The 567,008-nt window shown below is 43.4% G+C and overlaps 7 protein-coding genes, 1 non-coding gene and 1 pseudogene across 18 annotated transcripts in view; 5 read left to right on the top strand and 4 right to left on the bottom strand.

Annotated features, from left to right (window-relative positions):
- Positions 1-2,089: 2,089 nt before the first annotated feature.
- LOC120028045 (transcriptional regulator Myc-like) lies at positions 2,090-4,843 on the top strand. The gene is made up of 3 exons (XM_038973192.1): positions 2,090-2,272; positions 2,669-3,314; positions 4,016-4,843. The coding sequence occupies exons 2-3, from the start codon at positions 2,681-2,683 to the stop codon at positions 4,561-4,563; spliced, it is 1,182 nt and encodes a 393-aa protein (XP_038829120.1). The 5' UTR covers positions 2,090-2,272; positions 2,669-2,680; the 3' UTR covers positions 4,564-4,843.
- A 185,126-nt stretch (positions 4,844-189,969) lies between these two features.
- LOC120028185 lies at positions 189,970-190,024 on the top strand. Its single transcript, XR_005473408.1, has one exon. It is a non-coding gene; the product is annotated as a U7 small nuclear RNA (small nuclear RNA).
- Positions 190,025-275,566: 85,542 nt separating this feature from the next.
- On the bottom strand, positions 275,567-339,034 carry LOC120027964 (CYFIP-related Rac1 interactor B). Of its 2 annotated transcripts, XM_038973060.1 has the most exons (12): positions 338,650-339,031; positions 320,913-321,004; positions 295,203-295,285; positions 294,723-294,844; positions 294,324-294,429; positions 287,220-287,359; positions 284,761-284,838; positions 282,587-282,703; positions 282,360-282,439; positions 277,196-277,322; positions 277,003-277,073; positions 275,567-276,355 (listed from the first exon to the last, which is right to left on the bottom strand). In XM_038973060.1, the coding sequence occupies exons 3-12, from the start codon at positions 295,273-295,275 to the stop codon at positions 276,292-276,294; spliced, it is 978 nt and encodes a 325-aa protein (XP_038828988.1). In that variant the 5' UTR covers positions 295,276-295,285; positions 320,913-321,004; positions 338,650-339,031; the 3' UTR covers positions 275,567-276,291. The 2 variants fall into 2 exon arrangements, with proteins under 2 accessions (XP_038828988.1, XP_038828989.1); XM_038973061.1 differs by lacking the exon at positions 320,913-321,004 and having other exon boundaries at positions 338,650-339,034.
- A 14,158-nt stretch (positions 339,035-353,192) lies between these two features.
- On the top strand, positions 353,193-354,936 carry LOC120027629 (annotated as a pseudogene).
- Positions 354,937-355,330: 394 nt separating this feature from the next.
- On the bottom strand, positions 355,331-431,056 carry LOC120027768 (arf-GAP with SH3 domain, ANK repeat and PH domain-containing protein 1-like). Its single transcript, XM_038972789.1, has 28 exons — positions 430,717-431,056; positions 402,570-402,642; positions 399,566-399,711; positions 389,446-389,520; positions 388,068-388,117; positions 386,240-386,369; positions 382,317-382,402; positions 380,901-380,976; positions 380,694-380,780; positions 379,038-379,138; positions 378,718-378,787; positions 374,986-375,073; positions 374,588-374,636; positions 372,415-372,590; positions 370,251-370,384; positions 369,977-370,068; positions 369,462-369,648; positions 368,072-368,157; positions 367,250-367,365; positions 367,050-367,117; positions 364,806-364,913; positions 364,358-364,592; positions 361,614-361,751; positions 358,605-358,683; positions 358,405-358,469; positions 357,777-358,279; positions 357,392-357,514; positions 355,331-356,718 (listed from the first exon to the last, which is right to left on the bottom strand). Exons 1-28 carry the CDS (start codon positions 430,840-430,842, stop codon positions 356,644-356,646), a joined length of 3,342 nt encoding a protein of 1,113 aa, XP_038828717.1. The 5' UTR covers positions 430,843-431,056; the 3' UTR covers positions 355,331-356,643.
- Positions 431,057-434,122: 3,066 nt separating this feature from the next.
- On the top strand, positions 434,123-461,084 carry LOC120028127 (transcriptional repressor NF-X1-like). 4 transcript variants are annotated; one of them, XM_038973321.1, is made up of 24 exons: positions 434,126-434,364; positions 435,080-436,099; positions 436,458-436,619; positions 437,037-437,114; positions 443,756-443,861; positions 443,997-444,068; positions 445,954-446,093; positions 446,237-446,336; positions 446,524-446,735; positions 446,816-446,913; positions 450,288-450,318; positions 450,461-450,543; positions 450,736-450,844; positions 451,238-451,357; positions 451,583-451,662; positions 451,825-452,055; positions 452,341-452,414; positions 452,574-452,672; positions 452,794-452,835; positions 453,999-454,097; positions 455,193-455,259; positions 455,958-456,103; positions 456,313-456,420; positions 460,690-461,084. In XM_038973321.1, the coding sequence occupies exons 1-24, from the start codon at positions 434,343-434,345 to the stop codon at positions 460,763-460,765; spliced, it is 3,375 nt and encodes a 1,124-aa protein (XP_038829249.1). In that variant the 5' UTR covers positions 434,126-434,342; the 3' UTR covers positions 460,766-461,084. The 4 variants fall into 4 exon arrangements, 3 of the variants coding, with proteins under 3 accessions (XP_038829250.1, XP_038829249.1, XP_038829248.1); XM_038973320.1 differs by having other exon boundaries at positions 452,544-452,672; XM_038973322.1 differs by lacking the exon at positions 460,690-461,084 and having other exon boundaries at positions 434,125-434,364; positions 456,313-456,424.
- A 2,831-nt stretch (positions 461,085-463,915) lies between these two features.
- On the top strand, positions 463,916-526,716 carry LOC120028024 (SWI/SNF-related matrix-associated actin-dependent regulator of chromatin subfamily D member 3-like). 4 transcript variants are annotated; one of them, XM_038973146.1, is made up of 13 exons: positions 463,916-464,024; positions 503,128-503,318; positions 510,204-510,246; positions 511,564-511,686; positions 512,146-512,268; positions 513,773-513,868; positions 519,884-519,985; positions 521,928-522,089; positions 522,352-522,449; positions 522,800-522,992; positions 523,583-523,705; positions 523,792-523,893; positions 524,188-526,716. In XM_038973146.1, the coding sequence occupies exons 1-13, from the start codon at positions 464,013-464,015 to the stop codon at positions 524,239-524,241; spliced, it is 1,422 nt and encodes a 473-aa protein (XP_038829074.1). In that variant the 5' UTR covers positions 463,916-464,012; the 3' UTR covers positions 524,242-526,716. The 4 variants fall into 4 exon arrangements, with proteins under 4 accessions (XP_038829074.1, XP_038829072.1, XP_038829073.1 ...); XM_038973144.1 differs by lacking the exon at positions 463,916-464,024 and adding an exon at positions 485,030-485,509; XM_038973145.1 differs by lacking the exon at positions 463,916-464,024 and adding an exon at positions 485,033-485,509 and having other exon boundaries at positions 522,800-522,935.
- Positions 526,717-528,611: 1,895 nt separating this feature from the next.
- On the bottom strand, positions 528,612-545,436 carry LOC120028083 (chondroitin sulfate glucuronyltransferase-like). Its single transcript, XM_038973245.1, has 4 exons — positions 544,200-545,436; positions 531,542-532,106; positions 531,178-531,360; positions 528,612-530,512 (listed from the first exon to the last, which is right to left on the bottom strand). The coding sequence occupies exons 1-4, from the start codon at positions 544,475-544,477 to the stop codon at positions 529,247-529,249; spliced, it is 2,292 nt and encodes a 763-aa protein (XP_038829173.1). The 5' UTR covers positions 544,478-545,436; the 3' UTR covers positions 528,612-529,246.
- A 7,243-nt stretch (positions 545,437-552,679) lies between these two features.
- Positions 552,680-567,008, bottom strand: part of LOC120027798 — a 21,854-nt gene continuing 7,525 nt past the window's right edge. The window contains exons 8-17 of one of the 4 annotated variants that reach the window (XM_038972830.1): positions 566,732-566,813; positions 563,962-564,185; positions 563,478-563,720; positions 558,594-558,692; positions 557,850-558,043; positions 557,411-557,585; positions 554,952-555,108; positions 554,124-554,277; positions 553,857-553,968; positions 552,680-553,663 (exon numbers count right to left, since the gene is read on the bottom strand). In XM_038972830.1, coding sequence (XP_038828758.1) covers positions 553,491-553,663; positions 553,857-553,968; positions 554,124-554,277; positions 554,952-555,108; positions 557,411-557,585; positions 557,850-558,043; positions 558,594-558,692; positions 563,478-563,720; positions 563,962-564,185; positions 566,732-566,813 — 1,613 coding nt within the window. In that variant the 3' untranslated portion in view covers positions 552,680-553,490. Of the gene's footprint in view, positions 553,664-553,856; positions 553,969-554,123; positions 554,343-554,951; positions 555,109-557,410; positions 557,586-557,849; positions 558,044-558,593; positions 558,693-563,477; positions 563,721-563,961; positions 564,186-566,731; positions 566,814-567,008 lie in introns of those variants that run through there. The other 3 variants (XM_038972832.1, XM_038972831.1, XM_038972833.1) reach the window with 3 other exon arrangements.

Below are 567,008 nucleotides of genomic sequence, written 5' to 3'. Positions count from 1 at the left end.
CAGCAAGGAAGAAGCCACTGCTCCAAAACCGCCATAAAAAAAAGCCAGACTACGGTTTGCAACTGCAACCGGCAAAATGGCTTAAGGACAACAAAGTCAAGGTATTGGAGCGGCCATCACAAAGCCCTGACCTCAAACCTATAGAAAACTTGTGGGCAGAACTGATAAAGTGTGTGCGAGCAAGGAGCCCTGCAAACCTAACTCAGTAACACCAGCTCTGTCAGGAGGAATGGGCCAAAATTCACCCAATTTATTGTGGGAAGCTTGTGGAAGGCTACCAGAAACATTTGACCCAAGTTAAACAATTCAAAGGCAATGCTAAGACAGGGAATTTTTACTCTGATTAAATGTCAGGAATTGTGAAAAACTGAGTTTAAATGTATTTGGCTACGGTGTATGTAAACTTCCGACTTCTTCAACTGTATACGGAAGCAAGGATAGGCTTTACATATCTATTTTGTTCTCATGTTGTCCTTCACATTTTATATGGATATATGGATTATCTCTGATAAGACTACCAATGTCTGGAGTCTGTGTCAGGCCAGGAGTTTTTCTTGACCATATTACCTGTCCAGGAAAAGTTTAGTTTAGGTGATCTAAAAATCAACGATTCTGCGCTACACCATGAAACAAAAACCCATGAACTTGATTATGGTATGGCTTGATAGGTTTTTACGCCACAAAATAGATAGCAACTCTTTTTCCACTACATTTTAGTACACTTGAATAATTGTCTCAGCAAAATTCATGGATTTATTTCTGAAATCATTTAGGAAAGAGCTAATTGGAGAATCAATTGCAGATGACCATGTTCAAGAGAATCAATGAGAATAATATGATATTGACGCTGCTTTTTACTGTGAAATATTATATTGTATACCACCTGTACGATCTATGGATATTACTGATTTGATTACATCTGAATTTAAAAGATAATCCAACGTTCTGATGTTACGCTGCACTGTCGCTTTTTAGACGCTAGAGGGTGCTTTATAACCATACATCGATTAATCGTCTGTTTTTATTGAGGACATTCCAATGTCTTTCTTCACGTTCAATGGTGAATTTGTGGAGGTGCTCGTTTTTAAAACGAAACTTTAGCTGTGCAGTTATATCTGGTCTGTTGGAAGCCAACATCGTATCTCGTAACCATTGCCTTTGGGCACACCAAGGTCTGGATCATCAAAGTTCAAGCTCTTGCCCTACATATTACATGATCAACTGGGTTTACCTGCAGCAGACTACCTAATCAAGCATGTCTTCTTGCTGCATGTTTCTTGTCCATCAGGTAAAGTATTCGATCTGGTTGTTCTAGGATTTGTCAGATGACCCAGTCCCTGCTGAACCACACTTTACTATTATTTTCCCGAATCTCCCAGAGCCATGTATTTAAATATGCTCCGGTCTCCTCTATCTCGCCTACTTTTGGTGAGTTTACCGGGAAAAACATGTACAGAAAAAACTGTTTGAATTTTTTTTTTAATGTATTTTTGATGTATTTCTGATTATGCTCCCTCTGATTTATCAATACATAAACTCATTTCAGATACAAAATATGACAGGCTTTGAAGTGTTGTGCACATGAACTGGGCATGCATCTTCTCATTCTCACATCAGCTTTTGCAAAATGTTGGCTAGGTAGGTAGGCTAAATAATGTGATTCCATAAATGCAGTGGACAGCACGATCTACTTGAATGGGTGCATGCAATTTCCAATTAGTTATCATTTACTTCTCATCTGCTGCTGAGACGTATAGCTGTTTTTGCACGGAATACTGCGTTTTTTTTAAACTCCTCCCACTTAAGTATCCTTCCGCAACAACTAGTTCTAGTTGTATAAGGATTTCCCGAAGGAAATTGCAAAGAATGAATAATATGATCATTCAGAAATACATTGACGACTGTAACGATAATAATCATCGATAGAGGCAACACGGGAATCTTCATTATATTCACATATAAACGCTATGGTTGTTTGGCGGGAAAAGAAATGTGGCGGATGGATACGTGGAATGTAGAGCACAGCAACCTTTTTATTGAACCCGGCTGAATTCTCAGCTGTGATTCTCATGCAGCAAATGACATCCAACATCACGGACAAAGAGCTGTTATGCATGCTTCTCAGCCAGCCACTTTAATAGGAAACAAATATCTCCTTATCACATAGGATTAACTTGACTGTCTTGTTTGGAGTATTTCTCACAATCTACATTTTTTTTGAGTTCGATATCTCGGCGGTGAATTGCTCTCCACTTTGTTTTCCAAACGTAAGGTAAGGGGAGTGTTGCGATGACATTGCATGTTCGGTGTATACGGCCGTTCACTAAGGAGATCGTTTGCGTTCTATTTATTTTGTAACGCTAGTTATCTGTTAGATGTGGTGCATTTTAACAGCTGTTACATATTTGTAGCTGTAATGTCCTATAGTCCGATGCATTTTATAGTTAACTGGCTAGCGGCTGTATTTTTGCAGTCTGCTTGGGTTTAAATGTCCTGTGCGCCACACAGACTAGCTGTCAGCTGCAGATTGGTTTTGTATGTTAATGTGTCTGACAAGGCTTTTATGAAATGTGATACTTTAGGTGAATGTACCATTATCAGTTTGCATGCAAGTTGATGTAGCCTATTTTATAGTTATTTAACCAACTAATTCCCCCTTTTCACTCAGGAAAGAGCGAAAATGCCGCAATATTCAAGTTTGGCAAGTAAAAACTACGACTACGATTCTATCCAGCCATATTTTTATGTTGACAACGAAGATGAGGATTTTTATCACCAGCAAGGACAACTTCAGCCACCGGCTCCAAGTGAGGACATCTGGAAGAAATTTGAGTTGCTGCCCACTCCTCCTCTCTCCCCGTTCCGGCGACCATCACTGTATAGTCTTTTCCCTTCAACTTCTGACCAACTTGAAATGGTGACAGAGTTTCTCGGGGATGACGTTGTAAACCAGAGTTTCATCTGCGATGCCGATTACTCTCAAACGTTCCTCAAGTCTATCATCATCCAGGACTGTATGTGGAGCGGGTTCTCGGCTGCAGCCAATTTGGAAAAAGTGGTGTCTGAAAGACTCGCCTGTCTCCAGGCTGCTAGGAAAGAATCAGCTTTTAGCGACAACGTGGAGTGGACTACTACTCGGTTGAACGCAAACTACTTGCAGGATCTGAACACATCCGCGTCCGAATGCATTGATCCATCAGTGGTATTTCCCTACCCAATAACTGATACTTCCAAATCAAGCAAGGTGGCACCACCCACGGATGTGGCATTGGACACCCCACCCAACAGCGGTAGCAGCAGTGGGAGTGACTCTGGTAAGCTGAATAGCAGTGTTATAACTTATTGCTATTTATGATTATTCTGACTAAACCTTTTGTATAATGCCAGTGTTTTCTAGCAACATGCATTATAATTCCCTCATTGCATATGTCAACTCTTATGGTGCTGTTGAATATTAAAATGTTTGCTGATTAATATTGGGGTGAATGGATGGACCTCACTCATGTCCTTGAAGTCAAGGGTGTGAACTGGAATTTTGACATGGATGAGTTTGCCAGGCTAGAGGCAGTTGCATAATTTATTATTTAACTAGGCAAGTCATTTAAGAACATAGTTATTTTCAATGATGGGCTAGGAACAGTGCGTTAACTGCCTTGTTCAGGGACAGAATAACAGATTTTTACCTTGTCAGCTCAGGGATTCGATCTTGCAACCTTTCGGTTACTAGTCCAACGCTCTAACCACTAGGCTACCTGCTGCCCCGCATAACCTCTACCACAAGTGCTATAGTCAAGACTGTGCTGTAGTTAACTGTCTACAGACTAGTCTGTGTTGAGGGGAAGGGTTTCAGGCTGGAATGTTGAAAAATCAGCTGATGTGGAAAAAGGGGGAGGAGAGTGGAAAGCAGAAATTTCTGACATGAAGGCATGCTGTGTTGTATGGGGCACAATTGTGGTTAGTGATTCTCCTCAAAAGGAATGTGAATGCTGAAGGGTTTTATTTAATCTCATTGCAGAATATGAGGAGATAGATGTCGTGACTGTGGAGAAGAGGCACGCAGAGAAGCGGTGCGACCCCAACATGTCTGGGCGCAGACATCACAGTCCCCTTGTGCTGAAGAGGTGCCATGTCTCCACCCACCAGCACAACTACGCTGCCCACCCCTCCACGCGGCACGAGCAGCCAGCTGTCAAGAGGCTGAGGCTAGAGAGCAGTAACAGTGGCAGCAGCAACCGGGTCCTCAAGCAGATCAGCAGCAACCGCAAATGCCCAAGTCCCTGGACGTCAGACACTGAGGACTATGACAAAAGAAGGACTCATAATGTACTGGAGCGCCAGCGGAGGAACGAGCTCAAGCTAAGCTTTTTCGCTCTACGGGACAAGATACCGGAGGTGGCTAACAATGAAAAGGCAGCCAAAGTGGTCATCCTGAAGAAGGCTATAGAGTGTATTTACAGCATGCAGACAGACGAGCAGAGACTAGTCAACTTCAAAGAGCAGCTGAGGAGGAAAAGTGAACATTTGAAACAGAAGCTGGCCCGGTTAAAGAACTCTCATTTTTGAGATCAAAGTGGCATAGACTTTTTGGCCTTATCATTTTTAATGCAAGTTAAGACATGGTGTGTATAGTTGATAGACCCCAAAAACTTTTTTTGCATGCAATATCTGATTTAAATGTTGAACTGCCTTAATTGAATTATCGGCAGTAAAATATTTAATTTATTTTATTAATAAAATCTGAAATTGGGCTACATGTGTTGCATGCCCGACCTAAAATATGAATGTTTTGTATATAATTTCTGAATATTTCCTAAAATGTATTTTTGGATCTCAATTGTCAGGAGGTTCAGGCAGTATATGGGTTTCCATATGTTCCTTGATTAATTTGAAATATAAATGCATTTCTTAACACTCGCCTGTTTAGTTTTTTTGGGGGGGAGGGGTGTCTCTTGGAGTCATTTGAGGTCTCACATGATCTGTTTGCATTAACAGTTGATGACCACATGAATACACTTCTCTAAAATAATGAAGCGCTAAGGTGCAGGAAACAGTTCTGAAATACTTACCTTATTTCACTTGTGGGGAAAGGGGGTCCGAAGGCTGACTTAAAATGGACATGGATTTGCACTAATGTGTATTCTCTTTGAAGTCTTAACAATTAAAAGACCAGTAGAATCACCTTTATTCAGGAATTTGACCTGGTAAAATGCCGCAGCTATAAACCGATCTATCCAGATTTGACAGTTGAGGGGCAGTCGTCAAATACAGTTCAGGGGAACCAACTTGTAATTGAAGGCAATTGGGTCTTACAACTTATTTCTATCTTAGATGAGTGAACCTAGCACACACTGGAGATTTCATGTCCTAATTTACATAGTCCAGATGGCAGAAAACCAAGGTACATTGAAAAGGACCCTGGTCTATGTCCCGTTCTCCACCCTTTTAGAATAACTTCCTGTTTATGGATTCAAAAGCACAGGAATGTTGTAAGCATTGGCTGGGAGAGAGACTACCAAGGGTATGGTGACTATGGCAGATGTGTATATGGAGCTTGAATCTCATGGTGGTGGGAAAGGGGATGAATGGACTTTTGTCCAATGAGAAAATACGTACAACTGTGGGAAATAATGTATAGTTCTGATAATACCCTATTGTATCTGGTAGGAGTATGTTTTTTTTTGGAAAATAAGGGTATGTCGGACTTCTGGGACTCGTTGGAAACATCCAAAATGATGGATAAAACTTTAGGTACAGTAAAATCAGTGAAGAGCACGAGAAGTGGGTTTGTTCTGATTTCTTGTGTTTCTGCAGATCAGGGGAAAAAGTGTGTTGGATATCACTCATATCATGCTTTGAGCTACGGAGCAGGGCACCTGTCAAATAAGTAATTTCTCGAGTCTCGGGGGATGTTGAGATTGCTCTATCAAAGAAAATTCCATGAGTGGTCTATGTACATAGGATTAATCACATGGTAATGGCAGGAAGGAGAAGAGTTTGTCTGTTCTAGTGTTTTTTATGTGGAGTCTACTCGAGTGCAGCTGGGATATGTGTACTATCCTGTCAGCTTTTGTAAACCAGCCTTTACAATGTTCTTGATGTAAAATGTTTGGACACGTAAGAAGTGTCTGCAGAAGGGAGAACCCGATGTGTGGGAAACATCACTATGAAGGAGATTTTGCATGTTTATTAGAAGACAAGGAGCAAACTGTGTGTGGGGAACATGAAGCGCAATCCTTGGATTGCCCGATTAGAGTGAACGAGACTGAGGTTGCCAAAATCAGGACAGTTGAGAGTCTCCTATGCCAAGGCTTTCAAAAGGTACAGTATCTCTGAAGGTCCAGTGGTAATGAAGACCAGTAGGTCTACACTGGAGCCTTCACCCCATCTTGAGTATTACCAGCAGGACCCAGACATTCTTCATGTGAAAAAAGTGGACTTTGTGTCATTTATAGCAATGGTGATAAATGGAAGTGCATAAATTGAAAATAAGTCAAGAAAGATCAACATCATTGTTTCTGCAGCTAAACTCTTTCTGGGATTCAAATATTTGATATCTGAGGAGCTACTGTCTCGTGCAGTCCCACCCTCTCAGGCCCCAGAGCCTGAGCACGGTATTTGAGTTTTCCAATGACTGAAGGAGTTGAAATGTATATATTTTGTGTTATTACTTTTTTTGTAATTTGTGTGGATTAATGTACATTTTCCCTTCTCATATGGAATTTCCTTTGTTTTTGTAAATATTTTCACCCCCGTCCAGTTGGTGGCGACATTACACCTTTTGTGTGTAGTTTGCCATAATACCCAAAGAAGAAGAAGCATTTGCTGGAGGGAGTTTACACCATTGAGTTCCACAGTATGAGCTATAATACCCATAAAACCTAGTGGTAAAACCAGGAAATGGTTCCTATAATTTTTTCACCATTTATTTTTGTTTCAGGGATTTCAGAACTACTTCATATAAGGTCTGTGTTTGGGTACAAAATCTCTCTCGGATAAGGTAACTTTTATCAATATAATCGCCTGTTAATATTAATGCCAATGATTTTGGAATGAGATGTTAGACAAGCAGGTGTCCCCATAATCTTGGTCACGTAGTGTATATTGAAAAAAACTCACCTTGTCCGAGAAAGAATTACACAGGTATCAAAACGTCACACCAGGGTAAGCCTACAAGAAACACAGACCATTACTGTATTTTACCGCTAGGTTTTATGGGTATTATGACATGTCCATGGGTGCCGGACTATTGTTAAATCCATGCAAGAATGTATGTATGTGCACACTTGTAAAGAAGGGTGGAGAATTGGGATGGAGCCCTCTTCATCATTGACTAAAGCCTTGAACCTACTGACCTCTGAAGTCTATCACAATACAAAACAGATGAAAACATTAAAATGTTATGGAAGATTTGATTCTGGGTTGCCAATATTATCTTCCACACATACCCTTGTTCTTGCAATCACTCACTCGCTGGTCATAGTTGTATCTTCAGAAATAGCCACTTGAATCACAATTCATTTTTGAACTTTTAAGCACACAACTAAATCACAAGATGCAGTTGATTTACCTGGTATGGTGCAGATGACAGACATTTGCTGTAACTGATTCAATTGTGAAGCATCATAGGTGTCTGTTGAAATTGAAAGTGTAGCCTCAGGATTAGATTCCAGACATCCACAGCATTATTTTCATTCTTGCAGGAATTGCTCTTTTCTATCCTCGGTTCTTTTATCACCAATGACCCAGTGACGTCAAGTCTGGGTATGCAGGGCTTCCACTGGTGGGTTTTATGCCCAAAATCAAAACAGTTGCTGAAACTGCATCAAAACCTCCATTCAAATCATTGACATAAATCTATTCCTGACTCCAGTAACTGTTAATGGACAGGGTCAGCATAGGCCTTACTGCTTTGCCTAGCTTAAATTTGTTCCATTTAGACGATTTCATATAATTTGCACGTGTATTGGCTAAACATGTTGTGTGGTAAACTCTGCACATTTGGGCGTGTCTACATCATTTGGAGCCCGCATCCCTTTAACTGACCGAAGCTAGCTAGCAAAAACAACCTGACAAATGGACCTCCTTCACTGCACCTGGATTTCCTCTGGAAACTTGGTATAATTCAGAGGGAGACCAACACCTGTGCTTCCTGACCTTCATCAGAGGAAGGGACAGAAAATCATCTGATCGAATGCACAACACTCGGCCTGACAGACACAGCAACCTGGAGCAGACAGACGATCATAGATGAGAGGAATGTTTTACAACATTTTGGACAATATCAGTGTTAAAATGAAAGCCAGGTTTGAAATGTAACTGTGGATTCTACATCGGTCTATGGCTGAGCTGAGTTGAGCAGTGTGTCATTTTGTCAAATGATATGAAATATGTTGCCATCGGAGGATATCGCTTGTGTTTTAATAGCCTATGTTGCTCTGGTTGTTGGAGCTATCTGTTGTATGGTGAACTAGACCTTCGTAAAGGTTTATTTGTCAGTAAATCTGGCTTTGATAATTGCCAGTGCCTACCCAGCCACAGACCTCACCTCACGTCACTGCAATGACCATAATGTGAGTTATCATTCCCATGTCCATTCCACTGTCCTTGTGTAACATAGGGAAACACATTTGTACATGAGACCTTGACACGACACATTCACATGTCCTTTATCTGTCTGTAGTAACATGGTGCATCAGTAGCTATTTGCAAGGGGACTGTTTCATTTCACAATGATGCTGCCAACTATATATCATAACCCATACCTTCCCTGGGTTGAGTGCCCTACACTGCAGTGCTGACTGTTGCATACAAATGTCCTGTAATCACGAGGTTGTAACAGAGTATCTCACTCCCAATCAGGGGGGGGGGGCATTTGGAGAACAGCAAATATAAGCAGAAGTGACTCCAGCCATTATCACCTTTTTGCTGTAGCTTCATTTCCCTCAGTCACATGGGACTTAATATTCAACAAACACGTCATGCAAGAATTAGATGCCACACACCAGCTAAGCACCGGGATTACAACTCTAGTTTAGTTTCATGTCAAACAGCAGTTACATAGCCAAAGCCATCTAATGCACCCATACAATCTAAATGTGTTAGTTGCAGACAAAGATTTGAAGATTTTAATCGCAGATGCAGCAAAATGCTTGTGTTTCATACTCCAACAGTAAAATAATACCAAGCAATACAATACAATACACACTTAATCCAACAATTCTACAATAAAGAAATTAAGAAATATCAATACGAGCAATGTCAGATTCAAGCCATCTACTATGTATATGTATACAATACCAGTCAAAAATCAAGGGTTTTTCTCTATTTGTACTATTTTGTACATTGTAGAATAATAGTGAACATCAGAACTATGAAATAACACATATGGAATCATGTAGTAACCGAAAAAGTGTTTAACAAATCAAAATATATTTTATAATTTATATTCTTCAAAGTAGCCACCCTTTGCCTTGACAGCTTTGCACACGTCTGGCATTCTCTCAGCCAGCTTCATGAGGTAGTCACCTGGAATGCATTTCAATTAACAGGTGTGCCTTGTTAAAAGTTAATTTGTGGAAGCATCCAGGGTCAACGTCCTGCTCAAGGGCACGTCGTTAGGTTTCCCACAATGCCAAAAACAGGGACCTGAACCCTCCAAGATCCCCCCCACATTTCCCCAAGAGCTGTCCCTCAACCATCCGAGACCCCTCCCACAGTCCCCCCCCCCCCCAAGAAAATAATGTAAAAAATTATACAAATAATTCCATTCCCCACCCCCAAGAACCTCCCCAAATGTATCAACAACCAAGAAAATGAACTGATGAGAAATAAGAAAAAGACAAAGGAAAATAACAATGCAAAAAACAAAGGACATCAAGAACAACTGAAATCATAACAGCAAGGCCAACTGTAAATGTTTGAGTGCATGTCTGGCACTATTTACATGTGTGTGTGTCCGTGTATGTGTGCATTTGAATGAGTGTGTGTATATGCATGTGTACAAACACCTGCACGGCATCAGCCTCAGGCAAACCGGCATTAGCTGTAAAAACACTACCCCTCAGTGTCATTCAAACTTACTTTTTATTATGTTTCATTTTGACTTTATTTTTTATAATTTTATCTTTGACCATCATTCTATCCCCCGCCAAGCAACTCCACTCCCACTTGTCTCCAATTCCACATCCCAACCCTCAGCTTCCCTCAGCCCATCCCACCTATCTCTGCTGGCCACCCTCTTCGGATTTCTACACAAGATTTCACGTCAACAGTGAAGAGGCGACTCCGGGATGCTGGCCTTCTAGGCAGAGTTGCAAAGAAAAAGCCATATCTCAGACTGGCCAATAAAAAGAAAAGATTAAGATGGGCAAAAGAACCCAGACACTGGACAGAGGAACTCTGCCTAGAAGACCAGCATCCCGGAATCGCCTCTTCACTGTTGACGTTGAGACCAGTGTTTTGCAGGTACTATTTAATGAAGCTGTCAGTCGTCCTGGCACCACATGCCCAGGTCTCTGACCTCCTCCCTATAGGCTGTCTCGTCGTTGTCGGTGATCAGGCCTTCCACTGTTGTGTCATCGGCAAACTTAATGACGGTGTTGGAGTTGTGCCTGGCCATGCTGTCATGAGTGAACAGGGAGTACAGGAGGGGACTGAGCATGCACCCCTGAGGGGCCCCTGTGTTGAGGATCAGCGTGGCGGATGTATTGTTATTTACCCTTACCACCTGGGGGCGACCCGTCAGGAAGTCCAGGATCCAGTTGCAGAGGGAGGTGTTTATTCCAAGGGTCCTTAGCTTATTGATGAGCTTTGAAGGCACTATGGTGTTGAACGCTGAGCTGTAGCCAATGAATAGCATTCTCACATAGGTGTTTATTTTGTCCAGGTGGGAAAGGGCAGTGTGGAGAACAATACAGACTGCATCATCTGTGGATCTGTTGGGGTGGTATGCAAATTGGAGTGGGTCTAGGGTTTCTGGGATAATGGTGTTGATGTGAGCCATGACCAGCCTTTCAAAGCACTTCATGGCTACAGACGTGAGTGCTACGGGTCGGTAGTCATTTAGGCAGGTTAACTTAGTGTTCTTGGGCACAGGCACTATGGTGGTCTGCTTAAAACATGTTGGCATTACAGACTCAGACAGGGAGAGGTTGAAAATGTCAGTGAAGACACTTGCCAGCTGGTCAGCGCATGCTCGCAGCACACGTCCTGGTAATCCGTCTGGCCCAGGCACTATGGTGGTCTGCTTAAAACATGTTAGTATTACAGACTCGGACATGGAGAGGTTGAAAATGTTAGTTCAGACACTTGCCAGTTGGTCAGCGCATGCTCGCAGTACAACACGTCCTGGTAATCCGTCTGGCCCTGCGGCCTTGTGAATGTTGACCTGTTTAAAGTTCTTACATCGGCTGCGGAGATCGTGATCACACAGTCTTCCAGAACAGCTGGTGCTCTCATGCACGTTTCAGTGTTATTTGCCTAAAAGCGAGCATAGGGCTGTGCTTCCCTTTGTAGTCTGTAATGGTTTGAAAGCCCTGCCACATCCAATGAGCATCAGACCTGGTGTAGTACGATCCAATCTTAGTCCTGTATTTTTTTTTTATTTAATAATTATTATTATTATTATTTTTATTTTTATTTTTTTTTGGGTGGATCAGCTTAATATTGCGGAAAGAATGTTGCTTCCAATGTAATTGTCTGCATCATTTCCAATCCCCCATATTTTTTGGGGTAAATATATATATCCATTCACGTATGCATACATATACACATATATACATACACATACCTACATAGACATACATACTTTTTTTAAAGAGTATACCTTTATTATTATTCCCCGCAAACCCTACCACTGATCCCCCAATTGGAGTAAACTGATAAACATTTCTGTTTTTACCTTCAATTTATACATCTTATACACATTTTACAGACACAGTCTACTTTATAATAGTTCTCTCTTGTTTGTTCTTAGTCCTTCCTCTATTTCTGTTGTCCATCCAGTTTGATTTCCACTTGTAACTGTGCTATTTCACAATAGCTCCGCACCTATACACATTTCACAGATCCCGTATGCCCTACATTGTTTATCTTGTTATTAGTCCCACCCTTCAGCTCCACTCAACCTTTCCCATCTATCTTCCAACATCATCCATTTCGGATTTTTATTTGCCATATATTTTTCAACTGTGCTGTGATGCTTCACAAAAGATTTGAATCTTCCTATTCTCATAGCTTCCACGGATTGTAAATTAAAAATAAACATTTTTGCTAAAATAATTATTATATTATTGATTGATTGACTATGGCTTTTCAAATCCCCCAGTATTGCTATCTGTAGCGTTAGTTCTACGCAAATGTTGCAATTCTTCAACCATTCCTGGACCTGTGACCAAAAACGAGCTACATGCGGACAATACCAAAATAAATGGTCTAATGACTCTGCCTCCTCACAGCAGAATCTGCAGAGCTGGGAAGATTGTATCCCCCATATATATAACATTCTATTAGTTGCAAGAATTTTGTACAATAATTTAAATTGAAAAATTCGAAGTTTTGAATCCGGCGTTGTTTTGCGTATCAATTCATAAACCATGTGCCATGGAATGGGTACATCGAAAATCTCTTCCCAACTATTTTGCAATTTATATGGCACAGCTGTCAGTTTTTTGGTCCTTAAATTAAATTGGTATATGTTTTTATTTATCACACTTTTCTTTAACCATTTATGTTCTTTAATATAAGGCCGACATACAAGTTCCTTACTTTTATCCCCTTCTACCTGCCTCTTCCATTTTTGTGGTAATGCGGCAATTAATTGGTTGTAATTTTGGATAGAGCAGACATTTCCATATGTCTGTGTTAGCTGCATGTGTGACATTACTCCACCAGTCCTATTTATGATATCATTCACAAAAATTATACCTTTTTTAAACATTTCTTCGATAAATACAGTTTTTTTTATCAATTACTATATTTGAATTTAACCACAAGATTTGTTGTACTATTTGTTCCGTCCTTTCAGGTGGATTAAACTGAAATTGCAACCAACTTTCTAAGGCTTGTTTAAAAAATAAAGATATTTTGGAGATTATTTCCTTTTCAAACAACCGAAAGTGAGCAGGTGTAATCTGAATAAAGGGAAAAAGGCCCTTCTTGAACATAGGATGAGACATTCGTACCAATCTACTAGAGAACCAGTTTGGATTTAAGTATAACTTTTGTATGACTGATGCCTTTAGTGAGAGGTCTAATGCTTTAATATTTAATAATTTCTGCCCTCCGAATTCATATTCGTTATATAAATAGGCCCTTTTAATTTTATCTGGCTTGCCGTTCCAAATAAAATTGAATATTTTTTGTTCATATAATTTAAAAAGCAGGTCACTAGGTGTAGGCAAAACCATAAGCAAATAGGTAAACTGTGATATGATTAAAGAGTTAATCAGGGTGATTTTCCCACAAATAGACAGGTATTTTCCTTTCCATGGTAGCAAGATCTTATCTATTTTTGCTAACTTTCTATAAAAATTTATTGGAGTGAGATCATTTCTTTCTTTTGGGATTTGTATACCGAGTATGTCCACATCTCCGTCAGACCATTTAATTGGTAAACTACATGGCAATGTAAAATGTGTATTTTTTAGTGATCCAATACGTAATATGGTACATTTATCATAATTTGGTTTTAATCCAGAGAGGATAGCAAATGTATCTAGATCCTCTAAGAGGCCGTGGAGAGATTCTAGTTGTGGTTTTAAAAGAAAACATGAATCATCAGCGTACAATGACACCTTAGTTTTTAGGCCCTGGATTTCTAATCCCTTAATATTAATGTTTGATCTAATTTTAACAGCTAACATTTCGATGGCAATAATAAATAGATATGCCGATAGTGGACAACCTTGTTTTACTCCTCTAGATAGTTTAAAACTTTCTGAGATGTAGCCATTATTTACTATTTTACACCTAGGGTTACTATACATAATTTTAACCCATTTTATAAGAGATTCCCCAAAATTGAAATATTCTAGGCATTTATATATAAACTCCAGTCGTACTTTATCAAAAGCCTTTTCAAAATCAGCTATGAAAACCAGGCCTGGTGTCCCCGATATTTCATAGTGTTCTATTGTTTCCAGTACTTGCCTTATATTATCTCCAATGTATCGTCCATGTAAAAAACCTGTCTGATTAGGATGAATAATATCTGACAAAACTTTTTTTATTCTATGCGCCAAGCATTTTGCTAGGATTTTTGCATCACAACACTGAAGTGTAAGAGGTCTCCAATTTTTTAAATGGACTGGATCTTTATATATACCACTTGGGTCCTGTTTCAGTAATAATGATATCACACCTTCTTGTTGCGTGTCTGATAATCTATCATTTATATAGGAGTGGTTAAAACAAGCTAATAATGGTCCTTTGAGTATATCAAAAAAATGTTTGTATACTTCCACTGGTATGCCATCCAGTCCTGTATTGATGCTTTGCCAGTTTGATGGTTCGTAGGAGGGCATAGTGGGATTTCTTATAAGCTTCTGGGTTAGAGTTCCGCTCCTTGAAAGCAACAGCTCTAGCCTTTAGCTCAGTGCGGATGTTGTCTGTAATCCATGGCTTCTGGTTGGGATATGTACGTACGGTCACTGTGGGGACAACGTCATCGATGCACTTACTGATGAAGCCAATGACTGATGTGGTGTACTCCTCAATGCCATCGAAGGAATCGCGGAACATATTCCAGTCTATGCTAGCAAAACAGTCCTGTAGCTTAGCATCTGCTTCTTTCTGACCACTTTTTTATTGATCTTGTCACTGGTGCTTCCTGCTTTAATTTTAGCTTGTAAACAGGAATTAGGAGGATAGAATTATGGTCAGATTTGCCAAATGGAGGGCGAGGGAGAGCTTTGTATGCTTCTCTGTGTTTGGAATAAAGGTAGTCTGGAGTTTTTTTCCTCTGGTTGCACATTTAACATGCTGATAGAAATTTGGTAAAACAGATTTAAGTTTCCCTGCATTAAAGTCCCAGCTCCTAGGAGCGCCGCCTCTGGGTGAGCTTTTTCTTGTTTGCTTATGGTGGAATACAGCTCATTCATTGTTGTCTTAGTGCCAGCCTCTGACTGTGGTGGTATGTAAACAACTACAAAAAAAATACAGTCCGTACATTCAAGTAAGGTAGATAACATATCACAGTCATAGCAAGATACAAATATAACCGTTACTGAGAAAGTTATTGTAGTTGAAGTAGTCTGTTAGTTTATTGGGTATGTTTGACAATTTTGAACATCATCTATGTTACAGCTTTTGAAAAAGCGAACATAAGTGCAGGTGACAGATGAGCAATAATAAATATTCTATGTTGAAATCTTTGATTGGCTCTTCTTTCCAGTAATTATTGTGATATAATGCTTAATTGATCATGTATGTGCAGTTTAAATATAATAATATAATACATAACCCCCAAATATGTATTTTAAACATCCAGAAAATGTATTTTCACTTTTAATTCAGATCCTAAAATTAACCTAACTGCAAGGTCTTGAAGATACGTCTTTTTCTTACTGGATAGTGGCTATTTATTATTTCATGCATTTGCAGAAATAAGAATTGCACCTACAGTAGATGAATAGTGAACACGATGGGAGACAGAGCTGGTTTCAAGCTGGGCGCAGCAGCGCTTGAGGAGGAGGAGGCAGGTAGCTGGGTCCAGGTGCAGGCAGAAGGTCATACACAGGGGTCCAAAAAGGCAACGGTACAGGCAGGGAAAAGGCTAGTAACGTCGTCCAGGAGATCAGGCAATAGGTTGATAACAGGAAATCCGATAGGCTAACGTACAGGCAGGGAATAGGCAAAAGGCGTCGTTAGTGAGGCAGGGAAAAACTATCATACACGGGTGGAGTAAAATTACGGGGAAACCCAGAGCTCTGAATAGAAGTGCGTTACAAAACAATAAATCACAATGAAGGGGTGCAGAAAAAAACGGAACTAAATAGTGTGTGATAATGACATACAGGTGTGTGAACAGGTGATTGGGATCTGGAGAGTGAGCTGCGCTCAGGGGATCTATGTGTTTGAGAGAGTGAGTTGGAAGCAGACGTTGAAAGATGCCGTATTTATAGCACGAGCCCAATCAATCATGCGTGCTTTCACGTCGATATGCCTATGTGGAGGTGATATTATCATCATCATGAGGACTCCCTATCGTGACGTTACCCACGGTATCTGACTGTATGCAGCGCTCCTTAGAGCGCATGGCTGCGAGCACATGGAAAGGAGGTCGAGATTTGTGTTTGAAAGACACGCACCTATCCGAAATGGAATATAACTAATAATGCACTAAACGGAGTCAGGGAACAGGTAAGAGTGCTCTATACTATCTATCTCTGGTTTACATCACTTTATGTCAATGTTTGTGTTTATGTTCAATCAAAATCCTTTCCGTGTATTGCATTCGGCTAACCTTATCCAACTACAGTTATTTTGCTTATGAAATTAAATCTGGAATATAATTTCCTCATGTTAAAACGTATTTTGTTATTCAGTGAACTTCCAGATATCATTGTATGGGTGTTTTAACATGGTGCCAAATGTATCACTTATCATGGGCTGCATGTTTATTTTCCCTTATATCAAATGGCTCGGCAAAGTGTTATTGTTGTCCACAGAACTGTTTCATCTAATTTGATCCCATATATAAAGATATTATAACGTTGAAAGCTTCTCTTTTCAAATACTCTAACCTACTGTAAATTCATTGCAGGCTATACACTTCATTGTGTGCAATGTTTTTGATGATAATGTTATTGGGTTTAATTGGTGTTATATTCTATTTGTTCTATGATCAGTTCCTTAAATCAAACACCTCCACCACTCCAACATTTACTAATACATGGTTTTATTTTTCTAATTTCCTTTTGATCTATGCCGTATCATATAGTTGCTGCTGCATGTTTGTCATATGTGTGAATATTGATGCACTCAGTTGCATTGTTTCACTTCCTTTTTTATGTTCAAAAACAACATATTTCAGAGGGTAGGCAGCCATGAGCTATCCATTGCCTGTCCGATATCAACTCAGAGGAATAAACAAAGGGGGACTTTGTCTTATTATAGCAATTATATACTATAGTCAGCACATCATTATTTAGTTAAAGATGTCACGGGTTAGATGAAATGGTGACGCCTTACTATCCAGTTGTCTTGTAAGCCATATTATACAGTATGGCATGTGCAGCGTTTAGGCTAGAATTGAAGTGATTGTACACTATATTATTTTCTGATGCTCATCCAGCCCTATCAGCACATTCACAAAGAAGTCGATATGATCGTCAATGATTCAGATGCACACACTTTCATCTTAGCCCTTCAGGATGTGTGTGTGTGTGTGTGTGTGTTATTAAAGAACACATGGTCATTGGTTTTCAAAGAACTGCAAAGAACTGCAGAGTCATGTGACCATGGCAGACATGATGAGTACATTTATTGTCACTTTGTGGTACGTTTGTGCTTGTATGCACCATAGCAAGATTACACAGTCACTTTACGGAAAACTGATCCAGAAACAGACAGAAAACCGTGTTCATTTGGCCTTCAGTCTGTGATGTTCTGTCACTTACAGTATGATGACGACCTTGCCTCCCAGTAACATGACTGAAGATAGAAACCCCTGTTCACTTTCTCTGGGAATGAGCCAGAGTAGGCATACTGAGCTATAAACTCGCACACTGAGGAGTATGGATCTTGGTGTTGCTATCTCTTTCCCTGTTAGTTCTGTCTCGTGCTCAGCAGGTTCACTACCGATACGCTCCTGGGTATAGTTTCCCGTAGATACAGCTCCAGGATCAGTTTTCCCTCCCCCAATTCCCTGAACCTTAATCATTAGTGGGGAAAATTTCTAAACTGACCCAATATCAGCATCTAGGGTCAACTTCACCTTACACGTCCTGATACACAAGCTTATAGGGGACGAGAGGGAAAAAGCCTTGGTCCACTTTTAAACCCTCTGAGCCAATCAAACAGCTCGTGCATGTTATCAGTTCATTATATTTAGTTGTAGAATACAATAGGTAAAGATATACAGTAACAGTCAAAAGTTTGGACACCTACTCATTCAAGGGTTTTTCTCTATTTTACTATTTTCTACATTGTAGAATAATAGTGAAGACATCAGAACTATGAAATAATTCATATGGAATAATGTAGTAACTACAAAGTGTTAAACAAATCAAAATATATTTGAGATTCTTCAAAGTAGCCATCCTTTGCCTTGATGACAGCTTTGCACACTCTTGGCATTCTCTCAGCCAGCTTCTTGAGGTAGTCACCTGGAATGCATTTCAATTAACAGGTGTGCCTTGTTAAAAGTTAATTTGTGGAATTTCTTTCCTTCTTAATGTGTTTAACACAATCAGTTGTGTTGTGACAAGGTATGGGGTGGTATACAGAAGATAACCCTATTTGGTAAAAGACCAAGTCCATATCATGGCAAGAACAGCTCAAATAAGCAAAGAGAAATGACAGTCCATCATTACTTTAAGACATGAAGGTCAGTCAATCTGCAGTCGCAAAAAACATGAAGCGCTATGATGAAACTGGCTCTCATGAGGACCGCCACAGGAAAGGAAGACCCAGAGTTATCTGCTGCAGAGGATAAGTTCATTAGAGTTAACTGGCCCTTCAGATTGCAGCCCAAATAAATGCTTCACAGAGTTCAAGTAACAGACACATCTCAACAACTGTTTAGAGGAGACTGTGTGAATCAGACCTCCATGGTCGAATTGCTGCAAAGAAACCACTAAAGGACACCAATAAGAAGAAGAGACTTGCTTGGGCCAAGAAACATGAGCAATGGACATCAGACTGGTGGAAATCTGTCCTTTGGTCTGATGAGTCCAAATTTGAGATTTTTGGTTTTTGGATGATCTCCGCATGTGTGGTTCCCACCGTGAAGCATGGATGAGGAAGTGTGGGGGTGCTTTGCTGGTGACACTGTAGGTGATTTAAAAAATATATATTTATTTTTTGTATTTTTTATATTGAAGGCACACTTAACCAGCATGGCTACCACAGCATTCTGCAGCGAAACGCACCTCCAGGCTGTGTAAAGGCAATTTGACCAAGGAGAGTGATGGAATGCTGCATCAGATGACCTGGCCTCCACAATCACTCGACCTCAACCCAATTGAGATGATTTGGGATGTGTTGGACTGCAGAGTGAAGGAAATGAGCAATCCGTCAAGACTGTTGGAAAAGCATTTCTCATGAAGCTGGTTGAGAGAATGCCAAGAGTGTGCAAAGCTGTCAGAGGCAAAGGGTGGCTACATTGTTCAACACTTTGTTTTGTTGTTGGTTACTACATGATTCCATATGTATTATTTCATAGTTTTGATGTCTATACAATTATTCTACAATGTAGAAAATAAAGAAACCCTTGAATGAGTAGATGTGACCAAACTTTTGACTGGTACTGTAGGTAAGGGTGTTACGTAATAGTCTGGGGTTAAACCTGTACACAACTTCAGTGTGAAAGCAGGACTACACAGGGGACCGTCTGACATCTATTACCGTCCGTAAGAATGTGTGTTTTTGCATTAGAGTGAGGAGCTGAAGTAGATTAAGCAGATATTAATCCTACCCTTATGGAAAACAACATGATTTATGTTTTGCACATTTGGAAAATCACAACCTTTTCATATGTGAAACCATGTGGTTTTGGAGCACTTCACATGTGATGCTATTTCACATGTGGATATTCACGTGATCACATAACCTTTTATATGTGGATAAACATTTTCACATGATGCCCTGCAAACAAATGTGTCAATAGGATGTCCCCAGAACGTCATGAAATAGCCACACTGTTTTCAAAATACAGTTGAAGTCGGAAGTTTACATACACCTTAGCCAAATACATTTAAACTCAGTTTTTCACAATTCCTGACATTTAATCCTAGTAAACATTCCCTGTCTTAGGTCAGTTAGATCAACACTTTATTTTAAGAATGTGAAATGTCAGAATAATAGTAGAGAGAATGATTTATGTCAGCTTTTATTTCTTTCATCACATTCCCAGTGGGTCAGAAGTTTACATACACTCAATTAGGATTTGGTAGCATTGCCTATAAATTGTTTAACTTGGGTCAAACGTTTTGGGTAGCCTTCCACAAGCTTCCCACTTTTGGCCCATTCCTCCTGACAGAGCTGGTGTAACTGAGTCAGGTTTGTAGGATTGAGGTCAGGGCTTTGTGATGGCCACTCCAATACCTTGACTTTGTTGTCCTTAAGCCATTTTGCCACAACTTTGGAAGTATGCATGTGTTTAACTTTGGTGTAAACTAAAGGAGTGTGTTTTGAATTATTTTTGTTGTATTAATGCTATTTAATCTCTCCTCAGACTAATATTATTCTGTTTGTCCTTTGGGTAACTTTGCCACTGTTCCACACCTTGTGTGTTGCACTGTCATGGTGTATTTGTGGTCATTGTCCATTTTGGAAGACCCATTTGTGACTAAGCTTTAACTTCCTGACTGATGTCCTGAGATGTTGCTTCAATATATCCAGATAATTTTCCTTTCCTCATGATGCCATCTATTTTGTGAAGTGCACCAGTCCTTCAGCAAAGCACCCCCACAACATGCTGCCATCCCTGTGCTTCACATTTGGGATGGTGTTCTTCGGCTTGCAAGCTTCCCCCTTTTTTCTCTGAACATAATGATGGTCATTATGGCCAAACAGTTCTATTTTTGTTTCATCAGACCAGAGGACATTTCTCCAAAAAGTACGATCTTTGTCCCCATGTGCAGTTGCAAACTGTAGTCTGGCTCTTTTATGGCGGTTTTGTAGCAGTGGCTTCTTCCTTGCTAAGTGGCCTTTCAGGTTATGTCGATATAGGACTTGTTTTACTGTGGATATAGATACTTTAGTACCTGTTTCCCCCAGCATCTTCACAAGGCACTTTGTTGTTGTTCTGGGATTGATTTGCACTTTTTGCACCAAAGTACGTTAATCTCTAGGAGACAGAACGCATCTCCTTCCTGAGCGGTATGACGGCTGCGTAGTCCCATGGTGTTTATATACTTGCGTACTATTGTTTGTACAGATGAACGTGGTACTTTCAGGCGTTTGGAAATTGCTACCAAGGATGAACCAGACTTGTGGTCTACAATTATTTTTTTTCCTGAGGTCTTGACTGATTTCTTTAGATTTTCCCATGATGTCAAGCAAAGATGCACTGAGTTTGAAGGTAGGCCTTGAAATACATCCACAGGTACACCTCCAATTGACTCAAATGATGTCAATTAGCCTATCAGAAGCTTCTAAAGCCATGACATAATTTTCTGGAATTTTCCAAGCTGTTTAAAGGCACAGTCAACTTAGTGCATGTAAACTTCTGACCCACTGGAATTGTGATTAAGTGAAATAATCTGCCTGTAAACAAATGTTGGAAAAATTACTTGTGTCATGCACAAAGTAGATGTCCTAATCGACTTGCCAAAACTATAGTTTGTTAACAAGAAATGTGTGGAGTGGTTGAAAAATGAGTTTTAATGACTTCAACCTAAGTGTATGTAAACTTCCGACTTCAACTGTACATATTTTACATGCATGATTACATTGTGTATGTACACTGAGTGTATAAAACAGTAGGAACACCTGCTCTTTCCATGACATAGACTGACCAGGTGAATCCAGGTGAAATTATCCCTTGTTAAATCCACTCCAATCAGGGGAGGAGACCGGTTAAATAAATATTTTTAAGCCTTGAAACAATTAACAAATGGATTGTGTATGTGTGCCATTCAGAGGGTGAATGGGCAATACAAAATATTTAAGTGCCTTTGAATGGGGTATGGTGTAGGTAGGGTTGCACATTTTGGGGAATATTCAGAGGTGGAAATTTTCTGTGGGAATTAATGGAAATATATGCAAATTAATATTAATACCATTTAAATGTAGATGTTTTTTGCATTAGATATATTTACCATATCCTATGGAGACAGAAACATAAACCTTTTACCTTATCATAAGTAGACATTATTAAATCCTTCCAATAGAAATAAGAAAATAATTTAGTTATGAATTGAACTTTAAGTAAATGAGTTGACTCTTCACATGGGATGATTTCACTGAACAACAAAAGAAAGGGAATATTGAATGATCCCCAATGAGCCGTCGCATTTCCCAAAAATGTTTTCAACATACATCTGTAAACCTGTCTTCCTCTCAGGCTTCCATGTCTTCTCCCTGGACCTCCTCAATGTCCACCTCTTGAACATCAGACTCTGAGGCCTCATCTTCACTGTCTCTTTCCAACCTTGTTGAGGATGGCTCGTTGTCAGGCTCAAAAAGCCAAAAATTTGCCCGGATGGCCACCAATTTTTCAACCCTTGTATTGGTCAGCCTGTTGCGTGCTTTCGTGTGTGTGTTCCCAAACAAGGACCAGTTGCGCTCTGAGGCAGCTGATGTTGGTGGGATTTGAAGGATGATGGAGGCAACAGGGGAAAGAGCCTCAGATCCACAAAGTCCCGTCTACCAGGTGGCTGATGAGATGTTGGCACGACTGCCACATTGCATCTCCATCCCAAAGCCCTTGCTTGGAAGTGTACTTCGCCAGACTGCCAAGAACCTTGCCCTCATCCAGGCCAAGGTGGCGAGACATGGTAGTGATGACACCATAGACCTAGTTGATCTCTGCACCAGACAGGATGCTCTTGCCAGCATACTTAGGGTCCAACATGTACGCTGCGGCGTGTATGGGCTTCAGGCAGAAGTCTTCACGCTTTTGATGTATTTCAGAACTGCAGTTTCCTCTGCTTGGAGCAACAGTGAAGTGTGTACGGATTTCTTCTCTTACATCTGAAAGCAGAATTTGAACATCAAACAGGATGGCATTGTCTCCTTCAATCCGTGCAATGGCTACTACTATAGGTTTCAGGCTGCTTACTACTCTCTCCCAAAATACATCATCCAGGAGGATCCTCTTGATGGGGCTGTCCATATCGGCAGACTGATATGAGCATTTCTTGGAGAGACCCCTTCCCCTCCAGGAGACTGTCAAACATGATGACACCACCCCAGCTGGTGTTGCTGGGCAGCTTCAATGTGGTGCTCTTATTCTTCTCACTTTGCTTGGTGAGGTAGATTGCTGCTATAACTTGATGACCCTTCACATGCCTAACCATTTCCTTGGCTCTCTTGTAGTGTATCCATTGTTTTCAGTGCCATGATGTCCTTGAGGAGTAGACTCAATGCATGAGCAGCACAGCCAATGGGTGTGATGTGAGGGTAGGACTCCTCCACTTTAGACCAAGCAGCCTTCATGTTCGCAGCATTGTCTGTCACCAGTGCAAATACCATCTGTGGTCCAAGGTCAATGATGACTACCTTCAGCTCATCTGCAATGTAGAGACTGGTGTGTCTGTTGTCCCTTGTGTCTGTGCTCTTGTAGAATACTGGTTGAGGAGTGGAGATGATGTAGTTAATTATTCCTTGCCTACGAAACATTTGACCACCCATCAGAGATAATTGCAATACAGTCTGCTTTCTCTATGATTTGATTGACCTTCACTTGAACTCTGCATCCAGAAAATTAGTAGATAAAGCATGTCTGGTTGGAGGGGTGTATGCTGGGCGAAAGAACATCCAGAAATCTCTTCCAATACACATTGCCTGTGAGCATCAGAGGTGAACCAGTTGCATACACAGCTCGAGCAAGACACTCATCAGCATTTCTCTGACTACGTTCCTCCATTGAGTTTGAAAAACTTCTGATTCCAGGAGGACCATGAGCTGTTGCTATTTATAAGGTGTCTGATTCATCATTTTCACCTCGAATAGAAGTAGAGGGACTTTTGTCAGAGGTTACTTGTTGTGAGCGCTGAGGGAACTTTATGCACTTGGCCAGATGATACTGCATCTTTGTTGCATTCTTCACATGATTTGGCACAGTATTTGCAAATGTACACAGCTTTTCCTTCTACGTTAGCTGCAATGAAATGTCTCCACACATCAGATATAGCCCGTGCCATTTTCCTGTAAAGATAAGAAAAATTTGGAAAAAACCCCCAAGTACAGACAAATAGTAAAGCAGTTAGATTAAATGTTATAAAATGAAACGGGTGAATTAACACTCCTCAGTTAGCAGGCTCAAGCAAGCTTAAACACACGGTAGCAAAAACTAACTAGCAGAAATTGTTAACATGTTAGAAAGGATTTAAACACACTTTGCTGTAGGCTACTATTTACTAGTTAACAAAAAATAATGTATGTCATATAAAATATAGTCACCCCACCCAGTATTGTAATCAAAACTTACCAGAAAGCATGTAGTCCTTGGCTCAGACATTGTAGTAGTGTGGGCTCAATAGCATCTTGATCTTGAATCAGCTGCACATGTGATGGAAGAGTGCACTGCACATGTGATGGAAGAGTGCACTGCACATGTGATGGAAGAGTGCACTGCACATGTGATGGAAGAGTGCACTGCACATGTGATGGAAGAGTGCACTGCACATGTGATGGAAGAGTGCACTGCACATGTGATGGAAGAGTGCACTGCACATGTGATGGAAGAGTGCACTGCACATGTGATGGAAGAGTGCACTGCACATGTGATGGAAGAGTGCACTGCACATGTGATGGAAGAGTGCACTGCACATGTGATGGAAGAGTGCACTGTGCATGCAGAAGGTTGCAATTTCATTCAATTGGGGATAGTTTTTCCAAAATATACCACAAGACTTAGAATTGCCTTGTGTATCCCACAAAAAAAGGTTCACTATTATAAGCTACCTTTTTTTGATGAATTTAAGCAAAATTCCCCAAATGCCTGGGCTTAGCTTCCCATGGAACATTTCCAGAAATATTCTGGAAATTTACCGGAAAGTTTCCGACCCTTTGCAACCCTAGTAGTAGGTGCCAGGCACACTGGTGTGTCAAGGGGGACTTGTGCAAATGCAGCATACACCAAATCCAGAGGTTGTGAGTTTATGTCAAATGTAATCATATTGTCATTCTTTAAAGATTTGTACACTATTTTAGCTTAACAGTGTACCACTTACCTTAAACCCCCCATATAATTTCATTACTTCCCTTTACAAAAGAAACGTGACATTTGCAGTTTCACATGTGAAATAACTTTTCACATATTGAGCTGAAATGTTCACATGTGAAAACGAAATAGACACGTGAGGTCGTTGTTCATATGTGAAATCATGTGTTCACATCAGTGGCGGTCGGTGCCGTTTAAAATGAGTGAGGCCATTTAAAAAAATTTAAAAAATAAATTACAAGCATGGCCTCATTTCTATTACAGCATATTGGATGACTGTCATTCATATTCCATTCACCCAGCTCAATGTAACATCGATAGGTTTAGACTACTACATTATACAAAATTTTTCCATATACCCATCATGAGGTTGCTACGACCTAGCCTATGAATGACAGTTTACAACAGGCCAAGAAAATGTTTAGTTGGTGACAGAAATTGACCCATTAAATACCGCCTTGTATAATCTTGCCTGCATCTAGCTGATCATTAGTCCAACAGTTGCAAACAAGAGTTTCTATTGGACAAATTCAGGTATGTTTATCCCCGTTCCGTTTGCTTCCGTTTTTAAGAAACGTTTTTCAATAGAATCGACGGAATGAATACACCCCTGATCACAGGCAAACACAGCCCAGCTAGCACAGTGGATCTAGGCCGATTCCGGCTGAGAGTCAGACTCATGTGGCCCAAATCTGAGCCGTCTTCGACAGTATTACTTATGGCTAGGATGTGAGGATTGATCTCAGGCCAATTCCGGTGTGAGTAATCTGGCCCAAATGTATTACTGGGGCTCGGACCAATTGGGGCAGCTTTATATAATTAACATTTCATTAATTATTTTTCCATATTTTCTCATTGTTTCTGTGATCAAAAAATACAATTACATTGAAATTAAATTGTTTAAGATTCCTGTTTTAAGTAGTATTTGATACTTTGTGCAAGGCAATTGATAAGCATTAAAAACTTTGGATGGAGCCTCCTGAGTGGCGCAGCGGTCTAATACACTCCATCGCCGTGCAAACTGCATTGCTACAGATGCTGGTTCGAGACCCGTGCCAGCTGCGACCGTGAGACCCATGAGGCGATGGACAATTGGCCCAGCGTCGCCCGAGTTAGGGGAGGGTTTGGCCGACCGGGATGTCCTTGTCCTATCGTGCTGTAGCGACTCCTGTGGCAGGCCAGGCACATGCACAGTCACCAGGTGTATGGTGTTTCCTCCAACACAGAATGTTTTTTTTGTGGATGGGTATACTTTGTATGTACAGTTGAAGTCGGAAGTTTACATACATTTAGGTTGGGGTCATTAAAACTAGAGGTCGACCGATTATGATTTTTCAACACCGATACCAATTATTGGAGGATCAAAAAAGCCAATGTAGATTTTTTAAAATATATTTTTTAATGTATTTATTTGTAATAATGAGAATTACAACAATACTGAATGAACACTTATTTTAACTTAATATAATACATCAATAAAATCAATTTAGCCTTAAATAAATAATGAAACATGTTCAATTTATCTCCCGGGTGGCGCAGTGGTCTAGGGCACTGCATCGCAGTGCTAGCTGCGCCACCAGAGTCTCTGGGTTCGCGCCCGGGCTCTGTCGCAGCCAGCCGCAACCGGGAGGTCCGTGGGGCGACGCACAATTGGCATAGCGTCGTCCGGGTTTGGCCGGTAGGGGTATCCTTGTCTCAGTATGTAAAATGTAATAAAATGTATGCACTCTACTGTAAGTCGCTCTGGATAAGAGCGTCTGCTAAATGACTAAAATGTAAATGTAAATGTAATTTGGTTTAAATAATGCAAAAACAAAGTGTTGGAGAAGAAAATAAAAGTGCAATATGTGCCATGTAAGAAAGCTAACGTTTAAGTTCCTTGCTCAGAACATGAGAACATATGAAAGCTGGCTGTTCCTTTTAACATGAGTCTTCAATATTCCCAGGTAAGAAGTTTTAGGTCGTAGTTATTATAGGAATTATAGGACTATTTCTCTCTATACCATTTGTATTTCATTAACCTTTGACTATTCAATGTTCTTATAGGCACTTTAGTATTGCCAGTGTAACAGTATAGCTTCCATCCCTCTCCTCGCTCCTACCTGGGCTCCAACCAGGAACACAACGACAACAGCCACCCTCGAAGCAGCGTTACCCATGCAGAGCAAGGGGAATAACTACTCCAAGTCTGAGCGAGTGACGTTTGAAACGCTATTAGCGCGCACCCCGCTAACTAGCTAGCCATTTCACATCGGTTACACCAGCCTAATCTCGGGAGTTGATAGGCTTGAAGAGCTTCTGGCAAAACGCAGGAACGTGCTGTTTGAATGAATGCTTACGAGCCTGCTGCTGCCTACCACCGCTCAGACTGCTCTATCAAATCATAGACTTAGTTATAACATAATAACACACAGAAATACGAGCCTTAGGTCATTAATATGGTCGAATCCGGAAACTATCATCTCGAAAACAAGAAGTTTATTCTTTCAGTGAAATACGGAACCGTTCCGTATTTTATCTAACGGGTGGCATCCATAAGTCTAAATATTCCTGTTGCATTGCACAACCTTCAATGTTATGTCATAATTACATAAAATTCTGGCAAATTAGCCGGCCCAAACTGTTGCATATACACTGAGTCTGCGTGCAATGAACGCAAGAGAAGTGACACAATTTCACCTGGTTAATATTGCCTGCTAACCTGGATTTATTTTAGCTAAATATGCAGGTTTAAAAATATATACTTCTGTGTATTGATTTTAAGAAAGGCATTGATGTTTATGGTTAGGTACACATTGGAGCAACGATACGCACCGCATCGATTATATGCAACGTAGGACACGCTAGATAAACTAGTAATATCATCAACCATGTGTAGTTAACTAGTGATTATGATTGATTGATTGTTTTTTATAAGATAAGTTTAATGCTAGCTAGCAACTTACCTTGGCTTCTACTGCATTCGCGTAACAGGCAGGCTCTTCGTGGAGTGCAATGTAATCAGGTGGTTAGAGCGTTGGACTAGTTAACTGTAAGGTTGCAAGATTGAATCCCCCGAGCTGACAAGGTAAAAATCTGTCATTCTGCCCCTGAACGAGGCAGTTAACCCACCGTTCCTAGGCTGTCATTGAAAATAAGAATGTGTTCTTAACTGACTTGCCTAGTTAAATAAAGATTAATTCAAGGTGTAAAAAAAAATTGGCCAAATCGGTGTCCAAAAATACAGATTTCCGATTGTTATGAAAACTTGAAATCGGCACTAATTAATCGGCCATTCCGATTAATCGGTCGACCTCTAATTAAAACTAATTTTTCAACCACTCCACAAATTTCTTGTTAACAAACTATAGTTTTGGCAAGTTAGTTAGGACATTTACTTTATGCATGACACAAGTAATTTTTCCAACAGTTGTTTACAGACAGATTATTTCACTTATAATTCACTGTATCACAATTCCAGTGGGTCAGAAGTTTACATACACTAAGTTGACTGTGCCTTCAAACAGCTTGGAAATTCCAGAAAATGATGTCATGGGTTTAGAAGCTTCTGATAGGCTAATTGACATAATTTCAGTCAATTGGAGGTGTACCTGTGGATGTATTTCAAGGCCTACCTTCAAACTCCATGCCTCTTTGCTTGACAACATGGGGAAATTTTTAAAGAAATCAGCCAAGACCTCAGATTTTTCTTTTAGACCTCCACAAGTCTGGTTCATCCTTGGGAGCAATTTCCAAATGCCTGAAGGTACCACGTTCATCTGTACAAACAATAGTATGCAAGTATAAACACCATGGGACCATGCAGCCGTCATACCGCTCAGGGAGGAGACACGTTCTGTCTCCTAGAGATTAACGTACTTTGGTGCGAAAAGTGCAAATCAATCCCAGAACAACAGCAAAGGACCTTGTGAAGATGCTGGAGGAAACTGGTACTAAAGTATCTATATCCACAGTAAAACAAGTCCTATATCGACATAACCTGAAAGGCCGCTCAGCAAGGAAGAAGCCACTGCTCCAAAACCGCAATAAAAAAGCCAGACTACTGTTTGCTACTGCACATGGGGACAAAGATCGTACTTTTTGGAGAAATGCCCTCTGATCTGATGAAACAAAAATAGAACTGTTTGGCCATAATGACCATTGCTATGTTTGGAGGAAAAGGTGGATGCTTGCAATCCGAAGAACACCATCCCAACCGTGAAGCACGGGGGTGGCAGCATCATGTTGTGGGGGTGCTTTGCTGCAGGAAGGACTGGTACACTTCACAAAATAGATGGCATCATGAGGGAGGAAAATTTGTGGATATATTGAAGCAACATCTCAAGACATCAGTCAAGAAGTTAAAGCTTGGTCGCAAATGGGTCTTCCAAATGGACAATGACCCCAAGCATACTTCCAAAGTTGTGGCAAAATGGCTTAAGGACAACAGTCAAGGTATTGGAGTGGGCATCACAAAGCCCTGACCTCAATCCCATAGAAAATGTGTGGGCAGAACTGAAAAAGCGCGTGTGAGCAAGGAGGCCTACAATCCTGACTCAGTTACACCAGCTCTGTCAGGAGGAATGGGCCAAAATTCACACAACTTATTGTGGAAGGCTACCCAAAACGTTTGACCCAAGTTAAACAATTTAAAGGCAATGCTACCAAAAACGAATTGCGTGTATGTAAACGTCTGACCCACTGGGAATGTGGTGAAAGAAATAAAAACTGAAATAAATCATTCTCTCTCCTACTATTCTGACATTTCACATTCTTAAAATAAAGTGGTGATCCTAACTGACCTAAGAGGGAATTTTTACAAGGATTAAATGTCAGGAATTGTGAAACTGAGTTCAAATGTATTTGGCTAAGGTGTATGTAAACTTACGACTTCAACTGTATAAAGTGTATAACAGTAATATTTTAAATGACTAAATCGAGCAATTTTGTATTAATTAATTTAAATTTGCACCGGGCTGCTTCTCGGGTGATTCTGGTAAGATACCGGCATAGTCGGCTGAATTCCGGTAGACAGAAACGGCCCGATGTACTTGGGCCGATTCTGGGCAGTCATTAATTTTGATTCCGGGCCGATTCAATCAGTTCCGGGGGCCACTTCTGGGCCGATTCCTCATTGCTAGCTGGGAGTTCACTTTCATATATAGGTGGGCCGAGTGCTCAGACAAAACGAGTATCGTAACGGATATGTGCAATTTTCTGGATACGATTATGATCAAAGCATTTTTTTGTAGTTATCTGTGATCTGAACAAAAGTTACTGTTTCTTTCGGGTACCAGCAAGCATCTTTCTCATATCAGTCAGTCACAGAGTTTCTAAATCATACTATACGGTCTTTGAGTCAGTAATGTGCGGTCTAAATAACTCAAGTGGCTAGTTTGCCTGTCGGTAAAGAGAAGGGCGGGCTGTACGTTGATCCTGCTGCTCTGACTGGATAGAGTGAAGTTGTATTTCTCCGTCCACTTCGGGCCTGATCATTTAGATTGTTGCTGCCTGCTACTATGATACATCACATTGCGAGGACGTTTGACATCAAGCTATCAATGTGTATAATCTTTAACAAGTGGTGCAAGGGTAGGGAAAAAATATGAAAATTGATGTGCATTCTGACTGAGTGACAGCAAACTTTGCTGCAAGCTGAGGACACAGACACACATACACACCTCAGCACGCTGCAGCTTTTTTGCAGTGACATGCTGACTAGAGCGCGTGTAACAGAATAACTTTAAACCGTCCCCTCGCCCCGACCCGGGTGCGAACCAGGGACCCTCTGCACACATCAACAACAGTCACCCACGAAGCATCGTTACCCATCGCTCCACAAAAGCCACGGCCGTTGCAGAGCAAGGGGAACCACTACTTCAAGGTCTCAGAGCAAGTGACGTCACCGATTGAAAGGCTATTAGCGTGCACCACCGCTAACTAGCTAGCCACTTCACATCCGTTACACGCGCGTGCGCCATCATGCACATGTTGATTTTGTCCATCCACAGATGCAATCAGGACACGCAGGTTGATCTATCAAAACGAACTCTGAACCAACTATATTAGTTTGGGGACAGATCAAAAAGCATTAAACATTCATGGCAATTTAGCTGGCTATCTAGCTGTTGCTAACTAATTTGTCCTGGAATATAAACATTGGGTTATTTTACCCGAAATGCACAAGTTCCTCTACTCCGACAATTAATCCACAGATAAAATGGTAAACGGAGTTAGTTTCTAGTAATCTCTCCTCTTTCAGTTGTCGTCTTCTTTTAACGTTTATATTGCGGTTGGCAACCAACTTTAAGGTGCATTACCACCAACTGGACTGGAGTGTGGACCTCAGTTCCTCTTTCAATCACCCGTGTGGGTATATTCTCCTAAAAACCAATCAGGAGATGAGAGAGGCCGGACTTGCAGCGCATCAAGCGTCACAAATAGAACCAAGTTCTGTTTTAGGGCCTGGCTACGCAGACACTCATTGATTCGCGCGAGCAGTATGGATGCAATGATTGATTTAACATGTATGTGTACATTTATTTAGCAACGCTCGCACAAGTTACGCGAGAGGTGTGGTCAGCATGTGAGAATGTGCAGGGAGGTATTTTGCCAACATCTATTTAGGCCAGCCTTTCTTGAAGTATGGGTCGCAACCCACCCCTCTTAATGGTGGGACGCAATGTGTCAGAGTAAATGCATAAGTGCACTCTTTGCTTAGCAGCGTCTCTGCTCAGTTTGGCTCCTGCCGGCAAGTGGGAGGGAGATGTCCGTATGCATCGCGGTTTACCAGGTCTTTTTTTTCTAGTTTTCTTGAAGATCACTCAGTGACCCACACGCTGCAGCGCAGCAGCAGATGATGCGCTGTCAGCCACTGATTTGTCATTCCCACTCACATCTGACATCAGTGGACTCAAGCTAGCCACAAGTTCTGACTGAGCTCAATCGTCATGAAACGCAAATACAGCGACGAGTTTCTCTCTCTTGGTTTCATACAAACGTTGAGAAATAACGAGGAGCGCCCACAGTGTGTTTTGTGCTGGGAAGTACTTAGTAATGAGTCTCTCAAAACGAACACATTTAAGGCGACCTGACCAAACATCCACAGCATGACGATAAACCCAGGGAGGTCTTTCAGAACAGGGCAGAATGAAAACAAGTCTAGGTTGGAACTGTTGCTGTTAAAATACAAGTCATTTTTATTCTGAACTGGAATAAACCGATTTGAAGCAAAATTATTTTTTGAGGCAAGCACACTTACAGTTCTGGGTTGCTCATCTGCATCAGGAAGCTGTCTCCTGCCTGACTGAGAAAGCAGATGTTCCCACATACCTATGCAAGTCAGGGTTCTTAACTATGGCATACTTAAAAAATGGCATACTTAAAAAACAAGTACAGAAACCGACTCAATGCTGAGCATGACTGTCAAAAACGGTTGAAAACTTTACCTGCCTTATTGTGTGTGTTTTCTGGTCTATGTCTGTGATGTGATCAATCAATATATTCCAGTTGAGTTTTTATTGTATTTTAACAGCAACAGTTCCAACCTATACTTTTTTTCAACAATACTTTATACAGTAAGATGTACAATAGGCCTGAATTTTTCATCTGTACTGTTACTTAGGGTTGCACTATCAAAAACTGTGTGTGTTCTTCTGTTATACATCTGTGTGATGTGATCAATCACTTTATTCCAGTTCAGAATGAAAATGATTTCTTGTATTTTAACAGAAACTTCCAACCTAGACAGATACTGTATGTGAGTGTTTTTAATGGGGAAAAATAAACATGAATTGCTTTGTACTGTATATAGGTATTTAATTTCATTGTTATTTGTTTTTGTCGATATTGCATTTGTTTTAGAAATAAGGGCAATAAAATGTACAGATATTTACATATACTGTAGTTGCATGTTTTCATAAGCTTGGGTCTCAGGGAAACACCGAATTTCTCTTTTGGGTCCAAGGCTGAACATGTTTAAGAACCCCTGATTTAGGCATATTCTAACACTTCAGTGGTTTCCGTTCACTATTATCATTCGATTCGACTATCAACTGTGAATTTACGGATACGATTACGAATACTAGTATGGCCAAGTCTGCACACCGCTACTTTCATAGCAACCACATACAAACAGCATGATTCCTTCTCGTATCTACGCTCTCTCCTCCTCTCACATTTTCCCTTCACTTGTGAACAGTGCACAACACATCAGCTGTCTGTGACCAGGTGAAAAAACCTTTCCAAGCCAAACCTTCATATCATAACCGGTAACCGCTATACACAGCCTACATCAGTTGTCCCCATATTAGCTAACGTCAAGTCAACAAAGCTACTAGAACTAACGTGTTAGTAAACCTGCTGCAATCATGCAGTACAGTTAGCTAGCAGGTACACCAGCGGGCCCCGTGTCAATAAATTAATAAAACCTAAAGCTTACCTTGACTTGGAAGTGTTCCAGTATTGGATAGTCATAGCCAGCTAGGTAACATAGCATCCCTCTCTGTTTGAGCCGGGTGTTTGAATAGGCTAAACTAGCTAGCTGCATTCCCTAGCTAAGTAAGTAAGAGAAATGCAAAGTATAGCTAGCTCTCCATTTTTAAATAAATTAATTTGCTAAAAACTGTTCAGCTATTGTCTTTATCTTTGAGTCAACGACAGACCACATTCTATGCAGTGCTAGTCAGCTGTAGCTTATGCTTTCAGTGCTGTTTTAATTCGATTGGGTGAACATGTCAATTCATGCTGCAAGAGTTCTGATAGGTTGGAGGATGTTCTCATAATGTGTCATAATGTGTAAGTCTATGGAAGGGGGTGCGAACCACGAGCCTCCTAGGTTTAGAATTCAAGTCAACGTACCCAGAGGAGGACGGAAATTAGCTGTCCTCCGGCTACACAATGGTGCTACTCTACAGAGTGCTATTGAGGATACATTGTGCCAAACATTGTGTTTTAATTATTTGGTGACGTGAATATATTTAGTATAGTTTTATCTAAAAAGGATACGTTTCTGGGCTCCCGAGTGACGCAGCGGTCTAAAGCACTGCATCTCAGTGCAAGAGGTGTCACTATAGTCCCTGGTTCGAATCCAGGCTGTATCGCATCCAGCCGTGATTGGTAGTCCCATAGGGCAGTGCACAATTGTCCCAGTCTCGTCCGGGTTTGGCTGGGGTAGGCCGTCATTGTAAATAAGAATTTATTCTTAACTGACTTGCCTAGTTACATAAAAAAAAAAAATAACCTGAAGGTTTCACTATTTTTATGAAATTCATGGAGTAGGATGGTCCTCCTCTGAGGAGCCTTCACTGGTTCGCATGTATTTAATATAGAGTTAACATGTGAGGAGAAAAACATGGTTTCACCACACATGTGAGTTGCAGATTAACATGTGGAATTTGCAGTTTCACATGTGAAACACTTTGTTGAGGACTAGCAAAGTGGAGGTGTTGTGAGGGCCCTGAGCGTAATGATACGCTTGGAGGGTACAATGGTGTTGAAGACTGAGCTACAGTCAATAAACAGCATTCTTACATTGGCCTATTCTATTTGGACAAGAGGAATGCCTGTGTGTAATGCGATGGCGATTGCGTGGTCTGTGGATCTATTGGGGCGGTATGTGAAGTGGGTCTAGGGTGTCAGGTAAGGTAGAGTGGATATGATCCTTAACTAGCCTCTCAAAGCACTTCATGATGACAGAAGTGAGTGCTACAGGGTGATAGTCCTTTAGTCAGTTACCTTTGTTCCTGTACCCAAGAAAGCAATGGTGGCCATCTTGAAATAAGTGGGCCAAGATGGGGCCTCGCAAAATGTCTTAAATGTCTTACTCACGTCGGCCATGGAGAACAAAAGCCCACAGTCCTTGGGAGTGGGCCGCGTTGGTGGCACTGTGCTCTCCTCAAAGCGGGCGAAGGTGTTTAGCTTGTCCAGGAGCAAGACGTCGGTGTCCGTGACGTGCCTGGTTTTCCCTTTGTAGTCAGTGATTGTCTGTAGACTCTGCCACATACGTCTCGTGGCTGAGCCGTTGAATTGCGACTCCACTTTGTCTCTGTACTGACGTTTTGCCCGTTTGATTGCCTTACGGAGGGAATAACTACACTGTTTGTTGTATTTAACCATAATCCCAGTCACCTTGCCATGGTTAAATGTGGTGGTTCGCGCTTTCAGTTTTGCGAGAATGCTGCCATCTGTCCACAGTTTCTGATTTGGGTAGGTTTTAATTGTCACAGTGGAACAACATCTGCTATACACTTCCTGATGAACTCAGTCACCGTGTCAGTGTATATATCAATGTTATTCTCAGAGGCTACCTGGAACATATCCCAGTCCGCGTGATCAAAACAATCTTGAAGCATGGATTCCAATTGGTCAGACCAGCGTTGAATAGACCTTAGCACGGGTACTTCCTGTTTGAGTTTCTGCCTATAGGAAGGGAGGAGCTTTGTAGGCATCCCGGAAGTTGGAGTAACAGTGATCGAATGTTTTAGCAGTGTGAGTACTACAGTCAATGTGTTGATAGAACTTCGGTAGCGTTTTCCTCAAATTTGCTTTGTTAAAATCCCCAGCTACAATAAATGCGGCCTCAGAATATGTGGTTTCCAGTTTGCACAGTTTGGCTGTATGGACGGGACAGCATATCAAATCAAATCAAAATCCTGAGAGGGCCATGATTCCGTGAAACAAAATGTTACAATCCCTGATGTTATACACTCGGAAGTGGTGCATGGTGTGCACGCCTCGTTAGTCGGACTAGAGGTCCACTCCAAATACCTCCTCTCCACCGGCCGGCGTCTTGGGGGCAGCCTCTGGGATAAGTTAAATTGCCCAAGGGGGTACGAACAAAGGATCCAATTCTGGGAAAGTGGTAATGCTGATGAGTTACCGTCGCTCTGATATCCAAAAGTTCTTTCCGGCTGTATGTAATAACACAAACTTTCTGGGCTAATAATGTAAGAAATAACACCCCCAAAAAACGACATATTGCAAAGCTGCTTAGGAGTTTGAAGCAGAGCTGCCATGTTTGTCGGCGCCATCTTGAGGGTCTCGTGGTATTACACGTTGAAAATTTGCAACCCGTGTCAATTTATTTCACGATTTATTTCATGTTATCACATTGCTTTTACATGTTGTCACGTTATCAAATTAACTTCCGATAAGATTACTAGATCACACGTGAAACCTCTCTCTCTCTCTCTCTCTCAATTCAATTCAAAGGGCTTAATTGGCATCGGAAACATATGTTTACATTGCCAAAGCAAGTGAAATGGATAATAAACTAAAGTGAAATAAACAATCAAAAATGAACAATAAACATTACACTCAAAGTTTTCTAAGAAATAGAGATATTTCAAATGTCATATTATGGCTATGTACAGTATAACAATGTGCAAATAGTTAAAGTACAAAAGGGAAAATAAATAAACATAAATATGGGTTGTATTTACAATGGTGTTTTTCTTCACTGGTTGCCCTTGTGGCAACAGGTCACACATCTTGCTGCTGTGATGGCACACTGATATTTCACCCAATTGATAAACTGTGTGTAATATGTGTCTCTAATATGGGTCATACATTTGGTAGGAGGTTAGGAAGTGCAGCCTAGTTTCCATCTCGTTTTGTTGGGCAGTGTGCACATAGACAGTATTTTCTTGAGAGCCAGGTCTGCCTATGGTGGCCTCTGTCTCTCTCTGCCCCCCCTCCCCGTCTTTCAATGTTTCTCTCTCGCACTCATTCTCTCCCTTGCGCTCTCATTCTTTCTGTCCATTAGACGGCAGCCTGTCTGTGTTTTCTTTGGCAGTGGGTGCCTGGATCCCCTCACAATGTTTTCAGTGTGAGAGATGGGGTATGAGAGGCACAGTCAGAAATAAAGTTGTGGAATAAAAAGTGGGGCGGGGGGTTACACTAGTTTCCCTGTTTTGCGTTCAACCTCAACAGTTCTGGAACCAAATACATAAGTTGGGAACAAACGATATAAGAAAATATGAATGTTTTTTTCAATGGGATCTCTCATAGGCTGACGTTTTCCCACAGTCTGAATGTGAACATTTGCACGAAAACCAAATTAAGGGAGACATAGACGCTATTAAAAAAAACAACAGACAATATGAAAAGTAATTGGTGGAGGAGATTAATCATGAACCTTTTGTTTAAACAACGGTGAATTCCTGTGTGTGTGAGAGATTATGTACAACCTACCTAAAAGCAAGAGATCACTATGTGCACAGGTAAGATCAGGGATATTGCCCCTGTGTATTGAAACAGGTCGGTATAATGGTGAAATAGAAGAGGAAAGACTATATCACTATTGTGACCTCGACGAAATGGAGAATTAAATGAATTGTATGCTCTATTGCCCTTTCTATCACAGTATACGCGTGTCCTTATTCCAGAAAGCCCACCAGATCTACCTTGGCATTTTTGTGGCTGAGCAATGAGGATTGTGTATTTCCGTTTGCAGAATCTTTAGATAAAGCCTAGAATAAAAGAACGTGCGACCTATAATACAAATATTTAGATCAAGGTATATAGCAAAGAACACGTACGTATTTCAGTGGAGGCTCCTCGGAGGAGGAAGGGGAGGACCAACCTCGGTGAATTGCATAAAAATATTGAAACATTAAAAAAGTGATCCTTTTTAGATCAAACTATACTAAATATATTCACGTCACCAAATAATTGATTAAAACACTGTTTTTCAATGATGGTCTACATCTCCACACTGTGGAAGTAAGCATTATTCAGCATATTTTCTTAACACAAAATGTGTGAATGTTTCATTCAGGACTTTTGTTGATGGTATTTAGTGATTTATTTTCAGGAGAATGTTTTAACATTAAGGTCACAGGTAGCATAATGTGACCATGGCAGATCATCACAATATCATTTAAATCCTATTTGCAGTTTGAAATCAAATGAAAAACACACACGTCGAGGAGGTTTCATTACAAATGGTGGCTGCTATCACAGGTCTTCCATCAGTAATGGTAAAGAACAGACGCACGTCACAAATCTCTAAAGTGGTTAACATTGCAGCCATATCGTCACAACATTATACATACATGTGTTTTCTTGGGGTCAGATTCAGGATTTTTATCATAGTAAAGTACCTCAGAGAGGTCTCTGGGATAATTGAAAGCATATAGCTCCGCTGTGGGGTAGTCACAGGCATGTCTGTCTGTTATGTAATGCTATTCCCCCTGCTGAATGAAATCACTGTCTTGCTTCAGGCACGTTTTCAGGAATATTTAACTGGATAGGGGAGGGGAAAGGGAGAAGTTGGAAAACTGAACTGTATGTCTCTCTCATGGATTTTCTTTCCCTTGTTTGGTTCTCTATGCAGAAGTATTACAACATGGATTTGATAAACAGGCCAATTTTTTTGTTTACACACAGAATGGTGCGCTACATCACATTTTACGCAGACATTATTATCCAGATAAACTTAGTTGGTGCATTCAACAAAGTAATTCACCGTACTTATAGGCCTAACTATGGCAGGGAGTGAAATGTCTCTTTCAGTTTATAGATTTACTAAGACGCTTAGCTTAGCATTTATGTAGTTGAAGCAGAATACTGCCTATGGAAACCTAGAGGTGTCAGCCAGCCTTCTTGTTGCCTCGCTAACATAGTGGTTGGATTCAGAACAGGGCCATAGTTATCTCATAGAAAGTCTGCCTGAAAAGCCTTTTGTTACACTAAGACTTTTCAGGCTCCATCGGTCAATCCATGTTCAGATGGAAGGCAGATAAAAAGCTGCTGAATGGCTGGAATCTGTAGAACCTTTTTGTATTTGGATGTGCTGGGTGTCAATGCGCTAATGATGCTTAACATGCCGTGTTGGCCGGATTAGAACTAATTCTCCTCTGAGATTTTCCTCTCTGCCATAGATGCGTATTCACACAGCTTTATTTGGGCTGGGGTTTGTGAGTCAATAGAGCACAGTCTGGAGTTTAAAGGGATGGACAGGGCCAGGAGAAGAGGGAGGGTGAGAAGGAAGTTAGTGGGGGGTTGTCGTATGCTTTATGCCCCTCCATGGAGTCACACACACACACACACACACCGCACAAAGTCACACACACACAGAATTATGAAGAGAAAGTAAGGATTTTAGCTAGCAGGGAGAGAGAACCGGCTAACATTCAAAGTGTGATCTTCCTCTACCTCCCAGGTTCTGTAGACGTGACGAGTCATGTTCTTCAAACAATGGTGTTTGATTTTGCTGTCGTAGGGCCTTAATGAAATCTGTTTTGTTTTTCACATTCCGTTTTTTCCGTTTTTATTTTTCTGAATTCTGTGTTTTTACGATTTACGCAAATTTTATCAGAAAAAGTATCTAATAATCTGAATGAATATAGCATCAACAATTTAATAAGATATATAACAGTACATTTGTAATGATGCAACACAACATTGCACTATTTATCAAGGCAAGTGCTGGAATACAGAGTTCTAATAAGTGTTTCATTATAAATGTAAAAAAGTAATGGAAGAATCTAGGCAATAATGCAGCAATGGGCAAAACTTATGGTACTACCATGTCTGTCCATTGTAAGTTTTCCATCTATCACAGACATCTCCATTGAAGTACATGATTGTCAGCCTCTTTTTGTTGAGCTCGGTGAGTGCCTCTCGCTTGTCTGTGAGTAGAGTCTTGTATTTGCTGAAACTCCTCTCACAGTCGACTGAGCTGACTGAGAAGTAGATGTTAGGGCACTGCCACTTCTGCAGCTGTTGGGAATCTCGCACTCCGGCCCCTCCAGTAATCAGCAAGCGCCAAAGCTCCCTGGACACACAGAGCTGATAGGCAATCCATTCTTCACTGAGCTCTGTTGATAGGCTTGCCGTGGATTTCAGTTGTGTGTAGGCTTCAATCTGCTTTTCCATGGCTGGAGCCTGCCTAGGATCAAACACCCTAGCCAGCCTGTCAACCTCTCTGGCTGGATGTGTGTCCCAGTGCTTTAAGTACTTTGTGAATGCAAGTGGAATGCACCATGGAGATGGTTAAGCACCCCTCTCCTCTCTTCAATCGCCATCTTTCTCAATAGCTCATCTGTCTCGGCACCATACCCACATGTTTTTGCCGTTCCATTCACTAGATAAGAGCCCAGATCCTCCATGACATTGTATGCAGACACGGCTGTGGAACGGTGGGTTCCTTCCAGGATTGATAGAGCTGTTGTCAGTTTGGAGCAGCCCAGAGATGAAGGTTATCTTAACAGTGTCACGATCGTTATGAGACGAATGAGTGGACCAAGGCGCAGCGTGGAAAAAAGACATCTTCTTTTAATGAAGAAAAACAAACACTTACTAAACGAACAAAAACAAACGTGAAGCTAAAACGAACTAAGTGCACGCATGCAACATAGACGTAGACAATTACCCACAATCACCTAAAGCCTATGGCTGCCTTAAATATGGCTCCCAATCAGAGACAACAATAAACAGCTGTCTCTGATTGAGAACCAAACCAGGCAACCATAGACTTTCCTAAACCTCTACACTGAACACAACCCCATACACTCTACAAAACCCCCTAAACAATACACACACCCTAAACTAGACAAAACACACAAACATCCCCCATGTCACACCCTGACCTAACTAAACTAATAAAGAAAATCAATATAACAAAGGCCAGGGTGTGACAAACAGTGAGGGCCTGCACCTTCTCCTCTGTTTCCAGCTGGCTGAGGATGTTTGTGACTGCCTGGGATGATGACTTTTCTGCCAACAAAAACTCTCTGCACAGATGAACATGCTCTGCGTGGTACTTCACTGCCTCAAACCAGCTATTCCATCTGGAGCTCACTGCTTCAGGAGGAGCCTTGGCCTGCACAAACTGCTTCATAATGAGGAAGCTCACCCATCTTCTCTTTCTGGCAGGGTTCTTGAAGAAGACAGATCTCATCCATGTCACAAGTGATCCAATTTCAGAGAAGTATTTTTAGTACTGCCAGGTCTCACCCACCAGATTAATGACATGGCAGAGACGGATTACATGGACACTGTTGGGCATCACTCCATTCAGAACCTCCTTGTATGCCTTCAGTCAGTAGGAGGCATTATCTGTGACCGCTGCCCAGGCATCGTTCAGGTTCAGACCACGTGTAACAACACCTGCACAGGATCGGTACATCCGAACATCACAACTGCGGGACAGGTACAGGATGGCAACAACAACTGCCCGAGTTACACCAGGAACACACAATCCCCCCATCAGTGCTCAGACTGTCTGCAATAGGCTGAGAGAGGCTGGACTGAGGGCTTGTAGGCCTGTTGTAAGGCAGGTCCTCACCAGACATCACCGGCAACAACGTCGCCTATGTGCACAAACCCACCGTCGCTGGACCATTCAGGACTGGCAAAAAGTGCTCTTCACTGACGAGTCATGGTTTTGTCTCACCAGGGGTGATGGTCGGATTCGCATTTATCGTCAAAGGAATGAGCGTTACACCGAGGCCTGTACTATGGAGCAGGATCGATTTGGAGGTGGAGGGTCCGTCATGGTCTAGGGCGGTGTGTCACAGCATCATCGGACTGAGCTTGTTGTCATTGCAGGCAATCTCAACGCTGTGCTTTACAGGGAAGACCTCTTCCCTCATGTGGTACCCTTCCTGCAGGCTCATCCTGACCTGATCCTCCAGCATGACAATGCCACCAGCCATATTGCTCGTTCTGTGCATGATTTCCTGCAAGACAGGAATGTCAGTGTTCTGCCATGGCCAGCGAAGAGACCGGATCTCAGTACCGTTGAGCACGTCTGGGACCTGTTGGATCGGAGGGTGGGGGCTAGGGCCATTCCCCCCCAGAAATGTCCGGAAACTTGCAGGTGCCTTGGTGGAAGAGTGGGGTAACCTCTCACAGCAAGAACTGGCTAATTTGGTGCAGTCCATGAGGAGATTCACTGCAACACTTAGTATCTGGTGTGGCCACCAGCTGCATTGACTGTTACTTTTGATTTTGACCCCCCCCCCCCCTTTGTTCAGGGACACATTATTAAATTTCTGTTAGTCACATGTCTGTGGAACATGTTCAGTTTGTCTGTTGTTGAAACTTGTTGTGTTCATACAAATATTTACACATGTTAAGTTTGCTGAAAATAAATGCAGTTGACCATGAGAAGATGTTTTTTTTTTTTACTGAGTTTGTATAATACACTGCAGTTGAGCAACAATGGGAAAGGAATTCTGCTTTGAAAGTAGAAAAACTTGTAACCCCACTTTTGAGAAAATGGGCCGAAATGTTTTGGTACACCTACTGGAGAGCTCTTCTTTGTCTACACCCATTCCACATCATTCACACCCTCCTAAGACTTAGCCCCACCCATCTCTAAGGATTCACATGTGAGGCCATGTGCTAAACAGAGTGAGCTAAACAATGAACCTTAATCCCAACCCATACTACTAGCAATAAAAACTGATTGTCATAGATAGTCACCATGCATGAATCTGGAGGTAGCTAAAGCTAACCAACTAGGTTCAATGTTAGCTAGGTAGTTGACATTAGTCAATAACTAGCAATGCAAATGTCTTTCTGAGGTACGAATAATATTACTACACAGATCATAAACGTAATGTTAGCTAGCGGGCCAGCTAATGTTAGCTAGCTAGCTAACAGTAGGCTTTAACTTGCAATGAAAACAACTTTCTGACTAAATTAGAAACGTATAATATCTGAAAATGTAGCTAGACTCTTACATGGATGTCCTTAGTTTGAAGATGTAATCTGGAGACAGGTGTTTTATACAACAGCCTTCTGTGTTCTCTTTTCGACTTCCTCTGCATTTGCAATCATACTCTGCTTCCACCGGGCATTCCACTGATTTCAAAACTCTAATTTCAGGGATATCCTCATCGTCTGATTCATTTTCAGAGTCAGCATCGCGCGATCGTCTTCCAGAAAGTAGGCCACAATTTATTTATTTTTGTCGATAGCGCCTGTTAAATCCAGGGCAGCAATGTTGAGAGCAACACTTTTGCAGTTATTTTTTTATTTAAAAAAAGCTGCGGTAGCAAGGATTATCTACACATGCAGCAACTCATGTTATAGACAGAAGCATGCTACATGGCAGACTAATCCAAACTCATCTCTCGGCATGTCCAACCCATCCATTATTTCAGCCAATCATGGCTAGGGGGAAGGTTCCTGGCTTTTTCTGTGGCTAAACCAACTAGGCTTGTAATATTTTTATTTTTTATTAGTATTTACAGATGGCATATAAGTTTGTTATTAAGGCACATGAAAGTTCACATGTTCCAGAAGGCATTTCTGCCAAAAAAACGCATTTTGATAAAAATATATACTTTTATGTTCAAATGCCTCTCCTGTGAAGTAGTGACTTGCGACATACACCTAGCTTCTTAAAACGGGTCACAAATACTCAACCTAGTTCGGCACAAAACAATTGGTAATTAACTACAATTGCCATAATCCATTGCGCTTGTTCTGCCGGACAGAGGTGGATACACACAGACCACAAGAAACCGCATGAGAGAGGAATGTACACAACACAACAATGAGCGGTAGCTCTATCTGATTGATCCTTGTAGTTTTTGGTAATAAGCCGTCTTGAAAGTATGCCTTATCTACTTTGAATATCTGCTAAAATGGTTTTGTTAGACATCTCTGAGGCATAGACAGTCAGCTACTAGCTAGTCAGGTAACTACTAGTCGAGGTAAATGGGATGACTCAATGGGGAGCACATAGATCACGTTACATGGATGTCTGGCTGGCCGTCTTCTACTGCCTGAGCAGAGATGAGATGGTGATAACTTTTTAGGAAAATAATAAAGTAATCAAATAAAACACTGTAATATACACAACTGAAATATTTTATTAAAGTAAGGTAATGTGAATAAGTGATAAACATGCACTAATTGGCAGTCACTACCATCATCGGGCTGTTATTGTTTTATTCTGTGTTAGACAATGTTTTGGCAATTGAATGTTCTCCATATTTGGCTTTGAAATTTCAATAAACAATCTAAATTAATGTAAAGGTTATAGTTCATCATGTATTTTGTTTTAAATAAATCTGAACCGAAATCTAAAACCGTGATAAAAAAGTTAATTATGAACCGAACCGACCTCAAAAAGCACTAACTGCTCAGCTTCAACTTCTCTTAATTTACCTAAAAAGCAATTCATACAAGTAATAGTCTTAGAAAATGGGTCATTAACTAATTATGAACTGTTATAACACTAATTGCTGTTTTTTTTAACAGCCTGTTCTATTGAACACATGCTGTGGCAAATGAAACCTGTCCGACAGCTAAGAGACTCACTCAGACTTGTATTACAGGGAGAGAGCTGACCCAACGTGGGTCAAGTGTGCTGGCTTATGTGGTACCACTCTGTACCTAGATACACTTTAATCAGCGTTAAAACAACGTTAATTAAATATTTAATGGGTACCTTTCACGACCTGCACCAACTCTCCATCACCAGGTCGTCAGTCTGTCTTGCATGATTAATTAGACTGATTGACAGACACTGCACTATGTTAATCTGCACACCAATGTTTTACATTAGTTTTTTCAATTTTTGTTTGAAATTCAGTTTAGTTTCAGTTAGTTTTCAGACTTGATCTCCTAGGTGTTAGTTGTATAAAAAAATTATTTTGTTTTCATATTATTTAGTTTTAGTGTTAGGGACAGAAAGCATGCGTGGACTGCTAGGAGGCCCTTTACTCAGTACTTTGTCGAAGCACCTTGGGCAGTGATTACGGCCTCGAGTCTTCTTGGATATGACACTACAGACTTGGCACACCTGTATTAGGGGTGTTTCTCCCATTCTTCTCTGCAGATCCTCTCAAGCTCTGTCAGGTTGGATGGGGAGCGTCTCTGCACAGCTATTTTCAGATCTCTCCAGTGATGTTTGATCAGGTTCTGGCTGGGCTCTGGCTGGGTCACTCAAGGACATTCAGAGACTTGTCCCGAAGCCGCTCCTTCATTGTCTTGGGGGTGTGCTTAGGGTTGTTCCTTTGTTGGAAGGTGAACCTTCACCCCAGTCTGAGGTCCTGAGCGCACTGGAACAGGTTTTCATCAAGGTTCTCTCTGTACTTTGCTCCGTTCATCTTTACCTCGTTCCTGAATAGTCTCCCAGTCCCTGCTGCTGAAAAACATCCCCACAGCATGATGCTGCCACCACCATGCTTCACTGTAGGGATGGTGCCATTTTTCCTCCAGACTTGACGCTTGGTATTCAGGCAAAAGAGTTCAATCTTGGTTTCATCAGACCAGAGAATCGTGTTTCTCATGGTCTGAGAGTCCTTTAGGTACCTTTTGGCAAACTCCAAGCGGGCTGTCATGTGCCTTTTACTGACGAGTGGCTTCCGTCTGGCCACTCTACCATAAAGGCCTGATTGGTGGAGTGCTGCAGAGATGGGAGAACCTTCCAGAAGGACAACCATCTCCACAGAGGAATTCTGGAGCTCTGTCAGTGACCATTGGGTTCTTGCTCACCTCCCTGATAGAGGCCCTTCTCCCCCGATGGGACTGGGAGACTAGTCAGGATCGAGGGAAAGATTAACGGAGCAAAGTACAGAGAGATCCTTGATTAAAAACCTGCTCCAGAGCGCTCAGGTCCTTAGACTGGGGTAAATGTTCACCTTCCAACAGGACAGCGACCCTAAGCACACAGCCAAGAAAATGCATGCGTGGCTTCAGGACAAGTCTCTGAATGTCCTTGAGTGGCCCAGCCAGAGCCCGGACTTGAACACGATTGAACATCTCTGGAGAGACCTGAAAATAGCTGTGCAGCGACGCTCCCCGTCCAACCTGATAGAGCTTGAGAGGATCTGCAGAGAAGAATGGGAGAAACTCCCCAAATACACCTGTGCCAAGCTTGTAGGGCCGTACCCAAGAAGACTTGAGGCTGTAATCACGGCCAAAGGTGCTTCAACAAAGTACTGAGTGGAGTCTGAATACTTATGTAAATGTATTATTTCACTTTGCTAACATTTTGTAAAAACCTGTTTTTGCTTTGTCATTATGGGGTATTGTGTGTAGATTGATTCTTTAAAAAAAAAATCCATTTTGGAATAAAGGCTGTAACATAACAAATTGTGGAAAAATGAAGGGGTCTGAATACGTTCTGAATGCACTGTATGTCGATGTCGGTGCCTATCTGCCCAGAAAACTTTTAGACTGTGTTGGTGGAAGTGGTGGTATAACAAAATAGGTTCTATAGAGGATTTGCAGAGTGCAAAATATACTTTCCCCCCATCATATTATAGCTAACAACTAAAATAAATATAATGTATTTTGTGCATGTTTTATTGCATAAAGGAGACACCGTGGGAAAGAAAGATAGTGTGTCAAAGCAGTGGGCCGGAATCGAACCCAGGTCACAAATTATGATTTTTTTTTTTGACTTTATGCAACAATCCCCACCTGGACCCCTACAGTATAGGTAAAACCACCTTTGAGTTGCGAAACAAATATTAACTTTACCTGGCGAAATCAATGATCTACAAATCAAATCATCCAGCTCACCATTTGGTTTTTGCGTTTTGATGGGGGACAGTTGTGAAAACACAGGTGACAACACCAGAAACAACAGGAGTTAGTACAGCAGTGAGCTTGCCTTGTAATGGAGTTGCAATTATGAGGTAAGGAAAGCGTGAAGCTTCTGCTGTCATTTCACCATGAGAGCAGGAGGCTCATTCTGGAGGTGATTAATGGAGACGTCTTCTATGGCTCCTGAGGGGGAGAGGAGCACACGAGCAGGCCTTATTTTCAACCATTGACCGAACTGACTGAGCTTCCGTTTATTTTCCCACGACAGATGGGCCATTGCTTGTTTGCACCTCTTGGCCGCTGAGCATCCTCAATCTTCCTCAGCCCCACCGGTTCCCCTGTATAACAGCCTGTCCCATAGGTCACCTCTGTGGCTTAACTACCAGCCCCAAGTTACTAGGCACACTGAAATCGATGGCCTGTTATTCTCTGGCAAACATTGTTACAACTTTGTATTTCTCCATTATACTCACTGCATTGTGCTCTGGGAGTGAGACCGAGTTCTGGCAGGGGTGTCACCCTATGGGGATGTGCTGCTGCTGAGGCATTCGAATAGATCATTCAAGGGGCTCTGCCATAGACTCTCAGCTCTACTACCACATAACATGTAGCGAACCCACATACCCTGATTCCAAGCCCCCTCTACAGGGCACAATGTGGACGTATCTAGGACATGGTGTCCAATCAGACCCTGAGCAGAATGATTGTTCCTAAAATGTCAGTCTTTGAGCTTTTAAAACTTTACTCCTTACTCCACACTTAAGGGGATTTTTTTTCAGTGTGTGAAAAAAAATAAAAAATCAATTGGATAAGTCTCCACCCCCCTGAGTTAATACTTGGTGGAAGCACCTTTGGCAGCAATTACAGCTGTGAGTCTGTTGGGCTATGTCTCTACCAACTTTACACACCTAGATTTGGCAATATTTGACCTTCTTTAGAAAACTGTTCAAGCTCTGTCAAGTTCCTTGGGGAGTGTTGATGGACAGCAATCTTCAAGTTATGCCACTCATTTTCCATTGGATTTAGTGCAGGGCTCTGACTGGGCCACTCAAGGTCATTGACCTTTTTATTCCTTAGCCACTCCTTAGCCACTGTAGCTTTGGCTGTGTGCTTCGGGTCGTTGTCATGCTGAAAGGTGAACTTCCATCCCAGTTTTAGCTTTTTTGCAGCGGCAGCAGGTGTTCCTCAAGGACTTTTCTGTACATTGCTCCATAAATTGTCCCTTCAACCCTGATAGTCCCTGACGATGAGAAGCATCCCCATAACATGATGCTGCCACCACCATTCTTCACAGTAGGGATGGTATTCTTTGGGTGATGTGTTGGGTTTGTGCCAAACATAACACTTTGCATTTAGGCCAAAAAGTTCAATTTTAGTTTTGTCATACCACCCTACCATACATGCCAGATTTGTAGAGCGCTGTTTATACTTATCCCATGATCTGTGCCTTTCCACAACTTTGTCTGGGCATTCTTTTGAAAGCTCCTGCTCAGGGTTGTGTTTGCTTTGCAATTCACTACCCAGCAGAGGAAACCTACAGGAACTGCTGAAATTTATCCTGAAATCATGTGAATCACTGCAATTTAACACAAGTGGAGGCCAATTAACTTAGTGTGTGAATTTTAAGGTGATTGGTTACACCTGAGCTCATTTATTATCACTATTACAAGGAGGGTGGACGCTTATCCAACCAAGCTATTTCAGTTTAAATTGTTAGATTTTTCACTTGGAAGTTGTGGGGTAAAATGTGTAGATCAATGGCGGGAAAAACTATTTCAGCTATAAGACAAAAGGTAAACATTTTAAAAGGGGGTGTCAACTTTCTATAGGCATTGTAAGGGATAAGATTTGAGGTCAGAGGCCACAAAGAAGGGGCTACCATGGTCTTGACTTCATCCGAGGACATTCATAATCCGATTATTACTCTGTGATATTCAAAGGAAAGTTTCTGTGTTCATACTTGAAATGCCACAGAAAATAGTGCTTTGACACTGATTTGTAATTGACTCGCTAGTCATGGTTCATATAATAGAAAACTTCAGTCAACCTATAGCAGGGTTCTCTGAGAGCTACTTTAAAGAATGAAACATGTCGCAAGCTACTAATTAACTTAGCTTTCAAATAGGCATGTTCTTTTCTCCCCTGCAACTCTTCCCCAGGTCTTTGCTGTAAAAGGGATGTGTTTTATGTCAATATACCTGGTCAAATAATGGTTAATCAGCAACTCTAACGGGGCCTTATAACATCTGTTATTTCCTCCCAAATTCTGTTTTCTGTTTTATTTTTTTGTGGATAAAAAAAGTGCTATTATTTATAGAGAAGCAACAAAATTGTATGTTCGGAGTGTATGTCAGTGCATAAATCACATCAGAGACCATTGTTGAGGTCTGTGGAAAAAACGAACGTTTAGATTTTGGAGTGCGATGTTTCTGTACAACTCATCATGGTAGAGTTTTGTCAGGTAGACCTACTTTGTTGTTAACATGTTATTGAGAAGGGGAAAGCTTTGCTGTCTACCCACAATACGGTTGTCATTAGCATCGCTAACTGTCTACACAAAGTGATACACAAACGTGCACACCACGCAGATAGTCGGGGCAATATTGCTGTAAATTAGGCCTAATTTATTGCCAGATATTGTGTTATGTTTGGCTTTTTAAGCCTACCCCTGCCTACCCCTGTCTAGGATTGTGACAGGGGTAGGATTGTGTCAATGTGACTGATTGGACAGCAGCAGTTGATGACAGTTTGATGGAACCCATGGAAAGTGTCTGCTCTTTCAGAATAGTTTGGCGAGCTACTCATAGGTGGGCTGAGAGCTGCTCATAGGTGGGCTGAGAGCTGCTCATAGGTGGGCTGAGAGCTGCTCATAGGTGGGCTGAGAGCTACTCATAGGTGGGCTGAGAGCTGCTTGTAGCTTGTGATCTACCTGTTGGAGACCCCTGACCTATAGTGTGTCATGGGTCTAGGACAAAAATAAACGTCCCTTTTTCAGGACCCTGCCTTTCAAAGATAATTTGTAAAAATCCAAATAACTTCACAGATCTTCATTGTAAAGGGTTTAAACACTGTTTCCCATAAACAATTAATGAACATGCACCAGTGGAACGGTTGTTAAGACACTAACAGCTTACAGACGGTAGGCAATTAAGGTCACAGTTATAAAAACTTAGGACACTAAAGAGGCCTTTCTACTGACTTTGAAAAACACCAACAGAAAGATGCCCAGGGTCCCTGCTCATCTGCGTAAACGTGCCTTAGGCATGCTCCGTACTGTGAGACGCCTAAGACAACGCTACAGGGAGACCGGACGGACAGCTGATCGTCCTCGCAGTGGCAGACCACGTGTAACAACACCTGTACAGGATCAGTACATCCGAACATCACAGGACAGGATGGCAACAACTGCCCGAGTTATACCAGGAACACACAATCCCTCCATCAGTGCTCAGACTGTCCGCAATAGGCTGAGAGAGGTTGGACTGAGGGCTTGTAGGCCTGTTGTAAGGCAGGTCTTCACCAGACATCACCGGCAACAATTTCGCCTGTGGGCACAAACCCACTGTTGCTGGACCAGACAGGACTGGCAAAAAGTGTTCTTCGCAGTTTTGTCTCACCAGGGGTGATGGTCAGATTCGCATTTATCGTCAAAGGAATGAGCGTTACACCGAGGCCTGTAATCTGGAGTGGGATCGATTTGGAGGTGGAGGGTCCGTCATGGTCTAGGGCGGTGTGTCACAGCATCATCGGACTGAGCTTGTTGTCATTGCAGGCAATCTCAACGCTGTGCGTTACAGGGAAGACATCCTCCTCCCTCATATGGTACCCTTCCTGCAGGCTCATCCTGACCTGACCCTCCAGCATGACAATGCCACCAGCCATACTGCTTGTTCTGTGCGTGATTTCCTGCAAGACAGGAATGTCAATGTTCTGCCATGGCCAGCGAAGAGCCCGGATCTCAATCCCATTGAGCACGTCTGGGACCTGTTGGATCGGCGGGTGAGGGCTTGGGCCATTCCCCCCGGAAATGTCCGGGAACTTGCAGATGCCTTGATGGAAGAGTGGGATAACATCTCACAGCAAGAACTGGCAAATCTGGTGCAGTCCATGAGGAGATTCACTGCAGTACTTAATGCAGCTGGTAGCCACACCAGATACTGACTGTTACTTTTGATTTTGACCCCCCCTTTGTTCAGGGACACATTATTCCATTTCTCTTAGTCACATGTCTGTGGAACTTGTTCAGTTTGTCTCAGTTGTTGAATCTTGATATGTTCATACAAATATTTAAACGTTAAGTTTGCTGAAAATAAATGCAGTTGACTAGTGAGATGACGTTTCTTTTTTTGCTGAGTTTACTAAAACTGTGCTGCATGAATTCTAATAAAGACCCCCAAACTCAGACTGACGAATTGACTGTAAAGCCCACCATTCTTCAGCCCTCCCAGTGCCAATGTCGATCAGGACAGAAATTCATTGTGTGTCTGAGATTTTTGTGGCAGACACTGCTCAACAATTATTTTGTTTTGTCGACATTTGTAATGTTTACCGAAAACATTTTGGTTTCCAAAAGTCCTGTCATTACGTTTTTTTTTTATCCGACATGGTACTTTTTTGATTTTATAATTTAACTAGGCAAGTCAGTAGAGAACAAATTCTTATTTACAATGACGGCCTACCCCAGTCAAACCTGGACGACGCTGGGCCAATTTTGCACCGCCTTATGGGACTCCCAATCACGGCCGGATGTGATACCGCCTGGAATCTAACCAGGGACAGTAGGGGCACCTCTTGCACTGAGATGCAGGGCCTTAGACCGCTGCGCCACTCGGGAGCCCTTCACTTTGGATGGTTGGATGGAAACCTGGTTTCTGACTCATATACTGAAGCTACTCAAACAGACTCTTATCGGTATTCATTTGAATGAGAGACAAACAGATGCTTGGAGGGAGAGGAAACGCCAGATCTGCAAACACATGTAAACTGATTAAGAGAGAGAGTCAAAACAAGGCTGTGGCTGTAATCTCAATCTCTCGCTCTCGCTCTCTCTCATTTTATATATAGAGATTGCAACAGTAAAGTCATGATTCAATGATGTTCCACCCCATTAAGAATACTAAGTGTGAAGAGATGCCATTCGACAGTGAGCTAACTATGAATATGTTTTCAGAACTTTTATTTACATGACTGATCAAAACAAATGATCTCAGGCTCTCGTCTCGCTGCAGCAGACATACATTGAAAAATATGTTTGGTGCAATAAAATCCCAGTATCGAATTGCAATACATAGATTCATGGGAGTCACAATACATACACTGAACAAAAATATAAACACAACATGTAAAGTGTTCGTTCCATGAGCTGAAATAAAATATCCCAGAAGTGTTCCATAAGCAGAAAAAGCTTATTTCTCTCATTCTTTAGCGGAAATTTGTTTACATCCCTCTTAGTGGTCATTTCTCCTCTGCCAAGATAATCCATCCACCTGACAGCTGTGGCATATCAAGAAGCTGATTAAACAGCATGATCATGGTGCATCTTGTGCTGGGGACAATAAAAGGCCACTCTAAAAAGTCCAGTTTTTCCACACAACACAATGGCACAGATGTCTCATGTTTTGAGGGAGTGTGCAATTGTCATACTGACTGCAGGAATGTCTTCCAGAGCTGTTGCCAGATAATTTTATATTAATCTCTCTACCATAAGCTGCCTCCAACGTCGTTTTAGAAAATTCGGCAGTGCATCCAAACGGCCTCACAACCGCAGACTACGTGTATAGCGTTGTGTGGGCGAGCGGTTTGCTGAATTTGAATGCACAGAGATACCGTGATGAGATCCTGAGGCCCATTGTCGTGCCATTCATCCGCTGCCATCACCTGATGTGTCAGCATTTTATTATTATTGTTATTATTAAACCTTTATTTAACCAGGAAGTGCTCGTTGAGATTTAAAATCTCTTTTTCAAGAGTGTCCTGTCCAAGATAGGCAGCATCAAGTCATTACAAAAATTACAGACAACATGAAAACTACATGTAATCTAGTAAAAACCATAGAATTCACAAAAGTATAACAAAATCAAAAACAGCAAATTAAAAACATTGACAGGTCAGGGAATCAGTCTCCTGATCATTCATCAGTGATTTAACAATACCAATCGGGACAAGTTCTTCCAGTTTAAAAGTATTTTGTAAGGCGTTCCAAGACGATGGCGCAGAGTACATAAAAGCCCTTTTACCAAATTCAGTTCGGCCATTTGGAACAGTTAGCAGGATAAAGTCCAGCGAACGAAGAGAGAATAATAAAAAGGTAGTAAACCCCAAATGGCTTTGTAAATAAAAGTATACCAGTGACTGAGCCTACGAGTGACTAGAGAAGGCCAGCCAACTCTGGTATACAAAGTGCAGTGGTGCGTAAGGGTTTTGCAGTTTAAAATAAATCTCAAAGTGCCATGGTAAAGGGTGTCAATTGATCTCAAACACTGAGCGGAAGCATTCATATAAAAAATGTAGTAAAGGCATACATGTAGCTGATACTAGCCTCCTTCTGTACACAATTTCTCACAATGTCCCAGTTCTTCCATGGCCTATACTCACCAGACATGTCACCCATTGAGCGCGTTTGGGATGCTCTGGATCGACGTGTATTTGACAGTGTATTCCAATTCCCGCCAATATCCAGCAACTTCGCACAGTCATTGAAGAGGAGTGGGACAACAATTAACAGCCTGATCAACTCAATGCGAAGGATATGTGTCACGCTGCATGAGGCAATTGGTGGTCACACCAGATATTGACTGGATTTCTGATCCACGTCCCGGTCATGTGAAGTGCGTAGATTAAGGCCTAATTTATTTATTTCAATTGAGATTTCCTTATACGAACTGTAGCGCAGTAAAATCTTTGAATTTGTTGCATGTTGCATTTATATTTTTGTTCAGTGTATATACAGTGGCAAGAAAAGTTATGTGAACCTTCTGGAAATACCTGGATTTCTGCATGAATTGGTCATACAATTTGATTTGATCTTCATCTAGGTCACAAGAATAGACACAGTGTGCTTAAACTAATAAAACACAAACAATTATACGTTTTCATGTCTTTATTGAACACACTGTATAAACATTCACAGTACAGGGTGGAAAGAGTATGTGAACCCTTGGATTTAACAACTGGTTGACCCTTCTTTTGGCAGCAATAACCTCAACCAAACGTTTTCTGTTGTTGCGAATAAGACCTGCACAACGGTCAGGAGGAATTTTGAACCATTTGCTCTTTACCAAACTGTTTCAGTTCAGCATTATTCTTGGGATGTCTGGTGTGAACTGCTCTCTTGAGGTCATGCCACAGCATCTCAATTGTGTTGAGGTCAGGACTTTCTTCTGTTGAAGCCATTCTGTTGTTGATTTACTTCTGTATATTGGGTCGTTGTCCTGTTGCATCACCCAACTTCTGTTGCGCTTCAATTGGCGGACAGATAACCTAACACTCTCCTGCAAAATGTCTTGATTAACTTGGGAATTCATTTTTCCGTTGATGATAGCAAGCTGTCCAGGCCCTGAGGCAGCAAAGCAGCCCCCAACCATGATGCTTCCTCCACCATACTTTACAGTTGGAATGAGGTTTTGATGTTGGTGTGCTGTGCACTTTTTTTCTCCACACACAGTGTTATGTGTTCCTTCCAAACAACTCAACTGTAGTTTCATCTGTCCACAGAATACTTTGCCAGGAGCGCTGTGGAACATCCAGGTGCACTTTTGCAAACTTCAGACGTGCAGCAATGTTTTTTTTGGACAGCAGTGGCTTCTTCCGTGGTGTCCTCCCATGAACACCATTCTTGTTTAGTGTTTTATGTATCGTAGACTCGTCAACAGAGATGTTAGTATGTTCCAGAGATTTCTGTAAGTCTTTAGCTGACACTCTAGGATTCTTCTTAACCTCATTGAGCATTCTGCACTGTGCTCTTGCAGTCATCTTTGCTGGATGGCCACTCCTAGGAAGAGTAGCAACAGTGCTAAACTTTCTCCATTTATAGACAATTTGTCTTACCGTGGACTGATGAACATCAAGGCATTTAGAGATACTTTTGTAACCCTTTCCAGCTTTATGCAAGTCAACAATTCTTAATCTTAGATCTTCTGAGATCTCTTTTGTTCGAGGCATGGTTCACATCAGGTCATGCTTCTTGTGAATAGGAAACTCTAATTTTGTGAGTATTTTGTATTTTTTTTTAACCTTTTATTTAACTAGTCAAGTCAGTTAAGAACAAATTCTTATTTACAATGACAGCCTACCGAAAGGCAAAAGGCCTCCTGCGGGGACAGGGGCCTGGGTTAAAAATAAAAAATATGACAACACAACATGGTAGCATGAAGAGATTGAGATAAAACTGTTCAGTTTGAGTGTTTGTTGCAGCTCGTTCCAGTCATTAGCTTCAGCGAACTGAAAAGAGGAGCGACTCAGTGATGTGTGTGGTTTGGGGACAGAATGAGAGAATGAGACTGGCAGAACGGGTGTTGTTGTTGGAGGAGGATGAGGGCTGCAGTAGATCTCAGATGGGGGGGAGTGAGGCCTAAGAGGATTTTATAAATAAGCATCAACCAGTGGGTCTTGCGACAGGTATACAGAGATGACCAGTTTACAGAGGAGTATAGAGTGCAGTGATGTGTCCTATAACGAGCATTGGTGGCAAATCTGATGGCCGAATGGTAAAGAACATCTAGCCGCTTGAGAACACCCTTACCTGCCGATCTATAAATTATGTCTCCGTAATCTAGCATGGGTAGGATGGTCATCTGAATCAGGGTTAGTTTGGCAGCTGGTGTGAAAGAGGAGCGACTACGATAAAGGAAACTAAGTCTAGATTTAATAGGGAAAGTCGGCTATAACCAACATCTCCAATCTCGTCTCATTGATTGGACTCCAGGTTAGCTGACTCCTGACTCCAATTTAGCTTTTGGGCAAGTCATTAGCCTAGGTGTTCACATACTTTTTCCAACCTACACTGAATGTTTAAATGATGTATTCAGTATAGACAAAGATACAATTATTTGTGTGTTTATTAGTTTAAGCACACTGTTTGTCTATTGTTGTGACTTAGATGAAGATCAGATCCAAGTTGATGCAGAAATCCCAAAGGGTTCACATACTTTTTCTTGCCACTTTATCTTATCGGCACCTATGTATCGTGATAATATTATATTGTGAGGTCCCTGGAAATTCCCAGCCTTAGTGCTCTACACCTCTGCGTAATCTCTTTGAGCCTGAGACAACTTTATTGCTCTGATCTCTCTTCAGAGAGGGACCGCAACATCAGCAGTGTTCTGGCCCTCCAGCGAACCCCCTGGTTCCCCAGTCCCCATGCCCTCAAAAGGAGGTTGAACCTGGGGAGGCCAGCACCACAAAGTGGCCTGGCAGCCATCACATGCCTGAAGGTGTTTTTGTTTGAACCTTTTTCATTCATTTACTCTACGGCGCAAGTGTGTCTGCAACGTTAAACAAGCAGGGGCCAACGTGTAAATATTTAGCCTTCCATGTTTGAGCGAGTTCAAAGGCGGCCTGTACAAGTGAATGAAAGACATTCTCTGGCTTCCCAGTAAACACCGCATTTTATCTAAGCTCAGATAACGGAGTCTGAAATGAATGGCCGTATCTGAGTGCTAACAGGAGAACAAAGCAAATTCCAGGGACCTGTAAACTGGAGACGTAATTTGCTCCATAACTGGCGATGGCTTCATTATGGCAGAGGAAGTAATTAATCACAATGTCTTTTGTGTTGCACGTTGAATAGAGCACACACACAGGACCAACCCCAGATTGAAACTAGAATCTACCAGATCACGGGTCCAACAGGTTTTTTTGATGTGCAAATTGAGAAGGACTAAAAGCACAAACACCCGTAGGAAGCATCACACAGCTTATGTGCCTTGATGTCCTGCTCCTGTGGGCATTTAGACACAAGTAATAGCCTTCAGATGCTGCTGGGTGTGTTTCCATTGCCAGCTGAACATGCAGGTCATAGAAGTCATGACCCCAGTTGACCCTTAGGACTTCCTGACGTTAATCAGTTGGGGGTTCGAGAGCTCTACTGATCCCAAGTTTTTAAAGGTTAGGATGTCTTAATGAATCATCGTGATCATTTGATGTGGATAAGCCTGTCTGGACAATTTCGAATATTATTATGATCTTTTGTCAAATGTTTTTTTAGTTTGTCAACCTGAAGGTTCACATGCAAATCCAAGTAGCATACGAATTAGATCAATCGAAGTCGCTATGCTAAGCCACTTCTATTTACTGACTTCCCACTGGGCACAGACGTCTATTCCACGTTGGTACAACGTCATTTCATTTAAATGACGTGGCAACAATGTTGATTCAACCAGTGTGTGCCCAGTGGGTTGTCTCACTCCCTAGCCTGCACACTGATTATCAGCTCCTGCCCTGAGACAATATTATTTACTGCAATAATATCATGCAACTTTTAATCATGATGTACCGGAGTAGCATGGCCTGACGATCTGTTTTACAATCACAAAATGAGTAAAGATCAATCAGAAACACATTTTTATTATGTACACCAGCAGAAGGATCATATCACCCATTAATCATGACAAATGAACTGTGGGAAATGTCACAGCCGTCTATCAAGAACCATGAAACAGCTATGCATATCTAATCAACTTCAAAGACAACGCAGGTTCCCACAGAAATATCCTCTAAAAGGGTTCTTGGAAAAGCTTGGACTTTGGAACGTGGAACCACCTGAGGTGAATTGTCCTAGCCTGTGAGGTTGTAAAACGAAACCGGGATGTTCAACTCCAGTCAACGAGGCAGATGTCCGTGAGTTCAAGTGGATGATATCAGCGAAGTGCACATCATTTTGTCACGTCTTGTGCCTCAGTGACAGTTGTGCTTCTCGCTAACATTATCTCATTCCAGAGGAAGTACACATTTAGAAGGAGAAACGGAAAGATTTCCTCCAGAATGACAATAGGGTTATTCATTTGTCAGGAAGCAAGCAGTCTCTTGTAGAATGCTAATGTAAGGCTGGCTGTCCGTTTATTTAATTTGCGTGGGACACATACTTAACTGGAAGTGGACATGAAAGAAGCGTGAGAGAGATGCAGAGAATATAGAATATAGCCTTTAGGCTGAACTGCAGAACAATTGGTCTTGTATAGGGGTGATTCCTCACCAAACTCGAACAGAAAAATACCGAATGTTTTTTTTTTTCTGTTTTTTTTTCTTCTTCTTCATGAAATGTAATCATAGAAGGGTCCTTTAGAGGAAGGGTTGTTGACATATATTTGACATTGGTATCTTAAAGCATAATTGAGAAATCATTAATTGAAGTTGGAATATTGGTGACATTTTGTCCTTACCCAGGTCTCTTAAGACTCCATAATGTTTCATCTGTAGGTGCTACAAAGCAAAAGTTGGTCTTATCTGAAGCTTTACCGCTTGTCCGTAATGTGAGTTGTAATTTTCCTTTCAATCACACATTTCTTACATACATTTATGAATATTGAAAAATATCCAAATGTATATTTAAATTATACAATTTGAATAAACTGAAAATCCAAATCACTGTATATTTTTTGTTCTAGTTTTGTGAAGAATCCACATAAGAGTTGCCAGATCCTTGAATATTCCCCCTTTTCTACCACCTCTTCTCCTATAGAGAAGAGTTAAGCCCTAAAATATACTTTGGAAGTCATATTAACCATGGAATCAGGGTCCATAAATGTGTCAATGAAACATACATTCTGCACCAACACCGAGTCTAATTGAGCATAATAACGTTTCTATACACTATACAGTCTCTTTAGAAGAAAAATCATTCTCCATTCGTTCTAGATGTACACCTGTTGAGTGGAGTGGCTTTCCGTCCTTCACGTTTTCCATCCTGAATTTATAGCCTTCATCTGTAGAAACGACATTAAACTCTGTCTTCTATAGGATTGCCACAGCCGTTGCCTGGGATGTCCTCGCTGACTCCCCATGTAAAAGATATTGATTATCAACTCAGGCCATAAAAGTTGACATCTGTCTAATTTGATGTTCACATTTTAGTAATTTAGCAGACACTCTTATCCAGAGGGACTTATAATTAGTGCATTAATCTTAAGATAGCTAGGTGAGACAACCACATATCACAGTCATAGGAAGTTTCCTTGGAGGTTCATTATTGTGGCGTTCTAGTCTACCACCCATTGGTGACTGCTGTATTTCACTGTTTGTGTCTTATGGTTGTGAGAGCAGAGAAGCTGCAATGATGATGATAATGGCTTGGATTCAAATAACACCTTTCTACCAATTGAGGTAGGCTACTCAAAGCGCTTTACATAGTAAGGGGGAAACTCACCTCATACTCCACCACTGTGTTGCACAACCACCTAGGTGATGCACGGCAACCATTTTGTGCCAGAACACTGACCACAATTCAGCTAGCATGGTGTAGAGGTGAGGAGTGATATATGCCAATCAGGAATGAGAGGGATGATTAGGTGGCCATGATGAAAATGGGGCCAGGTTTGGAATTTAACCAGGGTTAACATCCCTAGTCTTGCGATAACTGCTATGGGATTTTCAATGACCACAAGAGTCAGGACACCTGTTTAACATCCCAGCCTAAAGACACACACTACGCAGAGCAATGTCCTCTTCACTGCCCTGGGACATTGATCTTAAGACCAGAGGGAAGAGTGCCCCCTACTGGCACATTTCCAGCTACAATAGTCATTTACAACATTAACAATGTCTACACTGTATTTCTGATCAATTTGATGTTATTTTAATGGACAAAAAATGCTCTTATTTAAAAAAACAAGGACATTTCTAAGTTACCATAAACTTTTGAACGGTAGTGTAATGTTCGTCTAAGGGAGGAGACAAACGCAGCGTGGTAAGTGTTCATGTTATTTTAATAAATAACAAACAAACAACAAAGGGAGTGAACGAAACAGTCCTGTAAGGTGCAGCAACACAAAACAGAAAACAACTACCCACAAAACACAGGTGGAAAAAGGCTACCTAAGTATGGTTCTCAATCAGAGACAACGACAGACAGCTGCCTCTGATCGAGAACCACACCCGGCCAAACACACAGAAAAGAAAACATGGAACACAAGACAAAGAATGCCCACCCCAACTCACGCCCTGACCAAACCAAAATAGAGACATTAAAAAGGATCTCTAAGGTCAGGGCGTGACAGGTAGTGTACCTGAGCTGACAAGGTGAATTCCAGGGGTGGTGCTCCAGTGGTGGTGTCCTACTATGGCTGATCCTGTAAAACAACACATTTCACTGCACCTATCCAGTGTATGTAACAATAAAACATCTTATTTAATTTGTATTTATTTGTTACTACCATGCAACCTCTAGCTGTGCTGTAGTTGTGTGGGCTTTGGCATCAGAAGAAGGACTCATGCTTTTACGAGGCCAGCAGCTGTGAGGGACAACATTAGGCACGCTAACTCATTGCACAGAGTGGCCTAAACACATTGGGCCAATTTATTCCTGGCAGCAAATTCACATACTGTATACAGTCACAGCCACAATTCGTGCGACACATTTGGTGAGAAATCTGAAGGGAAATAGTCCTGGCTGGTTATCTTATGGTTTTAGGAAGTCCTCATACGGGGGTCGTATGACCTCGTTCACCCCTTCCAGCTCTCTCTCTCTTCTCTAGCTATACTGGAGCAGCTGTTGGCCAGCGCCCTCAGTGGGTAATCCCTAGAACAGAGACTGCTAATGAACCCTGAGCTCTTTAGGAAGACCTGGCCCTGAACCCTCTAGAGGAAAAGCCACATCACATGGAGCATGTTAAGTGAATTGGTTTACCTGCTGCCTCCGGTGGGCTCCAAGGGTTGAGGGGGGGGGGTGTCAATATGACGTCTGTCGGAACAGATCCCAAAAAAACATGGATGGTTCTGTTCAATCTTTGGCTCATGTTGACTGATATTATACCTCATGTGGTTTAGTGTCTATTCTGTTTACTGTGTATGTACTTAGGCGTTGCATGTTAACTGCGCATCACTGTTGTATAATAGTTGACTGGGTTGACCACAGTGGTTACTCAGTCGGTGAAGTACTCTAAGCCGTCATCGCACAGGTCAAACGTTTCACCTAACCTCACTCCAAGTTCTCCGGAGCAGCCTGTTGGCATGGCGACTGGTGATGTTGACATCCATATCAAAATGGAAGCGTCTGCACCATCCGTGATCTAGTGCCCGCCAGTCATCGACAACAAGCTCATTACTCAGTAGAGCAGATTAACACCCCGGAGATCGAACTCCTCCCCTCCCCTCCGACACCCCCTCTACAGTCGCACATTCCATAGGTATCATGTTTCAGTGAAGATATGAAGCACTTGGCTGGAGTTTGACACATTCAGTAAATTATCTCTTGGAGGGGGCTGACATGGCTTTCGGGGGGGCCTGGTTGGACCCTTCCTGCCCCACCCTCCCAGAGGAGACAAACCCAACTAGAGTGGGACCGGGAAATATATTTTATTTGCATTATGACTCGTCCAATATAGGGCTATATGTCACTCAGTATTGGAATTCTGACAATGTTTTACGACTGTAGGTACGCCTACTTGTCATGGTTATCTTTCGTTAATCAGTGCATAATTACCCTGTCAGGCCTGATGGATGTACAGAAAGAGGATTTCCCAATATGTGTGGTGTGAAAAACTTGTGAAAAATGTGAATCCTTTGTTCTTCTCCATAAAGAATGTGTGGGCCGCAGCCAAAACTTTCCTCGTGTGACCTACTGTAAACCAGGGCAGTGCTTTTAACACAATCGTTATCAGGTGAATAGTTTTTAACCCTTTACACGTGTGGGAATTTGCCTATATGGATAGGGCTAAATTTAAATGTTTCTTACATAAGAAATATGAAATGCATGACAATTGTAGCAATTGAAAGGGAGCAGTTTGGAGAGTATTGGAAAATTATTAGACCAAAAGGTGAGGACACAACAGTTCACCATACACAAGAATGAATCCAAACATTAAGACTGTCGATTTTATTTTTGTTGCGCATTTTACATTTACTGTACTTTTCGCTGCATTTGTTGGTAACAAAATCTGAAAATACTCTGGATACATTCAGTAACATGATAAGAATATTCTTGGAAAATGTGGGGTAGGTGCAACATGAGTGAGCAGACTAACTGGTGTCTCCAAGTGGCCACAAACCTGGCTGGACTAACTTGTGTCGCCAAGTGCCCACACACCTCTCCAAAATGTGCACAGTTCCTAAATAAGTAATTTCTAAGAGTATTAAACTACTGTATAAAGTGCTTTTTTTGAGCTCTCCTAGCTGTGCCATTGAGGAACTAGAGCAAGCACACTTGTAGTTGTTTTGTTTGGAACACAACCCTGCATCCCCGCCAAAAATGGTCCATTTATAAATCCCAATCTGGGTCGGGTGGGCATCGTTTGAAAGCCTGTTCTATTGCCAGCATGACTAACTAAGTTATAAAACACGATGTTAGGCTTTCGCAATGCAATTCAAGGGAACAGATCATTTTGGTGCGCATAGAAAGGAGTGCATTCATGTGCGTGTGCCGCGACATTTTCATCACAATAGACAAACAGGCTAATTCTGTTCAGAACAACCCAGGGTATGCCGCCGTGTCATTTCGAAACTGTACATCAAACATAGTGAGTGATCATAAACGTTGACACTGTATATGACATGAGTTTTATGATATGGTTATGTGAAGTGCACATTTGGACGGGTGTTTGGCTTGCTTGACAGCGGTATTTTTTATAATCCTCAACGTCTCGTCTTTCAAATACCTTTACAACCATTTCCCTCACTCAGACAACAAAACATTTGCAAAAGTTGCCCAATTTAGTGGGAGGGATAGGGGTGCTCAAATTCAGAACGGCTGTCAGTCAAAAACCATACAACGCTGTGAAGCGCAGAGCCAGAGCTCTGACGTCATGTATAGCATGTTACTGTACAGCCACTGTGTTCCAATTTAGGCATTTATCGGTGCCCAAATCTGCCATTTTCAACCTGTATACGGGTACGAGTGTAAAAGGGTTAAACAACTAATTCACCTACGTCGGTTCAATCTGTGAGCGCAATGCACATTTTCTCGAGAGATAAATCCGATTTAAACCCGAACTGTGCAATGTAGTAGGGAGTTGTAGTTCCCAACATATCAATATTCTACATACAGTACACTGAGTAGACCACACATTAGGAACACCATCCTAACATTGAGTTCACCTGGTCAGTCTGTCATGGAAAGAGCAGGTGTTCTTAATGTTTTGTACACTCAGTGTAGTTTATCGCAGAAAACGTGGTAATTAACTATAATGACCATAATCCATCGCTGCCTACTTGTCCGGTCTGAGACAAAGAGAAGAGATTGAAGAACACACAATCGAGAGGGATAGAGAGCAGTTGCTTCATGAGGTATCGCGAGAAATTCATGATCTAAGATTGATAGTGATCATATGCCTTTGACTTTGAAGAACTCCTAAAATCGTGATTTTTGTCAGACAGCAGCTCTAAAGACATGAGATATTTACTTGGAATTTAATAATAAATTAATCAAATAGGCCTAAAACAAATGTAATATACACAACTGAAATATTTTATTAAAGTAATGTGAATAAATTATTGTTAAGTGATAAGCAGTAATGGGACTTTTATTAATAGTTTTATTCTGTGTTACATCATTCAACCCACATAATGCAGTGCATTTAATGTCCAAAGAAATTATCGAAACCGAAAATTGAAAACTGTGATTGTTTTAATCAAACCGAACCCAAAAAGCACTATCATATCAAATGTATTTATATAGCCCTTCTTACATCAGCTGATATCTCGAAGTGCTGTACAGAAACCCAGCCTAAAACCCCAAACAGCAAGCAATGCAGGTGTAGAAGCACGGTGGCTAGGAAAAACTCCCTAGAAAGGCCAAAACCTAGGAAGAAACCTAGAGAGGAACCAGGCTATGAGGGGTGGCCAGTCCTCTTCTGGCTGTGCCCAGGTGGAGATTATAACAGAACATGGCCAAGATGTTCAAATGTTCATAAATGACCAGCATGGTCAAATAATAATAATTACAGTAGTTGTCGAGGGTGCAGCAAGTCAGCACCTCAGGAGTAAATGTCAGTTGGCTTTTCATAGCCGATCATTAAGAGTGTCTCTACCGCTCCTGCGGTCACTATTCGCTCAGCACTACAGGTGACCTGCTTGAATAAACACCAAGTCAAATTGGGATTCCCCGTTCCCACTGAAGCATGGCATAGTAAAGGAAAGGCACTCTGTTGGCAACCTCCTTTGATGCTTTAAACATTAATTAAGCAGTTATAATTTAACTTATTATACTTCCAGTCTGTGTGCATACAATATGTACAGTAGAGGTGATTCTCATTTACATTGAAAATCCCATCCGAAAGACAGCACCCTACACAGGGCAATGTCCCCAATCACTGTCTTGGGATATTTTTTTTTACACCAGAGGAAAGAGTGCCTCCTACTGGCCCTCCAACACCACTTCCAGCAGAATCTAGTCTCCATCCAGAACCAACCCTGCTTAGCTTCAGATGCAAGCCAGCAGTAGGATGCAGGGTGGTATGCTGCTACAGTATGTGTATGTTGGGCCCACAGTCTCTTCCCTGTTGTGTGCTTGAGGCGTGAGCATCATTGCAGCATCAACATGTAACATGTTTTAACCGGCTTTATCACAGTTGCTGCCAACAGTATTTTTCAGTGACAACACAATTCTGGCGGCCGTCTTCTGTTACACGCAGGTGTTCGCCGCTTGCTAGATAGCTAATTATCTAGTCTATCTTCTGTGAACACACCCTGTAACATGGAGATATGACCGTGTGGGAACATTAACCCTATAAAGGCGTGTATCAATTTAACCTTTTTGTATTTTGGAAATGATGTCTCACTGATATTAAAGATAAGGTCCTTATACGTCCAAAACCGTACCGCAAGTGATGTGTGTTAATGTTCAGACCGAGCGCTGGTGCTCTTTAACAAAACTCCCCCATACAGAGGTTGCCTTCGTCCAACGACTTTTATGTGTAATGTAATGGGGCTGAGAGTCATGATCATGGGCTAAGGTCAGCCATACAGATTATTGTTACACCCACACCCAATGATCAAGGACATCAGCCTTAGCTGCAAATCTGTGCAATATCATCAGACTAATTGAGATAAAACAGAGCAAATAAAACAGACCCCAAAAAATATACACTACACTTAATTCAAATTCATATCATACAAGGAATGCCAATGTAAATGGTTAGTGGGTTTTACCATCCATCTTAATCCAAAACCAAGGGATGATTGAATAGTTAAATTAATATTGTCTAATACAAATAATAAGCAGAATGTCAGGGCTGGGCTGGGCTGGGCTGGGCTGGGCTGGGCTGGGCTGGGCTGGGCTGGGCTGGGCTGGAACAGAAACCTGCACGTCCAGTAGCTAGATCTCTAGGAGCACGGTTGGCCTTGCATGTTCTAGGTCTACGCATTGTTACTTTTAACACCACTTCTAACTGTAAACCAATAGCATACACTGAGTGTACAAAACCTTAAGGGCACCTGCTCTTTCCACGAGGTGAATCCAGGTGAAGGCTATTGATGTCACTTGTTAAATCCACCTCAATCAGTGTAGATGAAGGGAAGGAGACAGGTTAAAGGGTGATTTTTAAGCCTTGAGACAATTGCGACATGGATTGTGTATGTGCCATTCAGAGGGTGAATGGGAAAGACAAAATATTTAAGTGCCTTTGAATGGGGTATGGTAGTAGGTGCAGGCGCAACGGTTTGTGTCAAGAACTGCAATGCTGCTGGGTTTTTCACGCTCAACCGTTTCTCATGTGTTTCAAGAATGGTCCACCACCCAAATGACATCCAGCCAACATGACACAACTGTGGGAAGCTTTGGAATCAACATGGGCTAGCATCCCTGTGGAACACTTTCGACACCTTGTAGAGTCCATGCCCTGATGAATGTAGGCTTTTCTGAGGGCAAAAGGGGATTAAATTAGACCAGGACTTGCTTCATTGTTGATAAACAACTTACCCGTGTGTTACACATCATCCTAAAGCTGCCACTTCTTGCTGCTAAATGTTACTATCCATGCAGGCAATGCAGCCCGCTGCAGTGCTTCTTTGGAAAATGTATAAACTTTAATGTTCAAAAATAGATTCTTCCCCGCTCTTAAAGACCATCTCCTGTACTATGGCTTCTAATTTAGCTAGCTAGGTGTTTACAGCCACGACGGAACAGCTGTTTACAAACTCACCGGAAGTTCTTTGGGATTCCAGGGTTCACTTCCGCATCTCCTCCGAAAGCTGTTAAATAGGTCTATAGAACGGTTCTATATAGCACCAAAAAGGGATCCGCTTTAAGAACCCTTATTTGACACTATATACTATATATATTTTTCTACATGGTATGTGTTTCGTTTAGCCAGGTCACTCATGGATACCACCCTGACAAAAAATAGGGTGCCACCATCACGTGAGTGGGGACCAAAGCGACAACCCCTCCCTTCACTCACACACATTCCTTTTCAATACTTTGTCACCCTCCTGAAATAGTCAGACTGTCGTGTACTGTAGCTGCCATACTTTTACAACCAGTCAGCTGCCTAAGCAATCACACCCCTGAGGGCAGTGTATAGTGCTCTACATGCAGGACAATGATGGAGGCAATGAATATGTCAGTGGAAATATGTTATGTGGAGGGAGTCTTGCTGTGTTCATTGAGCCTACTGGATATGGCTACTGTATACTACTGTATATGGTACCTGTGGGGAGGGATGTACCTTCATGTAACATTAACATCTACCCCTAGACACCAAAGACTTGCTGTTATATTGCACTCAGCATTTGCAAAATTTCCCTAACCACTATGTGGATACTGAATCCTGATATTTGATGTTCATATGTACTCTTTAAATTTATTCCCAGGATATTGTGTGTTATAATCCAAACATTTTTATAGCATGGCAAAATAAATGAGAGATCTTATACACAGAGAATGCGTGGTATGGATTCCATTCTGCAAAGCGTTGTCCTATTTCCTGACCAAATATGATCAAGAGGGCAAACAATGACCAAGAACATTGTTTTCTTTGTTAGCAAACCTTGTTTCCCCATACCTGAGCTGCAAGCAACCAGTGGGTGTAACGTGAAAGGCTTTGAGGCATCCATTCTCACAGAGCTGTTAAACAATATTGAAAAAACGGTCTCACCACTGTCAAGATATGACATGTTCTGCATAGGCATTCCAAAGGTGACGCTCCCTTCAGCTAGGCAACGTTAGGTGGAGTGTGAAATTGAGCTATTTAAAAGAACAGAATTCACATTCCAGTTGGTCTTGTCTCCTCAATGCCTTGATTTGTCTCAACTCTTCTAGTCCCATGTATCCAAGAACACCCTTGTCATTGAACTCAGCACATTCTGAGTTGTACTATATCGATATGAACACCCAGAGCTGTAGAGCTAAATGTTCTGTGCTAATCATTAGCATTTACTGTGCAGCAGACCTGTCAAAGGCTAATATGTTTGAACCGTCGCATGGCTCATTATTGGTTTAGCAGTTAGGCTACGCTGTGTTGATTAACATCCTCTATTCATATTTTTTTTACAAAGCTGAGGCAACACTTTGTGTCCCAAATGGCACCCTATTCTCTATGTAGTGCACTACTTTTGACCAGAGCCCCATGGGCCATGATCAAAAGTAGTGCACTATGAAGTGAATATGGTGCTAATTGGAATGCATTTTATAAGTGGGTGTGTGTACGCTCTTTAGCCTGCATGTTTGGCCTACGAGGGGTTCTGCTTTAAGAGTTGTGATTTTATAAATTAAGATGAAACTAGGGCCAAGTGTGAAAGACCCAGACAGTTCGTCTGGTAAACGGTTTCCCTTCAAAGGAGAGCAGCTTTAACATGCACACTCATAAATCAGTAAGGAGGGTAATCATTTCACTCTTGGTAATGGCTCTCTGATGAGTTTCTTTTTCTCTGTGTTTGCAGGATGGCTGTTGACGACCCTCCCCTTTCTGCTATACTCAGCTGTCAATCAACCAGGATGAGCAGATCTCTAATCAAGACATGGACCTGGATGCAAAGACTGAAAAGGTGGAAACGGCATATCATGCTCAATAAGGGATTTTATGTTGTAATGTCTGTTCCTTATATTTTGTCAATAGAATCTGCTGTATGATAGGAAGCCAGCCATAGAACATGGTTTTGGAATGACCACTTCTTCCCTTTTTAAGTGTATCTATGAATAAAGTCAAGTGAAATAAGTCAGTTCTGAAGCGAATACAGACACACTCACACATAAGTAACACAATTCCCCTCATTGACACACTATGAGGTCAGTTCCCTTCACACCTCCAGGTCAAGACAGGGGTTGAGGGACGTCCCTAGGGAATATTTAAACAGTGGTCATCACATTTCCTTCCTCTCCTGCCACTCAGTTTACAACGAGTTGCTTATTGGCTTTATAACTGGGGCTCGTATTCATAAAGATCCTAGATCCGCACTTCCACACAGAGATGCTGTATGAATACAAGCCCAGAGGCTTTGTGAAGGTCAGAATTTAAGTTAAATATATAAATAAAAAAGGAAAGAAAGAAGTAGCTTTGTTGTTACACACTTCTCACTTCCACTTTTCTTTGAGTCATGCTGATGTTGAAGACAGACCCACCGTGAAAGGGGCCCCAGTGGTACGATACATTGTGAACGGTACTGTGGCCGGGAAGTACCCAATGTCACATGTCACGTAGTACCACATCCGCTTACCACAGCCTTATTCTAGTGAAAGCGACAGTACTCGTGCAGTCTCACCTGCCGTAGGGACGTGTGTGTGTGAGTGCCTGCATGTGTGCGTGCATTCATGCGTGTGTCTGTCCTGACAAAGACATTCATCTATGCAAGAGGTATCTCAATGTTCTAATCTATCTCATTGTTCTATGTGGGTATATGGCGTCAAATCAGCCTCTAAAGTCAATTGGGCAAGATGGGGCTGTCGAGCAAGATGAAGCAACGTTGAGCAAGCAAACACTGAGTCGAGAGCGCAGAGGATGGTTACTGCAAGCAGAGGATGACTGCAACGAGCGCACAGACAAGTCGAGAGCACAGAATGTGGTCGAGCGAGCAAAGGACGGGTCCTGAGAGCGCACAGGCAGCGGGGACGCGCAAAAAAAAAGAAGAAAATTGTCAAATGCGCTTTCACAAATACACTGCTTCCCCACATGGATTTTTTTCTCTCACAACAAGAAATCTTGCTCTCGCAACTGCAATCTTTTACTATAATTTTTATTACAGGTTAAAAATCTAGCCAACATTGGTTAACACAGCATAAAAGTAATCATTATTATGGAGCCCCAAATCCCGCCAATTTCTACAATTTCACTTCTTAAAATCATATTTTAACCTTAACCACATATTTAACCTTATGCCTAACCTTAAGTTAAGACCAAAAAGCACATTTTTGTTTTCTTACATTTTTTACGGTACAGCCAATGTTGACTTTGTGGCTGTGTTATCTTGTGGAAACCGGATTTGGGCAGTGAAAGGCAAGGTGATGGGTTTGTTATAAGAAATCTTTGGTGATGGTGGTGGTGAAGTAGTGACGATGGCCGACGATAAAAAGGTACGCTCTATAGTTTTTCAGTAGAGAACCTAACCAACCGACTAATCACCTGTGATTTTGAAATTGAAGTAGCTAGCTAGCTAGTTACTTGTTCTTCTGTTATTAAAGCAGGATATCTACAGTGGTGGAAGAAGTACCCAATTGTCATACTTGAGTAAAAGTAAAGATACCTTAGTAGAAAATGACTCAAGGAAAAGTGGAAGTCACCCAGTAAAATACACCTTGAGTAAAAGTCTTAAAGCTGTTGGTTTTAAACATACTTAAGTATCAAAGTAAATGTAATTGCTAAAATATACTTATGTATTAAAAGTACACGTCTAAATAATTACAAATTCCTTATATTAAGCAAACCAGATGGCACCATTTTCTTGTTTTATTAATTTACGGATAGCCAGGGGCACGCTCCAACACTCAGACATAATTTATTAATGAAGCTTGTGCTTAGTGAGACCGCCAGATCAGAGGCAGTAGTGATGACCAGGGATATTCTCTTGATAAGTGTGTGAATTAGACCATTTTCCTTTCCAGCTAAACATTCAAAATGTAACCAGTACTTTTGGGTATCAGGGAAAATGTATGGAGTAAAAAGTACATTTTCTTTAGGAATGTAGTGAAGTAAAAGTTGTCAAAAATATAAATAGTAAAGTACAGATACCCATAAAAACGACTTAAGTACTTTACACCACTGGATATTTAAGAAAGCTAACTATCTAGCTAACGTTTAACCACATATAAAAGTTAGCTACAATGCTCTTGGTTAAATCAAAAGATACTGCTAAGTTAACTAGGGGATAGTGTAGAAGACCAGCATGACTGGGAGGGAGTGGCGGAGGAGGTGGAGCCAAGAGAGATCAAACTCTGAAGTAAATAGCCAATATTATAAACCGCTAACTGCGTACTTTGAGTTCTAGACTATTTGAAACACAGATTTGATTTACTTTTACTCTGGCAGTTTTTGTGCAGTTACAACAGAAGAGAATGATTCTAACCATCTATCTCTCCATGCAGGCCCACTATGTGGTGGGGAAGTTATTCTCTGCTTAGCTGACAGAGATAGGAGATACAGAAGTCCACTGTTTAAAGTCCCTTGGGTCTCTTCTATGCACAGCACTCTGGGGAATTGCTGCAGGTATTCATGATTTCTATCAATCACCCCCATAACTTAATCACTGGTGGTACTGAGTTCCTCTAATTGCTTTGATGCTGTATGGAGGCATTCTTTTTTTTACCCCCTTTTTCTCCCCAATTTCGTGGTATCCAATTGTTAGTAATTACTATCTTGTCTCATCGCTACAACTCCCGTACGGGCTCGGGAGAGACGAAGGTCGAAAGCCATGCGTCCTCCGAAACACAACCCAACCAAGCTGCACTGCTTCTTAACACAGCGCGCATCCAACCCGGAAGCCAGCCCACTGCTTCTTAACACAGCGCGCATCCAACCCGGAAGCCAGCCGCACCAATGTGTCGGAGGAAACACCGTACACCTAGCGACCTGGTTAGCGCACTGCGCCCAGCCCGCCACAGGAGTCGCTGGTGCGCGATGGGACAAGGATATCCCTACCGGCCAAACCCTCCCTAACCCGGACGACGCTAGGCCAATTGTGCGTCTCCCCACGGACCTCCCGGTCACGGCCGGCTGCGACAGAGCCTGGGCGAGAACCCAGAATCTCTGGTGGCACAGCTGGCGCTGCGATGCAGTGCCCTAGACCACTGCGCCACCCGGGAGGCTTGGAGGCATTGTTATGAGGACATTTGTCACGCAGAGAGGATGACATGTTATTGACTTTGACCACCTGTTGTCTTTTTGGTTAGAAAGATGGTTCTATACAGAGGATGGTGCTATACTGAATGTGTACAAGTAGGTTAGGTAAGGGATGAAGTGAAAACTAATAGGAGGATAGCTCCCCACGACGAGGGTCGGGCATGAAATGACAGCAGGCTGTTCGATACTGAGCCATGCTGACTGACGAGTGGCGTGGATTAGTACAGCTTGGCTCAGTCCCACATTGTATACAGTTATCACTTATTTGGCTAAATAATTATCCATAGTTGCCTCTCTTTTTTTGCCTTGAATGCAAAACTTTTCAACTCCAATTGAACTCTGACATTTCCTGACATATTTTGACTGTGTGTAGAGAACATACAGTAGCAGTCAAAAGTTTGGACACACTTACTTATTCCAGGGTTTTTCTTTATTTTTACTATTTCTGTGTTGTAGAATAATAGTGAAGACACCAAAAAGATGAAATAACACATGGAATCATGTAGTAACCAAAAAAGTGTTGGGAAAAAATATTTGAGATTCTTCAAAGTAGCCACCCTTTGCCTTGATGAGAGCTTTGCACACTCTTGGCATTCTCTCAACCAGCTTCATGAGGTAGTCACCTGGAATGCATTTCTATTAACACGTGTGCCTTGTTAAGTGAATTTGTGTTATTTCTTTCCTTCTTAATGTGTTGTGTTGTGTTGTGACAAGGTAGGGGTGGTATACAGAAGATAGCCCTATTTGGTAAAGGACCACGTCCATATTATGGCAAGAACATGTCAAAAAAGCTAAGAGAAACAACAGTCCATCATTACTTTAAGACATGAAGGTCAGTCAATATGGAAAAAAAACATCAAACGCTATGATGTAGCTGGCTCTCATGAGGATCGCCACAGGAAAGGAAGACCCAGAGTTATCTGCTGCAGAGGATAAGTTCATTAGAGTTAACTGCCCCTTCAGATTGCAGCCCAAATAAATGCTTCACAGAGTTCAAGTAACAGACACATCTCAACAACTGTTTAGAGGAGACTGTGTGAATCAGGCCTCCGTGGTCAAATTGCTACAAAGAAACCACTACTAAAGGACACCAATAATAAGAAGAGACTTGTTTGGGCCAAGAAACACGAGCAATGGACATTAGACCGGCGGACATCTGTCGTTTGGTTTGATGAGTCCAAAATCTGAGATTTTTTTGTTCCAACCGCTGTGTTTTTGTGAGACGCAGAGTAGGTGAACAGATGAACTCCGCATGTGTGGTTCCCACCGTGAGCATGGAGGAGGAGGTATGATGGTGTGGGGATGCTTTGCTTGTCAACAGGACAATGACCCAACACACCTCCAGGCTGTGTAAGGGCTATTTGACCAAGAAGGAGAGTGATGGAGTGCTGTATCGGATGACCTGACCTCCATAATCACCCGACCTCAACCCAATTGAGATGGTTTGAGATGAGTTGGACCGCAGAGTGAAGGAAAAGCAGCCAACGAGCTCAGCTTTTTTTGTGTGTGTAATTTCATAGTTTTGATGTCTTCACTATTATTCTACAATGTAGAAAATAGTAAAAATAAAGAAAAACCCTTGAATGAGTAGGTGTGTCCAAACTTATGACTGGTACTGTATGTATCCCTCCATTTTCCTCAGTGGAGTCCTATCCAATGTCTATGCACCTGTTGTGTTGGCGTAGTTACCGGACTAGTGGTAGGAGTTGTTGATGACAGTGATGCGTCCCAGTGTGATCTCAACAAACAGCCGCTGTGGCAAAACCATGCCTGGTGACGACAACCAGATGATGATATTTCTCCACCCTGGATCACGGTAAACACACACCTAGTCACTCTCTCTCTGTGTATGTTTGTTGCATGTGAGAGAGTGAGTAATGGGTCTGTATATGTAGGTGTGTCTATGGGGAGAGTAGAATATACGTTTTGTGTATATGAGTCTACTCTGAGTCTGTATACACCCTGTATTGCATGCCTGTGTTTTGTTTGCACACACTTTTCTTGTATGTGAATTAGTACAGTGTTTTGTGACATTCATCTCTCTCTCGTCTCCTCAGATATTTGGTGCTCCCCAGACCAATGTTTCGAGGCAGGGATGAACTATGCTGTTCATCTGAGCTTGCCCCTCTACTCTGCACTCAGTGATGTCCAGTACCCATACACACTCATCGACTCTGTTAGTTCCACCATTACCGCTGTCTTGAGAACAACCAGAGTGTGGTCAAGACCCCCTCCACAGACATCTGCTGCATCTTCATCTTAAGCATGTCAGCTCTGCAGCACCAGGGAGCTAAAGGTACGGCACCGCACTCCCAACAGTCATGTATGACTGCTTAAACATACTTCAACATACTTGTATACTCATTTATGTGTTTCTTAACTAAACATCTAAGGAAGGTTTCTTATGGCTCAATAATACTGACATGGATTGTACACCTTTCCTTAGTCCCACATAGTGAGGTCTGCCATTCCGTATTTAGGCAAACATACAACAGCTCCATGCCATTTTATTTTGATTCCTTGCATCCTTTTTCCGTGCCTCCTTATAAAACCCCATCGGCTCAGACCTCCAATGGGTTTCGAGAAGGATGCGGGTAGAGGAAGTGAAGAGTTGAGCTGAGATTAATTGGGACAGAGCTCATGTCATTGTTTTAGGTGGAATCTTATATTGAAATATTCCATCAAAAAGTATTCACACCCCTTGACTTTTTCCACATTTGTTGTGTTACAGCCTGAATTTAAAATGAATGAAATGTAGATTTTGTGTCACTGGCCTACACACAATACCCCATAACCCTTATGGAAGAACCACATGATTTTACATGTGGAAAATCACATGATTTCACATGTGAAATGATCAAGTTTTCCACATGTAAAATGTTATCATGTGAAACCATGTGGTTTTTGGAACAGTTCACATGTGATGATATTTCACAATAAGCTTCACATGGATTTTCACATGTACATAACCTTTCACATGTGAAACCATGTTGTTTTGGAACACTCCACGTGATGATATTTCACATGTGGATTATTTGGCGATGCCCTGCAAACAAAAATGAGTCATTAGGATGTACCCGGAACATCACGCAGTCGCAATGTTTTCAACTTCCATATTGGAAACACTTAGACATACATGATTACATTGTGCATGTTCATTTATACAGTAATTATTATTCAACCCACCTGGGATTTGAACTCACAACCTCTTGGTTCACGGCATTCTGTTCTTCCTGCTATGCCACCATGTCTGTGTCAATAACTGATTTCACCTGTATTCCTACACTTTGGACTTCAAAGTAAATCCCAGCTTTGTTGAAAACACACTCAAGAAAAACGATATATTTATCAAAGTGATTTAGGAGTGACATTAAAACAGAATAATATGGCCCACCAACATTAGACAACGGTATAGAAAACCCCTCAAATTGCTGAGATAAGTCAATTGAATCATGAGATGATAACGAAAATAGCAGTGCAGATGTCGCTATTTTGCTAAATCCAGAGGTTGTGAGTTCAAATCCCAGGTAAGTGTTTAATCATATTGATTAAAGATGTTTACATTATTTTAGCTGAACGGTGTATCTCTTAGCCCAAAACCCCCATACCACTTAATTACTTCCCTTACAAAAAATACAATTGTGAAATGTGAAGATTCACACAGGGGTGTGAATACTTATGTAAATGAGGTATTTCATTTTCACAGCTCAATCTTTTACGCTTAGCATGAATAAACACAAGTCAGTTTTCAGGGGAACGGAACACTGGAATATAAAAGAGCATATGATGTGTTGAGCAATGTAAAGTTTTATGGGGAGGTCAGGTGTCTCTGTTTGTGCCAGCGTGCCTGCATGTCTCTGTCTGCGTGTCTGTGTTTGACTGACAAGGCTTTAGTGGAGTCATGTATTTTCATGGTATAGGCTGAAATATGTTGAGTCGATGCTGCTGTTGCCTTTATTTTCCCCCCTGTGTCCAGAATGCTTTGTACTCCTGTGACGGTCGCTGTCAGTAGCTGTCACATTCCATCCATCTGTACAAATCCGTCTTTTGTCAATCAGAAAGAGTCTGGAGCAGAATGGTTGAGTCTGAATAAATCTCTCACTTTCGCAGAAGCTCATTTGACTGTGTTTTCTTGCTGTTCCACGGGCAGTTGAAGCACATTCATTACACAAAACCAAACGCTGACGCTGAACCTAGATTTTCTGCATAACTTCCTTCTAGCTAGACTTGGAGGGAATGTACAGACACACACATCACATGCACTTACATACAAAATACTTCTGTCACGCTAAGAAACAACACATACAAACCACACCCTCACCTGTGCACATTTTTATAAAACATGAGAGTTAAATGACATCATTTACAGATTGCGTTGCAGACACTAACTTGTTCAAACATTACTCAAACTGATTCAGTCAAAATGTATTATTGTTTCTAACCACATTATTATTTTAATTCCACCCCACCCATGCCCCAATCTCCACTATATAACTTTCACTATAAGGTACTGTAAATTCCCTAACAAAATATGTTGCCTTTGTACCAGAAGCCATTGAACCACAGAATATACTTTAGGTCTAGATTAGATGCCTCATTTTGTTTTAATTGCTCTCTATCTCTCGCTCTCTCTCTGATTTTAAGCTCTATTGGATCTGAAAGAAAGTGAGAGCGTTAAACAAACAGAGATTTCATTAAAAGAAACCGCTGTCAACTCAATCTTCCCACTCACTCCCTCCTCAGGACGACTGGAATGTCCTGTCATCCATTTCCTCCCAGACAACCTGACACCAAGTGTGGATAGGTTGACTGACTTTCCCACCAAAGTCGGAGGTGGCTACAGATGATTGAAAACACACACACACACACACACATTCCACACAGACAATTTCCTTGCCACACACAGTACTCAAACATACACGCTGTACTGTGAAACACTCAAATAGTGACAATGTCAAAGGAATTCCACAGACTTGTGTTACCACTAAGTCACACATCTTAATGCACATACACCCCCCCCCCCCCCCCCCCCCTCCAGAGGCTGCTCTTGGTTTTGGTCCTATCAGTGAATCTTAGCAATTAAGATATTACTGTATTCTTGAGCAGCTAAATAGCTCTCTATATTCTACCCACACAGTATATTTGAGTTTATGCCTCACTTAAAGAGAGTCTGAAGATTAGTAATTGAGAAATCACCTCCCCTAAGGTACTGATTCATTTAAGCTCTTACTAGAAGTCAGTTAAGGGACTTTACACAAACTGAAAATGAAGGCAGTAGAAATGCCAAGAATATTTTTTCTGTGTCTACATGTTTGTGGTACAAACCAAAGACTTGCGTTGTCTGTAAAGCTCACTTAGGCATATTTTTCCCACTACCAACTATCTGCAGTTCAATTGGTTCAGTTCTCACTTTTCCTCCCCATGACCTCAGTCTCTATGACTGGAGAATCAAAGAGATAGGCTATGCGTTCTATGGAAAATCATGAACAGCGTGGACGGGGTGTTCCACGACGCACTAGCGGAGGAAGTAACCTTCCACTGCAATCTCAATACAAGAGATCACAATAACGAGCTAATTTAGTTCTGGGTGGAGAAAGTTACGTTCTATGCATGGTTCTCTGCATGGTTGTGCTCTGTATTTACAAATCAGTAATTGCATAATGTAGTTGACAGTATGGTATGGAGCCGGCAAAGTCGACTTTTCAACCAACATGAACCATTAAAGGAATACACCACCCAAAAAAACAATATTTTGGTTTGTTTCATTAGTCCATTGTTGACATAGTCCCAAAAAATGTTTTGCTTGTCAGCAATCAAGTTTTTAATAAACTCAGCAAAAAAAGATACGTCCTTTCACTGTCAACTGCATTTATTTTCAGAAAACTTAACGTGTAAATATTTGTATGAACATAACACGATATAACAACTGAACAAGTTCCACAGGCGTGACTAACAGAATTGAATGTGTCCCTGAACAAAAGGGGGGGGGGGGTCAAAATCAAAAGTAACCGTCAGTATCTGGTGTGGCCACTTTGAAAGTTACATATCTTAAACTTGATTGCTGACAAGCAAAATGTATTAGTCGCCAGTCTCCAGACCTGAACCCAATAGAAAATCTTTGGAGGGAGCTGAAAGTCCGTATTGCCCAGCGACAGCCCCGAAACCTGAAGGATATGGAGAAGGTCTGTATAGAGGAGTGGGCCAAAATCCCTGCTGCAGTGTGTGCAAACCTGGTCAAGAACTACAGGAAACGTATGATCTCTGTAATTGCAAACAAAGGTTTCTGTACCAAATATTAAGTTCTGCTTTTCTGATGTATCAAATACTTATGTCATGCAATAAAATGCAAATGAATTACTTAAAAATCATACAATGTGATTTTCTGGATTTTTGTTTTAGATTCCGTCTCTCACAGTTGAAGTGTACCTATGATAAAAATTACAGGTAAACATGCTTTGTAAGTAGGAAAACCTGCAAAATCGGCAGTGTATCAAATACTTGTTCTCCCCACTGTATGTGTGTGTGTTTATATGTGTGTGTGTATGTATGTATGTATGTGTATATATATATATGTATATATGTATGTGTATATATATATACCGGTTTACATAATTTTGATAGCCGGACACTGTAAAGTCCATTATTCCTCTGAAGAGTATGAATTAGGCTGTTTGAGAAGGTTTGAATCCAAGCAACCTGCCTACAAGTAGTTTGACGTACAATACCAACAAAGCTACTGTAGTAGGTCAAAACTTTGTGCTGGAAAACCTTGATAGAGCATGGGTGGAATAAGAATTGTGGTGCTCGTGTGAATTTCCTTTTTTGTTGTCTCCAGACCAATGCCTATTCTCACTGAACTGTTCTCCAATTGAAGGGTTCTGAAATATTCTCTTTCGCCAAGGCGAGGTGTGACCATGAATATATCATAGTCATCCACCTCGGTGGAAACGACTTGACACGCAAAGGGGACAGTCCTGGTGCGTCAGATGCGATCTGATTTGGAGGTGGTTCATCTGAAGGTTCACGGGACAATGGTGGGTCTACTCTGACATCACACAGTGGAGGAGCTGGATGTTCCAGTGGGAAGAGGACCGCAACAATCGTATAGAGATGGCCCGGCGCTCTGTCAACCAGCTGGTGTTTGCACATGCACACAACCTGCCACACTGCCATAAAGCACTGTGTCCCTGGGCAGTACCGTAGGGATGGTGTGCACAAAGCATCTCAGAGTAGACAATTGGTCATAAGTGATGAACATAGAGACCGTTTACTCCTACTCTTATGGGTAAAAAATAATATTTAGGAGACCTCATGAGCTGTCCTAAACAGTTAAGAGTTACCAGGAGGTGTCTTGATTATGAAAAAAGGCAGCAAGCCAGTGGTTCCTGCACCATAGACAGGCAAATGCTTGGAGTTGAAAGAATGTTTTGATATTTCTATATGATCAACCCATAAATGTGACCCGATTTCAGGAAACTAGGCATATGTCGCAAGACACGACTTCACAGGAGAGCTGTTTGAACGTACATTTTTTTAAATCAAAATGCGTTTTTGGGCAGAAATGTCTTCTCGAACATGTGAACTTTCATGTGCCTTAATAACAAACTTGTATGCCATCTGTAAATATGAATACAATTGTTCCATTACAAACATAGTTGGTTTAGCCACAGAAAAAGTGGGCAACCTTCCCTCTAGCCATGATTGGCTGAGATAATGAGTGGGCTGGACATGCCGAGACAGGAGTTTGGATTGGTCTGCCATATTGAAGGCTTCTGTCTATTTGAGCTCGTCAGTCTGTGTTGGTAATCCTGTCGAACACAGATTTTTTTTTAAATGTATTGTGTAGTGGAGCTGCATATAGTTGAAGTTGGAAGTTTACATACACTTAGGTTGGAGTCATTAAAACTTGTTTTTCAACCACTCCACAAATTTCTTGTTAATTAACAAACTATAGTTTTGGCAAGTTGGTTAGGACATCTACTTTGTGCATGACACAAGTCATTTTTCCAACAATTGTTTACAGACAGATTTTCACGTATAACTCACTGTATCACAATTCCAGTGGGTCAGAAGTTTACATACACTAAGTTGACTGTGCCCTTGGAAAATTCCCGAAAATTATGTTATGGCATTAGAAGCTTCTGATAGGCTAATTGACATAATTTGAGTCAATTGGAGGTGTACCTGTGGATGTATTTCAAGGCCTACCTTCAAACTTAGTGCCTCTTTCCTTGACATCATGGGAAAATTTAAAGAAATCAGCCAAGACCTCAGAAAAAAAATTGTAGACCTGGTCTGGTTCATCCTTGGGAGCAATTTCCAAACGCCTGAAAGTACCACGTTCATCTGTACAAAAAACAGTATGCAAGTATAAACACCATGGGACCACGCAGCCGTCATACCGCTCAGGAAGGAGACGCGTTCTGTCTCCTAGAGTTGAAAATGCGAAAAGTGCAAATCAATCCCAGAACAACAGCAAAGGGCATTGTGAAGATGCTGGAGGAAACGGGTACAAAAGTATCTATATCCACAGTAAAACGAGTCCTATATTGACATAACCTGAAAGGCCGCTCAGTAAGGAAGAAGCCACTGCTCCAAAACCGCCATAAAAGAGCCAGACTACAGTTTGCAACTGCACGTGGGGACGAATATCATATTTTTTTGAGAAAATTCCTCTGGTCTGATGAAACAAAAATAGAACTGTTTGGCAATAATGACCATTGTTATGTTTGGAGGAAAAAGAGGGAGGCTTGCAAGCCGAAGAACACCATCCCAACCGTGAAGCACGGGGGTGGCAGCGTCATGTTGTGGGGGTGCTTTACTGCAGGAGGGACTGGTGCACTTCACAAAATAGATGGCATCATGAGTGAGGGCAATGATGTGGATATATTGAAGCAACCTCTCAAGACATCAGTCAGGAAGTTAAAGCTCGGTCGCAAATGAATCTTCCGAATGGACAATGACCCCAAGCATACTTCCAAAGTTGTGTCAAAATGGCTTAAGGACAACAAAGTCAAGGTATTGGAGTGGCCATCACAAAGCCCTGACCTCAATTCTATAGAAAATTTGTTGGCAGAACTGAAAAAGTGTGTGCGGCCAAGGAGGCCTACAAACCTGACTCAGTTACACCAACTCTGTCAGGAGAAATGGGCCAAAATTCACCCAACTTATTGTGGGAAGCTTGTGGAAGTCTACCCGAAACGTTTGACCCAAGTTAAACAATTTAAAGGCAATGCTACCACATACTAATTGAGTGTATGTAAACTTCTGACCCACTGGGAATATGATGAAAGAAATAAAAGCTGAAATAAATCATTCTCTCTCCTATTATTCTGACATTTCACATTCTTAAAATAAAGTGGTGATCCTAACTGACCTAAGACAGGGAATTTTTACTCTGATTAAATGTCAGGAATTGTGAAAAGTTTAAATGTATTTGGCTCCGGTGTATGTAAACTTCCGACGTCAACTGTAAGTGTTGCTCTCCACTTTCTGGAGGATCAGGTTTTTAAATCAGTGGAATTAGTGTGACAGCTGAAGAGATGGAGAAAACACCTGTTTACGGATTACATCTTGAAGCTAAGGCCAACCGTGGTATGGCATTCCTGACAGGGAGACGCGTCCATCATGTCTGATGATGTATACAGGTAAGATAGTCTAGTGTTAGCTAGCTACAAGTTTCTACTTTTGACAGGAAGGGGTTTAATTTCAAGCTAAAGTGTAATGTTAGCTTGCTAACATTAGCTGGCTGGCTCCCTAGCTGACGTTATTATTCGTTTCCCAGAGATATGGGAAACGCTATGCTTTTCTAGTTAGAGCCTAATGTTAGCTAACTATCTTGTTAGCTCCCAGCACTGTGGCATTATTGGCACATTGTTCATTGTTGTTTAACTAGCTAACGTTAGCTGGCTGGCTCGTTAGCTAACGTTACGTGACGTGTGTGATCTTAAACGTTGTTTACCTAGCTAGGTTAATTGTTTACCTAGCTAGCTAGCTATATGGCTTAAGCTAAAGTGTTAGTCAGCTGGCTGGCCTCCTAGTGGACGTTATTATTAAGAGTAATGAAGTTGTTGCCAGCATAGCCGGTTATGTTGATTTCACGTTATCCAAAGGTAAACAAATCATCGGCCGGAGCGTCAAGTGTGCACTCCGATAGTGAAACGAGATGGGTGCGGCTAAAGCTTAACTTCTTATGGCTGGGGGCAGTATTGAGTAGCTTGGATAGATAAAGTGCCCAGAGTAAACTGCCTGCTACTCAGTCCCAGAAGCTAAGATATGCATATTATTAGTAGATTTGGATAGAAAACACTCTGAAGTTTCTAACTGTTTGAATGATGTCTGTGAGTATAACAGAACTCATATGGCAGGCAAAAACCTGAGAAAAAATCCAACCAGGAAGTGGGAAATCTGAGGTTTGTTGGTTTGCATATCCAATATAGTGTCTATGGGGTCATATTGCACTTACTAAGGCTTCCACTAGATGTCAACAGTCTTTAGAACCTTGTTTGATGCTTCTACTGTGAAGGATGGGGGAATGAGAGCTGATTGAGTCAGGGGTCTGGCAGAGTGCCACGAGCTCACTCAGGCCCGTGAGGTAGCTGCGTTCCTTTTTGTTTCTAAAAACAAAGGAATTCTCCGGTTGAAACATTATTGAAGATTTATGTTAAAAACATTCTAAAGATTGATTCTATACATCGTTTGACATGTTTCTACGAACTGTAATTGAATTTTTTGACTTTTCGTCTATACTAAGTGTGCCTGCGCTTCGTGAATTTGGATTTTTTAACTAAACGTGCGAACAAAAAAGAGGTATTTGGACAAAAATTATGGACTTTATCGAACAAAACAAACATTTATTGTGGAACTGGGATTCCTGGGAGTGCATTCTGATGAAGATCTTCAAAGGTAAGTGAATATTTATAATGCTATTTCTGACTTCTGTTGACTCCACAACATGGCGGGTACCTGTATGGCTTGTTTTTGTGTCTGAGCGCCGTACTCAAATTATTGCATGGTGTGCTTTTTCCGTAAAGTTTAAAAAAAATCTGACACAGCGGTTGCATTAAGGAGAAGTTTATCTTAAGTTCCATGTAAAACACTTTTGTCTTTTATCGATGTTTATTATGAGTATTTCTGTAAATTGATGTGGCTCTGCAAAATCACCGGATGTTTTGGATGCAAAACATTACACGCCAATGTAAACAAAAAATGTTGGATATAAATATGAACTTTATCGAACAAAACATACATGTATTGTGTAACATGAAGTCCTATGAGTGTCATCTGATGAAGATCATCAAAGGTTAGTGATACATTTTCTCTATTTCTGCTTTTTGTGACTCCTCTCTTTGGCTGGAAAAATGGCTGTTTTTTTCTGTGACTAGGTACTGACCTAACATAATCAGATGGTGTGCTTTCGTCGTAAAGCCTTTTTGAAATTGGACACTGTGGTGGGATTAACAACAAGTTTCTCTTTAAAATGGTGTAAAATACTTGTATGTTTGAGGAATTGTAATTATGAGATTTCTGTTTGAATTTGGCGCCCTGCACTTTCACTGGCTGTTGTCGAGGTGGGACGCTGTTGTCGAGGTTCATCACTTTTTGACGAAGCCGGTGACTGATGTGATATACTCGTCAATGCCATCGGATGAACCCTGGAACATACAGTGCATTCGGAAAATATTCAGACCACTTCACTTTTTCTACATTCTTACATTACAACCTTATTCTAAAATGGATAAATAAATGTTTTACTCATCAATCTACACACAATGCCCCATAATGACAAAGCGAGAACAGGTTTTTTGACATTTTTGCTGAGAAATTTGCTGCAGGGGGTGCTGAGATGTTGGCCGGGGTAGGGGTAGCCAAGTGGAAAGCATGGCCAGCCGTGGAAAAATGCTTATTGAAATTATCGTTTATCGTAGATTTATCGGTGGTGACAGTGTTTCCTATCCTCAGTGCAGTGGGTAGCTGGGAGGAGGTGCTCTTATTCTCCATGGACTTTACAGTGTCCCAAAACGGTGGAGATTGTCCCCCCAAAAACTGCAACATGTTGCACAGGTCAGATTATATTAACCCCACTGTAACAAACCAAATGCTAGGTAAGAAGCATAGGGAAATAATGTCTAGATACTTTTATCCTGTGGATATTACGTATTTGAATGCCTGGCTGGGATGCAGGACAGTAGATGCACATTGATACTTGAAATGTAATTATGGCATTATGGAATAACTAACTATCAACCAATCAGCATCCAGGATCCAAACTATGTTTTATAAAAAAGTATATGTCATGCAGTGGGACCGTTCTCTTTACAAGAAGACACCGATTTATTTTATTTTTTATCAATCTAAGTGGTACTCCACTGTTTGATGCTAGGTCAATGCCTCTTTCAGGAGGGTGAAAGAAAACTCTCCTGTCAACAATCAATCTCTCAATGTATGTCCATGTAGTGTTTTCAATTCAGCTCTTTATCAGCTATGGTGATGCTATGTTTAAGCTCATAGTTTAGCCAGGGAAAGGCTGTCTGCGTCTCTCTCTCTCCTAGCTAAAGCTGTATGCCGGCTCTGTTGTGGCCCAGTGGTCAGTGGTTTGCGCTCCCATTGAGCAATCTTCCACTGGCAAAATTCCACTTGGCAACAAAGCATCCTTCACTCATGCTGCCAAACATACCCTCGTAAAACTGACCATCCTACCAATCCTTGACTTCGGCAATGTCATTTACAAAATAGCCTCCAACATTCTACTCAACAAATTGGATGCAGTCTATCACTGTGCCATCTGTTTTTTCACCAAAGCCCCATATACTACCCACCATTGCGACCTGTACACGCTTGTTGGCTGGCCCTCGCTTCATACTCATCGCCAAACCCACTGGCTCCAGGTCATCTACAAGTCTCTGCTAGGTAAAGCCCCGCCTTATCTCAGCTCACTGGTCACCATAGCAGCACCCACCCGTAGCACGCGCTCCAGCAAGTATGTCTCACTAGTTACCCCCAAAGCCAATTCCTCCTTTGGCCGCCTTTCCTTCCAGTTCTCTGTGGCCAATGACTGGAACGAACTGCAAAAATCACTGAAGCTGGAGACTCATATCTCCCTCACTAGCTTTAAGCACCAGCTGTCAGAGCAGCTCACAGATCACTGCACCTGTACATAGCTCATCTGTAAATAGCCCATCTAACTACCTCATCCACATTCTGTATTTATTTATCTTACTCCTTTGCACCCCAGTATCTCTACTTGCACATTCATCTTCTGCAAATCAATCACTCCAGTGTTTAATTGGTATATTGTAATTACTTTGCCACCATGGCCTATTTATTGCCTTTACCTCCCTTATCTTACCTCATTTGCACACACTGTATATAGACTTTTTCTACTGTATTATTGACTGTATGTTTGTTTATTCCATGTGTAACTCTGTGTTGTTGTATGTGTCAAACTGCTTTGCTTTATTCTTGGCCAGGTCGCATTTGTAAATGAGAACTTGTTCTCAACTAGCCTACCTTAAATAAAGGTGAAATTAAAAATTAAAAAATCCCTTTCCCCTCGCTGGGTAGCAGCAGCATTGTTTGCTTTTACACTGGGAGGTGTGAAACATGCAGTCTCATTCACACCTCCCCAGCACCAGTCTTTTTTTTTTTTTAGGCTCTGCTGACAAGTTCACTCAGAAGAAGGTGTGACTTCACACCTTAGGTCAGACTTCCACCCAGGAACCGAGAGTTCTTCTTTCAATCGAGGTTCAAATGTGGGTCTGCAATCAGAATGCTTCATTGACAACATAGCTACTCACAATGTGGCTAGTTTCACTATCAAACTACTACGATAAATGCTTCCTCCAAAAAGCACATTTTCCCAAAACAGAGATAGAACTACTATAGTTATGTACTGTAGTTATGCATTTCATATGCTGTATGGAGAGAAACTGTGTTTATTTTGCCGAAACATCAAAATAATTTCATCAGTCCATCTTGTCCTTATCTGTCTATTGAAGTTAAGGGTTGTGAGGGACCCGACTGCTACAGTTTGAGAACAAGTACACTACATGACCACAAGTATGTGGACACCTGCTCGTCAAACAGCTCATTCCAAAATCATGGGCATTATGGAGTTGGTCCCCTTTTGCTGCTATAACAGCCTCCACTTTTCTGGGAAGGCTTTTCACTAGATGTTGGAACATTGCTGTGGGGACCATTCAGCCACAAGAGCATTAGTGAGGTCGGGCACTGATGATGGGACAATTAGGCCTGGCTCGCAGTCGGCGTTCCAATTCATCCCAAAGGTGTTCGATGGGGTTGAGGTCAGAGTTCTGTGCAGGCCAGTCAAGTTCTTTCACACCGATCTAAACAAACCATTTTGGTATGGACTTCGCTTTGTGCACGGGGGACATTGTCATGCTAAAACAGGAAAGGGCCTTCCACAAACTGTTGCCACAAAGTTTAAAACAAATCCAATTTTATTGGTCATATACACATATTCAGCAGATGTTATTGCGGGTGTAGCGAAATGCTTGTTTTCCTAGCTCCAACAGTGCTGTAATATCTAACAATTCAAAACAATACACAAATCTCATAGTAAAATAATGGAATTAAGAAATATATAAATATTAGGACGAGCCATGTCGGAGTGGCATTAGCTAGAGTACAGTAGAATGCAATACATACATATGAAATGAGTAAAACAGTATGTAAACATTTATTAAAGTGACCAGTGATTCCATGTCTATGCACATAGGGCAGCAGCCTCTAAGGTGCAGGGTTGAGTAACCGGGTGGTAGCCGGCTAGTGACAGTGACTAAGTTCAGGGCAATGTACTGGGTGGATGCAGGCTATTGATGGCTATTTAACAGTCTGATGGCCTTGACAGTCTGATGGCCTGATCGGTCCCAGCTTTGATACACCTGTACTGACCTCGCCTTCTGGATGATAGCAGGGTAATCAGGCCGTGGCTGGGGTGGTTGAAGTCCTTGATTATCTTTTTGGCCTTCCTGTGACATCGGGTGCTGTAGATGTCTTGGAGGGCAGGCAGTGTGCCCCCAGTGATGCGCTGCACCACCCTCTGGAGAGCCCTGCGGTTGCGGGTGGTGCAGTTACCGTACCAGGCGGTGATATAGCCCGTCAGGATGAAACAGCCCGACACAAAGTTGGAAGCACAGAATCGTCTAGAATGTCATTGTATGCTGTAGCGTTGATTTCCCTTCACTGGGACTAAGGGGCCTAGCCCAAACCATGAAAAACAGTCCCATACCATTATTCCTGGTCCACCAAACTTTACAGTTGGCACTATGCATTCGGGCAGGTAGAGTTCTCCTGGCATCCACCAAACCCAGATTCATCCGTCGGACTGCCAGATGGTGAAGCGTGATTCATCACTCCAGAGAACATGTTTCCACTGCTCCAGAGTCCAATGGGGGCGAGTTTTACACCACTCCAGCTGATGTTTGGTATTGCGCATGGTGATCTTAGGCTTGTATCCTGTTTGAAAGGTGGCATCCTATGACGGTGCCATGTTGAAAGTCACTGAGCTCTTCATTAAGACCATTCTACTGCCAATGTTTGTCTATGGCAATTGCATGGCTGTGTGCCCAAAATAGCCAAATCCACTAATTTGAAGTATGTGTCCACATACTTTTGTATATATAGTGTATGAGTCCATGTCTAGGACAACAATCCAATAAGCACTCAGGTAAAGGGCTCACTACAAGTGATACAGATCCCAGACTGAATGACAACCATGTAATTCGAAGATATAATAATCTTAAGATTTAAGACAAAAATAAAATATTATTGTTGTATATTATGTTATGTTAAATATTATGTTATCCTACTGTACATTCAATTTAATTGAGAAACAAACGTTACACGGTAATTTTTCTTGATGGAAGAAGTTACTTTCACAGTACATTCACTACCATCTGAGACATTTGTTAAGCTGAAACGTTTACTGTGTAGTGTGTAAACCAAAACCTCTGAGTTTAGTTCCTCTTAGCATGAGGACTTGGAACTTACACACCATAAATGGGAGAGAGTTTCATTCACAAATTTCACTCGATGGGACTATGACAGAGCGCATGGAGACGAGCTGCTGTGCTTACCAAGAGCCTGGGATTTGTTTAATTGGGCTCATAACAAACCATAATAAAGGAACTTTTGTAATGACAACATGCATGACTGTTAGACAAATGCTGGGGGTATTTCCATGGTTTCTCTGTACAATTAAAATGGCTTGCACTAGAGAATAACGAATGGGGGGGAAAATGTATGCTCTCTTTGATCACTAATGCAAAAATGGTGACTTATTTCTTCTTTCCGTCAACATTTGGCTCATGATTTATTGCGAATTCACATTCTGAGTGGATGATGGCTTCATAATGAGTCTATGTTGACACGTTGTACCAATTACCCGCCTGTGAAACCAATTTACTCATCTCTTTCTACTTTCACAAACGTTTAACTATAAGCTGTGGTATCGGTTAAAGGTGGCTATACTTTCTAGCTGCTTTTTCCCCCCAACAGCTTAAAGTCATTTGACTCTAAACAAGAAGCTGTTAATCCAATGAGAGCAGAGCAGGTCAAACACTGTGGAAAATTAGATAGTATTGGCCTTAGTTTTACAACAATTAACTATGTATGATTGCATTAGTGGAAGAGAATAATGATCTAAACATTGTTAAAGTAACGTTAAAAGCTTCCCATCTTTCCTCTTTTCCATGTAAGTATGTGCAAGGTGTAAGATCCATGGGGTAATTCTGGATGGGAGAGGCAGGCCAAGATGACATATAGTGTAATAGTACAGTAGAGCATAAGTACAGTATTTAGGACCAGGGGTTAGAACCAAAATGATTTAACAACAGCTCAATTCGGAACAGAACCCTTATTTTTTCTGTTTCTTTCCAGTGTTCTGACCTGCATAATAAAGTTCTGAACTGGTTGGAACCAAAAAAAGTAACGGTTCATACAGTTCCTTTTTGTTCATTTTTTTTAACCCATGAACTCAGTTTTTACATTTAGCTCATTAATTTACTCCACCAATTAGCGTCGATAGAGAAGCTTGCTACGGAATGAGTTAGCTAGTTGATTACATTTTTGATTGGTCATACAGTGCCACATTGTGTTGTTACAGCCTGAATTCAAAATTGTTTAAATTGATTACACATCTACACACAATAGCCCATAAAGACAAAGTGAAAACATGTTTTTAGAAATTTTACCAAATTTATTGAAAATGAAATACAGAAATGTCTCACTTACATAAGTATTCACACCCCTGAGTCAATACTTTGTAGAAGCACCTTTGGCAGCGATTACAGCTGTGAGTCTATTTGGGTAAGTCTCTAAGACCTTTGAACACCTGGAATGTACAATATTTGACCATTATTCTTGTATTCAAGATCTGTCAAGTTGGTTGTTGATCATCGCTAGACTGCCATTTTCAAGTCTTGCGATAGATTTTTAAGTCAAAACTAGGCCACTCAAGAACATTCAATGTCGTGTTAAGAAACTCCAGTGTAGATCTGGCCTTGTGTTTTAGGTTATTGTCCTATTGAAAGGTGAATTTGGCTCCCAGTGTCTGTTGGAAATCAGACTGAACCAGGTTTTCCTCTAGGATTGTGCCTGTGCTTAGCTCCATTCTTTTTTTATCTTAAACTCCCTAGTCCTTACCCATAACATGATGCAGCCACCAACATGCTTGAAAATATGAAAAGTGCTACTCAGTTATGTGTTTTGTTGGATTTGCCCCAAACATAACGCTTTTTATTCAGGACAAAAAGTACATTTCTTTGTCACATTTTTTGCAGTATTACTTAAGTGCCTTGTTGCAAACAGCATGCATGTTTTGGAATATGTTTTATTCTGTACAGGCTTCCCTTCTCACTCTGTCATTTACGTTAGTATTGATGAGTAACTACAATGTTGTTGATCCGTCCTCAGTTTTCTCATATCACAATCATAAAACTCTGTAACTGTTTTAAAGTCACCATTGGCCTTATTGTGAAATCCCTGAGCAGTTTCCTTCCTCTCTGGCAACTGAGTTAGGAAGGACGCCTGTATCTTTGTAGTGACTGGGTCTTTGTAGTGACTTGATACATAATCCAAAGCCTAATTAATCACTTCACCATGCTCAAAGGGATATCCAGCACCTGTTTTGTTTTTATACATCTGCCAATCGATGCTCTTTTTTGTGATGCATTGAAAAACCTCTGGTCTTTGTGGTTGAATCTGTGAATGATACGTACTACTCGATTGAGGGACCTTACAGATAATTGTATGCGTGGTGAAGAGAGATGGGGTAGTTGTTAAAAAATCATGTTAACCACTATTATTGAACACAGAATGAGTCCATGCAACTTATTATGAGATTTGGAATCTGGGCTTGTTTTCATCATGTCCGAGGCATTTCTAGCAGTGGAGGCTCCTCAGAGGAGGAAGGGGAGGACCATCCTCCTCAAAAATAAATCCTATACTAAATATATTCACGTCACCCAAAAATGTATTAAAATCCACTGTTTTGCAATGAAGGTCTACAGTAGCCTCAGCAGCACTCTGTAGGGTAGGACCTTGGTGTAGCCGGAGGACAGCTAGTTTCTGTCCTCCTCAGGGTACATTGACTTCAATACAAAACCTAGGAGACTCATTGTTTTCACCCCCTTCCATAGACTTACACAGTAATTATGACAACTTCCAGAGGACGTCCTCCAACCTATCAGAGCTCTTTCAGCATGAAGTGACATGTTGTCCACCCAAACAAAGGATCAGAGAATGAATCTAGTACTGAAAGCATAAGCTACAGCTAGCTAGCACTGCAGTGCATAACATGTGGTGAGTAGTTGACTCAGAGAGAGAGAAATACAATAGTTGACAGTTATGAAAAAATGTATTTCTTCCAAGGAGAAGCAATAGAGAGAGAGAGAGAGAGAGCGCTAGCTATATTTCGTAGTATATATTTTTTAAACTTTCACTTACTTAGCTAGCATCAAATGCAGCTAGCTAGTTTAGCCTATTTAAACACCTGGCTTAAACAGAGAGGGATGCTATGTTAACTAGATGGCTATGGCTATCCAACACTGGAACTCTCCCAAGTCATGGTAAGCTTTTGGTTTTATTCATTTATTGCCATCGGGGCCTACCAGTGTAACTGCTTGCTGTTGACTGTACACTGTACTGCATGATTGTAGCAGATTTACTAACGCGTTAGTTCTAGTAGCTATGTTGACTATGATGTGACGCAGATATAGGCTGTGTGTAGCGGGTTTCTCGACCTGTGCACCCACGTTGTAAACTTTCATTCGTAGGCTAGGTTGTAGCAACCTCATGATGGGTACAGGGAAAATTGGAGTGCCATATAGTAGACTAAACCTATCGATTGAGCTGGGTGAATGGAGTATGAATGAGAGTCATCCAATATGCTGTACTAGAAATAAGTCCATGCTCATAAAAAAACAAAAAAACATGCTCCCTCATCTTAAACGGCACTGACCGCCACTGTTTCTCACATAATTGCCCAGGTGGAAGGCAGGTCTGGGCTTTGGCGCTGAATGATACACCCTATGATGTCTTCCGGTGTATTGATGGGGGAGGGGCATTTCATCCTGCTGTGTGGCATTTCTATTCTCACTATACATTTTTGTGCATCTAGATATGGTTGTCCTTGTTCGATAGAGCCGACGTCTTTCAGCGATCTTCCTATCGGCGGATTCATTGCTAAATATAAAAGCTGACACATTTTTTCCCAGTCTCTGAAAGACTACAACTAGTGTGGGGCGATGCTTCATACTCTGGCCTCATCCCTCCCCCAAGGCAGGCTTTTTTGAAAGGTAGGTGGACACTAACAACACAATTCTTTGGGCAAAACTGAAAGAATCCAGACTGCAATGGCTTCAAAGGATTCCTCTTATCAACACAAATTCGACGATAAAGATTTTTTTTAATGTTCTATTAGCTACATGGTGAAATTCAACCATACATGTTTCAAGCAGAATATAGCGAAGAGGATTTGAAACAGAGTTGAATTTAGGTAGAAGCTCAGCTACAGCCGGTGCCAGCTCAGAGGGCAGATAACAAATATGGTGGCTAGACAGTGGCGTGCCGTGGGCCTGGGGCCTGGGCCTTCAGTGAGGTACTACACAGTCCCACCCGAATTAATCCACCTCATTATGATGCCATGGCTCTAGACACTATACATTTAGACAGAAACGCAGTATAACCAGGCGTTGCGTCACCTTGAAATTGACAAATTGACATTTTTGGGTAAACAGTGTTTACCCAAAAACATGACACAATCAATGAGTCTTTTCAATATTTCCCTTCACCTTTTCATTGTGCAGCTCCGTTGCCCTGCGCGCTTGTTCTTTGAGCTGTAGATCCACTCCGGTGTCCCCAAAAGTTTTCAAAAGCACCATTGCTTGTTTGGTGTCTCGTTGCTGCCTTGGTTAGACAACTCAAGTTTGCAAAGCCAGTGTGGCTCCAAACACCAAATCGATCACTTGCAAATAATAGGCATTCCCAGCAGTACAGTTTGCAGTGCTTCTCGGAGCCAAGGAGCCTGTGAGCCATTGACAGCGCTCGTAGTTGAAACTTTGAAAGTGGCGAGCGAACGAAGCCCTTTCCCGCCTGTGACAGGCTTTGTGGCGTCGGGCGACCTCTCCTTACAATGTCTAACTTTTCTTGAAAAGTTCGTCTTGAGAATGGCGTTATAATTATATCCTCGACCAAATCGATATCTTCTCCTCCTTCCGCCATTGTGGGTTGAAAAAACAGCTTAGTATTAACGAATTAATTCGTTTATCAAATTCAGTTTCCTAGATCTCCATAGGACCTGCCTCTCAATATTGGTAATCCAATCAAAAGACGTGCACGCGCTACGCCTGCTAGCTGGCTGCTGTGTAACACTGGAGCCAGCCAGCAGGCGTACAATAGCCAACTCTAAAGCTGATTGGTTGACACTAAATTTTCATTTCCATTCACTATAAGCTACAAGCGCCCGCACTGTTGATTCTGAAGGCCTGAGGGCAGATTTTAGACCCCTGGCAACACATGATGGCTGAATATGATTGGATAAAAGATCTAACATAAAGACCAGCCCTCCAAATCTCAACCTGGGGCTGGAAGCAGTGCAACCAAGAGGAAAGCTATGAAATGAAGAGTATAACTCTTACTCTGGGGAATAATTTAATACATATTTGTGGGAAAATATATTTAAAAAATATATATATTCTGATGATGTTTAGGCCAGCAGAGAAGGCCTTGCAGGCCCTGACGGCCCACCACTGTGGCTAGATAAGTAAGTTATTTTTCCTGCAAGCCACCTAGCTAGCTAGCTAACTTTAGTTTATGTACTGAAACCCATGTTGAGCAAATCAAATAATTATTCTGTTTGCTAACTAGCTAGGTAGGTGACATTAGCTAGCTAGTCTAGCTAACTAAGTTGGCAAAACAACTACCGGTAACCATATCTATGACTAAAGGATAGAAGAGGTTTTAGAATCAGATCTATTGCATCTCGATTGGAAAACCTATTTTTAGTCGTAGATATGGCTACTAAACAGCAAGCTACAATGTTACAACCAGCATCCTAAAGCTAGGTTTACAAACAAATGTTAGCACGACTAGAGTTGGCTAGCTAGTTAGCCTGGTACTTGTTATGTGCCATGCACGCCTCACGTTTGTCACTTCTTAGCAAACGTGTAACATCAGCAACTGTAAATAATTTTACTAGCTAGCTGTGTTACATAATTGATGAGGGTTGACATTGGTTATGATTATGACCATGGATGCATTTCAATCTCACAAAATGTTAGGCCTGATGCAAGATAGGATTACAAACCAGATATAAATAACAATTATTGGCTAGCTAGCTAGCTAAATCTACTAGCTAATAGTGAGGAGAAACTATCTGGTTTTACTGTAGAAAATATTTGCCTAAGCATGCCTAACAGACATGGCTGTAGCTAGATACTGTCTGTCTACCTACCTAGGTACATTTGTACGATCTGGTCACTGTGGAGAGGTTGAGGGTTATACTATATTTATTTTTATTAGGCTACATATTGCACTAAATGTAATCTCTGCCTGTGTACATGTATGCAAGTCCAACTAGTCTACCCTAATGTTGATGTTATGCTGGCACAGTTCAACTGTCGTTCAAACTGTATAATAGAGTATAAACATTCTCTGTGCCACACCAAACAGTACCTATCCTGTAACTTCCTGTAATGGATACCAAAAATCTTTAGTTAAATCACATTATTTAGTGTAACAATCTGTAGCTACAGTTCTCTGCACTTTACAACACCTGAGACACACTCAGACACACTGAACTGTACTACACTGTTTATACTGTGTTTTTTTGTATGTTACTTTCACCATTCCATTCTTGTTGAATACCCAGTTCTCTTTTTAAGTTATTAAATATTGTACAGTCGTGGCCAAAAGTTTTGAGAATGACACAAATATAAATTTTCACAGTTTGTCAGATTTACATTACATTTAAGTCATTTAGCAGACGCTCTTATCCAGAGCGACTTACAAATTGGTGCATTCACCTTATGATGTTACTATGGAATACTGAAGTATAATTACAAGCATTTCATAAGTGTCAAAGGCTTTTATTGACAATTATATGAAGTTGATGCAAAGAGTCAATATTTGCAGTTGTAAAGAATCTGTGTGTAGCTGGTGAGATGAGTCAGGCGCAGGACAGCAGATAAGAGTAAAGAAAGCAATTTTACTCAAAATATATCACAATACACGTCATAAATACAAGGCCACACAATACGGACTGCAATACAATAAACAATTACTCACAAACAAACATGGGGAACAGAGGGTTAAATAATGAACAAGTAATTGGGGGATTGAAACCAGGTGTGTAAGACAAAGACAAAACAAATGGAAAATGAAAAGTGGATCGGCGATGGCTAGAAGGCCGGTGACATCGACCGCCGAATGCTGCCCGAACAAGGAGAGGGACTGACTTCGGCGGAAGTCGTGTGACAGTACCCCCCTTTGACATGCGGCTCGAGCAGCGCGCCGACACCGACCTCGGGGACGACCCGGAGGATGAGGCGCAGGGCGATCCGGGTGGAGACGGTGGAAATCCCGCAGCAACGAAGGGTCTAAGACGTCCTCCTCCGGACCGTACCCCTCCCACTCCACGAGGTACTGAAGGCCCCTCGCCCGACGCCTCGAATCCAGGATGGCTCGACCAGCATACGCCGGGGCCCCCTCGATGTCCAGAGAGGGTGGAGGAACCTCCCGCACCTCAGAGTCCTGGAGTGGACCAGCCACCACCGGCCTGAGGAGAGACACATGGAACGAGGGATTAATACGGTAATCTGGGGGAAGCTGTAACCTATAGCATACCTCGTTCAGTCTCCTCAGGACTTTGAATGGCCCCACAAACCGTGGACCCAGCTTCCAGCAGGGCAGGCGGAGGGGCAGGTTCCGGGTCGAGAGCCAGGCCCGGTCCCCCGGTGCGAACACCGAGGCCTCACTGCGGTGGCAGTTGGCGCTCGCCTTCTACCGCCTCATGGCCTGTTGCAGGTACACATGGGTGGCGTCCCAGGTCTCCTCCGATCGCTTAAACCATTTGTCCTCCGCAGGAGCTTCGATCTGGCTCTGATACCAAGGTGCCAGAACCGGCTGATACCCCAGTACGCACTGGAAGGGAGAGAGGTTAGTGGAGGAGTGGTGGAGTGAGTTTTGGGCCATCTCTGCCCAGGGGATGAATGACCGCCCACTCCCCCGGCCGGTCCTGGCAATATGACCGCAGAAACCTACCCACATCCTGGTTTACTCTCTCTACCTGCCCGTTACTCTCGGGGTGAAAACCTGAGTTGAGGCTGACCGAGACCCCCAGACGTTCCATGAACGCTCTCCAGACCCTGGACGTGAACTGGGAACCCCGATCAGAGACTATGTCCTCAGGCAACCCGTAATGCCGGAAGACGTGAGTGAACAGGGCCTCCGCAGTCTGTAGGGCCGTAGGGAGACCGGGCAAAGGGAGGAGACAGCAGGACTTAGAAAACCAATCCACAATGACCAGGATCGTGGTGTTGCCCTGTGAGGGAGGAAGATCCGTCAGGAAGTTCACCGACAGGTGCGACCATGGCCGTTGTGGAACGGGTAGGGGTAGTAACTTCCCTCTGGGCAGGTGCCTGGGAGCCTTGCACTGGGCGCACACAGAGCAGGAGGAAACATAAACCCTCACGTCCTTGGCCAAGGTGGACCACCAGTACTTCCCACTAAGGCAACGCACCGTCCGACCGATGCCAGGATGACCAGAGGAGGGTGACGTGTGGGCCCAATAGATCAGACGGTCGCAGACAGCAGACGGAACGTACAGGCGCCCAGCTGGACACTGAGGGGAGTGGGCTCTGTGCGTAACGCCCGCTCGATGTCCGCGTCCAGCTCCCACACCACAGGTGCCACCAGGCAAGAGGCCGGAAGTATGGGAGTGTGATCCATGGACCGCTCCTCTGTGTCATACATCCGGGACAGTGCGTCTGCCTTAGCGTTCTGGGAACCTGGTCTGTAGGACAGAGTGAAAACAAAACGGGTAAAGAACATGGCCCACCTTGCCTGGCGAGGGTTCAGTCTCCTCGCCGCCCAGATGTACTCCAGATTGCGGGGGTCAGTCCAGATGAGGAAAGGGTGTTTAGCCCCCTCAAGCCAATGTCTCCACGCCTTCAGAGCCTTGACAACAGTCAACAGCACCTGGTCCCCCACATCATAGTTTAGCTCCGCAGGGCTGAGCTTCTTCGAAAAGAAAGCACAGGGGCGGAGCTTTGGTGGCGTGCCCGAGCGCTGAGAGAGCACGGCTCCTATCCCAGCTTCGGACGCATCCACCTCCACTATGAACGCCAAAGAGGGATCCGGATGAGCCAGCATGGGAGCCGAGGTAAACAGAGCCTTCGGGTGACCAAAATCCCTGTCCGCCTCAGCCGACCACTGCAGTCGCACCGGTCCCCCCTTCAGCAGTGAGGTAATGGGAGCCGCTACCTGACCAAAACCCCGGATAAACCTCTGGTAGTAGTTGGCAAACCCTAGAAACCGCTGCACTTCCTTTACCGTGGTGGGAGTCTGCCAATTACGCACGGCTGAAATGCGGTCACTCTCCATCTCCACCCCTGAAGTGGAAAGGCGGTACCCTAGGAAGGAGACGGACTGTTGGAAGAACAAGCATTTCTCAGCCTTGACGTACAGGTCATGCTCCAACAGTCGACCAAGCACACTGCGCACCATGGACACATGCTCGGCGCGTATAGCGGAGTATATCAGAATGTCGTCGATATACACCACTACACCCTGCCCGTGCAGGTCCCGGAAGATCTCGTCAACAAAGGCCTGGAAGACTGATGTAGCATTCATCAACCCGTACGGCATGACGAGGTACTCATAGTGCCCTGAGGTGGTACTAAATGCCATCTTTCACTCGTCTCCCTCCCGGATACGCACCAGGTTGTAAGCGCTCCTGAGATCCAACTTTGTGAAGAAGCGCGCCCCGTGCATTGACTCGATCGCACTGGCAATGAGAGGCAGCGGGTAGCTGTACCTCACTGTGATCTGATTGATACCCCGATAGTCAATACACGGGCGCAGACCTCCATCCTTCTTCTTCACAAAAAAGAAACTCGAGGAGGCAGGTGAAGTGGAGGGCCGAATGTATCCCTGCCCCAGGGATTCGGAGACATATGTTTCCATAGCCGCCGTCTCTTCCTGTGACAGAGGATACACGTGACTCCTGGGAAGTGCTGCGTCTACCAGGAGAATTATCTCACAATCCCCCCGTCGACGGGGTGGTAATTGGGCGAGAGCCAAATCGGCATATTCTGAGGGGATGCGCACGGTGGAGGCCTGGTCTGGACTTTCCACAGTAGTCGCACCGATGGAAACTCCCACACACCTCCCTGAGCACTCTCGTGACCACCCCTTGAGAACCCTCTGTTGCCACGAAATAGTGGGGTCATGACAGGCCAGCCAGGGTAGGCCCAGCACCACGGGAAACGCAGGAGAATCAATAAGGAAGAGACTGATTCTCTCCCTGTGACCCTCCTGCGTAACCATGCTTAGCGGAGCAGTGGCCTCCCTACTCAGCCCTGACCCTAATGGTCGACTATCTAGGGCGTGCACAGGGAAGGGCATATCAACAGGAACAAGGGGGATCCCTAACCTATGAGCAAATGAACTGTCAATAAAATTCCCAGCTGCGCCTGAATCGACGAGCGCCTTATGCTGGGAAGGCGGGGAAAACTCAGGAAATGTAATTAACACATACATGTGAGCAACAGGGGGCTCTGGGTGAGCCTGGTGCCGACTCACCTGGGGTGACATGATAGTGCCCTGCCTGCTGCCTCGAATCCCTGAGGAACCCCCCCAGCACCGACCAGCAGTGTGCCCTCGGCGGCCACAGATGGTGCAGGGAATGGCCCCTCCTCCGGTCGCCCTAAGTGCAGCACCTCCCAGCTCCATGGGTGTCGGAGCGGAGGTGCTGGGGGATGGAACTGACAGGCCCGATCCGAACGTCCGCTGGTAGTCAGCAGGTTGTCCAGCCGGATGGACAGGTCCACCAGCTGGTCCAACGTGAGGGTGGTGTCTCGGCAGGCCAACTCCCGACGGATGTCCTCGCGCAGACTGCACCGGTAGTGATCGATCAGGGCCCTGTCGTTCCATCCTGCGCTGGCGGCCAGGGTCCGCAAGTCCAAAGCGAATTCCTGCGCGCTCCTCGTCCCCTGCCTGAGGTGGAACAGATGTTCACCCGAAAGCGGCGGGTGAACTCTGCGTAATGGTCCAACGCCGCGTCTCCTTCACTCCATACGGCGTTGGCCAACTCCAGGGCTTTGCCTGAGAGGCAGGAGACGAGGGCGGACACGCTCTTACGTCTCGAAGGAGCTGGGTGGACGGTCGCCAGGTAGAGCTCAAGCTGGAGGAGGAACCCCTGGCATCCGGCAGTCGTCCCATCATACTCCCTCGGGAGCGCGAGCCGAATTCCGCTGGGACCGGGTGAAGGAGGGGTGGACAGTGGGGCTGGTGGAGGCGCTGGACGACCTCCTCCTCTCTCCCAACGATCCATCGTCTGCAGCACACGATCCATGGCGGTGCCCAGATGTTGCAATATGGTCGCGTGCTGCTGGACGTACTCCTCTATCGCCACATGGAGGGCGTCTGCTCCTGCTGACTCCATTCAAGGTGAGTAATTCTGAAAAGCGTCTGTGTGTAGCTGGTGAGATGAGTCATGCGCAGGACAGCAGATGAGAGTAAAGAAAGCAATTTTACTCAAAATATATCACAATACACGTCGTAAATACACGTCGCCACACAATACGGACCGCAATACAATAAACAATTACAAACAAACATGGGGGAACAGAGGATTAAATAATGAACAAGTAATTGGGGTATAGAAACCAGGTGTGTAAGACAAAGACAAAACAAATGGAAAATGAAAAGTGGATCGGCGATGACTAGAAGGCAGGTGACGTCGACCGCCGCCCTGACAAGAAGAGGGACCGACTTCGGTAGAAGTCGTGACAGCAGTGTTGACCCTTCTTTTTCAAGACCTCTGCATTCCGCCCTGACATGCTGTCAATTAACTTCTGGGCCACATCCTGACTGATGGCAGCCCATTCTTGTATAATCAATGCTTGGAGTTTGTCAGAATTTGTGGGTTTTTGTTTGTCCACCCGCCTCTTGAGGATTGACCACAAGTTCTCAATGGGATTAAAATCTGGGGAGTTTCCTCGCCATGGACCCAGAATATCGATGTTTTGTTCCCCGAGCCACTTAGTTATCACTTTTGCCTTATGGCAAGGTGCTCCATCATGCTGGAAAAGGCATTGTTCATCACCAAACTGTTCCTGGATGGTTGGGAGAAGTTGCTCTCGGAGGATGTGTTGGTACCATTCTTTATTCATGGCTGTGTTCTTAGGCAAAACTGTGAGTGAGCCCACTCCCTTGGCTGAGAAGCAACCCCACACATGAATGGCATGACACAGGACTGGTGGTAGCGCTCACCTTGTCTTCTCCGGACAAGCTTTTTTCCGGATGCCCCAAACAATCGGAAAGGGGATTCAGAGAAAATGACTTTACCCCAGTCCTCAGCAGTCCAATCCCTGTACCTTTTGCAGAATAGCAGTCTGTCCCTGATGTTTTTCCTGGAGAGAAGTGGCTTCTTTGCTGCCCTTCTTGACACCAGGCCATCCTCCAAAAGTATTTGCCTCACTGTGCGTGCAGATGCACTCACACCTGCCTGCTGGCATTCCTGAGCAAGCTCTGTACTGGTGGTGCCCCGATCCCGCAGCTGAATCAACTTTAGGAGACGGTCCTGGCGCTTGCTGGACGAGAGAATCACATACATGATGTCAGCTGGTCCTTTTGTGGCAGGGTTGAAATGCAGTGGAAATGTTTTTGGGGGATTCAGTTCATTTGCATGGCAAAGAGGGACTTTGCAATTAATTGCAATTCATCTGATCACACTTCATAACATTCTGAAGTATATGCAAATTGCCATCATACAAACTGAGGCAGCAGACTTTGTGAAAATGTGTATTTGTGTCATTCTCAAAACTTTTGGCCACGACTGTACACTCCCTTGTATTTTAGATTTGGACAAATAAACATTCTTTGGATATATCTGAATGTCTAACATATGCTTGATGCTACAGAGCCCAGTACAGCTTTAATAAATATATCCTGTGAATCCATAAAGGCAGAACATTTTGAGGATAGATAGAAAATATCCATATTTATTTTATGATGGTTCTACATGATCTTATGCTGAGACACACTGTCCTTTATCCGGCTTCGGTAGAGTGGCAATGATGTTTGGCATGGTAGACTTTGTCAGTTGACTCTGTGCTTGTGGCGAATGGCCTTCTCCTGTCTGCGAGTGTACGGCCAGCTGGATAAGACTACCGGAAGTGGTGTAGGGCTCCTAGACCTTAACCACCAACTGTTTGGACATCTTGCAGAAGATTTGCTGGTGCTGCATGTCTCCTGGAAAGACATGGTTGTGGTGTTACCATTTTACATTTTTTTGTGGAAGGAACGTATGGCAACACACCTTTGTTGGTGAAAATGTCAACCAATTGGGACCTAAGTGTTTAGAGACAGACTAGTGTATTGTTGAGGGACATTGGGAGTTTCTTTTGAGAGGAAAGAACAGTCAACAAAGTGAATGGGCTAGGGGGCTGCAGAAGATGTGAAACGTCCTAGGAGGGCAGTTCTCACACAGTATTGTCGTGTATGGGAGATTTAGAAATGGCACCTTTCAGTCGTTCTCATACACAACAATACATTTACTGTCTCTAAGCACAACCCTGCACAACTAAAAACCCCTTCCTCATCTCAAAGACCTATCTGTTAACTTCCCCCAGCACATTGACTTTGACAGATCATTCTTATCAATAGTAGCTCTTGGCAGCGGATTTTTGTAGATATGTCTTTGTATTGTGTTTTAAGAATCCGCAGAGAGAAGAATGAGGTGGTTGTGTCACTACTGTTGTAGTCTTGATTTTATATCTTTCAGTGTCCCTTGCCTGTTTTTGTCCCACAATCTGGTTTGTGCTCCATAACCACAAGGTGTGCCCCTTCCCTCATGCTCGTGTACCCAAAATGCTGCTGTTTTGGGGTATTTTCAGCAGGGCCTGTGGAAGGACTCCAGATAACCTGAGTTTTATAAAGACAAAAGGTAAAAAGAGAAGAGGGGTAGACTAAATTGATTACATGGTCTGGAAGGTACTTTGTGGTCCTCAGGCTACATCTAACCACCTGTAGCCCCATAACACAAACTCATACAAACACTACCCAATTCAGGTGTATGCCGTCAGCTGGTAAATATTTTTGCCAACTTCCCTTCACCTTGTGCAGAGGTAGGGGTTGGAAGCACATGCTGATATAATCAGATTCTGTACCAGCTACAACAAAACATACAATGCACAATTGAACCACCCCAATAATTGTATTGATCTCTATTAGACTGGCTAGCTTAGTACACTTAACATGGAGATTACGATATTGTCAGCTTGCTGTTAACAATATTTCTAGCCAGCTGAGAACCAACTAACCAACCATGGATGATTTATACACGTTTATCATTGCTACCAAAACACAAACAGAGAGTCAGTTAGCTATATTGACAATTGTATTTTAGTAACGGTGTGTTTTCCAGACATGGGTGGAATAGATGGCTACCAGATAGTTACTTTTATTGCTAATGTTAGCTAGCTTACGTTAGCTAACGTTAGTCAAGTATGTTTACTCTGCTGAAGGTAGCTAACAGTCTAGCAGTGACTACCATGGCATAGGAAAGATTGATTGACCGTATGTATCCAAATGATAACTAGCTAGCTATATGGTTTAGCTGATGGCTGTCGGAGTTAAATACAGGACTGTAATGTTAGATAGCGAGCTAACTTACATAGTCCAGCTATGCTAGCAAGCTAGCTAATGTTACATTACCTCTAATCAAGAATCTTCTGCTTTGCTGTGAAGGAAAAAACTATTGTATCGCATTGCTTCTTGGCTGTTGTCGAAATGGATTCCCCATTAGTTCAGCTTGTAAATCCTTCTGATAATCTTTGTTCACTGTAAGCATCAGTCTTGGTAGATAGAATGATGACAGATAACACATTTTCATGCTTGTTTGTAATTGGCACAGCCAGACACAGAACACCACACGGGCATGATGACAAACGTTAGTGAAAAACAAACGTTTTCCAAAAAATTGTGCCTTGAAGTTTTGAGATTCCTGTGTGTTCGAAGTAAACAATGTCATCAAGTTCATGGGCACGCCCCATCTACCTAGTGGGGTGGTATCTGTATTCGCTATGAATGCCAGACTTTGTGGTTCACTATCAGTAGAAAATACAACTTCCTGATTCTACCAGTGAAATTAAAATGTGCTCATCGTTCTAGCTTGTGGTTTGGATAATTTTGACGTTTATGACAAAAATGTAATGTTGTTAATATAGTAATACTATATGCCGTGGCAGAGCCAGGGTGGAATTTCCCTTGAAGCAAATTTGTTCTCCTGAACTTATTTAGGCTTGCCATAACAAAGGGGTTTATTTTTTTTGTTATTTCAAAAATATTCTTCAACCAAAATTATACTTTGACATGAAGGGGTATTGTGTGTAGATCAGAGACCAAAAAAATGAAATCTATTTTAAATTCAGGCTGTAACACAACAAAGTGTGAAAAAGTAATGGGGTGTGAATACTTTCTGGAGGCACTGTATAAGTTCAGGCGCAAGATGCAACTGAAATTTCAATTTCAAGGGTGGGGAGAAAGCGAGAGGCAGAGGTGGACATGTAGGGGGATTGGCTTGAAATGCTAAATGCATGACATGGTGAATTGGAATGTGTTTAGGCTATTACTAGCATCAGAACTTTACTGAATTACAGAATGACATAGACTAGATATTAGGAATATTTTTGGAACCCAAAATAACATTATTAACTGGTACTTTGAAAGTAACGGTTCTGTTCCGGAAAACACTAGAGATCACTTTTGTTTTCGGTTCTGTTCCCTGAACCGGTTCAAACCCCTGCTTAGGACTCACCTAATTGAATTGTCTTAAGAATAATTTATACCTTATATACAGTACCAGTCAAAAGTTTGGATACCTACTCATTCAAGGGTTTTTCTTTATTTTTACTGTTTTCTACATTGTAGAAAGCTAGTAGCTAGTAAGGTACCTAATTGTTACTCAGAAATTATTTGATATTTTGATAGAAATGGATACAGTTATGTCCATACATGTTTTGAGTGTTCATGCAACTGTATCTAAAAGAGAGTGGTGGTGCTATGTCTATGTCAGAAAGTTCATGGGGGTCACTTCCTAAAATGTAGGAGAAGGCAGGGATACGGGTTCTTGGAAACCGGAGTTGCTGGGTAGCATAGCTTGCTAACTTGGGACACATTTGTTTGAGTTCACACACATAGTGGATATTTATGAAGCAGTTTGTGGGGAATGTTGAGCTCGTAACACCACTCACATTGCATGCTGCTACATGGAAAAGTACCAAAGGGGGGAAAATAGGTCCACACAGGGTAGTTTTTCAATATAAATGGCAGGTCTGTCATATTTGAGCTGATATAGATTTATTTGACCTTTATTTAACTAGGCAAGTCAGTTAAGAACAAATTCTTGTTTTCAATGACGGCACAGGAACAGTGGGTTAACTGCCTTTTTAACTGCCCTCTTGCATCAAAGCACCCCCACAACGTGATGCTGCCACCCCCGTGCTTCACGGTTGGGATGGTGTTCTTCGGCTTGCAAGCGTCTCCCTTTTTCCTCCAAACATAACAATGGTCATCATGGCCAAACAGTTCTATTTTTGTTTCATCAGCCCAGAGGACATTTTTCCAAAAAGTGCGATCTTTGTCCCCATGTGCAGTTGCAAACCGTAGTCTGGCTTTTTTATGCCGATTTTGGAGCAGTGGTGTTGGGGTTCCTTGTTCCTTGTCAATCATTGGCTTATTGGTGAAATCAGCAATCAGACAATATCTTCAAGTAAATCAATCAAACCTATATTTAATGCAATTGCAGAAAGTTGACAACAGAAACACAGCACGCATGTTTCCGAGTAAGTTCTGCAAAATATAAAAGGTCCAAGTTGCTTTAATATGCTTGCAGTCAACCCCTAGTGATGTAACTGCCTACTTCAACACCTTCTACGCATGAGATCAAGCCCATGCATATATAGTTATACAAACTTGCAGGAGAGAACAATAGTCCAGTGTTTTCTAAGGGCTCATGTGGCTTACAGTGGTATGTCTGACTTGTCTCTTATCTCTTTTACTCCCCTGCAGGGTTCTGTGTCTATGAATCTCTTTTAGCCTTGAGGCGCTTTCTCACTGACATCCTGTTTTAACTGCAATAACTCACACATCTCTCAGACCGTTTCTTATAAGAGGCAGAGACTAGAAAAGAACTGTGGACCAGTATTTAACCTTATAATGCATATATTGCTAGTATGTGGTCCAGGACCCTATAAATGTAGTGGGGGAGGGTCTTATAGTCCTTCCTCTTCTGTTAATACAACATAAGCATAATCAATTCTAATAATATATCAATCATTTGGTGCAGCCCCTATCATGACCCCAAGGTGAACGCCATCAGTGGTTGAGCGGCCTTTCAGGTTATGTCGATATAGGACTCGTTTTACTGTGGATATAGATACTTTTGTACCTTTTTCCTCCAGCATCTTCACAAGGTCCTTTGCTGTTGATTTGCACTTTTCGCACCAAAGTACGTTCATCTCTAGGAGACAGAACGTGTCTACTTCCTGAGCGGTATGACGGCTGCGTGGTCCCATAGTGTTTATACTTGCGTACTATTGTTTGTACAGATGAACGTGGAACCTTCAGGCATTTGGAAATTGCTCCCAATGATGAACCAGACTTGTGGAGGTCTACAATTGTTTTTCTGAGGTCTTGGTTGATTTCTTTTGATTTTCCCATGATGTCAAGCAAAGAGGCACTGCGTTTGAAGGTAGGCCTTGAAATAGATCCACAGGTACACCTCCAATTGACTTAAAGGATGTCAATTACCCTATCAGAAGATTCTAAAGCCATGACATCATTTTCTGGAATTTTCCAAGCTGTTTAAAGGCACAGTCAACTTAGTGTATGTAAACTTCTGACCCACTGGAATTGTGATACAGTGAGTTATACTGTCTGTAAACAATTGCTGGAAAAATGACTTGTGTCATGCACAAAGTAGATGTCCTAACCGACTTGGCAAAACTATATTTTGTTAACAAGAAATTTGTGGAGTGGTTGAGAAACGAGTTTTAATGACTCCAACCTAAGTGTATGTAAACTTCCGGCTTACACGTGAGTGTATATATGTATATACATGTGTGTATGTATGTGTGTGTGTGTACACTACCGTTCAAAGGTTTGGGGTCACTTAGAAATGTCCTTGTTTTAAAAAAAAGAAAAGCACATTTTCTGTTCATTAAAATAACACAAAATTCATCTGAAATACAGTGTAGACATTGTTAATGTTGTAAATGACTATTGTAGCTGGAAATGACAGATTTTTTTTTTTTTATAGAATATTTACATAGGCGTACAGAGGCCCATTATCAGCAACCATCACTCCTGTTCTCCAATGGCACGTTGTTTTAGCTAATCCAAATTGATCTTTAGAAAACCCTTTTGCAATTATGTTAGCACAGCTGAAATCTGTTCTTCTGATTAAAGAAGCAATAAAACGGAGCATCAGCATTTGTGGGTTCGATTACATTACACTATGGAGTTTGCGTTGAAATATGTTGGTATTCTAGTGCCAACTGTTGGTTGTAACTGTGCACGCTACATCTGTCTATGGCTGAGCTGAGTTAAGCAGTGTGGCTTTTTGTCAGATGATATGAAATATGCCGCCATCGCAGGCTATTGCTTATGTATCTTGGCTCCATTGGTATTTACATTTTGTGAAAATTGTTTGTCAATTTTGCCTATGTCATTCTGGTTGTTGGTGCTATCTGTTGTATAGTGAACTTTGGCTTCATCAAAGTTTATTTGTGAATAAGTCTGGCTTTGATAATAGCTAGTGCCTACCCATCCAATGACCTCACTCCACGTCACTGTCCTCACCACCTATAAATAGAGGAGTCTTAACCTTGCAGTGAGGTCAATGAGGATAGTGAGGACCCTGTACCGTGATGGACGGCAGGTAGCCTAGCATTGGCGGGCAGGTAGCCTACCAGTTAGAGAAGCGAGCCAGCGACCGGGGTGTTGCTAGTGACCTGGAGGGTTCGTTGTATCAAATCCAAGATGCCGTTGTGCACGAGCAAGGCACTTAACCCCCCACAATGACATCTCACCGCACCTCTCCGACCTGTGTGCGTATGTGTGTCTTTCGGAGGGTTAGGGTTTAAAGCGGAAGTGACATTTTGGTTGGATCTTCTGTACAGTTGACCAATAAAGTGATCTTGAGCTCCTAAAGTTAATATACGTAGAACAGACCTATTAAGCATGAATGTGTCCTTATTAGCTAATCCTCAATTAAAATAACCACTCAGACCGTCCCTCATGTAATGTCTTTATCTTATGGATCAGGTTGTGGCTGGCCTGGCTGCTGTGTGCATGATGTGTATATTAATATCCATGTGTGCATGCCATGCCATGCAACCTATTCATTTGTGTGTAATTTAGTGTGTAAATCGTGCAATCACGGCATTTTTTAGGTGCCCTGTGAGACTGGCCACTCATCCTGTAGGTGACATGCAATGCTCTGTGTGTGCGCGTGCGTGCGTATCCACTTGGCAGGAGAGTGTGCTCCAAGTATGCCCGCTCCCGATTCAAACCCTGATGCAGGCTGATACTCGCTCCCTACATCCTCGCTGATCCGCCCACAAGTGGGAATGCACTCTCCAGGAAGCATGCTTCACTGGCCTACATGCTTGGCCTGCCTCTTTTATTTAATTTAAACCCATCACTTTGTTTGGGTTAGGATGGTTTCTTAGAATAACTCGCGATGGTAACAGGCAATTAATTTCCAATGTAAATTCAAAGGGCGGTCTTTATTCAAAGACCTATGGTATTCTTGGCTTTGATGCTCAAAAGGCTAAGATAAACCTTTCTGAGCTCAAGAAATGTTAGCATTGCCCACACACTCTATACTGTTAAGTTATACTGAGCAGGCAGGAGGCATTCACCACTGTAGACCTCCCCACTTCCAGCACTTCACTGCATCTTATTTCAAGTGCTTTCAGTGAGTCACTTCTCATCAACTGACTAGCATCGCCTGCTGAACTACTGCCATTACTCATGAGGACTCAAGTGAGAATACCCAAATTATAAGGTAACAGTATGGTTTTATCCACAGAGCTGAGAGTGAGCATAAAGGCCTGTTTTCAAAATCTGCCTGTTTCCTGTTCATAAAGGGATCTGAACCCCCCCGTTGTTATAATCTGTAGTAAAAAGAAAACCCCAGACCTTGCCTGTCGAAATGTGTGGAAAAAAATGCAATACGAACAAGTCATTCTTTACTTTAAAAGAAAATGTCAATACACAGGGGGGAGGATGATGGAAATGTGAAATGAAAGGTTAGGGTTTTGCTCTAAATGTTTGGTTCTCTATTCAAACTTTGCATATCTTGTGGAGGTTGACTTTGTGAGTCATTGTTAGGGGAAGTTCATCCTCTGTGTATGTATATTAAGGGCCATGGCAGCCCTGGGGTTTCCCCCTGGTCATTACCCTGTCAGACCTACTGACAGCTCTGATACCGATCATCTCCAAGTCCAACACCTTTGAACTTCCTCTGTTCATTACATTATCTTTTTTTTTTTTTTTTACAATTTTCCCCTTCATCTGTTTCCATTTGATGAGTTTCCGTAATTAAAGGGGATAGTGTTGAGAAACATGTTGCAAACCCTGGTAGCTACTAACTAGCTAGCACAACCGTCAATATCCTCGTGTGTCTCTTACTGCCTCTTCACCTATTCATTAAAACAAAGACCACTATCGGCTGGATAGTTCCTTGAGGAGGCTACCCTCAGCCATGAGTAGGAAAAGGCTAGCCAAGGCGCTCTCATACCCAGTGAATGAGCTCTCCATGTGCGCATGACAAGGTACAAGGGAACAGTCAATTGCCTCTCTGTTTACATAGATGCCTAGCCAGGAGAAAGGGTAAAAGGGTTAGAGGGACAAGCAGATGAGGTGGCTAAAGAGGAGAAAACATAGGTGTGTGTGAATCTTGTGTCCTCAAAAGTAACTACACCTCAGTAATGTATGATTTAAAAAAAATGTTTTTAATCTCTTTCTGGCAGTATAAGCGTTACTAGGTATTGTTTATGGCCCTCGTGATAAGTAATAACTTTTGGGTAACCTACATTTTGACATTACATTTAACTGGTTTTAATAATAATGGCATGCAAGAAAAAGTTTAACAAAGCAACACATTTTGAATTGCAAAATATAGCCTAGTGTGGCAGTACGTGGAGGAGCAAAGATTTCTGAGAAAGAAAATGTCGTCAGGACTACAAAGACTGTCTGTTTATATTGTGGTTAACTTTGCTACATAGGACCAGCATGTGAAATTCTCTCAGACTCGATGTGTAGAGAGACATATGCTTTGACTTCTTCAGTGTTATCACCACACTGACATTTCTAGGAATGATGGTTGTCATCACATCGCATACATATTCACAGAATACGGCTACCTGGTCTTAAAATAGAGTGACAGTTTCCTCTTCACTTTCCTTTCAAAGTGCAATACGCTCAATCATGGAAACACCAGCAGTATTTAAGCATAATTCTATGAAAACAATTGATATAGATAGGATAGAGAGTAGATTTCAAACTGGTTGGTGACATAGTGTCTTACTTCAGATACATGGCTAGATTTGTATAAAGTTTTACCACATTGGGCTAAATCAGGGTCACACAGAGTGTTTCTTGGTAGTCTTAAACAAATCAACTTTGAAACAAAAGTATACATCTTACACACATGGTTATGGCATTTTTTTTAAAGACACCTGTACCATGTCAGATATAGAGTTGAAATGTATTTAATTTTGAGTTTGCATCCCGATTATTACACTTTATATACATAACAGAATACTGAAATATAATAAAGTTTGACATAGAAACACCAGATTTTCAGCAGGTTTTTTGAAATAACGTATATTAATTATGAAAAATATGAATACCATTCGCTTTGGTCATTCCACTGCAGGAAAGGGGTACAGCTATACAGCTATGCAAAAGCTAAAATTTCCAGATTCTTCTTGATAACACCAATTATAGTTTTGGCAATTAGCCCATATAAACCTGCTGGGGGGACACTGATTACATGATTTCCTCTTCACAGTCACAATCTGCAGTACCTCTTTCTGATGAAGATACTATATAGGCCTATAAAATGTACACAACAACACTACACAATATTATGGCTGAGCTTGGCTACCATGTGGCTGGGTGTTGTGAGATCTCTGGAGGGATGTCAGCATTTTGGAAATGAATTGGGGAGGGGTGAACTTGCTGCTCATGGTTCTGTTAAAACATGGCTATTTGAATTGGAAAGCAGAGTGAGTTTATAAAGGGAACTACTAATGATCAAACTGTTTGAGGTTTATCCGTCAGTGGCCTTACTCCACATCTGAACATGAAACCGTTGAGCTTTCACAAGTAGTTTGTTTTGTTGCAGGCTGAGAGCACGTTGGTGAACTTGAAAACAAGTCCCTCGATTCTGGTCTTCACAATTAGTACCGATGCTCAGCATGCTCAACTACAAACTGATTCACTTTTGAATGAGTATTGGGTGATCAAAATGGATGCCCTGGAACTACAGTACCTAACATGCAACCCCTAGTAAGGACATTATTATTTGGTCCTTTCTGGACTTGCCTTTGCAGTTTATTACGGTGTCCTTATTAGGACTGCCTCAGTCCTGCTGAGACTGAAACCACTTCTGCTGACACTGAGGCTGTCCTTATATGGACACCGTATACAAATGTAATGTTGACAAATGTCAATGCATAGTTAAATGTAACTCAGTATTTTGATACCACTCTTTAGAATGGTGATATGATTTCAGATTGAGGGCAGGAGTGACAGTTGTTAAACCACTAGCATAGCAACATTATATTTTAGTGCCTTTTTGTTTTATGTGACTGGGCTGACACATGGACAGATTCATGATACCACAATTGAGCTAGATGATGCAGCACTTTTGATCTAATAATGGTTTGCGTCATTTGAAAATGATTGATTCACTCATTCATTGTGAATTGAGATGTCTTGGGCATAGTTGTCAAGACATTTTTGAGTTGTCTGAGACACTGTGGAGCCAACCAGTGTGTGCAGAGCCAGTCTTACCTCCCACTCGCTCTCTGGGTTTCTGACATAGCTGTGGTGTCATTGTCAAAGAGAAAGATCTGAGAAACAGCATGCCTTGTGACGTTAGCCCCGGAACAGCTGAAGCCTCAACCTCTTTTCTTTCTCAGAGAAACCACAATCGGATAAAAGCTTATAATTTGCAGGGCGTTGGCGTGCACTGTCTCTCTCATCTAATATGGTGCTTTTTGTCCAGGATGACTAGCTTTGGAAGAGCATCATAGAATCATGTGCATCCACAAATGATAGTTGTATCCAAAGAGGAGCCGAACTCACACAAATTGGACACATACCACCAACAAGGTTGACTGGGTGCATTCTTTCAGTTTAGAAGACTGTGAAAACAGCACACATTATGTGAATGAATGAATGATTTTAGGATGATTGTGGGACAATCATGTTGGATCTTGAAGGAAGTGTAAATAGGACCTCTGTCTTTGTCTACCAAATTAGACAACTGGATAATTCAACTTTTCATGAGTCTCTGTTGAGTTTCCCAAAAAGCTCAGTAAAGCTCAGTTCTAGTTTTGATGTATTACATTGAGATTAGCTCAGAATCACTAAACGGGGAAGAACCAGTCACACACGTCTGTCTAAGACAGACAGGTTGAGTGGTGAATAAAGGCACACCCTCTGCTTATTTTTCACCTCTCTTCCTTGCGAAGAGCACTACTCTTTTGAGGCTCTCCTCAGCACGACTTGATCCCTGTCTTCTTGCTTATATGTTCTCAGGCGAACCGCGAGGTTAACGCAGCCGAATGCAGGATTGTTCAGCTCTCGCCCTTTGTGTTGACCAACTGACCCAAAGGAAAGTTTTGCTTTGTGTAGAATTAGCTCTTTTACTTTTTCTACTCACTAAGTTTTCGGTGGTAGCTAGGGTCGGCTAGCTACTGAGACTTGGCTAGCTACTGAGACTTGGCTAGCTACTGAGACTTGGCTAGCTACTGAGACTTGGCTAGCTACTGACTAGCCCTCTTATTGGGTACACTGTCGGACGGCTGCATCATGTCATTCCAACAGTGCCTCTCCCTGTTCCACAGTGGAGCTCAGTCACGCTCAGAACGTGCCCCCAAGCGCTGGGGTTGATGGCATCCACCATCTCAGTAATACCACTTGGACTATTGTCTGCCCAATGTCTGTTTACATGAGGTCACCTCAATCGAAAGATAAAGGTAACCTCAGAATGTCTCTCGGCTTTCCGTCACTGGAAGAGCCCCTTGATCTTCGTTTCTGGCACTCCCATGGGGGTATTATCAACGAGGAAGGTGGTGACGATAGAAAGAGTCACTCACAGGGTGGGGCGCAGTCTACGAGGGAAGAGTAGTAAATGGAGTGTGTCCCCACAATTCCACCTCGCTCATGTAAAATACCTTGAACTGCTGACAGTGTTCCGCTTACTGAGACACTTTATTCCCTTCCTTTCGGAATTGTCACATCCTGGTCAGGACAAACAATAGGACTGTGCTGGCATACATCAACTGCCAGGGTGACACTTGCTCTCTGAATCTATATTATTCTGTGGAGCGACTCATGTCCCAGACATACTGAATGTGAGAGTGGACTTGTCCAGAGGGAATCATCCACACAGGGATCGGAGACTCCATCCCCGAGTGCTGAACCAGATACAGGAGATATACGTTCGAGCCACCGTATTTCTCTTCGCATCACACAAAGACGTCCACTGCCCACTGTTCTCTGCGAAAGCAGGACACGCACCACTGGTGGTAGATGTGCTGCTCTCTGCTTTTCCTCCTCTATGCCTCACACTCTCCACTCTAGTCAGAGTAAGGGAACAAAGCTTATCCCTCATCTTGGTAGCCCCTCGGTGGCCAGGGAAGCTCTTGTTAGCGGCAATCATTCCCCTGCTTTATGACGAGGCCTGGCAAATGCCGATACGCAGGGATTTTCTGACCCAAACGAACAGAGAGACTTTTCACACTCATCCATGGTCCTCTGGGCTGGCCTCTGAAAGGATGAATCTGGATGTGACAGCCTTGCCCCTCAACGTCATTGAGACTATCCAGAGTGCCAAGACCCCTTCACTTCTCAAAAATGCACATTGGTGTGACCTCAAACCAATCAGTCCTTACCAATGCTCTGTATCTAAGGTTTTATGCTTCTTGCAGGACGTTTTGGACAGACGGAAGGCTTTCTCTGCTGTTAAGGTCTATTTAGCTGCTATCTCGGCCTGTCATATAGGCTTTGACAATAACACAGTAGGGAAACACCCTCTTATGTTGTTTCATGAAGGGAGAGCGTCGCTTACGCCCTGTCTCCAAGCCATTAGCCCTGTCTTGGGACCTGTCTATTGTGCTTGAGGCTATTTCACAGCAGCCTTTTGAGCCACTGGAAAGCATGGAGATAAAATATCTCTCCTTCAAAACCGCTTTACTGGTTACCCTTATGTCCGCAAAGCAAGTGAGTGAGCTGCAGGCACTGTCAGTCCACCATTCGTGCCTACAGTTTGCCCCAGGGTTTTCCAAGGTAACCCTGCTGGCCAACTCCGCCATTATGCCTAAGGTCAGCAACAATTTATAATTGTCTAGCCTTAGTGCTTGTGGCTTTCCACCCACCGCCCTTCACTTAAATGGCGGAGACGCTCTTCTTCCATTGATGTCCAGTACACGCTTTGCTCATGTACTTGGATACAACTAGAGCATTACGCTAGAGCAACCAACTCTTCTTGGTCGCCTCCCAGGTCCAGTTTGCAGTTCTCCCAGGGTCAGCTCGACGAGTTGAAATAGGAGAACGGCAAGATGACAGCAATCTGTAAGTCATTGAGTGAGGACATCAGTTCTGCGTGTGAATCCATGATAACAATGTCTGATAAATCAGACTCTCGAGGGCCAATCAAGGCGAAACAACATGGTTGTGGACGGAATTGCAGAATCTCCAGATGAGACCTCGATGGAGTCTGAGGACAAAGTGAGGGAAATGATCTCTGAGAAATTTAAGATGGACCACAGGAAGGTTGAGGTGGAGCGCGCTCACAGGACTGGAAAACCCACCACCGGCCCAGGTGATAGGCCCAGGCCGAGGTAGCTGTTCTGGAAAGAGCCAAGAACCTGAGAGGAACGTATATCTTCCTCAACGAGGACTATCCTGAAGCTGTGCGCCAGAAGAGGAAAGAACTGATCCCAGTCATGAAAGCTGCCAGAGCGCGTGGGGACATTGCATATATCTGCTACGACAGGCTCATTGTCCACCCTCTCTTCCAGAAGCCTGGAAGGGATGAGAGAGCCAAGCCTATAGGTTCTTAGCCTCAACCCTGCAGCACAAACACACCAATTGATTAATGGACTGCTGGGAATTTTTTTTTTATCTTGCTTTGTCTGCTCTTTTCAGTAGTATGTCTATCTCTGATAAGCTACCCAGGAAAGGGTTGAAAATAGCCCATATTAATATATGTAGCCTTAGAAATAAGGTTCATGAAATCATTAACTTGCTAACATCAGATAACATTCATATATTAGCCATTTCTGAGACTCACTTAGATAATTAATTTGATGATACATCAGTAGCAATACAAGGATATAACATTTATTGAAGCGACAGAAATGCTTATGGGGGAGGTGTTGCTGTATATATTCAGAGCCTGTAATGCTTAGAGAAGATCTTATGTCAAGTGTTATTGAAGTGTTGTGGTTGCAGGTTCCCTTGGCACATCTAAAGCCTTTTCCTTTGGGGTGTGGCTATTGGCCACCAAGTGCTAACAGTCAGTATCTAAATAATGTGTGTGAAATGCTTGATAGTGTATATGATGTAAACAGAGAGGTCTACTTTCTTGGGGACCTGAATATTGACTGGTTTTCATCAAGTTGTCCACTCAAGAGGAAGCTTCCTACTGTAGCCAGTGCCTGTAATCTGGTTCAAATTATTAATCAGTTTACCAGGGTGTTTACAAACACTACAGGATCAAGATCATCCACATGTATCGATCACATTTTTACTAATGCTGTAGAACTTTGTTTTAAAGCTATATCCGTACCCATTGGATGCAGTGATCACAATATAGTGGCTGTGTCCAGGAAAGCCAAAGTTCCAACAGCTGGGCCTAAAATAGTGTATAAGAGATCATACAAAAGATTTTAGTGTGAATCTTATGTGGATGATGTTAAAAATATTTGTTGGTCTGATGTGATTAATGAGGAGCATCCAGACGCTGCACTTGATGAATTTATTAAATTGCTTCTTCCAATTATTGATAAACATGCACCTGTTAAGAAACTGACTGTTAGAACTGTTAAGGCTCCATGGATTGATGAGGAATTGAAAATCTGTATGGTTGAAAGAGATGGGGCAAAAGGAGTGGCTAATAAGTCTGGCTACACATCTGACTGGCTTACTTACTGCAAATTGAGAAATGATGTGACTAAACTCAACAAAAGAAGAATAAACTGTATTATGAAGCCAAGATCAATGATATAAAGATTGATGGGGAAAAAACTTGAGTACTTTAAATGAAAATATGGGCAGAAAGACAAATTCAACTCCATCTTTCATCGAATCAGATGGCTTATTCATCACAAAACCATTTGATGTTGCCAATAATTTTAATTATTTTTTTCAAAGTGGGAAAATGTTGGCAGGAAATGACCACGAAAGACAGTGAGAAATTATATTCATGCATAAAAAAACAAATAATGAAAGGAAAGCAGTGAAAATTTGAATTATGTAAAGTTGGTGTGGGAGAGGTGGAAAAATTATTGTTAACAATCAATAATGACAAACCTTCTGGCATTGACAACTTAGATGGAAAGCTAATGAGGATGGTAGCTGACTCTATAGCCACTCATATCTGTCATATTTTTAATCTGAGCCTAGAGGAAAGTCTGTCCTCAGGCCTGGAGGGAAGCAAAAATAATTCCGCTACCCAAGAGTGGTAAAGCGGCCTTTACTGGTTCTAACAGCAGACCTATAAGCTTGCTGCCAGCTCTTAGCAAACTGTTGGATTTTTTTTTAAAGTGTGGTAAAGTGTGGTGTACCGCAGGGCAGCTCTCTAGGGCCTCAACTATTTTCTATTTTTACCAATGACCTGCCACTGGAATTAAACAAAGCATGTGTGTCCTGTACTGTATGCTGATGATTCAACCATATACGCATCAGCAACCACAGCTAATGAAGTCACTGAAACCCTTCTTATGGCTGCAATCCCGGTAACGGGATTGATATGACAACAGCCAGTGAAAGTGCAGGGCGCCAAAAAAAAAAAAAAGAAATCTCATAATTAAAATTCCTCAGACATACATGTGGTTTATACCATTTTTAAGGTAATCTTGTTGTTAATCCCACCAAAGTGTCCGATTTCAAATATGCTTTTCAGCGAAAGCACCACAAACAATTATGTTAGGTCACACCAAACCACAATAAGCAGAGCCATTTTTCCAGCCAAAGATAGGAGTCACAAAAAGCACAAATAGAGATAAAATGAATCACTAACCTTTGATGATCTTCATCAGATGACACTCATAGGACTTTGTTACACAATACATGTATGTTTTGTTTGATAAAGTTTATATAAAAAAATCTGAGTTTACATTGGCGCGTTACATTCACTAGTTCCAAAAACATCCAGTGATTTTGCATAGCCACATCGTTTCAACAGAAATACTCATCATAAATGTAGATGATAATACAAGTTATACACATGGAATTATAGATGTACCTCTCCTTAATGCAACCGCTGTGTCAGATTTCAAAAAAACTTTACGGAAAAAGCAAACCATGCAATAATCTGAGACGGCGCTCAAAACAATAGTCAAATTAGCCGCCATGTTGGAGTCAACAGAAACCAGAAATTACATGATAAATATTCCCTTACCTTTGATGATCTTCATCAGAATGCACTCTCAGGAATCCCAGGTCCACAATAAATGCTTGATTTGTTCGATAATGTCCGTTATTTATGTCCAACTACTTGGTAAACAATTCCAAAGTCACGAAGCGCATTCACTAAAACCTGACGAAATGTCCAAAAGTTCTGTAACAGTCAGTAGAAACATGTCAAACGATGTGTTGAATCAATCTTTAGAATGTTGTTAACATAAATCTTGAATAACGTTCCAACCGGAGAATTACATTGACTTCAGATGAGTGATGGAACGGAGCTCCCTCTCATGTGAACGCACATGGTCAAAGAATGGTCACCTCATGGCAGTGGTGACTAATTCTCGCCCCCCCTTCACAGTAGAGTCATCAGACAAAGTTATACAGACTGTTGACATCTAGTGGAAGCCGTAGGAAGTGAATACTCATTCATATCTCGCTGTGATTTCAATGGGATCTTGGTTGAAACTCGACCAGACTCAGAATTTCCACTTCCTGTTTGGATTTTTTCTCCGATTTTTGCCTGCCATATGAGTTCTGTTATACTCACAGACATAATTCAAACAGTTTTAGAAACTTCAGAGTGTTTTCTATCCAATAGTAATAATAATATGCATATATTAGCAACTATGACTGAGGAGCAGGCCGTTTACTCTGGGCACCTCTGTGCACCTTTTATCCAAGCTACTCAATGCTGCCCCTGCAGCCATAAGAAGTTAACAAAGAGTTGCTGTCTGTTTTGGAATGGATGGCCAGTAATTAACTGGTCCTGAACATCTCTAAAACTAAGAGCATTGTATTTGGTACAAATCATTCCTTAAGTTCTAGACCTCAGCTGAATCTGGTAATGAATGGTGTGGCTGTTGAACCAGTTGAGGAGACTAAATTACTTGGCGTTACCTTAGATTGCAAACTGTCATGGTCAAAACATATAGATTTAATGGTTGCAAAGATGGGGAGAGGTCTAGCCGTAATAAAGAGATGCTCTGCTTTTTTGACACCACACTCCAAAAAGCAAGTTCTGCAGGCTCTAGTTTTGTCTAATCTCGATTATTGTCCAGTTGGGTGGTCCAGCGCTGCAAGGAAAGACCTAGTTAAGCTGTATCTGGCCCAGAACAGAGCGGCACGTTTTGCTCTTAATTCTAATCAGAGGGCTGATGTAAATACTATGCATGCCAGTCTCTCTTGGCTAAGAGTTGAGGAGAGACTAAATGCGTCACTTCTTCTTTTTGTAAGAAACATTAATGTGTTAAAAATACCAAATTGTTTGCATAGTCAACTTACACACAGCTCTGACACACACACACTTATCCCACCAGACATGCCACCAGGGGTCTTTTCATAGTCCCCAAATCCAGAACAAATTCAAGAAAACGTACAGTATTATATCGAGCACTTATTGCATGGAACTTCCATCTCATATTGCTCAAATAAACAGCAAACCTGGTTTCAAAAAACAGATAAAGCAACACCTCACGGCACAATGCCTCTCCCCTATTTGACCTAGATGGTTTGTGTGTATGCATTGATATATAGGCTACGTGTGCCTTTTTAAAAATGTATGTAGTTCTGTTCTTGTCTAATGATGTTCTGTATTATGTCATTCTGTATTATGTTTCATGTTTTGTGTGGACCCGAGAAAGAGTAGCTGCTGCTTTTGCAACAGCTAATGGGGATCCTAATAAAATACCAATACCAAAAAGCCTCTCTCGTCAACGGCTTTCCCATTGGATAATAAAGGCTAATATATTGGCCTATGATAGCAAGGGTTTACAGCCCCAGGAGGGCCTGAGGGCTCACTCCACCCAAATGGTATGGCTACCATTTGGGCACTGTTCAAAAGCATCTCCTTTACAAGAGATTCATAATGCGGAATGTTTGGCCTCCCCTCATACATGTATAAGGTTCTACCGACGACAACACTGCACCTTTGTTGGCGCATACTGTCCTCAGTGTCGTAGCTTCTGAGGGTTGATATGTTGGGACTACCTGGCTTCGGAGAGCATGTCTACAATACGGGAGTTGGCAATATCCCAATGTGACACATCAACATTAGTATTTGAAAAGAGAATGTAGGGTTACTGTAGGGTTGTCTGATTATAAGAGTGAGATGTATCACAGCATTTCCCTGCATCCAAGAGCGCAAAGAAGAGATGCATGCTCAAGAATGATCAGAGGGTACACGAGTGGCACCTTATAATTAGAGGGGCTCACCTTATTTGCTTCGACAGACGTGTGTGATTGGTTCTTACCCGATTAGTGATTCTGAGCAAATCTCAATGTAATTCATCTCACTCCTATTATAAGAGAACCGAGGTTACGACAGTAACCCTAAATTATGATCCAAATTGAATAAATAGATGATAGTCTTTGTTTGCTCCTAAAAGCCCTCAGAGATTAAATGTCTGTTTTATTTGTCACCGCATGTGTAAATAGGGCTGATTAGAGAGTTGGTAGGCGGATGTGTATCATGTGCTGCAGTGTAACACTGAATCCTGGGATCTAAGGCTGTGAATGGCTGGTTCTGTAAGCCCGTGGGGAGGGCTGCAGAGCAGAACCGCAGTGTACAAGAAGGGACTCTGTGTTCCGGCGACACACACAAGTATGCATCTCATTACTGGGTCCTGGTTGCCCCGAAATAACTCAATGGCTCTGGGCCTGGGACCACCACAGCTGCCACCCTGGTGACTGGGAAGTGTACAGTACAGGGTACGGTCGCTGACTCACAGAGAGACATTCCGAGGGAGGTTGGGCAAAGTACATAGCACTTCTATCAGTCAGGAGAAGATTCTATAGTTTTAGCTTTAGAAGGGGCAATTTATCCTTTTCAAATGACATTTGTTGTATGTGTCCCACCAGTCCTCCCTTTGAACTAGTACATGATGTCCTATGTGGGGTACACATTACCACTAGATTAAGGGTGAATGAAACACACTCATAGACCTCCATTCATCCGGTTCCTCAGAACATCCTGCCTAAAGGCTTCTACTTCTCAGTACCAGGTCGTAAATCTGCCCACCAGCCCCTTATAGCCCCCCAGCAGGAAGCCACTTCACCCCCTGAGAAAGCTATGTGAACCCCTTGAAACTCCTCTGGCCTTTTTGGATGTATACTAATCCATGAATAACATTTGACTATCTGGTAAAATAATATATATACATATTCAACAAAATTATATTTGAGAGTATTTTCGAATACTTATTTCAAATACTATTTTCAAACCCATGGGAGTGTATCTGAGCCGGTGTATTTTGAAATACTTTCCAAGTGTATTTCCAAATACATAAAAATATCCAACTACTTGTCTTTTAACATAAACTATATCTGAATACTTACTTTGAATGTATGTGAAACGAATTAAAATATTTGAAATAGTATTTGAACCCAGGTCTGGTCAAAAGCAGGTATGTCACATGGAGCAGTTACACATGAGGCCCTGCCTGAAATCATCTTATATCCGGTCCCACTTTAAACAGTACAACTTATAAAGGCTTTATATAGCATATATAAAGGCTTCATAAGCACTGCATGAATTATTCACAAATACTTTCTAAGCGTATGTCATACTCTATAAATGGATCAGCTTGGTGCAGATAGATTGTAGCTTCCATCAATGTAATTGTCTGCATCATTTCCAGTCCCCCATATATATTTTTTTGTAAATATACACTACCGGTCAAAAGTATTAGAACACCTACTCATTCAAGAGTTTTTCTTTATTTTTACTATTTTCTACATTGTAGATTAATAGTGAAGACATCAAAACAATGAAATAACACACATTGAATCATGTAATAACAAAAAAAGTGTTAAACAAATCCACATTTATTTTATATTTGAAATTCTTCAAAGTAGCCACACTTTGCCTTGATGACAGCTTTGCACACTCTTGACATTGACATGAGTTCTGTACATTTCTCTTGAACACTGTTTATAAGGGAATATTCCAAGGGTGATGTATGAAAACTTAATGTTGCTTGCAGTTGCTATGACCATCTTCCTAAGTGTGTCCTTGTGTGCAGACCACGCAGACTATGCCGGAAACATCCTGGTTTTGTTTGTGGACCACTGCAGCTGCCTGTATGGGAAGGAAAACATAACATATAACATGCATTGCCTAACCCGTCTCAGCCATGAAGCATGAGCATTTGGCGTTCTTGACAATATCTCTTGCTTCCCCATCAATAATTTTCTTGGCCAGTTAAAAAGAATGATAAGAAAACCAAACAAGTCTTTCGAACAGGTTATACGGAGGCTGTCAGAAAGAGCGGCCATGACAATGGCCCAGTCCCAAATGGTCTAACAGTGAAATAGCAGTATAAAAAAATGCAGTACTTCTCTGTACAGATGTTCACTGGGAATAACTGTCCAGTTGAGGAACAAGGAAGTTGTTCTAGTGCAAAACCTGCTGGAGGAGGAACATGGAGACACTTTGATTGTGTACAAAACATTTAGGAACAAGACAGACCTTTTCGCATATCCCCTCTACTTCCGTGCAAAGAGGGCTTTGCTGGGATGCCATTACTCCATTTGTAGGATGCAAAGCGGCAATATATATTTTTTCTGTTTTCCCGTTAGCTCGTTTCAAGGTAAATTGTCAGTAAAAGACATTACAGAAAATGTATTATTTACTTGAAGGGATTTTCTTTTAACTCCTACAATTAGATGTTACTATTGTTAAAATGTTTGAGTAAACGAATCTAATTGAATCCCCTTATTAGCTTTTTTGTTCACAGTACCATGTTTGCTGTGGTTAATTTCCCGAATGAAGATGCAAAAACCTGGTGCACCAAGGACAAATGTTATTGGCCTCCATACAAGAGCCAGGAAGGCAGTGATGTTGCACAAACGGCCGGACATTGATACATGGGAGGTGTATTCAATTCAATTACTGAAGACAGAGTGAGTACGTTAACTGAATATTTAGATACTAAATGTCTCGTTTTACAGATTAACTGATAAACTCCGGTTTCGTGATGTTTTCAGATTCATATGAGAAATCCCATGGTTAGGGCAGAAACAGGCAAAAGCCTGGAAACAGAGCCGGAGTCTCACCAAAGGAAGAGAAAGTAAGATTTAGTGTTAGAAATAAAAGGAATCTTATCACTACTATGAAAACTTCATGCTTGACCTTAGAGATCCTTTTTATGTCTCTATTTTGGTTTGGTCAGGGCGTGAGTTGGGGTGGGCATTCTATGTTGTGTGTTCTATGTTTTCTATTTCTGTGTGTTTGGCCGGGTGTGGTTCTCAATCACAGAACTACCCACCACCAAAGGACCAAGCAGCGTGGTAAGGAGGAGCAGCGTGGCCAGGAGTATGAGACAACCTGGGAGGAGGTAGAGAGATGGGCGGTCGACCCAGGGAGAGTGCCAGAGTCTGCCTGGGAGTCTATGGAGCAGTGTGAAGAGGGATACCGGAGGATGGAGTCGGCGAGACGAACACGGCTGGCAAGGAAGCCCGAGAGGCAGCCCCACATTTTTTTGGGGGGGAGGCACATGGGGAGTGTGGCAGAGTCAGGTTGGAGACCTGAGCCAACTCCCCGTGCTTACCGTGGCGGGTGTCGTACTGGTCAGGCACCGTGTTATGCGGTGGAGCGTGCGGTGTCTCCAGTACGCGTTCTTAGCCCGGTGCGCTATATCCCAGGTCCTCGCATCAGCCGGGCTAGAGTGGGCATCGAGCCAGGACGGAGTGTGCCAGCCCTGCTCTCCAGACCTCCAGTGCGTCTCCTCGGCCCGGGTTATCCTGTGCCAGCCCTACGCACGGTGTCCCCGGTTCGCCAGCACAGCCCAGTGCGGCCTGTTCCAGCTCCCCGCACTTGCCGGGCTACAGGGGGTATCCAGCCAGGACGCGTTGTGCTAGCTCTGAGCTCGAGGCCTCCACGGCCCAGTGTATCCGGTGCCTTGGCTAAGGAAGAGGCCTCCTGCATGTCTCCTCAGCCTGGTGAGTCCTGTGACTGTGCTAAGCCCTAACCCTCCTGCATGTCTCCCCAGCCTGGTGAGTCCTGTGCCTGCTCCCAGAGCCAGGCCTCCTGTGTGTCTCTCCACTCCAGTGATGATCCATGGCAAGAAGCCTCCAGTGGTGAGCCATGGCACGAAGCCTCCAGTGATGATCCATGGCACAAAGCCTCCAGTGATGATCCATGGCACGAAGCCTCTAGTGATGATCCATGGCACGAAGCCTCCAGTGATGATCCATGGCACAAAGCCTCCAGTGATGATCCATGGCACGAAGCCTCCAGTGATGATCCATGGCACGAAGCCTCCAGTGATGATCCATGGCACGAAGCCTCCAGTGATGATCCATGGCACGAAGCCTCCAGTGATGATCCATGGTAAGAAGCCTCCAGTGATGATCCATGGCAAGAAGCCTCCAGGGGTGAGACATGGCACGAAGCCTCCAGAGACGGCCTCCAGCCCGGAGCCTTACAGTGACGGCCTCCAGCACGAAGCCTCCAGTGATGATCCATGGCAAGAAGCCTCCAGTGATGATCCATGGCACGAAGCCTCCAGTGATGATCCATGGCACGAAGCCTCCAGTGATGATCCATGGTAAGAAGCCTCCAGTGATGATCCATGGCAAGAAGCCTCCAGGGGTGAGACATGGCACGAAGCCTCCAGAGATGGCCTCCAGCCCGGAGCCTTACAGTGACGGCCTCCAGCCCGGAGCCTCCAGTGACGGCCTCCAGCCCGGAGCCTCCAGTGACGACCTCCAGCCCGGAGCCTCCAGTGACGGCCTCCAGCCCGGAGCCGCCAGAGTCTCCCCTCCTGTCCGGAGCCGCCAGAGTCTCCCCTCCTGTCCGGAGCCGCCAGAGTCTCCCCTCCTGTCCGGAGCCGCCAGAGTCTCCCCTCCTGTCCGGAGCCGCCAGAGTCTCCCCTCCTGTCCGGAGCCGCCAGAGTCTGCCCTCCTGTCCGGAGCCGCCAGAGTCTGCCCTCCTGTCCGGAGCCGCCAGAGTCTGCCCTCCTGTCCGGAGCCGCCAGAGTCTGCCCTAATGTGCGGAGCCGCCAGAGTCTGCCCTCCTGTCCGGAGCCGCCAGAGTCTGCCCTCCTGTTCGGGGCCCGCTGCGAGGGTCCCCGCTCCAGAGGCGCCACCGCAGATAGATGCCCACCCAGACCGTCCCCTATAGGTTTAGGTTTTGCAGCCGGAGTCCGTACCTTTGGGGGGGGGGGGTACTGTCACGCCCTGACCTTAGAGATCCTTTTTATGTCTCTATTTTGGTTTGGGCAGGGCGTGAGTTAGGGTGGGCATTCTATGTTGTGTGTTCTATGTTTTCTATTTCTGTGTGTTTGGTCTGGTGTGGTTCTCAATCAGAGGCAGCTGTCTATCGTTGTCTCTGATTGAGAACCATACTTAGTTAGCCTTTTCCCACCTGTGTTTTGTGGGTAGTTGTTTTCTGTTTTGTGTCTGCACCAGACAGAACTGTTTCGGTTTCGTTCGTTCTCTTTGTTGTTTTTTTGTTTCAGTGTTCAGTTTTTAATAAAAAAAGCATGAACACTTTAAACGCTGCACCTTGGTCCACTCCTTTAAACGGCCGTTACATGCTTCTACCAGACATTCCACTGATTTCAAAACTCTGTCAACTTCTTCCATGACAACAACACTGTTTCTTCCCCATCACTGTCATCAGAAGACTCTACAATATCTTCAATTTTTTTTTTTTTACCTAAATCAAGGATTCCATCATCGTCTGATTCATTTTCAGAGTCAGAGAGAGTCCGCATGGTGCGGATGTCCGGATGTCCTCTTGAAAGTAGTCCATCACAACCTTTTCCCACTGACCTTTGTCGATAGCGCCTGATAAATTCAGGGCAGCAATGTTATTGAGAGCATTAGCAACACATTTGCAGTTCTCCATGGCTAACGTTATATATTTTGAAAAAAACTGCAGTAGGAAGGATTATCTACACATAACAAGCAGCTCATTTTATAGATAGAAGATGCTACACGGCAGACCAATCCAAAACTCATCTCTCGGCATGGCCAGCCCATTCATTATCTCAGCCAAGGTTCCTGTGTTTTTCTGTGGCTAAACCAACTAGGCTCGTAATTTAACAACTTTGTTCGTATTTACAGATGGCATACAAGTTTCTTATTAAGGCAAATGAAAGTTCAAATGTGCCAGAAGGCATTTCTTACAAAAAAGCATTTTGATTAAAAAATGTACATTAAATGCCTCTCCTGTGAAGTCGCGACATACGCCTAGTTTTCTGAAACGAGTCAGATATGATTTAGCAATTATTTTTATATTTGCCATAGTTTCATTCTGTAAAAAAATACATTTACAGTTTTCCACGATTGTTTACACACGTTTGCTGAATCTTTGGACCATTTTCCCAAAACTCTAAACACAAAACCATAAACACAAAACTCTACAAATCTCTAGCAAAAGCAAACACTGCATTCAAAACTGTTTTATCTCTTTCCAAAATGTTTTTTTTTTGCATCAAAATGACACACGCGTCATATGAATAGATCTGTCTACCAACCAACAACACACTGACGTGCTCAACACAAAACACTACTATGAATATCCCATCAGTAGCTTTATGCCTTTTGTATTTTCAGTTTTACACAATATCCCATCAGTGTTACACAATAAATTGTGGGTGGTCGATGAACCAGTTGCGGACCAGAGCAGCTCGGTGGAAACTCATGTTGTCCCAGATGACAACATACCTGGGCTGCTCTGGTCCACCCCTCTGCTCGGCTGGAATGAGGATGCCATGTAGTGTGTCCAGGAATGTGATGAGAATGGCGGTGTTGTAGGGACCAAGTTTGGCATGGTGATGGAGGACTCCTTGCTGGCTAACGGCTGTGCACATGGTGATATTCCCTCCACACTGTCCAGGGACATTCACAATGGCATGGTGGCCAATAATGTTCCGTGCCCATCCCATTCTTTTGGCTAGTTTGAAGCCAGCCTCATCAATGTAAATATAAACATGCTGAATTGCAGCGGCATCCAGCTCCAAGACTCTCTGAAACAGACAAGACAATATGTGACGTAGACCTAGAGCAGTCAATATGGTGAGGCACAGTACACTGGATTACAGTACTGTAATGTGTCTGTACAGTGCTAATATTAAATTCACAGTATAGTACTTATTTGCACATATTCATAGCGCTGTTCTTTAACCCTCTCGGAGTTTCGTTCAAATGCCACCCTGTAGACCTGTTTCATCCGGATTCGCTTGTGCTGTAATACACGGTCCAATGTAGACAAGCCCACCTGGTGAATGTTATTGAATATTGTGTTGTCTGCAGTTATGTGGTTCTGGATTTCTCGTAGTCTAATGGTATTGTTTGCCACCACCATGTTCACAACAGCGGTCTCCTGTTCTGGTGTGAACAGCCGGTGTCTTCCACCATGGCCTGGCCAGCTCTCAGTTCTGCAGAAGATCCACAAATATGATATGATTGGTTACAGTAAACTAAAATAATCTATTTTCTTTCAATATGAAATGACATTACTGTAACATTGGCCAACAATCACTGAGTAAAATAGGCCTAAATGTCAGACTGCAGTATACTACAGTATATATACATAAAGAGCATAGTGTAGATTGTAGGTAACTTACCGGTTCTCATTTCTGAACGTATGGATGATAGCCACTACATGGTTGCATCTAAGGTTTGCCTGAACTCTCTGCCCAGCCTCCCTCATACTCAATTAATGGTCAATTCAACTGTCCTTTCTTGGCCTCCCCTTCCTCTTCTTACTTTCACTCCACCTCTAGTTCTTGCTTTACCATTGATTTCCATTTTCCTCCAAAACAGGAGAGCTCGTCTGTGGCCTTTTATAGTGCTAATGCTCTGATTTCTAAGTGAACAATTCAGCAACTAGTATTTACACCTGTGAGGAGTGGGTGTTGCCAATTGGTATATAGAGCTTGGCATTGTGATTGGCGTTGCTTTCCAAAGGGTCTAAAGATATTTTAATTTTGAATGTTGTGTCTAATGTAGAGAGCTGTGTGTAGTGTTTTGCAAAAAGTGTGATATAGAATTGAAAACTGAGTGTAAAGCAGGAATTGTGCTTGCAATTTTGCAGACTTGGTTTAGGGATTTGGTACACGAGTTTCAGGTTTCGGTGATTGCATTTCAAGTTCCAATTTTAGTGTGTAAACAATTGGGAAAAACTGTAAATGCATGTATATTTCACAAAATATTTCCAAATATATTTTAAAATCAAATTAAAATCAAATATATCAGTAAATAATTATTTCATGTATTTCAGAATGTATTTTGAAATACAATAAATATATTTTCCAATGCATTTAACATATGTTGTGATATCATTTTAAATACATTCCTTAATATATGTTGGAATGTATTTCAAATCTATATCAAATACATAAAAAACTAAAATACATTATCCGGCCAATTTTATATACACTGCTCAAAAAAATAAAGGGAACATTTAAACAACACAATGTAACTCCAAGTCAATCACACTTCTGTGAAATCAAATTGTCCACTTAGGAAGCAACACTGATTGACAATAAATTTCACATGCTGTTGTGCAAATGGAATAGACAAAAGGTGGAAATTATAGGCAATTAGCAAGACACCCCGAATAAAGGAGTGATTCTGCAGGTGGTGACCACAGACCACTTCTCAGTTCCTATGCTTCCTGGCTGATGTTTTGGTCACTTTTGAATGCTGGCGGTGCTCTCACTCTAGTGGTAGCATGAGACGGAGTCTACAACCCACACAAGTGGCTCAGGTAGTGCAGCTCATCCAGGATGGCACATCAATGCGAACTGTGGCAAGAAGGTTTGCTGTGTCTGTCAGCGTAGTGCCCAGAGCATGGAGGCGCTACCAGGAGACAGGCCAGTACATCAGGAGACGTGGCACATTTGTGGCCTGCTGGAGGTCATTTTGCAGGGCTCTGGCAGTGCTCCTCCTGCTCAAAGGCGGAGGTAGCGGTCCTGCTGCTGGGATGTTGCCCTCCTACGGCCTCCTCCACGTCTCCTGATGTACTGGCCTGTCTCCTGGTAGCGCCTCCATGCTCTGGACACTACACAGACACAGCAAACCTTCTTGCCACAGCTCGCATTGATGTGCCATCCTGGATGAGCTGCACTACCTGAGCCACTTGTGTGGGTTGTAGACTCCGTCTCATGCTACCACTAGAGTGAGAGCACCGCCAGCATTCAAAAGTGACCAAAACATCAGCCAGGAAGCATAGGAACTGAGAAGTGGTCTGTGGTCACCACCTGCAGAATCACTCCTTTATTCGGGGTGTCTTGCTAATTGCCTATAATTTCCACCTTTTGTCTATTCCATTTGCACAACAGCATGTGACATTTATTGTCAATCAGTGTTGCTTCCTAAGTGGACAATTTGATTTCACAGAAGTGTGATTGACTTGGAGTTACATTGTGTTGTTTGTGTTCCCTTTATTTTTTTGAGCAGTGTATTTAACAGGTATCCCAATTTTTTTTGTTGCAACAAATATATTTTACATTTCTTTTTTTTCTTCGTATGGGCCAGTTGGTCTGTCTGTGCTATAACAGTGGTTTTGTAAGGCATCTACCAGGTGATTACCCTCAAAGGTAGATGCTTACGGTTTTCAGAATAAGAAGTGTTCGGGGGGCACACGGGGAGTAGTTTGTAAACCAAGATACTGAGTAAACATATCCATGGAGGGTTCTATTGAATTCCAGCCACGTTCTAAACACAGAAAAAACACAATGGTTTTAAATTAGACTTAAGCAATTAACACTTTAAAGTTGAAACCTAAACAGAAATACTGTATGTTATTTTAGTCACTGAAAACGCTCACTATCTGCATCCACATGATTGTGTGATTAGCTGGAGCAGATCTTACAACTTACAGGACCAATTTAATGCACACGACTGATCAACGAGCCACCAACCTCCGCACACTAAATGCTGATTGATTGTGGAGGGGAAATATGGCTTGTGTCGCAAATGGGGACCAGGGCCCATAGGGCTCTGGTCAAAAGAAGTGGACTATGTAGGGAAATAGGGTGCCATTTGGGACGCAACCATGTTCCATGGTGGGAGTGGTGGGCTTAAGAGCGGTTTATTGTGAAGGTTATTAACTAATGGGTCTATGGATAATCCCAGGTGAGTGTCTTTTAGCCATACCCTGAGAGGACCACAGTATACACAATGAACAGGCTTCGCTTAACCTTACTACCGGAAAACGCTAAGATGGCAATGTGCAAACCCCGTCCGAGCATTATTTAGTTGTTAACTTCTTATGGCTGCAGGGGCAGTATTGAGTAGCTTGGATAAAAGGTGCCCATTTCAAACGGCCTCGTACTCAATTCTTGCTCGTACAATATGCATATTATTATTACTATTGGATAGAAAACACTCTCAAGTTTCTAAAACCGTTTGAATTATATCTGTGAGTAAAACAGAACTCATTTGGCACAAACTTCCTGACCAGGAAGTGGAAAATCTGAAATCGATGCTCTCTTCTAGGTCCTGCCTATAAATGGGCATGATACCTATTAGTATACATGCACGTCATACACCTTCCCCTGGATGTCAAGATGCAGTGAGAGAAGAAATGGAGTGTTTATCTTGGTCTGAGATGGAATACATCCTCTTGGAATGACGTGTCACCCATTTCCTGTTTTCAGGAAGGCGCAAGGTTGGACCTGGATTTGCCTTCTGAAAAGCTTTCGTTATAGTCGACTACTATCTCCGGCTTTGATTTTATTTGATACATGTGACAATATCATCGTAAAGTATGTTTTTTCAATATAGTTTTATTAGATTTTTGAAATTTATTCGGGACGTTAGGCGTGTTGCGTTGTGTGCCTTTGTTCAGAAAGGAGAGCTTCGCGCCACTTGGCTAGTGCGCTTGCTAATTCAAGAGGGAAAAAGGACGTTCTAAATCCAAACAACGATTGTTCTTGACAAAGGACACCTTGTACAACATTCTGATGGAAGATCAGCAAAAGTAGGACCCATTTTATGATGTTATTTCATATATCTGTCGAACTGTGTACTATTAGTTTTGCGCCCAGGTTTTGGGCACTCGGTCAACATAACGTAAGCCTTATGTCGTAATGAAGTTATTTTTAGAATTCTAACACGGCGATTGCATTAAGAACTAGTGTATCTATCATTTCCTATACAACATGTATTTTTTAGTTATGTTTATGAATAGCTATTTGGTCAGAATATGTGTGTCAGAAAAAGTGTCAGAAAAAATCCGGACGTTGTGGGAAAAAGTAGCTACGTTAGCACAATGTATAACCACTGATTTCAGCTCTAAATATGCACATTTTCGAACAAAACATAAGTGTATGTATAACCTGATGTTATAGGACTGTCATCTGATGAAGCATATCAAGGTTAGTCAAAAATTATATATCTTTTACTGGTTTGTTACGATCGCTAACTTTTGCTGCTGGGAAATGGCTTGTGTTTCTGGCTATTGTGGTAAGCTAATATAACGCTATATTGTGTTTTCGCTGTAAAACACTTAATAAATCGGAAATATTGGCTGGAATCAGAAGATGCCTGTCTTTCATTTGCTGTACACTATGTATTTTTCAGAAATGTTTTATGATGAGTATTTAGGTATTTGGCGTTGGTGTCTGTAATTATTCTGTCTGCTTTCGGTGCAATTTCTGATTGTAGCTGCAATGTAAACTATGATTTATACCTGAAATATGCACATTTTTCGAACAAAACATAGATTTATTGAATAACATGTTATAAGACTGTCATCTGATGAAGTTGTTTGTTGGTTAGTTTGGTTGGTTCTTGGTTAGTTAGGTTGGCTTTGTGCATGCTACCTGTGCTGTGAAAAATGTCTGTCCTTTTTTGTATTTGGTGGTGAGCTAACATAAATATACGTGCTGTTTTCGCTGTAAAACATTTAAAAAATCGGACATGTTGGCTGGATTCACAAGATGTGTACCTTTCATATGCTGTATTGGACTTGTTCATGTGTGAAAGTTAAATATTTAAAAAATATATATTTTGAATTTCGCGCCCTGCACTTGAGCTGGCTGTTGTCATAAGTGTACCGACGTCGGGCTTGCAGCCAGAAGAAGTTAATAGGGTTGAATGACCTCTAACCTCTGTTCTGAATTTCTGGTGAGGCTTGATCACCCTCACTAGAAAGACTAGAGACATCCAGTCTAATCAAATTTTATTTGTCACATTTTTTATTTTTTATTTTACCTTTATTTAACTAGGCAAGCCAGTTAAGAACCAATTCTTATTTTCAATGACGGCCTAGGAACAGGGGCAGAACGACAGATGATTACCTTGTCAGCTCAGGGATTCGATCTTGAAACCTTTCGGTTACTAGTCCAACGCTCTAACCACAAAAAAAATTGGGGCCTTCCTCTGACACCGCCTAGTATATAGGTCCTGGATAGCAGGAAGCTTGGTCCCAGTAATGTACTGGGCTGTACGCACTGCCCTCTGTAGCGCCTTACAGTCAGATGCCAAGCAGTTGCCATACCAGGCGGTGATGCAACCGGTCAGGATGCTTTCGATGGTCCAGCTGTAGAACCTTTTGAGGATCTGGGGACCCATGCCATATCTAAAAACATTGGGTGAGATTTAAAAAAATGGGCTATATGAACACTAATAATTAGGAAGAAGTTTATAATTTAGCAATAGTCCTATGTGTGATTCGGACCACGAGAAGGACAGAGAGAACGCTGCCCCTGAATGAGGGACACCTTTCTCTAGTCTATTTTACCATTACCTTATGGGATACAATTATTTCCTTATGGCGTTATCAAGAGTTGTAATTCTAATTTTACTTGTTATTTTGATTTAACAGGCAGGGGAAATGCCTACCTGTAAAAGGAAAAAATATATGTTGGTTATGGTTGACAGTTACTCCAAGTGGATTGAAGTTTTCCTCACCTCTAGTTTTACAAAGTGTATTGCTGTTTTTTTTATTTGTATATATTTACCTTTATTTAACTAGGCAAGTCAGTTAAGAATACATTCTTATTTACAATGACGGCCTAGGAACAGTGGGTTAACTGCCTTTTTTCAGGGGCAGAACGACAGATTTTTACCTTGTCAGCTCGGAGATTCGATCTAGCAACCTTTCGGTTACTGGCTTAACCCTTTAACCACTAGGTTACCTGCCGCTACCTGTTGTGTTGCCTGTTTGATTTTGTCTTGCTTCAATACAAATCTCACCAGATTGGGTCTGCTGAAGGGTCTAGATTTCTCCCTAAGGATTAGCCCTCTGACTCCCTGACCCTGTAACCCTGTGGTGAGATCGCCAAGGTGATAAGGGAGTATATCTAGATGCATGGAAGGTATAATTTGACCGAGAACAGTGTGAACCTCACCCCCTCTAACCGGCTGAAGTAATGGCTACAATGGTGTTCACTATGGTCCTTCACCACTTCTACCGTGAGACCTGAGTCTGAGCCAGCAACCTGTACACAGCATCCAGTCGAAGCTATCAACTGCCTTTTCTCTCATTTCTTTTCTCTCAGGAGTGTGACATGAGTCCATGTGGAGTGAGCATGGAGAGAGATCCCGTCCAAACTTCTCTCATGCTGCTGGTGTACTGGTAGGAAAATGGACAAGACATAATGAACCGTAAAGGACAGTGGCAGCTCAGGTGAGAGAAATCGGGACATTATCAATGGCCATCCACTTTGAACATGTGCCATTGGGAGGACGAACTGGAACGCCAGAATGAGTGCCGGGAGGAAGGGGGGTTTTCAACTGTGCCTGTAATTGATTCATCACAAATTGTTTATTTGGGGTATCAGGTTGATTGTGGAGGTCTGCACACTGCGAAATGTATAGTACTTTAGACTAGAAATGCATTGCGATACCGATCTGTCATTAACATGCCATTCGCAACAAAAGCGCCAGGCTGAAATGTCTTTGCCAGAATCCATAAATGCAATTGTGTAATGAAGCGAAGGTTTTAAAACCATGGTTTTGCAAGTTGGATTGTACAACCCAGAATGAAGGGTTTGAAAGTGTCTGTGGTTTTATGCGTTGATTACTACTTTGATTGTAGATTTTATCTTCAGTATTATGATTATGTATGAAATTAGATTAACTCCCGTTAAATTAAGTATAACCTTTATTATGATGATGTATTTTGATATAGAAGCTAAAATGTAATGCTTACCTTAAAATATAACGATTGTTATCACACAAGTGATAAGAGGATGGAATGTGATGGAAAATTGTATCTTGTGAAGAAAGCCTTGAAAATGTTAATCTTGTTTTATTGTCATAAATAATCCATTGATTCCTGCCTGTGCTTGGTAAAGATATGAGTGGGGGCGACATGACCCCCCCCCCCCCCCCCCCCCCCCTTTAGGACCATCTGGCAGAACGCCCAGAATATGTTCTTTAAGTTAAGATAGGATACGGTGCCAGACAAATGCCAGAACCAACGCTATGAACTATGCCTATATAACGTGTCTGTAAGCAGTATATAATGGATCTAACGGGACTGCCCCAAAACTGAATGTACTTTGAAATCCAAAGTGTAGAAATACAGGTGAAATCAATCATTGACACAGACATGGTGGTGTAGCAGGAAGAACAGAATGCTGTGAACCAAGCGATCGTGAGTTCAAATCCCAGGTGAGGACATAGTGAATAATAATTACTGTATGAATAAACATACACAATGTAATCATGTACATTGCCTTCAGAAAGATTCTGGGTTCGGGTCCAAGCTCTGTCGCAGCCGGCTGCAACCGGGAGACCCATGGGGCGGTGCACAATTGGCCCAGCGTCGTCCAGGTTAGGGGAGGGTTTGGCTGGCAGGGTTGTCCTTGTCACATTGCGCTAGTGACTCCTGTGGCGGGCCAGGCACCCCAGGCACAGTGCACGCTGACACGGTTGCCAGGTGTACAGTGTTTCCTCCGACACATTGGTGTGGCTGGCTTCCGGGTTAAGTGGGCATTGTCAAGAAGCAGTGCGGCTTGGTTGGGTTGTGTTTCGGAGGACGCACAGCTCTCAACCTCTGCCTCGCCTGAATCCGTACAGGAGTTGCAGCGATGAGACAAGACTAACTACCAATTGGATACCACGAAATTGGGGAGAAAAAAGGGGTAAATAAAAAGAAAAAAATTAAGTATTCACTCCCTTTGACTTTAAAAAAAATATGTATGCTTTACTGCCTGAATTTAAAATGGATTACATATGGATTTTTTGGGTCACTGGCCTACACACAATACCCCATCATGTCAAAGTGGAATTATGTTTTCTGAAATTTGGCTCTCTGTTTTTCAAAAAATGAAAAGTTGAAATGTCTTGAATCAATTAGTATTTAATCCTGTTGTTATGGCAAGCCTAAATAAGTTCAGGAGTAAAAATGTGCTTAACAAGTCACATAAGTTGCATGGACTCACTCTGTGTGCAATAATAGTGTTTAACATGATTTTTGAATGACTACCTCGTATCTGTACCCCACACATACAATTATCTGTAAGGTCCCTCAGTCGAGCAGTGAATTTCAAACACCGATTCAACCACAAAGACTAGGGAGGTTTTCCAATGCCTCGCAAAGAAGGGCACCTATTGGTAGATACGTATAAAAAAAAGGCAGACATTGAATATCCCTTTGAGCATGGTGAAGTTATTAATTACACTTTGGACACAGTCCTATATAGTAGTAATAGAATAGTGGTATTGGTTGTGAAATAGTGGTAGTGACAGCGGTAGCAATGGTAGTGGTAGTAATAACGGTAGTAATGGGGTTTTCATAGGCCTATGGGTTAGTTATAGTTTCAAGTTTAATGTCACATGCACAAGTACAGTGAAATGCCTTTCTAGGGAGCTGTTTTGGGGTGGCTTGTTGGTGTGGAGTTATTATAGTGGGTTATAGTGGTGTTATAGTTATAATTGGAGGTGTACCTGTGGATGTATTTCAAGGCCTACCTTCAAACTCCGTGCCTCTTTGCTTGACATCATGGGAAAATCAAAAGAAATCAGCCAAGAGCTCAGAATTTTTTTTTTGTAGACCTCCACAAAACTGGTTCATCCTTGGGAGCAATTTCCAAACGCCTGAAGGTACCACGTTCATCTGTACAAACAATATATAAACACCATGGGACCACACAGCCGTCATACCGCTCAGGAAGAAGATGCATTCTGTCTCCTAGAGATGAACGTACTTTGGTGCAAATCAATCCCAGAACAACAGCAAAGGACATTGTGAAGATGCTGGAGGAAACAGGTATGAAAGTATCTATACCCACAGTAAAACGAGTCCTATATCGACAAAACCTGAAAGGCCGCTCAGCAGGGAAGAAGCCACTGCTCCAAAAACGCCATAAAAAGCCAGACTACGGTTTGCAACTGCATATGGGGACAAAGATCGTGCTTTTTGGATAAATGTCCTCTGATCTGATAAAACAAAAATAGAACTGTTTGGCCGTAATAACCATCCTTATGTTTGAAGGAAATAGTGGGAGGCTTGCAAACCGAAGAACACCATCCCAACCGTGAAGCACAGGGGTGGGGTTGTTTTGCTGCACGAGGGACTGGTGCTCTTCACAAAATAGATGGCATCATGAGGGAGGAAAATGATGTACAGTGGGGCAAAAAAGTATTTAGTCAGCCACCAATTGTGCAAGTTCTCCCACTTAAAAAGATGAGAGAGGCCTGTAATTTTCATCATAGGTACACACAACTATGACAGACAAAATGAGAAAAAAAAATCCAGAAAATCACATTGTAGGATTTTTTATGAATTTATTTGCAAATTATGGTGGAAAATAAGTATTTGGTCAATAACAAAAGTTTATCTCAATACTTTGTTATATACCCTTTGTTGGCAATGACAGAGGTCAAACGTTTTCTGTAAGTCTTCACAAGGTTTTCACACACTGTTCCTGGTATTTTGGCCCATTCCTCCATGCAGATCTCCTCTAGAGCAGTGATGTTTTGGGGCTGTTGCTGGGCAACATGGACTTTCAACTCCCTCCAAAGATTTTCTATGGGGTTGAGATCTGGAGACTGGCTAGGCCACTCCAGGACCTTGAAATGCTTCTTACGAAGCCACTCCTTCGTTGCCCGGGCGGTGTGTTTGGGATCATTGTCATGCTGAAAGACCCAGCCACGTTTCATCTTCAATGCCCTTGCTGATGGAAGGAGGTTTTCACTCAAAATCTCACGATACATGGCCCCATTCATTCTTTCCTTTACACGGATCAGTCGTCCTGGTCCCTTTGCAGAAAAACAGCCCCAAAGCATGATGTTTCCACCCCCATGCTTCACAGTAGGTATGGTGTTCTTTGGATGCAACTCAGCATTCTTTGTCCTCCAAACACAACGAGTTGAGTTTTTACCAAAAAGTTATATTTTGGTTTCATCTGACCATATGACATTCTCCCAATCTTCTTCTGGATCATCCAAATGCTCTCTAGCAAACTTCAGACGGGCCTGGACATGTACTGGCTTAAGCAGGGGGACACGTCTGGCACTGCAGGATTTGAGTCCCTGGCGGCGTAGTGTGTTACTGATGGTAGGCTTTGTTACTTTGATCCCAGCTCTCTGCAGGTCATTCACTAGGTCCCCCCGTGTGGTTCTGGGATTTTTGCTCACCGTTCTTGTGATCATTTTGACCCCACGGGGTGAGATCTTGCGTGGAGCCCCAGATCGAGGGAGATTATCAGTGGTCTTGTATGTCTTCCATTTCCTAATAATTGCTCCCACAGTTGATTTCTTCAAACCAAGCTGCTTACCTATTGCAGATTCAGTCTTCCCAGCCTGGTGCAGGTCTACAATTTTGTTTCTGGTGTCCTTTGACAGCTCTTTGGTCTTGGCCATAGTGGAGTTTGGAGTGTGACTGTTTGAGGTTGTGGACAGGTGTCTTTTATACTGAGAACAAGTTCAAACAGGTGCCATTAATACGAGTGGAGGACAGAGGAGCCTCTTAAAGAAGAAGTTACAGGTCTGTGAGAGCCAGAAATCTTGCTTGTTTGTAGGTGACCAAATACTTATTTTCCACCATAATTTGCAAATAAATTCATTAAAAATCCTACAATGTGATTTTCAGGATTTTTTTTTCTCATTTTGTCTGTCATAGTTGAAGTGTACCTATGATGAAAATTACAGGCCTCTCTCATCTTTTTAAGTGGGAGAACTTGCACAATTGGTGGCTGACTAAATACTTTTTTGCCCCACTGTAGATATATTGAAGCAACATCTCAAGACATCAGTCAGGAATTTAAAGCTTGGTTGAAAATGGGTCTTCCAAATGGACAATGACCCTAAGCATACTCCCAAAGTTGTGGCAAAATGGCTTAAGGACAACAAAGTCAAGGTATTGGAGTGGCCATCACAAAGCCCAGACCTCAATCCTATGGAAAATTGTGGGCAGAACTGAAAAAGCGTGTGCAGGCAAGGAGGCCTACAAACCTGACTCAGTTACACCAGCTATGTCAGGAGGAGTGGGCCAACATTCACCCAACTTATTGTGGGAAGCTTGTGGAAGGCTAACCAAAACGTTTGACCCAAGTTAAACAATTTTTAGGCAATGCTACCAAATACTATGTCACGTTCGTCGTTTGGATGAAGAGAGGAGGACCAAGGCGCAGCGTGATAAGAATACATACTTCTATTTATTTAACGAAACGAAGAACACTGAAACAAACTATGCAAAACAACAAACGAACGTGAAGCTATATATTAAACAAGTGCATACACAGACAACTTACATATAGACAATAACCCACGAAATACCCAACGGAATATGGCTGCCTAAATATGGTTCCCAATCAGAGACAACGATAAACAGCTTCCTCTAATTGAGAACCAATCTAGGCAACCATAGACATACAAACACCTAGACTAGAAAACACCCCATAAACATACAAAACCCCTAGACAAGACAAAACACATACATCCCCCATGTCACACCCTGACCTAACCAAATAATAAAGAAAACAAAGATAACTAAGGTCAGGGCGTGACAGTACCCCCCCCCCCCCCCCCCCCCCCCCCCTCCCACCAAAGGTGCGGACTCCATTCGCAAAACCTGACACAGAAAGGGAGGGTCCGGGTGGGCCTTCTTACGGCGGCAGTCCGGGACGTGGACCCCACTCCACCATAGTCATTACCCGCTTTGGTGGCGCCTCTGGAGCGGGGACCCTTGCAGCGAGTTCCGGACTGAAGACCATCGTAGAGGGCGCCACTGGACGGAGGGGCAGCTCCGGACTGAGGGGCGGCTCCGGACTGAGGGGCGGCTCCGGACTGAGGGGCGGCTCCGGACTGAGGGGCGGCTCCGGACTGAGGGGCGGCTCCGGACTGAGGGGCGGCTCCGGACTGACGGGCGGCTCTGGCGGCTCCGGACTGGCGGGCGGCTCTGGCGGCTCCTGACTGGCGGGCGGCTCTGGCGGCTCCTGACTGGCGGGCGGCTCTGGCGGCTCCTGACTGGCGGGCGGCTCCTGACTGGCGGGCAGCTCCTGACTGGCGGGCGGCTCTGGCGGCTCCTGACTGGCGGGCGGCTCTGGCGGCTCCTGACTGGCGGGCGGCTCTGGCGGCTCCTGACTGGCGGGCGGCTCTGGCGGCTCCTGACTGGCGGGCGGCTCTGGCGGCTCCTGACTGGCGGGCGGCTCTGGCGGCTCCTGACTGACGGGCGGCTCTGGCGGCTCCTGACTGACGGGCGGCTCAGGCGGCGCTGGACAGACGGGCGGCTCAGGCGGCGCTGGACAGACGGGCGGCTCAGGCGGCGCTGGACAGACGGGCGGCTCAGGCGGCGCTGGACAGACGGGCGGCTCAGGCGGCGCTGGACAGACGGGCGGCTCAGGCGGCGCTGGACAGACGGGCGGCTCAGGCTTGCCGAGGCGCACTGTAGGCCTGGTGCGTGGTTGCCGGAACTGGTGGTACCGGGCTTGGAACACGTACCTCAAGGCGAGTGCGGGGAACAGGGCGTACTGGAACAGGAACAGGGCGTACTGGACTCTGGAGACGCACAGGAAGCCTGGTGCGTGGTGTTGGCACTGGTGGTACTGGGCTGGTGCGAGCGGCTGCCACAGGCGGACTGGTGCGTGGAGAAGGCACCGGATAGACCGGACCCTGGAGGCGCACTACAGGTCTCGAGCACCGAGCCTGCCCAACCCTACCTGGCTGAACGCTCCCCGTAGCCAGGCCAGTGCGGCGAGGTGGAATAGCCCGCACTGGGCTGTGCTGGCGAACCGGGGACACCATGCGTAGGGCTGGTGCCATGTACACCGGCCCGAGGAGACGCACTGGAGACCAGATGCGTAGAGCCGGCTTCATGGCACCTGGCTCGATGCCCACTCTAGCCCAGGCCGATACGAGGTGCTGCTATGTACCGCACCGGGCTATGCCTGCTTACCGGGGACACCGTGGGCATCTCTGCATAACACGGTGCCTGCCCGGTCGCTCTCTCTCCATGGTAAGCACAGGGAGTTGGCTCAGGTCTCCTACCTGGCTTAGACACATTCCCCGTGTGCCCCCTCCCAATAAATTTTTGGGGCTGCCTCTCTGGCTTCCAGCCGCGCTTTCGTGCAGCCTCCTCATACCACCGCCTCTCCGCTTTCACTGCCTCCAGCTCAGCTTTGGGGCGGCGATACTCAGCGGCCTGTACCCAGGGTCCCTTGCCGTCCAGAATTTCCTCCCAAGTCCATTGCTCCACAAAGCGCTGTTCCTTCCTTTCACACTGCTTGGTCCGGTTGTGGTGGGTTATTCTGTCACGTTCGTCGTTTGGATGAAGAGAGGAGGACCAAGACGCAGCGTGATAAGAATACATTCTTCTATTTATTTAACGAAACGAAGAACACTTAAACAAACTATGCAAAACAAACGAACGTGAAGCTATATATTAAACAAGTGCATACACAGGCAACTTACATATAGACAATAACCCACAAAATACCCAACGGAATATGGCTGCCTAAATATGGTTCCCAATCAGAGACAACGATAAACAGCTGCCTCTAATTGAGAACCAATCTAGGCAACCATAGACATACAAACACCTAGACTAGTAAACACCCCATAAACATACAAAACCCCTAGACAAGACAAAACACATACATCCCCCATGTCACACCCTGACCTAACCAAAATAATAAAGAAAACAAAGATAACTAAGGTCAGGGCGTGACATACTAATTGAGTGTATGTAAACTTCTGACCCACTGGGAATGTGATGAAAGAAATAAAAGCTGAAATAAATAATTCTCTCTACTATTATTCTGACATTTCACATTCTTAAAATAAAGTTTTGATCATAACTGACAGGGAAATTTTACTAGGATTAAAAGTCAGGAATTGTGAAAAACGGAGTTTATATGTATTTGGCTAAGGTGTATGTAAATTCCGACTTCAACTGTATATACAAGCAACCTATTCCAGACCGGTCTGCACATTTTAAAGTTTGAATGGCGTTTCTTTCTTGAATGGCTAAAGACCAGTTACATTGCAAAGTTTTACCATTCAAGTCTGTGGCCATTGAAATGCATTGGGATTTATGCAAATATGGTTGTGGTGTGAAAAGTATAAGCAGTTACAAAAATATTTTCTCAAACACAGTGTAGATGGTCAGTTTGCATGTTTTAAACTTGTTTTGGTGTCAGTAGCGTTTACAGTTTTGGCGTTAGAGCTTCCATTGGAAGGATTAGGCACCTAAAGGACTCTCAAACCATGAGAAACAAGATTCTCTGGTCTGATGAAAACAAGATTGAACTCTTTGGACTGAATGCCAAGCGTCACGTCCTGAGGAAACCTGGCACCATCCCTACTGTGAAGCATGGTGGTGGCCACATCATGCTGTGGGGATGTTTTTCAGCAGCAGGGACTCGGAGACTATTCAGGATCGAGGGAAAGATGAACGGAGCAAGGTACAGAGCGATCCTTGATGAAAACCTGCTCCAGAGCGCTCAGGACCTCAGACTTAGGCGAAGGTTAATCTTCCAACAAGACAACGACCCTAAGCACACAGCCAAGACAGCTCAGGAGTGGCTTCGGGACAAGTCTCTGAATGTCCTTGAGGAGCCCAGCCAGAGCCCAAACTTGTATCTGATCGAACATCTCTGTAGAGACCTGAAACCAGCCGTGCAGCGACGCTCCCCACCCAACCTGACAGAGCTTGAGAGGATCTACAGAGAATAATGGGAGAAACTCCCCAAATACAGGTGTGCTAAGCTTGTAGTGTCATACCCAAGAAGACTCAAGGATGTAATCACTGCCAAAAGGTGCTTAAACAAAGTCATGAGTAAAGGGTCTGAATACTTATGTAAATGTGATTTCAGTTTGTTTTTTTAATCCATATTGTGTGTAGATTGATGAGGGGAAAACTATATAATCAATTTTAGAATAAGACTAACGTAACAAAATGTGGGAAAAGTCATTGGGTCTGAATATTTTCCCGAATGCACTGTAATAGCAAGCACACCTAATTACTCAAGGCAGCTGGGATGTATTCCCTGGGAACCAAACGGAAGCAAATGTAATGAAACGGGGAGGGACCTACCTGAATCTGTCCAATAGAAACTTGTTTTCATTCCAAAACATTTGGACTAATGATTACACCCCTCTTGACACTCAACCAAACAGCTCCCATGGGCTCTAGTTTTTATGAAGCAGTATGAACCATCCTCCTACTGGTACTGTCTTGAGATGGACCACAAATTCAGCCCAAATCAATGAACACACAGGACGGGCTGGGAGGAGTCCAACAGCCCCCTCTCTAACACACTCATATGGAATTAAGGGCAATGGATGAAACATCCTCTTCTGATGTCTTTCACCATCTGAATATGTTTTGGCTCAATAATGTCCCCCCCCCCCCCCCCCCCCCCCCCCAGCTATTATATACACATCCCTTGGACCCCCAATGCAATCTTGTTTCAGAGAAAGGGGACACTGTGCACATTGGATCCAGCATATCTACAGACACTCAGTACACTATTGCAGCTGCTGCATTTTTCACAGTAGCAATTTCAAGGACGCCAAAGAGAATTACACATAGCCCAGGAGTTGGGCCCGCATTAAGTCAAATCTCTTGGCATAATCCACACAATCTCGTCCTCCTCAGCTAATTCGATATCTCCATTTACAGCATATTAAAAAGAGTGCTTCTGTAAAACAAACACACTCTCTTCTCTCTCTCTCTCTTACACATACAGTATACACACTCTCTTCTCTCTCTCTCTTACACATACAGTATACACACTCTCTCTATCTCATACACACACACACTCAAACACGCACGCAAAAGCACACACACACACACCAAATATTTGCAAGCGCATTGATTTCTGATTAGCATGAAGGATAATTAAGCGGACGGGGGATTTGGGGGAGCTTGCCTAAGCCCAGGAGGAACATTGCGGGAGGCTCTCCTAATATGCCAGCTGCAGATGAGATAATAAAGCGATGAATAATACATCTCCCAATTCATTTTCTTGACTCTCAACCAACCAACCATGATGTAACCAACACGAGCCTTCACAGGCAAGAAACATAGCAGATGAAGAATGAGACCCCAGAATATGTAAGTAGTGAGTATGGTATGATATCCCAAGGGAAGCAGAGCACTTGGTCAGCTAGTTGTGTAATGTCTGAAGAGGGGATTGATGGCGATGTGTGTAGTGGGAGAAGCATGTAAACGACCAGTCTGTCTTTGTTTGCCTCATCCTACACCACGTCCCTCCTATTATCCCACAAGGCCTCGCTGCCTCGCTCTCTCTCTCTTCCGCCAGCGTCTTATCAAGGGACCGCTCATCAGGGACACCAGTGCAAACGTTCTGACACTCACCGGGATCAGGGCAACGATAACAGAGAACACAGCACCAAACCACACAGGGTTAAAGAGCAGCAAATATTTGGCCATGACATTTTCACTGATTGCAACCGAGCTGTTTATGACCAATTAGACAATGACAGGCCAGATGGTGCGTTGATGGGAACCCAACTAGATCTATTTGATTAAACCTATAGTCAAATAAACCGAATGCCCCTCCTTTTTTTATTTGTAAAATGTGTATTTTTATTTAACTAGGCAAGTCAGTTAAGAACAAATTCTTATTTACAATGACGGCCTACCCCGGCCAACCAGGATGACGCTGGGGCAATTGTGCGCTGCTCTATGGGACTCCCAATCACAGCCGGATGTGATTCAGCCTGGATTCAAACCAGGGACTGTAGTGATGCCTCTTGCACTGAGATGCAGTGCCTTTGACCGCTGCACCACTCGGGAGTCCTTTTCATTGTCAGATGTAAATGAATGTCAGCAAAGCTCTTGTGATAATATTGCAGTGGTATATTTACAGCAAGTGGCAGAGACATACAAGTTTATTTACCATAATAAGTGATGGAATTTAGGAAATAATACATGAGCTATCCAATTCCCCTCCCCCATTATTCTCTCAGCCCTCTCTCACCCTCTGAGGCAGTAACTTTGTAGCCTGTCCTGGTGAGGTAGGCTACCATCCCCCGCTTAAGTCTAGGTCCTCAGCCTCTGTGTTAATTACCAGGTTGCCAGGGTTACCTGACTTGGTCAGCCAATAAGTGGCTTAGCCTGAGGTTAGAGATGCCCACTCTGTCTCTGAACTCTTCAGTTGCATCCAGAAGCCCAGGTTGGCCATAGCTCTATTGTAACGGTTTTCTTCCTGGGATGAAGGAGAGGACCAAAACGCAGCGCGGCTAGTGTTCAACATAATTTAATAAAGAATGTGTGAACACTACAAACAACAAAACAATAAATGTGAAAACCGAAAACAGTCCTATCTGGTGCAGAACACAAAGACAGAAGACAACCACCCACAATCCCCAACACAAAACAAGCCACCTATATATGATTCTCAATCAGGGACAACGATTGACAGCTGCCTCTGATTGAGAACCATATTAGGCTGAACACAGAAACAGACAAACTAGACACACAACATAGAATGCCCACCCAGCTCACGTCCTGACCAACACTAAAACAAGCAACACACATAAGAACTATGGTCAGGACGTGACAGTACCCCCCTCCTGAGGTGGGGACTCCGAACGCACCCCTAAACCTCAAGGGGAGGGTCTGGGTGGGCATCTGTCCGCGGTGGCGGCTCCGGCGCAGGACGAGGACACCACTCCACCATTGTCTTTGTCCCCCTCCTTAGCGTCCTTTGAGTGGCGACCCTCACCCCTGACCTTGACCTAGGAATCCTCACCAAGGTCCCCACATAATTGATGAGACAGCTCAGGACAGAGAGGTAGCCCAGGACAGAGAGGTAGCTCAGGACAGAGAGGTAGCTCAGGACAGAGAGGTAGCTCAGGACAGAGAGGTAGCTCAGGACAGAGAGGTAGCTCAGGACAGAGAGGTAGCTCAGGACAGAGGGGTAGCTCAGGACAGAGGGGTAGCTCAGGACAGAGGGGTAGCTCAGGACAGAGGGGTAGCTCAGGACAGAGGGGCAGCTCAGGACAGAGGGGCAGCTCAGGACAGAGGGGCAACTCAGGACAGAGGGGCAACTCAGGACAGAGGGGCAACTCCGGACTGAAGGGCAGCTCCGGACTAGGGGCAGCTCCGGACTGAGGGGCAGCTCCGGGCTGAGGGGCAGCTCCGGGCTGGAGGGCAGCTCCGGGCTGGAGGGCAGCTCATGACTGGAAGGCAGCTCATGACTGGAGGGCAGCTCATGACTGGAGGGCAGCTCATGACTGGAGGGCAGCTCCTGACTGGCTGGCGGCTCTGGCAGCTCCTGACTGGCTGGCGGCTCTGGCGGCTCCTGACTGGCTGGCGGCTCTGGCGGCTCCTGACTGACGGACGGCTCTAGCGGTTCGGGACAGACGGGCGGCTCTGACGGCTCGGGACAGACGGACGGCTCTAGTGGCTCCTGACTGACGGACGGCTCTAACGGCTCAGGACAGACGGCGGCTCTAACGGCGCTGGGCAGGCAGGCAGTGCAGACGGCGCTGGGCAGGCAGGCAGTGCAGACGGCGCTGGGCAGGCAGGCAGTGCAGACGGCGCTGGGCAGGCAGGCAGTGCAGACGGCGCTGGGCAGGCAGGCAGTGCAGACGGCGCTGGGCAGGCAGGCAGTGCAGGCAGCGTTGGACAGACGGCCGACTGACCTGCTGAGGCGCACAGTAGGCCTGGTGCGTGGTACCGGCACTGGAGGTACTGGGTTGGAGACACGCACCTTAAGGCTAGTGCGGGGAGCAGGAACAGGGCACACTGAATTCTCAAAGCGCACTATAGGCCTGGTGCGTGGTACCGGCACTGGTGGTACCGGGCTGAGGGCACGCACCTCAGGGCGAGTGCGGGGAGAAGGAACAGTGCGTACAGGGCTCTGGAGACGCACAGGAGGCTTGGTGCGTGGTGCCGGAACTGGAGGCACTGGGCTGGAGACACGCACCACAGGGAGAGTGCGTGGAGGAGGAACAGGGCTCTGGAGACGCACTGGAAGCCTGGTGCGTGGTGTAGGCACTGGTGGTACTGGGCTGGGACGGGAAGGTGGTGCCGGATATACCGGACCGTGTAGGCGTACTGGCTCCCTTGAGCACCGAGCCTGCCCAACCTTACCTGGTTGAATACTCCCCGTAGCCCGCCCAGTGCGGGGAGGTGGAATAACCCGCACTGGGCTGTGTTGGCGAACCGGGGACACCATGCGTAAGGCTGGTGCCATGTACACCGGCCCGAGGAGACGTACTGGAGGCCAGATACGTTGAGCCGGCTTCATGGCACCAGGCTCAATGCTCACTCTAGCCCGGCCGATACGTGGAGCTGGAATGTACCGCACCGGGCTATACACACGTACAGGAGACACCGTGCGCTCTTCCGCATAACACGGTGTCTGCCCGTACTCCCGCTCTCCACGGTAAGCATGGGAAGTGGGCGCAGGTCTCCTACCTGACTTCGCCACACTACCCTTTAGCCCCCCCCCCCCCCCCCAATAAATTTTTGGTGTTTCTTCTCGGGCTTCCTTGCTAGCCGCGTACCTTCATAACGCCGGTTCCCTTTCGCAGCTGCATCCACTCTCCTAGCTGCCTCCACCTGTTCCCATGGAAGGCGATCCCTTCCAGCCAGGATCTCCTCCCATGTGTAACAACCTTTTCCGTTCAACACATCCTCCCAAGTCCATTCCTCCTGGTCCCGCTGCTGCTGCTGCTGCCGCTGCTGCCCGTAGCTACGCTGCTTGGTCCGAGTTTGGTGGGTGGTTCTGTAACGGTTTTCTTCCTGGGATGAAGGAGAGGACCAAAACGCAGCGCGGCTAGTGTTCAACATAATTTAATAAAGAATGTGTGAACACTACAAACAACAAAACAATAAATGTGAAAACCGAAAACAGCCCTATCTGGTGCAGAACACAAAGACAGAAGACAACCACCCACAATCCCCAACACAAAACAAGCCACCTATATATGATTCTCAATCAGGGACAACGATTGACAGCTGCTTCTGATTGAGAACCATATTAGGCTGAACACAGAAACAGACAAACTAGACACACAACATAGAATGCCCACCCAGCTCACGTCCTGACCAACACTAAAACAAGCAACACACATAAGAACTATGGTCAGGACGTGACATCTATACATTTTGAGAGTAAGCCAAATAATTAAATACTTTTATCAATTGTATTTCCATTGTAGTGAAGACATCAATAGTTCAAGACTTCAATAGTGAAGACATCAAAAGTGTTAAATAACACATGGAATCATGTGGTAAACCAAAAAAGTGTTAAACCAATCAAAATATATTTTGTATTTGAGATTCTTCAAAGTAGCCACCCTTTGCTTTGATTACAGTTTTGCACACTCTTTGCATTCTCTCAACCAGCTGCATGAGGTAGTCAACTGGAATGCATTTCAATTAACAGGTGTGCCATGTTAAAAGTTAATTTGTGGAATTTCTTTCCTTTTTAATGCATTTGAGCCAAATCAGTTGTGTTGTGACAAGGTAGGGGTGGTAAACAGAAACCTATTTGGTAAAAGACCAAGTCCATGTTATGGCAAGAACAGCTCAAATAAGCAAAGAGAAACGACAGACCATCATTACTTTAAGACATAAAGGTCAGTCAATCCGGAAAATGGCAAGAACTTTGAAAGTTTCTTCAAGTGCAGTCGCAAAAACCATCAAGCCCTATGATGAAATTGGCTCTCATGAGGACCGCCACAGGAAAGGAAGACCCAGAGTTATCTCTGCTGCAGAGGATAAGTTCATTAGAGTTACCAGCCTCAGAAATTGCAGCCCAAATAAATGCTTCCCAGAGTTCAAGTAACAGACACATCTCAACATCATCTGTTCAGAGGAGACTGCGTGAATCAGGCCTTCATTGTTGAATTGCTGCAAAGAAACCACTACTAAAGGACACCAATAAGAAGAATTTGACTTGCTTAAGCCAATAAACATGAGCAATGGACATTAGACCAGTGGAAATTAGTATTTTGGTCTGGAGTTCAAATTGGAGATTTTTGGTTACAACTGCAGTGTCTTTGTGTGGGTGAATGGATGATCTCCGCATGTGTATTTCCCACCATGAAGCATGGAGGAGGAGGTGTTATGGTGTGGGGGTGCTATGCTGGTGACACTGTCTATGATTTATTTAGAATTCAAGGCACACTTAACCAGCATGGCTGCCACAGCATTCTGCAGCAATACGCCATCCCATGTGGTTTAGGCTTAGTGGAACTATCATTTGTTTTTCAACAGGACAATGACCCAACACACCTCAAGGCTGTGTAAGGGCTATTTTACCAAGGAGAGTGATGGAGTGCTGCATCAAATGACCTGGCATCCACAATCCCCGACCTCAACCAAATTGAGATGGTTTGGGATGAGTCGGACCGCAGAGTGAAGGTAAAGCAACCAACAAGTGCTCAGTATATAGTATATGTGGGAAAAGCATTCCAGGTGAAGCTGGTTGAGAGAATGCCAAGTGTGTGCAAAGCTGTCATCAAGGCAAAGGGTGGCTACTTTGAAGAATAGGAAATATTTTTTGATTTGTTTAACACTTTTTTGGTTTCTACATGATTCCATATGTTTTTGTTTCATAGTGTTGATGTCTTCACTATTATTCTACAATGTAGAAAATAGTACAAATAAAGAAAAACCCTTGCATGAGTAGTTGTGTCCAAACTTTTGACTGGTAGTGTATGTATATACTGTATTCTATTCTACTGTATTGTAGTCAATGCCACTCCGACATTGCTCGTCCTAATATTTATGTATTTATGAATTCCATTATTTTACTTTTAGATTTGTCTTTATTGTTGTGAATTGTTAGATACTCCTGCACTGTTGGAGCTAGGAACACAAGCATTTCGCTACACCTGCAATAACATCTGCTAAATATGTGTACTGTATGTGATCAATAAAATGTGATTTGATATGCAGCCCCAGCCTCCTCTGTTGGATAAACTGCACCAACATTCATAATCCTACCTTCTGCTGTCATGTATTTTAGTCCTGATCATGCCATGACTTCTCAAACTGTTCTGTGGTGTTCCTGACTGACTAAACCCCTGGGAAATGATGCTTTCACATTTATAGCTGGAGCGCGTTGCCTGACGCACTCTGTGTTTGCTCTTATGTTTTATAGAGTGTGATGAGTCACTCTTTCCCTTCCACTGTCTGGCACCACAGCACAGGAGGCTCGGTTTCCACGGCGATGGATCCCCCAGACCAGACACTGGCTGCATGGCACAGGAGCATTGATTAGATGTGAATGATGTGGCTCTGGTGTGAACGGACAGTAAAAGCAACAGTTAGCAACAACCTGGACAGTTCACAAAACCCAACACTGCCAGTCCAGACCAACACCATCTGGTTTGGACTGACCATCACCCACATAAGACCCTGTCAAAGGGACCAATCCTGCTTCCTCAAACCACCTCGTTCCAAAACTAGTCAAGGGAGTCTCTCGAATAACTCTCTCCATTTTTTATAGGAAATGCAAGTGCTGTATGCTAATACGATCTTTGACAAAACCAACTGTAATATAGACTTGTCTGGAGATTGTAGGAATAGGACATTCACTTAGACAAATAACTTAAGAAATAGAAGAGCGTAGGCCTACTGAGAATTATATGAATTGATACAGAGAGCGATACAATTCTGTATTCAGTTAATTTATCAAAGTAAGAACATCATGTTGCTGCTGTTTAGGCCTGATATATTTTAAAATGTTTGAATGGCCACAATCTCTTTCAACATATTTTTGGATCGATCCTATCGCTTTCATCGTCAAAGCACTCAGATCCAAACTCTCCCCTCTATTCTCTTCATTGAGAAAATACAGTTTCAATGGCGCTGAAACAAACAAGATGAAAGGGATGGCAGGCCCGTCTGTACGATCCACACCCATCAGCACCGGAGGAGGGCTGCCTGTCCTTTGGCTGAATCACAGCAGTCTAGACCAGCAAAGAACTGTGCCTTTGTTAGCTTATCACAATTTATTGTTGTCTTTAATGAGGCTACCACACAGCAGCTCTATTTTAACCATCTGTTTTAAACCCTAATGAACAGGGAGCGGAGAGAGAGAGAGATCCCCATTAATCAGCAGTTTCTGTAATTACACATCACAAACACACAGCTACGCAGCTCTCACCAGGAAGGCGGCTGACTAGGGATGCTTTTCCCCAGAATAAACCCTCTTCCTCCTGTCTTTCTGCCCAAGGCGGAAATTTGGCTTGCCTACCTGCCTAAACTGCATACTATGTACTAATCATACTAAGTACTATTTAGCACGTACTGTTTCGTAAAAGGTACGCAGTAATCCACGGCTAAAACGTACTATTTTTGGTGTTGAAGACAACTGGGAACTCGGAAACAAAACAAGCTCAGACTGGTTAAAAATCGTGAGTCAGTGATCTTCAGGTTGGAGAAGTCAGAGCTCAAAGATAATGCCTAAGTTTCTAACTTGTAATTTCGAGTTTGATGACCGTTCAAAACAATTTTTCCAATTTGGAGCATGTTTTTTACCCCCAGAGTTCCCTGTTTTCTTGAACACATCATCAGTTATGGCTTTCATATGAACCGGAAAGGATCGTCTGTAGCCCCACCCAGGGACCTTTTGTGTTGTTGTTTTGGGCTAACGTTAGCTATGTAGCTAGCATTAGGAATGATGTATTTGAAGTAAACTTCAAATCAAATTTTATTGGTCACATACACATGGTTAGCCAATTTTAATGCGAGTTTAGTGAAATGCTTGTGATTCTAGTTCTGACAGTGCAGTAATATCTAACAAGTAATCTAATTATTCCACAACAACTACCTAGTACACACAAATCTAAAGGGATGGAATAAGAATATGTACAAATCACTATATGGATGAGCGATGGCCAAGTGGCATAGGTAAGATGCAATAGATGGTATAAGATACAGTATATACATATAAGATGAGTAATGTAAGATATGTAAACACACTTAAAGTGGCCAATGATTTGAGTCTGTATGTAGGCAGCAGCCTCTCTGAGTTAGTGATTGCTGTTTAACAGTCTGATGGCATTGAGATAGAAGCTGTATTTCAGTCTCTCGGTCCCAGCTTTGATGCACCTGTACTGACCTCGCCTCCTGGATGATAACAGGCAGTGGCTCGGGTGGTTGTTGTCACTGATGATCTTTTTTGGCCTTCCTGTGACATCGGGTGCTGTAGGTGTCCTGGAGGGCAGGTAGTTTGCCCCCGGTGATGCGTTGTGCAGACCGCACCACCCTCTGGAGAGCCTTGCGGGTGAGGGTGGTGCAGTTGCCATACCAGGCGGTGATACAGCCTAACAGGATGCTCTCAATTGTGCATCTGTAAAAGTTTGTCAGGGTTTTAGGTGACAAGCCACATTTCTTCAGCCTCCAGTGTTGAGGGTCAGCGAAGTGGAGATGTTGTTTCCTACCTTCATCACCTGGGGTGGCCCGTCAGAAAGTTCAGGATCCAATTGCACATGGCGTGGTTGAGACCCAAGGCCTCAAGCTTAATGATGAGCTTGGAGGGTACTATGGTGTTGAATGCTGAGCTGTAGTTGATGAACAGCATTCTTACATAGGTATTCCTCTTGTCCAAATGGGATAGGGCAGTGTGCAGTGTGATGGCGATGGCATCGTCTGTGGACCTGTTGGGACGGTATGCAAAATGAAGTGGGTCTAGAGTGGCAGGTAAGGTGGAGGTGATATGACCCTTGACTAGTCTCTCAAAGCACTTCATGATGACAGAAATTAGTTCTACGGGGCGATAGTCATTTAGTTCAGTTATCTTTGCCTTTTTGGGTACAGGAACAATGGTGGCCATCTTGAAGCATGTGGGGACAGCAGACTGGGATAGGCGATTGAATATGTCCGTAAACACATCAGCCAGCTGGTCTGCGCATGCTCTGAGGATGCGGCTAGGGATGCCGTTACTCACGTGTTACTCACGACGTCCACGCAGAAGGAGAGGTGGGGCCCGCAGTCCTTGGTAGTGGGCCGCATCGATGGCACTGTAATATCCTCAAAGCGGGCAAAGAAGGTGTTTAGTTTGTCTGGAAGCAAGAATTCGGTGTCCGTGACGTGGCTGGTTTTCTTTTGTAGTCTGTAATTACCTGTAGACCCTGCCACATACGTCTTGTGTCTGAGCCGTTAAATTGGGACCTCACTTTGTCCCTATACCGACATTTCGCTTGATTGCCTTGCGGAGGGACTAATTATACTGTTTATATTCGGCCATATTCCCAGTCATCTTTCCATGGTTAAATGCGGTGGTTCATGCTTTCAGTTTTGCACGAATGCCGCCGTTGTGGTCGGATTTGCCAAGGGGAGGGAGGGGGAAGGCCTTGTATGCATTGCGGAAGTTAGAGTAGCAGTGGTCCAGTGTAATCAATATGCTGATAGAATTTAGGTTGCCTTGTTCTCAAATTTGCTTTGTTAAAATCCCCAGCTACTGTAACGATGTGCGCTGAGAGTCGGGAAGCAAGTTCAGGGAGTGAGTGATTTAATCAATAAACGAAACATAATACAAAACAAGAAACACGAACAACGCACAGACATGGAACTGAAACAGAAACAATAACGCCTGGGGAAGGAACCAAAGGGAGTGACATATATAGGGCAGGTAATCAAGGAGGTGATGGAGTCCAGGTGAGTCTGATGACGCGCAGGTGCGCGTAACGATGGTGACGTGTGCGCCATAACGAGCAGCCTGGTGACCTTTGTGACGACCCTCCCACTCTGTCTACCGTTTTCTCTCTCTCTTTGCTCTTGTTTCCTTATTAGGATGCCGGTGGGCGGAGTTGGGAGGGTCGTCAGCTACATGGGGAACACCTGGGCCCACTCTCCCAGGATAAATACACCACTTCTCCATTCATGAGGGGGACTCTCTCCAGGCAGACATTTTGATAGATTCGGTTATGTTTCATGGTGCTACCTAGTTTCGTTATTTAATAAATATATTTTGTTATTCCTTTTCTCCACGTTGTCTCCTTTTTGTTACGGGCTTTGAGCCGGTTCGTGACAAGTGGGGGCTCGTCCGGGATCTTTGAACGTATTGGTTTGGGAGAACGTGGAGGTACGTGTTTGGTTTGCGTATTTTGTTTGAGTTTGATAGGCCCAGTATTGGTGGCCTTTGTTGTTTGGTTTGTGTGTTGCGTTGGAGAGTATAATGGTTAGTTTCCAGGCCCTGCCCAGCCTGGAAACTCTTGTTCTACCTTCTGTTGGGATATCGGTCTGAGGTGAGTAATCGGCTGTGTACCTCAGTGGGAGATTTGGGTAGGGTAGTGGAACTTGCTACCCGGAGCTATAGCCTTTTACCCCTGATAAGCTTAGCGACCTGTTTCATTTTTGAAATATGTTGGGCATGGTTAATGGTTGTTATTTTTGTGTGGTGTCTGTGGACTGAGCAGTTGTCTCGGGGGCACATCCGTGGCTTGGTGGAATCTACCAGCGTGCTGGGGGGTTTATTTCCATGCCAGCGGGCTACAGTGCGTAAATACCCACCGCAAATCCGCACGAAGACTAGGGTTGAGTTAATGTAGGTTTGGGGAAGCTCCGTATCTCATCTCTCTTCTGTGGTGCTCAGGGTGATTGTCATTTCTTGAGTTGTGGTCTGGTGTGCTCAGCAGAGGGGAAGAGTGAGAATTTTTGTTGTAACTATGGCATCTTTTGTAGATGAGTTCATTCGCTTTCCATCAGAGGAACTATTAGAATTAGGTACTAAAGAACAGCTGTTGAAAGTCGCTGAATACTACAAGATTGAAATTAGTGATAAACGTCTAAAGAATTCTATTAGGTTGATATTGAAGGCCAATCTGATGGAGAGTGGTATTCTTGAAGTTACCACTGGGCCAGCTTCTGCTGAGGAGTCATCTCCCCGTAATGTTACAATGGCCATTCCATCGGTTAGTCCTAGTAGTCTTCTTTTTGAACAGCAGAAAGAACTGCTTCTGTTACAGCAGCAGCATGATCGTGAGAAGCTAGAGTATGATCGGCAGCATGATCGTGAGAAGCTAGAGTATGATCGGCAGCATGATCGTGAGAAGTATGACACTGCTGTCCCTGTTATTCCGTTGTCTGTTACCCACTCAGATCTAGTCAGTGCGCAGCGGACTGACCCCACATTGGAAGAGTTGCGTGACCAAATTGTGCCTGTGGAACAGTTGGGATATGTCGCCCATGGCTATTTTCTCCAAGAGGATGTCCTGATGAGAAAGTGGGTGTCTCATGGTAGTCGTTTTCGGGGGGAGGCGATTAGTCAGGTTGTGGTACCAGTAAAGCTTCGTGAGTTGGTTTTGACAACTTCTCACAATGGTGTTGCTGGACATATGGGTGTGAGGAAAACATACCATCGCATATTAAGACATTTCTTTTGGCCTAGATTAAAGAGGGATGTCTCTGATTTCATCAAAACTTGTCACACCTGTCAATTAACTGGTAAACCTAATCAAGCTATTAAGCCGGTACCACGGTTTCCTACTCCTGTACTCAGCCAACCTTTTGAGTATTTGATCATTGACTGTGTGGGTCCTTTGCCTCGTACAAAAAAGGGTAGATTGAAATGAGTAGTCTGTTACGTTGGGAAGTGGCTATGAATCGTTGGGAATTGTTAAAAAATTAAGGACCTGGTTCTTTCCGTTGGAGTTTGTAGCTGATGTGGTCTCGTGCGCCCTGTTCTTGAATGGTTGTATTGTCTGGTTCTGTCTTTACTGTCTGTTCTCTCCTGGTCTTGTATTCTTCTTTCCTCTTAAATGTTGCTTCCTATGCACTAAGGTTGCTGAGGTCTGGGGAGTCTTTCCTCTTAAATGTTGCTTCCTATGCACTAAGGTTGCTGAGGTCTGGGGAGTGTTTCCTCTTAAATGTTGCTTCCTATGCACTAAGGTTGCTGAGGTCTGGGGACTCTTCTTTCCTCTTAAATAGTGCTTCCCGGGCGCAAAGGTTGCTGAGGTCTGAGGAGGTTGGCTGGGGTAAATTAGAAGTGTGCACGTAATCCCTCATCAATTTGGGACACAAGTGCTGTGTCAGTTTGGGACGCAGAGGCCGGTATGTTGTTCCGGGGTCCTTGTTGGTCCCCGGTTTTATGGGGGGGAATGTGACGACCCTCCCACTCTGTCTACCGTTTTCTCTCTCTCTTTGCTCTTGTTTCCTTATTAGGATGCCGGTGGGCGGAGTTGGGAGGGTCGTCAGCTACATGGGGAACACCTGGGCCCACTCTCCCAGGATAAATACACCACTTCTCCATTCATGAGGGGGACTCTCTCCAGGCAGACATTTTGATAGATTCGGTTATGTTTCATGGTGCTACCTAGTTTCGTTATTTAATAAATATATTTTGTTATTCCTTTTCTCCACGTTGTCTCCTTTTTGTTACGGGCTTTGAGCCGGTTCGTGACACCTTGAGGCCGGAGAGGGAGCACACGTGACAGCTACAATACATGCAGCCTCAGGATATATAGTTTCCAGTTTACATAGAGTCCAGTGAAGTTCCTTGAGTGCCGTCGTGGTATCTGCTTGAGGGGGGATATACACAGTGGTGACAATAACTGACGAGAATTCACTTGGAAGATAATATGGTCGGCATTTGATTGTAAGGAATTCTAGGTGCACAATTCAGGTGAACAGAAGGACTTTAGTTCCTGTATATTGTTATGATTACACCATGAGTCATTAAACATGAAGCATACACCCCCTTCTTCTTCTTCCCAGAGAGATGTTTATTTCTGTCGGCGCGACGTATGAAGAAACCCGGTGGCTGTACCGACTCCGACAACATATCGAGAGAGAGCCATGTTTCCGTGAAACAGAGAATGTTACAATCCCTGATGTTTCTCTGGAAGGCAACCCTTGCCCTAATTTTATCCACCTTGTTGTCTAGAGACTGGACATTGGCGAGTGATATACTCGGAAGCGGTGGGTTGTGTGCACGCCTTCGAAGTCTGATCAGGAGGCCACTCCGTGTACCTCTTCTGCGGCGACGTTGTTTTGGGTCGGCCTTTGGGATTAGATCCAATGTCCTGGGTGGTGGTCCGAACAAAGGATCCGCTTCGGGAAAGTGGTATTCCTGGTCGTAATGTTGGTAAGTTGACGTCGCTCTTATATCCAATAGTTCTTCCTGGCTGTATGTAATAACACTTAGGATTTTCTGGGCTAACAACGTTACATTAAAAAAACTAAATACTGCATAGTTTCCTAAGGACTCAAAACGAGGCGACCATCTCTGTCGGTGCCATCGTGCTGTTAAAAGTTGCGTACCGTAGGCCTACGCATGTAACAATTGAAAAGTTACTTGAAGCTTGAGAGGAATGGAAGCTGCAGTAGAGGATTGCAGTGCTGAGGCAGACTGGCTACTACTCTAAACTGTGTATGGTGAGCTTTCTGGAGCTCAGAGCTGCTGAGGGATCACCCGAGTGGGTGCCATAAATTGTGAAGCACAAGCCCGGTGGCTACATGACTCAGGCTGGACTCAGGCTGGTAGCCCTCTACAAGATCGTCACCAGACTCAATCTTCATCAACCATCTCCTTGACCACCTTGCTCTGATCAAGCCATGAACTCTCCCTCTCCATCTTTGGAGGACGCAAGCATTCAGACTTGGCCTCTATTGGTTGACCTAGCCAACTATAGCTAGGCTACAGTGCCTTGCAAAAGTATTCATCCTCTCCAAACATATGGAAGAAGGTACTCTGGTCAGATGAGACCAAAATTGAGCTTTTTGGCCATCAAGAACAATGATTTGTCTGGCGCAAACCCAACATCTCTCATCACCCTGAGAACACCATCCCCACCATGAAGCATGGTGGTGGCAGCATCACGCTGTGGGGATGTTTTTCCTCGGCAGGGACTGGGAAACTGGCCAGAATTGAAGGAATGATGGATGGCGCTAAATACAAGGAAATTCTTGAGGGAAACCTGTTTCAGTCTTCCAGAGATTTGAGACTGGGACAGAGGTTCACCTTCCAGCAGGACAATGACCCTAAGCATACTGCTAAAGCAACACTCAAGTGGTTTAAAGGGAAACATTTAAAGGTCTTGGAATGCCTAGTCAAAGCCCAGACCTCAATCCAATTGAGAATCGGTGGTATGACTTAAAGATTGCTGTACACCAGCGGAACCCATCCAACTTGAAGGAGCTGGAGCAGTTTTGCCTTGAAGAATGGGCAAAAATCCCAGTGGCTAGATGTGCCAAGCTTATAGAGACATACCCCAAGAGACTTGCAGCTGTATTGACTTTGGGTGAATAGTTATGCACGCTCAAGTTTTTTGTTTTTTGTCTTATTTCTTGTTTGTTTCACCCCAAAAGTTGTGTAAATCAAATGATACAAACCCCCCCAAAATCTATTTTAATTCCAGGTTGTAAGGCAACAAAATAGGAAAAATGCCAAGGGGTGAATACTTTCGCAAGCCACTGTACCCCAAGAGACTTGCAGCTGTAATTGCTGCAAAAGGTCGATCTACAAAGTATTGACTTTGGGGGGGTGAATAGTTATGCACGCTCAAGTTTTCAGTTTTTTTGTCTTATTTCTTGGTTGTTTCACACAAAAAAATGATTTTGCATCTTCAAAGTGCTAGGCATGTTGTGTAAATCAAATGATATAAACCCCCCAAAAATCTATTTTAATTGCAGGTTGTAAGGCAACTAAATAGGAAAAATGCCAAGGAGGTGAATACTTTCCCAAGCCACTGTACCCCTAGAGATTTGCAGCTGTAATTGCTGCTAAAGGTCGCTCTACATAGTATTGACTTTGGGGGGGGATGAATAGTTATGCACACTCAAGTTTTCAGTTTTTGTGTCTTATCCCTGTTTGTTTCAAAATAATAAAAAAAAAAATGCATCTTCAAAGTGGTAGGCATGTTGTGTAAATCAAATGATACAAACCCCCCAAAAATCTATTTTAATTCTAGGTTGTAAGGCAACAAAATAGGAAAAATGCCAAGGGCGGTGAATACTTTCAGAAACCACTGTATTGATTGCTTATTTTTTGCATTTGATGTGCTTTGAGATTATGAAAAGCGCTATTGAAATGTAATCAATTATTATACCGAAATGGTTTATTTAGTTTAGTATATCAAAAAGCTCTGACGAAGGCCAAGAGGCCGACATGTAAGCTTCGATAAAAAAGTATACTAGCAAGAGCAGTGTGCAGGTTTCCTTTTAATTTCAACTTATCTAATTGTTTCCATGCACCTGCAACAAGATAGCTCAGATATGCAAATACATTTTTTTATGTTGAAATGTTGAAATACCGGTATAAATAAAATACAATTACAAACAGGAAACACTTTTTAATGAGATAAAAACTGTAGAAAATGAACAAGCTACAAATAAAATACATAAAACTACTTCTTAATCATAGCCTCTAAAATGGCCATAAGGCATGCATCCGTGGCATTTACCTCCATCTCCATCTCCATCTCCCCTCCACATCTGCACCTTTCTGGGAGGGAGAGGAGCACCTCATCCATCACCGCATACCGCTTCCAGTATGCGGCTGTGGCCTCCCCTCCCCCTGCTGACTCCTGAAAAATAGCATCAGACATACTACATGTAAAGGCCTGTAAAATGTATTATGCCAATTGCAATACATTTCTCTGGAATACTTGCACTTTCTAAAATCTATATCTTCACACTTACATGAACGTGCCGGTGAAGCATAGGAAATACAGTTGAAGTCAGAAGTTTACATACACCTAAGCCAAATACCTTTAAACTCAGTTTTTCACAATTCCTGACATTTAATCAGAGTAAAGATTCCCTGTCTTGGGTCAGTTATGATCACCACTTTATTTTAAGAATGTGAAATGTCAGAATAATAGTAGAGAGAATGATTTATTACAGCTTTTATTTCTTTCATCGCATTCCCAGTGGGTCAGAAGTTTACATACACTCAATTTGTATTTGGTAGCATTGCCTATAAATTGTTTAACTTGGGTCAAACATTTCGGGTAGCCTTCCACAAGCTTCCCACAATAAGTTGTGTGAATTTTGGCCCATTCCTCCTGACAGAGCTGGTGTAACTGAGTCAGGTTTGTAGGCCTCCTTGCTCGCACACGCTTTTTCAGTTCTGCCCACAAATTGTCTTGATTGAGGTCAGGGCTTTGTGATGGCCACTCCAATACCTTGACTTTGTTGTCCTTAAGCCATTTTTCCACAACTTTGGAAGTTTGCTTGGGGTCATTGTCCATTTGGAAAACCCATTTGCGACCAAGCTTTAACTTCCTGATTGATGTTTTGAGATGTTGCTTCAATGCTTCAAAATCCACATAATGTTCCTGCCTCATGATGCCATCTATTTTGTGAAGTGCACTAGTCCCTCCTGCAGCAAAACACCCCCACAACATGATGCTGCCATCCCTGTGCTTCATGGTTGGGATGGTGTTCTTCGGCTTGCAAGCATCCCCCTTTTTCCTCCAAACATAATGATGGTCATTATGACCAAACAGTTATATTTTTGTTTCATCAGACCAGAGAACATTTCTCCAAAAAGTACGATCTTTGTCGATATAGGACTCGTTTAACTGTGGATATAGATACTTTTTTACCTGTTTCCTCCAGCATCTTCACAAGGTCCTTTGCTGTTGTTCTGGGATTGATTTGCATTTTTCGCACCAAAGTACGTTCATCTCTAGGAGACAGAACGTGTCTCCTTCCTGAGCGGTATGACGGCTGCGTGGTCCCATGGTGTTTATACTTGCGTACTATTGTTTGTACAGATGAACGTGGTACCTTCAGGCGTTTGGAAATTGCTCCCAAGGATGAACCAGACTTGTGGAGGTCTACAATTTTTTTCCTGAGGTCTTGGCTGATATCTTTTGATTCTCCCATGATGTCAAGCAAAGAGGCACTGAGATTGAAGGTAGGCCTTGAAATACATCAACAGGTACACCTCCAATTGACTCAAATTATGTCAATTAGCCTATCAGAAGCTTTTAAAGCCATGACATCATTTTCGAATTTTCAAGCTGTTTAAAGGCACAGTCAACTTAGTGTATGTAAACTTCTGACCCACTGGAATTGTGATACAGTGAATTATAAGTGAAATAATCTGTCTGTAAACAATTGTTGGAAAAATTACTTGTGTCATGCACAAAGTAGGTGTCCTAACCGACTTGCCAAAACTATAGTTTGTTAACAAGAAATTTGCGGAGTTCTGTGGAGGTCTAAGTGTATTTAAACTTCTGACTTCAACTGTAGATTGGAAAGTATTGTTGCTCTCTAGCTAGTTTCATTGCACATAGCCTTTTATGGTGAAAGTAATGAATGATAAACTGCACTTGTTACTACTTCACCTTGGCACTCCAACTTGATAAAGTACTGTATGTGGCAGTCTAGCCTTCTACATAAAGGACACACTACGATAACGTTGCTCATGGTTTGGTTATTGAAAGGTGTTGAAGAAAATCAATAAACCATCAAGGAAGTAGCCTCTGGCCTTTACATGAATCACTACCCAGTAAGCAAAATTACACTGAAAATACATATTTGCCAGACGTTGAATTTAAGTTCATATTAGGTTCTGAATTAAAGGTGAAAAGATGATGTAGGTAACACTTACTTTTAAGTAGTCCTTTTTACAGTGTAATTACACTGTAACAAGTATTGTAGTTCTGTAACAATTCACAGTTATAGTGTAATAACATGTAACTGGTAGTAATTGCGGTCTAATTACAGAAGTGTAACAAATCTTTGTTACCATACTTGTTACTAAATTCACCAACTTATTGTTCTGCTTCTTCTTAGCATCCAATTCATTAACAACTCTGACGAAGGTTGGGATCCATTGTGGATGCGCTGGGTGTCTGAGAGATTAGAGCCTATGCTCAATAGGCTCTAATAATTTAAACATGAATGTGTACTTTTCGAAATATATCTCCAAGTCAATGTTGTTGCCATCACATGTCCCCAAAATAAATCAATTGGTTGAGCTTACGAAAACCAATCTAGTACGAGTGTCATTCTTATGTCCTTTGCTCCAACAGTGCAGTAATATCTAACAATACACACAAATCAAAAAAAAAAAAGGTTAAAGAATGGAATTAAGAAATATATAAAAACGAGTAATGTCGGAGTCCGGAGTGTGTATATATATATACACTGTAATTGCTACGCTGCTCTTTAGTGCCTGAAGTGCTGTTCCTAACAGCAACCATAATTGATTCCTTTCTTCGCGTCTCAGCCATCAGGGCTCGTTTCCGCCGTAAAATGTCAAGAGCAAGACGAGGTTCACCTTAAAATGTCACAGTGAAACATGAAAATAGAAGTAGTGACATTTCCTCTGCTCCGGAACAATAGTAGACTTAGTATCATTTTAAAGAAGTCCAGTTACTGTAGCGGCAGTAGTTGTATAGTATTGTAGTATATCAGCGAGTATTTAGGATGATGATGAGCCATCTGGGCCAGTCAGTGCTAACGAGTGATTCACTGTGGCGTGGAGAAGGTCACCAGCTGTCATGTTACCTGTGCCATGCTGAGATAACAGTGAGGGAGCACAATGAAGAATGCATTCATCCTGCCAACAACGGGACGGTGAATCAGCTACATCCATTATAGAAAGGCAAGAAAGACCTTTTCTAAATCATTCATTAGTATTCACATTCACTAAAGCTGAGATTCTGATTTTTTGACCAATCACATCAGATATTTTTCAGAGCTTATTTGATTGATAAAAAGACCAATTAATGGGAAAGAAAATATAAGAATTGTACTGCATGTCTAAACGTGTCACGACTTCCGCCGAAGTTGGTCCCTCTCCTTGTTCGGGCGGCGTTCGAAGTCACCGACCTTCTAGCCATCACTGATCCTCTTTTCATTTTCCATTGGTTTTGTCTTGTCTTGTATCACACCTGGTTCCAATCCCATCAATTACATGTTGTGTATTTAACCCTCTGTTTCCCCTCATGTCCTTGTCGGTGATTGTTATTTGTAAGTGTTTGTGCACATTTGTCCTGGCGTGCGTAGGATTATGTACCCATGTTATTATTGTTATGTTTCCCGGTGGTTTTTCGTTTAATAAACTGCGCCGTTGTAAACGCAGTTTTCTCTCCTGCATCTGACTTCTCTGCCGCCAGTACGCACCTCTTACAAAACACAGCCTAATTAAGAACTCCAGTGCCAATTAACCACCATTTCATCATGTGTAAGTGGCAAATTACAGTTATTGGGATGCTAAGTCATTCTTAACGAGTCATTCATTCCTAAACTCATAAAGCATCTTCATGCCACATAACTAAACAATAACAAAAACATTATGGAAAATCACTAATTATGATAAATGCCCCGGGAAATTACAGAGAAAAATCATTACATCCTCATCGGGCCACATGGAAGTGCAATGAGTGTCGTTCGTCAGTGTTTATGGAGAGTCAGAACAGATGCGACAGTTAGTGTCATCGATTCGTCCAGGGAGAAGAGGGAGAGAGCAGACCGAGCAGCAATGGCCGATACCCTCCAGGATGTAAAAAAAAACAACCACTAAATAAAACAAGGAGTCAGCTGCTGCTGGAATGTACTGCATGAACAGTGTTGTGCTTGTTGATTAACTTTCACAACACAAAATAACCAAGCAGGACGCTAGCGTCCCACCTCGACAACAGCCAGTGAAATTGCAGGGCGCCAAATTCAAAACAACAGAAATCCCATAATTAAAATTCCTCAAACATACAAGTATTATCCACCATTTTAAAGATAAACTTCTTGTAAATCCAACCACAGTGTCAGATTTCAAAAAGGCTTTACGGAGAAAGCACACTTTGCGATTATGTTAGGTCAGCACCTAGCCACAGAAACCCATTCAGCCATTTTTCCAGCCAAGGAGAGTGTCACAACAGTCAGAAATAGCATTAAAATTAATCACTTACCTTTGATGATCTTCATCTGGTGGCACTCCCAGGTCTCCATGCTAGACAATAAATGTTAGTTTTGTTCGATAATGTCCCTCTTTATGACCAAAACCTCTTTTTTGTTCACGCGTTTTGTCCAGTAATCCGAATGCTTAAGGCGCGTGCACTAAGTCCAGACGAAAAGTTTTTAAAAAGTACAATAAAAGTTAGTAGAAACATGCCAAACGATGTTTGAAATCAATCCTCCGGTTGTTTTTGTCATAAATAATAAATAATATTTCAACCGGACAAAAGCTTCTTCAATAGGAAAGGAGAAACAAGAAAGGCGCGTTCCCGATCAGGCGCATGGCTGATGAATGGACATTTCCATTGGCCACTGATTTAAAGTGCTGTATCTCCCTCATTTTTCAGAGTAAAAGCCTGAAACAATGCCTAAAGACTGGCCACATGTAAAGGAAGCCACAGGTGGATAGGCTATTCAATGGAAAAACAGCCTTTCAAAATACTAGTACTTCTTGGTTGGATTTTCCTCGGGTTTTCGCCTGCCATATCAGTTCTGTTATACTCACAGACATTATTCTAACAGTTTTGGAAACTTTAGAGTGTTTTCTATCCAAATCTACGAATTATATGCATATCCTATCTTCTGGGCCTGAGTAGCAGGCAGTTTAATTTGGGCACGCTTTTCATCCAAAATTCCGAATGCTGCCCCCTACCCTAGTGAAGTTAAGACATGAAGGTCAGTCAATCCGAAAAAGTGCAGTCGCAAAACCGTCAAGCGCTATGATGAAACTGTCTCTCACGAGGACCGCCACAGGAAAGGAAGACCCAGAGTTACCTCTGCTGCAGAGGATAAGTTCATTAGAGTTACCAGCCTCAGAAATTGCAGCCCAAATAAATGCTTCACAGAGTTCAAGTAACAGACACATCTCAACATCAAGTGTTCAGAGGAGACGTGAATCAGGCCTTCATGGTTGAATTGCTGCAAAGAATGCCAAGAGTCTGCAAAGCTTTCATCAAGGCAAAGGGTAGCTACTTTGAAGAATCTCAAATATAAAATCTATTTTCATTTGTTTAACACTTGTTTTGGTTTTGGTTATTTCATAGTTTTGATGTCTTCACTATTATTCTACAATGTAGAAAACAGTAAAAATAAAGAAAACCCCTGGAATGAGTCGGTGTCCAAACTTTTGACTGGTACTATATATAAAACAATTATGATGATATCATCAGAAAGTTCAATCAATGCCTAACACAAGGTGGTTCTTATTCAATGCCTATGCATTCACTATGCAATACAGTACAACAGGGTTCCCCAACTGGCGGCCCGCGGGCCGAATTTGGTCCATGGGTGGTTTTATTTGCCCAACCAAGTTTTCTGAGCAAAAATAAATAAAACATTTAATATGTATTTTAAATGTTTATTGCTGGACATAAAATACTGTAAAAGCCACCAGGAAATCAGCTCCAAGTGATTTTAATTCAATAAACCTGAGAGACACGGCATGATTGTATACAAATGTAAGCAAGGTTTGGATTGATCATGTTTTAGTCTAGCATTACAGTATATCTGTTTGGGCTTAATGTGGTCAATTTGCAGTCTACAAATTATTTGTAATTATGTTCCGGCCCCCCTGACCATCCGCCTTAAAAAATATATATTTTTAAAAATTGTCCCGCGGCTGAATCTAGTTGATGATCCCTGCACTACAACTCCTCCCCACTAGATGATAAGTCCCCAAATGAAACTATTATATCTTCTAGTACTCTAATGTGCTTGAATAACTGTTCTACATTTGCTTCCGTTTTTTTTTCTTTCTATAACTAAGCTTTTATACTTGTGAGACAACTTTGTACAGTCCACATAGCTTGTGCTGTTCTGTTCTTTTGTGTACAGGTTCAAAAGCTGTGGTGGGTTATGAGTCCACGTAGGATAGCGTTTCGCTTCACAGATTGAAGCAGGAACTGAACATGCTTGGCTTTGTGGTGAAGCTGCAATCACTTGTGGATCCTCCACTTCACTTGCAGTAGTAAAGGTAATCCAGGAGGTTTAGCAGGTGCAGGCGCAAAGGTCACATCTGGAAGAGTATTGTCCAGAGGTACATCATATCTTTTTAGCTGGTCGATATGGTGTCTCCAGATTACGTCCGACGCAATCTCCATTGTGTAGGAGAGTGGTTCAGTTCTTTCCTTGACCTTTGCAGGTATGCACTTGCAATTACCTCTGTAATCCTTGGCGAGTACATTTTCTCCTACTTCCAACTATCGCGGTCCCCACCCCCCCTAGACATTGCCTCATCTGTTTGTCTTCTACGCTCCTCCTCAGGTTCGGTTTCAGTAGATCCAGCCTGGAACATAGAGGGCGTCCAAGGAACAGCATAGTCGTGTCTGGTTGGTGGTAGCATGGGTGGCATTCCGATAAGCGAATAGCAAGTTGGTCAGCTTTTGGTTCAGTGTAATGCGTTCATCCATCATAGCTCATAGTACATTCTTCAGGCTTTGCACAAACCTCTCCACTAGGCCGTTTGGGGCGGGAGGGTATGGTGCCGAAGTCATGTGTCTGATTCCGTCCTGGAACTCATCTGACATGAACTGAGGCTCATTTTCACTCACTAATGGTTCAGGAACTCTTGTTCTCGCAAACAGTCCCCTCAACACATCAATGGTGTGTGTAGTGGTTGTAGAGGTCATGCTGAATACTTCTGGCCACTTTGAATGTTGTGCCCATAAAAAGGTCCCGCAAAGTCTGTATGGATCCATTGCCATGGTGATGCAGGCCATTCCCATGGCATAAGCGGTGCTGCTTTTGGCATCATCTGCACATGTTGACATCCAGAGCAACGCATGGCAAGCTGCTCGGTCTGCTGGTCTATTCCTGGCCACCATACCAAATTTTTGCGAGTGACTTCATCTTCCTGACTCCGAGATACCCTACATGGAGCTCGGATAGTTGATAGTACTGAGCAAACAGACTTCTGTTGTGTATTCCAGACCGTTTGCGTTGCGGATTACACCTGAGATAGAGTAGGGTCTCTCTTGGTTTCTCTCAGAATCCTCTCAGCTGTGATGGGGAGACTCTCAAGTGGAGAGAGAGTAAACACATCCAGTGATGTGTCATCCTTGGCTGGTTTTGTGTTTTCACTCCCCAGTGGTAAACGTGATAGTCTGTCTGCGTTTGAGTGTTGGTTTGTTCTTTTGAACTCGATCTTGTATCTGTGTCCTCTGCGGAACAGAGCCTGTCTCTGCATCCCTGCAGCTGCTGTTAGCAAAATCCCTTTCTGTGGATTTAAATGAAAACCAACTGCTGATGATTGTGATGAGGGTGAACTCCCTCCCATGCAGATACTGGTTGAATCGTTTCACTCCCCAGACCAAACTCAGTGCCTTCCGGTCAATCTGAGCATAATTTCTCCTTGCAGCGGTTAGTGAGCCATATGCAAAGGCTATAGGACGCTCACTGCCGTCTTTCATGACGTGTGTGGATCGAAGTGGGTGAACACTGTCTGACGTCACCATTGTGACACATCTTTCGGCAGTGGAGTCTCTGCGACGGCTTGCATCTTCCCTTGACATTTGTGCATTCCACTCACATCGATCCACAGTATGTGATACTTGTCTTGAAGAACTCATATTTGTCACATCTTGCGCGAAGCCCATAGTCTTCCAGTCTCTTCAAGACCCATGTGAGGTTCTCCAGGTGAATGACATAGTTTCCCCAGTAACTATAATGTCATCCAGGTAACATTGTGCGCCGGGACAGCCTTGTAACACCTGTTCCATGACTCTTTGCCACAGTGCTGGTGCGGGCGCAATGCCAAAGACTAGCCTATTATAGCGCTAAAACCCCTTGAGTGTGTTAATAGTCATAAAACACCTTGGAGTCTTCCTTTATCTCCATCTGAAGATATGCTTCTGCCAGGTCCACCTTACTGAAGTGCTGCCCTCCTGAGAGTGTTGCAAAGATATCCTCTATTCTCGGTAGGGGACATTGCTCTGCTTGCAGCACTGGGTTGACAGTGATGTTGAAATCACAGCACAGTCTCACGGCTCCATTCTTCTTTGTCACAGGCACAACTGGAGTAGCCCAGGGGCTCCAGTGCACTTTGGACAGTATCCCTTTGGCTTCCAACCTATCCAGCTCATTTTCCACTTTCTGGTGGATAGCGTATGGAACTGGACGTGTCTTGTGGAACTCGGGCGTGGCATCGTTTTTGAGAACTATTTTCCCTTTAATGTGTTCAGTGTTCCAATTCCTAGTTTGAACACAGACGCAACACCATCCAAAACTCCGTCCAATTTCCTCTGAGTGAACTGTAGGACAGGAGGTGCATTGCGCAGACTCTTTATGGATCTCCAGTCCAACTAACTTCCTTAGCCAGTCATGACCCCAGAGCGCTGGTCCACCTGACTTCATCACGTACAGATCTGACTTGCACGGTAGGTCGTTGTACTTCACAGTCACAGACATCACTCCAAGAGGAATTATTTTCCCACCTGTCTATGTTCTAAGTTGAACAGTGGATTGCTTAAACTTTGCTTTATTTAAATGACTCTTGAACTCCATTTTCAGTCTGTCCATTCATTAGTGGTGTTAGCCACTTCTTTTTCTTTAGCACTTTTAGTTGTCTCAGAACTACAAACTCTGAATGTGACCTACTTTGATACATTTCCAGCATGTCTTGAATCTGCATTGGGATGCATTATGCCAGCCTTTGCCACAACGGTAACACAGTTCACCTTTGTTGGTTGTTTTCTGTGATTTATTTACCGCTGCCATCTTGTTCACAGGTACTTTCACTCCTGGCCGTAGCTCTATAGCATCTCTGGCGGCTGTTTCCAAGGCTACAGCAATTTCTACTGCCCTCTTGAAAGTGAGATCAGCCTCTGTCAGCAGTCTCTTTTGGGTACTCGTTCAGTATTCCACATACCAAACGGTCTCTCAGTGCATCATTCAGTCCAAACTGACGGTGTTCTGACAACTTCTTTAGCTCAACTACGTGGGCTGCAATAGATTCTCCTTCATTCTGATTGCGTTTATGAAATCTGAAACGTTCTGCTATGAGCAATGGTTTTGGCCAAATGCTCTTGCATTGTTTCCGCGACGTCAGGAAAACTGAGCTCAGAAGGTGTTCTAGGAGCAGTTAAACATCTCAGCAAAGCTTAAGCTTGTCCTCCGATAGCACTCAATAACACTGGCATATTTCTCTTCGTGTATGGCATCAAAATACTGCTCAATCCAGTCACAGTACATATTCCAATCATCTGTACTACTATCAAATGCATACATTTCCCCAATGTAGCCAGCCATCACACTGTTTCCTAGTCTACTCACTGTGGCCGCGACGTCGTTTGTTGCTAGCGAGTTTTCCCCTTGCTCGGATCCGCTCTCTCTCACTCTCTAGGATGAAGATGATCTCCGTCAACAAGTTCACTTTCACGACCTTATCCTCCCTTGGGAGATTACACATCTGCTCGGCTCATTAGTAGAGTAGTTTTAGGTCCTTTTTAAATCATCTCATCGCCACTGTTGTGTTTGTTGATTAACTTTCACAACACAAAATAACCAAGCGGGACGTAGGAGTACAGTCTCAACATTTTTGTCAAAGGTTAAGCTCGAGATATACAAAACAATAATGATGACGTCATCAGAGGAGGTCAATCAATGTCTAACATAGAGTTCTTATTCTATGCCTATGCATTCACTATGCAATACACCACAAAAGAGCTGGTGCCAAAAAACCCAGCCGAGGACAAAGTGTGTTCTGTTTGGACTGGAGCTGGGCCGGGTTGACAGGGCCTGAGTCCCAAATAGCACCCTATTCCCTACATAGTGTGCACTACTTTTGACCAGGGCCCATAGGGCACTTAACAGGGAATTGGGTGCCATTTGGGACATTGACAGGGACAGCCGTTAGGCTGGAGGAACCCAGGCGTTGTGGAAGAGGATTATTATATCACTAAGTCAGAGAGGGGAAAACCTCACTGAGCAGAGAAACGAAAGGCCTTGAATTAAACACAAGCCAGAAGAAAACCCAAACCCCAGGCAGAGAACTATGAAAAGAAAATCACATTATTCTGACGTTTTACCCCATGAAAAGAAAGTCAGTGACTCACGTTACTATACCGTAGTTCTGGAAGGAATAACACACCAGATGGAGGAGGTTCTGTCAAATGGAAAGAGCAGTATTCTTTCTAAAGACAAAGACCAATGTCTGGGTGTCTTTGCAAAATCATGTATTTTCCTATGGCTATGCTACTTCATTATGCTATGACTTGAAAATGTCTAACAATGGGATCCAAAATTGTGTGTAAAGTTGAACTTTTTGGTGAGGCAAGCTTTAAAAGTACATTTTCAACGAGGTACGCCTCTCTTCTCTGGCCCTGGTATACACTACCACTACAAGTCATAGACCAGCGTCCAGAAATAGCATGTGTTCCCTTTTTAAAATCACCAATATGAATAAATGTAAGTGAAAGCTATCTTTACTGTTCCCCCGGTATTTAAGACAGTTGAGGAATATGATGTGTGGAATACAGACTTTCTTCATCCAATGGTCAAACCGCCCTGTGATACTTTTCATTGGTGGGTTTGAGGTCTATAGAGAAAGCAACTTACAAGTTATAGGGTTACATGAGAATGTTTTGGAACAAGTAGCCCGGCCGCTAACTGTTTTTGTGTGTTTTTCAAGTACTAAAGTGAATGACCCTTAGGCTTTATGATTCACAATTAGGGGAATGGCACCATAATGCTCTAGTCTGAATTACATAATTGCAGCGTCTAAAACTGTCAATTTCAATAAAACATGAAAATGATTTCCCTTTCATATAAATTGCCTTTTTAGTCCCTCTCAGATCAATCTGCCCAGTAAACCCTCTTACCCGTCGCAGCAGGTGGCACAGCTCCCATTTAGTCATCCCCACTCTTTTGTGTTTTGTTTTTCCCAATTCTGCTTCATCTTCATGGCTCCTCCAGCCAATACAGAGACAGCTGCTGTGTCATGTCGGTCCAAGCAAAAGGGCAGCTGCTAGTCCTTAGAGAGTCCCCAAGGCCCTCGACCCAAAGTCAGTTAGGGTTAGCTTCTAGATGTACAAACCCATTGGTGGGTGGCAGAAGCCTCACAGGATATATCAACAACGTCTGTGGGATAAGGTCGGTGTTTGCTGGGATGGCGGAAGATGGCTGGCGGCCATTGGATAAATCAAAACACCTGGGTGCCGGACCAAATTGAATCTGAAAAAAAGGTAGAGAGCAAGGAAAGCTGATGTTAAGTTTGAATCCGATGAAGTTAGCAACAAAAAGGCAGATGATGTGTCGAGGAAGGTTGGTGTCAAGTGCAAACAGTATGATCAGTACCCCAGATCGAGAATGAATTACCGGAGGTGACAGATGTGGTGAAGTTCTTGGAGCTTCCGACTTTCAGCGATTGTCATGATAAAGATGAGTTTTGGCCAGTGGAAGTGAGATTTTTGGAGAAAGTGGACCGCTGCCTTTTGTATGACCCATTTGTGTTTTCAGGGTGGGTGGGAAAGGAGTTGGATGCTGTTGAATTGGTGAAGGTAACCCAAAGTTGTCTTGTGTTTCTTTCAATCAGAGGGAGCGAGCACTCCGCACCATGCGAATGTGGCAATGTTACTTGCTTTAGTCTCGAGAACAGGGCACCAATAAAAGGAATGATTACTTGGGTAGTTAGATTACTGGTTCCAAATGAAAAAAATCGACTATTTATTTCGATATAAATAACACCATTGTGCATGCACTATAATTTACATCTTTGAGAAGAGCTAGGTAAATGAGTAATCCGTTTGGATAAGGGAATTATATATATAAATGACACTTGTTTTAGATATATTTTACCTTATTGCTGGATACAAATGTGAGACCAGTCATATGGCAGCAAACTGAAGTATATCAACATATCAACTTTCCCACAGTAAAGTTTATGAAATGCTGTGCCATTATGCAGAATTTCAATTCTACGGGCTTTTAACTTGCAGGGATGGGCACTCTTGAATGTCTTTAATTATAGGCTACCCCGACTTTCTCTATCATGTCAAATATTAGCATTATGCGGATACAAATTATCTGACTTGCACCTACATGATTTTGACAACGATTTTGACTTCAGGTTATTGTTTGTTAGGGGTGCCAGGTAGGTCGTGCCTACCAGAGAAAATATTGATTTCTCCTTTTTGTTTGTGAGGGAATGAGTCCCGTCTGGTCTGTCAAGTCAAATAAAATAAAATCAAATTTTATTTGTCACATACACATAGTTAGCAGATGTTAATGCGAGTGTAGCGAAATGCTTGTGCTTCTGGTTCCGACAATGCAGTAATATCCAACGAGTAATCTAACTAACAATTTCACAACAATTATCTTATACACACAAGTGTAAAGGAATGAATAAGAATATGTACATAACAAAATGCAGTTTTTATGCAGTTTTTGGTGAAGTTGCCTTCAAGTCGCTGCAGTTACTTCTCACCAACTGCACCATGCAGCCATCATCTGCATTGTGGGAGGCACTATTTGTCAACCAATTATTAGGGAGTTTTTTGTTGAACCACATGAAAGTAACGAAAGACGTGACTGAAACAGGAACCAACTTTGCAAATGAAAGTGATATTTGAGACCTCTCTCTAACCAATTAATTGTTCACACGTTATGGGGGCATAGAGTCGTTTATTTTAACATTTATAAAAATAAAAATAAATGTATAGCTGCCATGTTGACCTGAGCCGTGCTGTTGGAAAACCACTAGTGTCCAACTTTCAGCTGTCACAGATGCACCTTCCCCGACACCACTCGCCGACTTGTCTAGAGTCGGCTTCGTTAGCCTTACTGCTCGAACACACCCATAGACTACAGTCAAAAGACTACAATAGCCACAAGGTTGTTAACAACCAAAGCAGCCATTACTGCAGTTGTTTAACATGGCAGTCAATAACCTATTTCCTGTGGTCTCAAAAATGATTAAGCGATTTGTTTCTTGTAATAATGTTGATTTTCAATTTCTAACTCAAATGGAGCACACTTTCTTAATAAAATGTATTAAATCATATGAAATAATGTCATTCAAACACGTTTACTCACCCACATAAGTATACCTGATGCACATGTATCAACTCTGATTTTTTGTTTGTTTGGGCTAATGGCTATGGCTAATGACTTCTACCTGATTACATGGCACGTGCTAATTGTCTGCAATTCACACCTCCCATGTAGATGGTGACAATTAGCATAGCACTTGATGCGATGGGTAACACAAGAAGCTCAGGAGCTCAGGAGCCTTGCAAGTGAGAGCAGAGTCAGACAGGTTGGGAATACTGAGGTATGTGGTCTCAGATGGGACTTTAATATTAACATACATTTATTCCTTAAGCAAGAGTAATCTAGAGCTACCTCAGTGGCCAGTTGATGCAATACTGTAAAGGTGGAAATTCGAGTTGACTGTTGATTAGTAAGTAGCCTTTGCGGTTAAAAGCGTTGGGCCATTAACCGAAAGGTAGCTTGTTTGAATCCCAGAGCCTGCAAGATGGAAAAATCTACCGTTCTGCCCTTCAGCAAGGCAGTTAACCCCGAATAACAACTGCTCCCAGGGCGCCGATGACATGGATTTTGATTAAGGCAGCCCCCTGCACCTCTCTGTCCTTATACAGTTCCTTCAGAAAATATTCACACCCCTTGACTTTCCCACATTTTGTAGTGTCACAGCCTGAATTTAAAATACATACAATTTTGATTTTGTGTCACTGGCCTACACACAATACCCCGTAATGTCCAATTGGAATTATGTTTTTAGAAATTGTACAAATTAATTAAAAATGAAAAGTTGAAATGTCTTGAGTCAATAAGTATTCAACCCCTTTGTTATGGCAAGCCTAAACACAATCAAGAGGAAAAATATGCTTAACAAGTCACATAATAAGTTGCATGGACTGACAGGATTTGTGAATGACTACCTCATCTCTCTATCACACATACAGTTGAAGTCGGAAGTTTACATGCACCTTAGGAAAATACCTTTAAACTCTGGTTTTCACAATTCCTGACATTTAATCAGAGTAAAAATTCCCTGTCTTAGGTCAGTTAGGATCACCACTTTATTTTAAGACAGTGAAATGTCAGAATAATTTTTGAGAGAATGATTTATTCCAGCTTTTATTTCTTTCATCACATTCCCAGTGGGTCAGAAGTTTACCTACACTCAATTAGTATTTGGTAGCATTGGCTTTAAATTGTTTAACTTGGGTCAAATGTTTCGGGTAGCCTTCCACAAGCTTCCCACAATAAGTTGGGTGAATTTTGGCCCATTCCTCCTGACAGAGCTGGTGTAACTGAGTCGGGTTTGTAGGCCTCCTTGCTCGCACACGCTTTTTCAGTTCTGCCCACAAATTTTCTACAGGATTGAGGTCAGGGCTTTGTGATGGCCACTCCAATACCTTGACTTTATTGTCCTTAAGCCATTTTGCCACAACTTTGGAAATATGCTTGGGGTCATTGTCCATTTGGAAGACCCATTTGCGACCAAGCTTTAACTTCCTGACTGATGTCTTGAGATGTTGCTTCAATATATCCACATAATTTTCCTCCCTCATGATGCCATCTTTTTTGTGAAGTGCACCAGTCCCTCCTGCAGCATAGCACCCCCACAACATGATGCTGCCACCCCGGTGCTTCACGGTTGGGATGGTGTTTTCGGCTTGCAAGCATCCCCCTTTTTCCTCCAAACACGATGGTCATTATGGCCAAACAGCTCTATTGTTGTTTCATCAGACCAGAGGACATTTCTCCAAAAAGTACGATCTTTGTCCCCATGTGCAGTTGAAAACCGTAGTCTGGCTTTTTATGGCGGTTTTGGAGCAGTGGCTTCTTCCTTGCTGAGCGGCCTTTCAGGTTATGTCGATATAGGACTCGTTTTACTGTGGATATAGATACTTTTGTACCTGTTTCCTCCAGCATCTTCACAAGGTCCTTGTGAAGGCTGTTGTTCTGGGATTGATTTTCGCACCAAAGTACGTCCATCTCTAGGAGACAGAATGCATCTCCTTCCTGAGCGGTATGACGGCTGCGTGGTCCCATTGTAACGCTCGCTCACGTCCTGACCAACTAAACAAGGCTAAACAAAGGAAATAAGGTCAGGAACGTGACAGTACCCCCCCCCCCCCTGAACCTATAGGGGAGGGTCTGGGTGGGCATCTGTCCACGGTGGCGGCTCTGGCTCTGGACGTGGCCCCCACCCCACCATAGTTAATCCCCGCTTCCGTGGCCTCCTTTTAATGGCGACCCTCCATATCAACCCCACTGGACCGAGGGGCAGCACCGGACCGAGGGGCAGCACCGGACCGAGGGGCAGCACCGGACCGAAGGGCAGCACCGGACCGAGGGGCAGCACCGGACCGAGGGGCAGCACCGGACCGAGGGGCAGCTCCGGACTGAGGGGCAGCTCCGGACTGGCTGACAGCTCTGCCAGGTCATGGCTGGCTGACGGCTCAGGCAGGTCATGGCTGGCTGGCGGCTCTGGCAGCTCATGGCTGGCGGGCGGCTCTGGCATCTCCTGGCTGGCTGGCGGCTCTGACCGGTCCTGGCTGATTGACGGCTCTGGCAGCTCCTGGCTGGCTGGCGGCTTTGGCAGCTCCTGTCTGGCGGGCGGCTCTGGCAGCTCCTGTCTGGCGGGCGGCTCTCGCAGCTCCTGTCTGGCGGGCGGCTCTGGCAGCTCCTGTCTGGCGGGCGGCTCTAGCGGCTCCTTACTGACGGGCGGCTCTAGCGGCTCCTGACTGACAGACGGCTCTGAAGGCTCAGGACAGACGGGCGGCTTTGAAGGCTCAGGACAGACGGGCGGCTTTGAAAGCTCAGGACAGACGGGCGGCTCAGACGGCGCTGGGCAGACGGGCAGCGCAGGCGGTGCTGGGCAGACGGGCAGTGCCGGCGCTGGGCAGAAGGGCAGTGCAGACGGCGCTGGGCAGACGGCAGACTCTGGCCGGCTGAGGCGCACAGTAGGCCTAGTGCGTGGTGCCGGAACTGGTGGTACCGGGCTAAGGACACGCACCTTAAGGCTAGTGCGGGGAGCAGCAACAGGGCGTACAGGGCTCTGGAGACACACAGGAGGCTCAGTGCGTGGTGCCGGAACTGGTGGTACCGGGCTGGAGACACGCACCACAGAGCGAGTGCGTGGAGGAGGAACAGGGCTCTGGAGACGCACTGGAAGCCTGGTGCGTGGTGTAGGCACTGGCGGTACTGGGCTGGGGCGGGGTGGTGGCGCCTGATATACCGGACCGTGCAGGCGTACTGGCTCCCTTGAGCACCGAGCCTGCCCAACATTACCTGGTTGAATGCTCCCCGTAGCCCGACCAGTGCGGGGAGGTGGAATAACCCGCACTGGGCTGTGTTGGCGAACCGGGGACACCATGCGTAAGGCTGGTGCCATGTATGCCGGCCCGAGGAGACGCACTGGAGACCAGACGCGTTGAGCCGGCTTCATGGCACCTGGCTCAATGCTCAATCTAGCCCGGCCGATACGAGGAGCTGGAATGTACCGCACCGGGCTAAGCACACATACAGGAGACACCGTGCGCTTTACCGCATAACACAGTGTCTGCCCGTACTTTCGCTCTCCACGGTAAGCTCGGGGAGTTGGCGCAGGTCTCCTACCTGACTTCGCCACACTCCCTTGTAGCCCCCCCCCCCCCAATAAATTTTTGGGCTTGACTCTCAGGCTTCCGTGCTAGCCGCGTACCTTCATAACGCCGGTTCCCTCTCGCAGCTGCCTCCGCTCTCCTAGCTGCCTCCACCTGTTCCCATGGAAGGCGATCCCTTCCAGCCAGGATCTCCTCCCATGTGTAGCAACCTTTGCCGTCCAAAACGTCCTCCCATGTCCATTCCTCCTGACATCACTGCTCCTGCTGCTGCTGCCGCTTACCACGCTGCTTGGTCCGAGTGTGGTGGGTGATTCTGTAACGCTCGTCTTTCGGTGGAAGAGAGGAGGACCAAGGTGCAGCGTGGTGAATGTTCATGATGTCGAATTTTAATGATATCCAACAAAACAGAACACTGACGAAATACAAAATAACAAAACGTCGTGAACAGACCTGAACTTGAGAACATAAAACATGAACGCACGAACAGGAAGGAAGGAACAAACGAACGAACGAAACGAAACAGTACCGTGTGGCGAACAAACACAGACACAGCAACAATCACCCACAAACAAACAGTGAGAACAGCCTACCTTAATATGGTTCTCAATCAGAGGAAACGTAAAACACCTGCCCCTGATTGAGAACCTTATCAGGCTAATACAATGAACCCAACATAGAAACACATAACATAGAATGCCCACCCAGCTCACGTCCTGACCAACTAAACAAGGCTAAACAAAGGAAATAAGGTCAGGAACGTGACACCCATGGTGTTTATACTTGCGTACTATTGTTTGTACAGATGAATGTGGTACCTTCAGGCGTTTGGAAATTGCTCCCAAGGATGAACAAGACTTGTGGAGGTCTTGGCTGATTTCTTTTGATTTTCCCATGATGTCAAGCAAAGAGGCACTGAGTTTGAAGGTATGTAAACTTCTGACCCACTGGAATTGTGATACAGTGAATTCTAAGTGAAATAATCTGTCTGTAAATAATTGTTTGAAAAATTACTTGTGTCATGCACAAAGTAGATGTCCTAACCGACTTGCCAAAACTATAGTTTGTTAACAAGAAATTTGTGGAGTGGTTGAAAACTAGTTTTAATGACTCCGACCTAAGTGTATGTAAACTTCCGACTTCAACTGTATACAATTATCTGTAAGGTCCCTCAGTTGAGTAGTGAATTTCAAGCACAGATTCAACCACAGAGACAAGGGAGGTTTTCCAATGCCTCGCAAAGAAAGGTTTAAAAAAAGCAGACATTGAATATCCCTTTGAGCATGGTGAAGGAGAGGGAGGAAGTGTAAGTGATATTGAACAGATATTGAAGTGTAAGTGATATTGAACAGAGAGATCTATACCTGAATGTAGGGGTACATTTAAGATGTACAATATACCACACCCCCATTCCATGAATGACACTTTGACCTACCAACACCATCACCCATTGTCACAGAACACCCTCACCCACTTAACCCAAGGTGGCTCAACTTACCCCTATGCTCAACATATCCCACACCCGGGTTTAGTTTTGCCAAGTTACTACTTTTTTTTGACAATCTATGTTTTCAAAACTGTTATGTATTCTGATTTTTCCCAGGATACACAACATCCTGAAATATATATCTTTGTTAGAAAGAATACTATATTTCCGTTAACATCGTGGGGCTGAATGTAAAAAATGTATCAACATACCCTATTCCTTCCTACATTGTATTAGAAAGGGAGTAGCTACAACATAATTTCAATAGTCAGATCATCTCAGATAAAACGGAAGAAATCCTGGTTGGAGGATTCCGGATTTCCTGCTTATTCCCGAATGATTCAAGGAATCCTCCAAGCAGGATTTCATGAAAAATAGAGAATTTATTGAAAGTTCCCAGAATTTTGCAACCCTATCTCTGGGTGGTCATAATCACAATCCCATGCATCATTGTCCGCAGTCTGGATGGGGAATGTAAAGTGAGAAGTGAATGGCAGTAAATTGAAAAGGGTACAGTACGTGATCCAGTCAAGAAAGGAGCATAAATACATCAGGCGATTTACTGAATACTGAATACCTCATCATGAAACAAAGACTATAGAAAATATGGACAATTTATTTATGATCCTATCAGTACCTTCAAATGCATGCCTGTCTATTATGGCTTCGTTCCAAATGGAATTCTATTCCCTTTGTAGTGCTATGGGCCCTGGTCAAAAGTAGTCCACTATAAAGGGAATAGGGAGCTATTTGGAATGTAGCCTCTGTGTGTTATCCTACCCTTAGCCACTTTATCGCACAAAGACCCTTATCCTGCCTATCAGCATATTTAGGGCTTTCATTAACTCGGGTAGCAGCAAGCCTGGCCATTGAACCGGCTGTACAGCATACTTCGTGACTGCTTTTTTTGCGAGGATGCAGTGAAGGTCCATACATCACAGCAATGGCAGACATAAAAAGCTCTAATGGAAAGTAAGCCTTCTGAGACACTCTCACTCTGTCTCCATTTGAATCAGGATGTCTCATCTGAGGCCATTACTCAACGCAGGCGGGAGTTGTTTCATTAAGACTCCAGCTTGAATGGCATCTCACAGCCATATTTCTTCAAAGATCTTATGGACATATGAGAAATGTGTTTACACATCATGGTCAGAGAGAATCGGTCTTTGTTATCCAAAAGCTTTGTGGGAATTCAGAGGTCAAGTTTCATTGGCTTGTGTCTGCGGTCAGTGTGTATTCGTTCAGGAATACCTGAACAATTATAAAGGTCCTCTACTGAAATACAGACATCAAACATAAAATAGAACAGGAACATGTCACACATTTTCTTACTAGAAGTGCATAAAGCTGGAACAGTTCATATAAACCTACACCCGCTCTCCAGTCAACGAAGACCATACTTAAATCTTAAATCTTCAAAGAAGGATTTGCTTGTTTCACAGGTCAACTGTCTGGGCACAATGACAGTCCTACAATAAATCTATTTGTGAAGATGAATGAAAATGACATGCCAGCTATTTATTGTGGCTGGCTCATCCACAATTAGTGCGAGAGCCCATGAAAATTACACTAGTGCTGCACATAAAATGCAGCCGTTACAGAGATTTAATTGAGGAGGTTGATTAGTAACTCTTGTCCGAAGATTCCACACCCAGTTCTTTCAATACTATTAGAGGCCATTGATGTCTTTCATCATCTCTCTGTTAACGTGCATATACCCCTTCCTTACTACCCAAATAATCTCCTGCTGATCGGAATGACAGATTGACCAGTTGGACCGATTGAGAGATAGTTTTAACTCAGTGGGGCTACTACAAATCTTTTATTGTTTTTCTTCACGTTTAATAGATCCCTTTCTTCCTTTATTTATTCTTCAACTCTTCCAAAGGCACAGTATATACTTGACTGCCAGTAAATCTGTTTGGGGAGTAATCTGCCACTACCTACCAGCTGCTCTCATGGCACTGCCTGCTAGCATTCCTGTTGCCATGGGGATACCCAGTCATGCCACTCACACATAAGGCCTGGCCAAGTGCCAAGAGAGTGTGTGTGTATGCGTGCGTGCATGTGTGTTATTGGAGAGAGGAAAGTCAAACCATGTTTTGCTGTCGTGCCAAATAAATAAAAGGTTTGCGCATTGAGCCAAGTACAGCCTCGATGAACTGCCATTACCAACCTTTTGGAAGTCAGAGACAGTTCTTACAAGTGGTTGAGTAGTGTGTGTATGTGTGTGAACACGTGTTCACTGTTCCATATTCTGCTGTTCCTAGAATCCTTTTACAAAGTGTCCTCTGTTTATGAATACAGTGGACAAAATATGCCCTGCTTTTACAACATATCCTAACACTGCTGGTAGGTACCCACTGGTTGAATCAACGTTGTTTCCACGTCATTTCAATTAAATGACGTTGAACCGATGTGGAATAGATGTTTAATTGACGTCTGTGCCCAGTGGGTAGGCTATAACATTCGCGGTAAAAAGCAAACACTCTAGCTAGGTTAATTACATTATGCTTGATATCCTTTCATTGTTTGGACAGTTGCGGGCACTTTTTTTCATATTTCCACCCTGTAAGAAAAGCAGGAAAACTCCAGTAAAGGTATACTAAAAAATATATATACATTTGAATCAACATTTTGATGTACAGTGATTTGCAGCTGGTTACTCCCTTCCAACTTGTAAAACATTCATTCAGGTTTTCATGGAGTAAATCTTATGGCATATGCAAGGGAGGAAAAAGGCAAACCACTACTGTGGTAGGGTTGCCCGGGAAACCAGGTGAATGTATGCTCTATGTGGTGTCGATGACATCATAAATTCCATGACGGTGGAACGCCAACTGCGAGAGGCAGGAGGTAGGGGGTGGGCTTAGAGGGAGGCATACAGTAACATCATGCATGCGTCACAAAATGAACACGTTGATAAGAACAGTTTGGCAAAGGATCGCGAAGTAAATGATCGCCCCGCACGATGAAATCAGAGTGCTCATAGCAGGAAAACTCACCTTCCAATGACCTTGCAGCCAGGTCCAGTGGCAACATGGTAACAGACTTATTATTTCAGTCATGGGTGGAATCCATCCTTACGACCTGTATTTGAACCATTCTGCTTCCACTTAAACCTAAAGTCCTTCTCACAGTCATAGTTAAGCGCTCTGTGTCACAGTAGAGAGGCCGAGGTGTTTACACAAGACTGTATGTGGCCAACATGAAGAGATTTACCTACGATTTTCTTAGTCCTCTTTTGGAGCAAACATTTTCACACCACAAAGAATTGTATTCCTCTCATTAATTCCCCATTTCAGACACTCTTTCTTCCCAGCAGCCCAAAGACTTAACCCTTAATGTATATCCCTTCATCTACAGAAGCTGCTTAGATTTCAGTTTCTGGCCCCATGTAGTGATCAAAGAGCTCCTGGGACGTTTCCCGAATGAGTGCCTTTTGTCCCAGTGATATTTGAAGTAGAATATGTGCACAAATATAGTATTTTAAAAGCCTGTTATATTAAATTAAGTGCCCTTTAATATAGACCAAATGGAAAATTCAATAAATCTGAATATGTTTTTATATGAATAAAGACAGCCTTTTGACATGTCCCTCTGTGCACCCTCTGTGATTTCTAGGAAGATTTCCACCCACTTAACCCCAGCATTTGTCCAAGTTTTCACCATCATTGTAAACCCCTAGTTATTTTGTTTCTTTGACAAAGTCAATTCTGAAGATAATTATTTATTTAATATAATAGGTGGTTCATTTTAAGGTAAAGTAACTCCTGTCCCTCATTTCAACCCTGCTACGTGAAGTGAACTCTCATTTTAATATGGTGAAACTGTTACTTTTTAAAAATGTTTTTCAAAAGAAACATTGAACATCTAATAGTCAAATCATAGTGTAAAAGCGGAGAGCTGGTTCTACTCTTTTGGCCCTTTTCTGTGCACAAAAACTTCCATTCCCCCTGTCTAGGGTTACTGAAATTCTGGTAACTTTCTAGTGGCCATTTTGGGTCGTTCAGATTATCACAGGTGTCTGTAATTATCTCTGGTCCTCTGTGGGGTCTTATCACATGCCCACATGTAAAATATATGAAATGTTCAAATAAGTGATTTTTAAATGAAACACAGTATGACAAAGCTGTAAAACATTAAGCTGTATAAACCTTAGCCCTAGTTCAAACACTACTCTATCGCCGCACCGAACTAAAAAATAAGTCACTTTCTCTCTCGAAGAGCGGGGATAGAGTGCCGTCTGAAACCGTTACGTGCACCTTTTGTCAATACATTGCATTCAATGGGAAAACGTGTCACAGGGTTGGCATTTTTGTCAACACATTGCAGTCAATGAGAAAAGATGAGTGTCAAAGGTTGACGCTTATGTCAACACATTGTTGTCAATGGGAAAAGATGAGCGTCAACCAATTGTGTTATGGTTAGGGTTAGCAGTTAGGGTTAATAAAGTGAAATAAAGGTTCGATAAATAAATAGGGTTAGACAGACAGGCAGGCAGACAGGCAGACAGACAGACAGACAGACAGACAGACAGACAGACAGACAGACAGACAGACAGACAGACAGACAGACAGACAGACAGACAGACAGACAGACAGACAGACAGACAGACAGACAGTTTCAAGTATCAAGTCAATCTAAAAGAATGTGACTGATATCCTCCTCGGGCTCCTAGTTTCTACATCTGCAAGATCATTGTGTACAATGGAGGTAAAAATTATTTTGGGACAATTTAATTCAAATGTAAAATGTTTGAAGATTCAAAATGTTTAACCTTTCAAATCGCCCCTTTTAATCTCCAATGAATCAAGCTGAAATTCAATGCATAGCCTACCAGGGACATTCTTTAACAATGCCCTGAGTTTTAACAAGTCTTTATGTTAAGAATTGACCGTTCCACAGAGAGTTGAATACAGTGTTTTTGTGTAACTGCAGGAAGAGAATGAAGAACAATGTTGAGAATGAATTAAGCCATTTCCTGTAGCCACAGAAAGCTGAACCTGAACACATAGCATCCCTATATGGTCACAATGGGTTGTTTGGGAGGATGGTTGGCTAGCTCAATTGCAATCCTTGGGGGAGTCATGGTTATGTAAGGGCTGTAGGTAATCATTTTTATGAAAGAAGGGCTTTGTTGTCTGCTGGACCAAGTTTTCACTGTGAAGAGTGTCTGCTGAACGATCCCATACCCATGAGCTGTGTTTCCAGCCTCAACCGTTTTTCCGATGTAACTCAAAAGCACCTTAACTCTAGGGCAGGCTTCAAGTCAGGCCTACCTTTCTGCCATGTAGTGGGGAGATGACAAAAATTCATTAATTCTTAATTGGATTAGGGTTGGTGTAGGGTTGATTAATCTTATGCTACACAAAGATAAATAACTGTTTTTATTCTACACTAATCCAATCAGATGGATTTTTTTTGCACCCGTTACTGAAATGGTTGTTCCAGGTGAAATGAAACACACCGAGAATCTTACTGCCGATAGACTGCTGAAAGGTACTTATCACAATGGGAGGCCGTTCCTTCTCTTGCTATAACAAAAGCGGCACCTGCTGCTTGCTGACCTGGTAGTGACCAACTGTCCGATTCCACTTATATGCAGTTGTGACAACCAAAAGAAGAAAAGAGGGCATTTTCTCCACGGTTAAATTTCTTAAGGCAGTCACACTTCATATGCAATGTAGGCTATGGGATGGTTGCTATAGACGGAATGCACACTCAGTAAAATCATTGAAATTGTTGAATGTTGAGTTTATATTATTGTTCAATATATAGTATATATATATATATATACAGTGCATTCAGAAAGTATTCAGACCCCTTGATTTTTTCCCATTTTGTTACGTTACAGCCTTATTCTACAATGGTTTAAATAAAAACAATTCCTGATTCATCTACACACAAATACCCCACAATGAGAAAGCAAAATCTGTTTTTCAGAAATGTTTGCAAATATCTAAATACAAATACCTTATTTACATAAGTATTCAGAGCCTTTGCTATGACACTTAAAATTAAGCTCAGGTGCATCCTGTTTCCATTGATCATACTTGAGATGTTTCTAAACTCGATTGGAAATTATTTGGAAAAGCACACGCCTGTCTATATAAGGTCCCACAGTTGACAGTGCATGTCAGAGCAAAAACCAAGCCATGAGGTCAAAGGAATTGTCCGTAGAGCTTCGAGACAGGATTGTGTCAAGGCACAGATTTTGGGAAGGGTACCAAAACATTTCTGCAGCATTGAAGGTCCCCAAGAACACAGTGGTCTTCATCATTCTTAAATGGAAATAGTTTGGAACCACCAAGACTCTTCCTAGAGCTGGCTGCCCGGCAAAACTGTGCAATCGAGGGAGAAGGGCTTTGGTGAGGGAGGTGACCAAGAACCCGATGGTCACTCTGACAGAGCTGCAGAGTTCATCTGGAGATGGGAGAAACTTCCAGAAGGACAACCATCTCTGCAGCACTCCACCAATCAGGCTTTTATGGTAAGAGTGGCCAGACAGACGCCACTCCTCAGTAAAAGGCACATGACAGCCCGCTTGGAGTATGCCAAAAGGCACCTAAAGGAATCTCACACCATGAGAAACAAGATTCTCTGGTCTGATGAAACCAAGATTGATCTCTTTGGCCTGAATGCCAAACATCACTACTGGAGGAAACCTGGCACCATCTCTACGGTGAAGCATGGTGTGGGCAGCATCATGCTGTGGGGATGTTTTTCAGCGGCAGGGACTGGGAGACTAATCAGGATTGAGGGAAAGATGAACGGAGCAAAGTACAGAAAGATCCTTGATGAAAACCTGCTCCAGAGCGCTCAGGGCCTCAGACTGGGGCGAAGGTTCAACTTCCAACAGGACAAGCACACAGCCAAGACAATGCAGGAGTGGCTTCGGGACAAGTCTCTGAATGTCCTTGACTGGCCCAGCCTGAGCCAGGACTTGAACCCAATCGAACATCTCTAGAGAAACCTGAAAATAGCTATGCACCGACGCTCCCCATCCAACTTGGCAGAGCTGGAGAGGATCTGCAGTCAATTGAAATAAATTCATTAGGCCGAAATCTATAGATTTCACATGACTGGGCAGGGGCACAGCCATGGGTGGGCCTGGGAGGGCATAGGCCCACTCAATGGGGAGCCAGGCCCAGCCAGTCAGAATTAGTTTTCCACAAAAGGGCTTTATTACAGACAGAAATACTCTGCAGTTTCATCAGCTGTCCGGGTGGCTGGTCTCAGACGATCCCGCAGGTGAAGAAGCCTAATGTGGAGGTCCTGGGGGGTGGGGGGGCGTGGTTACACGTGGTCTTTTGTTGTGAGGCCGGTTGGACGTACTGCCTAATTCTCTAAAACAACGTTGGAGGCGGCTTATGGTAGAGAAAGGAACATTCAATTCTCTGGCAACAGCTCTGGTGGACATCCATGCAGTCAGCATGCCAACTGCACACTCCCTCAAAACTTGAGACATCTGTGGCGTTGTGTTGTGTGACAAAACGGCACATTTTAGAATGGCCTTTTATTGTCCCCAGCACAAGGTGCACCTGTGTAATGATCATGCTGTTAAATAGGCTTCTTTATATGCCACACCTGTCTTGGCAAAGGAGAAATGCTCACTAACAGGGATGATTTATTTTAGGAAAATAAGATTTTTGTGCGTATGGAAAATGTCTGACATCTATTATTTAATCTCATGAAACATGAGACCAACACTTTACATGATGCATTTATATTTTTGTTCAGTATACATACACAGTACTACAGGCTACAGTACGATACTAAATACAGTGTCCAGTGGCACACTGACTCACCTGAAGATGAAGCCATGACTACCCTTCACGGTGATGGCCGACTCGCTCCTCTTGGCAATAGCATATCTCAAGATGAGCTACTTTGAAAAATAGTACTGCTGTTCGCAAGAAAATGGAAGTTGTAGTGACATTTTTGGTTCTACAGACAGATTAATCTTCTCTTTTCAGCAGTAGACATTTTCTTTCCATTCTGTACATTTTCCCCGCAATTGTATTTTGAAATCTGCAAAAGGCAAACAGACAGCCGCAACCAACCATAGAAATACAATCCATAGATGGCGGTTCCCATTCAAGTCAGAACTGGCAGACATTGCCAGTGTACCCATGAGTTTAACACTCAAATTGCCAGGGTAAGAGGTTCCAAAACCATTCTATGGATTATATGTCTATGGCCACGACGCAACAAGCTCTATATTTGATGCACACACTGTCAAATTGTGGCCTTCCCGACTGTAGGCAAACGGTAACTGCCAAGATTGAGGAAACACTTGAATAAATGAGGGATACACATTTTATGTTATGGTGTGTGGGGGGCATTTTCCTGGCATGGTTTAGGTCCACTTGTAGAATCTATGCCAAGGCGCATTGAAGCTGTTCTGGCAGCTCGTGGTGGCCCAACACCCTTTTAAGACACTTTATGTTGGTGTTTCCTGTATGCATGCACTTGTGATACAAATATAATCCAGTAATTTTTCGGAAACTATTGATCCTCTGTGGTTAAATGAAAAAGGATTAATAACAACGTAATTGTTTTTTGTTAGTTTTTTGACTCATGGGCCCCCTGTGAGCTTGGACCCAGCCCCTGACTCACACAATTGACCAGTCACATTTATTTATTATGCAGTTTATCCCCCCCAAAATATAAATCAGGGCCCCCGAATTACCCACATGGTTCCCCTACCTCTTCTCCTCCCCCATCTGACAATTAGCAGAGCTGCAGCAGTCTGTCTGTCTGTCTGTCTGTCTCTCTCGTGAATGTATGTCTCTGTCTGCCTATCTGTCTGCCTACCTGCCTGTCTTGTCTGGCTTCTCTAACACTGTCTGTCTGTTTGTCTGTCTGTCTGGGAATGTATATGGCTGTCTGTCTATTAATGTATGTCTGTCTGTCTGTCTGTGAGTGTCTCTGTCGGTCTGTCTGTCTCTCTCTATGAATGTACAGTATACGTCTCTGCCTGTCTGTCTGTGAATGTTTCTAACACTCTGCCTGTTTTGAATGTCTGTCTGTCTGTCTGTCTGTCTGTCTGTCTGTCTGTCTGTCTGTCTGTCTGTCTGTCTGTCTGTCTGTCTGTCTGTCAGGGAATGTATATGTCTGTCTGTCTTTCTGTCTGTGAATGTATATGTTTGTCTTCAATAATTTGCCCATAGAATTGTGTATCTGTCTGTATGTCTAACCCTAACCCTTGTGACAGTCATCTTTTCCCATTGAATGCAATGTTCTGTCAAAAACGTCAACAATGTGACACTCATCTTTTCCCATTGAATGCAATGTTCTGTCAAAAACATCAACAATGTGACACTCATCTTTTCCCATTAAATGCAACGTACTGACAAAAAACATAATATATTGTAAAGTTTTCCTTTTTGAAAAATGACATTTTCCTATTATTTCATGTTGTCCCTTGTTAACCTCTAATGTGCTCTTTATGACAGAATATAAAAACTAGGTGAAATAAAAACGTTTTTTTCATGAAGTTACACTAATCAGAAGGCACCTAATTGGTGGAATAACCCTCCTAATACTGTTTGTGACACCACAGCTTCAACAAATGGCCGCTACTGTTCACAATGTCAAAGTCTCCACTGTGATGTTAGGTCATTGTGGAGAGGGAAGGCCAGGCAGCAGCATCTCGTAAAATGGCTGACTGTTCAGACTGGCATCCTTGTGAATCCAATGCTGTGACAGCAGTAATAACCTGCTTGTCTTTATTGCATTCTTCTCACAGGTCAGACCTGTGCTGGCTCGTTAGAGCTCTATCTAAGTCTAATCGGTCTAAATGTAACATGCTGTTTTACCAGGTCATGATCAAGTCATACACCAGGAAACCCTATATCCGTTATTAAGCTTCCAGCTGTTTTATCTGCAAAACCTCGAGAGGAGAAACACAGTTGAAAGCAACTAATTCCTGCCAGCACGCGGACAGAGATGTATATTTTCCTGGTATGAAGCTCTTATTAGCTTTGCACTGAGGGTACCTCCAACTGGCTGTGTGGAGACTATTACTAAAACACTCGGGTCTCAGTCCCAAATGATACCCTATTCCTTATATAGTGCACTACTTTTGACCAGAGCCCATAGGGCTCCTACAGGGCTCTGGTCAAAAGTAATGCACTACACAGGGTATTCTACATAGGGATTCTGATTGAGCTCCATCTCTTTAGAGAGTTCACCATCTCATGCTGCTTGCCAGGAAGAGAATGGAACAGTGAAATGCCCTGTGAGGTGTTCTACCTCTCCTCATATGGTGGACTGTAGTCAATAAATCTACAGGGGGTGTTAAATGCTCTATTTTAACCTTCTCCGGATTAAAGGATCAAATGTATCTGTAGGAGACTGTAGTTTAAGCATGGTGCTTACAACGCCAGGGTAGTGGGTTTGATACTATCTTCTAAATTATTTTGGCACACTAATTTAAATACATTTCAATTAGCATATAATTACTGAGCATGTTTCGTGTATATGAGAGGATTGTGACCATCCTTGCCAAGCCACTGTGTGCTAATCCTTAGTCCTGGGCCATGGCAGGAACAGGGTTGTGTGTAGTTTGTGGTAGGGCTGGCTGCTGTGCTGCGTGGCCTGTCAGCTGCCTCCTAATCACTCTCCAGCCCTCTCCTCTCCTCGCAGTCGTCCACCCAACCCCTTGACCCTGCTTGTGAGGTCGAACTAACTAAGCCCTCTCCCCCTGGTACTCTCCTGCCACCTAAAGCACAGAGCCAGAACCAGAGAACCACAGCCTAGGTGGCTGGCATCCCTGCCTTGAACAGCAGCCTGCCCTGAAGGATCACCTCTCCTCCCTGTCGGAATAGTAGTGGTGCGGAGTATATGAAAGGCAACATATTGGCTTTGTGAGTATTCATTTAAGCTACTCTGTCACGTGATGCATATGAAGCACAGTCAAAGTTTTAACACCTTTCACATCACTTTTGATGACTTTCTGATGAGTTATTGCACATTATTATATAATATTATTGCATTTGCATAGCATTGCATTGCATGACAACATTTGATGTGGGGCCCCTAAACGTTCCAAAAAATACAATGGCGAGAAAATGCACTGCATGTTCTTCTCCTATCGAATATTCCCATGTCGTTGTTGGTTGTTCTTTGAACCCCTCTCTCAATTCAAATGCATTGCTCGCCTAACAGGAGCTGTCACTTTGTGTGGATATTTACCCTGGACTGTGTGTGGCTATGAGGAGCATAGGTGTTCACTCTGGGGCCCACTTGTCTATGCAATGAATGCAAAAACAATGAGACACCCAGTGGCTCCCTTTCTCCATGAGCCGACCTGGGTCTGATTCGCCTTGGCAAGGGGAACAGAGACCCAAAACAAAGCTGAAGGAGAGGTTCAGAGGTCAGGCACCAAGCCCCGCTAAACAGGGCCATTTCTCCAGTTTGGGCTTCCGAATAGGAAGAGGACACAGAGGCCCAGAGACAATGGGATAAAAAGGACCCTCTAAAACCATTATATTCTGAGGAAGTGATGGCCGTGAATGATGACAGTGAGTGAATAGGGACTATGGAGGTGGGAGGTTGGTTCCATTAAGGGCCGTGGACACTCCATTATGGCAACACAGGGAGGTGGTAATGAGGTGGGACATTTTCACTATTAGGCCTCTTTTTTCACACCACTCTGTCCTCTTGGAGATAGGGACGAGTTAGATGACTGTTTGCCTAACATCAAGCCCTTCAGATCTCCCCTCGGGACACTTGGAATGTTATTCATATTTTTTCTTAATTAATAAACAATACTTTATTTTCTAAATGCAGTAAAAAAGCCCATGTTTCTATGTCAAACAGTTTAGTTATATTTCAGTCTTCTGTGATGTACATAAAGTGTAATATTGGGATGCAAACTCCAAATTGAATACATTTTAACTCTATATCTTGGTACAGGTGTCTTCTTTTTTTAAGCCCATAACCATGTGTGTGAGGTGTATACTTTTGTTTCAGAGTAGATTTGAAACACTCTGTTGTGACCCTGATTTAGCCCACTGCCGTACAATGTTAATAAAGTGTCTGATCTAGGATCAGGTCCCCCCTGTCCATACAATCTTATTCATTATGATCTAAAAAGAGAAACTGATCAGCACTCTTACTCTGAGATGCTTTTTGAATACAGGGCCCAGAGCTCTGAGTTGATATATTCATACAACACTGTACTGTACTGTAAGCACTTTGAAGCACTGTACTGTACCTATGCTGCTCTGCCATCTGGAAAATGTTTAAGCAGATTTACTTGAGTGTCTGCACTAAAATTATATCACCACCATATGCCGCTGAAACTTAACAGAGACTCATCTAGCCCTGCATGGCACAGTGTGCCTACTCTAAATCGCTCTTCTTGTATCGCTCTGTCAATGTTTAAATTTCTCTCTTTGATTGACAGGATAATCATTTTATCATGTTCATTTTCATATGTCGTTGTCAGCTATTCAATAAAGGATTCATTTAGGAATGATGTTTTCAGTGGACAATATATTGCCTCTGTTATATGTTGAAATACAATGTTTGGCTTGATTGATGGCAGTTCCTGATCTCTAGACCTTATCAGAATATCTGTGAAGCTATTGCAGAGGTGGAAGTCATCTCTTGATCACATGAAGAGGACCTAGTTGTGCCGAACATTGGAGTGATGCTCAACTCTTTGATGTTTCAAACCATCTCATGTGAAAGTTGACCAAGATTCAAAGCAACATCATATCATACTCCATCACGGTCACCTAATAATCCCCAGTTTACAATTGGCTCTTTCATCCCCCTCCTCTCCCCTGTAACTATTCCCCAGGTCGTTGCTGTAAATGAGAACGTGTTCTCAGTCAACGTACCTGGTAAAATAACGGATAAATAAAAAATAAAAATAAAAATGAGGAAGTACTATTTCTATATTTTTTTTCTTCTGAACTTTGATTCTCTTGAAAAAAAAGAGCAAAATGCAGCATCATACCGGCTGTATTTCTGTATTTTGAAAGTTATATATCTTGAAAACTTGATTGCTGACATGCAAAACATTTTAGGATTATATCAACAATGAATGAAACAATGAAATAATGAATAATAATAATGAAACATATACCAAAAGATAGTTTTTGAGTGGACTTTTCCTTTAAGGTCTCCTTATGAGTAGGGGTAAGAGTAAAAGTTTGGCCTATATCTGCCTTCCCCACGCCACAACACCACAAAAGGCAAATGGGTTTGCTAGTGCTGAAGATGTAGGACATTCACATGAAATATTGTCACAGCTAGAGCCCCTTCATCTGTATACAGACACCCCACAGCCAGCCACAGAATGCTGCATGGTGCATATCAAGAAACCGTGAGGGATTTCTAAATGTTTTTGAGGTTATACCATTTAAGGAGTTGACGGTTCTTTCCCATAAACCACAGGGAAAGACTCGGTGATTAAGCAAAGTCTTGAGGCGTGAGGGTCCAGATTATTGCTGTCTAAATGTGACTGTGTGTAATCTTGTCGATTCAGATGGTGTTCCACACAATGTCTAGACCCAAATAGCCTGTTTCATTGAACTCCAAAGAAGGTAGCCACATGTTTTTCAGAGCACTTTAAAGCTACGCTCCACAGCTGTCTGTGACTCGCTGAGAGTCTTCTATGCGAAGGAAGAAGAGGTCTCTAGATATGCTCAATATTTCTTCTTCCTTTAACCAAGGAAAATGTGTCCGTCGGGCCCAAAAAAAAAAACACTGTGTCAGGGGGATGTAGTGATAAAAGGTGATTATATTCACATCGGGGGAATTTAGCGAAAGTGTCAGCCTATTTGCAACACCCCTCCATGCAATTGCATTTCCATTTGCGTGTGTTGCACTTGCTTTCAGTAGTGTCTATGAATCACTTAATTATGAAGGCATAAATGTATGAAAGTGTGTATACATTTTAAATGTATGCCTCTCTGTGGTCACCATGGCACATCGTAAGAGTAGGGGTGTTAACCCTGGTGTCCTGACTAAATTCCCAATTGTCTCATTCATCCCCCTTCCTCTCCCCTGTAACTATTCCCCAGGTCATAGCTGTAAATGAGAATGTGTTCTCAGTCAACTTACCTGGTAAAATAAGGCTTGAATATTTTTTTTATAAAAATGTAGTTCTGTTATGTTATGTATTATATAATGTTTTATCATTTTTGCGGACCCCAGGAAGAGTAGCTGCTTTGCTTTAGCAGTAGCTAATGAGGAACCTAATACAATTTTAAAAAATATGCAAATTAACATGTGAAAAACTTTAACGTGAAAAAAGACTAATGAGCAATTTCACATGTGCAAATCTAACTCTCTCATGTGGAATTACTTTCTCACATGTTAAAAACCTTTGTTGAAATTTTACATCCCCATGTTGCCACGTTTCACATGAGGTCATGTGCTCAAATGTGTAGTTTCATAGTATCACATGTTGAAATGTTGCATCTCCATGTTGTCACATTTATTTCACATGAAATCATGTTTTCACATGTGTAGTTTCATGTTATCACATGTTGCTTTTACATGTTGACACATGTTATCACATTAACTTCACATAAGATCACATTATTACATGTGAAATTCATGTTTTTTTCTGTAAGGAGTATGCTATGTTGTTGTCTCTTCACTGCGCAGTGAAAGTGACTTGAAAATGGCATGATGCATTGCGAGCTGTAGTGTGCATACTCTCTCGAAATGTGAGTCTTGTTATACCAATGGCCCTTGCTCCCAGCATAAGAGAGAAATAGAATCATAGTCCACAGCTTCTACACATTGGCATTAGGATTTAGCTAATCAAAGCGTCTCCATTGAAACTCATCCCCAGGCGATACACACATTCTGTCTACAAGTCAGTAGAGATTCCTTCTGTTAGCATATTCCAATTTGCGCCACCCATAATTGAGCGACCTACATGCCAAGTATAGACCATATATTGAGTTCCCTACAGGTTATAGAAAAGAGCAGAAGTGTGGAACTCTCCGTTCAGAACCCAGTCCTACTTACCTACTTATCTACAGGTTATGGAACATTTTCTCTTTTAGTATTTCTCTAGTAGGTTTCCTCAAGGAGAAAGCCGCCCACTTCTATGTCAAAGATTATTAAACAAAAACACTTCAGTAAATACTACAGTATAGCACAGTCTGCAAAACACTACAGTAATTACTATGGTATATAAACCATTTTACTTCAGTATTTATACTATAGTAAACTGTAAATACTACAGTATATTACAGTATACTACAGTAAATACTAGTTCGCAAAACACTACAGTGAAATAGTATTCCTAACATAGTATACAATATAGTATTTTTTGATATGGGTCATATCATAAGAATTGTAATTCGCAACATATCAAACGAAATGGATGATTGACATCCACAAATTAATACATACCATACCAAACATAACATATCATACTAATTTGTGTGTCCCTGATTTTCGTTTACTAAGTTACGTCTACTCCTGAGTCCAGGTTGATATGTGACATTTAAGATCACAATGATCGCCTCTTTTTGAAATATAGCCTACTCAGTGAGTTGCGTATATATATAAAAAGAAGGTTATTAAACAAATAAATGCACAGTAGAAAATGACAGACAGGAGCAAGTGCTGCTGTTCAGTCAATTGAGTACAACCTCACATTAGAGTAAAGTATCAAGGATGTCGATCGATGTCTAATGCGGCCCTTATTGAAAGCAATATAACTGCCTTTGCTTATTAAAGAAATGATCTGGCCTATTTAAACCCTTATTGTTTACACTGTCTCATTAAAGGAGAAGTTTACTTTTTTACAACCAAATTTGTATTTTGGATGTAAACGGTATGTTATTGAAGTGTCCAGACACTTTTTTGCAATTTGACTTGTTTTTCAGAAACTGACCCCAACCAGTGATCCTCGTTCTGCAGTATTGGGGCTAAAATATAAAAATGAACAAAAGCTCCAGAAACACCCAAATGCATGTTTTTAGAGACGGAAATGCTCTCAGTATAATAATACAGGTCTTTAGATGTTGTATACAGGAAATTGTGTCCTTCCGCACAAAATGGAATATAAAGTTGTGGATAAAGTTTAATGTGTACAACATCAACAACATACAATATGTTTTATTGTAAATTGTCACAAAAAGAAAATCCAGAATTTGGCAAATACCATTAAAGAAAATGTTATTGTACAGAAACAAAAACCATCTGTTGTCTTCCAAGAGAACAAATCACCGTATAAATTACTGTATAAATGATTCCCTATAGTCTAGTTCCTTAGAAATGTAATATGATTAATGTCGCTACACAACTTCATCCAGTAGTGATAAGATTCGTATTAAGATGCATCTTCTTCAAAGATCCTTAAAAGACATGTTTGAAGATGAGCAACAATTGTATTGTCCTTCTTCAATGTTTATTTGAAGATTAGCTTTCAGTCTATTGAGTACACATGTACAGTAAACACACAAATCCACGTCTTGAGATCTGGAGATGTTTACGGTCACAGCACACACACACAAAGCACTGCCAAACGCTGGCAAATGTGCTTCAACAGAGTACTGAGTAAAGGGTCTGAATACTTATGTAAATGTAATATTTTCCGTTTTTTATTATTTATACATTTGCAAACATTTCTAAAATCCTGTTTTTGCTTTGTCATTATCGGGTATTGTGTGTAGATTGATGAGGGGGGAAGTTATTTTATTCAGTTCAAAATAAGGCTATAATGTATCAAAATGTGGAAAAAGTCAAAGGGTCTGAATACTTTCCGAATGCACTGTATGTTGAGGTGTTAACCCCCTGTTTCATGTGTAGGTTGTGCAACAACACTAAGAATAGCATGGAAGTTACGCCTGGACTAAAGATTTGCATATCAAGTAAGACAAGTCCTTGGGAACCTCTTCTGGCCCCAATTACAGTGATTTGCATATCCAGTAAGACAAGTCCTTGGGAACCTCTTCTGGCCCCAATTACAGTGACACCCCATAATTATTTAACCTTTATTTAACCAGGTAGGCTAGTTGAGAACAACAGCAGTTCGACACATACAACAACACAGAGTTACACATGGAGTAAACAAACATACAGTCAATAATACAGTAGAAAAAAGAAAATTCTATATACAGTGAGTGCAAATGAGGTAAGATAAGGGAGGTAAGGTAATAGATAGGCCATGGTGGCGAAGTAATTACAATATAGCAATTAGACACTGGAATGGTAGATGTGCAGAAGATGAATGTGCAAGTAGAGATACTGGGGTGCAAAGGAGCAAGATAAATAAATAAATAAATAAATACAGTATTGGGATGAGGTAGTTGAATCGGCTGTTTACAGATGGGCTGTGTACAGGTGCAGTGATCTGTGAGCTGCTCTGACAGCTGGTGCTTTATGCTAGTGAGGGAGATATGGGTCTCCAGCTTCAGTGATTTTTGCAGTTCGTTCCAGTCATTGGCAGCAGAGAACTGGAAGGAAAGGCGGCCAAAGGTGGAAATGGCTTTGGGGGTGACCAGTGAGATATACCTGCTAGAGTGTGTGCTATGGGTGGGTGCTGCTATGACCAGTGAGCTGAGATAAGGCGGGGCTTTACCTAGCAGAGACTTGTAGATGACCTGGAGCCAGTGGGTTTGGCGACGAGTATGAAGCGATGGCCAGCCAACGAGAGCGTACAGGTCACAGTGGTGGGTAATGTATGGGGCTTTGGTGACAAAACGGATGGCACTGTGATAGACTGCATCCAATTTGTTGAGTAGAGTGTTGGAGGCTATTTTATAGATGACATCGCTGAAGTCGAGGATCGGTAGGATGGTCAGTTTTACGAGGGTATGTTTGGCAGCATGAGTGAAGGATGCTTTGTTGCGATATAGGAAGCCGATTCTAGATTTAATTTTGGATTGGAGATGTTTAATGTGAGTCTGGAAGGAGAGTTTACGTTCTAGCCAGACACCTAGGTATTTGTAGTTGTACACATATTCTAAGTTAGAACCGTCCAGAGTATTGGGTTGGCGCCCCCCCTTGGGTTGTGCCGTGGCGGAGATCTTTGTGGGCTATACTCGGCCTTGTCTCAGGATGGTAAGTTGGTGGTTGAAGATATCCCTCTAGTGGTGTGGGGGATGTGCTTTGGCAAAGTGGGTGGGGTTATATCCTGCCTGTTTGGCCCTGTCCAGGGGTATCATCGGATGGGGCCACAGTGTCTCCTGATCCCTCCTGTCTCCTCCAGTATTTATGCTGCAGTAGTTTATGTGTCGGGGGGCTAGGGTCAGTCTGTTATATCTGGAGTACTTCTCCTGTCTTATCCGGTGTCATGTGTGAATTTAAGTATGCTCTCTCTAATTCTCTCTTTCTCTCTTTCTTTCTTTCAATTTCAATTCAATTCAATTCAAGGGGCTTTATTGGCATGGGAAACGTGTTAACATTGCCAAAGCAAGTGAGGTAGATATTATACAAAAGTGAAATAAACAATACAAATTAACAGTAAACATTACACATACAGAAGTTTCAAAACAATAAAGACATTACAAATGTTATATTATATATATACAGTGTTGTAACAATGTACAAATGGTTAAAGCACACAAGTTAAAATAAATAAGCATAAATAAAAAAATTCTCTCTCTCGGAGAACCTGAACCCTAGGACCATGCCTCAGGACTACCTGGCATTCCCCAGTCCACTTGCTGTCCCCAGTCCACCTGGCCGTGCTGCTGCTCCAGTTTCAACTGTTCTGCCTGCGGCTATGGAACACTGACCTGTTCACCGGACGTGCTACCTGTCCCAGACCTGCTGTTTTCAACTGTCTAGAGACAGCAGGAGCAGTAGAGATACTCTCAATGATCGGCTATGAAAAGCCAACTGACATTTACTCCTGAGGTTCTGACTTGTTGCACCCTCGACAACTACTGTGATTATTATTATTTGACCATGCTGGTCATTTATGAACATTTGATCATCTTGGCCATGTTCTGTTATAATCTCCACCCGGCACAACCAGAAGAGGACTGGCCACCCCTCATAGCCTGGTTCCTCTCTAGGTTTCTTCCTAGGTTTTGGCCTTTCTAGGGAGTTTTTCCTAGCCACCGTGCTTCTACACCTGCATTGCTTGCTGTTTGGGGCTTTAGGCTGGGTTTCTGTACAGCACTTTGAGATATCAGCTGATGTAAGAAGGGCTATATAAATCAATTTGATTTGATTTGATTTAGTGATGCTGGACGGGCGGGCAGGTGCGGGCAGTGATCGGTTGAAGAGCATGCACTTAGTTTTACTTGCATTTAAGGGCAGTTGGAGGCCACAGAAGGAGAGTTGTATGGCATTGAAGCTCGTCTGGAGGTTAGTTAACACAGTGTCCAAAGAAGGGCCAGAAGTATACAGAAGGGTGTCGTCTGCGTAGAGGTGGATCAGAGAATCACCAGCAGCGAGAGCGACATCATTGATGTATACAGAGAAGAGAGTAGGCCCGATAATTGAACCCTGTGGCACCCCCATAGAGACTGCAAGAGGTCCGGACAACAGGCCCTCAGATTTGACATACTGAACTCTATCAGAGAAGTAGTTGCTGAACCAGGCAAGGCAATAATTTGAGAAACCAAGGCTGTTGAGTCTGCCAATAAGAATGTGGTGATTGACAGAGTCGAAAGCCTTGGCCAGGTTGATGAATACGGCTGCACAGTAATGTCTCTTATCGATGGCGGTTATGATATCGTTTAGGACCTTGAGCGTAGCTGAGGTGCACCCATGACCAGCTCTGAAACCAGATTGCATAGCGGAGAAGGTACGGTGGGATTCAAAATGGTCGGTAATCCGTTTGTTGACTTGGCTTTCGAAGACCTTAGAAAGGCAGGGTAGGATAGATATAGGTCTGTAGCAATTTGGGTCTAGAGTGTCTCCCCCTTTGAAGAGGGGGATGACCGCGGAAGCTTTCCAATCTTTGGGAATCTCAGACGATACGAAAGAGAGGTTGAAATCATGTCCAACCAATTGAATTTACCACAGGTGGACTCCAATCAAGTTGTAGAAACATCTCAAGGATGATCAATGTAAACAGGATGCACCTGAGCTCAATTTTGAGTCTGAATACTTATGTAAATAAAGTATTTCTAAAAACCTGTTTTCACTTCGTCATTATTGGGTATTGTGTGTAGATTGATGAGTAAAACAAATAATTTAATGCATTTTAGAGTAAGGCTGTAACAAAAAAAGTCAAGGGGTCTGAATACTTTCCGAATGCACTGTATGTATGAACATAAAACTTACATCCTTTAAATTCCGCGATAGTAAACTTGAGCAATATCATTTATAGACCATTTTCTTTCTTGATGGCATCCTGGATTGTGGAGAAATGTCAACATGTAACATTTCTGGGAGGCTGTTAAGTTGAATTGAGCAACACGGCCCAACCTTTTACCGAAACCATTTACCAATCATCTCTTTATAAAGAAGCCCACAGGTCAAGTGACAGGGCAAGGGAGAGAGATTATTTGAAATTAAATGAGGTTTGGTGGATTCCTCTAGCATGACCTTGATTTGTGTCCACTCAACATCTTGCTCAGAGACTGGGCTGCTTGCCAGTGATGTAATGGGATAACTACGCAGCCATGGGTGCTACAAGGCAACAGAACCTTACTGTGTGTATATCCCTACCTGTTCTCCACTGTCTTCAAATCCTGTAATATGTGTGTTTGTGTTTCCCTCTCCGCTAAGACACAGTCAACTTGGAGACCCTCAAGACGACAAATTACACTAAAGGAAAAGTGCTCTTCCAACCCAACAGAGACAAGAATTTCCACCGTCAGTAATAATCAATGTCAACATTTCCTAAAAGAGAATAGTCACCAGAATTATTGTCTATGCATCCCTAGATGCCAGTGGCAAACCGTGACTATTGGACCTAGGACTTCAGTGGGGATAAATAATTACAACAAGTGGCACATCAAAGTTGACAGGCTCCTGGTGCTGAAAGGACAGCGACCGTAACATGCACACACCGTGTACGAAAGAACAACTATTACTTCCCGTTGCAAACATATTTTATCACGTTCAGCACACAAAGTAACCGGTGATCTAAAGTTTAAATGCAACAATGTTTCACATTATTTATTTTTTATTATTATTATTTTTTTTGCATTATTTTCAAATAGATAGCTAACAAGCGAGCTGCAAAAAAAGGTGTCAGTCATCAAATGATGATCTGAAAATGTACTTATTAAAATGTTTAAAGTTAATCTTGAAGGACGATGTTATCAAATTAGCAAAAACATCCTTCTTATGGCTACAGCCGCCGCACACTACAACACAAGCTAGCAAGACTGTGGGAAAACTAGGCTTCTGCTCACGCTCTCAGGAGAAAGTATGGGTAGCTGGAGCCTAATATGGCGACTGGAGTATGGGGCGAGTGGGTGTGTCGAAAAGAGTGGGTGAATGGAAAGCGAATCAGCTAATTGGGCAGATTTGTTTCCACTCAAGACCGTTTCGCGTGGCTGAATGGGCTGCACAAGAGTCGATAAGCCGGCGACCAGTGCACCAGTGTTGTATCGATGTGTTTCCTACTGGGCAGCTGTATCAAGGCAGCTGTATCACGGTCATGTCGCAGGCGGTAGCTAACGTGGAGGACAGTCACAGTACAACGCATGAAGCAACAGTACATCCATCATCAGTACTTTTAATACAAAATCAAAAATGGATAATTTTATAACTGAAAATGTATAATTATTTGTGTAAAACTAACAGTGAAATACAACTCAGACTCATCCTCTTGCTTCAAAAGAGAAGTCCAAACTCTCGCAATATGGTAGTTCATTGTACGGTAGTTGCGTGGTAAGAAACAAAACAAAAAAGACACTGCTCAATCAAAACGTCTAACCTATAATAGCAGAGCGCTTTCGACAAAACCACTCCTTTCCACACGCACACTACTAATCCCCTCTCGCAAGGAGTGACGTGTCTAGGCCTTTGAGAAGGCGGAAGTAAAACATACAGTACCGGTCAAAAGTTTGCACACACCTACTCATTCCAGGGTTTTTCTTTATTTGTACTATTTTCTACATAGTAGAATAATAGTGAAGACATCAAAACTATGAAATAACACATATGGAATCATGTAGTAAAATTTACAGGGGACCACGCATCTGAATACAGTTGTCACTCATACTCCTCCTCCCTCCCTCCAGCGTTTGAAGTCACCGGTCTACTAACCACCGGTCCTGGCAACCCTCATTGTGCACACCTGGCAACCATCATGCGCACACCTGCTCCCCATCGTTAAGCACCACCCAGATTATTCTCCCTTCATATAGCCCTCGGCAGCCTCCGTAATTAGGCAGTATTGGTTTTGGTTATGTTCCGTATGCTTCTCCTGTTTACTGTTTTCGTCATGTTTATTATTATTAAGCTCACCTGCTTCCTGACTCCCTGCATATACATTACAGCTCTCATGACACCAAAATTATGATCTGCTTCTTTGAATTACCTTGTGAAAGCCTAACACTGTAAGATTGTATTTTATAATTTAGCTAGTCATGTTGGTAATAGAACAAGCTTTCAAATTATGCCCACCTGACTCAGGTTATAATGGACCATTTTTGGATTGCGTCAACTACAACAGTAATTGTGTAAAGGCGTTGATGCAGGGCTGTGTTCGAAACTAACAACTACAAGTGTGCTTGCTCTAGTTCCTCAATGGCACAGCTACACTCATAGAAAAAAGGTGTGATCTTGAATCTAAAACGGTTTTTCGACTGTCCCCATAGGAGAACCCTTTGAATAACCCTTTTTGGTTCCAAGTAGGACTCTATTGGTTCCAGGTAGAACTCTAGAAATCTTACATTTGTATGGGATGAAAACGAGACAATTTTTCAGTCTGATCAACTGTAGGCTACTAAAATGAGAAGCTGCATAACGTTACAGCCTGTGCGCCCTGTCCATCTGGTCAGGGTAAACTAATTGGTAACATTATGTAATAGTCCATTTGTGTGTCAAGAGAAAATGAGAATGTGATGACATTTAGTTTATATTCAAAATTGGGCTTGCTACGCTGCCTATATGTTTTTAATCCGAAAGTATTAAATGGAATTAATCAATCAACGTAATAGTGATGACAGATGTGAGTAAATGTTTGATAAGGCCTACCGTTGCATACATAGGCCTCCATGATGCAAACATGCGTAATGCCAGCTCAGCCCTGTGAGTTCTATTGTCTATCAGTTGTTGTCTATGTGTCTGGGTAGAGGAAATCCCCCTCCTAATCCAGTCTAAATATAATGTATATGAACAAATGTAAGGTAGCTGCAGTTTAACACAGTTTTCACCCCCCCCCCCCCCACCCCCCCACAGGAGTTTTAAAAAACCATGTGACCTGATTAGGAAAAACTGGTCCTATCATAGCCCATATAAAACCTTTTTACAACGGATAAATCACTGTCGTACCTTATAGGGTCCAGAATTTTCCTGGTTAGGTTAACATATAAGGAAAAACTCCGGGCCCCAGGAGGTAAAAATTACCCCAACTTTCTGGGACCTATGGTGGCACCAGTCTGCTTGCAGTTGTCAGTTATCGTCAGGTATGTGGATGACCAGGGCTTTATTCAGGAGTGTTTCTTGGGCTTTGATGTGTCAAGTGGGCGAGATGTGCAATCTGTGTTTGACTTTATGAATGTTGAGATGTCTGAGTTTAACTTCATAGAGAGACTTGTTGTCCAAACCTACACTGGCACAGCTGTAATGGAATGTATCTGATATTTGTATTTACAACGAAGTCCCCTCCGGTTCCCTGACTAAGAGGTGATGACTACTCCACTCTACTGCCATTGTCAACTTTCTCCTGACATGAACTGATGCCACGTCTCATGTGCCCGATCATCCACTGGCACATTGAATGTCTCCCCTCCAAGCACTGTGAGTATCCCTATACATTTTCTCTCATTACTGTATGTAGAGTCAATCACACACAAACCCATTCACATTATTACACATCAAAGATTGATTTTACTCCTTGCTTGGACTAACTCATTCTTAGCTCTTTTGTCTAACTGTGTATGTAGTGTGTTGTGTTATTGTTTTTTGTCTTCCAAGTCAAATCCTATCCTGCACTGGTCAATTTATGCCCCATACCCTCATTCAATCGCTGCTTTGATACCTTTCCAACGCTGTGTAAGTAGCCCTCTCATTCCCATTCCCCATTGTACTATACATGTCTTTATTAAATGCTTTAGGTTCAAATAATTTGTATTTGACGATTTTTGAAACACACTTTGTCGTCTCCTTGCGTTCCGCACCTATTCCGTGGGTCTCCCATCCTCCTCAATCTTTCAATTCACCAGCCTCCACTGGTCCTCACCTTTAGTCTAATCATTTTCCCATAATCTCTTTTAATTGCTACCATGGTTATGCATAATGCTTTCCACATTTCTTTTGTAAGAAACATTTCCATATAGCCCAATTCCTAAAGATCTTAAACAAAAACTATAAATCATTTTATAAATCCTTAGGCCTTCTCTGAGGGCGTAAAAGGCCTTTGCGGATCGCCACTGCTGGATGCCCATGTTGCGTGTGAATGTGGGAGATGGGAGGTGGCTTGGCTAGTGGACTTTAGTTTCTATGGGATTCTCAGTAGCTAGTTCTCAGTCCTGTAGCTGGTGTGTGTGGACTGACAGATGATTGCCCTGTGATTTTAATCTTGTTGTCACGACTCCCGCCGAAGTTGGCTCCCCTGCCTGTTCGGGCGGTGCTCGGCGGTCGTCGTCACCGGCCTACTAGCCGCCACCGATCCCTTTTTCCTTTTCTGTTAGTGTAGTCTTATTAGTTGCACCTGTTCCTATTTGTGTTTTCTTGATTTTCTAGCCTATTTAAGCTTGTTAGGCCCGCTCTAGTTTGTGCGGGATTATTTTGTGTTCACGTTTAGTGTTGGCTGTGGTTTTGTGCTCCGGACCGTTTTTACCCTGTGTTTTGGGTTGGTCAGTGTTTTCCGCCCTGTGTTTGGGCATGACCGTTTGTGCCGGAATAAAAGTGCCTATTTTTCTTGAACCCTCTGCACCTGACTCCTACCTTCCACTCTATTCATCCGTGACAGAACTACCCACCACAAACGGACCAAGCAGCGGGGTAACAGGGAGCAGAGGTTGATGGACTCCTGGACATGGGAGGAAATATTGGAAGGCAAGGGACCCTGGGCACAGCCGGGAGAGTATCGCCGTCCGAAAGAGGAGCTGGAGGCAGCTAGAGCGGAGCGGCGACACTACGAGGAATTGGCTCGAGGTAACATGAGCGAGAGGCAGCCCCAGATTTTTTTTGGGGGATGGCACACGGGGAGATTGGCGGAGTCAGGTAGGAGACCTGAGCCAACTCCCCGTGCTTACCGTGGCGAGAGAGTGACCGGGCAGGCACCGTGTTATGCGGTGAAGCGCACGGTGTCCCCAGTGCGCACGCATAGCCCGGTGCGCTACATCGCAGCTCCTCGAATCGGCCGGGCTAGAGTGGGCATCGAGCCAGGAGGGATGATGCCGGCTCAGCGCATCTGGCCTCCAGTGCGTCTCCTCAGGCATGGGTTATACGGCACCAGGCCTACGCACGGTGTCCCCGGTTCGCCAGCACAGCCCAGTGCGGCCTGTTCCAACTCTCCGCACTTGCCGGGCTACAGGGGGTATCCAGCCAGGACAGGTTGTGCAGGCTCGTTGCTTGAGACCTCCAGTGCGCCTCCACGGCCCAGTGCATCCGGTGCCTCGGCCAAGGACAAGGCCTCCTGCATGTCTCCCCAGCCTGGTGAGTTCTGTGCCTGTGCTAAGCCCTAACCCTCCTGCATGTTTCCCCAGCCTGGTGAGTCCTGTGCCTTCTCCCAGAGCCAGGCCTCCTGTGTGTCTCTCCACTCCAGTGATGATCCAGGGCAACAAGCCTCCAGTGATGATCCATGGCAAGAAACCTCCAGTGGTGATCCATGGCACGAAGCCTCCAGTGATGATCCATGGCACAAAACCTCCAGTGATGATCCATGGCAAGAAGCCTCCAGTGATGATCCATGGCACGAAGCCTCCAGTGATGATCCATGGCACAAAGCCTCTAGTGATGATCCATGGCACGAAGCCTCCAGTGATGATCCATGGCACGAAGCCTCCAGTGATGATCCATGGCACGAAGCCTCCAGTGAGGATCCATGGCACGAAGCCTCCAGTGAGGATCCATGGCACAAAACCTCCAGTGAGGAGTTATGGCACGAGGCCTCCAACGAAGGCCGTCAGTCCGGAGCCTCCAGCAACACCCTCTAGTCCGGAGCCTCCAGCGTTGCCCTCTAGTCCAGAGCCTCCAGCGTCGCCCTCTAGTCCGGAGCCTCCAGCGTCGCCCTCTAGTCCGGAGCCTCCAGCGTCGCCCTCTAGTCCGGAGTCTCCAGCGTCGCCCTCTAGTCCGGAGCCTCCAGCGTCGCCCTCTAGTCCGGAGCCTCCAGCGACGCCCTCTAGTCCGGAGCCTCCAGCGACGCCCTCTAGTCCGGAGCCTCCAGCGACGCCCTCTAGTCCGGAGCCTCCAGCGACGGGCTTCAGTCCGGAGCAGCCAGAGTCTCCCTCCTGTCCGGAGCAGCCAGTCTCCCTCCTGTCCGGAGCAGCCAGAGTCTCCCTCCTGTCCGGAGCAGCCAGAGTCTCCCTCCTGTCCGGAGCAGCCAGAGTCTCCCTCCTGTCCGGAGCAGCCAGAGTCTCCCTCCTGTCCAGAGCAGCCAGAGTCGCCCTCCTGTCCGGGGCCCGCTGCGAGGGTCCCCGGTCCGGGGTCGGCGGTAAGGGTCCCCGCTCCAGAGGCGCCACCTAAGTGGACCAAGACTAAGGTGGAGCGGGGTCCACGTCCCGCACCAGAGCCGCCACCGCGGTGAAATGCCCACACAGACTCTCCCTATAGGTTCAGGTTTTGCGACCGGAGTCCGCACCTTTGAGGGGGGTACTGTCACGTCCTGACCTTAGAGATCCTTTTTATGTCTCTATTTTGGTTGGTCAGGGCGTGAGTTTGGGTGGGCATTCTATGTCTGGTGTTCTATGTTTTTCTATGTTTTGTATTTCTATGTGTTTGGCCTAGTATGGTTCCCAATCAGAGGCAGCTGTCTATCGTTGTCTCTGATTGAGAACCATACTTAGGTAGCCTGTTTTCCCACTGTTAGTTGTGGGTGGTTATTTTCTGTTTAGTGTTGGTTGCACCTTGCAGAACTGTTTCGGCAATTTTTTTTTGTTATTTTGTATTCAGTGTTTAGTCAGTTAAGCTAATAAAGATGAACACGTACCCCGCTGCATTTTGGTCTGACGATTCCTCTTCTTCTTCCGATGAATGCCGTGACACTTGTTAGGGATTTTTAAATGTGCTGTGTCCACTCAGATCTGGAGATAGAGCGCTGCTCACCCCTCGTGTGCAAATTCCAACCGTCCCAAAAAAAAGCACAAAGGGCCCCCTGGTGATGTCATTCCCGTGTCAGCACCCACCCAGGGACCCCTCGGCATGAAGCAGGACGGGAGGGACACACTTTGACTATGCACAGGGGCCCAGAGGGTTCTTCTATAGACCCCCAGTCTCTCACTTCTCTACTCTATTCAGTTTCAAAGGGCCTCATAAGGAGCCTCAAGTTCAAGTCTGAGAGCAGAGTTGAGGAGCCAATCTGTACATTCCAGCTGTTTTGAAGGAGTCAAGCAGGCTAAATCTATCAATAGCCATTGAAAGCCATACAAAGGATCTATGGACGTCAGAATGTTTCTAGTATAGCGTGACACTCTGACATAACTTCTGCTCATATTAGATTGCCATCAGTACCATGAAACTGCAGCTGCCCTACTGCCCAGGTGGACATGTTACATACCTGAATTTCTATATTTAACGGAGCAGTGCCTTTTTCCATTTCAACACAATTGGCTCTCCATCCAAATATTATTCCACACTTTGCTGAGTAGATTAAGCATCTATGTGGATACGATCTACTTCGCCCACCATCAGGTGCAGGGTATTACCATAGCAGAATAACTTTAGCCAATTATACCTATCAGAAACAGTATTCATTTTACTTTGATGTTTATCTGATTTATATCAGCTCAAATATGACAGACCTACCTTTACAGTGCCTTGCAAAAGTATCCCCTTTGCGTTTTTCATATTTTGTTGCATTACAACCTGTCATTCAAATAGATTTTTATTTGGATTTCATGTAATGGACATACAGAACAAAGTCCAACTTGGTGAAGTGAAATAAAATAAAAATACTTATTTCAAAAAATGCACAAAAAAAACAACGGGAAAGTGGTGCGTGCATATGTACAGTTGAAGTTGGAAGTTTACATACACATTAGCCAAATACATTTAAACTCAGTTTTTCACAATTCCTGACATTTAATCCTCGTAAAAATTCCCTGTCTTAGGTCAGTTAGAATCAATACTTTATTTTAAGAATGTGAAATGTCAGAATAATAGTAGAGAGAATTATTTATTTCAGCTTTTATTTCTTTCATCACATTCCCAGTGGGTCAGAAGTTTACATACACTCAATTAGTATTTGGTAGCATTGCCTTTAAATGGTTTAACTTGGGTCAAACTTTTCAGGTAGCCATCCATAAGCTTCCCACAATAAATTGGGTGAATTTTGGCCCATTCCTCCTGACAGAGCTGGTGTAACTGGGTCAGGTTTGTAGGTCTCCTTGCTTGCACATGCTTTTTCAGTTCTGCCCACAAATGTTCTACAGGATGAGGTCAGGGCTTTGTGATGGCCACTCCAATACCTTGACTTTGTTGTCCTTAAGCCATTTTCGACAACTTTGGAAGTATGCTTGGGATCATTGTCCATTTGGAAGACCCATTTGCGACCAAGCTTTAACTTCCTGACTGATGTCTTGAGATGTTGCTTCAATATATCCACATTCATCAGACCAGAGGACATTTCTGTAACGGCAGTCTATTTCGTCCTCCTCATCGGACGAGGAGAGGCGAGAAGGATCGGAGGACCAATGTACAGCGTGGTAAGTTTCCATGATTTAATAACATGAAAACTAGACAAAATACAAAAACAACAAACGTACTAACCGTCACAGTCCCGTGTGGCACAAACACTGACACAGAAAACAACCACCCACAAAATCCCAACACAAAACAAGCCACCTATATATGATTCTCAATCAGGGACAACGATTGACAGCTGCCTCTGATTGAGAACCATATTAGGCCGAACACAGAAACAGACAAACTAGACACACAACATAGAATGCCCACCCAGCTCACGTCCTGACCAACACTAAAACAAGCAAAACACATAAGAACTCTGGTCAGGACGTGACAGTACCCCCCTCCTGAGGTGCGGACTCCGAACGCACCCCTAAAACTCAAGGGGAGGGTCTGGGTGGGCATCTGTCCGCGGTAGCGGCTCCGGCGCAGGACGAGGACACCACTCCACCACTGTCTTTGTCCCCCTCCTTAGCGTCCTTTGAGTGGCGACCCTCGCCCCCGACCTTGGCCTAGGAATCCTCCCCAAGGCCCCCACATGATTTAGGAGACATCTCAGGACAGAGAGGTAGCTCAGGACAGAGAGGTAGCTCAGGACAGAGAGGTAGCTCAGGACAGAGGGGCAACTCAGGACAGAGGGGCAACTCAGGACAGAGGGGCAACTCAGGACAGAGGGGCAACTCAGGACAGAGGGGCAACTCCGGACTAATGGCAGCTCCGGGCAGAGGGGCAGCTCCGGGCTGAGGGGCAGCTCATGACTGAGGGGCAGCTCATGACTGAGGGGCAGCTCATGACTGAGGGGCAGCTCATGACTGGAGGGCAGCTCATGACTGGAAGGCAGCTCATGACTGGAAGGCAGCTCATGACTGGAAGGCAGCTCATGACTGGAGGGCAGCTCATGACTGGCAGGCGGCTCTGGCAGCTCCTGACTGGCTGGCGGCTCTGGCAGCTCCTGACTGGCTGGCGGCTCTGGCGGCTCCTGACTGGCTGGCGGCTCTGGCGGCTCCTGACTGGCTGGCGGCTCTGGCGGCTCCTGACTGGCTGGCGGACGGCTCTAACGGCTCGGGACAGACGGGTGGCTCAGATGGCGCTGGGCAGACGGATGGCTCAGATGGCGCTGGGCAGACGGATGGCTCAGACGGCGCTGGGCAGACGGATGGCTCAGACGGCGCTGGGCAGACGGATGGCTCAGACGGCGCTGGGCAGACGGATGGCTCAGACGGCGCTGGGCAGACGGGTGGCTCAGACGGCGCTGGGCAGACGGATGGCTCAGACGGCGCTGGGCAGGCAGGCAGCTCAGACGGCGCTGGGCAGACGAGCAGTGCAGGTGGCGTTGAGCAGACGAGCAGTGCAGGCGGCGTTGGGCAGACGGCCGACTCTGACCTGCTGAGGCGCACAGTAGGCCTGGTGCGTGGTGCCGGAACTGGTGGTACCGGACTGGAGACCCGCACCTCAAGGCTAGTGCGGGGAGCAGGACCAGGGCACACTGGACTCTCGAGGCGCACTATAGGCCTGGTACGTGGTGCCGGCACTGGTGGTACCGGGCTGAGGGCACGCACCTCAGGGCGAGTGCGGGGAGAAGGAACAGTGCGTACAGGGCTCTGGAGACGCACAGGAGGCTTGGTGCGTGGTGCCGGAACTGGAGGTACTGGGCTGGAGACATGCACCACAGGGAGAGTGCGTGGAGGAGGAACAGGGCTCTGGAGACGCACTGGAAGCCTGGTGCGTGATGTTGGCACTGGTGGTACTGGGCTGGGGCGGGAAGGTGGCGCCGGATATACCGGACCGTGCAGGCGTACTGGCTCCCTTGAGCACCTAGCCTGCCCAACCTTACCTGGTTGAATGCTCCCCGTAGCCCGACCAGTGCGGGGAGGTGGAATAACCCGCACTGGGCTGTGTTGGCGAACCGGGGACACCATGCGTAAGGCTGGTGCCATGTACACCGGCCCGAGGAGACGTACTGGAGGCCAGATATGTTGAGCCGGCTTCATGGCACTTGGCTCAATGCTCAATCTAGCCCGGCCAGTGCGGGGAGGTGGAATAACCCGCACCGGGCTATGCACGCGTACAGGAGACACCGTGCGCTCTTCCGCATAACACGGTGTCTGCCCGTACTCCCGCTCTCCACGGTAAGCATGGGAAGTGGGCGCAGGTTTCCTACCTGCCTTCGCCACACTACCCTTTAGCCTCCCCCCCCAAGACATTTTTGGGATTTCTTCTCGGGTTGCCATGCTAGCCGCGTACCTTCATAACGCCGGTTCCTCTCTCCGGTTGCCTCTGCTCTCCTAGCTGCCTCCAGCTGTTCCCATGAGAGGCGATCCTTTCCAACCTTAGCCCAGGGTCCTTTACCGTTCATAATTTCCTCCCATGTCCAGGAGTCCTGTGTAGTGTGCCGCTGCTGCTGCTGCTGCCCGTACTCACGCTGCTTGGTCCGAGAAAGGTGGGTGGTTCTGTAACGGCAGTCTAGCTCTTCCTCCTCCTCGGACGAGGAGAGGCGAGAAGGATCGGAGGACCAATGTACAGCGTTGTAAGTTTCCATGATTTAATAACATGAAAACTAGACAAAATACAAAAACAACAAACGTACTAACCGTCACAGTCCCGTGTGGCACAAACACTGACACAGAAAACAACCACCCACAAAATCCCAACACAAAACAAGCCACCTATATATGATTCTCAATCAGGGACAACGATTGACAGCTGCCTCTGATTGAGAACCATATTAGGCCGAACACAGAAACAGACAAACTAGACACACAACATAGAATGCCCACCCAGCTCACGTCCTGACCAACACTAAAACAAGCAAAACACATAAGAACTCTGGTCAGGACGTGACAATTTCTCCAAAAAAAGAACGATCTTTGTCCCCATGTGCAGTTGCAAACCGTAGTCTGTCTTTTTTATGGCGGTTTTGGAACAGTGGCTTCTTCCTTGCTGAGCAGTCTTTCAGCTTATGCCGATTATAGGGCTCGTTTTACTGTGGATATAGATACTTGTGTACCTGTTTCCTCCAGGTACGTTCATCCAAAGTACGTTCATCTCTAGGAGACAGAACGCGTCTCCTTCCTGAGCGGTATGATGGATGCATGGTCCCATGGTGTTTATACTTGCGTACCATTGTTTGTACAGAGGAACGTTGTACCTTCAGGCGTTTGGAAATTGCTCCCAAGGATAAACCAGACTTGTGGAGGTCTACCATTTTTTTCTGAGGTCTTGGCTGATTTCTTTAGATTTTCCCATGATGTCAAGCAAAGAGGCACTGAGTTTGAAGGTAGGCCTTGAAATACATCCACAGGTACACCTCCAATTGACTCAAATAATGTCAATTAGCCTATCAGAAGCTTCTAAAGCCATGACATAATTTTCTGGAATTTCCCAAGCTGTTTACTGGCACAGTCAACTTAGTGTATGTAGTAACCTTCTGAGGCATTGGAATTGTGATACAGTGAATTATAAGTGAAATAATTTGTCTGTAAACAATTGTTGGAAAAAATACTTATGTCATACACAAAGTAGATGTCCTAACCGACTTGCCAAAACTATAGTTTGTTAACAAGAAATTTGTGGAGTGGTTGAAAAACAAGTTTTAATGACTCCAACCTAAGTGTATGTAAACTTCTGACTTCAACTGTTATCACCCCCTTTGCTATGAAGCCCCTAAATAAGATCTGGTGCAACCGATTACCTTCAGAAGTCCCATAATTAGTTAAATAAAGTCCACCTGTGTGCAACCTAAGTGTCACATGATCTGTCACATGATCTCAGTATATATACACCTGTCCTGAAAGGCCCCAGAGTCTGCAACACCACTAAGCAAGAGGCACCACCAAGCAAGCGACACCATGAAGACCAAGGAGCTCTCCAAACAGGTCAGGGACAAAGTTGTGGAGAAGTACAGATCAGGGTTGGGTTATAAAAAAAATATCAGAAACTTTGAACATCCCACGGAGCACCATTAAATCCATTATTAAAAAAATGGAAAGAATATGGCACCACAACAAACTTGCCAAGAGAGGGCCGCCCACCAAAACTCACGGACCATGCAAGGAGGGCAGTAATCAGAGAGGCAACAAAGAGACCAAAGATAACTCTGAAGGAGCTAAAAAGCTCCACAGCAGAGATTGGAGTATCTGTCCATAGGACCACTTTAAGCCGTACACTCCACAGAGCTGGGCTTTACGGAAGAGTGGCCAGAAAAAAAGCCCTTGCTCAAAGAAAAAAATAAGCAAGCACGTTTGGTTTGGTGAGCCTCCCCAAACATATGGAAGAAGGTACTCTGGTCAGATGAGACAAAAATGTAGCTTTTTGGCCATCAAGGAAAACGCTATGCCTGGTGCAAACCTAACACCTCTCATCACCCCGAGAACCTTATCCCCAGCATCATGCTGTGGGGATGTTTTTCATCAGCAGGGCCTGGGAAACTAGTCAGAATTGAAGGAATGATGGATTGCGCTAAATACAGGGAAATTCTTGAGGGAAACCTCTGGGACAGAGGTTCACCTTCCAGCAGGACAATGACCCTAAGCATACTGCTAAAGCAACACTCGAGTGGTTGAAAGGGAAACATTTAAATGTCTTGGAATGGCCTAGTCAAAGCTCAGACCTCAATCCAATTGAGAATATGTGGTATGACTTAAAGATTGCTGTACACCAGCGGAACCCATCCAACTTGAAGGAGCTGGAGCAGTTTAGCCTTGAAAAATGGGCAAAAATCATACCCCAAGAGACCCCAAGAGACTTGCAGTTGTAATTGCTGCAAAAGGTGGCTCTACAAAGTATTGACTTTTGGGGGATGAATAGTTATGCACGCTGAAGTTTGTTTCACAAGAAAAAATATTTTGCATCCTCAAAGTGTTGTGTAAATCAAATGATACAAACCCTCCCAAAAAAAAATATTTTAATTCCAGGTTGTAAGTCAACAAAATAGGAAAAATGCCAAGGGGGGTGAATACTTTTGCAAGCCACTGTATATTGAAAAACTACCCTGTGTGGACCTATTCACCCCCCTTTGATACTTTTCCATGTAGCAGCATGCAATGTGAGTGGTGTTACGAGGTCAACATTCCCCATAAACTGCTTCATAAATATCCACTATGTGTGTGAACTCAAATAAATGTGTCCCAAGTTAGCAGGCTTGTTGCTGGTAAAAGTCTGTGTGTGATGATGTAGTGTACGTAAAAAGATTGCATCGCATTCTCAACTATACTGATGGTTTTCTGACAAAATATGTTGCGTTATATAGGGAATGTGCCCACTCTGGTATTTGCACGTGCACTCTAGTCAATAGCTTGCAGATACAGTGTGGGTATAGCCTACATGATGAGATTATTATGGACAAAAGAGCAAGATTATTTTAATTTGTCAGACTGCGGCCAAGCATCGATCATCATGTCACCAGAATATTTATTGGAAAGGAGCATCAAGGTCATCACCTTGCACTTTCACCACCGTGTGAAGTTTATCATAACTTATATTATCTGGAGCCTAATAAACTGTATGCTTTTCCGAGTCGTAGTGGGAGGACCACACAACATGTCATCGCTTGACTCCGAGTTTACTTTGATATGATGGTTATTATATCAATATTTAATTTCCAACGCCATTTCTCACATTAAGAATTTTACAGACACAAAAAGGTCCCACCTTGTCTAGTGTATTTTGTTATGTTGACATTTGGAAAGTTTACCGACAAATTAGCTATTTCCATCAGGCCTGTCCTGACATTTTTTTTATTGAACGGTTGGATGGAAACCTGGTTACTGTGATTGTTTTCAACTAAAAAGGTCATTAAGAAACAAAAATAGCCTCTTAGCAAACTGCAATTTCTCAAGCAATAATTCTGCTAGGACTGTCTTGGAGTGATCTGAGTGGGGAGGGGAACATTTTAAATTAGCTGTTATTGGCAGAGAGATTTGGAACTCTTTCTTATTGGTCTATTAACTAATTTACTGCATGGTAATGTCACCATGGAAGGCCAAAACAGGCAGAAAATGTTCAAACAGCTCTCACACTTAAAGGGTATTATCATAATTTTCACAATTTCACAGTATTATTCCAACCTTATATCATGGAAATATATATAAAACACAAAGTTTTTGACTGCACTAGGTCTTTAAAGCAGAGTTGTTCCTGACTACTGTAAAGCATTTGTCAGACCCCATAAACCGCATTCTGTCCCAGACACAACCACAACAACAGACATACATCAGGTCCCACGGAGAGGGAGACACACTCACAGAGATAGAGATAGGCAGGCCAGAAAGTGCGTGATAATGTGTTCTGACGGATATTAGACAAGCGTCCTCAGGGTCTGCTGGCCTTGTGTTGTGAGTGACCATGGATGTCTCTTCAGGAGGGCCTCTTTCTGGATAGATGACCCCCTCAGACAGCCCATCATTCATATCATCCTGGAGACCACCATGCTGTAGCCTGCAGTCTCACCAGGACAGTGTTATGGGGTTTGGGTGTTGTGAAAGCTAAATATACTGCTCTGTAGGCTTCTTACTGAGGCAGTTAATTTCGGTATAATGCATTGCATTGACAGCTAATTGTTGTCAATTATAGTGCTCTTCGATGCCTCAGGGGAGGAGATATGTTCCATGATAGCTGTGTTGTTATCCGGGGTAGCTGCTAATTGGCAATCAATTTATCATGTACTGTATACACACCAAGTACATATTAGCGGTACATTTAGGCTACTAGGAACTACTGCAGTTAGTACGGCCATTATCATAGTGTGTATAAGGTCATAATTAGTGTACCATTGTCCCCTGTTGACCTTTCTATATGGTTAATCATTATGCAAACAGAACATAACAGACTTACACTGGTTATAGTACAAACACTGACTTCCTGTACTCCAGTGTAGTTTCGTCTAATAACCATGCATGTAGGACATGTTATTCTAACTCAATGATCAAGTACTTCATTAGTACAATCACACACTGTGTTAAAGGTGAATGGAGAGGAGGATACCGACTTAACATGGAAGCAGAATTAGTCATTTTCTGTGCCCCTCAGTCAGATCCTTTCAGAGACGGGGGATACAATCCAAATGTCATCCTATTCCCTATATATGGTGCACTACTTTTGACCAATGCCCATAGGGATCTGGTCAAAAATAGTGCACTATACAAATAGGGTTCCATTTGGGATGCAAGCCATGATCTCTTGTTAGAGACAGGAAATGAGAGCTCAGCCAGACTCCAGTCCCAGACGATGAGACATCATTTCTGTTGCTTTTCTGTAGGGGCACTAGATTCTCAAAGAGTTCCTGAACACCGATACAGTTAACCTCTGGCCAGATGGAAGCCTGCTCATGTTCAGTGACTACTAAACTACACAGAGAGCTAGGCTGCATGTTGCTGCTGCTGCTGTGTGACGTGGGTTGTGAGACGCCTCGACCACCTGTAATGGAGTGTTGACTGATGCATCTCTAAGAGGAAGCCAATGACGGTAAACCACAGCAATGGTGATTTGGCTGCAAATTTACATTGACATTTTAGTCATTTAGCAGACACTCTTATCCAGAGCGACTTACATTTAGTGCATTCCTCTTAAGATAGCTAGGTGGGACAACCACATATCACAGGCATAGAAAGTACATTTTCCCTCAATAACGTGGCCATCAGTAGAGTCAGAGCTAGAAGGGGTGGGGGGGGTCAAGTGCAAGTGTATTCTTTATACAATTTTTATTTGTAAAAAAATATTGGGGGGAGGCTCTACTGTTTGAAGAGGTAGGGTTTCAGATGTTTTCGGGTTGGGGTGTAGGGTTAGCATGAAGGTAGGGAGGGGCAGTTCCTCTTGCTGTTCCGTAGGTAAGCGCCATGGCCTTGTAGTGGATGCGAGCTTCAACTGGAAGTCAGTGGAGTGTGTGGAGGAGCGAAGTGACATGAGAGAACTTGGAAAGGTTGAGAACCAGGCGGGCTGCTGCGTTCTGGAAAAGTTACAGGGGTTTGATGACACAAGTGGGGGGCCCAGACAACAGTGAGTTGCAGTTATCCAGACGGGAGATGACAAGTGCCTGGATTAGGACCTGCGCCGCTTCCTGTGTGAGGTAGGGTCGTACTCTACGGATGTTGTAGAGCATGAACCTGCAGTAGCGGGTCACTGCTTTGATGTTGGCAGAGAACGACAGGGGTCACGCCAAGGTTTTTTGCACTCTGGGAGGGCGACACTGTGGAATTGTCAACCGTGATGGAGAGGTCTTTGAGCGGGCAGGCCTTCCCAGGGAGGACGAGCAGTTCAGTATTGTTGAGGTTGAGGTGGTGGGCCGACATCCAAGTTGAGATATCAGCCTGGCACACAGAGATGCGTGTCGTCATCTGTGTGTCAGAAGAGGGAAAGGAGAAAGTAGTTGAGTGTCATCCACATAGCAATGATAGGAGAGACCATGTGAGGATATGTGACCAACCGGCTCGATTCGGTCTTATGTAGCAAAATTTGAATTTTTTTTTTTTTTACATGGGATAAAAGTAGAGACTCAGAGCTAGAAAATTGTATATCATACACTACAGTTGGGGGACAATGGGACAGTAATTCTGCTTTGAAAGTTTATAAATTTGTCATCTCACTTTTGAGAAAATGGCCCTTGAATGATTTAGTGATATCTTTAAAAAAAGCAGCGTTAGAAAGGATTACCTACACATACTGACCAGCTCATGTTATAGACAGAAGCATGCTACATGGCAGACCAATCCAAACTCATCTCTCTGCATGTCCAGCCCATCCATTATCTCAGCCAATCATGGCTGCGGGAAGGTTCCTACACTTTTTCTGTGGCTAAACCAACTAGCCTCGTAATTTAACAATTTATTCGTATTTACTGATGGCATACAAGTGTTTTATTAAGACACATGTAAGTTCACATTATGGCCAAACAGTTCTATTTTTGTTTCATCAGACCAGAGGACATTTCTGTAACGGCAGTCTATTTCGTCCTCCTCATCGGACGAGGAGAGGCGAGAAGGATCGGAGGACCAATGTACAGCGTGGTAAGTTTCCATGATTTAATAACATGAAAACTAGACAAAATACAAAAACAACAAACGTACTAACCGTCACAGTCCCGTGTGGCACAAACACTGACACAGAAAACAACCACCCACAAAATCCCAACACAAAACAAGCCACCTATATATGATTCTCAATCAGGGACAACGATTGACAGCTGCCTCTGATTGAGAACCATATTAGGCCGAACACAGAAACAGACAAACTAGACACACAACATAGAATGCCCACCCAGCTCACGTCCTGACCAACACTAAAACAAGCAAAACACATAAGAACTCTGGTCAGGACGTGACAGTACCCCCCTCCTGAGGTGCGGACTCCGAACGCACCCCTAAAACTCAAGGGGAGGGTCTGGGTGGGCATCTGTCCGCGGTAGCGGCTCCGGCGCAGGACGAGGACACCACTCCACCACTGTCTTTGTCCCCCTCCTTAGCGTCCTTTGAGTGGCGACCCTCGCCCCCGACCTTGGCCTAGGAATCCTCCCCAAGGCCCCCACATGATTTAGGAGACATCTCAGGACAGAGAGGTAGCTCAGGACAGAGAGGTAGCTCAGGACAGAGAGGTAGCTCAGGACAGAGGGGCAACTCAGGACAGAGGGGCAACTCAGGACAGAGGGGCAACTCAGGACAGAGGGGCAACTCAGGACAGAGGGGCAACTCCGGACTAATGGCAGCTCCGGGCAGAGGGGCAGCTCCGGGCTGAGGGGCAGCTCCGGGCTGAGGGGCAGCTCATGACTGAGGGGCAGCTCATGACTGAGGGGCAGCTCATGACTGGAGGGCAGCTCATGACTGGCAGGCAGCTCATGACTGGAAGGCAGCTCATGACTGGAGGGCAGCTCATGACTGGCAGGCGGCTCTGGCAGCTCCTGACTGGCTGGCGGCTCTGGCAGCTCCTGACTGGCTGGCGGCTCTGGCGGCTCCTGACTGGCTGGCGGCTCTGGCGGCTCCTGACTGGCTGGCGGACGGCTCTAACGGCTCGGGACAGACGGGCGGCTCTGACGGCTCGGGACAGACGGGCGGCTCAGATGGCGCTGGGCAGACGGATGGCTCAGATGGCGCTGGGCAGACGGATGGCTCAGACGGCGCTGGGCAGACGGATGGCTCAGACGGCGCTGGGCAGACGGATGGCTCAGACGGCGCTGGGCAGACGGATGGCTCAGACGGCGCTGGGCAGACGGATGGCTCAGACGGCGCTGGGCAGATGGATGGCTCAGACGGCGCTGGGCAGACGGATGGCTCAGACGGCGCTGGGCAGACGAGCAGTGCAGGTGGCGTTGAGCAGACGAGCAGTGCAGGCGGCGTTGGGCAGACGGCCGACTCTGACCTGCTGAGGCGCACAGTAGGCCTGGTGCGTGGTGCCGGAACTGGTGGTACCGGACTGGAGACCCGCACCTCAAGGCTAGTGCGGGGAGCAGGACCAGGGCACACTGGACTCTCGAGGCGCACTATAGGCCTGGTACGTGGTGCCGGCACTGGTGGTACCGGGCTGAGGGCACGCACCTCAGGGCGAGTGCGGGGAGAAGGAACAGTGCGTACAGGGCTCTGGAGACGCACAGGAGGCTTGGTGCGTGGTGCCGGAACTGGAGGTACTGGGCTGGAGACATGCACCACAGGGAGAGTGCGTGGAGGAGGAACAGGGCTCTGGAGACGCACTGGAAGCCTGGTGCGTGATGTTGGCACTGGTGGTACTGGGCTGGGGCGGGAAGGTGGCGCCGGATATACCGGACCGTGCAGGCGTACTGGCTCCCTTGAGCACCTAGCCTGCCCAACCTTACCTGGTTGAATGCTCCCCGTAGCCCGACCAGTGCGGGGAGGTGGAATAACCCGCACTGGGCTGTGTTGGCGAACCGGGGACACCATGCGTAAGGCTGGTGCCATGTACACCGGCCCGAGGAGACGTACTGGAGGCCAGATATGTTGAGCCGGCTTCATGGCACTTGGCTCAATGCTCAATCTAGCCCGGCCAGTGCGGGGAGGTGGAATAACCCGCACCGGGCTATGCACACGTACAGGAGACACCGTGCGCTCTTCCGCATAACACGGTGTCTGCCCGTACTCCCGCTCTCCACGGTAAGCATGGGAAGTGGGCGCAGGTTTCCTACCTGCCTTCGCCACACTACCCTTTAGCCTCCCCCCCCAAGACATTTTTGGGATTTCTCCTCCTCGGACGAGGAGAGGCGAGAAGGATCGGAGGACCAATGTACAGCGTTGTAAGTTTCCATGATTTAATAACATGAAAACTAGACAAAATACAAAAACAACAAACGTACTAACCGTCACAGTCCCGTGTGGCACAAACACTGACACAGAAAACAACCACCCACAAAATCCCAACACAAAACAAGCCACCTATATATGATTCTCAATCAGGGACAACGATTGACAGCTGCCTCTGATTGAGAACCATATTAGGCCGAACACAGAAACAGACAAACTAGACACACAACATAGAATGCCCACCCAGCTCACGTCCTGACCAACACTAAAACAAGCAAAACACATAAGAACTCTGGTCAGGACGTGACAATTTCTCCAAAAAAAGAACGATCTTTGTCCCCATGTGCAGTTGCAAACCGTAGTCTGTCTTTTTTATGGCGGTTTTGGAACAGTGGCTTCTTCCTTGCTGAGCAGTCTTTCAGCTTATGCCGATTATAGGGCTCGTTTTACTGTGGATATAGATACTTGTGTACCTGTTTCCTCCAGGTACGTTCATCCAAAGTACGTTCATCTCTAGGAGACAGAACGCGTCTCCTTCCTGAGCGGTATGATGGATGCATGGTCCCATGGTGTTTATACTTGCGTACCATTGTTTGTACAGAGGAACGTTGTACCTTCAGGCGTTTGGAAATTGCTCCCAAGGATAAACCAGACTTGTGGAGGTCTACCATTTTTTTCTGAGGTCTTGGCTGATTTCTTTAGATTTTCCCATGATGTCAAGCAAAGAGGCACTGAGTTTGAAGGTAGGCCTTGAAATACATCCACAGGTACACCTCCAATTGACTCAAATAATGTCAATTAGCCTATCAGAAGCTTCTAAAGCCATGACATAATTTTCTGGAATTTCCCAAGCTGTTTACTGGCACAGTCAACTTAGTGTATGTAGTAACCTTCTGAGGCATTGGAATTGTGATACAGTGAATTATAAGTGAAATAATTTGTCTGTAAACAATTGTTGGAAAAAATACTTATGTCATACACAAAGTAGATGTCCTAACCGACTTGCCAAAACTATAGTTTGTTAACAAGAAATTTGTGGAGTGGTTGAAAAACAAGTTTTAATGACTCCAACCTAAGTGTATGTAAACTTCTGACTTCAACTGTTATCACCCCCTTTGCTATGAAGCCCCTAAATAAGATCTGGTGCAACCGATTACCTTCAGAAGTCCCATAATTAGTTAAATAAAGTCCACCTGTGTGCAACCTAAGTGTCACATGATCTTTCACATGATCTCAGTATATATACACCTGTCCTGAAAGGCCCCAGAGTCTGCAACACCACTAAGCAAGAGGCACCACCAAGCAAGCGACACCATGAAGACCAAGGAGCTCTCCAAACAGGTACAGATCAGGGTTGGGTTATAAAAAAATATCAGAAACTTTGAACATCCCACGGAGCACCATTAAATCCATTATTAAAAAAATGGAAAGAATATGGCACCACAACAAACTTGCCAAGAGAGGGCCGCCCACCAAAACTCACGGACCATGCAAGGAGGGCAGTAATCAGAGAGGCAACAAAGAGACCAAAGATAACTCTGAAGGAGCTAAAAAGCTCCACAGCAGAGATTGGAGTATCTGTCCATAGGACCACTTTAAGCCGTACACTCCACAGAGCTGGGCTTTACGGAAGAGTGGCCAGAAAAAAAGCCCTTGCTCAAAGAAAAAAATAAGCAAGCACGTTTGGTTTGGTGAGCCTCCCCAAACATATGGAAGAAGGTACTCTGGTCAGATGAGACAAAAATGTAGCTTTTTGGCCATCAAGGAAAACGCTATGCCTGGTGCAAACCTAACACCTCTCATCACCCCGAGAACCTTATCCCCAGCATCATGCTGTGGGGATGTTTTTCATCGGCAGGGCCTGGGAAACTAGTCAGAATTGAAGGAATGATGGATTGCGCTAAATACAGGGAAATTCTTGAGGGAAACCTCTGGGACAGAGGTTCACCTTCCAGCAGGACAATGACCCTAAGCATACTGCTAAAGCAACACTCGAGTGGTTGAAAGGGAAACATTTAAATGTCTTGGAATGGCCTAGTCAAAGCTCAGACCTCAATCCAATTGAGAATATGTGGTATGACTTAAAGATTGCTGTACACCAGCGGAACCCATCCAACTTGAAGGAGCTGGAGCAGTTTAGCCTTGAAAAATGGGCAAAAATCATACCCCAAGAGACCCCAAGAGACTTGCAGTTGTAATTGCTGCAAAAGGTGGCTCTACAAAGTATTGACTTTTGGGGGATGAATAGTTATGCACGCTGAAGTTTGTTTCACAAGAAAAAATATTTTGCATCCTCAAAGTGTTGTGTAAATCAAATGATACAAACCCTCCCAAAAAAAAATATTTTAATTCCAGGTTGTAAGTCAACAAAATAGGAAAAATGCCAAGGGGGGTGAATACTTTTGCAAGCCACTGTATATTGAAAAACTACCCTGTGTGGACCTATTCACCCCCCTTTGATACTTTTCCATGTAGCAGCATGCAATGTGAGTGGTGTTACGAGGTCAACATTCCCCATAAACTGCTTCATAAATATCCACTATGTGTGTGAACTCAAATAAATGTGTCCCAAGTTAGCAGGCTTGTTGCTGGTAAAAGTCTGTGTGTGATGATGTAGTGTACGTAAAAAGATTGCATCGCATTCTCAACTATACTGATGGTTTTCTGACAAAATATGTTGCGTTATATAGGGAATGTGCCCACTCTGGTATTTGCACGTGCACTCTAGTCAATAGCTTGCAGATACAGTGTGGGTATAGCCTACATGATGAGATTATTATGGACAAAAGAGCAAGATTATTTTAATTTGTCAGACTGCGGCCAAGCATCGATCATCATGTCACCAGAATATTTATTGGAAAGGAGCATCAAGGTCATCACCTTGCACTTTCACCACCGTGTGAAGTTTATCATAACTTATATTATCTGGAGCCTAATAAACTGTATGCTTTTCCGAGTCGTAGTGGGAGGACCACACAACATGTCATCGCTTGACTCCGAGTTTACTTTGATATGATGGTTATTATATCAATATTTAATTTCCAACGCCATTTCTCACATTAAGAATTTTACAGACACAAAAAGGTCCCACCTTGTCTAGTGTATTTTGTTATGTTGACATTTGGAAAGTTTACCGACAAATTAGCTATTTCCATCAGGCCTGTCCTGACATTTTTTTTATTGAACGGTTGGATGGAAACCTGGTTACTGTGATTGTTTTCAACTAAAAAGGTCATTAAGAAACAAAAATAGCCTCTTAGCAAACTGCAATTTCTCAAGCAATAATTCTGCTAGGACTGTCTTGGAGTGATCTGAGTGGGGAGGGGAACATTTTAAATTAGCTGTTATTGGCAGAGAGATTTGGAACTCTTTCTTATTGGTCTATTAACTAATTTACTGCATGGTAATGTCACCATGGAAGGCCAAAACAGGCAGAAAATGTTCAAACAGCTCTCACACTTAAAGGGTATTATCATAATTTTCACAATTTCACAGTATTATTCCAACCTTATATCATGGAAATATATATAAAACACAAAGTTTTTGACTGCACTAGGTCTTTAAAGCAGAGTTGTTCCTGACTACTGTAAAGCATTTGTCAGACCCCATAAACCGCATTCTGTCCCAGACACAACCACAACAACAGACATACATCAGGTCCCACGGAGAGGGAGACACACTCACAGAGATAGAGATAGGCAGGCCAGAAAGTGCGTGATAATGTGTTCTGACGGATATTAGACAAGCGTCCTCAGGGTCTGCTGGCCTTGTGTTGTGAGTGACCATGGATGTCTCTTCAGGAGGGCCTCTTTCTGGATAGATGACCCCCTCAGACAGCCCATCATTCATATCATCCTGGAGACCACCATGCTGTAGCCTGCAGTCTCACCAGGACAGTGTTATGGGGTTTGGGTGTTGTGAAAGCTAAATATACTGCTCTGTAGGCTTCTTACTGAGGCAGTTAATTTCGGTATAATGCATTGCATTGACAGCTAATTGTTGTCAATTATAGTGCTCTTCGATGCCTCAGGGGAGGAGATATGTTCCATGATAGCTGTGTTGTTATCCGGGGTAGCTGCTAATTGGCAATCAATTTATCATGTACTGTATACACACCAAGTACATATTAGCGGTACATTTAGGCTACTAGGAACTACTGCAGTTAGTACGGCCATTATCATAGTGTGTATAAGGTCATAATTAGTGTACCATTGTCCCCTGTTGACCTTTCTATATGGTTAATCATTATGCAAACAGAACATAACAGACTTACACTGGTTATAGTACAAACACTGACTTCCTGTACTCCAGTGTAGTTTCGTCTAATAACCATGCATGTAGGACATGTTATTCTAACTCAATGATCAAGTACTTCATTAGTACAATCACACACTGTGTTAAAGGTGAATGGAGAGGAGGATACCGACTTAACATGGAAGCAGAATTAGTCATTTTCTGTGCCCCTCAGTCAGATCCTTTCAGAGACGGGGGATACAATCCAAATGTCATCCTATTCCCTATATATGGTGCACTACTTTTGACCAATGCCCATAGGGATCTGGTCAAAAATAGTGCACTATACAAATAGGGTTCCATTTGGGATGCAAGCCATGATCTCTTGTTAGAGACAGGAAATGAGAGCTCAGCCAGACTCCAGTCCCAGACGATGAGACATCATTTCTGTTGCTTTTCTGTAGGGGCACTAGATTCTCAAAGAGTTCCTGAACACCGATACAGTTAACCTCTGGCCAGATGGAAGCCTGCTCATGTTCAGTGACTACTAAACTACACAGAGAGCTAGGCTGCATGTTGCTGCTGCTGCTGTGTGACGTGGGTTGTGAGACGCCTCGACCACCTGTAATGGAGTGTTGACTGATGCATCTCTAAGAGGAAGCCAATGACGGTAAACCACAGCAATGGTGATTTGGCTGCAAATTTACATTGACATTTTAGTCATTTAGCAGACACTCTTATCCAGAGCGACTTACATTTAGTGCATTCCTCTTAAGATAGCTAGGTGGGACAACCACATATCACAGGCATAGAAAGTACATTTTCCCTCAATAACGTGGCCATCAGTAGAGTCAGAGCTAGAAGGGGTGGGGGGGGTCAAGTGCAAGTGTATTCTTTATACAATTTTTATTTGTAAAAAAATATTGGGGGGAGGCTCTACTGTTTGAAGAGGTAGGGTTTCAGATGTTTTCGGGTTGGGGTGTAGGGTTAGCATGAAGGTAGGGAGGGGCAGTTCCTCTTGCTGTTCCGTAGGTAAGCGCCATGGCCTTGTAGTGGATGCGAGCTTCAACTGGAAGTCAGTGGAGTGTGTGGAGGAGCGAAGTGACATGAGAGAACTTGGAAAGGTTGAGAACCAGGCGGGCTGCTGCGTTCTGGAAAAGTTACAGGGGTTTGATGACACAAGTGGGGGGCCCAGACAACAGTGAGTTGCAGTTATCCAGACGGGAGATGACAAGTGCCTGGATTAGGACCTGCGCCGCTTCCTGTGTGAGGTAGGGTCGTACTCTACGGATGTTGTAGAGCATGAACCTGCAGTAGCGGGTCACTGCTTTGATGTTGGCAGAGAACGACAGGGGTCACGCCAAGGTTTTTTGCACTCTGGGAGGGCGACACTGTGGAATTGTCAACCGTGATGGAGAGGTCTTTGAGCGGGCAGGCCTTCCCAGGGAGGACGAGCAGTTCAGTATTGTTGAGGTTGAGGTGGTGGGCCGACATCCAAGTTGAGATATCAGCCTGGCACACAGAGATGCGTGTCGTCATCTGTGTGTCAGAAGAGGGAAAGGAGAAAGTAGTTGAGTGTCATCCACATAGCAATGATAGGAGAGACCATGTGAGGATATGTGACCAACCGGCTCGATTCGGTCTTATGTAGCAAAATTTGAATTTCTTTTTTTTTTTACATGGGATAAAAGTAGAGACTCAGAGCTAGAAAATTGTATATCATACACTACAGTTGGGGGACAATGGGACAGTAATTCTGCTTTGAAAGTTTATAAATTTGTCATCTCACTTTTGAGAAAATGGCCCTTGAATGATTTAGTGATATCTTTAAAAAAAGCAGCGTTAGAAAGGATTACCTACACATACTGACCAGCTCATGTTATAGACAGAAGCATGCTACATGGCAGACCAATCCAAACTCATCTCTCTGCATGTCCAGCCCATCCATTATCTCAGCCAATCATGGCTGCGGGAAGGTTCCTACACTTTTTCTGTGGCTAAACCAACTAGCCTCGTAATTTAACAATTTATTCGTATTTACTGATGGCATACAAGTGTTTTATTAAGACACATGTAAGTTCACATTATGGCCAAACAGTTCTATTTTTGTTTCATCAGACCAGAGGACATTTCTGTAACGGCAGTCTATTTCGTCCTCCTCATCGGACGAGGAGAGGCGAGAAGGATCGGAGGACCAATGTACAGCGTGGTAAGTTTCCATGATTTAATAACATGAAAACTAGACAAAATACAAAAACAACAAACGTACTAACCGTCACAGTCCCGTGTGGCACAAACACTGACACAGAAAACAACCACCCACAAAATCCCAACACAAAACAAGCCACCTATATATGATTCTCAATCAGGGACAACGATTGACAGCTGCCTCTGATTGAGAACCATATTAGGCCGAACACAGAAACAGACAAACTAGACACACAACATAGAATGCCCACCCAGCTCACGTCCTGACCAACACTAAAACAAGCAAAACACATAAGAACTCTGGTCAGGACGTGACAGTACCCCCCTCCTGAGGTGCGGACTCCGAACGCACCCCTAAAACTCAAGGGGAGGGTCTGGGTGGGCATCTGTCCGCGGTAGCGGCTCCGGCGCAGGACGAGGACACCACTCCACCACTGTCTTTGTCCCCCTCCTTAGCGTCCTTTGAGTGGCGACCCTCGCCCCCGACCTTGGCCTAGGAATCCTCCCCAAGGCCCCCACATGATTTAGGAGACATCTCAGGACAGAGAGGTAGCTCAGGACAGAGAGGTAGCTCAGGACAGAGAGGTAGCTCAGGACAGAGGGGCAACTCAGGACAGAGGGGCAACTCAGGACAGAGGGGCAACTCAGGACAGAGGGGCAACTCAGGACAGAGGGGCAACTCAGGACAGAGGGGCAACTCCGGACTAATGGCAGCTCCGGGCAGAGGGGCAGCTCCGGGCTGAGGGGCAGCTCCGGGCTGAGGGGCAGCTCATGACTGAGGGGCAGCTCATGACTGAGGGGCAGCTCATGACTGGAGGGCAGCTCATGACTGGAAGGCAGCTCATGACTGGAGGGCAGCTCATGACTGGCAGGCGGCTCTGGCAGCTCCTGACTGGCTGGCGGCTCTGGCAGCTCCTGACTGGCTGGCGGCTCTGGCGGCTCCTGACTGGCTGGCGGCTCTGGCGGCTCCTGACTGGCTGGCGGACGGCTCTAACGGCTCGGGACAGACGGGCGGCTCTGACGGCTCGGGACAGACGGGCGGCTCAGATGGCGCTGGGCAGACGGATGGCTCAGATGGCGCTGGGCAGACGGATGGCTCAGACGGCGCTGGGCAGACGGATGGCTCAGACGGCGCTGGGCAGACGGATGGCTCAGACGGCGCTGGGCAGACGGATGGCTCAGACGGCGCTGGGCAGACGGATGGCTCAGACGGCGCTGGGCAGATGGATGGCTCAGACGGCGCTGGGCAGACGGATGGCTCAGACGGCGCTGGGCAGACGAGCAGTGCAGGTGGCGTTGAGCAGACGAGCAGTGCAGGCGGCGTTGGGCAGACGGCCGACTCTGACCTGCTGAGGCGCACAGTAGGCCTGGTGCGTGGTGCCGGAACTGGTGGTACCGGACTGGAGACCCGCACCTCAAGGCTAGTGCGGGGAGCAGGACCAGGGCACACTGGACTCTCGAGGCGCACTATAGGCCTGGTACGTGGTGCCGGCACTGGTGGTACCGGGCTGAGGGCACGCACCTCAGGGCGAGTGCGGGGAGAAGGAACAGTGCGTACAGGGCTCTGGAGACGCACAGGAGGCTTGGTGCGTGGTGCCGGAACTGGAGGTACTGGGCTGGAGACATGCACCACAGGGAGAGTGCGTGGAGGAGGAACAGGGCTCTGGAGACGCACTGGAAGCCTGGTGCGTGATGTTGGCACTGGTGGTACTGGGCTGGGGCGGGAAGGTGGCGCCGGATATACCGGACCGTGCAGGCGTACTGGCTCCCTTGAGCACCTAGCCTGCCCAACCTTACCTGGTTGAATGCTCCCCGTAGCCCGACCAGTGCGGGGAGGTGGAATAACCCGCACTGGGCTGTGTTGGCGAACCGGGGACACCATGCGTAAGGCTGGTGCCATGTACACCGGCCCGAGGAGACGTACTGGAGGCCAGATATGTTGAGCCGGCTTCATGGCACTTGGCTCAATGCTCAATCTAGCCCGGCCAGTGCGGGGAGGTGGAATAACCCGCACCGGGCTATGCACACGTACAGGAGACACCGTGCGCTCTTCCGCATAACACGGTGTCTGCCCGTACTCCCGCTCTCCACGGTAAGCATGGGAAGTGGGCGCAGGTTTCCTACCTGCCTTCGCCACACTACCCTTTAGCCTCCCCCCCCAAGACATTTTTGGGATTTCTTCTCGGGTTGCCATGCTAGCCGCGTACCTTCATAACGCCGGTTCCTCTCTCCGGTTGCCTCTGCTCTCCTAGCTGCCTCCAGCTGTTCCCATGAGAGGCGATCCTTTCCAACCTTAGCCCAGGGTCCTTTACCGTTCATAATTTCCTCCCATGTCCAGGAGTCCTGTGTAGTGTGCCGCTGATGCTGCTGCTGCCCGTACTCACGCTGCTTGGTCCGAGAAAGGTGGGTGGTTCTGTAACGGCAGTCTAGCTCTTCCTCCTCCTCGGACGAGGAGAGGCGAGAAGGATCGGAGGACCAATGTACAGCGTTGTAAGTTTCCATGATTTAATAACATGAAAACTAGACAAAATACAAAAACAACAAACGTACTAACCGTCACAGTCCCGTGTGGCACAAACACTGACACAGAAAACAACCACCCACAAAATCCCAACACAAAACAAGCCACCTATATATGATTCTCAATCAGGGACAACGATTGACAGCTGCCTCTGATTGAGAACCATATTAGGCCGAACACAGAAACAGACAAACTAGACACACAACATAGAATGCCCACCCAGCTCACGTCCTGACCAACACTAAAACAAGCAAAACACATAAGAACTCTGGTCAGGACGTGACAATTTCTCCAAAAAAAGAACGATCTTTGTCCCCATGTGCAGTTGCAAACCGTAGTCTGTCTTTTTTATGGCGGTTTTGGAACAGTGGCTTCTTCCTTGCTGAGCAGTCTTTCAGCTTATGCCGATTATAGGGCTCGTTTTACTGTGGATATAGATACTTGTGTACCTGTTTCCTCCAGGTACGTTCATCCAAAGTACGTTCATCTCTAGGAGACAGAACGCGTCTCCTTCCTGAGCGGTATGATGGATGCATGGTCCCATGGTGTTTATACTTGCGTACCATTGTTTGTACAGAGGAACGTTGTACCTTCAGGCGTTTGGAAATTGCTCCCAAGGATAAACCAGACTTGTGGAGGTCTACCATTTTTTTCTGAGGTCTTGGCTGATTTCTTTAGATTTTCCCATGATGTCAAGCAAAGAGGCACTGAGTTTGAAGGTAGGCCTTGAAATACATCCACAGGTACACCTCCAATTGACTCAAATAATGTCAATTAGCCTATCAGAAGCTTCTAAAGCCATGACATAATTTTCTGGAATTTCCCAAGCTGTTTACTGGCACAGTCAACTTAGTGTATGTAGTAACCTTCTGAGGCATTGGAATTGTGATACAGTGAATTATAAGTGAAATAATTTGTCTGTAAACAATTGTTGGAAAAAATACTTATGTCATACACAAAGTAGATGTCCTAACCGACTTGCCAAAACTATAGTTTGTTAACAAGAAATTTGTGGAGTGGTTGAAAAACAAGTTTTAATGACTCCAACCTAAGTGTATGTAAACTTCTGACTTCAACTGTTATCACCCCCTTTGCTATGAAGCCCCTAAATAAGATCTGGTGCAACCGATTACCTTCAGAAGTCCCATAATTAGTTAAATAAAGTCCACCTGTGTGCAACCTAAGTGTCACATGATCTTTCACATGATCTCAGTATATATACACCTGTCCTGAAAGGCCCCAGAGTCTGCAACACCACTAAGCAAGAGGCACCACCAAGCAAGCGACACCATGAAGACCAAGGAGCTCTCCAAACAGGTACAGATCAGGGTTGGGTTATAAAAAAATATCAGAAACTTTGAACATCCCACGGAGCACCATTAAATCCATTATTAAAAAAATGGAAAGAATATGGCACCACAACAAACTTGCCAAGAGAGGGCCGCCCACCAAAACTCACGGACCATGCAAGGAGGGCAGTAATCAGAGAGGCAACAAAGAGACCAAAGATAACTCTGAAGGAGCTAAAAAGCTCCACAGCAGAGATTGGAGTATCTGTCCATAGGACCACTTTAAGCCGTACACTCCACAGAGCTGGGCTTTACGGAAGAGTGGCCAGAAAAAAAGCCCTTGCTCAAAGAAAAAAATAAGCAAGCACGTTTGGTTTGGTGAGCCTCCCCAAACATATGGAAGAAGGTACTCTGGTCAGATGAGACAAAAATGTAGCTTTTTGGCCATCAAGGAAAACGCTATGCCTGGTGCAAACCTAACACCTCTCATCACCCCGAGAACCTTATCCCCAGCATCATGCTGTGGGGATGTTTTTCATCGGCAGGGCCTGGGAAACTAGTCAGAATTGAAGGAATGATGGATTGCGCTAAATACAGGGAAATTCTTGAGGGAAACCTCTGGGACAGAGGTTCACCTTCCAGCAGGACAATGACCCTAAGCATACTGCTAAAGCAACACTCGAGTGGTTGAAAGGGAAACATTTAAATGTCTTGGAATGGCCTAGTCAAAGCTCAGACCTCAATCCAATTGAGAATATGTGGTATGACTTAAAGATTGCTGTACACCAGCGGAACCCATCCAACTTGAAGGAGCTGGAGCAGTTTAGCCTTGAAAAATGGGCAAAAATCATACCCCAAGAGACCCCAAGAGACTTGCAGTTGTAATTGCTGCAAAAGGTGGCTCTACAAAGTATTGACTTTTGGGGGATGAATAGTTATGCACGCTGAAGTTTGTTTCACAAGAAAAAATATTTTGCATCCTCAAAGTGTTGTGTAAATCAAATGATACAAACCCTCCCAAAAAAAAATATTTTAATTCCAGGTTGTAAGTCAACAAAATAGGAAAAATGCCAAGGGGGGTGAATACTTTTGCAAGCCACTGTATATTGAAAAACTACCCTGTGTGGACCTATTCACCCCCCTTTGATACTTTTCCATGTAGCAGCATGCAATGTGAGTGGTGTTACGAGGTCAACATTCCCCATAAACTGCTTCATAAATATCCACTATGTGTGTGAACTCAAATAAATGTGTCCCAAGTTAGCAGGCTTGTTGCTGGTAAAAGTCTGTGTGTGATGATGTAGTGTACGTAAAAAGATTGCATCGCATTCTCAACTATACTGATGGTTTTCTGACAAAATATGTTGCGTTATATAGGGAATGTGCCCACTCTGGTATTTGCACGTGCACTCTAGTCAATAGCTTGCAGATACAGTGTGGGTATAGCCTACATGATGAGATTATTATGGACAAAAGAGCAAGATTATTTTAATTTGTCAGACTGCGGCCAAGCATCGATCATCATGTCACCAGAATATTTATTGGAAAGGAGCATCAAGGTCATCACCTTGCACTTTCACCACCGTGTGAAGTTTATCATAACTTATATTATCTGGAGCCTAATAAACTGTATGCTTTTCCGAGTCGTAGTGGGAGGACCACACAACATGTCATCGCTTGACTCAGAGTTTACTTTGATATGATGGTTATTATATCAATATTTAATTTCCAACGCCATTTCTCACATTAAGAATTTTACAGACACAAAAAGGTCCCACCTTGTCTAGTGTATTTTGTTATGTTGACATTTGGAAAGTTTACCGACAAATTAGCTATTTCCATCAGGCCTGTCCTGACATTTTTTTTATTGAACGGTTGGATGGAAACCTGGTTACTGTGATTGTTTTCAACTAAAAAGGTCATTAAGAAACAAAAATAGCCTCTTAGCAAACTGCAATTTCTCAAGCAATAATTCTGCTAGGACTGTCTTGGAGTGATCTGAGTGGGGAGGGGAACATTTTAAATTAGCTGTTATTGGCAGAGAGATTTGGAACTCTTTCTTATTGGTCTATTAACTAATTTACTGCATGGTAATGTCACCATGGAAGGCCAAAACAGGCAGAAAATGTTCAAACAGCTCTCACACTTAAAGGGTATTATCATAATTTTCACAATTTCACAGTATTATTCCAACCTTATATCATGGAAATATATATAAAACATTTACATTTACATTTACATTTAAAAAACACAAAGTTTTTGACTGCACTAGGTCTTTAAAGCAGAGTTGTTCCTGACTACTGTAAAGCATTTGTCAGACCCCATAAACCGCATTCTGTCCCAGACACAACCACAACAACAGACATACATCAGGTCCCACGGAGAGGGAGACACACTCACAGAGATAGAGATAGGCAGGCCAGAAAGTGCGTGATAATGTGTTCTGACGGATATTAGACAAGCGTCCTCAGGGTCTGCTGGCCTTGTGTTGTGAGTGACCATGGATGTCTCTTCAGGAGGGCCTCTTTCTGGATAGATGACCCCCTCAGACAGCCCATCATTCATATCATCCTGGAGACCACCATGCTGTAGCCTGCAGTCTCACCAGGACAGTGTTATGGGGTTTGGGTGTTGTGAAAGCTAAATATACTGCTCTGTAGGCTTCTTACTGAGGCAGTTAATTTCGGTATAATGCATTGCATTGACAGCTAATTGTTGTCAATTATAGTGCTCTTCGATGCCTCAGGGGAGGAGATATGTTCCATGATAGCTGTGTTGTTATCCGGGGTAGCTGCTAATTGGCAATCAATTTATCATGTACTGTATACACACCAAGTACATATTAGCGGTACATTTAGGCTACTAGGAACTACTGCAGTTAGTACGGCCATTATCATAGTGTGTATAAGGTCATAATTAGTGTACCATTGTTCCCTGTTGACCTTTCTATATGGTTAATCATTATGCAAACAGAACATAACAGACTTACACTGGTTATAGTACAAACACTGACTTACTGTACTCCAGTGTAGTTTCGTCTAATAACCATGCATGTAGGACATGTTATTCTAACTCAATGATCAAGTACTTCATTACTACAATCACACACTGTGTTAAAGGTGAATGGAGAGGAGGACACCGACTTAACATGGAAGCAGAATTAGTCGTTTTCTGTGCCCCTCAGTCAGATCCTTTCAGAGATGGGGGATACAATCCAAATGTCATCCTATTCCCTATATATGGTGCACTACTTTTGACCAATGCCCATAGGGATCTGGTCAAAAATAGTGCACTATACAAATAGGGTTCCATTTGGGATGCAAGCCATGATCTCTTGTTAGAGACAGGAAATGAGAGCTCAGCCAGACTCCAGTCCCAGACGATGAGACATCATTTCTGTTGCTTTTCTGTAGGGGCACTAGATTCTCAAAGAGTTCCTGAACACCGATACAGTTAACCTCTGGCCAGATGGAAGCCTGCTCATGTTCAGTGACTACTAAACTACACAGAGAGCTAGGCTGCATGTTGCTGCTGCTGCTGTGTGACGTGGGTTGTGAGACGCCTCGACCACCTGTAATGGAGTGTTGACTGATGCATCTCTAAGAGGAAGCCAATGACGGTAAACCACAGCAATGGTGATTTGGCTGCAAATTTACATTGACATTTTAGTCATTTAGCAGACACTCTTATCCAGAGCGACTTACATTTAGTGCATTCCTCTTAAGATAGCTAGGTGGGACAACCACATATCACAGGCATAGAAAGTACATTTTCCCTCAATAACGTGGCCATCAGTAGAGTCAGAGCTAGAAGGGGTGGGGGGGGTCAAGTGCAAGTGTATTCTTTATACAATTTTTATTTGTAAAAAAATATTGGGGGGAGGCTCTACTGTTTGAAGAGGTAGGGTTTCAGATGTTTTCGGGTTGGGGTGTAGGGTTAGCATGAAGGTAGGGAGGGGCAGTTCCTCTTGCTGTTCCGTAGGTAAGCGCCATGGCCTTGTAGTGGATGCGAGCTTCAACTGGAAGTCAGTGGAGTGTGTGGAGGAGCGAAGTGACATGAGAGAACTTGGAAAGGTTGAGAACCAGGCGGGCTGCTGCGTTCTGGAAAAGTTACAGGGGTTTGATGACACAAGTGGGGGGCCCAGACAACAGTGAGTTGCAGTTATCCAGACGGGAGATGACAAGTGCCTGGATTAGGACCTGCGCCGCTTCCTGTGTGAGGTAGGGTCGTACTCTACGGATGTTGTAGAGCATGAACCTGCAGTAGCGGGTCACTGCTTTGATGTTGGCAGAGAACGACAGGGGTCACGCCAAGGTTTTTTGCACTCTGGGAGGGCGACACTGTGGAATTGTCAACCGTGATGGAGAGGTCTTTGAGCGGGCAGGCCTTCCCAGGGAGGACGAGCAGTTCAGTATTGTTGAGGTTGAGGTGGTGGGCCGACATCCAAGTTGAGATATCAGCCTGGCACACAGAGATGCGTGTCGTCATCTGTGTGTCAGAAGAGGGAAAGGAGAAAGTAGTTGAGTGTCATCCACATAGCAATGATAGGAGAGACCATGTGAGGATATGTGACCAACCGGCTCGATTCGGTCTTATGTAGCAAAATTTGAATTTCTTTTTTTTTTTACATGGGATAAAAGTAGAGACTCAGAGCTAGAAAATTGTATATCATACACTACAGTTGGGGGACAATGGGACAGTAATTCTGCTTTGAAAGTTTATAAATTTGTCATCTCACTTTTGAGAAAATGGCCCTTGAATGATTTAGTGATATCTTTAAAAAAAGCAGCGTTAGAAAGGATTACCTACTCATACTGACCAGCTCATGTTATAGACAGAAGCACGCTACATGGCAGACCAATCCAAACTCATCTCTCTGCATGTCCAGCCCAACCATTATCTCAGCCAATCATGGCTGCGGGAAGGTTCCTACACTTTTTCTGTGGCTAAACCAACTAGCCTCGTAATGTAACAATTTATTCGTATTTACAGATGGCATACAAGTGTTTTATTAAGACACATGTAAGTTCACATGTTCCAGAAGGCTTTTCTGAAAAAAAAAACTGATTTAGATTTCTTTGTTTGTTTACGTTCAAATGCCTCTCCTGCTAAGTAGTGATGCGCCACATACGCCTAGTTTCCTGAAACGAGTCACATATGACGGAGCCGAGTGACTTGGTGTATAGAGAAGAGGAGAGGGCCTAGAACCGAGCCCTGGGGGACACCGGTAGTGAGAGTACGTGGTGCAGACACAGATCCTCTCCACGTCACTTGGTATTAGCGGCCTGCCAGGTAGGATGCAATTCAAGAGTTTGCAGAGTCTGAGACGCCCAGCCCTGAGAGGGTGAAGAGGAGGATCTGATGGTTCACAGTGTAGAAGGCAGTGGATAGATCTAGGAGGACAGAGAGTCAGCTTTAGCCTCCGTGACACAGAGAAGAGCAGACTTGGTTGAGTGACCCGTCTTGCCTGACTGGTTAGGGTCAAGAAAATTGTTCTGAGAGAGATAACGAGAAAGTTGATCAGAGACATAAAAGTTATGTAGTTTTTTTATTATTATTTTTTAATTTAAATTTTATTTAACTAGGCAAGTCAGTCAAGAACAAATTCTTACTTACAATGACAGCCTACCAGGGAACAGTGGGTTAACTGCCTTGTTCAGGGGCAGAACAACAGATTTTTACCTTGTCAGCTCAGGGATTTGATCCAGCAAACTTTTGGTTACTGGCCCAACGCTCTAACCACTAGGTTACCTGCCGACCCAGATGAGTCAAGTGTTAGTTTCTTGAGGAGTCAGATGGGACGCAGCCAGTGGTCAGCGATGAGTTGATGAGGGAAGGTCTCCAGAGATGGTCTGGAGAAGGGAGGAGGGGATAGGGTCAAGCGGGCAGGTTGTCGGTCGGCCAGACCTCACTAGTCACAGGATTTCATCTGGAGAGAGAGGGGAGAAAGAGGTCAAGGCGTAGGGTAGTTCTGTGTGAGTGAGACCAGTGGACTTAATAGGCAGAGTGAATGAGTAGCGGATGTCATCAACCTTTTTTTCCAAAGTGGTTGACAAAGTCGTCCTCAGAGAGGGGGAGGGGTGTAGGATTAAGGAGGAAGGAGAAGGTGGAAAATAGTTTCCTAGGGTTAGATGCAGAAGCTTGAAATTTAGAGTGGTAGAAAGTGGCTTTAGCAGCGGATACAGAGGAAGAGAAGGTAGAGAGGAGGGAGTGAAAGGATGATAGGTTCTCCGGAAGCTTAGTTTTCCTCCATTTTCTCTGAAATGAAAGCGGTTCACTTCCTGCAAAACAGGCAATACAAGTAGTGTCAGGGCCTCTGATCCTGGGCTGACGGTTACAGTACCCTGGCTCAGAACCAAAAATGTTTTGCCCACACTGCAGACAGATATATCGGTCTGCTAATACAGGACTATTAAAGGCCCAGTGGACGACTTTTTTTGTATTACATTTATTTTTTGTTCTGATTTTTCAGGCACCCTGAGCACCTTTACTTCCCGCAGCTATGGTGTGAACCATTTAGACAGGGAGCTGGTCGTGGTAGAACTACTGTATCAGTATTACTGTATACTATATCCATCTTCTAGGGTAGTGCAATCTGACTCATTGAAAGCCATAGCTCCATATTAGGGACATGGAACCTTTTGGGAAATTTGAAGGTAAACGCCCCCACCTTCTTAGCAGTTTATTTAAACACATGCCATTTTTTATTGTTCTCAATTCCAATATTATATTATGTCTTACAGGTCATAAAATAGAACTCTTATTCCTTACTTAACCATAGCCATTTTGTTTTCCCCACAGGTATTCCCATACTTCACAATAACACAGCATCCATGGTAACAGGTGGTGTTTAATGCTCTGCTTTCCAAGGTTTCTCTGAACATCTGGACTAAATGGTAACATAGTAGCTCAACTTAAATCCCTTAATGACTGCAATGGGACGGCTGTATTGCGAGACCATAACGCTGAGACTTCTGTTTGCAATAAGGACCCGGACTTTCTCGTTTATATTGGAACCGATGGCTTTGATGTGAATGAACACTAGCTCCACAATGCATTCATTAAAAAGTGAAATGCTTTTTTCCTCAAAGATCATCATCCAGAGGCTAAGAGCAATCCTAACTAGAACCCCTGTGTTGCACTTTCAGGCTTTACAAAGAGCCCCAATCCCCCTTAAAGAGGACAAAGGCCACGTTTTCTCGTAAACACTTGAATTTGGGCCATTTAATGATGCCTGCTCAAATAGCCCCAAACCAAAGTAAATAGCCTTGATTGCTGGTTAATTTATTAGAGACAAATGCCACACTGAGATCAAACGGGTCGAGCTCGCACATAGTACATTCAGAGCAATGAATTTGCTAACCCCATAGCCCTCTGCATATTTCCATAAGGGGCACGGGAGGCCGGAAAGAGGTAGCCCGGAGGAGACGGGGGTACTGCGCCCACGAGGTTTAGGTTTTCCTCAGAGAAGCCTGTAAATCAACTAGATGCGTGGCGCTCTGTACTGCACTGTGCCTGGGAACAGGATCGCCAGACATGCAGACTGACATCCAGGACAAGAAGGTTACCTATTCCTCATTGCAATGGCAACCACCCTTCACATAACACACAACAGTCCCATGGCGTTAGACAGGCAGTTGCTGTGGAGGTACAGACATACATTAGTATGCATGTACTCTAAGAATCCAATCATATGACTCACTTATGCATGCGCACACTTGCACACACACACACCCTTACAAAAAAGTCCTGTAGGAATTTGACCCTTTGTGAAGGAATTGTGTCCTACAGGAATCCTGTAGGATTGACATGTACTCTAAGAATCCAATCATATGACTCACTTATGCACGCGCACACACACACACCCTTACAAAAAAGTCCTGTAGGAATTCGACCCTTTGTGAAGGAATTGTGTCCTACAGGAATCCTGTAGGATTGACAAAATCCTGCAGGAAGTCCTTGATGTTCCTGCAGGACTCCTGCAGGAGTATGACTTGTCCTGCACAAATATGGTAATTCCTGTAGAACCATAACAATTTCTGCAGGAATCCTGAAGGACCGAAACCTGCAGGATTTTGACATTCCTGCAGGATATTTTTATATTTTATTGAATAGTCAAACTGCTGAAGGAGGATATAAAGTGTATGTGGAGGTGAGTGCACAACATTTGTATATAGCTACCAATTTTGTTATTCCCCAAAAATTGTTTTTAACTGTCCTTTACAATTTACAACAAGAAGACGAACGGTCATGTGACATCTTGCTCACCATAGCATAGCAACGGTTGACAAGCAGTTGAGGAAATGGCTGCTAGGCAGTTTGCTAGTTCAACTACTGCTAATATTTTAAAAAAATTCTACAGGTAAGGAGTCAGAGAAACATACTAAAACTACAAAAAACGTTTATATGAACATGTTAGGGGTCAGCATATATATTTTTTTATATATTCTCTACCACTGGCTGATAGCTAGCTAATTAGCTCAGACAACAACAAAAAAACATTTACAACTTTTGCTTCCATGGAAAGTGACAAATGAAGTTTGATATCCCTCTTGCTTTGTCTCTTTAGTATTGTTGTCACAAGTTAGGCTATCATTTTTAAGCGTTTTGAAGCAGGTGGTGATAGATTTGATTTTTTTGAATGATTAGGCTAATGGCTTCTTGGCTAGCACTTGATGACCGTAACTAAGTCATATGACCGATCATGACCTGTCAGGTAAATAAGGAAGTGGTTGCATTGAAATATTAAAGAGGGGTTTAAAAAGGGAAAGGGGGATACCTAGTCAGTTGTACAACTGAATGCATTCAACTTGAAATGTGTCTTCCACATTATTACATAATTTTCACAGAAATATATTAGGTCTCGATTGAATATACAAATATTTTGATTTAAATAGAAATGGATAACTTTAACATAACTTTCTCTCTGTTTTACTTTTAGTTTGCTTGGACAGTTTCCCCACCACCATGTGAGTTCTCTTCTTTTCCCTCACAGCTTAGACTACAGGTAACACAGAAAACACACACACACACCTAGCGTTTCACTTTAATTCTTTATCTTGTGTTTCTAACAGTTTAGCAGAAGGCCACCACACCACATTAGAGTTGGTAAGTGCATGAGAAAACAATGCATTTACTAATTAATCTGTTTCTGATTCTTTGTCTCATATGCAGCTTCATTAGCCCAGTAGTCTACTAGTTAAAGGTGAGTAGGTTGTCTTTTAATACTACAGTATATCATCACTATTTTGAAAACTCTGTTTATTAAGTTTTACACACACACAGACAAGACAAAGCAATATAAATAATATACTCAACTAGAAAAAAATACAAATAATACATTAAAAAAAAATAGCTTTAAAGATACCATACTTTAGACAAGTTAAACACACCAGGCAGAAGGCTACAAAAGGTTAAAGGGCAATCTATAGTACAGGGACAGAGCAAACACCTCACCATTGTTCCTGTAAACAGTCAAGGGATAGGGGTGGAGAAATGCAACCACTCACAGACAGTCAAGGCCACAGACCGACCATCCACTGGACCAAAAATAAAAAGTTTACAATGCTTTAAAATAAAAAATGAATAATAATAATTTTATGTAGGCGTGAACAAAATTAAAAAATAAAAATAACTGGGAAAGACAAGCTCACACCTTAGTCTCTGCCCGGGCAAGATGAACAAGGCATCCGCAGGTCACAATCAATAAGCACATCAACCTTAATGCCCCCCCCCCCCGCCACCCCACCCCAGAAAAAACACAAAGAAATGCTCATCCAACCCCTAAGTCACAGGGGGGTCAAATACAGACTTATTTTGGTTTTAATAGGAATGCCATCAGAGGATGGACTGTTTAAAGTAAGACCGGAATGGAGCCCAAGCCTCATTAAACAGTTTGGGGTTCCCACGTGAATTGAATTGAATTTTTTCTAGTTTCAGAGAGCACAACACATCTCTCACCCAATATTTATAAGATGGGGGAGCTGCCATCTTCCAGTTCTGTAGTATTAGCCGTCTAGCTAAAAGAGTTGTATAAGCAACAGTGTCCGACTGGATTCTTGACAGGGGGGTACCTATGGGCAGTACTCCAAAAAGGGCTGTAAGGGGAGAGGGATCTATAACAGTGTCATATATATCAGAGAAACACTTAAATATTAATTCCCAGAAACCTGACAGTTTATGACAGCCCCAGAACATATGCAACCGTGTGGCTGGTTCCATTTTACATCTGACACAGGTAGGATCAAAATCAGAGAATATTCTTCCAAGTCTGGCCCCAGACCAGTGGATACGGTGAACCACCTTGAATTGAATGAGGCTGTGTCTAGTGCTAAAAGAGGACGAATAAACCCTGCGCAGCACAGATTCCCAGGTGTCTTCCCCAAGTTCCTCCCCCAAATCCTTTTCCCAACGAGTCTTTAAAGGCACCACAGAAGGGTTCTGTAAGTCATGAATGATTGCATATACATCTGAAATTGCGCCCCTAGGAAGCTTGTTCAGCTCCAAGATGCTCTCTATAGCTGTATTCGCAGGCCTATGGGGAAATTCAGGTGTGTTAGCTCTGACAAAGTTCCTAGTCTGGAGATAGCGGAAAAAGTGGGATTGGGAGAGGTTGAACTTTTCCTGTAGCTGAGCAAAAGAGGCAAATGTATCATCAAAGAATAATTGGGCTAGTGAGGAGAGGCCTAGTGAGTGCCAGATGCCAAAAGCCCCATCATTCAAAGATGGAGGAAATAAAATGTTCTGATTGATTGGGCCTGATAGAGAAAAGCCTCGGAGGCTAAAGGCTAAACGGAACTGATTCCAAATTTTAAGAGACTGCTTTACATTTGGGTTGACACACCTTTTGCCTAGGGACACTGGGAGAGACGAGCACCACACAGAAGAAAGTGCAGCAGGTTTACACGATTCAGACTCCATCTGGACCCAGAGTGGTCTAGGGCCAGTAGGATCAGTCTGCAGCCAGTACAGAAGGGCTCTGAAATTTGCAGCCCAATAGTATGTCTGAAAATTTGGTAGAGCTAACCCCCCCAATGACTTAGGCTTCTGTAAATGTTTTCTACCAATCCGTGGTACCTTGCCATCCCAAATAAAATGCATGAATGTTTGATCCAGTGAAATAAAAAAAGATTTTGGAATAAAAATGGGTAAACATTGAAATAAATATAGAAATTTGGGCAACACACTCATTTTAATGACATTAATCCTTCCGATAAGAGAAAGAGGTAGCGAATTCCAAAAAGTAAAAGATTGTTTCAAACTGTCTGCTAGAGCAACCAAGTTTTCCGGAAACAAATTTGAATATTTCCTTGTCATTTTAACTCCCAAGTAGGTGAATTGATCCCGGACAATCCTAAACTGAGAACTTGTAAAAGAGCACTTTAAAGCAGCCTTGTTTACAGGAAAAAGCTCACTCTTGCCTAGATTCAGCTTGTACCCTGAGATTGATCCAAACCTTTTAAGAACAGATAAGGCACGTGGCAATGAGGTATCAGGGTTAGAGATAAACAAAAGGAGGTCATCCGCATATAGCGAGACTTTCTGCTCTAAGCCCGTCCTGATTATTCCTTTTTCTGCATCAAGTGAGACCACCACCTCTGGGTCCTCCGACGCTGGGGAGTACAGTATATTCATAAGGCGCCTAATATTGAAAAACAAATGCCTATTTCTCACAAAGCAGGTCTGGTCAGAGTGTATTACTTGGTGCAGCGAGCTTTCCATACGGATGGCTAAAAGCTTGGCTAGGATTTTGTAATCACAGTTTAAAAGCGAGATTGGGCGATAGGATCCACATTCCAGGGGGTCTTTGTTTTTCTTTAATAGTAATGAAATTGAAGACTGATAAAGACTAGGCGGTAGCTTTGAGGTATTAAGGCACTCTGCAAATAGTCGAGACAAGAATGGGCAAAGCAGACCAGAAAACGTCCTGTAAAATTCGGTTGGAAAACCATCCGGACCCGGTGATTTACCACTTTTCATTGCGGACACTGCTGTTGCAATCTCCTCATGTGTAAATTCTTCTTCTAGACAGTCATGGGTGTCTGTATCAATTGAAGGCATATTCAGGCCATTAAAGAAGGAATCAATCAGCAAAGGGTCTTGAGGGGATTCAGAGGTGTATAGCGCAGAGTAAAATTGTTTGAATTGATCATTGATCTCTTTATGTATAACTGTGGTAGCACCAGACGGGGTCCTTATTTGTGGGATTAAACGTGAGGCCTCAGATTTACGGATCTGATGTGCAAGGAGTTTACTGGCCTTGTCGCCTTGTTCATACAATCTGTACCGAGCTCGCAAGAGTAACTGTTCAGCTTGCCTGGTAGAAAGCTCATCAAATTCAGATTAGAGTAGTTGGCGCTCTTTATGCAGATCAGAGGAAGGAACCGTAGCATACTTCTCATCCAATGTGGCTATGGATTCGCTCAGGTCCCGAAGTCGCTGAGAGCGAACTCTGTTTTGGTTGGCTGTATAAGAAATCATTTGGCCACGTAGGTATGCTTTGAGAGACTCCCATATGGTAGAGCAGGACATACCTGGTGTTGAATTAGTTTCTAGGAATAAGGTGATTTCAGAAGAAATGAAATTGACAAACTCCTTATCTGAGAGTAAAATGGGGTTAAGACGCCATTGATAACACATAGGAGGTCGCTGGGGAAACTCTAGTTCAAGCACTAATGGTGAATGGTCAGAAATAACAATACTCTTGTAAGTACACTGCCGAAGGTTAGGCAGAAGTTTTTTGTCCAAAAATAAGTAATCAATCCGGGAGTATGTTTGATGAACATGAGAATAAAAGGAATACTGTCTATCTGTAGGATGTAGGAAACGCCAGGCCTCAAACATGGCATATTTCTGAAGAAAGGATTGAATAAGTAGGGCACATTTAGATGGGCCTGTAGTTGTTCGTGAGGACTTGTCAAGAACTGGGGACATTTTACAGTTGAAATCCCCCCCTAAAATCAACAAATGAGAATCTAAATTGGGTATAGCAGACAAAAAGGAAGAAATGAAACTTGTGTCATCCCAATTGGGAGCATAAACACTAGCCAAAACAAGAGGGGTAGAAAACAGTTTACCGGTTACTATGACGTATCGTCCCTTAGGATCAGCAATAACCTCAGAAGCTACAAAGGGAATAGCTTTATCAACCAAAATGGCAGCCCCTCTTGATTTACTATGAAAGTTAGAGTGGAACACTTGACCAACCCAGTCCCTACGCATCCTAAAATGCTCACCAGTCCTCAAGTGAGTCTCTTGTAGAAATGCAACATTTGCATTCAAACCCTTTAAGTGTGTCAACACCCTCTTACGCTTCACTGGGTTATTAACCCCTTTGATGTTCCACGAAATGTACTTGATCGCATTGTTTCGGCCCCTCTGGGCATTCCCGTTATACAACCCTGTCATTAGAGCATAGAATGGAAAAGCAATGAGCGCCCAAAAACCCCAGAATAACTTGTCTCAGAGTAATAATGTACGGTGGTAGATGTTTGGATAAAGTACAGAAAAAAAAACGAAAAAGACAGAATGACAACATTAGAACTGAACAATTCAACCCCTCCCCCCACCCCCTCCCCCCATCCCAGACAATACCTCCCCAAACGAGGTACAAGCCTAAATAGAACATGTTCTCTTCGCACAGTATGTCTGTGAGAGTGCGGTCTTAAACCTAAACCCACAGTCCCGCTCTTTAAAGTTGCGTTTTGTTAGTGGATCAAACAGCAAAAAGAGATCATCATTTTTTAAATAAAAAAAATATTAGTGAATCCCTTGTGCAAACGAAATTACAAAAGCACCACTTGTAGATGTATATAATTATATTCCCAGTCTTATAACAGGCATTGAGAGAGAAAATAAATAAAATGTATAAAGGCTCTCAGCCAAAAACCTAATTTGAAGTAAGGAAATCGTAGTAAGACAATCAAAAATAATAATAATTATTATTATTATAATAGTTGTCTAGTTGAATGCTGAGACAGCATACAACCAAGACCAAAAAACTACGTGTGCGCAACGTTGAACGCTTGCTGGGCATAAATGACGCTCAAAACTTTTAAAATTTAAGTGAAGACCCCAAAAAATGTGTCGCCTCGGGAAACATTTACTGTTTACTGGGTCAATGCAGTAAACAAATAACCGAGAATATTTTGAGTCACTGAGACACTATGTAAACAAACTGAATAGGTGAGCGAGACAGCCTAGAAACACAGGAGTAAAGTAAAACCTCAATACAATGAAATTAAAATGACTGAATGCTTGTAAGGCAAGCACACTAGATGATCAAAACATTAGATCACATCAAATAAGCCTGAATGGGTTCGCCAACTCCCCAACTATACAAGATTAGCATGTTATAACTAAACATAATTGTACCATAGGTGGGTTACTTACTATCCACAGTTCGCAAGCAACAGTTGCTGAACTGTGAGCAAGTTCAAGACTTCTTGATGTGACGTTGAATGTGAGAGATAGCCTCATCCGGAGATTCAAATATGTAGTCTTTACCATCATGAGATAGCCATAAACGGGCCGGGAGTCGCAGTCCATACTTCACACCTGGATGGTCCCGAAGTAGTCGTTTGGCCTGTCCGAAAGCTGCGCGCTGCCTGGAAACAGTGGGGGAGTAGTCCTGGTAGATGGAGAAGCTCTGTCCTTGAAAGCTCAGAGTGGTATTGCGGGCTCGTCGGAGAATCTCCATCTTCTCATGGAAAAAGTGCACTCGAAGAATTATGTCACGGGGCCTCTCCCCATCCCGGGGCTTTGGGCGCAGCGACCGGTGGGCACGATCAATCAAGGGCTTTTCATCTAAGGCAAGAACATCCTTCAGCAGCCCAGAAACGAAATCCGTGGCGCGAGGCATTTCCGCTGACTCTGGGACCGATACAAGTCTCAGGTTGTTGCGGCGAGAGAATCCCTCTAAACTTACACAGCTCTCCTTCACCTTTTTCAAATCCGCAGCTAGGCGTTTCACGTCAGCCTCCAGGGATGTAGTTAAGTCGGAGACATTTGTAGCGGAGGTCTCCAGTGCTGCAATCGTTGTAGTGTGCGACGCCATTGTTGTTTTGAGTGATGTGATTGCTGGCACCGTCTCGTTCCGCAGGATGGTTAGATCTGCTTTTAAAGTATCAGAAACCTCCTGTATTCGGGCCTCAATCGTAGCAACCACCTCCGTTTTCATTTCAACTATCTCAGAGCGTAGTAGTTTGATGGCCTCGAGAATGTTCATTTCAGCGCCGCCAGGCCAAGCCGCCCCCCCCGGGTAAAGTGTGAGTCCCCGGGCCGTCAGGCTCAGAAGAGGGCGGTGATGAGAGTGGGTCTTGTAGGCCGGGTTTTCTCAAAGTCATGCTTTTGGCCTTATGTTTCGTCGACATGCTGACATTTGGAAGCAAAGTAGTCTTGGTTTTTACGGAAAGGGATCACCAACATAATATATGAAAATAAATACGGTTCTGCTGCAAAATTCACATAAACTTTAAAAATACCACGGGAGCAAATGGAAAACACGTCAGTCGCACATGGCGTCCCTCCAATCCCCCATATCATCACTATTTTGAAGCTGTTTTTTTTTATGTAACACACATAGATGTTCTGCAGTTATATTCTGAACTCTGCCCCTCGCATCTCTCTCCTCTCCTCCCCAGTTAAGACAGAGCCTTTAAACAACAGTGAGACTGACTACCACATACTGTAAGGCAGTACTGGATAGCCATGCAGGCGAAGGTAACACCTCAAAAGTTTCAGCCTCTCATTTCTCGCTTTAAAACAAAGCCTAACACTCATGTTGTTGTTGGTGTACCAGCCATATTAAAACCAACTATCACCAAGTTTACCATTGCAGACATCCGTTTTATCTGCACACCAATACACATAAGCTGTTCATGTGATGTCACCATTACTCTCACTCCTGTTACAAAATATGCTTTAAACATATTTATTCAAACTCTCATATTTTCTTTCTCCTAGGAATCATATTTTATGCAGTGCTGGTGAAATGGACAATCAAACATTGGATAATAAAATTGCCATGCAATCTGATATATTGTGCTTTCTGTCCATTCTTTTGAAAGAGTATGTATTGTCGTACATTAAATTATTTGAAGGATGAGGACGGGATCCAGCAGGTTGTCCTACAGGAAAAGGGCACTGGAAATCTTGTGGAATCTTACATACAGTATATCCCACAGAATTTTGGGGCCATTTTGGTGTAAGACAATTCCTGTTGGTAGTCCTTCAGGGAAAGGACTTTCTGCAGGATTCCTGCAGGATTGTTTTCCTGAAGGACTACCTGCATGATTCCTACAGGATCCTGCAGGATTCATACAGGAATTATCCTACAGGAAATCCTGCCCCGAAAATCCTGTAGAATATCCAGCAGTACTTCCTATTCCTACAGGATATACACTGCTCAAAAAAATAAAGGGAACACTTAAACAACACAATGTAACTCCAAGTCAATCACACTTCTGTGAAATCAAACTGTCCACTTAGGAAGCAACACTGATTGACAATAAATTTCACATGCTGTTGTGCAAATGGAATAGACAACAGGTGGAAATTATAGGCAATTAGCAAGACACCCCCAATAAAGGAGTGGTTCTGCAGGTGGTGACCACAGATCACTTCTCAGTTCCTATGCTTCCTGGCTGATGTTTCTGTCACTTTTGAATGCTGGCGGTGCTTTCACTCTAGTGGTAGCATGAGACGGAGTCTACAACCCACACAAGTGGCTCAGGTAGTACAGCTCATCCAGGATGGCACATCAATGCGAGCTGTGGCAAGAAGGTTTGCTGTGTCTGTCAGCGTAGTGTCCAGAGCATGGAGGTGCTACCAGGAGACAGGCCAGTACATCAGGAGACGTGGAGGAGGCCGTAGGAGGGCGAAAACCCAGCAGCAGGACCGCTACCTCCGCCTTTGTGCAAGGAGGAGCACTGCCAGAGCCCTGTAAAATGACCTCCAGCAGGCCACAAATGTGCATGTGTCAGCATATGGTCTCACAAGGGGTCTGAGGATCTCATCTCGGTACCTAATGGCAGTCAGGCTACCTCTGGCGAGCACATGGAGGGCTGTGCGGCCCCACAAAGAAATGCCACCCCACACCATGACTGACCCACCACCAAAATGGGTCATGCTGGAGGATGTTGCAGGCAGCAAAACGTTCTCCACGGCGTCTCCAGACTCTGTCACGTCTGTCACATGTGCTCATGTGCTCAGTGTGAACCTGCTTTCATCTGTGAAGAGCACAGGGCACCAGTGGCAAATTTGCCAATCTTGGTGTTCTCTGGCAAATGCCAAACGTCCTGCACGGTGTTGGGCTGTAAGCACAACCCCCACCTGTGGACGTCGGGCCCTCATACCACCCTCATGGAGTCTGTTTCTGACCGTTTGAGCAGACACATGCACATTTGTGGCCTGCTGGAGGTCATTTTGCAGGGCTCTGGCAGTGCTCCTCCTTGCACAAAGGCGGAGGTAGCGGTCCTGCTGCTGGGGTTTCGCCCTCCTACGGCCTCCTCCACGTCTCCTGATGTACTGGCCTGTCTCCTGGTAGCACCTCCATGCTCTGGACACTACGCTGACAGACACAGCAAACCTTCTTGCCACAGCTCGCATTGATGTGCCATCCTGGATGAGCTGTACTACCTGAGCCACTTGTGTGGGTTGTAGACTCCGTCTCATGCTACCACTAGAGTGAAAGCACCGCCAGCATTCAAAAGTGACCAAAACATCAGCCAGGAAGCATAGGAACTGAGAAGTGATCTGTGGTCACCACCTGCAGAACCACTCCTTTATTGGGGGTGTCTTGCTAATTGCCTATAATTTCCACCTGTTGTCTATTCCATTTGCACAACAGCATGTGAAATTTATTGTCAATCAGTGTTGCTTCCTAAGTGGACAGTTTGATTTCACAGAAGTGTGATTGACTTGGAGTTACATTGTGTTGTTTAAGTGTTCCCTTTATTTTTTTGAGCAGTGTATATTCACAAAGCCTCTTGTTCCTTGCACCAAATCACTAATTCAATTTGCATACCGGTACATATTGAATCGAAGTATCTGCCTTTCACAATGCAATATTCACTTTACTTTTGACATGATTTTCTTGTCAATTGTTAACAATACAATTAACAATCAAACTGCTCAAAACCGATAACAGTAGCCAACTGCTTTACAATGCCCCTATTTCTGATGATGTATCCTACGTTTGTACTGTATAAGAATAATGAAACTGTAAGACTGACATTTTTCTCAACCTGCTCACAACCTGCCGTTGGATACAAATGATAAAAAACATTGTGCATGTTATAGTCAAATACTTTGTGAAATTATATTTACCATCTGTTATTCTTTCAGTTTTGAAATGCGCATCTTGTATTTTTTGCTCTTTGATTACATGGTTGTTAAAATGACCAAATAGTGAGCCATATCATCATCTGATGTATTGGGGACTAAACAAAATGTTCTGATGGTATTTCACAGAAAATGTTGCATGAATGACTCCGGGGTGAAAGATGTGTGAAACCCCAATGAATGCACAATCAAAGGTTCTGAACAGAAGATAGGGGCCATTACCCATGTTATCAGTTTAGAGTTTTGTACTTAGAGTTTTGAAAATATACCACTTAAATCTGAAAAATGTGCCAAAGTGATTGAAATCAACTATAGTGACCAGAGACCATCACTGGATCCAAGGACTGACCTCTGTGGAACTACAAGAATGTAGAGACACCGTGGTGTGGCAAGTGAGGATGGAAGAGGATGTGGAGGGATATACTGTATGAGATAAATGAGTCATGGGTATAAGGACACCTTGCCAGGAATCATGCCAGGCACACTGCCCTGGTACTCTGCCTGACAGTTCCAAAACAGCTATACCCAAGGTCACAGTGGAATGTGTGCAACCGTAACGTTAGTTGACAGGACACTGTAATCCCAAACCAAACGTGCCCGGCGTATATCACCTATCTGAGGCTTGGAGTGTAATCAAGGAGGGATCTTCTATACGGGAATGGAAACTGGTTTGGCTTGGCTGATAATCTTCCTGATTATCTACATGGGCTCGTATTCAAATAGTCTCAGAGTAGGAGTGCTGCTGGTCCAGGATCAGTTTTCTCTTAGATCATAATAAATACAATTATATGGACAGGGAGGACCTGATCCTAGATCAGCAAAAATAGTTTGTTGTATAAATGCTGATCTTGGGTCAGTTTTCCCTTTTAGAGCATTTATTTTTACTTTTTTTTATTTAACCTTTATTTAACTAGGCAAGTCAGTTAAGACGTTTTTATTTTATTTACAATGATGGTCTACCAAAAGGCAAAAGGCCTGTGGGAACGGGGCTGGGATTAAAAATAAAATATGCTGCCCAGTGTGCTGATGAGATCTGAGGGTAGTTGTTCTCTCTTTGATCTGTCTGTACTTCACCTTGATCACAGTCCCCAGTGCCTTGCAACAGGAGATCAGTAGCTTAGTGGTTAGAGCCTTGGGCCAGTAACCGAAAGGTTGCTGGATAGAATCCCCGAGCTGACAAGGTAAAACATCTGTCGTTCTGCCCCTGAGCAAGGCAGTTAACCCTCCTGTTCACTTGGTCCTGAAGATGTGGATGTCGATTAAGGCAGCCCCCCGCATCTCTCTGATTCAGAGGGGATTGGGTTAAATGCGGAAGACACATTTCAGTTGAAGGTATTCAGTTGTACGACTGACTAGGTATCCCCTTTCCCTTAATAGTGACATCAGTGCAAACCACTGGGGTCCTGAATGCTCTCCAGTGGAAATACTGTTTAGTGAGAAGCAAAGGAGCACGTCAAGGTTAAAAGCATTGTGTCTCTGAGGGAGAACAAAAATTCAGGAAGTAGGAACTGGGGATAAAGAGGTGAAGGTTTGTGACCCCTTCAATTACGTGACCTTGAACTGACTTGTGCCACTTCTGTTTCTCCCGTGACCAAGAGACACCCAGTCACCTCTTCTGACATTGCTGATCCATCCTTATACTCTGCATTTACCTTAGTGGTTCAGACACAAGCCTGTCGTTAAAGTTGTCAATCAGGATTCGCAGGGAGTCTGTATACGCTTATACTTCACCCGTGTCACATTTGTCGACATTCAGATTATGTAATGCTCCTGTATTTGTGTGGAGATGTACCTTACGACATTTTGAATAGACTTTTCCATCAATCGAGGCTGGTCTGAACAACAACAACAGAAAACATGGAAGGGAAATAAAAGGAAAATGCATTTGATTGCACAAGAGCTCCATATGAAGCCTTAGAACAGTACAGTGCTGTATAAGCCCCGTGACCACACAGTAGCCTGCCCTACAGTATGTATCACGTTCCCTAGATTGTCGTTAGTCAGATTCACAGTGTAGCTCAGACACAACATAACTTCCGCTCAACCCAGCCTTTCGTCAAGCCGATCATATGACAGTGCAATGCCCCGGAGAGGTATATATTTTGAATGAGAAAAAGCTTTGAAGAGAGTGAGACATGGCATTCACATCCTTACTGTACTTACAGTGTAATCTACCCTCGTAGAGCCATGGAGCATATGACCGGTGAAACAACACACAGCTTGGGGTATATAGAATAGGGTACTGGGGGTACCCAAAAATGGGACGTCAGGCTCACCCTATAAACCCAACATTAAATGCCAGAAGCAGAAAAAAGATCCATATATTTCACCTGCCTTGGCATCATCCTTGCCCTAGACAAATCAAACAGCTAGACTGGATGATTTTAACATTCTCTAAAATATTTTACTGTGCTTTGCTGCACATCTACCCCACTGATTCACTTTTTTTATGTATCCTTTATTTAAGTAGGCAAGTCAGTTAAAAAAGTATTATTTATAATGGCAGCCTACTCTAGCCATCCCCTAACGACGCTGGGCCAATTGTGCACCGCCCTATGGGACTCCCAATCACGGCCAGTTGTGATACAGCCTGGAATCAAACCAGGGTCTGTAATGACGCCTCTAGCACTGAGATGCAGTGCCTTAGACCGCTGCGCTACTCAGGAGATTTGACGGACCATTGCCCTGAGTGAGGTTAAAGGGATACTTCGGGATTTTGACAATGAGGCCCTGTATCTACTTCCCCAGAGTCAGATGAACTTATGGATACCATTTTTATGTCTCTGTGTCCAGTATGAAGGAAGTTAGAGGTAGTTTTGCGAGCCAATGCTAACTAGCATTAGCGCAATGACTTGAAGTGTATGGGCCTCATTGCCTCATTGCCAAAATCCCGAAGTATACCTTTAAGGTATATTGACGTAGACTGCATTCGAAATGGCACCGTGTTCTCTATATGGTGCACTGTGGGCCCTGGTCAAAAGTAGTGCACTAAATAGGGAATATGGTGTCATTTGTTCTAGGGAGGAAATTGATTTACTGTACAGTCGGTTCTGACACTTTATCACAGTCTTTAGCGTTTCAAACACTGACCTGACTGAAGGAATGATATCCTCTCAACATATTTTCGACTGGGAAGAAACTGGTCTAAATTACAGGTATGTAAATCAACAAGTCAGAAGGCTTTTAGATGGTTAACTGTGTAAGAGGCAGCTGTTGGATGCAGCTGTTGGATCTCAGCTGTATAATAAACACTAAGGCCTGGGAGATTATCCTAATGCCCCACAAATCCACAGTTATATAATCACAAACGCTTCGATTGTTTTCATTTCTCCCACCTTACCACTTCATGGTCCATCAGATGTGTTTCTATTTAAAACCTTGGTATCCTAAACAGCCTTGTCTCTTTGTGGGTTTTTCACATGCAATTCCACATGTGACAATGCAAATTCGATTATCACGCGTGAAAGTTTTTCACTTGTGAATCTGCAAATGTCACATGAATCTGCAATTTACACGTGAGGTGATGTTTTCACTGCAAAATATGTTTGTAATGGAAGTAATTAAATGGAAAGGGAGTTTTAAGGTAAGTGGTATGCTGTAAAATAGTGTTCAAATCTTTAACGAATGTCAATATGATTACATTTGACATGATCACGTAGTACTGACTTTTCAATTTCACCCCACCTGGGATTTGAACTGACAACCTCTAGATTTAGGCTACACTGATATTTCTGCTGCATCACAAAGTCTCACAAGTCCCCTACACATTCATGACCTCTAATACATCTCTGAACTTAGCGAAAGCGTGCCATCTGCACTGCTATTTTAGTTATCAGTTAATCTGACTATTCTCTCCATGTATTGATTTGACTTATTTCAGAAATCTTAGGGTTTTCTGTGGAGTTGTCCAATGATGGTGGGCCATATTATTCCGTTTTAATGTTACTCCTGAATCATTATGATAAATATAATCGTTTTTCTTACAAAATTGAGATTTACTTGGAAGTCCAAAGTGTGGTAATACAGGTGAAGTCAGTCATTGACACAGACATGGTCGCATAGCAGGAAGATCAGAATGCTGGGAATCAAGAGGTGGTGAGTTCAAATCTGAGGTGAGGACTTGTTGAATAATTACTGTATAAATGAACATACAACATGTGTCAAATATGTAAGCTGTAAACAATGTGACTATTTTGTGATGTTCTGGAGACAAATTGTTGTTTGCAGGGCATCACTTGTGAAATATCATTTGAAAAATATTCATGTGTCAATTTGAATCAACATGAAAGGTTATGAAAATTCACATGTGAAATATCATCAAATGTGAAGTATTCCAAAATCACATGTGACATGTGATTTTCCTCATGTGTTTTCATGCTGTGTGTGCCCAAACGTATGGAAGTGCACATCCCTTTAAAGAAAAGCAGTCAGAGTGCAGTATAACTGCTGTCAGGGTGCAGTATACTGCATCCAACATTTTTACTACAGTAATTTTGTAGTGTAACTGCAGTTACAGTGCAGTATAACTGCAGTTCAACTGAAGTACACTGCAGTTATTCTGCAATTACTGCGTCCAAAATATCGAAATCGTCTGCAGTTACTGTATTTCTACTGCAGTTTCAAAACGGCAATATTTTTTATGAGGGCCCTACCTGTTGTGCCACGCTATGGCAAGTAACCTGGGTACCAGATGCCGCAACACCTGCACTCATGCTCTCTGCTATCCAGAACACATCTGTATCCAAAGAATGACCTGTCATCACCACACAATGACATGTCAATGTTCTCTTGTGTACACCAGAAAAAAACTACATTTTCATAAATTTAACATACACGCTAAAACTTACTGTACGATATGCAGATTCATTCTAGTGGCCAGAAATGTGGCATTGGTTTTAGTCTGTGTTTTTCCTGTAGCATTATTCCTGTTTGTGCTGGAGACCAGAACGCAGGTGCTGTGCATCTGATCCAAATTTGAAGCCTGGTACTGTCTCCTAGCAACAGCACCAGTAGAGCAAAGGCCCACCAGTTAGAAGGGCCGGTGTTATTTATCAGATTCTCCTCTGGCTGTGTTTGGCTGTTTGGGGAAAAAGTAGGCCACTGGCACTGGTGCGGTAGCTGAGCTGTTAGCAACAGAGTGGGATAGAGGGAGAGAGTGATGCCAACCAGTGGAGAGGAAGGAGAGAGAGAGAGAGCAAGAGAAACAGAAAGAGAGAATGAGGGAAAGATCCTTACAAAAAAATTAACAGTAAAAGTGTTGTAACTGCAGTCAACTGTTCTATTTTGGAGGCAGTAATTGCAGAATAGCTGCAGTGTACTGCAGTTGAACTTCAGCTATACTGCACTGTAACTGCAGTTACACTGCAACATTACTGTAATTAACAAAACAGTATTATTTTGGACGCAATATTTGCAGCATACTGCAGCTAGACTGCACTCCAACAGCAGTTATACTGCACTCTGCCTGCAATCTTTTTTTCGGAAGGGGAGAGAGAGGGAGAGAAAGAGAGAGGGGGGAGGGGAGAGAGAGGGAGCGCTAGATACCAGCCAGTGGAGAGGGCGAGAGAGAGAAGGGAAAAAAAACAGAGAGGTCAGCGCTAGATGCCAGGCAGCCAGTGGCGTTCTTCCTTGTGACAGGCAGTTCATTGGGTCACTGGGCTAAGGCTGAGCGAGGCCAGCTTCCCCATTACTGCTCTTTTAATGCCTCTCATTGCCCAGCCACGCACTCGCCGCTATGAGATCATCCCAGCAGTTGTTTTTCTCAGATGTTGTTTTCATTTTTCTGTGTGCACATCTTAATGATGAAATGTGCAGAAAATCATAGGAAGATAAAGCATATAAGGATTATAATAATATATAAGGATATTTAGGGAGCCATGTAAGTGTACGTTACTATTTTTTGTTCAAGATATTGAGCACAGCCTACCTCGGTTCTTTAAGCATAATTTGATGCAGAGTCTTACATGTACTCTGAAATATCATCCTATCAGATATATATTTTGAATCCGTAAATTGCTTTGGCTCTTTTGTGTTTGATAAAGAACATTGGCCCCTTTCTCTTTCTCATTGGGCCCTCTCGCTTTCCCTCCCAGTTGAGATTAGGCCCTTGACTCATGAATGAAGGCGACTAGTCGTGAGAGGCGATCAATCTTTTCTAAATGCTTCCTCCTCCTTGTGAATGAGAAGGGGGTAAATCTGAGAATTGGGGTAATACCGTTTGAGCAGTAGAGGAAACTCTTGAATCCACCCCAGCTCAGCAGGCTCCGGGGGGGATCTCTTTGACAAACGACATCCCCGAATAAGAAATAGAGCCTGTGGATCAGTGAAAGGCTCTAATAAAGGAGAGAAGGCGTGATCCTATCTGCTGCTGGCATCATAAAGCTTTCACACGCTTTCTGTTAAGCCAAGCCCCTCTGGTACTTCTCTGCTCTGTTGACTGGTCTTTAAATTCCCTGAAAAGCATAGGTCTGAGAGAACCAGAGTGACATGCATATACAGTACAGTAGGTACCTCAGTCTTTATGGGTCTGTATGGGTGTCTAAGTTTAATTTAAATGGGTGTCTGAGGTTGGTTGCCGATTCAGTTAGAGTGGGAATACTTTTTGGTCTTTGAAGCTGTGAAGCTAAACATATTGTTATAAAAATGTGTCATTGCTCAAATTTGCCTTGTCAGATCATGTCAATCTCAGGGCCCAGGGGCCTCATTTATAAAAAATGTTCGTAGATTTATTCTTGAACTTAGTCATAAGATCATTTCCGACGGTGTGCTTACGTTCAATTCATAAAAGATACTGAGCATAAAAAGAAGTACATTTGTAATTTGCGCACCTGTGATCTATGTATCTCAAATTAACTTAAAATTGACAGCACCTGAACGTGCCTTACAATTAGCGATTTCCCCTTATAGAATGCTAGCACAAATGAGGATTTAGTTATCAGGATAAGGTAAGACCCAGATGCAGACCGTGTCGAAGTAACAATGTTTATTACAGCAACAGGGGCAAAGGTACAGAACGGCAGGCAGGCTCAGGGTCAGGGGCAGGCAGAGGGGTCAGGTGGGCGGGCTCAGGGTCAGGACAGGCAAAGTGGTCAGGCGGGCGGGCTCAGGGCCAGGACAGGCAAGGGTCAAAACCAGGAGGACGAGAAAAGAGAGACTGGGGAAAAGCAGGAGCTGATACAAAAAACGTTGATTGACTTGACAAACAAGACGAACTGGCAACAGACAAACAGAGAACACAGGTATAAATACACAGGGGATAATGGGGAAGATGGGCGAAATACAGGTGAAAAAGATCAGGGTGTGACGTTAGTCAGGAAGAGCCATGGACCAAAAGAGAAAAGCTAACTTTTTGGAAGACGAGATCACACGATGGTAAAGGAGATTGAAGGCAACACATATTACTCGGTGGACTAAATAGTGGGTTGGCAAACAAAGCCAAACAGGTAGCTTGGGAGTGTGTCGCCGCTGTAGTGAATGAGGTCAATTTGGATCTTAATTATGACTTATGCAGAAAGTAGTTATTTATAAAAACCTTACTTTGATGTGGAAATTGTCTTATCTCTACGCAAAGTCTAGACTTGACGTAAGTGATTTTCCTGCCGGTTATGTATGACTATTCTTTTTATCCCTTGCAGTTTAAGGTCAGACCATTTATTTTCCACATCAGCCACTGTTATGTCTTGCTGCCCACCTCATTCACTGCAGCGGAAACACGCTTCCAAGCTACTCGTTTGGCTTTGTTTTTCAACCCACTATTTAGTCTACCGAATAATACGTGTTGCTCGTCTTCAAAAAAGAAGAAGAATAGCCATACAAAAACAGCAGGAAAATCAATTACGTCAAGTCTAGACTTTCCACGTCCAAGTAAGGTTTTATAAATAACTACTTATACGCGGTTTTCTGTGTAAGTCATACTTAAGATCAAAATTGATCGTAAGTCCGTTTTATAAATGAGGCCCCTGGTCATGACCAATAAAGAAACCATTCTTACAATCCTACCAGGTGACCCTCTCAAAGGTCAAACAAACATCAAAAGCCTGTTAAATAACGGAACATGACAAATACCACCCGTGTTACAGGAGGATTATAATAGTAATATAATAATAATACATGGTATTTATATAGCACTTTTCATGGACCCAACGTCGCTTAACAATTGTATAAAAGAAAAACAAGAAACAAAAAATCGAAAACAAAAACAATACCAGACTAACCATAAAGAAAAATAAACATAAAACACCTTTAGGATGGGGTTTGGGGAGTGCAGGCTGGAGTTTAGCTTTGAGGGGAAACTCTTGGGGGAAGTGAATAACAGTCTGACTTGGCATTGTTCCTTAGGCTGAGTGTAAGCCAGGATCAAAGTTCATCTCTCCAGAGTATACACTGTCTATTATAGTATTGCAACATCGTAAACATAACCCTATACAGTAGCCTATTTTCTTTTAACAGGTGGCTGGTTCCGATGGATGACCAATACCTTGTCTTCTTCCAGCTATCTTGGTGTTTGTGGTCTATGGTACTGAAGCACTGTATCCTATAGTTCTGGGCCCCTATTCATACACTCTTAGAAAAAAAAGGTGCTATCTAGAACCAAAAAGGGTTCTTCAGCTGCCCCCATAGGATTACCCTTTGAAGAACCCTTTTTGGTTCCAGGTAGAACCCCTTTGGGTTCAATGTTGAACCCTTTCCACAGAGGGTTCTACATGAAACCCAAAATGTTTCTACCTAGAACCATAAAGGGTTCTACCTGGAACCAAAAGGGTTCTCCTATGGGGACAGCCGAAGAACCCTTTTGGAACCCTTTTTTCTGAGAGTGTAGTGTCTCAGAGTAGGAGTGCTGATCTAGGTCCCCCCTCTTATTCACTATTATTTAAAAGGTAAAACTGATCCTTGATCAGCACTCCTACTTTAAGACTCTTTGTGAATATGGGCCCTGATATCTATCTATACCAGCTAAGTAAACAGAGTTCAAATGTGAAGCCTATGTAGTATATGTAGATATGCAAGAATACGGGAATGCTAAAAGCACTGAGACATACTTCATGCTTGGCTATCAAAGGATGGACGAGATGCTTGAATGTTCAAGCTTTAATTTCAGGTACGTTGGAGTTTTGTAAGCCTATGGGGAATGATGGGGACAGCTTCATAAGCTGTTAAAGCCGAGAGGCAGGCGACTTTGATATACAGTACAGCAGAAATATATACAGGACATTTTAATATATGGGTTTGTGGAAAAGGGATGGGCGAGTGCGTGAAAAAATGTGTTGAATTCACAGTTCTCTCTATGGTGAAACATATATGAAACATGTGTTTTGACAATCACGACTATATCAATTACTTACACTGTATCCGACAGGAAGTGCCTGTCTCTCTCACAGCTGTGTTTTGATGTTCTGTGTACAATACAGTAGGTTAGTGGTCTGAGTGTAAGGTCTCCCTGGCCTCCCTAGCCTCTCCATCTCGAGCCAATAACTCAATGCCGGTCAAGCAGAGTGCTCAGTGATCTGTTCAGTTACTAGCCCATAGGATGCGTCCCAAATGGTACCCTATTCCCTACATAGTGCACTACCTTTAACTAGAGCCTTATGGGGAATACGATGGCATTTGGGACACAACCCTAGTCTCCCACCACACTACATTACTGCATGGCCTCTCATTGCCAGGGCCTTTTCCACTGGCTCTTCTTCCGGCAGATAGCTATCTGTGTCAGAACCTGTTAAGTAAACTCTGACGCCCCATGTGCGGTTACAGTAGCAGATGTTACTCTTCCCATGAGGGGCCTCATAGGGTCACACAGGCCACACACATAACTGGTCAGCATGCATCAAAATAACAATGTAATAAGACCATTGCAGTCCATCGTGTACATGTACACTACCGTTCAAACATTTTGGGGTCACTTAGAAATGTCCTTGTTTTTGGAATATCTACATAGGCGTACAGAGGCCCATTATCAGCAACCATCACTCCTGTGTTCCAATGGCACGTTGTGTTAGCTAATCCAAGTTTATCATTTTAAAAGGCTAATTGATCATTAGAAAACCCTTTTGCGATTAAGTTAGCACAGCTGAAAACTGTTGTGCTTATTAAAGAAGCAATTAAACTAGCCTTTTTTAAACTAGTTGAGTATCTGGAGCATCAGCGTTTGTGGGTTCGATTACAGGCTCAAAATGGCCAGAAACAAAGAATTTCTTCTGAAACTCGTCAGTCTGTTCTTGTTCTGAGAAATGAAGGCTATTCCATGCGAGAAATTGCCAACAAACTGAAGCTTCATTAGTACCTGCAAAATAGTACCCGCCAAACACCAGTCTCAACGTCAACAGTGGAGAGGCCACTCTGGGATGCTGGCCTTCTAGGCAGAGTTGCAAAGTACTATTTACTGAAGTTGCCAGTTGAGGACTTGTGAGACGTCTGTTTCTCAAACTAGACACTCTAATGTACTTGTCCTCTTGCTCAGTTGTGCACAGAACCCACAAATGCTGATGCTCCAGATACTCAACAAGTCTAAAGAAGGCCAGTTCTTTAGTTTTCAGCTATGCTAACATAATTGCAAAAGGGTTTTCTAATGATCAATTAGCCTTTTAAGATTATAAACTTGGATTAGCTAACAAAACGTGCCATTGGAACACAGGAGTGATGGTTGCTGATAATGGGCCTCTGTACGCCTATGTAAATATTCTATAAAAAATCTGCAGTTTCCAGCTGCGATAGTCATTTACAACATTAACAATGTCTACACTGTATTTCTGATCAATTTGACGTTATTTTAATGGACAAAAGAAAAAGCTTTTCTTTCAAAAACAAGGACATTTCTAAGTGACCCCAAAACTCTTGAACGGTAGTGTATGAAGCAAGGAATATAACCCTTTTTAGTTCTATCCAGCCTGAGGGTTAGAGAATGGATGTCATTTTGTCCAGTATGGCAGTTGAGCTCAAGTCGTTTTCAAGTAGCACATCATATCAGTTGTTTATGCAGTGTCATGAATGAGCGACATGATAGTGCATAACACTGCTCAACACCACAACACCTGATAAATTATACATAATAGTACTTCACAAAGCTATGGTCTCATGTAGGCAACTAGTGAGTAATTGAGTTACTGTCATCACCTGATGGATCTGTGAGGTGCCGTGAGGTGACGCGGAGCATATGATTGGACAGTCAGATAAGGTGATGCATGATTGGACAGTCAGATAAGGAAGAGATAAGGAACTGGAGCTGTAGCTCCTTAGCTCTTCCTGTCAGGGGAAGACAAGCATGTCCTTTACAAACAGAGGAGTAAGGTAGACACAACACCAGACCTGTGTAAACCTGAAAAAAGAGAACACAAGGTTACTCATACTGTACCGGTAGCGACGTGTTCACACTGCAAACATACCGGTTGCATTTTAGCCACAAAACATCCCCACGAAGACTACATTTCCTGCCCTGCTTTTCCTGTCCCTATGACAATCACTTTATATACAAACCAAAGCTTTTAACTTGAAGCTCACAGACACTGCATAAGAGATATCCCTTTCTGTGTGAGATGACATCGGATTCACACACTAACGTAACTATTTGTAACCAATTGCCCCCATTCCGTCTGCTTGCTCTCACTAACAGGGAGGCTCAGCTCGAGGATAGGAATCGAGACAGACACAGATCTGATACACCCGCTGCCTGAGAAAGGGAAGGGATACCTTGTCAGTTGCACAACTGAATGCATTTAACCGAAATGCGTCTTCTGCATTTAACCCAAATCCTCTGAATCGGAGAGGATCATGGAACGGCACCCAGGAAACAGTTGTTTTTGGGGTTAAATGCCTTGCTCAAGGGCAGAACGGCAGATTTTCCCTCCTTGCCAGCTCAGGGATTGAAACCAGCGACCTTTCGGTTACTGCCCCAACGCTCTTAACCGCTAGGTTACCTGACACCAACAGTTGACTCCGCAGATGGCATGTCGGCTGCAACGATCAAGGAGGCACACTGCACTGCATTATTCATGTGTGGTGGTGGGGGAGGGATTTGATGCGGTGGCATGCAGTGTCGCAAGGGCGCAGACGGATTGTAATGTGCAGAGGGGAGCTCCTTCCTCCCCCTCCCTTCCCAGCAACAGGGAGTGGACAGTCATCACATTACACTCCAGCCACTCGGACTGCATGGGAGCTGAAACACTCTCCATCACACCTACTGTCATCATCCACTGGTTCTGGCACTGTGTGGAAAGTGAGCCATCATTTTGCTGGGGGAAAATGATATTAGTATTTACCGATACATATTCTAAAAATATATATATTTTATTTCATTCGTGACAACACCATTTCTTTTTACAAGAAATCCAATTGATACCTAGGTCATTTCCATAGTATACTGCAATGTAGAGATGTCCTAAAGTCCAGCCCAGACATTCTAATACCCAAAGTACATGTATCCTATCCACCCTCAACGAGCTGCACCTGAAAATCAGTACCTTTTAATGGATCTCCATAGTTCCATAGAACATATTTATGTGAACTTCTTTTATATGGCTGTTGGTTACTGTACGTGTGAGTGCAATAGTTTATCAGTGGTAGGGTGGGGAGAGGGTGTTTTCAGCAGTGGTGAAGTTAGCCTCGCTAACCCCTAGAGACAGGTTTATCATACGAGCTAAGTCAGTGTTTTCCCAATGCAGCGGAGGGGAGAGGCCAGAGGGAATGTGTTACAGTCAGCACCTCTTCCATTCTGGGTGAGGCCAAATGACTGACATACAGAAAGAAGCCAATACTGGTGCTACTGCTCCACCTGCAGGCACAGGTTACATGCATGGAGTGTAAAGTGTGTGTGTGTGTGTGCGTGCGTACATGTGTGTGTATATGCGTGCATGCAAGTGTGTGTTTGAGAGGGAGAGACAGACAGAGAGAGGGGGCGGGGTAGGTACAGTAAGAGCACACCTTTCCTCTTTCTCGTCAACTGGACAAAACAAATAAACTTCCATTACTATATTAACATCACATTATGGGGAAACAACCTTGTGAGGAGTTGTTTTTCACAAGGGATCTCGCGTACACGTACAACCAGGCCAAACCATGCTTGCCACTACCCAAGCAAAGAATAGATAGATACTCTATCATTATGGCTTGGATACTATCATGCCAAGGACAGAGAATCCCCAATGAATACATTACATGAAAACGTATTTACCTCCTTACAAAAAACAAGAAGAGACTAGAACAGCGTTTCCCAACTCCAGTCCTCCAGTACCCCCAACAGCACACATTTTTGTTGTCGCCCCGGACAAGCACATACGATTCAACTTGTCAGCTAATCATCAAACCCTCAATGAGTTGAATCAGGTGAGTTTATCTTGGGGAGTCGGGAAACGCTGTACTAGAACATCAAGACTGTAAAACGCCCATCTGTTATTTAAAACTGAAATGCTTCTAGGAGACATACGTATATGGTTGTTTTTCCCTGGACAGAGAAAACAGCAGAGGCAGTGGATGAATGGCATGGAAGTGTGACAGCCAGGGTGGAACCAGGCTCCACTCTAACCTAATGAAAGATGAGTCAATGGGAGAAAGAGCAATGGTATTAAGGGTGGACATAAAATTGAACAGCGTGGGCAGTGCTAGATAACTACTGCCATGGGGATTGATTACAGTAATGTGATCAGGGAGGAACAGCTGTGCTGACCTGAGCTCTCTCTCACTTACTCTTTCACTCACAACAGACCAGAGCAGAGTACCACATGGGTCATTGTCATGGGAGAACTGGCCGTGTCCCCCAAATGGCACCCTATTCCCTTTATAGTGCACTACTTTTGACCAGGGCCCATAGCGCTCTGGTCAAAAGTAGTGCAATGTATAGGGAATAGGGTGCTGTTTGGAACATACCCCTGGAAACTCTGAATACAAGTGCTGAATACAATTTGGATATAAAGTACGACATGTTGACCTCAGAAATTGTACAAATTATTTATATAGCAAATGTTGTGTTACTAAATAGAACAACTAAGTTAAATAAAAAATATTTAAATATCAAATACATTCAGTTATCGTAAATTCACTGATTTCATGTGTTACACTGCCTCGTAATTGCATTGTTAGATTGTTGGTCTCAATTTAAAAAACAGTATAATGGTGCCCTATTTTCTCACACTTCCCCTTTGTGGTAGCTTGGACTTCCCTGTTTTATCGGAATTTTTCACAGAAACTGTACCAGTACCACCACTGAAACGGAAGGCCAAGGTGAAACATCATCTGGTTTGCTGGGAGAGAGCCCACCCAGGGAGATTTCATACACCCAGACATCTCATTCGGATGTTCCATCGGACATCTCAGTATTGAGACAGCTGAGGACTAAGCTCCATTTTGGAGACCTCAACCACAGTTGCACAGTCATCAGGGGTCTCACTAGGATTTATGCCTTCCAGACTAACAGTAAACGGTTACCTCCCCTTCTGAACCAGACTCTGAGGAAGTTGGTTTTGCCACTGTAACAGAACAGGCCTGTATCCCAAATGTCATGCTATTCCCTAATACAATACACTACTTTTGATCAGAGCCCCTATGGCTCTAGTCAAAAGTAGTGGACCACATAGGCCAGGGCTGCCCAACCCTCCTCCTGGAGATCTTCTGTCCTGTGGGTTTTCAGTTCAACCCTAATTTAACACACCTGATTCTACATATTAGCTGCTCAAAAAGACCTTAACTAGCTGAATCAGCTATGCTAAATTAGGGTTGGAATGAAAACCTACAAACAGTAGATCTTCGGGAAGAGGGTTGGGCAGCCCTGATATAGGCGCAGGGGTGGGCAACTCCAGTCCTCAAGGGCCTGATTGGTGACACACTTTTACTCCATCCCTAGCAAACACAGCTGATTAATCAAATTGCATTCAAAACTGAAGATCGTGATTAGGTGATTATTGGAGTCAGGTGTGTTAGCTGGGTCTGGGGCAAAACTGTGACACCAATCAGGCCCTCGAGGACTGGAATTGCTCACCCCTGATATAGGGAATAGGGTGCCATTTGGGACGCAAGTAAGGTTGATTACAGTAAAACTGCAACTGGAAGTGCATGTGTTGTGATAGTGTGAGGGCCGTTCTAAAAACCAAGTATGTATTTTTAACACATTAAAAACAGGAAGAAAAAACAATGTCATCCTCACTGACGATGAATTGAAAACTTTATGATAATGATAAAGTGATTTGGAAAAAGATCTACAACTGTGTTTTGAAATTGAGCATGTCTGCCATTATCTGCCACTATGTGCATTACTGAGTGTTTGGTTGCTGATAGTTCTCCCCTTAATTTAAAATGAATATTTTTTTTATTTTTTGGGGGGGGGGGTAGATCAGCTTTAATGTGGCAGATAAATTATAGCTTCCATCAACGTAATTGTCTGCATCATTTCCAATCCCCCATATATATTTTTTGTAAATATACATACAGCCCCATTCAAAAGTTTGGACAAACCTGACACACCTTCTCATTCTAGGGTGAAATAACACATATGGAATCATGTAATAACCAAAAAAGTGTTAAACAAATCAAAATATATTACATTTTTGAGATTCTTCAAAGTAGCCCCCCTTTGCCTTGATGACAGCTTTACACACTCTTGGCATTCTCTCAACCAGCTTCATGAGGTAGTCACCTGGAATGCATTTCAATTAGCAGGTGTGCCTTGTTAAAAGTTCATGGGGGTATTTCTTTCCTTCTTAATGCGTTTGAGCCAATCAGTTGTTGTGACAAGATATGGGGTGGTATACAGAAGATAGCCCTATTTGGTAAAAGACCAAGTCCATATATTGGCAAGAACAGCTCAAATAAGAAAAGAGAAATGACAGTCCATCAGTTCATCAAATGGCCACCTGGACTATTTGCATTGACCCCTTTTTTTGAGGGATATTTATAATGGACCCGTCTTAAGAGTTGAATGTTCATCATCATTATTGTATTGCTATATTGTTCATATGGTCTGTCTTTGAGTTTATTTTCTTTCACTATCATTATTAATCTGTTATTTTTATTCATTTCTATTTCATCTGTCCGTTTCTCCATTCGTCTTCCCTCCATTTGTTGTAGTTTCCAAGAAAATTAACAAATAGCTGATTGATGCAATGTTTTATATGCACTGCAGAGATAATTCCTTGATGGAAAAGTGTTTTCTCATATGATCCTTATTTAGTATTCGTCAAGAGCTACAGTTTTTTTTCCTATATTGTAAATGTCTTTCACATTATTTGCGGGAAAATGTAAAGAACTTTGAAAGTTTCTTCAAGTGCAGTCGCAAAAATCATCTAGCGCTATGAAACTGGCTCTCATGAGGACCATTTTTATTTTAAATGTAACCTTTTATGAATGTAACCTGCACAGCACGATATCAACCCAGAGCATATCGGACTGCTTCTCTCTACCACATCACCGGATTCCTGCCGCTCTGGATCATTACACCGGATCATCGCAGCTAGCTAGCTGCAAACGAGTGGCTACTGTTAGCTAACGCCTCTGTCCCGAAGCAAACACAAGTTAGCCTTGAGCTAGCCTAGAGCTAGGCCCATATAACAGCTAATTCTAGGGCTACAATACCTCTTTTGCCAATTGGCCTGGACCCTTTATTGTCGTCACGGAGCCCCGCCGATCCATCCCGACTGGTCTGCCGACGTAATCGCCTGATGTGCTCTCAACAGGCTATTCCATTACGATGTCGCCAAAGAACCATCTGCTAGCCCCGGCCTGCTAGCTTTCTGAATGCCGTGTCCCCCGCTCGCCTAGTGTAGTAGTGACTACCGAACGGCCCCCTGACTCACCTATTGCTGCTCATTGGACCCTATGATCACTCGGCTACACAGCTGATGCCCCCTGGAATGTTTCAATAACACGGTACCTCATTTTGTTTATCTGTCAGCCCCAGCCTCGAACTCAGGTCCTGTACGTACCTAACTGACCCATTTACCCGTTGTTGTCTTAGCTCTCCCGATCAACACCTGTGATTGCTTTATGCCTCTCTCTAATGTCAATATGCCTTGTCTACTGCTGTCTCGGCTAGTTTTTATTGTTTTATTTCACTGTAGAGCCCTCAGTCCCACTTAACATGCCTTAGATCGCTCTTTTGTCCCACCCAACACACATGCGGAGACCTCACCCAGCTTAACTGGTGCCCCCAGAGACAAAACCTCTCTCATCGTCACTCAACACCTAGGTTTACCTCCACTGTACTCACATCCTACCATACCCTTGTTTGTACATTATTCCCTGAATCTATTCTACCACGGCCAGAAATCTGCTCCTTTTATTCTCCTTTCCCAATGCACTAGACGACCAGTTCTTATAGCCTTTAGCCATACCCTTATCCTACTCCTCTGTTCCTCTGGTGATGTAGAGGTTAACCCAGGCCCTGTAGCCCCCAGTTCCACTCCTATTCCCCAGGTGCTATCATTTGTTGACTTCTGTAAGCGTAAAAGCCTTGGTTTCATGCATGTTAACATCAGAAGCCTCCTCCCTAAGTGTGTTTTATTCACTGCTTTAGCACACTCCGCCAACCCTGATGTCCTAGCCGTGTCTAAATCCTGGCTCAGGAAGGCCACCAAAAATTCTGAAATTTCCATCCCCAACTACAACATTTCCCGCCAAGATAGAACTGCCAAAGGGGGTGGAGCTGCAATCTGCTGCAGAGATAGTCTGCAGAGTTCTGTCATGCTATCCAGGTTTGTGCCCAAACAGTTCGAGCTTCTACTTTTAAAAATCCACCTTTCCAGAAATAAGTCTCTCACTGTTGCCGCTTGTTATAGACCCCCCCAGCCCCCAGCTGTGCCCTGGACACCATATGTGAATTGATTGCCCACCATTTATCTTTGTACTGTTAGGTGACCTAAACTGGGATATGCTTAACACCCCGGCTGTCCTACAATCTAAGCTAGATGCCCTCAATCTCACACAAATTATCAAAGAACCTACCAGGTACAACCCTAAATCCGTAAACACGGGCACCCTCATAGATATCATCCTGCCCAACCTGTCCTCTACACCTCTGCTGTCTTCAACCAGGATCTCAGAGATCACTGCCTCATTGCCTGCGTCCGCAATGGGTCCGCGGTGAAACGACCATCCCTCATCACTGTCAAATGCTCCCTTAAACACTTCAGCGAGCAGGCCTTTCTAATATCCTGGAAGGATATTGACCTCATCCCGTCAGTAGAGGATGCCTGGTTAATATTTAAAAGTGATTTCCTTGTCATCTTAAATAAGCATGCCCCATTCAAAAAAAATTGAACTAAGAACAAATATAGCCCTTGGTTCACTCAAGACTTGACTGCCCTTGACCAGCACAAAAACATCCTGCGGCGTACTGCATTAGCATGAAATAGCCCCCGCAATATGCAACTTTTCAGGGAAGTTAGGAACCAATATACACAGTCAGTTAGGAAAGTAAAGGCAAGCTTTTTCAAACAGAAATTTGCATCCTGTAGCACAAATTCCAAATGGTTTTGGGATACTGTAAAGTCCATGGAGAATAAGAGCACCTCCTCCCAGCTGCCCACTGCACTGAGGCTAGGAAACACTGTCACCACCGATAAATCTCCGCTAATCAAGAATTTCAATTAGCATTTTTCTATGGCTGGCCATGCTTTCCACCTGGCTACCCCTACCCCGGCTAACAGCTCTGCACCCTCCACAGCAACTGGCCAAAGTCCCCCCCCCCCCGCTTCTCCTTCACCTAAATCCAGATAGCTGATGTTCTGAAAGAGCTGCAAATCTGGATCCCTACAAATCTGGGCTAGACAATCTGTACCCTCTCTTTCTAAAATTATCCGCCGCAATTGTTGCAACCCCTATTACTAGCCTGTTCATCCTCTCTTTCGTATAGTCTGAGATCCCTAAGGATTGGAAAGCTCTTCAAAGGGGGATACACTCCAGACCCAAACTGTTACAGACCTATATCTATCCTGCCCTGCCTTTCTAAAGTCTTCGAAAGCCAAGTTAACAAACAGATCACCGACCATTTCAAATCCCACCGTACCTTCTCCGCTATGCAATCTGGTTTCTGAGCTGGTCAAGGGTGCACCTCAGCCTGACTGCCTCGCCTGGTTCACTAACTACTTCTCAGATAGAGTTCAGTGTGTCAAATCGGAGGGCCTGTTGTCCGGACCTCTGGCAGTCTCTATGGGGGTGCCACAGGGTTCAATTCTCGGGCCGACTCTTATCTCTGTATATATCAATGATGTCGGTCTTGCTGCTGGTGATTCTCTGATCCACCTCTACGCAGACGACACCATTCTGTATACTTCTGGCCCTTCTTTGGACACTGTGTTAACAAACCTCCAGATTAGCTTCAATGCCATACAACACTCCTTCCGTGGTTTCCAACTGCTCTTAAATGCAAGTAAAACTAAATGCATGCTCTTTAACCGATTGCTGCCCGCACGACTAGCATCACTACTCTGGATGGTTCTGACTTAGAATATGTGGACAACTACAAATACCTAGGTGTCTGGTTAGACCGTAAACTCTCCTTCCAGACTCACATTAAGCATCTCCAATCCAAAATTAAATCTAGAATCAGCTTCCTATTTCGCAACAAAGCCTCCTTCACATATACTGCTAAATATACCCTCGTAAAACTGACTATCCTACCGATCCTTGACTTTGTCAATGTCATTTACAAAATAGCCTCCAACACTCTTCTCAGCAAATTGGATGTAGTCTATCACAGTGCCATCTGTTTTGTCACCAAAGCCCCATATACTACCCACCACTGCGACCTGTATGCTCTCGTTGGCTGGCCTTCGCTTCATTTTCGTCGCCAAACCCACTGGCTCCAGGTCATCTATAAGTCTTTGCTAGGTAAAGCCCCACCTTATCTCAGCTCACTGGTCACCATAGCAACACCCACTCGTAGCACGCACTCCAGCAGGTATATTTCACTGGTCATCCCCAAAGCCAACTCCTCTTTGGCTGCCTTTCCTTCCAGTTCTCTGCTGCCAATGACTGGAACGAATTGCAAAAATCACTGAAGCTGGAGACTTATATCTCCCTCACTAACTTTAAGCGTCAGCTTTCAGAGCAGCTTACTGATCATTGCACCTGTACACAGCCCATCTGTAAATAGCCCACCCAACTACCTCATCCCCATATTGTTATTTATTTTTTGCTGTTTTGCACCCCAGTATCTCTACTTGCACATCATCATCTGCACATCTATCACTCCAGTGTTAATCCTAAATTGTAATTTTTTCACCACTATGGCCTATTTATTGCCTTACCTAATTAATCTTACTGCATTTGCAAACACTGTATATAGATGTTTCTATTGTTTTTCTATTGTGTTATTGATGGTTTAATTTGTTTATCATGTGTAACTCAAAGTACTGCTTTGCTTTATCTTGGCCAGGTCGCAGTTGTAAATGAGAACTTGTTCTCAACTGGCCTACCTGGTTAAATAAAGGTGAAATAAAAATGTATAAATATATATATATTTTTTGTGGTATCCAATTGGTAGTTACAGTCTTGTGTCATCGCTGCAACTCCCGTATGGACTCAGGAGAGGCGAAGGTCAAGAGCCATGCGTCCTCCGAAACACAACCCAGCCAAGCCGCACTGCTTCTTGACACAATGCCCGCTTAACCCGGATGCCAGCCGCACCTATGTGTCGGAGGAAACACTGTGCACCTGGCGACCGTGCATTGTGCCCGGTCCGCCACAGGAGTCACTAGTGCATGATAGGACAAAAACATCCCTGCTGGCCAAACCCCCCCCTAACCCAGACAGCGCTGGGCCAATTGACGCCCCATGGGTCTCCCGGCCGCGGCCGGCTGCGACAGAACCTGGACAGCTAGCACTGCGATGCAGTGCCTTAGACCATTGCGCCACTCAGGAGGCCCCTTTTGTTTGTTTTTAGTCCCATCCTTCAGCTCCACTCAACCCCTCCCATCTATCTCTGAACTCCATCCATCCAGTTTTTATTTCTATTTGCGATATATTTTTCAACTGTGCTGTGATGTTTGACAAAAGTTCTGAACCTTTGTATTCTCATAGATTCTACATATAGTAAATTAAAGATATATTATATTATTATATTATTGATCGATATTATTGACTGTGACTTTTTAAATCACTCAGCAGTGATATTTGCAGAGTTAGCTCCAGATAAATGTTGCAATTCTTCAGCCATTCCTGAACCTGAGACCAAAAACAAGCTACATATGGATAGTACCAAAACAATTGATGTAATGATTCTGTCTCTTCGCAGCAAAATCTGCAAAGCTAGGATGGTTGTATCCTCCATACAGTACATTCGGAAAGTATTCAGACCCCTTCACTTTTTACACATTTTGTTAAATTACAGGTTTTTAGAAGTTTTTGAAAATGTATTAAAGGTACAAAACTGAAATATTCCATTTACGTAAGTATTCAGACCCTTTACTCAGCACTTTGTTGAAGCACTTTTGGAAGCAATTACAGCCTCAAGTCTTCTTGGGTATGAAGCTACAGGCTTGGTACACCTGTATTTGGGGAGTTTCTCCGATTATTCTCTGCAGATCCTCTCAAGCACTGTCAGGTTGGATGGAGAGCATCACTGCACAGCTATTTTCAGGTCTCTCTAGAGATGTGAGATCGGGTTCAAGTCCGGGCTCAGGCTGGGACACTCAAAGACATTCAGAGACTTGTCCTGAAGCCACTCATGCGTTGTCTTGGTGGTGTGCTTAGGGTCGTTGTCCGATTGGAAGGTGAACCATCGCCCCAGTCTGAGGTCCTGAGTGCTCTGGAGCAGGTTTTCATCAAGGATCTCTCTGTACCTTGTTCAGATCATCTTTCCCTCGATCCTGACTAGTCTCCCAGTCCCTGCCGCTGAAAAAACATTCCAACAGCATGATGCTGCCACCACCGTGCTTCACCGTAGGGATGGTATTGGCCAGGTGCTGAGCGGTGCCTGGTTTCCTCCACACGTGACGCTTGGCATTCAGGCCAAAGAGTTCCATCCTGGTTTCATCAAACCAGAGAATCTTGTTTCTCATGGTCTGAGAGTCCTTATGGGGCCTTTTGGCAAACTCCAAGCAGGCTGTCATGTGCCTTTTACTGAGGAGTGGCTTCTGTCTGGCCACTCTACCATAAAGGCCTGATTGGTGGAGTGTGGAGCATGGTAGTATGTATAATAAGAAACGCCCAAAGACGCCCTATTGGGATATGAGATACTGTACAGCAGGGGTCAGCAACAGGCGGCCCGCGGGCCAAAACCTCCCCGCAGTTTATTTATTTTTTGTAAAAAAAAAGTTTTATTACGATACTTAGATTGACGCATCGGTGTGTCAGTTGACTCTAGGGGGATTTATTCACTAAACTTTTTTAGAGAAACAGGTGGTATTGTTTGCCCTCTCTCTCTCCACACAGTTTCTTCTTGCTTAGTTCCAGAGAATTCATACATGTCTGAACTATCTACTTTAACGAACCATGATTACAGCATCTATTGTTAGGGGTTTCGCTGGCATGCACCTGCTCTTCAAAGAGCCGTTAAAGATGCAGTCTGGCATCTTAAGCACACAATTCGTAACATTTAAAAAATATATATATTTGCAGGACTGAACGGATCATACGAACTGAATGACGTAGTACACAATTCTGCCCAATTTTCCGGGACTCATTTTGGCTCGTGCTATGGTTATTATTAGTGATGTTACGTTTGATACCGGAGCTCTGAGCCTTGCGTCAAAATCGCTAAGCAACTTACTTCAAAGCAGTGTGCCGATGCCTGTATCACTTTATCAGAAGCACGTGATCAATGACGTCCGCAGCTTTGTTTGGTTATAGCGTGTGGGACGTCATCTTTAATAGTTTGGCTGCTCTAAAATTATTTGAACAAGCAGGTGCCACTAGTGTAAACTGTGTTGATCAAAGTCTCGAGTAATGAACCTATTTTCGACACAATTGGCTGGGAAGCGTCAATGCTTCAGGAAGCTTCGTTTCCCCATCACTACTTATTATAGAAAACAAAAACTATCATGAAATGATTTAGTAAACTGAATTTTTTTTATTAACAAACCCGTTTGAAAAACGAAAACTATACTGAAACTATTATATTTGACTCCAAAACTAAGTAAAATAAAATTATAACTGTATGTTCAGTTTTTTTTAAACTTTTTTTAATTTATTTTTTTAATTTGGGTAAAACATTTAATGGCGTTATCAATGGGGTTTAAAAAATAATAATTCTAATGGGGTTTTGAAGCTTTTGAATCTGGCGGGTCACATTAAGATTGACTTTTAATTTAAAATGTATTGTAAAGACCCTGGGTTTATAAGCGCGGAAATCGACTCTGCCGCACGAGCATGCTTTTGCGGCACAGTCGATAGCGCGCCGGACCTTGGGCTAGGTCGAGGGTTCGAGACCTGCTCCTTGCTGTTTCATTACATTATATTCAACGAAATGACGCTCAAACATTGCACGCGTCAACCAATGGTTGCGTACCAATTAATCAACTTTGCAAGTCGGGCACCAGATCGCTATAACATCGTTCGTGTTCCTCTGCTCAGACGTTGCTGACGCATACCAGATCGACCAACGCCTAGATACAGTTGAAGTCAGAGGTTTACATACACTTAGGTTGGAGTCATTAAAACTAGTTTTTCAACCACTCCACAAATTTCTTGTTAATAAACTATAGTTTTGGCAAGTTGGTTAGGACATCTACTTTGTGCATGACACAGTCATTTTTCCAACAATTGTTTACAGAGAGATTATTTCACTTATAACTCACTGTATCACAATTCGAGTGGGTCAGAAGTTTACATACACTAAGTTGACTGTGCCTTTAAACAACTTGGAAAATTACAGAAAATGATGTCATGGCTTTAAAAGCTTCTGATAGGCTAATTGACATCATTTGAGTCAACCTGTCGATGTATTTCAAGGCCTACCTTCAAACTCAGTGCCTCTTTGCTTGACATCATGGGAAAATCAAAAGAAATCAGCCAAGACCTTAGAAAATAAATTGTAGACCTTCACAAGTCTGGTTCATCCCTGGGGGCAATTTCCAAACGCCTGAAGGTACCACGTTCATCTGTACAAACAATAGTACGCAAGTATAAACACCATGGGACCACGCAGCCGTCATACCGCTCAGGAAGGAGACGCGTTCTGTCTCCTAGAGATGAACATATTTTGGTGCGAAAAGTGCAAATCAATCCCAGAACAATAGCAAAGGACCTTGTGAAGATGCTGGAGGAAACAGGTATAAAAGTATCTATATCCACAGTAAAAAAGAGTCCTATATCGACATAACCTGAAAGGCCGCTCAGCAAGGAAGAAGCCACTGCTCCAAAACCTCCATAAAAAAGCCTGACTACGGTTTGCAACTGCACATGGGGACAAAGATCGTACTTTTTGGAGAAATGTCCTTTGGTCTGATGAAAGAAAAATGGAACTGTTTGGCCATAATGACCATCGTTATGTTTGGAGGAAAAAGGGGGATGCTTGCAAGCCGAAGAACACAAAGTTGTGGCAAAATGGCTTAAGGACAACAAAGTCAAGATATTGGAGTGGCCATCACAAATCCTTGACCTCAATCATATAGAAAATGTGTGGGCAGAACTGAAAAAGTGTGTGCGAGCAAGGAGGCCTACAAACCTGACTCAGTTACACCAGCTCTGTCAGGGAAAATGGTCCAAAATTCACCCCATTTATTGTGGGAATCTTGTGGAAGGCTACCCGAAACGTTTGACCCAAGTTAAACAATTTAAAGCCAATGCTACCAAATACTAATTGAGTGTATGTAAACTTCTGACCCACTGGAAATGTGATGAAAGAAATAAAAGTTGAAATAAATCATTCTCTCTACTATTATTCTGACATTTCACATTCTTAAAATAAAGTGTTGATCCTAACTGACCTAAGACGGCGAATTTTTACTAGGATTAAATGTCAGGAATAGTGAAAAACTGAGTTTAAATGATTTTGGCTAAGGTGTATGTAAACTTCCGACTTCAACTGTAGGTATTATACATATCAACTAACCGCGATACTTCGGCGCAACGGTGTGTGTGGAGTGCCGGATGGTCTCGGAGGAGAGTCGTTGTCTTTCTCAGAAAAGTGAAACCATCTCTCTAGAGAAACAGATGGGCAATGTGTTAGGAGGTTGTGGGTTACGGATAGAGAGCACTGTTTTTTTTCTGCTGGGTTTTCACTGAAATGAAGAAGATACACATTACAGAGAAATAACTGACAGCGATTCCTCTTCAGTTTAGCACATATTATTATCACACTGTCAGCGTCATACCTTGGAAAATAAATTGAACATTCTCAAAATTGTAATAGTCTGACTTTCCTTAAATAGTCTGAGTTGTACGTTTGCTCCCACACCTTGTTGACATAACTGATGGAGGCCCCTCGAAACCACATCCCGTATGAAACGGTCGTAGCGTTGTTTAGTGCAGTGGTGGAAAAAGTACCAAATTGTCATACTTGAGTAAAAGTAAACATACCTTAATAGAAAATGACTCAAGTAAAAGTGAAAGTTACCCAGTAAAATACTACTTGAGTAAAAGTATAAAAGCATTTGGTTTTAAATATACTTAAGTATCAAAAGTAAATGTCATTGCTAAAATATACTTAAGTATCAAAAGTAAAAGTACAAGTATAAATCATTACAAATTCGGCACCATATTTTTTTGTTACATTTTTTAAAGATAGCCAGAGGCACACTCCAACACTCAGACATAATTTACAAACAAAGCATTTGTGTTTAGTGAGTCAGATCAGAGACAGGAGGGATGACCAGGGAGGTTTTCTTGAGAAGTGCGTGAATTTTACCCTTTTCCTGTCCTGCTAAGCATTCGAAATGTAAAGAGTACTTTTGGGTGTCAGGGAAAATGTATGGAGTAAAAAGTAAATTATTTTATTTAGGAATGTAGTGAAGTAAAAGTAAAAGTTGTAAAAAAAAATATAAATAGTAAAGTAAAGTACAGATACCCCAAAAACATACTTAAGTAATACTTTAATGTATTTTTACTTAAGTACTTTACACCACTGTTTTAGTGTAGCAAGGGAGGGGAGGTCAGCGTTAGTGGACCCTGTCGGCCTACCTGAAGCATGAATGTTAATGAACCTGTTATTGGTTTTTAAGGAATCTGGTGAGGGCCCAAATCAACACTTTATTGATTAGTCACACCAGAAACACCATCTCGTAACTCTCGTTGCTCGATTTGACAAGCTTGACAGGACACAGTTACAGCTCCTTCTCAAACACTAATTTGTGTCAGAGGATGCATCGCAAATAGCACCCTATTCCCTAGATAGTGCACTACTTTTGACCAGAGCCATATGGGCCCTGTTCAAAAGTAGTGCCCTATATAGGGAACAGGGTGTCATTTGTGATTCACACAGAGATGGAAAAGTGGTTATACACCCTCAGAGCTCACACTGTACCAGCTCTTATGAAAGTGGGCAGCAGACAGTTGCAACTTCTGGTTAACCAGTGTCTTTTTTTGTCACTATTTTGGCCCACATCTCAGATCTGAGAATACACTGTACTAAAGACAAAGTGGGTGTCTGTGTTGACAGAGACAGGACATTCTGAGTATAGAGACCTTCACCCTCAAGGTCGGCATTTCCAACAGGTTTCCGTGTTATACCGTAACTACAGTATACATGTACTATAATAACCTGCCCTGATTCAATACCAAAGTGATAGAATGTGATCAAACCCATTGAAGCCATTTAGGACCAGGATGAGCCATCGCCCTCCATGTCATGACATACACTCTGTGTGTACCGTGAATCATTCTCTATCATCTAGTTCCCAGGTCAAACCGTCATCCATCCATCTCGAGACATCATGCATGATCAGAAAATCTCACAGAAATGTGGCGTTTCAAAATTCCCCTAGATTGACCTCTGTCTGCCCTTTCACTGGCTGTCAGTGAAGCCCTATCAGTCACCCTGAAATATGGCCAACCACAACAACTGTATGCCGATCCTTTCTCAGAGAGCTGTGACAATGCAAGCCATATGGTGACAGACTCCTAAACCCACAATGAGTGATAGGGGTCATGTGAAAGAGATGTACAAGACTATGGGGTGTGACCAACATTATAATTCACTATACCTCTGGGGAGCCCTCATCCAAAGGGAAGCCATGATGACTTGTCCGTCTCTCTGTGTGTCTGCCTCTGTAAGTATGTTCTGTTCGCTCAGCGGGAGACCCTGAAGGTCATCATCTCCTCTGTTATTTTCTGTTCTCTAGCCCATCTGCTTGAGGTGAGGTGGGGAATACACAATTGGGAGCAGAGTACCCTAAAAACACCAGGGAAGTACATGGTACTGTACAGGCTAACCAAAATCGCATTTAAAGGAAATTAGCATTTTGTAATGTAACATCTTGTCAATTACAATTATTATCGAAATTGTTGAAGATTTGCGGCATATTGGTCATGAACGATGCACAACCAAACCAAAAATCAACAGTAATAGACCGTTAGATCTCGGTCTGACTATTTTCCCACTGAGAAAAGGTATGCGGATATCACAGTGATCCTTTCTACTGTAGCTCCATGGGAGCCTCACGATAACTGATGAGAGAAGAGAGGAGAGTGGAGAGGTACTGCATTGTGGGTCACAGTGGGAGAGGGGCCTGAGAAGAAGAAGGTTGCCACGACATGCTGGGAGGTTGTCAGGGTGACGGAGTGCCATTCTAAGGGAGATGGTTCCACACCCAACGAGCGTGTCAAACATTTTGCATCTGAACTGAACTGAGGTGCTTTGATACAGTTGCATGGCCGGGCAAAGGCTACACATTCCATTTTCACTACACATCCTAGACTTTCTCTCTCTCCTTTTGATTTTCTCCTTCCCTCAAGGACATCCAAAACATGTAAGACCTCACCCAACACCAACCTGCTCTCCCTCTCGCTCCCTTCTTTATTCCTTTCCTTGCCCTTCCTCCTCCTCTCCCCTCTTCCCGTCTCTGCCAGTGCAGTGATACTGCAGAGCTGAGGGACACACCCATCAACATGCTCTCCTCCTCTCTCTCTCTCTCTCTCTCTCTCTCTCTCTCTGTCTATCCCTCTCTCTCTGACCCTGAATGTTTCTCTAACATACTGCAGATAATACCGCAGTGCCCACCCAAGGACTAGCCCCCTCTCTCACTCTCTCTTTCTCTCTCCGGCATTGTCATATAAAAGAGAAGCCAGTTTGGAAGAATTTCAGTGTTTCTACTGTTAGGATCTTCACATTGTTTTTGCGAGAATGTGAGGAAAAAAGTGAATGTACAGGGAGGATCCCAAAAGAAGTGAGCAATATCACTGGAATGCCCTCTACAAGGAGAGGGAGGTATACTGATCATTCTCTCAATGTTTTTAGAATGACCCATCAGGAAGAGAGGATTATTAAACGGGAAAGCCAATGAGTCAAACATGGTGACACATTCTGTGAATGAATGGGCGGACATGGAATTTATTTGATATCCTGTTAATGTTTTCACGGAGAGAAGTAGAGAGCTTGGGTCTACAAGGATCATGCAAAAACATGATTCTGAGATTATTGGCTTCAAAGTTCCAAACCCTCATTGGTTTGAATGGTGTCAGCAATTTTTTTATCTTGTATTCCTTTGAACTGAACATAAATTGTGGGTATATATAGAGTACTATATAGGTAGAGAACATTGAACAGAACAAGGCTACTGTATGTCAATAACTCAATTTTGACAAGAATGCAGTGCCGTGAAAGGGAAATCCAATTTTAACGTTCAAGAATCAAGCATATGAAACCGTTTGTTTATGGCCTCAAATCTCGACTCTCTCTATCTCTCTGACCCTAAATGTTTCTCTAACATACTGCAGATAATACCGCAGTGCCCACCCAAGGACTAGCCCCCTCTCTCACTTACTCTCCCTCTCTCGCTGGCCAATGTCATATTAAAGAAAAAGCCAGTTTGGAAGAATTTCAGAGTGTTTATACTGTTAGGGTCTTCACATTGTTTATGAGAGAATGAGAGGAAAAAAGTGAATTTAGAGGGAGGATCCCAAAAGAAGAGAGCAGTGTCACTGGAATGCCCTCTACAAGGAGAGGGAAGTACACCACAGATGTTCCATTATATTGACCAGATACTCCATTGGCCACTGAAAAGAAATGTCTTAAAAAATGGAAGGCAGTCAGGAGGAGGCAAGATCTAGTGGGACCATTCTAGCCAATGTGAGAGCAGATACACGTGTGAATAACCTCAATAGTTATCCAGATCCTTGGGGCATCACTACCCTCCATTGAAGTTGAAATGTAATGGTTAAGGTACTGTAATGGTTAAGGTACCGGTTAAGGTTAGGGTTTAGAGTATGGAAGTCCCAAGAACAGCACTAATAGGCACAACTTCTAAATAAAGTTGCCAGGTTGTCACGTGTCCTAATTATATCAGTACACTAGTAATAACCTAAGCATTACGCAACTTCTATAATAAAATAAACCTCATGTAGCAAATAAGCCATTCCATTTTTAGTTGACAAATTTCGACACTCTCATTGACCTCCATACAAAAACTTCTCTCTTGGTGAGGCATTTTTTTCAAAAATACGCCACCTGTTGCAGAGTTATCCCTCTCGCTTGGCCTCTTCCTCTCTGGGTGTACTGATCATTCGGTTTCCACTAGATAACACAGCCACAAAGTCAGATTCCGCAGCCAGAAAATCTAAATGGTCTTTTTGGTCTTAATTGAAGGTTAGGTTTAGGCATAAGGTTGTAAAAACATGATTCTGAGATAATTGGCTTTAAAGTTGAATGGTGTCAGCAATTTGATCTTGTATTCTTTTGAACTTAACATGAACTTGGGATATGTAGAGTACATATAGATAGAGAACATTGAACAGAACAAGGTTATGTCGATAATTCAAATTTTGTCAAAGAACAAAAAGAGCAGACACAATTAGAACTGTCAACGTTGAACCAAGTGCCATCAAACATGATATTAAACCATTTGTTCTGGCCTCAAATCACTACTTCTTTGCCGTTTTCTCATCAGTGTCCTTCAAAAAATACATGAAGAAATCAAAATGATGGCAAAAAATATAAAATGGCTCCTTTATCTTGGAGCCAGACTCCTTAAAACCTGCATTAGCAATGTTTATGCAGCATCTTTCTTTAGACAACTGCACCTTGCGCCAAGACATATTTTCAGAACTGGAAGCGTCGACCTGCTGTGAGTAAAATAATGTCACACTATGTCTTATTTATCAAGCGTCTCAAAGTATGAGTGCTGATCCAGGTTCAGGTCCCCCTATCCATGTAATCATATTCATTGTGATCTAAAAGGCCAAACTGATCCTAAATCAGCAATCCTACTCTTAGGCCCCTGGTCTAAATCAGTTAGCAAGAATAGCAACGACCAAACATTGCAGATCCCGAGGACCAGAGTTGCCCAACCATGCCTTATATTGAAGAAATGGTGACCTCTTCTGGCCCTGCCTTCCATGTGTTGTGTGTAGATAGAGTAACTGGTGGGGGCTAATATAGCTTTGACTGACTCATCTGTTGTTTCCCTAGCAGTTTATTGCCGTTCCATTAAACTGGAACCTCCATAAACAAATTAATGTTATTCTTTTCAGCAAGTTTTTTTGGTGAGTCAAACGTCCCGTAATGTACACTACATGACCAAAAGTATGTGGACACCAGCTCATCAAACATCTCATTCCAAAATCATGGGCATTAAAATGGAGTTGGTCCCCACTTTGCTGCTATAACAGCCTTGATTCTTTTGGGAAGGCTTTCCACTAGATGTTGGAACAATGCTGCGGGGACTTGCTTCCATTCTGCCACAAGAGCATTAGTGAGGTCGGGCACTGATGTTGGGCAATTAAACCTGACTCGCCAATTCATCCCAAAGGTGTTTGCTGGGGTTCAGGTCAGGGCTCTGTGTAGGCCAGTCAAGTTCTTCCACACCGGTCTCGACAAACTATTTCTGTATTGACCTCACATGCTGAAACAGGAAAGGGCCTTCCCCAAACTTTTGCCACAAAGTTGGAAGCACAGAATCATCTAGAATGTCATTGTATGCTGTGGCGTTAAGAGTTCCCTTCACTGGAACTAAGGGGCCTAGCCCGTACCATAGAAAACAGCCCCAGACAATTATTCCTCATCCACCAAACTTTATAGTTGGCACTATGCATTGGGGCAGGTAGTGTTCTCCTGGCATCCGCCAAACCCAGATTCGTCCGTCGTACTGCCAGATGGTGAAGCGTGATTCATCACCCCAGAGAACGCATTTCCACTGCTAAAGAGTCCATTGGGGGCGAGCTTTACACCACTCCAGCCGACACTTGGCATTGCGCATGGTGATCTTAGGCTTGTGTGCGGCTGCTTGGCCATGGAAACCCATTTCATGAAGTTCCTGACAAACAATTATTGTGCTGACGTTGCTTCCAGAGGCAGTTTGAAACTCGGTAGTAAGTGTTGCAACCAAGGACAGACGATTTTTATGTACTATGTGCTTCAGCACTTGGCGGTCCCATTCTGTGAGCTTGTGTGGCCTACCACTTTGTGGCTGTGCCATTGTTGCCCCTCGACATTTCCATTTCACAATAACAGCACTTACAGTTGACCTGGGCAGCTCTAGCAGGGCATACATTTGACTATCTGACTTCTTAAAAAGGTGGCCTTCTATGACGGTGCCACGTTTAAAGTCACTTAGCTCTTCAGTAAGGCCATTCTACTGACAATGTTTGTCTATGGAGATTGCATTGCTGTGTACTCAAATGTATATACCTGTCAGCAACGGGTGTGGCTGAAATAGCCGAATCCATTAATTTGAAGGAGTGTCCACATACTTTTGTATATATAGTGTATTTCGTTGTGTAGAAAATGTTTTTCTTGCTCTAGCTAAGTTTGACTACATGGTGTTTTCTAGAAAATATGCAGGGTAAGCACAGAGAGTCATTTGTAGAAAACAAGAGTTCTCTGTTTATTTTTCCCAGCGGCAACATACTGTCAACAACAGTACAGACTCACAACTTTAAAAATGATTTGCACACATCTCAGTTTGAAATGTTCAAGGAAAAATACAACACAACTATGAAAAATGGCATACACTCAAATCACACTCAAAACCTATAAAAAAATATAAAACATTAACAGTACAAACTTTTTAATCGTCTTAATTCCGACAAGTACCATTCAGAGAACAAAACATTGAACACAACTGAGCAAACAAATAAAACTTGAACCATACTTTTTTTTTTTAAATAGAACAAATACGTCATTTCGTCATGCAGAAGATGTAACATTAAATAATAAATCAAACAAAAAATAATATATATTTCTCTATATAGCTCTCTTTTTAAAATGTTCAAGTCAAAGCACTCCCATCTCTTACACAGGGAAAAACTCAAATCATTTTTTTTTTAAACAACAGAGAACCCACAATGCTTTCATAGCTGCCATCTTGTTGTATGGCCTTTATCGAAAACATTTAAATCTCAGCAACATCTTTTTGGCACAAAAAATACGTGCATAATGGCAGTAGCATTTTGCATTATAAAAAGTGCAGCTCTTTCTCCATTTAAAATAAAATAAAACAAAACATTCTGTGCACCGACGGCGTTGGGGAGAGAGCATCGACGTCTCCCGAAACCGGGCGTGAGGCGAGCGGTTGTACCAGAGTTTCAGTCCTACTGCAGCATGCTCTTGATGGTCTTGTTGGTCGATTCGTCATTCAAATGCTTGGTTGTGTACCTGCAAGAGACAGATGAATAGACAGACCAGACAGAGCGATCAGTGCCAGGATCTGTGAACGTAACACGACTGCTCTTGCAGAGTGTGTGAGAAAGCCTTGATGACAGTATCACAGCTTTGAACTCAGAGACAGATGTGCAATCCCAGAAAGACAGAAAGAAAGAGAAGAGAGGGCTGGAGGCGGGAGGCTTTGACCCAGGAGTGACCTCACGTGACTGGAAAAGAGTGACTGAGCGTGCCCGAAGGACCTGATGATGTGATGTGCAGATGTGTGCGCGGTTAACACGGAAATGGCCTGGTCAGCTGCGAACAGCTGCGAGAGCGTGAGCCACTTAGATTTAAGAAGAGAGCAGGGCGCCGGGGCTCAAAGAAATGTAATCCTCTCTGATCTTCAATAATCTAAAACTGTGGGATTCCACATTTAACACAAACACTAAACAACACATTATTTTAATACCTCTTAACGTGTTGGGGGGAAAAAACGGAATAATGAAGGAAAAGTGGCCAAATATGGCTGTATTTTATTTCACAGTAAGTATGCTACTGTCTGTTAAAGTGTGAGAAGAAAAAGGTTGCAACAGTATTATGTAAAACATATTCTCTGTTAAAGAAAAGCATTGTTCAGCTATATACAAGGTGGGCCTTACCTGAGAGCGTTTAAAAGGCCTTCTACGCTGTTGGGCGGTTGATCTCGGAGGACCTTGATGCACCCTTTCATCTGTGAAGCAGAAAACACCATGTTGAGATTAATCAGTGTTGTGTGTGTGTGTGTGTGTGTGTGTGTGTGTGTGTGTGGCCAATCCTGGGAGCCTTGCTGACATAGCTCCACCCTGCACTCACATCAATCTTGGAAGACTTGAAGAAGGCTCCGACAGGATGCACATAGTCATAGAGGATGATGACGCCAACCATGACGCGCAGGCAGAACGAAACCGTCTCCTCACTGGTGAAGCGGCTACGGTACTCCCTGGAAACACAGAAAGGCAATGAGATTGCTGATCACGGATGTTTCCCCTGTCCATATAATAGGGTGTCCAATCAAAAACGCATCTTTTGACCAATGAGTAAAATAATATGTTAATATTTTATAGATACTCCTCTAAGAAAATCAATGGTCCAAACCTCATGTCTCTATCATAATCCGTTCAAAGTTATTTGAGTTTTTACCCTTGTAGGATGTCCAAAATCAGGGTGACTAAATCAATGGAGGCCAGAGAAAAAAAGTGGTCAAAAATCAGGAAAATCATGTCAGTTACACTGGGTGTTGTGCGAGAATTAAGGTTAACAGAGGACATAAAACAATATAAAAGGTAAGATAGATATCGATTTTGAGACATGACATTTCATATTTTATTATACGCTTTTCATATTAATGCAAAATTCCTGTTCTTTTTTGAAGATTTCTCACAAAAACAAGCGTATCTCTGTGAAATGTCAATGGAGCACTGAGCGTACCTCAAGCTTTTCACTTTCAAAGCTTTTTACAGTAAATTAATTTTGTGTCATGTTAATTTCGCTATTTGCAACCCACGAAAACAGCTTTGCAGATGACCACCACAACATGTAAAATCCTAAAAGTTGCTGCTCAGAGCTCTGTGATTATTATCGGATGTATTAGGTTATGAAATCCAACCTTTTAGATATAATGTTAATGATATGTTAGAGAAAGACACCACTGAACAATTCAAAACATGAAGAATCATATTTGTCTAAGTAACATTTATTTTCTAACATAAAGATGTGAAATTTCATCCCCAAAGTACATTTTTCACCCGCTCTGTGCAGAGTGGATGGACACCCCACACCAGGGTTCCCCAACTGGCGGGTCATTTTATTTGGCCCCTTAAGTTTTTTGTGGGTCATACAATATTGTAAAAACATAAGCAAATCAGCTTGAATCAGGGGTTGGAACCGGTTCAGGGAACAGAACCGAAAACCGAAAAGAACAACATTTAACATTCTGTTAAAATGTAACATATTTCAAGTTAAACTGTAGTTAGTTTGTATCCCGTTTGGTGAATAATTACTGTATTAATGGAGTTTGGACCAAAAAACTGTGTACAGTGCCATGCAAAAGTATTCAACCCCTTGACGTTTTTCCTATTTTGTTGCATTACAACCTGTAAATGGATTTTTATTTGGACTTCATGTAATGTAACAAAATAGTCTAAATTGGTGAAGTGAAATGAAAAAAATTACTTCTTTCAAAAAAAATATAAATTGAACAGTGGTGCATGCAGATGTAGTCACCCCCTTAAGCACCGAAATAAGATCTGGTGCAACAAATTACCTTCAGAAGTCACATAACTAGTTAAATAAAGTCCAACTGTGTGCAATCTAAGTGTCACATGATCTGTCACATGATCTTAGTAGATATACACCTGTTCTGAAAGGCCCCAGAGTCTGCAACACCACTAAGCAAGGGGCACCACTAAGCAAGCGGCACCATGAAGACCAAGGACCTCTCCAAACAGGTCAAGGACAAAGATGTGGAGAAGTACTGATCAGGGTTGGGTTATAAAAAAGTATCTGAAACTTTGAACAATCCCACAGAGCACCATTAAATCCATTATAAAAAAAAATGGAAAGAATATGGCACCACAACAAACCTGCCAAGAGAGGGCTGCCCACCAAAACTCACAGACCAGGCAAGGAGGGCATTAATCAGAGAGGCAACAAAGAGACAACCCTGAAGATAACCCTGAAGAGCTCCACAGCGGAGATTGGAGTACCTGTCCATAGGACCACTTTAAGCCGTACACTCCACAGAGCTGGGCTTTATGGAAGAGTGGCCAGAAAAAAATAAGCAAACACGTTTGGTGTTTGCCAAAAGGCATGTGGGAGACTCCCCAAACATATGGAAGAAGGTACTCTGGTCAGATGACTAAAATTGAGCTTTTTGGCCATCAAGGAAAACGCTATGTCTGGCGCAAACCCAACACCTCTCATCACCCCGAGAACACTATCCCCACAGTGAAGCATGGTGGTGGCAGCATCATGCTGTGGGGATGTTATTCATTGGCAGGGACTGGGAAACTGGTCAGAATTGAAGAAATGATGGATGGCGCTAAATACAGGGAAATTCTTGAGGGAAACCCGTTTCAGTCTTCCAGAGATTTGAGACTGGGACAGTGGTTCACCTTCCAGCAGAACAATGACCCTAAGCATACTGCTAAAGCAACACTTGAGTGGTTTAAGGGGAAACATTTAAATGTCTTGGAATGGCCTTTCAAAGCCCAGACCTCAATCCAATTGAGAATCTGTGGTTTGACTTAAAGATTGCTGTACACCAGAAGAAACCCATCCAACTTGAAGGAGCTGGAGCAGTTTTGCCTTGAAGAATGGGCAAAAATCCCAGTGGCTAGATGTGCCAAGCTTATAGAGACATACCCCAAGAGACTTGCAGCTGTAATTAATGCAAAAGGTGGCTTACAAAGTGTTGACCTTAGGGAGTGAATAGTTATGCACGGTCAAGTTCTGTTTTTTTGTCTTATTTCTTGTTTGTTTCACAAAATATTTTGCATCTTCAAAGTGGTAGGCATGTTGTGTAAATCAAATGATACAACCCCCCCAAAAAATCTATTTTAATTCCAGGTTGTAAGGCAACAAAATAGGGAAAATGCCAAGGGAGTGAATACTTTCGCAAGCCACTGTATGCTAATTTGGTTGACCTAATCAGATAAGAGGATATTGCCTAGGATCAAAGAGCAGGGTCAGGCCCAGGACAATGAAGATGGACGCGGTGTGATTCTGACATATAGCTAAACAAAGAGAGGACCATGGACATTCCACAGGGGAGATAAATAAACTCATTGGGGTCATAAAATGTATAGCTGGGGAGGTGACAACTACAAGAGGGTGGTGACCAAAAGAAGGGAAGAGTATAAGATGTGTTGTGAACTTTCGAAATGTATGGACTCAGCTGACGGCATCCGTGGTAATAAACACTTAAAACTTCTCTTGACTTTTGGGTCTCAATTCCTTATTGTAAAGAGGTTGCAATACCAATTTTCTTTTTGACAATGGGAACCGGTTAATAATTTTATTTAATGTTACGGGAATAATTTTTTTCTACGAGGGGCTTTGATAGGCTCTTTGTTGCGTTTTTTGGTGGAACTGGAAAAAATGTCCGGAACATAAAATAACGTTATTAACCGGTTCCCATGCTTTGAAAATAATGGTTCTGTTACAGAACAGTATGGAGCCCTTTCCTTACCTGTTCTGATTCTGTTCCGAAAAATGTTTTGTTCTTTTACGTTTACGTTTGTTCCCTAAACCGGTTCCAACTCCTGGCTCCAAGTGATTTAAATTTTGGAAATCTGTTCCTGTTCCAAAGTATTACAACGCATAAGAGAGAGATATAAACTCAGCAAAAAAAGAAACGTCCTCTCACTGTCAACTGCGTTTATTTTCAGCACACTTAACATGTGTAAATATTTTTATGAACATAACAAGATTCAACAACTGAGACATAAACTGAACAAGTTCCACAGACATGTGACTAACAGAAATGGAATAATGTGTCCCTGAACAAAGGGGGGTTCAAAATCAAAAGTAACAGTCAGTATCTGGTGTGGCCACCAGCTGCATTAAGTACTGCAGTGCATCTCCTCCTCATGGACTGCACCAGATTTGCCAGTTCTTGCTGTCAGATGTTACCCCACTCTTCCACCAAGGCACCTGCAAGTTCCTGGACATGTCTGGGGGGAATGGCCCTAGCCCTCACCTTCGATCCAACAGGTCCCAGACGTGCTCAATGGGATTGAGATCCGGGCTCTTCGCCGGCCATGGCAGAACACTGACATTCCTGTCTTGCAGGAAATGATGCACAGAACGAGCAGTATGGCTGGTGGCATTGTCATGCTGGAGGGTCATGTCAGGATGAGCCTGCAGGAAGGGTACCACGAGGGAGGAGGATGTCTTCCCTGTAACGCACAGCATTGAGATTGCCTGCAATGACAACAAGCTCAGTCCAATGATGCTGTGACACACCGCCCTAGACCATGACAGACCCTCCACCTCCAAATCGATCCAGAGTACAGGCCTCGGTGTAACGCTCATTCCTTAGACGATAAACGTGAATTCGACCATCACCCGTGGTGAGACAAAACCACGACTCGTCAGTGAAGAGCACTTTTTGCCAGTCCTGTCTGGTCCAGAGACGGTGGGTTTGTGCCCATAGGCGACGTTGTTGCTGGTGATGTCTGGTGAGGACCTGCCTTACAACAGGCCTACAAGCCCTCAGTCCAGCCTCTCTCAGCCTATTGCGGACAGTCTGAGCACTGATGGAGGGATTGTGCGTTCCTAGTGTAACTCGGGCAGTTGTTGCCATCCTGTACCTGTCCCGCAGGTGTGATGTTCAGATGTACCGATCCTGTGCAGGCATTGTTACACGTGGTCTTCCACTGCGAGGATGATCAGCTGTCCGTCCTGTCTCCCTGTAGCGCTGTCTTAGGCATCTCACAGTACGGACATTGCAATTTATTGCCCTGGCCACATCTGCAGTCCTCATGCCTCCTTGCAGCATGCCTAAGGCACGTTCACGCAGATGAGCAAGGACCCTGGAAATCTTTCTTTTGGTGTTTTTCAGAGTCAGTAGAAAGGCCTCTTTAGTGTCCTAAGTTCATAACTATGACCTTAATTGCCTAGTGTCTGTAAGCTGTTAGTGTCTTCACGACCGTTCCACAGGTATGCACCTGTTCATTAATTGTTTATGGTTCATTGAACAAGCATGGGAAACAGTGTTTAAACCCTTTACAATGAAGATCTGTGAAGTTATTTGAATTTTTACGAATTATCTTTGAAAGACAGAGTCCTGAAAAAGGGACATTTCTTTTTTTGCTGAGTTTATGTGATCGTATACAAATGTAAGCAAGGTTTGAAATGATTATATTTTTGTTAAAAAATTATATTATAATTCAAATTCTTTGTAATTATGTTCCAGTCTCCTGACCATCCGCTCAATAAAAAATAAAAAAAACGGCCTGTGGATGGGATCACTTACGGCGTTTCCAACATGACTTTGCACACACTCGCCATCGTGCTTAAGCAGTCTGTCGTGTTCTCGATGGGCAAGTTCTTATTCTAGGCCAACAGAAAGAGAGACGGGAAGTTTTTTCCTACAGTAAACCACATTGTTGCATTGGTCACTTCAATTATTGATGGGCAATGTGTCAGATATTAAGGTTGTTAAGTAAGGAAGCTGTGAAACCACTTTCGATGGGATCCTACCTCTGAGACAAACTTTGTCGTGCCGTCGCTTAACGTCTTCAACATGGGCGTGGCATCGGCGTAGAACAGAGATATCCGATTGGCCAGCTCGTTGTTGACTTCATTCTCCCCCTCTGTCTGAAAACCAAGGAACAGTTCATCAATGTTGTCACTTTACAAACATTGAATATTATGGAGAAAGTAGATGCTGGTAGAGAAATACTGTATATTCAGTAACGGTAAGGTGATGATTTTTCTGCCTTAAAGACTGAACCTTTATTCTCGAACGCGGAATAATATGAATAATCCTCTGGGACGTCAAGACATGTCACATGAAAAAAGTATCACATTTGAATAAGAACTAATGTATTTTCCACCAGAACAGATAAGTGTTGTGTCTTTGTATAAAATGTCTGAGTGATTCCAGTAGACAGTGCCTGAACGCTGAGAATTAAGTAATGCTCCTCTGTACTGCTGGGCTGGAGAAAGTTTTCAGTGCCTGGCTATGGATAGACAGCGTCCCAAATGGCACTCTATTCCCTACATAATGCACTTCTTTTGACCAGATCCCCATGGGCCCTGATCAAAAGTAGTGCACTTTATAGGAAATACGGTGTGTCATTTGAGACACAGTGACAGGCTCTAGCAGTGACAGGTTTGAACAGTCGGACCGTCTGGGGCCATTTGTTAATGGCAAATTCACGTAGGGGGAATAAAGCTACAGGTACATGTAGTGAACAAAAATATAAATGCAAGATGCAACAATTTAAAACGATTTTACGAAGTTACAGTTATGGATTTCACATGAATGGGCAGGGACGCAGACAATCAGGAGTTTTACCCCACGAAAGGGCTTTATTACAGACAGAAATACTCCTTGTCCGGATGAGGTTCTGGTCTGGCATGGATACACTTGGTCTGGTTGTGAGGCTGGTTGGACGTACTGCCAAATTCTCTAAAACGATGTTGGAGGCGGATTATGGTAGAGAAATTAACATTAAATTCTCTGGCAACAGCTCTGGTGGACATTCCGCAGTCAGCATGACAATTGCACACTCCCTCATCTTGAGACATCTGTCATTGTGTTGTGTGACAAAACTTCACATTTTAGAGTGGCCTTTTACAGTCCCCAGCACAGGTGCACCTGTGTAATGATCATGCTGTTGGATGGATTATCTTGGCAAAAGAGAAATTCTCACTAACAGGGATGTAAACAAATGTGTGCACAACATTTGAGAGAAATAAGCTTTTTGTGCGTATGGAACATTTCTGAGATATTTTATTTCAGCTCATGAAACTTTACAAGTTGCATTTCCATTTTTGTTCAGTATAGATAAAAACCCAGGTGCGCGTCTCGAGAACACGGGCAGATTGCGTTTACTTTATTCACTAAAGAACAACTGAAAAAATTCAGACCTTTCTCAGATGTCCTTGGTCCTATTGAAAATGGTATACTTGCTGTCATTTTGAAGTGTGGCTGTGCGGAGATAGGAGGCTGAATTGTTCTTTAGACGCCTGCCATGCTATCGCAAGAATACATCTCATCTAAATAATACAGCATTTCTAAAAGATTCAAATATCAGGGGACAAAATACTGACCCCTGTGGTACATGGGGTTTAGAGATGATACAACTAACTTGTACTGCCTTTAAATGTATTTATGATAGACTTAGTGCAAGATCTACTCATGAAATAGTTATCATATAGCCCATAATGACCCTATATAGCCTGTAATGTTAATGCAGGATGAACACTTGGCCCCCTGCTGAGCTTGATGAAGCGGGAAGAGGACTGGGGCACCGGGTCTTTCTGGGTGGTTTCCCTTATCACCAGTGTATCCCAGAGGGTCTGTGGTGCAGACCCCAAACTGTTCTCAGATCATGCTTGAACTGTTCCACTGAGGCCTGTGAGTCCCAGAGGGTGCATATGGTGCATGTCGCTCCGCTCCGACCCCTGTGCTCCAAGTGAACGCCTCAAACTCCCTTTGAGTCCCCAGTGGCTCAAGTAAACTATTTTCGGACGAGTTGCATACGCACAAAGGCTGACATATTGTGCGTTTGTTGACGGACAATCATCTTCGTTGTCCAAAAACCGCTGACTTAATCCGTAATTATCGGACACAAAATATCTGTGCCCGTAGCCTCAGGGGGAAAGAACCATCAGCCCCTCAGATTAGATTTCAGTAGTCAGCTCACCGGTGTATTGTTGATCCGCATGCGGCTCAAAGTTCTCCTGTAATAGCTGAAGTCATTCTGGATGGCAGGGTTAGTCATCTGCAACACATGGATTAACATGTACATTACAAACAGAAAACTCTCAGGACTCTGTATGTGTGTGTGTGTGTGTGTGTGTGTGTGTGTGTGTGTGTGTTTCTGAAGTTAGTACAGCACACAGCATGCGGCAGCAGATGTCCAGCTCTCTGAAATACTCCATCATGACAGGATGTTTTAGCAAACAAGGCAGATACATTGCTAGGGACGGAGATGGAATGAAAAGGACATCGATAGGATTGAATCTTCTATTTATGTATATCCCTTCATATTTCCTCGCTTGTCCTTTATAATAGGACACATTTATTTTCAACTGTCAATGAATGAAATACTTGTTAGTTCCCTTTAGCAGTGTGGCAGTGGCTCAGTCTGTTTGGAAGTATGAAAGAAGTGTCAACAACACTAAGGATGATGAGAGGCTACTAGAGACGCTCTTGTTATACAGATAGTGGAGGTTTGCGGTTACAATACAGACATGAGACAGTGCTCCTTACTACTGGGACCACCAGACAAAGGGAGGTTAGCGGTCAGAGGTCACAGGTCAGGCCATGAGGTGACACTCTGATTTAGGGGGGAGGGAAGGGGTAGCTTGCACCCCTATGTGATTAGCTATAGAACATCGGTGACATTGTGATTTGGCAACACAACCTCAAATCTTACTTTGTCGAGTAGGCACACTCCATTTTAAATCTCTAGAGGCAATCGACGCAAACAAAGAAGCGCGGCTGCCCTGCTTCCTTCCACAAAGACGATCATTAGACCTTGCCTTGAGTGGAGCTTACCTTTAATAAACCACTGGCCAATCAGTGGGCCCCGTTCAGCACGTCAACCTCCTGCTCCTCCAATGTGCTGAGACGCCTCCCTAATTACCCCTAGCAACACGCTATTAACCCTGGCCAGCACGAGAAGCAGGGTAATCCCACCACAATAGATTGGTACCTAGTGCTAGTGGCTAGTGCCAGGCCAGCCCATTTCACCAGTGAGTGGCTTTAAAAACGCGACAGGCGGGTAGGCGGGTGGGTGTTCTAACTAGGTCAATGCCTGTCATCGGCGTATGGGGAGTGAAAAATGTATGAATGGTGCCTGGCATGACACCTTGCACCCCCTTACTTTCACACTTTTTTAGTGCCCATGCAGGGTATGGGGGTACCAGGCAGGAGGGCTAGTTAATTGGGGTTTCGTGACGGAGTGCCTGGGGGTGTCAGGATGCTAGTTTGAGTAGGAGGGTGTGTTTGTGTGTGTGTGTGTGTGTACACATTTCGCTCCGACGCCTTGCGAGCTGGATGAAAACTCATTTGATTATATCTGACGTCCGTATATTAAGGACTCCCTGGCACATTTGCTAGACTACTTGGCCAGGCGATTGTAAGTGGAGGATCTGTCTGTGACTCAAACAAATAGGCAATCTGTGGGTTTCTACCCGGGATCAACTATAAAGCATGTCTCTGTGTGTTGAAGACGGGAGCCCTAGCCAAGTGATGCTTCCCAAATGGCACCCTAATCCTTTTATAGTGCACTAGTTTTGACCAGAACCCTATGGACCCTGGTCAAAAGTAGTGCACTACATAGGGCATAGAGTGCCATTTGGGATGCTGGCAAAAAAGTACCAGCCTACTACACTATCCTATTGATCTTCCCATTCATTCCAGCAGTGTGTATACCAGTGAGTGGTATTCAAAGTCAGGGGGGAACTGCAATGGGGTCAACAAAAATGCCCCATATTTTTTTATATTTTTTTATATAAATAAGAGTACAGATGTATGGGACAATACATAAAAGTTTTTGAGAAAAATAATTAGAAAAATACCCTTTTATTGAGTAAATGTATTTATAAGGTTTCTTTTCATTTTGATAAAAGTTGAAAATGGAATTAGTAATGAGAATGAATTGAATTTGTTCATGTATTTGTTCATGTAAAAATCGAAATGTACCGATTATAATGTTGTGTCATTATAGTTGGGGTAGGGTGGGGCCACGAGAAATTATTGCAAAAGCAATTGCGGCCCCAGAAATTCTGTCGGGAAAAAAAAGGGCTGAAAAAGTTTAAAATACCACTGGTGTAGACTACAGTATTATAAACCAAGTCTTCCCTGGACAGGATCCAAGTTGTATCATCTGTTCATTGGCTGAGGCTTCATGGTGTACAGCACTAACACCTAAATAACAAGGTATTAACACCTCGTTATGCCAAACAGAGTTAGCTCGCACGTTATCAGAAGGAATAGGTACACTGTGTATATAGTAACAACTTAACCATGCCAACAACAGCACCACACAAAGCTATTATAGCTTAGAATAACAACAGGGGATGGATGAAATGAGGGAACGGTGGGGACTCTGGGCTAAATTGAGGAAATGGTGGCCAGAGATGTCATGGGACGTACTTTGAGCTCGTCGAAGCGCAGTGTGAAATGCAGGATCTCGGCGAACTGCTTGGCCAGCGCCTGCTCGCGCTCCAGGTTCTGCGTGGGGTTGTCATACGTCTCGCTGGTCAGGGCTCCCAGTAGGCTGTGCAGCGCCGCTTCTGTAACACAAATCAAATCAAATTGTATTGGTAAAGGCACAGTCAACTTAATGTATGTAAACGTCTGACCCACTGGAATTGTGATACAGTGAATTATAAGTGAAATAATCTGTCTGTAAACAATTGTTGGAAAAATTACTTGTCATGCACAAAGTAGATGTCCTAACCGACTTGTCGAAACTATAGTTTGTTAACAAGAAATGTGTGGAGTGGTTGAAAAACGAGTTTTAATGACTCTAACATACGTGTATATTAACTTCCGACTATATCCATATCCACTGTAAAATGAGTCCTCTATCGACATAACCTGAAAGGCAGCTCAGCAATGAAGAAGCCACTGCTCCAAAACCGCCATAAAAAAGCCAGACTAAGGTTTTCAACTGCACATGGGGACATAGGTCATACTTTTTGGAGAAATGTCCTCTGGTCTGATGAAACAAAAATATAACTGTTTGGCCATAATGACCATCGTTATGTTTGGAGGAAAAGGGGGGATGCTTGCAAGCTGAAGAACACCATCCCAACCGTGACGCACAGGTTGTGGCAGCATCATGTTGTGGGGGTGCTTTGCTGCAGGAGGGCCTGGTGCACTTCACAAAATAGATGGCATCATGAAGGAGGAAAATGATGTGGGTATATTGAAGCAACATCTCAACATCAGTCAGGAAGTTAAAGCTTGGTCGCAAATGGGTCTTCTAAATGGACAGTGACCCCAAGCATACTTCCAAAGTTGTGGCAAAATGGCTTAAGGACAACAAAGTCAAGGTATTGGAGTGGCCATCAGAAAGCCCTGACCGCAATCCTATAGAAAATTTGTGGTCAGAACTGAAAAAGCGTGTGCGAGCAAGGAGGCCTACAAACCTGACTCCTTTACACCAGCTCTGTCAGGAGGAATGGGACAAAATTCACCCAACTTATTGTGGAACGCTACCCGAAACGTTTGACCCAAGTTAAATAATTTATAGGTAATGCTACGAAATACTAATTGAGTGCATGTAAACTTCTGACCCACTGGGAATGTGATGAAAGAAATAAAAGCTGAAATAAATCATTCTCTCTACTATTATTCTGACATTTCACATTCTTAAAATAAAGTGGTGATCCTGACAGGGAATTATTACTATGATTAAATGTCAGAAATTGTGAAAAACTGAGTTTAAATGTATTTGGCTAAGGTGTATATAAACTTCCGACTTCAACTGTACTTATGGACGAGTGATGTCAGAGCGGAACGGACTAAGATACAGTGGAATAGTATAGAATACTTATATACATATGAGATGAGTAATGCCAGATATGTAAACATTAAGTGACTAAGATACCATACCATAGAATAGTATAGAATACAGTATATACATATGAGATGAATAATGAGTAATGCTAGATATGTAAACATTATTAATTGACTAAGATACCGTAGAATAGTATATAATACAGTATATACATATGAGATGAGTAATGCCAGATATGTAAACCTTATTAAAGTGACTAGTGTTCCATTCCTTAAAAGTGGCCAGTGATTTCTAGTCTATGCCTATATGCAGCAGCCTCTAATGTGGTAGTGATGGCTGTTTAAGACACGGACAAGGAGAGGGTGTTAGAGACCGTTGTGTGTTGTGAATGATTAGCTAAATATCGGTCTAATAAACGCAATAATCATGAAGTACATCATGATATCAAATGTATGGCAACTAGAATTTCCTGCTTCTGTAAGCCAGGGACAAGGAGAGGGTGTCAGAGATAAGGAGGGAGGGAGAAAATATTGAATGATAAGCTCAATATCTGCTTAATAAATGTAACAATTGTAAAGTACATCATGTGTGCCAAATAGAATTGCCCTGATGGTAGTAGCTGTACAAAACAAGGACATGTGATGGAGTGATGATGGTGCCCGCTGCCCAGGGCCCTATGACAGTCTAGGGTTGGGGAGGGGTGGGGGTCAAGGGAAGAGCTGTCTCTAGGGGTGGGATGGTGGAAGGGGATGGAAAGATCACCTAATCAGATGGAGATGAGACATGAGTCTAATTATCTCATTGTAATGAGAGACGTGGGAGGTGCTCCATTCATCCAGGCTTCCTGCCATTGTTTTGACAGTAAGTAAATATGAAGACTTTACATGACTTTAATGGGGTAAACCACACAGTTCTGTAGTAACAAGCTAGGTAATGGAAAATATAATCACTCCCCCACTAGTATCCTGGCCAGCTGTGCATTTCCCAACATTGCCTTTCTGTAAAGGAGGTGAGTGAGCTAACGCAGTAGACACCCAAATGCTTTTCCGTTTGCATTTCCATGTCTCAAGATAGCTAACGAAAGCACCAAGACGCTCACCATGAATAAACAATGGCAAAACCATCCACGAGGGAAAATGTAGTTGCAGTCAGAAAGTGAAGCATTCACAGTCTAGACTCACGAAGATAACTAGATTTAACATAATGACATAACCCGGATGAGCCAAACACACACACACACACACACACACACAGTGTAATCTGGTTGCACAATAACACCAACTTCCACCTGGCTGCACATAATCGTGACTCTGATCCATGTACAACTCTTACCACTTACAGTAGAGCACAAGGACATAATACACACCGCTATAAACCAGACAAAATGATTCTCTCTTATTAAGATAGACACACAGAGATTCGCAGACAGAGGTTTTTGCAGAGGCGGACTGCGAGCTGGCAGTGCTGGCCAGTAAATTGAGCATGTTGGCTATTCTGTAATGACCCCCATCTGCTTGGGACAGCGCATTGCTTCTGCTGCAGCGAGGAGGAGAGGGCTGGTTAAAAATGGCCTTAGTGACGCAACAGAAGTTGAGATGGGGCTGCTTTTAGGACTCATATCTGAATCGAGGCACACTACCATGTCTGGAGTCTGGAGGATGGGGGGGGGGGGCGCGTCTGATCACGGATCACGGACCCTTCAGGTCACGGGAAGAGCAGGCGAGCGGAATGTGGGAACGTAGACTAGGCAGGCGCTGCTCAGCTCTGTTCACATTGGGAGAGGAGGGGATGGGTGGGAGGGTCAGAGGGTTGGCAGACATTCACTCCAACCCTGCCGTCAATGGACTCCTGTCCTGAACACTTCTATTGGTGGAAGCTTAACATTTATTGAGTAATTAAGCTACATCTTGCACTACTTAAAGTGCTTAAACCTGAACGATGAGCGACACAGTTATAATATTGTGGAAGGTAGTTTCTAATGTTCGGAACATACATGTCTGGGGGGTAATAACACAGCGAGGTCTGATAAGCCATCTCTCAGCCAGCAGCCATCCTCTCTGTCTGTCTGCAGCTGAGCCAGTCTGCGGAAAAGGTCGGCGGGCATCTCTTATGTCAGGCAGGAGGCAGCTGAGGCAAAGGTGGCCCCCGGAGTCAGAGCAGTGGAGCGGACGGACGGATGCGTGGGGAGACAACCTACTTCATTATATAACACACACAACATGGCCTTGGTGGGCTGGTGCCCACTGTGTTCATTAACTGACTGCAGTCTCAGCCAGTCGCCACTGTGATTAAGGGGTTAAGGTCGGTGAAGCGGCAAGGGACGGACTTGCTGGTCCTCTATCTCTCTCAAATCAAATTTTATTAGTCACATGCGCCGAATATGCGCCGCGTAGACCTTACAGTGAAATGCTTACTTACGAGCCCCTAACCAACAATGCAGTTACATTTTGGGGGGGGGGTAAGAATAAGAGATAAAAGTAAAAAGTAATTAAAGGGCAGCAGTAAAATAACAATAGCGAGACTATATACAGGGGGGTACCGATACAGAGTCAATGTATGGGGGCACTGGTGAGTTGAGGTAGTATGTACATGTAGGTAGAGTTATTAAAGTGACCATGCATAGATAACAACAGAGAGTAGGAGTGGTGTAAAGAGGGGGTGAGGGGGGGCTGCAAATAGTCTGGGTAGCCATTTGACTAACTGTTCAGGAGTCTTATGGCTTGGGGGTAGAAGCTGATAAGAAGTCTCTTGGAACTAGACTAGGCGCTCCGGTATCACTTGCCGTGTGGTAGCAGGGAGAACAGTCTATGACTAGGGTGGCTGGAGTCTTTGACAATTTTTCGGGCCTTCTTCTGACACCGCCTGGTATAGAGGTCCTGGATGGCAGGAAGCTTGGCCCCAGTGATGTACTGGGCCATTCGCACTACCCTCTGTAGTGCCTTGCGGTCTGAGGATCCATGCCAAATCTTTTCAGTCTCCTGAGGGGGAATAGATTTTGTCATGCCCTCTTTACGACTGTCTTGGTGTGCTTGGACCATGTTAATTTGTTGGTGATGTGGATAGCAAGGAACTTGAAGCTCTCAACCTGCTCCACTGCAGCCCTGCCGATGAGAATGGGGGTGTGCTCGGTCCTCTTTTTCCTGTAGTCGACAATCATCTACGTTGTCTTGATCACGTTGAGAGAGAGGTTGTTGTCCTGGCACCACATGGCCAGCTCTCTGACCTCCTCCCTATAGGCTGTCTCATCGTTGTCGGTGATCAGGCCTTCCACTGTTGTGTCATTAGCAAATTGAATGATTGTGTTGGAGTCGTGCCTGGCCGTGCAGTCATGAGTGAACAGGGAGTACAGGAGGGGACTGAGCACGCACCCCTGAGGGGCCCCCCGGGTTGAGGATCATCATGGCGGATGTGTTGTTACCTACCCTTACCACCTGGGGGAAGCCCGTCAGGAAGTCCAGGATCCAGTTGCAGAGGGAGGTGTTCAGTCCCAGGGTCCTTAGCTTAGTGATGTGCTTTGAGGGCACTATGGTGTTGAACGCTGAGCTGTAGTCAATGAATAGCAATCTCATATAGGTGTTCCTTTTGTGGGAAAGGGCAGTGTGGAGTGCAATAGAGATTGCATCATCTGTGGATCTGTTGGTGCGGTATGAAAATTGGAGTGGGTCTAGGGTTTCTGGGATAATGGTGTTGGATTTGAGCCCTGACCAGCGTTTCAAAGCATTTCATGGCTACAGATGTGAGTGCTACGGGTCGGGAGTCATTTAGGCAGCTTACCTTAATGTTCTTGGGCACAGGGACTATGGTGGTCTGCTTCAATGTTGTTATTACAGACTCAGACAGGGAGAGGTTGGCTCGTGTCACTGGGCAGCTCTCAGCTGTGCTTCCCTTTGTAGTCTGTAATGGTTTGCAAGCCCCTGCCACATTCGACGAGCGTCAGAGCCGATGTAGTACGATTCGATCTTAGTCCTGTATTGACGCTTTGCCTGTTTGATGGGTCGTCGGAGGGCATAGCGGGATTTCTTATAAGCTCTAGCCTTTAGCTCAGTGCGGATGCTGCCTGTAATCCATGGCTTCTGGTTGGGGTATGTACGTACGGTCACTGTGGGGACGACGTCATCGATGCACTTATTGATGAAGCCAATGACTGATGTGGTGTACTCCTCAATGCCATCGGAGGAATCCCGGAACATATTCCAGTCTGTGCTAGCAAAACAGTCCTGTAGTTTAGCATCTGCTTCCTGTGACCACTTTTTTATTGATCTAGTCACTGGTGCTTCCTGCTTTAACTTTTGCTTGTAAGCAGGAATCAGGAGGATAGAATTATGGTCATATTTGACAAATGGAGGGCAAGGGAGAGCTTTGTATGCATCTCTGTGTGTGGAGTAAAGGTGGTCCAGAGTTCTTTTTGTTCTGGTTGCACATTTAACATGCTGATAGAAATTTGGTCAAACGGATTTAAGTTTCCCTGCATTAAAGTCCCCGGCTACTAGGAGCGCCGCCTCTGGGAGAGCTTTTTCTTGTTTGCTTATGTCGGAATACAGCTCATTCAATGCTTTTCTTAGTGCCAGCCTCTGACTGTGGTCGTATGTAAACAGCTACAAAGAATACAGATGAAAACTATCTCGGTAGGTAGTGTGGTCTATAGCTTATCATGAGATACTCTACCTCAGGCGAGCAAAATACATAGACCGCCACCCCTTGTCTTACCATACGCCGCTGTTCTATCCTGCTGGTACATCGTATAACCAGCCAGCTGTATGTTGATATTGTCGTCGTTCAGCCACGACTTTGTGAAGCATAAGATGTTACAGTTTTTAATGTCCCGTTGGTAGTTTAATCTTCCGTGTAACTCGTCGATTTTATTCTCCAAAGATCGCACGTTTGCTAGCAGAATGGAGGGAAGTGGGGGTTTATTTGATCGCCTACGAATTCTCAGAAGGCAGCCTGACCTTCGGCCCCTCTTTCTCCGCCTTCTCTTCACGCAGATCACAGGGATCGAGGCCTGTTCTCAAGGAAGCAGTATATCCTTCGCGTTGGACTCGTCAGACTCATGAAAGGAAAAAAAGGATTCTTCTACTCCGTAGTGAGTAATCGCAGTCCTGATGTTTAGAAGTTATTTTCGGACATAAGAGACGGTAGCGGCAACATTATGTACAAAATAAGTCAAAAACATAAGTTACAAACAACGCAAATAAACAAACAAAAAAACACAATCGGCTGGGGGCACGTAAAACGTCTGCCTTCTTCTCAGGCGCCATCTTACATTCCTTTCCATGGTAATGAGGAGTCCTCAGCTCTGGGAGGAGGTGGGTATCACATCTAGCCGGAGTGCAACGCAAGCAAGCATCCCATCCCATGGCTAGGAGTGTGTGCACTGTGCATGTTTGTGTGTGTGTGTGGTTATGCATGTTAATTTCTGCAGTTCAGCAGCCGATATCGCTGATGTGATTGCGCATAGAGACGGTTAAGGTCATGAGAGCAGTGTGTGTATCTTACATATAACCACTAGAGAAGCTGTAGCTAGTGAACCTGACCTTCTACACAAAGCTCTGAAGGACACGTCACTAGTCTCAGGCAGGTGTGGGTGTTGTTTTGAGACTCAGAACAGGGGCTGTATGCATCAAGCGTATAGGAGTGCTGATCTAGGACCAGATCGCCCTGTCCATGTCATCTTTATTAATTGTGATTTTATAAGGAGAAACTGATCCTAAAATCAGGCCCCAGGTACGTACCTAATCTCTGTGAGAACTGGTAGAACTTCTTGAGTTTCCCCACCAGGGGGACCACGGCCGCCCACGCTGCCTCCTGTAACGCCTCGTCGTTGGGGTTCTGGATTGCCTGGGGGACAGGAAAGACAAGATGTTGAATAAAGTCTGAAGTTAGTTAGTATCTAGTTTAATCCTGAGTTAGTAGTTTATCTAGTTAGTAGTTTAATCACCTTCTGGGGCTGTATGTATCAAGCGTCTCAGAGTAGGACTGCTGATTTACGACCAGTTTGGCCTTTTAGATCGCAATTACTACAATTACATGGACATGGGCAGGATCTGATCCTTGATCAGCATTCCTACTCTGAGACTCATGGCCCGCTCCCTTGTATGAATGAAGGTTTGGTGATGTTTTTAGTATTTTACCTCTCTGATCTCTTGACCCGCTCCCTTGTATGCTTGCAGTTCGTCCAGGATTCCCCTAGCATCCTTCAGCACCAGGTCCACCTTCTCCCACACTTCTCGTTCTGCGTCTGTGGGCTGGGCATCTAGTGGACACAGGAAGACAATCAAGTGGGTATTTCTATGACTGATAGGGAGTCTACAGATATAAGTGAAGAGGCTCTAGGCTAGGCTACATCTCCCTTCTAATTGTTATTCCAATGCAGAAATTCAGTGTCGTGTCAGGTAGTTTCTAATGTAATATCATGTTCGGAACATCCAATCCTACAATAACAGCATAGCTAAGAGAAGAGCTGATTGATGCAAATGGGAAATAGATTAGGTTCTGTAGCCTCTGGGCGTGAGGAGAGGTAAGAAGGGGGACGGCTAAAATAAGTATGATTGGAAGTCCAAGTGTGTAGATAGGGATTGTAATAAAATAACCCCTCCCCCCCAAAAACATACTTTCAAAATCGAGGAAAAAATTGGGCTCCTGTTCCAGATCTGTGCAAGTCAGGACTTTTAGCAGGTTCCCCATGTTACGATACCTGTTGAGACAAAAGGAGAAAACACAACAATATGGTTTAACATGAGTGGAGGCAAGTACACAAAATATATGGGTTTGTTAGTAGTGGGAAGTAGTAAATGTTGTGGTATTGAGGGGGCTGGCAGCCCTGGTTCCTGCTATGTGCCCCGATGGGTCCTCTGAGACCCTGTGTGGTTTTCCTGTACCGTGCACTGGCACACCAGATGTCCCCAAAAAGCCCACCTCTCCTAAAATAGAGGACAATTTACGGGAATCACTCTGCCTCAGAGACCAAGTCCAACTGAGTGTGACTTCTCCATTTTACTCAATTCCCTGCAGATAAGCATTTACGTCTAACGTTTACTAACAGCCGTTATATGCAAACTTGTCTGTTAAATTAGCTTCTTTGTTCTGTCACACATACCCTGTACATGCACATGGATAAATTCAGATCCTGACCAATGACTGTCCTCACTATAGCAAATGACTTGATCTGATGATCACGATCTGATTCCCAGTGCAAAAGTGGATCATTGTGGTATGCCATATCCCACTGCTGGCTTGCTTCTGAAGCTAAGCAGGGTTGGTCCTGGTCGGTCTCTAGATGGGAGATCATATGCTGCTGGAAGTGGTGTTGGAGGGCCAGTAGGAGGCAATCTTTCCTCTGGTCATAAAAATAAAAAATATCCCAATACCCCAAGGCAGTGATTGGGGACATTGCCCTGTGTAGCGTGCCGTCTTTCGGATGGGATGTTAAACGGGTGTCCTGACTCTCTGTGGTCACTAAAGATCCCATGGCACTTATTGTAAGAGTAGAGGTGTTAACCCTGGGGTCCTAGCTAAATTCCCAATCTGGCCCTCTCACGGTCACCTAATCAAATTTTATTTGTCACATGCGCCGAATACAACAGATGTAGACCTTACAGTGAAATGCTTACTTACAAGCCCTTAACCAACAATGCAGTTTTAAGAGAATAAGGGAATAAGTTTTGTCGTGCCCTCTTCACGACTGTCTTGGTGTGCTTGGACCTTGTTAGTTTGTTGGTGATGTGGATGCCAACTTGAAGCTCTCAACCTGCTCCACTACAACACTGCCGATGAGAATGGGGGCGTGCTCGGTCCTCCTTTTCCTGTAGTCCACAATCATCTCCTTTGTCTTGATCACATTGAGGGAGAGGTTGTTGTCCTGGCACCACACGGTCAGGTCTCTGACTTCCTCCCTATAGGCCGTCTCATCGTTGTCGGTGATCAGGCCTACCACTGTTGTGGCATTAGCAAACGTAATGATGGTGTTGGAGTTGTGCCTGGCCGTGCAGTCATGAGTGAACAGGGAGTACAGGAGGGGACTGAGCACGCACCCCTGAGGGGCCCCTGTGTTGAGGATCAGCGTGGCGGATGTGTTGTTACCTACCCTTAACACCTAGGAGTGGCCCGTCAGGAAGTCCAGGATCCAGTTGCAGAGGGAAGTGTTTAGTCCCAGGGTCCTTCGGTTAGTGATGAGCTTTGAGGGCACTATGGTGTTGAACGCTGAGCTGTAGTCAATGAATAGCATTCTCACATAGGTGTTCCTTTTGTCCAGGTGTGAAAGGGCAGTGTGGAGTGCAATAGAGATTGCATCATCTGTGGATCTGTTGGTGCGGTATGCAAATTGGAGTGGGTCTAGGGTTTCTGGGATAATGGTGTTGAATGTGAGCCATGACCAGCCTTTCAAAGCATTTCATGGCTACAGACGTGAGTGCTACGGGTCGGTAGTCATTTAGGCAGGTTACCTTAGTGTTCTTGGTCAGCTTACAATTGGCTCATTCATCCCCCCTCCTCTCTCCTGTAACTATTACCCAGGCCGTTGCAGTAAACGAGAACGTGTTCTCAGTCAACTAACCCGGTAAAATAAGGGGGAAAAAATGTAATACAGTGATCCCTCGCCACTTCGCGGTTCACTTATCGCGGATTCGCTATTTCGCGGATTTTCATAATGCATTTTTTTTTTTTTTTTGGTGCATTGTGCTCTGCATTCTGATTCGCTAAAAACTCACTCCCGCTTCTTGTATCAAAACATGCTACGAATTGTGCTATCATTTTGTCGTCTCGTGCAGTTATGTGTACGTACATAAAACAGCTTGGCAAATTTACATTAAGTTGGCCAAATTATCTTGTAATTTCGAACATCTCCTAAACCCATAATGTCGACGAAACGGCCTACACGTGAGTCACTGTATTTGTATACATGTAATAGTTGCTAATTGTAAAAAAAAAAAAAGTTTTCTATTTCGCGGATTTCACTTATCGCGGGTCATTTTCGGAACGTAACCCCCGCGATAAACGAGGGATTACTGTATATTGTTCTGTTTATGAATGCCAAGTGAACACAAAAACGGAAATTTCAATCTCTGGTTGTCTGCAACCAGTCAGATTTCCTGGAACTGAGGCAGTTGATTCCTAGAAGCAGAGGGGTGTGTGGGGAGGGGAGATAATCTCACCTCAGAAGGAGTAGTGTGAGAACTAAGCCCACTATCCTTCCCCAGCCCCTCTCACTAGTGTCAATATGAGGCACACAGATTCACCCAGTACCTGGAAAACACAGGTAAACCAACCTCCAAACCGAGCAGAGGGAAACCACTGTTGTAGAGTTCTGGGAGAGGGAACCCCTGCTGTACACACTGTCGGGTAAGAGGGTCCCGTGTTTTGTGTGCGCACACACACACACACACCTTATGGATGTTCCTAATACAGTTCATTCCTGGCCAATGACTCATATTTAGGGCAAAATTGGAGTATGGTACAAGAACACACATTCTGTATGCGCTACTGTATAACACAAAACTTTCCAGTCCCGAGGTGCACTTAGACTGTCTGTCACAGCACTGAGTCATTCCCTAGAAAGCCAAGTTGAGGAAATAGAATAAATATGGAAAATATGGACCAGACAAGCATGTACAGTTCTGCAGAATCGGACAAACTGAAGCATTCACACTGCCCAGACTCAGGAGCTAAAGAAGTCCATGATTGCCCCAACAGTATTTTGACTGCTCCTTTTATGACTGCAGTCTATTGGCGATATTTAGAAAGCATCTCAGTGCAGGGGTGCTGATCTAGGATCAGCAGAGAGCCACGCTCCAGGAAGCCAGTGGGATATAGGTCCTTCTGATTCCCTGTCTGGAGTTGTGTGTTATGTAATCAGGAGTGACAGCCTGGCAAGACAACACCTTCTCTCCACAACTAGAAAGCACAGAGGCCTGTTGGGTTGGTACTGTACTGAGAGACAATGTTCAAATGGCATTGGATCAGGGGTAGAGAGAAGATAAGATGAGAAAAACTTTATTGTCCCTGAAGGTACATTTTCTTGGACATTTAAGTGCTGTTGCTGGCTAGTAGTGACACTGAGCTAGACTGGCGACACCTTGTGACAAGGTGGAGATGGCTGAGAGATTCAACCTTGGTGACAGGGTGAATACTCTGATTACTGGTGGCAGGTTAAAACAAACTCAGTGGCTGAGTGAGTACTGGTAAACCCGAGTAAGCTGATTAAGGTTAAAGTCAAGGTAAAGCTTAGTGACAGAGTGAAGCTCAGTGACAAGTTGAAATTAATTGCCAGTGATTGTGAATGAGCGCAGAAGCAAGGTAATTGACAAGTGATGAATAGAGACAAGATAAAGTTATAGGCTAGTCACTACATTTTTCCTCCTTGTGGTTGAATAACTCACGATGAATAAATATAAGTATTATCCTTTTAAACAAGTATTGGTGTAATCATTTGAAGGAGGCATTGAGGACACATTGTCTTCGCCTGTACACTAGTACTCCCTGCAACTTTCATTAATGATCTCTCTCCCTCTCCCTGCACTCGAAGAACCGGTTTCCATGTGACCCACTGCCCACCTGGGGCACACCCACCTGTCACCTGCCATGCCTGGCTCTTTCATAACACTCTCCGTTAACGTGACCTGAATGATGCTGCTACACCTCACTGGCTAACTCCCTACTACCTTATACTGGTGGTAGCGACATAGCGGAAAGACAGGAGAGATGACAGCGCTAGAAGGGAAAAGAACAGAGGAATACTTTTACGTCTCATTAGTTGTATGTACGGGATATGCATGGTATACATCGTCCAACAAAATGCTTACTTGCAGGTTACTTCGATGTAATGCGACAACAATAAGAAATAGTAAAAAAACATAAAAAAATAAAAAGTAAATGACAGTAGAATAGAATAAACATTTTAGCATGAGTGTAATACAGGAATGCATAATTTATAGTCCAATATTTACACGTGTATTGGGGAAGGGGGGGGATGACGGGCAAGTGTATAAATTGAGCATTACAATAAGAATCTGGTAGCAGCAGTTGTGGTGTGTGCTAAGGTGAGAAGAATCAGAGCAGGTGGTCAGTACAGTTTAAGTGTTCAGCAATCTGATTGCTTATAGATAGAAACTGTCTCTGAGCCTGTTGGTATCAGACCTCATGCACCTCAATGCTGAACTGTAGTCAATGAACAGCATTCTCACAGGTGTTCTTCTTGTCCAAATGTGTTACGGCCATGTGAATAGCGATGGAAATGGCATCTTCCGTGGATCTGTTGGAGCGTAGGCAAATTGGAGTGGGTCCAGTGTGCCGCTGGCCTTGATGTGTGCCATGACCAGCCTCTCGAAGCATTTCATGATGACCGAGGTGAGTGCGACGGGGCGATAGTCATTTGGGCATGTCACCTTGTCTTTCTTGGGCACTGGGACGATGGCGGTCTCCTTAAAGCAGGTGGGGACCACAGAGACCGTTTGAAGATGTCAGCTGGTATTCATGCTTTTGAGAGTTTCGTCACGTCAGCCTCGGAGAGCGGAAACACCTGGTCGCCAGGAGCAACAAGAGTCTTCCTGGACGGCTCAGTACTGTAGAGGGGAAGACAAGGGAGGAATCACCTCGTTGATTATCCCCAGACGGAGGGGAAGGAGTGAAGTCACATCACCATGTTGTTGAATGACTAGGCCTTCCCAATGCCTCTCCCCTAGTCCTCTACTGCCCTCTCTCAGGGAGTAGTATGAGGCATGGTGCCACCACCAGGCTCAGAGAGCTAAACACAGCTCCCTCGCTCAGTCTACACTGAGGTCATTTTAAGGACGGGGATTTGCGGTAGCTTCGGCTTCGCATTTCAAAGTCCAAGAGCAGATCCTCCAGCTTATGAAAAACCTAATGAGAGATGAAATGAGGACAGGCTTTCTTTCTTTTGCTTTTTGCCGCGCCAGCAGAAATGATTTTGGTGAATGGTTGAATTACAGACCCCCAGGTTCTCATTGAAACCAAATGAAAAGCTAAACCTATTGATGATAACTAAAAAATATATATATCAAACTTGTACTCGTACATTGAAAATGTTTCTATTTTGAGCCAAAGTGTAGGTGCCAGTGACGAATGGGAAATGGTTTTCAAATCAAATCAAATTTTATTGGTCACATACACATGGTTAGCAGATGTTAATGTGAGTGTAGCGAAATGCTTGTGCTTCTAGTCCGACAGTGCAGAAATATCTAACAAGTAATCTAACAATTCCACAACAACTACTTAATACACACAAATCTAAGTAAAGGTATGGAATAAGAATATGTACATATGGATGAGCGATGACCGAACGGCATAGGCAAGATGCAATAGATGGTAATAGAATACAGTATATACATATGAGATGAGTAGATATGTAAACATTATTAGTGACTAGTGATCCATTTATTAAAGTGGCCAATGATTTCAAGTATGTATGTAGACAGCAGCCTCTCTGTGTTAGTGATGGCTGTTTAACAGTCTGATGGCCTTGAGATAGAAGCTGTTTTTCAGTTTCTCTGTCCCAGCTTTGATGCACATGTACTGACCTCGCCTTCTGGATGGTAGCGTGGTGAACAGGCAGTGGCTCGGTGGTTGTTATCCTTGGTGATCTTTTTGGCCTTCCTGTGACATCGGGTGCTGTAGGTGTCCTTGAGGGCAGGTAGTTTGTCCCCGGGAATGCGTTGCGCAGACCGCACCAGCCTTGCAGTTGTGGGCTGTGCAGTTGCCGTACCAGGCAGTCATACAGTCCGACAGGATGCTCTCAATTGTGCATCTGTAAAAGTTTGTGAGGGTTTTAGGTGACAAGACACATTTCTTCAGCCTCCTGAGGTTGAAGAGGCACTGTTGAGCTTGGAGAGAGAGGCACTGTTGTGCCTTCTTCACCACACTGTCTGTGTGGGTGGACCATTTCAGTTTGTCCGTGAAGTGTACGCCGAGGAACTTAAAAAATCTTCCACCTTCTCCACTGCTGTCCCGTCGATGTGGATAGGGGGGTGCTCCCTCTGCTGTTTCCTGAAGTCCATGATGATCTCCTTTGTTTTGTTGACGTTGAGTGAGAGGTTGTTTGAGAGGCTGTCACCGCCTCCCTGTAGGTTGTCTCGTGGTTGTTGGTAAATGGTTTGTGGTAATGATCCATTGCTCTAAATCATGTGAGATGAAGAGGAGTAGAACATTCAGTGCTGAGAGTAGAGGAATGCAAGAGAAGAGACAGGAAGGGGGTGGTTTTGCACCCATTCATTGGTATTGGAGGTTCTGATATGTCAGTGGGAGTCCCGGCCCAGCGGACAGGGTGTGGTTATTTTTGTTTTGGACCCCCCACTGGGCAATCGTGTGCTCACAGAGGAGGAGGGGGGGGGGGGGGGGGGGGGGGGGGGGGGGGTTCGTCTAGGGCCAGGGTGCACTGCTTTACAACCGCGAGCCCAACAACGCTCTCCAATTGGCTAAGCCACACTCCACCACCATGTGCTGTATCCATGGACTCAAAAAAAGCTGGTGCCATTGAAAACAAGCGGCCAGCCAATCAGAGGCGAGCTTGGAGAGAGATGGTACAGTGGTGGTAAGACTTGAAAGCACATGAATATATTAATACAGATGAGGTCATGTGCCAAAAACCTTCAGATTAGAAGTGGAGCGAGGGGATCTGGTGAACAGGCATTGAAGGAATGTTTTTTCCAGCTTCCAGCACTAAGTGAATAATTTCCCTGAGCAAAATGCATCTTGGTTTTTGCCAAATTGCTGTCATGTTCTAAACTAAATGACAACTCACAAATATTTATACTGACAATATTCCTGTATAAAAGATATATACTTTTTTATTTGAGAGCGGACTTGCACAGCCTAGGAGAATGAAACAGTGGAGGAATAACAATAACGACATGAGTGAGGAGATCTCGGTATCAGCCCTGAAGATCCTAATATTCAGTGCCACGCCCATTGAACATGGTGACCCCAGGATGGCATTCCTGGAGTCACACAGACACACACCTCTGTACCCCCTCCATGGAAACGCCCCAAAAACACTGCTAGACTTGAGGCTCCGGGTCTGCTGCGATGTCCTATAAAAACAGCTCATTGCTGCAGGGGGATTATAGTGCTGACATTCCACTACTACGCTATTCTCTCTCTCTGCAGCAGCGTGAGGATCCACTCTTACTACGGCAGTGATGCCCAGCCATCCCTGTTTATTTCCTCTTCAAATCTACAGACAAAACCCCCATAATGACAAAGCAAAAACAGGTTTAGACATTTTTGCTAATTTATTAAAAAGTACAAAATTGAAATATCACATTTACATAAGTACTCAGATCCTTTACTCAGTACTTTGTTGAGGCACCTTTGGCAGCGACTACGGCCTCGAGTCTTCTTGGGTATGACGCTACAAGCTTGGCACACCTGTATTTGGGGAGTTTCTCCCATTCGTCACTGCAGATCCTCTCAAGCTCTTGTCAGGTTGGATGGGGAGCGTCGGTGCACAGCTATTTTCAGGTCTCTCCAGAGATAGTCTCTCAGATTCAAGTCCGGCCTCTGGCTGGGACACTCAGGGACATTCAGAGACTTGTCCCGAAGCCCCTCTTGCGTTGTCATGGATGTGTGCTTAGGGTTGTTGTCCTGTTGGAAGGTGAACCTTCGCCCCAGTCTGAGGTCCTGAGCACTCTGAAGCGGGTTTTCATCAAGGATCTCTCTGTACTTTGCTCTGTTCATCTTACCCTTGATCCTGACTAGTCTCCCAGTCCCTGCCGCTGAAAAACATCCCCACAGCATGATGCTGCCACCACCATGCTTCACCGAAGGGATGGTGCCAGGTTTCCTCCGACGTGACACTTGGCATTTAGGCAAAAGAGTTCAATCTTGATTTCATCAGACCAGAGAGAGAATCTGGTTTCTCATGGTCTGAGAGTCTTTAGGTGACTTTTGGCAAACTCCAAGCTGGCTTTCATGTGCCTTTTACTGAGGAGTGGCTTCCGTCTAGCCACTACCACAAAGGCCTGATTGGTGGAGTGCTGTAGAGATGGTTGTCCTTCTGGAAGGTTTTCCCATCTCCACAGAGGAACTCTGGAGCTCTGTCAGAGAGTCCATCGGGTTCTTGGTCATCTCCCTGACCAAGGATCTTCTCCCCCGATTGCTCAGTTTGGCCAGGCGGCCAAGTCTAGGCAGAGTCTTGGTGGTTCCAAACTCTTCCATTTAAGAATGATGAGGGCCACTGTGTTCTTGGGGACCTTCAATGCTGCAGAAATCTTTTGGTACCCTTCTCCAGATCTGTGCCTCGACAGAATCCGGTCTCTGAGCTCTACGGACAATTCCTTTGACCTCATGGCTTGGTTTTTGCTGTGACATGCACTGTCAACTGTGGGACCTTATATAGACAGTTGTGTGCCTTTCCAAATTATGTCCAATCAATTGAATTTACCACAGGTGGATTCAAACCAAGTTGTAGAAACATGTCAAGGATGAATAATGGAAACAGGATGCACCTGAGCTCAATTTAGAGTCTCATAGCAAAGGGTCTGAATACTTAGGTAAATAAGGTATTTTTGTTTTTTTATTTTTAATAAATGTGAGAGAAAAAAATTAAAAACCTGTTTTCGCTTTGTCATTATGGGGTATTGTGTGTAGATTGATAAGAAAAATATTTAATCAATTTTAGAATAAGTCTGTAACGTAACAAAGTGTTGAAAAAGTAAAAGGGTCTGAATACTTTCCGAATGCACTATATATTTGATGGAAATGCAAAAAAAATTGTCTTTATGTGACTATGATATGTGGGGGTGTATTTGGGGAGGGGGGGGGGAGTACTGCAGTGGCGGAAGCAGAGCAGAGAGGGAGGCAGCTTTAAACTTGACCTAGATTCTCAGGGTGACAAGCCACATCGCATTAGCCCAGTCGGCCAGGACCAGACCCACCGGAGCTCGCTGCTCTCTGACACTGGCCCGATATGACAGGCAGAAAAATGGGGGAGCACTTCCCAAAATGGGGCTGGCACGCAGCACCTCCCCGTGATGAGCATTACTGCAGTCAATGCACACGTTTTATCTCCCGTTTTGCATCAACGTAGCCTACTACTTTAACATTTCAACACTCATCAGATTATTGAGGCAAACTACAATTCATCCTTAAAGCTGCATATTTGAAGATAAAAATAAAACCTTTGAAATCCAAAGCGACCAACCAAAGCAGCAGAACTCACAGAGAGAGAACTGGGTGATGAAACCAGGAGATTCAGCTAAGCCCTACTCTATGGACTGTACCTGATCAAAGCCAGAAACCATGGAAACAACTACAGTCGGCTACACAAACAAAAATACGCACACTCACACACACACGCATGCTCACACACACACGCATGTTCACACAACTTTGTATTACAATACTTGTGAGGACTTTTTTACCATAACCATAGCCCTAACTTTAACTCCTAACCCTAAACCATAATCTAACCCTTACTCCTAAACCTAACCCCTAAGCCTAAAATATACTTTTTATAAGTGAGGACTGGCCAAATAGCCTCACTTCGCTGAATTTCCCTTGGTTGACCATTGTTGTGAGGACTTCTGGTTGTCACAACTATAGTAAAAATTGTTGGGAACACACACACTATTCTTCAAGAAGCAATGGCTATACCTATATCATTAATTCAAAAGTTTAAAAAAAATGGATGTACCAATCCCAGACTCTCTCTGAGTAGTTGAGGCAGTATTTGGTGTTTTATTAGGATCCCCATTAGCTGTTGCAAAAGCAGCAGCTACTCTTCCTGGGGGTCCACACAAAAAATTTACCATAATACAGAATGACATAATACAGAACATCATTAGACAAGAACAGCTCAAGGACAGAACTACATACATTTTTTAAAAGGCACACGTAGCCTACATATCAATGCATACACAAACTGTCTAGGTCAAAATTCGATTTCAAATAGGGGAGAGGCGTTATGCCACGAGGTTTTGCTTTATCTGTTTTTTGAAACCAGGTTTGCTGTTTATTTGAGCAATATGAGATGGAAGGAAGTCCCATGCAATAAGGGCTCTATATAATACTGTACGTTTTCTTGAATTTGTTCTGGATTTGGGGATTAATTTATAGTCCATAAAGACAGAGCAACCTGAGGATCACTGCAGTGCTGTGGATAAGACCTGGTGTTCTCTCCGTGCATGAAGAAAGAAAAATACACGCACCGACTGAAATATTCTTCACGTTTTTTTTTTTCTCCACAGGAGCAACATCAGTACTGGTGATGAGAAGTCCCCTGTAGCCAGACTTAGTGGTTGTACTGCCACTTAAGAAGAGAGGAGGTGATAGGGAAAAGTTGCTGTTACAGAGGCATATTCTATCCATGCCTTCCTTACAGGGAGCCCTAGAGGCCTGAATGAAGAACTTCTGTTAGTTTGCTGCCTGTAAACAAACAGTCGCGCATTTCTTTGCATTTTGAAGCTCTTGTGGGTAAACAGTAGAACATTTATGTAAATAACTTATGTAAATAATATATGTAAATAATAACTGTGAAAAAAAACAAAGCAGTACTGTGATGTGGCGTAATCTATAAATATGGGTGAATTGCTCTCCCAACTCTGACAAAGGGCAGACCTCTGCTGCTAAACAAATACATAAATTCAAATCAAAATCAAATCAAATGTTATTTGTCACTGCGCCGAATACAACAGGTGAAATGCTTACTTTACAAGCCCTTAACCAACACAGCAGTTCAAGAAATAGAGTTAAGAAAATATTTACAAAATAAACTAAAGTAAAAAATAAAATAAAAAGTAACACCATAAAATAACAATAACGAGGCTATGTACAGGGGGTACAAGTACTGAGTCAATGTGCGGGGGTAAAGGTTAGTCAAGGTAATTTGTACATTTAGGTAGGGGTAAAGTGACTATGCAGGTAGGGGTAAAGTAGATAATGAACAGCGAGTAGCAGCAGTGTAAAAACAAGGGGGGGATCCAGTTGCAGAGGGAGGTGTTTAGTCCCAGGATCCTTAGCTTAGTGATGCGCTTTGAGGGCACTATGGTGTTGAATGCTGAGCTGTAGTCAATGAACAGCATTCTCACATATGTGTTCCTTTTGTCCAGGTGGGAAAGGGCAGTGTGGAGTGCAATTGAGATTGCGTCCTCTGTGGATCTGTACGGGCGGTATGCGAATTGGCAGTGGGTCTAGGGTTTCCGGGATGATGGTGTTGATGTGAGTCATTGGTTTTTCCTTCGTTCAAGTATACGCCTTTTGAACCCGACACCCAAATACTTTTTGTTACTACAAACACTTGAGCTGAGCACACCGATTTCTCGTTCTATGACCTCGCCATGCAGACAGCTATAACATAGAGTGTAATGGGGCAGAGAGCAGAACTTCCAACAGCCCCACACCCTGTGGGGTGGTAGTTAGTGAGGGGTGGGTGGGGGTGAAGGTGGGCAAAGGCTGCATATCGTAGGTCACATGTCGCAGGCCCCAAACCATCATTACACAAATGACCTTTTGACTGTGTCTGAGTCATGGACACAACACAGCATACTGTATCACACTTTATAGGCGGCAGAATATAGGCCTATATATCAGCATCTCTTAGAGACTGTGTATTACATTTTATATGAAAAGTACATACAGTACACTGCACATGTAAGTAACATAGATTTTTCAGTATTTTTTTTGTTTTTGAACCCTCACAAGATTAAGGGTGGGGCACAGTGGAGCTTGCTGAGGTTTGGGGAGATGACAGTTATCGGTACACACGTACTGGTATCTCGATTTAGAATGCATTGAGCGCCCTCTGGAGGTGATGAACAGAAGTACATAGGAGACCTTGAGGAGGAAGAGCGACCACTCCCAAACTCTGAGCCATGCTAGAGGTATTACGCATGCCAGCTTCAGCTACACATCCTTTAGGTGCCACAACAAACTCAGATAAATAAATATCTCAATCAATGTCCTTTGACAGCTGTCTTCACTTCCCACATATTTTGGGTATACAGTTTAATTTCGCCCTGGATTAAGCCAACCATGTCTCAAATTAAAACGTTCTAAAATCATAATAACACATGCGTCAACCCTGACATTGAGACGTTACCATAGAATGTACATGCATAATGTGGATAACATTCTACTAAAACCACTTTGGATTAATTAGCATAACCTGTTGGATAAAAAATGTACTATATGCCAGTTAGCAGACACTTTTATCCAAAGGAATTTACAGTAGGCCATGCATATATTATCGTTTGGGTGGCCACAGCAGGAATTGAACCCACAAGCCGGGTGTCACTAGCACCATGCTCTACCAACTGAGTTGGGTCTCAAAGCCGTGGAACACACAGAATGTTCGACATCTTGTCATGCATGCTGCAGCCCATCCTCTAAAATAGGGACATTTCCTGAGCTCTCAAACACTGCAGTAACGCCTCAGATTAGCAGACATCTTGCCATGTACTGCATCAAGGGTTAAGGGGGGCTAGTGTTCAAATAATTGGATTAGGGCGCCACCTTGTGCCATGTTGAGCTACAGGAAGAACGCAACATTAATTTAGGCAGTGGCACTTTAACAGTGATATTGTAATTTATATGGCCTGCCCTACAAAACAGACAGACATAGATAGACAGAGAGAGAGACACAGACAGAGAGAGACACAGAGACACAGAGAGAAAGACAGAGAGAGACTCTGCATGCAGAATTCTGCAAAAATATCCTCCGTGTACAACGTAGAACACCAAATAATGCATGCAGAGCAGAATTAGGCCGATACCCACTAATTATCAAAATCCAGAAAAGAGCCGTTAAATTCTACAACCACCTAAAAGGAAGCGATTCCCAAACCTTCCATAACAAAGCCATAACCTACAGAGAGCTGAACCTGGAGAAGAGTCCCCTAAGCAAGCTGGTCCTAGGGCTCTGTTCACAAACACACCCCACAGAGCCCCAGGACAACAGCACAATTAGACCCAACCAAATCATGAGAAAACAAAAAGAGAATTACTTGACACATTGGAAAGAATTAACAAAAAAACAGAGCAAACTAGAATGCTATTTGGCCCTAAACAGAGAGTACACAGTGGCAAAATACCTGATCACTGTGACTGACCTAAACTTAAGGAAAGCTTTGACTATGTACAGACTCAGTGAGCATAGCCTTGCTATTGAGAAAGGCCGCCGTAGGCAGACATGGCTCTCAAGAGAAGACAGGCTATGTGCTCACTGCCCACAAAATGAGGTGGAAACTGAGCTGCACTTCCTAACCTCCTGCCCAATGTATGACGATATTAGAAAGACATATTTCCCTCAGATTACACAGATCCACAAAGAATTCGAAAACAAATCCAATTTTGATAAACTCCCATATCTACTAGGTGAAATTCCACAGTGTGCCATCACAGCAGCAAGATTTGTGACCTGTTGCCACAAGAAAAGGGCAACCAGTGAAGAACAAACACCATTGTAAATACAACCCATATTTATGCTTATTTATTTTCCCTTGTGTACTTTAACCATTTGTACATTGTTACAACACTGTATATATATAATATGACATTTGTAATGTCTTTATTGTTTTGAAACTTCTGTATGTGTAATGTTTACTGTTAATTTTTATTGTTTATTTCACTTTTGTATATTATCTACCTCACTTGCTTTGGCAATGTTAACACATGTTTCCCATGCCAATAAAGCCCCTTGAATTGAAATTGAATTGAATTGACAGAGAGAGACAGAGAGAGACAGGGAGAGAGAGAGACAGAGACACAGAGATAGACACAGACAGAGAGACACAGAGGAGACAGAGAGGAGATGGAGACCTCACACTCAACGTCAACAAAACAAAGGAGATGATTGTGGACTTCAGGAAACAGCAGAGGGAGCACCCCCCTATCCACATCGACGGGACAGTGTTTACATACCCTACATTACTCATCTCATATGTATATACTGTACTTGATACCATCTACTGCATCTTGCCTATGCCGTTCTGTACCATCAATTATTCGTATATCTTTATGTACATATTCTTTATCCCTTTACACTTGTGTGTATAAGGTAGTAGTTGTGGAATTGTTAGGTTAGATTACTCGTTGGTTATTACTGCATTGTCAGAACTAGAAGCACAAGCATTTCGCTACACTCGCATTAACATCTGCTAACTATGTGTATGTGACAAATAAAATTTGATTTGATATGCAGAGAGAGAGAGAGAGAGAAAGACACCGAGACACAGAGACACCGACACACACAGAGACACCGACACACACAGAGACAGAAAGACACCGAGACAGAAAGACACAAAGACCGAGACAGAGAGAGAGAGAGAGAGCGGTCATCTGCCTTTGGACTAAAGAGCAGAAACCTGGACTTCACCAAAGAAATTAGAAATACAGACATTGTCTTCCTTCAAGAAACATGGTACAGAGGAGACGGACCCAAGGGTTGCCCTCTAGGTTACAGAGAGCTGGTAGTCCCATCCACCAAACTACCAGGTGTGAAACAGGGAAGGGACTCAAGAGGTATGCTAATTTGGTATGGAGCAGACCTACCTTATTCTATTAAATTAATCAAAACAGGAACATTTTACATTTGGCTAGAAATTCAAAAGGAAATGATCTTAACAGAAAAAAATGTCCTCCTGTGTGCTACCTATATCCCCCCCACTAAAATCCCCATACTTTAATGAAGACAGCTTCTCCATCCTGTGTGCTACCTATATCCCCCCCACTAAAATCCCCATACTTTAATGAAGACAGCTTCTCTATCCTGGAGGGGGAAATCAATCATTTCCAGGCCCAGCGACATGTACTAGTCTGTGGTGACCTAAATGCCAGAACCGGAGAAGAACCTGACACCCTCAGCACACAGGGGGACAAACACCTCCTTGGAGGTGACAGCACTCCCTCCCCCATATGCCCCCCTAGGCACAACTATGACAACATAACCAACCAAAACTGGTCACACCACCTGCAGCTCTGTCCCACGCTGGGTCTGTACATAGTCAATGGTAGGCTTCGAGGGGACTCCTATGGTAGGTACACCTATAGCTCATCTCTTGGCAGTAGTACTGTAGACTACTTTATCACTGACCTCAACCCAGTCTCTTAGAGCGTTCACAGTCAGCCCACTGACACCCGTATCAGATCACAGCAAAATCACAGTCTACTTGAACAGAGCAATACTCAATCATGAGGCATCAAAGCCAAAGGAACTGAATAATTTTAAGAAATGCTATAGATGGAAGGAATGTAGTGTGGGAACCTACCAAAAAACTATTAGGCAACAACAAATTCAATCCCTTTTAGACAACTTCCTGGACAAAACATTCCACTGTAATAGTGAAGGTGTAAACTTGGCAGTAGAAATTCTAAACAGCATATTTGACCTCTCAGCTTCCCTATCAAATAAAAAAAAATCCAACAGAAAACCAAAGAAAATTAACAACAATGACAAATGGTTTGATGAAGAATGCAAAAAAACTAAGAAAGAAATTGAGAAACCTGTCCAACCAAAAACAGAGACCCAGAAAACCTGAGTCTACGTCTTCACTATGGTGAATAAATAAAACAATACAGAAATACACTACGGAAAAAGAAGGTACAGCACTTCAGAAATCAGCTCAATGTAATTGATGAATCCAGACTCTAACCACTTCTGGGAAAATTGGGAAACACTAAACAAACAACAACACGAAGAGTTATCTATCCAAAATGGAGATGTATGGTGAAACCACTACTCCAATCTTTTTGGCCCTATAACAAAGAACAAAAACATATACATGATCAAATACAAATCTTAGAATCAACTATTAAAGACTACCAGAAGATACTGGATTCTTCAATTACATTGAATGAACTACAGGACAAAATACAAACGCTCCAACCCAAAATGGCATGTGGTGTTGATGGTATCCCTAATGAAATGATGAAATATACAGACAACAAATTCCAATTGGCTATACTTAAACTCTTCAACATCATCATTAGCTTTAGCATCTTCCCCAATATTTGGAACCAAGGACTGATCACCCCAATCCACAAAAGTGACCCCGATAACTACCGTGGGATATGCGTCAACAGCAACCTTGGGAAAATCCTCTGCATTATCATTAACAGCAGACTCGGACATTTCCTCAGTGAAAACAATGTACTAAGCAAATGTCAAATTGGATTTTTCCCAAATTACTGTACAACAGACCACGTATTCACCCTGCACACCCTAATTGACAAACAAACCAAAACAAAGGCAAAGTCTTTGTTGATTTCAAAAAAGCCTTTGACTCAATTTGGCATGAGGGTCTGCTATACAAATTGATGGAAAGTGATGTTGGGGGAAAAACATACAACATTATAAAATCCATGTACATAAACAACAAGTCTGCAGTTAAAATTGGCAAAAAACAGACATTTCTTTCCACAGGGCCGTGGGGTGAGACATGGAAGCAGCTTAAGCCCCACCATCTTCAACATATATATCAACAAATTGGTGAGGGCACTAGAACAGTCTGCAGCACAAGGCCGCACCCTACTAGAATCTGAAGTCAAATGTCTACTGATGATCTGGTGCTTCTGTCCCTAACTAAGGAGGGCCTACAGCAGCACCTAGATCTTCTGCACAGATTCTGCCAGACCTGGGCCCTGACAGTAAATCTCAGTAAGACAGGACCACAAATACAAATTCCATCTAGACACCGTTGCCCTAGAGCAAACAAAAAACTATACATACCTCGGCCTAAACATCAGCGCCACAGGTAACTTCCACAAAGCGGAGAACGAGCTGAGAGACAAGGCAAGAAGGGCCTTCTATGCCATCAAAAGAAACATCAAATTCGACATACCAATTAGGATCTGGCAAAAAATACTTGAATCAGTTATAGAACCCATTGCCCTTTATGGTTGTGAGGTCTGGGGTCCACTCACCAACCAAGAATTCACAAAAATGGGACAAACACTAAATTGAGACTCTGCATGCAGAAATCTGCAAAAATATCCTCAGTGTACAATGTAAAACACCAAATAAGGCATGCAGAGCAGAGTTAGGCCGATACCCACTAATTATCAAAATCCAGAAAAGAGCGATTAAATTCTACAACCACCTAAAAGGAAGCGATTTCCAAACCTTCCATAACAAAGCCATCACCTACAGAGAGAGAAGGAGAAGAGTCCTGGAGAAGAGTCCCCTAAGCAAGCTGGTCCTGGGGCTCAGTTCACAAACAGACTCCACAGAGCCCCAGGACAGCAACACACAATTACACCCAACCAAATGATGAGAAAACAAAAAGATAATTATTTCCAATGTGTCAAGTAATTAACAAAAAAAAAACTGAGCAAACTAGAATACTACTTGGCCCTAAACATAGAGTAGACAGTGGCAAAATACCTGATCACTGTGACTGACCCAAACTTAAGGAAAGCTTTGGAAAGCATAGCCTTGCTATTGAGAAAGGCCACCGTAGACAGACCTGGCTCTCAAGAGAAGACAGGCTATGTACACAGTGCCCACAAAATGAGGTGGAAACTGAGCTGTACTTCCTAACCTCCTGTCAAATGTATGACAATAGACACATATTTCCCTCAGATTACACAGACCCACAAAGAATTTGAAAACAAACCTAATTTTGATAAACTCCCATATCTACTGGGTGAAATACCACAGTGTGCCATCACAGCAGCAAGATTTGTGACCTGTTGCCACAAGAAAAGGGCAACCAGTGAAGAACAAACACCACTGTAAACACAACCCATACTTATGTTTATTTATTTTCCATTATGTACTTTCACATCATTGCAACACTGTATATATACATAATATAACATTTGAAATGTCTTTATCCTTTTAGAACTTCTGTGAGTGTAATGTTTACTGTTAATTTGTATTGTTTATTTCACTTTTGTTTATTATCTACTTCACTTGCTTTCCCATGCCAATAAAGCAGAGAGAGAGAGTGAGAGAGAGAGAGAGAGAGAAACACAGAGAAAGACAGAGTGTTATGATTTTTATGAATAATGACTAAATGATGTATACATTTAACGTAGAACTATAACTAACAGAATTCTACCTTGTCACTATGATTGTATGACATTTATTAGAATTCATAAATCTAAATCTGATGTGTGTAGTTTTAGTCAGAATTAGAACAAGGACTTTTTGTTCCTTTTTAGTATGTAAGCAGGGTGCAAGTGTGAAACAAATGATAAGAGGAGCTATCGACAGACAAGATGTACTACTGTGCTCCTTTCAGGACATTCTGTCCCTGCCCAGGGAGGGGAGAGACCTTGGGCTTGTAGTAGATTGTATAACAGGTGGCAGACAATGTATGAGAAGGAGAAGACTTGTGAACTATATTGTCATTGTTTTAGAGGAGGAGGGACAGTTATGACGAAATGAGAGGTATATAAACCAATGTACATGTAAGGATGGGGAGAGCTTCGGTAAATAAACATGCTGACTATGGTAGACTGGCCTCTGTCTGTTTCATTTTAATAAGAACCTTACAAATTCTTAGTAACAGACAGAGTATGTTAATTGAAGTTCAGTTTATGAACATTGAGAACAAAATTCTCGTAACACAGAGACACAGAGAGACACAGACAGAGACAAACAGACTGGGTTGCAGAGGTAAAAAGCATGTCAACCCTTCAGAAACATAAATAATTAGGGATGCACGAAATATCGGTAAGCATATCGGAATCGGCCGATATTAGCTAAAAATATCAACATCGGCTCTATGTATAGTTTAACGCCGATGTGCAAAACCGATGTCAAAGCTGACGTGCATACCTATATAACGTAGGTAGATGACGTAATGACACCACGAAAAATACAGCGCTGCTGCTATCATTTCCAGAGGGGAGAAAGTGAAATCTTTCAATACCACAAACCTAATCACTCATTTGAAAGTGCATCACCCCCAGACGTTCAGCAACTACTTAGAACAAAAGCAGAAAAAACTAAGCGCACACTTCAAATAACTAAACAAGTTCAAGTCGAGCAGTCATTTGAAAGAGTAAGAACATTTCAGTGAGACAACTCAAAGACAAAATCCAAGATACTTCGACGCAGACAAGAAACAGGGTTTACGTGAAATGTTACAGACACAGCTGGACAAGATGGAAACGGACACAGTGACAGTGCGCACCGAGGAAGAGGACCCACGACAGAAGAGGCCACGGACAGACAGAGCTGAAACTTCACTGCTTGACATGTGTGATGAAATCCTGGTTGAGAATGAAACGACTGAACAAATGAACAACGAAACAGCACAGCAAGTAAGTGAAATGGGGTCATACGTAAATGCCAACAAAATACATTTTTGGTCAGGGTGTGTGTGTGTTTCAACTATTTAACTGTACTAGAATGCTTAAAAGTTTTAAATATCGGTTATCGGTATCGGAGTTTTTGGAAAGGCAAATATTGGATATCAGTATCGCCAAAAATGTGATATCGGTGCATCCCTAGAAATAATAGAGCAAGTCAGTGGAGAAAATAGTGTCTTTGGCTGACACATCAAACCACTCTGCATGTGACCCACCACAGACAGATATCATCTTCCATTACCTATGCATGGAGATGTGGGGCCATATGTTTGCAGGAGAAAAAAGTAATTTATATTTTTCCCCATGGAAAATGCCTTCAGGTACTGTTCTCATCAAATAAAAAATATATATAATCTCCTTCATCAAGACAATCCACAAGTCTGCTTTGAATAAATATTTGCTATGTTGTAGTGTTGTCAACACTGGCCTTGGAATCTTTTGGAAGCAAAGAGCCGTAATCGACAGAGACTGCTAAACTACACTGAGCAAGTAAAATAGACCTAAACCATGGAGCCAGTAAGCAAAGCTACAATACTAGACAGTGAGAAACCATGTTAAACATAGTCATGAACCTATTTGTACAAACTATTCAAAATGCACAACCCATCATATCTCAAGATCTTTAAATGTAGGTTATACCTTATATTCTACATCACCACCTGGTGGCACTATTGCCTAGTTGTATTTTTTTGTATAAAAAGCTTTACCTCAGGCTGTCACATCACCTCTTACGCCTTGATCAGACCGACAGCATCATTGCCTTTTGGTATACCAGAAGCACATTAATTTCCATTGGAATGCTGCGTTTACCTTGCAGCATTGAGTTGCAGAGGCAGTTGCAGTGTATTCTGTGTGGTGCATACGTTGGATTTATCCAATGTATGCATCAAATTGTATGTGTAGACTTGACAGAAATAGTAGCAAAAGGTGAATGTTGAACTTTTGTTGGACACATATCCACTAAAAATGTTGGACTACATAATAAAAAAAGTTTGACTGCAGAATTTATTAAATCGGTCTGATTAAGGCATAACGTTGCGCCGAATGTCATGCATTTCAAATGGGGACATCCACAATGGACTGGAATCACAACGCGCCCCCTTGAAGGCTCCATTGTGAGACGGACACCGCATACTTTACAATTTTCCAAACTTTGTGTCTTCTTCAGCCCAGCCAGAGTCTGTCAAAGAACAGGATGTTACCAAACCACAGAAAAATATGAAAATATGCAGTTTTCGGTGATGGCTTTATGGGATATTTAACAACTACCCTATTACCCATTCCTATATACAGTGGGGCAAAAAAGTATTTAGTCAGCCACCAATTGTGCAAGTTCTCCCACTTAAAAAGATGAGGCCTGTCATTTTCATCATAGGTACACTTCAACTATGACAGACAAAATGAGAAGAAAAAAAATCCAGAAAATCACATTGTAGGATTTTTTATGAATTTATTTCCAAATTATGGTGGAAAATAAGTATTTGGTCAATAACAAAAGTTTCTCAATACTTTGTTATATACCCTTTGTTGGCAATGACAGAGGTCAAATGTTTTCTGTAAGTCTTCACAAGGTTTTCACACACTGTTGCTGGTATTTTGGCCCATTCCTCCATGCAGATCTCCTCTAGAGCAGTGATGTTTTGGGGCTGTTGCTGGGCAACACGGACTTTCAACTTCCTCCAAAGATTTTCTATGGGGTTGAGATCTGGAGACTGGCTAGGCCACTCCAGGACCTTGAAATGCTTCTTACGAAGCCACTCCTTCGTTGCCCGGGCGGTGTGTTTGGGATCATTGTCATGCTGAAAGACCCAGCCACGTTTCATCTTCAATGCCCTTGCTGATGGAAGGAGGTTTTCACTCAAAATCTCACGATACATGGCCCCATTCATTCTTTCCTTTACACGGATCAGTCGTCCTGGTCCCTTTGCAGAAAAACAGCCCCAAAGCATGATGTTTCCACCCCCATGCTTCACAGTAGGTATGGTGTTCTATGGATGCAACTCAGCATTCTTTGTCCTCCAAACACGACGAGTTGACTTTTTACCAAAAAAGTTATATTTTGGTTTCATCTGACCATATGACATTCTCCCAATCTTCTTCTGGATCATCCAAATGCTCTCCAGCAAACTTCAGACGGGCCTGGACATGTACTGGCTTAAGCAGGGGGACACATCTGGCACTGCAGGATTTGAGTCCCTGGCGGCGTAGTGTGTTACTGATGGTAGGCTTTGTTACTTTGATCCCAGCTCTCTGCAGGTCATTCACTAGGTCCCCCCGTGTGGTTCTGGGATTTTTGCTCACCGTTCTTGTGATCATTTTGACCCCACGGGGTGAGATCTTGCGTGGAGCCCCAGATCGAGGGAGATTATCAGTGGTCTTGTATGTCTTCCATTTCCTAATAATTGCTCCCACAGTTGATTTCTTCAAACCAAGCTGCTTACCTATTGCAGATTCAGTCTTCCCAGCCTGGTGCAGGTCTACAATTTTGTTTCTGGTGTCCTTTGACAGCTCTTTGGTCTTGGCCATAGTGGAGTTTGGAGTGTGACTGTTTGAGGTTGTGGACAGGTGTCTTTTATACTGATAACAAGTTCAAACAGGTGCCATTAATACAGGTAACGAGTGGAGGACAGAGGAGCCTCTTAAAGAAGAAGTTACAGGTCTGTGAGAGCCAGAAATCTTGCTTGTTTGTAGGTGACCAAATACTTATTTTCCACCATAATTTGCAAATAAATTCATTAAAAATCCTACAATGTGATTTTCTGGATTTTTTTTCTCATTCTGTCTGTTATAGTTGAAGTGTACCTATGATGAAAATTACAGGTCTCTCTCATCTTTTTAAGTGGGAGAACTTGCACAATTGGTGGCTGACTAAATACTTTTTTGCCCCACTGTATACCCATTCCAAATACACATTGGCTGTTAAGCCAATAATATTATATGACTGTTGCCTCCTGTTTAAATGTATTGTGATAGTAATGAAGTTTGTTTTCGATGATAATTATTAGGTGGAGGTAGCTAGCTAGTTGTATCTTCAACCTAGCCTTGCTTTTAGCTAGCTAGCTGCTCTGTAGTGCAAGCCAGATTGACTTGCAATAAAGTTAGAGAAAAAAGTGAATAAAACATGTTTTGTTTAGTTACTTATCACCTGAAACAATATATTTATCCTGTCTTGAATGAAAAGGTCACATTTTGCAATCTCAAAAAAGAAATGTGATCTCTGCTCTTTCCATCTTGTGTTACAAACACAAGACTTGTCCAAAGACAGCATGAAGATAGGCAGTGGTGTAAAGTACTTAAGTAATCAAAACTTTAAAGTACTAATTAAGTAGTTTGTTGGGGTATCTGTACTTCACTTTTTATATTTGACCACTTTTACTTCACCACATTTCTAAAGAAAATAATGTACTTTTTACTAGATACATTTTCCCTGCCACCCGAAAGTACTTGTTACATTTTGAATGCTTAGCAGGACAGGCAAATGGTCCAATTCATGCACTTATCTAGAGAAACATCCCTGCTCATCCCTATTGCCTCTGATCTGGCGGACTCACTAAACACAAATGCTTTGTGCCGAAGGAATTTTAAATGATTTTTACTTTTACTTTTGGTACTTAAATTATATTTCAGCAATTACATTTACTTTTGATACTTAAGTATATTTAAAACCAAATACTTTGAGACTTTTACTCAAGTAGAATTTTACTGGTTGACTTTCACTTTTACTTGAGTCATTTTCTATTAAAAAGGTATCTTTACTTTTACTCAAGTATGACAATTGAGTACTTTTTCCATCACTGAAGATAGATGAAAACTGCTTCCCCAATAGAAATCCCTTATCACATTTGTAGGCGGTGTCATGGCGAAGGTTGACTAGCTAAGCTCATGCGCAGAAATACGTCATCGGGTCTAATGTCATCTCACGCCGAACTGCGCATGTGCAGGCCATCAAATCAAAGGCACTCCTTTGATATGAAGTTGTTTTGGAAGAAAATGAAAACGTCAGTTTGTCACTTTCACGAGGTTGGAGTAATAACATGTTCAACTACTTAAGACATTGGCTCGAATCTAGACTGTGCCTTTCGATTTCGACAAATATAACAACTAAGGAAGAACTTTTCACTTCTCTCATTGACTTCTCAAACCCCAAACCCGGTCCTCGTCTGTTTGGTCTGTTTCGCAAGCGTTCCTGGAAGTATTTTGATGTTGCACGTCGAAAGTTGTGTGGTAATACCAGTGACATGGAATTGAAAGACAGTCCTATAAATATTTTTTTATATTTTCTTTCATTTCTTTATGATTTTTTTACATTTTTACTCAAAATATGTCACTAAACCATGACTCAAGCCAATTTCATGGTACTGACCGTGTTCTATCTTGTTTTTTAAAAATGGTTTGCAATATAAAATGTCTTAGATATGTTTAATTAACAATAAAACACTTCAATTAAAACAAAACTATGTGTCATTTTCTGACACGTTTAAGTGTTTTTCTTGGTGGTTAAGGGCGTCATAGAATGACCCACCACACAGAACATATTAAATTAAATTTGCTTATTAAGTCCTAGACTGCTTGCCTTGGATTGTCTGCAGCTTTATCAGACAGACAGGTAGGAAGCTGTGGTGAGTGGGTGAGGTGGGAAGGTCAAGTCACAGTATCCTATGACACCTCTGATTAGGCCCAAGAATGACAGCTCCACCACTGAGCCATCGTAACGGTCTCCAAGGAGACTAGAGGGAAAATATAAAAAGGGGTGGGAAAATGCCACATGCAGGAATTAATAAAGACAGGAGTGATGTTGTCACTCAGTCATAGACACCCATTTCTAATGCTGACTGTACCAGTGTCTCTGAGATGTGGAAGATTCTAGGCTTAGATATGGTTAGGTCTAGGTGTGTAGCTGTGGAAAATTCTAGGCTTAAATGTGGCTAGAGCTTGTTGTGTAGGTGAGGAAACAAGGAAACAACAGTGAAATCCTCCATCTGGATACAGCCAGATTCGAACACACGCATACGCCTCCAAATCAGAACAGTTTACCTTGAATATAAAATACTGAATGTGTAACGGTTCAGGAACCAAGTGAAAGTGTTGCTTCCGTCCCTCTCCTTGCCAACCTGAGCTTGAACCAGGGACGCTTTGAACACATTGACAACTGTCACCCACTAAAGCATTGTTACCTGTCACTCCACAAAAGCCGCGACAACTACAAAAGCTGCAACAACTACTTTGTCTCAGAGCGGGCGACGTCACCAACTGAGCACTACTAAAGCACAGCAAGTTAGTCATTTCACATCGACTAGACTAGCATAACAAAAATAAACAGTTTAAATCACAAATGTTCAGACAGAAACCCGGCCAAACTGTATCTATTAATCAGACAGAAAAACATTGAGACCTAAGCCCCCTGGACTAAGCTCTTGTTTGTGGTCGAGAACACGTTCAAACCCTTGGCTGTCAGCTTCACTTCTATGAGGTCAGACAATCGCCGGTGACCCTGTGACGACCCTAGTTAGATAAGTAGCACCGCCACCCTGCCTTGGAGAATAGAGCAGGAAGCTGAGGCACTCGCATTACTCAGACCCATTCCACGGCCCACAACGCACTTCATTTCCGTACCAGCATTACACAAACAGCGTACACATCGTGACCCTGATGGGGAAAAAGTGCAACACAAGCATTCATCTAGCTCCAAATAATCCAAACAGGAACTTGAAGGAACTTAAAATCAAGAGAAAAACAATGCTTAAGAGTGACCAAAGTTCAAAAGACAATGCTCGTCTTAGAGCTGAAGTTCCACTAAGTTATTTTACACTTGAGGTATAAAGAATCAGATAGAAAGGCCTTGTAGCAGATAGCATGTTTTGCTGTGGTCTTGCAGTTGAAACCTCAGGTTAGATGAGTCAGGACATGACAGCGGTAGGTGTTGATAGCTCCGGGGTGAAGTTTCCCCTAGGCACAGAACTACAGTAGAATCAGCTTCCCCCTCCTATTAACCATTAGTGTTGAAAATGCTAAACTGACCCGAGATCAGCGTCTACGGGCAACTTTGTGGTGATACTAACCTGCAGAGGAAGCTCTGGAGGTGTCAGTCAGGAGGAAGGAGGCCCAGCCTGGCAGGTGGCCAAGTTCACAGTCCTCCAGTGGAGATCGGGTCCTGAAAACACAGGTTCATTGAGTCTCAAAACAGATACAATAAAGTCCATCATCAAATTTCCTTGTTCCTTCAAAATCAAAACCTTTTGACGACAAAACTTCACCTGAACAATATTCAACGCTAGTTATTCCTCTCAGTCTATCTCTAGTCCAATCATCATGTAAGCAGGTCCAGCAATTCACGTGACCACAACACACATTTCCAACCTCTAGGACCTTGTTTATCGACCATGCATCGCACTGATCCATAGATTTACCGAACACTTTTGACCCTCGAGGCCACATGAATACAATGTTACCAGAGTTTGAGAATTTGTTGGACAGCAACGGTGGCTAGTTAGTCACAAGTGCAGGCCTTCGTGATTCTCTTGCAGACGGGTTTTCTTGAGGGCAACGTCGCAGCAGTCTGATAGAAACTGGGAGGCACAGCGGCTACAGACACACAACACTTCCTATTGTGCAACACTTCCTCTCATTTAGCGTGCACTTCGGCTTTTCCACTACACTCCCTGGTCCATACCTCCTGTGAGGCTACAATCGACAGAACATCCTTAGTGTTAGTTGAACCAAGACTCGTGTTCACTGCAATCAACTCAGCCAATGGTTTGAGGTGCAAGATGGGGGGAAACTATCTTCATTGTCACAACTCTAGAAATATAAATTCTAGTTCTATGGTCACAACAAACGTTTTTTGCATAGTCACCCTTAAATAATCACTGGTAAAGAGAACCCTCATGGCAAGATGCGCTTCAACCTGATCTTTTTTTATTTATTTTTACCATTTTGGATTTGAAAGGTTACTTGAAACAAACCACAACCACACTCCCCTTTGAGTTCTCTGGCCCTTTTCAGCTTTTCAGAACGTGGTTGAGTGCAGGTTCAGTAGACTGCGAGGCGATTAGGACTGGGACGCTGTACTATCCACTATACACCAGCCTGCATACAAATAGGCTGCAAACAAATGGCCTGCCATAACGGACTACCGGTGGTCATGCATGAACGTGATCGGATTTCTAGCTCTGAGACTTTCCCCTATAACAACCGAGCTAGTCGCTCCAAGATTGAGCTGTAGAGACAAACTGTCAACATCATATATATATCTAGGCTTTGAGATGGCTGGTAAAAAAATACCTGCATAGTACTACTCTGGTGGCTATGGGATATCCTTATTACCCCTGTCATACCCTTCTTCTACCATTCTTTTAACCATTTGTTTATGATACACTGTAGGTTTTAAAGAGGGACGTATCAACATTGTAAGGGGCTGTAGGTCTCACTGGAGAGGTCTTAAACATGTCTCGAGACGTCTTCATTTATATGTCTTAAGAGGTCTCAAGACTCAAAATGGCTGGGTATGAAATTTGAACATGGTAAGTACAAGACACAAAGTAAGGTTGCGTAGTAGAGAGGAACAACAGCAGTGGCAGCTTCCCTCTCCCTCATCATGCTGAATAAGAATGATTCACTCATGAGCAGAAAGAGACGATTCTGTCAGAGTAGCAAAATGACAAAAAAAGGCAAGACAAACAACAAACATACAAAATTATGTATCTTTTGTCTCTATGTATTTCATAAATTTCCTTCAATTTGCAAAAGGCTGAATGTACAGTATCTCACCGGATCATGCATCCGAGCGAACGAAACAGCGCCCCTCTGTCTCAGTATATGTAGCGTATCTATCTGATGCTGTCTGGTAAAAAAAAAAAAAGAGTATGACATTGTTGCCGCCTGTGGCATTGAATTCAAGGGAAGCTAGCGAGCATTTAGCCTGCCTTGATGAAAATGTATAAAATAATAGCCAATCAGCGTTGAGCTAAACTGAGTGAGCTCAGCTGTGAATGGTCCTGGTGCCCCAAAAAAAAGTATAAAGGGAAGCCAGTTTGGATTTGGCTTCAGACCAATCACATTAGAAGCCAAATGTCATTGACAGAAAAATAAATTGTATTGTTACATCTCGTTGTGTCGTTGTCCTCCTTTGGCTAGCTAGCTAGCTAAAATCGTCCCTTTCCTAAATTAGACATGGGAGGTGATAGGGATTTGGACTTGTGGTTTTACTTAATTCTCTGTACTAGCCAAAGATTATAACGGCGATTCTAATCCAACCATAAATGAATACATCATGCCCCTGGCCTGAGAAGATGGAAGTTCAACATGTAGCTAGATGTGGTATGCTAATGTTAACTAGCTGTCAAATATTTTAGCCAGGTAGCCTAGCACAACAAAAACTAAAAGTGTGTATTGTATGACAGAGTCATAGACCGTTTTGATAAGATGAAAGAGGAGGATGGCATTGGTGTTTAGGGTGAGTCAACATATTTTTTCTACTTGCATGCACACACACACACACACCACACACAGAAATCAGTACCATGGACAGCCACATATTTAGCTTACGTTGATTGGACTGTTTTTGGTATCTTTTAATTGTCACTGTATTAGACATAGCATGAGTAATTAGATGACTGTTGATCATGTTGAAATGGTGCTGGAATAGTGGAGGCAGCTCCTGTTATCTTTGCGACTTGCAGTAACTCTCCATGGTTCTAAATAAATAGTTGTTCAGTAGACCGAAAATGTCAGAAACATTACCTTTCTTGACCATGCTGTAGGTCATGTAACTGTTTGTTATGTGCAATATGTTTTGTGGACTTCACCAGACAGATGTTGCTCTTTGGTTCTGTAATGAAACAAATGTGTGGTTGAATTTATTATGCCACTATGTCTTATTGTCTTAAGGCCTGTACATCACTAACAGGTTCTCGAGCAAACAACGCAAGTATCACAACACATAGGTTGTAATATGGCTTTCTTTTCTGGCTTGGCTTCCCCGGTCATTTTACCCACGCACCGCTACTGAAGACACGACTCGTTTGTGAATTTTGTCTGTTGTATAATCAATTCTATACATTAGTTTATACTGAATTAAGTGTACATTTTAGTTAACTGTAATGTCTTCCGTTTGGTTCCTAGTGAATACAACCCTGCAGCACGCACACACACACACCAGCTTGTTTTGTGAATGGAGGCCTCAGAGCTTCAATTCTTCTCCACATTGTCTAATTTGTTTTCATATATTTTGTTGAATTGTCACATCCATGCATACAGATTTGCCTCAGTTTCCGTCCTTAGTTGAAATAAACTGCGTTTTGTCCCCGGGGCTTATATAACCGGCTCTAGATTCAATATGATCATCTTCATTCCCTCGTATAAAAGCGTGAGTCAGTTTTCCTCAGCTCTAAGCCCCATCTCGCTCGCAACAAGGAACTGGAAGCTGTTGCCATGGTAACAACCCGTAATTAAGTTTCCATTTGAGGATTTATCCAACATGTAAAACGACGCCAGCTTGCTAAAAATAGTTTTCAGAATATTCTAAAATCTCAGGATATAAAATTTACGTGGGGGGGGGGGGGGGGGGGAAATAAGAAATAATGGATATAGGAAAAAATGTAATTCATGATCTACAGCAAACCTAAGTTGACCACAAAAAATATAAAATACTTAGGATGTTTAATAAGTGAAAACAATTAAACAAATGTATGAAGATAACTTTATCCTGTTACTCAACAAAATGAAAACGGATCCAAGTAAATGGAAATATCTTCTTACAGGTAGAATACATCTCTTCAGAATGGCATTGCTCCCAAAGTATTGATATATACAGTGCCAGTCAAAACTTTGAACACACCTACTCATTCAAGGTTCTTTATTTTTACTGTTTTCTACATTGTAGAATAATAGTGAAGACATCAAAACCATGAAATAACAGATATGGAATCATGTAGTAACCAAAAAAGTGTTAAACAATTCAAAATATATGTTATATTTGAGATTCTTCAAAGTAGCTACCAATTGCCTTGATAATGCCAAGAGTGTGCAAAGCTGTTCTCTCAACCAACTACATCTGGAATGCTTTTCCAACAGTCTTGTTGAGTTCCCACATATGCTGAGCACTTGTTGGCTGCTTTTCCTTCACTCTGCGATCCAACTCATCCCAAACCATATCAATTGGATTGAGGTCGGGTGATTGTGGAGGCCAGGTCATCTGACGCAGCACTCCATCACTCTCCTTCTTGGTCAAATAGCCCTTACACAGTCTAGAGGTGCGTTGGGTCATTGTCCTGTTGAAAAACAAATGAGAGTCCCACTAAGCGCAAACCAGATGGGATGGCGTATCGCTGCAGAATGTTGTGGTAGCCATGCTGGTTAATTGTGTCTTGAACTCTAAATAAATTACAGACAGTGTCACCAGTAAAGCACCCCACACCATCACTCCTCCTTGCTTCACAGTGGGAACCACACAAGCGAAGTTCATCCGTTCACCTACTCTGCGTCTCTCAAAGACACGGCGGTTGGAACCAAAAATCTCAAATTTGGACTCATTAGGCCAAGGACAGATTTTTCACCGGTCCAATGTCCATTGCTTGCGTTTCTTGGCCCAAACAAGTCTCTTCTACTTATTGGTGTCCATTAGTAGTGGTTTCTTTGCAGCAATTCGACCATGAAGGCCTGATTCACACAGTCTCCTATGAACAGTTGATGGTGAGATGTGTCTGTTATTTGAACTCTGTGAAGCATTTATTTGGGCTGCAATTTCTGAGGCTGGTAACTCTAATGAACTTATCCTCTGCAGCAGAGGTAACTCTGGGTCTTCCTTTCCTGTGACGGTCCTCATGAGAGCCAGTTTCCTCATAGCACCTGATGGTTTTTGCGACTGAACTTTCAAAGTTCTTGACATTTTCTGGATTGACTGACCTTCATGTCTTAAAGTAATGATGGACTGTCGTTACTCTTTGCTTATTTGAGCTGTTCTTTCCTTAATATGGACTTGGTCTTTTACCAAATTGGGCTATCTTCTGTATTCCACCCCTACCTTGTCACAACACAACTAATTGGCTCAAATGCATTAAGAAGGAAAGAAATTCCACAAATAATTTAACAAGGCACACTTGTTAATTGAAATTCATTCCAGGTGACCACCTCATGAAGCTGGTTGAGAGAATGCCAAGAGTGTGCAAAGCTGTCATCAAGGCAAAGTGTGGCTACTTTGAAGAATGTCAAATATAAAATATATTTTTGGGTCACTACATGATTCCATATGTGTTATTTCATAGTTTTGATGTCTTCACTATTATTCTACAATGTAGAAAATAGTTTTAAAAAAATAAGAAAAACCCTGGAATGAGTAGGTGTGTCTAAATTTTGGACTGGTACTGTATTTTCGGTAATACCCATCACCCCACCAAATACATCCTTTAAAAAAGTATACTCGGTCATAACAGACTTTACAAGGAAAAATACAACTCAGAATATAAAGGAAGGTTTTACATCTTCCTAAGTCTGATGGGGGTTTTAACCTTCCAGACTAGGAATGGTATCAACTCGCCACCCAAGGATTTTAATTGTTACATGTAGTTAAATGCAACAGCAGGTACATATTGAAGATGTGCATGCTCATCCCCAGAATCTTTATCTTTACTTCTTTATTTCCCAAGGATAAAGCGAAGAACAATAACAACATCATAGTCATGAACATTATAACAATATGGAATCAAATGAAACGTATTCTTCAAGATCCAATATCACTCCCTAAACACAACCCTATGGAACAATCCTTGGATAGCTTTTCAGAATTCACCGATAAATTGGTGCACACGGGAAAAATACAGGCATAGAATTTAAAAGCCATTTTGACCCAACTAATGTGGATATTTTCACAAAATTTCTATTTGAAATCTTTTAGACATCAGAGCAATCTGGAGGGAATCCTATTTGAGTCAGAAAAAGATGTTGATTTGATTGGAAAGATAGAAAAAATATATAAACTATTGGAACAAAGACTTTAAAATAACTGAGCTAATAACTGTGCTAGTAACTTAGCACAAGATAGAGGGAATGTTGGAACATAACTAACGCAAGAGGACGAAAATGGGGAGAGACTAGCTGAATTTTTCCAATAATTCTTGTTTCGATGCAAAACTAATGAATACACTCAGTTCTCGCTCCGAGGCAAGCAACACTGTACCATGCACCATCTGTTCTGGACGTCTGTGTGATCTCGCTCTCCATAGCCGATGTGAGTAAAACCTGCAAATAGGTTAACATTCACAAGGCCGCGGGGCCAGACGGATTACCAGGACACGTACTCAGAGCATGTGCTGACCTGTGAAGTGTCTTCACTGACATTTTCAAACTCTCCCTGACCCAGTTTGTAATACCAACATGTTTCAAGCAGACCAACATAATCCCTGTGCCCAAGAACGCCAAGGTAACCTGTCTAAATGACTATCGCTGCGTAACACGCACATCTGTAGCCATGAAATGCTTAGAAAGGTTGGTCATGGCTCACATCAACACCATCATCCCAGACACCCTAGACCCACTCCAATTCTCATACCGCCCCAACAGGTCCACAGACGACACAATCTCTATTGCACTCTAAACTGCCCTCTCCCACCTGGACAAGAGGAACACCTACGTGAGAATGCTGTTCATTGACTAAAGCTCATCGTTCAACACCATAGTGCCCTCCAAGCGCATCACTAAACTCAGGAACCTGGGACTGAACACTTCCCTCTGCAACTGGATCCTGGTCTTTCTAACGGGCCACCCCCAGGTGGTGAGGATAGGCAACAACACATCGGCCACGCTGACCCTCAACAGAGGGGCACCTCAGGGGTGCATGCTTAGTTCCCTCCTGTACTCCCTGTTCACCCACGACTGCATGGCTGCACACAATTCAAACACCATTATCAAGTTTGCTGACGACACAACATTGATCACCAATGACGAGAAGACCGCCTGTAGGAAGGTCAGTGACGTGGCAGTGTGGTGCCAGGACAACAACCTCCCTCAACATCAGTAAGACAAAGGAGCTGATTGTGGACTACAGGCAGGAAACGGAGTGGGTCGACTGCTTCAAGTTACTTGGTGTCCACATCACTAAGGAATTATCATAGTCCACACACACCAACACAATCATGAGGAAGGCACGACAATGCCTCTTCCCCCTCAGGAGGCTGAAAAGATTTGATATGGGCACTCAAATCCTCAAAAAGTTCTACAGCTGCACCATTGAGAGCATCTTGACTGACAGTATCACTGCTTGGTATGGGAACTGCTTGGCATTTGACCGTACAGCACTGGGGCCAACTCCCTGCCATCCAGGGCCTCTATAACAGGCTGTGTCAGAGGAAGGCCCTAAAAATTGTCAAAGACTCCAGTCAGCTACCCAAGTCATAGACTATTCTCCCTGCTACCGTACGGCAACCGGTACCGATGCACCAAGTCTGGAACCATCAGGAGCCTGAACAGCTTCTACCCCCAAGCCATAAGACTGCTAAAGATCTGTGCCTCGACACAATCCTGTCTCTGAGCTCTAGGGACAATTCCTTCGACCTCATGGCTTGGTTTTTGCTCTGACATGCACTGTCAACTGTGGGCCTTATACAGACAGGCGTGTGCCTTTCCAAATCATGTCTAATCAATTGAATTTACCACAGGTGGACTCCAACCAAGTTGTAGAAACATCTCAAGGATGATCAATGGAAACAGGATGCACCTGAGTTCAATGTCTCATTGTAAAGGGTCTGAATACTTTTGTAAATAAGGTATGTTTTTTTATTTTTAATACATTTGCAAACATTTCTATAAACCTGTTTCGCTTTGTCATTATGGGTATTGTGTGTAGATTAATGAGGTAAAATAATAATGTACTCCATTTTAGAACAAGGCTACAATGTAACAAAATGTGGAAAAGTCAAGAGGGTCTGAATACTTTCCGAATGCACCGCACATCTACCTCAATTAACTCGTACCCCTGCACATGGACTCCGCACTGGTACCCTGTGTATATAGCCAGGCTATCGTTACTCATTGTGTATTCATTCCTTGTGCTTTATTTTCTTATCTCTGCATTGTTGGGAAGGGCCCGTAATTAAGCATTTCAATTTTAGTCTACACTTGTTTACGAAGTATGTGAAAAATAAAATATGATTTGATTTTAATTTGATTCTCCAGGAAGATTTTGATTCTCCAGGAAGAATTTGATTCTCCAGGAAGACCGAGGATACTCGGTCCTCAGCCCTTTATCTTAAGGAGGCTAGGTTATTTCTATCCCAATATTGAGTGTCTGTATGTCCATGCTAAAGATACACACCACATACGTACAAGAGTCAGACGGCTATAACTGGATCACGTACTGGAATGCCAATGATGAAGCATCCGCTGAAAGAGTTATGTGGTGTTCAGAACCTTCCTATTAACGCAGTGCTATCACACAACCCATTAGCAAGTCAGGAGAGATGATGTTCTCTTAAAACCAAGAATGATTGATAAGGTTTCATTTAGGATATTTGAGGTTCATATTATGGACAGTCGGGCTTCCTACCCAAGAGAGGATGGAGGGTACACTATGTGTGGCTCTTTGATCAATGGCTTGAAAAGGATTGAGAAGTGAGAAAGTTTAGAGGAATGCTTCACAGAACCTGGCAGTAGTGGTGCGTGGGTTAGCCGTTTGTTCACTCGCAACTGCCCTCAATTACTAATAACCCATCCACAAGCCCAACTATATGTGATAAAGTGAAAATCTGGAGGCCCATACTGATCCTAACCCGCAATTTCTACATTGCAGGGCCTCCCGAGTGACACAGCGGTTTAAGGCACTGCATCGTGTTGAGGCGTCACTACTGCCTGGGGTTCAATCCCAGGCTGTCACAGCCGGCAGTGACCAGTCGTCCCATAGGGCGGCGCACAATTGGCCCAGCATCGTCCGGGTTAGGGGAGGGTTTGACCAGGGAGCCTTCCTTGGCTCATCGCGCTCTAGCGACTCCTTGTGGCGGGCCAGGTGCCTGCAAGCTGACATCAGTCGTAGGTTGAACAGGGTTTCCTCCGACACATTGGTGCGGATGGCTTTCGGGTTAAGCGAGCAGGTGTTAAAGAAGCAGCGCGACTTGGCGTGGTTGTGTTTCGTAACTACCAATTGGGTAAAAAAAAAAATAATAATAAGCATTACGTCAAATCTTTAACAAACATTACTTTTCTGGACCTCCCTTCTCTTTTTCAACTCTCTGTTTCACAGCTTTTCTCTTATTGAATTAAATCCGACATTGTCCTTTTTGCCTCACTGGATCTAGGTTAACTTTTTGTGTCCATTCCAAAAGTGTTTGGCGACTGTTGTGTAGGCTATTTGACACGCGCAAATTTAGGCCCTAAAGCTGACACACTAACGCCAGAACCTACAAATAATGAAAGAATATAGCCTGTAGATAAACATTTATGCATTTTTTTAATGTATTGTTTACTCTTTATTCAACCCACCCATCACCAACCCGCCCTTCATCGGCACAATATTTCATGACCCTAAACCCACCGGCCTATATACATGGGGACTGTGGTTATGAGACAACCAGCGTCTCCCAAAACTGGCACATAAACCGACTCCTACACAAACTGATCAGAGGAATAAGACACAAACGTAGACCTACAGCTTTAACTACCCCCATCAATATACACCCCACAACTACTATCTGCCCTGCCTACACAATTTCAACATCATCCTTCTTTGATGTTTTTACAGCACAGAGCATGAGTCAAACAACAAAGGCTCACTCCAAGACGTTTTAAACCTGCTCACCAGAAAAGGCCAAACTACTAGCACCACGGGGTTTCCGTCAGATATGTTGTCAAGGAATGGCTCCTGAAGTAAGAGCAACGGTTGGTGACGCTAAAATATTTTGCGCCACTGTATATATGTCTGCTACATCTCCATCAAGAGATACCTTTGTCCTTGCAAATTAATTTTAAAAAATGGGTTACCCTATAGGATAACCAGAATTTGCACCTGCTGTTTTTGGTATGCTAGACAGGTGAACGTTGACTTTTTCCACTGCACGAGTGAAGACTGTCATGTCTTCACAAAGAGTGCTTGTGGACATGCACAGCCATGCAGTGTAGCTGAGAGATGTCGCGTTCAGCAGAGGCAGGAGGTTATAGGTCATAGGTTGCCATGTGCCCTTGTGCAGAGAACAGACCTGCTGAATCCTGGACTAGCACCAGTAGATTCCTGTCTTCCTTGGCCGATAAGTGGGGGCCAGGAATTCGGAGCATTCTAATTGAACCAAAAAAAGCAAGTATAAGAGAAATGCTTTAGTCTTGAGTCGATCTTGAGTCCACTTTGGGCGCACATTCCTTAATCACAAGGCATGTTCTTTTATGCATTGTATGTCTGTCAGATAGCGGCAACATTTACAAGAGACAGAACGTGTCCGGCAAAAAACCCTCTGCACTCAACAACTAGGCTCTATTTTTTTTATATATATTTTTAGGCTCTATTGAAATATCCTTTTCTTGAGGTAATCACTGATAATTAAAGTGAGTGGATGCAACGCTTCCTCCCCATTGGTTAAAGGCCGGCAATCTTACTATGTCAGATGAGCTAAGGGGGCATGTTTTTTACTATTCAAAACGGCCTTACTGCAGCGTTTTTTGTTGTTGTTTTTTTTTTCAGAGGTCAATGATGTGTAGCGACTCAAATGTGATTAAAAATTGCATGCAAAATTCACAGCAACTTCCAGGCAACTAACTGCCACTAAGTTACTGTGAAATGCACAGTAACTTCTTAACAGTGCAGCTCTTAATTGTCACATGCTCTTAAAATATTACAGAACTGACAGTGTTAAAATATTCGATTCGATCTGTATTGATGCTTTGCCTGTTTGATGGTTCATCGGAGGGCATAGCGGGATTTCTTATACGCTTCCGGGTTAGAGTTCCGCTCCTTGAAACAGGAAGCTCTAGCCTTTAGCTCAGTGCGGACGTTGCCTGTAATCCATGACTTCTGATTGGGGTATATACGTACAGTCACTCTGGGGACGACGTCATCGATGCACTTATTGTTGAAGCCAGTGACTGATGTGGTGTACTCAATGCCATCAGAAGAATCACGGAACATATTCCAGTCTGGGCTAGCAAAACAGTCCTGTAGCTTAGCATCTGCTTCATCTGACCAATTTTTCTATTGACCGAGACACTGGTGCTTCCTGCTTTAATTTTTGCTTGTAAGCAGGAATTAAGAGGATAGAATTATGGTCAGATTTGCCAAATGGAGGGCGAGAGAGAGCTTTGTACGCGTCTCTGTGTGTGGAGTAAAGGTGGTCTAGAGTTTTTTTCCCCTCTGGTTGCACATTTAACATGCTGGTAGAAATAAGGTAAAACGGATTTAAGTTTCCCTGCATTAAAGTCCCCGGCCACTAGGAGCGCCGCCTCTGGATGAGCGTTTTCTTGTTTGCTTATGGCCATATACAGCTCATTGAGCGCCAGTGCCAGCATCGGTTTGTGGTGGTAAATAGACAGCTACAAATAATGTAGATGAAAACTCTCTAGGTAGATAGTGTGGTCTACAGCTTATCATGAGATAATCTCCCTCAGGCGAGCAAAACCTTGAGACTTCCTTAGATATCATGCACCAGCTGTTGCTTACAAATATACACCGACCGCCACCCCTTGTCTTACCAGAGTCTGCTGTTCTATCCTGCCGATACAGTGTACAATCTGCCACCTGTATGTTATTCAGTCACTTTAAACAATGCCACTTTTATATGTTTACATACCCTACATTACTCATCTCATATGTACAGTGGGGAGAACAAGTATTTGATACACTGCCGATTTTGCAGGTTTTCCTACTTGTATCTGTAATTTTTATCATAGGTACACTTCAACTGTGAGAGACGGAATCTAAAACAAAAATCCAGAAAAATCACATTGTATGATTTTTAAGTAATTAATTTGCATTTTATTGCATGACATAACTATTTGATCACCTACCAACCAGTAAGAATTCCGGCTCTCACAGACCTGTTAGTTTTTCTTTAAGAAGCCCTCCTGTTCTCCACTCATTACCTGTATTAACTGCACCTGTTTGAACTCGTTACCTGTATAAAAGACACCTGTCCACACACTCAATCAAACAGACTCCAACCTCTCCACAATGGCCAAGACCAGATAGCTGTGTAAGGACATCAGGGATAAAATTGTAGACCTGCACAAGGCTGGGATGGGCTACAGGACAATAGGCAAGCAGCTTGGTGAGAAGGCAACAACTGTTGGCGCAATTATTAGAAAATGGAAGAAGCAGGCCTCCCGGGTGGCGCAGTGGTCTAGGGCACTGCATCGCAGTGCTAGCTGCGCCACCAGAGTCTCTGGGTTCGCGCCTAGGCTCTGTCGCAGCCGGCCGCGACCGGGAGGTCCGTGGGGCGACACACAATTGGGCTAGCGTTGTCCGGGTTAGGGAGGGTTTGGCCGGTAGGGATATCCTTGTCTCATCGCGCTCCAGCGACTCCTGTGGCAGGCCGGGCGCAGTGCGCGCTAACCAAGGGGGCCAGGTGCACGGTGTTTCCTCCGACACATTGGTGCGGCTGGCTTCCGGGTTGGAGGCGCGCTGTGTTAAGAAGCAGTGCGGCTTGGTTGGGTTGTGCTTCGGAGGACGCGTGGCTTTCGACCTTCGTCTCTCCCGAGCCCGTACGGGAGTTGTAGCGATGAGACAAGATAGTAATTACTAGCGATTGGATACCATGAAAAATTGGGGAGAAAAGGGGATAAAAAATAAAAATAAAAAAATGGAAGAAGTTCAAGATGACGGTCAATCACCCTCGGTCTGGGGCTCCATGCAAGATCTCACCTCGTGGGCCAGAACTACACGGCAGGACCTGGCCAATGACCTGAAGAGAGCTGGGACCACAGTCTCAAAGAAAACCATTAGTGACACACTACGCCGTCATGGATTAAAATCCTGCAGCGCACGCAAGGTCCCCCTGCTCAAGCCAGCGCATGTCCAGGCCCGTCTGAAGTTTGCCAATGACCATCTGGATGATCCAGAGGAGGAATGGGAGAAGGTCATGTGGTCTGATGAGACAAAAATAGAGCTTTTTGGTCTAAACTCCACTCGCCGTGTTTGGAGGAAGAAGAAGGATGAGTACAACCCCAAGAATACCATCCCAACCGTGAAACATGGAGGTGGAAACATCATTCTTTGGGGATGCTTTTCTGCAAAGGGGACAGGACGACTGCACCGTATTGAGGGGAGGATGGATGGGGCCATGTATCGCGAGATCTTGGCCAACAACCTCCTTCCCTCAGTAAGAGCATTGAAGATGCGTCGTGGCTGGGTCTTCCAGCATGACAACAACCCAAAACACACAGCCAGGGCAACTAAGGTGTGGCTCCGTAAGAAGCATCTCAAGGTCCTGGAGTGGCCTAGCCAGTCTCCAGACCTGAACCCAATAGAAAATCTTTGGAGGGAGCTGAAAGTCCGTAAGTAGGAAAACCTGCAAAATCGGCAGTGTATCAAATACTTATTCTCCCCACTGTATATACTGTACTCTATACCATCTACTGCATCTTGCCTATGCCGTTCTGTACCATCACTCATTCATATATTTTTATGTACATATTCTTCATCCCTTTACACTTGTGTGTATAAGGTAGTTGTTGTGAAATTGTCAGGTTAGATTACTCGTTGGTTATTACTGCATTGTCGGAACTAGAAGCACAAGCATTTCGCTACACTCGCATTAACATCTGCTAACCATGTGTATGTGACAAATAAAATATGATTTGATTTCATGTCATCGTTCAGCCACGACTCGGTGAAACATAAGATATTACAGTTTTTATGTCCCATTGGTAGGATATACATGTACGTCCACTTTATTATCCAGCGATTGTACGTTGGCCAATAGTACCGATGGCAAAGGCAGATTAGCCACTCGTCGCCGGATCCTCACAAGGCACCCCGATCTTCCATCCGCGAAATCTCCCTCTCTTTCTCTTGCAAATGATGGGGATGAGGGCCTGTTCGGGTGTCTGGAGTAAATCCCTCTCCTCCTCATTAAAAAAAATTATTCGTTCAATTCAAGGTGAGTAATCTCTGTTCTGATGTCCAGAAGCTCTTTTCGGTCATTAGAGACGGTAACAGTAACATTATGTACAAAATAAGATAAACAATGTGAAAAAACTAAGAAAATAGTACGGTTGGTTAGGAACCCCTCCGGCGCCATTCCAGTATAGCTTAGTAGTGGTTGAGGGAGTGAATGGAAAATGGGTTTACAGCCTGCGAATCCAAGCTGAAGTCAAAGACAAAGTAGTGTACAGCTGTTAAAAATGCACTGAACAACAAAACAGTAGCCTATAGTAATAAAGATATGTACATCTAAATGTAAAAATAACCAACTCAGGTATGATATAGTTAGAGGTCTAAAATATTTGTCTTGGAATGCTATGATTCCTGGGATGACTGTATATTGTGGTGTTATTCTAAAGTAATAAAGTTATGTCAGATAAACAAATAATGAATTAAATGACCTACAGTGAAAGTATTCACACCCATTGACTTTTTCAACATTTTGTTGTGTTACAGCCTGATTTTAAAATAGATTCAATTGAGATTTTGTGTCACTGATCTACACACACGCACAACACCACATAATGTCAAAGTGGATTTTTTTTTTTTTATTAATTGTTTTTAATTAAAGCTGGAATGTCTGGAGTCCATAAGTATTCAACCCCTTTGTTATGGCAAGCCTAAATCAGTTCAGGAGTAAAAATGTGCTTTAAAAAAATAATCGCATAATAAGTTGCATTGACTGATTACGTGTTCAATAATAGTGGTTAACATAACTTTTTTATGACTACCCCATCTCTGTACCACACACATACAATTATCTGCAAGGTCCCTCAATCGAGTATTGAATTTCAAGCACAGATTCAACCACAAAGACCAGGGAGGGTTTTCAATGTCTCGCAAAGAAGGGCACCGGTTGGTAATGTGTAAAACAAAAAGCAGACACTGAATATCCCTTTGAGCATGGTGAAATTATTAAATTAGGCTTTGGATGGTTTATCAATACACCCAGTCACTACAAAGATACAGGCGTCCTTCCTAACTCAATTGCCGGAGAGGAAGGAAACTGCTCAGGGATTTCACCATGAGGCCAATGTTGATTTTAAAACAACTTAGTGGTTGTGATATGAGAAAACTAAGGATGGATGAACAACATTGTAGTTACTCCACAATGCTAACCTAAATGACAGAGTGAAAAGAAAGAAGCCTGTACAGAATAAAAATATTCCAAAACATGCATCCTGTGTGTAACAAGGAACTTAAGTAATACTGCAAAAAGAAATTGACAAATAAATTGTATTTTAAGTAATACTGCAACAAAAAAAAGACAAATAAATGGTATTTTTGTCCTGAAAACGAAGTGTTATGTTTGGGTCAAATCCAACACCACACATCACTGAGTACCAGTCTTCATATTTTCAAGCATGGTGGTGGCTGCAACATGTTATTGGTATGCTTGTCATCGGCAAGGACTATGGAGTTTTTGGGGGGATAAAAATAAACGGAATCCAGCCACAAGCACAGGCAAAATCGTAGAGGAAAACCTGGTTCAGTATGCTTTCCAACAGAGAATTTGGGAGGTGAATTCACCTTTCAGCAGGACAATAACCTAAAACACAAGGGCAAATATTCACTGGAGTTGCTTACCAGGACAACATTGAATGTTCCCGAGTGGCCTAGTTACAGTTTTGACTCAAATCGGCTTGGAAATCTATGGCAAGACTTGAAAATTGCTGTTAAGCAATGATCAACAATCAACTTGACAGAGCTTGAAGAATATTTTAAGAATAATGGGCAAATATTGTACAATCCAGGTGTGCAAATCTCTTAGAGACTTACCCCAAAAGACTCACAGCTGTACTCGGCGCCAAAGGTGCTTCTCGAAACTATTGACTCGGGGGGGGGGGGGGGGGGGGGTGAATACTTATGTAATTGTCATATTTCTGTATTTCATTTTCAATACATTTGGCAAACATTTCTAAAAACATGTTTTCACTTTGTTATTATGGGGTATTGTGTGTAGACGGGTAAGAAAAAGAAACAGATTCATTCCATTTTGAATTCAGGCTGTAACAACAAAATGGGGAATAAATCAAGTGGTAATGAATAGTTTTTGAAGGCACTGTATACTGGGAATACAGAGTATGTAGAGTAGGCTATACTGTGTATCTTCTAAAAAGAAATTACTATGAAATGATGCTCCAGAAATGATTGAGACTAAACTGAAATGCATTGCAGTCACATAGATATGAGTCATCGTGCCATACAGGATGAGTAGATTGATATTCATGTGAGAGAATTTACTGGGTCAACTCAACTGAGCTCCCACTGCAGAGGGGTGTTCATGGTGATTTCACATAAAGGAGACAACCCCAGCCAGGCTGAGCAGACAGAGCAACACACATCATTGTTACTTAACTGTGGGCCTGGCTGCATATTGGTCTTATGGGATTCATCTAAAATGATCTTTCTCTGGGTTAATGGCCCATTAATTACAGCTATGTGATAACTCATTCACAGGGTTCCCACATAGAGGAACAACTCCCACTTTGTAACTTTAGATTCAACTGCCTGAAAATGAAAGTAAGATTAGGGCTATATGTCTCTCAGTAGTAACAGAAGTACTAACACATGGTTGACAACAAAGCACAGCGAGAATTCCTATATTTACAGCATCTGTTCCTACAATGGACAGGCAATGGTGTGTTTGCCCCATACAATCGCCATGCTGGCAAAGCCTGTTTACCCTCTCGTAAGCCATGGAGGCAACGTCTTAAAATGAACCACAGTGTCCCTCTCTTTAGGCTACGCTATCACAGTGCCATTCCTAAGTGAAAGGAATCATGTGGTTGTTGAGATGTGCTAGTAACTTATAATAACACTTCATTGTGGGTCTCTGTAGACTACATCTCAGATCTGTATAACATTTTAGGGAAAGTATGCTATTATAAGTAATATCACTATAGCCTACATACAGAGCACTGAGATTAAGCATGTGACATTTGTACAGCAGATGTTGAGCTCAACATCATATCAATATACCACAGCCTAGTCACATTACCAGCAAGATATTATTACACTAACTTTCTGAACATTTTCACTTGCACTTTCAGTCTATGAGACTGCAAAGGCATGGAATGGGGTTAAGAAAGGATGAAAATTATTCATATGAATGCTTATCACATCATATCCAGGTATTGGCACTTAGATCAGAAACCCAGACATACGGTAATATTTTAGCAATGTAGCTAGGCTACAATGCACTACGACGAATGTTCTGTCAACAAGATGAAGCAGCATCTGCACACAAACGTGACATGCTACATACAGGAAAAATAACGGAAACACGAGTAAATGTGGGATACAAAGTATATTGAAAGCAGGTGCTTCCACATATAAGTTTCGTTCATGGAGCAAAACAGCCTATGCATAAGGTCAGGGGGTTGAATTAATTTAGAGGAAGGAAGTTATCGATCACCACCAACAGACACATACTAAAATGTTTAGCCATATTACATGAAACAAAATGCTTATATTTTTGCAATGTTCTGGACTACTGCAGGCAATGACTTTCACACACAACGGTGAGAAAGAGAATAACACAGACCCCAATGAATGTTACTCCTGCTGTTGGCTACTCTGTCTACTCCTATCACAGCAGCACAATTACTTGGCCAACATAAATAATAACAAAACAGTATTGTGTTGGAGACTATCTAAACAAATATCATTAAAAATAAAGGTTTTACCTTGATGCTCGAAGTACGAGAAAAGGGAGTCGTCGTCCACCTGGTTGCACGATAGCAGCTCAAAGAATAACGAGTTGCTTCAGCTGTCTGCTATTTTCCGGTTAATGGAACGTCATGGAAAAATCTAAATGGGATCCTTGGGACGTCCCAACTCTGACGTCACCACATTGAAATTGACATTTAAAAACGATTAAGGCAAGGATGATTTAGTATGACGATATGTAGAAATTGCTTCACCAATATAAATCCCCGATCACGCTTGTAGACGATGTTATGGCGACATTGAGTAACTACAGAGCTCGCCAACACAGAGTTTCTAAACCCAGAAGCGCGAAATCACGAGACTTCCGGTGAAGCTTTTGAAGCAGACCAAGCAGACCCAGCTGGGGTTAGGCGTTAGAGAAGACAAACTGAAACATTCTTCCTTAGTTGTTAAATTTCTAAAAATCTAAAGATAAAACCTAGATTTGGGCTATTTTCATAAGTAGTTGATTATGTTGTTACTCCAACCGCGTGAAAGTGACAAACTGACACGTTTTCATTTTCGTCAAAAACAACTTTATATTGAAGGCTTGCCTTTGAGTTGATGACCTGCACCTGCGCAGCTCGGGGCGAGATGTCTGCGCATGCGCTTAGCTAGCCAATGGATACCTCATAGTACCCATAAAACCTAGTGGTCAAACACGAAAATGGTTACAATCGTTTTTGCGCTATACATTTTTAACATAGTGAATTTGACAAACACTTCAAATTAAGTATGTGTTTGGTGGAGGCTTAACTTGGCGTGATGTTTTGATAATATATTCGCCTCTATTTACAACAAAAAAATAAAACATCTTTAGCTAGCTAGTTAGCAGAGCAGTAGATCAAAAAAGTGATTTGTATTACTTGTTTGTATAGTATGTTGATGTGTCTATTTAAAACTTTATGGCATTTTTAAGGATGAGCATAAGAGCATTAAAAGGGGAGAAAACCACTATAAGTCTGGCCATGTGGAGTGTCTCCTAGAGATGAACGTACTTTGGTGCGAAAAGTGCAAATCAATCCCAGAACAATAGCAGAAGACCTTGTGAAGATGCTGGAGAAAACAGGTATAAAAGTATCTATATCCACAGTAAAACGAGTCCTATATCGACATAACCTGAAAGGCCGCTCAGCAAGGAAGAAGCCGCTGCTCAAAAACCGCCATAAAAATGCCAGACTACGGTTTGCAACTGCACATGGGGACAAAGATCGTACTTTTTGGAGAAATGTCCTCTGGTCTGATGAAACAAAAATAGAACTGTTTGGCCATAATGACCATCGTTATGTTTGGAGGAAAAAGGGGGATGCTTGCAAGCTGAAGAACACCATCCCAACCGTGAAGCACAGGGGTGGCAGCATCATGTTGTGGGGGTGCTTTGCTGCAGGAGGGACTGGTGCACTTCACAAAATAGATGGCATCATGAGGTAGGAACATTATGTGGATATATTGAAGCAACATCTCAAGACATCAGTCAGGAAGTTAAAGCTTGGTCGCAAATGGGTCTTCCAAATGGACAATGACCCCAAGCATACTTCCAAAGTTGTGGCAAAATGGCTTAAGGACAACAAAGTCATGGTATTGGAGTGGCCATCACAAAGCCCTGACCTCAAGCCTATAGAAAATTTGTGGGCAGAACTGAAAAAGCGTGTGCAAGCAAGGAGATCTACAAACCTGACTCAGTTACACCAGCTCTGTCTGGAGGAATGGGCCAGAATTCACCCAACCTATTGTGGGAAGCTTGTGGACGTGTAACGGATGTGAAACGGCTAGCTAGTTAGCGGGTACGCACTAATAGCGTTTCAATCAGTTACGTCCCTTGCTCTGCAAGGGCCGCGGCTTTTGTGGAGCGATGGGTAACGACGCTTCGTGGGTGACTGTTGTGTGCAGAGGGTCCCTGGTTCGCGCCCGTGTCGGGGCGAGGGGACGGTCTAAAGTTATGTTACATTGATGCTGTTGACCCGGATCACTGGTTGCTGCGGAAAAAGGAGGAGGTTGAAAGGGGGGGTGAGTGTAACGGATGTGAAATGGCTAGCTAGTTAGCAGGTACGCGCTAATAGCGTTTCAATCAGTTACGTCACTTGCTCTGAAACCTAGAAGTAGGGTTTCCCCTTGCTCTGCAAGGGCTGCGGCTTTTGTGGAGCGATGGGTAACGACGCTTCGTGGGTGACTGTTGTTGATGTGTGCAGAGGGTCCCTGGTTCGCGCCCGAGGTCGGGGCGAGGGGACGTATTAAAGTTACTGTTACAGAAGGCTACCCGAAATGTTTGACCCAAGTTAAACAATTTAAAGGCAATGCCACTGGGAATGTGATGAAAGAAATAAAAGCTGAAATAAATAATTCTCTATTATTCTGACATTTCACATTCTTAAAATAAAGTTGTGATCCTAACTGACCTAAGACAGGGAATTTTTACTAGGATTAAATGTCAAGAATTGTGAAAAACTGAGTTTAAATGTATTTGGCTAAGGTGTATGTAATCTTCCGACTTCAACTGTAGATGAGTAATACAGAAACTTAGTTCTAGAATGTTGTCATTGATGAGAATGAATCTAAAATCTATTGACATTCAGAATTGACTTTGCTTCGACATCCAGTCTGTATTGTAGTTGCATGACCAGAGACAAGTCTTCAAAGGCACAGTGTTTATTTATTATGAGTGGTACATGCATTCAGTCTTGATTTATAGGATCCTTCCCACTGTATGATTAATACAGTATGTCACGGGATGCACTTCCGGGTTGGAGCGAGTAGTCGCATTTCGCTTCGCTCCACAGGTAGTATTACATTTAATTTCATTACAGTACAACGGTTTGATTTGTTTGATCTTAGCAATTTTTTTCTTAGCTAGCTACATAGCCGTCTTTGTATCAAAGATAATTGTGTAGTTTAGAGTAATTATCGAGGTTAGCTAGCCAGCTATTTTCGTCCTTCTAACGTAGTCAACACTGCTAGCTAGCCAGCTAGCCAACTTCTACCGAATAGCAGCACTGTAGAAACTATTACATTACAACGGAACGACTTGATTAGTGTAGTGTTAGCTAGCTACATAGTTGTCTTTGCTGTCTTTGTATCTAAGATAATTGTGTAGTTTAGAGTAATTATCGAGGTTATCGAGGTTACCTAGCCAGTTATCGAGGTTACCTAGCCAGCTACACTTTCAAACAAAGTCAACAACGCAGCCACTGCTAGCTAGCCTACTTCACCAGCCAGCAGTACTGTATCATTTTAATCATTTTAGTCAATAAGATTTTTGCAACGTAAGCTTAACTTTCTGAACATTCGAGACGTGTAGTCCACTTGTCATTCCAATCTCCTTTGCATTAGCGTAGCCTCTTCTGTAGCCTGTCAACTATGTGTCTGTCTATCCCTGTTCTCTCCTCTCTGCACAGACCATACAAACGCTTCACACCGCGTGGCCGCTGCCACTCTAACCTGGTGGTCCCAGCGCGCACGACCCACGTGGAGTTCCAGGTCTCCGGCAGCCTCTGGAACTGCCGATCTGCGCCCAACAAGGCAGAGTTCATCTCAGCCTATGCTTCCCTCCAGTCCCTCGACTTCTTGGCACTGACGGAAACATGGATTACCACAGATAACACTGCTACTCCTACTGCTCTCTCCTCGTCTGCCCACGTGTTCTCGCACACCCCGAGAGCTTCTGGTCAGCGGGGTGGTGGCACTGGGATCCTCAACTCTCCCAAGTGGACATTCTCTCTTTCTCCCCTGACCCATCTGTCTATCGCCTCCTTTGAATTCCATGCTGTCACAGTTACCAGCCCTTTCAAGCTTAACATCCTTATCATTTATCGCCCTCCAGGTTCCCTTGGAGAGTTCATCAATGAGCTTGACGCCTTGATAAGTTCCTTTCCTGAGGATGGCTCACCTCTCACAGTTCTGGGTGACTTTAACCTCCCCACGTCTACCTTTGACTCATTCCTCTCTGCCTCCTTCTTTCCACTCCTCTCCTCTTTTGACCTCACCCTCTCACCTTCCCCCCCTACTCACAAGGCAGGCAATACACTTGACCTCATCTTTACTAGATGTTGTTCTTCCACTAATCTCATTGCAACTCCCCTCCAAGTCTCCGACCACTACCTTGTATCCTTTTCCCTCTCGCTCTCATCCAACACTTCCCACACTGCCCCTACTCGGATGGTATCGCGCCGTCCCAACCTTCGCTCTCTCTCCCCCGCTACTCTCTCCTCTTCCATCCTATCATCTCTTCCCTCTGCTCAAACCTATCTCCTGATTCTGCCTCCTCAACCCTCCTCTCCTCCCTTTCTGCATCCTTTGACTCTCTATGTCCCCTATCCTGTTCAACCTTCCCAAGTTCTCTCACGTCACCCCGCTCCTCCGCTCTCTCCACTGGCTTCCAGTTGAAGCTCGCATCCGCTACAAGACCATGGTGCTTGCCTACGGAGCTGTGAGGGGAACGGCACCTCCGTACCTTCAGGCTCTGATCAGGCCCTACACCCAAACAAGGGCACTGCGTTCATCCACCTCTGGCCTGCTCGCCTCCCTACCTCTGAGGAAGTACAGTTCCCGCTCAGCCCAGTCAAAACTGTTCGCTGCTCTGGCACCCCAATGGCGGAACAAACTCCCTCACGACGCCAGGTCAGCGGAGTCTATCACCACCTTCCGGAGACACCTGAAACCCCACCTCTTTAAGGAATACCTAGGATAGGATAAAGTAATCCTTCTAACCCCCCCCTTAAAAGAGTTAGATGCACTATTGTAAAGTGGTTGTTCCACTGGATATCATAAGGTGAATGCACCAATTTGTAAGTCGCTCTGGATAAGAGCGTCTGCTAAATGACTTAAATGTAAATGTAAATGTCACGTGATAAAATCCCAAGTTATCAATTAAAAGTTTATGGAAAAACTGCACTTGTCCTCATGAAAATTACTGTTGAAATATTCTACAGCTGTAATGTCATCAATTAAATCATATATAACACATTTCTTACAACAAATGCAGTTCATGGTGTTCAAAATCATGCATTGAAAGGCACGTGGCACTTAAAATCCTTCCTTTTGGCAGTTCTCTACAGGTGACCAGGCGATTCTATCTACCACGTGAATACTACCGTGGAGCTCATAAGTGTAGCCATGTGGTTGCATTAGCTATTTTTGCAGTTCACAATATTGGCTGTACGTATGTGGAATGCGAATAGAGGAAGCCAGTCATGCCCAACCAGGTGCAGTCAGTGGAGGACCTGTACCTGGCAGAAGACTACAACCCTCTGTCCCGAAAGCCCACAGAAGAGGATCTTCAGTGGCTAAGGAACAGTCTCTGGTGCAGGTTCAGTGGAATGGCATGGCTCCTTGAACCTGAGCCATAAGAACCTGACTATACCAGACATTGTTAAAAAGAAGGGCACCTAGGGCATGCAGGCATCTTGGCTGGCATGGCGCTGCCGGTGGAGCAGCAGGAGGCTATACAGCAGGCAACCGTTTGACAGAGCACCAACCTCAACTGGCACACCATGAGGAGAGGAGGTTGACGGCCAGCAATTTTGTAGCAGTGGTTAGGGCCAAACGCGTTACTTCGTTGCTGCTAAAAAAAAAGGGTCCTCCAATCACAGTCGTTGGATGGGGTGTTGTCTGTACAGTGGGGCACAGATAATGAAGAGGAGGGTATCAAGGCATTCAAAATGGCTACAGGGATGGATGTGCAGGGGGGGGGCACTGGATCAGCGTTTTTGTCACGCCTCCTGTCAGTACCTGTTTTCAGGGAAGCCTATGGTCCAAAAATATTTCACATAGTTCACACACACACACTAGGCTCCCAGAATAGGTTACATTACATACAAGTTTTGCTGAAAACAGCCAACTAAAGTAATGCATTTAATGTAGGTTCAATCACAATGGCTGGTCTGAGAACTTATATCTGTGGTGTTTAAATTATTTCTTACCCCCTTCGTCGTGTGGAGCTTCCTTTTCTGTTAAATGCAGGGCCATTTGGAACATTTGCAATAATTAGTAGTTAGCAGATATTTCCGTTTAGCTCATTTTGCTGTTAAACCAGCCCATTTAAAAATGTATCATTACAGCATCATGTCACTCCTCAAACTATAATTTAGCCAGGTGAATTTGTAGACATATCTGCACAGTATGTTTATTTCTCAGCTAATTAGCCAGCCAGTTTAAGTGGAATGATTAACTGACAATATTTAAATGAATGGTCAGTGGTGGGTCTTTTTAAAAACTGTATCACCATCTTCATCTGGACAGAAAACAAATTGTTTATCATAACACAAACCCACCTTGGACAATGTGACAAGTAGTCCCTCAACACCCAATCATAAGTCATGAGAAACATAGACAAACATGACAAACATACTGTGCAGATATATCTTCAAATGTACTGTTGTACACAATATTGTATCACATTTGATGAGTTACTGAGCTGTCCGTCCACAAGCTCGATCTGCTGTAGTCTACAACTGGACTCTTGCACTCGGATCACACTGGCACAGGCTATCCATGAACCAGAAGGCCTGAGGGATGCACCCTGTTGTACTGGAAAATAAAGAGACGTGGTCAGTGGTGGATCTTTTTCAATGCTAAAACACCATCTTTATCTGGACAGAAAACGCATTCTTTATTATAACACAAACCCACCTTGGACAATGTGACATGTGGTCCCTCAACACCCAATTCTCATGCCTCATTGTTTGTTCTTGTTTCCCAAACAACAGTCCGGATCTTCCTCTTCTGCCATGGTGGATGAGCACCTTTTGTGGTAAATACAGGGCCATTGTAACGGCAGCCTTCCTTCTCTTCAAGAGAAGAGGAGGTGTAGCAGGGATCGGACCAACACGCAGCGTAGCCAGTGCTCAACATGTTTAATTAAACGATGAACACTTACAAATACAAAATAACAAAAAGATACAGTCCTAGCTGGTGCAGAGAAAACACAGAGACAGGAAACAACCACCCACAATCCCCAACACAAAACAAGCCACCTATATATGATTCCCAATCAGAGACAACACAAAACATCTGCCTCTGATTGAGAACCATATTAGGCCAAACATAGAAACAGACAAACTAGACACACAACATAGAATGCCCACCCAGCTCACGTCCTGACCAACACTAAAACAAGCAGAACACACAAGAACTATGGTCAGAACGTGACAGCCATTTCTCTTTCCCACAGGAAAATGGCACCTGCAGACCCAAGTGTTGTCACTGGGTTTCCGGTCCACCCATCTGAAAAAGCAAAACAATAACCTTTACTAGCTAGCTAAGTTAATAACTAAAATGGTAACATACTGTATATATTAAAATTCCATAATCCACAGACTTTACTATAGTAACGGTAAAATAGACTGGTCTTTGGTCTATCTGCACATCTAAAATCCTACTATGTGGACGAGACATTTCTGCTAGGATGGAGGAATTATCTGGAATGGTCAACTAGATGATCAGGATGAGGGTACTATTTCCCAGAAGAGGTGAAGTATTGCAATGAGCTATATGACTGTACTTCTGATTCTAATTCTCAAGAGGGAAGTTAAAACCCTCAGCTATGAGGTCACTGAGGAGAACCAACAATGATAGGGGGATCGTCTGAAAGGGATAAGGATTTTGGACACTGGCCAGCAGACCATGATTTCCACTAGCCCTGGTAACATTCAGGTCCTAAATCTGTGGGATGCAATGTTTGTAAAGGCAAAATGTCACTGCTGTGTCAGGTTAGTTTGGCACATTGTCTACTAGCCCAGTCTGAAAGGTACTAGCCTCGGGCGAGCTTAATTTCTATTCCTGCTGTCATGTACAGTGCATTCGGAAAGTATTCAGATCCCTTGACTTTTTCCACATTTTGTTATGTTACAGCCTTATTCTAAAATGGACTAAATCATTCCCCCCCCCTCATCAATCTACACACAATAGCCCATAATGACAAAGCACATTTTTTTTTAATAAACTCCATGGTTCGCTGGACAAAGCCTATGTGGAAATAAATTGTGCTTTTGTAGAGTTTTTGGGATAAACGCCGAAAATCAAGTCTGTGGGAAACACAGGCTTAGGAGATCTTATATGTTTTGTTCTATGAGATAATCTTCATCAGCTTTTTGTGAATTTTAAAGCATGTAGGGAGTGAACGTTATTTATAATAAGGGTTACATGGAGAAAATCAGACCTCTCCAAAATGAAAATGTAAATGAATGGCCCTCCCTTCAGCAAAATATATTTTACCTAAACCCTCCCTGAGCACTTGAAAAAACAAACATGTGACCCTCCCTTATCCCCAAAATAATAATTAAAACAATTTAGTGGATAGCAGTTTACCCTCACTCCTTAGACAGACCAGAGCCTTAGATACACGGTTTTAGAAACTGTTCTTCATCCTGTAAGCACTACAAATTATGTGACAAATAAAAACATTGATTTGATTTGTTTGACCCACGCGAACGTGACCAAAGACATGACTGAAACAGAACCAACTTGCTACGATTCATGTATACACTCGGTGGCCAGTTTATTAGGTACATCCATCTAGTACATCCAGAACAGCCTGAATTCTTCAGGTTATGGACACTTTGCTCAATTGTTATCAAGGGACCTAACATGTGCCAGGAAAACATTCCCTACACCATTACACCCCCGCCACCAGTCTGTACCATTGACACCAGGAAGGATGAAGCCATGGACTCATGCACCAACAATCATACCATTCTCAGAATCGCTTAGGTCACTCGAATTGCCCATTCTAACTTTCAATCGAACAGTAACTGAATGCCTCAATGCCTCTCTGCCTTACATAACCAGCCACGGCCACGTACCTAATAAACTGGCCACTGAGTGTATACAAATTAATGTGATATTTGATGCTCTCTCTCACTAGTTGATTCTACAATGTAGGCCTACACACATGATTTCAGTTTGTGTGATTGTGTAATATGGTGGTTGTAGACATGTTTATTCGACATTATAAACAAACCTTACTGTTACTGTTCGACGTTCTGTCACAGATGCACCGCCCCCGACTTCACTCCTCAACTTTCTTCAACACAGTTGGTTGCTTTCGCCTTACCATTCAAACGTGAGGTTGGAATAATAACATGTTCAGCTACTTAAGATGTTGGCTCAAATCTAGGTTGTGCCTTTAGATTTCAAGGAAATTGACTAAAGAAGAATTGTTCACTTCTCTCATTGACTTCTCAAACCCCGGTCTGAGATTCCTAAAAACGCCACTTGATACAGCTACTACCGGAAGTGACTTTTAGCAGCAGATTAGGAGAGCATTTTCGCTAACACTAACCCTTTTCCAAACCTTAACCTTATATCCTAACCTGCTATGTTAATTATCCTCTGCTCAATGAGTGAAGTGAACAATCTGTTGCGTAAGTTCTCCTATCCTGCTACGAAAAAGTCACTTCCGGTTTTAGCTGTATCAAAGAGGAGTGTTTTAGGGAAAATTGTCTGGTCTGCCAAGTCTGCTTCGCAAACATTCCGGGATGTCCCAAGATGTTGGGCTACACCTCCCACTTTGGTCTGGATGTGTCCATGTGTAGTTCATACATTCAGACATACATTTAATGTGTAGTTCATTCCGTGGCCTCCAACTTCTCTTAAATGCAAGTAAAACTAAATGCATGCTCTTCAACTGATCGCTACCAGCACCTGCCCGCCCGTCCAGCATCACTACTCTGGACGGTTCTAACTTAGAATATGTGGACATCTACAAATACCTAGGTGTCTGGTTAGACTGTAAACTCTCCTTCCAGACTCATATTAAGCATCTCCAATCCAAAATTAAATCTAGAATCGGCATCCTATTTCGCAACAAAGCATCCTTCACTCATGCTGCCAAACATACCCTCGTAAAACTGACCATCCTACCGAACCTTGACTTCTGCGATGTAATTTACAAAATAGCCTCCAACACTACTCAGCAAATTGGATGCAGTCTATCACAGTGCCATCCGTTTTGGCACCAAAGCCCCATATACTACCCACCACTGTGACCTGTATGTTCTCGTTGGCTGGCCCTCGCTACATATTCGTCGCCAAACCCACTGGCTCCAGGTCATCTATAAGTCTTTGCTAGGCAAAGCCCCGCCTTATCTCAGCTCACTGGTCACCATAGCAGCACCCACCCTTAGCACGCGCTCCAGCAATTATATTTCACTGGTCACCCCCAAAGCCAATTCCTACTCTGTCCGCCTTTCCTTCCAGTTCTCTGCTGCCAATGACTGGAACAAATTGCAAAAATCACTGAAGCTGGAGACTTATATCTCCCTCACTAACTTTAAGCGTCAGCTGTCAGAGCAGCTCACAGATCACTGCACCTGTACATAGCCCATCTGTAAATAGCCCATCCAACTACCTCATCCCCATACTGTTTTTTTTTTTTTTTGCTCCTTTGCATCCCAGTATCTTTACTTGCACATTCATTTTCTGCACATCTATCACTTCAGTGTTTAATTGCTAAATTGTAATTATTTTGCCACTATGGCCTATTTATTGCCTTACCTCCCTTATCTTAACTAATTTGCACACACTGTATATAGCCTTTTTTCTATTGTGCTATTGACTGTATGTTTGTTTATTCCGTGTATAACTCTGTGTTGTTGTTTGTGTCGCACTGCTTTGCTTTATCTTGGCCAGCTCGCAGTTGTAAATAAGAAATTGTTCTCAACTAGCCTACCTGTTTAAATAAAGGTGAAATAAAAAAACGTGCATAATCTATATGAGCAGAATTACTGTTTTATCGCAATTTGCCATGAAATCCTTAATTTGAAAGAGACTATTTTTCTGGAAGCTGTGTTGCGACATTGTCCCTACATTTCCCACCATTTGAGTGACAGCTAGAAAGAGGCACATCATGCACATACAGCAGAGCAATGTTGTGGTGCACATACAGTGGCTTGCGAAAGTATTCACCCCCCTTGGCATTTTTCCTATTGTGTTGCCTTACAACCTGGAATTAAAATGGATGTTTGGGGGGTTTTTATCATTTGATTTACACAACATGCCTACTACTTTGAAGATGCAAAATATGTTTTATTGTGAAACAAACAAGAAATAAGACAAAAAAACTGAAAACTTCAGCGTGCATAACTATTCACCCCCCCAAAGTCAATACTTTGTAGAGCCACCTTTTGCAGCAATTACTGCTGCTAGTATATTGGGGTATGTCTCTATAAGCTTGGCACATCTAGCCACTGGGATTTTTACCCGTTCTTCAAGGCAAAACTGCTCCAACTCCTTCAAGTTGGATGGGTTCCACTGGTGTTCAGAAATCTTTAAGTCATACCACATATTCTCAATTAGATTGAGGTCTAGGCTTTGACTAGGCCATTCCCAGACATTTAAATGTTTCCCCTTAAACCACTCGAGTGTTGCTTTAGCAGTATGCTTAGGGTCATTGTCCTGCTGGAAGATGAACCTCCGTCCCAGTCTCAAATCTCTGGAAGACTGAAACAGGTTTCCCTCAAGAATTTCCCTGTATTTAGCGCCATCCATCATTCCTTCAATTCTGACCAGTTTCCCAGTCCCTGCCAATGAAAAACATCCCCACAGCATGATGCTGCCACCACCATGCTTCACTGTGGGGATGGTGTTCTCGGGGCGTTGAGAGGTGTTGGGTTTGCGCCAGACATAGTGTCTTCCTTGTTGGCCAAAAAGCTGAATTTTAGTCTCATCTGACCTGCTGGACTCTGATCTGGTTTTGACCTTTTGCCTGTCCACGACCATTCTCTTGACTACTCCTTTTGGATTAATACACATTGTAAGACTCCAACCATCTTCCTCCTGTGGCTGCATCTGGGTCTCGCCTTGTATCATGATACTTCCATATGTTTGGGGAGTCTCATACATGCCTTTTGGCGAACACCAAACATGTTTGCTTATTTTTTTCTGGCCACTCTTCCGTAAAGCCCAGCTCTGTGTAGTGTACGGCTTAAAGTGGTCCTATGGACAGATACTCTAATCTTTGTAACTCCACAGGGAGATCCATGCTATCATGGCTCTGTATAGTAATGTGTGTTGCCTTGAATTTATTCTGGACCTGAGGACTGTGAAAAGACCCCTGGTGGCTTGTCTCATAGGGTAAGTGTATGTGTCAGTGCTGTGTGTAAGTTGACTATGCAAACAATTTGGAATTTCCAACACATTAATGTTTCTTATAAAAACAAGAAGCGATGCAGTCAGTCTTTCCTCAACTGTTAGCCAAGAGGGACTGGCATGCATAGTATTGATATTAGCCCCCTGATTATAATGAAGAGAAAAACATGCCGCTCTGTTCTGGACCAGCTGCAACTTAACTAGGTCCTTCTTTGCAGCACTTGACCATATGACTGGACAATAATCAAGATGAGATCAAACTAGAGCCTTTCGCATTGTATTTAGTCAAACACAATTTTATCCAACAGTTTTCTAGGAGCTAGCCTGAGGACAAACACTTTCCTTTAAGTTCAGATTAAAGATATGACAGATAGAGTCAGCTAACATCCTCAGTAGCTTTCTATCTACAATAACTCGGCAATGCCAGAAGGTTTGTCATTATTGATAGATAACAATAATTTCCCCACCTCTTCACAAAAACCACCCTAATTTTACAAAATTCAAACTTAATGTTTTTCTTTCATTATTAGTTTTTTGATGCATGAAGACGATGGCTCACTGTTCGTGGTTGGCATTTCCTTCCTAAGTTTGCCCACTTTGCCAATGAAGTAATTATTAAAATGAAATAATAACAATATCAAATGCTCGGTTTGAACATTAACACGCATCGCTTGTGGTACAGTTTTGGAAGCATAAGGACCTTATCTTTCATATCAGTGAGAAATAATTTTCAAAAACAAAATGTTTAATTGATACAAATCTTATAGTGTTAGGGTTCCCACACGGGCCTATATTTCCATGCTACAGCGCTTGTTAATGGAAAACAGATGGAAGACGGACTACCTGTGCTAATTAACTATCTGCGTTTCCGAACACCCGTGTGTAAACGAAGACAAACGCCACAAACATGTTGTCGCTGAAAAATACTGTGCACGGCAGAGGAGGCTGGTGTGAGGCGCTATAGGAGGACATGCTCATTGTAAAGACTGGAATGGAATTAATGGAACGGTATCAAACATATGGAAATGACATGTTTGACTACGTTCCATTTATTCCATTCCAGCCATTACAATGAGCGAATCAGTGTTTAGTTTGCATTTGTGAAATTATTTTGATGTGATATGAAAGTATAGGATTTTATGTTTCTAGAACCGTACAGCAATTGAGAATTGATTCGTGTTTAGATGGAGCATTTGGCTGTTTTGGGTTCCAGAGCCAATTCGCCTTTAAACAGAACATGTAAGGTCCTTGGACTATAAGGAGTAACGTTAGAGCCTCTAGTCCATTATTGGGCTAGATGAAATGTAATGATTTCTGTTTGACAATGTAGCGATCTCTGTTTGAAGGGGCTGTTTGTTTATGTCTGTTGTCATGGTAATCACATTCCCTAAGGCTGCCCGCTAGCAAGGAATCTCTTGGTCGTGTTCCGCTGCTCAGATGTTGCATGCATCATGCATCAACCAATGGTTGCGTGCCACGTTATCGACTGTCATCGACTGAAAGATTGCTACAACATACACTACCATTCAAAAGTTTGGGGTCACTTAGAAATGTCCTTGTTTTGGAAAGATTTTTTTTTTTTTTGTACATTAAAATAACATCAAATTGATCAGAAATACAGTGTAGACATTGTTAATGTTGTAAATGACTATTATAGTCAGAAATGGGAGATTTTTTTATGGAATATCTACATAGGCGTACAGAGGCCCATTATCAGCAACCATCACTCCTGTGTTCCAATGGCACGTTGTGTTAGCTAATCCAAGTTCATCATTTTAAAAGGCTAATCGATCATTAGAAAACCCTTTTGCAATTGTTAACTGTTGTTCTGATTAAAGAAGCAATAAAACTGGCCTTCTTTAGACTAGTTGAGTATCTGGAGCATCAGCATGTGTGGGTTTGATTACAGGCTCAAAATGGCCAGAAACAAAGACCTTTCTTCTGAAACTCATCAGTCTATTCTTGTTCTGCAAAATGAAGGATATTCTATGTGAGAAATTGCCAAGAAACTGAAGATCTCGTACAACGCTTGTGTACTACTCCCTTCACAGAACAGTGCAAACGCTCTCTAACCAGAATAGAAAGAGGAGTGGGAGGCCCCAGTGCACAACTGAGCAAGAGGACAAGTACATTAGTGTCTAGTTTGAGAAACAGATGCCTCACAAGTCCTCAACCTGCAGCTTCATTAAATAGTACCCACAAAACACCAGTCTCAACATCAAGAGTGAAGCGCGCGACTCCGGGATGCTGGCCTCCAAAGTTATTGCACATGCGCACTTCAGAGTAGTGCGCATGTGCAATAACTTTGAACTTTGTAGTGTTGTACGAGAAGACTGCAGCCCAGGTAAGGAACAAATAGCAAGCAAACTAATTGGAGCAACATCAGTTACATTTCCTTGAGCAACTGCAATTGTAGCGAATTTAATTTATCCTCCTACAGATGGGTAACAGCTCTTTCAGATATCCCTGGGAGAGGGAGTGAGGAATAACCATTGACATTTCATTGTTGAAATTCAACACCCACAAATACACCGTTACGATAATTGATGCTCCAGGCCATCGCGATTTCATCAAGAACATGATCACTGGGTCATCACAGGTAGGCTACCATGGACAGCTTATCTGCCTATGGGGGTTTGCAGTTTAGGCCAGGGATGGGGAAACTCCAGTCCTCGGGAGCTGGTGTGGTTTCACACTTTTTCCCATCGCTAGCAAACATAGCTGGTTAAAGTAATTGCATTCTAAACTGAAGATGTTGATTATTGGAGTCGGGTGTGTTGGCTGGGGCAAAAGTGACACCAATCAGTCCCCATAGGACTAGTTGTCTATCCCTAGTTTAGGGCAATGCGACTGATTGGTCTTGGTGGTAACCTAATCTTGTGCCTTTGTTCATCATGCATTTCAGGCTGATGTTGCCCTTCTGGTGGTGTCTGCTGCCAGAGGGGAGTTCGAGGCCGGTATGGCCAGACCAGGGAGCATGCCTTGCTCACCTACACGCTCGGTGTCAAACAAATAATTGTCGCAGTGAACAAGTTGGATGTGACTGAGCCACCAAACAGCCAGAAACACTTTGACGAAGTGATCCAAAGCGTGAGCATTTCCCTCAAGAATCACTGCTGTGTGTAATTCGTTCCAATCTCGGGCTGGACCGGGGTCACGCATATTCTCCCATCTCAGAAAGTGAGAGAATTTTGATTTAATTTATTAAGATGTCTGCTGTGTAGATGTCATTGTTCAAAGGCTGGATAGTCAGGAGATTGGAGGGGCATGCAAATGTGAAAACTCTACTGGGGGGGGGGGGGGGGGGGGGGGGGGGGGGGGGGGGGGGGTAGTTGTCTCTTCTCTCTGTGCTGCAGCAGTGGGCACGGTTCCAGTGTGGAAGATCAAGACTGGGATTCTGAAGCCTAGCATGATCCTGTCATTCTCCCCTGCAAAGCTTACTGCAGAGGTCAAGTCCATTTAGATGCACCACCAGGGTCTGGAGCTGGCTGGGCCCGGTCACAACGTGGGCTTCAACATCACGAACATGACTGTGAAGAACTTCCGCTGCGAAGATGTGGCTGAGAACTTTGTACTGTACTGTGCTCATTTAGTTCTGTATTACTTCCCACAGCTCATAATCTGAACCATCCTGGCAAAATCAAGACGGGTTACTCTCCTGTGCTGGACTGCCACATCACCCACGTGACCTGCCGCTTTGCAGAGCTGAAGGAGAAGCTTGACTGTCGCACAGGGAAGACGCTAGAGGACTTTCCCCAGACCCTGCAGTCTGGAGATGCTGTCACTGTCAAGATGATCCCCAACAGACCCCTCTTTGTGGAGAGCTTCTTCACCCACCCTCCTTTAGGTACACTATGCTTCTCACCATCTTTTCAGGGTACTGGCAGTGAGCTTAGAAATTGTAGCTGTTACTGCATAACATTTTCTAGATCAATGTTTTACTAGCACATGGCTTTCCTTCCTACATGTCTGGTCTTTTAACAAATGTCTGCTTGTACACCAGGTGCTCCCCATCTAGACTATGGCTGACTTCGGTTTTTACAATACATGACAATACTGTGTTGCTTCCTTCAGGTCGGTTTGCAGCAAGGTACTTGAAGCAGATGTTTGCTGTGGGAGTCATCAAGTCAGTGGTTAAGGAACAAAGAAGCACGGACAGAAAGGCCATGTCTCAAAATGAATGAATTTTAGTTTACCAGTTCTGTTATGAAAAGAGCTTGAAGCATCAAGTTGACTGTGTGTGTGGGTGTTGCAACACAAGGCACTGTTTTTGAATGTGAAGTTGCTTTTACATTTGACTCCTCTGGAGTGAATTGAATGGCCTGTTGCATTTTAGACTGCAATGTTTCAATGTGCAAAAAGCTTCAGACTGAAATAAGTATTTTACTTTCCCTGTTTCACTGAAGTTCTGTACATTTGTAGCAAATCTTGTAGAACTAGTCCTTTATCTTTAAAAGTGACTACATAAGTGTTAGTTTCTGTACATGCTGTTCTCGTTTTGCATTAGTAAAATTAAGGCAGCTGGGTTGGTGACACTTATTCTTACTATTGGCATATAAAGAAGGCAAGTGATTCAAATCCATTACAACAAAACACTTTAATACAATGGAATGATTTGGGTTGAAATTCCGTTACATGGAGTGTAAACCAGAGGAATTAGTCAATGGGGAGGGAAGGACACATCTATCAGTTCCATCTAGTTGCAATGACCTGTCCAAGAAGCACTCAGCGTTCTAAGGATAACACTGGGCTAGGCAAACTTTATTTCTGCTCGACTGCCTCTTTCTGGATGAATTTGAATGTCCACACCGGCTACATCTTAGTTTGTCTAAACAGTGGCACTCGTGACTCTTGTCCCATGTATAAATCCTGATTGACCTAACCCTGTATGGGTTTGAAGTGTCAATGGACATTTGTTCAAATCTCTCCCTAGGCCATCTGAGATTTCTCCCCAATTATTGCTTAGACTGACCGCATTGACCTTCCCATGTACTCATGAGTGTTAGTAGCGATCAGAAGTGGTTCTTCAAACCCTGAGTGGCTTTTTTAAATAGCACTGCTCAATTCCAGTCATGTTTCTACCATGCACAGAAAGGTCTACATAGTAGGGTGGAGATGACTGGTCACACAGTGAAACGGTGTTAAGCAGAGAGAACTACTGGTGACCTGTGAGGTTCCACAGGGGCTTCTGATATCCCACCATACAGTAGCAGCAGGTGTGATACTGAAACAATCCCAATACATGTGCACCACAAAGCGAGCAACGACAAGGAATACACTGAATTAATACTTATTTCATCATGAGTTATCATGGTAGGTTTCAGTTGGAGACATGAGAATCTCTTCAGTCTAATGGGGGTGTAGGATGACGAAATGGTGAGAGACGAGTGACATGGTTTCTTTCATATTTGTCCTTCTCCAGAAATGCAAGCAATGATATCAGTGATGACCACCAGTAAAATGATTACAGAGAATATTCAAACACGGCTGCCCTGATATCTGGCAGGCAGAGAGCACATGTATGATTGTACATGATTGTACAATAAAACATGTATATACACACACACACACAGAAATATATATATACATACATATATATATATACACACAGTAACAGCATGAACATAGACTTTAGGGTAAGTGCTAGGTTTTGAGAATGGCTATGGCAGTCATAGGCCGTGCTCTAAGGTTAAGATAATACTGGTAAGAATACTCATTTTATTTACAACATGGATGTGCTCAGCATCCAGTGGCTAGTTGAGCCTACTTCGGTTTCTTGTGTTTTTTTCTTTAGTACACTGGTTTCATATGTTGTTACAGTAGCTATTTACAGAACAGGGATACTACTAGGGGTGAGGACGGGGGTTTATAGTGCAAGCCTCATCTGGCTGTCATTCACTTAGGATGTGGACAAAGGACATTGGGAACGCCCCTTTCCTTTCCGTCTGCCCTTCAATGTGGCCGATCTGAAAGGAAACAGAGAGAGAGAGAGAGAGAGAGCGATAACGTGTTAGGTGAGGGCAACCGCACTGAACAGTGTTCCTGTTCAATGTTTAGCCTGCTATTAGGTCTGTTTGGCTGTAAGTACGGCAAAGTTGTAAAGGTAACACCAGGGAGCCTGCTAGGTTGGGACTAGGTTAAGGTAACACCAGGGAGCCTGCTAGGTTGGGACTAGGTTAAGGTAACACCAGGGAGCCTGCTAGGTTGGGACTAGGTTAAGGTAACACCAGGGAGCCTGCTAGGTTGGGACTAGGTTAAGGTAACACCAGGGAGCCTGCTAGGTTGGGACTAGGTTAAGGTAACACCAGGGAGCCTGCTAGGTTGGGACTAGGTTAAGGTAACACCAGGGAACCTGCTAGGTTGGGACTAGGTTAAGGTAACACCAGGGAGCCTGCTAGGTTGGGACTAGGTTAAGGTAACACCAGGGAGCCTGCTAGGTTGGGACTAGGTTAAGGTAACACCAGGGAGCCTGCTAGGTTGGGACTAGGTTAAGGTAACACCAGGGAGCCTGTTAGGTTGGGACTAGGTTAAGGTAACACCAGGGAGCCTGTTAGGCTGATAATGGGTTAGGGTAACACCAGTAAGGGTGTAACAGTTTAAGTGTAGCACCAGTGAGCCTTCTAGGGGGCTGTTACTCACCCACCACTCCCCGTCCTCCTCTCCTGTCACTATGATCACCTCTCCCTCCACAAACGTCAGCTCGTCATCGTTGTCAGCCTGGCAGTCATAGATTGTCTTCACCCGCCGAGATTTGGTCTTCCCCTAAACACACACATGAACATTACCAAAATGTCACTAGAGACAAGTCAATAGTATGTGGACTGGTCTGGTTGCCAAAACATTCTGTGTTGTGTCCCACCAATTAACAATGCCACCACAACCCTGTCTGTGGCCTCAACCCAAGAGGAACTGGCCACAACCCACCAGTGGGAACCCACTACTATTTGCAGAACTACCTAGATATTACTCAATAATACCAGAAAAGCGCTATGGTTTCTGCTGTGTGTCCTTGAGTGAACTTTACCGTGTTGATCTTCCTGGGCAAGGGCACTGGTGTCTCTGGAGCACACGCCGGGCTCCCATTGGTGTCCTCGCTGCCCTGGGGGGATGGGCTCTCCGTCTCTGCCTGTTGATTAGCCACCGGTGAGTCGGGGGGCTGGGGCTTCGGCACAAGCTCTCCAGGGGGTGGTCTCGGAATGGGCAGATCTGCTGCCCCTGGTTTCGGATGGCCGTCTTGGGAGAGCTGAGGCTTGGGGGGTAGGTCTTTGAGCTGGGGTTTGGGCGGTAGGTCCCCTAACTGGGGTTTGGGAGGGAGGTTGGCGAGCTGGGGCTTGGGGGGCAGTTCTCCAGGTTTAGGGGGCAGTTCAGAGAGCTGGGGTTTGGGGAGAAGGTCCCCTAGTTGGGGCTTGTCGGGAAGGATGGCTTTTGTTAGGCATTCAGGTCCTGGAGGGGATTTCTGGAGCACCTCCGGAGGCAGGCCAGGTTTGTCCATAGATGGGTGTATGGTGTCGATCTTACGCAGTGCCACTAAGAGAAGAACCAGGACACAAGTACTATATTAAACATATGCTGACTCTAATGCTGGGCCATATGCCACAAATAATGTGCTCCCACCTTCAGTTATAGGCATTGCTAATCCCATTTCAACGTACCTTTCTGAGGTAGTTTGGGTAGAACCCTTGGACCAAGTGTAGACTTTGTGTTGCTAGAAGTAGTGCTAAAAAAAACAGATGGTTATATGAAGTTAATGAAACATGACCATCAGATCAGAACTCTCAATCTGGCTATCATACGTAGACAATATTCTGGAAAATATTCTAAATGCCTGCATCCAAAATGGATGTCTATGTACCTTTGCTGCTGTGGAATGCCCTCAAACTTGTTGGATAAAGGTGACATCTTGTTCGCAGGAGGAGGGGTGGAGTCACTTCCTGAAATATCGAGATGGTTGTGAAAGATGGAAATATGCTGCTCTGTGTCTATACATAATAATGTATAGACACTAATAATATATTCAGCCCTATAATTCCCCAAGTCCCAAAATGGTCACCTAAGTAAGCACAGCTTATATGTTTGATTTAATACTCCTGATTCAATTATTATTATTATAATTCATAATAATTCCTTATGATTCTTATGTAAAAATATTTGAAGTTCATCTATACATAACATATTGATATACAGTGCATTTGGAAAGTATTCAGACCCCTTCAGTTTTTCCACATTCTGTTACGTTACAACCTTATTCTAAAATGTATAAAATGTAGTTTTTTTCCCCTCATCAATCTACACACAATACCCCATAATGACAAAACAAAAACAGGTTTTTAGAAATGTTAGCAAATTTATAAAAATCTAAAAAAACATTTACATAAGTATTCAGACCCTTTATTCAGTATTTTGTTGAAGCACATTTGGCAGCAATGACAGCCTAGAGTCTTCTTGGGTATGACGCTACAAGCTTGGCACACCAGTATTTGGGGAGTTTCTCCCAGTCTTCTCTGCAGATCCTCTCAAGCTCTGTCAGGTTGGATGGGGAGCATCGCTACACAGCTATTTTCAGGTCTCTCCAGAGATGTTCAATCGGGTTCAAGTCCAGGCTCTGGCTGGGCCACTCAAGTACCTTCAGAGACTTGTCCTGAAGCCCCTTCTGCGTTGTCATGGCTGTGTGCTTAGGGTCGTTGTCCTGTTGGAAGGTGAACCTTCGCCCCAGTCTGAGGTCCTGAGCACTCTGGAGCAGGTTTTCATCAAGGATCTCTCTGTACTGTGCTCCGTTCATATTTCCCTTGATCCTGACTAGTCTCCCAGTCCCTGCCGCTGAAAAACATGATGCTGCCACCCCCATGCTTCACCATAGGGATGGTACCTGGTTTCCTGCAGACGTGACGCTTGGCATTCAGGCCAAATCTTGGTTTCATGAGACCAGAGAATCTTGTTTCTCATGGTTTGAGAGTCCTTTACATACCTTTTGGCAAACTCCAAGCAGACTCTTATGTCCTTTAGGTGCCTTTTACTGAGGAGTGGCTTCCGTCTGGCCACTCTACCATAAAGGCCTGATTGGTGGAGTGCAGAGATGGTTGTCCTTCTGGAAGGTTCTCCCATGTCCAAAGCGGAACTCTGTCAGAGTGAACATCGGGTTCTTGGTCACCTCCCTGATCAAGGCCCTTCTCCACCGATTGCTCAGTTTGGCTGGGCGGCCAGCTCTAGGAAGAGTCTTGGTGGTACCAAACTTCTTACATTTAAGAATGATGGAGGCCACTGTGCTCTTGGGGACCTTCAATGCTGCAGAAATGTTTTGCTACCCTTTCCCATATCTGTGCCTCGACACAATCCTGTCTCAGAGCTCTACAGCCATCACTAACACAGAGAGGCTGCTGCCTACATACAGACTCAAATCATTAGCCACTGTAATAAACGGATCACTAGTCACTTTAATAATGTTTACATATCTTACATTACTCATCTCATATGTATATGCTGTATTTTATACCATCTATTGCATCTTGCCTATGCTGCTCGGTCATCGCTCATCCGTATGTACATATTCTTATTCCATCCCTTTACATTTGTGTGTATTAGGTAGTTGATGTGAAATTGTTAGACTACTTGTTAGATTTTACTGCATTGTCGGAACTAGAAGCACAAGCATTTCGCTACACTCGCATTAACATCTGCTGACCATGATTATGTGACCAATAAGATTTGATTTGATTTGACAATTCCTTCAACCTCATGGCTTTGTTTTTGCTCTGACATGCACTGTCAACTGTGGGATCTTATATAGACAGGCGTGTGCCTTTCCAAATCATGTCCAATCATTCGACTTTATCACAGGTGGACTCCAATAAAGTTGTAGAAACATCTCAAGAATGGTCAATGGAAACAGGATGCACCTGAGCTCACCTCGAGTCTTATAGCAAAGGGTCTGAATACTATTGTAAATACATTTGCAAACATTTCTAAAAACCTTTTTTCTCTTTGTCATTAGGAAAAGGGAAAGGGGGATACCTAGTCAGTTATACAACTGAATGCCTTCAACTGAAATGTGTCTTCCGCATTCCTCTCTGAATCAGAGAGGTGCGGGGGGGCTGCCTTAATCGACATCCACATCTTCGGCGCCTGGGCTAATGTGCGCAGGTTGATGCGAGAAAATTATAATTCAATCCATTTTAGGCTGTAACGTAACAAAATGTGGAGAAAGTGAAGGGGTCTGAATACTTTCCGAATGTACTGTACTATAACTGGTATACAAATATATTGCTGTACCCCAACATGCAATTTTTATAGTAGAAGAGGTAGGGGGCTGAGCTTTCCATTAGCTACCATTATGGACTATTATGAGGTACAGAACCTGTACGCTTGGGATCTGGTATTCCTCAGGTAATAATCAGCATTTTCTTCCATACTAATGATGTTTGAGGGCATTGTCTCACAGTAAGAGGAGAATGTAATATGCTGTTTGTATTTCACATGACAGACAAGACAAAATAATTTAAAAAAAGAATGATCTGACATCTAACACATACCACTGCCATCACACAACAAAATGATCAGGCTGTGTCTGTGTCATTTATAAACAGCACTGAAACACTCTGGTCATGGGGAAAATATGGTTGGAAACCTCAATACTAGGCCAGATATGGGTAACTCTGGTCCTGTAGGGCCTCAGTGTGGGTATGCAATTAGATTGACCTTAGTTCAATCATGCGTGTTAGTGCTGGACTGGACCAAAGGCCTGCACACACTGCGACTCTCCAGGACCAGAGAGTTGAACGTATTATAGATAATGTCCTTCTAATAAAGACGACCAAGCAGTATTCAGATGTGCCTGCTTGGGTCTGGCCACAGAGGGAGGACTCACCCCCGGATAAGCCCCCTCTACTGTGGGAGAGCGGGCTGGGCGGGTCAGACAGGGTGCGTTTGTGCCCAGGGGGAGGGGGCGGAGGCTTCTTCTTAGACAGGGTGGAGCTGCCTCCAGGGGTGAGGGTGGAGGGAGGAGCTGGAGGGGTGACAACATACAAACTCATGCAGTGAAGGGACAGGCGATGGACAGGTGTCATTCATTCGGTCACCTGGGATACCAACAGGAAGGTGAGGGGCTGGGGGAAGGTAGTTTGAGAGGGAGGTGTCTTGCCATCGGGACAGGGTTCAACAAAATTGCTGGACAACGTGGGGGAGATATGTTAACACAGGTCAAAAAACAGCATACTGGTGAACAGAAAAAATCCTGGATGGGAATACAGAGAAGATGAACAGAGAACAATGTATTGTGTGTGTGTCGTTTCGTCCTATCTTTGTAGGTGGGTGTACACCACAAGAGGTGGGTGGCATCTTAATTCGGGAGGAAGGAAGGGCTCGTGGTAATGGCTGGAGCAGAATAGGAACGGTATCAAATACACCAAAGGCATGGTTTCCATGTCTTTGGTGCAATTCCATTTACTCCCTTCCAGCCATTATTATGAGCTGTCTTCCCCTCAGCAGCATCCTGTGGTGTTCACACTCGTGAGATTTTGGGACCTACAGTAAGTTATCCCAAAGCAGCTAGTCCCATTCCCAGCAGTGTGTAAGCCTGGAAACAGATGCTAGAAGAACGTGGCTAATAGAGAACTCAGCCAGTCAGAGAGGAAAGTCAAGCTGCATCCCAAATGGAACCCTATATCCTAGTGCACTACTTTTAGACCCCATAGGGCTCTGTTCAAAAGTAGGGCACTATATAGGGAATATGATGTCATTACGTCAGCTATGATAACACTTTACAGCTCAGGGGTGGCGACATGTCACAAAATGTAATGAAACTGTGGGTAAGCAAATAAGAATGAACCACACTTCAACAGTGCCATTGTTACAAGTTGAAGACGCCACCACCCATATTTTTACTGGGACGTAAAGTGGCTACTAGTACAACTGGGCAGCAGATGTATACGGGCCATGAGCACAGCAGGACAAAATGTAAAAACTGGATATTCACTGATGTATGGTCGAGTGCCAGCCAGAGTGGCGTAGTGCGAGTGAGAGCCGAGGAATGCCAAATGGGGCGCTGAAAGAGAAAGAAAGGAGAGAGAGAGAGAGAGAGAGAGAAAGAGGGATGAAGAGTGTGGGAGAGAATCTATGTCAAGCTCAGAGAGCTTCTCCCACACACTGGTTTGCATTTGAAATTACACCCTATTCCCTAAGTAGTGCATTACCTTTGACCAGAGTCCTTTGTAGACCTTGGTCAAAAGTAGTGCACTATATAGGGAATAGGGTGCCTTTTGGGGACGTCGACAATATAAAGCAGCCGATAAAATCTCATCAGTGACAAGCAAAGCAAAAGAGGAGAAATTGCACCAGCAAATGCCTAAGCAAGCCCCTCCAATGACCACTTAAAAAGAGAACTGCGGGTAAAATCTCTTGTGGGTGAAAAGAAGTCGCTGGTTCTCTTCACTCCACTCAACAGCGTACTGGCGTCAAGAATGTAGCCCACCGTATTGTAACAAGGGGTATAGTAGTTTGTATTGGCTTCAACAATGTACTGTATTGTAACACGGATAGTGAATAGTAAACTGTGGTGTGAGTGTTTGTGGTCTAACTCCTGTCTTCAGGGAGGGATGTTATGGTTCATTATAATTGTGCTGACTGCTGGTTGCCTCCAGGAGTCTGTGTGTATACTGTCAGATAGTGTTGATGATAAGGAAGTGTGCTGGTCTTCGTCTCCAAATGGCACCCTATTCCCTATATAGTGCACTGTTTGACCAGGGCCCATAGGGAATCATATCGGGCTCTGGTCAAAAGTAGTGCACTATGTAGGGCATAGGGTGCCATTTGGGACGCAACCCTGGATTCCCATTATGAAGCATTAACATGATCAGCCGGGTGTATTATCCTATTTGGCTGTGTGCATCTCCACTTTCCCTTTCACTCCCGCCTCGCCTGCAGCCATCATTTCCCGGGAGGTGCCTTGCTTGTGTAAACAGTCTATATGACAGCCGCTTCCCACCCTGATTGACAAATTACATTCCTCTCAAGGGTGTGTGTGTGTGTGTGTGTGTGTGTGTGTGTGTGTGTGTGTGTGTGTGTGTGTGTGTGTGTGTGTGTGTGTGTGTGTGTGAGAGAGAGGAAAAGACTAATCATATCAGCAACTTGGTTAACTAGTGTTATGATAACAATGTTTTATACAGAGCAAAACAGTAAACCGTATTACTGTGTTATTCCAGAGTACCAGTGTTAGAGATAGAGACAACTTGCAAGTCTCCATGCATGTAAATGCTAACCAACCAGACAATAATGCTGTGTATCCAATGAACATTACACAACTGGCCACACAACCTTTAGGACATTTGCATTTAAGGTAGAAATTTGCATGAACATCAATGCAAAAAGAGGGGATAGGTCAAACATGATCTCATTATATCTCCATGTATCTTGTCATGCTTGTCACACTGATAAGAGTGCTCCAGGTTGAAGTTTCCCCTAGGTACAGATCTAGAAACAGCTTCCTCTTTCCCCATTCCTATCCATAACCATGAGTGGGGAAAATGCAAAACTGACCAAAGATGAGCGTCTAGGGGCAACTTCACCCTACACTGATAAGAGTCTGGGCCCTGGCCAATCACAATCAGGACTCACCTTTGCCCTGGTTCCTGGGGGGCAGAGGGGGGCCGTCGGCCACAGGGGAGGAAGAGGAAGTGAGGTCGGTGGAGGCGGAGTACATCTGGTTGGTGAAGGCGCTGTAAGACATGCGCTGCTGCTTGTCCCGGTGGCTGATGAAGCCCGGCAGGGACAGCTTGTCATGGGGAGACATGCTGGACGTGTGGCAGAAACTCTGCGGCCTGGGGGAGCGGTCTTTCTTGATGGGACTAGGCTGCAGACGGAGAGGGGGAGAGAGAAGACAACAGGCGTCAACTTGGAAGCGTCGACATGGAAGAGTGTCAACTTGGGAACTTTGACTTTCACGTAGGCCTAAATCATGCATTGATGTCAATGGGAGATTGGCGCAAATAGTTCAAGTCTGCGTGTGGATTTCAAGTTGTGTGCTATTGTCCAGGCGTGTGTGAACGTCAAGTCCCAGTCCGACCTTGTCGTCCAGATCGTCATCGCTCTCGTCGATCTCATCAAGCCTCAGGCTCCACTCATACTCCACGTGGATGTGAGGGTAAATCTTTCCCGCTGCAGCCTGCAACAGCTGGGACACACACGCACACATTTTGATTACTTTATTTGGATCCACAAAGAAACGATAAAATACAAAGGAGGACCTATGTGTTTAAAAGGTCATACAAATAAACACACTGCGATTATACTCCACAGAGCAAGTCAGTCGAAAGGAACTGTATTTTAAACAACAATCTACCACGATGAATAGATGACATCCAACATGAACAAGATTGTTGTTCTCCTTCATTTTGATGTGCAAAACATGACATTATATCCCTAATGGCAAAGCACCAACTCAGGGTTTTCTGCTACTAGTGCCAATGGTAACCATACACCAGTAATGGTTTCATCTCTGGGAGAATCACAATTGCATTTCCTTGACTCATCGCGTGCTCTCCTTCTCAAAACCCATTGGAGGAAACGGTCAGAGGGGAGGAACCTTTGACTTTCTTATCCTATGTGTTTTGTCGAAGGAGGCAACGAGAGATGACTTTTTGGGATGGCTGCCGGTGTGGCCATGAGATGGGGGTAAGATGGCGGACAGGGAAAAAAGGAGAAAAGTGGAATATGAAATGGCGGATCACACAGAACTTTTGGAAGAGCTACAGAAGGAAATTGAACGTGACGAGAGTGAGGATTAAATAATTGCGATGGCAGGTGTGGTGAAGACCGCCAAGCTTGAGCTTCGTCTTGATTTTTCGATAGAATAGGTAGAAAACCTCGTGAGATTTTTGGATACAATGGGTCCTTGCCTTCTGGCAGATCCATATGTGGTGTCAGGTTGGGTGGAGAAGAGGTTGGGGAATGTTGGGTCGGTGAAAGTGAATCGTGTCGATTTTTTGCGTTTCTGCCGTCCAGAGGGAGCATGCTCTCTGCCATATGCGACTGGGAACAAGAACTGTGACTTGCTTTCCTCTCTGGAGCAGGCCGTTGAGGATCAACTGAAGTTGAAGATTCTCCGTGTCTGTGACGACCGCCGTTTGGTGCGACGTAGACCCGATGGAGAGCGTGGTGAAACAGAGAATACCGTTCCACTCATTCCGCTCCTGTCTGCACTACTGAGTTTTGATGCAGAGTTTTTACCAGATAAAGTCAAGTTAGGATGTGTCAGTTATCCCGTGAGAGCTTTTGTCCCGAATCCATTACAGTGTTTTAGGTGTCAAGCGTATGGTCATGTGGCAGCAGCTTGTAGGGAGGAGATTCCTAGATGTGAGAAGTGTGCAAGAGGGCATGAGACAAAGGAATGTGTAGTATATCTGAAAAAAGTTGTGTATGTAAACTGTAGGGGTGCCCATGGTGCTGGAGATCAGAGGTGTCCAGTGAAAGAAAGGCAGGTTGAGGTTGCCAGGATCAGAGTAGTGCAGAAGATGTCATATGCTGAAGCAGTGAAGAGAGTAGTAGAGGAAGATGGGTCCAGGGTGAGAGATTCTAAGAGGATCCCTGTGAGTAGGCTGAGGCCAATAGAGAGTGATAGGAATAACATGTGCTTAAGGTTGCTTTTTTGGGTGTTCATGGCCATGGTTGTCATTTGTACCACAGGAATGGAACGTAAATCGCAGAGGATAGATGTTGTGGTGGCAGCTGGAGAGAAGTACTTGGTTGTACAAGATCGTAGAAGAGTTACAAGATGTTTTGAACGATAGGGTCCCGTCCTCCCAAGCTGCTGGCCTGGAGTAGGATCAGATAAGGCCAAAGTAGTGTAATAGTGGTGAGGTTTTAATGGGTGTAGGGTTAGTTGGTAGTGCAATTTTTTTCACAAAGTGTAATGAATTCATACTACAGAATAGTAGGCTGATACACAGCCAATACAGTAGGTGGCGGCATGCATCTAGAACATTTGTTTGCGGACCAAAGAAGAAGAAGGAGGAGGCGAGGAGAGAGGGCGCGAGGAGTCAAGGAAACGCAATTGAGGTTCTTCCTCTCTAGTCACGACAGCCCTGGGTGGGCCTTTGGCTGCTGCCCTCTAGTGTCCAAAAATGTGGTGGTCAACAAGTCCCTTCAATCTATACCGTCTACTGTGCTGCCACAGAATCAGATATAGTGTGGATACTACCTCAACAAAGAACAGGATTGCATCTTTGGGTATTGCTATTAAATAATACAAATAGCCAAACATATAGTGGATATGGAGCATATTGGCTCATGTTCACAGTGAGATACTTACTGCCTCCTCACACTGACTGTTCTTCAGTCGCCTGGCAACATCCAGTGCCGTCTCACCATTCTGATTGGCTAAAAGAACAGGCATGAAATTGGTTACACATGAGTCTGACACATTCCATCAAAACTCAATTTTGATTGAGAACAGGCATGTTCACATAATCAAAGTGTGTGTGTGTGTGTGTGTGTGTGTGTATTACTCACTGATGTCAGTGGCTGGTTTGCCCCTCAGCAGTAGTTTGAGACATTCGTGTTTCTCGTACATGCAGCAGTAGTGCAGGGCAGTGTTTCCCCACTCTGTCTGCTTATCCAGGCTCCCACTGTGACACAAACACACAACAAGGTCATGTCACGGGTCACACCGCAGAGGCCCTTTTACACAGAGGTAAATGTGGCACATTATCATTCACGCTTCGATCATAATAAACAAACGGACATAAAGACATCTAAATATACTTCTAAGCCACAATAGCGTGTTGACAGGTCAGTGGTTGGTCCCCATTTCATCTATCCTCAAATGGAAAACAATTCAGCCAATTAGCAAGTGTCAGCATGAAATTGTGAAGGTAGACCTATTAATTACTGAGGATCCTCCATTTCCCGGTCTGCCTGAGGGGCAGCGAGGCAGGGAGTAAACCATTGAGAAGACTGAGAGGATTATATTAAGGCGGGGAACAAGTGGCTGCCTGACCCAGTTCTGTTTGCCTTGTGGGAATCTAATCTGTGCTGAGCTCTACCCTGCTCATCTTCCTCTTGCAGTAGTGGAGACGAGGAGAGAACACTGGCTTCCATGAAGGTATTCCATCAAAATCTCACATTTAAGACTTAATTTTACATGACGTAATGGTGGAATTACTATTTATTTATAGTATTCTGTTATGTTTTTGAGTATTTGAGCACAACAGTTTATGATGTTGTGAGTTTTCACTGCTGTTAAAATCCCATTTCTAATCAGCACATTGCTTCACGTATGGCATAATATGCTTATTTTCACTTTATTTCACATTCCCTTATTTGGCAATTTACCTGTTCTGCACGAGGAAGTCGACCAGGTGCAGTGAGGTCTGGTCAGCAGTGCGCACAGAGTAGTGGAGTGCAGTCTCTCCGGCCTCCTGAGGGGGGCGATCACACACAGAAAAAGACATGCAAGACATCATGGAGAGAACATCTCTCTCTCTTTCTCCTTTGCAGCATTTTAAAGAGGCTGCAGACAACAAAATGGCTCCTAAAATGTGCTTCTCTCCCCCCAAGGCAAGACTGCGAGTGTGATGCGAACATTTCCATGACATAGAGAGGTTTGGATGTACCGATGCCGGTAGCGGATACTGAAATGAGGATTTAAGGCTGGCTTCAGTCTACAGCCCGCCCTTCCCAATATGAACAAATGCCACCACCACCATCTCCCTGGTCGTGGTTGAACTATTCAACGCTCACACTTGCCGAGATAATCAGCCATCAAGTCGTTGAGATTTTCCCTGGTGGATGTATCCTTCAAGCAGCATGCATGTTGCTGTGTGTCTCCTGGTACTCTTTTCATCGAAAATGACTGGTAGCTATAGAGTCCCCAGAAAGGAAACGTATTGGGAAGAGTATGCATACACTGACACAATAATACCAACCACTAGGAGTACAGCTGAGGTATCTGTTTGGGTCTCTGTCTGGGACCCTCGCTGTCTGAGACTCTGGGTAATGATGTGTTATCTGCTGAGGACACTCAGCCTGCGTCCCAAATAGAACCCTATTCCCTTGATAATGCACTACTTTTTTACCAGAGCCTTGGCCAGTGCACTATAAAGGGAATAGGGTGCCATTTGGGAGAGAGACTCAAATCAGGTTCACTGACAGACAGGAATGTACTAGATATCAGTGAGTCAGCCTGGACTGGGAGCTCTGCCTGCCTTCAAACAGAGTCAGTGACGCATCCCTGGCCACTATTCCCTATGGACTACTTCTGAGAGCACACCGCATCGCTACGTGGTTCAACGTTCAGTGGGCCACAGTACTGATAGCTTAACTGAGTGACTTTACTCATTTGAGCAATGTTGTCTTGTCCAACGTTGCTTAGTAAAGGGAGTAGAAAATGCAATTGTTCTCTGTGGACTGCTCATTACTGCCCATGTACAGTGTAGCCTCCTTACAGGCTCAGTACAACCTACTATTTCCATATGAAACAGTAGACTTCTGCTCATATTGTCAAATCATACCCACCATACCAGATCAGGGCCTGCATTCAAAGCATCTCAGAGTAGGAGTGCCGATTTAGGATCAGCTTTATTTTTGGGGGATCATAATGAATAAGATTATATGGATAGGGGGGACCTGATCCTAGATCTGCAATCCTATGAGACGGTTTATGAGTATGTGAGATGAGATAATAATACAGTCCAGGGTCTATGAGGTCAGAGGTCAGCCTCACCTGTCCACCCTCAGGCAGGGGCTCCATTAGCTCTACCCCCTCAGCGTACACCTGGATGAGAGACAGCAGATCCCTGGACTTGACCGCCTCACACAGCTCGATGGTCTTAGCTGCCGAGGAGGTACAGGTCTTCCGTGCAAACTTGTGGTCCACATACTTAGCATTGATGAACTCCTTCCTCACTGTCCTGTAGGAGGGAGAGAAGGGGGGAGGAGAAGAAGAAGAACAGTAGTAGAATAAAGAGATGGAGGGTTTGGAATGTTTGTGCGGATAGCTTTTGCCATAGAGATCCTATAATCCAGTTTCTAGCATGAATGTTTTCCTGACCAAGATGGCCATTTTCATTCTAGTGTTATATTTAATTCTGTGGCTTTTCCTTCCAGACACATCTAACTGCATAAGCTCAAACATACACCAGAGTATGTATCCAGTGAAGGTGAGGTCAAATTTCTATGGAGTTTCTAGTCTCTAAGCAGTTCGTGTAGTTGTTGCTATTGGCGATGCTGAGTACTTACATATCACTCGAAGAAGTGGGCTTTGGTGAGGGACAGGGAAGGTTCCCCTCCATTATTTCATTGAAACTACTGTTCCCTACGTTCTTGGCCAGCTGTGAAGGAAGAGAGACATTTGCCTAAGTATCAAGTCAACAGATGAATGTTAAGATGCTCGTAAGCACTTTGCTTTGTCGTAATCATAATCGCATCGTAAAATAAAGATTGATTTATTTCTATCCTGTTTTTGTATGTTGATTTACTGTGAAAAAAATCTAAATCTATTTTATTTACTCACCAAGAGTTCAGAGGTGCCTAGCTTATCTAGCTCCATGGATTGGATGCGTGAGATGTGCACTCCCATCTCCCGGTGGATACCAGAGCACTCGATGCAGGTCAAGATGCCTAGGTTAGTGGACAGCCATTTTGGATCTAAGGGCACAGACAACATGACAACATACGTTTGTTGCAAACAGGCCTGTGGATAGCTGTCTTGGCTACAAAACCCCCCAAAATCGGGCTTGAATTTTAAGTTTAAGGTACAGACGTTTTGGTTCCCGAGTGCCCGATTTTTTAAAATATATATATTTTTTTGAAATGTTTTTGTACTACCATAAACATACAGTATATATTTGAAATCCAGAATGATAATGCTGAAGGGGGTTAACTATTAGCAGTACTAAGCTGACGTGTTATTTCAGGGTGGTATTCATTAGGCTTCAAAAAAAAGAAAATGGACTGAAACAGGGAATGACAACCTGAACTTGTCCAATGAGAAATAAATGTTTTCGTTTTCTGTTGCAAAACGTTTTGCTACGGTTTGCACTAAAGTCCACCATCACCATCAATGTGAGCAGTGGCAACACACAGCACATACCACTAGAGGGCCTCGGCAACCTCAAGAGCACCAGCCATACTGACTGGACTACCGGAGCCCAGCAACTAGAATACATTGCATCATTCTGTGTCAAGCAGAATGCCTGAACATGCTCTGACAGCAGAGCTATGCGATGGAGGACTAGAGAAGCTTTGAGCTCTTCCCTGTAAAACCGCTACAGCGACTGACGCCACAGCCAAGCCTGAGTGATGCAACTTAAGGTGGCTTAAACCCAGCCTGATATCAAGCCTGAGAGCCATACGCAGCTACGCAGACGTAAACAAACTATCTTTACAGATGGCTGAGTGCTGTTAGCTGCTAAGCTTGCTAGCGTGTCTGAATTTGACAGGTCTGTGGCGGACGGACGGGTGGAAAGGTGTCCGAGGCGACGAAACACCAATAAAACACACGTATGATGGCAAACTGACTTGCCTAGTTAAATAAAGGTTACATCAATAAAAAAAATAGATGGCCATAGAGATGACAGGATGCACAGGGTGGGGTGAGAGCTCTAGAGCTGCGAAATAGTTGCCACTAATACTCCGCTAGAGAGTTGTAATTTAGACCGGACGGGGTCAAAGGAGCACCATACATGAGCCTACAGTACACTAGCTGGAGGACTCGTTTTAGGGCCCTGTCATAGCCAGGGGTCACTCTACACAGTATGACAGTGTCGCATAGCTACAAAGGAGCAGCTTGGTCGACTGGGAGGATGAGAGCAGCTTAGCAAGGCATCAGAATGAAGTAGAAAGCATCAAAGAGCAGTTCAAACGTGGCTCCCCATCTCCCACTGTGATGCCGTAACTTTGGGACGCAGTCTGTGTCTGTTAGCATGCTTAAAACAACGGGTATGGCTTATGATGACCAGACCGGAGCATTATCGACCTGTTAAATGTTAAATGAACTCGCTCCAGAGAGGGGGATGTGTGTGAATTATGTAACACGGTGATGTAATGATGTTGATGTTGCAAGAAACACAAGTTTATTTGTCGCTAGCGGCCTGCTAACTCTCTCAGTGGGCTCCATGTGTTTATGCTGACAGAGGTGGATAGGGTGATTAACTGAGGCTGTGTGTGTGTGTGTGTGTGTGTGTGTGTGTGTGTGTGTGTGTGTGTGTGTGTGTGTGTGTGTGTGTGTGTGTGTGTGTGTGTGTGTGTGTGTGTGTGTGTGTGTGTGTGTGTGGGCGTGTGTGTGGGCGTGTGTGGGCCCCTGGTGCTGCTGCTTTGCCGCTTGCTTGGTTAAAGACATCAGGCTGGCTGGATTAGCATATCTCAGGTGTCACCTACTGAGCGAGATAGGGAGCAGCCATGACAGTGCAGAACAGTGGATCGATGTTGGGCTGAGCAGGGATTTCGGAGGGACAACCTTGAAGATGATGAAGTACCCATAGGGATGTGTGAGCTCAAGGGCGAGATCAAATGCTGAAGCAAAGGTGTTGTTGTCTTCTCCTATAACAAGGTGAATGGTGAGTATGCACAAAGTAGTGGTATATAGGGGACGATATAGAATATGAGGCCCTTGGAAATCCATAGAGGTGGTGGTCAAACACACACACTCACACATAAACATTGTACTGCATATGTACCTGCAGCGCCACAGTCACAGCAGACTTCGTTGCCAGGGATGCGCAGCACGTCATCTATGATGGCTTTGGTCAGGTCCTCGAGGCCATCCTCTCCTCCTCCTCCTCCTCCGTCCTCTCCTCCACGGAATGCCATGTTCAGAGCCTCCTCCTTACTGTTGGATAGCACCGAGATCCAGCTACACACACACACACAACACATACACACAGAGACAGATACGCAAACAGAGAAACGAGTTATTACAGAGCAAGGGTGTTTTAAAAATGTATGAGAATTGTATATAGAAGAGTGCATTTTGGGGATTTCTGTGTGCATAAGCCTCTTAGGTAGAGGCTTTTAGACAAGGGGATGGGTCAACTCCAACTCCATCTGACAGTATATTCTATACTGCATGTATTAATATGTATACGGTATTATCTTGAGCCCTTGACGTTTACACTGAGTGTGCAAAACATTAAGAACACCTTTCTAATATTGAGTTGTACCCCTTTTGCCCTCATAACAGCCCCAATTCATCGGGGCATGGACTCTACAAGGTGTTGAAAGCGTTCCACAGGGATGCTGGCCCATGTTGACTCCAATGCTTCCATGTTGACTCCAATGCTTCCCACAGTTGTGTCAGGTTGGCTGGATGTCCTTTGGGTGGTGGACCATTCTTCATACACACGGGAAACTGTTGAGTGTGAAAAACCCAGCAGCGTTGCAGTTCAAGACACACTCAAACCGGTGCGACTGGGACCCACTACCATTAACCCATTCAAAGACACTTCAATCTTTGTCTTGCCCATGGACCCTCTAAATGGCACACATACACAATCCATGTCTCAATAGTCTCAAGGCTAAAAAAAAATCCTTCTTTAACCCGTCTCCTCCGTTTCATCTACACTGATGGCAGTGGATTTAACAGGTAACATCAATAAGGGATCGTAGCTTTCACCTGGATTCACCTGGTCAGTCTGTCATGGAAAGAGTATGTTATGTTCTTATTGTTTTACATCCACCCTAGATATGATCTAAATGTGCCTACAGTGTCAACCAACACATCTGAACACCCTCCACACACACACACACACACACACACACACAGACACACTCTAGTTAACCTAAGAATTCCTTCAACAGCACAGACTCCTTGCAGCCGTCTGTCTGATTGCACTCATTAAGAGTCAGCCAGGAAGTAACTGCTGCTGTTGCCAACCCACCCGCTGTTCAGCACAGCACAGTACAGCACAGCTCCTTCCTACTATAATGTAATGTGATTTGTGGATTCAAATAAAGTGTTTAAAATGTGTGAGTGTGTGTGTCGGCTAGGAGACAATCATTGTGTTAATTCAAGTGTGTGTGTGTGTGTGTGTGTGTGTGTGTGTGTGTGTGTGTGTGTGTGTGCGTGTGTGCGAGCACGCGAGAAATAGCAAGAAATGAGTATGAAGATACGTGGGTATACGCTTGTCTTCAAGGGTGAGTTGTTTACTTGCGATACACAAGGCGTGGGTGGGCGAACGTGTGATTGCATAATGCAGGGACGTTATATTTTCCAATAATAAATGGTTCATTTCAAACACTTATTCCACGCCCTATGGGCCCTGGTGAAAAGTAGTGCACTACATAGGGAATTGGGTGCCATTTGGGATGTATCCTAAGGTGAGGCTAAGAGGCAAGGCCTATTGTGTCGCAGTAAAGTTCATGTGAGCGTGGTTAAAGGCAGTGGTTCATAAAGGTCAGGGCCCTGACAGTTTAGGAAGACAGAGAATTTGGAAGAGATTACAATTACTGATCGTTGGGTATGAAGTAGCAGAATGTGGTTGAAACTGTGTGTGTGTGTGTGTGTGTGTGTGTGTGTGTGTGTGTGTGTGTGTGTGTGTGTGTGTGTGTGAGAGAAAAAAATGATGTGTCTGCACCTGAACAAGTGACAACCACAGATCCAGATAGATAGAAACCCTTACTGCTGCTAGCACCTAGCAGTCCTTTTTCTCTCTCTAAGTAATACAAATACCCTGTCAATGGAGCATGAAAGACGCTGTCTTTCTTTGTTAAATCTCACTGATCATTCAAGCTCATAGCTACATGATCAGGGCCAAGTTCATTGCTTCAGTGTATTACTTTGTACCTGCCTTTAGAGTTGGATATTACAGTAAAACAATGTTTATAATGTGATGACTGTGTCGATGCACTTACATGACAAACTCCTGTTCATCCTCAGCCTGGAAGTGATATGTCCGGTTATCTGTGGGCAGAGAGAAGATTAGAGGGGAATGTGATCTCAGACACTGTGTACTCATGTCATGTAATATAGCCCTGTTGTGAGATGCATATTGGGTAATTCACAAGCACAGCATGTTTCAGGTTGTCCTCTCAATGTCAAGACACCATTCAACAGCCAGTCAGAAAATAGAGCAGGTGTCCAAGAGTGACTGGCGCCCTATGACACAAAATGGTCTCTTCGACTCTTCCCATTTCTGAATGTCCATAAGAGGTCATTTAAAAGGCCCCTTCTCTCACGGGCCGCCCAGCCCATGCACCAGCCACAGTAACTGCTGCATTGGCATAAGGGTTATGGTAAGAGGGGTACTTACGGGAAATTAGATCGAAGCACTTCCTGTCCTCAGCGCAGGGCTTGACCTGGCAGGTGAGCAGGTTGAGTTTCACAGGCTGCCTGTTGGACTGCACAAACACACAGACAATTTAGCTACTTGATGGAAATTATGAAAATGAGTCTGTACATCGACCAGTATTGGTCCTATGAAACTAACACTACAAGCCTACCTGACTCTGGATAGGGTGGTAAAGTAATAGGTCAATTCATATTTTGATGTTTGGCATTGTGGGTATGTCCTTTTGTCTCGGCTGAATAAAGAAACTATATACAGTGCCTTCGGGAAAGTATTCGGACCCCTTGACTTTTTCCACATTTTGTTACGTTACAGCCTTATTCTAAAAAAAAAAAAAAAATTTTTTCTCAGAAAAAGCATTCTCAGAAATCTACACACAATACCCCATAATGACGAAGTGAAAACAGGTTTTAAGAATTGTTTGCAAATTTATACAAACTTAAAAACAGATATATTCAGACCCTTTGCTATGATACTCAAAATTGAGCTCAGGTACATCCTGTTTCTACTGATCATCCTTGAGATGTTTCTACAACTTTATTGGAGTCCACATGTGGTAAATTCAATTGATTGGACATGATTTGGAAAGGCACACAACTGTCTATATAAGGTCCCACAGTTGACAGTGCATGTCAGAGCAAAAACCAAGCCATTAGGTCGAAGGAATTGTCCCTAGAGCTCCGAGACAGGATTGTGAGGCACAGATCTGGGGAAGGGTACCAAAATATTTTTGTAGCATTGAAGGTCCCCAAGAACACAGTGGCCTCCATCACCACCAAGACTCTTCCTAGAGCTGGTAGCCCGGCCAAACTGAACAATCGGGGTCATTGTCCTTGGTCAGGAAGGTGACCAAGAAACCGATGGTCACGCTGACAGAGCTCCAGAGTTCCTCTGTGGAGATGGGAGAACCTTCCAGAAGGACAACCATCTCTACAGCACTCCACCAATCAGTCCTTTATGGTAGAGTGGCTAGACGGAAGCCACTCCTCAGTAAAAAGCACATGACAGCATGCTTGGAGTTTGCATAAAGGGACATAAAGGCCAGCATCCCGGAGTCGCCTCTTCACTGTTGACGTTGAGACTGGTGTTTTGCGAGTACTATTTAATGAAGCTGCCAGTTGAGGACTTGTGAGGCGTCTGTTTCTCAAACTAGACACTCTAATGTACTTGTCCTCTTGCTCAGTTGTGCACCGGGGCCTCCCACTCCTCTTTATATTCTAGGTTAGAGCCAGTTTGCGCTGTTCTGTGAAGGGAGTAGTACACAGCGTTGTAAGAGATCTTCAGTTTCTTGGCAATTTCTCACATGGAATAGCCTTCATTTCTCAGAACAAGAACAGACTGACGAGTTTCAGAAGACAGTTCTTTGTTTCTGGACATTTTGAGCCTGTAATCCACAAACGCTGATGCTCCAGATACTCAACTAGTCTAAAAGCCAGTTTTATTGCTTCTTTAATGAGAACAACAGTTTTCAGCTGTGCTAACATAATTGCAAAAGGGTTTTCTAATGATCAATTAGCCTTTTAAAATGATAAACTTGGATTAGCTCACACAACGTGCCATTGGAACACAGGAGTGATGGTTGCTGATAATGGGCCGCTGTACACCTTTGTAGATATCCCTAAAAAATCTGCCGTTTCCAGCTACAATAGTCATTTACAACATTAACAATGTCTACACTGTATTTCTGATCAATTTGATGTTATTTTAAATGGACAAAAAATATACTTTTCTTTGAAAAACAAGGACATTTCTAAGTGACCCCAAACTTTCGAATGGTAGTGTACATTTGCAAAAATTTCTAAAAAACGGTTTTTGCAATGTCATTATGGGGTATTGTGTCTAGATTGATGAGGGAAAAAACTACTTAATCCATTTTAGAATAACAACAACAAAAAAAGTCAAGGGGTCTGTATACTTTCTGAATGCACTGTATATATACACTGTATATATATTTTAAAAAATCTCTTCTAATGTTTTATCTCAGGATGTTGATTCAAGTGACCTTTTTTTTGGCTTTAAAACACGGCTTTAAATCAATCAGTTCTACTATATCATTAGAATCACTGAGGCCAGAGTAATTGATTGATTACATTTCTCCACATTTACTGTATGTCTCTGAAAATAGAAAGAGTCCCACAGAACACTGTAACTGTGCCACTAATAAATGACCAAATATGATACAATGATAACTTGTACTCAGTGACCCAGAGGCACTATATGTGTCCCAAATGGCAACCTATTCCCTATAAAAAGCCCAATAGTCAAAAAGTAGTGAACTACATACAGAATAGGGTGCCATTTGGGACAAAGAGCCTAAACACTAGACACAACAGTATAGCTAGCCTAGGGAGGATCCCAGGTATTCCCTCAGTACTGGCTGTGGTCCAGGCAGCACCACTTTGGGTTGGCTACAGTACAGTACCCACTGTCATAATATGATAATACCACTGTGCCCAGCTAGCACGTGTGTAGACAGGGCACTGCATTGTAACTGTGCCCAGGCATGCGGGCAGCGGGCGGGCAAAGAGGGGGGGGGTGTTAACAAACCGTTAACAGGCTGTGATGAGCCCCACCAGACATGCCACCAGGGGTCTTTTCACAGTCTCCAAATCCAGAACAGATTCAAGAAAACGTACAGTATTATATACAGCCATGATTGCATGGAACTCCCTTCCATCAAAGATTTGCTCAAGTGAACAGCAAACCTGGTTTTAAAAAACAACTAAAGCAACACCTCACCGCATATCCCCTCCCTCCTATTTGACCTAGATATTGTGTGTATGTATTGATATGTTGGCTATGTGTGACGTTTTACATTTATGTAGTTTTGTCCTTGAGTTGCTCTTGTCTATTAATGTTCTGTATCACAGTATGTCATGTTCCATGTTTTGTGTGAACCACAGGAAGAGTAGCTGCTGCTATCGCAACAGCTAATGGGGATCCTAATAAAATAACAAATACCAAATGAGCCCTGAGGTGAGAATGCCTGGCTGGCACCGTGCCTCGCAGGCAGGGTCACTCAGAGTTCAGCTGCCTGGCCTGCCACAGGGGCTGATGGGAAATAAACACAGAGCGGAGCTGCAACATGCAATCAGACAAAGAACTGAAGACAAGTACATGGATTCTCTGCGCGTTTTCTTTTTTCTGGAGGTGCAGACAGGCAGGCTCGTACATAGGCTACATTGTATCATTTCCTTGAAAGGAGGGTGTCTATATATCCAGTAAATGAGATGATAATATTATGATATTTGGGGGATCCACCGCAATCTAGAGTTGAATTATACAACATTTGGGGCATGCTAGTTGTGTCTGTGTGCACTCTCTCTGTCGCACGTGCACGTGTGTCTCTGTCCATCTATCTCAACGTTGCTTCTTGTATTAGCTCCCAGCAGCAGATAGTGAATATCTGATCCAGTGCTGCTGTACTCCACAGTATCCACAGGCCCAGGGAAGAGAAGAGCCAGCAGCAAACTCAGAGATGACTCACCACAGCAATGGGAGAGGGAGGGGAGTGGGGGGGTTTTGCTGAGGGGTTGCCCTGGCAACCCATCCATGTCGATTCCTCTCTGCCAACTGCCAGACTGATAGTGCTCAACACAGCTTTTTTCATACCGGATGTTGCCTCTGATCTAGCCTCCACAGGTGCGTGTGTGTTTGTGTATGTGCGCGCGTGTGTGTGGTATGTTTGCCTCTCACCGTGGCATGAGAGATGGTGAGCATGCCACCCTTCACTGAACACTTCCTCCTCTGCCACACCTTCCTCAGCCTGGAGGAAGACAGCAACACCAAGGCACAACAAAAGATCAAATAAGGGCTTGGCATATCTGGGTGTATTAATATAAAAGCTTCTTCTGTACTGTTCAGTGTGTGTGTGTGTGTGTGTGTGTGTGTGTGTGTGTGTGTGTGTGTGTGTGTGTGTGTGTGTGTGTGTGTGTGTGTGTGTGTGTGTGTGTGTGTGTGTGTGTGTGTGTGTGTGTGTGTGTGTGTGTGTGTGTGTGTGTGTGTGTGTGACCTACCCATCACTCTTCTTCATCAGGTAGCCTTTCTTCTCACAGCCAAACTCTTTGTTGCCCTGCAGCTGGTGCATGCTATAGCCACCCTGCTTACTCTGGGAGTCCTGCGGCAACACACACAGTGTTCAGACACGGAAAACTCAGCAAATCACCACACACAACCAACCAAATAAACCTCTTACGGAGAGTGCAGGCCAGGGTCGTTATTATTTATCGGTTCATGTTTGATGTTCAAAGGACCATGACGTCTGTCCCAAATGGCAGCCTATTCTCTATTTAGTCCACTGCTTTTCACCGGGGCTCTGGTCAAAAGAAGTGCACTGCATGGAGAATAGGGTGCCATTTGGGACGCAGCCATGTTCTAAACACACTATTAAATGAAAAACAGAGTGGAGTGCATGCTCTTCAAATTGTCTCAGAAGTCAAACGCAGGCAAGACCAACAGAAGCATGCCAATCGTGCACACTTACTCTTCTAGACTTGAGTCCAGACAAGCAGCGAGTAGAGAGGGAGATAGAGGGAGAGAGTGTGAAAGAAGCAGCTGAGACGTAGGCGTGAGACAGTGCCTGCATGCATGCATGGAGTGTAGGTGTTAGTTCAGTACAATATATACAAGTAGAGGGGTAGTGAGTGAGTGACAGTATGTGGGTGTTATAAACCACAGGATGTTTAGTATGACTCGTCAGTGCCTTCCAAAATGGCACCCAGTTCCCTACATAGTGCACTACTGAACAAGTCCCATACACTCTTAGAAAAAAAGGGACTAGAACCTAAAAGGGTGCTTCGGCTGTCTCCGTTGCAGAACCCTTTGAAGAATCCAGATTAGAACCCTTTTGGGTTGCATGTAGAACCCTTTCCACAGAGGGTTCTACATGGAACCCAAAAGGGTTCTAACTGGAACCAAAAAGGGTTCTGACTGGAACAAAAAAGGATTATCCTATGGGGGGCAGCCGAAGAACCTTCTGGAACCCTTTTTTCTAAGAGTGTATGGGCCCTGTGCAGTAGGGCACTATGTAGGGAATACGGTACCATTTGGGACTAGGCCACTAGCAGAGACGTGCAGTTGTGTCGACACGGCAGCCCAGTCCATCTCAGCTAGGCTCTGCACACTATTACACAGTGTCGTCCTTCAAAACACAGTGAGCAGCTAGCATACACTAAGCAAATCTCAATGTGGGTATGAGACTGAGGGGAAAACCACATTGTTGTTGGTGTGTATAAGACAGTGACCAGTGAGTGCTCAGAAAGAGATTAGGGTAGGTTAGTTAAGAGTGACTGGCTCTCCACCAATCAGCCAGTGAGGCACCACACTGGCTACCAGCATGGCACAGCACTGGATGCTCACCCTGTGCTACAGGAAGCTAGCAAGTAGGTACACCCACCATAGGGTCAAAGGTTACGGGTTAGGGGTGAAGAGTGTACAGTCTGATTCTCTACCAAGCAAAGATTTTGTGAACGCATGGCTGGAGGGAGTTTTCATTATACTCTTAAATGAACACCAGTCCATTCCATCTAAATCCACGAGGGGTAGTGTACGAGTGCACAGGAGAAGGGTAGAGAATTGGAATGCAATTTATATGTTTGCCAACTATAGCCCGGTTGGGCCCACTTGGCCCTGTTTAGCCCTGTTTGGCCCTGTTTGGCCTGGTTCCTGCCTACCTCCTTCTGGTCCAGCTGAAGGGAGGACTTGATCAGATCTCTGAGCGCAGTCAGATGTTTCTTCTCCTCATCCTGGGTCTGCTTTATCTGAGAAGGAGATACACAGGGTGAGATTAACACACACACAAACACTCAATGAGTCTGGATAACAATAGTCTGTAGAGTAGCAGTAATCAGATGGAGAGAAGCCTGTGGGTGGGTATTTACATTGTAGAGGTCAGCAGCCAGCTTCTCAATGTACTGCTTCAGCTTATCCGCCGTCTTCAAGCCATCTTGGAAGAAACTGCAAGAGAATACAGGGCGGATATTAGAATTCCATTGACATTTTCACTTTAGTGAGACAAAGGGCAGTCATTTGGTGGGGCGTAGCATCGTTTACATCATTTAGAAATGTCAAGTGTCATAGAATGTTTATATAGGCATTAGGAAGGTCATAAGGAGTGGAGGGGTGAATGAGAATGATACTGATGCAGTGTATAACACTGCTTGGCTCTCTGGCTTTTGGCAAAGAGATTTATCTAGTACATTAGAGAGCTTTCCTTCTCTCTTTTTCTCTCCTGTCTCTCTCTGGCTGACTATGGCTGTGTCCAGAGCTGAATGCTAAGCACCTCCTGTCATCCATTATGGATCTGCCAGTGTCAGTGGCACCCACCAGAATGCAGCTCTGCATCCTCTCAACTCCACTAACAACCTCTCTCTCCCCATCTCTCCATCTCCCTCGCTCTAGGCATCCATCAATCCTCCCTCAGTCCACTCATCCTACTGAAACATACAGTTTTCTCTACCTTTGTTTTTCCATCGTTCTATAAGGCATGTCTCTACATAGTGATTTTCCCGCTGTCAGCGTCAGATACAGTAGGACAGCCATAGGTTTGGGTTGAGTAGATAACAAGAAAACTGCATTGTTTTGTTGTGACATAACCACCTAGCAACACTGAGGCTGTCAGGCCTGTCGGTGACGCAGCCAGGGGACTGCTGTTATTTACCCACAAACCCCCACGGCTGTCACAACGCATCGGCATGAAGGCCCATGCATATTTATGAGAGCTAAATATGACTCCGCAACCCTCCCTACCCAAGACCTGTGAATCATGCATCACCATCACCCCACCCGAGAGAGAGGGATGGAGGGATGGGGGGGGGGGGGGGGGTTGAGAGGATAAAGAGAAGGGAGAGAGAGAGAGAGAGGGAGAGAGGGAGAGAGAAAGAGCAAATAGCAATCGCGACCAGACTTGAATAGCTAGTCGTGAGAGTACATTATTCCCTCTGAAAAATATTCATATTTTCCCGTGAATGTACGATACATTAAGTGTTTTCCACCAATTAGTCACAGCTAAGTAGACACATCTCAGTAGTTGGGAGGGGGTCTCACACTATGGTAAAGGAGGAATATACTGCGGTACTGTGGGGGGCGGCAGGTAACCTAGAGGTTAGAGCGTTGGACTAGTAACCGAAAGGTTGCTGGATCGAATCCCCGCACTGACAAGGTAAAAATCTGTTGTTCTGCCCTTGAACAAGGCAGTTAACCCACTGTTCCCCAGTAGGCCGTCATTGTAAATAAGAATTTGTTCTTAACTGACTTGCCTAGTTAAATAAAGGTAAAAAAAAAAAAAAATGACTTACTTGCACTGTGCGTGGTAATACTTGATTAGGTTCTGGAGAAGGTCCACTCCCTTCTTGGTCTTGATCTCATTGACTTTGATCAGATACTGCAGAGAAAACACAAGAGGTGGTTTGTGAAAACTGACATCAAATAGAATGCTCTGTTACATGATTTTGGAGTATTTCACTGCTTATACATGGTGATGCATTAAACCAGGGGTGGACAATCACTGAAGGTCCTAATTGAAGGCTATCATTTATTTGAACTGAAGACTATCATTTACGAACCAGTAAATCTTCATGGCTTGGCTGAGACAAAAGCCTGCACCCACCCACATAAATGGAAACTGAGCGCAAAATGCTCCACCCTTGCATTAAACCACCATAGAAAAGATGTGTTTGTCTGAAATATTGAAATATGTCTTCTGAACACTTTGAAGGATAATCCTATCAGAATGCCCATATGCTGGAGGATGATCCTTTGATCTACACTGCCAACACAGCATGGAGTCTGTGGGAGCCGGAAACAAAGTGGTAAACATCTAAACATCACTGGAAGGAATGCCAACATAGAATATCATGAGAGAAAGATGTAATTTGCCGGGTTTTACAGTAAACTGTGTTTGAAATGGATAACTAGAGAATTGTGTTTTTCATTTGGTTTTTAGAAATCACTCGGGCCTCCGGAGAAAGTGTGTTTCACTGACTAGCATCCTAAACGAGGCAGTCTAAAGATAGAGAACAAATTCCCCCAACAAATTCATGCCCGGCGAACAAATGAATGAAACATCATCTTAATCTTACGTTTATCCCATGGCGTGCCAACCTAGAACAGTTCGTGAAGGGACACTATGTAGGGCAGAATGCCCTTCTGAGCCCCCCTGTCCCTGTGCTCCCAAAGCTTCTCTGCAGCATTGCTTACAATGCAGTCATCTTTGTGTGTGTGTGTGTGTGTGTGTGTGTGTGTGTGTGTGTGTGTGTGTGTGTGTGCACGTTTGCGTGCTACCCTGAAACAAAACACACACACAATCACACACACATTGCTTTTGTCTGCCTGCGAGTGTGCGGCTCAGAGATTAACCAAATTTGTCTGGTGCGGGCTTAGTGTGTGTTGTGAATGCCTGATGGTGCATGTGTTTGGGGGCTTTGTGGGAATGAGAGGCGATGGATGGATGCTACTGTATCAGTGGCTGGTCTCAGATCAGTAATACAGCCTGCTGTGATGAGCATCGCCTGGCCCTCTCCACACTAGCAGCAGCAGCAGCAGCAGCAGAGCAGCGTGGGATAGGAGAGTGAGTTTACGTCCCAAATGGCACCCTATTCCGTATGTAGTACCCTACGGGCCAAAGTAGTGCACTATATAGGGAATAGAGTGCCATTTGGGATTCACCCTGAAAGCATCCTCTAATCTGGTGAGTGAGTAATGTGGAGAGGGGGGGGGGGGGGGGGTGAGGTAACCATACCAATTCACACAATACTAGCACTGCTATCAGTCAAGCTTATAGGGTCAGGAGTTTTCCTTACCATATGACTTGCCCAGGAAAAACTCTGGGCCCCTCTAGCACAACACTGGAAGCAATATCAACAACAACAACAACAACCCATGTGTAAGAAATCACCCTAAAAACCCAAGAGAGGCAAACCACCCCCTCTCGCTGCACACAGAAATAGAGGTGCATGGGTTGAGCGCCTCCGTAATGGCTCCAATTAGAATCCCATTGTGAAGCACTAAGTTAATATATCAATTATCAGTACCGTTATGCCATGTGAGCAAATAATCTGTAGGTAAAGAGGGAGAGTGGAGTATGCGTTTACGCCCACCGGGAAGTAGCTCGATGGCACAGCTGAGCGCATCGCTCTTACAATTTGGTATTTTACTCTATTCAATGTCTAATGACACAACCTTAAAATCGGTACGTTTAAATTTTCACAACAAAAAACCTTCAATAAATTACATTTTCATCGCTCTTATCAAAATTAAAGGTTCAACAAATGCATTTACTCCATTTTCTTTTCTTCTACAAATGATATTTCTCAAAAACATTTGTACATTGTCCCATAAAATAATCTGAACTCTTGTTTCTCTTTTTTTAATATATATATATATATATATATATATATATATATATATATATATATATATATATATATATATATATATATATATATATATACATACAGTTGAAGACGGAAGTTTATATACACTTAGGTTAGAGTCATTAAAACACATTTTTCAACCACTACACAAATTTCATGTTAACAAACTATAGTTTTGGCAAGTTGGTTAAGACATCTATTTTGTGCATGACACAAGTAATTTTTCCAAAGATTGCTAAAAGACAGATTATTTCACTTATAATTCACTGTATCACAATTCCAGTGGGTCAGACGTTTACATACACTAAGTTGACTGTGCCTTAGAAAACAGCTTGGAAAATATCTGAAAATGATGTCATCGATTTAGAAGTTTCAGATAGGCTAATTTACATAATTTGAGTCAATTGGAGGTGTACCTGTGGATGTATTTCAAGGCCTACCTTCAACTCAGTGCCTCTTTGCTTGACATCATGAGAAAATCAAAAGAAATCAGCCAAGACCTCAGGAAAAAAAATTGTAGACCTCCACAAGTCTGGTTCATCCTTGGGAGCAATTTCCAAACGCCTGAAGGTACCATGTTCATCTGTACAAAAATTAGTACGCAAGTATAAACACCATGGGACCACGCAGCCGTCATACTGCTCAGGAAGGAGACGCGTTCTGTCTCCTAGAGATGAACGTACTTTGGTGCAAAAAGTGCAAATCAATTCCAGAACAACAGCAAAGGACCTTGTGAAGATGCTGGAGGAAACAGGTATAAAAGTATCTATATCCACAGTAAAACGAGTCCTATATCGACATAACAAAGATCATACCTTTTTGGAGAAATGCCCTCTGGTCTGGTGAAACAAAAGTAGAACTGTTTGGCCATAATGACCATCGTTATGTTTGGAGGAAAAAGGGGGACGCTTGCACCATCCCATCATGTTGTGGGGGTGCTTTGCTGCAGGAGGGACTGGTGCACTTCACATGAGGTAGGAAAATTATGTGGATATATTGAAGCAACATCTCAAGACATCAGTCAGGAAGTTAAAGCTTGGTTGCAAATGGGTCTCCCAAATGGACAATGACCCCAAGCATACTTCCAAAGTAGTGGAAAAATGGCTTAAAGACAACAAAGTCAAGGTATTGGAGTGGACATCACAAAGCCTTGACCTCAATCCTATAGAAAATGTGTGGGCAGACCTGAAAAAGCGTGTGCGAGCAAGGAGGCCTACAAACCTGACTCAGTTACACCAGCTCTGGCAGGAGGAATGGGCCAAAATTCACCCAACTTATTGTGGGAAGCTTGTGGAAGGCTACCCGAAACGTTTGACCCAAGTTAAACAATTTAAAGGCAATGCTACCAAATACTAATTGAGTGTATGTAAACTTCTGACCCACTGGGAATGTGATGAAAGAAATAAAAGCTGAAATAAATAATTCTCTCTCTATTATTCTGACATTTCACATTCTTAAAATAAAGTGGTGATCCTAACTGATTTAAGACAGGGAATTTTTACTTGGATTAAATGTCAGGAAGTGTGAAAAACTGAGTTTAAATGTATTTGGCTAAGGTGTATGTAAACTTCCGACTTCAACTATATATATAGTGTTTAAAAAATAAATACAAATTAATAATATATATATATATATATATATATATATATATATATATATATATATATTTGGTGGCCCCACTGCAATTTTAGTGGGGTTGCGACCCCAATTCTGAATACCACTGCTCTAGAGGGATACAGCTCACTCACAAGCATTGGTTTACAGAAAACTACATACTGTACATCTCAGTCAGTGCCCAGTTTGTGCCTAATCAGTGCCCACTAGTCTGTGCCGTGTCCACTACTGACCTCACACATCTGGAGTTGGAAGAGACGGCGTTCCTTCTCCATCTCCTCAGCGATCTCCGCACCTGTTATCTCCGTGCGAATCATCCCATGCTGCTTGGCATGCTCCCTCTTTTCCTTCTCGATCTTTGTACTGAAATCAAACAGACAGACAGACAGACAGACGGACGGACAGACAGACAGACAGACAGACAGACAGACAGACAGACAGACCGACCGTGTTAGAGAAACCAGAAACAGACCAACAGATAGTGTTTAAGTCCATGACAACTCTTTAAATCAGATGGAATTCTCCGGAAGAAGTAGAGTTTTCACAGGGTGGAACGTTCCAGTTAAATGATGATGTTGCTCTGTGTGATATACAGTCCATCTGTTCTGACATTGTCATGACGCCATAAACAACTGTACGCAGACATAACCAGACATAACCATATATAGTGCAAACCCCAGGTGTCACAACACAGTTATGTACATCTACACTCGGGATCAATATTTTCCACAAAATCCACCAAGTTTCAAAACCAGTAATAATTCATATTTATCTTGTGAATCCTGGGAAATTTTGCAAAAATCAGAAGTCTCCATTTAAATTGTTTAAACCAAGATATGGTCACTATTCCAGAGTTCTCTCCAAATAAGAGGGGTGCTGCACCACCTTGTCGGCTTGGCTGCGCCACAATGTAAAGATTTCAGAGCAAATAAAACGGATATTTAGTAATGATGGAGTAACTATCTTGATCGTCAATGACGATGTGAATTTGCGAAACAGGGCGTCCATAAATTCGGAGCGTTTTCACGTTCCTCAATTCAGTGCAGTTCGGCAGTAGGCTATCTCGACACAGAACGCGCTCAGGACGCACCCCGAGTATAGCGTTGTCGAATCAGACAAACTTTGTAACGGCAGTTAAACGACCAAAGTTGCTAAACTTCCTAGATAACCTCCTTCAACGAATGACAGAATATCTCCTATATTTGGCAAAATCTATATAGCTGATGATTATACAGATAGCAGATCAGCTCATGAATAACTGGCAGAAGAGAGTGGAAATAGTTAACGGTATCTTAACAAGAACAGACTCTGTTTAATAAAATATACATATCTACTCTCATACTATTTGTTGGTCACACATTCTTTATCGATAATCTCGCCTACAGCGCAGAGAAGCGGGGGAAATCTTATAGCGGCGGTATTTTGACATGCATAGGCGAGAGACATTTGATAACGCATTGCAACCTATGGATTACAGAATAAAGTTAAAATTGTTCACGCAAAACAGGAGTCAGGATTTGGGGTTTCAATGGGATTGATATAAACTAGGCTCTAGGACAGGAGAAGATAGAAAGTTCCCGCATGCCTCTCTGTGACAGAGATGCCTATGTAGTGAATTGTGCATAGGCCTATCAAATGTGTGACTGTCTAAAGACTCACAATGACAGCTCAAAGAGGCACACGTTATTTTATAGGCTATACTGCGGGGGTTTCCAATAGGGTTTATTAACTGCAGTCTGGTCGCATGTGCAGTCCGTCGGTGTCAATTATGCGTGTGCTTTGAATTAATGGCGACTTCGTGTGAAGTAAATATGCTCGGCTAAAGGCTACCATGCGACAACCTTTATGGATAATGTGCTATTTCATTTTTTGCTTATCTGCTTCCGTGCATGTTTTGTATGTTGTGGAATTGCATTAGTGCGACATTGGAGGATTTTTTTGTTTATTTCCCGGGTCTTGTCATTCCATTTTCTCGGGATATTATAGTATTCCCGGGACAGTCCGGGATCCCGGTTACCAATGTTAATCCCTAATGTAGACATTTATTATTAACACACTTACAACTTAGCTTCATAATCCTTCCAGGCTTTGTCAAAGGGCTTCTTTATGTCCTGAAAGAAATAGGACAGAGTATGAGTAAACAGCAGTAATGAGGTCAATCTGGAATCCCACAGCGCAGTGTTAACTCTCTCTCCAACATAGGCCGACACCGCCACTGCAGCCAAGGAGCCAAGGCCTCATCCTAACAATTTATGTTTTGTAAACCCACTACCACTCCATGTTTCCAACCTCACGGGTTCATGACCCCTTTATTCGTGGCGCTCGCCTTCAGGCACAACACAGGGACACTGTTTACGCAAAGATTTACAGTGTGATCTTTTAAACAGTCAAGTTCACTAGTCCCCCCCTCCCCCTCCCCTTCTCCACCTCTCTCTCTTTCTCTCTCTCAAATGCAAGCACACTCTCACACACACCCACTCTGTCTCTCAAAAACACACACACACAAGCACAGGCACACGCACCACACTAGGGCTGGGAATTGCCAGGGACCTCATGATGAGTTATTATCATGATACTTAGATGCCGATACGGTATGTATTGCGATTAACACAATTCGATATGTGTTGCGATTCAATAATGTGATTTTACTGCGATTCCATGTTCCAAACATATATCACACCATATACATTGAGTGTACTAAACATTAGGAACTCCTTCTTAATATTGAGTTGACCTCACAACAGCCTCAATTTGTCGGGCATGGACTCAAGATGTTGAAAGTGTTCCACAGGGATGCTGGCCCATGTTGACTCCAATGCTTCCAACAGTTGTGTCAAATTGGCTGGATGTCCACGGAAAACTGTTGAGTGTGAAAAACCCAGCAGCGTTGCAGTTCTTGACACAAACCGGTGCGCCTGGCACCTACTAACATATCCAGTTCAAAGACACTTAAATATTTTGTATGAGCCTCTGAACAATCCATGTCTCAATTGCCTCAAGGCTTAGAAATCCATCTTTAACCTGTCTCCTCCCCTTCATCTACACTGATTGAAGTGGATTTAACAAGTGACATCAGTAAGGGATCATAGTTTTCATCTGGATTCACCTGGTCAGTCTATGTCATGGAAAGAGCAGGTGTTCTTAATGTTTTGTAGACTCAGTGTATGTCTGTGACAAGAGAGAGTCATGATCAGTCATGGAAATAAAAAAGTGCTGAAAACAAATTGGCTCACTATTTAAAAAGAAGATGAAGAAGAACAAGCTATGGTGCAGGAACAGCCATCGCTAACATACACACACACATGAATCGACAGATCTGCTTCGTGGGCTCTACTGAGTGGGCTCCAGTGCTAGGTCCTCCCCTAGGTGATAAGGCAGAGAAAGAGAGCGGGAGTGAGGGAGAGAGCAAGGGAAGGAGGGTCTTCATTGTAAATCTTACCCCTTTCACGCCTTTCAGGTCCCCCTTCAACAGCGAGTCCAGGGTGAAGATCACATTATGGCTCAGGCTCTGGAGCTGAAGAGATAGAGAGCGAGAGAGAAAGAGAGAGACAAAAGGGTGAGGATGAGAAAGAGAGCGAGAAAGAGAGAGAGCAGGAGAGAGAGAGTTGTTCAGTAACTCGGTCACGAGGGCAAGAGTCAGGCATCTACTCTTTCAGCTTTCATTATGGAGTACATCAACAAATATTTGTGATGGCTCGAAGAAACCTTGACAGTATTATCTTCAGTCTAGGGGTGAACTCAATCTTGGCTATTTAGGAACCAGCAAAAACATTTTAGACTCTTAAAGTGTGCTAAGCAATTTAGGAATCAGCAAACACAATTTGACGACCATTTGCTTACAGCGCTGTAACCACATTGATTAATGCAGGTCAATATTCCTGAGCATTTATTCCATTTGGACCTGTGATGGTCAGTGCCAAGTCCTATCCGGTCCGGGAAACAAACAACACTTAATGGCCACTAATGTGTTGCTTAAGTGCCTCCGTTGCAAAGACCTAATGTCTAAATCAATCACCTATTTACTGGCTGCTACTCTACAATTAGAGCTGGCCATGGTCTGTCGTTCTGCATTCCAAATGACACCCTATATCCTATATAGTGCATTACTTTTGACCAGAGCTCTATGGGGGTTCTACGGGCCCTGGTCAAAAGTAGTGCACTATAATTGCCATTTGGGATGTCTCCCTTTATGGAGTGGATGGATACTACTTAGACTGGCCTGAAACCTGGGCTCAACCCCACTATTCACTACTCTAGCAGACCAACAGGGTGGTCTCCTTCCTCTCACTCTGCTCTCCCTAGAGAGATGCCCCTTATTTATGGGTGGTAAATACCACAAACTAGTGTCAGCATATGAAGAGTTTACTCCATACATAGAGAAAGAGAGAGAGAGCGAGAGAGAAAGAAAGAGAGAGAGAGAGAGAGAGAGAGAGAGAGAGAGCAAAATGTCCGCCAGAATAATAGCAACGTCAATAACCAATGGTGATGTATTAATCTATGACAGGTTCATGTGAGGGAGTTATCAACATCAATACTTTTACCAATAGTAGTACACACTGACATCAGCCCTTGGGGAGCACTTATCAAAAGGATATATTCAATAAACACTCAAATGACCACTACAGTGCATTCGTAAAGCATTCAGACCCATTTACTTTTTCCACATTTTGTTACATTACGGTCTTATTCTAAAATTGATTAAAGACTTTTTTTCCCTCATCAATCTACACACAATACCCCATAATGACAAAGCAATTTTTTTTTTTTAAACATTTAGATAATTATTCAGACTCTTTACTCAGTACTTTGTTGACGCACCTTTGGCAGCGATTACAGAATCGAGACTTTGCGATTTGATGCCACAAACTTGGCACACCTGTATTTGGGGAGTTTCTCCCATTCTTCTCTGCAGATCCTCTCAAGCTCTGTCAGGTTGGATGGGGAGCATTGCTGCACAGATATTTCCAGGTCTCTCCAGAGATGTTCGACCGGGTTCAAGTCCGGGCTCTGGCTGGGCCACTCAAGGACATTCAGAGACTTGTCCCGAAGCCACTCCTGCATTGTCTTGGCTGTGTTCTTAGGGTCATTGTCCTGTTGGAAGGTGAACCTTCGCCCCAGTCTGAGGTCCTGAACGCTCTGAAGCAGGTATTCATCAAGGATCTCTCCGTACTTTGCTCCGTTCATCTTTCCCTCGATCCTGACTAGTCTCCCAGTCCCTTCCGCATTCAGGCCAAAGAGTTCATTCTTGGATTCATCAGACCAGAGAATCTTGTTTCTCATGGTCTGAGAGTCTTTAGGTGACTTTTGGCAAACTCCAAGCGGGCTGTCATGTGCCTTTTACTGAGGAGTGGCTTCCGTCTGGCCACTTTACCATAAAGGCCTGATTGGTGGAGTGCTGCAGAGATGGTTGTCCTTCTGGAAGGTTCTCCCATCTCCACAGAGGAAATCTTACCTCCCTGACCAAGGCCCTTCTCCCCCGATTGCTCAGTTTGGCTGGGGTCCAGCTCTAGGAAGATTCTTGGTGGTTCCAAACTTCTTCCATTTAAGAATGATGGAGGCCACTGTGTTCTGGGGGACCTTCAATTCTGCAGACATTTTTTGATACCCTTCTCCAGATCTGTGCCTCGACACAATCCTGTCTCGGAGCTCTACGAACAATTCCTTCGACCTCATGGCTTGGTTTTTGCTCTGACATGCACTGTCAACTGTGGGACCTTATGTAGACATGTGTGTGCCTTTCCAAATCATGTCCAATCAATTGAATTTACCACAGGTGGACTCAAATCAAGTTGTAGAAACATCTCAAGGATAATCAATGGAAACAGGATGCACCTGAGCTCAATTTCGAGTCTAATAGCAAAGGGTATGAATACTTATGTAAATAAGGTATTTCAGTTTTGAATTTTTAATACATTTGCAAAAATGTCTAAAAACCTGTTATCACTTACTTTGTCATTATGGGGTATTGTGTGTAGATTGATGATTTTCATTTTTTTATTTAATCCATTTTAGAAAAAGGCTGTAACGTAACAAAATGTGGTTTATGTCAAGGGGTCTGAATACTTTCTGAAGGCACTGTATGTCTGAATATAGATCAGTGGGCGTCTGTGCTTGGTTATGAATGTGGGTAGCCTCGCTTGCCAGCGTTCTAAGTGAGCGATGCAAGAATTCAGTATCTAACTACGTATGTGAGACCGACACAGACTACACACATACACTAAATGCTTGATACACAAGAATGTATAAAGGCAAACGTATGTCTTAGAAATATCTCATGCACAGAAGTGTGTCTGTGTAATAAAGTGAGAGACAGAGAGAGAGGAAGGGATACAGAGCAATATGTCTTCACTTAGCATCGATATAAGGACTGTCAAGAGATGCTTGTCCTTTCACCACTGTTACAGGCAACATGTATACCACCTCCCCAGGCAGTGTCAACAGGTGGCTGATTTAGGAGGGTTCCAGGGGAGCTCTCACACACACACACACACACACACACACACACACACAAAGACGCACACAGAACAATACTCACGCATGCACGCACACACACATAGTCTCTCTCACACACACAGTCTCTCTCTGAAACACACACACACACACGCACACACGCACACAGCCACATACACAGACACTCCCCCACACTCACATTCACACACACGTACACTAGTCTCACTGCCGGCCACACAGGTAGAGAGCCTCTTCTTCCAACAACAATCACTCACACACACAAGATTCCAACAGGACACGTTTTTCAACAGAAATATCAGGGGAAATGTATGGCAGAGAGATGAGAGCAGACGAGTGAAAAAAGAACGTAAGAGGAAGATGAAGCAGCAGTCACCTATGCTGAGGTGATTGTGATGATGGTTTTGTCAGGCTGGTCTTTTGCAACTAAAAAAAATGGCTTGATAACAGCTTGGAATATTCAGTGGAAATTAAAACTATTGCAGCCCCCTCTAACGAAGACATACAGTTGAAGTCAGAAGTTTACATACACCTTAGCCAAGTACATTTAAACTCCGTTTTTCACAATTCCTGACATTTAATCCTAGTAAAAATTCCCTGTCTTAGGTCAGTTAGGATCACCACTTTATTTTAAGAATGTGAAATGTCAGAATAATAGTAGAGAGAATTATTTATTTCAGCTTTTATTTCTTTCACCACATTCCCAGTGGGTCAGAAGAGTACATACACTCAATTAGTATTTGGTAGCATTGCCTTTAAATTGTTTAACTTGGGTCAAACGTTTCGGGTAGCCTTCCACAAGCTTCCCACAATAAGTTGGGTGAATTTTGGCCCATTCCTCCTGACAGAGCTGGTGTAACTGAGTCAGGTTTGTAGGCCTCCTTGCTCGCACAGACTTTTTCAGGTCTGCCCACAAATGTTCTATAGGATTGAGGTCAGGGCTTTGTGATGTCCACTCCAATACCTTGACTTTGTTGTCCTTAATCCATTTTTCCACAACTTTGGAAGTATGCTTGGGGTCATTGTCCACTTGGAAGACCCATTTGCGACCAAGCTTTAACTTCCTGACTGATGTCTTGAGATGTTGCTTCAATATATCCACATAATGTTCGTGCCTCATGATGCCATCTATTTTGTGAAGTGCACCAGTCCCTCCTGCAGCAACGCAACCCCACAACATGATGCTGCCACCCCCTGTCACGATCGTCTTGAGGACAATGAGTGGACCAAGGCGCAGCGTGTGAAAAATACATCTTCTTTTATTTGGAAGACGAAAACGAACGAAAACAAAACAACAAACAGACGAACGTGAAGCTATAAAAGACTAAGTGCTAACATGCAACATAGACATAGACAATTACCCACAAAAGCCTACTGCCTATGGCTGCCTTAAATATGGCTCCCAATCAGAGACAATGAATGACAGCTGTCTCTGATTGAGAACCATTCAGGCAACCATAGACATACCTAGACACCTACACTCAAACACAAACCCATCTACTCTACCTAAACCCCCTATACCATACAACCACCCAAGACGAGACAAAAACACACAAACATCCCCCCTGTCACACCCTGACCTAACCAAACTATTACAGAAAACAAAGATAACAAAGGCCAGGGCGTGACAGTACCCCCCCCCCCAAAGGTGTGGACTCCGGCCGCAAAACCTGACACAGAAGGGGATGGTCCGGGGTGGGCCTTATTATGGCGGCGGCTCGGGTGCGGGACGTGGCCCCCACTCCACCATTGTCAATACCCGCTTTGGTGGCTCTGGTAGATCCTGGCTGACTGGCGGCTCTGGAAGATCCTGGCTGACTGGCGGCTCTGGCAGATCCTGGCTGGCTGGCGGCTCTGGCAGATCCTGGCTGGCTGGCGGCTCTGGCTGGTCCTGGCTGGCTGACGGCTCTGGCTGGTCATGGCTGGCTGACGGCTCTGGCTGGTCATGGCTGGCTGACGGCTCTGGCTGGTCATGGCTGGCTGACGGCTCTGGCTGGTCATGGCTGGCTGACGGCTCTGGCTGGTCATGGCTGGCTGACGGCTCTGGCTGGTCATGGCTGGATGACGGCTCTGGCTGGTCATGGCTGGCGGAAGGCTCTGGCTGCTCCTGTCTGGCGGAAGGCTGCTCCTGTCTGGCGGAAGGCTCTGGCTGCTCTTGTCTGGCGGAAGGCTCTGGCTGCTCCTGTCTGGCGGAAGGCTCTAGCGGCTCCTGTCTGGCGGACGGCTCTAGCGGCTCCTGTCTGGCGGATGGCTCTAGCGGCTCCTGTCTGGCGGACGGCTCTAGCGGCTCCTGTCTGGCGGACGGCTCTGAAGGCTCAGGACAGACGGGCGGCTTTGAAGGCTCAGGACAGACGGGCGGCTTTGAAGGATCAGGACAGACGGGCGGCTTTGAAGGCTCAGGACAGACGGGCGGCTTTGAAGGCTCATGATAGACGGGCGGCTTTTTTGAAGGCTCAGGACAGACGGGCGGCTTTGAAGGCTCAGTACAGACGGGCAGCGCAGGCGCCGCTTGGCAGACGGACAGCTCAGACGGCATTGGGCAGACGGGCAGTTCAGGCGCCGCTGGGCAGACGGCAGACTCTGGCCGGCTGAGGCGCACTGTAGGCCTGGTGCGTGGTACCGGAACTGGAGGTACCGGGCTAAGGACATGCACCTTCAGGCTAGTGCGGGGAGCAGCAACAGGACGCACAGGACTCTGGAGACGCACAGGAGGCTTGGTGCGTGGTGTAGGCACTGATGGTAATGGGCTGGAGACACGCACCACAGGGCTAGTGCGTGGAGGAGGAACAGGGCTCTGGAGACGCACAGGAAGCCTGGTGCGTGGTGTAGGCACTGGTGGTACTGGGCTGGGGCGGGGAGGTGGCGCCGGAAATACCGGACCGTGCAGGCGTACTGGCTCCCTTGAGCACTGAGCCTGCCCAACCTTACCTGGTTGTATGCTCCCCGTAGCCCGACCAGTGCGGGGAGGTGGAATAACCCGCACTGGGCTGTGTAGGCGAACCGGGGACACCATGCGTAAGGCTGGTGCCATGTATGCCGGCCCGAGGAGACGCACTGGAGACCAGACGCGTTGAGCCGGCTTCATGGCACCTGGCTCAATACTCAATCTAGCCCGGCCGATACGAGGAGCTGGTATGTACCGCACCGGGCTATGCACACGTACAGGAGACACCATGCGCTCCACCGCATAACACGGTGTCTGCCCGTACTCTCGCTCTCCACGGTAAGTACAGGGAGTTGGCTCAGGTCTCCTACCTGACTTCGCCACACTCCGTTGTAGCTCCCCCCCAATACATTTTTGGGCTTGATTAACAGGCTTCCAGCCTCGCCTCCGTGCTGCCTCCTCATACCACCGCCTCTCGGCTTTAGCTGCCTCCAGCTCTTCACGAGGGCGGCGATATTCTCCAGGTTGAGCCCAAGGTCCCTTACCATCCAATTCGTCCTCCCATGTCCAGAAATCCTGTGTAGGTTGCTCCTGCTGCTGCTTAACACGCTGCTTGGTCCTTTTGTGGTGGGTAATTCTGTCACGATCGTCTTGAGGACAATGAGTGGACCAAGGCGCAGCGTGTGAAAAATACATCTTCTTTTATTTGGAAGACGAAAACGAACGAAAACAAAACAACAAACAGACGAACGTGAAGCTATAAAAGACTAAGTGCTAACATGCAACATAGACATAGACAATTACCCACAAAAGCCTACTGCCTATGGCTGCCTTAAATATGGCTCCCAATCAGAGACAATGAATGACAGCTGTCTCTGATTGAGAACCATTCAGGCAACCATAGACATACCTAGACACCTACACTCAAACACAAACCCATCTACTCTACCTAAACCCCCTATACCATACAACCACCCAAGACGAGACAAAAACACACAAACATCCCCCCTGTCACACCCTGACCTAACCAAACTATTACAGAAAACAAAGATAACAAAGGCCAGGGCGTGACACCCCCGTGCTTCACGGTTGGGATGGTGTTCTTCGGCTTGCAAGCATCGGCCTTTTTACTCCAAACATAACGATGGTCATTATGGCCAAACAGTTCTATTTAAGTTTCATCAGACCAGAGGGCATTTCTCCAAAAGGTACGATCTTTGTCCCCATGTGCAGTTGCAAACCGTAGTCTGGCTTTTTTATGGCGGTTTTGGAGCAGCGGCTTCTTCCTTGCTGAGCGGCCTTTCAGGTATGTTGATATAGGACTCATTTTACTGTGGATATAGATACTTTTGTACCTGTTTCCTCCAGCATCTTCACAAGGTCCTTTGCTCTTGTTCTGGGATTGATTTGCACTTTCGCATCAGAGTAAGTTCATCTCTAGGAGACAGAACGCGTCTCCTTCCTGAGCGGTATGACGGCTGCGTGGTCCCATGGTGTTTATACTTGCGTACTATTGTTTGTACAGATGAACATAGTACCTTCAGGCATTTGGAAATTGCTCCCAAGGATGAACCAGACTTGTGGAGGGCAAAAAAAATATTCTGATGTCTTGGCTGATTTCTTTTGATGTCTAGCAAATAGGCAGTGAGTTTGAAGGTGGGCCTTGAAATACTTCCACAGGTACACCTCCAATTGACTCAAATTATGTCAATTAGCCTATCAGAAGCTTCTAAAGCCATGACATAATTTTCTGGAATTTTCCAAGCTGTTTTCTAAGGCACAGTCAACTTAGTGTATGTAAACTTCTGACCCACTGGAATTGTGATACAATGAATTATAAGTGAAATTGTCACGCCCTGGCCATAGAGAGGCTTTTATTCTATATTTTGGTTAGGCCAGAGGGTGTGACTAGGGTGGGCATTCTAGTTTCTTTATTTCTATGTTTTCTATTTCTTTGTGTTTGGCCGGGTGTGGTTCTCAATCAGAGGCAGCTGTCTATCGTTGTCTCTGATTGGGAATCATACTTAGGCAGCCTTTTCCCACCTGTGTTTTGTGGGTAGTTGACTTTGTTAGTGGCCCTATAGCCTTGTTAAGCTTCACGGTCGTTTCTTTGTTTCTTGTTTTGTTGGCGACATTTTAAATAAAAGGAAAATGTACGCTCACCACGCTGCACCTTGGTCTCCTTCCGACGACGGCCGTGACAGAAATATTCTGTCTGTAAACATTTGTTGGAAAAATTACTTGTGTCTTGCACAAAGTAGATGTCCTAACAAACTTGCCAAAACTATAGTTTGTGAACAAGAAATTTGTGGAGTGGTTGAAAAAAAAGTTTTAATGACCTAAGTGTATGTAAACTTCCGACTTCAACTGTACATGCTCAGTCGTTCGCGCGTTATTGTTGTCACGATACCAGAATTTTGACTTCGATACAGATACCAAACATTGAACAATATGTTGAAAAATGGTAGAACAACTGAAATAACAAATAGAATAACTTCTGTTCTATATTAAAAAAAATATATTTTATAAAACACCATATCTTGAATATTTACAATTTTCCTTATGCGAAAACATATCTGAGAATTTTATAATTACATCTAAACTGTTTATATTTTTTATTTGATACATATCATTTGCTCATCTATGGCCATAATATTGGGTCAAATTACATTCATTAGACCTACGATTCACTATTCATTACAGCTAAATAATTTAAGGTGTTAAATGAATAATTTTGTTCCAAAACGACATTAAAAAAACTTTTGAAGCTCATTTCATGGAAATGCAATATATTTTACACAGCCTACTACGATTCCCAGAGTGCATTTCAACTCCCAGGGTGCGACGCTCCACCCAGGGCTGGGTCAAAGATTTGAATAACTAACCCTGGGTTGTCACCAGTTACCACAGTCACAAATTCCAAATGAAAACAAAAATGTGCTTTTTGGTTTTAATTTAAGGTTAGGGTTAGGCATAAGGTTAGCAGTGTGGTTATTAAGGTTAGGTTTCAAATCAGATTATAAGAAGATAAATTGTAGAAATTATGACTTTGTGGCTGCGGTAATTAGTGATGACCCAAGGGCTGGCTGGGCTACTGCTAGCAAGCCCAGACAAATGCAAAGTAGTCTAAATATATTGCTGTCATAGCTTTTTGCATTACTTTTGGGTTGTAATCATATTATAATGCTCACATGAATGTCATGCTGAATATACTGTATGTTCATGCCACTGTCACAAAAACATTATTCGAATTTAGTTGCTAGAAGAATAACGTTAGGCTACAATGCAAATGTCATGTGTAAAATAATTTTTTATGTTATTTTGGAAGTAAATCTCCTTTGCACTGCACACTGCTTTGTAACACCTTTTGCAGAGTTGTTTCAGTGGGCTGGCCCTCATCATCTGCTCTGTAAGCAAAGTATTCCAAAGTTTGCTTCTGGAGACAGTTTTGTCAACAAGCTGCGGGTGTGGAGGTATAATGTTTTGGTTTGAAAAAGCCATGCTGTCTGCATTTTCTCTCTCTCGCGTGCTTCTAAAAAAGTGGCTTGCGCTGTGTCAGTGTAGCCTGGCTAGCTTACTACTTATTGCCCTCTTGAAAAGATTCAGACAAAATACTAGACAGACTCGATCCTCTCAATCCATATCAGATGTGAGACACATTTGACAGAAGTACTGAAAGTAACACAGATTCTTGTACCAAACCATTTTTCACGATCTAGAAAAAGTTTCTGTATAACGTATAACACTATCATGTGTACACACACACACACACACGCACAGACACACACAAACCTACACACACACAGGTGTGCATTTGTAATTTGACCAGTTTCTCACAGCAGGAAAATAATCCTGCAGAAACAGGAAATGTGAATTATTATGTTGATTATAATTAATGTACATTTTCGTAGTGGTTGACACATTTTTTGTTAAGATAAATCTGACATTTTAAAGTGGAAATTACAAACTTCAGAAGCCTTTTTAAACCTCGAATACACTACAATCCTGCTGTGCAGGAAAATTATCTGAGACAACAGAGTGATCAAATTAAGATAGGACATCTGTACCCAAGTCAAGTCCATCCCAAGATGGGAAACCCTCATGTGAAGGTGTTCGCTCTGTCACCTCTTTGTCAATTAAATGGTGGACATTCTGGGTATTACCAGCCATGAGTAACTGAACTGGAAAAAAGTCCTGTGTGTCTCACCAGGTTCTTGAGCAGGGTCGACAGCTCCTTGGTCAGGGTGGAGAACTTGACGAAGGCTGTTCCCAGGTCAGGGTTGTCTCTGCTGATGAAATTGCTGCCAAACTTATCCAGAGCCTGGGCATAGTTCTCCTCATTCTGGACATGGTCTGGGAGAGGGAGACAGAGGGAGACAACCTGGGTTAACATTCGTTTGAATTTGAAATAATGATAACAAGAGTAGTGTTGCTAGGCTTTGCGTCCCAAATTGCACCATATTCCCTATATAAAGCACTACTTCAGTAGTGCAGTATATAGAAGGGTCCATAGGGCTCTGGTCAAAGTAGTGCATAGGGAATAGGGTGCCATTTAGGACACAGCCAGGGACAGGTGATTGTGATCAAGCATGGAAAGGTTGACATTTGCCATTGCATCATCTGGTTACAAATGCAACAGCTTAGTGTGGTTTCTAATCACTTTTACAACTTAAATCAGATTGTCATCCTGTAAAGGGGTAGATCTTTCTAACTGGGTGTGGGAGAATGGGTTGAAGAGGAGCATTGGTAGACCGCCATTTCATTAGGAAAAATGATTGGTGCATGATGCAATGCGGGTAGACTGCCATTCATTGTTATAGGAGTACATCCCCACCAGGATCTGTCACAACTTTATATCAGCATGTTAATGTGCAACCAGAGGAAAAAGACCTCTGGACCACCTTTACTCCACACAGAGACCATACAAAGCTCTCCCTCACCCTCCATTTGGCAAAACTGACCATAATTCTATCCTCCTGATTCCTGCTTACAAGCAAAAATTAAAGCAGGAAGCACCAGTGACTAGATCAATAAAAAAGTGGTCAGAGGAAGCAGATGCTAAGCTACAGGACTGTTTTGCTAGCACAGACTGGAATATGTTCCGGGATTCCTCCGATGGCATTGAGGAGTACACCACATCCGTCATTGGCTTCATCAATAAGTGCATCGATGACGTCGTCCCCACAGTGACCGTACGTACATACCCCAACCAGAAGCCATGGATTACAGGCAGCATCCGCACTGAGCTAAAGGCTAGAGCTGCCGCTTTCAAGGAGCAGGACTCTAACCCTGAAGCTTATAAGAAATCCCGCTATGCCCTTCGACGAACCATCAAACAGGCAAAGCATCAATACAAGACTAAGATCGAATTGTACTACACCGGCTTTGACGTACTACACAGCCGAGAGCTGCCCAGTGACACAAGTCTATCAGACGAGCTAAACTACTTCTATACTCGCTACGAGGCAAATAACACTGAAACATGCATGAGAGCACCAGCTGTTCAGGAAGACTGTGATCACACTCTCCACAGCCGATGTAAGCAAGACCTTTAAACAGGTCAACATTCACAAGGCCGCAGGGCCAGACGGATTACCAGGACGTGTACTCCGAGCATGCACTGACCAACTGGCAAGTGTCTTCATTGACATTTTGAACCTCTCCCTGTCCGACTCTGTAATACCAACATGTTTTAAGCAGACCACCATAGTCCCTGTGCCCAAGAACACTATGGTAACCTGCCTAAACGACTACCGAGCCGTAGCACTCACGTCTGTAGCCATGAAGTGCTTTGAAAGGCTGAGCATGGCTCACATCAACACCATCATCCCAGAAACCCTAGACCCACTCCAATTTGCATACCGCCCCAACAGATCCACAGATGATGCAATCTCTATTGCACTCCACACTGCCCTTTCCCACCTGGACAAAAGGAACACCTATGTGAGAGTGCTATTCAGACTACAGCTCAGCGTTCAACACCATAGTGCCCTCAAAGCTCATCAATAAGCTAAGGACCCTGGGAGTAAACACCTCCCTTTGCAACTGGATCCTGGACTTTCTGACAGGCCGCCCCCAGGTGGTAAGGGTAGGTAACAACACAGCCGCCACGCTGATCCTCAACACAGGGTCCCCCCAGGGGTACGTGCTCAGTCCCCTCCTGTACTCCCTGTTCACTCATGACTGCACGGCCAGGCACAACTCCAACACCATCATTAAGTTTGCCGATGACACAACAGTGGTAGTAGGCCGGATCACCGACAACGATGAGACAGCCTATTGGGTTGAGGTCAGAGACCTGGCCATGTGCCAGGACAACAACCTCTCCCTCAATGTGATCAAGACAAAGGAGATGATTGTGGACTACAGGAAAAAGAGGACCGAGCACGCCCCCATTCTCATCGACGTGGCTGCAGTGGAGCAGGTTGAGAGCTTCAAGTTCCTTGGTGTCCACATCACCAACAAACTAACATGGTCCAAGCATACCAAGACAGTCGTGAAGAAGGCACGACAAAACCTTTTCCCCCTCAGGAGACTGAAAAGATTTGGCATGGGTCCTCAGATCCTCAAAAGTTTCTACAGCTGCACCATCGAGAGCATCCTGACCGGTTGCATCACTGCCTGTTATGGCAACTGCTCGGCCTCCGACAGCAAGGCACTACAGAGGGTAATGCAAACGGCCCAGTACATCACTGGGGCCAAGCTTCCTGCCATCCAGGACCTCTATACCAGGCGGTGTCAGAGGAAGGCCCTAAAAATTGTCAAAGACTCCAGCCACCCTAGTCATAGACTGCTCTCCCTGCTACCGCACGGAATGCGGTACCGGAGCGCCAAGTCTAGGTCCAAGAGGCTTCTAAACAGCTTCTACCCCCAAACCATAAGACTCCTGAACATCTAGTCAAATGGCTACTCAGACTATTTGCAGGGCTGTATATGGGATTGTATATGGGATTGAACTGTATCCAAAACCAGACAGGATACCTGAGCGGGGCCAGGTCAGAAAGGGTCTAGAAACCCCCTCTTCAAGGCACTAACAACCTAAAACTGACTATGTGGAGAAAAGGTTGAAACTCTGAAATATTTAGTTTCATAAGAGGGCATAATTACTCACCCAGACCAGTCTATATAGAGATCATCCCTTTTCAATGTCTTCCACAAGCGCAACCCTCTGGTTAATGAGCCTAGAAAACTGACAGAGAGCTTTTTCTCACCTTGGCCTGAGCTGTAGATGGCCTTGACTGATTTCTTCACCTTCTGCAGCGCAGTCCTGTCCTGATCCAAAGCCTGTAAACACAGAACGAGAGAGAGAGAAAGAGAGAGAGAGAGAGGATTGTTAAGGATTTACAATAGCATCACAGACTGAACTTTGTAACCAAAACACAACACAATTGTTATACTGTAAATTATAGTCATTTCAGAGAATGAAGGCTCTGAACACTATGAGATTTTTACAGTGCTGGCATAAAAACTGGCATAACAATTTATCAAATGCTCAAAAAGCACCACATGACCTGAAATATGGCTTATCAACATTCCAAACTGTTTGTTATATAAGGGTTCCATACAGTAGCATCATTAGGACAGTAGTGCCCGAGGTAGAGCAGCTGTGTCTTATAATGCCTCTCTTCTCCATGCTCCATGCTCTGTTTCGCAAAGAGCAAGACCATGGCGCTTCTTGCTATTCTACTAGTCCTGCTATTCTGTTAGTGTTTTAAAAATCTATACATCTCACAAAGCTGAGATAGCATTGAAAACACACTAGGGCTGTCCCCGACTAAGATAAATATTGGTCGACAAAGAGTCGTCTGCTCTTTCGACCAATCGATTGGTCGTATTTTTTATGTGTATATTTCCATATATAGACACATGCGTTTTAATCAAATCAACTATATGCACTGCACTTGTCTGATGCTTTAAGCAAACTTTTTGATGAAATAATTAAGACACACAAATAACTAGAGTCCGACCGCAATTGATTTGATTGGCTCAGACTTGCTGCGCTGTGTTAAAAAAAAGACAGCGATTGCCTGTGTGCCTAGATTCTGTTGTCTCTCTCTCCTTCCTCCCTGCTGCAGCAACCACCACAGAACATCAGCAGTGTGTATCGCGCTGTCCATGTTGCTGAAACTGCAACATAATTACAGCCATTTCTGATTGAAAAGTTGTTACCGAAACCCTTAATTTGTTTAGGAAAAACATTCTCTATTCCCTTGCTCTCTTTACGTGACAATAAGGCCTGACCTATAGCATATCATAATCACATGAATAAATTGGTTATAACAAACTCTGAACACCGTAACACATGTGACAGCAAAATGGATGCAGAGGACGAACAAATAAACTCGAAACGGGGGAATGTTTACTGGTTGCCCAGGAGGTAAAGGGGATGTCAGATGTAGGAAAAAGTGAGTGTGGAATAGTGGAATAAATGTAACTAGTTGTGGGGAAATATTGAGATCAAGAAAAATAAGGTATGAAGCCAGCGCTGCATGCATATTATGTGTACCAAACAGGTGCTGTTAGATTACAATATAATTTTTCTGACCGTTTGGAACAACGTAAACAACACAAAATAAATGATAAGTGTACCAGAGTCTGTTGAAACGTTTTGGCCTATTCATTGTTTAAGCTAATCATTCAATGGTTGCTTTGTTATTTTATTTTAAAACGCTTGATTGCATTTCACATCATGAATGACTTGTATACTGTGTGATGATATGAACAAATAAATTATTATTAAAAAGAATATAGAATATTAAAAATTCTATATAAGAATTGAAATACAGGCCTAAGTAAATTACAGTATTAAGACTAAACAGGATGCGCTCTTACAGGGGCTTGCGAAAATATTCACTCCCCTTGGCATTTTTCCTATTTTGTTGCCTTACAACCTGGAATTAAAATGGATTTTTGGGGGGTTTGTATCATTTGATTTACACAACATGCCTACCACTTTAAAGATGCTAAATATTTTTTGTGTGACAACCCTCCCACTCTGCCATATTCTTTCTCTTTGCTCTTGTTTTCCTTATTAGGATGTCGGCGGGAGGAGCTGGGAGGGTCGTCAGCGACATGGGACACACCTGGGCCCGGGATAAATACACCTCTTCCCCATTCCTTGAGGAGACTCTCTCCATGCAGACACACTGATAGAGTTTGGATGTGGCATTTTTGTGGCTGTTTTGTTTGTTTGCTTTGGCACCTTTCAACACCCCTCATTATCATATTTATGCACGAAAACACTCACTTACACTACTGATTACTGCCTACACACCATTGTTAATTGTATTTAGTTTACTTCAGTTAATAAATATATTTTGTTATTCCTTATCTCCATGTTGTCTCCCTTTTTGTTACGAACTTCAAGCTGGTTCGTGACACAAGAAATAAGACAAAAAACAGAACTTGAGCATGCATAACTATTCACCCCCCAAAGTCAATACTTTGTAGAGCCACCTTTTGCAGCAATTACAGCTGCAAGTCTCTTGGGTATGTCTCTAAAAGCTTGGCACATCTAGCCACTGGGATTTTTGTCCATTCTTCAAGGCAAAACTGCTCCAGCTCCTTCAAGTTGAATGGGTTCCGCTAATGTGCAGCAATCTTTAAGTCATACCACAGATTCTCAATTGGATTGAGGTCTGGGATTTGACTAGGCCATTCCAAGACATGTAAATGTTTCCGCTTAAACCACTCGAGTGTTGCTTTAGCAGTATGCTTAGGGTCATTGTCCTGCTGGAAGGCAAACCTCTGTCCCAGTCTCAAATCTCTGGAAGACAAACAGGTTTCCCTCAAGAATTTCCCTGTATTTAGCGCCATCCATCATTCCTTCAATTCTGCCCAGTTTCCCAGTCCCTGCCAATGAAAAACATCCCCACAGCATCCCCACTGGTTGGTGTTCTCGGGGTGATGAGAGGCGTTGGGTTTGCGCCAAACATAGCGTTTTCCTTGATGTCCAAAAAGCTCCATTTTAAAAAAGTATATGTTTGGGGAGTCTCCCACATGCCTTTTGGCGAACACCAAACGTGTTTGCTTATTTTTTCTGGACACTCTTCCGTAAAGCCCAGCTCTGTGGAGTGTACGGCTTAAACTGGTCCTATGGACAGATACTCCAATCTCCGCTGTGGAGCTTTGCAGCTCCTTCAGGGTTATCTTTGGTCTCTTTGTTGCCTCTCTGATTAATGCCCTCCTTGCCTGGTCTGTGAGTTTTGGTTGGTGGCCCTCTCTTGGCAGGTTTGTTGTGGTGCCATATTCTTTAAAAAATTGTAATAATGCATTTAATGGTGCTCCGTGGGATGTTCAAAGTTTCGGATATTTTGTATAACCAACCCTGATCTGTACTTCTCCACAACTTTGTCCCTGACCTGTTTGGAGAGCTCCTTGGTCTTAGTGCCGCTTGCTTGGTGGTGCCCCTTGCTTAGTGGTGCTGCACACTCTGGGGCGTTTCAGAACAGGTGTATATATACTGAGATTATGTGACACTTAGATTGCACACAGGTGGACTTTATTTAGCTAATTATGTAACTTCTGAAGGTAATTGGTTGCACCAGATCTTATTTAGGGGCTTCATAGCAAAGGGTGTGAATACATATGCACGCACCACTTTTCCGTTTTATTATTATTCTTTTTTTTTTAAACAAGTTATACTTTTCATTTCACTTCACCAATTTGGACTATTTTGTGTATGTCCCTTACATGAAATCCAAATATAAATCCATTTAAATGACAGGTTGTAATGCAACAAAATAGGAAAAACGCCAAGGGGGTGAATAGTTTTACAAGACACTGTAGGCCCACAACTCGATGGTGGTTATGCAAGGCTGCTATACTAAGCCTACAAATGATATTGACATTACTTATTATTATAATGCTGATCATAATAATAATAGTAATAAGGAGATAAAGGAAAAAGGAGGGTTATTAAAATACAAATATCGGACAATTTGGAACAGTTTAAACAACACTAAAAAAAAGTGGAAAACCTTTATTACAGCAGAGCAAAGATTAATAAAAAGCCAAATTCGTGACGCTTGGTGTTGACGGAATCAGTAGGCTATTAAACAATCACTCAAACAGGCAACAGAAGCAGGAGCTGTCTAATTTCTGTAGATATACAGTATATGGATGATTTATAAATTCAGGCACATTTAACAGTTAGGCTATTGATTATAGACCTAATTAAGATGGGGTTTCCTCTCTCCTCACTTTTCTTAGACAATTAAGGCATGGGCCGTTTTCTCGTCTCCTAACTCTGCTGCTGCCTCCGCCACATTGTTCTCAACACCAATATGCTGGTTAACTTTTCCATTATGCACATAGCAACATGGTCTAGGAAAAGACGGCAATTCAACAGCGCACTGATGTGTTTCAGAACCGCGGACAGCGACTGTTATCCAACGCAGGAGAAAGCGCGTTTGTTTAAAATTAATATAATTTTGATTTGTGTTGCACAATTGTTCTTACATAATATAACCATATACAATTTCAGTAGTACGTCTTAGAGTGATGGACTGTGCCATCCCCACAGACTCCACAATGGATCAGTCCACTCAGACAGGAGCCAATCAGACAGGTGTCTTGTACACCATGATTTGTTCTTGTTATCCATTTTTTGCTACTGCTCGACTAAAGAAATCTAAGTCAACCAACATACTATCGACCAAACCAGTCGACTAAATGGGGCCAGCCCTAAAAACACACACACACTGACTACTACACTAACACACACACAGTATCTGTCCAAGTTCACTGTCTAAATGGTGATAAAATACTGGATAACTCTAACAAGATCTGTCATACCTGCAGTAATGAAGTCTCTAGCACTCATTTACAAGGCCATATTTCCTTGATTATGATCTGTACTGTGATTGAATCAAAGGCAGATGTTTGTTTACTAAAGTAGTGCACTACTTTTGACCAGAGCCCTATGGGCCCTGGTCAAAAGTAGGGCACTATAAAGGAAATAGGGTGCCATTTGGGACGCAACCGGCGATGCCGACCTCCAGATCCTCTCACCGCACAGAGCGTGCAATTTGGAGAACGCTTATGTCATGCTTTTATCGCCGCTGGGGGCAGAGCAACTCTGCATACTCTGTTCTTCGCTCACAGCACTACTAACGCCTACTTGGAAATGCGCTTGTTTTCAAAATCTCTGTGCTCTGTGGAAGGGGAGAATGTCTGCGCAGATCGAAGGTTTCGCTTTTGTGTTTTTCAATGCAGGGTTTTCTGTACCATTCGCCACAGAGCCAGATTACATGACTGTGAGGTTTGATGTGCCAAAACAAATGTTCAGGTTAAGAGGATTTGATAGTATCACAAACAGTACTCACACACTCAGATGTGTAGAAGTACACACATAAACACACACACGCACACTTATGGAGATGATAAACACCAACATAAATACATGAAATTGGGCTCCGCTGGTCACACGGGAGGCACCCTACAACGTCGGTCGAGCTAATTAAATTCCACGACGCAATTAAGGCCCAGTCTCGGTTGTCCCCTGGACCGTTTTACGTCGCTCTTACACAATTTATGGCTGCAGTAGTGTATGGCCCCGGGGCCCTCAGTGCCCTTACTCCCATTGCACTGTGCTTTGATCTCCCTCTCTCTAACGCAGGAGCACGACCTGGCGCTAGTGTATGTACCGTTACCTAGTAGCCTACATACAAATACTGACATACTGTATATGATCCTTCAGTGTGGTCCTATCTAGACTAGAATGTTCTGTGTATTCACAGAGAAGGCAACTTTGTTGAGAGTGTGGTTGGTATAATCAACACCCTTTTCATAAATATTAGGCTATATTCTAGAACAAATTGCTTTGACTTTAGCAGGAAGCTGTATTGTCTACATCTTAGCAAACATGTTTATCTCTAGTCTGTACTTGCTTAGTGAAATACTAAATCATCATAATATGATGAGAATATAGCCTACTGTAGACCAAGGACACAGACAAGGTCATAGGCATCATGGTGGACCCCCTGACACCCTAATCCATGAATGATTATTCAGAGAGGCAGTAGACTGAGATGAATTCTCCAGAGGGAACAAAGGCAATGCATGCAGCAGCAGCAGGAAGACTGCCTCTCTAATGGTGCCCATGTTACAGGGCAAGAGAGCGAGAGAGCGAGAGAGAGAGAGGAGCAGCTGGCACCCCCGTCAAAGGTCACCCATAATCCTCTCTGTGTCTGAGTTGCGGTAATTAAATATTCTGCTTTGATATGAACATGCTTTTACATTAGTAGGGAACATGTTACGTCGACTTGACATTACAGGGGCAGGGATATATGTGTTGTGTACCCAGGGTCCTTGCGACCGCAGGAGTAGGGTTTTTAGAGGCTGTAGCACAAGCTTCAGTTTTTTTTCTCACAGAGCAAACCACCATTGAGGCCATTTTTAATTGACGATGAAGCGACAGACAGTGTGTGACAACCGTATAGATTTCAGTTACGACTAAACAAGGTCAATTGCCAATGGCATTACTGCCATTCAAAATCGCTAGGCATACATAATTATCACAGAAAGCACAGTAAAGACTTTGGGGTGGGTTCAGGAAAACTCCCACTCATTCCAATCTGTCGTGGAAACACTTTTTTAGGTTTACTGTAATATACGCAAGCAAGTGCTACCTTCAAATCAATGAGGAGAAACACTAGATGTGTAGGAGGGAGGGGAATTTGGCTTTGAGCATTCAGCTCAGTCTCCAAGGGCCAAAATAGTTCACTGGAACACAGCTCACTTGGCTAACAGTCCTCCGCACCCTCTGGCAACCAGTAAGAACGCATCTCAGCTCTAGCAAGAATGCCCTCGCAAAGCCTGCAAACTATTCAATATAGTCAATTCTTTGTTCTGATCGACCAACAGCCAATGTTCAGCTCTGACACAATCCAGTGTGATTGGTGGGTGGGCCAATGACTCAAAACAAGAGTTGAGGGGATAGAGATGTTTCATACCTAATATTCTGAAAGGGAACCTAGCCCACAGTATATGGCAGTGTGTTGATTCCCCTGTGAAACGTCTACCACCATGAAAGTATTGTGATGGCAGCTTGTCATTGTGGCTGTGCGTGATGGGAGACGGGAAGGTAGAGAAGCTACAGCTTCAACACTTCCTGGGGTGTGTCCCAAATGGCCCCCTACTCCCTATATAGTGCACTACTTTTGATCAGTGCTGTGCTGATCAAAAGTAGTGCACTACAAGTAATGCCATTTGGAATGCAGATCTGAAGTTCCTGCCCCAGGTCTTATCCTCCCAGTGCAGAGCAGACCTGGCATTTCCCCTCCAGCCCTCCTTCCATAGGAAACAGGAAGCAACAGGCCTGACTGTCACTGAGCAGCAGCGACCTCCTGGTTGGTCTTTCTCGTAGTTATAACACCATGGTATTTCACTGGCAACTTATGGTAAACCGCGTTTTGCGGATAAGTCATAGATCACAGTTACAGAAGTGTTCTCTAGATTCATTTCTCTACTGTGAAATTTGTGGATGGCAAATTTCTCTGTCAATTGGTACTCACTCAGTTCATAACTTTGTCACTCAGTTCATAACAAGATCAGTCACACGTACAGACAGACAGTAATGCGGTTGCCACAGAGATGTGAATGCACTGTCTCGCACATCAGCAAGTTTCTCTAGTCTAACCATTCTGTCTATCTGTCTGTCCATCTGACATTAGTGGGCTGACACTCATGATGACGCAGTGCCTTGTAGTCATGGTGACGCAGTGCCTTGTAGTGAGTTCAAGGCCCAACACCATATGAGTCCTGGTATCACAATGTCCCCCTTAGTTTAAGAAGACTCGTTTGTAACTAAGAGCTTCACTGTCAGCCATGCATTAAAGACCAAAATTGGTTCAAGAAAATTGTGATAAAAAAAAATATATACCAGTTTTATTTAAGGACCAAAAAATGGACAGCTGTGCTATAGATTGCAAAATAGTTGGGAAGAGATTTTCGCTGTACCGATTCCATGGCACATGGTTTATGAATTGACATGCAAAACGGCGGATTCAAAACTTTGAATTTTTCAATTTAAATTATTATACAAAATTCTTTCAACTAATATAATTGTATATATATGGGGGATACAGCCTTCCCAGCACTGCAGATTTTGCTGTGAGGTAGCAGAGTCATTAGATCATTTATTTTGGTACTGTCCATATGTAGCTCGTTTTTGGTCACAGGTCCAGGAATGGCTGAAGAATCGCAACATTTACCTGGCGCTAACACTGCAGATAGCAATAAAGGGAGATTTGAAAAAGTCATAGTCAATCGATCAATAATATAATTATTATTTCAGCAACAGAAATGCAGAAATCATTTACAATCTGTAGAAACTATGAGAATAGAAAGGTTCAGTACTTTTGTGAAGCATCACAGCACAGTTGACAAATATGTGGCAAATAGAAATCCAATATGGATGGTGTTAAGAGACAGATGGGAGGGGTTGAGTGGATCTGAAAGGTGGGACTAAAAACAACAAGATAACTAATGTAAAATATACTGTGTCCGTAAAATGTATATAGGTTCAGAACTTTTGTGAAACAGCACAGTTAAAAATATATGGCAAATAGAAATCAAAACTGGATGGTCTTCAGAGATGGAAGGGAGGGGTTGATGGTAGCTGAAGGATGGGATTTAAAAACAAACAAAAGATAACTATATAATATATATACAGCGCATTCGGAAAGATATTCAAACCCCTTCCCCTTTTCCATATTTTGTTACGTTACAGCCTTATTCTAAAATGGGTGGGGGAAAAAATGTCACTCATCTATTTACACACAATACCCCATAATGACATAGCAAAAACAGGTTTTTAGACGTTTCTGCTAATTTAATACAAATAAAAACCTAAAATAGGTATTTTACACAAGGATTCAGACCCTTTGCTTTGAGACTCAAAATTGAGCTCAGGTGAATCCTGTTTCCATTGATCATCCTTTAGATGTTTCTACAACTTGATTGGAGTCCACCTGTGGTAAATTACATTGATTGGACCTTATTTGGAAAGGCACACACCTGTCTATATAAGGTCCCACAGTTGACAGTGCATGTCAGAGCAAAAACCAAGCCATGGGGTCGAAGGAATTGTCCATATAGCTCCGAGACGAGGCACAGATCTGTGGAAGGGTACCAACAAATGTCTGCAGCATTAAAGGTCCCCAAGAACACAGTAGCCTCCATCATTCTTAAATGGAAGAAGCTTGGAAACACCAAGACTCTTCCTAGACCTGGCCGCCCAGGCAAACTGAGCAATCGGGGGAGAAGGACCTTGGTCAGGTATTTTGGTATTTGGTATTTTATTAGGATCCCCATCAGCTGTTGCAAAAGCAGCAGCTACTCTTCCTGGGGTCCTCACAAAACATGAAACATAATACAGAATGACATAATACAGAACATCATTAGACAAGAACAGCTCAAGGACAGAACTACATACATTTTTAAAAAGGCACACATAGCCTACATATCAATGCATACACATAAACTATCTAGGTCAAATAGGGGAGAGGCGTTGTGCCGCGAGGTGTTGCTTTATCTGTTTTTTGAAACCAGATTTGCTGTTTATTTTAGCAATATGAGATGGAAGGAAGTCCCATGCAATAAGGGCTCTATATAATACTGTATGCTTTATTGAATTTGTTCTGGATTTGGGCACTATGAAAAGACCCCTAGTGGCATGTCTGGTGGGTAAGTGTGTGTGTCAGAGCTGTGTGTAAGTTGACTATGCAAACAATTTGGGATTTTCAACACATTAATGTTTCTTATGACGTTCCATACCCAGGGACGTCACCAAGAACCCGATGGTCACTCTGACAGAGCTCCAGAGTTCCTCTGCGGAGATGTGAGAACATTCCAGAAGGACAACCATGTCCACCAATCAGACCTTTACGGTAGAGTGGCCAGACGGAAGCCACTCCTCAGTAAAAGGCACATGACAGCCAGCTTGGAGTTTGCAAAAAGGCACCTAAAGTACTCTCAGACCATGAGAAACAAGATTGAACTCTTTGGCCTGAATGCCAAGCGTCAGGTCTGGAGGAAACCTGGCACCATCCCTATGGTGAAGCATGGTGGTGGAAGCATCATGCTTTGGGGATGTTTTTCAGCGGCAGGGACTGGGAGACTAGTCAGTATCGAGGGAAAGATAAACGGAGCAAAGTACAGCGAGATCCTTGATGCAAACCTGCTCCAGAGTGCTCAGGACCTCAGACTGGGGCGAAGGTTCACCTTCTTAAAGGGCAAGGATCCTAAGCACACAGCCATGACAATGCAGGAGTGGCTTTGGGACAAATCTCTGAATGTCCTTGAGTGGCCCAGCCAGAGCCCGGACTTGAACCCAATCGAACATCTCTGGAGAGACCTGAAAACAGCTGTGCAGCGACAATCCCCATCCAACTTGACAGAGCTTGAGAGGATGTGCAGAGAAGAATTGGAGAAACTCCCCAAATAAAGGTGTGCCAAGCTTGTAGCGTCATACCCAAAAAGACCATAGGCTGAAATCACTGCCAAAGGTGCTTCAACAAAGTACTGAATAAAAGGTCTGAATACTTATGTAAATGTGGTATTTCAGTAAAAATATATCTATAAATTTGCAACAAATAAAGCTTTGTCATTATGGGGTATTGTGTGAAGATTGATGAGGGGGAAAAAACGATTTAATACATTTTATAATAAGGCTGTAACGTAAGAAAACGTGTAAAAGGTCAAGGGGTCGGAATACTTTTCGAATGCACTGTATATATTAAAAAATATATGTGGGATTGGAAATGATACAGACAATTACATTGATGGAAGCTATAATCTATCTGCAACGTTAAAATAAAATAATAAAAAATATAGGGCCTACATTCTGTTATTTTGTTTTTGTAAGCCATTTAATAAACTATAAAGGACTAATCAAATCAAACTTTATTTGTCATATGCACCCGAATACATTGTAGACCTTACCGTGAAATGCTTACTTACAAGCCCTTAACCAACAGTGCAGCAGTTCAAGAAGATTTAAGAAAATATTTACCAAATAAACTAAAGTAAAAAAATATATAAAAAGTAACACAATATAATAACAATTACGAGGCTAAATACAGGTGGTACCGGTACCGAGTTAGTGTGCGGGGGTACAGGTTGGTTGAGGTAATTTGTACATGTAGGTAGGAGTGAAATGACTACGCATAGATAATAAACAGCGAGTAGCAGCAGTGTACAAAACCAATGGGGTGGGGTCAATGTAAATTGTTCGGTGGCCATTTGATTAATTGTTCAGCAGTCTTATGGCTTGGGGGTAGAAGCTGTTGAGGAGCCTTCGGTCCTAGACTTGGCGCTCCGGTACTGCTTGCTGTGCAGTAGCAGAGAAAACAGTCTATGACTTGGGTGATTGGAGTCTCTGACAATTTCTTGGTATTTCCTTTGACACTGGTCCTGGATGGCAGGAAGCTTGGCCCCAGTGATGTACTGGGCCGTACGCACTACCCTCTGTTGCGCCTTACGGTCAGATGCCGAGCAGTTGCCATATCAGGCGGTGATGCAACCGGTCAGGATGCTCTCGATGGAGCAGCTGTAGAACTTTTTGAGGATCTGGGGAGGGAAAAGGTTTTGTCGTGCCCTCTTCACGGCTGTCTTGGTGTGTTTGGACCATGATAGTTTGTTGGTGATGTGGACACCAAGGAACTTGAAACTCTCAACCTCTCGATGGAGCTGCTGTAGAGGAGTGCCACTACAGCCCCGTCGATGTTAATGGAGGCCTGTTCGGCCCGCCTTTTCCTGTAGTCCACGATCAGCTCCTTTGTCTTGCTCACATTGAGGGAGAGATTGTTGTCCTGGCACCACACTGCCAGTTCTCTGACGACCTCCCTTTAGGCTGTCTCATCGTTGTCGGTGATCAGGCCTACCACTGTTGTGTCATCAGCAAACTTAATGATGGTGTTCAAGTTGTGTTTGGCCACGCAGTCGTGGGTGAACAGGGAGTACAGGAGGGGCCTAAGTACACACCCTTGAGGGGCCCCCATGTTGAGGATCAGCGTGGCAGACGTGTTGTTGCCTACCCTTACCACCTGGGGGCGGCCAGTCAGGAAGTCCAGGATCCAGTTGCAGAGGGTTAGGTGTTTAGTCCCAGGGTCCTTAGCTTAGTGATGAGCTTCGTGGGCACTATGGTGTTGAACACTGAACAATGGCATTGAGGTATACTCCTCAATGCCATTGGATGAATCCCTGAACATATTCCAGTCTGTGCTAGAAAAACAGTCCTGTAGCATAGCATCCGCGTCATCTGACCACTTTCGGGTACTTCCTGCTTTAGTTTTTGCTTGTAAGCAGGAATCAGGAGGATAGAATTATGGTCAGATTTGCCAAATGGAGGGCGGGGGAGAGCTTTGTATGCATCTCTGTGTGTGGAGTAAAGGTGGTCTAAAGTTTTTTCCCTCTGGTTGCACATGTGGCATGCCGGTAAAAAATTGGTAAAACTGATTTAAGTTTGCCTGCATTAAAGTCCCCGGCCACTAGAAGCACCGCTTCTGGATGAGCATTTTCTTGTTTGCTTATGGCCTTATAGAGTTGAATGAGTGCGGTCTTAGTGCCAGCATCGGTCTGCGGTGGTAAATAGACGGCTACGAATAATATAGATGAAAACTCTCTTGATAGATAGTGTGGTCTACAGCTTATCATAAGGTACTCTACCTCAGGCGAGCAATACCTTGAGACTTCTTTAATATTAGACATCGCACACCAGCTGTTATTGACAAATAGACACTCACCCTCACCCCTCATCTTACCAGACGTAGCTTCTTCTCTGTTCTGCCGGTGCATGGAAAATCCTGCCAGCTCTATATTATCAGCGTCGTCGTTCAGCCACGACTCGGTGAAACATAAGATATTACAGTTTTTAATGTCCCGTGGGTAGTATAATCGTAATCGTAGGTCATCAATTTTATTTTCCAATGATTGCACGTTAGCCAGTAGAACGGACGGCAGAGGGAGTTTACTCGCCTACGGATTCCCAGAAGGCAGCCCGACCTGCGCCCCCTTTTCCTCTGTATTTTCTTCACGCAAATGACGGGGATTTGGGCCTGTTCCAGGGAAACAGTATATCCCTCTCGTCGGACTCGTTAAAAGGAAAAAGCTTCTTCCAGTTCGAGGTGAGTACTCGCTGTTCTGATGTCCAGAAGATATTTTCGGTCATAAGAGACGGTAGCAGCAACATTATGTACAAAATAAGTTAAAAATGAAGTTACAAACAGAGCCGAGTACCGTATATATCCATAAAAATTATGCTGATTCATGATTTCGACTGGCTGAAAAAAGATGTCAGTCTCGTCCTGACACGTTATTCTCAATAGACAGTGGAGATCAAATTTCAATATTCAAACTATAATGACTAGATTGGAGATCATGTTAATGAATTGACTGGCTGGGCTGATGGGACACTGGATGAGCAGGGAGAAAACTGCAAATTTGTCTAGGAGCTAGAACCAGGGCGTTATAACTTATTACAGCTTCAGTGTCTACTTTACTGGAAATATCTGCTGCATACCCCTCACTCCCCAATCAAACTGGGTGAGGTTAAATAAGACATACATTTTGGTCAACAATAAAATGGACAAATCACATGATGCATCTGCCTTTAAAGGTCTTCTGTTAGCAACAGAGGTGTAAAAGTGTATTTATCTATTTCATCGTATGGTTTTTCTACTTTTTATAGCACTGCTCAACCTGCGATTAGAAAGATCTATTCTAGCATAGATTTCTCGGTTTGGTAAGATGCGATTTTCTCAACAAGAAAATGTCAAATGAAAACTGAATAATTCAAGAGAACGAGACGTTTCATCATAGCCAGGTTTTACATAACGCAATAATTGCAGACTATATGCAGGTTTCGCACGCCAACAACATTCACAACTCAGGACAGATGTGGTAAGCTGAATTAATGATGTAGTTTTGGCTTTTTAGAATTGGCCCCTGTGTCACATACAGGCAAATGAAACAGAACAGTGTACAGCGGCATATTGCATTACTTGCCTCTCTCACACTGACGTCCCATCACATTTTCCACACTAGTTCAACCGCATAACTGTCATTTAAAAGTGCATGCAAAGGGCTGTCATATAAAAATGTTTCAGCATTATAAATTGTGACTCATAATCCCCCGAGCGAGGCAGTATCTCCCATAGTAACAAGGGGGGTTAAATCGGAGGTCACTGTTTAAAAGTGCCATGTAAGCCCATCAGATCTGATGGCTCTGTTGTTGCTGAGCTCCATTCGAGAGCGAGAGGAGAAGGCTGGCGATCGCATGGTGGGGGTGTCCGAGTCCATGTCCGAGTCAGTTTAACACCGGTGGTCTTCAATGGAGGGCCCCAGACAGATGTGGAACCCCCTCACCTTGGACACTCCGTATCCCACACCCTCCCTTCGCCTAAATCAGGGAAAGAAAAGGGATCACAGCCCTAAAAGCCCCACTGCCGGAGGTAAGCATGATCAGGGGCTAATCCACTGCTAATAGCCCTTGATGATGCTGTGCAACTGTGGCAGGAAGGGAAGGTAGGCCAACAGCTGGAAACCCCGACCAGAGACCGATTATACGATTTCCCTGATCTCTCAGACAGCAAACAAACCAACAAACAAGCAACTGAAACAGCATCCAAACACAAAGCCCCCGAACCGTCCCGCTGTGAAAGAGACACGCCACAGATAGATTCGAAATATCGCTGGAGGATTTCTTTAAGGAGGTTTGGAAAGGGCGTGTTGGGGTCCTAACCGGGACACGTCTTCGTCCTGAGGCGTGGCAAATTGGCAATGGGACGCTTGGATTCGGCCAGTGTCTGAACCCGGTATTGAAACAAAAGAACCCTAAATCTGCATTTTCTTTTCCTTCATTTACAACAAGCCCCTCCTTTTCTCTATGAGTTTATGAGTGCTGGGGTCAATGGATTTCCTCTAGGACTGTAAGAGTCAAGGCCTGGGGGTTGGGGAAGGCAGCGTTGACACTAATGGATGCTCTTCTTCTGGCCTGAGGGGTAAACACTCCAACGCTGAAGCTCTGCTTCAAGAGGAGACGATGGTGTTGAGCCCCGGTGTGTGTGTGTGTGCCTGCACACGGTTGTGTGTATGTTGTCAGCTGGGCATTTGATATAGCGTTTCATCTGAAGTGCTGAACATGCCTGCCAGGAGATGGCTTGTTGGCTCAGATGTGGAGTTACACAAGCTGGCTCCCTCAGAACGGCAAGGTTTCCCTAGTGCCTACAGAGGTCACTCTGCCCCCCTGGAACTGCCTTAACACTGGCTTAGGACAGTTGATAACAACAATGAGACGAAATCTTACAACATTAACAGGATGTTGTCTAAGAGGACTGGTCTAGACCGATACTACTTCAGACATGACTATCTCCTGAATGTGACATTATCATGCAGAAGAAGGGAGGCCATCATGTCTGAGGTTGAGAGGAAAGAATGAGGAGATACTCAGTAAAAAATATCCCTGTTTGGTATTTCCTACGGCTCAAGTGTGTGGATATCACTGTGGCCAGGGAGAATGTATACACTTGTGGTTTTGGAATAGCGGCTCTTTCACCGACAAAATCCCATAAACTGTGAAACTTTATACATGTCCTTAGAAAACGTCAAGGAATGATGTAAAGCGCAGGAATCTAGACTGTGACTCTGGTATGGTTCAGGTCCATGTGGTGTGGAATGGAACGAAAACACTTAGGGACTAGAAATAATACGCTACTTCTGATGTGTGTTTTATCGAAGCACGGTGAGCGGCTCATTCCTTGGCTCTCACAGCCAGATGCCTTTGGATTTACTGCTTGTGGTTTGAGGGCAGGAAGCTGAGGTGGTAGTGGTAGAGATATCAGCCAATCACTGATCAGATAAGAGCAAGATTAATAATACAATTGTTACTTTGAGTTGAATGGTTTGTTTGTGTTGCTGGTGGAATTGGAGTTTGGCTTACTGTACTCATACCAGCAGGCCTCATTGCTGACCTACATCGCATTGGCGAGAGAGATTATTAGATCTTTTTGTGACAGTTTCAATGTTTTCAGACTATTTTCCTCCCTTATGATGGTGTTATAAATCAATAAGTTGGCTTGAAGGTTGATAACAAAAGAAGGTGGTTCAATGAGAGGTGGCTGTTTGTACTGCGTCTAAAATATTTATTTTGGATTAATGTCTTTGAAGTGAACGAACAGGGAATGAATTTAGCTTAAGAGGTCTTGAACTTGAAAATGTTTTCAGTTACACAAAAGGAATTGCCTCGTACCCTATGCTACTTCAGTTAGTGATTGACATTTTGGTCAAGTTTTCTTAAAGGGAACGTCAAGCAACTCTCAAGTTGACCTGCCCCCCATTTTATTCAGGTGACGGAGTGAGAGTAGGCAAGCATAGCCCATATCTAGTGAACGGAGTTCATGTTTAATTATGAACTCTGCGACTGTCATTCATTGAGGTTACTGGGTTGATGTGGACAGTTGGGTTTAAGAGGAAACCTTTGCTTCTCCTGGCCGTGGACAGGCAATTCAGCCTTATGCGGATAGCTCCGTGGTGAATGTTTTCCATGAAAGATGTAAAATATTGTCATATAATTATAAATACTGTTTATACAGATTTTATAGCCATTTCTGTATAAATAGCCTCTAAAATATATGTAAACGGACCATAAATGTCTCAGATCATTTTGTATTTGTTTTTATAGCTGTGAGTGCTATTATATGATACAATATCAATACTTGTTGCATTTACAACTTGTCTAAGTCCTATCAACAACTGATTTGAGCCAGTGTTGAAACCTGGAACCTGCCTCAACACTGGAACCAGCCTCATAGTCCTCCTCCATAGCCTGACCACACTCAACACAGCTGAGCAGCCACCCTCTTCAGCCTTTACTCAACACATGTTCCCTTCTCTGCCCTGCCTCCCTCTCTGGCCAACACCTGAGGCAGGCTAGGACACAAAAGCTGCCTTAAATCTTTCTATGTGAGATAGTCTGACCTCAGTTACTTTCGGAAATGTTACATCCGCCTATTTCCCTTGTCCTGACTCGGAAAGTTCAAGCTTCCCCCAGCTCCAGGCCAGAGAAAGGGATGTTCACTCATGTCCTGCCAATGAAATCTGTTCTCCGCCCTTCCTGTTAGAATCGTGCCCCATTTTTTGACAAATGGGGAAGACAACATTTTCAGTTGTAGAGGCATATGCTCTTGTCAAAGTCTAACCACTTTGGTGGCCTTGTGATTGACATACTGAAGCTTGTTTGAGCCACACTAGGGATGGGCACAGTTATTAGAATATCCGAACCGACGTTAGTATTCGATTACTTGCGAGAGTATTCATTAAAAAAAAAATATATATATATATATAGATAGGCCTATTTTAATGAAAAGGCATTGTCTAAAATGTAATGAATATTATCTATGTGACATTGCTACTGTCACGTTCCTGACCGGTTTTCTGTTATTTTGTATGTGTTTGATGGTCAGGGCGTGAGTTTGGGTGGGTAGTCTATGTTATGTGTTTCTATGTTGGTTAAAGGGTGACCTGATATGGCTCTCAATTAGAGGCAGGTGGTTTTCATTTCCTCTGATTGAGAGCCATATTAAGGTAGGTGTTTTCACATTGTTTGTTGTGGGTGGTTGTCTCCTGTGTCTGTGTCTATGTACGTTGCGCCACACGGGACTGTTTCGGTTTGTTTGTTCGTTCGTTCGGTTTATGTAGTCTGTTCCTGTTTCATGCGTTCTTCGTGTCATGTAAGTTCTTATGTTCAGGTTCGTCTACGTCGTTTGTTATTTTTGTTAGTTATTCAAGTATAGTTCGTTTTTGTCTTGTTCAATAAATATCATGTCATATCACGAAGCTGCATTTTGGTTCAATCCCTGCTCCTCCTCTTCGGATGAAGAGGAAGAGGAACGCCGTTACAGAACCACCCACCAACAAAGGATCAAGCAACGAGGGAAAAAGCAGCAACTACAAACGCAGGATTACAGGAATAAGGAGGATTTCTGGACATGGGAGGAAATACTGGACGGAAAGGGACCCTGGGCGCAAACTGGAGAATATCGCCGCTCTCGTGAGTGGAAGGAGGCAGCCACAGCCCAGGAGCGGTGGTATGAGGAGGCAGCAAGGAGACGTGGCTGGAAGCCCGCGAAGAAACCCCAAAAATTTCTTGGGGGGGGGTTAAGAGGTAGTGGGCCAAGGGCAGGTAGGAGACCTGCGCCCACTTCCCAGGCTAACCGTGGAGAGCGGGAGTACGGGCAGACACCATGTTACGCAGTAGAGCGCACGGTGTCTCCTGTACGTGTTCATAGCCTGGTGCGGGTTATTCCACCTCCCCGCACTGGTAGGGCTAGATTGGGCATTGAGCCAGGTGTCATGAAGCCGGCTCAACGCATCTGGCCACCAGTGCGTCTCCTCGGGCCGGCTTACATGGCACCAGCCTTACGCATGGTGTCCCCGGTTCGCCTACATAGCCCGGTGCGGGTTATTCCACCTCCCCGCACTGGTCGGGCGACGGGGAGCATTCAGCCAGGTAAGGTTGGGCAGGCTCAATGCTCAAGGGAGCCAGTACGCCTGCACGGTCCGGTATTTCCGGCGCCACCTCCCCGCCCCAGCCCAGTACCACCAGTGCCTACACCACGCACCAGGCTTCCAGTGCGTTTCCAGAGCCCTGTTCCTCCTCCACGCACTCTCCCTATGGTGTGTGTCTCCAGCCCAGTGCCTCCAGTTCCGGCACCACGCACTAAGCCACCTGTGCATCTCCAGAGCCCTGTACACACTGTTCCTTCTCCCCGTACTCGTCCTGATGTGCGTGCCCTCAGCCCGGTACCACCAGTTCCGGTACCACGCACCAGGCCCAAGGTACGCTTTGAGAATTCAGTGTGCCCTGTCCCTGCTCCCCGCACTAGCCTGAAGGTGCGTGTCCTTAGCCCGGTGCCTCCAGTTCCGGCACCACGCACCAGGTCTACAGTGCGCCTTATCCGGCCAGAGCCATCCGTCTCCCCAGCGCCATCTGAGCCATCCGTCTCCCCAGCGCCATCTGAGCCATCCGTCTCCCCAGCGCCATCTGAGCCATCCGTCTCCCCAGCGCCATCTGAGCCATCCGTCTCCCCAGCGCCATCTGAGCCATCCGTCTCCCCAGCGCCATCTGAGCCATCCGTCTCCCCAGCGTAATCTGAGCCATCCGTCTGCCCAGTGCCGTCTGAGCCATCCGTCTGTCCCGAGCCATTAGAGCCGCCCGTCTGTCCCGAGCCGTCAGAGCCGTTCGTCAGTCAGGAGCCGCTAGAGCCATTCGTCAGACAGGATCTGCCAGAGCCGCCAACCAGACAGGATCTGCCAGAGCCGCCAACCAGACAGGATCTGCCAGAGCCGCCAACCAGACAGGATCTGCCAGAGCCGCCAACCAGACAGGATCTGCCAGAGCCGCCAACCAGACAGGATCTGCCAGAGCCGCCAGTGAGCCATGAGCGTCCAGAGCCGCCAGTGAGCCATGAGCGTCCAGAGCCGTCAGCCAGCCATGAGCGTCCAGAGCCGTCAGCCAGCCATGAGCGTCCAGAGCCGTCAGCCAGCCATGAGCGTCCAGAGCCGTCAGCCAGCCATGAGCGTCCAGAGCCGTCAGCCAGCCATGAGCGTCCAGAGCCGTCAGCCAGCCATGAGCGTCCAGAGCCGTCAGCCAGCCATGAGCGTCCAGAGCCGTCAGCCAGCCATGAGCGTCCAGAGCCGTCAGCCAGTCATGAGCTGCCCCTCAGCCCAGAGCTGTCATTTATCCAGAACTGCCCCTCAGTCCAGAGCTGTCTCTCTGTCCGGAGCTGCCCTTCAGTCCGGAGTTGCCCCTCTATCCTGAGTTGCCCCTCTATCCTGAGTTGCCCCTCTATCCTGAGTTGCCCCTCTATCCTGAGTTGCCCCTCTATCCTGAGTTGCCCCTCTATCCTGAGTTGCCCCTCTATCCTGAGCTACCTCTCTGTCCTGAGCTATATCTCTGTCCTGAGCTACCTTATCCCGGTGCTGCCCCTTGTCCCGGTGCTGCCCCTTATCTTAAGGTTACCAGTTAAATTAAGTGGGTGTAAGATGAGGGTGGTCATTCTAAGGGGGAGACGTAAGCTGGGATTGACTATGGTGGGGTGGGGACCTCGCCCAGAGCCTGAGCCACCACCGTGGTCAGACGCCCACCCAGACCCTCCCCTAGACTTTTGGTGGTGCGTTCGGAGTACGCACCTTGAGGGGGGGGTTATGTCACGTTCCTGACCGGTTTTCTGTTATTTTGCATGTGTTTGATGGTCAGGGCGTGAGTTTGGGTGGGTAGTCTATGTTATGTGTTTCTATGTTGGTTAAAGGGTGACCTGATATGGCTCTCAATTAGAGGCAGGTGGTTTTCATTTCCTCTGATTGAGAGCCATATTAAGGTAGGTGTTTTCACATTGTTTGTTGTGGGTGGTTGTCTCCTGTGTCTGTGTCTATGTACGTTGCGCCACACGGGACTGTTTCGGTTTGTTTGTTCGTTCGTTCGGTTTATGTAGTCTGTTCCTGTTTCATGCGTTCTTCGTGTCATGTAAGTTCTTATGTTCAGGTTCGTCTACGTCGTTTGTTATTTTTGTTAGTTATTCAAGTATAGTTCGTTTTTGTCTTGTTCAATAAATATCATGTCATATCACGAAGCTGCATTTTGGTTCAATCCCTGCTCCTCCTCTTCGGATGAAGCTTCTTTACATTAATTTGATGCAGTCAAGACGGACACTACCAGATGAGATGCTAGATAACCTATAGCAGAAACAAGTTTGTCTAACTTACGCGAGTCGGTTTGGCTACTTTTTCTTAATTCAATTCAATTCAAGGGCTTAATTGGCATGGGAAACATATGCTAACATTGCCAAAGCAAGTGAACTAGATAATAAACAAAAGTGAAATAAACAATAAAAATGAACAGTAAACATTACACTCCAAAAGAATAAAGACATTTCAAATGTCATATTATGTATATATAATGTATATATACAGTGTTGTAATGATGTGCAAATAGTGAAAGTACAAAAGGGAAAATAAATCAACATAAATATGGGTTGTATTTACAATGGGCCTCTGTGTCTCTCTCCCTCCTGTGACACACCGGTCCCTCTCCCACCCGTCTGTGCTGAAACAACAAGCAGAGTGCACCGCTTCTCCTGAGTTGTGCGTGCAAGTTCACATTGATGTTAAAAAATATATACTTTTTTTTTTCTTTACCATGCATTTAGACTATCCGGATCACAGAAAAAAATTCATGATATTCGAATAGTGAAATAATTTCAAATGCCCATCCCTAAGCCACGCTATCTTCACCCTGGTCTTAGCAAACACCAGCTACGAAGACACTTCCAATAGCTGGTTCAAATACAACTGGACTTTGCAGCAGTCTGCCACTTTGAGCTCCACTCAACACATTCGTGCTCATCGTGATGATATAACATTTCACCAGTGTCATCAGTCTTGTACTTGGCTCACCTTCAAGATGTATGTCTTTCGATTTTATGTATCCTGTGCTCGTGTGTTTGTCTGATCACATTTGAGCGCATAGAAGTGAAGCTCTTTTTATTTTATTTATATTTTTTGGGGGGGTGGATCAGCTTTAATATTGCATATAGATTGTAGCTTCCATCAATGTAATTGTCTTCATCATTTCCAATCCCCTATATATTTTTGGGGTAAATATATACACTACCATTCAAAAGTTTGGGGTCACTTAGAAATGTCCTTGTTTTTGAATATAAAAAAAATTATTGTCCATTAAATAACATCAAATTGATTAGAAATACAGGGTAGACACTGATAATGTTGCACATTACTATTGTAGCTGGAAACGGCACATTTTTTAATGGAATATCTACATAGGCGTACAGAGGCCCATTATCAGCAACCATCACTCCTGTGTTCCAATGGCACGTTGTGTTAGCTAATCTGTCACGTCCTGACCATAGTGCTTATGTGTTTTGCTTGTTTTAGTGTTGGTCAGGACGTGAGCTGGGTGGGAATTCTATGTTGTGTGTCTAGTTTGTCTGTTTCTGTGTTCGGCCTAATATGGTTCTCAATCAGAGGCAGCTGTCAATCGTTGTCCCTGATTGAGAATCATATATAGGTGGCTTGTTTTGTGTTGGGGATTTGTGGGTGGTTGTTTCCTGTGTCAGTGTTTGTGCCACACGGGACTGTTACGGTTAGTTTGTTTTGTTATTTTGTATGCGTGTATTGTTTTCGTGCATATTAAATCATGGAAACTTACCACGCTGCACATTGGTCCTCCAATCCTTCTCGCCTCTCCTCGTCCGAGGAGGAGGAAGAGCTAGACTGCCGTTACATAATCCAAGTTTATCATTTTAAAAAGCTAATTAATCATTAGAAAACCCTTTTGCAATTATGTTAGCACAGCTGAAAACTGTTGTGCTAATTAAAGAAGCAATAAAACTGGCCTTCTTTAGACTAGTTGAGTATCTGGAGAATCAGCATTTGTGGGTTCGATTACAGGCTCAAAATGGCCAGAAACAAATAACTTCTGTTCTTTGTTTCTGGCCAGTGGGAGGCCCCGGTGCACAACTGAAGAGGAGTTGGAGGCCCCAGTGCACAACTGAGCAAGAGGACAAGTACATTAGAGTGTCTAGTTTGAGAAACAGACGCCACACAGGTCCTCAACTGGCAGCTTCATTAAATAGTACCCGCAAAACACCAGTCTCAACGTCAACAGTGAAGAGGCGACTCCGGGATGCTGGCCTTCTAGGCAAAGTTCCTCTGTCCAGTGTCTGTGTTCTTTTGCCCATCTTCATCTTTTCTTCTTATTGGCCAGTCTGAGATATGGCTTTTTCTTTGCAACTCTGCCTAGAAGGCCAGCATCCCAGAGCCGCCTCTTCACTGTTGACGTTGAGATTGGTGTTTTGCGGGTACTATTTAAGAAGCTGCCAGTTGAGGACTTGTGAGGCGTCTGTTTCTCAAACTAGACACTAATGTACTTGTCCTCTTGCTCAGTTGGGCACTGGGGCCTCCCACTCCTCTTTCTATTCTGGTTAGAGACAGTTTGCTCTGTTCTGTGAAGGAAGTAGTACACAGTGTTGTACCAGATCTTCAGTTTCTTGGCAATTTCTCGCATAGAATATCCTTCATTTCTCAGAACAAGAATAGACTGACGAGTTTCAGAAGACATTGCTTTGTTTCTGGCCATTTTGTGCCTGTAATCGAACCCACAAATGCTGATTCTCCAGATACTCAACTAGTCTAAAGAAGGCCAGTTTTATTGCTTCTTTAATCAGAACAACAGTTTTCAGCTGTGCTAACATAATTGTAAAAGGGTTTTCTAATGATCAATTAGCCTTTTAAAATGATAAACTTGGATTAGCTCACACAACGTGCCATTGGAACACAGGAGTGATGGTTGCTGATAATGGGCCTTTGTACGCCTATGTAGATATTCCATATAAAATCTGCAGATTCCAGCCACAATAGTCATTTACAACATTAACAATGTCTACACTGTATTTCTGATCAAATTGATGTTATTTTAATGGACAAAAAATGTGCTTTTCTTTCAAAAACAAGGACATTTCTAAGTGACCCCAAACTTTTGAACGGTTGTGTACATGCAGCTCTTGATGTGATCTCAAAAAAAGCACATAAACTCGCAACCATTCCTGATGTAAACACAGTCCAGTTCAAAGTGAATGTCACAGATCCATATATGGAAATGGACTATTTGCATATAGGGATACGGCAGCTCTGATTGGTTATGGCGCACTGGTCTGTGTAGAGTTATGCCTGTCAATGCAATAGAAGCCTACTCCAATGCGCTCTGCCTACAAGAAAATCTCTTGCATAGTTCCTTTTGTTTCGGCATGTTGCATTGAAAGTGGTTAATATTGCCTTGATTCGATCACAATTCGCACAGTAGAGGGAAAAGTTGATAGTGTTAACTAAAGGGGAAAACTATAAAGTTGAGTAAAGTTCAATCTTGTGCTTCTCTGCACAGGCTGATATTTCTTCTGCCCAGCAGTCCCAGGGAGCTGCGCGTGTTGCGCGCAGCTTAGAGGGAACATTAGTCTCAACTAAATATTACCCAAATTTCCACATTGTATCGGATGAGAATAGAGGTCAAAGATGCCAAGATCAGGATAAGTTGGAACTGCAAGTTTCTCATTGGAAAAAGCTGCGGAAATCTTCTTACGATTTCCCTAAGAAAGGGAGGGAAGCTTAACTAACCCTGTCTGCACATGAAGTCCTTCTCCACACATTTCTCTGAACCGTTCAGGGAATTGAATTGCAGACGAGAATGAATATCGTCTAACCATTCGTTAGAACATTCCTCATGTATTATTGGGCATAGGTGTGAATTAACCCAACAAGCTTTCCATTACTGCCCTCAACACCATAATGATGTCACTTCCTGTTATCCAAGACGGCACATAAGAACGCGGCTCTGGTTATTATTAGCCATCTATCTTGCCCATCTCGCTGTTCATTGTTTTCCATATTTCATTTTAGCACTGATCCAAACATAAACAGTAAACATGTAAGGGAGATTTTCCCTGTTGTGACTGGGCGAACCGGGTTGAGTTAATAAGGTCAGTGCTGGTATGAGGGGGGAATCGTGAACCTCTTTGTCTCTCCAAGCAGCCACCCATAAATAATTCAGGTGTGGAGTTGGAGTACGAAGTTTGTATGTCGCTGCAGCTCTCCCTCTCTGCACCTTTAGATGACTCTGTGTGTTAAGAAGCCTGAGGAGGGAGGCTGACGACTGTTCTCCTCTACTTGCAGGTCAGCTCTCCCCCCTCAGGTTACACCATGAAATATTCACCCTGAACCTTTGCATAATTTACCTCATCAACATAATGAGGAAATTACTTGGAGACCTTGGAAGAAGGTGTGTAGTGAGGACAGGAGCGGTAAGTCTTGGGGTACGGCTTTTCTAAGTGCTCTGCACTCAAATAGAGTGAATGAAGATGGGAAAAGGTTATTAGGGGCCTTCTTTACCATTTCTGAGAAGAGAGGGATGAGAGAATGGTCTCCCAATTTTCCTCACTGGTTACGTTGAAAATGTAGACAATAACAAACAGGCCTACTTTAATACTTTTATGTCTTTGGTTGTTTCTCTTCAAATGCTACATGACCAACCTTTTTCACCCTAATTATTTTCAGAGGTCATGGCAATGCTGCAGGAGTCCTGGAATACTATATAACTTTTACAGAGTTGGAGATCCATAAAGTGTGCGAGGAGGAATGCCATCTGGAAGGTGGATGTCGTATCCCAGTGCAGGAACCCTGACATGGTGTTCTGCTCTTTACTCATTTTAGATCAATGTTTTGGGAAAAAAGCTTGATTCAATGGCATCTTGTCTTTGTTCAAAGAAGAAGGAGTATACGTTCCTGCTCTTTTTTTTGCCAGTCTAATGGTTCCCGTCATGTGATCCGGGCTAGGATTTAAGAGTGGCTACCGCTACAGCCCGGGCAGGGAGCACATGGCGGCCCATCCAACAGATGTTTTTCGTTTGTGCTGCAGTCTCTCTCTCTGAGCTGGAAGGCACAGAGCCAGAAAGGTGATTCATGACGCGAGCCTTTCCTTGTTACACTAAACGAAAAAAAATGTGATCCGTGTGGAGAATAAACATGGGTCCGGTTCTGTTTTACAGATTTTTCTATTATTGTACTATAAACCTTCGGGGAGAGACATTTGGAACTTCTAAATGCTATGACCCATTGCCCATGACCAGCCATTCTGAGAGAAAAGGCTAATTTGTCAACCATTTCGTACATCTGTGCAGCTTGTACTATCAACTTTCCATCTAAGCATACTGTATACTGTATATTCCATTTACTATGGCTCTTTCTATGTGGAGGACTTTGTTAACTTGAGGTCACTGATAATAACATTGCTATCACTATTGGGTGAGAAACAATAAACAGAGATTGTCTTATATGTTATTTCATTGAAACCTAAGTTCTCTGACTACTTTAGGGTGTTTCTTTAGCCTTGTTTTCAGAGGATGCAGCAACATCTTCGCATTTTGTCTTAGTTCTCAACAAGCCTGGCTGTAGTGTATATCACAGTCTGCTGTTTCCTGGCTTGAAGGAGTGGCAAAATGCAATGGATTCAAATACTGAATCTATAAAACTTCTCTGTTCTCTCTCTTGCCTCCTTACTACACGTTGGAAATTGAGGATGAGACCACTGGACACTGTGATATAGAATCGATAGGGAGAGCAATGATTATCAGCGTCGATTATCTGCCGTGGCTGCTATTTATATACACTTTGTGAGAACATTAAACCAGTGACTTCAAGAGATGCAACAATGACTTCATCGCTATTTTATTCATCGAAAAATGAGATTGTGTTGGTTTTAATGGGGAATGGCAAAGGTGCATGCTGCTGGCCTTCTTTGTTGCCCCATTTCCTAAAGGCAAAGACAACGCAGATGGGGGTGGTATGGGGATGCATGGTTCCCCATGGTCTCCACCTGTCTCACCTGATTACACTCACCTTGCTAATCAGACGTGGTATTGTGTGTGTGTGTGTGTGTGTGTGTGTGTGTGTGTGTGTGTGTGTGTGTGTGTGTGTGTGTGTGTGTGTGTGTGTGTGTGTGTGTGTGTGTGTGTGTGTACCCGTGTGTGTATGCGTGCGTAGGCCATACATGCGTGCGTGCGAGCTCTTCCAGCACTAATTGCGATTGAAAGGGGAGGCTGCAGCTCGATGCACAGTACTATCGAAACATGCTGAGGTTCAGAATCAGGCTGATGTTAACGTGTATGTGTGGAGCCATTCCAATTCGGAATCACTGTAAATGCCAATATCTTTCAGTGAGTGGCTGGAGGCTGGAGGGTTTGCTGCTCCATCCGTCCCCACCCCCACTCTGTGTGGAGACAGCCAACACGCTCCGCTGCTACAGCCTGGCTACTCTACTCTCCTCTATCATATCCAATCCTCCCCCTCTGCCTGGCAACACCAGCAGGCAGCAGTAGGTATAAAACTAGCTTAATCGAACTGCACTGAATTAACATCGGCTTCAGCATGAGCAAACCACAGAAGACTATCATGACATCATCACTACACTACAAAACGCAAAAAAACAAACATTTATGCTGATACTTTGGATACCATTATTGTATGTTGTAACATTGCAACTCAGCACAGTTCTTTGCCAGTGTGTGTTATACAGAGCATGTTCACATCACATGATTAGGCTTTGAAAGAATAGGATAAATATGAACGGGATATAGGCTGTTTTACTTCTAGTAGGCCGGGGTAGGGCAGAGACAGAACTAACTGATTCTACAAGCTTGTCAAGGACAGTAAACTAGGCTTCAGTGGTATACCGTATATACCTTTTATCGGAGAATTTTGAAATACAGAAATTCAATACTGTAAAATATATATATATATATATATATATATATATTCAACATATATATATATTTTTAAATTGGGTTTGGGGTCCCTAAAGTTCGGGGGGATGCTTAGCCACTGCTTATAACTAACCATAAGTTAACAATCTAAGATTGACCAAATAAATGATATCCAGCTCAGGGCTCCAGCTATCCATTTGGTTTGCTAACTTGCTTAGCTAAGTGGCTCGCTTGCGAGATCAATCTTCTTGGTTACAGCTGAGACAATCAATCCCCTCCTGGATCAAGATCCCTGCTGACAAAATTTGTTTTGTACTTATTATTTTTTTAAATATATATATATATATATATATATATATATATATATATATATATATATATATATATATATATATAAATAATAATTGCGCCCCTTGTGTTCACTGCCGGTAATATCGTGTACCCCACAAGAACGGTATAAAGGTATGAACATCTGGATATGCCCAACCCTATTAAACAGATTTGTATTTTCACATGACCCTTGGCTTTTATGTCAACTGGTGCAAATGGAAGCAAGTGTTACAAAGTTGCCAATAATTCCAATTGATAGCAGGCAGTTTATCATGATAATAATCGGCATGTAAACAGAGTAATTCCAAGCCATAACAATCTAACTTTGCCATGGTGGAATGCTTATCACAGAAATGTTGGTTTTGTTTTGTTTGCACATCAGAACAGTGCTGTCTGTGAAGGACACTTTCTGAGGTTATTATGCAGAATACAGAACAACTTTGGGCATGGGCATTTGGACACGCCAACGTAGATGCAGAGTCTATTTTAATGAGTGGCTCAGGCCCCTGCTACTACTAAATGGAGTTTAGGATAGGCTATTTCCATACATTTTATAATTTGGGTAGCCTATGCCTATTGTAGCTATGTCATCTCCGTGGTGTCATGATTCCTCAATGCGCAATGGTCGCTCTTGCACCAAGTTGCACGTAATTCCATCTGCAGCTATGGCTGACTCAATGTTAACATGATGTGGCCTTACCTCTTCCAGAACGTTGACTGTGTTCCTACAGCTCTGCAGGCGGGTCGTGAAGCTGGACGTGGTAGGAGAATTGTAATCCTCTGTTGTCTCCGAGAGAAACTCGGACACCGATATTTGATCCGGCATCCTTCAGCAGGGAATCGCCCAAAAGAGGATTGCAAGAATTGTTGAGAAAATCCTAAATCATTAAAAAACAACTGGCGAGGAAAAGTACGAGATGTCTAACTCTGTGACTGGATCGAAAACTGATAGTTTACAAACTAGAGATAGAATCGAAATGACAAAGACGCGTCTCTTCTCGAATTACTTGGTTGGTTCTCTCCTATGACTCCACTATCCCCAAGGGAAAAGGGAATGGACACAATTTCGCCCCCCTCCTCTCTTCTCCCCTCGCCCGTATCCCTTGCTTAAATTACCAAAACACAAACGCTTAATTACTGTCCTATGCTGCCTTGCTGTAAAATAGAACAGCGGATTCCATCATAACGTTTTTGCGGATGTTCATTAAGATAGGCTTTTGCCGATAATACTTTCTACAATCAGAAATATTTGTATGTAATCTATCATAATCCGTGCTCTCTCGAATTGCAGGATTTCGTTAATTTTCTTATCTTCTTTCAGTTCTATTTTTTAATGCAGAACGCAGTTTTGACATTCACAACCACTCTCCTCTCCCCCGCTCTCTCGCTAACCCACCTCGGATGATGGGGACAAACAAGGAAGAACTCTGCGCATGTCCATGATCTCCGACATAATACCCAGAGACAGTCCGCAGTAAAAACTCTACTGCTATTTCATTTCCGACCTATGTAATCTTTTAATGGGGCTCTACTGAAGTCATCGAATAATATGCGATGTAAAAAGGAAAATGTAGGCAAGATATAAAATTCCAAGCATCCGGAGCATTACCCTAGACATTATTATTCATGATCATAATAGCCTATAGCAACTGATATTTACCAGTTATATATGTAGATTTAGAAATACCAATTGACTGTACTACTGTTTAAATATTTAAATATTTAAAACTATTTAAATAAAATTAGCTTATTTATTAACATGTACAATAGTTTATATTAATTGGAGCCTAAAGAAATGCATTAAAACATAATTTATCTGACTGAAAAACCTCAATGGTGTACATTGTAGCTTACTTATTGGACAATTGTCATTATATTTATCAGATCTCTTAAATGTGTTACTGTACTAGATTTGAAAACATATCCATTCACATTGATGGTAATGTCCATTGCCCATAATAGGGATTTTATTATCTGGTGCTACAAGTGTGTGTCCTGCAGGTGATAAAATTAAGTGCATGCAACCCTGCTGTATGGAATCATTGGAATGTTCTCATTTTGGCGCTCCAACATTGAGAAAAACCATTGTCAGTGAATAGAAGTGTTTAATCAGAGAGGCTAGGCTCCTGGTCAATTTACACAGGCTACTAAACTAGAGAAATACCCCAAAATGTTTTTGACTGAATGCTTTCAGATACAAAGTATCAAGAGAATAGTCTCTGAATATTAGGATGTGATACACTGTTTCACATGAATGCTAGTACGAACAGAATTGAGAGGGTCTTACCTACTCGGATTCCATAAAGAATCTTTAGAAGAGAAACTTGACAGACGGGAAGAGGAGGATCTCATGACTTGACTCATTGACTGTCACCTTATGACCTAAATCAAATAAATAAGAATCACATGAGCAGAGTTCTGTTACTCTCTAGACATCAGATAGTGTGGTATAACCTGAGGAAAATGAATGAAGACAACACAACTTTTTATAATAATATGCCTATCATAGGCAGCTAGTCTATTCATAAATAATTTTACCACCCTGGAATGTACTCTGATGAGAAAGCATTGTTTTGCATACATTAATAAATTGATTTTAATAGGTTCATTGGGTAGCCAACATACAAGTTATAAAACATTTGTTTGAAAAAAATGTAATCTCTAACCCTTTCAAGAGAGCTCATATTCAAAAGAAAAATAATATACACTGCCACGCCTAAACTTACCGAAATCGATGCACATCCAATTTGGAATCTGAATAGAGAGTGAATGTCCACTTGATTGACGCAAAGAAGAATAGGCCTACCTGCTGCGCGCATCATTTCAGCCTCATTTTTAATATTCCTTCAACAGAGTAAAGAGTTGAGAGAAGGAGAGAGTGATGTCCTCCCGCAAAGGATCTCGTGAAGATCAGTCACAGCGCGGGGCAGGAAGGGAGAAACCAAACCCACCATGTGAGCAGGAAAATAGCCACTTACAATGAACAGGATCTAAGAGCTCATGGCACAGGAACTGAGGAAATACAGAAGGCAGTCAAACAGGAAATGTGGGATCTGGTAAACAGAAGAAGCCAAGAAGTTTCCTTGCCCCCTGGAGCTGATTTGAACTACAGCTGGGGGAAAGTTAGGCTATTTGTCATAGATAACCACATACAGTTCTTTGTTGAAATCGATGTTTAATTTTACAATAGCTTCAAGTTTATTGTTGGGAAAAAAATACAAAAGGGTTTGAGGACACTATATTCTTCATATTGTTCAACAAAAACATTTGGAATCTTCCCTATTCTGTCCTCCATTTACCCTTAGACTGGTGCTCCCAGTTGGCACCTCTCCATTACAGAACTATATTTTTTCCCTGTCAGAAAAAGCCTATACACGTGGTTGTTATGTGTCCAGTAATTTTCCTGTTTTTCACTGTAGTGACTGTCTGAACAGACATCTTCACACAACCGACTGAGTGACTCAACCCTAAGACACCTCATCTATATAAAGACAATGATGAAATCTCATTATCTGAAAAAGTCTTGACTGAAATAAAAGACTCTGCATTTGACCTAGCTGATTATGCAGAACTGTTATAGCCTGGTGTATCATCTCAGAGAGAGTTAACCATTTGCAGAGTTGCATTATCTCTGAAATATTTTTAAATCAACAGCCTAGTGACCCAAGTCCACACATCCTTTATCAAAGCCTCTGACGAACTTGATCCCACTACACTACTGCTGAGACTGTCCTTAAGCCATAGGTACCAGTCTATTGCGCCTGTCTGTCTGTCTGGCTGGCTTTCTCACTGAGACACTATGGATGTGATGGGTGTGTAGGCCTAAGGGTGGGATCATTTGTCTGTACAAGACTGTGGGAAGAATTTTCTCCATGCGGGACAATATATTATTCTATTCAGTTCTATTCTATTCTTTTTTATTCCATTCAGTTCTATTCTATTCAGATCAGTTTTATTTAATTCCATTTCATTCTATTCTCTCCAGGAAAAAGTATCACCCAATGGTAACTGGTGACACTGTGGATCATGGTGCATCAAGATGACCTAGGGTCCCCCTGCTGGTTATTCCAAGCAGTCCTGCCTGTGAGTCTCAATAAAGTTGGTTGACATAACTTCAAACCCCTTTGCAGGATCTGGAACAATCGTCGGGGCTCGTGCCAACTACAAGGCAAGAGATGGCAATTATGTAGAAAGAGGATACGTGTTATTATGTTTCATTGTGGGAATAATAAATGCAAACAGTGGCATTTAATCTCCCAACAACTGTAAAAACCTTCGCGTGGGAGAAGAACGTGAGCCACTGCCAACTACATCAGCTGGGGTTGAATGGCTGAGTGCTCAGTCACAGGTAAGAAGTAACGTTAGGCTAGCTAGCAGCTAACTTGGCTTGATGGCTAGCTAGCTTGCTCCTTTTAGTTTTAAAGAGAATAGCTAACGTTAACCCTTTAGTTAGCTCGCATGCTATTTAGCTAAATCATATCGAAGTCAAATTACAGGGTTTGTTTTGAGCGCAGTTGTGAAATTGCACTCGGCATTAGCTTAACTAACGTTACGTTAACTAGCGGACAGAGACAAATTCTCTCACTCAGTGACTCATTTCGCTAGTCTTTGGTTGTCAGTGTGGCCACACTGTTAGACGCGTGTTCATTTAACTTTAGCTTGAGAAGCTGGCTGGCTAGCTAGTTAGCTACATAGCCTAGGCTAGGTACTGGTGGACTCATGCGGACTTTTAGCAATGGCTATGCTCTTGCTTGTCTAAAGAAAGCCAGTGAGAACCTCTAACAAATAGTGAACGGTGTTGCCTACTTATGTGATGATAGTTGACTAAGCCTAACTAACTAGATGACGTGCTCTAGTATCAAAGTCCAGAAGAGGTGATCTGTCATACTCAGATCCTTGACACGACTCCAAAGACGAGGCGAACGAAGATGTCAACATAAACGCCTTGTCTTTGGAGTCACGTGTCAAGGATATACTTGCTGCCTGTCAAATTTGTTAACACAGTGGTTGCTACTCATGTTAAGCCACTCAGTAACACGTAGGTTATGTCTTTTCATATGTAGACTCTCTGGATTTGAATCCAGATGGGCCTTCATCACGACAGAAACATAACCAACACCAGTCCAGGAGGGGTCGAGCCAGAGTGGACCACAACCGTACCTGGAGTAGTCCTAATGATTATGTCCCACTGCCGCAGCAGCAGCAAGACCATTTTCACCATGGGGTCAAATCATCTCATGTCCATGACAATGTCCTAGTAAATTTCCATCCTCCTCCCCACCACAGAGAGGATGTACAGAGGGGTCGAGGAAGAGGGGGTAATGGAAGTTGTGGGTCGGGTGGCCGGGGCTCAAGGGGCCGGAATCCGAGGTGGAATAGGCCTGGGGTTGAAATTGGCACTGGGCCCCTTGGCATACCTGGGGGCCACCATGGACTGGTTGGTGGTGGTGGAGGCTACATGCCTGGACCACGCCACATGGAGAGGGGACCCCCCATTGACGGGCCTAGCTGGCGTCGAGACCCTGGGGGCCGGGGGGGAGAGGTGGGGCCTGCCCACGAAGACCACCAGGACACCCGGCCTAAAAAGCCCCGGAGGTTCAGCCAGGAGCCACGGAGAGGAGAGAGGAGCTCTAAAGGACCTCCTCACTCTCTGGACAAGCAGGAGAACCAGGAAAACCATGCTACAGGAGGAGGGGGAGGACGCTGGGATCCGGTTGAGCCCAGAGAAGAAACCCGATCATTAGAAATGGGAACCAGAAACCGTAAAGGCGGTAGGACCGAGGACAGGAAACCCCATGTTGACCCTCGAAAGAAATTCCAAGAGCCAAAGCGAAGCCAGGGGCCGATCAAAGAATATCCCCAGGAGAGGAAGGAGCCTGAAAGGGGAGCCAGCGGCAGAGACGTCCTCCCTGCCCATCATGACAAACTGGGCCCCAGCACTGAAGAAAAGCCCAACTGGAGGGGTCAGGGGAAATGCACCCCCCTGCAGGACAGAGGCCAGAGGAGAACACCCAACTATGACTACAGGCCTGGGCAGAAGAGGGGGGACAACATGCCCAACAAGAGCAAGGAGACACAGACAGGTGAGAGGGCAGTTTCACAGAAAAAAAATAACCAAATGAAAACACTAAGCTAAAAGAAAATCTGATTTATTTTATTAGATCAGTCATTTGTGTTCGAGTTTGCTCTGAGAGTAGTTATCATGTTCATTGTATGTTCCAAATGGCACCCTTTTCCCTACATAGTGCACTACTTTTAACCAAAGCCCTATGAGCCATGATCAAAAGTAGTGCACTATATATAGGGAATAGGATGCCATTTGGGATTGAACCATCATTATTAAGACCACTCCAGTTATGGTTATGGTCCACTCTGGCTCTGACCCTCCTGGACTGATGCTGGTTGTTTTGGAGTCTAGTGACTCTCTCCATCTCTGTCCAGGTTGCCTGATTGAGCAGCTGTCCGAGGAGAAGTATGAGTGCATGGTGTGCTGTGAGGTGATCAGGGTGATGGCACCTGTCTGGAGCTGTCTCAGCTGCTTCCATGTATTCCATCTCAACTGCATCAAGAAGTGGGCCCGCTCCCCAGCCTCACAGGCAGACGGTAGGCCGAACACAGACAGACAAACAGGCAGACACGTGTGCAATTTAAGCACTGCCCAGCAGTGACTCATTCAGCTGTGCATCTATTCATGAGTTTTAACACAATAGTCCTCCATAGATAGCACATTGCTGTTCCACCCAGACAATACATGAGTGCAAATTCTGCACGACAGATGAGGCTACAATATCCACTGTAGCAAAAATGTGGCCCCAGTGACCTTATCCTAATTGCAGTGGCCTTCTATTATCTTAATTGCAGCTAATGTGCGCTGTTACTTCTGTACTAACAATGTCACAATATATTGTAGATTATAACTTTATTTAAGATGTATTGCACATATTGTGGACAACCATCATTCTTAAAGAGATCTGTGAAGGATGCTATATGTGATATACACGTTTTTGCTCTAATTTGCAGAAACAAATGATGGATGGAGGTGTCCAGCTTGTCAGAATGTTGTCTTCCAACCCCCAAACACCTACAAGTGCTTCTGTGGTAAGTGATTAGCTAATAGCCATTATTCCCAGACAGTAGTGCATCCCTAGTCTTTCTCGCTCATTGAGATGCTTTGCGCATAATGTAAGGGATAATCAACAAGGGGTTATGCGTTCTATGGAAAATAACGAATGACTCGTTTCGCATTGGCTTGAAAGGCATTCTAGAGCATGCATTATTTAAGTGATAAGGCCCGAGATCGTCGAGGCCCGGCAAACCGTGCTAATTTATCCTCCAAACTCTGGCTTTGAGGGCATTATCACTTTTATACAACGGGTTACCAACATATTCAAATAATGATTGACAGATTTTCATTAAATGTTATTTTGATATATTATTCATACTTTTTCCATCCTTTCACAAGCTATAGTCCCAACACTTGTTGCAACTAGGGGTGTTGCGGTGACCGTATGACCGCCTCCACGTGACCGATTAGTCACAGTAGTTAGGCTTCTCCAAGCTCTTATGCTGCTGATGGTCATTAGTAGCCTACCAAGCATGCTAACTGCCTGGTACTCAGCACTGTATTGTCCACTCTAATCAATCTGACATCAATGCAAAGGAAACCAAAATTCTAATCAAACACTTCATGAGAGCTCATGTTGCGCAACATTTCTATAGGCTATGCAATTGTGGGAGAAAACAAGAGTGATGGGCGCCAATAAAAAGAGGATCCCATCAGCTTTCTATAGGCTAGGCTTACTATATATATTTCTCAACTTTCCTAATATTAAGCACGTTGCTTATATTTACAACAGGAGTATAGGCTACCTGGCTGGCATGAAAATAAACCATGCGGGAAAGGAGGTTACCTAGTCAGTTGTGCAATTTGAATGCCTTCAACTGAAATGTCTTCCGCATTTAACCCAACCCATCAATCAGAGAGGTGCGGGGGCCTGTCTTAATCGACATCCATGTCTTCTGCGCCAGGGGAACACTGCCTTGCTCAGAGGCAGAACGACAGATCTTTACCTTGTCAGCTCGGGGATTCGATCAAGCAACCTTTTGGTTACTGGCCCAACTCTCTAACCACTAGGCTACCTGCCGCCAAAGCGTCCTCCATTTGCTATTTATAGTTGAAGTCGGAAGTTTACATATACCTTAGCCAAATGCATTTAAACTCAGTTTTTCACAATTCCTGACATTTAATCCTAGTAAAAATTCCCTGTCTTAAGTCAGTTAGAATCACCACTTTATTTTAAGAATGTGAAATGTCAGAATAATAGTGGAGAGAATGATTTATTTCAGGTTTTATTTCTTTCACCTCATTCCCAATGGGTCAGAAGTTTACATGCACTCAATTAGTATTTGGTAGCATTGCCTTTTAAATGGTTTAACTTGGGTCAAATGTTTCGGGTAGCCTTCCACAAGCTTTCCACAATAAGTTGGGTGAATTCTGGCCCATTCCTCCTGACAGAGCTGGTGTAAAGGAGTCAGGTTTGTAGGCCTCCTTGCTTACACACGCTTTTTCAGTTCTGCCCACACATTTTCTATGGGATTGAGGTCAGGGCTTTGTGATAGCCACTCCAATACCTTGACTTTGTTGTCCTTAAGCCATTTTGCCACAACTTTGGAAGTTTGCTTTGTCCATTTGGAAGACCCATTTGCGACCAAGCTTTAACTTCCTGACTGATGTCTTGAGATGTTGCTTCAATATATCCACATAATGTTCCTGCCTCATGATGCCATCTATTTTGTGAAGTGCACCAGCACCTCCTGCAGCAAAGCACCCCCACAACATGATGCTGTTTCCCCCGTGCTTCACGGTTGGGATGGTGTTCTTCAGCTTGCAAGCCTCCCCCTTTTTCCTCCAAACATAACAATGGTCATTATGGCCAAACAGTTCTATTTTTGTTTCATCAGACCAGAGGACATTTCTCCAAAAAGTACGATCTTTGTCACCATGTGCAGTTGCAAACCGTAATCTGGCTTTTTTATGGTGGTTTTGGAGCAGTGGTTTCTTTCTTGCTGAGCAGCCTTTTAGGTTATGTCGATATAGGACTCGTTATACTGTGGATATAGATACTTTTGTACCTGTTTCCTCCAGCATCTTCACAAGGTCCTTTGCTGTTGTTCTGGGATTGATTTGCACTTTTCGCACCAAAGTATGTTCATCTCTAGGAGACAGAACGTGTCTCCTTCCTGAGCGGTATGATGGCTGCATGGTCCCATGGTGTTTATACTTGCGTACAATTGTTTGTACATATGAACGTTGTACCTTCAGGCATTTGGAAAAGGCTCCCAAGGATGAACCAGACTTGTGGAGGTCTAAAATTTTGGGGCTGATATCTTTTGATTTTCCCATGATGTCAAGCAAAGAGGTGCTGAGTTTGAAGGTAGGCCGTGAAATAAATCCACAGGTACACCTCAAATTGACTCAAATGATGTCAATTAGCCAATCAGAAGCTTCTAAAGCCATGACATAATTTTTGGGAATTTTCCAACCTGTTTAAAGGCACAGTCAACTTAGTGTATGTAAACTTCTGACCCACTGGAATTGTGATAAGGTGAATTATAAGTGAACTAATCTGTAAACAATTGTTGGAAAAATTACTTGTCATGCACAAAGTAGATGTCCTAACCGACTTGCCAAAACTATAGTTTGTTGACAAGAAATTTGTGGAGTGGTTGAAAAACTAGTTTTAATGACTCCAACCTAAGTGTATGTAAACTTCTGACTTCAACTCTAAGTGCATAGATTACCTGTTTTTTCCCGCTGCCCCTGTTTCGATACAGGTGCATGATAATGGTCCATTCTAAATCGAAACAAATGTCACATTATTTAGTATATGTAAATACCAGATTAAATCAACTTTTCGGACGCCTCATGTTGCCTAGCCCATAGGCCTATATGTTTTAATAAGGTTTGTATCACAACTATCACATAGTGTTGTGTGTTCCTTCCAAACAACTATACTTTAGTTTCATCTGTCCACAGAATATTTTAGCCAGGTGCTCTTTTGTGAACTTCAGACGTGCAGCAATGTTTTTTGGGGGACAGCAGTGGCTTCTTCCGTGGTGTCCTACCATGAACACCATTCTCGTTCAGTGTTTTACGTATCGTAGACTCGTCAACAGAGATGTTGGCATGTTCCAGAGATTTCTAAGTCTTTATCTGATACTCTAGGATTCTTCTTAACCTCTTCGAGCATTCTGCTCTGTGCTCTTGCAGTCATCTTTGCAGGACGGCCACTCCTAGGGAGAGTAGCAACAGTACTGAACTTTCTCCATTTATAGACAATTTCATGGACTGATGAACATCAAGGCTTTTAGAAATACTTTTGTAACCCTGTCCAGCTTTATGCAAGACAACAATTATTAATCTTAGGTCTTCTGAGATGTCTTTTGTTCGAGGCATGGTTCACATCAGGCAATGCTTCTTGTGAATCGCAAACTCAAATTTTGTGTTTTTTGGTTTTTTTTAGGCATGGAAGCTCTAACCAAAATCTCCAATCGCGTCTCATTGGTTGGACTCCAGGTTAGCTGACTCTTGACTCCAATTAGCTTTTTGGAGAAGTCATTAGCCTAGGGGTTCACATGCTTTTTCCAACCTACACTGTGAATGTTTAAATTGTGTATTCAATATATACAAGAAAAATACAAGAATTGTTATTAGTTGAAGCACACTGTCTATTGTGACTTAATTTGATTTGATCTTCATCTATGACACATTTATGCAGTAATCCAGGTAATTCCAAAGGGTTCACGTACTTTTTTTGCCACTGTATAAGCAGTACGTGAGTTTCAAGTTTGGGGAAGATCATTTTCACCATAAAAATTCACCTTTATAATAAAAGCATTACGCATTACATGCATAATTGCATTTGCGGTCACTTTTGGTAATGGTGTTTTCCGCTAATGGAACATTCGCGCTTACTATTATGTGCCCATTACTGCGCTTATAATGTGAAGAAATAACTATTAGGCTATGAACATTTTAAGCTAAACATTCTGATCTGTTGCGTCAGCCACATTGCCTAAAAACGTATTTTTTCCATGCTAGTGGTTGTATTAATTTGGGATCTATCGCATCCATCAACTGTCCCAGACTGTTTGGAATATTTATTTCTCGTACAGAATAGAATAGGTCGACTTTTGTACTGTGGGGGATAGTAGATTGACATAGGCTAGTGCTCTTGCTGTTCGTTAGGCCTACTCATCTTGTTTTCGTCAGCGCCCAGTTGCGTCCCCGATTACGGCCACAAAGGGAATGCCGCCGGGAAATTCAAGTCATTATCAAGTGCTTGTCAAATTGTGAATGAGAGACAATTGGCGTGTGTACAGCCTGCGCAAAAAACTAAGCAGAGCTTAGTAGAACAACTTTTGTACGTTTGTAGAACAACTAAAGTTAACTCTAAATTAAGCATTATAGGAGTACCTATTTCTTTGCTCCACACAGAATAGACACATGTGCGCACTCCCTCAAATTCTTTGGAGAAAATGTAGATTTTTTCTGCTTTGTTCAATTGTATTCTTCATACTAAAATAATGCCATGGAATTGTAAACAAATCTTATCTGCTAAATTAAATAGTGTTTCCCACAGCCATTTGGCACATCAGGACCTAGGCTATATTACATGGATTTATTACTTTTTAAAATGTGTGGAAGCCAGGAGATGCTAAATGTGTTTATGTTAATGGTAAATTACCATGAGACCAACAGTTATTTGCTTGACAATCACCGGCTGACAATTTTGTGACCTCCACAGCCCTAGTTGCAACCCAAGCCAACTGGTTGTTCGTTCTATCAGTTCGGTTGCTAGAGACGTAACCCAGTCGTGCAGTCTTTTTGTTCTGTAACGTTCGTTCCAAATGTTCCATTGCCATACTGACTGGCAATGTTCTTATCCCTTGCTTTCTAGCTAGCCAACTGTAGCTAACTTAGTCACGTCAAAAAGTGCAGCCAGAATAACAGCAAAGTAGCTGCATTTGCATTTGTTCAAGCTGTTTTCTAGAGACATTTATTTTGATACATCCATAACAATGAGCTAATGAGGTGCGATTTTTGCCTGGCATAGAAAATGTGCTCTTCCGTCAGGACACTGTTGTTCAAAGGAGCTAGCCAACAACACAGCTAACACAATCACTTCAAACTGAAGCTGGAAAGACTGCAAACTGGATGTATTTCGTTTCACCTTTTTTTCAATTGACATTTCTTTGTATATATCCATAAAAATGATGCCAGCTGATTCATGATTTTGACTGGCTGAGAAATGCTGTCTGCCGGTCTCATCCCAACTCCTGATGCGTTCATTACTATGGAACAGCTGGGGATTGAATTTGAATGTTGAAACAATGATTCAAATGTCGTAGAGACCGACCGCAAGGTTTCTACAAATCTCCGCTGTTGAAAACTAAATGTTAGTCTAAAAGAAATGTAAGAATGTCTAGATACTTTTTTATAGTGGGGATCAAGTTTATAAATTGCCTGGTTGGGCTGATGAGACCGTGGATTGCACAGTCAGATGGAACAGATTAAATAGTAATTTTAACGTCATAGATTTAGCTGGTGGTAATATGTTGAATAGACACTGGCTGGAATGAGGTCTTTAACCAATCAGCATTCAGGATTAGAACCACCCGTTGTGTAATTCCCTATAATGCACGGTATAATACAGTGGCTAATGCGTGGAGTTGCATCTTCCATGGAGTTGCATTATTTTCCAGAGACCGTTTACATTTTATACCAGGCTATGATTTAACATATTAGAAATGTGTTCAACATCCACTGAAGTAGCTTGCAAGTTTACTAGATAGCTACAATAATAGTTGCCTTGGTAACCAAACAGACTTGCTAGTTTAGCAAACCACCATCAGCTTGACATTATAAAAATCAAATTCAACAATGAATGTTTTATATTCAACTTTAGCTTTTCAAAAGCTGCTCTAACATAGAACATTTTGAGTGCACTTCATAGCCATTGAATTATACCGTGCATTACAAGGAAATAATGCATGCTCTCGAACAGCGGTTCTGAACTTGTGGGTTGCGACCCAAGTGAGGTTTTGAATGGGTCGCAGGTGTCTAAGTAAAAATAATAATAAATATTAACAACTTCTCCAGTCTGAACTTAAACTATTTAAACCAGGTAGAAAGTGTGTAGAAAAGATCATGAACTTACATTTTTTTTTATGTGTAATTTAATCTCAGAAAAAAATCTATTTTAAATAGAGCTATTAGTAGTGCTATTTTGGTTGATTTAGTGGTCTCATACCAGTGAGTTTTTAATTTTTTTTATATACATTCTTCATCAAGAATATGGGCAAAATGTATTTATTGACAATTAGAGGTGGGAATGTTGGTCCCTTGTTTTATAATTGCTACATCTAATATCAATACAGTATTAAAAATAGTTTTCCAGATTGTATATTGGTGATTATTTTTCGCAATGCGAATATATTGGTTCATGACTTGGACGACGTTGTTCAATTTGGGTCCCAAAGCAAAACCAGTTGAAACACTGCTTTAGAATGCCCTTCAAGACAATCACGAGTATTCAACAATGCCATGGTACAAAACGAATAAAGTTTAATCATCTCAATGACACTGACCTGATAAAATAAACAAGTAGTAGAAATCAATTTCCTTTTCCAGAGTTCTTTCTCTGTACTGTGTTTCCTTATTCTGGTGTGATTGACAGGCAAAGTGACCAACCCGGAGTTCCAGCGTAGCGAGATCCCACACAGCTGTGGAGATATGTGTGGGAAGAAGAGGAGCGGAGCGGACTGCAAGCACCCCTGTAACATGTGAGACACAACCCAACCCATACCTCAACCCAACTCATACATAACAAACCTCATCCCACCACCACATAACAATCTGTAGTTCAACAACATGAAGTGGTTGTCTTGATTGTGTCTCCTCTGTGGTTGTCTCTGCAGCTTGTGTCACCCCGGGCCTTGTCCACAGTGTCCTGCCTTTGTCACCAAAGCCTGCATCTGTGGAAGAACCAGGTACTGTATATCCTCTTGACCTAATGTTTGCGTCCCAAAATGGGCCCATAGGGATCTGGTCAAAGTAGTGCACTATATAGGGAATAGGGTGCCTTTTGGGACTTAGACAAATGTCTACATCGTACTAACCCATTGTTTATTTACATACAGTTGAAGTCGGAAGTTTACATACACTTTAGCCAAATACATTTATACTCAGTTTTTCATAATTCCTGACATTTAATCCATGTAAAAATTCCCTCTTATTTATGTCAGTTAAGATCACCACTTTGTTTAAGAATGTGAAATGTCAATAATAGAGAATTATTTATTTCAGCTTTTATTTCTTTCATCACATTCCCAGTGGGTCAGAAGTTTACATACACTCAATTAGTATTTGGTAGCATTGCCTTTAAGTTGTTTAACTTAGGTCAAACGTTTCAGGTAGCCTTCCACAGCCTTCCCACAATATGTTGGGTGAATTTTGGCCCATTCCTCCTGACAGAGCTGGTGTAACTGAGTCAGGTTTGTAGGCCTCCTTGCTCGCACAGGCTTTTTCAGTTCTGCCCACAAATGTTCTATAGGATTGAGGTCAGGGCTTTGTTGGCCACTCCAATACCTTGACTTTGTTGTCCTTAAGCCATTTTGCCACAACTTTGGAAGTATGCTTGGGGTCATTGTCCATTTGGAAGACCCATTTGCGACCAAGCTTTAACGTCCTGACTGATGTCTTTAAATGTTGCTTCAATATATCCACATCATTTTCTTACCTCATGGTGTGAATTGCACCAGTCCCTCCTGCAGCAATGCACCCCCACAACATGATGCTGTTTCCCCCGTGCTTCACGGTTGGGATGGTGTTCTTCGGCTTGCAAGCATCCCCTTTATTCCCCCAAAGATAACGATGGTCTTTTTGGCCATTTTTGTTTCATCAGACCAGAGGATATTTCTCCCAAAAGTACGATCTTTGTTCCCATGTGCAGTTGCAAACCGTAGTCTGGCTTTGTTATGGCGGTTTTGGAGCAGTGGCTTCTTCCTTGCTGAGCGGCCTTCCAGGTTATGTCGATATAGGACTCATTTCACTGTGAATATAGATACCTTTTGTACCTGTTTCCTCCAGCATCTTCACAAGGTCCTTTGCTGTTCTGGGATTGATTTGCACTTATCGCACCAAAGTACGTTCATCTCTAGGAGACAGAACGCGTCTCCTTCCTGAGCGGTATGATGGCTGCATGGTCCCATGGTGTTTATACTTGCGTACTATTGTTTGTACAGATGAACGTGGTACCTTCAGGCGTTTGGAAATTGGTCCCAGGGATGAACCAGACTTGTGGAGGTCTACAATTTATTTTCTGAGGTCTTGGCTGATATCTTTTGATTTTCCCATGATGTCAAGCAAAGAGGCACTGAGTTTGAAGGTAGGCCGTGAAATAAATCCACAGGTACACCTCCAATTGACTCAAATGATGTCAATTAGCCTATCAGAAGCTTCTAAAGCCATGACATAATTTTCTGGAATTTTCCAAGCTGTTTAAAGGCACAGTCAACTTAGTGTATGTAAACTTCTGACTCACTGGAATTCTGATACAGTGAATTATAAGTGAAATAATGTGTCTGTAAACAATTGTTGGAAAAATTACTTGTCATGCACAAAGTAGATGTCCTAACCGACTTGCAAAAACTACAGTTTGTTAACAAGAAATTTGGAGTGGTTGAAAAACGAGTTTTAATGACTCCAACCTAAGTGTATGTAAACTTCAGACTTCAACTGTACCTTAACTTAGGCTGCCAAATGTTTGTCATTTCTGTGTCACTATTACTAATGTTTAACAATTGGTATAGGAAAAACTTTGCACCTCAGCCCACCCCCACTCACAGTAAAACACATCCATACTTCTCTCTGCAGTCAGCCAATGCGGTGTGGCCAGGCCACTGCCATCCACTGTGACAAGCAGTGTGACTTGATCCTCAACTGTACCGAACACACCTGTACCCAGGCGTGCCACAGCGGACTGTGCCAGCCGTGCCAACTACAGGTCCAGCAGGGTGAGATACTACAAGAAGTTCCGCATAATATAAAAAATTGTAATGACTTTGTCCTGGTCTCAATGTCTTAGCTATGGTAATGCGTTACACTGATGCAGTCTCCTGTTTTTCTTAACCTTTGACTTGCTGACGTGCTGTTGCAGTGTGCTACTGTGGTGTTGTCTCTCGGGAGGTGCTGTGTGGGACGGATAACGACTGCTTTGACGGCTCAGGACACTTCTCCTGTCAGCAACCATGTGGCAAGTAAGTTCTAACCAGCAGATAGAAAACAACTTTGTAGTTTGCTACTGTGAGAATATGATTTATTTCCGCCTGAAGATTAGTCAGTAATGTCTTAGCCAGATTTGCGGAGCATCCTTTTCCTTGCTCCAATCATGCCTTGTATATTATTGATTGATTTTTCTGATTTGCAATATTTTCTCGCTCCCAGGTTGTTGGACTGTGAGGCCCACCGATGCAAGCAGGTGTGCCACCGTGGGCCGTGCCAGCCGTGCCCACGCTCCCCCAGGCTGGTGAGGAGTTGCCCCTGTGGACAGACGGCCTTGGCCAAGCTGCTGGGCTACCCTGAGCGCCGCAGCTGCTCTGACCCCATCCCTTCCTGTGGCAAGACCTGCAACAAGCCCCTGCCCTGTGGATCCAACGGTAAGACCGACAGTGTGTCCACATGTGTGATCTCTCTATGGGATTTAAATGTGTTGACTTGTTCCCCCATGTCATTACAGAGACCATCCACATCTGTGAGAAGCTGTGCCACGAGGGCTGCTGTGGCCCCTGCTCACTCACCTCCACCATCAAATGCAGATGTGGCTCTAAGATCAATGTTAGTCCCCAAAAAGGAGTGCTGTACATCTATGGTGTTTGTATCATGCTTGTATCGTGAGGGCAAGTCTTCTAATGTAATCAAATTTGTATTTGTCACATGCACCAAATACAACCGGTGTAGACCTTACAGTGAAACGCTTACTTACAAGCCCTTAACCAACAATGCTTTACGAAGTTTTAAGAAAAAATAAATGTAACAAATAATTAAACAGCAGTAAAATAACAATAGTTAGGCTATATGCAGGGGGTACTGGTACAGAGTTGAAGTGCGGGGGCACCGGTTAGTCGAGGTAATTGAAGTAATATGTACATGTAGGTAGAGTTAAAGTGACTATACATAGATAATAAACAGAGTAGCAGCAGTGTAAAAGAGGGGTCTGGGTAACCCTTTGATTAGCTGTTCATGAGTCTTATGGCTTGGGGGTAGAAGCTGTGAAGAAGCTTTTGGACTTGGCGCTCCATTACTGCTTGCTGTGAGGTAGAAGAGAACAGTCAATGACTAGGGTGGCTGGAGTCTTTGACATTTTTTTAGGGCTTTCCTCTGACACAGCCTGGTATAGAGGTCCTGGATGGCAGGAAGCTTGGCCCCGGTGATGTACTGGGCCATACGCACCACCCTCTGTAGTGCTTTGCGGTCGGAGGCCGAGCAGTTGCCATACCAGGCAGTGATGCAACCAGTCAGGATGCTCTTGATGGTGCAGCCGTAGAACCTTTTGAGGATCTTAGGACCCCATGCCAAATCTTTTCAGTCTCCTGAGGGGGAATAGGTTTTGTTGTGCCCTCTTCACGACTGTCTTAATGTGCTTAGACCATGTTAGTTTGTTGGTGATGTGAACATCAAGGAACTTGAAGCTCTCAACCTGCTCCACTACAGCCCCGTCAATGAGCACGTCCCCATTCTCAGTCTTTATCCTGTGGTACACAATCAACTCCTTTGTCTTGATCATGTTGAGGGAGAGGTTGTTGTCCTGACACCACACGGCCAGGTCTCTGACCACCTCCCTATAGGCTGTCTCATCATTGTCAGTGATCAGGCCTACCACTATTGTGTCATCAGCAAACTTAATGATGGTGTTGGAGTCGTGCCTGGCCATGCAGTCATGAGTGAACAGGGAGTACAAGGAGGGGACTGAGCACGTACCCCTGAGGGCCCCCTGTGTTGAGGATCAGCGTGGCGGATGTGTTACCTTCCCTTACCACCTGGGGCAGCCCGTCAGGAAGTCCAGGATCCAGTTGCAGAGGGAGGTGTTTAGTCCCAGGATCCTTAGCTTAGTGATGTGCTTTGAGGGCACTATGGTGTTGAACGCTGAGCTGTAGTCAATGAATAGCATTCTCACATAGGTGTTCCTTTTGTCCAGGTGGGAAAGGGCAGCTTGGAGTGCAATAGATTGCATCATCTGTGGATCTGTTGGGGCGGTATGCAAATTGGGTGTGGGTCTAGGGTTTCTGGGATAATGGTGTTGATGTGAGCCATGACCAGCCTTTCAAAGCACTTCATGGCTACAGATGTGAGTGCTACGGGTCGGTACTCATTTAGGCAGGTTACCTTAGTGTTCTTGGGCACAGACACTATGGAGGTCTGCATGTTGGTATTACAGACTCCGTCAGGGACAGGTGGAAAGTGTCAGTGAAGACAATTGCCAGTTGGTCAGCGCATGCTCGGAGTGCACGTCCTGGTAATCCGTCTGGCCCTGCGGCCTTGTGAATGTTGACCTGTTTAAAGGTCTTGCTCACATCGGCTACAGAGAGCGTGATCACACAGTCGTCCGGAACAGCTGATGCTCTCATGCGTGTTTCAGTGTTACTTTCCTAGAAGCGAGCATAGAAGTAATTTAGCTCATCTGGTAGGCTTGTGTCACTGGGCAGCTCGCGACTGTGCTTCCCTTTGTAGTCTGTAATAGTTAGCAAGCCCAGCCACATCCGACAAGTGTCGGAGCCGCTGTAGTACGATTCGATCTTAGTCCTGTATTGACCCTTTGCCTGTTTGATGGTTCGTCGGAAGGGCATAGCGGGATTTCTTATAAGCTGCCGGGTTAGTCCCGCTCCTTTAGCTCAGTGCGAATGTTGCCTGTAATCCATGACTTCTAGTTTGGGTATGGCCGTACGGTCACTGTGGCGACAATGTCATCGATGCACTTATTGATGAAGCCAGTGACTGATGTGTACTCCGCAATGCCATCGGAAGAATCCCTGAATATTTTAGTCTGTGCTAGCAAAACAGTCCTGTAGCATAGCATCTGCTTCATCTGACCACTTTCTTATTGACCGAGTCACTGGTGCTTCCTGCTTTAGTTTTTGCTTGTAAGCAGGAATCAGGAGGATAGAAGTATGGTTAGATTTGCCAAATGGAGGGCGAGAGAGAGTTTGTATGTGTCTCTGTGTGGAGTAAAGGTGGTCTAGAGTTTTTTTTTTTTCGTTTTTTTTTTCTCTGGTTGCACATTTAACATGCTGGTAGAAATGAGGTAAAACTGATTTAAATTTACCTGCATTAAAGTCCCCGGCCACAAGGAGCGCCATCTCTGGATGAGCATTTTCCTGTTTGCTTATGGCCATATACAGCTCATTGAGTGTGGTCTTAGTGCCAGCATCAGTTTGTGGTGGTAAATAGACAGCTTTCAAGAATATAGATGAAAACTCTCTTGGTAAATAGTGTGGTCTACAGCTTATGAGATACTTTACCTCAGGTGAACAAAACCTCGAGACTTCCTTAGATTAGTGCACCAGCTGTTACAATATACATAGACTGCCACCTCTTGTCTTACCAGAGGCCGCTGTTCTATCCTGCCGAAAAAGCTTAAAACCCGCCAGCTGTATTTTATTAATGTCGTCGTTCAGCCACGACTCCGTGAAACATAAGATATTACCGTTTTTAATGTCCCGTTGGTAGGATATACGTGATCGTAGTTTGTCTATTTTAATTTCCATTGATTGTACGTTGGCTAATAGGACCGATGGTAAAGGGAGATTACCCGCTCGCTGCCGGATTCTTACAAGGCACCCGGACCTTCGTCCCCGATATCTCTGTCTCTCCTGCTATTGACGGGGATGAGGTTCTTGTCGGGCGTCTGAAGTAAATCCTTCCCGTCGACTCGTTAAAGAAAAAGTATTCCTCCAGTACGGTGGGTGAGTAATCGCTGTCCTGATATCTACATGCTCTTTTCGGTCATAAGACACGGTGGCAGGAACATTATGTACAAAATAAGTTACAAATAACGTGAAAAAACACGCACAATTGGTTAAGGGACTGTAAAACGGGAGCCACCTCCAGCGCCAATTTCAATAGTTATGTATAGATTGCTCACTGTTGCAAATGGAGGTGTAATTCTGTTCTATCAAAGAGCACCCCTGAAGACCAACTCTCTTTGTTTTCAGGATGTTCCCTGTGCAACCATCCAGAATGAAGGTAGGATTTTTTTCATTCTTGGGGGGGGGGGGGGGGGTGTAGCCACTGTACTTACTAAAAGTAGATTTGTCTTGTACTTAAGTGCCTCATCCATTGTCATAATGTCCTCTTATTTCATCTCTTTCCTTCCTCCCAATTGTAGATGGACTGATTTTTACCTGTGAGAAGCGCTGCCTCAAGAAGCGCTCCTGTGGCCGACACAAATGTGGCGAGCTGTGCTGTGTGGTGAGTGACAGAAAGCAGTGTGTGGCACCCAGTTTGTAAAGAACACAGTCAGGAAGTAAAAGTCATACACTAGTTACCTGAATGAATTTGGTAGTAGTTATTAGGAATGAATTGAGGGCATCCAGATGTGCCTGCCTACTATCTAGCTGGTGTCACACTGACATATGTCGTGTCCCCCCCCCCGCCCCATAGGGTGCAGAACACACATGCTCTCTGGTCTGTGGCTACAAGCTCAACTGTGGCCTCCACCGCTGCCAAGAGTTCTGTCACCGTGGGAACTGCCAACCCTGCTGGCAAACCAGTGAGTTCCAGTCAAAGTTCCCAGTGCTGCTCCCAGTGGCACTGCCAACAGATGTTGACATGCCAGCAGATGCACAGACGCCAAAGTCAATTGAGTCATTTTATCCAGGCTTTGCGATTCTTTGTGGTTCAAATGGCAATGTTCCTCACCATATCTTATCTTGCTTAAGTCTAGAGCACATCCTATTTCACAAGGTAGGAAGTCCATTTACTATACCGGTGGACTTTTGAGGGTGAATCTTAACTTCCACTTAATTTTCACTTAGTCTCCTATTGACATGTGTGTACAGTATGCTGTGTCTTGATCGTTGAGATCACATGGCCCCATTAGCTAAGTAACATGCCAGACCGGTTGTCACGTCCCTCTGATTGCCTGCCTGTTTCCTGTGTGTAGGTTTTGATGAGCTGGCGTGCCACTGTGGGGGGACTGTCCTGTTCCCCCCAATCGCCTGTGGCACCAAGCCCTTAGAGTGTAAGAACCTGTGTACCAGGAGGCACAAGTGTGACCATCAAGGTAAAGAATCGAGCTACCTCTAGAACCAAAGAAATCACTACAATTCACCTGGAAGACTGCAAGTCATGACATCTCTTACGAGCTGCATTCCTATTTGGTGCACTACTTTTGACCAAGGCACTATATATATATTTTTATATAGTTTTATATAAAACTTTTCTTTTTATAGTGCCTGAGAATGTTTATTCTTCGGTCTCATCTCATACTGTCTGTTTATGTCCTCAGTGTTCCATAATTGCCACAGTGAGGAGAAGTGCCCACCCTGTACTTACCTCACTCAGAAGTGGTGCATGGGAAAGCATGAGGTAACTTTCCTGATATTAGCCTATTGGCTATCTAATCTTCAACCGGCTTCCATTTGAAAGCATAGTGTGTGTCCTAAATGGCACCCTATTCCCTGTAGTGTACTATATAGGGAATATGGTGCTATTTGGGATACTTCACTAAAGCCTTCTCTTCCCCCGCAGCGAAGGAGCAACATTCCGTGCCACCTGCAGGACATCTCCTGTGGTCTGACCTGCAACAAGGTGCTGCTGTGTGACCTCCACCGCTGCCGCCGCATCTGCCACAGGGGAGAATGTCTGGCCGAGGGCGCCTGCCGCCAGCCCTGTGTGCTGCCCCGCGCTGACTGTGGCCACCCCTGCAACGCCCCTTGCCACAAGGGCACCAGTTGCCCGCGTAAAACCTGCACTGCCAAGGTACAAAAAGCGAAATGTTCAACAAACTGACTCGAGGGATTTTATCCTGGTTAAATAAAGGCTAATTAAATAAATAATGTGGCACCTGTGCTATAGAGAGACTGCACTACATTTAGGGTGACATTCTGACAGTAAACATATGGAGAATTTCCCCCGAAATGACCGTAGCTCTTCAAATACTCGGACACATGGGTCAGACGTGGAGATACAGGCAGCCGTGTTGGACTGCAGCAGTCTTCTTCTTGTGGCCAGGGTTTCATGTCAGTTTCCACGTCTGCCCCACAGGTGGCGCTACAGTGTGACTGCGGCCGGAGAAAGGAAACGGTAGTGTGCACGGAGGCAGCCAGTGCCCATCAGAGGTGTGCGCGCGTGTGTCCTTATGTTACAGTAGAATCAAACAACTACCTTAAATGCGTGCTCTAAACCAGAGTTTTCACCAATTCCATGCTCACTTTTCCGAACTTGACTGTGCATGCGGTGCCAAACAGTGGTTCCCAGTATGTGTCCCTGTGCTGTAGGTATGCAGCCATTGCCATGGCCAGTAAGCTGTCTGACATGCAGCTGGGTGACTCTGTAGACATCGGTCTCATCACTAAGAAGGAGATGAAACAGACCAAGTAAGATGGGACCAAACCGGACTCAAAGCTTATAGCATACACAACATAGTTATTCACCTTGTACAAAATATGAGTGTACCGTTTCCAGCTTATTTTAATGTCTCTGTGTGTTCCGTCTCAGGTTGGAGTGTGACGAAGGGTGTGCTGCACTGGAAAGGAACAGGTCAGTTTTTGCACAGCTGTTGTGCGCTCGCACACAGCAGGGCTCCAGACTGCAACCATTTTAGTCGCATTTTGCGACCCTTTGACTTGGCTGTACGAGTTAAAATTCTTAACTGGTCGCATCGGCGCAAGCTTAACATTCATTACATGGTCACCTGACTCAAAAGTTTCAAAACAACATTTTTGCTGCCTGAGAACATGATTTGGTCAAACAGTAAAGTGCTTTATCCTTATGATTCCTGTAATGCAAGTGTCTGCCAAGCCCATGTGCATGATTCACTAGGGCCTGCTGCTGTGATGAGTGAGCCGATCTCTCTCTCTCTGTGCGTTGTGCGCTTCGGGAATAAAATGTAAATAATCCAATTGCTGGAAAAACACGGCTTTGGAAGCAACTACTGTTGAAACTGTCAAATAGACTATTTTACAACCGATCGCAATAAATTTGATATGGCTTTGCGATACGAAGCGTGCGAAAGTGGAATGCGCATCGGCCCTTGCGAGTGCATAGGGTAGTAGGCTACAATTGCAAAATAAAGTTTAGGACATTACCTTGACCTACTGATAGATTTAATAAATGGCTACTAGCACTGGGTATTATATTTAGTGTTAGCGATCTAATGCGTTAAGAGTTTTCACTTCCTCGTGGTGAATTGGCCCCAAAATACTTAGCATATGGTTTTAGTTCACATAAAGAAGGTGAATTCATCTCTATTGAACAACAACATTCTGGAGTCATATTTTAAGAGTAAAATATAACAATACCCTATTGTCAACCCACAATTCATGACAATCACCGGATTCTTGGACATGTTAGATGAAACAACTTATTTATTGAATAGCCTAACATCTCAGTATTCTATCATACCATCTAAAGCACTGTGAATGACTTTATAAAGTGATTACACATTTTTTTCCTATTGCTTAACGCTGTGGGGGGGGAAACTTGGTGTGACCAAACCGTGTGCTGGTGCCACCAACTGAAAATGTTAGTCTGGAGCCCTGCACACACAGACAGCCACTTGATAGCACTTTGCTTTAGGCTGTCGAATTGATTTTGTTTTCTTAAAATGTGCAGTCAACATCAGAGCTTTTTCCTGTTCTAGTCTTTAGATCAGTGGACCTTAGTGTCTGCCCATGTTTAGTCGTGTGTATGTGTCCTGACAGGCGATTGGCTGTGGCCCTGCAGATTTACCCTTCAGTGGACCCCTTCAACATCCGCACCTCCTCCTCCACTTATAGTGACAGCCTCCGAGTAGATGCCAGGTGGTGTACCAATACATGTAATGTATTATCAATGCATGCCAAGAATGTTCTCAGATATTTTTGTCTTCGTGTGCATGTTATGGGGATAATATTTCCCAATTTGAAGGCTAATTGATGGCACCGATGTACTTCGAGCCACTACCGGTGCCCTTTGAGACACCATTTTCACATTTCATTGATGATTCGTCTTTAAATCAAATCAAATTCTATTGGTCACATACACATGGTTAGCAGATGTTAATGCGAGTGTACCGAAATGCTTGTGCTTCTAGTTCCGACCGTGCAGTAATATCTAACAATTTCACAACTACCTTATACACAGAAGTGTAAAGGAATGAATAAGAATATGTACATATAAATATATGGATGAGCGATGGTGCGGCATAGGCAAGATGCAGTAGATGATATAGAGTACATTATATACATATGAGATGAGTAGAGTATGTAAACATTATATAAAGCGGCATTGTGACTAGTGATACATTTATTACATCCAATTTTTAATTATTAAAGTGGCTGGAGTTGAGTCAGTATGTTGGCAGCAGCCACTGTGTTAGTGATGGCTGTTTAACAGTCTGATGGCCTTGAGGTAGAAGCTGTTTTTCAGTATCTCTGTCCCAGCTTTGATGCACCTGTACTGACCTCGCCTTCTGGATGATAGCGGGGTGAACAGGCAGTGGCTCGGGTGGTTGTTGTCCTTGATGATCTTTTTGGCCTTCCTGTGGCATTGGGTGCTGTAGGTGTCCTGGAGGGCAGGTAGTTTGCCCCCCCGGTGATGTGTTGTGCAGACCTCACTACCCTCTGGAGAGCCTTACGGTTGTGGGCGGAGCAGTTGCCGTACCAGGCGGTGATACAGCCCGACAGGATGCTCTTGATTTGTGCATCTGTAAAAGTTTATATTTTTGGTGACGAGCCAAATTTCTTCAGCCTCCTGAGGTTGAAGAGGCGCTGTTGTGAAGAGCGCGCCTTCACCACGCTGTCTGTGTGGGTGAACCATTACAGTTTGTTCGTGATGTGTACGCCGAGGAACTTAACTTTCCACCTTCTCCAATGCTTTACCACCACATAACGTATTTCTTATTTTTCCAAATTTAGAAAAGATCTGAAGTTTGTCAGTGAGGTTGAAGAGGAGATCAAGAATCTGGTTGAGTTGGCCAGCAAGGTAAGGGACCAATAGACTTAGGTTGTGTGCAGAATAACACCCTATTCCCTATAATAGTGCACTACTTTTGAACAGAGCCCTATGGGTCCTGGTCAAAAGTAGTGCACTAAATGGGGAATAGGTTGCCATTTTGAACACAGATGGGGTGAATTTAACACAGAATTAAAGCACAGGGACAAGAATAAACACACGCCTCTTTGGCATGAAATGTCACCCACCACTTAAATTGAGTACAGTGTGTATTATTTAAGAGCAGTTAGATGAGATGGTTTTGGATTTAAATACTTTATACAGGGCCAGCATTTCCCTATACATGACTGGGTTTCCCTAAACCACTACCAGCTTACTAGAGGACCTTCAGTTTGCGTAGTCTGCATTTAGCTAAAATCTTCTGGTCCCCTTAGTTGAAGGAGTGCAGGAAAGTCTTGAAATATTTGAATGTCCTTGGCTATTACGATGGGTATTGATGATGTTCGCTAAAGATTCTATTTGTCGTTGGTTATTCCTTTTGGTTCTGAACATTGGAAAATACTACTTTAGTCAACATAATGTCCAGTGAATCAGCTCTGGTAGCTTTCGATGTTTATTAAGACAACATTTATTTAAACCTCAAGTCAAATGGTAACTCGGAACAATCTTTCATAGTGGAAACATGAAGTCTTGAGTGACGTGTGTGTGTGTGTGTAACCCGTTTTCAGGGTAAACAGTCCAAGAGGAGCCATTGCTTCCCCCCCATGAACAGAGAGCACAGGAAGATAGTCCACGAGCTGGCTGAGGTCTACAACGTAGAGAGCGTGAGCTACGACAGCGAGCCCAAACGCAACGTGGTTATCACCGCCATCAGGTAACGCCTCCACATGCGCGTTACAATCTATGACAATCTCAAAATAGATGCATGTTGTAGCTTTAAAAATACTTTGTAATTACTGTCTGTGCAACAGTATCAACTGGGTATATTTTGTATGAAGGGATGTGTATTGTGAACAATTCAGACAGTGCTGTGCCTCTGCTATTCTGAGGATATGCTGTAACTGTACTTTTTCCTGTGTGCAGGGGGAAGTCTGCCTGTCCTAACTCAACCCTGACATCCCTGATAGAGAGAGATACAGGGGTCTCAAGGGCTCCCCCACCCATTGCCCATATCAAGCAACATAGCAGCAAGTAGGCATGCATCTTTGCACTCACACAATGAAATCAATCAAATTTATTTATAAAGCCCTTCTTACATCAGCTGATGTCAAAGTGCTGTACCCAGCCTAAAAGCCCAAACAGCAAGCAATGCAGGTGTAGAAGCACGGTGGCTAGGAAAAACTCCCTAGAAAGGCCAGAACCTAGGAAGAAACCTAGAGAGGAACCAGGCTATGAGGGGTGGCCAGTCCTCTTCTGGCTGTGCCGGGAGGAGATTATAACAGAACATGGCCAAGATGTTCAAATGTTCATAGATGATCAGCAGGGTCAAATAATAATAATCACAGTGGTTGTCGAGGGTGTCAGTCAGCACCTCGGAAGAAAATGTCAGTTGGCTTTTCATATTCTGAGACAAGGCCGAAATATAGCCCACAAAGATCTCCACCACGGCACAACCCAAGGGGGGGCACCAACCTGGACAGGAAGATCACGTCAGTGACTCAACCCACTCAAGTGACGCACCCCTCCTAGGGACGGCATAGAAGAGCACCAGTAAGCCAGTGACTCAGCCCCTGTAATAGGGTTAGAGGCAGAGAATCCCAGTGGAGAGAGGGGAACCGGCCAGGCAGAGACGGCAAGGGCGGTTCGTCGCGCCAGTGCCCTTCCTTTCACCTTCACACTCCTGGGACAGACTACACTCAATCATATGACCCACTGAAGAGATGAGTCTTCAGTAAAGACTTAAAGGTTGAGACCGAGTCTGCGTCTCTCACATGGATAGGCAGACCATTCCATAAAAATGGAGCTCTATAGGAGAAAGCCCTGCCTCCAGCTGTTTACTTAGAAATTCTAGGGACAGTAAGGAGGTCTGCGTCTTGTGACCGTAGCGTACTTGTAGGTATGTACGGCAGGACTAAATCAGAAAGATAGGTAGGAGCAAGCCCATGTAATGCTTTGTAGGTTAGCAGTAACACCTTGAAATCAGCCCTTGCCTTAACAGGGAAGCCAGTGTAGAGAGGCTAGCACTGGAGTAATATGATACATTTTTGGGGTTCTTGTCAAGATTCTAGCAGCCGTGTTTAGCACTAACTGAAGTTTATTTAGTGCTTTATCCGGGTAGCCGGAAAGTAGAGCATTGCAGTAGTCTATCCTAGATGGATACATTTTTCTGCATCATTTTTGGACAAAGTTTCTGATTTTTGGAATGTTAGAGATGGAAAAAAGCTGTCCTTGAAACAGTCTTGATATGTTCGTCAAAAGAGAGCTCAGGGTACAGAGTAACGCCGAGGTCCTTCACAGTTTTATTTGAGACGACTGTACAACCATCAAAATTCATTGTCAGATTCAACAGAAGATCTTTGTTTCTTGGGACCTAGAACAAGCATCTCTGTTTTGTCTGAGTTTAGAAGTAGAACATTTGCAGCCATCCACTTCCTTATGTCTGAAACACAGGGTTCCAGGGAGGGCAATTTTGGGGCTTCACCATGTTTCATCGAAATGTACAGTTGTGTGTCATCCGCATAGCAGTGAAAGTTAACATTGTTTCCGAATGACATCACCAAGAGGTAAAATATTTAGTGAAAACAATAGTGGTCCTAAAACGGAACCTTGAGGAACACTGACATTTACAGTTGATTTGACAGTGGACAAACCATCCACAGAGACAAACTGATATCTTTCCGACGGATAAGATCTAAACCAAGCCAGAACTGTCCGTGTAGACCAATTTGGGTTTCCAATTTCTCCAAAAGAATGTGGTGATTGATGGTATCAAAAGCAGCACTAAGGTCTAGGGGCATGAGGACAGATGCAGAGCCTCGGTCTGACGCCATTAAAAGGTTATTTACCACCTTCACAAGTGCAGTCTCAGTGCTATGATGGGGTCTAAAACCAGACTGAAGCGTTTCGTATACATTGTTTGTCTTCAGGAAGGCAGTGAGTTGCCGCGCAACAGCTTTTTTTTTAATTGAGAGGATTCGATATAGGCCGATTTGAGTTATTTTTATTTTCTGGGTCAATGTTTGGCTTTTTCAAGAGAGGCTTCATTACTGCCACTTTTAGTGAGTTTGGTAGACATCCGGTGAATAGAGAGCCGTTTATTATGTTCAACATAGGAGGGTCAAGCACAGGAAGCAGCTCTTTCAGTAGTTTAGTTGGAATAGGGTCCAGTATGCAGCTTGAAGGTTGAGGCCATGATTATTTTCATCAATGTGTCAAGAGTTGTGCACACTCAGGACAACTGAGCTTTGGAGGAATACGCAGATTTAAAGAGGATTCTGTCATTTGCTTTCTAAAGATCATGATCTTTTCCTCAAAGAAGTTCATGAATTTATCACTGCTGAAGTGAAAGCCATCCCCTCTTGGGGAATGCTGCTTTTTAGTTAGCTTTGCGACAGTATCAAAAATAAATTTTGGATTGTTCTTATTTTCCTCAATTAAGTTGGAAAAATAGGATGATCGAGCAGCAGTGAAGGCCCACTGTCTTTCCAAGCTAGTCTGAAGACTTACAGTTTGGTGTAGCGCCATTTCCGTTCCAATTTTCTGGAAGCTTGCTTCAGAGCTCGGGTATTTTCTGTATACCAGGGAGCTAGTTTCTTATGACAAATGCTTTTTGTTTTTAGGGGTGTGACTGCATCTAGGATATTGCGCAAGGTTAAATTGATTTCCTCAGTTGGTTAACTGATTTTTGTACTCTGACATCCTTGGGTAGGCGGAGGGAGTCTGGAAGGGCATCTAGGAATCTTTGGGTTGTCTGAGAATTTATAGCACAACTTTTGATGATCCTTGGTTGGGGTCTGATCAGATTATTTTTTGAGATTGCAAACGTAATAAAATGGTGGTCTGATAGTCCAGGATTATGAGGAAAAACATTAAGATCCACAACATTTATTCCACGGGACAAAACTAGGTCCAGAAGTATGACTGTGGCAGTGAGTAGGTCCGGAGACATGTTGGGCAAAACCCACTGAGTCGTTGATGGCTCCGAAAGCCTTTTGGAGTGGGTCTGTGGACTTTTCCATGTGAATATTGAAGTCACCAAAAATTGGAATATTATCTGCCATGACTACAAGGTCCGATAGGAACTCCGTGAGGAACGCTGTATATGCCCAGGAGGCCTGTAAACAGTAGCTATGAAAAGTGATTGAGTAGGCTGCATGGATTTCATGACTAGAAGCTCGAACGACGAAAACATCTTATTTTATTTTTTTGTAAATTGAAATTTGCTATCATAAATGTTAGCAACACCTCCGCCTTTGCAGGTTGCGCGGGGGATATGGTCACTAGTGTAACCAGGAGGTGAGGCCTCATTTAACACAGTAAATTCATCAGGCCAATCACATCAAGATTATGATCAGTGATTAGTTAATTGACTATAACTGCCTTGGAAGTGAGGGATCTAACATTAAGTAGCCCTATTTTGAGATGTGAGGTATCACAATCTCTTTCAATAATGGCTGGAATGGAGGAGGTCTTTATTCCAGTGAGATTGCTAAAGCGAACACCGCCATGTTTAGTTTTGCCCAACCTAGATCGAGGCAGACACGGTCTCAATGGGGATAGCTGAGCTGACTACACTGACTGTGCTAGTGGCAGACTTCACTAAGCTGGCAGGGTTGCTAACAGCTTGCTGCCTGGCCTGCACCCTATCTCATTGTGGAGCTAGGGGAGTTAGCCCTGTCTATGTTCGTAGATAAGATGAGCGCACCCCTCCATCTAGGATGGAGTCCGTCACTCCTCAACAGGGCAGGCTTGGTCCTGTTTGTGGGTGAGTCCCAGAAAGAGGGCTAATTATCTAGAATTCTACCAATTCTATCTTTTGGGAGGGGCAGAAAACAGTTTTCAACCAACGATGAGTTGTGAGACTCTGCTGTAGAGCTAATCAATCCCACTAACTGGGAGGGGGCCAGATACAATTATTTCGATGCCAACACATCTTTCTAGCTGATTTACACGCTGAAGCTATGTTGCGCTTGGTGACCTCTGACTGTTTCATCCTAACATCGTTGGTGCCGACGTGGATAACAATATCCCTATACTCTCTACACTCGCCAGTTTCAGCACCATCTTCAGATTAGCCTTAACGTCGGTAGCCCTGCCCCCTGGTAAACAGTGTATGATCGCTGGATGATTGGTTTTAAGTCTAATACTAAACTGAAAGACTCCTCACACACACACACAGGCCTAAATTGGAACTGAGGACATAGGCCCGAATTGGACCTTAGTTTGTAGGCTCTCAATGTCCCAATGACTTGTAACTATCCAGCTACAGCTAGTTAACTGTGGTTCTGTTTTTGTCATCAGGACTGATGGTGTGAGCAGCTGGTCCAAGGCAGTCAAAGAAGAGCCGGCGATCGACTACTTCGATGTCCAGGATTAATAAAGGCCCAAAACAAGCAAACCTCGACGTAATAATACGAAATAATGTATCTGCTGCTCCAAGATGGTCTGAAATCTGTAATGCCATCTCACCTCATTTGTTGTTTGCCTTCAAGAGAAAATATCACTGCAATACTATTTTAGTTTTGTAACCAAGTAAAAAGTGTTTAAATGCCATGAGCAAATCTCCAGACTTTCAAAATAATCATGGATTGCATTTGAATAGTTAACAATTTTCCCTAGTTCTCAAAGTGCAATTGTTGTATTCTATGAGGGGACATGCCGTATCTTATTTCAAATAAAGCAAGTTTTCAATGGTGTGGATACTTTACTTACCAATATAATGCAGATAACCTATATTGACATTGTTACAAATGCTATAAAACTACACAAGATAATATAATCTGGTATTTTTTTAATGAAAGGCTTATTTATTACGTAAGGTTCTTTAAAGTTTGATTGGGTTCTTTTGGCCATTAATTGGGTTGCATTTAACTATCAACATTATGAAAGGGGCTGTATCATACAGACCCATATATACACTGCTCAAAAAAATAAAGGGAACACTTAAACAACACAATGTAACTCCAAGTCAATCACACTTCTATGAAATCAAACTGTCCACTTAGGAAGCAACACTGATTGACAATAAATTTCACATGCTGTTGTGCAAATGGAATAGACAAAAGGTGGAAATTATAGGCAATTAGCAAGACACCCCCCAAAAAGGAGTGATTCTGCAGGTGGTGACCACAGACAACTTCTCAGTTCCTATGCTTCCTGGCTGATGTTTTGGTCACTTTTGAATGCTGGCGGTGCTCTCACTAGTCGTAGCATGAGACGGAGTCTACAACCCACACAAGTGGCTCAGGTAGTGTAGTTCATCCAGGATGGCACATCAATGCGAGCTGTGGCAAAAAGGTTTGCTGTGTCTGTCAGCGTAGTGTCCAGAGCATGGAGGCGCTACCAGGAGACAGGCCAGTACATCAGGAGACGTGGAGGAGGCCGTAGGAGGGCAACAACCCAGCAGCAGGACCGCTACCTCCGCCTTTGTGCAAGGAGGTGCACTGCCAGAGCCCTGCAAAATGACCTCCAGCAGGCCACAAATGTGCATGTGTCAGCATATGGTCTCACAAAGGGTCTGAGGATCTCATCTCGGTACCTAATGGCAGTCAAGCTACCTCTGGCGAGCACATGGAGGCCTGTGCGGCCCCACAAAGAAATGCCACCCCACACCAGACTGACCCACCGCCAAACCGGTCATGCTGGAGGATGTTGCAGGCAGCAGAACGTTCTCCACGGCGTCTCCAGACTCTGTCACGTCTGTCACATGTGCTCAGTGTGAACCTGCTTTCATCTGTGAAGAGCACAGGGCGCCAGTGGCGAATTTGCCAATCTTGGTGTTCTCTGGCAAATGCCAAACGTCCTGCACGGTGCTGGGCTGTAAGCACAACCCCCACCTGTGGACGTCGGGCCCTCATACCACCCTCATGGAGTCTGTTTCTGACCGTTTGAGCAGACACATGCACATTTGTGGCCTGCTGGAGGTCATTTTGCAGGGCTCTGGCAGTGCACCTCCTTGCACAAAGGCGGAGGTAGCGGTCCTGCTGCTGGGTTGTTGCCCTCCTACGGCCTCCTCCACGTCTCCTGATGTACTGGCCTGTCTCCTGGTAGCGCCTCCATGCTCTGGACACTACGCTGACAGACACAGCAAACCTTTTTGCCACAGCTCGCATTGATGTGCCATCCTGGATGAACTACACTACCTGAGCCACTTGTGTGGGTTGTAGACTCCGTCTCATGCTACGACTAGTGAGAGCACCGCCAGCATTCAAAAGTGACCAAAACATCAGCCAGGAAGCATAGGAACTGAGAAGTTGTCTGTGGTCACCACCTGCAGAATCACTCCTTTTTGGGGGGTGTCTTGCTAATTGCCTATAATTTCCACCTTTTGTCTATTCCATTTGCACAACAGCATGTGAAATTTATTGTCAATCAGTGTTGCTTCCTAAGTGGACAGTTTGATTTCACAGAAGTGTGATTGACTTGGAGTTACATTGTGTTGTTTAAGTGTTCCCTTTATTTATTTGAGCAGTGTATATATTCTGAACCAAAAAATGCAGTGTGTAAAGTGGTTTCATGTGCTGAAATAAAATATTCCAGAAATGCTGCAAATGCACAAAGTGTATTACTCTCAAATGTTGTGCACAAATTTGTTTACATCCCTATTAGTGAGCATTTCTCCTTTGCCAAGATAACCCATCCACCTAACAAGCGTGGCATATCAAGAAGCCTATTAAACAGGGTGATCATTACATGGGTGCACCTTGTGCTGGGGGCAATAAAAGGCCTCTCTAAAATGGTCAGTTTTGTCAACAACCCAATGCCACACATGTCTTAAGTTTTGAGGGAATGTGCACCAGAGCTGTTGCCAGATAATTAAATGTTAATTTCTCTACCATAAGCCACCTCCAACGTCGTCGTTTAAGAGAATGTGGCAGTATGTCCAACCGGCCTCACAACCACAGACCAAGTAATCATGCCAGCCCAGGACCTCCAAACTCTGGCTTCTTCACCTGCGGGATTGTCTGAGACCAGACATCCGGACAGCTGATGAAACAGGAGTATTTCTGTGTAATAAAGCCCTTTTGTGGGGAAAAACTCCTGATTGGCTGAACCTGGCTCCCCAGGCCCACCCATGGCTGCGCCCTGCCCATTTATGGAAAAAACATAGATTAGTGCATTATTTATTTAAATTGACTGATTTCCTTATATGAATTGTAACTCAGTAAAATCGTTGAAGTATCATTTCCACTGCATCGTTCAAAAAACGCGCTACAGACAGCTCGTCGTCCTTTGTGCCTTTTTCATTAAGCCATTTGCATTAAGAGACTAATATTCCCTAACGGTTTACATCTCTTGTGAAATATTTTAGTGGGCAGACAGTGTGTGTGTCAACGGTAAAAGCGGTAATTTGATGACACTCCCTGCTAGTCGCAATTTTTTATTATATTTTATCTCCAGCAGACCTCGCGCCTGCGCTTCTTGAAACGAACTAAGCTTCACCAGACCCCGCTCCATCCCCGAGACTGCGTCCCCTCCCCTACTGTGTCTACAGTTGCCGATGTACCAGTCTACCTAATGGGGGAGTGATAGAGTAGCCGTGTGGAAGTTGAGGAGTGAACACCGCACAGATCTTCAGGAACATTATTTCAGTTTGCTTGGAGTGCACAGACTGAATCTCAGCAATGGAGAGAAAGGTAAGAGTTGTGCCCGCGGCACACTTTTTGTTGTATTGTCTTGACGTCTGTTTTCTGTTATACTATGTGCTCACCCTGCATAGTGAGAATAATTTATTTTCCACCATTATAGAACTCCATTCTGCGCTGCCAAACCCACGGCACCAGAAGGCATATTGCCAGCCGGATTAGTGCGCACAGTAGTTTTCGACTGGGTCTAGTTTATTGTGTATCTGAAAATCTTTTCTTATGATGAATTAATCTACCCTTTCATTTCCATCTTTATTCCACGAAAAGCCTATGTTTGTATGTTATTGATTGACAATCCTACCGCATGTAACCAAGTTGAAAATATGGGTGTATGTATGCATCATCATTATACAGCAGGCCAGGCTATACAATAATTGCACCTCACCCCGCCTTAGTCTCGAAAACCCGACTATAGGCAACACAGTGACTACGTTCGGGTTTTTCAAGACTACTCACCCCTCCCTTGAACCTCCACCCCTCGCCGTTTTCAACCACTGCAGACACGGCCGGCTTGTTAACCTTGACTTGTGTGAGAAACAGACACTTGATTAGAAATAAGGTGAATGCACACTGTATCCGAATCGAGAGTAGACCGACAGACGAGACAACACTCCCATTCTCTGTTTGACGCTTGTAGAACAACAAACGTGTGAAATGATTCTCATTCACTGCTCTCTTCTGCCTATGCCCTATGGCTATGAATTAGTCTAGATGAAATTGACATGGACTTTAGCCTATTTGTTGTGTTGTATGACTACAATTCCCACTTTACATCAAGTATCCTAAAACCTATTTACATGGTAGCTACATTAATAGTTAGTTTGTAGGCTGCGTAATTATACAACACGCAAATAATTATATAATTTTATACCAATATTAAATCATTTCTGGCTAACAATTAAGTGCCTTGCTGTAATAGTTGTACATTAAAATTGACAAAAATTTATTTTTAACTAAACTATTTCTCAAAGCAAGAATTTAGCTAGGACTGTCTGAGTGGGGAAGGGAAAACTGAAAACTATCTCTGTTATTGGTTTATTAACCAATTTACTGCATGGTGATGTCACCAGGCATGCCGAAACTCCTGCCCATGCAAGCCACAACAGAAGGTCCTGTATTTGCATTTTCAACCAGCACCTATCAGACTTGCCTAGTTAAATAACACTTTTCCAATGTTAGTTTCATCAGCTGTTGTACAATATGATACAAAACACAGGAAAAACGGACTACTCTGGTCCTTTAACATAAGATTTGTAAACAAACCCAAATTGTGGCTTCACACCCACTCACTATGTAATTATTGTTTTAGATTAGAATATTTAATCATTTTCATTTGCAAATGCTTGAAAGTGTGTATACCACAAACGGGCGACAGTTGTAAGTATTGAGTACTGTTTAATAATTGTAATTTCACTGTACCTAAACTGCCTTTGTGATTTTGGGGAATTGAATGTAAAGTGGGACCACTGTGGGTCAGTAAGCAGCCTTATTGAACCCACTGCTCTGAGAATTATCCCAAGCTTATTATCCAGTTCTTTATGGTTGGTAGATATATTTCTCAGCTGTAATGGTAGACCAATTTTTGGGGGGGAGACAATATACTAGAACATATTTTCAACCTATATTTGCAAGTGGGTCTCTTTATCCTGTTAGGATTGTGTTGGTTTAGTGATGTAAGGGGGTGGTAGTTCGGTAGGCCTCAATGTAGGCCACAGTAGACTGGTAGGGGAGGAAGGCTCATAATAATGGCTGGAATGGAGTGAATTGGAACGGTATCAAACACATGGAAACCACATGTTTGATGTATTTGATACCATTCATTCCGTTCCCGCCATTACTATGAGCCCGCCCTCCCCAATTAAGGTGCTACCAGCTGCCTGTGATGTGGGCCTTTCCTTTGCCTGTGGCTCAGTGGTGTTTGCAGAGACAGGGACGTGTGGAATGCACTATAGCATTCTGGCCTCAGAAGCCTTCTGCATCGATGCATAGCAGGATCTCATGAAAAGGGCAGGAGCACAGAATCAAGCTCCTCTCTATCTACTGTATTTTGGGGTCTTGGTTAGTTGTAATGTTAATACTCACTGTGAGACTAGTGCTAGGAGTAGCTGTGTGAGATGCAGTACAATTTTGTAGTGTGCAAAGCTGTCATTAATGCAAAGGGTGGCTACTTTGAAGAATCTCAAATATAAAATATATTTTGATTTGTTGAACACTTTTTTTGGTTACATGATTCCATATGTGTTATTTCATAGTTGTGAGGTCTTTACTATTATTCTACAATGTACTATTTTCTACAAATAAAGACAAATCTTTGAATGGGTAGGTCTATCCAAACTTTTGACTGGTACTATATATGGCACTTTCACTTGGTCTTTTAGCAAAACACTGTCAACTAGATCTGTGGCTCTGAATGTAGTGGTGGCATTTGTATGTGTCCTATTTTGCTGCAAAGCATGTAAGTTAGAGGGCTATTTTTTTACAGCTTTATAATTCACTATCCTAACATATTATGTGTTTATTAGAAACAACTGCTGTGGTCGTGATGAAGTTTTCAATCCAATGCATTTTGGTGATATGCATGCTCGGCATTTCATTCTTCCCTTGTGCTTAGATTCCATCAAGACAAAAAACAACATTGGATTTCCATGCTTTAACCCGGTTGGAATGTGTGGCTTCTGTACTGTCCGTAGTGCAGAGTCAACATTTCACCTTGCAATGTGTGAACTTACTGTGGAGCTGCTGAAAGGTTTTCAATGGAAAATTAGTTTCAACGGCTAATGTGGCCTAAGAGGGGGAGGGCAAAAACCTGACACCAACACAGCAGCGTAAAGCACAAACTTTTGAAAGATGATTTAAGTTTGGTTTACGTGTTGTTGTCTATGTACAGAAGAGGCGTGGAAGTTGTGGTGTGTGATGTCCCTGTATAGGCTAGACATGACCCATGAGTCAGCAGCAGTCATTGGTACAGACCAGTTTGTGGGCAGATCTTTTTTCATCCACCTAATGTTTAAGCTAAGGGCTGTGAGTAGGGTAAACTGATCCTAGATCGGTAGTTAGGGGCAGCCTCTACCTCGAGCCCTGAGAGAGGGAGTCAGATGATCCACCCTGCTACACCCTGTTAAAAGTCTGCAGAGAGAGATAAAGTCCCATTTGTATGCATGGGACTGTCACACCTCAAGAGGCCTGATGGAGTAGCTGCTCTTTTTTCACTGCACTGGATGCTTGAACATTAATAGAATCCCTCTACATCTCCCTCTCGCTCCTTCCCTCTTTCTTTCCATCTCTCCCTCCCTCCCTCTCTCCCTCTGTTCTGCTGAATCTAGAATACCGGTAGACAGATGACCCATCATTCCAACAAGAGAGATGGAGGATGAAAGTTTTGGTCGAGGGCCCATAGTTTTATTTTAGCTCATGACTAATAGTTTGGCTTCACAGCAGAACTTCTTCAGAACATGGCTTATGCTGTACTTGAATGGAAGTACAGTATTGGTAATATCTTGACCCACTTTCTGTCATCCGGTTCAAGGCATTTCAGATTCTGCAATGACCTTGGATAACATGGGTCTAGGTGCCTTTGCAAGTCTTTGAAGCTTTGCCATAGGTCCTCAGTTAAAACTTGGACACATTTGGACCCGTCTCCCCAAATATTAGGTCACCCTATTGAATGGTCCATGGCTTTTGTGTTTAGGATTACTTGCAGGGAGAACTGGACAATGAGCACTTTCTTATTTGGCTGGCAAGGAAAGCCCTGGACATATGAAAGTAGGGCCAAGCTTTTGTTACCTAGGAAACGAGCTACAGTATTGGCTTGGTAGACTTGGACTTGATAAGAAATGCTAAACTCACTGAAAGTTTGAATGTACAGAAAAAAAGAACATGCTAGAATAGTGTGCAAGTTAACGTTATACAATACAGCAGGGAGACTAGCTTGTTGGGTCTTTCCACCAATTAGGTGCCTTTCGAGAAGTGTAACCTAATTTTAACATTCTGTCATAAAGAGCAGAATCTCAAGAGGTTATTAAATACAAAAATTACAATAGTAAGTGCCTATTAAGTGAAAAAAGGTTAACTAACATGGTTGATAATACATTTTTCAATCAACCATAAATCCCCTTGTGACAGGGTGAATGGAAGTTTGTTGTGTGCAACAGGGAGTGGCAATTGATTGCAAAAAATGCGATTGTTAAAGCATTTCTTTCCTGTCTATCTAACACAGGATTGACGTGTTATCGACCTGCTCAGTTTTCCACCACAAAACACCAGCAAATGGCCAAAAAGAGTAAAACCAGCTCAACAATTTCTTTTAATTTTTGTCATTTTAGCAGACGCTCTTATCCAGAGCAATTTACAGGAGCAATTAAGGTGAAGTGCCTTGCTCAAGGGCACATTGACAGATCTTTTCACCTAGTTGGCTCGGGGATTCGAACATTTTGGCTACTGGCCCAACGCTCTCAAGAGCAGGGCTACCGCACACAGAGTTATCTTAGACAACCCTGATGCTACGGCCCGAAGACATGAATAAGTACAAGAAGGCCTCCGCAGAGTCATCAAACGAGCAAGAGGACAATATAGGAATAAGGTGGAATCATATTACACCGGCTCCAACACCCGTCACATGTGGCAGGGGCTACAGTCCATTACGGATTACAAAGGAAGACCCAACCGTGAGCTGCCCAACAATGCCTCTCTACCAGACGAACTCGATGCCTTTTATGCACGCTTTGACAACAACAACAACATTGAGCCGGGTGTGAGGGCCTTCACCGACCCAGAGGACTGGGTGATCTCACGTCAGCCTCGGAAAGCGAGAAGGGTCTTTAATCAGGTCAACACCCGCAAGGCCGCGGGTCCCGATGGTATTCCAGGGTGCGTTCTCAGAGCATGCACAGAACAGCTGGCAGGCATATGCGCGCTAATTTTCAACATCTCCTTGTCCCAGTCTGTAATCCCCACATGTTTTAAGATGACCACCATCATTCCTGTTCCTAAGAACTCTAAGGCTTCCTGACACTATGATTACCGCCCTGTAGCACTCACTTTTGTAATCATGAAGTGCTTTGAGAGGCTGGTTATGGAAGTCTCTCAAACAGAATGGTGTTCATTGACTACAGCTCAGCGTTCAACACCATTCTCCACTCCAAGCTTGTCACCAAGCTTAGGACTCTGGGTCTGAACACCTCCCTCTGCAACTGGATTCTGGACTTCCTGACGGGCCGAAACCAGGTGCTGGGGATAGGCAACATCACCTCCACCATGCTGACCCTTTAACACAGGGGCCCCACAGGGTGTGTGCTTAGTCCCCTCCTGTACTCCCTGTTCACCCACGACTGCGTGGCCACGCACGACTCCAACACCATTATCAAGTTTGCTGATAACACGACTGTGGTAGGCCTGATCGCCGGCGACGATGAGTCAGCCTGTAGGGAGGAGGTCAATGACCTGGCAGTGTGGTGTCGGAACAACAACCTCTCCCTCAACGTCAGCAAGACCAAGGAGCTGATCGTGGACTACAGGAAACGGGCCATAGACTATTTTCTCTGCTGCCGCACGGCAATAGGTACCGATTCATCAAGTCTGACACCAGCAGCCTCTTGAACAGCTTCTATCCCCACGCAATACAACTGATAAATAGCTAACAAAATAGCTACACGGACCGAGTTTACCTTGTCTCTTTGCACATTCACAGGCAGTGGTGGAAAAAGTACTAAATTCTCATACTTGAGTAAAAGTAAAGATACCTTAATAGAAAATGTCACAAGTGAAATACTACTTGAGTAAAAGTAAAGATACCTTAATAGAAAATGACTAAAGTAAAAGTATTTCTCTAAAAGTAAGTCTGAAAGTATTTCGTTTTAAATATACTTAAGTATCAAAAGTAAATGTAATTGCTAAAATATACTTAAGTATCAAAAGTAGAAGTAAAAGTATGAATATTAAAAAATTCCTTATATTAAGCAAACCAGACGGCACCATTTCTTGTTTTTGAAATGTACGAATAGCCAGGGTCACACTCCAACACTCAGACATCATTTAAAAACAAAGCATTTGTGTTTAGTGAGACTGTCAGATCAGAGGCAGTAGAGATGACCAGGGGTGTTCTCTTGATAAGGGTGCATTAAAAATGTAACGAGTACTTTTTGGTGTCAGTAATGTATGGAGTAAAAAAGTACAGAATTTTCTTTAGGAATGTAGTGAAGTAAAAGTTGTCAAATATGAATAATAAAGTAAAGTACAGATACCCCCAAAAATAACTTAAAACCTCTTAAGGATCAGCCCCTTTTTTTAAAGTTTTCGGCTAAAATGACATACCCAAATCTAACTGCCCGTGGCTCAGGCATTGAAGCAAGGATATGCATATTCTTGATACCATTTGAAAGGAAAAACTTTGAAGTTTGTGGAAATGTGAAATGAATGTAGGAGAAAATAACACATTAGATCTGGTAAAAGAAAATACAAAGAAAAAACCAACCGTTTAAATATATATATATATATATTATTTTTTTTAAATGCAAGAGAAAAGTCACCACACATTCAGCTAGGAAGCTGGAGGTAATTTAGATGGTGTCCACAAGAGGGCAACAGTGTATGTGCAAAGTTTCAGACTTATAATGTCAAGAATGAGCAAGCTACATGTATGAAATCACCCAGGTGTCCTTCATGATTTGCCCAAATGTACCCAAGTGGCCAAATTGATACATTTTCAAGAACATAACTATAGAAAACATACAAAAATGCTATGCTAATAAAAAACAAAAGTTTACACACCCCCAGGAATGTCATACATTATGGATCGTTAGCCTCCCTACATAAAATGTACTAACAGGAAACGCGACAAGAATGCTGATCCAATGTCTCCACAGAAGTGAAATATTTAAGATAAGGGCCAAGTTAGCAGCCAACACTGATCTAATGTCATAAGTGAACACACCACAAACCACACACAAAGTTTAAAAAAATATATATAAAAAAATGTACACACTATTTACAATTACAGTATTTAGAACACAAGGTTGTGCTGCTGGCCCCAAGTCTCTTTCTGCTGTAAAGCACTTACCATCCTCTACTTGTAGGCTGGCTGGGTATTCACACCTCTAGATTGCCTGGCGGGGGTTTGTTGTGGAGCCAGAGAGCACAGCAATCAGACTAAGTGGGGGATGGAGGACTTGAATGTGGTCTCTTTGAAGTCGGTCTTTACCACTATTGAAGTTTTTTTTTATCAGTAAGAACTGAAGTTTATTACTTGTTTTATAGAACCTTTATTTTAGTAATACATCAAATAAACAACACATCTATAAATTGGAGAACACTGTGGGGAAGTGTGTGTGTGTACCATTTTTTTTTTTTTTTTTAAATTAACCGTTATTTAACTAGGCAAGTCAGTTAAGAACAAATTCTTATGTTCAACGACGGCCTAGGAACAGTGGGTTAACTGCCTTGTTGATGATACGATACGATAGAAAATAGTAGCAATCTGTATTTTCGAAAGCAGTCTCGTTCATATTTCACAACCTCCGCTGGCTTTTGGAGTTGGCCGTACACGATAGAGCAAAAATGATAGGCCTAGACTTGATTTATTGCATGTTTCTGATCAGTGATAGATGAGCAAACAAATAAATGAGCTACCACCTCCACGTACTTATTTGCCCAGCCAGAGACCAATTAACCTTTACAGAAGCGATTCAGTGAAACAAAATCACATTAACTGATTATCACAGGCTTTTGGTAGGGAGTAGGCTACTAAGCGAGAGAAGAGTAAAACAATCCACTTGTTAAGCTACATAACATGCAACATATTCTAATTAGTGCTAATAGAGCCAACTTGACTAAAGAGGATGAGCAGCACTCACCTCAACTTAGTTAACATATAACTTTGGGAGTTTCAGTAAGGAACCTGTCGAGTGTAATGCGTGCCAATGCCTCTTCAGCATTACGGCTATGCAGACTGCCGTTTTTGTGTTTAGGCTATACTTTTTCAAAATGACAAGGACAAGTTTGTCGGACAACAACAATAGAATGTTCATGATTTAATGGGTGCCAAAGCCGGTAAGATGAAAGGGTAAGTTTATACTGAGGGGTTGGCTGGACTTTTAAACGCGTTACTGCAATGATGACTGGGTTGGTTGGCGGAAATAAAAGTACAGGCTTTGTTGCCGGAAATACCTTTTCAGATAACATTTTTTTTTTAAGTAAGCAAAAAAGTTGCCGGGATGCTAAAGTTGCCGGGTTTTCTGTCTGAGACAGCCTGTCTGTGTTCACCAAGGCTGACCTATTTAAATCAAACGCTCAGTACTGCGCCACCGCCATGTCCCCCAGAGCCATGCATCCAGAACGAGTGTGCAGCCAGACAGTGTGCAGTGCAGCCGAGTTGCAAATTAAAACCATCCAGATATGGCCAGCAGCAGCTGCATGGATTGATGCCGGCGGTAAGGGTGATTTGTAATTTGGTTTGAGTTATGTTGATGGTGGGTGTGGTATTTGTCACATCTTTTCTGAGGCCAACCAGCACCGACGGAATGCAGTTTCTGTACAGTACACTCTCATAAAAATAGCTAATTAGTACCAGAAAAGGGTTCTTCATTTTGTCACTGTAGGCCCTAGGGCAGTGGTCACACATACATTTACTTTGTTTACAATGTTAAGTTTTATATTTTGGGTTCCGATGGGGGTACGACAGTTGAACTTAGCTAACGCTGCATTTATTTTTAAGTTATATTCTTCAAGAATCAATGGGTATATATCAATTTATGTATCCAAAAATGGAGGTAGCAACTGCTGATTTCCCCTTTTAATGAGAATGCGGTGGCCATCTTGGCCCAACTTCGAGCCGGAATGGCAGAAACAGAACAAAGCCATTGGGAAAAAGAATGGAAATGAGATAACGGGGAAACATAACTTACTCCCCTCCGTCCCGTGCCCCTTCATCCAAAGTACCTGAACACAGACCCTCTTTGCAAACAGCTCTTACAAAGTCACCAGAAGCAACAAAAAATCAATGGGCTGGATACCTTTTCTGAGTCAAAATGCAAGCCGAGATCTACCGCTCAGAATTGTTTTCAACATGACTTAAAAAACAAACCTATGCAACATTAACCTATTAAAACAGTACTATAGCAATGATGTTTGTGCAGTTGGCTATAGGCCCAATACATGATCACTGCATATTGGCTTCGCTTGAATTCCCTGCCAATGCATTGTTTTCCGGATCATTAAATCAAAAATATAATAATAATCAGAAAAGATCAGTGAAAGTACAGTAAGTTACTAGCAGTTACTGGCTATTAAGTTACTGGGAATTTTACAATAACTACCAGGCAACTAACTGCCATTAAGTTACTGTGAAATGCACAATAACCTCTTAAAACTGAATATCTTTGTTGTCACATGTTCTTACATAGATTGCAGAACTGACTGTGTTAAAAGAGGTGCTCAACCTTTGACAAGATCAACCACTCAAACTGGTACAACACTTCCACTGACGGTTGGAACAAATACACAAAATTCAGTAGCTTGTTATTGTTTACCATACTTTCACTGCAACCAGTAGCCTACCTTACAGAAAAATCACATGATTTCACATGAAATTTCAAATGTGAAATCATGTGTTTTTGGAACACTTCACATGTGACCACGTTTTCACATGTAGTTTCATGTTGTCACATGTTATTACATTAACTTCACATAAGTACCATAAGGGCTGTAGAGTACCATCAAATTACAGGAATGTTTTAACAGTGTAGCATAAAGGAAAACATGGTGTAGAGGGAAAGAACAAGCTGGTTCTTCACAACCATCACAGCAGTAAATAACCCTTCTGATATGCTAAATAAAATGGTTACACATCATGCTCACCCCTGACCATAGAACCCATCAATAACCTTTTTTTGAGAGTGTACCTTTTGATGTAATAGTCCATACTGTCAGACTCAGACGGTGCATGTTGAGCAACAATAGGTTTTGCATAATTTTAATGAGCATCTTTGGGTCTCAAGCACATGCAGCATCAGATCTGGATTGGGGAACCAACGTCAGTCCTGTCTGACCCGTTTGTTTCCAGTTCATTTCACCCCATTTCCTCCCCAATGTCCCATTTTGGCATGGTGAATTAACCCAGATACTTTAATCATAGAATCAATCAGTTTATTTCGTATACCTTACACTGATGTTGTCTCTTCAGTTTTTCTAGATGTGGGTTATTTGGTAACCCAGTGCTGTGTAAATATTGGACAGAACACACGCTGGGTTATTTTGACCCAGCCATTTGGGTTCTGTGAATAACCCAACATGTTGGGTTGTTGGGATTATCCAAACAGGTTAATTTAACCATCAATTGGGTTTTTATTCACTTTCAGGCTGGGTCTTTTTTAATGTAATCCATAGGTTATTTTCAGGAGGTGTGGCTTATTAGGGGTGTGGCTTCTGTTATTTTTGGCCACCCGTGAAAGTAAATGTAATTCCTGTTGATCATGTTATGTTTGTATACTACAAATTTCTACTTTCCTTTTAATATTTTGTCACATTACATATTCTACTACAATATGTAAATAATAATGTTATTTAAAAAATTACAAAGTGATTACTATCCCAACATTGGGATAAGCATAGGCTCTTAACTCATACACTTGTGTAAGCCTCATTAAACTACAAAAGTGTTCAACCTTAACAGTTGATAACAATACAACAGAACAGATGTGCTGGAATGACATTTACTCTCACGGGAGCCCAAAAAACATCCTGAAAGCCATGCCCCAACTAAGCCACTCCTCCAGTCTTCTGATCTGACCCACTGTGTCATGCATCAACAACCCAACCTTGCTCTTTTTAAAGAAAACAACCCAACTAAGTGACTCAATGCCTACAACCCAGCAGTTGGGTCATCCAAACAACACAGCGTTTTTTTGGAGTGTATCCTGGACTGGGAACAGTCTGATAAAAGGCCTCCTTCTGAACCTGGGTTGCGTCCCAAATAGCACCCTATTCCCTACATAGTGCACTACTTTTGACCAGAGCCCAATGGGAATAGGGTTCCATTGGGACTCAACCCTGTCCTTGTTCTGTCTGCTCCCTCCTCCATCCAGCCTGGGCAGAATGGTGCTGAAGGATCAGGGCTAATGGGCTGCATAGCTTTATGCAGACTAGGCTACAGTACAGAGGGGGAGGGGAGACTTTCTGTAGCGAGAGGAGAGGGTTGCCAGTGTATATTCAGAATATTACCAATAATATTTTTCTTAGATGAGACACATGTCTGGGTCTGGTACGTTCATGATGGCTGACTGTCTATGATTCTGCATTTTCACTGTGGATCAGTGTACTGTACTGGGCTAACCCAGCAACACAGTGCTGCTCTGAGGTCCTGTAGGGGAGGGGTGGGACTGGACTGTACGGTTGCGTCCCATGGGACCTGGTCAAAAGTAGGGCACAATATAGGAATGGGCTGCACCCGACTTCTGAACTTTAGCCACGTCTCCTTCTATAGCTACTGTAGCTCTCCACTATGGGCTTTACCGTGGCCTATGCAGAGCCAGATATGCGGTTTCGCTCAACACCCATCAAGTTTTGGCTTGAAGTAGTTTACATTGGCACTAAACCAGCAGCTACTGTAACAGTTAAAATAAAGCGACTGCAATATTTTCACATTGTCCCAGTTTCCCATTGGCTCCAGTTTAAGTCCCTACCTGCAACGGAAAGGTAGGACAAGTGGTTGCTATGGTGACAGCAAACAGGAAATGCCCTCAGGTATTGTCCAGAAGCCTTCCTGCAGTGTGTTGAGTGTTGGTGCCCGCCTAAGGCTGCAAGGAAACTCAGCTCATTGTGAGGCTGCGGACAGAGTCTCCATCCACTCTCACAATGTTCCCTTTCAGTGCAAGGGGGCAACTGCCAAGGAGCTCAACCGTAAATGCTCTCTGGATAAAGATGCTTTGTTCCAAATAACTCCCGTGGCAACCAAGGTCTTATTCTAAACTAGTCCCAAATCTGTCATATGTCAGGTCCTGAAACCACCCCAGGAATGATGATTTGCTGGACTTTTATACTGGGTATCAATGCATGCAATCATTCACCTGTTAATAGTATTAGGCCTATGCTAACTCTGCATAGAATGATACTTTTCCTGCATATCATCAAGCTTTTTTTCTAATGGAGTTTGATAATATATATTCTATTACTATCCTACTACCTATGACTACTTTATGCTAATATATAATATTATATTACTATGCAAGTATTTTCTGTGCGACATGAATTCTAGTTTGTACCAGTCTGACTATTACAAATCTGCTGCTACAGACTTTATTCCATACACTTCTTCCTGCACCCCAACTGTGACAATAACATGAAGGAGTTTGTGTGTACTCTAACATCCTGTGTATGTGAAGGGAGCACCATACTTTAAAACAAGTGTCAGCACTTTCTGGAAGACATCTTTTATGTTCCCCCTATTTCTCATTTTCTGACACCTTTTCTCTCTTTCTCCTTTCCTTCTCATTGTTGCCTTTCTCTAGTGAATGCTTGGAGAATGTAGACAAAGCGGGTGTATTGAGAGACTGGCTCTGGCCAGACTGTGTATGGATTTTTCCCGTTTCTTTGATCAGTTTATTGTTACAGTGCTACAACGGCACTTTGAGCAGCGCTGTCAAGTAAAATCAGTCGTTATTCAGCGAGTTGGCATTGGCGTCTCGGAATCACATTTAGTTTATGGCTGCATACTGGAAGCCATGACTTTTATAGTTGTGAATAGATTACGATAGATTTGGAACAATTTAATTCTAGCCTGTTCAATTTGAAATATTTATCCACCAGATATAGCCTGTTGGATATGTTCTATGTTTAGACTGGGATTTTGACAATGTCGTCATTGATGACCCCTCGCAGTATAACTAATGACGATTAATTGATTAAACTGTGCTGCAGTATGCTCAACATGGTCTTCTGTGTGCTCAGTGTCTCTCGCTAGTGTTTACACAAGAATAGAGTGGTGAGGAAACCGTGTCCGGAAGCGACTTCACCATTCATTTTCTGGAATCAAGTTCTCAAACGTCGTTTTAAGCTTTGTTTTAATATTGACAGTTGCAGCTGATTTCAGGATTGTAATATTGATTCGCTCTCCTTATATATATGTGTCATTCTTATGTATTCGTTGCAGTCTCTGAATTGTTTTAAGCAAACTTTTTTTCCCCGCCAGCTCCTGATATAGGGCATAAAAACGACCTGAGTTAGACTAGTGCGCATGTGTACTCAGCTATATCCTGTTTCCGAGCTGTTTTCATATTCGCTTTTTTTTGGTCTATTTCTAAGTTGCACCCGCGGCCGCCATGGCATTTCTCATAAAGAAATATTTCACTGCGACCTGCTGCTGATTGTCAGGCAGTGAAAGCAGGCTGTTGCTGAGTGATTGGTGGGGAGTTCCGGGGGGGCGGTTTGTGTGTGTTGAGAGAGCACGAGCACTATAGCTATTGGCTGAGGCACTTAAACTAGAGGGAGCATTATCGTGGTGACTACTTTATACCAGTTGTTGGTTGGTTATTTAGAGAGTCAGTCGTTATGGAGACGTCTATTTCCAACTGGAAACTACGTTGGGGCGTTACATAAATTCGCTCGGAGGTGGTTTAAACTGCATTCTAATGTTGACTTTGCTTAAAGAAAACGGTATCAAGCGAAGTTTTTTTTAAATGTATGCTCAGTTATTGGGTCTCGGGGGCTGCCCGAGTGGAAATTTGAAATGGAAGTTATGGAACTCCCTTGCGCGGTTCTTTCAATGGGGAAAAGTCCTCAATGGCCAGGTCGCAGTTGTAAATGAGAAGTTGTTCTCAACTTGCCTACCTGGTTAAATGAAACTGACATTAAATGTGGATAAATTATACATTTGCCTCTGGCCATCAAGTAGCCTATTAATGTATATGCCATTGTAGGCTAAACAGTTATATTTTTCTTTCGTCAGACCAGAGGACATTTATCCAAAAAGTACGATCTTTGTCCCCATGTGCAGTTGCAAACCGTAATCTGGCTTTTTTTATGGTGGTTTTGGAGCAGTGGTTTCTTCCTTGCTGAGCGGCCTTTCAGGTTATGTTCATATAGGACTCGTTTCACTGTGGATATAGATACGTTTGTAACTGTTTCCCCCAGCATCTTTACAAGGTCCTTTGCTGTTGTTTTGGGATTGATTTGCACTTATCGCACCAAAGTACGTTCATCTCTATGAGACAATGCGTCTCCTTCCTGAGCGGTATGACGGCTGCGTGGTTCCATGGTGTTTATTCTTGCGTACTATTGTTTGTACAGATGAACGTGGTACCTTCAGGCGTTTGGAAATTGCTCCCAAGGATGAACCAGACTTGTGGAGGTCTACAATTATTTTTCTGAGGTCTTGGCTGATTTCTTTAGATTTTTCCCATGATGTCAAGCAAAGAGGCACTGAGTTTGAAGTTAGGCCTTGAAATACATCCACAGGTACACCTCCAATTGACTCAAATGATGTCAATTAACCTATCAGAAACTTCTAAAGCCATGACATAATTTTCTGGAATTTTCCAAGCTATTTAAAGGCACAGTCAACTTAGTGTATGTAAACTTCTGACCCACTGGAATTGTGATACAGTGAAATAATCTGTCTGTAAACAATTGTTGGAAAAATGACTTGTGTCATGCACAAAGTAGATGTCCTAACCGACTTGCCAAAACTATAGTTTGTTAACAAGAAATTTGTGGAGTGGTTGAAAAATGAGTTTTAATGACTCCAGCCTATGTAACCTCAGACTTCAACTGTAGGTACGTGGTTGCAATCAGTGTCTTAACAGTGCAATTTGCCAAGGCAAGAAACTCTGAGCGTAGCCCTAGCCAGAAATCTGGCAGTGGCTTCTGATTAAATTCAATTTTCACAGAACCGCTTGTCGCAATTTAGATGAGACTCTCTTGTTCAGATATCAGTAAGTGGACTGGAGGCAGGGCATGAAAGAGATAACGAATCCAGTTGTTTGTGTTATCCGTTTTGGGAAAGTACCTGCATAATTGCTCACCTAGCTCACTCAGGTGCTTCGCTATATCTCATTTGACATTTTCCGTAAGCTTAAGTTCATTTGCACACAAAAAAATCATACAATGATGGAAAGATCTGTGTGTTGTCCTTGTTAATGCAGACAGAAAAGAGCTCCAACTTCTTAATCATAGCCTCAATTTTGTCCCGCACATTGAATATAGTTGAGTCCCTGTAATCCTAGATTCAGATCATTCAGGCAAGAAACAACATCACCCAGATAGGCCAGTCGTGTGAGAAACTCGTCATCATGCAAGCAGTCAGACAAGTGAAAATTATGGTCAGTAAAGAAAACTTTAAGCTCGTCTCTCAATTCAAAAAAACGTGTCAATAATTTGCCCCTTGATAACAAGTGCACTTCTGTATGTTGTAAAAGCGTTACATTGTTGCTGGCCATATCATTGCACAATGCAGAAAATACACAAGAGTTCAGGGGCCTTGTTTTAACAAAGTTAACAATTTTCACTGTAGTGTCCAAAGGGGGATGAATAACTTTGCAATACACTGTAAATGGAATAATACTCTTATTGCAATGTGGATGGCTTATGAAGAGCCTTTGTTTGTGCATAGTGTAGTCTATGGTGTTGCCAGGGAACAACACCCTCTTCGAAGAAGTAGGAGGTGAAGATCTCCCGCACACAGATTGCCTCTCTTGCTGCGTTGTTGGACCCCATCCTTGAAACATCCTTCAGAGCAGCAGACTTCTCCTCTGGCACATGGCGGCGAGCTGCAGATCCTCACCTGGTCCTCGTGTCCATCCTCATGAAGTTATGAAGTACACAGGTAGCCTTCACGCACCTTAATTCTGGGACTGCCTCCAGGAGGCCACTCCTAAGTAAAAAGCACACGACAGCCCGCTTGGAGTTTGCCAAAAGGCACCTAAAGGACTCTCAGACCATGAGAAACCAGATTCTCTGGTTTGATGAAACCAAGATTGAACTCTTTGGCCTGACTGCTAAGCGACACGTCTGGAGTAAACCTGGCACCATCCCTATGGAGCAAAGTACAGAGAGATCCTTGATGAAAACCTGCTCCAGAGCGCTCAGGACCTCAGACTGGGGCGAAGGTTCACCTTCCAACAGGACAATGACCCTAAGCACACAGCCAATACAGCGCAGGAGTGGCTTCAGGACAAGTCTCTGAATGTCCTTGAGTGGCCCAGCCAGAGCCCGAACTTGAACCTGATCAAACATCTCTGGAGAGACCAGAAAATAGCTGTGCAGCGTTGTGCCTCATCCAACCTGACAGAGCTTGAGAGAATCTGCAGAGAAGAATGGGAGAAACTCCCCAAATACAGGTGTGCCAAGCTTGTAGCGTCATACCCAAGACGACTCGAGGCTGTAATTGCTGCCAAAGGTGCTTCAACAAAGTACTGAGTAAAGGTTCTGAATACTTATTTAAATGTCATATTTCATTATCATTATGGCTTATTGTGTTTCTTTGTCATTATGGCTTATTGTGTGTAGACTGATGAAAAAAAACACAATTTAATCCATTTTAGAATAAGGCTGTAACGTAACAAAATGTGGGAAAAGTCAAGGGGTCCGAATACTTTCCGAATGCATTGTATTTGTTGATTTAAATCTGACTTTCTTAATATAATGAGTAATCCAGGAATGTCATAAGTTTATTGACACAAGAAAACTCAAGAAAATATCAACTTTGCAGATCGCAGTTATTACAATGAATGGCTAAATTACTTCCGGACACTAAGGGTCCGCGGAGCTCCTCCTCACCACTCTATTGTGTCTGTGTGCCCATTCAATCAGACGGATACTGTAGGAATGGTGGTTCGGGTTTAGGAATGATAATTCCCTGGGCTCCTTCATCGTTGCACTAAAGGGTCAATCTGGGATTCAATTTCAACTCATTTCAAAGTCCAAAAATGGATGTTCCCTTTATTTAAATGTCAAAAAGGAGAACGAGTGTGGAAATAGATTATTCATGACTGGGTCTAGTATATTTCCACATATTCCTACATCGCACTGCATCACAGTCAGTGAGGGTGGGGTCCTTTTTCATTTAAGCAGACTGAGTCTATTCCCCTCCTAGACAGGGGTGTCTGCTCACCAGTATGTGCCTCCCCTGCTGGCAATTGATAGTACTTTTGCTCCCTGCTAGCACTTACCCCAGGTTAGCCCCCCTCTCCCCCCTATTTGCAACAGAATGGGATATGACCATTTTGGTGAAATTGGTAGGCCTATTGGTGAGGAAGACAGCGGGGGTCCAGCAAGGGGTACTCCTGCACACAAGCCGACGATGCCTTTTCCTGAACTGTTGGATCTCTTTGTTATCTTTTGACGAAACAAGGACACCGTTTCTCTCTGGCTCTGCTTGTTTCAAGGTCTATTTATTTGGTGCTTGCTTGACCTTACACCAGAACAGATTCATATTTGTATTATATTATTTTAGATTAGATTATTTTAGATTGTTCTATTCTACTGTATATCTAGTTAGAAATGAAAAGTGATGCATAATATAAATAACATAATCACTACAACACAGATTTTTCATGCGCAAGAAAAATACATCCATCTTTTAAGGGGACGAAGAATGGAGTCAACCGTAAGACCACAATATCTATGGGGCTTTGCAGCACATACTGTGTTCTGTAGATCACAATGACAAGAGGCACTTCACCCATCTCAACAGTAGGTGTCGCCACCAACAAGGGAAAAACACGTTTTATAACGGGGACAGAGCACACTGCCCAATAGATGGATTACATTTATTGAATGGCTCAAAGACCAAACAATAACTGGAAAAGATAAAGATTTTTTTTTTAGATCATTTGAAACCATTAGCTCCACACGCCCTTTAATTTGACCTATCCTATGATTCTGTTTGCTATTATTTTGAACATGTTTCTCAGTTTCCTCTAGCTAGTTAAATTATGAATTTGCGCTGGGTGCCACTTCTCCCTCATTAGGGGTCAGAGTCACTCCAGGGGAAGTTGAGGAATCGTGACCTTTGACCTAGACGTTTACAGGCCCACATACCAGCTGGCCCTTGGCTACAATAACTGAACAGTACTGCTGTCACTTGTTCGAGAAAGTCTCCCTCGCTTGCCAGAGCACTCAAGTCCAAGCTCAGAGTGGAGAATGTAGGGAAGTGGGAACTCGATTACCCTCAATACAGACAGTATTCCCTTCCCCCGGTGCTGTCCCATGTACCCCCCTCTGCCATTTCAATAGAAACACCTTGTATCAAATCCATTTTGGAGGAGATATACCACAGAGAGCATTGGGGTAGACATATGTCTATTTTTCTGCCGTCAGGTTTTTGATCCGTTTTTGATCCGTTTTGAATTAGAGATTTGTTGGAATTGTTCCAATCCTTGTCCCGTGTGGCTGAGTTGGTAGAACGTGGCGCTTGCAATGCCAGGGTTGTGTGTTGCATTCCCATGGGAGACCAGTATGGCAACAACAAAACAAATAAAAATGTATGTAAGTTGCTCTGGATATTGTTCCATCCTATCTCTAACCCGCCAGTGCCACTACCATTTCTCACCCAGGCCACATATTACAGAGCTGCTGGTGACAATCCTAACAACTGGCATGTGTCATAAGCCTTTGATCCTGCCCAACTTCACAACCCTTTGTCATTTAAATCAACTCATTAATATTTCACTCCCTTGTTTGGTCAGTCAGAGGAAGGAGAGAGAGAGGGGGAGGAGGATTCTGTGAATCAGTATAATGACCGGCGGCCATGTCTGCAACAGACAGGTCTCTCTCCACGATTTAGTAACCCGACCAATAGGCAGACTGCCTCGCTCTCCCTTTCTCTCTGAGGTCCCAAAAAACACATGCAGTCACACCCACGTGCATGCAGACACAGCAGGTTGACGTTTATTGGGATGAATCTTGCCCTGGAGGCAGAACTGAGCGATTTCTGCTAGATGGGCCAGCTTAAAAATTCATGAAAACAAACATTATATATTTCTTGCCTTAATTTAATGTCAGCATTCAAATATAATCAAATTGTATTGGTCACATACACATGGTTAGCAGATGTTATTGTGAGTGTAGCGAAACGCTTGCATTAGCGTTAGCAGTGTGGTTAATGTTTGGGTTCAAATAAAATTTTATTTGTCACGTGCCGAAATAGAACAGGTTTAGACCTTACAGTGAAATGCTTACTTACAAGGTTAGGTTTAGGTTTAAAATCTGATTTAAGGACTTTGTGGCTGTGCCAGCTAGTGACCACTAGCTAAATCCTGTATGGACATGCGTCATATTGCAATTGCATGGGTCCTCACATCATCACAGCCTCATGGGGGGGAAAAACAGCATAATGTTGGGAGTTAGTATTGAGAATAGTAGAATACACAAGGTTGCAATTTAGAAACTTGGTAAATATGATAGGCTGTACAGCGTGATAGAAGTGTATGTAGATGGCAAATTTCTTTTCAGCTACATTTGATCCTGTTACTTGGGAGACACAGCGATTTAAGTTTGATACTGCACTCTGAGTAGTAATATACAGTGTGGCCCCTTTAAGAGCAGTTTTCCTCTTGTTAGGTCAGTCACTTACAGTTACTCAATTAGCCCTACCCACTGGGCACAGACGTCAATTCAACGTCTTTTCCGTGTTGGTTCAGCCTAATTTCCTTGAAATAACGTGAAAACTACGTACTACCCTGCATCCCACTACTGGCTTGCTTCTAAAGCTGAACAGGGTTGGTTCTGGTCAGTCGCTGGATGTGAGACCAGATGCTTCTGGAAGTGTTGTTGGAGGGCCAGTAGGAGGCACTCTGGTCCCCAAAAAAGATCCCAATGCCCCAGAGCAGTGATTGTGGACATTGCCCTGTGTAAGGTGCTGTCTTTTGGATGGGACGTTAAACTGGTGTCCTGACTCTCTGTGGTCACTAAAGATCCCATGGCACTTATTGTAAGAGTAGGGGTGTTAACCCCGGTGTCCTGGCTAAATTCCCAACCTGGCCCTCATACCATCATGGCAACCTCATTGTCTAGGGGAGTGGTATTAAAACTTTTTCAGTGGGGATCCCATTTTTTCCACCAGAATTTTTGGGGACCCCGTTTATTCGCAAGAATTTCTTGCGATCCCACCCCAAATCTAATGACAACCTTAAAATCTGTCCATTTAGATTTTAAACAAATAACCTTCAATTCATTGCATTTTCATCTCTTACCAAAATGAAAAGAAACCAATAAATACATTTCCTCAATAAAATTGTGTTCTTCAAATGACCTTTCTCAAAAAACGTTTCTATATCGTCCCATACAATAATCGTAATTATTTTCCCTGCAGTTCTCCCCGACTTTGAAACACGGGTCTAAGGGCAACTTCACCCTACAACTAATGAAGCGTGGAGGGGAAGAACCCCTAGACCATTCTGAATGCCTCTCTGACAATGCCAGGCTAAGCCAGATATGGGATACGTCCCAAATAGCGCCCTATTCCCTATGTAGTGCATTACTTTTAGCCAGGTCAAAAGAAGAGCACGATATAGGGAATAGGGTGCCATTTGGGACATGATCATTGAAGGTGTTCTGAAGGAGGCCCTCTCCAGTTGTGAAGTGGGCTTTGGAGGAGATTAGTTGGCTCATTAGACACAGTGTTGCACACAGTTGTGTCCAACCAGGAACTGTTCTCTGAATGTTTGCCTCGCTGACCAATGACAGTACTATGCCATATAAATATGATAGGCTGTAAATCGTGATAGAAGTGTATGTAGATGGCAAATTTATTTTCAGCTACATTTGATCCTGTTACTTGAGAGACACGGCGATTTAGGTTTGATACTGCACTCTGTTTGAGTAGTAATATACAGTGTGGCCCCTTTTAAGAGCCGCTTGTCCTTTTTTGAGAATGAGTTGTGTGCTGTGCTGAAGGGGCTGACCATGGCCTCTGGGTTCGTCACTAGGAGGTGGGAATGTCTGAGGCTAATCTCCCCAGTCCCCTTGCTCAAACAACCAGGCACAGGCAGCCAGTCACACCGCATGCCCTTATCTACCAATGGAATGGAATGCAACAGCTGTGGCAGGGGGCTGCCAGGGGTGGGCCGCCTCAAACCCCCCTGCCGGGGCCCCCACTCCCCCTCTCCGCAGGGCTTCTACTCTTGAAAGGCAGATCAACTAAAAAGTGTGCTCTGAGACAGAGTGAACGCCTCGGCAGGGCTGCACGGCAAAAACAGAGGGAGAGAGAGGGGGAGAGGGTTTTAGAGAGAACGAAGGAGAGCGAGAGAGAGAGAGTCAGGGACGGCGCTAGAAAAGGAGAGCACAAAGAGGTGGAAAGTGAAGCAAGGGAGGGGATTTGAAAGCTCGGGTGAAGGGGAAGAGGGGGAGAGAGAAAGACAAAAGAAAGAGAGGGAGACGTAGTAGAAGCAGGGGAAAGCGAGGGGACGGCGCAAATGGCTACGGAGGAGACGGCGGGGGGAGCGCGCAAAGCCACCAAGAGCAAACTGTTTGAGTTCCTGGTCCATGGAGTGGTGAGTATCTGTCATTGAGACAGAGAGAGCCGGACCCTGGCGTGTGTGTGTATATGTGACTATTCAAGCGTGTTTGAGAGAGAGCATGGGCGCATAGGCAATCTGAGAGAGATAGCTGTCCATGTGAAGGTTATATCCAGCCCTCTGGATCCCACACTGTTTTCTTTTTAAAGAAGAGAGGGAAGGAGTAGAGAGCGGAGGGGGACAGCCATTTGAAATGCAAAAAAAAAGAGAGAGAAGGAAGGAGAGAGAGAGAGACAGAGAGATGCTAGCAGCAGTCAACCCCCTGGCTACCAGAGCACACTGAGCATGCTTGGAGTCAGCGAGTGAGTGGGGGGAAGCAACCAGCTCACTCAAAACACAGTCTCAGAGCGGTCGTAAGATAAGCACGCTGCTATGATCATTTGAACATATACATGTAGGGTCATGTGGATAATGTTTCAATGAATGTTATTGGAGCATGCTTCAATGTTTGAAATGCAGGAAATTTAGCTTATTTAAAATAAATAGTAATGGGTGAATTTCACATGTTTTGGGGAAAGGGGAAGGTCTGTCACTGCTGTCATAACATATGCAGCATTAACTGACCTGGGAATACAATAGTGCCTATGATAAGCACAATGCTGTGATTGTGGAGTTATGGATGTGTGTGCGTGTATTATGGATGTGTGTGTGTGTTGTGTGTGTATTATGGATGTGTGTGTGTGTGTGTTATGGATGTGTGTGTGTGTGTTATGGATGTGTGTGTGTGTGTGTTATGGATGTGTGTTATGGATGGATGTGTGTGTGTGTTATGGATGTGTGTTATGGATGTGTGTTTTGTTCAGACTGGCAGGTAAAACCCAAAGCCCTGAGGCTTTAATAGAGACCACTGTCAATGTGTTTCATTGTCTAGTCCACAAAGTCTTTGCAAATCATTACCCGTCTATTAAAAGTCAGAAGGAATATGAATATACACATCCAGATCACATTCATTGTATTGGCCCGTTCATGTACTACAAGATTAAGTTCATTAAGCATAAGTGCACCCTTATCAGGGCTGTGTAGCACAGCATACCCACTATGCACGCTCTGGTTGAATCAACATTGTTCCTGTGTTATTTCAATGAAATTACGTTGAATTGACGTCTGCCCAGTGGGCAGAGACTGAAGTGAAACAATGAGCAGAGGTGATGATGAGCCAGATGAGTGTGTCTTCTCAAAAGACCAGTTAACCTTGATCTCTCTCTCTATCTCTATATATATATATATATCCCAGGCCAAATATTTTCCTTCATTCCTGAACTGCCCCTTCTCTCGGTAGAATCGTCTTGATTATCATATTCACTTCAACGCCGGCGAGTTCTGAGACTCCGGCTCACTGTATAGACTGCAGGAATCTTTAGTTTGTGGTGAGCAGTGACGTTTTACTCTGTTTCACTCCCAGTTGAGTTAAAAACCAGGGTGCGTCCCAAAATGTTCTCTCTGCAGTCCAATAGGGCGTTGGTAAATAGTAGTGCACTATAAAGGGAATAAGGTGCCATTTGAGACTAATCCCTATGAATATTTACTACAGTAGGCTAAGACAACACAACTCCCCCTCTGGAGATAGGACATCTGAAAGACCAGCCACATTCCTTCACACACACACCTACTGTTGCACTTATGTGGAGCTGTGAAGGTCCTGGTGTTCCAGCCTCCTGCAGGACTCTTTCCACGCGTGGTGTTTCAGTCCGTGGGGGAGAGGTCTCTTGGAGATGGCCCGGTCTTGGAGGCCTGTTGGGTGGGCGCCACTGGGCGACCCTGAGTCTCTCTCTCCCTCTCTCTTTCTTTTAATTTTCAATTCAAAGGGCTTTATTGGCATGGGAAACAATGTTTACATTGCCAAAGCCAGTGAAATAGATAATAAACAAAAAATGAAATAAAACAATAATAAAAAAATTGACAGTATACATTACACTCACAAAAGCTTCAAATGAATAGACATTTCAAATGTCATAGTATGACTACGTACAGAGCGTGTGTGTATATGTGTGTGACTGCTATCATGAACTTTGCCATGCCCCTTAAAAGATTCTGTTACGGAGCTTCTCCAATCACATTTTTAGCCCTATGTGGGTTAAATACACTGTGGCCTCTCCAAACCCCTTCAACCTTCCTACAGACGCCATCAAAGGTCGTCTCAGATATCCAACCACATGGCATATTAAATTGCTGGCTGGCTGGCAGGCAGAGTTGTGAGAGACGGGGAAAAGTGGAGGACAGAAATCAGATATGGGCTGCTGTTGGCATGGATTTGTAAGGATTTGGGAAGACAATACTGCAGAGGAGGACCACCCAATAGGGCACAGCCAATAGGGCACATCCAATCAGCCAATAGGGCACATCCAATCAGCCAATAGGGCACATCCAATCGGTCAATCATTCCTTTTCTATACTTTACAGGATCCCAGTTAGTTAACCCATTATTTGCCCACTATAGTATTACCACTCCTTCAATCAGGTCTCTCCCCTATCCTCTCCCAGTCCCCTGCATTCAGTTGTGCAACTGACTAGGTGTCCCCTTTCCCTCTACCTTGGGTGGCCACACAGCACGGTGGGGTCTGGCCACACGCCCAGTCTAGGGGAAACGCTCCACCCTCCTGCCGAGATAGGAAGTGGACAGTGTGGAGGAAGAAGAGCCAGGGTCTTCTTGTCAAGGTAACCAAAGAAAGAGACCAGCCAGCAGCACCCAGACCCCAACAGGGCTGTTAAAGTTAGAGCCACTTTCTCTCTGCCCAGGCCCCAGAGAAACCACACAGCTGCCTCTCCGCCCGCCCGTAGCCAGCAGAGTGACAGCAGCACCTGTGCGACTGTGACTGGGAGAGGACATGGACTCCATTGCTCCACAGCCTTCTCTTCAACTCAGGGACCGACTAGCTGGCCTCCATTTTAATGGGATCAAATTGCAACCAACAGGCAGAACTTAATGCACAGCTGCATGTTACCGCTGGATTTCTTAAAACGTTACTAACGGGAGATAACATGCACCTGCGTGTTGAAACCAAAAAACCCACAGGAATAAACCAGCAGATCAGTTGCTCTTCCGTTGTTGCTGTGTCAAACGATTTAGATACCAGACAGCTGCATCTAGCTTCTCAACTCCTGACCCCAATGAAATATTGACCTATCAGGAACATTGAAAATACCAAGACTGGTATAAATCAAAAATATTTATTGTAAGAATATAGACCCAGTATAGTACAGCACTGTACTGAACTGTACTCTGTAGTGGGCAGTAAGATTTGATGTGTATATACAGTTGAAGTTGGAAGTTTACATACACTTAGGTTGGAGTCATTAAAACTGAGTACACCCCTAAGTGAAAATGACCAAATTGGGCCCAAAGTGTCAATATTTTGTGTGGCCACCATCATTTTCCAGCACTGCCTTAACCCTCTTGGGCATGGAGTTCACCAGAGCTTCACAGGTTGCCACTGGAGTCCTCTTCCACTCCTCCATGACGACATCACAGAGCTGGTGGATGTTAGAGACCTTGCACTCCTCCACCTTCCGTTTGAGGATGTCCCACAGATGCTCAATAGGGTTTAGGTCTGGAGACATGCTTGGCCAGTCCATCACCTTTACCCTCAGCTTCTTTAGCAAGGCAGTGGTCGTCTTGGAGGTGTGTTTGGGGTCGTTATCATGTTGGAATATTGCCCTGCGGCCCAGTCTCCGAAGGGAGGGGATCATGCTCTGCTTCAGTATGTCACAGTACATGTTGGCATTCATGGTTCCCTCAGTGAACTGTAGCTCCCCAGTGCCGGCAGCACTCATGCAGCCCCAGACCATGACACTCCCACCACCATGCTTGACTGTATGCAAGACACACTTGTCTTTGTACTCCTCACCTGGTTGCCGCCACACACGCTTGACATCATCTGAACCAAATAAGTTTATCTTGGTCTCATCAGACCACAGGACATGGTTCCAGTAATCCATGTCCTTAGTCTGCTTGTCTTCAGCAAACTGTTTGCGGGCTTTCTTGTGCATCATCTTTAGAAGAGGCTTCCTTCTGGGACGACAGCCATGAAGACCAATTTGATGCATTGTATGGCGTATGGTCTGAGCACTGACAGGCTGACCCCTCACCCCTTCAACCTCTGCAGCAATGCTGGCAGCACTTGTTGTGGTTTTTTCTATTTCCCAAAGACAACCTCTGGATATGACGCTGAGCACGTGCACTCAACTTCTTTGGTCGACCATGGCGAGGCCTGTTCTGAGTGGAACCTGTCCAGTTAAACCGCTGTATGGTCTTGGCCACCGTGCTGCAGCTCAGTTTCAGGGTCTTGGCAATCTTCTTATAGCCCAGGCCATCTTTATGTAGAGCAACAATTATTTTTTTCAGATCCTCAGAGTTCTTTGCCATGAGGTGCCATGTTGAACTTCCAGTGACCAGTCAGTATGAGAGAGTGTGTGAGCGATGACACCAAATTTAACACCCCTGCTCCCCATTCACACCTGAGACCTTGTAACACTAACGAGTCACATGACACCGGGGAGGGAAATGGCTAATTGGGCCCAATTTGGACATTTTCACTTCGGGGTGTACTCACTTTTGTTGCCAGCGGTTTAGACATTAATGGCTGTGTGAGTTATTTTGAGGGGACAGCAAATTTACACTGTTATACAAGCTGTACGCTCACTACTTTACATTGTAGCAAAGTGTCATTTCTTCAGTGTTGCCACATGAAAAGATAAACTCAAATATTTACAAAAATGTGAGGGGTGTACTCACTTTTGTGATATACTGTATATCTATATGATATCCAATTGGTAGTTACAGTCTTGTCCCATCGCTGCAACTCCCATGCGGACTCGGGAGAGGTGAAGGTCGAGAGCCATACGTCCTCTGAAACACGACCCTGCCAAGCCACACTGCTCGCTTAACCTGGAAGCCAGCCGCACCAATGTGTCGGCGGAAACACGGTATAACTGGCGACCAAAGTCAACGTATATACACCCGGCCCGCCACAAGGAGTCACTAGAGCGCGATGGGACAAGGACATCCCGGCCGGCCAAACCCTCCCCTAACCCGGACGACGCTGGGCCAATTGCCTCATGGGTCTCCCGGTCGCGGCCAGCTCGAACACAGCACGGGATCAAACCCGGATCTGTAGTGACGCCTCTAGCACTATGATGCAGCGTCTTAGACCGCTGTGCCACTCTGCAGACCACATACTGTATGTTTTTAAGACAAGTTTTTATTAAATGGGGAAAATAAATAGAAAATACCAACACAAGCTTCACATGAATACAATGTGCGGAGTATATTGCCACAGTAGATTCTCTAGTAAACGAGGAAATATGTAATTTCAGTTATACAGATTGATTGTCAAATAGTTAAATCTGTGCTTATCCAGCTCAAATATTAGATTTACTGAAGATAATACTCACCAGAGGTCTAAATAGTTTTAAGAAATGTTGGCAGCAACCAGGACTCCAATTTAAAGACAGTCGAAATTCTGTTTTTCCTGTGTTTAATATATTGTACAACAGCTGATCTATTACGGCAAGGTACTTAATTGTTAACCAGAAATGATTTGATATTGATATAAAAACTGCTGCATTGGGCCTTTAACACCGACATCGGCTTTAGGGAACGGTAAAAGGGTTGCCAATAGTGGTTGTAATTGAGATCAGCTGTGCGGGTGATCTTAGCGCATATTGATGGTTTAATCAGAGATCACCTTGTGTTGAGAGGGTGCTCAATGTTGGTTGCAATTGATTCATGAAATGTAAAGCCAGAGACGGTGGCATTGTTGTGGCTATTGGTGTTATTCGAGTACTTCAAGCATAGAATATATTTTACAGATCCTATAGGGCTATTCCCTATTGCCATTTGTTCCTCATGTTACGCTGGTCGTAAAATGGCTGTTTCTGCGGCTGTTTTCCCATGTGGGCCTTGTTCCATCGCAAATGGCACCATATTCCCTTTATAGTGCACTACTTTTTACCAGAGCACCATATGTTTGACCGTCCTGTGAGCTCTCTGACTGGGAGAGACATCTGCAGCCCCAGAGTGGAAACAGCGGTGACCCCTAGGCTACAGTAGTGACTGACACAAACTGCACCTAACGTCTCCCACGACTCTATTTCACACAGTCACTTAACCAAAGGACTAGTGCAGATAAGATGGAGTTAATAAACGGATTGCTGTCGATGATTAATAGTGTTTGGGTTTGTGTGTGTCTGTGTGCTTTTAAGCGATTTGTAGATGTGCATACAGTATGTTAGCTCCCAATACTCCCCAACTCGGTTTATCTTGATTTCACAACAGTTTAGAGTCGATTGGAAAAACCCACACAATGGAAAATGTCAAAGCACTAGCTTAAAACATGGGTGACGCAAGGTCATCCCAGAGATCTTATTTGGCAGAGCAGTATAACCTGTTACTGTGTTCTGTCTGTTTATTGGGAGATTCTCTATAGGTTTTGCTTACTCCTCCGTCCTCTTCTCGCCTCCTTTTGGAAAAACATCAAAGGTAATCGAGGAGAGGGAGCAGAAATGTGGCAACGAATGAAATTAGAGTCTCCTTGTCCACTAGCACGTCGTCAGGCAAATTACTTTTGCAGAGGAGGAATCCCAAAATGTATGTGTAAAGTGGTAAAAAGTAATGTCGCCAGCTGTTGCAGACATCTTATAGATAAAACGATAAGTAGCGTAACGTTTTTCAACGTGTGCATGCTTTTCCCCTTGACAAAACAACAGATGATTCAAAGGGGGTATGGCAGATATTAAAACTCTTCCACAAAGGACTCAGGTAGGATACACATGACTATCCTCTACGAAAGGGGGATATCAAGGAGGGGGGGACACTTTTTTGGGGGGGGGGGGGGGGGTTTGCCTACCAAAGAATAGACACTATCCTCAACCACTTATCGGTTTCCGAGTCATGGAGGAGAGAGGACGGAGGAGTCGAGGAGATGACGGTCTTTTGACTAAATGAGAATCTCCCTGAGTTCACGGGAGAACTGGGGAGGTGGTCAGTAATGTGGGGCTATTGTCACTCCATTTCCCACTCTGTGAGGTGCCACATTTCACAGCCATCAGGGAACCATAGTGCAGAACCACTTCCTGACTGATGAAAAGAGTTGGGCTTGCGCCCCAAATGGCACCATACTCCCTATATAATGCACTACTTTTGACCAGGGCCAATAAGGTTAAAAGTAGTTCATTTACAGGGAATGGGATGCCATTTGGGATGCAGCCTAGGAGGCTTTTAAACTCTCCTACCAAGGCCACTTTGATACTAAGTTGTAAAGGTGATTGTTTGCCAGATCACAGGGGTTCCTATCTCATCTATTTGTTATGAATAAAGGGTTATCGCAGGAGTCAAGACAGGGGGTGTATGTAGGAATAGGCTTTTAGCCTTGCTCAAATAATGGTCATGAAATAACCAAAATGACACAGTTCCTCCTTGTGGAGTGATTATTATACAATTTTATCCACACGTTAAAGCAAAATTGGCAAAGAGGACATTGTAACTAAGTACTTTTCCCTTTGTGGTTTTGTTGGATTTACCACTCTCAAATGGCATGTCAACGCTTTTAGGGAAAGTGCCGTATTAGGAAATGTTTCCCTCCCAAAAAAGTAATGATTGACTTTCTAATCTCATGGAGCATTGATGTCATAACAAAATCGAGATAGAGCTAAGTTTCTTTGTATTTACTCTTGTGCTTGTAGTACATTGAGTCCCAGGACTCTGGAACTCTCCTCTCATAGAGTACCACAGTTTCAGTCATAATACCCATAAAACCTAGCGGTCAAACGAGGAAATTGGGGCTTCCGGTGATGCAACTTAGGAAATGGCTGCCTAGTTTTTCGTACTGCACATCGGTTGGGAATTTCCCCCCCAAATTCAAGTATTTACTCCGAGCATTATAATAACTTACGCAAAATGGAAAAGGGGAAAACAGGAAAAGGTCGTGGAGCTACAACAACAGCCCGTAACAAGACAGCAGAAGATATAATCGTCGAAGAACCCGAAATGGCTAATGCTAGCGCAAATAAGATAGCAGCAGCAAAAGAACCCTCATTTCGTGAGGTGATGAAGGAGGAATTGCGCGAGGCGCTCACAGGCTTACGAGAGGAACTTCGAGAAGATGTAAGAAAATAACTGAGTTCAAGAAGGACATTAACCAGAAACTGGAAGAAAACAAATTAGAACTTCACAGCATATCTACAAGAATAGGGGACGCAGAACAGCGCATTGGGGAAACGGACACATGGAACTTCGCAGTCAAGGAAATACTTGAACAGTCACTGAAAAGCCAACATGCACTACAGGCAAAAGTGACAGAACTCGAATGTTTCTCACGTCGAAACAACATTAGACTTTATAACGTAGTAGAGGGCGCAGAAAAAGACTCTGCCCAACTTCGTGGAGGGTCTATTCAAGGACATACTTGACGACGACACTGACCAGGGAATCGAGAGAGCACACCGAGCTCTGGCCTCAAAACCCCCCAGCGGCGCCCCACCAAGATCCATAGTAATACGGTTCCTAAAATTCTCAGTCAAAGAGAAAGTTTTACATGCTACCTGGAAAAAACCTGTTAACTTCCAAGGCCAACGAGTGTTCTTTGATCATGACTACGCGGGAGAGATACTGAAAAGAAGGAAAGAATACACCCCCATTAAGAAAGCACTTAAAGAGAAGGGTATTCGCTTCCAAACACCATACCCGGCAAAAATGCGGGTATTTCTGAAAAAATGGCCCGGTTACATACGAGCATGCAGACGAGGCGGCTGAGGACCTGAAGTCAAGGGGCTTCCCAGTGGAGTATACCGCCAGGAGAAAGGCGACATCACCAGCGGAAAGACTCGAGCAGGCTCTCCCATGGATCGCTGTCAACAAGCAAGGTCATGGAGAAAGAGGGAAACCATCTCGGCGAGAGGACGTTCACATCCGAGAGAGACTCAGGCATTTCCAACGGGAAGATGAAAGACACTGAATCAGATTTAACAGAATTAATAGTTACCGCAGCTGTTAAGACTTTGGGTTGTTACGGTTGACATTGCAATAGATAAAATATCTCCCCTATTTTCCCCCAATGCTGAACAAGGGTGAGTACCCAAAAGCATGTGTTCTTTATGAACACATTAAGTAGCGTCACGTTAATAACATATATATTAGCTAAGGATTAATGACACATTGACAACGGGGCGACAGAAGGGCATATCAAGGGGAGGATTCATGATATGCACGCATGACCGATATAGTTTTCACTTGTAATTAACCGATGTGTATAAGCGACGAAATAGGCGCCCTTATTATTTTCGCTTCCATCAGGTCTTGTTTGTGACTACGTCACGCATTTTCATATCTGAGCGAGGGGCCCATCCTGCGGACAGGCTCATCCCCTCAAACCCCAGAGGCAAGAGACAGTCCTCTGACATGGGAGTCCAAATACCAAAGTACTTTCCCACTTTGGTTTACTTTATTATCGTTCTTGAATTTTCGTTCATTTTTAGGTTCATGATAAGCAGGCAGATATGGTGCACAGTTTTTTTAATTTTTTTATATCGATGCATCATCGGGAATTTAAGGTCATAAGTCTCAATGTAAACGGACTGGGGAGTGCCATCAAGAGAAGTAAGGTAATAGCAAAGATGAAACGGGAGAGAGTTGACATACTATTCTGGCAGGAAACTCACTTATCCACACCTGAACACGAGAAACTCAAGAAAATGGGATATAGGAACACTTTTTTTTTCTTCTTACAAAATGGGTAGAAGGGGAGTTGCAATCTTGATCCCAAATTCAGTTAATTTTGAGTTTATGTCAGAAATAAAAGACAAGGAGGGTAGATTTATACTTGTTAAATGTAAACTGGATAACAAGGAAGTTACATTATTTAATGTATACGCACCCCCAGGGAGTGACATGGTCTTCTATAGGAAGGTGTTTGATTTAATTGCCACAGAAACCACTGGGACTCTTATCTGTGGAGGGGATTTTAACACAATTCTAAACTCAAAATTGGACAGCACAAATCAAAATAGGAAAATGAGCCTAGTTGCCAAAAAGATCAATAGGATACTGCAGGATCTAGGACTGCTCGATGTATGGCGTGACACCCACAAGACCGATAAGGAATATACTTTTTACTCAGCCCGCCACACTGAATACTCCAGGTTAGACTACTTTTTTATGTACAGTGCAGATAGACACAGGCTTAAGGATTGTAGGATCGGGCAGAGCGACTTATCAGATCATAATGGAGTTTACCTTACTCTACACCTTGATAGCAAACCAAGAAATACTACATGGAGACTTAATACAAGCATGCTGAATGATCCAGCATTCAAGGAATCGATAAAGACAGAATTGAACATCTATCTGGAGAATAATGATAATGGGGAAGTATCTCCTGCTATACTGTGGGATGCAGCTAAGGCGGTTATTAGAGGAAAAATCATAGCCACATCGTCTCTCAAGAAAAAGATTAAAGCACAGAAACTGCTGAAATTACAGGAAACCCTAAGAAACTTAGAACGATCTCATAGTCAATACAAAGACCCTCTTATATTACGAGAGATTCAAAAGGTAAAACAGGAAATTGACCAGATTTATAGAGAAGAAGTAGAGAAAAAGCTTAGGTTCCTGAAACAACGATATTATGAAGCTCAAAGGCAACCAAATTACTAGCATGGAGACTCAGGAAACAACAAGCACAGAATACCATTTTTAAAATAAAAGACCCCAAAACAAAGATCACATGCAAATTAGATGAAATACAGAATGCATTTGAATCATATTACACAAATCTGTACAAGCAACCAGAGAAGGCAGATGCACAGACAATAGAGCACTTTTTGAACTCACTTGATCTCCCCTCAATTGGGACAGAGCAAAATGATAGACTAACTTTAGAAATATCCACCGATGAAATTAATAAAGCAATATCTCAACAAAAAGTCAACAAGTCTCCAGGCACTGATGGCTTCCCTTCAGAATGGTTCAAGACCTTCAGAGAACAATTAGCACCTCTACTTAAGGCCTGTTTTAACTGGACTCTGAGGGAGGGGGGTCTCCCACTGTCATGGAGAGAGGCCATCATATCTGTAATCCCAAAAGAGGGTAAAGATAAGAAAGAATGCAGTTCATATAGACCTATCGCAATTCTTAACACAGATTATAAACTATATGCATCAATAATAGCCAAAAGAATGGAGAACATAATCCCAGAATTGATTGACGGAGATCAAACTGGTTTCATACAAAATAGGCAGACACAGGACAATATAAGGAGAACACTACATGTCATGGACCACATTACTCAGAATAAGACAAGTGCAATATTAATCAGTCTAGATGCAGAAAAAGCATTTGATTCAGTGGGATGGGATTACCTATTCCAAGTTATGGAAAGATTTGGTTTCAACAAAGAAGTGATACAGTGCATCAAAACACTGTATTCGTGTCCGACCGCTAGAATAAAGATAAATGGACATTTGACACGAACGATAAAATTAGAGCGAGGGGCAAGACAAGGCTGTAATCTTTCACCCACGCTCTTCTCCTTGTACCTCGAACCATTAGCACAGGCAATAAGACAGGACCCAACCTTAGAGGGAATAACAATAAGAGACAGTGAACATAAGATATGCATGTTTGCGGATGACGTTCTGTTATTCCTTAAAGACCCAGGCTCAAGCGTACCTAGATTGATGGATGTTCTACAAACAATTGGAACATATTCAGGGTATGTGCTTAACGTACACAAGACCCAAGCCCTAGTATATAATTATACCCCACAGGAAGAGCTGAAGAGTAGGTATAACTTCACCTGGACCTCTTCATCCATTAAATATCTTGGAGTATACCTACCAAAAGATACACCCAAACTTTATTGCATGAATTACGATCACATCAACAAGAAAATATATGATGACCTAGACAGGTGGAACTCACTTCCCTCAGATCTTAGTAGTAGAATTGAAACAGTCAAAATGAACATCCTGCCGAGGTTAGTGTATTTGTTCCAATCACTGCCCATAGAAATCCCACCTAAACAGTTTAGGGAATGGGATAAACTGATATCAAGGTTTATCTGGAACAGTAAGAGACCAAGAACTAGATATACAACATTACAATTACCAAAAAACTGTGGGGGTATGGCCTTACCAAACCTAAAAGATTATTATGTGTCTGCCCAATTGAGACCTCTGGTTTGTTGGTGCAATTCAGATTACGAATCCAAATGGAAAGACATCGAGACTACTTTGACAGAGATACCCATACAGTCAGTTTTGGGAAATAAGGACATGGTAGGAGAAATATATACAATAGACAAAATCAGTGGATTAATTTCTCTCTGAAGACATGGTTTAGGGTAGTTAAGCAAAATAATTTAGACAGAGAGATCAAACTGCTGAGTTGGCCCCATACGACCCCAGCTTCATCCCTGCAACTCAGGAAAGCAGATTTAAACAATGGACGCAGAAAGGCATCACATCATTCAGTACAATTATAAGGAATGGGAACCTAGGTCCTGGAAGTTATCTAAGTAAAAAACATGGCTTGGATAAACAAGATTTTTACAGATACCTACAAGTCCGACACTATTTCTTAAGGGAGATAAAAGTGACTGACCCTCGAGCACCTCCAAAATTAATCCAAGTATTCACTAACGCATACAACTTGGAGTAACAAAAAAACGATTTCAAATCTCTACTTGGGTATTCAATCCTCAAAGAAACATTCTACAAACTATATTAAAAAGAAATGGGAGGAGGAATTTAACATTGAAATAACTGATGAAACATGGTTGAACATATTAGAGACTCAACAAAGCTCCACCAACTCAAGGTCATGGAGAGAATTCTGTTGGAAGAATGTTATACGTTTCTTCATAACACCTAAACTGAAATCAAAACAGACTGGCTCACCACACCCTTGTTGGAGAGAATGCGGTCTATTGAGGACGGACCACTCTCATATCTTTTGGTCCTGCCCCGCAATCGAAACTTACTGGGGAGAAATAAGATCTAACATTGGAAAAATAATGGGATTTGACATAGAACAAACATTCATTTCTTTGTACTTGGGTGAAATACCAGATAACTTACACAATAGAGAAAAGTACCTCTTGAAGGTCCTACTGGCAGCCAGTAAAAAGGCTATCACTAGGAAATGGCTACAAAAAGACCCTCCCACAGTGACACAATGGATAGACATTGTAGAAGAAATACACCACATGGAGCGTATGACCTTGAACTCAACAGGAGAGAGGTCAGGAATACTGGGATAAATGGGTTTCATACTTGGAAAAGGTCTAATTCAAAGATGCTAATGTAACTAATATGATGATATGATGATGAAGGTATGAAGTGCACTGTAACTGCCAGATCATTTTTGTTCTTTTATTTTACTTTATTTGTACTTTCTTTGTGTTCCTACAATAAAAACAAAGTATAAAAAAAAAAAAACGAGGAAATTGCTCCAATCGTTTTTCCACCATACATTTTTTCCCCTTAGGGAATTTTAGAAACACTTAAAATAAGGGCTGTGTTTCGTGTAAACTTACCCTGGTGTGACGTTTTAATAATCGTTTACATTTCTCTAGGACAAGGTGACTTTTAGCAATACATTTGCCTGTATTTACCACCCAAAATGAAATGCTAATTAGCTGCTATCATAAAGAACTACAAATACCATGACGACCTGGACGAGACTTCCGAACCAAGGTAATGTTAGTTAAATTTACTAATGAATAAATTGGCTACATTTCTTTAAATGGACAATTGTGTGAACTGTCTTGTGCAAGTCTTAAATTGACACAATACCTGATAGCAAAGGTGTCAGCTAGAGATGATGTGCAGGAGCTTGCAGGGATTTATAGTCTTGAATGATGTCTACTTTTCAGATCTGAGACTAAATGGAGCCGAATATATTGATAAAAGTCACCTTGTCCGATAGAGATTTACAGGGTTATCAAAACGTCACGCCAGGGTAAGCTTACATGAAACACAGCCCTTATTTTAAGTGTTTATACAATTCTCTATGAGAAAAATGAATGGTGGAAAAACTAATGGAACCATTTCCCTGTTTGACTGCTAGGGTTTATGGGTATTATGACAACTCCACTGTGGGGCTCTATTAGGTAGCTCATTTATTTTTCTCTCATTGGGTAGCTCTGGGTTCTCTCTCATTGGTTAGCTCTTAGGGGTTTCTCCTCTCATTGGGTAGCTCTTAGGGGTTTCTCCTCTCATTGGGTAGCTCTTAGGGGTTTCTCCTCTCATTGGGTAGCTCTTAGGGGTTTCTCCTCTCATTGGGTAGCTCTTAGGGGTTTCTCCTCTCATTGGGTAGCTCTTAGGGGTTTCTCCTCTCATTGGGTAGCTCTTAGGGGTTTCTCCTCTCATTGGGTAGCTCTTAGGGGTTTCTCCTCTCATTGGGTAGCTCTTAGGGGTTTCTCCTCTCATTGGGTAGCTCTTAGGGGTTTCTCCTCTCATTGGGTAGCTCTTAGGGGGTTCTCCTCTCATTGGGTAGCTCTGGGTTCTCTCCTCTCATTGGGTAGCTCTGGGTTCTCTCCTCATTGGGTAGCTCTGGGTTCTCTCCTCTCATTGGGTAGCTCTTTGGGTTCTCTCCTCTCATTGGGTAGCTCTTTGGGTTCTCTCCTCTCATTGGGTAGCTCTTTGGATTCCATCTCCAGTCAGACAGTTCGCTGCGGCATTAAACACAGCCTGGGACAACAGCTGTTGCCATGGGACAGACACACGGAGTGACTGACAGGCAGCCACAGGTGTTGCCCCCCCCAACTTTCACAGGGTTGCCAGGCAGGCAGGCCGCTGCTAGATTGTTGTGGCCACTTGGACATTTGGCTTCAGTGTAAAGTCCCTGTGTGTGTGTGTAATCACTGTTAGCCCTTTCTTCAGGGTGTGTTTTGAGTGATCTTGCTATCAGCAAGAATAAGAGATACATGAGTGAGTGAGAAAGGAATCATTACACATGAATACTATACGACTTGATTTCATTCATTCAATGTTTTATTAATGGAATCACTGGAGTAAATGACATCTGGGCTAGGACATAAACCAGGGGTTCCTGATCCCAGTCCTGGAAGGCATCAGTATGTGCAGGATTTTGTTCCAGTCCTGGCTTAACACACCTAATACAGACCAGTCATTTGAGTGTACACTACATACCAAACCATGACGTCTGTGTAGGGTTGGGCGATATGACCAAAATATCATATCACAATATTTTTCACATTCTAAATATGCTTTGAGTAGTTCATGACTCTAGGGTGGCAACACATTAAAAGTGATTTCAATGGGGCTTTCTCCATTCGGATTATTTTATAGGGTTCAATCCAACTTGAAACAAAAACAAATTTCATCATTTCCCGCACTTTTGTTATCATTTCCACACTGTTCCAAGCAGAGCTGCATGATATGGGCAAAACATCTAGGCATAGTTAATTGGTGAACTGTTGAAATCATAGAGTTAGATTAATCATTCTTTTTCCATCGTTGGAATATAGTTGGGAGCACATTGAATACATTGTTGTTTACATGACAATGAATGAATAAGCCAGGGAGGAATTGACAGGGTAGGAACCAAAGTGTTGGTCAGTGTTTTCAGGAGAATGTAAGAGATGTTGCATTACATGTTTTCTTACCTCATGTAGCTAACGTAAACTCACGTAAACTCGTACATCGCCTTGGTCCGTACAATTGCCCTTATTTTAGCGCCCCCAAAACGTAATACTTCCAGATCAACTGTAATGTCAATACCATTGTAAAGCACAATTTCTCCCCTTTCCAACATGATCAATTACATGACCTAAACGCTGCCCGTTTCTGCATAATTCAAGCAGGCAATGAGCCCCGTCGGGTCTTTTTTTTTAAAATGGCGGGTGGGGAAGCGAAACTAATGTGTGATAGTGAGAAGGAGAGATGTTGTGTGGGGAAATTGCTTTTTTTCACTCGATCTGTCCAACTTATCACCTTATCGCCTCTAAAATGTAAATAAAACACTATAAAGAGTTTATAATGTGTCATTACATACCTATTTGAAGGTTTGTGTCAAATTTGAATCGGGTTTTTAGGGCGGCGCTAAAGTGATCTTAGAAGTAAACAGTGGCTTTGAGAATGATGATCGCATGCAATGATGATGCAAAAAATTACTAGGTATCCCCCCCTTACCCTCGTCACTGTCCATTTCTTGTTTTTAAAAGATAAGTGCTACACCTGGTGGAGAGAGATTGTAAGACAGAAATAGTTGCTTTATGCGTGCTGTACGTTACGACATGACACGTCACGATGTAACGGAGGGTCCGTTTTTTTCAACTTTTCTCCAATACTATAGAGCCATTACCATGTCGATCAATGCTTGAATAGAAACCTAGTTCACACCCCCGATTTTGAAATCACCACAGTCGCTACAGTCCCAATAGTTTTCTTTGTAGCCTCGTTTGAATGTCGCGGTTGCGCACATTTGTACGGAATGGGGTGAGTTTACGTTAGCTAACTAACATATTAATGCTTCGTCTATTCTTATCCGATTTAGAAGATACTGTTGCACAAACAACATGCTTATCTAGGCCTACACCAGCACTGGTAACATGCAAAATATTTTTTAGAACTAACCCAAGATACACCACAGCCTGTTGTTTCCAATGGGAGCAAATTAATCATAGTGGGTAGAACAAGCAAGGAGGTGGGCAGAGCCAAGCACGAGCTATCAAGATCCTATTGGCACGTTCTAGCATGTATTTTCATATTTCTGTGTGCAATAATTCAATTCGTCCTTGCACTCATTGTAAATAATGCAATTTTTAAAAAACTTTGGCAAAGTCTGCTAAACAAGTCCACTCTGTTTGTAACAAATGATCGTTTTGGGAACAGTACTGTTTTGAGATCAAATGTTTAATTGAGAAAATTTGCAGAATGTCGGCCAAAATCCAAATCTTCTCCCACTGCCGGCAACTGGGCTTCCTCTCATCTCCAGCCAGATGCTTCAGATGTATACATCCTGTGAAACATCTAGCTTATTGTTCTATCTGTGACCAGGCTGTATTAGCTAGCTACATTTGCTCTGACTCTTAGTACATTTAGCAAGCTAGCTAGTCAGCTAACTAGCGATTAGCATTAGTGGCTAACAGAACTTGCTAAAGACAAACTAGCAGACAGTAGTTTTCACCCAGTAAGATACACAAACGAATAATGTATTTATAGGACGCTTATAGAAAGCAGCATCATTGTCACAAACATCTTTCTGCGTCTATCTGACCATGCAGACTGCAGAGTGAATGGCAAGAAAGTGCCTGTGACTCCATGGTCGAGCAGCTGCTCTCCTTGATTGACGGGGCAGGCTTGGCGTGGGACGCGGCATGCAGCAAGAGGAGAGGGAGAAAGACGGCTCAAGTAGCAAACAGAGTAAACTATAAAAACTGACATTAAACTCGCTGGAGTTACGTATCACATTTAACAACCCAAACATTGAAATACCGTAATAGAAGGTAAAGTAAAAACCTGAACTGGCCCGAGCATCAATACCGGTGTATATAGTCAAATACGGTATACCGCCCAGCCCTACGTCTGTATTTGAAATGTGCAGTAACTAATACCGTGTCTCCTGTCATCTCTAGCGTCCTGGAATGCCATCTGGAGCTAGGATGCCCCACCAGGGTGCCCCCATGGGCCCCCCCGGCCCCCCGTACAGTGGGAGCCCTACGGTGCGGCCCGGCCTGCCCACCCCGGTCATGGAGCCCAGCCGCAAGAGACCTGCCCCCTCCCAGCAGAACCAGCAGCAGCAGAACGTACAGAACCGGGCCAGAAAGTGAGTCACACGACCAGGATTCATCCAAGATCCAACCCCCGTCCCCTCTCACCTCTGCAACCTAGCCCTCTCTACTCCATGCCTGCCTCTGGTCATGTTTCTGTGTGTAATATCTGCAATTCACCATCTGCATCTATCAGACCGAGTGTTTCTCACTCCTGCATTGTGCTGTGAGTGCTCTCTCTCTTTCTGTGCTCCCCCTACTGCTTGCTTTAGTATTGCAACCTATCCACTACTCTGACACTGTTCACCCCCCTTATCTACATCTGGCGATTAGGTTTAGCCACATTATGACCTCTGTTTTGTGGTCTGTTAGCTATCATGGTCAGCATATTGTGGACACCATCTACACTCCTCAGAATAAGAGCTAACCTGGGTTATGAGATATAACGTCTCTGCCAAAACCAATCCGTCTATCCCAGGAACTGGCTTTGAAAAATAATTGACAGTCACAAAAACAGTTCCTCAAAACCATAGCCACATTGTGTTGTGCTTCACATGTACACCACCGGCCCTGAGTAATTCCTCAGGGAGGTGATTGAGCCAAGTGTAGTTATTAGAGAGTAGATCAATATGCTCCCTCTCTCCCTCTCTGTATCCGCAGTGCAATTGATCCACTCACAATTAAGCAGCCTTGTCAAACAAGGGCCAGAAATTGTTGTCCTATGTCGGCCCTCCACCCCTGCCTCCACGGCTCGCTCCCTGTTGAGGGCCTGCCTGATCGATGTCCCAGGGTGACCCAGTAGGTGACACTTTCTCTGGCAAAGCCAATGCTTGTCCTCTGGCAGCTGACAACCCCCTCCCCAGCCAACAGCCCAGCACAGGCACAGCCACCTGTGTTTGCAGTGTCATTGAAACCGTATGGCTATTGGCTAGATGCACCTGAGCTCGTCCTGTCGAGCCAGCACTTTTCTACCCATACAAATCTGCCATGCTTCTAAAAATAGGGCATATTCAAATTTCAATTTACAAGGATGCTAGAAATAGTTTTATGTAATTACAGTCGAGTCAAAGATCAGTTTTAATTTGGTACTTTTTGCATTGTAGACAATAGGAAGGATGTTTTGGGCTGAGAATTATAGGACAGCCCTATAATTTGTGAAAAAGCTTCAGGTGCAGCTATACTTTGCACATAGAAAACCCACAAAGACTATAGGCCTACATAGAAGCGTTCAGAGATGCCCAGTTTTCCCACGCACTACATTTATCAATACTACCTGGATCCTAGTAGGACTAGAGGGGGTGTTTTTGCTTCTGTCACTCCCTTTTTCACAGTGTGCTAGTCTGTGCCTTAGTCCCAGTGTGTTCATTACCAATGTGTCTGCTTGTTGTTAGTGTGCCATCGAAACACTGAAGTGAGTGAAGCATGATTCCCCACTGTACAATGAGAACCTTTCCCTGCTAGACAAGCGTCAAATGAGACCCCCAGATCCACTGATCACCAGGATCCACTATGTCCTCCTCTCTCACTTTGTGTGTGCATGCACACAGATGCACCCCACACTGATGCCTGTGCATCCTCCACACGTGCACCTCCACACGTGCACCGATATTAACGCACCCTCACCTACACAGACATACACACAACCACGAGTTTGTCCTTCAGTACAGACATCCTGCTTGCTGCCACTAGTGTGTTGTCACACCAACCAACCTCTTTAATCGGACAACCTTCAAATCACATCAACCCTTAGGAAGCCAGTGGGATTCCCTGGAGCCAATGAGATGCCAGCGAGGCAGATGGACATGAGAGATGCCCAATCAGATCCAACGCTCGGATCAAAGTAGGAGTTTATTCTGCTGCATGTCCGTTTTTTCACACGTTTTTACTCGCCGCCCTGCCCTCTCCCCTGACCCCCGACCCCAGCACTTCCGAGTGTAGGCTCGGTCAACCCACCCCCAAATGTTACCCCAAACAAACCCCTATGTTTGTCTCCCCATGAGGAAAGCTTTACCAGGTGTTCATTAGGGTACCTCCGAATGTGAAGATGCATGCTGTAGACTGAAGCATGGCATGATGGGAACAAATGATGCTGTAAGTGTCTCTTTTAGGAATGTCAGCTATACCAAAGGATGCCCTAACACCTCTTTAATCAACTATGTTTTTTTAATGTTTTGGCAAGATGCGATGTTTTCATCATCTCTAGAGGGTTGTGATTCCCAGTTTATGACCCTCAGATCCCTTTGAATTGTAACCAAGCCAACTCCCGATGCTGCTCTGTGTTTCAGCATTTGGCCTGTTAACTTACCCTAATTATTTTGCCCTGCCCTGTTAAAAGATTTCTGAGTGAGACTGAGGTCCCAGCTGGTGTGCCAATGTCTAATACAGTTTAACATTACTCACATATCCTCACACTATACAGTTGAAGTCGGAAGTTTACATACACTTAGGTTGGAGTCATGAAAACTAGTTTTTCAACCACTCCACAAATTTCTTGTTAACAAACTATAGTTTTGGCAAGTCGGTTAGGACATCTACTTTGTGCATGACACAAGTCATTTTTCCAACAATTGTTTACAGACAGATTATTTCACTTATAATTCACTGTATCACAATTCCAGTGGGTCAGACGTTTACATACACTAAGTTGACTGTGCCTTTAAACAGCTTGGAAAATTCCCAAAAATGATGTCATGGCTTTAGAAGCTTCTGATAGGCTAATTGACATCATTTGAGTCAATTGGAGGAGTACCTGTGGATGTATTTCAAGGCCTACCTCCAAACGCAGTGCCTCTTTGCTTGACATCATGGGAAAAATCTAAAGAAATCAGCCAAGACCTCCAGAAAAAGAATTGTAGACCTCCACAAGTCTGGTTCATCCTTGGGAGCAATTTCCAAATGCCTGAAGGTACCACGTTCATCTGTACAAACAATAGTACGCAAGAATAAACACCATGGGACCACGCAGCCGTCATACCGCTCAGGAAGGAGACGCGTTCTGTCTATATAGAGATGAATGTACTTTGGTGCGATAAGTGCAAATCAATCCCAGAACAACAGCAAAAGACCTTGTGAAGATGGAGGAAACAGGTACAAAAGTATCTATATCCACAGTAAAAGGAGTCCTATATCGACATAACCTGAAAGGCCGCTCAGCAAGGAAGAAGCCACTGCTCCAAAACCACCATAAAAAAGCCAGATTACGGTTTGCAACTGCACATGGTGACCAAGACAGTACTTTTTGGAGAAATGTCCTATGGTCTGATGAAACAAAAATAGAACTGTTTGGCCATAATGACCATCGTTATGTTTGTAGGAAAAAGGGGGATGCTTGCAAGCCGAAGAACACCATCCCAACCGTGAAGCACAGGGGTGGCAGCATCATGTTGTGGGGGTGCTTTGCTGCAGGAGGTGCTGGTGCACTTCACAAAACAGATGGAATCATGAGAAGCAAAATTATGTGGATATATTGAAGCAACATCTCAAGACATCAGTCAGGAAGTTAAAGCTTGGTCGCAAATGGGTCTTCCAAATGGACAATGACCCCAAGCATACTTCCAAAGTTGTGGCAAAATGGCTTAAGGACAACAAAGTCAAGGTATTGGAGTGGCCATCACAAAGCCCTGACCTCAATCCCATAGACAATGTGTGGGCAGAACTGAAAAAGCGTGTGCGAGCAAGGAGGCCTACAATCCTGACTCAGTTACACCAGCTCTGTCAGGAAGAATGGGCCAAAATTCACCCAACTTATTGTGGGAAGCTTGTGGAAGGCTACCCAAAACGTTTGACCCAAGTTAAACAATTTAAAGGCAATGCTACCAAATACTAATTGAGTGTGTGAACTTCTGACCCACTGGGAATGTGATGAAATAAATAAAAGCTGAAATAAATCACTCTCTATTATTATTCTGATATTTCACATTCTTAAAATAAAGTGGTGATCCTCACTGACCCAAGACGGGGGATTTTTACTAGGATTAAATGTCAGGAAATGTGAAAAACTGAGTTTAAATGTATTTGGCTAAGGTGTATATATAAACTTCCGACTTCAACTGTATCTGTCCCAAGCATTAGATTATATGTCTGTCTCCATCCAGGGTAGCCTAGTGGTTCGAGCGTTCGGCATCTTAACCATAACAGCACACCTCATTTGCATTAGGTGGGACCCATGGTAAGTAATCTATCAGGTGTGGTAACACAAATGATGTACCAGGCAAAAAATTACAATATTTATCATTATATTTTCAAAAATGTTTCATACCCAAAGAATTTGACAAGTAGGCTACTGACGGGTTCCCTTACAGCACATATGTCAGAGTCAAGGCCCGCGGGCCACATCCGGCCCGCGAGAAGGTTTTTTACGGCCCCTGGGATGATCTTGATTTATTATTAGAACCGGCCCGCAGACCGCAGCAAGCCGGCAGCCCGCAGATCTTTTACACGCACCAATACTACATTTCCCACAATGCAACGGTGACGCACCGAGCAGTAGGCTGCTTCATTTCAATATTTATTGGCACAGCAGTCGTCAGCATCACAGTAAAATTAACTTTCAGATACCCATCAAAAATGGCAAAACGGAAGGTGGACACTGAGAACCGGGGGTTTCAAACAAGGTGGGAGTCGGAGTATATGTTCACGGAGGTAGCTGGAAAACCTGTGTGTCTTCTGTGTGGAGAAAGTGTGGCGGTACTGAAAGAGTATAATCTGAGACGACATTATGAAACGAAACACGCGGACAAAAACAAGAATATGGACATGGAACAAAGGCTACAAAAGGCAGAGGAATTAAAACGAGGCCTCAAATCTCGACAGGCTCTGTTCAAAAAAGCCAAATCACAAGGCCAGGCTGCTGTCAAGGCCAGTTTTATTTTGGCAGAAGAGATCGCTAAATCAGCCCGGCCATTTACGGAGGGGGATTTCATCAAAAACTGCATGATTAAAGTTTGTGACGAAGTTTGCCCAGAAAAAAGGCAACTCTTTTTAAATGTGAGTCTGAGCAGAAACACCATTGCCGAGAGAGTAGACCAGTTGTCCATCAATCTAAAAGAGCAGCTTGTGAAAAAGGGAAAAGATTTCATTGCATATTCCTTGGCTGTGGATGAGAGCACCGACATTTCTGACATTGGCCCACTTTTGCTAAAATAGAAAATATAGGCTACTGATGGTGCCTTGAATACCGGTTTCTTTCATTTAATGTTCATGTTATGGGGATTTTTATATAAAGGAAATTTGTCTTTTGTGTCTGTTGAAAATTAAAGATTACTGACAGAGCCATAAGAAAATATTGCTTTATTTATCTGATCATATTGGAATATATTTGTTAGGTTTTCAGTAGGTTCAATTAGGTTCACTAGACTATATGCGTCATTTAAAATTTTTTCAATGAACATTCGAACAGTCCGGCCCTCGGCTTGTAGCTAAATTTTTTATTTGGCCCTCCGTCCATTTGACTTTGACACCCCTGCCTTACAGGAAAAACCACATGATTTTCACATGAGATTTCACAGGTAATGCCTTGAAAACAAAACTGAGTCGTTATGGTACACATACAGTGCATTTAACATAGTGTTTTCAACTTACACAATTTCAAAGTGTGTCAAATATGTATGTTTATTTATACAGTAATTATAATTCAACATGTCCTCACCTAATGCTAAATTGTAATTATTTCGCCTCTATGGCCTATTTATTGCCTTACCCTCCCTACTCTTCTACATTTGCACACACTGTACATATATTTTTCTATTGTGTTATTGACTGTACGTTTGTTTATGTGTAACTCTGTGTTGTTGTTTCTGTCGCACTGCTTTGCTTTATCTTGGCCAGGTCGCAGTTGTAAATGAGAACTTGTTCTCAACTGGCCTACCTGGTTAAATAAAGGTGAAATAAATAAAAATAACAAAAACAAACCTGGGATTTGAACTCAGCATTTCAATCTTTCTGCTACTCCACCATGTCCGTGTCAACAACTGTACAAAAAAACCTCAATGCTGAAATAAAGTAAATGAAATCAATGATAACAGACTAGTCAGATTAACTGATGACTAAAATAGCAGTGCAGTTTGACAGTACTCCCATATCCCCAGACTATAACTGTCCCAACCGTTGGATTATGTCACCAGATCACCAGATTTCACAAGCAAAACATGTGGAAATGTGAAATCGTGTGATTGTCCACATGTGCAATCATGTGATTGTCCACATCCTGTGGTTTTCCCGAAAGGGCAATGACATTCTTGGGATGGTGTCATGGTCCCCTGGAGATTGTCTAGTTCAAATGTTGTCACGTGTAGTTTTATGGTATCACATGTTGAAATTTTGCATCCTCATGTTGTCATTTTTCCCCCCCCACACGAGGTAATGTTTTCACATGTTTAGTTTCATGTTATCACATGTTGTTTTAACATGTTGTCACGTTAACTTCACATAAGATCACAAGGGTTATAGGCGACTGTACTTTTCTCCTCATCGGAAAGAAGAAAGTTGGATTCAGAAGCATTGTTATTGGTGGTCATGTAACAAATTTGCCTCTGGAGATGGCCACAGTTGGCGACAGAGCCAACACTCACTAACATACAAACAATATACAGCATTAATATAGAGAAGGCTATACGGTACATTGGATGGTACAGCTTGAGTCATGAGGTGTGTGTGTGTGTGTGCATGAGGTATTACATGTGTCACTAGTCCCTGCTCTCCAGGTGGTATACCATAGTCCTGCCTCTGCTGGATCCCCCAAAACACACACATCCGCATTGCGTACACACACACATACACACGCAACACACACACCACTCACTCCACACACACACAGCTGGGACACTGGGGTGCTGGATGTGGCCCAGCATTTTAGCAGATGGCCTGGGTGCTACGCTATCAGTCACCATAGTAACATGCTCTCTTTTTCCATTTTCTCTCTGTCTTTCTCTCCCTCTCTGTAGCGCCAAGAGAAGGAAAATGGCAGACAAGATTCTTCCACAGAGGGTGAGATTGCGTATATTTTGTATTTTTCTCCCATTACTCGAGTGTTTGCGTGTTATTATCCATTCTCTGTTGAATAGAACATGTGTGCGTTTTTGATCTCGGGGCTTGGAGGGGCAGATGATTATGTGTTATTACAAATGGAGCGTAAAAGAGATGCTTGGGTGATCAGAGGCTTGGCGCAGGCTTGGCACCGTTGTTTAATGATTCCTCTTATTTTCAAATGGAATAACCAATAGACTGGTAGGAAACAGAGCCGGTATAAAACAACCCTACGGTTTAGAGGAGGCACATCTTCTCCACAGGTGAGGGTGGGTCTAGTGTGTGGTCCGCGTCAGGGCTAAACAAACCCACGTCTAGCCACTCTCCTCTGCCTGCCTGCGCCACAACCTCCGCTCCCCCCTTCATGCCCCCCTGCCCCGTCTCAACCCTGCCCAGCCTGGGCATTGATTTTGTAAAGGCTGCTGCTGGTGGCACTGGACTGGAGCCCCATGCTGCTCCCAGTCTCTCCTATGAGTGTCTCCGTAGTCTGTGGGTCTTATCGTAACACAAGCCAGACAGGGGATGGGGATAGCTGCATGTCTCAGGGACAGGGAATGTCCCACACTGCATTCTGTCTGCACTACACCTCAACTTGGTGACAGACAGACGCAGGTAGAGAAGGAATGAGATGATCGAGGGAACAATGAAGGGAGAGACAGATAGATTAGAAAGATGGAGAGAGGGAGAGGGGTAACGCAGTGGGAGAATCTGGGAGTCTGTGCCCAGTTTGGTAAGTAGCCTTGGCAGAGTGCGGACTCCCTCCATCTGGGGATGAGTATGGTAATGTGTCAAGGAGAGTAGGGGCAGGTTGGGTAGGGGTGGGGTTCGCGCTGATGTGCCCGCTGCATTTCAAATGCAGACTTAGCACCACTAAAGGCTGGACTGGTGCACCAATTTAGTGAGTGGTGTTGAGCAGTCACAGCTCCTGTGGGCACTACTGCCCGCTCTGTCACCTTCATTAGGTGTGTCACCCCTGTAACAGAAGGACGGAAAGACTTTTGGGGGAAATGGTGGCTTGAGAGAATACAGTCACCGTTGCAGTGCAGACACCAGACATGCTCTGATCGCAGAATGCCTTACCTTAATGAAACTTAAGCTTAAACACAAACCTCAGTCAATCCCACAACTTATTGTCACAATCTTTTTTTTCAGTTCAATTTTACTGGATAATAGGATTGTTGTTCTTCTAAAGCTATACACGAGCATTGGGTTAAATATGATAGAGTATATTGTGTCAGAGACACTAAGAGTTGGTTGTTTGATTTCTCCTCTGATCAGATCCGTGAACTGGTCCCTGAGTCACAGGCTTACATGGACCTGCTGGCCTTCGAACGTAAACTGGACCAGACCATCATGCGTAAACGGGTGGACATCCAGGAAGCCCTGAAGAGACCCATGAAGGTAACACATATCATAGGCCTGAAGGATCTCACTACGATAATATACTTTACTGTACGAGCAGCAGCAGGTAGCCTAGCGGTTAAGTGTGCTGGGCCAGTAACCGAAAGGTTTGAATCCCCAAGCTGACAAGGTGGAAGAATCTGTCGTTCTGCCCTTGAGCAAGGCAGTTAACCCCCGACAACAACTGCTCACTGGACGTGGATGTCTATTAAGGCAGTCTCCTGCACCTCTCTGGTTCAGAGGGGTTGGGTTAAATGCAGAAGACACATTTCGGTTGAAATCACTCAGTTGTGCAACTGACTATGTAGGTATTCCCTTTCCCTATACGAAAATACTATGCCCTTTGAACAATGGAACATGAAACATCTCTGTATTTTTCTTTGGTACCAAAGTGCCCAAGACTGATGTGTACAGAAATGCCCACTGGTTCCAACAGTGTCTTTGTGTTTGTGTCGACAGCAAAAGCGTAAACTGAGGCTGTACATCTCCAACACCTTCAACCCTGCCAAGCCCGACGCTGACGACTCGGATGGCAGTATTGCATCATGGGAGCTGCGGGTTGAGGGGAAGCTGCTGGATGATGTGAGTATTCTACTTCCTGTAGAACGATGGAATATCACTGGATCAATTCATCGTGATTGGTTTGTTTGATTTTGTTTAGAAAAGTTTTAAAAAAATTCCCTCTGTGAAGTCTCTTCTATGTATGATAGCGATTATGAACGGTTTCTTTTGAACTGTATCCCTACCACTGAGTCAGATTTCTCCTCTGTACATATTTTCTGTCAGGTTGACGTTTATTGTGATGAGTCTTGTCATGGAGGCAGAAGTGAGTGATTTTGTAAAAATTCATGGTCTTAATTTAAGGTTAGGGTTAGGCATTAGGGTTAGCAGTGTGGTTAGGGTTAAGTTTAACACCAGATTTTATCACTTTGTGGCTTTGCCAGCTAGTGACCACTCTGGAGAACTGCCTCTAGAACAAGATTCATGCCAAAAAAACGCTAACCAGCTATTTTATGGGGGACTGTATTTTAAATGTGGCAGCATGGTGGGTTAAATTTTTACTTTTCACCGTGGTGAAATGCATTCAAAAAAAATCTGTGGCCATGTCTCAATCATTCAACCAAGTATGAATATTGCTAGCTCTTTGATCCAGGAGCTGCTTTGTGGAGTGTTTGCCCCACACTCATGTATGGCAGTCTTGTATAGTTCTAACACATCTCCACAATTCCAGAATCGGCAACAAGATTTGTTTTGTTAGGCCTTCTGAGGAATGATAAATGTTTCGCTAAATGTTTGCACAGATTATTTCTGCAACATGACCATAGATTTCTTTTGCAGAGTAAGATCGACTTCAAATGGCTCAACTCTAATTCTCTCATCAGCTTTTGAGTCAAGGCTGTCATTTCACAGTGGTTTGGACTATTTGAGGTTTTCTGAGCCCACAAATATTTTCGGGCCACTTTTAAGGAAGTGGACCCTGAGAATATCCTGTATTCACATTGATTGTGGTCCCTTCTACGTCTTTGGTCAACCCCTTGCCCCTAGGGCCTAGGGTAAATTGAATGATATCACTGCTTTGTTGTCCTAGAAATGTTGCTATAGTCAATGACAACAGTATATCAAGTTATCTAAGGCAGGTGTTCAACAGTAGTGCATAGGGGTTTCGTTGAAATCACTCCCAGAGACCGATGTTCAGTAACCAGGAAACAAACAAGGGCCTAGCACCAAAGGCCAGCGGATGGCGCTATTGAGTCGTTTCATCTTACCGTCCAAAGGGAATGTATGCAGCCGGCTATACACTCGTATCCCCCGTGGACCGGTTTGTACATAAAACATTCTATATTCAGGCGACAAAGGAATCCATTTCTTTCTTAACTCGATTTAATGTCGAGAAGATGGAAAAAATTGGGAAAATATGCATACTTTCTAGCATGAAACACCACGCTAGAGTGGCTAATGCTACTTCCGTGTGTGTGTGTGTGTGTGTGTGAGTGAGTTTGTCCCGTGTTACACTCTTCAAATGTTCATATCAGCCCAAATGTTCCGTCCACGTTAAACTAACCAACCACCTCTCTTTATTCCATAGCCTGGGAAGCTGAAGAGGAAATTCTCCTCTTTCTTCAAGAGCCTGGTGATTGAGCTGGACAAAGACCTATACGGTCCTGACAACCACCTTGTAGAGGTGAGTTCATGTTCCCTGATGACCGCTGACCGTATACCTGCACCCTCTGTCCTCTCTGTCTCACTCTCGTCTCCTCTACCCTGTCTGTGTTCCGCCCATAGAAATAGAATGAGAATGGAATATCTTTTTTGGAATGTCAGTTGAGGACGCTTTGTGCTTTACTGCTTTGGGGACCCTCAAAATGGCCCCCAGTCGACTCATAGTGGCGTAATTAATCTGAATGAGGACATCCGTTCTATTCATTCTAATTCTATGGTCTTCAGCCTCATCCAGATCTATTCAGCAGGTTTTGGGCAAACAAGGGGTTAACTATAGTGTTTAACCACTAAAGACTCTTGGCATCGTATCTTTAGTTACAATGCAGCTCACAATGTACACCCCTGTAGAAGATTAGGCCATAGGCTAGTTATGATTCTGAGAAAATAAATACACTACCCACACACTTGTTGAATCAACATTATTTCAATGTAATTTGTCAACGTATTGTGATGTGGAATCAACGTGGAAAATACATTAGATTTGAAAAAAAGTCATCAACCAGTGCTGTTTTCGTCTCATTTCAACCTGCCTTGTAAACATTGAAATTAGGGTAAACTTCAACTTAAATACATTGACTTAACCTGACTTACAGGTTGTTACATCAATCTAATTTCAATATAATCATTAGAACTATGTATATGTTGAAATTGCATAGAAAATTCCATATATGGTTGAATTTCAACCAAACTTTCAACCACACATGGTTGAAATTATGTTGAATTTTATATTTGATTCGACAGATTTTATTTGACCTTGTTTCAATGTTGATAGTAAAATGTTGTTTGAATCAACGTCATCGTTTCAACGTCATGCCATCAACCTAAATAAAGGGGTATATTGAAATAAAATGTGAAGCCACAGTCCAAGTTAAACAGTGACACCTACTGGTAAATGAGGGGTAATGCACTTCAGTGATAACAAGTTTACCATCCAAATGCCTACCTCTATGTTCCATGCTTAGATTTGGAAACAAGCTGTGTACGTTTCAGCTGAACACATTTAGACATTGCTCAGCATCCATACTCATTTGTGTAGACTACCTAAATAACGTTGAATAGTTGAAAGTAACTCCTAACTTTTCTTACCCAGGCTGTATGTGAATGTCAATTCGGAGTGATGTTGGATTTATGAAGTTAACATTGACAGCTGATTTGCCCAACAAAGGACACCATGTTGGTACTATTTCTGAGTATTTAAACCTTTTCTTTCATCTGAATTTGTCGTTTTAGGGGATTTTAACTTAGATTGGCTTACCCCGGCCTCAGACCATTTTAAGAATATTTTTCTTGACTTTAACCTGACTCAACCGATTGCAAAACCCACACGGATTAATACAAAATCCAGCAAACTTATCACTGATTGACCTAATTGTAACAAATAATCCCCACAAGTATTTGTCGAGTGGCGTCTTTGCTAATGATCTCAGTGATCGCTCTCCTGCCATTGTATTAGAGATACCAAAAGGATTAACACTGATCCTCGTATAATTATGAAGAGACATTTTTCCTCCACAAGCTTTTCTTCATGATGTGTATTACCCTGACCTCTCCTATCTCAGCTGCATACCTGACCCTGAATTAGCTCTAGAATTGTTCTCATCTCTTTTTCTCTCTCTGGCAGACAAAACATGCTCTCCCTTTAAACACCTTAGTGTAAAAAAAAAAATTGAACAAATCCTTGGTTCTCTATAGAACTTTCAGATCTAGTTATAATTTTAAAAAAAACAGGCCTGGGCAAAGGTTTGAAAAACTGACTGTAGCTGTTTGGAAGCTTTTCAGGCAATTGAGAAATTGATAAACTTCCACATTCCAGAAAGCTAAATCAAGCTACTTTCTAAGTTCTATCTCAGATTCTGCTGGTGATCCGTCTAAATTTTGGAAAACAGTTCATGCACTGAAGCGTAGAAATTCCTCTTCTTCTATGCCTTAGCAAGTTGTCACTCTGGTATCATTATTGAGAAAAATGAGAAGTAATAATTTTAAATCAGCATTTTATCTCAGCAGGCTTTTTAGGTGAAAAAAATGTTGATTTAATTGACCTTAGTTGACTGCCTGCCCCTCTCCAGCCTCTAATTGGCTTGATGGAAGTTCCGTCAACTTCTAGTGAATCTTTGTTTCAACTTTCTTCAAGTGCAGTCTCAAAAACCATCAAGCGCTAAGATGAAACTGGCTCTCATGAGGATCGCCATAGGAACGGAAGACCCAGAGTTACTTCCGCTGAAGAGGATAAGTTCATTAGAGTTACCAGCCTCTGAAATTGCAGCCCAAATAAATGCTTCAGAGTCCAAGTAACAGACACATCTCAACATCAACTGTTCAAAGGAGACTGCGTGAATCAGGCCTTCATGGTCGAATTGTTGGAAAGAAACCACAATTAAAGGACATCAATAAAAAGAAGAGACTTACTTGAGCCAAGAAACACAAGCAATGGACATTAGACCGGTGGAAATCTGTCCATTGGTCTGATGAGTCCAAATTCCAACCGGTGTCTTTGTGAGACGCAGAGTAGGTGAACAGATAAACTCCATGTGTGGTTCCCACAGTGAAGCATGGAGGAGGTGTGATGGTGTGGGGGTGCTTTGCTGGTGACACTGTCTGATTTTATTTAGAATTCAAGGCACACTTAACCAGCATGGCTACCACAGCATTCTTCAGCGATACGCCATCCCATCTGGTTTGCGCTTTGTGGGACTATCATTTGTTTTTTAACAAGACAATGACCCAACACACCTCCAGGCTGTGTAAGGGCTATTTGACCAAGGAGATTGATGGAGTTCTGCATCAGATGACCTGCCCTCCACAATCCCCCGACCTCGACCCAATTGAGATGGTTTGGGATGAGTTGGACCGCAGATTGAAGGAAAAGCAGCCCACAAGTGCTCAGCATATGTGGGAACTCCTTCAAGACTGTTGAAAAAGCATTCTAGGTGAAGCTGATTGAGAGAATGCCAAGAGAGTGCAAAGCTGTCATCAAGGCAAAGGGTGGCTACTTTGAAGAATCTCAAATATATTTTGATTTGTTTAACCCTTTTTTGGTTCCTACATGATTCTATATGTGTTATTTCATAGTGTTGATGTCTTCACTATTATTCTACAATGTAGAAAATAGTAAAAAATAAAGAAAAACCCTTGAATGAGTAGGTGTGTCCAAACTTGACTGTGTGTGTGTATACAGTTGAAGTCGGAAGTTTACATACACTTAGGTTGGAGTCATTAAATCTAATTTTTCAACCACTCCACAAATTTCTTGTTAACAAACTATAGTTTTGGCAAGTCGGGTAGGACATCTACTTTGTGCATGACACAAGTCATTTTTCCAACAATTGTTTACAGACAGATTATTTCACTTATAATTCACTGTATCACAATTCCAGTGGGTCAGACGTTTACATACACTAAGTTGACTGTGCCTTTAAACAGCTTGGAAAATTCCCAAATTATGTCATGGCTTTAGAAGCTTCTGATAGGCTAATTGAAATAATTTGAGTCAATTGGAGGTGTACCTGTGGATGTATTTCAAGGTCTACCTTCAAACTCAGTGCCTCTTTGCTTGACATCATGGGAAAATCAAAAGAAATCAGCCAAGACCTTAGAATTTCTTTTTTGTAGTTTCACAAGTCTGGTTCATCCTTGGGAGCAATTTCCAAACGCCTGAAGGTACAACGTTCATATGTACAAACAATAGTACGCAAGAATAAACACCATGGGACCACGCAGCCGTCATACCGCTCAGGAAGGAGACGCGTTCTGTCTATATAGAGATGAATGTACTTTGGTGCGAAAAGTGCAAATCAATCCCAGAACAACAGCAAAGGACCTTGTGAAGATGATGGAGGAAACAGGTACAAAAGTATCTATATCCACAGTAAAAGGAGTCCTATATCGACATAACCTGAAAGGCCGCTCAGCAAGGATGAAGCCACTGCTCCAAAACCGCCATAAAAAAGCCAGACTACGGTTTGGGGACAAAGATCGTACTTTTTGGAGAAATGTCCTCTGGTCTGATGAAACAAAATTAAAACTGTTTAGCCATAATGACCATCGTTATGTTTTGGAGGAAAAAGGGGGATGCTTGCAAGCCGAAGAACTCCATCTCAACCGTGAAGCACGGGGGTGGCAGCATCATGTTGTGGTGGTGCTTTGCCGCATGAGGGACTGGTGCACTCCACAAAATAGATGGCATCATAAGAAAATAAAATTATGGGGATATATTGAAGCAACATCTCAACACATCAGTCAGGAAGTTAAAGCTTGGTCGCAAATGGGTCTTCCAAATGGACAATGACCCCAAGCATACTTCCAAAGTTGTGGCAAAATGGCTTAAGGACAACAAAGTCAAGGTATTGGAGTGGCCATCACAAAGCCCTGACCTCAATCCTATAGAACATTTGTGTGTAGAACTGAAAAAGCGTGTGCGAGCAAGGAGGCCTAGAAACCTGACTCAGTTACACCAGCTCTGTCAGGAGGAAGGGGCCAAAATTTACCCAACTTATTGTGGGAAGCTTGTGGAAGGCTGCCCGAAACGTTTGACCCAAGTTAAACAATTTAAAGGCATTGCTACCAAATACTAATTGAGTGTGTGAACTTCTGACCCACTGGGAATGTGATGAAAGAACTGAAATAAATCATTCTCTCTACTATTATTCTGACATTTCACATTCTTAAAGTAAAGTGGTGATCCTAAGACAAGGAATTTTTACTAGGATTAAATGTCAGAAATTGTGAAACTGAGAAACAGTACTGGTTGATTACTTTTTTCGAATCCAATGTATTTTCAACAATACGTTAATGAATAACGTGGAAATGTTGATTCAACCAGTGTGTGCCCAGTGGGTATTCTCATCTACTGTATTTAGCCTATTTTGGTATTGTTGGCTACTAGATCTGACATCACTCTTATTGACTTAGCTGGCGGATGTTATCATCTGAGAACAGATATTTTACTGAAAAGGCAGTAAAACACAGTCAGTCCAAAACAGCTCATTACGGATTTTAGTATTCAATGGGGTTTTAGATCTTGAGGAATCCACTATACCGGAGAATTAAGATTTTACCAGAGAATGGTGTCTGAGGTTCCAACCTTTGAATTGTAAAAACATGTTTTTGACACTGTAAGCACATTCGCACACACAGCCACAAGGTGTTCTAACTTGACAAAATGCTTCCTTGAGTGTTTTGAGGTTAGAGTACTTCTCAAGGTTACCCACCTTATAATATTTTTAGCAAGGATAGATGGCATAGATAACGCTTTGCTTGGAATGAATCTGTCCATCAAATGGAATGTACCACAACACAGCAATGAAAACATATATTTTTGTAAACCCTACATTGAGTTAGTGGTAAAGCAGTAGAAAAGCATTCCATCAGTTCCCTCCCAGTGTTGCATGCTAAGTGGCTACAATTCACTGAAACGCAGGGAACTTTAAGTGTTTTTCTTTTCAGCTGCTGACCAGTAAAGCGAAGGTAAGATGCAGACTCAAATAACATTTCCACATAGATAAAATACCAGGGAGGGTTTGATATCTGGATATCAGAGGAGAAAATTGATACTGTAATGCCAAATAGAGTTTTTATTTGGGTAGGGTACAGTCTCAACTTGATAAGCCATGCTCTTGTTAGGTTATAAAATACTTCTGATATCGTGATTCTCAATCTGATTTATTTTATTGTTTTGAATGCCAACATATGCGTTAGCGCCTCTGGAAAAACAAATGATCAACCCTTTGCTGTCTTGATAGTTCACTCAGTTCCTTACCACACCATGCATGATCTATTCTTTTACAGCGATTCAGCCTTCCAAAAGACAACATACTCAAAGGGTCGAGAGCAAGGCTGCTCGTTGAAAGTGTACACATTTGGTTTTGTATTCTTTTATCGTCTTTGTGTGCACGTTTGTATGTACATATTCTGGAATTCCGTGGCCGGTGCCTGTAGGTAGTGTTCAAGGTGGGGTTTCTGTCTCTGTGTTTCCTGCTAGTGGCACCGCACTCCCACCACCCAGGAGACGGACGGCTTCCAGGTGAAGCGGCCAGGGGACGTGAGCGTGCGCTGCACACTGCTGCTAATGCTGGACTACCAGGTGAGGGCGCCATAGACAAGAATTGTACTTTTGAATTCCGTAAAGTCCGTGTGGAAGAGGTGAAAAAGTTATTGTTGTCTATCAACAATGACAAGCCACCAGGGTCTGACAATCTAGATGGAAAATTACTGAGGATAATAGCAGACGACATTGCCACTCCTATTGGCCACATCTTCAATTTAAGCCTACTAGAGAACGTGTGCACTCAGACCTGGAAGGAAGCAAGTCATTCTGCTACCCAAGAATAGTAAAGCCCCCTTTACTGGTTCAAATAGCCAACCAATCATCCTGTTACCAACCCTTAGTAAACTTCTGGAAAAATGTGTTTGACCAGATACAATGCTATTTTACAGTAAACAAATTGACAACAGAATTTCAGCATACTTATAGGGAAGGACACTCAACAATTACAGCACTTACACAAATGATTGATGATTGGCTGAGAGAAATTGATGATGTAATGATTGTGGGGGCTGTCTTGTTAGACTTCTGTGCAGCTTTTGACATTATTGATCATAGTATACTGCTGGAATAACATATGTGTTATGGCTTTACACCCCCTGCTATAATGCGGATAAAGAGTTACTTGTCTTACAGAACACAGAGGATGTTCTTTTAATGGAAGCCTATCAAATATAATCCAGTTAGAATCAGGAATTCCCCAGTGTAGCTGTTATGGCCCCTTGCTTTTTTCAATTTTGACTAACGACATGCCACTGACTGAGTAAAGCCAGAGTGTCTATATATGCGGATGACTCAACGCTATACACGTCAGCTACTACAGCGACTGAAATGACTGCAACACTTAACAAAGAGCTGCAGTTAGTTTCAGAGTGGGTGGCAAGGAATAAGTTAGACCTCGATATTTCTAAAACTAAAAGCATTGTATTTGGAACAAAACACACACTAAACCCTAAACCTCAACTAAATCTTGTAATAAATAATGTGGATATTGAGCAAGTTGAGATGACAAAACTGCTTGGAGTAACACTAGATTGTAAACTGTCATGGTCAAAACATATTGATGCAGTAGTAGCTAAGATGGGGAGAAGTCTGTCTATAAAAAAGTGATGCTCTGCCTTCTTAACAAGGCAGGTCCTACAGGCCCTAGTTTTGTCGCACCTGGACTACTGTTCAGTCGTGTGGTCAGGTGCCACATAAAAGGACTTAAGAAAATTGCAATTGGCTCAGAACAGGGCAGCACGGCTGGCCCTTGGATGTACACAGAGAGCTAATATTAATAATATGCATGTCAATCTCTCCTGGCTGAAAGTGGAGGAGAGATCGACTTCATCACTACTTTTATTTATTGACATGCTGAATGCACCGAGCTGTCTGTCTAAACTACTGGCACACAGCTCGGACACCCATGCATACCCCACAAAACATGCCACAAGAGGTCTCTTCACAGTCCCCAAGTCCAGAACAGACTATGGGAGGCACACAGTACTACATAGAGCCATGACTACATGGAACTCTATTCCACATCAAGTAACTGACTCAAGCAGTAAAATTAGATTAAAAAAAACAGGTAAAAAAATCACCTTATGGAACAGCGGGACTGTGAAGCAACACACACACAGGCGCATACACACACACAGATACACACACACACACACATACGATAACATACGCACTATACATACACATGGATTTAGTAATGTAGATATGTGGTAGTGGTGGAGTAGGGGCCTGAGGGCACACAGTGTGTGAAATGTATTGTAATGTTTTAAAATTGTATAAACTGCCTTAATTTTGCTGGACCCCAGGAAGAGTAGCTGCTGCTTTGGCAGTCCTTTTAATTTTCAGTAGTGCACGAGGCTAAAATCTATTTAGAGGTCTTACAAAACTCTAACAAAAGTGTCCCCAAAGCAGCTGTCATCTGGCAGTTGTAACAGTTCCTGAGGTCAGTCGGCTAGTACTGACTGTGACCTCTCCGCAGCCCCCCCAGTTTAAACTTGACCCTCGCCTGGCCCGGCTGCTGGGTATCCACACCCAGACCCGCTCCTGTATCATCCAGGCCCTGTGGCAGTATGTCAAGACCAACAAGCTGCAGGACTCCCATGACAAGGAGTACATCAACTGTGACAAGTACTTTCAGCAGGTAGACTACACCCTTCTAGTTCTTCTCTGGTACTGTATTACCTGTTGTCATAGTACCTTCAGTAGGGAGAGTATGCCTTTTGTTATTGTCTGCGTCCTGAATTGCACCCTATTCCCTATATAATTCATTAATTTCGACAAGAACCCTAAGGCCCTAGACAAAAGTAGTGCACTATTAATGGAATATGGTGCCATTTGGGAGACACATTTGCCCTTCCCTGCTGATAGGTCTCTATTCTGCAATGTTATTGTCTTCCTCTCAGATCTTTGACTGCCCGAGGCTCAAGTTCTCGGAGATCCCCCAGCGTCTCACCAACCTCCTCCTGCCCCCTGACCCCATCGTCATCAACCACGTCATCAGGTGAGTAGCTCACACTTACTGTAACACCTACCTGGCAACTTCCTGGTTTAAATTGAAGGGTGAATGCCTGGTCATAAAAGGCATTTTTTAATGTTATATAAAATATAAAAACCTAGCAGATGAATACATTTGAAAAGCTATAAGATAACAATGTGGGCACAGCGCTTCACAGTTAATACTGTCCCAAAGGGTAGATAATCCAATTAAAGTGTAAAGGCTGGGAGGCAAGAATCCTGGTAAGATACAGACAGACCACCAGCATTCTTGCCTTCCAGGCTTTTCATTTTTATTACATTTGAAATGCTGCCAACAACCTCAGTCTCACCATCCTTCCCCGCCTCTCCATGCAGTGTGGACCCTAACGACCAGAAGAAGACGGCATGCTATGACATTGACGTGGAGGTGGAGGACCCCCTGAAGAGCCAGATGAGCAGCTTCCTGCTCTCCACCGCCAACCAGCAGGAGATCGCCTCATTGGACAACAAGGTGGGACAACCACACAGGAAGGATAGCCAATCACAATTACCCAAGATGACCTTAAAGGTAGATTTACATTGCGGAGATGTGTGACGACTAATTACCGTCAGTTATATGTGAATTAGAGTTCAGAGCTGTCTGACCGTGTCGGATAGATTTCTATATGATTCTCCCGGAGAATCCTGTCGCCCGAAGTGCAATCACCAGGGTTGGGATCAATTCCATTTCAATTCTGGAAGTACACTGACATGCTCTGCAATTCCATTTCAATTCTGGAAGTACACTGAAATGCTTTTCAAATGGGGAAAATTTGGAATTGAAATTGAAACACTTTTGCGCGCGCCGTGGATAAACAATCGCACTGGTATAAATTGCATGTCGGCCGTGTGGAGAAAATCTCTGTGTTGTCAGAGCTGTTCCCGCATCTCCACAATGTAAATCTACCTTTACATAGGTGTTGTGGCTTCATGTTCCTGTGGGAAAAGCCTTGTTCTTTACACCGTCACCCCCGTTTCTTACACAACTATTTGAATGCAAATTCTGAAGAAACGCAGTGGCTCAAATAAATTGGTGTATTGAAATTGGAAAGTTATTTTCATATGCTTAGATCTGTGTAAGCTGTCCTCTAACATCAGTGATCATTATGAACCCTGTAGATCCATGAGACCATTGAGTCCATCAACCAGTTGAAGATCCAGAGGGACTTTATGCTCAGCTTCTCCAGGGATCCTAAGGGCTACATCCAGGACTGGCTCAAGTCCCAAAGCAGAGACCTGAAGGTGAGGGACACGCACACACACACGCACGCACACACACACACACACACACACCTACCTGACCAACAGTGCTCTCTGATTGGCTGCAGCTGATGACAGACGTGGTGGGGAACCCAGAGGAGGAGAGGAGGGCGGCGTTTTACCACGAGCCCTGGTCCCAGGAGGCCGTCAGTCGCTACTTCTACTGCAAGGTGAGGAGAAATGCCAAACGCTGCACATTAAAACCTTTTAATAACTCGCACAAGAGCATCCAAGTAGAAACACAAACTAGGAATTGTGATCAGATAAGTCATATTTTGCTTTGAAGCTGTACCTGCTCTGTTTTACCAGTCTTACCAATACCTATCACATTCACAAGCAATCAAATGTTTGATTTACCACTTTTTACAAATTGATTGATTGATACTGTGTATCCACTTAGGTATATTCAGGTATATTCAGGTTGTCTTTGTGTGTGTGATGCTGATGCCACTTCCCTCTCACAGATCCAGCAGAGGAGACAGGAGCTGGAGCAGGCCTTGGCCGTGAGGAACACCTAAACGCCGTCTCGGACGTCACGCTGCACTCTTCATCTGACCCCAGACCTGTGTTTGTTATTTTTTTTTGCTTTCTTCACATTCACAGTACTGTGACCCGTGGCCTCTGACCCATCCCCAATCGCATGTATCTAAAAAAAAAAAAGAAAACTTGGAACAATCTGTTCATCTCTGATGGACATGACCGGACATCTCTCTCCACACTCCTGGAATCCCAGGCCCACAGTTGGTTACTTTTTAATGTCACCCACTAGCATGTCACAGTCTTTCCATAGAGACTACAAGTCATTGTACCAGCTGCCTGCAGAATGATCACTGTGTCTTGGATTCATCTCAACCAGATGGACTGAATCCAGCAGTACTGTACATAATAGAAAGGTCATAATGGTCCACTGCATCTCATTCGTGAGTCCAAAGTGGTTGTTTGTAACCTATTGTTTCAAGTGTCTTGACTCACACACAGTTTGGATTGTGCCCATTTTGTTTTTAGTGTATCATTAGCTGTATGGTTCGTGTGAGCCGTATGCTCAAGAGTGTGTGTGTTTTGATGTGTGGAACCAAATGAACACCAGCGGAATGAAGATTACAGTATGAAGTAATGGGTCGTGGGACTGGGCGAATTTCTCTTCTGAAGCCCAAACGTTGAGGTCTGTCATTTTAAAACATGAATTTGTTCAAGGTAGGCAGCTTTCGTGAATTAGATTTTCCCTCATTATAAACTAATCTAAAATGCAATCTAAGATTAGTTTAATTTCTTTCAACTTTCTTCTGTAATTTACTTAAACAATGTAACAGTATAAGTAGATCTCTGTGTAAGTGAATATGTATTTCAGCAGATTGTTAAAAGGGACAATGACAATTAACACCAATGTCTGCTGGCTGTAGAAAGGATAGATGGTGACATGATGAGTAAGCACAAGGTGAAGTACTGTAGCAACACTTGGCAGTCAGTACACCCTGTAATGCTTTTACAGACTAACTCTCTGTTACAAAGCACCCAGACAGACTTGCCGCAGCGAATTGCCATGCATATGGATTAGCTTTCGTGGTTTGTGCTGCTTCATTGTCCTGTCATAATAACTCTACAAAAGTCATGTCTGGGAACAGTATTAGCTACAGATCTCTCCCAATACTCAAGCCAGTGTTTTTTTAAATATTAACGATAGACACATTTTGGAATATGATGTAACCAACACCATTTCCTATGTTGAACAATCATGGGGCGGGCAGTGAAGCTGCAGCCACATCTGTACATTACCTGCTATGAAAAATGTTGGCCGGTAACTAATTCTATTATTTGAAATGAATGACGAAATGGGTCTTTGTTCATTGTATTTTTAGTTAACATCCATTGTGAACTTCCTGTCCCAAATGGATCTGTCTGACAGTATTTTGTCCTTGAACATTTTGACGGAGTCACCAAAGGTCTCGATAAAAGAGTATTATACTAGTTAAAATAGACAATGAACAATGGTTACTGTGATTTTGTCTCAGCTCGATAAAGCTATGTTACCAGTTAAAACTGAAGGGTGAATATGAAGACATTTTTAAGGGATATGTGAATGTAAATATCATTTTTTCCCCCTTAAGGGCAACTGTACAGCCTATGACTGTCTGTTTGTCTGTTTCGTTTAGGGAACGGCGGGACATATGGGGTGGGAAGGATTGGGTTTCATAGGTTTAAAGCTGTAGGACAGGGACGCTAGTGTCCCTCTATGTACACTTGGGGGAGGGGGGGGGGTATTTTAGGTCCTTGTTGAGTTTTAATGGGGCAGAACCATAGAATTGAATGCTGGGATTGATGATGCCTCCATCTCGCCACATACAAGGCTTGCTCATCTCTAACTACCACAGCAACTCAGTTCTGTGCCCTTCTAGTTTTGTGTGTCATGGGAGAAGCCTTCTCAGTTTCTGATTTGAAATCGACACTGCTGTCTTCTGTAACGTTCAAACTTGTGTCCTTGTTACATTTGTTTTGTGTCAAGATGCTCTTCAACATGGCTGAGTTCCTATACTCAGCATAAACAGAGGTTGCGTTTCATAAAGACCTATGCATGCTGCATGGACAGGTTTTATACATTTCAAACAGGACATGTAAATACCCTCACAAATGCATGGAAGCGGATTTGAAGAGCACTGGATTTGACACAATCTTTTGTGAAGGGGCCTTTTTCGAACATTTGCTAAAAACCTGTATGCTACCCAGCCAGCATAGATGTTATCTGCATATGAGAGTTTTTGTCACTACAGGTTCCATGTATGTCAACTTCACCAATCAAGGGAGCATACTAGTTGTTGTATTCAATTGTGTCAATCGATACTTGTTTGACCCAGATGTTCTTGTATGTTTGGCAGTCATGGAGCATCTTTGACTGTTGGGCACCCCTTGCTGGGCATTCTAGAAACTTCAACTCACTGACACCCTCTGTCTGACAATGGAAACCTGTCATTTGACTAATATAAAAGACTGTACTTAAACTGTGTGCTCCTCTCTCTGACAAACAGCATTCATATTGGTCTACCTAAATGGATAGATGGTAACCGCAGTCTCTGTGCATGACTTTGTGGAGAGTCCATGTTCCTCACAGCTCTCTTTACACCATTTGTCTGCCACTTTATTAGGTACACCACCCCATTCACGTAAATAGATCGCTCTTACAGACAGTGAGTCTCGTGGCCATGGTTTGCTATATAAAGCAGGCAGACAGGCATCGAGCCATTCAGTTACTGTTTGTTTGAACGTTAGAATTCGCAAAACAAGCGTCTGAGCGTTGTATGATCTTCGGAGCCAGGCGTGCCGGATCCAGTATCTCAAACGACCAACCCCCTGGGCTTTTCATGCACGACAGTGTCTAAAGTTTACAGAGAATGGTGCGACAAAAATATCTAGTTGGCGGCAGTCCTGTGGGCGAAAACAGCTCGTTGATGAGAGAGGTTAAAGGAGAATGGCAAGAATCGTGCAAGCTAACAGGTGGGCCACAAACAGACATAACGGTGCAGTACAACAGTGGTATGCAGAACGGCATCTCGGAATGCAAAACTTGTCAATCCTTGTCACGGATGGGCTATTGCAGACGACCAGACAGCTAAAAACAAGAAGAAGCGGCTCCGTTGTGCACACGATCACCAACACAAATAAGCTAGCTAGCTAAATTGACGATCACAGGGGGCAGCTTCGCCCCTCAGTATAATCCCCTCGCTCCTGCCCAGAGAGAAAGGGAGAAGACAGAGAGGATGTGAAGTGGTCCATTTATTTCTCTGAACCCGCACCCCACTATGGAAACAGCTTCTTCCCTCCCACTTCCTGTTGGACCGCTGCCAAGTGGACAGGACCCACCCTGCTAACATGCTGACTAGACCGGGTGCGCACTCATGTTGATTTTGTCCATCCACACCAGACGCGAGCAGGACACACAGGTTGAAATATCAAAACGATATTGAACCGACTATTATTAATTTGGGGACAGGTCGAAAAGCATTACACACTCATGGCAATTTAGCTAGCTAGCTTATTTGTCTTGGGATATAAACATTGGGTTGTTATTTTGACCTGAAATGCACAAGGTCCTCGACAATTAATCCACAGATAAAAAGGTAAACCCAGTTAGTTTCTAGTAATCTCTCTTCTTTGGACTTTATATGGTGGTTGGCATCCAACATTAAGGTGCATTACCACCAACTGGACTGGAGTGTGGACCTCAGCTCATCTATCAATCACCCACGTGGGTATATGTTCCTATCAACCAATGAGGAGATGGGAGAGGTGGGACTTGCAGACACTCGTTGACGCACGTGAGCAGTTTGGATGCAACCATTGAATAACAAGTACGTGTACATTTATTTTGCAACGCTCGAGCACGTAACGCAAGGGGTGTGGTCAGCATGTAAGGCATTCCGAATGTGCACTGAGCTCACTCACTCCTCCCCTAGGACACGTGAAAGAGAGTTCCAGCTAAAATCCAGGGAGGCCCAGGGAGGGGTGTATTACTACCTTAATGTGAGGAGGCAGACTTTGGTACAAACTGTACATTGCCTCAGGGTGAGGCTACAGAGCTCTGAGGCAAGCCAGGAAGAATACAGTGTTCAGAGCTCTGAATATGATTGGAGGAGTATCAACCACTAGAATCTCCAACCCTATTAGCTTGTCCTTGGCTCGCAAACCATGATCTTCACTTGCAAAGTATGCATCACTCCTCACTCAGTGGAAAAACAGCTGCCGTTGTCATGTGGCCGTAGGTCTCAAAAACAAGTTGTTCTGTTTTGTCTTCTCTAATTGAGACCCCACGGTAAGACGACTGTGTTTCAAACAAAGATACTGTAGCTAGCAAAGGAAATAGCTAGGTCTGGGATTCCAAAATAACATCAGAAAAGAGTCCAGAAGCGACATCTGGCTTTAATATCCGTAGAAAAAAAACAGACCCTATCTGTCTAGGGAATGAAACGAACCACATGAAACAAATCACACTCTCTATGGGATAAACATACTAAGAAAACTAAGTGTCAATTTAAAGAAAATACACACATACACTCAATGGCTTCTCTTTAAATCCAGTATTAGAATCATAATTCAGCACAGCCATGAAGGAAGACATGGCTCATGCCGGTTTTCTCAAGGCTCATTGTTCATTCATCACCTACCGATAGAGCCTCCCCTTGGGCTACCATTGGAGTGAACGCACAGAGTTCTGCCAGCCTGCACGCACAGTTTGCAGGAATACACGTCGTAACATCACTCCTCAGTCTTTGCAGGCCTAAGATTGCACATGGGTTCTTGGTCCTTAGGGATCCGTTTGGAGATTCAACATCCCATAATATGCCTCATCCAAAAGTCAGGTTCATAAAGAAGGCCAAAGGTATCAAGTCATTCTAGATGGTAAACCTATGGTGCATTTCCACTGTCAGGCTTTGCACCCGTGTTTGGCCCAAATATGTTGCCTTCTGAGGCCTGGCAATGGAAAAAGCCTGGAGTGACACCAGTGCTGCAGTGGCTAAGCACCAGTAGAGACCCCTAGGTGCTGTTGGCCTGCTCCTGCTCAAACAGGGCCATGGCTAAGTGCGACCGCGAGGCCAGGCCCTCCAGGTTACTGAGCACACAGCGGTGGTAGATGTCCTCGTTGAAGCGCGGGTTGCACGCCCGCCGCACGTACTTTTGCACTAGCGCCGGCTCCACCGCCCGGAACACGTGCAAGCCCGAGTAGCGCACGAAGATCTCGTACACGTCCATGCTCTCCAGCAGCTCGTCGTTGTCTAGGATGTCAGCGGCCATCTTGGTGCGCGACGCCATGTAGTCGACGTTGTAGAAGCATGCCTCCTCAAAGACGTGGCGGTCGAAGCGTCCGTCGCGCGGTGCCTCGGCGGGGAAGGAGGCCAAGGTCTGCTGGTCGCGGTACAAGATGGTCTGGCTGAACTCCTGGAAGTGGGTGGGGAAGAACACCTGCCAGTTGCTGATGGCGTTCATGCGGCAGCGGTTGAGGAAGTCGGCGTTGAACTCGGTCCACACCGAGGCCAGGAAGAAGAGCGTGTCCACCGGGTGCTTCTTGGAGATTATGTCCATCAGCTTGACCTGCAAGGGCACCTCCGTCTTCACGCTGATCCAGGGGATCCTCACGTCGCCGTAGCGCTTCTCCACCTCGCCGATCATGGCCTTGATGCCGGCGAACACGTCCGACTGGCTGACGCGCTGGGCATCAAAGGGGTCGTAGACAAACAGGAAGGTGAGCAGGACGTTGTCGTGCGTGTCCAGCGTGTTCATCACATACATGTCCAGGAAGTTACCCACAAAGTCCTGCTCGCGGGCCGTGACGGGCAGGATGACCTGCACCCGGGTGGCCTCCGTCACATAGGGCATGGGGATGATTTCAATGGTGCTGAGGGGGCGGAGCAGGCTGACCCGCTTGGCGATCACCTGGCTGTGACCTTTCTGGGTGAAGGCTTCCAGGGCCAGGTCAAGCACGTACTCCATGCCCCGGGTGGGGTCGAAGCGCCGGTAGCCGTTGAGCAGGCGGCGTTTCTTGAAGCGCAGCTGGGGCTGGTAGCGCTCGTTGAGGTGCTCCACGGCCGTCTCCAGCACGGCGCTCACGTCGGCCCAGTTGGCGCCACGCAGTTCACACTTGGGGGCGCTGTCGGAGCATGAGTAGATGTGCTCCTCGGTGAAGTACTCCCAGTTGATGACCTCGAAACGAGTCTTTGGCATGAAAGGAGGATTGACCCCGATTGGCCAGATGGCCCCCGCCTTACCCTCTGGGGTCAACTCACTCAGGTTGTTGATCTGGACCTGGACAAAAGACAAAACAATAATGACACAACTGTGTTTACATGTATCAAAAGCATCTTAAAAGATTTATTTCTTCAATATTAGAATATTTATCAACAATGTTGAGGGTAGTTGATTCAAGGCTCAACTGTAATGGGTTGACATTCTCCTTTGTCAGCGTCTCTCAAAGCTTATTATAAGCAATATTGTAAGTGTATTATATTGTATAAGTATGTATTGTATGGGGGGTGTATTGTATTAGGGAATCATGTGATGCCTGTTGTATACTGTAGGCTATTGTCTATGTGGAGGACTTTGCATGATTTGATTCTTAATTGCCCGAGTGGATAAATAAAGTTGTATTGAATTGAATTACAAAGTTCACACTTTTAAACTGACGGAATGTTTACAAAATGACATTAGCAGGTAAATTTAGAATGAGCTGAGTCGGAATTTCAAACGCCACATCCTCACAAAACGGTTCGGTCACTGTTAAATGCATAAAATATTGGGTCAGACACAAATGTCTGCCCAGGCGTAGATTTTCGTAGAAATCGGTGCGGTATGTAGGAAAACTGAACATTTGCACACTGGACCCGTAACCAGTCAAACCAACACCAGTGCCGACTCCTCAAACAGCCAGAACCATACATAAAGCCCATCTGATTCCATTAAACAAAATCAACCTGCAGCTGCTGTATCTGTAGGTAGGTCCAGTCCAGTTCGATCTGGCTGAAGCGTTTGTGCAGGCGGTACATGAGGCTGGGCTCTGACACAGGGTGCACTGTGAAGGCATTCTTAAACTGGGCACTGTCCTCTCGCTCTGGGTCTGCTTTCTTCCCCAGCTCAAAGGAGCGATATGTCATGTCCTGTAAGTAACATGCAAACAGTGGGAGGGAAATGTTAGCCATCTCGTAGGTAAGACAACTGATGGGTGTAGTCAAAGTACAGTAAATCATGATGACATAGCATTGATAAAAGACTGGTAATTGTTATGGAACAACTCTATAAACATGTTTTATAATAATGATGTCTCAGCTGTGTGTTTACCTGGTGTACCTCCACACAGCTCAGACCCAGGTAGTCGATGATGCAGCGCCCAAGCCACTCGTCAGGCCTGACACTGAGGATGTCGTTGCGGCAGGTGTCCAGGTGGGGCTGCAGGCGGGCCAGCAGGCTGCGGGAGAGCAGATAGCCATAACCCCCGTGGCAGTACCTGGCCCTCTCTTCCCCACCGATGAACTCCTCTGACCGGCCCATGTAGAGGTCCTGTCCCGTGCTGAGGTGGCCCACCAGCTCGGCCAGCCTCTCGGCCTGCATGTAGGTGTCGTCCTGGGCCAGGAAGAACCAGTCGTAGTCCAAGCCATAGTGCTGGTGCAGGTGGCGTACCGTCTCGTACATCAGCCACACGGGCCGGTCGTCGCCGTGGGCCACCACCGTCATGCCGTGGGGGACCTTGGAGCTGTGCAGGCCCGTGAAGAAGAAGGTGCGGTGGAAGTGGTGGGCCACGGTGCGGTTCACCGCCACGGCCAGCGTGTTGAGGGTGGCCCGCGAGGTCAGCACGCCCACCAGGAGGCGCTCTCGGATGCCCAGCTCCGTGTGGATGTAGCGGGTCCTGATCACAGAGGAGGCGTTCAGAGGGACATTCACTGTTTCAAATCAAACTCACTCATTACTGAGCGGAGCTGGGTGATTTATTTTATTACATAGATGAAATAAGGAACAGGCCCCATCTTACGGAGTGATTTACTATGCAATTACTAATGTACTATTTAACAATATGTTAATAAAAAGTTGTTACAATGTTGTAAACTACAATGTTATTGTTTTTACTTAAAAATGCACTTGTTATAAGTTAGTTTAAAAACGTCTGGTAAATGACTATGTCAAGGTGAATGTAAGTCTTGAATGCGCCTAGTGTCCATTCTTGTCCAGATGGCTAGGTACTGGGATATGATTGTTGAACTCCACAGTCTAGACTTAACTCTCACCATCTGCAAAATGTAAGGATTTCGGCTATGACCAAAGGAGATCATAGTCATATTCAAGAGGTATCAAAATACTTCTGTAAGGTTAAGCCTTTCATAAAAGAAGACACTTCAATAAAATTGAATCATTCATGACTGACTGTACTTTGAAAACAGACCATCTCTTCAGACCCTCTAGGTTAACTGGCTAATTATAACTATCCAGGCCAATAAATCAGCTTTAAGAGGTGATTCGGAGAGAAGCGAGACAGTAGGATTATCAAACTGTATGGGGTCAATTCCACAGTAACAGAGTGATGCTGAGAATCCGATTTTTTTTGGATACTTTAAAAGTATGGCAAACAAAAACCATTGATTTCAAAGTTAAACAAACCATACAAATCTATGCACAATGACTACTTTTAACAATTTCCACGGAACATTTCGCAAAAATACATTACTCGAAAAACAATGCAGATGTCAAATTTGGTAACAGAATGACGGTAAAAACTCCCTCCGTTTAAGAGACTACATTTAACAAAAAATATCTACCCAAATGAAGATTCAAAGATGTCTGCATAAAGAATTGGGTGTCAGCTATGACATGACACCTTGAGTTTGAAAAACAATATTATGGTTATTGAAGTGGATTAACACCCGGTAACAGAATGACATCATGGATCCCTGATATGTACTATACAAAAAATGCAGAATTATAAATGTCACTCTTCATGGTGATGCATCCTGAATAGGTACACAAAAGTATCTCTGATTCAGAGGGGTTGGGTTAAATGCGGAAGACACATTTGAGTTGAAGGCATTCAGTTGTACAACTGACTAGGTATCCCCCTTTCAACACACTGGCTATTATTCTAATGAGCTCCACCCCCAAAAAAGACCACATTTGTACCAATCTGTTTCACAAGTTTGGACATCTCAATACAGCACAGTACATTATACTGTACTCATGTAGTGTGCTCAATTGTACTGTACTACACTCTACTCTAATTTTCCTTACTGTACTCTGCTGTCCACACTTGTGAAACAGACATCTTTGGTGAGCTATACCCCTGTATAGCACTACCCCACTTTCTTTACTGATTTCTCTGAGCTATTGTCCTTGAGAACTATGATATACTCATTGTGTTGAGCGATTTTAATATTCATGTTGACAAAGATACTGACTCCAAAGCCATTGAATGTATTAATCTTTTGAGCTCTATGGACTTCATCCAACATGTTACTGGGCCCACCCATAACCGCAGCCATACTCTGGACCTGGTTATTACCAAGGGGCTTTCTTCTGGGCCCACCCATAACCGCGGCCATACTCTGGACCTGGTTATTACCAAGGGGCTTTCTTCTGGGCCCACCCATAACCGCGGCCATACTCTGGACCTGGTTATTACCAAGGGGCTTTCTTCTGGGCCCACCCATAACCGCGGCCATACTCTGGACCTGGTTATTACCAAGGGGCTTTCTTCTGGGCCCACCCATAACCGCGGCCATACTCTGGACCTGGTTATTACCAAGGGGCTTTCTTCTGGGCCCACCCATAACCGCAGCCATACTCTGGACCTGGTTATTACCAAGGGGCTTTCTTCTGGGCCCACCCATAACCGCGGCCATACTCTGGACCTGGTTATTACCAAGGGGCTTTCTTCTGGGCCCACCCATAACCGCGGCCATACTCTGGACCTGGTTATTACCAAGGGTCTTTCTATTGACATATCCTCTATTGTTGATGTTGCTTTATCTGATCACCACTGTGTATTTTGTTACTATATTGTTGCCCATAGCACAGGGTAAAACTAAATGCATTATTAATTTTTACTGCAGTGGGCTAAATCAGGGTTACAGAGTGATTCTTGTTAGTCTTACACAAATCTAATTTGAAACAAAAGTATACACCTTACACACATGGCTATGGACTTTAAAAAAAAACCTGTACCATGTCAGACGTAGAGTTGAAATGTATTACATTTTGAGTTTATCCCAATATTACAATTTATATATACGGAACAAAAATATAAAACGCAACATGTCAAGTAAATTTCATGAGCTGAAATAAAAGATCTCTGAAATTTTCCATACGCACAAAAAGCTTATTTCTCTCAAATTGTGCACAAATTTGTTTACATCCCTGTTAGTGAGCACTTCTCATTTGCCAAGATAATCCATCCACCTGACAGGTGTGGCATATCAAGAAGCTGACTAAACAGCATGAGCAATACACAGGTGCACCTTGTGCTGGGGACAAAAGGCCACTAAAATGTGCAGTTCTGTCACACAACACAATGCCACAGATGGCTCAAGTTGAGGGAGCATGCAATTGGCATGCTGACTGCAGGAATGTCCACCAGAGCTGTTGCCAGATAATTTAATGTTAATTTCTCTACCATAAGCAACATCGTTTTAGAGAATTTGGCAGTACGTCCAACCGGCCTCACAACCGCAGACCACATGTAACCACGCCAGCCCAGGACCTTCACATCCGGCTTCTTCACCTGCAGGCCCAGCTACCCGGACAGCTGATGAAACGGAAAAGTATTTCTGTCTGTAATCTAGCCCTTTTGTGGGGAAAAACTCATTCTGATTGGCTGGGCCTGGCTCCCCAGTGGGTTTGACAGAGAAACACTGAATGTCGTTTTATTTTATAATCTTTATTAATTATGAAATTATGGAAAATATTAATAACATTCCACCCATGAGGCCAAAGATGGAGCTTTTGGTCATTGACTGCAGGAAAGGGCTACGAAACGCTAACTTACCTCTGAAGTTGCTGCAGATTTTATTGAATGTATGAACAATACATCATCACCCATTCTGCCTTCCTCTTGTGATGACTTAGTTCATAACTGTAATACCAAATTAAGGGTAGCCATTGATGCCATAGCTCCAGCAAGGTTAAAAAAAGGCCACATCTAAACGGAGTGAGTGAGGAAACAAATCAATTAAAGAGAAATTGCAGAAAGGCAGGGCAGAAGTGGAGAAAGTCAAAGTTGCAGGTCCACTATGATATTTTGAGAGAGCAACTTGGCTATACACAGTGTACAAAACATTAAGGACACCTGCTCTTTCTATGACATAGACTGACCAGGTGAAACCTATGGTCCTTTATTGATGTCACCTGTTAAATCCATTTCAAATCAGTGTAGATGAAGGGGAGGAGACAGGTTAAAGAATTATTTTTAAGCCTTGAGACGTTCGAGACATGAATTGTGTATGTGTGCCATTCAGAGGGTGAATGGGCAGACAAAATATTTAAGTTCCTTTGAACGGGGTATAGGAGCAGATGCCGGGCACACCAGTTTGTGTCAAGAACTGCAACACTTCTGGGTTTTTCACACTCAACAGTTTCCCGTGTGTATCAAGAATGGTCCACCACCCAAAGGACATCCAGCCAACTGGAGTCAACATGGGACAGCATCCCTGTGGAACGCCTTGTACAGTCCATTCCCTGACAAATTGAGGCTGCTCTGAGGGTCAAAGGGGGGGTGCAGCTCAATATTAGGAAGGTGTCCTTAATGTTTTGTACACTCAATGTATAACAAGGCAATTAGAAATGCCAGACAGAAAAATGAGCCTAACTTGATCACTAATAATCTGAGTAATTTGAGAGTGCTCTTCTCGACCATTGACGGCCTGATAAATCCTAACCCCGCAAACCTATGTGAACATTCCTCCACATCTAAATGTGATGACTTTGCGGCATGTTCCAGAGACAAGATAATAAACATTAGGCTGAGTATCAGTCAAGCAAGACCTGATGAGAAGTTTGATGATATGTGCCTACCACGCAAAGGCACTGTGGAGTTATTTTCCATGGTTGACGCAGACATGCTCAGGAAAGTGATATCACAACTTAAGTATTTTACCTGCCTTCTCGATCCTACCCCACCCCTTCTTCAAAACAGTTTTTTATTGCATATCTGAAGAAGTGCAAGCTATTGTTAATCACTCCCTGTTCACGGGCACTTTCCCCACTGCACTACAAACTGCTATGGTGAAACGCCTTCAGAAGAAAAGTAATCAAGTCTTTAGCTTTTAGCAATTTTCAGTCAATCTCCAACCTTCCATTCTTGAAACAAAATTCTGGAGAAATTGATTTTCAAACAGCTAAATAATTTTTTAAGTGCCAACTGGATTTTTGAAAATGTTCTATTCGGTTTTCGTGCCCCCCAAGGCACAGAGACAGCCTTAGTTAAAGTGGTCAATTATCTTAGCGCCAACAAAGACCCCAAATAGCTCTCTGTCCTTGTACTCTTGGATTTAAGTGCTGCATTCAATACTGCTTACCATGATGTCCTTCTGGACAGACTGGAGAGGTGGGTTGTCCTCTCTGGTCCAGTTCTAAAGAGCACTGAATCAGCATACCACGAGTTTTAAACCTCAGAGGGAGACTGCACAGTATTCCCTTTGAGTCCGATCCAAAACTCTTCCATAGTGACCCGTGAATGCGGCCACATGACAGCTCGATCAGCTGTTCGATTTCACTTCCCGGCATGCTCACGGAGCCAGGATCACAGTCAAATGGATTTAGCTGATTCAGTCACTCATCTGTAGAATTTGTTTTTCCCCCCTGCATGCTTGCATTCAGTTCAGTCAGTTTCCCACATATATGTCTGTTACATAGGCAATGAGACATTTTATTTCATTACACAGATAGTCAACAGTCTTCTTTTTTCCCCCCCATCCATTACGAATGACAGTTCCCCTCTCAATTCAAAAGATCTTTCCAACACTTCCCCTTGATAACCACCAAACCTCGGTGTGAAATAGAACATTGTCCTGCTCTGATCCCATATCTCCACCTAGTTTTGCGAACAGGTGTGCACGAAGTAGTTTACAATAGAAGTTACCTGCTGCATATCTCAGAGTTCTGCTCTCAGCTCTTTTGCCGCCAGTTGCTCTCGGTGTATCTCCATTATAGCTCAGTGGGTGTATCATACAATGCGTCCATATAGCAGAGGGAGACGCATTCATAACTCGAGTGCAGAGGCCTGCCCGCCGTCCCGTGATAGATGGAGCCCCATCTGTGCAAAAGCCCACCATTCAATCCCATGGAATCTGTTTTTCGTTAATATAGCCATGCAGCACCCTGAACATCCCATGTGCCGTTTCATGCTCGGGAATCGTGAGACAAAAAAAATATGTCCTTGTGAATAGCATCCTCTGACATGTAGCGAACAAAGGTCAATGCATCTCGGCCCTAACAGCTAACATCCATTTGGAGAGCATGAGGTGGGGAGTTTGAGTCGTTCAGTCAGAGTTACCACTTGATTGCTAGCTATAGCACCAATTATTAGTTTCACAGTGTTATCTGACAAAGGTATTGATGTGAGTGTCTATGCCTCCCCACACATTGTTTTCACCATATCAATTGTGGCTGGTAATATCAAAGTCTCTGCAATAGTGTATGGCATAGCGGGCTTAGCCATTCACCGTGGGAATGATTCAAGTGCAACGGTTAAGTGCGGCCTTTTCACACAATCTAAGGGCTCTCTGGGTGAATTTGAACTTTTAGATTTAAATAATTGTCATTTAGATTAAGGTTAACCACATTACAATGATTGAGAGACAAAGACGATATTTTTTTATATATACAGTACCAGTCAAAAGTTTGGACACCTACTCATTTTTCAATTTGTATATTTTATTATTATTATTATTATATTTTTTATTTATTTAACCTTTATTTAACTAAGCAAGCCAGTTAAGAACAAATTCTTATTTACAATGACCTACCCCGCTGGGCCATGGAACTCCCAATCACGGCCAGATGTGAACTCCCAATCACGGCCTCTTGCACTGAGATGCAGTGCCTTAGACCGCTGCGCCATTCAAGGGCTTTTCTTTATTTGTACTATTTTCTACATTGTAGAATAATAGTGAAGACATCTAAACTAAGAAATAACACATATGGAATCATGTAGTAACCAAAAAAAGTGTTAAACAAATCTTTTTTTATATTTGAGATTCTTCAAAGTAGCCACCCTTTGCCTTGATGACAGCTTTACACACTCTTGGCATTCTCTCAACCAGCTTCATGAAGAATGCTTTTCCAACAGTCTTGAAGGAGTTCCCACATATGCTGAGCACTTGTTGGCTGCTTTTCCTTCCCTCTGCGGTCCAACTCATCCCAAACCATCTCAATTGGGTTGAGGTCGGGTGATTGTGGAGGCCAGGTCATCTGATGCATCACTCCATCACTCTCCTTGGTCAAATAGCCCTTACACAGCCTGGAGGTGTGTTGGGTCATTGTCCTGTTGAAAAACAAATGATAGTCCCACTAAGTGCAAACCAGATGGGATGGCGTATCGCTGCAGAATGCTGTGGTAGCCATGCTGGTTAAGTATGCCTTGAATTCTAAATAAATCACTGACAGTGTCACCAGTAAAACACCCCCACACCTCCTCCTCCATGCTTCACGGTGGGAACCACACATGTGGAGATCATCCGTTCACCTACTCTGCATCTCACAAAGACACGGCGGTTGGAACCAAAAATCTCACATTTGGACTCATCAGACCAAAGAACAGATGTCCACCGGTCTAATGTCCATTGCTCATGTTTCTTGGCCAAAGCAAGTCTCTTCTTCTTATTGGTGTTCTTATTATTGGTGACTACCTCATGAAGCTGGTTGAGAGAATGCCAAGAGTGTGCGAAGCTGTCATCAAGGCAAAGGGTGGCTACTTTGAAGAATCTCAAATATAAAAAATATTTGGATTTGTTTAACACTTTTCTGGTTACTACATTTTACCATAATATTTGTTTTAAACATGATTGTAATTTCATAGTTGTGATGTCTTCAATGTTATTCTACAATGTAGAAAATAGTTTTAAAAAATTAAGAAAAACCCTTGAATGAGTAGGTGTGTGCAAACTTTTGACTGGTACTGTACGTATATTTAGTGTTAGAGAAAAGCTGCATATTTTCTAAAGGTCTGTCTTGATCAAAACGTCTGCCCCCATCGCTGTGAACGTCTCTATAGCTTGGCCTCCTGAACTCGTTAGGAACTTGCCTTTCATCTCATATTAATCTACTATTTTAGATTACTGGCTATAAATCGATGTTTGAATGTGCTACAGCGACAAAACCACTCCCTCCTGCTGCGTTACAATGTAAGGATTCCACACATATGCGTTGTTAGTGGCTGTGACGTAGGGTTCTGATGGACAGTAGGAAGAGCGAATGAAATGGTAGGAGGGACATCCCCGCTTCAAGTGGTATCAGATTTCACATCCTTCTTCTCACAGGCAGAAGAGACATACTCCTGTGTCCGTGAGACTCTGGGCTAACGCTCAATGCAAGCCATTTCAATCTATGGTGTCCACATATCGATCTATATGCGAAAATGTCATTCGGAACCGGCACCAGAAACACTCAGGTCCCAAAAACAGGGGACTTTACATCTAAACAAATATAGACTCTAAGCTTTCATTTGACACCAAATTTGATGTGCTCCTATGAACTTCACGTTAGTGCTCAAGCCAGAGTTCTTTACATGGAATTGCCCATGGGCTTTTTAAACAAATCTTTATCAAGGGTTGAAATGTCAGTAGCGGTCTAATACCATTGGCCATCTCTTTCTTTTCCTTCCTTTTTTAACAACTTTCATATAGCCTAAGAAATTATGGTATATGTTCCCTAAAAGTGTAGGCCGACATATTCTACGTCATATCAACCACAGAGTGGTTTAGACCCGGTATGAACAGATAAAAGCCGTTTAAAAATGGGTGAACAAACAACGAAAATCTGTGAGAATCAAACAGACAGTGGCCTATAATGGCCTTCATTTTGTAAAAAAGTGTGATGCATCTGCAGGGAAAGTCATGATTTGCGTCATTCACATATTGATGACGAATTTGGCAATGTTAGCGGGTTGCATAAGCGTTAGTTCCCAGAAAACACCACTCATATGCACTGGGGTGCATTATTTTTTTTAACAGTTATAAAAGAGGATTTCCTAAAAGAGATCCAATAGCTCTGCATATATTTTTAAGCAGTGTCTTCCTTTTGGTCATTTTCATGTAGAAGTATCCATGAGTACAAACATGTCAAGTTCATAGGAGCATGTCAAAGGAAAGAGCACGACAAAAAATGAATATAAAAAAATAAAATAAAACATTGTGTGGAATAAGCAAAATGCTTTGATTTCTTGTCAAACAGATAAAAGGGGTCTTAGAAAACATCTACCCGAAAGTCTTAAAAGGTATTACAAAAACAATAATATTGAAGTAAATACCCCTGGCAACTAATTTAAACACTTTTTTCTGCCTTCTGTAAGTTTAAGAAACAGTTCCTTGTGCCTTGAAATTCCTTTACCAAAAACCCACAGATCTTTTAAGATATTGTCTAATTTCTTTCCCTCATGTGAAGGGAGGACAATGAAAGTTCACAGAACTATCAAGTAAAGGTAGACCTATCAATTAGTTAGTGTTTTTACTGATATCAATTTTGTATATGAATTATTAAGTAATTAAAAATCTAAATTCTGTTATCAAATCGGTCAGTCTGCCCTGGATTTCAACGTCCACAGACATTCTTTTTAGTAGTTTTTTCCCAACCTTTATTTAACTAGGCAAGTCAGTAAAGAACAAATTCTTATTTACAATGATGGCCTACCCGGGCCAAACCCTCCTCTAACCCTGACGACGCTGGGACAATAGTATGCCGCCCTACGGGACTCCCAATCACAGCCGGTTGTGATACATCCCGGGATCGAACCCGGGTCTGTAGTGACGCCTCTAGCACTGCGATGCAGTGCCTTAGACCGCTGCGCCACACGGTTCCAAAGTACAGCACAGTTGAGTAGAGTAGATTGTCAGGAGAGTAGAGTAGAGAACACGAGTTGAGTACACTGTACTGAACTATACTGAACTATACTGTACTTTGATGTCCAAACTTGTGAAACATAAACGTCTATGATTGGTGGCGGAGGTCATTAAAATAATAGCCAGTGTGTTGTATAATACCCAAATATGCAAAAGGAGGATATTGCATATTTCTACCTGTGTGTAGAAAAAATCCGAAATTTTCTGTCCAAAAATGATGCAGAAAAATTAATCCATGCATTTGTTACTTCTAGGTTAGACTACTGCAATGCTCTACTTTCCGGCTACCCGGATAAAGCACTAAATAAACTTCAGTTAGTGCTAAATACGGCTGCTAGAATCCTGACTAGAACCAAGAAATTTGATCATATTACTCCAGTGCTAGCTTCCCTACACTGGCTTCCTGTTAAGGCAAGGGCTGATTTCAAGGTTTTACTGTTAACCTATAAAGCGTTACATGGGCTTGCTCCTACCTATCTTTCCGAGTTGGTCCTGCCGTACATACCTATACGTACGCTACGGTCACAAGACGCAGGCCTCCAAATTGTCCCTAGAATTTCTAAGCAAACAGCTGGAGGCAGGGCTTTCTCCTATAGAGCTCCATTTTTATGGAATGGTCTGCCTACCCATGATGAGAGACGCAGACTCGGTCTCAACCTTTTAAGTCTTTACTGAAGACTCATCTCTTCAGTGGGTCATATGATTGAGTGTAGTCTGGCCCAGGAGTGTGAAGGTGAACGGAAAGGCTCTGGAGCAACGAACCGCCCTTGCTGTCTCTGCCTGGCCGGTTCCCCTCTCTCCACTGGGATTCTCTGCCTCTAACCCTATTACAGGGGCTGAGTCACTGGCTTACTGGTGCTCTTTCATGCCGTCCCTAGGAGGGGTGCGTCACTTGAGTGGGTTGAGTTACTGACATGATCTTCCTGTCTGGGTTGGCGCCCCCCCTTGGTTTGTGCTGTGGTGGAGATCTTTGTGGGCTATACTCGGCCTTGTCTCAGGATTGTAAGTTGGTGGTTGAAGATATCCCTCTAGTGGTGCGGGGGCTGTGCTTTGGCAAAGTGGGTGGGGTTATATCCTTCCTGTTTGGCCCTGTCCGGGGGTATCTTCGGATGGGGCCACAGTGTCTCCTGACCGCTCCTGTCTCAGCCTCCAGTATTTATGCTGCAGTAGTTTATGTGTCGGGGGGCTAGGGTCAGTTGGTTATACCTGGAGTACTTCTCCTGTCTTATCCAGTGTCCTGTGTGAATTTAAGTATGCTCTCTCTAATTCTCTCGTTCTCTCTTTCTTTCTCTCTCTCTGAGAACCTGAGCCCTAGGACCATACGTCACGGCAAACCGGGCATGATGACTCCTTGCTGTCCCCAGTCCACCTGGCCTTGCTGCTGTTCCAGTTTCAACTGCTCTGCCTGCGGTTATGGAACCCCTACCTGTCCCAGACCTGCTGCTTTCAACTCTTAATGATCGGCTATGAAAAGCCAACTGACTTTTATTCCTGATTATTATTTGACCATGCTTGTCATTTATGAACATTTTGAAAATCTTGGCTCTCTCTAATTCTCTCCTTCTCTCTTTCTTTCTCTCTCTCGGAGGACCTGAGCCCTAGGACCATACGTCAGGACTACCGGGCATGATGACTCCTTGCTGTCCCCAGTCCGCCTGGCCTTGCTGCTATTCCAGTTTCAACTGTTCTGCCTGCGGTTACGGAACCCCTACCTGTCCCAGACCTGCTGTTTTCAACTCTTAATGATCGGCTATGAAAAGCCAACTGACATTTATTCCTGATTATTATTTGACCATGCTTGTCATTTATGAACATTTTGAAAATCTTGGCTCTCTCTAATTTTCTCCTTCTCTCTTTCTTTCTCTCTCTCGGAGGACCTGAGCCCTAGGACCATACGTCAGGACTACCGGGCATGTTGACTCCTTGCTGTCCCCAGTCCACCTGGCCTTGCTGCTATTCCAGTTTCAACTATTCTGCCTGCGGTTATGGAACCGCCACCTGTCCCAGACCTGCTGTTTTCAACTCTTAATGATCGGCTATGAAAAGCCAACTGAAAATTATTCATGATTATTATTTGACCATGCTTGTCACTTATGAACATTTTGAACATCTTGGCATAGTTCTGTTATAATCTCCACCCGGCACAGCCAGAAGAGGACTGGCCACCCCTCATAGCCTGGTTCCTCTCTAGGTTTCTTCCTAGGTTTTGGCCTTTCTAGGGAGTTTTTCCTAGCCACCGTGCTTCTACACCTGCATTGCTTGCTGTTTGGGGTTTTAGGCTGGGTTTCTGTACAGCACTTCGAGATATTAGCTGATGTACGAAGGGCTATATAAAATAAACTTGATTGATTGATTGATTGTGTACCTATTCAGGATACATCATCATGACGAGAATGACGATCATATCCATAATTATACATTTCTGTGTAGTATAGATCAGGGACACATGATAAAATTATGTTACGGCAATTCTGTTACTGGGTGCAAATCCACTTGACTTATTGTAGTTCAATAACCTAAAGAAATTTTTTCAAACTCAAGGTGTCATAGCTGACACCCAATTCCTTCTGCAGACATCTTCACATCTTAATTTGGAGAAGATATTTAAGAATTTTTGGATAACGTGGTCACATAAAAAACAGAAGATTTTACCTAAATTCTGTTACAAAACTTTGCATCCGTACATTTCTTCCAATAAATGTGTTTTTGTAGAATTTTCTGTGTAAATTGTTAAAAGCAGTCATTGTGCATAGAGTTGTATGGTTTGTTAAACTTTGAAATCAACAGTTTGTCTGGTATCCATTTTAAGTGAAAAACCTGGCCATTTGCAAACTCTTATCTCTGAAACCTAGTGTTAAGCTAGGATGTGGTATTCCTCTGTACATTCATCCCAAAATGCTCACCTGAGGACCTTCTTGTGTGGTTTGTTGGGGTCCTTGTGGTATGGTATGATGCGTGGCTGGAAGTCCTCATTCCCAGGACCACCTCTCTGGTCCCCTGGGGGGTCTCCCCTATTGCTGCCCAGGAAGAGACCCCTATTGCCCAGTTCATCTCCACACAAGTCATATGTGTCTCCCTGGTTCCAGGAGACCATCAGCAGGCTCAGGCTGCATCCCAATGAGAGCCCCAGGATAAGGGGGAGAGCAGGCCTGAACACAGCCAGGAAGGAGGAAAGACGCATAACGAAGCGGTGGACTTCAGTGCTGTCAATCAAGTTTTATGTTATGTTCCTCTGAAATTCACTACAAACATTTGTAGATTGCTGTTTAAAACCATGTAATGACCCTTCTGGTGAAGTGCCAACCACTTTCAAGCTAGGTTCAGTCAAGTCTGATAAATTGGCACAATCCTGGCTGTGTTGCACCATGGAGTAGATAGCTCACTACATCCTTATCTGTGCCATTTAAAGATAAGGTACTATAAGGTATTTACTATACAATAACTTGACACACTGAACAGACAGCTGTATTGACTGCCACTCTTCAGCAGTCAATACCTAGCTACTGTAATAGGCTTCTGTCCAATAATAAACCACCCAGCTAGGTAGTAGGCTAACAAGTACGCTAGCCAGCTGAAATAACCATTTGCAATTGGCTTGCTATGATTTAGCTAGCTAGTAAGGTGGCTGGCTAGTGTCCCAGCTCGCTAGCTACATACAATGAAACCAGGGCTTTACAATGCTGTAACGTTATTCATATTTTAGATAACTATCCTGACAAAACGACAACATCCAAGCCTCGGTATCAGGTAGCAAGCTACCTAGTTAACGGTGTTTGTCCTTCGTTCTCTCCCCAAAACAAAGGGTGTTTTCCTCTTCATTTTTGTTGATGCAGGCGCAATTATCCACATTTTGTCTGTAGGTGGTCAGAAAACTATAAAATTCCATGTCAGCGTGATCCACAGAAACACAGCATGCATGCTGTCTTTTCTTCAAATTATGTCAGGCTAATGATGTAGCTACCGTAGTTTACCAAGTCGACATTTTTTCCTCTCACTTCCTCAAAGTGAGTAATTCACCGCCTCCAAGTAAAGCATCTCTTTCAAATCTTCATGAATTCATTAAAAAAATGTTACTTGTCAGAGAGAAACCTCCTGGAAAGCGTGTCGTGCACTGGATAAGGTATTATCTGAAAATATTGCTTCTCATTCTGCATCCATTCTGCAGTGCGCTTGTGGGGCAAAATTCTGTCAGACACGTCGTCATCAGACGTCTGTAGATGGGGTCTCTGATGGGCCCTTCAAGTTCAATATCACCCAGTATTTGGAATGCTTATTTCTATTTTTTTTCCTTCATTTTCTTGCATTCAAAAATATACATTGTATGCATCCGGAACAGTAGTGAGGAAAATATTTAGCTAAAATCTTATTTGAAGGGGGGAGGGAAACTAATCATCTCTTTTATGTGACTCAACTCAAACTTGATATCAAAGATTATATCCAAATCATTGCTTTATTTTGTAAATCATTGTCTGATTACTTATGCAACTCAAACATGGACCAATACATTTGATTTAATATCCACCGTATTACTTTATTATCCATCCTTACAACTTTCAATTTTCCATAATCTGAAACTAACCCTGATTCAGATGACCATCCTACCCATGCTAGATTACGGAGACATCATTTATAGATCGGCAGGTAAGGGTGCTCTCGAACGGCTAAATGTTCTTTACCATTCGGCCATCAGATTTGCCACCAATGCTCCTTATAGAACACATCACTGCACTCTTCTGTAAACTGGTCATCTCTTTACACCCGTCGCAAGACCCACTGGTTGTTGCTTATTTATAAAAACCCTCTTAGGCCTTACTCCCCCCTATCTGAGATATCTACTGCAGCCCTCATCCTCCACATACAACACCCGTTCTGCCAGTCACATTCTGTTAAAGGTCCCCAAAGCACACACATCCCTGAGTCGCTCCTCTTTTCAGTTCGCTGCAGCTAGCGAGCTGCAACAAACACTCAAACTGGACAGTTTTATCTCAATCTCTTCATTCAAAGACTCAATCATGGACACTCTTACTGACAGTTGTGGCTGCTTTGCGTGATGTGTTGTTGTCTCTACCTGCTTGCCCTTTGTGCTGTTGTCTGTGCCCAATAATGTTTTAGTTTTTTTAGGGGTGGATCAGCTTAATATTGCGGAAAGATTGTTGCTTCCATCAATGTAATTGTCTGCATCATTTCCAATCCCCCATATCTTTTTTTGGTAAATATATCCATATACATACACGTACATACCCATACATATGCATACATAAACATTCATACATATAACCATATATACATACACATACCTATATAGATATACATTTTCTGGAATATACCTTTATTATTCCCAGCAAACCCTACCACCCTTCCCCCAATTGGAGTAAACTAATAAACAATAACACTTAGGCTTCCAACTTCAGTTTATACATATTATACACATATACACATATTATACACCGTACGGGCTCGGGAGAGACGAAGGTCGAAAGCCATGCGTCCTCCGAAACACAACCCAACCAAGCCGCACTGCTTCTTAACACAGCGCGCCTCCAACCCGGAAGCCAGCCGCACCAATGTGTCGGAGGAAACACCGTGCACCTGGCTCCCTTGATTAGCACGCACTGCGCCCGGCCCGCCACAGGAGTCGCTGGTGCGCGATGAGACAAGGATATCCCTACCGGCCAAACCCTCCCTAACCCGGACGACGCTAGGCCAATTGTGCGTCGCCCCACGGACCTCCTGGTCGCGGCCGGCTGCGACAGAGCCTATTATACACATTTTACAGACACAATCTATTTTACAATAGTCATATTTTGTTTGTTTTTAGTCCTTCCTCTATTTCTTTGTTCTTAACTGACTTGCCTAGTTAAATAAAGGTTAAATCAAAAAATAATACAATAAAAAGCACCTTTGGCAGCCATAACAGCCTTGAGTCTTCTTGGGTATGACGCTACAAGCTTGGCACACCTGTATTTGGAGAGTTTCTCCCATTCTTCTCTCCAGATTCTCTCAAGCTCTGTCAGGTTGGATGGGGAGCGTTGCTGCACAGCTATTTTTAGGTCTCAAGTGCTCAGCATATGTGTGAACTCCTTCAAGACGGTTGGAAAAGCATTCCAGGTGAAGCTGGTTGAGAGAATGCCAAGAGTGTGCAAAGCTGTCATCAAGGCAAAGGGTGGCTACTTTGAAGAATCTCAAATATAAAACATATTTTGATTTGATTAACACTTTTTTTGGTTACTACATGATTCCATGTGTTATTTAATAGTTTTGATGTAAAAAAAAATAAAGAAAAACCTTTGAATGAGTAGGTGTGTCCAAACTTTGGACTGGTAGTGTATATGTCGCAAGTAAAAGCCGAGTTGATACAATTCCATGTCTGGAAGGTTAAAATCAGCCTCAGACGTTACACTTTTTCCTTATTATTCTATGAATTTTATTTGGCCATGTAAAGTCTTATGACCGAGTATACTTTTTTTTTTAAATGTCTTAAGAGGGGTGATTGGTATTGCCATTCTAAAGAGGTTTATTTTACCTGTAAGATTTATGGGAATATTTTCCCCTTTAATTAGATCTGCTTTTATATTGTTCAGTAACGGGATAGTTATCCTGTTTGGGCTGCAGGGGCAGTATTGAGTAGCCTGGATAAAAGGTGCCCATTTCAAACGGCCTCGTACTCAATTCTTGCTCGTACAATATGCATATTATTATTACTATTGGATAGAAAACACTCTCTAGTTTCTAAAACCGTTTGAATTATATCTGTGAGTAAAACAGAACTCATTTTGCAGCAAACTTCCTGACAGGAAGTGGAAAATCTGAAATCGATGCTCTGTTCTAGGGCCTGCCTATAAATGTCCTTGATATATATCAGTATACATGCACTTCATACGTCTTCCACTAGATGTCGACAGGCAGTGAGAGAAGAAATGGAGTGTATAACTTGATCTGGGGTCGAATAAAAGCTCTTTGTATGACGTGTCACCAGTTTCCTGTTTTCTGGAGAGCGCGTGAAGGGACCTGGTTTTGCCTTCTGTAAAGCTGTCGTTATAGAAGACTAATATCTCCGGCTTTGATTTTATTTGATACATGTGACAATATCATCGTAAAGTATGTTTTTTCAATATAGTTTTATTAGATTATTGAAATTTTTTCGGGACGTTAGGCGTGTTGCTTTGTCTGCGTATGTTCAGGAAGGAGAGCTTCGCGCCACTTTGCTAGCTTTCCGTGCTAATTGACTGGAGAAGAGGACATTCTAAATCCAAACAACGATTGTTCTGGACAAAGGACCCCTTGTACAACATTCTGATGGAAGATCATCAAAAGTAGGACCCATTTTATGATGTTATTTCATATATCTGTCGTACATGTGTACCAGTAGTTTGCGGCCAGGTTTTGGGCACGCTCTCGCCATAACGTAAACTGCATATCGTAATGAAGTTATTTTTTGAATTCTAACACGGCGATTGCATTAAGAACTAGTGTATCTATCATTTCCTATACAACATGTATTTTTTAGTTATGTTTATGAATAGTTATTTGGTCAGAATATGTGAGTGTCAGAAAAATATCCGGACGTTGTGGGAAAAAGATGCTACGTTAGCACAATGTATAACCACTGATTTCAGCTCTAAATATGCACATTTTCGAACAAAACATAAGTGTATGTATAACCTGATGTTATAAGACTGTCATCTGATGAAGCTTATCAAGGTTAGTCAAAAATTATATATCTTTTGCTGCTGGGGAATGGCTTGTGTTTCTGGCTATTGTGGTAAGCTAATATAATGCTATATTGTGTGTTCGCTGTAAAACACTTAAGAAATCGGAAATATTGGCTGGAATCACAAGATGCCTGTCTTTCATTTGCTGTACACCATGTATTTTTCAGAAATGTTTTATGATGAGTATTTAGGTATTTGACGTTGGTGTCTGTAATTACTCTGGCTGCTTCGGTGCTATTTCTGACGGTAGCTGTGATGGTAGCTGCAATGTAAAACTGATTTATAGCTCAAATATGCACATTTTTCGAACAAAACATAGATTTATTGAATAACATGTTATAAGACTGTCATCTGATGAAGTTGTTTCTTGGTTAGTTTGGTTGGTTCTTGGTTAGTTAGGTTGGTTTTGTGCATGCTACCTGTGCTGTGAAAAATGTCTGTCCTTTTTTGTATTTGGTGGTGAGCTAACATAAATATACGTGGTGTTTTCGCTGTAAAACATTTAAAAAATCGGACATGTTGGCTGGATTCACAAGATGTTTATCTTTCAAATGCTGTATTGGACTTGTTAATGTGTGAAAGTTAAATATTTCTAAAAAATATATTTTGAATTTCGGGCCCTGCACTTGAGTTGGCTGTTGTCATAAGTGTACCGACCTCGGGCTTGCAGCCAGAAGAAGTTTTCTTTATATGTTTGTTGTCACTTATTAAGCATCCTAAACCATGGATTTTTTTGGTCCACTTAAAGGATTGCTGTAGATCATGAGTTATTATGTTTCTTTTTCCTAACGCCATTATTTCGTTTTTTCCCCCACGTTAATTTTATATAATGAGATTTAAGATGAATCTGCAAATGTTTTGAGCAATTTCTGAGTTTTCAATATTGGTCAGGTATATCAGGAGATGATCTGCAAATAACTTGAGTTTATATTCATGTCTATCAATACTGATACCTGTTACGTTTCGGTCCTGTCTAATTCTTTCTGCAAGCGGTTCAGTTGCCAGTGAAAACAGGAGGGGGGAGAGGGGATAGCCCCATCTTGGGTCCCTTTCTAAAGCAATTTCATCAGATAATCTATTATTTTTGTATTATTTCAGCTGGAAAGTTGAAAGCCTCAAGTTTTGAATAGAAAGGCCTATCGTAAATGTGTAGCTCATTGTATTAAACTGCAACATGTTCTTGTATTTATTTGTGTCTATTTTTTATAAACCGTGTTTTATTTATATGTAACAAGTCTGGTAAGACTTTTGCCATTCTATTGCTTATGAGCTTTGTTATTACGTTACTGTAACAATGTATCTAACGTATGGGTCTGTAATCAACAGGGGACTCTCCAGATTGTTCTGGTTTTAATATAACTGAAATAACTGTTTGATACATGGAACTAGGAAGCACTGAACTGAGTGACATGTGTGTTGTCATTTGTGTAAACAGTGGCGCTACTTTCTCACAAAATGTTAAATATAATTCTATGGGAAGGCGGTCCATTCTTGGTGCTTTTTCCCGTGCAAATGTTTTAAGTGTAATATTTATTTTTGAGTGTTTGAGGGTCTAAGGAGGCTGTAGGATCAGTCTAGCTGTTTAATCGGGATTGATATCGATTTTCATAGAAGCCGTTAAAATGGTCATTAATCGCGTTTTCTAATTAACGCATTTATGTCTTTATCTTTAAAAATGATAACTGGTTTGGCATGTAGCCATTTTGTGAGGGCTTGGTTCTGATGAGGAACGACAGTTGAACTAAGCTCATGACGCATTTATAAGTTATAATATTCAATAATCAAAGGCTATATATCGTTAATTTAAAAGTAAAACTATATTGTGCCGTTGCGTACAATGAACTGCTCGTATGCATTGAGCCTTTCTAAAGCCATTCACAACTTCCTCTTGAACAAATACTGTATATTCTTATGAAGAAATCAGAGGTTATTCACACTATGGCTCATTTTAGTGTTGCAAGTCATTTCATTATCCTTCCTATGGAAAGATCCCCCTCTTGTTATCATTGTTCAGAATGTTAGCTCAAAGAGTGACAACCAGGTCAGTAGGAAACAATGAGTCTGTTTTTATTGGAGTTTGAGCTCTCATTTCTTGTGTTCCTTTCTTATTCACTCAACTGTCTCTTCCTCCTCCAGTCACACATATACAAGAACCTGGAGTTCAGCGTTGACCTGGACCCGTGTGGCTCTGGTGGGGCCTAACGGAGCAGGAAGTCTACTCTACTCAAACTCCTGATAGGAGAGGGAGATGGCGCCATTTCAGTCAACTCTTGTTTTACCATATTGTAATGACAGTAGTGCATATACAGTAATACCCCTCGTTCTTTGTCTGGCTCTCCAGCTTCTCCCCACTGATGGCATGATTAGAAAACATTCTTAAGTGAAGATTGGCCGATATCACCAGGTAGAAACATTAAAAGTTGCCTGGTATTCCCAAAGACAGCCGCCCCCTGGGTTTTGATTGACAGGCATAAAAAAAAACTGCTTTTATGCATGGATGCTGCAACTCTCTGCAGCCAAAGTCCTAAAGGCCTTTGTATGTCACACCTATTCTTGGTCAGCACATTTGCTTGTTAATGTGTATCTGAATGTATCTGATATATGTATGATTTATTTATCTGCAGCATCTGACAGAGCAGCTGGACCTATCTCCTCTGGAGTACATGCAGTACTACCTGGAGATCCAGGAGATGCGGAAGATCATTATGGCCTCACAGGAAAATAACAGGTGAGATCGAAGAGCTCAGTCCGGGCCCATGAACCACCGGAGAAGCATAGACCGAATCAGATTGTTTCTGTACCAGGTGAACATTGTTTTGAAGTGAACCCTGTATCGAAAGTGTCTATGGCATGATTGTTGTACAGGAATTTGTAGAATTTGGCTGACACCATCAACAACTACAAGGGCGGCATGAGGCTGGTTAGCCACGACCGGGCACTTATTTGTACTTCACATCACTTAGCCTAATGTGCAACACAATTTAAAACCCTGCCAGGTCAATAGAATTGGGGAGAAAAGGAACATGTTTTCAAATGAGGTTTGTTCATTTCCTATCAGTCTGATATAGAGCTGTGACACCAACTGTTCTTTTTATTTTTCCAGGTGGCTCAGGAGATCTGGGTGTGTGAGAAGCAAACCATCACCAAATTGAACAGAGACTTCCTGGCATACAAAGAATATTTGAAATCAAAGTGACAACCAAGCACATCTAGAGCCCCTGCAATCTGAGCTAGTAAACCCAATCTCCATCATGGACTTGGCCTCCAAGTGCATGTGTGGTGGAACAATATTCCTCACCCACTCCGGGGTGACGTTTCCCCTAAGTACAGCTCTAGGATAAGATTCCTCTTCCCCCAATCCTAACCATTAGTGGGGAAAATGCAAAACTGACCCAAGATCAGCATCTTAGGGCAACTTCACCCACCTGCTTCCAGCTTAGTCTGCACTCCAAATTGCAATACATTCCATTGTGCTGACATCATCAAAAGTGTATGCAGCAGCTTTTATGTAATTTATCATATTTCAAAGTGACTTGTTTTCCCTGTGTAAAAGAGCCTTAATGATGCCTTATTTTTAATCGAACGTTGTATGGCAAACAGTGTCTGAATAAATTGATGAATTGACAATTTAATATTTACCATAGTGGGGTTCTTTAAATAAATAAAACACATTCAAAACGCAGTTTTTATTCATTTAGTATTTTCCTTTGAGAATACAGTGCTATTATCCAAAACCATTTACATTAAGAAAATAAACAGTATTTTACATTGTGTAAACAAAATGAGAAGCAGAACTATTTATGAACTGATCGCCGCTTTGGATTCTTGCTGTTGAACCCAAACACTCAATATGCAACACACATCATAGCCCACTGCTAGATGTGAGAAGCCAACCTCTTTCTACAACCACTAGTATAATGCTAAGCTTTCCAGTTGCTGGGTAGCCAAATGCTGCCTTGGCTTAAACCTCCAAAAATGTAATTTATCGACATTACAGAACGGGAGGTAACTGTTGGAACTGGATCATCATCATAGCCCTCTTTAGTAGCAGATCACGCGGATTGTACCTTCGTAGTGTTAACTGATTCATTAGAGAATTCAGGCAGAAAAATCTTGGATTTTAGGGTGTTATCCCTGATCTAGTCCTTAGTTGCCTGTGTAGTGCTAGAGAAAACAACAGGATCGAATTTGGGAAACGCTGCGTTAGAGGCTCTCGTTTTAGAAGCACAAGAAGGCACCTTTCTAAGGTTTCAAAAGCAATAACAAGTGGACTTGTGATTGAGCGATTAGTGCCACTAGCTGGAGTTGAAGCAGTGCATTTAGACAGAGCTGGGATAATCGTCACCCAGACTATGCTGAGCCAGTCAGCTAGGTGCAGCGTGACACTTGGGGCTAAGACCACCGGGCACAGTCGTAGCTACTAGCTAGCAGACCCGAGCCTCAGCAGAAAGGGCTGGAGGGTCACCTCAATACTTAGTCTCTCTACTGATTGTCGTCGTCTGAGACCTGGTCAGGTGGGATGGCCCGCGTGTGGCTGGCCCGAATGCTGGTGATGTGGGGACAGGAGGCGATGAGGTTGGAGATGCCCGAGGGGGTCACACCTGAGCCTTCCAGATTTACCTGGCTCAGACGCATGCACTTCAGGAACTTCAGTCCTGAGGAAAACATAATACACAACAAGAATGCATGTCAAATTCCTTCCAGCTCTAAATGCTGGTATTCCATCTCTAAACTCTGGTTTCAATTGCAATTCACAGGGCATCATTGAAAAAGAGACCACGGTAATGAACATGAGTATTAATGCTGGAATTCAATGGTAGTAATTGTGGATAATGAGCGGGACCTTACCGTGGTCAGTGATGCGTGTGCGGCTGAGGTTGAGCTTGAACAGCTGAGCACAGTGGACCAGACCTCTCCTCACCACCGTGTCACCCACCTGAGTACTGGCCAAGCTTAATACCTGGAACATAAAGACAACATCAATGCTACTACTACTAATCATAGTATGCGGTTTCAACAGTTTTATAACAGAGCTCTGTTAGCTCTATTACTTATTTGTAGAGTTTTATCGACTGATACAATAGTTGTCTATAGGGTTACATGTGTGTCCCGTACCTGCAGGTGCGGCAGACAGGTGACGAGGGAAGCCACTCCTCGGCTGGTGACGGCCGTGCGGTCCAGACACAGCTCCAGCAGCTCCTGCAGACTGCACAGAGAAGGTAACCCCATGTCTGTCACCTGGGTGTTACTGAGAGACAGCCTCTTCAGTCTGGAGACAGGAGAGAGGGGCATTTCTAGCAGGGTCTTATTCATTAATGTTCACCGTAACAAAACCTTTTTGCAAGAGAACAAAAAAAACAAGCATTTCTTATTGGACAAGTAGTCACACCCTGTTTGTCTGTTTTCTTCTGTTTGGTTCCTAATGAATACAACCCAGCACTCCTTCATTTACAGCAATGTTACAGAGGCAACTGTAGGCGATGCTGGTGAATCAGCTAGAGGAGTGATCCTAGTCCTTGTGAGCAATAGTGTGCAAGTTTTTGTTCCATCTCTGCACTAACATAGCTGGTTAGTCCCAAAAACAATTGGGGGATTAATTACTGCCTCTGGCTGTGGTAACGATTATTCTCATACTGACACCTAAAGAGGATAATGTGTGCATCCCAAATGGCACCATAATCCCTAAATCAGCATTTCCCAAACCTGGTCCTGGGGACCCCAAGGGGTGCACGTTTTGGTTTTTGCCCAGGCACTACACAGCTGATTCAAATACTCAAAGCTTGATGAGTTGATTATTTGAATCAGCTGTGTAGTGCTTGGGCAAAAACCAAAAATGTGCACAACCAAAACGTGGGAAACGCTGCCGTATGTAGTGCACTACAATAGTAGAAAAGGAATAGGGTGCCATTTGGGATGCAGAAAATGTAATGAGAGTGATCTGACCTTGTCATGGTGGCCAGCTGGGTGACCCCGTGGTCAGTGACGTGTGTGTAGTCTGTCAGGTCCAACTCGGACAGCAGGGACAGTCGGGAGAGGAAGGTCAGGCCAGCGTCCGTCACCGAGTGGCGTCCAGGCAGGGTCAGCTGGGTCAGCCGGAGACCTGGGGGGGGTACAGACAGAGAGATAGTAGTTTAGTAAATACAGTACATAAAAAAGTGCCGGTCATACAAAGCATTAACATCTGCAGCAATATTCCCCTCTAAATCAGGTACTAGACCTAGGGAAACAGGAGAATGGACTTTGGCCAATTAATGACATTAAATCAATAACATTACAAATCAATCAAAAGCAGTACTGCAAACCTTGAGGCCCTGATTTGAATAGTCCTGCTGTACATGCTAGGGTCGGGCGATGTTTGACATCGTCATGTTCAAACATCATTGGGGGCTTTGCGCATGGAGGAGTCAATAGGCGGGAACAATGCAATATGAAGGACACATTGGTTATACCAAAAGTGTGACTTGGTAATAATGTCCTTTTTATTTAAATTGTTACAAAAGCCACAAACAATCTCATTAAATCAATAATTGTTTAAATAAAAACAGTGTTAGGCCTATTTTCATTTATTTATTTATTTTATTTAAAATCTAGTCGAGGCTGCATAATTGGTAGGGCTGTGTTTCTCTTGCCCATAAAAGTACTCAGATATCAGTTATATTAGCCTAACTTTTAAAAATAAATATTATAGCAATGTAGGCTATTGTTATTTTATCCTGATCTGGGGAAGTGCATTTTCAACATTCTTTCTTCCATTAGGCTACTTTGACAGTTTCAGACAACAAAAAGGAAGTGACGGGATTTCACGTAGTAACTATAGACACACTTAACAGAAATATAAACGCAGCATGTAAAGTGTTGGTCCCATATTTCATGAGCTGAAATAAAATAGACATGTTCCATGTCCACAAAAAGCTTATTTCTCTCAAATTTTGTTTACATCCCTGTTAGTGAGCATTTCTCCTTTGCCAAGATAATTCATCCACCTGACATGTGTGCCATATCAAGAAACTGATTAAACAGCAGGATCATTACACAGGTGCACCTTGTGCTGAGCTCCTCTGTCCAGTGTTTGTGTTCTTTTGCCCATATTAATCTTTTATTTTTATTGGCCAGTCTGAGATATGGCTTTTTCTTTGCAACTCTGCCTAGAAGGCCAGCATCACAGAGTCACCTCTTTGACGTTGAGACTGGCGTTTTGCGGGTACTATTTAATGAAGCTGCCAGTTGAGGACTTGTGAGACATCCGTTTCTCAAACTAGACACTAATGTACTTGTCCTCTTGCTCAGTTGTGCTCCGAGGCATCCCACTCCTCTTTCTATTCTGGTTAGAGCCAGTTTGCACTGTTCTGTGAAGGTAGTAGTACACAGCGTTGTACGAGATCTTCAGTTTCTTGGCAATTTCTCGCATGGAATAGCCTTCATTTCTCAGAACAAGATTAGACTGACGAGTTTCAGAAGAAAGGTCTTTGTTTCTGGCCATTTTGAGCCTGTCATCGAACCCACAAACGCTGATGCTCCAGATACTCAACTAGTCTAAAGAAGGCCAGTTTCATTGCTTCTTTAAATCAGAATAACAGTTTTCAGCTGTGCTAACATAATTGCAAAAGGGTTTTCTAATGATCAATTAGCCTTTTAAAATGATAAACCTGGATTAGCTAACACAACGTGCCATTGGAACACAGGAGTGATGGTTGCTGATAATGGGCCTCTGTACACCCATGTAGATATTCCACAAAAAAATCTGCCGTTTCCAGCTACAATAGTCATTTACAACATTTGCAATGTATACACTGTATTTCTGATAAATTTGATGTTATTTTAAAAATTGACTTTGTTTTTTTTGCTTTTCTCTCAAAGATGTCTAAGTGACCCCAAACATTTGAACAGTAGTGTTTGTATGGGGGAGAGAGGAAGGGTTTATCAATTCAGTATGTGATTTGTTAAGCCGCATTTTCCTCCTGAACTAATTTAGGCTTGCCTAAACAAAGGGGCTGAATACTTATACAATGACTATATTTTAGTCACAAATGTTTTATTTATCTTATTTTTCTTCCACTTTGACAGAGTATTTTGTGTAGATTGTTGACAAAAGAATAACAATTAATAGATTTTAATCCCACTTTGTAACAATAAAATGTGAAGAAATCCAAGGGGTCTGCATTCTTTAGCAAGGCACTGTATGTGAAGAACATTCAGGCTATGGCAATTAGGGAATAGGTCCTCTGGCATGTTGTTCTGCTGAATGCTCGCTGCGCTGTCTCCGGTGGAGCAGTCGAATTCAAGTATGCTAAACCATTGTTGTGTCATCACGATGGCTGCCAGACATCATCGACAGACGATGCAATCGTAAAAAAAATTATATATAATAAATTGACCAATTGTAGTACACACACACAGCTCACCTGAAATTATCTGGAGGGTGTGGTTGCCGTCTGCGACAGAGATGCCTGCCAGGCTAAGGGCAGAGAGGGTGGAGTGGACGGCCAGGCACTCCAGAGAGCCCTCCCTCACCCCCGTGCCGTCCAGGTAGAGGGTCTGCAGGCTGGGGAGGGCCGCCAGGGCCGACACGTCTCTCACCTGACGGGAGGAGGAGGAGATATCATTATGCTGAGTGAAACAACTTATACCAGTGTTGGTTGTTGATGCCTAATGGTTCTGTCTGTATGAGTGTATGTTTGTGTGTTGAAATGCAGAGCTATTGTGGTTGTGTGTGTGTGTGTGTGTGTGTGTGTGTGTGTGTGTGTGTGTGTGTGTGTGTGTGTGTGTGTGTGTGTGTGTGTGTGTGTGTGTGTGTGTGTGTGAGAATGTGTGCGAACGCGAGAATGAGAGTGAGAGAGCTACCTTGGTGTGTTTGACGCTGAGCAGTCGTAGCTGTGGCACACAGGCGGGCAGCGCTGCCAAGGTGGCCTCTGTGACCGAGGTCTGGTTCAGACTGAGCTGGGTGAGTGATGAAGGAGCAGACTGCAGGTACAGCACCATCCCTACGTCGCTTACTTTGGTCTGGTCCAGTGACAGGAAAGACAGGCTCTTCAATCCTTGGAGACAAAGGGTACAGGGTGAGATAAAAAACACTTTACCTTAGTCCTCCTTTCAAGTGTTCATTACTTTATACAGGAGTTGAACTATTGGGAATTTAAAATGGTTGACACTTACCTATAATTATGAATTCAATCATTTAAGTTGAAACCCCAATCATACCATACTATGCTCCCCAAATTCATTAATTAATTTAATTTACCTTTTAAAATTTATTTTTTACCTTGGATGATGTTAAATCAGTTTAAAAGACAGCTTATGCTTTGATCTAGTGTTCTTGCATGGGGTCATAGCAGGCTACTAGGTTATTAGGGGGGCCTTAAATAATTTCAGCGTTACAAAGCTTGCCCCTTCCTTCTCCCTTGACCTCTATTCCACATTAAAAACCTCATTCATCCACAGGCGTTCCATGCTATAGCCAGGGCCTTATTCATTAGTTCACAAACGTTTCATATTGGACAAGTGCAGGCATAGCCCCTCCCAGTTTCAGTCTGTTTTCTTCAGTTTGGTGCCTAGTGAATACAACCCAGGGTTAGAGAAGAGCCTCACCTGTGATGTGTTGCAGACAGGAGTCAGTTAGCTTGCTACATGAGGTCAGGTTCAGGTGCTGCAGTTTCAGTAAGCAGCACAACACAGAGAGGCCCGTGTCTGGAAAACAGGAAGACAAAGAGAGAGAACCTTCAGTATCATAGCAACAATGCTGCAAAGATAACAGGCCATATGGTTCTTAAAGTGATAGCGCACCACTATATTTGGGTCATTCCACAAAAATAGTGCCCTTTGCATCCCTTTGATATTTGAAGTAGAAAATGTGCACCAATATTGAAAGCCTGTTATATTAAATGAAGAGCCCTTTAACCCTACCTAGATAGGGCCACATTTTTATATTTCTAACAAAGGAACTATGAAAAGCATTTGCATGACCATGGTTGCAATTGAAAGAGAACACTTTGGAAATGAGGAAATTATCCGACCAAAAGGTGAGGACAACAGTTCACCTGACACAAGACTGAATCCAAACACTAAACTGTTCATTTGACGTGCATTATACATTCACTGTTCTTTTCACAGCATTTGTCAATAACGAAATCTGAAAACACTCTGGATACATTCAGTAACATAATAAGAATATTAATTTACATTTGAGTACGCAAGATAAGAAAAAACTATTACGAGGGTTTGAGTGAGAGGCCTAACTGGTGTCTTCAAGTGGCCACACACACACCTATCCAAACTGTGTTTCTAAGCAATTTCAATGCACTCAAGGAAAGAGCCTTCAACTAAAAGTTTTTTTTTTTGCTCTCCTAGCTTTGCCATTGAGGAACTGAAGCCCTGCGTCCCCACCAATACGCAATTACTGTTGTTGTTTACTCAATCCAAACATGTTCCATTATAAAATTGCAATCTGGGTCAGGTGGGCATCATTTGAAAGCTTATTTGATTGCCAAAATGGCAAGCTAAGTTATAAAATACAATGGTAGTGTTAGGCTTTCAAAAAGGCACATCAGACAAACAGATTGTAATTTTGATGAGCATAGAATGGAGTCTTTGCTTGTATGACTAAGCGGTATTTTTTATAATCCTCTCATCTTTCAGAACACATCGATTCTTCTTGATTTACAGCATTTCCCTCACTGTGCAAAAGTTTCCAAACAGCTGGAGGGCTCGGGGCATCTTCTTGTCACGAGCGGTGCTCAACTTTATTAACGGCTGTCAGTCAAAACCCAAACGGAGTATTTTTTTTTATCTCGCCAGTTCATAAGACCTTCTCACGTATAGACAATTTTTTCCTAGACAATTGATTTCTGCCACTTATCACAGTGTCTTTACCAAGCTATAGTCATTTCAGATCATTCTCCTCTTACTATGAATCAATTTATACCAAATACACAGCCTAATTAAAATCGCCCGTGGCGGCTTAACTCACTAGTGCTATCAGAAGAAACCTTTGTTGCTTTTATATAATCTCAAATTGAGCCATTTCTCGAACTTAATCAAACCCCTGGAAGGTCTCCTCGAACAGTATAGGAATCAATGAAGGCTTATCTAAGGGGCCAAATTATTTTGCACAGCGTAAGCTTAAGGAAGTGCAATATTCAACACCTAGGGGAACTTACAAATAAAATATTGGATATGGCATATTCACACTCAGATTTACTAAAACAACGTTTGACACTTCAGAGTTTGGTCTTCTTTCATCTCGATAAGCTGAAAATCTAATAAGTAAATCTCGGGGGAAAAATTCAATGAAGCACACCAGCTGCGTCAGAGAACAGCAACTTAAAACAATACCTGAGAACTGACGAGCTGGGTAACAAATGTTTTGATCATTTAGAGGTCAATTCATGCTTTCGTAACTTTTACTCACAATTATACATTTCGGAATGCGCTGGTAATGCTACCTTACTCGACACCTTCTTTGAGAACGTTGATATTCCTACAGTTGAACCTGAGATAGAGAGCTGTTCTTTTAACTCAGCAGCTGTAGAAGAGATTGTGTTGGTGATTAAATCTATGCATTGTGGTAAATCCCCTGGACCCAACGGATTTCTGAGCGAGTCCTTTAAAATATTCTCAGATCAACTCTCTCCTCTCTTGCTTTCCGTATGAGGAATCATTCTCCTCAAATTCTTTACCTTTGACAATGAGACAAGCATGCATTTCACTTATTCTGAATTAAAAAAATTAAAAAAGTGGTTCATATAGGCCAATTTTTTTACTGAATTGCGATGTAAAAGGTACTTTCTAAGATGATTGCCTGCCGTTTTGAGTCGGTCCTTCCCTCCATTATCTCTACAGATTGAACTGGTTTCATTAAAAATCGTCATTCTTTTTTTCAACATCAGACGTCTTTATAATCCTTCTTCATCTGACACACCAGAGATATTGTTATCACCGAGAAGGAATTTGATCGGTTGGAGTGGGATTATCTAGTTTATACTCTCAAACTATTTGGATTCGGTCCCAATTTTATGTCCTGGATCAAAGTCCTTTACTCCTCCCCTATGGCTGCAGTGTGCACAAATAATAACCTTTCATCCCATTTCCAACGTCAACGTGGGACAAGATAGGGTTGACCTCTATCCCCTCAGCTGTTTTCCATCGCAACTGAGCCTTTAGCCATAGCAATACGTAATAACACCACTATCAAAGGTATTCGAAGAGGGGGCTTAAGAGCATAACGTTTCACTCTATGCAGATGACATGCTATTATACATGTCTGACCCTGTAACTGGTCTTCCAGAGATCCAGGTTCTACTGAAAAGTTATTAATTATTAATCCTTCTGCCATGCAAACTTATTTTAGTCATGTGCCCTTCAGAGTGAATACACAGAAATTGAAATATTTGGGAATTTGGGTCACAAAGAGATCTCGCTCACAGGGTGATCTAGCACTTCCAAACTTTCAATATTATTACTGGGCAGCTAATATATGAATCAATCTATATTGGATGACAGAAATCCCTGATGTTAAAGGCCGGAAATGGTTGACTTTGGAGATTTCAACCTGTGGCCCCACCGACTTAAAAAGCCTTACTCTGCTCAAAACTTGCATTAGCTGAGCCTGTTTCAAATACACTAAAAACCCTATTGTGAAACATTCTCTAAAAATCGGGAATCAGTTCAGGCGATCGTTTGGTCTCAGTGAATTTAACTTCTGCCCCATTATTAAAGAACCATACATTCTCTCCATCATTATTAGACCGGGCGTCTCATATCTGCTCTGGAAAAGGGATCTCCTCACTGAATGACTTGTATATTGATATGGATTTTGCATCTTTTGAACATTTAGTACAAAAGTTTAATATTCCTAGATCCCATTTCTTTAGATACCTGCATTTGCGTAGTTTAGCATCTTCATACTCTAGTCGCTTCCCATCACACCCACCTAACTCCCTTCTGGAATCTATTTTTAAAGTGAACCCTAATATCAAAGGGGGCATAAGCATGATCTATACATCATTAAACTCGCACAATCTGGATTCCTTGAACTCTTAAGAACCAATGGGAAGAGGATTAATGTGAACAACTTTCAGACGAAACTTGGCAGAGTATACATTCTTCATCTATATGCTGTAATTCCATTTAAAATAGTTCAAAAAGGTAAAATTATCCAAGATTACACCACATATAGATCCCACCTGTGACTGATGTAAGCAGGCTTTTTCTACTTTATTGCACATGTTTTGGACATGCTCGAAATTGACAGATTTCTGGATATCCATTTGAGTTTTCTAAGATACTGGAGACGCCTATAGAACCGTCTGCCTTTATTGCATTATTCAGAGAGGCACCATAAGAGGCCCCTCTAAACAGTTATATGGGCAATATGCTGGCATTTACTACTCTTCTAGCTAGACGTCATACTACTTAAGTGGAAGGATCGATTTCCTCCTACTTTTAACCATTGGATAAAGGAAGTAATGCAACATCTCAAGCTTGAGAAAATACGCTACTCTGTTAGGGGTTCTGCAATTCCATTTTATAACATCTGGCAACCATTCCTATCCTTTGTAGAAGACATGGACCCAGCTAATTTCACAACTCCATAACCCAACCCAATTTATTTGTATCATTTGTATTTTTTTCCCCCCACCATGCCTGCTTTTAAGTCTGGTTATGGAGTGAGCATTGGGGGGGGGGGGGGGTTGATTTGGTAGGGGGTCAGTGTGTGTTCTGCCCTCTACCTGTTCTTACTGTGTTATCAGTAAAGTCAACAACAAAAAATAAATGGTCGAGCATAACACGGTAACCTGTTACCCATAGATAAACAAGGTAGACACTTTTTTGGAGGATGGAACTTGAATTCAATTGCCAATCCCTGTTGCACTCACACAGAGGGGATTTATGGCTGACTTAAGATGAAAACGTCAACCCTTGTACAGTCAACCTTGTTACTTTATTTGGCACTTAAAGTTACAATATGTGACTTTTGACTTTTTGGGCAAGTCTAAGAAGCGGTAGATCTGTTCTATGCTTCCCGCTCATAAATTTTGTTTTGCGTCTTGTACTTTCGGTTTTGTACACAGCTTCAAACAGCTGAAAATAAAACGGAAAATATATTTAATAGCGGTTTAGATGGTACAATGATTCTTTACACTATACTTGCTTGTTTTGTCACAAACTGAAATTAGGCCAACTATTAGAATTTTTGCTACCAGGAAAGCCTCGAGACGGGAAAACATGTGTTTTTATTAAGTGGAACATGTGCTCTTTGGCAGAATGTTAAAATTAGGTGAAACCAAAATGTTTTTTACACTTCTGAAAAGGCACCTAATTGGTTGTACGACCCATCTGTATTCCTTAACTTGACATTCATGTGGCGTTGACAATAGTGTTGCCATATAGCAAAAGTAGTGCACTATACAGAATAGGGTGCCATTTGGGATGCATACTCAGTCAGTACCAATGCTGTCAAGGTAAAATGTGTACCTGTGATGAGAGGAGAGTTGACCAGGCTCAGGTGCTTCAGTGCAGTGAAGGCCCGTAGCTGCCGGAGCAGCTCATTGGTAGAGTACGGGTAGCAGTTGAGGACAAATTTCTGCATTGGGCAGCCAAAGAAGAGCTCCAAGGTGCGTGGGCGAAGGAGCCTCTCACGGGACATGTGACTGAGCAGGAGCTCTGCCAGCTCGGGGGTCAGACATGACAGACTGCTGCTATACTGCATGCTGGGAGCTGAGAGAGGAGGAAATATATTTTCTATGCAGCTTTCCTGCCATGACATCTTTCTGTGATCTTGCTCAGGAATTTTTACACAACTGCAATAAACCACAACCAATATCATTGTATGTACAATTCTGACCATTTCTGAGGTGAGATAGTTGGGACAACAGTCGTTTGGTTAGGTCATTGTCTTGGCTAGCAGTGAGGCCCCTTTAACAATGTTTGAGTGCAAATAACAGTGTTGTTCTCTGACCTGTCATGAGGTTGACGGTGGCCCGGGTGGCCATGACACAAAGGGAGGGGACACTGGGCGTTCTGAAGGGTCTCTTGGGCGGTGACGGGTGACCTTGGGAGGCCTGAGGATCGTCCTGGGCGGCTCTCTGGAGGCGCTCTACTGCAGCCTGGCCCGCTGCCCCCGGCACCATGCGACCTGCAGCCTCCTCTGGCTCCACTGCTGGGTCACCTACCACACCCTCCCTGAGAGAGACACACACATTTGTATGTTCACATCAAGTCAACTAATTAAACAAAAGGCTGCATCAAGATTCTCCACCCTTGTGTACACTTGCACACTCCCAGTCATGGATTTAACAATGGTGGAAAATTCCTCAAGCCAATGCTTACAGCAATCGAATGCTTAAAATCCATGACGGGGAATGTGCAAGTGCACACTGGCTAAAATGTGACAAAACTCTCATATTTACAGAGCAAGTCCATAGTAGCAATGTTTTGGTCCTGGGACCTTCCTCAGGCAGCATGCCATCAAGCCTACATGCCAAATTTGAAGTCTGCATGCCAACACATCAAATCAACTCTTACGGTTGACCTTTGGCACACATCTACATGTTAAACAAGCAAGTTTATAACAAGGCGTTGCAGTGGTGATCAAAACTCCATGTTGACCAAAGAAATCCACTTTCTATAGTTACCCATTACATTTTGGTCGGTCAAAAATGATTTTGTTATTTTTTTAAATTTCACCTTTATTTAACCAGGTAGGCCAGTTGAGAACAAGTTCTCATTTACAACTGCGACCTGGCCAAGATAAAGCATAGCAGTGTGACAATAACAACAAAGTTAAACAAATGTACAATCAATAACACAAAAGAAAAGTAGAAAGATCGATGTACAGTTTGTGCAAATGTAGAAGAGTGGGAGGTAGGCAATAAACAGGACATAGAGGCAAAAATAATTACAATTTAGCATTAATATTGTAGTGATATATGTGCAGATGATGTGCAAGTAGAGATACCCTCTTGCTCTTTTGCACCCCAGTAAGTAATAATATGGGGATGACGTAGTTGGGTGTGCTATTTACAGATTGGCTGTGTACAGGTACAGTGATAGGTAAGCTGTTCTGACAGCTGATGCTTAAAGTTAGAGAGGGAGATAAGACTTCAGCTTCAGAGATTTTTGCAATTCGTTCCAGTCATTTGCAGCAGAGAACTGGAAGGAAAGGCAGCCAAAGCAAGTTTTGGCTTTGGGGATGACCAGTGAAATATACCTGCTGGAGCGCATGCTACGGGAGGGTGCTGCTATGGTGACCAGTGAGCTGAGATAAGGCGAGGCTTTACCTAGCAAAGACTTATAGATGACCGGGAGCCAGTGGGTTTGGCGACGGATATGTAGTGAGGGCCAGCCAACGAGAGCATAGAGGTCGCAGTGGTGGGTATTATATGGGGCTTTGGTGATAAAACGGATGGCACTGTGATAGACTACATCCCGTTTGCTGAGTAGAGTGTTGGCTATTTTGTAAATGACATCGCCGAAGTCAAGGATCAGCAGGATAGTCAGTTTTACGAGGGTATGTTTGGCGGCATGAGTGAAGGAGGCTTTGTTGCGAAATAGGAAGCTGATTCTAGATTTAATTTTGGATTGGAGATGCTTAATGTGAGTCTGGAAGGAGAGTTTACAGTCTAACCAGACACCTAGGTATTTGTAGTTGTCCACATATTCTAGGTTAGAACCGTCCAGAATAGTGATGCTAGTCGGGCAGAAGGGTGCGGGCAGCAATCGGTTGAAGAGCATGCACTTAGTTTCACTAGCATTTAAAAGCAGTTGGAGGCCACGGAAGGAGTGTTGTATGGAGGAGTTGAAGCTCATTTGGAGGTTTGTTAGCACAGTGTCCAAAGAAGGGCAAGCTGTATACAGAATGGCGTCGTCTGCGTAGAGGTGGATCAGAGAATCACCAGCAGCAAGAGCGACATCATTGATATATACAGAGAAAAGAGTCGGCCCGAGAATTGAGCACTGTGGCACCCCCATAGAGACTGCCAGGGGCATCTAGCTTAGATTGTAGGACGGCCGGGGTGTTAAGCAAGTCCCAGTTTAGGTCACCTAACAGTACGAACTCTGAAGATGGATGGGGGGCAATAAATTCACATATGGTGTCCAGGGCACAGCTGGGGGCTGAAGGGGGTCTATAACAAGCGGCAACAGTGAGAGACTTGTTTCTGGAAAGGTGGATTTTTAAAAGAAGAAGCTCGAATTGTTTGGGCACAGACCTGGATAGTAAGACAGAACTCTGCAGGCTATCTCTGCAGTAGATTGCAACTCCGCTCCCTTTGGCAGTTCTATCTTGTCGGAAAATGTTATAGTTAGGGATGGACATTTCAGGATTTTTGGTGGCCTTCCTAAGCCAGGATTCAGACAAGGCTAGGACATAGTTATAGTCCAAATTCTATGTAAAACGGTTGAGTTGTATAGTGCTATTCAACTGGTAATTTTCCATGACTGTCTAGTTTTCCTCTTCTCACAGAGCACAAAGGAGTGATTTGCTGCTGGCTCCTTATCTCTTCGAGCACCAGAGGCCTGTGCAAGGTTGAAATCTTCTTGCAGCTCAATAGGCTTTAAAGCACTCATCACTTCCCTCTATTAGACATTTAGGCTGTGAGAACCCCTTAGGAGAGGCAAGCAGTTCTTTGTGTAAGAAGTATATAATGACTGTGCGTGACCAACTTTGAGTATGCTGTGGAGGCGATAGCATGGCTATGATATAGGCTAGGTTTAGGCTGGGCACTCACCGGAGTCTGTTCCCCTGGTCTGGCCAATGGTGTCTGGGCTCCATCCGGTTCTCTGGGAAGAAGGGTAACCGGGGCATACCTGCTGGAGTTGAAGGTCCAATATAGACATTTTTATCTCAATATCAAACCAATTTCTGGGTAACAATTAAGTAACTTACTGTGATTGTTTTTGACCATTTTAAATGAAAACCAACAAGCTTCTTAGCAAAGAGCAATTTCTTAAGCAAGAATTTTGCTAGGATTGTTTGGGAGTGGGGAGGGGAAAACTGAAAATTAG

This window comes from Salvelinus namaycush, chromosome 33 (genome assembly GCF_016432855.1).
Source record: "Salvelinus namaycush isolate Seneca chromosome 33, SaNama_1.0, whole genome shotgun sequence".
Classification (NCBI taxonomy): domain Eukaryota; kingdom Metazoa; phylum Chordata; class Actinopteri; order Salmoniformes; family Salmonidae; genus Salvelinus; species Salvelinus namaycush.
This window is presented reverse-complemented; position numbering and strand designations above follow the sequence as displayed.

Coding starts and splice junctions, on each gene's coding strand:
- LOC120027768 (XM_038972789.1), bottom strand. CDS start 430,842: ATGCCGGATCAAATATCGGTGTCCGAGTTTCTCTCGGAGACAACAGAG. Junction 369,649..369,976: donor CCCACTTCTTCGAGTGATAT/GTAAGTACTCAG, acceptor TCCCTCCTACAG/GACAGTGAGGAAGGAGTTCA. Junction 367,118..367,249: donor CAAACCAGCCACTGACATCA/GTGAGTAATACA, acceptor CTGTTCTTTTAG/CCAATCAGAATGGTGAGACG.
- LOC120027964 (XM_038973061.1), bottom strand. CDS start 295,275: ATGGGGAACCTGCTAAAAGTCCTGACTTGCACAGATCTGGAACAGGAG. Junction 282,704..284,760: donor TGCGGATCAACAATACACCG/GTGAGCTGACTA, acceptor CTTGGTTTTCAG/ACAGAGGGGGAGAATGAAGT. Junction 276,356..277,002: donor GGCCTTTTAAACGCTCTCAG/GTAAGGCCCACC, acceptor TGTCTCTTGCAG/GTACACAACCAAGCATTTGA.
- LOC120028127 (XM_038973320.1), top strand. CDS start 434,343: ATGGCTGAGTGCTCAGTCACAG. Junction 450,845..451,237: donor CCAACCCTGCTGGCAAACCA/GTGAGTTCCAGT, acceptor TCCTGTGTGTAG/GTTTTGATGAGCTGGCGTGC. Junction 454,098..455,192: donor AGCCTCCGAGTAGATGCCAG/GTGGTGTACCAA, acceptor TTCCAAATTTAG/AAAAGATCTGAAGTTTGTCA.
- LOC120028045 (XM_038973192.1), top strand. CDS start 2,681: ATGCCGCAATATTCAAGTTTGGCAAGTAAAAACTACGACTACGATTCT. Junction 3,315..4,015: donor CAGCAGTGGGAGTGACTCTG/GTAAGCTGAATA, acceptor ATCTCATTGCAG/AATATGAGGAGATAGATGTC.
- LOC120028083 (XM_038973245.1), bottom strand. CDS start 544,477: ATGCGTCTTTCCTCCTTCCTGGCTGTGTTCAGGCCTGCTCTCCCCCTT. Junction 531,361..531,541: donor GCTGTGTGGAGGTACACCAG/GTAAACACACAG, acceptor TGTTACTTACAG/GACATGACATATCGCTCCTT. Junction 530,513..531,177: donor TACAGATACAGCAGCTGCAG/GTTGATTTTGTT, acceptor TCTTTTGTCCAG/GTCCAGATCAACAACCTGAG.
- LOC120028024 (XM_038973144.1), top strand. CDS start 485,432: ATGGCTACGGAGGAGACGGCGGGGGGAGCGCGCAAAGCCACCAAGAGC. Junction 513,869..519,883: donor CTGACAACCACCTTGTAGAG/GTGAGTTCATGT, acceptor GTTTCCTGCTAG/TGGCACCGCACTCCCACCAC. Junction 519,986..521,927: donor TGCTAATGCTGGACTACCAG/GTGAGGGCGCCA, acceptor ACCTCTCCGCAG/CCCCCCCAGTTTAAACTTGA.